We start from the raw sequence: 576,716 nt of genomic DNA on the forward strand, positions 1-576,716 counted from the left end.
CAGAAGAGTTACCATTCGATGAATGTGCAGATGGTGTGTTTGGCAGACCAGTACATCTCCCATGTTAATGCCAAATTCCCTGGCTCAGTGCATGACGCTTACATCCTGCGGAATAGCAGCATCCCTTATGTGATGGGGCAACTACAGAGGCACCGTGTGTGGCTACTACGTGAGCACCTGGAACCAAATCAGTGGGAATAACTGCCTGGGTCTGGGGATATCCCTAAGAGTTTGTGTGTGTCTAACAGTTGTCCCTCGCCATTTGCAGGTGACTCTGGTTACCCCAACCTGTCATGGGTACTGACCCCAGTGAGGAATCCCAGGACAAGGGCAGAGGAACGCTACAATGAGGCCCATGGGCGAACTAGGAGTATTATAGAGCGGACCTTCGGCCTCCTGAAGGCCAGGTTCCGGTGCCTCCATATGACAGGTGGTTCCCTATTCTACTCACCAAAGAAGGTGTGCCAGATCATCGTGGCCTGCTGTATGCTTCACAACTTGGCTTTGCAACGACAGGTGCCTTTTCTGCAGGAGGATGGTCCAGATGGAGGTGTTGTGGCAGCTGTGGAGCCTGTGGACAGTGAAGACGAGGAAGCAGAAGAAGAGGACATCAACAAAAGGAACTCTGTGATCCTGCAATACTTCCAGTGAGACACAGGTAAGAAGACAAACCTGCCTACTACATGTACTTGAACACTACTACCTCTCTACTGTCTGTCCTTTTCACCCAGTGTATGGTCACTGAGTTTTCACTTTCTCTTACGATTTCACAGATGTGGGTCCCACTGTGTGACATCTGCTTTGTTTCCTCATGGACTAGAGCTGTGTGACATAGGTATGTTGACATTACATTTGAAACAGCATTTTGTCACTGTAATTGCTAATACACTAATTCGAAATCACAGACAGACTCCAGATTGTTTTGTGCTTTAAGGGTGTTTATTTAAGGGCTCAATATTGGAGGGGGTTGTAATATGGTGAGGGGTGTTGGTGCAGGAATGTCCATGGCAGAGTCCAAGCTATTTGACTCACAGGTGCATTGTCCAAAGGGGCATAGGAAGAGGAGCTGGGGCAGTTGAAGGATGGACAGGGTGACAAAGTGGGACAAAAGGATGACAATCAGGGTGGTCTCATTTCTTGGCTGGGGTCTTGGCATCGTTCTCTGTCTTTGTCCTGGATCTCAGGGACCGTTTGCAGGGTGGTTCTCCATCTGCAGGGGGTGGGGTGCTGGTGTCGTGGTCCTGTGGCGGTGCCTCCTGTCCACTAGCACCGGCGGAGGTGGTGGGCGGTTCATCGTCCAGGCTAGTGTCACGGGCCCCTTGTTGTGCCACAGTGTCCCTACTGGTATTGAGGACTTCCTTCAGCACCCCTACGATGGTGCCCAGGATGGAATTGATGGATCTGAGTTCCTTCCTGAATCCCAAATACTGTTCCTCCTGCAGCCGCTGGGTCTCCTGAAACTTGAGTACAAGGAAAAGGAAAATGAGCTACAACCAATATTCAATACTATCCGAAGTAATATATAAAACAGAAAAACAATAAAATAAACTCAAAAATTATATTTATTACATATGTATGTACATGCAAAACAAGCAACGATATCTAAATTGTACAAATATACAAATATTGCACAGGGAAGTAAACAAATACCAATCCAAATAATCTATAAATACATACACATATAAAAACATTTATTGACAAAAACAAAGTGCCACACAAGGCAAGACAGTGAAAATAATAAAACCATAACAATTGACAAATATATACCTATACATTTCATAAATGCATTTAAATACAATTGAATATGTACAAATTCTCTTTTTGGAGCCGTAATAATGCTCACAGTGATATTATCCTATTATTCCAATCATAGTTATGTCTCAATCTTATTTAATAACTCAGAAGAACAGAAAATGTTGGCACCATGAATTCATAAAACATCCATCCAAACAGAAGTAGGCACCAAGCCTACGCGCGTTTCGGCGGTGACCTTCTAATTTATGAGGCCGCCTTCATCAAGGCAGTTCCTTTTCAGTGCTTAACAATATAGAATGCCGCAGATTTTATCAATTCTATTGTCCTTCCCTTTGATATACATCCAGGCGCAGATGTAAATGAGTTCCCAAGACACGATGAGAGAAGAACTCAACTTTCTAGTTCCAACGTTGATTCACAAAAGACTCCTTAGTCTGTTGTTGGCATCCCCTTCTTCCGCTCTGGCACACCCATTCACAATAAGTATACATCTTGTTTGGGATAGATGAAAGAGGTATTCAGAGACGTTTAGGAACTTTAAAGAATGAAAAGCTACATCTGCCTTTTGCTTTTCACCTTAGAATCCAAAATATTGAGTATCCAGAAGTCTGGAATTCTGCAGCCACAGGAATTACATTTGGTAATGTCAATGAAAAAAACTTGTGACACTGACTGGAGCCTGCAGAAAGCAGTGCACACCACACCGGAGGTCGTAATCTTTATGTCAACGGGGCACGACTCAGTACATCTCTATCCTGGCTGCAGTGTTGATAAAAATAAAAAAAACAAGCGAGATCGCGCTGTGAAAATATGGAAAAAGTAGTCCACAAAGCTCCTGAAACTTGGCCAGTACCGTTGCCATCGTCTCCTGGGAATGATGGTAGGCTCCCATGATGTTGGAGAGGGCCTCATGGAGAGTGGGTTCCCTGGGCCTGTCCTCCCCCTGTCGCACAGCAGACCTCCCAGTTCCCCTGTTTCCCTGGGCCTCTGTCCCTTGAACGGTGTGCCCACTGCCCCCAGGTCCCTGTTGTTGTTGGGGTGGTGGGTTAGCCTGGTTTCCCCGTAGTGGTGGACACACTGCTGATTGACGTGTCCTGGGGACAGAGGTATGGGACCGCTGGGTGGGTGCTGTGCTGGTGTTTGCAGAGGGGAGAAACTCTGTAGTGGCCTGTGACTGTGTGAGGGGAACCGACTGTCCCGAGGTCCCAGATGGGCCGGGCTGGTCGTCTAGATCCAGTTGGACAGAGCAGCTGTCATCACTGTAGGCCTCTTCTGTTGGTGGTGTGGACATGTCTGGACCCTCCTGTCTGGTGACGTTGGGTAGGGGTCCTTCAGGGGTGTAAAAGCATGATTATTGCATCTGTGTGTGCCATGGTGTGCAATGGGTGGGTGACCGTGTACCCCAGTGCTTGCATTCCTGTGTGGGACCTTGTGTGATGATGGTTTGGGGGGGTGTGGGTATGTGCAGTGGCCATGCATTGGTGATGGGTGTCCATGCTTTGTTGTTGCATGCAGGGCTTGGTGGTGGGATGGGTGGTTTGTGATATTGGGACATGTGTGAGGAGTAGGAGTGATGGGGGTGAGGGCGAGGGTGGGGGTATGTGATAGCATGCAGGTAGGGTGGGGGATGAAGTAGTGAAAGATTTGACTTACCAGAGTCCACTCCTCCAGCTACTCCTGCGAGGCCCTCAGGATGCAGAATAGCCAAGACTTGCTCCCCTCCCATGTTGTTAGTTGTGGGGGAGGAGGTGGGGGTCCACCGCCAGTCCTCTGAACCGCAAGGTGGTGTCTGGATACCACGGAACACACCTTCTCCCGTAGGTCGTTCCACCTCTTCCTGATGTCATCCCTATTGTGTTGTCCCACTGCGTTGACCCTGTCCACTATTCTTCGCCATAGCTCCATCTTCCTAGCTATGGAGGTGTGCTGCACCTGTGATCCGAATAGCTGTGGCTCTACCCGGATGATTTCCTCCACCATGACCCTGAGCTCCTCCTCAGAGAACCTGGGGTGTATTTGCAGTGCCATGGGGTGGTGTGGGTGATGTGTGGGGTGGTGTGTGTTGTGATGTGTGGGGTGATATTTAGTGGTGTGTTGTGTGAGGTGCATGGATGTTGAGTGAGTGATGGTGTTGAATGCCTGTGGATGCTTGTTTGTAGATTGTGGTGTCTCTCTCTAGCCTTCTTTCGGAATTGTTTGTCGTAGGGGGTTTGTGGGCAATGTGGGTGTGTGTTTTATATTGTATTGGGTGTGTGGGAGTGGTGTGTGTATGTGTATCAGGTGTGTGTATTTCGAATTGTCCAATGTGGATGTGTTTTGTAAATGTGTGTGTATTTTGAGTGCGGTGGTGTGTACCGCCAGTGGAATACCGTGGCTGAAAGACCGCCGCGTGGATTCATGGCTCATGATAGTGTGGGCGTATTTCTGTTGCTGTGATGGTGGAGGTTTTGTTATCGCCAGTTTTTCACTGACCTTTGGTGTGGCGGACTTGTGTGGGTGTCTCAATTTTGGTGGATTCCGAGCAGTGGGTCATAATGACCGTGGCGGAATTCCGCTGCCGCAGTGGTGTGTTGGCGGTCTTCTGCACGGCGGTAAGCGGCTTTTACCGCCAATGTTGTAATGACCCCCATAGTCTCTAGCACAGTGAGCTAAGAACTGCCATCAAAGAGCTGCATGCAAACTGCATAGTACAGGTTAGAAAGTTATGTTTTTTTCCACAGCCTTTGATTATCCTAATTTTGCTAAAAAGGGTTTGTTTGAGTAGAAATAAATTGTTATTAGTAAAGTCAACCCTAACCACAGTGTTACTTTCTGAATCCTGAGTCTATGCTTTCCCAGGTCAATCACTCTTACAAAAAACGCAGACCAATATGGAAGACAGGAATCCTACATCTTGTAGTGCCCTTTGTTTTATGTAACATTTTCTATACACTGATTTACACACGTATGACTCATTGTCTCTGATTATGTGTGTGATGTGAAGTGCTCCAACATCCTACACTGGTATGAGGGGCACTATACAACAAGTTAAATTCATGTAAAAGATGGGCTATGGAGGGATAAGCCCCACTGAAGAGCTCCAATAAAGATTGCCATATCCTGGCGCACTGTAAGGTCAACATTTACTATGCTTTAAAAACGAATACAATTGAGAATAGAATGAAATATCTTTTGTAGAAAGCACTGTTTTTTAAAAGTTTTATTTATTGGTATTTCAAATAATACATATCAATATTCACGTAGCTATAACGTTACACAGATATACCACTCACTTTACCGTACCATCCTTAAGTGGCTGGATTATGCATTATAATACCACTAACTCAAAGTAACCTTTATTACAATCCTATATTCAATCGTGGCAATCCGTAGTGAAGTGTCTAAGGTGCCTTGAATTCTCAATGGCATGTTTGTGAGGCAGAGAGTCAGTTTCCACTGATTGCATCTCTGTGAGCCTGTATAAAAGCCCTCCCTTAGAGCTTAAACCAAAAAAGAAAACAAAAGAGAAATAACTGAATAACCAAGTAACCAATCAACTTTCCCAGGCATTGTAGACACAACTGTATGATGTGTAGTTGCAATTGTCAGATCACAGTGCAGTGTGCATCCCTATGGGCCCCTCCACCCATCATTGTCCAGGCAGGACTCTATCAAGGGGTGGGTGGAGGGGGAGAGAACGAGGGAGCCCGCACAGGGGGGGTAGGGAGTCATCAGGGAGGGCGAGGCAGCATGTGCACATGTCCGCAAGAGGGAACCGAGGGTTAGTGCTCACCCTGCCCCTAGCCCATGTTGGGCAAAGACCCATTAGAGTTATCATCTGTGGACACACCTAGAGTTTCACAGGTGTCTGCCACCTCTGCCCACATGGGGGCCATCAGTCTGCGCCTTGGTCCTCTAATTTCGGCTCTCTCTGTAGCACCCTTTCCCCTGGCCCTCGTCCAGTGTGTGACGCCCGCTACCCATGTATCCAGCCTGGGCCCATATTTATTTTTCCAGGCCATCGCCACTCTACTGCGTTGTCGTAGTTTTGACTCTTGCTGCAGGCGAGACTGCTGGTTAAAGGATGACAGTACTTTTGCTTGTAGTCGACTATGCCTATCTTACAACAAGTCCAAACTGTTGTCCCAACCTTACCGACTCACTAGCAGCACCTCACCAGAAACACAATAGTAAAAGGTGATTTGTGGCAGCCTTTACGCATGGACTCAAGAATAAGACATCTCAGGGAGTGTTGTGGTTAAACGGAAATTACCCCTTTCTCACAGATATATCATGTCTCATACAAACACAGGTAATGACAAAGATGCAGTAACGTTTCAATAGTTTTTATTTAACATAACTGCAATTTGCGGTAAGTTGCATGGGCTGCAATGATTAGGATAATGAATAATGCAAGAAACAGAATTGTGAAGATGAGAGTCATTATTACAAAGACCCCCACTATCTTGCAATGCGTAAGAAAGACATACAAGATGTAATATGCCCTAATACCCTAATGTGAGAAGCCTAACTTCCTACCTAAAGGAGAGCTGGGTTTGTTAAACCTAATCTGCCAATGCCATGTCCATGAGAGGAGCCCCCAACCCTTGTTTCTTTGGAATGAGGTCTCTATCTCAGACTCCGCAGGGACACGAAGACAGGGTCAGCGTCAAGACGACGTGCAGCATCAATATCAGCGATGGTGGCGATTCCCTCTGGTCAGAATCCCTCTGATTGTCTGTCTAAAGTGCGATGTATTTATACAGATCTACAAGGACCCCTGAAGTAGGTGGGTTCCAAAACAATAGATAACAGATATGCTTGGGACGGCAATTAATATAAACAATTCCTCTAAAGTATACTGTAGAGAGGGAAAATCCCTAAGTGTGAACATCTACTGTTTGTTTGTCTTTGTTGCTTGATTTTGACGCCTTAGCGCAGTGACACTGATAATGCAAAGCATAACAAGTGGCCTAACTATAAACAAGGCAGCCATCTTATAAGACTTAAGTAATTAAATGGGCTAAGACAGAACAACCTAAGTAGGTTAAAAGTCACTAGGTGACGGGGGCATGAGTCTGCAAGCCAGAGGCTAAGCTAACTCCTGTTATCCCATTAAAATGAACTAGGATTGACTACAGCGTGCTAACACCAATGCCAGGTCAGGAACCTGTTCCCCACCTAAGGCCTATCAAAAAGACCCAGCAAGCATACAGCCGGCTCATTATCCAGTTGCCTGTCAAATACATTGTTGAGCCATGCAAGGACTCCCCCCAGCTAGTGTCTTAGGTTAGATATTCCCAAGTCATATGACAAAGGTCAGTGTCTATCAACTGGCATCGAGGGAATGCCTCCATCATCACTCCATATATCTGATTACTTCTATGTGGAGTGATGTAGGTCCTATGGACGTAGTTGTACTGTATATACTTCAGGTGTGTATTTCGTGAAACCTTGTGTGCGTATGCTAGAGTCCTAGCCCTTTCGGCATCTGACATACTTAATCCTATATTTGTTTCCCACTTGAGTCGCAGTCTTCCCAGTGACCGTTCAATCATTCCATTCAATGCCCTGTAAATGGGATTCCCCCTCCAACAACCAGCATAGTCTGGAGGACTGCAGCCGTGGGGGGCTCCTCACTACTGCCACCCCACAAATCCTTCAGTGCTCGTGTAATGGCCTTGTATGTTAAGAATTGGCCAGAAGGTAAACCTGTTTGCTCCTTTAAACCACTAAAAGGTACCAGCATCCCTCCTTGGTAACAGTTGCCCATGGTCTTCATCCCCACCTCTGCCCAGGATTTTAGTTGTCCAGGGGTAAAGGTGGAACAGGGTTCGCAACACTGTAATTTAATAAGAGGCAGGGCCGGGGCACAGGGGTTAGTCGTGCCTGTTCTCCTAAGGGATCTACGCCAAGCAGCCAAGGCTGTGGACACCAATATGTTTGGTCTGAGGGGTATCTGCCTCCCAAGAAGTGGGCGGACCAGGAATACCTCCCTCCTCAGGCAGTCTCTCCGTCCAGGGTGATCGCTGATAAGTCCAACCCATTTAGCCATCGTGCTAGCCACTGAAGTTGAGCCCCCAGGTGGTACAGCTCATAGTCGGGGGCTCTGAGTTCCCCCTCCGTGGGAGGCAGGAGGAGGGTCCCCAGTGCCACCCAATGATACCCCTCACCCCATACCAACTCTCGGAGTGCGTCCAGGGTTCGTTCGAAACCATGACACCGGAATGAGCAACAGCAGATTAGTAAAATAGTAAAGGAGTCTGGAGAGCATCACCATCTTGGAAAGTGTGACCATGGTCATGGTGGGGAGCCTTAAATGCCAGAAAGCCACAGCAGCCTTCAATGCACGGTATACTCCACCCAAATTGCCCTCTCTAAGGTCTCTCAAATCATGGTAGATCTGAATTCCCAGATATCGAAACGTTCAGGGTGCCCAGAGTACATCCACGCGGCAAGAAAGTGGACGTGACATACAAGTTACTTACCTTCGGTGAAAAAATATCTGGTAGAGACATATTCTAGTTGCAGATTCCTTACCTTTGAATTTCCCCAGGCGTCAGACTGGATCCGGAGATTTTTCTTCGAGCAGTACCTCTGTGCGCCATCAGGTGGCGTCGGTCGACTCCGTGGGCGTCGTTGGCAGCGTGCTCGGCGTGATGATATTGCAGTCATATATAGGCGCCTCCCCGGCACGCTGACGTCAGTTACTTTTCACAACTTTCCACACCAGTAGCGCGGAGCCATGAAGAACACAGAGTGGTGCGCCAAAACTAGGGCCCTTAAGGGGAAGTTCCTGTCCCTAGAAATCAGTTCGCAGTGCGGGAAGGATGGGCGGGTCAGTAAGGAATCTGCAACTAGAATGTCTCAACCAGATACTTCGTTACCAAAGATAAGTAACTTGTACATCTGATAGAGACTTCTAATTGCAGATTCTTTACCTTTGAATAGATACCCGAGCAATACCATCCCCAGTGGTGGGCTGTGAACCAAGATCACACCAAAAAGTCCTTCAGGACCGAACTGCAAAAGTAGTGTCTTCGGAATGTCTAGGCAGTAGTGTTTGGTAAAAGTGTGCAGAGATGCCCATGTTGCTGTCTGACAAATATCCAGGACTGGAACGCCCCATTCTAGCGCTGTGGTAGCAGCAGTAGCTCTGGTGGAGTGAGTTTGCAAACCTTCAGGGTGTTGCTTTTTAGCCAGAGCGTATCACATTTTGATGCATAAGAGTACCCATTGCAAAATGGTCCTCTTCTGCACCGCCTTCCCCTTCTTTGCACCCACATATCCCACGAAGAGTTGATTGTCTACCCGGAAGTCTTTGGTACGATCAAGATAGAACACCAATGCTCTTTTTGGGTCTAGACGGTGGAGTCTCTCCTCTTCATGAAGGGGGTGTGGGGGTGCATAAAAGGTAGGTAAGGTGATGGACTGTCCGACACGGAACGATGTCACTACCATAGGTAGAAAAGAAGCCCTTGTGCGAATCACCACTTTGTCAGGGTGTATGGCAAGAAAAGGTGGCTTAGATGACAGAGCCTGGAGTTCCCTAACTCTGAGGGCAGAAGTAATAGCAACTAAAAATACTTTATAGTTAAGAACCTTAGAGGACGGTTGTGAAGCGGTTCAAACAGGGTACACATAAGGTATGTTAAGATCAGCTTGAGATCCCATTGGGGCATGATGAATGAGATAGGAAGAAAGAGATGTGTGGGTCCTTTTAGAAACCTCCCAACTATGGGAGATTTAAATAAGGAAGGCTGATCTGGTAACCTCAAGAAACCAGAGGTAGAGCGATATCCCTTAAGAGTGCCCAAGGTGGAACCCTGCAGGGCAAGGGAAAGAATAAAGAGAAGAACTTGAGAAAGAATAGCAGATAAAGGATCGACAGAATTGTCGATGCACCATGCCACAAATTTCTTCCAACATCAGGCGTATACAGTTTTGGTTGAGGGACGCCTGGCTGCCACGATAGTGTCACAGACTTCAGGTGGCAAGTCAAAAGACGTCAACTGTCACCGCTCAATCTCCATGCATGAAGCCTCAGAGTTGACAGGTTCGGGTGGAGGACCCTCCCTTGCTGCTGCGGCAGAACATCCTCCAGAAGGGGCAGGCTGATCAGAGGAACTATGGGCATGATCAAAAGCTCGGGATACCAGACTCTTTGTGCCCAGTCCGGGGCCACCAGTATTACTTGGGCCCGGTTTTGCCTGATCTTCTTCAGAACTCTGGCCAGAAGTGGTATAGGCGGAAAGGCGTACATGAGGCCTGAATTCCACTCGCAACTAAAAGCGCCTTAGAATTCCCAATGTGCAAAACAGCGGACATTGAGCGTTCTTTACGGAGGCGAACAAGTCTTACCAAGGTTCTCCCCACTGCAGGAAGCGACCTTGCGCCACCTCCGGATGGAGACGCCATTCGTGGTCGACCATGCATCGTCGGCTGAATTAGTCTGCTCTGGCATTCAAGGAGCCTGCCAGGTGCTGAACCACCAGGGAAATGCGAAGGACCTCTTAAAGGGTCCACGACCCCACTCCGACTTGTTTGTTGCAATACCACATGGCGGTGGTATTGTCTGTGAACATCTGCACTCCTTTTACCTTGAGGGAGGGAAAAAATGCTTTCAATGCTAGTCGAATCGCTCAGAGTTCCAGATGATTGATATGGACCCCGGTTTCCGCCAGAGAACCGATGCCTCTGATCTCTGCCTCTCCCATGTGGCCACCCCATCCCAGGAGTGACGCATCTGTCACGACCGTAAGATATGGTTGGGGAAAGGAGAGGGATCTGCCCTTGACCCAATCCTGATTTGTTAACCACCACTGCAGGTCTTTTACTGTCCCTACCGAGATCTGGACCTTGGCGGAGAGATTCCCCTGATGCTGCGCCCACTGGAACTTCAGGTCCTACTGCAGAGCCCGCATATGCCATCTGACATTTTGAACTAGCAGGATGCAGGAGGCCAGGAGGCCCAGCAGCCTCAGAGTCATTCTCACCGAAATCCAGGACAGTGGCTGAAACATCGGTATCATAGCCCGAATATCCTTGACTCGCTTTTCAGGAGGATATGCCCGAAACTGCACTGAATCCAGAACAGCTCAGAGGAAAGGGAGCGTCTGAGAAGGAGTCAGGTGTGACCTGGGCACATTGATAATGAACCCAGCGAATGCAAAAGGTTTGCCGTAGTCTGGAGGTGGGAGACGACTGTCTGGGGCGAGTTCGCCTTCAACAGCCAATCGTCGAGGTAGGGGAAGACTGGGACCCCTAACCTGCAGAGATGACCTGCCACCACTACCATCACTTTCGTGAACACTCGCAGGGCACTGGTAAAGCCAAAGGGGAGCCCGATAAACTGAAAGTGGTTGTGACCTACCGCGAATTGTAGGTAACGTCTGTGGGCAGGCAAGACGGGGATGTGGAAGTATGCCTCTTGCAAGTCCAACGCTACCATGCAGTCTCCTTGATTTAGGGCAGATAGGACCTGAGCCAATGTCAACATTTTGAACTTCTCCTTCTTGAGGAACAGTTTGAGGGACTGGAGATCTAATAGAGGACGAAGACCCTTGTTTTTTTTCGGCACCAGAAAGTAGTGGGAATAGCAACCACAACCTACTTCTAGCAACGGAACCCTCTCTATAGCTCCTTTGGCCAAAAGGGCTTGGACTTTCTCGCAGAGAAGCGCCATTTGATCCTCCGATATCTGATTGTCTGAAGATGGTATGGCCGGAGATGTCTCAAATGGGAGGGAGTAGCCCCTTCGGACAATTTGGAGGACCCACCTGTCCAAGGTAATGGATTGCCATTGGGGTAGATGATGGAGTATCCTGCCACCCACTGGCTCCTGATGTACCTGCGGACTAGGAAGGCTTGGAGGCTGCAGAGGGGGTGGGGGTGGACTGGGTGACCCGGAGGGCGTGGGATCTCGCATCCGCACAGGAGCTTTACAGCACGGGTCAGTGGCCAGATGGGAAAGAACGAGGTTGGGTGCCCCTTCCCTAGCCACGAAAGGTGGACTGCTGGGGTCTAGGTGCAGGCACGAGGCCAAGGGACCGGGCTGTGGCTCAGGCGCCGAGTCCGCCTTGTCTCCGAAGAGACGTGTGCCATCAAAGTGCATGTCCATCAAGGGTTGCTGGACATCCCCTGAAAAGCCAGATGTTCTCAGCCACGCGTGGCGTCTCCATGCCACCATCGATGCAATCGATCTGCCTAGAGAGTAGTAGTAGTAAAGTCCACAACGAATCATGAACTTAGCTGAGTCCCTCCCATCTATTACGGCTTGGGACAGGACAGTCCGGGCCTCCTCCGGAACTGCAGGCAGCACTTGCGCGACCATATCCCAGAGAGTATTGGAATAGCGGCCCAAAAGGCATCTGGTGTTCACAGACCTCAGCGCTAGACTGTTGGAAGAAAACAACTTCTTCCCCAAATTATCCAGTCCTTTTGATTCCCTATCCGGGGGTGCGGCAAGGAATACGCCAGATGAAGAAGCCTGGATGGCAAGGCTCTCAGGCATGGGGTGTTGGGTGAGGAATTTCGGGTCTGACGGTGCAGGCCAATGGCGGCAGGCAATCGTCCTAGTCACAGGAGCCCCTGCGCTGTGTCTGGACCAAGTACCCAAAAGGACATCTCTCAGTGCTTCATTATAGGGTAGAAGGGGCTCGGAAGAGGAAGACCTCAGCTGAAGTACGTTGGTTAGAATGTTAGGCCTAACCGGCACAGAAGGTAGCTTGAGGTCCAGGACCTCAGCTGCCTTTCTCACCACCATAGAATAAGAAGCACCCTCCTGCGTAGCCACGCCAGGTGGAGAGAGCATAGCAGTGTCAGGGGAGGTGTCTAGACCTCACCCAAATCCTGCACCAAGTCCATTTGGGGGTCAAGCTGGTATTCTAAAGGATCCAGCATCCTCTCCATACTCTCCAAGTATCCATACCCACAAGAATAAGGGTCTGGATCAACCCTGGGCCCAGGTGAGCCCATAGAGAACACAATCAGCATCATTCCGGCTCTGGGTCGTCGGGTATGAGGATGGGATTGATGTTGATTGTGGGCCCAACCGACGTCGGGAGCGTCGGTGTCTGACCCAACGCCGGGGAAGGTCTCTGTGGCACGACTGGCGTCAAGACGGATCCGCAATTCATCCGGAGGGGCCCTCCAGAGCCGTGGCCCAAGCCGACGGCTTTGAAACCGAGGGAGCCCCAACCGACTCACCTGTGCCCAAAGGTGCCGTAGGTGGGTCGCATTGCCGAAAAATTCGCCGTATGGCCCGTAAAATTACTTACGTTGGGCAGGGGTGGCTCCGGGTTCCGGGAAGTCAGATAGGCGCGGAGCTGACCCAGAGGAAGGCTCCATGGACGGAGGCCTAGAGCATCGATGCTCTTCCCTCTTCGTATCCTCCGATTGACGGGTGAAGTCGAAGAACGCTTGTCTTTCTTCAACTTCTTTTTGTGACCCAAATGTCCTGATGACTTGGAGGACAAGGAGTCATGGTGACTTCGTGGCCGGTCTCGAGACCTTAAATGACCGCGGAGTCGAGTGTCAGGCCGCCATGAGCTTTAGGGACCGCTCCCTCAAAGCTTTCAGGTTCATGGCCCGACACTCTGAGCACGACTTTGGGTCGGGATCGTGTTCCAGGCACCAGAGACATACGAGGTGCGGATCCATCACCGACATAGTTCGGTGGCAGAAGTTGCGGGGCTTGAATCCGGTCTTGCAGGACATCCCTCGACGCATCCACAAACTAGTCAAACATTTTGACACAAGTGTCGACATAGTCAAAAGATGACTGAAGTAGCTCTCTCCGGATCTGCGCATAGGCTGGTGTGGAAAGAAAAGAACTGACATCAGTGCGCCGGTGTGGCACCTATATACGACTGGGACGTCAGCACAGGGAGCACAATGCCAAAGACCCCCACTCGAAGAAAAATCTCCGGATCCAGTCTGACGCCTGGGGAGATTCAAAGGTAAGGAATCTGCACCTAAAGTCTATTAGATACCCCTTCAATCATCAGGAACGCACGCATCTTCCATCTGTTGAGCCGTAGGCCCAAGTGTCCACCGAAGTCCTGCAGCATCTGGAGTATCTGGGCAGCACAGCATTCCCATTTCATAGATAGATAAGGAGGTCGTCTGCATAAAGGGAGATGTGTGGGACCCCTTCACTAAGTACGCCATACTCCTGGCAAGTGGCCTTGAAATTCTCTGCTAGTCGTTCTATAGCTATGGCGAATAGTAAGGGTGAACGTGGGCAACCCTGTCTGGTCCCCCTGTAGGAATCATAGCTCCTAGAGATCGTGCGTCCGGTCTTGGCTCTTGCTATGGGATGGGTAAAACCGATCTCAGGATACTTGAATCCTGTCCAGTGAGGACCTGGCTTGGCAGTTCGGGCTGGACTGTTCCCATAGGGAGCAAGGTTAAGACTGATCTGCATGTGGCTGGGTCCGAACTGGGATGACGTAGCAAGCAAAATAACGATGGATTAAACCCAGATCTGTGACCGGGAGTGAGTGCTTGAAAAGTTTCAACACTCCGTCCATTTTATTTTGTAATGTTGCCTTGTAGAGTAAATTAACCCATCTCCCCATATAGGCCCCAGGCCCATTCGTAGCATCACAGCCTCAAGGTATTCCCACCGTAGTGTCAAAGGCCTTTTCTAGGTCCACCAGGTACAGGTCGCCATACAGTAGTGTGTAGAGCCACCGTAGATTGTGTGATGTATTAAGTGCAAGAATGAACCCATTCTGGTCGTCATGAAGGAGGGTCCACATATGTGGGAGCAATCTATTAGCAAGTTCTTTACTGAGCACCTTACAGTCGGTGTTAAGCATTGAGAGTGGGCGAAAGTAGCCGACTGTCGCCACTTCGTGTTTCCTCTTAGGGAGGGGTATCATCAAGGCTTCCCTGGTGGAAGGCAGCAATTCTCCCTTCTCATAGGCTTCCATGTACATCTCCACGGGTCTTGGTGACACGGCTACCACAAATCTTTGATATAAGTCTGGTGGGAGGCCATCCGCCCCTGGGGTTTTCCCCTCACGCCAGGGCTTTGATAGCCACCTGCACCTCCTAAGCATCCACCGGCCCACAAAGATGCTCACCATCTGGTGTAGTAAGTGTTCTCAGGTGCAGGTCCTTCAGATAATTGTGGAGTGAGCCCACATCTGCTGGTGGCGGTGAGCTATAAAGGGCCATGCAGTAAAATCTAAACTCATAATTAATGTGTGTCAGAGAGTACAGTGGAATCCTGTCCCTAGATGTCAGGTGTGTGCTTGGCGTCCCCCTGCCATCCAGCCCAATCAACCTTCCCTCTTCTTCTTGTATCTTGCTCGTGTATGCTTTATAATCATGGCACCGAAGGTGCTCTAGTACAACACTGTAGGCTTCTTGCATTTCTAAGAGCTGTCAGGGAGCCTTTGGTTCAACCCCCAGCTCCAATTCCTCCCTAAGCAGGGTTGTCTCTATGCTGAGAAGGTCAGTTTCCAGCTCCCTCCGAATCCCCACCGTTTCTCCCAGGCAATGGCCCCTGACTACCACTTTCAATGCCTCCCACTCCACCCTCCTGCTACAGGATGTCCCTGAATTCAGTGTAAGTTATTCCGTCAGCTTGACTGCTAGGGCATTCCGGAAGACCTTGTTGGCCATAGCTTTAGGATACAGTCGCCACATCAGGATCGGTGGGGATTTCTCCAATGTCTGCATCGTTAGTATTAGAGGGCTGTGGTCGGACAGTGTGTGGCCCAAGTTCTCCGAATGCACAAAAGCACTGCTGAGGCAAGCAGAGCAGATCATATAATCAATCCTAGTGTGCACTTGGTAGATGGGGGGGTATTGAGTCTGCACCACACCAATTGCACATATGGGCATCATCAATAACAATACAATTCCAACCTCAACTCCCCATCCCCAGGGCAGTTCAGCAACAGCCGACTGCCCAAACCTGTGAAGTCAATCTGTGGCAATCTATCATCTTCACCCTGCTGGAACAGTCCAAGGGGTGAGGTTGCTGCGGGACATCAGGAGACCATCGATTTTCTATGGTGTACAGACCAGCTCAGGCCCGTGTTTGAGTTGCTGTTCCCGATCTAAGATTTCTTTGCAGCGTTGAGAGGTGGCATCCACTGAAGAATGTCCTGTGCTGTTTGGGGTATCACAAGTGGGAGGTGTTCTAGCACACTGGTGACTGACTCAAGGTCGGATGTGTCCTCCGTCACACGAGCATCAGTGAGGTCATTTTTGTCATTATCAGATGTGAGTGACTCAGTCAAAGATGCCGCAGCCTGGATTGCCGCTTGCTTGCAGTTGTGTTGGCCTCATCCCCCTCTCGTTGCGAGGCTGGTCCTTGGAGCGGTGACTCTTTCTTGGGCATCTCAGCGTGGTGGGCTCATTCGTTCCTATGCCATCATTCCCGCTTTAGTACATTTCAAGCCAGGCCCATGCCTTTTCAGGGCTCAGACAGAAATGGATGCAGCCTTCCCACATTATCTTTAGTTTTGAGGGAAATAACAAGGCATAACAGAGTCCTTCTGTTCTTAAGGACCTCATCACCTCCATGTAGGATTCCTGTTTAGTCTGCACTGCTGCAGTGTAGTCAGACAACAGGTTGACTCTGCTATTCTCCACCTCAAAGGGGCCAGCCTCATGCACTCTCTGTAATAATAGGTCCAGGTCCTTGTAGTGCAGGAGCTTGGCTACTTCTGGTCGGGGGGGGGGTAGAAATGGGGTCTTCCTGGCGCAGAGGGTCTGGCCGGGACTGTGCGTTCTTTCCAATGTGAAGAATGTCATTAATTGTTGCTTGCCCATAAGTGATTTCATCCAGGGCTCCAGGTAGGCCACCATGACTGCGCCCTCGACCCCCTCCGGGAAACCTATAATATGCTCTAGCTGCTGTAATCTATCTGTGAGGTGGCAGAGTTGGGTCTGATGCGCATGGTGCGATGTTCCCAGATCGTTCAGCTCTTCCTCAGTGCCTTTCATCCTATCAGACAATTTACAGTGGTCAGTTCTCAGGAGACGTAGCTCGGCAGACACCTTCCTGATCTCTTGCCAGAGGGTGTTCTTAAAGAGTCCTCAACCGCCTCCACTATCTTTTGCAAGGTGTTGTGCATTTGGGGAGGTGGAGCTGGCAGTTGCGGCGTAGGTGCTCCGGCATGTTACCTGTTCTCTGGGCTAACCACCCACGATCCCTGAGGTTTAGGGTATTGTTTCCCCCATTAGAATCTCTCTCCTGGGCCTAATTGTTCGCAGTCAGTATGCTCGAGAACAAACCGGGTGGGGACCTCTTGCCACCAATGTTAGTCTCCCCCCCACCGCTGGGGACTCCTGATATCCCAACAGGCTACTCAGTCCCACCAAGACTCAGAGCCGCTGAGGCTCCGGGTCTCTGCCCATGTGTTCTCATGCTCGTCTCCAGCCGTCCGGTCTTCCTCACCTCCTCGCTCTCTCTCAGCCCGTAGTCAGTTGGGTAGCCCACTCTTGTCAGGCGGTCTTCCACGCTCTCGGTCCCAATGGTGCCATTCGTGCCAGCACTTGCCGAGCCAGCATTGCCTCACCTCTAACCTCCTGGTATCACCCAGGAGCGCTTCAGTGGGCTAGGGCTCCCCCAGTCTTCAACCCTCTTTTCAAAAGGGTGTCCACTGCCAGCATCTTCACCCTTGGTGTCGCCGTGGCTTCTCTGCCTGTATCTGGTAAGCGCGCTTGCCAGTGTCTTTTTTCACCTCCCGGATGGTGGCGCTGCACTCACCACTGCTGGAACCCCTTTCTTCAAGGCTGCTCCTCCTAGGCCTCACTAGACGTGCACTGCAGGGCCCACGCTACTCAACTCTCCTCACCGTTCGGCCACTCCTTGCCCCTCCACCAATGTCCCTCATAGGCCAGGCACTTTCCCATTCGTTTGGGGAGCCAGGCGTGAAGGCACTGACACCACAGTCACGACTCTCACATACTTCAGTCACTCGCAGCCTTTCAGAGCCTCCGTGTGACCGCCATCTTGGGCTGCACTGCTGCAGCTGCCTGCAGTTTACTCCTTCTCTGGTCGGCTCAAACCCCCTCCACCCGACAACACCCCCACCGTGTTGAGGCATCGGGAACGGCACTGGAAACTTCAGGATCTGTTAAGGGCCTGTCCAGAACTGCTCGTTTACGCTGCCAACATCTTAGGTAGCTAGCTACGCCCCCTTGTAGAAATCACTGTTTTTGCCATTTTTTCCAAAATGCACCCTATTAGGCTGGTCTGAGAATTTGCTGGGGATGCTTTGGGATCCCAGTTTGGCCCTGCCAGCACCAATCAAAATGTGAACAGCCTGAATGGAGCTCCAGAGAGCACCCACCAGAGCAGCCATGAAGAAGTTCCAGCACTTTCTTGAGCAGCTGACTCCAACCACACCGCCCAACATGACTGCAGATGTCGAGAGGAATTTTAGGCTCACACTTAAACTAGGACAAGGATGAGCATGCACTAGAGGGACCAGACAACCACTAGAAGTGCTGGCCCCTTTTACAGACTTATGACTCAAATGATAATCAAAGTACTGCATTAATAGACTGTGTGTCAACATAAGACTACAGGAATATACAGGTCCTAAACCTAATCACAATGGCACCACACCCTAAATGACAGCTGCTTGGACTATATGGGGGTAGGAACCAGGGTCAGTAGCAGGAAAGGCATCAGCCTACTCTGGAACCAGGACACCTAATTGCATCATGTGCATATTCCTATGTGTAGTGTTCAGTTGTAGTGTGCATTAAAGTTTTCTCCTTGAAACTCAAGCAATGGATTGGACGATCATTTATTGTACTGATGTTTGTTTGCTGAATGATGCCACCTCGTACTTGTGACTGCTCGCCATTGCTATCACTAAGAGTCAAGTACTGAAAGGGTTGTACATAGACCTGTTTGCAGCGCCATATTAAGACAGACCTTGGGACATAAAAAGCAAATAACATAAATCCTCATGATTGAGGACCAATAGCCACTGCTTGCACCAAGGTCTCCATGGGGTCTGACAGGCTCTAACTATGGTGCAACAGGAAAGAAATGTAAGACGATATCCAGAGGGAAATTAACAGATGAACGCTCATAGTGTAGGATGCAAGCAGATTACTGGCCTGACCCATAAATCAGGCAATTGAGCATGTACCCAGTTAGCTAACAGTCTTGGAATCTAAAAAAAAAAGATATCTGGAGTACCCCATGGTTCCTGACAAATATCAGTACCTGAAGATTTATCTGTGTGTTGCAGTAGAACTTAAGTTCCAAAGTCCTCTCTGTTGTTGTCCCCTCTGTTGTTGTTCAGTATGTCCACCTTGTCTCTTCCTAGATAGACACAGGTGGCGATGTTGTTGATGTTGCAACAGTGGTGGGGAAGTAATATTCTCCAGTACAGATCAGGTCCAAAAACCCACCACCAAAACTAAGGCAAAGAGTCCACCCACCAGCCCACTGGCAACAGCACAAGAGATTGAAGGGGGACAAGGTGAAGAAAAGCTGGTTCCAGGAACCCACGCTCAGAGGTCTCCATAAACAAATCGGGAGTCAAAGGTAACAGGGAGTACTTTTCAGCACCAAACCAGTACAGGGTTCAGAGTTCAATGAGGGTGGCGGTGACAAATTCTTTTCAGCACCACAGGTACAATTGGTCTATGGTTGACCATGGGAATGTGGGGTCAAATGATCTTGGCACAACTCCTCTCAGATTCCCTGCATGCAGTACGACCCAGCTACAGGTTTGAATCCTGCGCCATCTTATCAGTGACCATATGCAAATCATCACTCTGATCATTCCCAGGCCATGCAAAGGTCTTACAACATTCAAGGTCAGTGGGGGGGCAACTGCAGGCATTTACTACTGTGGTGGAGCACTTCGGTAGCTCCAACAATGTAGATGAGGTTAAGTCAGTATGTGCAAAATTAAATCTACTTCTTCCTGGCAGCTCTTCTGTCAGGTGACTAGGGCCCGTATTTATACTCCGTTTGCGCCGAATTAGCGTAGTTTTTTTCGACGCAAATTCGGCGCAAAACTAACGCCATATTTATACTTTGGCGTTAGACGCGTCTAGCGCCAAAGTATGGGCAAATAGCGTCATTTTTTTGCGTGAACGCCTTCCTTGCGTTAATGAGATGCAAGGAAGGCGTTCCCGTCTAAAAAAATGACGGCGACGCAAATGCGTCGTATTTATACTCCCGGGCAAAAATCACGCCCGGGAGGTGGTGGGTCAAAAAACCCCGCATTTGCGCCACTATTTAACGCCTGGGTCAGGGTAGGCGTTAAGGGGCCTGTGTGCTCAAAATGAGCCCACAGGTGCCCTCCCCTGCCCCCAGGGACCCCCCCTGCCACCCCTGCCCACCCCAGGAGGACACCCAAGGATGGAGGGACCCACCCCAGGGACATTCAGGTAAGTTCAGGTAAGTATAATTTTTTATATTTTTTAAATTTTTTGGGGTGGCATAGGGGGGCCTTATTTGTGCCCCCCTACATGCCACTATGCCCAATGACCATGCCCAGGGGACATAAGTCCCCTGGGCATGGCCATTGGGCAAGGGGGCATGACTCCTGTCTTTACTAAGACAGGAGTCATTTAAATGGCGTCTGGGCGTCGAAAATAATGGCGCAAATCGGGTTGAGGCGATTTTTTTGCCTCAACCTGACTTGCCCCATTTTAAGACGCCCTAACGCCATTTTCCCCCTACGCCGGCGCTGCCTGGTGTACGTGGTTTTTTTCCACGCACACCAGACAGCGCCGGTCTGCTAGCGCCGGCTAACGCCATTCCATAAATACGGCGCCCGCATGGCGCTTCAGAATGGCGTTAGACGCCGCTAAATTTTTTGACGCTAAACTGCGTTAGCGCAGTTTAGCGTCAAAAAGTATAAATATGGGCCTAGGTTTCTGCTCTAGGTGGACTTCCTTCTTGGATGTTTGTTGGATGGGTGTTGTCTGCAACCTTCTCTCAGCAAGTCAGGTAGACTCTTTTCCAAGGACGACTCACAGATCTTCTCCAGCAAGTAGTTGCATTCTTCTTCAGGTGATGTCCCATCACCTGTGTGAGGATGGCTGTTCAGAATCCGTCTTCCTGCTACCAGGAGCGACCTATTACAAGTCTTAATCTTAGCATTTTTTTTTGGACTTCCTGTTAAGTTCAATGCATGCCTTCGATTTCACGCACCTGGTCACAGTGCATGACAAACTGTGAAGAAAGACATTTTATCTAGACTGAGGTAAACTAGTGGGCCACACACAAGTCAAATACCATTGTATCTACACAGTAAATTGAGTCAGTAAATTAAAATTATACTCGTAAAATTCAATCCAGTAGTTTTGTGACTTTGCTTTGTTTATTGTTCCTTATTTATGTTGTGCAAAAAGTTGTATCCTACACGTTTTACATTGATCACATAGATTTCAAGTAGCGTATGCATTTTGAGCGTAACTCCACAGAAGATCTCCTGATTCAAGTACTGTGGGTACTTTTCATGAATGCCCCAGTCATTCGGAGGATTGAAGTAACGTGGATTTAATGGTTAATACGCCATTCTCTCTGAACGGACATCAATAGAGTGCGATATTACATAGCTCAAGCCGCCACATTGTAGTTATGGTTCAGCAACACTTTCCAATGAAAAGCCATTTTTTGATTTGCCCAATATTATATCCATTTAAATTTCAAGGGAGGGTCTTGCCTAGGGAAAACTGAGGAAGGGGTTAGGTAGGAGAGAAAACACAAATATTCTGTAGCTTTCCATCACTGGAGGGAGGCAAGTACTAGCAATTGTAGCAATATTTCATAGTACAATTATATGTGGTACATCTGGGACCTGTCTCCTCCTTTACATAAAGAGGTGGCAGCCACAGTTATCATAAGCATTCAATTTCCATCAAATAACTCTTAATACCATACATTATTAGTGTGACATACCATTCCTTATAGAAAAAAGGCATTGCTGATCTCCAGGAGGCATCTGGATATGTCCCGGAACCCTGAAATAACCAGCTCTGCAGACTCTGTCAGAGCACAAATAGGTGTCCATAGTGTTCAGAGGTTCATGCAATTGCAGGAGGAAAAGTGATATCAGAAATTCGTAGCATGTTGTGCAATGTTCTCTCATGAATCTCCCAGAGTGAAAATCTAGTAGCACTCTCTGCCACTGTAGACTCCCACCTCCCCCCACTATGGCCCACAAACGCTTGTCTGGAAACGTAGTATGAAAAGCTTTCTATAAGTGCATGTAATTGACAAGTCCCTACCAACATTCCAAAACACCATACTTTTGCCAAGCTATCACATACTGAAAAAGCCATATCCTTGAAACCTGGACTCCAGAACTGCTTCAACCTCATATCCCCATAAGCCATCCACTGATACTAGAAGAGGGGGAGTGATAGAGGCAGACTCTGGTTGTTTACCTTGAGGCACATGGACCACTGTATATAGTCTTCATTTAAGTGATAGGTCAAGCGCAAGAAACAAGCTCCCACCAAATGATTAACTGTGAAGAGATCCACAAATGGAGGGTAGGTAAAGGTAGGGTGTGATCTAGAAATACAGAGATGTGAAGTAGAGGCCTGTCATATAGGCCTGACAAACAACTGTTTATAATCTACTTTGGCCTCAACCAAAGGTGAAACAGCAGACTGGAACGTAACTTCTGTAATAAAGATGTGACAAAGGTAACTACAGTTGGAGACATCGTAGATGGGCATTAACCTAGACGATAACCATATGTATAATAATTTTTTTTTTTTTATTACTAAAAGGGGAGAAACCCAAGGCACTATGAAGTGAGCTATTATACTGTACTTCAGTTACTGTTCTAGCAATTAGTCCATCGGTTTGTGGATGATGACTCGTGGACTTGTGACTAACAGTCCCCCAAAGCTTGTAATAAAGTATTCCAGAATTTATCTATAAATTGGAACACCCTATTCATCTACCAAGTATTCTCAGTAGGTTGCTTAAAAAATGTAAGGCTAAGGGTTGTGGCAAGGAAGTCAAGATGGCAGATGCCTAACTGTTTCTCCCGTCTTCCCCATTATCCGGCATCATTCTTTGTAGGAAAGTACCATCTTGCCTGGCATGCTACCCCCATATTTCACTGTATGTATGTTGTTTTAGCCCTTGTGTCACTGGGATCCTGCCAGGCAGGACCCCAGTGCTCATAATATGTGCCCTGTATGTGTTCCCTGTGTGGTGCCTAACTGTATCACTGAGGCTTTGCTAACCAGAACCTCAGAGTTTATGCTATCTCTGTTTTCTAAATTTGTCACTGCAGGCTAGTGACTAAATTTACCAATTCTCATTTGCACACTGGTACACCCATATAATTCCCTTGTATATGGTACTGAGCTACCCAGGGTATTGGGGTTCCAGGAGATCCCTATGGCTGCAGCATTTCTTTTGCCACCCATAGGGAGCTCAGACAATTCTTACACAGGCCTGCCACTGCAGCCTGGGTGAAATAACGTCCACGTTATTTCACAGCCATTTTACACTGCACATAAGTAACTTATAAGTCACCTATATGTCTAACCTTCACCTGGTGACGGTTGGGTGCCATGTTACTTAGTGTGTGGGCACCCTGGCACTAGCCAAGGTGCCCCCACATCGTTCAGGGCAAATTCCCCGGACTTTGTGAGTGCGGGGACACCATTACACGCGTGCACTATACATAGGTCACTACCTATGTATAGCGTCACAATGGTAACTCCGAACATGGCCATGTAACATGTCTAAGATCATGGAATTGTCACCCCAATACCATCCAGGTATTGGGGGTGACAATTCCATGATCCCCCGGGTCTCTAGCACAGAACCCGGGTACTGCCAACTACCTTTCCGGGGTTTCCACTGCAGCTGCTGCCAACCCCTCAGACAGGATTCTGCCATCCTGGGGTCCAGGCAGCCCTGGCCCACCTAGGCAGAACAAAGGATTTCCTCTGAAAGAGGGTGTTACACCCTCTCCCTTTGGAAATAGGGGTGAAGGGCTGGGAAGGAGTAGCCTCTGGAAATGCTTTGATGGGCACAGATGGTGCCCATCTCTGCATAAGCCAGTCTACATGGGTTCAGGGATCCCCCAGCCCTGCTCTGGCACGAAACTGGACAAAGGAAAGGGGAGTGACCACTCCCCTGACCAGTACCTCCCAGGGGAGGTGCCCAGAGCTCCTCCAGTGTATCCCAGACCTCTGCCATCTTGGAAACAGAGGTGTCTGTGGCACACTGGACTGCTCTGAGTGGCCAGTGCCAGCAGGTGACGTCAGAGACCCCCTCTGATAGGCTCTTACCTTTCTTGGTAGCCAAACCTCCTTTCTTGGTAGCCAAACCTCCTTTTCTGGCTATTTAGGGTCTCTGCTTTGGGGAATTCTTCAGATAACGAATGCAAGAGCTCATCAGAGTTCCTCTGCATCTCCCTCTTCGACTTCTACCAAGGATCGACCGCTGACTGCTCCAGCACGCCTGCAAAACTGCAACAAAGTAGCAAGACGACTACCAGCAACATTGTAGCACCTCATCCTACCGGCTTTCTCGACGGTTTCCTCGTGGTGCATGGTCTGGGGGTTACCTGCCTTCATCCTGCACCAGAAGCCAAGAAGAAATCTCCCGTGGGTCGACGGAATCTTCCACCTGCTAATGCAGGCACCAAACGACTGCATCACTGGTCCTCTGGGTCCCCTCTCATCCTGACAAGCGTGGTCCCTGGAACACAGGAACTCTATCCAAGTGACTCCCACAGTCCAGTGATCCTTCAGTCCAAGTATGGTGGAGGTAAGTCCTTGCCTCCCCACGCTAGACTGCAAACCTGGGTACTGCGCGATTTGCAGCTGCTCCGGCTTCTGTGCACTGTTCCAGGATTTCCATTGTGCACAGTCTAGCCTGGGTCCCCAGCAGTCCGTCCTGCAGTGCTGCAGTGCTCAACCCACTGAGTTGGCCTCCAACATCGTGGGACCCCCTTTTGTAACTCTGCATGGACTCCGGTTCACAAATCTTCCAAGTGCCTGTTCAGGTACTTCTGCGGGTACTGCCTGCTTCAGTGAGGGCTCTCTGAGTTGCTAAGCACCCCCTCTGTCTCCTCCTCCAAGGGGCGACATCCTGGTCCTCAGCAGCACCCATTTCTGCGTGGGAACACTTCTGCAACCTTCATCGCAACGTGGGACGTCTTCCATCCACAGGAGAAGTTCCTAGTCCTCTTCGTTCTTGCAGAATTCCAAGCTTCTTCCATCCGGAGGCAGCTTCCTTGCACCTTCATCTGGGGTTTCCTGGGCTCCTGCCCCCCCCGGACACTGTTGCGACTATTGGACTTGGTCCCCTTGCTTTGCAGGTCTTCAGGTCCAGGAATCCATTTTCAGTGTACTGCTGGTGTTTGTTGTTCTTGCAGAATCCCCCTATCACAACTATTGTGCTCTTTTGGGGTAGTAGGTGTACTTTACTCCTACTTTTCAGGGTCTTGGGGTGGGGTAACTTGGACACCCTGGCTGTTTTCTTACAGTCCCAGTGACCCTCTACAAGCTCCCATAGGCCTGGGGTCCATTTGTGATTCGCATTCCACTTTCGGAGTATATGGTTTGTGTTGCCCCTAGACCTATGTTTGCCTATTGCAACCTATTGTAATTCTACACTGTTTGCATTTTTCTGACTCTTACTTATCTGTTTTGGGTTTGTGTACATATAACTTGTGTATATTACTTACCTTCTTACTGAGGGTACTCACTGAGATACTTGTGGCATATTGTCATAAAAATAAAGTACCTTTATTTTTAGTAACTCTGTGTATTTTGTTTTCTTATGATATTGTGCATATGATATAAGTGGTATAGTAGGAGCTTTGCATGTCTCCTAGTTCAGCCTAAGCTGCTTTGGCATAGTTACCTTCTATCAGACTAAGCTGCTAGAAACACCTCTATTCTACTAAGAAGGGATAACTGGACCTGTCACAAGATGTAAGTACCTTTGGTACCCACTACAGGCCAGGCCAGCTTCCTACATTCTTCAATTACAGAACAGAGCTGACTCAAGAAATGACAAACTGGTAACATCTGTTTGTGGTGGGGGAGGAAATCAGCTAATGAGCCACATCTGAACTTGTTGTTTGCAGACCTTCAGGGCCATAGGGCATGCTGTTGCTCGTTGCCCTAGTCACCCAAACAAAGAGCACTGCTCGAACGGATGGCAGTGATCTGCCCGTATATGGGAGAGGAAGATGCAAGAAGTGGAGGACAAGCCATCGGCCCGCAGTTGGCCTGGAGATTGTGTTAGTGGCCAAGGCGCAGGCACCAGCTGGACAGATGCTGTACCCAGAGTGATCAGTGATGTGCCCCTGGCCCCTGTGAGCAGAACGCTTGTTTAGAGGGCAAGAGTGGCGTACAGAGGTGCAGAGCCAAATGGAAGAGGTCCGCCCCTGGAAGCAGCGGGCATGCTCGGTAAGAGCATGAGGCAGTACCCAAACTGAGTGAAGCTGAAAGTTGGTGCCACCCGTCTCCAGAGCCTTCAGCCTGACTGGGGGAGGCCACAAACCAGAGGAGGCAGAGGGGCAATATGTGAAACACTTCCTCACCACACTGTTGTCAAGAGGGATCACAGTCCAGGACCATTTCACCTAACCCCCAAACCAAGGCTCATTAGAGCATGCCTCCTCAGTTACCATAATAGGATGCAATTCTTCAAACGGCCTTTGTTATTGGCACAGTACTAACAGAGTCAGAGTTCATGGCGTTTCCTTACTACACCAAAGCTGTGCATCAACAACATCACTGCTTCATGGAGGTAAAGGGGAAGATGAATGTCATGAACTTGATCTACTCCTTGATGTTCTCGACTAAACTAAGTTCTCCTTTGCAGCAAATCCTTCTTTGAGGTACCTGATGTTGCGTGGGACATGGTGAAGGAGAGAAAAGACCTTCGGATAAAGGTGAGCAATCTCACTCCCTGACAGACACAGATATGATTAAAACCATCCAGGGTGCAGTAGAGATCTGCCTCAGAGAAGGGCAAGCCATAAGAAAAAGAGACGGATGCAGAGACCATGGGCCTATCTCAAGCATCTGCTGAAGCAGAGCAAGGAGGAACTGAAATCGAGGACACAGCAGAGAAGTCCTAAACAATACTCAATGTGAACTACTGGGGTCCCTTTTGTGGCACCCACCCATTTATTGATCACTCGTAAATGATGCGAGAAGGTCAATTGTAATAATCTAGTCAGATGATTAGTGGGGAGGGCCAGCTTGCTCCCACCTGGTAGGAAACATGTTCTGTTGCTCCGGAGTGGGAGCACCTTAGACTTCCTTACCTGCACTCTCGCGGGAAGGAAAAGCAGTGTCCCTGGGGATGGGATCCCCAGGACAGCACAACGGGGCTAGCCCTGAGGGACTGTGTCCTATTTTTTTTATGGATCCTGAGGGCCTCAGGGAAGCTTGGGGAGAGGGGTTGCATGAGCTCCTCCTCAAGAAATACATTGCATAACACCACCCCAACCAGTGCCCTGGCTCACCTTGGAGTTTTTTCTTTGATCCTCCACAAATCTGCAGTAAGATTTAAAAACAAATGTTTTTGGCCCCAGGGAGCAACCTCTTGGACCACCCCACCAGACCTAAGGGGGCAGGGTATCATACCATGCCCCTTATGTATTATTTTTTTTTATACTTTTGTTTTAGGACAGGGGACTGAGTCCCAGAGTCTTAAAATGGCTGCCTTCACATCTTTGTTGATGTGGTGTCAGACAATCAGATATTATCTCTAGATCTGTTGGCTCCGCAGTACGAAATATGTATTTGTTTAACCTTACATTTTAAAAAAAACTACACAACAGAATTACACCAAATCACAAAAAACATGCGCTCTGGACAAAAACCTTGCTTTCTGCCAAATTCGGTGTAATTCCATTCAGCCATTTTGGTAACTTTAGAACTGTTTCTCCAGTTTGATACAGTGGCTCCACCTCTCAATTTGCAAGTTATGTAGAAAAGTTGGACATATGTTGTTCCAGATCTAAGTCCTTCATGACAAGGGAGGGGTATGCTCCAGAGAGTGCTCAAAAGACTGCTGTGCAACCACAGCTTGTAACTACCTGACATCCAGTCTCCCAGAAGTGAGGGGAGCTGATAAGCTGAAGTTCCTAGGAGAAAGAGCAATTGAATGATTGTCATAGGTCAAGTCATGGCTACAACTATGTGGTCCTTGTAGACCAGGCTGCAACTGCTACGGTCATCATAGGCTTGTATGAGATCTGACAATTCTGTTATAGTGTTAGGCTAGGACAGGACTGAAATATTGTGATCATCGTAAGCTCTGTGAATCAGGACTGCAGCCGCTCTGACCACCATTTGTCCTATTTGGTCTGGGACTATCCTTGACCCAAGTGGGGTCACACCACTGCATCCATCAGAGACTGCCAGGCCTTCAATGGTTGATCTAGGACTCAAACATGCGGACCCAGGACCACAAGGGAGTAAGATTTAACAAGAGCCTGATATAGATTTTGATGGATGGGTATTTACTCAGTTGGGGCATAGAGTAAAGTACTCCTTCATCCTCAGGCAGTACCCACCCACCTAATTTAGAGATGGCTGCTGGTCGAGTGGGCATATCTTGCATTTACAGGAACCACCATTACAGCGGATCCTATAAAAGTATTGAAAGTTTGATGGACTGCTCAGTTAACAAGATAGAGCCATGCAATACATTTTTATTTTTTTTGTATTTCCAAAAGGGAATTCCTAAGTGGGGTTTTCTTTTAATAAAAAATGATCCCCCTTGCCATAGGTGCTTCATTCATACTATAAACTGATTTTCCAAAAAAGAACATGCCTAGCAGATCAGGCCACCTAGGAAAGGATTAGTAGAGAAGGAGTGGAGGGAGTGTAATGCAATGGATTTAAATAACACCAAGTGGCACTAGCATGTAGAACGCATTTAGTACAGCTATGTGATTAAAAGTAAAAAAAAACAATCATCTGCGAAGATAGACACTGTGCTGTGCATAAATGTTAATGTGTCTATTGGTTGACACTTGAATGTTTAGCTTCAGCACCTCACTGAGGAACCTGTGAGTGCTCATCCACGCTACCGTAAGTGAAGCATTGAAAGGGTGCCCCCTAGGCCCAGTCTGCAGAGCCACAGGACAGACTCCAGGATGCAGGCGGCAAACAACGCCAAACTCCCACTTTTGAGGCATAGTAGTCTCTAATCTGCCTGATGGCCACCTGAACAGGGTCTGACAGTTCAAATACTGAGACAAACAGTCCTAATCATTATGCTTTAAAGTACAACAGGCCCACCCATGTGTGTAGATTTAGTCTCACCTGTAACCCCAGACACTTGGTATTTCATATCTTTCTTTATTCCAAATGGGAGCAGTACGTTTGGTTGCTTCCCAGTAGGGAGACGCAGAGGAATTTTAAATCTCAGGTACCAAATCCTTTAGTCAGAACCCGTCGGAGGTCCTAGGTGTAGACAGGGGCTATTGTGCGTCATCTGTAGGGGGTTTAGATCATTTATCGTTGATGTCCTGTTTCTCGTCTTATTGTGCTACTAAATATATGGAAGCCAGGTTTAATGGACATCTTCAGTTCACAGAAGAATGGACTGAAATAAGGGGGCAGGTTATGGTTTGACACACCAGAGTGCACCTTTGATACACTGCATCTCCTCAAAATAATGTTCCCAACACAGGGTGCTGAGTTAACTAAGAAAACCTAACTAGGCAAATGGCCCAAGAAGAGGGAACTAAATACTTTTCTCACATGTTTCTTTGTGCTTCAAGGATCCTACTTCAGTCGAAGTTACTAGCCGTCAGGACACTGCTCTTTTCTTAGTGGAAGCTAGAAGAGTCGTTTGCAGTCATAGGTCTGAAAATGAACTTTTGTATAAACCATTGAGAAGAAGCTTACCTAATTCCATACTTAGGAAAACAGGAAGACTTCCCGTTTCTCCATGTCTCTGCTGGAATAAAACTTGGTACCAAAGCAAGAGAAGCTAGCCATCTGACTTGACTCAGAGGTCCAGGGGAATCTGCTGTTGTGGCCGCACTTAGGGTTCACTCCTCCACCAATAGGTCCAACAGAAAGACCACCTATAGGAACTATTTATCAGATTTTACCTTGTACATCGTATATCAAAAGAGACTAACTTAGGCCCAAATGGTTGACTTTGTTGACAATCAGTAGGAAAGCTTGGAATTACTTTATTGCTGTACATGTCTGTTTATTGTTAAAGAAGTCTTGGTTGGAACCTTTAGATTCTGTAACCAATCACTTTATTTCTCCCCGAGTTGTTGCCACACTGCCTCACACTGTTAAAAGATTAAGGGTCTGATTTAGATCTCGGCAGAGGTGTCACTCCGTAGCAATGGTGATGGATATCTGCTGAAATCTAAATACCATTGTTTTCTATGGCATTTAGATTTCAGCAAACAGGATATCCTTCATCATTGCAACGGAGTAACTCCGTCGCCAAGATCTAAATCAGGCCCTTAGCATTTCTAGAATAATGTGAGCCCAGGGACAACATTTTGAATCTTCTGGGTTTCTTCTGTTAGTCCTTTTGTTCAGATTGATTCTTGCCCGCAACATGCATCAAATGTTTAAGCCCCCTCTACAGACAGCCTGCCAGAAGGCAGTGCCTTTACAAAGACATTTGCCTGAATGTAGCTGAAGTAAAATAATGCCATGTTGGAGGATAAAAATGCCACTAAGTCTATAAAGATGGAGGACAAAAAATGCCTTGAAATCTATAAAGTTAAAATTGTTCTGATTCACAGAAAAAGGAAAGAGTGGTGCCTCTTAAAATAATTAAAAAAACACCCACTCTTAATTTTCCTGCTCCTCAAATCACCATTTTCGCACACTGCTTCTGGCTGTCTACAACATTTTTAGTGTCTTGTGTAGCTTAACAGCTTAGTCTATTCTAGGAAGCTAGTTGAATGCTGGATGACATCCATGCTGGGCTCTGGCCATCATTTCAGACCTAGCTGTACTACATCCAGGTGCTGTATGCAGGACAAATCCCCAGATCTTACTTGTTCAGTAAGTGGCATATGTCAAAGATGATCATCACTTACTCCAACTCCAATTAGGCTGCACAGTCCAGGTATATAATTTTTCATATAACAAAGCTCCATCCAGATCTCATCGAGGGAATAGGGCAGAACAGTGGAAATTCTTATCCTGGATCAAGTCCCATAAGTTCAACCGTGAACCAGGCAGCCAACCAGTAATCTGATACATGTAGTGAACAATGAGCCAAAGCCATATGAGGTAAACCATGTTCCACTAATGGGAGTGGAAGTAGGTCTTGGTGATATGTGAATCTTGTGATGGTCATACATCAGTTATAGAAGGATCAATCATGAAAAAAAGTGATGGAAGTACGAGCTACACTTGAACAGCTTTTACATGAGTTCAAAAAAACAGTAAAAATGCAGCAATTACGGTGTTTTACAGTTTCCAATGAAAAGCAAAACAGCTCTTCAGTGCACATTTATTTATCAGTTTTAACTGAAAATTAAAACCCCTATTTATAAACCCAGTAGAACTTTGTGATCTTTTAATCTGTTTTTACTGAGAGAACCTCACTCCTGCAAGGCTGGGCTGCAGCATGTGCTTTCTCCTCTCTTGTTTGATCTTTATGAAATTCACTGCCTTTAAACATTTGGAAAATATATTCGTTATTTGTTTTGAGAGAAACAAAAGACTCGGTTTGGTCAACTGTTATAACACAGTCTTCTGTAGTTCAGCCAAGTCTTAGTACCAAAAGTCCCAACGGTTGCAATGCACTTTATACATTCTAACGAAAATAACACAGGAAGCAAATGAATCATTTAAGATGGGTGGCAGTAAAGAATATGCAAGGGCCAACAGTCCTTAACAGAACTAAAGAGCTGTGACATATTCTAAATCAAAAACAACTTGCCATTCCAATGCAATATACAAATAAGTCATGGCATCTAGCAACTCTTAGTTCTTCAGTAACTTAAAGTCTACTGAAATACTGAAAAGCATAAACCCCAAAAAGTAATTGAAGTATTGGTTTGTAAAAAATGAATATTACACAGCTAATAAATGGCAATTACAGAGTATTTAGTGTACACAAAAACGAGACACACCCACATGTCACAAAAATGTATGTTTATTCTGTTTGAAAAAGTAAGTGGTCTGGCTCACTACAAAGTATTGCAAAGTTATCCACACATAAAATCATCATTAGGCGTGTCACATAAGCTTCTTTTTTAGCTCTGCTTTGCCAGGCTTTGGCAATAATGAAATGCAAGCTGTTCTAGAGTCAGTAGCTTTAATAATCTAGTTGATTTAGCTAAGGGTGTACATAGTACTAAAATAGTACCATTTGCAGTATAGTCTTTAATACTTCATTCCTGCATACATTATAGTGGAACTAGATTATTTTATAGACCAAAATATGGGGAGTATGCATTTGCTATTCAGTTAAAGTGCCTCTGCAGTCTAAAGACTCAATTTAGAAACACTTTTCCTATAATTTCACATGGGTTGCTGGTAGCATATCTTTGCCATGTTGGAAAAGAAATTGACAGGTTCTCTACAACTGGTAGTGGGGACGGGGGAAAAAGACCTGGCCCAATGGAGTAAATTACAAAAATACTGTAACCTAAAAAATATGAAAATAATGGCAAGTCTCTTTCTATAACGTAGGTAATACTATCTGAAGAGCACAATCATTTTATTAAGTTCAAAACCACTTTACATAGCTAAAACACTGCTTTCGTTCAAATATTTTTTGCAAATGACTGCAAGATGGTAAAGATACAAAAAACTATTAAGCAAATTTGTTTTTACAACACTGTATAAATTAAGTAGAACTGTAAGTAACTAATTCTGTAGCACTGCATAAAAATGTACTTGTATTGGATTTTCTTACACAAGATTATGCTTCATATTACTAGTGAGACACAAGAATCTTCCTTAATTTTCATAAGGTTCAAGTATGTTGCATAAAAACGAATGCTTTGAACACATTCACTAATACAGATTATAAAAAATAATATTTTTTACAAAATCAAACAATTCCGAACTTACTGACTTATCAGTTAGGTTACAATTTACAAAATGTCACTGTACTGCACTGCCATATTTCAAGTAGTAAAATAATCAAGTATATTGCATTTAAAATTCTTAAGATTTTGTCAAACAACTGTAAAAAAACAAAATAAAAGACTATGTATAGAAGATGTGTTTCAGTTATATCGAAGAAACATACTTAGATACTGTAGAACAAGCATAAAAAAATTGACATTTAATGCACACCTACACGTGAACACCAGGCTATGCTCTTAAAATTTAAAATTGCAAACCTTATATAGAACTCTGATGGCTTCCAAAACAGAATGTTTGGGGTTTTTCAGTTTCAATTACTTAAAATACAGTGAATGTTTAGACTTGTTTCTCCTGATTATTATTAATTGGTAGACATGTCATTCCTCAAATCAGTTAGAGAATATGTTAACTTTCACAATTAATGTTTATGTAGAAAAATTAAACATTTAATTAAGATGTTAAACTAGCCAAGATGTGAGATTTATTTTAATAGCTTAAACTATGGTTCAAATTTACACCATTCTGTTATTAAATTACAGATAACACCGACGGCTCCTCTGGGAGGAGTCTTCACACAAATGTTAAAAATGACTAGGCCAACAATGTTTGGAGTGAATGATTCATATTTTGACTACCACAGCTTATGTATAGCAAAATAAAATTAACAGAGATTGTATAGTACAGAAATATTATAGTTCTTGGCAGCAAGAACGACAGAGTTTCTTTAAATAAAGGTCTTTCATTATTAATGTCCACACTGGAAAACTATTTGGACACTAACATTATGGCCAACAAAATTACCATACTAATGGGATTACTAAGAATTTGCACTGGGTAACACTATTTGTGCAACACTTGCATATTTGAATGCTTCCCTGAAAAGTGTTTCATATTTGGCTGATGATTTTATTGAATAAACTGAGCTAGCACTCAAGAAAATCAAAATCAACATGTATTTTACACAATATGAAACAAAACTAACCATTTGTGAACATTGGTTTATTTAGCACAGATTGCAAATACAGTTTTGTCCGCCCCAGTGCAAACTACAATGTGCATACTGTCAATACCCACTTTGGCACATAGCATAAGAGTTACAAAATATAATATGTTTTAACCTCGTATGTGCAAATGAGCATCACTCTGTAAACTGGAGTTGAAATTATTTTTGTGAGGAAAAAAAATAAATCAATGGAATTAATACTTTAACTCCTTTGTCATAGTGCCCATGTAAAAAGGACTTCAAACTAAGTTGTCCATTGATGACTCGTGCTTTTTGTAGTGTTGTCATCTCTAAAGTAGTGATTTCAGTCAAGCCGTAATGTCGATGAATACCTTTTTTCTTTTCTTTTTCTTGTAAAATTAAACTGGAGTGCATATAAGGCACCAAGTTCACAGAACTTGTAAAATTAGGCAGGAGAAAGTGGACAATTGGCACAGCTTTTCCTTTCTTCCTCTCTGTAACTTTGGAGTTGAATCGAACACCGATACATTCCATATTTGTTCAGTAATATGTGTCTGGCTTTGGACTGCACATCCTCCCATTTAGTCGAACTACCAGAAGCTACAAATTCAAGAGAGGTCATTAAGTTGTCAAATAAAATATATATAATACATAACAGTACATTTATTAGGACTAACACACAGTGATTCTGATTTAATAATTACTCAGCACAATGTTAATCACCAGCTCAAAGAAGAGCTTTCAAGGTGACTTGAGGTTTATACTTTCTGAATGCCTGACATACAGAACTTAGAGCTAGATGACTGGTAGGCGAACAAGTTGAATCAACAGGGTGAGAGACACTGTATAGTTTCATACAAGTCTTAAAGCCACAAAGCACCTATCACATTTTTCTCTACATTAAGCAGCTTCTTCAAGTCTTCAATAAAAGATTCAGATGATTTAAATTCTGAGATTCATAGCACTTCATCAATGTAATTATTTACCCATGATATTGCACAGTCAGTAATTAAACACCGTAACGCAGCAACTCACAAGGTGTGCATACAGTCAAGGATAACAGTTAAAGTAAATTCTGAATAGTTCTATGTTGCCAATCATTTATTGCATACAACTTCTGCATGAAATGGCAGAAAAATGTAAGCTACATTGGAATTAATAATGCTTCATAGAATAATGATAAACCACAAATGTGCAGACATGCTCAATGAGCTTTCCCCACACCTTTAAATGTTTCACTGCTTATCACCTGCTTTCAAAATCAACATTCAAACTCAATAAGAGAAATGTCGATAGGTGAAGGGTAGACTGGTGCACATGAGTGATAGTGTAGCAATAGGCAGTGTATGCATGCAATAGTTGAGGGGAAGTCCCAAAAATTAGGAATATAAATGGACCCTAACCTTATTCCTTTGCCCTTGTCCCTCTGCTATTCCACAGTTGCACGAGCTTCCAACAGCATCAACATGAGATACTGGAAAAGTAAAATTTGCTTTTCAGGTTTTTAGCAAAATGATCTTTGAGAATTTTCAGTCTGGAAAGCATCATGAATGGAGGAGTTCTCCAATAAATATTGCTTGCAGTAAGACAAACAGCATACACCACTAGGTCAACCTAAGACCAAAGGCTAAGATGCAGAACTAGCCACTACAATTGTCATGTTCTACCATTTATCTAAGGGTAGCCCAATGGGTAGTTATATTTTGACAACCCAAATATATCCCTGTCTTGCCAACTGCATGAACAAGACATGTAGCAATCTTGCAGAGACACCAACATACCTCGACAAACCTTGTGTATTTTTGGTGAGCCCAAATAACTGGAATGCAAATTCAGCATCCTCTACATCTAAACATGTCACGCACCCATCTTTGGTGGAATGATTGAGTTTAAATGAGCTGCAGGGTTCTGCGAATAAAGGAAACGGAGTGTCTGACTAGGGATTTTCCACCCTTCTAGGTTCAGATATGATGACCATGCAAGAAAATGAAGAAAGAAGAGCTTCTGCAACAACCATAGGCTCGTGGGGAGGAAGGTGGGCGCGTGTGAATCTACAGTACCACATGCCACGAACTGTATTTGCAGGGCAACATTTTCAGTTTCTGGGATGTGTAGCTGTAGATACACATGTTGTGCATAGACTGTTAAGCAATCCTCTTCTAAGTGTGGTGGCCAGCCAGAGGACACCGCAGAGGACTAAAAAAGAGTACGGAATACAGTTTGGTCAACGCTAGCTTGATGGTGTGCTATGACATCCACACTGGATTGCCTGTTGAAAGTGTGTGGAGTTGATCAAGTAGCTGCTGTGCAGAGGTCAGAGGTAAGATATTGGGATGTTACACAAGAAAGCCACAGAGACTCCTTCTTACAAGTGGAGTGGGGTCTGGGAGGTATAGGCAAAGACGGTTTGGATTTAGGGTAACTTGTCTGGATACATTTCACGAGCCAACATGTGAGATCCGCTTTGGAAAGAGCACCCCCTTTATGTGGCATGGCGAACAATGCAAAGAGTTGTTGTGTCTTGTGGAAAGGGCTCTTTTTACATCTAGTGTGTGAAGAGCTATCTCCACTACTGGCTCAGGATGTAGGAGAACACTAAGAGTTCTAGAGTCTGGTTAAGGTAGAAAAAAGGTGTCTACCTTGGGGAGAAATGTGGGGTTTGTCCTAAGGTCTACCTTATATACATGAATTTGGAAGAATGGTTTTCGAAGTGTCAGGAACTGAAATTCACTGACATGCTATAGGGAGCTGATGGACATTCGAAAGGCTACCTTCCAGGAAAGATACTGTGAGGAATCAATGGTGGATGAGTGAAGTGGTTCGAAAAGTGGATCCTTAAGTCTGGTGAGAACTGTACTGAGATTCCACATGGAGAAAGGTGGCATCCTTGGTGAAATTACACTTTTTAGTCCCTCCATGAATGCCTTAATGACTGGAATGCCAGAGTGAAGTGTGTTTCCCATTATGAAGGTAGGTGGCAACAGTGAACGAGTGAAGTCTTATGGAGGTATAAGCAATGCCTGCTTTGTGCAGGTGAAGCAGATAACAGGCAATATCTGGACTCTTCCTGTGACCAGGTTCATGTGTCTGGGAGTACAGTAGTGCACAAACCGCTTCCATTTAGCTTCATAGCATTCTCTTGTTGTAAGCCTGCGTGCTTCTTTGAATATTACCATGCATGTTGAGATAGGCTGAGGTAGCCAAATTCTAAAACCTCAGGAGCCAAATTGCAAGAATCAGCTGCTTGGTGTTTGGGTGCCGGTTGGTTGTGCAGCTTCTTGTAAGGTACCAGGAACATGTTGTGACGAGTCGTGATCCAGGGCTTTCTGGCCCAAGTGGGTGCCACTAGGATCAGCATGAGGGAAGTTTTCTGAAGCCTACAAACCACAAACTGAAGAAGTAGGAGAGGAGTAGGCGAATATCCCTGACAAATGTATCCATAGAGCACTGTCCAGGTGTGGATACCTGGAGGCTAAGCTTGAGGATTTCACGTTTTCAGTGGTGGCAAAGTGGTGTATGTCGGGGAACCGCCACAGACAAAAGTACGGAAGGGTGACTTGCTACTCATGAATTTGTTGGTGCGTCCTGCTGAGCAGGTCTGCAAGGTCGTTGGCCACTCCTGGCAGGTATTTTGCTAGTAGATGGACTTTGTGATGGATCGGCCACTGCCAAATCCCTTGAGCTTATGCAGACAACTGTAGGGAATGAGTTCCACCCTGCTTCTGTAGACAGCACATGGCAGTCACGTCTGTGCAAATAAAAACTACCTTGTGATGCCCATAAATGAGGAATTACTTAAGCACTAGCTGAACAACCAGTAGTTCCCGCTAGCTGATGTTGAGACCCTGCTGATGGGGTGCCCATGCACACCTTACAGTGAAGTCGTTGGGAGTGTGCTCCCCACTCGGTAAGGGAACCATTAGTGGTAATGTCACCTGTGGTACTGGGTCAAGAAAATTACTGCCTTGTAACAGATTGGTGGTAGTCCACTAATGTAGAGAGCAAATGAGCGCCGCCCCAGATCAACACTAGATTCTCCCAATGGCCCCCGTCCATCACCACTGTGCCTTTAAGCACTCTTGCAACTGACTATGTGTAACCTGTCAGGGGAAGCTATGGAGATGGAGGAAGCCATCACGAGAAGAATATGCATGATAGTCTTATTGTTAGTAGGTGAAGTGGCTGAAAAAGAGGGAGTAATGTTTGGAAAGCTTGAATGCATGCCGGACTGGAATTGGCTTTTCAAGTGAATGAGTTGAGAAGTGCTTCTAAAACGGGATGGATTTGACGGTGCTGGAGGTAGGATTTACCAATGTAGTGCAACCCACATTGTGCAGCAAGTTGATGATGCATGGAGTGTACACGAGACACAGCTTTTTGGGTTGAACTCTTGATTAGCTAGTCATCCAATTAAGGCAAGATGTGAATGCTGTTCCTTTGAAGGTGAGAGGGGACCACAGCTAGACACTCTGTAAACACCTCGGGCAGTGGTTACCCCGAAAGGCAGCACTTTTGACTAGTAATGCTGATAACTTACCACAAACCAGAGGTACCAGCGATGCAAAGGGTTGATGGGGATGTGGAAGTAGGCATACTTGAGGTTGAAGTCTGAAATGAAGTCGCCCTGCTGAGGTACAGGGATGAAATACTTGAGTGTTACCATGTGGAAGTGCTTTGACTGGATGTATTAGTTGAGAGGCCCAAGGCCAAGTATTGGTCTGAGGGACCTGTCCTTTTTGGGGGTGAGAAAGTACAGAGGGTACACTCCCTTGCTGTGGAGGTAAAGTGCCACTGGTTCTATGGCCCCTTTGTGAAAAATAGTGTCTCTACTTCAGCCTGTAAGAGGTGTGGATGTTCTTGGGAGAGGGTGCACCTGCGGAGAGGGATGTTTGGCGGGAGTGAGGTGAATTCTAGGCAGTAACCCTGATTGATGGCAGATAGACCTACTGATTGGAGGTGATCCAGCACCAACAGGCAAAAAACCTCTCCAGCTATCCCTCGACAGGTGTAGTGTGATCCTTTGAGGGGGTGTAATGGTCACTGTTTAGTGGTGGAGACGGACTTAGCTGTGGCACCTCTACCTCTGGAGTGATTGCCTTGTAACCTCTCCTAGTGAAACTCTGTGAGGGGGTGAGGTCAGTTGGTGGTGCTGCTTCTAGTGGGAGGTAGATGCCTCCGGGGAGGGTGCTCTGGAGCTTTCCTCTATAGCTGGACCTAGAAAAGGACCCCCTTGGAGAAGAAGTCTGAAGGGCCCCCATTGCTTATCTGCATCCTTTTTTAAAAAATATTTTCCAGCATCTCGTCAACCAGCAGCTTGAAGAGATGCTCCCCACCTAAAGGCAGGTTGAGGAGATGCTATTGTAGCTCTGGTTTGAAACCAGTGGCACACAGCCAGAAGTACTGTTGAATTAAGACACTAGAGTTAAAGTCCCTTGCCTGCTCCAGGGCACAGCAGATTGTGGTGTTCGATATGAGCGTCCCTTCCAAGATTAGGTCAAGCCCCCACTTTCTGTACTCATATTGGAAATGCTGGAGTTCTTCCATCTCATCCCAGTGAGCACGAGCGTAGCACGAGGGTAGGCAATTCTCCAGTGTTTGGTCGACTGGGGTGATGCATGTGGCTGCTGCATCAATTTTCCTACTCTCTTTATCCAGCACAGAGCCATCGCCTGTGCCCAATACATGAGTGCGTTTTCATGCAGTATATAACACTAAGGCACTCAGGTGTTAGTTAGCCCAGACGGTATGGTGGGTCAGAGGGTGAAGCCTTCTATTTTTTTTTTTTTTTTTTAAATCAACCCTGGGGGTTACCACTCTAGCCTTCACCGGGCCTTCAACAGTATCTGTTGCATTTCTTAGTGTGCCTTTAAGCATCAGGAGATACTGAACTGACCTTTAGGTAAATTAGAGTCTCCAATAGGAAGTCATCCTACTCTAGATCTTTGTGCAGCTCTAACTTGTGGAATGATGCAGCTCTGCTTATAACCTTGTGGTCTGAGGAGGTATCATCAGGTGGCAATGACTTTGCAGGGTAGAGGAGTGTGTCTGCGGGAGGGTTGATGGTACAATCGTCCCATAGGTAGTCTCCTGTATCGGGGACACAGGGCGCCTCATATGGATCAAGGGGCTACAATGGGCTACCTCTCCCATAATAGGAGTTTGGGGCTCCCTCTGGTGAGTGTGGCTGAGGAATCAATGGTGGAAGAGAAAGAGGTGGAGGAGGAGGACGAGAAGGAGCAGGGCGCCGAGGTAAGTGCCCCTCCCCTGATGTTTCCTGAACTTAGGTGGAGCAGGGGGTTCCTGTGCAAGACCCCTCTCGAAAGTGAGCTTATGTTTACAGGGCAGAAGTACAAGTTACTTACCTTCAGTAACAAAATATCTGGTAGAGACATATTCTAGTTGCAGATTCCTTACCTTAGAATTTCCTCCAGGCGTCAGACTGGATTCGGAGATTTTTCTTCGAGCAATACCCTTGCGCGTCGGTAGGTGGCGTCGGTCTACTCCGCAGAAAGTTCTCGTGACCTACCACGAATTGTAGGTAACGTCTGTGGGCAGGCAGGATGGGGATGTGGAAATACACTTCCTGCAAGTCCAACGCTACCATCCAGTCTCCTGGGTCCAAGGCAGACAGAACCTGAGCCAGGGTGAGCATTTGAACTTCTCCTTCTTGAGGAAGTAGTTCAGGTCCTGAACATCTATGATAGGACGCAAGCCTTTGTCCTTCTTTGGTATCAGAAAGTAGCGGGAATAACAACGATGACCTACTTCTGGTACAGGGAGCTTTTCTATAGCTCCCTTGGCCAAGAGAGCCGCGACTTCCTGGCGGAGAAGCACCAAATGATCCTCCGGGAAGGTGATGGAAGGATGGTTGCATGTGTGGTGGTGCAGATTCAAAAGGGAGGGAGTAGCCCTTCTGAATTATTAGCAAAACCCACCCGTCCGTGGTTATATGTTCCCAGAGGAGCAGGTGATGGAGGATTCTGCCACCAACTGGGCGGGAGTGAGGGGACTGACTAGGAAGGTTTGGAGGCTGCAGCAGGGGCAGAGGTGGACTGGACAGACCTCTGGTTCCCTGTCCCACGGCCACGCATAGGCTCCAAACCTTCCTAGTCCGAGTCCGAAGGTCCCTCAGCGAAGCCCCTTGGGCCCAAAGGCACATTATTGGGGTCGGCACGCCCAAAGATGAGGCGCATGGTCTCGTAAAACTCTTTAAGTTGGGCGGGGGTCGCTCCGGCTCCAGGAAACTCAGGGAAGCACGGAGTCAACCCAAACGTAGCCTCAGAGGACAGAGGCCTAGTGCGTGGACGCTCGTCCTGCTTCGCGTCGGCCTAGCGAGGGGGTGAAGTCTGAGAGCGATGGGACTTCTTTGACTTCTTCTTCTTCTTATCTTGACCCGAGGACTTCGAAGAAGACGAGTGGTGATTGCTCCGCAACCGATCTCGAGACCTTCCTCTCGAGCGAGACCGGGACCTACGCGGAGTCAAGTGCCGGGCTGCCATCAGCTTTAGGGACCGCTCCCTCAAAGCCTTCGGATGCATTGCCCGACACTCTGAGCACAACTTCGAGTCGTGGTCGCACTCGAGGCACCACAGGCAAACACGATGAGGATCCGTCACCGACATCATCCGATGGCAGTCAGAGACATCCTCGATGCACCAACTGTCGCACCAAAAAAGTTCGACAAAACGGTCGAATTCGGCCAAAAAATAGCCTAGGATAGCTCTCTCCGGATCAGCGCGTGGTGCGGAAAGAAAAGAACTGACGTCACTGCGTGAGGGTGGCATCTATGTACTACTCCTGATGTCATCACGCTGACCACAACGCCTAGGGAGTCGACCAACGCCACCTACCAACACGCAAGGGTATTGCTCGAAGAAAAATCTCCGGATCCAGTCTGACGCCTGAGGGAAATTCTAAGGTAAGGAATCTGCAACTAGAAGTCTCTATCAAATTGTCCTGTTCTTTTGGGGACAACACTGTAAAGATTTTCCCTGTCTGAGGATGAATGATGAGACGCAGTTGCTTGGCGCTGAGCTCCTCCTGGAGCAGAAACAGGATGGATTGCTCCTGGTCCTCCAACTCCACTGACAATGGTGCATTGGGTACCAAATGTTTCAATGTTGATGCAGACTTTTGAACATTGTGCACTAAATGGCTCTTCAGCTGAGTTGAAGCAGGATTCAATGGGGCTGAGGGCCAATGCTGGAGCGACTGTTTTGAAGTCAGTGGTTGGCTCGGTCTGTGCTCCGAGGCCATTGGTCAGAAAGACCATGGCTTTCTGACAGTGGCAGACAGGAAGTCTGGACATTGCTTGGCCTGTCGTATTGGCGTGCAGGTAGGGGAGTGGAGGTACTTGTTTTCTGCTGAGCTAGAAACATTTTTCCCACCTCTGAGTAAGAGTGTGAACTTGGTTCTAGGCTAAAGGAGAGAGCCTGTTGGCCCAAGGTCTCTGGCTCCCCCTCGATGTCCTGGTCCCCATGAGGATGAGGGGTGTAGTCTTTCTGACGATGCTCCATAGTGCATCGAGTTAGGCGCCTATCTTGATAGTAACGGAGAGTCTTTCTGGATCTCAAGGATCAACAGGTGCTGCGTGACCAGGAAGATGTCCTGAGGTTCCAACCATGTACAGAGGAGTAGAGCAGAGTCCAGGATCCCACTGTAGTACCACATTGCAATGGTGTTGTATGTGAACATCTGAACCAGCCAATTCTTGAAGGATGGAAGGAAGGCTTTTAATGCCCAACGTAAACTTAAACAGGTTGATGAGCTGGAGGCCCAGCATCCTCAGAACCAGTCTCAGCGAATTCCAAGATAGAAGCTGGAACATTTTCATGACCTGAACATCCTGGACTCATTGCTCTGGAGGATAAGTGCAAAACTGCATTGTGTCCGGGCTAGCTCCAATGAACGGAAGCATCTGAGAGGAATTCAGGTGTAAATTTGGGTCGTTGATAGAGAACCCCAGAGAATTCAAGAGGTCCACTGTAGTCTGGAGGTATCTGACAGCTGTCTGGGGCAAGCCGTCTTCCACAGCCAGTCAAGGTACCCCTAACCTCTGCAGATGGGCTGTGACCACCCTCAAAAACACCCGAGGGGTGCTGGCAAGCCAAAAGAAAGTACAGCAAACTGGAAATGCTCCTGACCTACCCCGAACTGCAGATGTCTGTGGGCGGGTAGGACAGGGTTTTGGAAGCATGCATTCTGTAAGTTCAGCGCTACCACCCAGTCTCCAGGACCCAGGGCAGACAGAATCCGAGCCAGAGTGAATATTCTTAATTTGTCCTTTTGAGGAAGTAGTTGATCGGGGGTAGGTCTAGGATAGGACAGATGCTTCAATCGTCCTCCGGCACCAGAAAGTAGTGGGAAGAGCAACTGACATACTTCTGATGTTGGCACCTTCTCCACTGCTCCTTAGGCCAAAAATGCCTGTAATTACTATCACAATAGCAATAAAGGTGGTCTTTTGACAGCTGATCTGGGGACAGTGGCAAAGGGCAGCTCACTGGAATAAGATCAAGCTGGGACATACATCTGTCCAGTGTGCTATTAACCCTTGCCTTCTGGTAAATCTAGACGCACCATAGTGCAGTTGCTGCAGGACAATAAGATACTTGCAGACTGAGTAAGTAGTGATGGAATTAAAATATATCCTAAAACTTGAGTATGAAGGGTGCATTTCTCTTTGTTAGAGTACAGGCAAAGAGGGCAATGACACAAAGTTGAATCAAAACGTCTCTAAAACGCAGGTCATGTTGAGACATGGAATAAGAGTAGATCAAAATTTTGTCAGAGTATTCCACAACAAATATTCACATGATTTCTTTAAATAGGATTCACAAAAGCTTGAAATGCTGCAAGGGCATTTCATAACCCATAGAATATAACAGTGTACTCAAAATGACAATATGTAAACCTAAAAGTGGTCTTCCAATCCTCTCCATTAATTATTTTCATCAGATTGTATAGTGCATGGTGAAAGGTTATGAATCTCGAATTGCCAGAAGGTCAAGAGTAATAGAAAGCAGATAAGCATTTTTAACTGTTTTATCATTCAAGTCACGATATTCAATGCAGGGTCTAGGCTTTCCTGTCTCCTTACTAAGAAAAAACAAAGGAACCCAAGCATGGAAGTGGATGTTCATATGCATCCCTTTTGTAATTATTCTTAAATTCTTAATTATAGTCCTGTATAAGCATCTGTAAAGAAAAGCTTTGAAAATGGAACCAGATGTCAATTTGACCCATCACAAACCAAACAGAAATAGGCTGCTCTTTAATACTGGAGTATACTGTTGATAAGGCATCCATGCCAACGTAGCCAGAAACAATAGTCAAGCAGTAATCATGTAATGGGCGGCAGAAGGAAAATGGTTACAAGCAGACTCCCGATCAGCATGTTTTGGAGTCGAAAGTAGTCTCCCAAAATCAGTGCATCTGTAAACTGGGTAGTTCTGAAGGAAGTGGCCCTTGTCTCTGCAATACGGGCCCTACTCTTGTATGGAAGTGACTTTGTTCACTTAGAGACAAAGACAGACATCCCATGTGTCTGCACGGGCTCATGGGATGGTAATGGGAGGAGAGAAAGAAACAGACAGTTTAAGTAATTTCTTATTTTCTGTTTGTGTTTCACAACCTCATCTATAACAACGTCAATCAAGTATGTGATGTCATTGTACTGCCTTCTCAATGAGATTCGAGAGGGTAGGAGGTTCTGAAGCAACCTGAGTAACTGCCGTGCATAATGGGATACTGGTGGTCTCTAAAGTTCTTAAGGCCACAGTCTCTTTTTAGCCATATAATGACAGCCTATGGGCTATAATCTGTTCTCCTCTCCCTCATCCCTATCATGCAAAAGGGGTTTGTGAGGGAGTTTTGTTCGGTTGACACATTACTTTCAAATTATAATGCGCTGACCCTTTTCTTTGATTTATGGGGACAGTTCAGCAGGGTAGCCTATGTACATAGGCTGCATTATCTGTCTACTTATTAAGTGACTTTATAGGTCTTCCTGAAGAAAGGCAAAAAACGTCCACTTAAGAAGATATTTTGAAGAAGTGCTCCGGGGTCCCCACATCTGGGTGGGACTATTTAGTGCTTAGGACTATTCATGGAAATCCCGTACGAGAGAACTAATTTCCAGCAATAACATATTCACCTGATGGCTGGCTCGTAATTCATAGAAACACAACATAATTACATCTAGTCTGTGGGTAAATTAATTGGGTCTTCAGTACATTTACCAAACCCAAACATAAATCTCCAAATACTGAAATAAAGTTTCACTTTATGGATGAGAACCTTAAGAACCACACCGACCATACGGTGGCATGCTTCCTCATAGGGTCCCTCCTCACAACCCTCAGCCATTAGTTCGGGGTGTGGGCTACAACTCGGGGAGAAGCTCTTCAATTATTTACCGTATGTGAGCTATCACATGTGAAAAAGGGATTGCAGAGTGTCATGTAAAAATTTGAAATACCTCTTGGTGGAGTAAAAAATTCTTCTTTATTGATTCTCCCCAAGGAGACCTCTGCTCCTGCTCCCACATCCATCCGGAATCTTTGCTGAACCTAGAGTCCCTGGTGACATCCACCACCATCGGAGAATGAGCACGGTGGATGGAAATCTTCGTACTCTGGCCGTGTGGCTCTAGTGGCCCGCACTCCAGTGGGAGACCTGAGGGAGGCGCTGACAGAGGCCTACATTGTGAGCCCAGTCTGGTTGAGGTGCTGAGGGCCCTGAGAGCACTGAGTTGAGTCGGCCTCCCACAGTGAGTGGCGCTAATGGCTATTGGCCATGTACCTCTTTTTGTGAGGCAGCACCCGGGAGGTCCCGGTTTCTGCTATCTAGGCATCCCAAGACCCCCCACATAGGAGATGTGTTAGGAGAGAATGGTTTCCACATCCCCCCACCACCTGACAGCTGAAAACTTTGGTGTGGAGGGGGGCCTGTCCAGGAGAAGATGTGTGCGGGAAATGCATCAGTCTCCCTTCTTGGGGCTGCAGGTGGTAGCCAACCAGGCATTGTGGCCCAGAGCTCACAGTGCTGCCTAGAGACAAGCGGGGTAAAAAGGCTTGTCGGCCCTTAGCACCTTATTGGGTGGCTGCGCCAGGGTGGCCCCTGATGTCCCGGGGCTCTGCAGGTGTGATCTGCGTGGACATCTGCTGGGGTCAGAGACGCTCCTGAAGAGGAAGTGGGTGTTGGCCCTTTGGCTCAGATTGGGAGACCATAACAGGGAAGAGTTTTGGGCACTAGGCCCCCCAGGGACACAGACAGCATGGTAGGAGACTGTGCTGGAGGGACACACCTAGCTTCTCAGATTGGCTTAACATGAACCCAAACGCTCCATGCAGGTGTGGAAGGTGTTGGTATGTGGCCCCAGTCAGGAGATCACAACCTAGGGAGCTGCCAGAGGAGTGATACTCGACAGCACTGGTTGGTGGCCAACATTAGGCTGGGGTACCTTAGGGGGGAGGTTTTTTTTTTTTTTTTCTTTTTTACAACGGATTGTCCCTCCACTGGTACTCTGTGTGAGGGAAGTGCTTGCTGGGCACTGGCCTGAGGGCCTGCGGAGGCGTCACTGCCCTCTCTTCCTTCTGGGGAGTCGGCTAGACGCATTATGGAGAATGACAAGCAACACTGGGCCCACACTTACCTTCCCAGGGCCACATCGACAAGTATACAAGACCCAGTGGGGCAGTTGATGGGACCCCCCCATTGACGGCGATGCCAGCTTTTACTGATAACTCTGCTCCTATCCTCCAAGCAATCCAAGACTTAAGATCATCCCCGTAAGGAAAAATGGGAGAACCAAAATTGGAGTTCTCTATGCTGCAGCCGGACTTACACAAAACGACTGCAAGAGTAACTGATACTAAGAGGCACATTTCGACCATGGAGGATAGTCACCATACGTTACAAACCTCTCTTTCTGGTATCCAGAAAACTGAGCACCAACTAGAAGCCCGGGTGGATGATGCAGAAGGCAGATCACGATGCAACACCATTCGGGTAGTTGGGGTATAGACGGTTTGAAGGGGATGTCCCCCACCCAATTTGTGACCGCATGGCTGAAGACTTGGGTGCTGGGGGAGGAATTATCTTGTTTTGCAGTAGAGAGGGCACACAGATCTCTTGCGTGGAAGCTGCAGCCCAGGGTCCCCCACCCCGCTCCATAACTGCCTGCATCTTCAATTTGGCTGATTGTGACAAGATCCTTAGAGCATCTGACATGTGACTACACACACAAGGTTCAGCAAGGGAGGTGCACTTTCTTGGCAGTAGAACAGAAGCTCCGTGCACTCCAGATTCAATACATGCTGCTCTTTCCTGAATGTCTGAGGTGATCTACCAAAAGAAAACCCTCTTTGACAAGTTGGAAGCTGCTGGGACATGGTTGGAGGAGAGGCCCAATCCCCGGGGAACTGGGTCGTCCTCGCCTGCGGACCTGATGCTGTGGGGGTTTATACGGGGATGAGGCAGCAGCTGCGATCTCCGCGTGAGGTCCTTGGATCCACAACTACCACATTTTTTTTGTATAGAGCCAAACCTGGAAATAGTACTCTGTTCTAATGTGAATGGATGTGTAGCTGACCACGTGGACCCTCTTTTTCTTGTTCGGTCTTTTCTTCAGTTTTAGAGTGGCTTTTTTGGTACGACTTGGGAATGGGACAGAGAAACAATGTTAGGTTCCTCTTGGTGACTGTTCCTAGTTTAATTCCGTAACAGGTACTTCATGTTCACGAGGTATGGGGAGGGGCATAGGACGGGGTGGGTATTGATATGTTTCTTCTACACCTACAACAGACATTGCTTCACATGAGTAGGGTTGACAATGAGACCAGTTCACCTCACCCGCTCAACTTTGACATGGCCTTGATATACCCAATGAACAACCGGGCTGACACTGATGCTGAGAACCCTATTTGCCTCCTGAGATGGAATGTTAAGGGGTTCCTAAACCCTGTGAAGAGAGGCGTTTTGTGGAAGTGGGCCAAAAGATATTCAGCTGATATGCTTCTACTGCAACAGACCCAATTGGTAGGTACTAGGTGCCCTTTCCTAGCACATATGGGGTACAAGCAGGTGTTTCATGTGGGCTTTGTCTGAGGGAGGCAATTTTGATTCATCAACACTGACCTAACAGTACATCAGATATGGTATGACAACCAGGGTCTGTACATAGCAATATCCAGCCTAGTCCACAGACACCCCATTGCAATGGCTAGCATCTACACCCCTCCACCACTTACAGCAGAGTTTCTGCATACACTGGGGGCTCTGGTGGCACAACTTCTGATGGGATGCTGGGTTCTTGGGGGAGATTTTAATGGACTGACAGACCACTGACCGGACCGGACCTCCAGAGCAGGGGTAGCAGACCGGCTACTGCCCCCCTTCCCTGCACGATTTAATGAGGCCAAGGACCCACGGGAGCAGGGTTACACATTTTACTCGGGATGCACAGGGTCTTCTTCCATTTGGACTATTTTCTTATTCCGGCCTCAGAATCCTATAGGATGCGGGACACACACCAACATGCGTGTGGTCTCTCAGGTCACTCTCAGTTAGAATTATGGCTGAGAATTGGTCCTCGGCGTTCACAACCGGGCTGGCGCCTGAATGCCAAAAGGCTACAGGCTGTCAAAGCTGGTCTGATATCCACACCACTATACAGGGATACAAGGACAATGACACTAGCACAGTGAAGTCCCCGGAGACCTTCTGGGAGGCTCTGAAAGCCATCATTGGGGCAAAATCGCTGGTTAAGCCTCAGGAAGGCTCAGGCAGGAAGGTACTGCGGATGTTGCTTCTAAATGAAACCACAACAGCTTGGCTTGCCTCACAGAGCCACATCTATCAGTCTGGGGTGGTAAGACATTGGCTCTGCTCTAACACAGTACACTACATGCATATGGCATACATAACAGATGAAAGGTGAACCCGCATGCTGGAGAGACAGCAATAACCCAGTATTTTGCCACTTATTACACATAGCTGTATAGGGTTAGGGGTACTTTATGAATGTTCTGTCCATGTGCCCGCTGTCAGCCCCGGAGCGTGACTCATTGGATGAAGATATTACTTTCAAGGCAAACTGGGATTGGCCTGGTCTCAGCTTTATCCGGGTAAGACCCCAGGCTCAAATGGCCTCCCAGGGGAGTTCTTTAAAACCTATAGTGGGCTGCTCATTGCCTCTCTGGCATATGTTCCAGCAAGTCCAGGAGACTGTCACTCTTCCCCTCGACCTCAGGCTAGCTGAAATAGCGACACCTAAACCCGGACACCCACCAGACAACTGTTCATCCTACCGCCCCATTTCCCTTTTGAACATGGATGTAATGTGGGCAAAGACTCTTGCTAATAGGTTGTGCTCCGTGATTACCACCTTAGTCTGTGCAGACCAATCTGGCTTCATGTCAAAGACACACAACATAATATTCAACGGGTACATAATGGACTAACATTAGCGGATAGACTACCTGGGGCTCTCGCGTTCCTGATGGTCCATTTCCACAGGGCCTTTGACCCCATGAGATGGGATTACTTGTTTTGCCTGTTGTACAAACTCAACTTCGGGCCCAAATTCATCTCCTAGGAATGACTGCTATACCCCAACCTCCAGGCGAGGGTAAGAATAGGCATCTCAATGTCTCACTCATTCCTGCTGCATAGAATATGAGGCAGGGATGTTCTACATCTCCCTTGCTGTTCCCGTCCTGCTTCCCCTCTTGTTTTTTAAGAAGCTCAATTCTTTGTTAAGGACCTTTCAATGGTGGGGTGGCACCCCATGGATTGCTCTCTCCAAATGTTATATATTGACATACAACGGCAGCATTGTGACCCCTGGCATACTCTCATACTGATCTTTGGCAAAAGCAGCAACACATGGAATGACTCCCGGTGGCCATCAGATCTTGGACCTGCACCCACTCCCTCAGACCACACCAGAAACCTCGGAATCATCATGGACAACAAGTTCACCAAAGAATCACAGATCAACGCTGTCTCTTTCTCCTGCTTCCTTACTTTGTGCATGCCACGTAAGATATTCAAGTGGCTACCCTTACACACGAGACGCACTGTGACACAGGCCCTCATCACCAGCGGACTGGACTACAGCAACACCTTCTACATAGGAATCTCTGCACACCTCATACAGAGACTTCAGACCATACAGAACGCCGCCCACGACACACCCACATCATACCTACCTCAACCAGCTACTCTGGTTCCCCTTACAAAAGAGATACCAATTCAAGCTGCTGACCCAGGTACACAAGGCTGTACACAACCAAGGAACCGCATACATTAACGACTGGCTGAACTTCCACCACCTGTAAGGAAGACTGCGTTCTGCTCCCCTTTCACTTGCCCATACTACCTGCATCTACGGAAGCAGAAGTGAAGGATGCTTCTTCTGTCATTGCAGCAAAAACCTGAAACAGCCTCCCCACGCAACTCCACACCATCACCTCACTTCCAGAATTCTGGATGGCCCTCAAGACTTGGCTGTTTAAATAAGCCTCTGGGACCTGCAAGCGCCTGGATACCCTATCGGGTGATTACCTGTGCTTTATAAATTCTGATAGATATTACAGGGCATCCCATCTCAGTGCTATAAACGAGTGGTGGTTAACTGACCCAAAAGACCCTGCCTTCGCCACCGAACGCTGGGCAATGCAAGAATTCCGCTTTCCTCATCTCCTTTATTGGAGGTGAGGGGTCCCTCCGTAGCACCTCCAGGCAGCCACAAATGTGACTGGTTATGACCTTAGAGGGCTTCAAATCATTGAATGCCATAGGCATATCCAAATTAGGGGATGTACTGTAGGGGTCCACTACAAATCCTTTCTAGAGCTGCAGGAAGAGTATCATCTACATTGTTCACAATGTTTTAGATACCTACAAAGGGGACACGCTCTAACTCAATATATTAGGGGACACATGGAAATACCGGATCACACCACTCTAGAGGACAAACTACTTTTAGAGGAACTAAATCACTACAAAGTCCCACAAGTATAAAGATCACTAGTGATCAGTACACCTGATTCATTCTATAAGCTGAGAGAGTCCTTCGAACACTTTTCAGATGACAACTTGAGAGGCTTTCATTTCCCCTGCGAGGCAGTGATAGCATTGCAGTTCCTCCTTGTACAGTGGAAATTTCTATTTGGAGTTTACTACAGTCAGGAGCGACTATGGAAAATGGGGACGTGGACTCACCAACCTGCCTGTGGTGCTTGTCAGGAAAGGGAGACTTTCTACAAATGACTTGGTCATGCACCCACCTGCCACCATTTTGGGAGGGACTGCTGGGCTGCCTTGAGTGAATGCTGGGCTGGACCTTAAGTTGGTCATCCTCCGCATTACTGAGGAGACAGCCACAGATAGGCATCATATTGCCCTGCTGCGGTTGGGTAATAGCAAAAAAAAAAATATTGCTAGGGCTTGGTAATACAGTGACCACCCCATCCTTTCAACAGTGGAAGCAGGGGCTAGACCGTTGCAGGTGTATTGAAATTCCTATATATAAGGCTAGAGGGGCTAACCCGTTAAACAATATAAAATATGGGATACAAGTGGAAAATACTGAGACACTGTTCTGAAAATGACCTGAGAACTCTGATTTGGAGGAAGAACTCAGGACTTATAGAGGAAGTGGCTGATGTGGGGGTCATGGGGGTCTGGGAGGCAACTAAAGGGGGTATGGAGTCTTCTACTGACCAGAAACGGGGAGAGGTGATGTCTGCTTTTGTTTTGTTCTTATGTTTACCCTCATTACAGTGTAATGTATCAATGGGGATTCGATTAGTTATTTTTCTGGTGCTGCACGTGATCCTCTATGATAAGTCTGGTGTATCAATTGTTCAAACCTCAATGAAATATTGCACAAAAAACAATCATCTCTCCAAGGCGTATATGAAAAACCAAATGACTACAACATAAATGTGATACCTGGGTCAACATGCTTCTGCCAATATAATACCTACTTCTATGTATGTGGCATTCAACAGGACCAAACTCACATTATATCACTGTGGACAAAGTCTGTGATAAGAATTAAAAATCTTACAACCAGTTGGCTACAAAGATTGTGAAAATATTTGCCACTGACATCCTCAGACAGCATAAGCGCAGGGCCATATCGGTCACCTGTACTGCCCGAGGTGAGGAGCCTGTACCTCTTGCAAGTCCTGCTCCATCTGAAGCAGAGTACATTGGTCCAGAAATATAAGGCGACTGATTCAATCTGCCAACCTATATTATATCAATTCTAGACACCTGGAGACTGATGACTGAGCACCCAACAATCTCAGAAACTCACAGCACAGTATAGTTTAACAGATGTCTGATATTGGCGAAAGGGATTGTTAGGGAGTTTTCAGGACAAATGCCATGCATAATATGTCCTGCGCCGATGTGGATTAGTAGAGTTCTTTACATGCATGAATGAAAACCAGTAAAGGATGTGGGTGGGTCTGAGGTCAGCTCCAAACACAACCACCACTGAATCTCCCTGCCCTTCCTTCTGTGCAAGATAAAAGGGTGAAACTGAATCCCCTTATCAAAATACACAGCACAGGTTTGAGCTCTGACAAAAGTTAAGGAGGCAGGTTTATCACTTGTAGTCTCAGACTGGAAGGAAAACGAGGCCAAGGTTTCACCTTAAATCTCAAAGAAAATGAGACAGTCTAGTACAAGGGTCTCCAACCTTTTCTATGGAGAGAGTTACTTCTGGCAAATGAAAATCACTGTGAGCTACCAAAGGCTATGTAACTCACGTACTGAAACAACACCCCCCCCCACTATGTGCAGCTTAACTGACAGTAAGCCTACTGTTCCTAGATACAATGGTTTGAGCAAATGTCTATTGGTGACAGAGACTGTTGTATGTACTTGTGGCATAGGGTAAAACTATTGCTATATGTGGCACTGTTACATGTGTAACACCAACATGCAACAATAAATGTGAAAAATTTCAAGTGCATAAAAATGTTCTGCAAAAATGTTCAGAGTATGGAACATTTTTCTCCACCTTCAATTCCTCCCACTTAGAAAAATAGCTGTATTTTTCACAAATAAATATAGCACTATGTCAAGAAAATTAAACTGAAGATTTAACTTTGTTAATATGTATTCCATCAATCTTATTTACATTTTCTCCAATTTCCACGTGACACATTCACAAACACCCGGCATCTTGCTCCCAGTGGCCTGTAGACATGGTGCCATATTTATAAAAGAAAATTACATTTATTTTAATGGGAGGAATTTTAAGTGAAGAAATATGCTTCATACGACATTACGATGGAATTGGCTTAATTGGAAGTGGAGAAAGACATTAAGACAATGTTTCATAGAAAAGGTTTTCTTCTCTTTAAACTTCTCCCATTTAAATTATGAATATGGCACAGTGTCTACTGGCCACTGGCAGCAAAAGCCTGCTGCTTGCAAATGCAACACTATGAAATAGGAGAAAATTAAAGGACAAGTTACTTTATTTTCAGTAATGCCTTATCTGGTAGAGTTATATCTAGTTGAGGATTCCTTACCTTACCTTAACTTGGAACTTCCCCAGTTGTCAGTCTGGATCTGGAGTTGTTTCTCGAGTAGTAGCCCTTTGCGCTGTTAGGTGACATCAATCGGCTCAGTGTCTACTGTCCGTCGCATCAGGTATGACGTTGCGGGTTCTATATGTGTACCACCCAGGCGAGCGGATGTCAGTTACTTTTCAAACTTTCCACGCCAGAAGGGCAGGGCCATGAACAACACTGACCACTGGTGCATCAAAACTAAGCCTAGGGGCGAGCCTGCCTTCAACAGCCAATCGTCGAGATTGGGGAAGACTGAAACCCCTGATCTGCGCAGACGATCTGTGACCACCGCCATCACCTTGGTGTACACCCGAGGGGCGCTGGTAAGGACAAGGAGGAGTACTGTGAACTGAAAGTGCTGTTGGCATACCTTGAAGTGCAAGTAACTTCTGTGGGCAGGCAGGAAGGAAATGTGGAAGTAAGCAAACTTCAAGTTCAAAGCTACCATCCAGTCTCCTGGGCAAAGGTCAGATAGAACCTGAGGCAGAGTGAGCATTTTGAACTTTTCCTTTTTGAAGAAGAGATTGAGGGACTGAATGTCTAGGATATGGTGGTGGCCCTTGTCTTTTTGGACACCAGAAAATAGCGGGAATAACCACCACAACCTATTTCTAGCACTGGGTCCCACTTCAAGGCTCCCTTGGCCAAGAGCTGTAACCTCCTTGCGAAGAAGTGCCAAGTGATCCTCTGTCATCCGAGCGGAAGATGGTAGCATGGATGGAGGAGTTGTTTTGAACAGGAGTGAGTAGCCCTTTTGGACTAACTGCAAAACCCAACTGTCTGATGAGATGAATTGCCAGCGGAGGTGATGCAGACTGCCTCTGACTGATCCAATCATCAGACTAGGAAGGTTTGGAGGCAGCTGGGTCCCTGATACACGAGCGCAGTGGATCCCAAATCCCCAGCCACGCAGAGACTGGGCAGCATGCACAGCACAGTGGCTAGAGGGGGAACGGACATAGTAGGCCATCCCTTCCATAGCCACGAAAGGGGAGAAAAGCAGACTGAGGGGGCGAGAGGCAGCTCCGAGGCCCAAGGATCTGGCTGTAGCTTGAGAACTCTTGAAGCGCCCGAGCACTAAGTCCGTTTTTTTCTCCGAAAAGATGGGTGCCATGAAAAGGCATGTCCATAAGGTTAGATTTGAGATCCCCCGAAACGCCAGACGTCCTCAACCAGGCATGGCACCTCAGGGCCACCACTGATGCAACCGCTCTGTCCAGTGAGTTGGTCGTGTCCAGTCTGCATCGGACCATGAACTGTGCTGTGTCTCTCGCATAAGCAAAAGCTTGAGACAGTACTGTCCGGGTCTCTTACGAGACTAGTGGTAGCACTTGTGCAACCGTATCCCACAGCGTGTGGGAGTAACAGCCCAAACGGCATGCAGTGTTTACAGACCGCAAAGCCAGACTGGAGGAAGAAAACATCTTCTTCCCAAGTTGGTCCAGCCTCCTGGATTTCCTATCCGGGGGTGCGGAGGAGAACGTGCCCTGGGATGTAGAGGGTAACCAGGCTCTCAGGGGTGGAGTGTTGCGTCAGGAACGCTGGGTCAATTGGAGCAGGTTGAAAGCGGTGAGCAATAGTCCTGTGACAGGAGCCCCTGTGCTGGGTTTAGACCAGGTACCCAGCAGGACATCAGTAAGTGCTTCATTAAAGCGCAATATGGATTCAGAGTATGAAGCCCAGGCTGAAGTACCTCTGTCAGGAGGTTAGTCCTGCTGCCACCGAAGGTTGCTCGAGGCCCAGAACCTCGGCCGCTTCTTCATACCCCCATGGAAAAGGAAGCTCGCTCCTCCCTAGCCATGGTAGGGGAGAAAACATGCCAGTGTCTGGGGAAGTATCCAGACCATTGGCTTCAACCAGTACACCAGTCTATCGGATCTTGGAGCTGGTATTCTAGAGGGTCCAGCAACCCCTCCCATTCCTCACCATACCCCAAACCCATAAAAATAAGGGTCAGGATCTGACATAGGGGGCAAGGCCCCTGTTGAAGTCGGAATCAACACTGTGCAACACCGATCTTGCTCTGTATTGGATGAGGATGGGGGGGGGGGAATCGACGACACCTGGCAGCACAGGCAGCATCGGGAGCGTCAATATCAGAACAAGCATCGGGGAAGGTCGAGGTGCTACAACCGACACGGTTTGGATCCAGGAACAGATCCATGGGTGCCCCCTGGAGCCGAGGCTGAAGATGCTGGCGAGGAACCAGAGGGAGCCCCTTCTGACCCCGTGGGGCCCAAGGGTGCTCCAGCCGGGTCAGACTGCCCAAAAATGAGGTGCATGGCCTCATAAAACTGAGTTGGGCAGGGGTCGCTCCGGCTCCCAGAAACTTAGGGGAGGCAAGGAGCTGACCCAGATGCAGGTTCTGGGGACAGAGGCCTACAGCGACAACACTCCCTTTCCCTCGTATCCTCAGCAGATGGACTGAGTGAAGTTGAAGAATGTTTGTTCTTCAACTTCTTGTGCCCTGACTTACCCGATCGTCCCAAGGACTTGTAGTGGAACGACGATGAGGGTGGCTCTGTGACAACCCTAGGACCTTCCTCTAGACTGAACTCAGGACCTATGCGGAGCAGCACGCCAAGCCACAAGGAGCTTTAGGGACCGCTCCCTCATAGCTTTTGAATTCCTAGCTGCACGTGGAGCATGACTTTGTGTCATGGTCCCACTCCAGACACCAGGGGCACAGGAGGTGCTGATCTGTCAGACACTACCCAATGACAGGATTTGCAGGACTTGAACTCAGTCTTATGTGAAGACATCTTCAATGTACCAGATGTAGACACTCACAAATCTTCAACAAAAAGTCGAAAAAAACAGTCAAAAAGAGACTATGGGGTAGCTTTGCTTCATATCAGCGCTGGCGCGGAAAGAAACTGACTGTCAGTGCACTGGGGTGGTGCCTATATAGGACCTGCAACATCATATCCTGCACGGATGACGCAGACTATGGATGCGGAGCCGATCGATGCCACCTAACAAGCATGCAGGGGTACTGCTAGAGAAAAATCTCCGGATCCAGACTGACGCCTGGGGAAGTTCTAAGGTAAGGTAAGGAATCTGCAACTAGATGTCTCTATCAGACATGAAGAGTTAATCATTAAGGTAACTTTTCATTTGAATTTCCTCACATTTAAAAGTGTTCAGAAACATAATTTTGTTCTCATGCTCCAACAAAGACTTTTATTTAGGAGTACTTAAGTTCTTCACCTCTGTGCCCCAGCCTGGCCCATAATTCTGACTGAGCACTGCTTAATATCAGGCTCTGCTATCTGCAGCCCGATGATGTGAAGTAAACATAAACTTCCATTAACATTAAAAGAAAAATGTGACCCTATGCTTTTTCAAAAATAAACTCAAGGCTTTGAGCTACTCTGAGTGTGTATGGGGGGAGTTACTGATAGCTCGTGTTTGACTAGTTGGAGACACCTGGTCTAGTAGAATGTTAAAGTTGATCCCACTAAAAGCTGACAAAAGAGTCAACAATACCAGACCAGATGTCAACTCCTCACCCACATAACAGTGAAGCTCTTTCAGCACATTTCCACAAAAAGAGATTGAGTGCTATGTCTTGGGCGGAATGCAGCTTTCACCTCACCTAGTAATCTACATGGGTGTTAACTCATCCTGCTAGCTGTTTTGGTGTTATTTTTGATATAGTGCAGTTATGTGACTGGACAGACTTTTTTTTAAGCCTCCTGCATTCAACCCTGTTATTTTTACTTTAATCATTCTTTTTCCAAGGCTTGGGATCTGTTCCTTCACATAGGGAGGCATTGGTAATTTGATCAAGCATATCATCTCTCATGGTTCTTGCTGCACCCACAGCCAGGACACCATCAGACAGCAGGCCAAGCAGTGTTTTTTCTACCTATCCACCCAGAATCTTGAACAACATCCCTATATCCATTAGGACTGCTCCAATTCTACTCCAATTTTGGAAATAATTGAAGACTCACCTCTTTAAAGAACATTACATCACAATGCATTAACTGTCAATGACCCAGCAACCTATCTTGCACTTGTTGACTTTATGCTCGTCTTTGACACTGTACAGTGCTACAATGCCTCTTTGTTAGGTTTGCACTATTGAAATATCATATACATACATAATGAAGGCACTAACAATATCAACCAAAAAAGGGACATACAGGACCCAGACCTGAAGTTCATTCATCAGTGAGGAAATATTAACGCTAGAGAGGAATCCGGAGTGCTCTTCTCACAGGGAACCTCTGCTGATCAGTTTATTTAATACCATTTGAGGCACAGAACTGGAGATGGATTAAACTGTCCACCACAGTATAGGTATGCTTTAAAAATGCTTTTCTTGTGGTTGATTTAGTTTCATTTTCAGGAAAGATTGGACTCTTCTGTAATGTCGGGAAAAATGGTTTTCTTGCAACAGTCACTGTATCTTGATTAGTTATATTCAACAATTTAATTACATTATAAATAAATTGTCCCTTGAGTTTTTACATCACTGAAAACTCTTACTGTCTGTTGCTGCAAGTGCTTGAGGGCTGATGTATTTTGGTCTGTGGAATGACAGTTCAGAAGAATGACTAATCATCCGGCAATTTATCATGCCATCCTAGAGCAAGGCTATGGCAATATTAACAATAAATAGTAATAAGAAATAAGTGGCTTCTTTTATGACAACAGATTACAAAACTGTCTCTATATGAAAGGGTATTGTGCAGACAATTCATAAGGAAGATGAAGCTCTGTGCAAGGTGTCCTTTACCCCAAATATATGTACAACTTTGGAAGAGAGCTGAAGTTACAGTGTGTCCTCTGCTGCGGTGCGCTCATATTCTCAGCCGAGTAGAAACTTTGTCAGCTCCCAACACTGTTTTGTACAGACTGGCACATTAAAAACATTTTTTGTGCTCATTTCCTCTGGTCTGTATCTGTGTAGACCACTAAAAATATTTGTTTAAGTAACTCCTGTTTTCATGTATCTATCCATATTCCATATTTGTTTTTGTGCTCAATTCTTCTGGTCTGTATCTATGTGTAGCAACTCTTGTTTCCATGTATCTGTTCCTGTGATATCCCAAAGCCCTCTTACAACCTAATCTAAGGAACTTCCATTTTTGATGGATTATGAGAGAAGGGGGTGGAATCGGAGAAACATAACGCTGGAACCTATACTCAGATTAAATTAGTAACAAACTTGGGGAGGTGGGGCGGTCGTGGGCTGCAACACAAATGAGGTCTCATCAGTTAGCTCTGATCCTCTTTACTGTGTCCTGCCGGTGAGGAGAGGTGCTCCCCTCAGTCCGGACTGACTGGCACCAACAGCACAACACCTGGCGTACCAACAGGTACATTTCTGTGAGAACTTCAAGTGCACCAAACAAAATATAGACTGGACAATGGGTAGCCTCCACTGGATTTAGAAAACCTCCAATCTTCCCACGGAAATTAAACATTTGAATATTTTATAACTATTTAAGAATTAAATAAGGTGGCCTGCAGCAGATGGAGTGAGATGCAATTCTCTAAGCTCCAGGGGGGCCCCTACTCCTGGCATTATCCTGCTGACATCCTGCACTAGCGGGGGTTGCCGACCACAAACCCTAGCTCATATTAGCTGTGGACACCTCTCTGTGACTGGCACTCTGCTGAGAATGAATGACGGGCGACACAATCCATCTGAGGTGAAGGCTGCCCGACATGGCTCAAAGATGGCGGCTACCCGCAGCACAAAAATGCAGATTGCACCGTGAACTGTACCAACTGCTAGAACAAGGTGGACCCTAATGAGACTGTGCTGGCTGAGTGCCCCAGAGCCGTGACACAGCTACCAGAGAAGAGACTGTCGCCGCTGGGATCTGGACACCATAGACAGCCCTAGTCTGTATGGCCCTGCCTGCTCTTTCTGCTTGATGCTTTAAGTGCAAGGCAGAAAAACATGCCGCTGCACTGAAGGCTTACCCTGAGGAGGACTGGCAACCTTGTGGGGCCCCCTGGAATCCTCCCCTGCGTTCCCAGCCCCAACAGCTCTTCTGGTAGTGTTGGACTGTCAGGCCATGCTCTGTTTGGACCGGTTCTTACAACTGAGTACACCACGCAAGGAAACGATCTAACTGGAGAGGTGCCGGTGGTACTTTCAACCCACCACCATTATGGGCCATGACTGAGGGCTGATCCAGGTCTCTTTTGGGCCTGAACACATAATAGGAGGACCCCTGTGCATGACAGCAGCATTAGGTCCCCGAGATTGTGATTGGCATGCCTGTGAGTAACCTGGCACATCTGACTGTGGGCAACTGCAAAGGAACTGCAAGAAGTGGCTGTTTTTCCTGCCCCCCCCAGACTGTTGGCACCTGTTATCCAAGGGAGCCCTATAGCTCACTACCCACAGACACCCTACTCTGAGCCCACACTACCCTTGCCCAGATACCCCCACACTGCTAAAGGTGATCACTGGGTGAAGGTGGACTCCTATAGTCCCCAATGTTCATTGAAGTGCTCATGATGATATGCTGGCAGGCATGCCACGCATGCTTGCACATAGCAGCCTTCCTTGCGCTCTCATTGATTACCACCTGCAACCCCGAGGTAACTCCTGCTGTGACAGCAATGGACCCTTGAGGCCCAGAGGTGTGCTCACCCTACAACAGATGCAACAATGATGTGGCAAGTACTGAGCTTATCAGCCCCCCCCACCCTCTAGCTACTTTGCACACTTCCCTTTTCATGCCTCGCTCTACCTAGGGGAAAGATACTCAGAACCAGGGCCAGGGCATCCCTAGATGGTGCTTGCACTCTTGTTGACCTTGTGCTGGTCCCACGAGACGAATTGGATTCCATTCTCCTTGCCATTAAATATACAAGGACACCCCTGAATATAAGATTGATACAGCAGTGGTAGACCTGGGCTTGCTCCAAGTAGATCACCACAAATTGGGGGAATGTATTACCACAATTGAACTCACATTGCAAGAACTGTCATCTGTGACTAAAGCCCTCTCTACACAGATGCACGATGCCCAGGAGTAAAACCAGGCCCATGAATCTCGAGCCAAAGATGCTGAGGGACGTTGTCATAGGAACAATATACAGGTGGTGGGCATGCCAGAGAAGATGAAAGGTGAGGACATGGTAACGTTTGTTAAAACATGGATATGGGAGAAGGTAGTACCCTGTCTTTGCACTCGAACAAACTCAAGAGTGCCAGCCCACACGCCATCTCCTGGCACTCTGCCCCAGTCAATAGTGGCTTGTCTCCTCCACTTTAGAGATAGGGACCATATCCTATGTTGCGCCAAGAACACTGGGGAACTCATGATAGACAACAGCCAGGTACTGTCATTTCCCGACTTCACTACTGCTGTTCAAAAGAAGAGATCCTCATTTATGGAAGCTAGACGGAAAATTTAAGACCTTAATATTCAGTATGCCATGTTCTACCCTGCCAAGCTGCGAATCATCACTGACCAGGGCACAAAGTTTTTTCTGGAACCGGAAGAGGTGCAGAATTGGCTCAATTTGACCCCAGAGACACGGGGTCAACCCCACAGGCCCAGAAAAAGACCTCAGAATAGGCAGGAAAAAGCTGGTGTTTCTTCCTTCGTATAAATACATGCGGACTGTAGAAATGCAGTGGAAATGGCACTAAACTCACAATACCTAGCCCAGATCATCTCACACTTGAGGAGTGGACTTCATCTGGTGAACCTGATGTGGACTCTGATTCTGACGACACTCTGTACTTGCAGCAAAGCTGGCCCTGCCGGAAATAACACCACAGAGAAACATCTCAGTTCATACCTTCTCAGTTCATAATCTGGACCCATGGACTATCTTTCAATTTGAAAATCAATTATACCATCAGATACGAGGCACATCTATGCGGAGTACCTTTGTTCGTAGTCTGGCCTGCTTATACATATATCACTTTGAACTATGTTTCATACTCAATAATACCAACCCTTTTTTTGGCAGTATCAGGTTATGGCGTCATTACATTTATGATATCTTAATCATATGGCAAGGCCAGACTCAGGATATGGATCCCTTCCTACTATGGATCAATGGTCTTGATCCTTTTTTGTAATTCACTTTCACCGTCTTATCCACTAACATTGCTTTTCTGGATTTGATGATTACTATCAAACAGGGCAAACTAGAAACCTGAACTTATCAAAAATCGACAGACCATAATAGCTTATTATTATATGACAGTCACCATCCTAGAGCTTTACGTGATAATTTACCTTATGGACAATTTTTGCGACTGCCGCAATTGCAGTACCACATCAGCTTTTGATGAACAACCTAATGATTTGTCGACGAAGTTACAGGAAACACATTACCCCTATGAGATCACCAACAATGCCCGTAAACGGGCTCACAATAACAATAAAGAGGCATTATTGTCAATTGTACCCAAAGAGACTGATAATCGTCTCAAGTGCGTCTCCACATATACTCCACTCTCTAACACTTTGAAAAAGCTGATAAACAATCGATGGTTGATCCTCTGTAGTGGTGGTGTTTCAATACCTAAACCCTTGTTTGCTTTTAAAAGATCTGCTAATATCTAAGACCTGGTAGTCCATACCCGACCTTTGACAGTCCCACACGACTTACAACAAACAACATTGTGGCAACTTCCACCAGTAGTTGGCCACCACCCATGTGGCAATTGTAATGTGTGTGGACTCATTAAAAGGGTTAATGCTTTAGATTTGGACCCCACTGGTACCTGGCATCTTTTGAAACATACAAATTGCAATACTCGTAATTGCATTTACATGATCACCTGCCCCTGTGACTTACGGTATTGGAATGACGACGAGACCTGTTAAGGTTAGGATTAATGAACACCGCAGTAACATTAGAAGTAGACGTCTAACCACCAAATTGAGTGTCCACTATCTGGATATAAACCTCCTGATGATATGTATGGTGGGTTGTCCTTGACACTCCAAAAAGTTCTTCTAAATCTCTATTAAAAGTAGAACAACGCTGGGTCTTTAAATTGGGTACCCATATCCACGGACTGAATGATGACATACCATGGATGAGTTTTTTCACTACCCGGTAATCTCATTACTGATGAGACATTGTGTCCCTGTTTTTTAATTTTTTTCCCCTCATCGGACAAATTAACTATCTTCAGGGTTCACCTTCTCTATATTGTACTTGACTTTGACTGCTCACTGGCTTTTTGTTTTTTTGATTTAACCATTTTATTACCTTAGGGGTTTTCATGCTTCCTATTTTATTTTTCCATAACCACTAGACATGATGGCCCCCTTGCAGTCGATTTATTTTGTATTTCCTCTATTCGTATGGAGCATGATCTAACATCATACACTGAACTAGTGAGTCTAGGGATGTGCCCGTGTTATAGATTTATAGAGTTCTTAGTCCTTATACTGTTTTTGACATGTTGTCAGTAGCGCCTATCACACTAGAGGCTCTCCGTTGATTGGGCGCCTCCAATGGTGACCTTTCCATTTAACCGCAGAGCCGCGTTCGTGCTCTAGTCTTCGGGAACGCGGCCCCGGGGTAGGTCTCCGAATACAGTCCAGTGTATGGAACTGTGAGTACTACTACTTCGAAGGGGCGAGTCCTCCTCTGTGACTCAGTTGTTTCTTTCCCGTTTTTTTTATATTCAATTCACAAAACATGACTGTCTTGTAGCACAACAGAAACTTACGAGTCCCTCATTTTTGTTGGCATTTCCACCATTACCCGTTTATATTAAGAAGTGTTACAGCCTTAATGATAATTGAGTTCGGTCATGAGCAGAGTTCCTTGGTTTCATATTTTTTAACATTGTTTTTTTTATGTTTAAGTGGGAATCTAAAATGTGCCACCACTTTGTTACTCTGGATATATATATGCATCAACTTTATTTGTTTGCTTTTGACAATTGCAAGGCCAGCACATAATTTTAGATTGCTGTGTTTCTTGAAGATCACTTACTCATAACACCTGCAGAGTGGTTTCAATCTGTGTACAGACATCTGCACACATTCTCATTTTAAGGTCTCGCCCCACAATATTATGATGTTTTTTTTTTACCCTTCTTACTTGTTTAGATACAACGCCAGCCTAGTGGCACGCCTTGTCCCATGGAGCCACGTCCCTAATTTAGGATGGTAAGCAGTGTTTGCAACTTTTTATCTTTCCACCAACCACCTAGCATGGCAGGAAAGTTACACTGATTGCTACGTCATGTTACATATCCACAATTGATATTTCGATATGGTTATTTTTGCCACTGAATCTGTAAAATAATGTGATCTTTATGTTTTGTTTTTTTATCCACAGGCTCTTTTCTATCACATCCATAAGATGTGTAACGTTTTGAGTAAGTTAACTCATTTATTTATCTTGATCTGGTTTTTCTATACTTGGGATTGTTTGTACGTAGTTTATTTTTCAGTTCAGGAGAAGTTTTTGTTTGTTTGGTCCTGAAGAAGCTCCATATGATCCAGCAGGACTGTTGTGAGGCGCAAAACATGTTGACCTTCTTCCATGGTTGAAGCAAGTTTCTTCTACTATCACCTCAGTAGAGCATGGCAACATTATTTCCTTTTCACTCTACAATGCTTTTAACCTTGTCTGGGACCCTGCCACATTCAATAAAGTAGGGTTTTGAGGTTCCCAAGTCAATTTTAAGTCTTTTTCTCTTCTCTTCTGCTTTTTTTCTTTTGTCTTGCCAGTAGGTTTAAATTTATTCCTACGTGCTTTTCATCTTGCCACACACTATCAGTCAAGATCTCCAGCAAAGAGGCCCCTTGGGAGGGGGGAGGAGAAGAGAGGGGGGGGAGCGCGTCAGATATTGCAGCACCAGTCTGACGAGGAGCGAGCCCTATGATGAACCATGACCTCTAATAAGATGTGTGTGTGTTCTATCTTCTTTATATAGAAGTGCCTGGGGGTTTCTCTATATCCCCCCCCTTTGTTTGGAACAGTGTATCTTTGTTAAATATCTGATGCCTTATCCGCCTTGATATTTTTCCACGCTTTGTCTCTCCTTCTGACTCTCTTCATACGTCCTCTGACGTTGTGCTCTAATTATCTGGCTGGCTGATATATACCCATACACTGTAGGGGGGAGGTGAGACACCCTCCCATATCTTATACAGCTTCAGTCATCTATGACATAATGGAAGTATTATCATCACATTCACCTAGATCATATGTGGGGTGCCCCGCCAGGGATCTCAACCCCTGTCTGAGGTGCTATATCTCACTTCTACCATCCCACAAGTTAGTACATAGGTGAAACTTTGACCTGCACAATCACTTAGATAAGTGGTAGTTTCATAATTTGGATGGAGGGGATGTTACCTTACTGTCCTGGGAAAGGGATGTTGGGAAGTTTTAATTGTTTTTGAAGGTTGTTTTGTTATCTGCGGCTGCTCCCTCCCAGTCCCCACCTGCCAGGTTCTGACCCAGGGACAGCTCCTTGGGTTAACTGGACTTTCACTACTTCTTAATGGGGGATGTGAAGGGTGCGCACTCTGTAAGAGGTGACAAGGTTTAGGCGTTTACATTGTATACTCGGCGTGAGTAGTAATAATTTAGGTTAAACATGGGGTCCCGTCCCAATTTACCAATACTTTGGTGGATGTGGACGGGAGGTACTCAGTACCGACCGGCCTCATGGACAGCCGTGATATCTCCCTGTTCAATGTATATACCCCCAACTCAGACCAGGCTCTATTTCTGGATGAGCTGTCCAGAGTATTAACCTCACTATTACCACACTGGCTTTAGTTGGGGGAGACCAACACTGTTGCCAACCTTGACTTAGACCGCTTGCACCCCTCCACTTAGACTCCTCTGCAGTCTGGCTGGCCCAGCCATTTGCTGCCTGGCAGGACCACTGGGGCCATTGAGTGAGACTACTCCTACTCCTCTTACTCCACTATACACTCTCTGCAGGTAAGGCTCAACTCAACTTATTGCCGCTCTAAGATTTATCAAATACCTTATAATCACAGCATCTGATCACAATCCCCTGCTGATGACGTTCAAATGGGGGAGGGCATGCTCTTGTATTCCAGCAAGCTTGGAAGACCCGTGCTTCGGGACTTGATTTGAGCATGAATCCAGAGCTATTCTAGAGAGAACACTGGTACAGCCTCTTCCACTTTAGTGAAATGGGTGGCCTTCAAGGTTGTTCTCTGGGGGTGTTGTCTTTCTGAATCGGCAGGTATATGGAAATCACTACTTCAGACATGATCGTACACAAATAGCACTCTTCGGTGCCTTGAGTGTTGGCTTCAGAGCATCCTGAACTGCAGCGCAACCTGTTGGAGGCCTGTGAGAAGGTGGCAGAACAGGAAGAGTTTCTCTCCTGCTTCGATCACAAGGCCTGTATGGTACAAGAGCATACTAAGGGGGACAGATCAGGCCAACCCCTCCTGCCGTGGATCATCAATCCTGAAGCTGCTTACCCCTGATTGCACTCACCTCTACAAAAAGAGACATTAAGGACTCCTTTGCATATTTCAAGTCCCGGCTATTTGGGGCACAATGGCCTCCGCCAGCAGACAAAATAGAGGAGTGGCTCACCACTCTACTGCAGGATAGGTTAACCCGGGAAGATGTTGAGTCACAGAGGGGGGATATCATTAAGGAGAAGGAGATTCGAGCTGAGATCTGCTGCATGGCCCGTGGGAAGGTCCCAGAAACAGATGGCCTGCTACTGGAGTATTATGCCACCTACCCTGACCTTTGTGACCCCCTGCTTACTGCACTTATATAAAGCAGCACTTACTGTCGGAGTGCTCCCACCAACATTACGTGACGCCCTCATTGTTCCCCTAATTAAAACCTGGAAGCCTGCCACAGACATATCCGCCTACCGGCCCTCATCCATGCTTAAAGTGGATTACAACATTTTAAGCAGGATGTTAGCACAATGACTGCTCCCCTATATGACCAAAATGATCCACCCTGACCAATCTGGTTTCATACCTGCCCGCTGCGCAGCCCTTAATATTTGACGACTCTTGGCACTTCTTAGGGAGGGCGCGAGACCCCAGGCCGGGCAAGATGCACGTTTGTTAATATAGAGAAAGCCTTTGACAGCTTACACTGGAGCTTTCTCCATGCGGTTATGCTTCACTTAGAACTTGGCCCGCGATTTGTGGCGTGGACTTTTCTTTTATACTCCAAAACTGTAGCCAGGATACGCACTGGAGGCACTATTTCAGATTGAAGCCTTTGGTTTCCCCCCTTGTTGTTGAGCCACTAGTATGCAGGGCGCGTAGCTGCTTACCCTCTGAGGGGGTGGGGGTGGTTGGGGTGCAAGCCTGGGGAGTGACCTATTATATTTCCCTCTATGCAGAAGACCTGGTGATCTTCTTTCATGATCTGCATTCGGAAACAATAAAAACGGCTATCTCCTTTCGTTCTTTGGAGAGGCCTTCGGCCTTAAAGTAAACTGGTTTAAAACAAATATAATCCCAATGAGCAAGTATATGGAGAGACCCTCAGAGTTACAGGGCATGCGGTGGGAACCAATGGTAGTGCACTATATGGGAGTGCAGATATACAGATCTGACCCCTACCTATTGGAAGGAAACATTGCGGAGACGGTCACAGCTCTGTGTCACAGTGTGAAATTCTGGAAGACCCTTTCCCTTTCTGTTGAAGGCTGCATAGCGGTGGCTAACATGGTGGCACTTCCCTGTCTCCTGTACTTCTTTGCTGTCCCTCCCCTTGGTGATCCCAAGTGTGACGTTCCGCTAACTGGACTCCATCTTTGTTGATCTCATTTAGAACGAGGGTCATCGCCGTAGAGGCCTTTATTAAAATCCAATGCACAACAGCAGATGGCGGGATGAATGCACCCAACTTTTACCTATACTAGGGCAGCCCAATTAGTGATGCACGGGCTGGTTTCCGGGACGAGAGGCTCTGGGGCTGTTGTGCCTGCGTGAACCTCTTGGCTCACAGGAACTTTGGACCCTCCTACTTAACCTGAGGGGGGTCGCCCAGATGAGTTGTTATGACTTAACTTTTCTAAGCACATGCTGGATGCATGCTCTTGCTAAGACGCACACACAGTCACCATATTCCCAACTTTACAATAGTGGGCGTTGCTTACCCGAATGCAAGGGGGGAGGGGCATCAACTACTGCAATGGGAGGCAGTAGGAGTGGGTACAAAATGCATGTTGTATAGCGATGATGCGCTATGACCTCCTGAAAACCTATGTGCAGATTATGGTATTTCCACGGGGCAATTTCTACTATACGGTACCCTGTCAGCCACCATATGAATGATCTGGGACGGCTGCGACATGGAACCCAAGTCGCTTCCCAGTTGTCGCTTTTTCCATGACACGTCCATTACTAGTTGCCTGGTTTCGGCCTGTATGTAGCACGGAGAGACTATGCCTGTGACCCACTAACGGTATTACGGGATAAGTGGGAGGAAGACACAAGAACACCTATTTTGCAAGGTGAATGGACATTAATGTGGACAATGGGCCCAAACATTTTCCACAATGCTAGTTTTAAATTAATACATTTTTAAGTTCTCCACTGAGCATGCCTCACCCCCTGGAAACTTAGGGCCTGATTACAACTTTGGCGGAGGGGGTTAATCCGTCCCAAATGTGACGGATATCCCGTCCACTGTATTACGAGTTCCATGGGATATAATGGACTCCTAATACAGCGGGCGGGATATCCGTCACATTTGGGACGGATTAACCCCCTCCACCAAATTTGTAATCAGGCCCTTAGTGTCCATATCCCCCCCCCCCGACCTCTCCCTACTGTCCATGCTGCACGTTTCCTATGGGGAGCTTCTTCATATGTTGTGGGGCTGAACTCACTTTGCCCATTAGTATTCCACAATGATACGATTATTGGTCAAAACCACTGACCATGCCTTGACCCCTTCCCCCTGAATCTGTCTCTTGGGTATTTACCCCCACCAAGTGTAGATCTCCAACTGCTTTCTCGACCTGGCCTTGATGTTGGCCAAGCACAGAATTACTATGATGTGGTAAAGCACAGAGTGTCCTCAGATTGATGGTTGGCAAACTGATGCAATGAAATGGGCAATATAGGAAGGTATTGCTCTACTCCATGATGGCCCACCAGGGACAGCGTCCCCTGAAACATGAGGGCCTGGGACACGATTCTCGGAGACTTTAGAGGCGATACTAATGAAGATTCCGATGACTCCTCAGACAGAGTATCCCTCACTAGTTGATTACAATAGATCTAATTAAGCCTGATGCTAAGATACCCACAACTGTCAATGCTATCACCTCACCATTGCACATAAAAGTCCTGCTCCTATTACAATATACCATTCATAAGCTACCTAGGTCTAGATCTGGGAATTACCAAATGGGACGGTCGGAGAGAGGGGAAGAGGAGGGTTGGTTAGGGAGGGATGGGAATCTACCGAAGATGGGCAATGTACTGTTTCTTTGTTTGATGCCTTTCTTTGTATTTGCCTACTCTTATTGGCTCCTTTTGGCACAAACACCATACAGAGTTGTAATGAGATGAATACTGATTGCATATGTACATGCATGATTTAAATTGATATGAAAAATATGTATTTACCTTTCAAGAGGGTTGCCTTTCACGACTGGCATTTAAGACCTAATTCAATAGAAGGATGCACGCTTTGAGAAGCAATATTCTGTGCTCTATGCATTGACATTGGATGTACTGTTTTATTATACTTCAATACATTTTTTTAAATAAAATTGTGAATTAAATAAAATAAAATATTTAATCATTTTTGCACAAATCATTAGAATGGCTTAGGACAAGGTCCCCAGATTTTAATAATGACCCAATTGTGGGGAGGGAGGTCCCCAGATTTCAATAATAACTCAGTGAGGGCCCCAGATTCCAGTAAGGGGTGAGGTTTACATAAGTCAAAAGGTTAAGACCACTGGACTAATCAATGAAGGCCCATTGGGGCGATGCTGAGAGCAGAGTAGTTGAGGCCTACCAATTAACTTTAATTGGCCCCTGAAGAACAGTACCACTGCTATAATGGAAAGGTGGCAGACATTTAGTTTGACAGTGTTATTGGGAAATGTTTTCTTGAAGGAAATGTGAGCAATTTAAGTAGTGCCTTATTATGATATTGCAGACTCAGCAAATGTGCTGCACTATTATTTAATGCAGAAAAAAGTTGGGGTAGAGAAGGTGTTTAAAGACTACTGGAAAACAATGGAGGGGCAAGTGAGCGCATTCCGCAGAGGCTAAGGCTCACACATTTAAGACAATGGTCATGGCGGCCAAGTAGAGTTGATCTACACAAAAGCTGACACAAGAGGACCTGCAGAGCGGACTATGAGAATTATATGACAAGCTTTCGAATATGGTAACCACCCAAAAGGCAGAAGAGGCCTCCACTCTCACCGATATGAGCAAGGAGCTACAAGAGACAGGGGGACCAAGTAGCTACCAATGAGGATAACACTGTGGCAATGAGTCGGGAATTGAGGAAATCCAAAGGATTCAATCTAATATGGAGGATGAGATTAAGGCTCTATGGGTGAAATACATGGCTGTAGAAGACCCGTCACGAACGGGCAATGTACAAATTTGCAATGTCTGTAAAAACACGGTTACCTATTGCCAGAACTTGTTTAGTCATGTGCTGAAGGAACATCTGAGAGTTGATATTTCAATCATCCAAGTCCATCGGTTGCTCACCACAGAGATATAATCGCCACGCTGTGATCATCACAGCTCGAGGATACAATAATGAGACAAGCAAGAAAGTTCACTGACAACCTTTCAAGATCAAACAATAGATCTATTCAAAGATATTTAATAAAACACCCTGAATAAAAGATCACAGTGGAGCTGGATAGTAGACAGTTCCGTTTTAGATGGACATTCTTTTTCAACTGCTTTTCCAGATGGACTCCAAGATTCACACGATCCACTTGTTGGTGGAAGCTAAAAAGATCACAGGACCTGCAAAGGACAGTCCCCCCATGCCCTAACCAGACAGGAGGAACAGCGTCTGGGGAAACCCACTAAGAGAAGGGAAAAGATAAGAATATCAAAAAGATCACCGACAAGTGATGGTTTCGTGGTAATATGTAGCAGTTTGGAACTAAAGTTAAAGAAGATAAAGGGCCTGATTCTGACCCTGGCGGCCGGTGACCGCCAGGGTCACCGGCCACGGGAGCACCGCCGACAGACCGGCGGTGCTCCGAAGGGCATTCTGACCGCGGCGGTTCAGCCGCGGTCAGAAAGGGTAAACCGGCGGTCACCCGCCGGTTTACCGCTGCCCTTCTGAATCCTCCATGGCGGCGGATGGGGATTCAGACACCCCCTACCGCCATCCTGTTCATGGCGGGAAACCCGCCATGAACAGGATGGCGGTAGGGGGTGCCGCGGGGCCCCTGGGGGCCCCTGCAGTGCCCATGCCAATGGCATGGGCACTGCAGGGGCCCCTGTAAGAGGGCCCCGCAAAGTATTTCAGTGTCTGCTATGCAGACACTGAAATACGCGACGGGTGCCACTGCACCCGTCTTACCTTCCCACTACGCCGGCTCAATTCTGAGCCGGCGTCCTCGTGGGAAGGTTGATTTGCCCTGGGCTGGCGGGCGGCCTTTTGGCGGCCGCCCGCCAGCCCAGGCCAAATCTCAGAATCACCGCAGCGGTCTTTCGACCGCGGTGCGGTGTTCTGACGGGGTTACTTTGGCGGGCGGCCTCCGCCGCCCGCCAAAGTAAGAATGACCCCCAAAGTGACTAAGGTAGACTCTAAGACCTCATGCCTGCAGTGTGGACACTTCAGTTTTAGGACTCAAATAGGAGATCTGCAGCAATATTGCCAGAGCACAGTGATGCTACAAGAGTAATGCCTCAGTATTGGTATCTTTCATAGATTCACATTCTTGAATCAGATTAGCAAGCAGTAAGTGTAATATTTGTGTAAGGTGTAATAGCCGATGGTGGGCTTCAGGGCACAATATATCACTCATGTCTAATATAGTTGTATAACAATAATAACGTTTAACAACCAATGGAAAACCATTTCAATGCTTAGAGAAAGATAAATAATAGAGGCTCACCTTATTGAAAGAGATGGTATAGTTTAACCAACTGCTACATCAGTGCATCGAACCAATTCTAGGCAGTAGTGCTGCGTGAATGAGTGCACGCTTTTCCATGTTGCTGCCTGACATATTCTGTCCAACGTCACACCAGCAGAGAGAGCTGCAGATGTAGAGATTGTCCTAGCTGAGTGTGCTCTGTCCTTGTTCGACAAAGGTTGACCAGCTTTACAGTGACAGTACTGTATTGCATTTGAAATCCATCTGGCAACTGCTGCTTTAGTTAGAGTCCCCATACGCATTTGACTTTAGGATACCAATAACTGGGTAGTTTTCCTTTTTAGGTTGTAAATAGAATTTCAGGCACATATTAAGATGTATGGTATGCAAGGATCTTTCTGCTGGAGAACTCGGGTTCCCGAAAGAAAGTTCTTCGAACTATAGGTTCATTAATATCGAAGTCACTAGGTACCTTAGAAATGAAATTCTGGTTCGTTCTAAGTATGACGGCATCATCTGTGAAATTCAAGAAAGGCTCTTGTATTGTGAAGGCCTGGATTTCACTCACTCTTTTGGCGCTTGTAAGAGCTAAAAGCAAGGAGACTTCCCAGGTGAGGAATTTGAGATGTGCTTTATGAATGGGCTCAAACAGTGGTTTCATTAACTGCGCTAAGTCTGTTTAGATGCCGCTCAGGTGGTGGAGTCCTCACTGGGGGAAAAACTCCAAGGAGGCAGTTAAGAAATTGTTTAATGATTCTGCTGGAACATAATGAAGTAGAGCCATGAGAACGGATATATTTGGAGATTGCAGCCAGATGCACCTTTATTGGGGAACGAGTCAGACCTGACTAAGCTAGAGAAAGCAGATAAGGCAAAAGTTGTTCTGGTGATATCTGAAGAGGTTGTAACCTAGACTTCTGGCAACAGATGCAAAACCTTTTCCATTTTAATTTGTAGGTTTTGATGGTTAAATCTGCTCGCTCCTTAGATAGAATCTCTTGACAATACTGCAAGATGTTCAGGTGCTTGGATTCATTGCATTTAGGAGCCATGTAAACAAGTGGAGAGATGTTGGGTCCGGATGATGTACTTGGCTGTTGTTCATAGACATCAGGTAAGGCACTAACTTGAGGTGGATATGGTTGACCTCTGATAACAGCAGAAGTTCTGTAAACAAATGCTGCCTGGGCCACCTGGGAGCTATCAGTGTGATCAGACACCTCTCTGATTTGATCTTTCTGAGAACCTTCGGGGTTACAGGAATCGGGGGAAAAGCATAGTCAAAGATCTCAGCCCACTTTATGCATTCCCCCACGATCCTGGATAGGGATGCCAGCTTGCAAAGTACTGGCATTTCTTGTTCTGAGGTGTTGCAAACAAGTCAGTGTTGGTCCAGAGTGGTCTATCTGCCATTCGTGACCGGTTGATGTCATTCTGCTGAGACTGTAAGCCAAAGGGTTGCTGAACCCGGGAACATGCTCCGCTCTGAGAGTCATGCCATGCTTTGTTTTCCAATTCCAAATCCTCTCTGCTTCCAATGATAGGTGTAGCGATCTAGTACCCCACTGCTTGCTTATGAAAAGCATGCTTGTTGTGTTGTCTGTGAGCAAGAGGACAGACATGTTTTTTATTCTTGGAAGAAAGGCTCGAAGACTGAGGTATATTGCTTCAAGTTCCAGGTGGCTGATGTGAAGGGCTTTCTGACCTGCTGTCCATTTTCCTTGGTCTTGAAGTTTTTGCAAAAGTTCCTCCCCCTCCTTTCCGGGATGCATCTGTGGTGATAACGTAATCCGGAAGCTGGGGAAGTAATGGGAGACCTCTGGCTAGGCTGTCCGCCGCTGTCCACCAAGCTAATGCTGATATCATTCGAGGTGTAACCTTGATTAAATCGAACAATCGTTTTTCTTGTAGCCACTGCTCGACGAGCTCTTCCTGCAATGGTCTCATTTTCTGCTGAGCGAAAGGTAGAAGATCTATAGAAGGTGACATCATCCCCAATAGCGATTTGTAAATGCATACTGAAATGCACTTTCTTGCTTGTATTTTTAGTGCCAGATGTTGTAGTCTCTGTTGTCTGTCTTGTGACAGGTATGCTATGACATGTTCGGTATATAGAATTGCTCCAAGAAATAGGATTTGCGTTGCTGGAACAGTGGAGGATTTTTGGTGTCTGACCATCAGATCCAGGTGTTTGGAGAGTTCTAGTCAGGCTGAAGTAGTCTCCGTTGTCAGTGCTGCTGATGGTTCCTTGTTCAACCAGTCATCAAGATACGGGAATGTCTGGTGTCCTGAGCTTTTCAATGTGGCAGCTACCAGGTCTAGGCATTTTGTGAATATAAGTAGTGTCGATGTGAGGCCAAACGGAAGAACTTTGAATTGGTAGTGAGTGTTGGCTAAAGTGAATCTGATGAATTTGCAGTGTTTGGGGTGGATAGGGATATAAAAATACGCATCTTGCAGATCCAGGGTAGTCATATAATCGTTAAGGTTCAGGAGTTTGAGAACATCTGAAAAAGTGATCATACAGAAGATTATTGCTTTAGGAATTTGTTCAGTTTCCAAAATACTAATTTGGGCCTCCATTAACTGGATTTCTTCTTGATTAGGAAAAAATGGGACTATAAACCTTTCCCCTTCTGTGATGCAAGAACTCTTTCTATTGCTTTTTACTATAGCATGATGCATGCTTCTTGACGTGGTAAGTGAAGATGAGGTGGGTGCACAGTTGATGGCGGAGTTGTTGGTGGTTGCTGGATGAATTCTATAGTATGCCCATGGGTAATCAGGTCTAGAACCCACTTGTCGGATGTTATGCTTCGCCAATGGTGATGATGGTTGGAGATATTTGCACCCAAGTAGAATTTTGGAGAGGTGGGGAGCTGACACTCGATACCGGTCACTTTGATCCGTTGCAGTCCTTCCTGTGAGAGACCTGCTTTCTTTGAAACCCTTGCTTGTGATGAGCAGTTGGAGGTGGTTGTCTATATGTCGGTTGCTGGGAATAAGGTCTGTACTGCTGGTGAGGCTGTTGGAACCTTTGAGAACTACCTCTGTAGAAAGAGATGCCTCTTCCTCTAGCTCCCCTGATGGGAGTTTTCCTGAATTACAAGGTTCCCAATGACCAGGCCGTTTCCGTGTCTGGTTTTATTGTTTGTGGTCTAAAGGAGTTACTTTTCAGCCAAACTTGCCTTCGTAAGACCGTGGCCCCTGCTAGCTGTCGGAATCCAGTTGACGCTGTATCCAGAGCACAACCTATGATTTTGAGAGATATTCGCTCTCTTTCTTGCAATAATTTTCTTGCTTCTGGTCTTTTTCATCCGGAATGAGATCCCTAATATCCGACCATATTTGCCGATCGTAATGATCAAGAATAGCTAGAGCGTTAGCTGCTCTTACAGTAACTGCAGACATTGTGGTGAACCTTTCCCTATGTTGTCGAGTCATCTGCCTTCCTTATCCAGGGGTGTTGTTATGGGTGTTGCTGGATTCTTGGAGCAGCATTGTGCTGCTTGAGTGATTACTGAATCTGCTTTCGGGTCACACAGTAAACAGGCTGGTGCATCATCAGGAGCTTTATCTTGTCTAGTCTAGGAAGCACCGGGGCACTGTAGCTGGATTTTGCATGATTTTCACACCTTCTTGCCATATGGAATCAATTATGGGTATCGATCTTACTGATTTTCTTTGAGGCTCCCTAAAATTCAATAGAAAGCAGCCTGTTTGTTTCACTGGCATAGGGAGATGTAATCTGTCTGCAACTCTTTCCATTATCAAATGAAATCTGTCAATATCCTCTGGTGGAGTCTACTGGGTGGTAAGGTGGTGGCGATGGCATGGGTAAATAGGCATTCATCTCACTCATTGTGTGACCTAGTGTCCTGAATTTCACCTTCTTCCTGACCATCACTAGATGAAGACAGATCTTCTCTACCAGGGGCAACGATTTTAGGCACTGGCGCGATTCTTGGTGTACTAGGTAGGGGAAGATGTTCTGGAGTTGCGGTTGAAGAGTTGGTGTAGATACTTGATTTGGCACTGTCTGGCAGGGTACACATAAGGGTATCTGGTTTGATATTCCTTTAACATGTTTTATAAATCTTGCAGCAATGTTAAAGGAACTTGTACTACTTCTTGCGATTCTTGAAGTTGTTTGTGTGACCTATATCGCTGAGGCGTGGAAGATCTACAAGTTTAAGTAGGCTCCTGATAATAGGCACCATAATATTGGTCATCGGCTTCGTCCTCCTCTCCTAAATCTTGACATTTTACATTGAGTTGTGACGGATTATATGGTGTTCCGAACGGGTTGTCGTCTTCGTCAGAATCCTCTATGTTTAGAAGGTGACTAGGAGGATAAGGAGATACCTTGTTAGGAGAGGTATGCTCTGGTCTAATTGTCCTTTTTGTTTTTTTGATCACAGTCAACAGTGCCGTCGACGACTTTTAAAATTGTCAGTGGAGGCAATGTTGTAGCTGGGATCACGTAGAAGAGGACATCATTGGTGCTGTTGACGATGGGGTAGTCAACGGGGAAAGAGTCGACGGAGGAGTCATCATCGGTAATGCTTGAGACATTACTGGGGCCGTAGTGAAGGAGATCCTCGTCGACGGGATAGGCGCCAGTGCAAATGTCGATGGTGTTGTCATCGTCATTATCGTCGACGATGCTGTAGTAGATGTCATTGTGCTTGATCTCCTTGTCGTCAACGGAGTTCCCGTCAACATGAATTTCAACTGTGGCTTCGTAGTCGATGGTTCTGAGGCTGGTTTCGAAGAGGCAAGAGTTTTTCTAGATGGAGTAGAAAGATGGGATCTACTCTGACTAGTCTCATGTCATTGTTTTTTGTGCTTTTTAGATCTGCCCTTCGTAGTCTTGTGATGAGACTTTTGAGGATTTTTGATGAAAAAGTGAGGCAAATTTTACAGTCCTTCACTTTATGATGGGGATTAAGTCAGGATATACAATCCTCATTAGGATCATCAACATGAAGACTCTTTTTTCCGCAAGTAGAGCACAATCAAAAACAATTCTTTTTTAGGGGTATCAGTCTTCTTTGAAGTGAAGAAATAGGTCAAATACCTCAAGTATGACATGGGTAGTGCAAGAGCCCCCTGTGGGCCCCCAGCATACCCTTATCACCAGCCTTTCCATGGCAGGGTGACTGCCATGATAAGGCTGGTGGTAAGGTGAGCTGTAATCAGCCAGGCGGCGCCAAGTTCAGCGCCGTCCTGGCATAGTACAACTCAGACTGCCGTCACCACGTCGGGAACAATGTTCCTGGCGGAAACGGCGGTCGCAAGGGTTGTAATGTGGAGGTCAAACTGCCACAGTTGGGGTGGTCTGATGGTCACTGAGACACTGGCGGTCTCGTAGTGAGGTCCTAAGTGATTTGCCCAGAACAAATGCTGGGACTCGCACCTGGTTCCCTAGATACATAGTCGACTGCCCGGGATATTAAGCCACATCTATATTTTTTTCCAATTTGTGTGTGGAACTCATACACAAGTAGGATGATTGTATACAGTCACATCTATTTAGCACATTCTCTAATGAAATTACTTTGTGAAGTCAAATGAAATAGGGAAAAAAACAGCAGCAAAAGATACTGGAAGGTTCACCCAGTCTTGCTTAGGAATACTTGCAAGAGTTTGTTTTATATCTTTACTTAGGGACATAGTTGAGAATCTTTGCACCAGTGGTGCTGGAACAATTATCTGAGTAGGGGTGCTGACAACACTGTTATATCACTAATAATATAGGAATTGTGAAAGGATCCTAGCTTTACACGAAATGTATCCAATGTATTCAGCAGGATAGTGGTAAGGGTGCAATATGTAGCCGATAGTGCACTTTGAAAGACATTATTACAAACATAATACTAAAGCTTTGTGCAGTAGTACACCGTCATTAACAGGCGCAGCCCACAGTTTGAGAAACAATGGTTTCTTCAGAGAATCACTAGTCAATGAACTTTGCTTAGCAGAGGAGGAGCACAAGGGACAGGCCCACTGAATTCTCTAAGGAAGGTGACCACGCTGAAAGGGCAATTGCCTTCCTAGCCACAGAAAAATGCAAACAAGACATGCTATGCCTAAAGCAAAGATGTTACAAAAAATATAATAAAATGGATTTGCTCTTGGTTCAGAGGCCAAGGCTCTGGTCATTACTTAAAAGTATCCCCATGAGTCGAGGATAAGATGGTAATCCAATTGGTGGCGAAGATGGTAAGACAGAGGCATTCAAAACCTATTACTCTGCACTTTACCTGATCTTCCATATAAAGGCTGTGGAATTGGAAAATTTCATAAGGGCCACTATTCTCACTGTATTAACAAAGGCTAATCATGATGATCTTGAAGCCTGGTCATCTTCCTTAGAGATTTCAATGAGCCTGTCCCGAGAGCATTGATCACATCGGATGAGGTTGTAACGGCAATTGCAGATCTCCACTTTAATAAGCCCCTGCACATAATAGTCTGATTAATGGGTTTTATAAACACAGGCTTCGGGAAATCTGCTCATCATGGCAAGTCGGATTTTATCTGATGGCCAGTGTGAGGTGTTAGGAAGCAGTCATAGTAGGTATCTAGTTCAGATCTGCAGTGGACAAAGTTAAGTCATTCGTTTATGCCGGGCAGCACGCAGCTCCTGAAGCAGGTGATTGAAAGATAGCTTATCGAAACTCAAAATTAAATATTTAGGTTTATCTTTCACATTGAAAGCATGCTTCCTATATCAGGTGAGCTATTAAAGGCTGTACAATGCAATAATCACTTATCTTCAAAGATAGCAATATCTCTACATCTCTGGGGCAGGAAGAGGGGCAGACGTGGAGCATGAAATTCTACCTAGCTTATTATATATTTTCCAGGCTCATCCTACCAAGATCCTTGAAAAATATGTGAACACTCTTCAGTAGACCATGGACAGCCTTATATGGGCAGGTAAATAAGTGCAACTGTCAAGGAGGGTCTTGAGGGCGAATAGGAAATCAAAGAGACTTGGAATGCACAATGTAAAACGCTATTCTCATGCTTCTGATCATAGGAGATTTTATTCTGTTACCTAGCCTTCTATATTGTTGAATGCAAGCAAGGGTTCCAATAGGCATGATGAATGTTGAAAGATCTCATTGAAAATGTTGTACTCCATCGCTGCTGAACGCAAGGCCAATTCCAATAAATCAGCTGCTTTTCATAGCAGAGCCATAAACAAGGAAACATTCTCTGTATCAAGGTCAAATTAGACATTTGCATAATTTCAGATTAAAGGCAGCATCAGTAATATAGTGAGAAAGGAGGTCATCAACCTCTGAATCATCATCATCCTTTGTACAACCATAGTCTATCAGGAATTATGTGAGCTGCAGAGTCTGAGCTAAAAATCTCCTCCTTCCACACAAATCTGAGGTGAAGGGAGGTGCTCTTTAAAGCGAACATCGTTAAAGTTCTCCTTCACTTTTTCCCTCTCCACCCAGACAACTTGCTCCAATACTGACTACTTCAAGAGCATCGCCAAATGCGGTTCTGTGGATGACACCTGTACTTAAGGATGCTCTAACAGGAGAAGTGGCTTTTACTTTTTTTTTTGGCACCAGAGCCTATGAAGGTGTGGTGTCCGAGAAGAACCTACTTCCTTTTTAGGGGGTGTCCTAAAAGTTGAAGGAGCCATTGTGAACAGGGTCAGTATAGCATACTGCAAGGTCTCGACATGCAAGGAGTGAGCCGATGGACCATACACTCTGGTCTCTTCTTTTTCAATACTGGGACCTTACCCAAGGAAATGTTTGGTGTGAGGGAATGCCAGCGAGACACCAAACTGTTGTGTTAGCAGGACAGTTTCCTTGAGTTTTCTTCTTTCCCATGGTGTTTTTTGTAGACTTGTAATGACGGTCTGTTGCAGGCAGCATTGCATCATATACCTTTCAATCAACTTTAGACTCTTTCATTGGCTGCTTTTGTCGTCTGTTCTGAATGTGCGGTTTTCGATTTGTTGTTCTCCTTGTATTTTTGCCCCACCCTTGGAGCATAGTTCTCTCGCCAAAGCATCTTTGCACTGGATGTGTTGCTTCCTTCCAACAGTTAGTCTGATTAGACCATTTTTGTCTCATGTCATTATTATTACATTACTCTTTAAATTTTCTGGTTAGCAGCATGAGCAATTCTGGGGCTGAAGTACACAACGTGATAATCAGCAAAGAGTCACTCAGCCTCACAAGATTCAGCTGCCGGTTGGTCATTTTCATGCATTTGTTTCTTCAAGACAGGCCCTGGAGAGAGAGTACTTGGCACAGAGTATGAAGGGTGGCAGAAAGTGTGCTTAGTATTCTCACAACCCTCAGTTCAAGCCCCAGCTTTTTTACTAAATTTGTCTGCCATCTGAAGAAGACAATGATCTGTCTTCCTACTGTTTAGCTCCTAGAGAAGCTGCAAATACTTGGATCGGCTCTGCAAGGAAGCAAAATACCTGCATCAAATTCGGATCAACATCGCTGGGGAACAAATACCACAGCTCCACGTTTCAAGGGGTCACATGGCAGTGAAAGCCCTGCAATTTACCATCATACCTAAGTGTTGCAGTTCGGGTGGGGGGTGTTAGCCCTCCCACCGGCTTACTTTCAGTTAAAAATACGTAATCTTCCACTGCTGTGATGTGTATCATCCCCGATCATGCACTCCCATAGACTCTGCAGAGTAAGTGCCGCAGAGAAGCAAATCGGTTGCTTGTTTTATCTGCATTATGTGTTTCAGATTCAACTGTAAAAACTCACTAAGTTTTACAACCGCAATATGTAGGTCTTGCCTACCAAACGGAAAGCCTGCTGTGCACCACAGTGCACGGAGTAGGATGAAAAATGCAGAGGGATTTCTAAATGGGGCTTGGCATGTGTGATTATGGGTGTGGCTTAATATGTGTAAATTCTGTGCTTCAAATGGTGTGTCGCTTGACCATTATTTGGGTGCCCCTCTGTGAGTTTTCAGTTACTGCATATGGATGTATCAGACAACAGCAAACATATTTAAAACTAGTGAGACCTATTGACTTTGCAAATGTCTGTTAGGCTTTGGCTATAAAGTATTAAACATGATTTTGCTGTGAATAATTAGAGCTGGTCATTACAAATGCTACACGTGTATGTAACAAACATTCTGTGTGTTGGAAAAAAGGAGAGGATTGGATGAATGTTTAATCTGAATATTATTACGGCCTGCTGACAAGCACTGTAAAAAAAACTTGCACTGCCTTCAGCCTCAGGTCCAGAGCTTTTTAATCTTGCCTCATCATGAACACTGTCCCACAACCTGAACCCATTGGACACCTACAGATAACACAGTTCACATGGAAGCACTGGAAAAGCCAACAGTTCGGCTTTTTATAACTGAAACCTATTGGCTTTGCCAATAATTAATACATTCCAATAACGTTTACAATTTCCCTACGAATAGGCATATAACTAAAAATACAACAAAATGCACAATTAAATATGCAGCAATGTAAAGAGGTCACAAAAATGTTACATTCAAAGTCTTTACTTACTGAAAAAACGCAGTGTATATGCAGTAACAAATACATACTGTAACATATAATTGGCACTATTACTACTAAAATTCTTAAAACAAGTCTACTATATTCTCAAGTTATTCCTTTCTTTATTGCTAAGCAAGGCCAACTGACATTGCCAAAGTCTTTTTTTTAAAAACTTTTTTTTAATAAGATGTTTTACGAGATTGAAAATGCTTCAGACTCGAGTCAATGAAAAACAGACGTGAAGCCAGAAGTTGGCTCAGGAAATACTCCAGTGACCACAGGTGAAACAACCTGAGAGCACTCAACAGCTAATGCAAGCTAAAACCTTTTAAAGACCAGTATAAAGTCTGAAGGAATATTTTTTAAGTTGATGAATCTTTGGAAAGATGTATCCATCAAAACATGGTCCTGTACCTACCAAACTGATCACAAATTTCAAACCCGGCAAATGTACAGTTAAAAGGTATCAGATTGTCTAGGTCTGCTGAAGTACCTCTCTTGTAAGCAGTAGCCAAAAGGAAGCTATCCAACAGATCTGGCTGCCATGTTCAGGGGGCCGAATGATACGTGCTGCTTGCCTCTTGACTGTCTGAATCACCTTCCAATGGAATAATTCCACTGAAGTTTCAATTTCCTAATGTGCCTAATTCTCAATGACTGATAACTAAATAGGACCAGATGGAAAAAATAGTTTGAGCACTTGGCAATGCTCCTAAATCAGAAAAACTTTAATTTGGTTAAACAAACACAGCTATCAAAACACAGATTGCGAACTGGAATGGGATTAGCAAAAATGTAAATGAGATTACCAAATAATGAGTTTCGCCTCATATGTACAATACATTCGCAATTTGTGAATAGTTGCAAGAACTACAATTAGAGATTACCATCAAGTGGGAGCAGATGCAAACTTCAAAATGGCAGTCCTCTACGCTATGGTGAGAATGATGCAGATCATTTTAGCTGACTAGAGAGGGCAGGAGGAGAAGGTAGTGGATTTTTAGACAATTCCACTGTATTCGCACAAATCAGGGGCAGATTTTACCCATTCTTGTTCACGTCCTGTGTTGACTGCAGCTGGTGGGATCCAGAAGCTACCAGGCCATACCAGCTTCAGCAAGTTTAACATCCCCGAGTGTAGGGTTTTCAGTAATTTTCCTGGTGCCATGTTGTTAGGAATACATGCCCATATAATGTTTCTCACAACCCCAGTTGAGTTACAAGACACAAACGTACATTTCTACACAAGTCCCACAAGTTACTGACTGCCCAGATGATATGGAAAATGTAAACTGGGTAAGTGACATCTGTTCATGGCATGTAGTGCTGCAGATTTACATGCTATGCATAGGTCCCGCCATATAGTGTAGGACTCGGAGTGTTGCAAGTTGTTTTTCTGCGAAGAAGTCTTTTTTCGAGCCACAGGATCAATGACTCCTCCTTTCGGTGATCATGCACATGGGCATCGACTCCTTGGTTAGATTGTTTTCCCACAGAAGGGTGCAGGAAGGAGTGATCGAGTGAAAGAATGTAAATGTACAACTAAATGTAGTAAGTAAATAAGATGTCCATGTAAATATTAAAAAATTATCTAACAATGGAGTCAATGCCCATGCGCAATGGAACCGTGAGGAGGAGTCCCACGATCCTGTGACGCTGAAAAGACCTCTTCGAAGAAAAACAACTTGTAACGCTCCAAGCCCAACACAAGATGTCGGAGTGGATATGCATAGCATGTGTATCTGCGAACGCAAACAATACTGACGTTTTTTTCCGAGATTCTAACTAACTTTCCGACCCGAAACACGGAGCGAAAAGGAACACGTCCGAACCCGATGGCGGAAAAAAAACAATCTAAGATGGAGTCGACGCCCATGCGCAATGGAATCGAAATGGGAGGAGTCCCTTGGTCTCGTGACTCGAAAAGACTTCTTCGAAGAAAAACAACTTGTAACACTCCGAGCCCAACACCAGATGGCGGACTGTGCACAGCATGTGTATCTGCAGCTACACATGCCATCGAACATATATATATATATATATATATATATATATATATATATACACACACACATATATATGGAAAATGTCACTTACCCAGTGTACATCTGTTTGTGGCATGTTCCGCTGCAGATTCACATGCTATGCACAGGTCCTGCCATCTAGTGTTGGGCTCGGAGTGTTACAAGTTGTTTTTCTTCGAAGAAGTCTTTTCGAGTCACGGGATCGAGTGACTCCTCCTCTTCGGCTCCACTGCGCATGGGCATCGACTCCATCTTAAATAGTTTTCCCGCAGAGGGTAAGGTAGGAGTGATAGAGTGTAAAGAAAGTGATGTCCATGCAAATGGAATAGAGATATGTATACGTATGTACAAATTCAAGTGTAACTTAAACGGCTACAGGCTCCCGGGAGGGCGCATGTGAATCTGCAGCGGAACATGCCACGAACAGATGTACACTGGGTAAGTGACATTTTCCGTTCGATGACATGTGTAGCTGAAGATACACATGCTATGCATAGACTACAAAGCAGTTCTTCTCCCATAAGCAGTGGTCAGCCTGTAGGAGTTGAAGTTGTTTGAAATAGTGTTCTTAGTACAGCCTGTCCTACTGTGGCTTGGTGTGTTGCTAACACATCTACACAATAATGCTTGGTAAATGTATGGGGTGTTGACCAAGTGGCTGCTTTACAGATTTCTGTCATTGGTATATTCCCTAGAAATGCCATTGTTGCTCCTTTCTTCCTGGTGGAGTGTGCTTTTGGTGTTACTAATAGCTGTCTTTTAGTTTTTAGGTAACAGGTCTGGATGCACTTTACTATCCATCTGTCTAGTCCTTGTTTTGAGATAGGATTACCAGTATGGGGTTTTTGGAATGCGACAAATGACGGTTTAGTTTTTCTAAATGATTTTGTTCTGTCAATGTAATACATTAAAGCTCTTTTAATGTCTAATGTATAGAGCGCTCTTTCTGCTACTGAGTCTGGTTGTGGGAAGAAGACTGGAAGTTCCACTGTTTGATTTATATGAAACAGTGAGATGACTTTAGGTAGGAATTTTGGGTTTGTGCGTGTACTTGTATAAAGGGCTGTTCAATAGTGAATGCTTGTATTACACTAACTCTTCGTAACGAAGTGATTGCAACGAGGAATGCTACTTTACATGTTTGATATTGAATGTGACACAAGTGCATGGGTTCAAACGGTGGACCCATGAGCCGTGTGAGTACAATATTGAGATTCCATGATGCACTGGTGGTGTTCTTGAGGGTATGATATGTTTAGCCCTTCTATGAAGGCTTTGATGTCAGGGACTCTAAATAGAGACTTGGTTTGTATATTTTGTAAATAGGCTGAAATAGCTGTGGGATGTATTTTAACCCCTTCGCTGCCAGGCCTTTTCCCCGTCCTGTGCCAGGCCTTTTTTTGCCTATTTGGGGCAGTTTGCGCTTAGGCCCTCATAACTTTTCGTCCACATAAGCTAACCAAGCCAAATTTGCGTCCTTTTTTTTCCAACATCCTAGGGATTCTAGAGGTACCCAGACTTTGTGGGTTCCCCTGAAGGAGGCCAAGAAATTGGCCAAAATACAGGGAAAATTTCGTTTTTTTAAAAAAAAATGGAAAAAGTGGCTGCAGAAGAAGGCTTGTGGTTTTTCCCCTGAAAATGGCATCAACAAAGGGTTTGCGGTGCTAAACTCAGCGGCTTCCCAGCTTTCAGGAACAGGCAGACTTGAATCAGAAAACCCAATTTTTCAACACAATTTTGGCATTTTACTGGGACATACCCCATTTTTGCAATTTTATGTGCTTTCAGCCTCCTTCCAGTCAGTGACGGAAATGGGCATGAAACCAATGCTGGATCCCAGAAACCTAAACATTTCTGAAAAGTAGACAAAATTCTGAATTCAGCAAGGGGTCATTTGTGTGGATCCTACAAGGGTTTCCTACAGAAAATAACAACTGAAAAAGAAAAATATTAAAATTGAGGTGAAAAAAACATAAATGTTTCTCTACGTTTTACTCTGTAACTTTTCCCTGCAATGTCAGATTATCGAAAGCAATATACCGTTACGTCTGCTGGACACCTCTGGTTGCGGGGATATATAGGGCTTGTAGGTTCATCAAGAACCCAAGGAACCCAGAGCCAATAAATGAGCTGCACCCTGCAGTACGTTTTCATTCTATACCGGGTATACAGCAATTCATTTGCTGAAATATAAAGAGTAAAAAATTGCTATCAAGAAAACCTTTGTATTTCCAAAAAGGGCACAAGATAAGGTGTTGAGGAGCAGTGGTTATTTGCACATCTCTGAATTCCGGGGTGACCATACTAGCATGTGAATTACAGGGCATTTCTCAAATAGATGTCTTTTTTACACACTCTCCTATATTTGGAAGGAAAAAATGTAGAGAAAGACAAGGGGCAATAACACTTGTTTTGCTCATCTATGTTCCCCCAAGTCTCCCGATAAAAATGATACCTCACTTGTGTGGGTAGGCCTAGCGCCCGCAACAGGAAACGCCCCAAAGCGCAACGTGGACACATCCAATTTTTTGAAAGAAAACAGAGGTGTTTTTTGCGAAGTGCCTACCTGTAGATTTTGGCCTCTAGCTCAGCCGGCACCTAGGGAAACCTACCAAACCGGTGCATTTCTGAAAACTAGAGACCTAGGGGAATCCAAGGAGGGGTGACTTGCGGGGCTCGGACCAGGTTCTGTTACCCAGAATCCTTTGCAAACCTCAAAATTTGGCTAAAAAAACACATGTTCCTCACATTTCTGTGGCAGAAAGTTCTGGAATCTGAAAGGAGCCACATATTTCCTTCCAACCAGTGTTCCCCCAAGTCTCCCGATAAAAATGATACCTCACTTGTGTGGGTAGGCCTAGCGCCCGCGACAGGAAACGTCCCAAAGCGCAACGTGGACACTTCCAAATTTTTGGAAAAAAACAGAGGTGTTTTTTGCGAAGTGCCTACCTGTAGATTTTGGCCTCTAGCTCAGCCGGCACCTAGGGAAACCTACCAAACCTGTGCATTTCTGAAAACTAGAGACCTAGGGGAATCCAAGGAGGGGTGACTTGCGGGGCTCGGACCAGGTTCTGTTACCCAGAATCCTTTGCAAACCTCAAAATGTGGCTAAAAAAACACATGTTCCTCACATTTCTGTGGCAGAAAGTTCTGGAATCTGAGAGGAGCCACATATTTCCTTCCACCCAGCGTTCCCCCAAGTCTCCCGATAAAAATGATACCTCACTTGTGTGGGTAGGCCTAGCGCCCGCGACAGGAAACATCCCAAAGCGCAACGTGGACACATCCAAATTTTTGGAAGAAAACAGAGGGTTTTTTTGCGAAGTGCCTACCTGTAGATTTTGGCCTCTTGCTCAGCCGGCACCTAGGGAAACCTACCAAACCTGTGCATTTCTGAAAACTAGAGACCTAGGGGAATCCAAGGAGGGGTGACTTGCGGGGCTCGGACCAGGTTCTGTAACCCAGAATCCTTTGCAAACCTCAAAATTTGGCTAAAAAAACACATGTTCCTCACATTTCTGTGGCAGAAAGTTCTGGAATCTGAGAGGAGCCACAAATTTCCTTCCACCCAGCGTTCCCCCAAGTCTCCCGATAAAAATGATACCTCACTTGTGTGGGTAGGCCTAGCGCCCGCGACAGGAAACGCCCCAAAGCGCAACGTGGACACATCCAAATTTTTGGAAGAAAACAGAGGTTTTTTTTGCGAAGTGCCTACCTGTAGATTTTGGCCTCTAGCTCAGCCGGCACCTAGGGAAACCTACCAAACCTGTGCATTTCTGAAAACTAGAGACCTAGGGGAATCCAAGGAGGGTGACTTGTGGGGCTCGGACCAGGTTCTGTTACCCAGAATCCTTTGCAAACCTCAAAATTTGGCTAAAAAAACACATGTTCGTCACATTTCTGTGGCAGAAAGTTCTGGAATCTGAGAGGAGCCACAAATTTCCTTCCACCCAGCGTTCCCCCAAGTCTCCCGATAAAAATGATACCTCACTTGTGTGGGTAGGCCTAGCGCCCGCGACAGGAGACGCCCCAAAGCCCAACGTGGACACATCCAAATTTTTGAAAGAAAACAGTGCCTACCTGTGGATTTTGGCCTGTAGCTCAGCCGGCACCTAGGGAAACCTACCAACCCTGTGCATTTTTGACAACTAGAAACCTAGGGGAATCCAAGATGGGGTGACTTGTGGGGCTCGGACCAGGTTCTGTTACCCAGAATCCTTTGCAAACCTCAAAATTTGGCTAAAAAAAACACATGTTCCTCACATTTCTGTGGCAGAAAGTTCTGGAATCTGAGAGGAGCCACAAATTTCCTTCCACCCAGTGTTCCCCTAAGTCTCTCGATAAAAATGGTACCTCACTTCTGTGGATAGGCCTAGCGCCCAAGAAAAGGAAATGGCCCAAAACACAACGTGGACACAACATATTTTTTCACAGAAAACAGAGGTGTTTTTTGCAAAGTGCCTACCTGTGGAGTTTGGCCTCTAGCTCAGCCGGCCCCGGGAGGGGGGGGCAGAAATGCCCCAAAATAAATTTGACCCCCCCAAGCCCCCCCTGCCCGGGAACGACCCTTGCCTACGGGGTCGCTCCCCCTGCGTGACATTGGTGCCAAAAAACAAATCCCAGGTGCCTAGTGGTTTCTGCCCCCTTGGGGGCAGATTGACCTAAAATCGGCCAATCTGCCCCCAAGGGGGCCAGAAATGGCCTAAATACAATTTGTCCCCCAGGGGAGCGACCCTTGCCTGATGGGTCGCTCCCCATCTCTAAAATAACAAACAAACTAAAAAAAAAAACACACAAAAAAAATTGCCCTGGTGCCTAGAGGGTTCTGCCCCCCCCGGGGGCAGTTCGGCCTAATAATAGGCCGATCTGCCCCCAGGGGGGGCAGAAATGGCCTAAAATAAATTTGCCCCCTCAGCGCCCCCCCCCCCCCCGGGAGCGACCGTTGCCTACGGGGTCGCTCCCCCTGCGTGACATTGGCGCCAAAAAACTAATCCCAGGTGCCTAGTGGTTTCTGCCCCCTTAGGGGCAGATTGACCTAAAATCGGCCAATCTGCCCCAAAGGGGGGCAGAAATGGCCTAAATACAATTTGCCCCCCAGGGGAGCGACCCTTGCCTGATGGGTCGCTCCCCATCTCTAAAAAAAAATAAAAAACAAAAAACAAAAAAAAACACAAAAAAAAAATCCCCTGCCGCCTAGAGGTTTCTGCCTCTAGTAATAGGCCGATCTGCCCCCAGGGGGGGCAGAAATGGCCTAAAATAAATCCCCCCCCCCCCCCAGGGAGCGACCCTTGCGTAAGGGGTCGCTCCCCTTGCGTGAAATTCACGCAAAGAAAAAACTCCCTGGTGTCTAGTGGTTTCTACCCCCCTTGGGGGCAGATTGGCCTCATCAAAATAGGCCAATCTGCCCCCAAGGGGGGTAGAAATGGCCTAAATATAATTTTCCCCCAAGGGGAGCGACCCTTGCCTCCCCACCTAAAAAAAAATAACAAACGTTAAAAAAAAAATAATAAAAAAAATTATCCCTGGTGCCTAGAGGTTTCTGCCCAGGGGGGGCAGAAAAGGCCTTCCCGAAAATATGCCCCCCCTGGGAGCGACCCTTGCCCAAGGGGTCGCTCCCTTTTGTCAGTAACAGTAAAAAAAAATCCCTGGTGTCTAGTGGGGTTTCAAAAGCCGGATTGCAAGCAATCAGGCTTTTAAAACCCTCAGAGAGACTTCAAAGAGAAGGAAATACATTTCCTTCCCTTTGAAGCCCCTCCGGGCCTCCCCCACGTGATTGAAAGAGAAATGCTTAGCATTTCTCTTTCAATGGGGGAGGCCCCTGTGACTAATCAGCACGCGCTGACGTCACAGGGGGGGGGGGGGGGGGGGTGGACGCCACAGGGGGGGGGGGGGGGTCGGTGGTGGAAGGGGAAGGTCTTCCCCTTCCATCCCCGGTTGGGGGTGGGGGAGGGGGTTCACGGTGGGGGCGCGCTAGCGCTCCCCCAAGTTCCCCTGTGCCATGGACGAGATGATCTCGTCCAAGGCACAGAACCGGTTAATGGATGAAAAAGCTAAATTTGCTTTCTGTAGATGAAGTAAGTAGCCTACAATGTCTTGTATGGATGCGGAAAGAGGTGTTATGTGTTTGGATTGGCAGTAAAAGACAAACCTTTTCCATTTGTTTGCACAGCACTGCTTGGTAGTAGGTTTTCTTGCTCGTTTAATTACTTCCATACATTCTGGTGGAAGATGTAGATATCCAAACTCTAAGACTTCAGGAGCCAGATTGCTAGATTGAGTATTGCTGGATTTGGGTGCCTGATCAGTTGTTTTTTGTGTCAACAGATTCGGACTGTTTGGTAGCTTGATATGTGGTACTAGTGATAGGTCTAACAATGTCGTGTACCATGGTTGACGTGCCCACGTTGGCGCTATAATTATGAGTTTGAGTTTGTTTTGATGCAGTTTGTTGACCAGAAATGGAATGAGCGGGAGAGGGGGAAAAGCGTAAGCAAATATCCCTGACTAGTTGATCCATAGATCATTGCCCTTGGATGGAGGGTATGGGAACCTGGATGCGAAGTTTTGGCATTTTGCATTCTGGCTGGTGGTGAATAGATCTATGTCCGGTGTTCCCCATTGGCGAAAGTACTTGTGAAGAACATGGGGGTGAATTTCCCACTCGTGTGTTTGCTGATGATCCCGGCTGAGAACATCTGCTAATTGATTATGAATCCCTGGAATGTACTGTGCTACAGAGTGAATGTTGTTGTGAATTGCCCATATTTTTGTGCTAGAAGACAAAGTTGTGATGAGGGAGTTCCTCCCTGTTTGTTTAGGTAGTACATTGTAGTCATATTGTCTGTTTTGATGAGAATGTGTTTGTGAACGAGAAGAGGTTGAAAGGCTTTGAGTGCTAGGAATACAGCTAGCAATTCTAAGTGGTTTATATGAAGTTGTTTGTGTTTGTTGTCCCATTGTCCCTGAATGTTGTGATTGTTGAGGTGTGCTCCCCATCCAGTCATTGATGCATCTGTTGCAAGTGTGGCTTGAGGCACAGGGTCTTGAAATGGCCGCCCTTTGTTTAAATTTGTGGAATTCCAACACTGATGCGAGATGTGTGTTTGGCGGTCTATCAACACTAGATCCTTAAGTTGACCATGTGCCTGTGACCATTGTTTTGCAAGGCACTGTTGTAAGGGCTGCATGTTTAGTCTTGCATTGGGGACAATGGTGATGCATGATGCCATCATGCCCAATAGTTTCATGACAAATCTGACTGTGTACTGTTGGTTTGGCTGGATTCGTGGTAATATATTCTGGAATTATTGTACCCTTAGTGGACTTGGGCTTGCAAGTGCTGTTTGTGTATTTAATGTGGCTCCTAAATACTGTTGAACCTGCGCTGGTGGTTAGTGAGATTTATGGTAGTTTATTGAGAACCCTAGTGTGTGTAGGGTCTGTATTAAATAACATGTATGGTGTTGACACTGTGTTTGACTGTTGGATTTTATTAGCCAAACGTCGAGATATGGAAAGACATGGATATGTTGTCTTCTTATGTAGGCTGCGCTACAGCAAGGCATTTTGTAAATACTCTGGGAGCTGTTGTTATCCCAAAAGGTAACACCTTGAACTGGTAATGTTTTCCTTGTATTACAAACCTGAGATATTTTCTGTGCGCTGGATGGATGGGTATGTGAAAATACGCATCTTTGAGAGCCAGTGTTGCCATAAAATCTTGTTGTTGTAACAGTGGGACTACATCCTGTAGTGTTACCATGTGAAAGTGTTCTAATAGGATGTAAAGATTGAGAGTTCTGAGATCTAGTATTGGTCTCAAAGTTCCGTCTTTTTGGGAATGAGGAAATACAGGGAGTAAACCCCTGTTCCTTTCTGATGATGTGGTACAAGCTCTATGGCTTGCTTGAGTAATAATGATTGTACCTCTGCTTGCAACATTGAAATGTGTTGGGAGGAGAGTTTGTGTGGTTTTGGAGGTATATTTGGAGGAATTTGTGCGGATTCTATGCAGTAATCATGTTGGATAATGGATAAGACCTAACTGTCTGTTGTGATGGGTAACCAGTGTGTGTGGAACTTTTGCAGTCTTTCTCCCACAGGGGAAGTGTGGTGAGGGAAGATGTGGAGCAAGTCACTGCTTGGTGTGTGTGGTTTGCTTTGAGGGCTGATATTTTCCCCTAGTTCTGGGAAATTGTCCCCTGTAGGTTCCTCAAAACCCCCCTCTTTGGTACTGTGGCTGGTAAGACGGTTTGGATTGTGAGGTAGATGCCTCAGATGTTTGGGTTCTAAAACCTCCCCTATATTGAGGCTTTCGAAATGAGCCTCTGTATTGTGTTGAGTAAAGCGCTCCCATAGCTTTAGCAGTGTCGGCGTCCTTTTTCATTTTTTCAATGTCTGTATCAACCTGTGTGCCAAACATCTGTTGTTCATTAAATGGCATGTTAAGAACAGCTTGCTGGATTTCAGGTTTAAAGCCTGACGACCAAAGCCATGCATGTCGTCTAATGGTGACTGCTGTATTAATAGTTCTTGCGGCTGTGTCTGCGGAGTTTAACGTTGACCTGATTTGATTATTCGTAATGGCCTGCCCTTCCTCGACTATTTGCTGGGCTCTTTTCTGTTGATCCTTGGGGAGATGTTGGATGATGTCTTTCATCTCGTCCCAGAGGGCCCTATCGTATCTAGCCATTAGCACTTGGGAATTACTGTTTGCCATTGATTAGCCGCTTGTGATGCTACTCTTTTACCAGCAGCATAACATTTTTTGCTTTCTTTATCTGGTGGCGGTGCGTCACCAGACGACTGGGAGTTACCCCATTTCCTTGCTGCGCGGACCACTATGGAATCTGGGGGTAGCTGTTGGGTAATAAAGGCTGGGTCAGAAGGAGGTGGTTTATATTTCTTTTCTACCCTAGGAGTGATTGCTCTTGCCTTAACTGGTTCCTGAAAGATTTGATGTGCATGTTTTAGCATGCCAGGAAGCATGGGTAGACTCTGGTACGTGGTATGAGTTGAGGACAACGTATTAAATAGAAAATCATCCTCAAGAGGTTCTGTGTGCATGGCTACGTTATGATATGACGCTGCCCTAGCTAGAACCTGAGTGTATGAGGTGCTATCCTCTGGGGGTGATAGCTTGGACGGATAGCACTCTGGACTATTGTCAGAAATGGAATCAACATAAAGGTCACATGGGTCGACATCACCTTGGTGTGACTCTGCAGAGTGTACTGGGACTGTGCAGTGGGGGTAATAGGTGGAGAGACAGTTGAGGAGAATGAAGAGGAGACTGGTGAGGTGAGAACTGAGGAGGTGGAGATTTTTGTCTGGGTTTTGGCACTTTAGCCGGCGGCTGGTCAATGTTCAAATGTCCTTGAGAGGCCAGTTTCCTCTTTGTTTTTAGACGAGGTGCAGTGAGGATCTTGCCAGTGTCTTTATGAATTCGAATTCTGGCCTGTTTTTCATCAAATTCCTCCATTTGCGTAAGTTCCTCCGCAAATCTATGGCTTTCTTTCAATCATTTGGAAAGTCCATGCTCCTCTGTATATATGGGTCTTTTTGGCTCCGAAGCCGGTTTCCTCGGGATCAAAAGGCCTGGAGTAGACGTTGGCCTCGGCTCCGAGAGAGATTTTCGAGGCTTCGACTCGATGGATCGGTGCTTGACTATTTCGGAGCCAGTGCTTCGGCTCGAGTCCGAAGGCTTCGGTGGCGTGGCCTTTCTCTGTGCCAAAGTTGTTGCTTGGTCACCGGCAGTCTTTTTACGGGTGGAGCCATGGCCTTCCGGCAGTGGCGTCCCCGAGGCCTTGTGTTTGGGGCTTGGACGGGGTAGAGGCAGGCGTACTCACATGCTGGCCTGCTGTGATTGGTCTGTCGTTGTCAGACTCGTGCTCGGGGTCAGACCCCCGAACGGAGACTGCGGGGTGCATCATCTTCTCTTCTGCTTCGAGGCGTTCAATGCTTCTTGACGCCATTTCAAACCTTCGCGCTCTTCGGTCTTGTAGAGTCTTCTTCGGGCAGAAGGATCTGCAGGCCTCGCAAGTATCCTCTTGGTGGTCTGGAGATAGACACAGGTTACCGACTAGATGTTGGTCCGTATATGGGAAATTGGCGTGGCACCGAGGGCAGAATCGAAACGGAGTACGGTCCATGAGCCTTCGACGAGGCTTTGGTCGAGCCGACCAGGCCAGAGTTGGGCGCGGGTGCCCCGAAGGGCAAGTATAGAGAGCTGTATCCGCCGGTACCGAAGTGGCGATGACAGATGGTACGCGATCGAAAACATTTTATTAGCCAATCGTCTAGATATGGAAAGACATGTATATGTTGTCTTCTTAGGTAAGCTGCGACTACCGCTGGGCACTTCGTGAATCCCCTTGGAGCTGTTGTTATTCCAAAGGGCAACACTTTGAACTGATAGTGCTTTCCTTGAATGACAAACCTGAGATATTTTCTGTGTGTAGGATGGATGGGTATATGAAAATACGCATCTTTGAGGTCTAATGCTGTCATGAAATCGTGTTTTTGGAGTAGTGGGATAACATCCTGTAGAGTTACCATGTGAAAATGTTCTGTCAGGATCTAAAGGTTGAGGTTCCTGAGTTATAACATTGGACTGAGGGTGCAATCTTTTTTGGGAATTAGGATATATAGTGAGTAAACTCCTGTCCCTATTTGAGATTGTGGTACCAATTCTATCGCTTGTTTGAGTAGTAGAGATTGGACTTCTTCATGTAACAGACTGATGTGTTCTGTGGATAGTTTGTGTGACCTTGGTGGTATATTTGGAGGAGTGTGTAACAATTCTAGGCAATAGCCATTGCGGATAATTGATAGTACCCAATTGTCTGTGGTAATGTTTTGCCAATTCGTGTTGAACTGTTGTAGTCTTCCCTCCACAGGATAGGTGTGGAGTGGAAGGGAATGAGAAAAGTCACTGTTTAGGGTGCTGTGGAGGTTGCTTAGAGGTTTGAAATTTCCCTCTATTTCTGGGGTAATGTCTTCTATATGTGCCCCTAAAACCACCTCGTTGGTATTGTGGTTGGTAGGTTGGTTTTGCCTGTGATGTGGATGCCTCGGTTGTCTGTGATCTGAACCCACCTCGAAACTGAGGTTTCCGAAAGAATCCCCTGTATGGTGTTGAATATACTTTTGCCGTGTCTGAATCCTTTCTTAATTTTTCTATGGCTGTGCCAACTTCTGGCCCAAAAGAACGAGTTACTTACCTTCGGTAACGACTTTTCTGGTGGATACATTAGCTACCTGTGGATTCCTCACCTAATGAATACTCCCATGGCGCCAGCATTCGACGGAAATCTTCTTACTAGTCTCTGCACGTCGACGAGGACGTCACTCTAGCCCACGCGACGCCGTCTGACGTCATACAGGCAATAAGAGGTCCTCGACGACGTGCCGACATCAGTACCAATCATTTTTTACGTGCATGAGAACAACCAGGCAATGCAATGAAAAGAGCAAGACAACATCCCATTACATTGTAAAAATACACAACATTGCATGAATAACTATAAATCTTTTATATATATATATAACTCTCTCTTTCTAAAATATATATACACATCAAGTATATACACAAAGATATATACATATATATAAATATAATATATACAACATCTATTGCACCCTCAAAGACCAAGAGGGGCGTACTCAAGGATTACTTGGTAAGACCAGAAAGGCAACGGGGAGGCGGGTGGGACCGTGAGGAATCCACAGGTAGCTAATGTATCCACCAGAAAAGTCGTTACCGAAGGTAAGTAACTCGTTCTTCTGATGGATACAACTACCTGTGGATTCCTCACCTAATGAATAGAGTCCCAAAGCAGTACCACGCCCGGCGGTGGGTGCCTAAATGGTCAAACCAAGAAATCCTGCAGCACTGACCGTGCAAAATGGCCGTCCCTTCTAACCTCAGAATCCAAACAGTAATGTTTTGCAAAAGTGTGAAGGGACGACCAAGTTGCGGCCTTGCAGATGTCGACCACAGGAACACCTCTGGCCAAGGCCGAAGTGGCCGACTTAGCTCTGGTGGAATGAGCTCTAATGCCCTCAGGAGGATCCTTCTTTGCCAAAGAGTAACAGATTTTAATGCAAAGAACAACCCACCTGGATAGTGTTCTCTTGTGGACTGCCTTTCCTCTCCTCTTGCCCACGTATCCAATAAACAGCTGATCCTCCAGCCTGAAATCCTTTGTTCTATCAATAAAGAAGCTCAACGCCCTCTTTGGGTCCAGACGGTGCAGTCTTTCCTCCTCTTTGGAAGGATGAGGCGGAGGATAGAACGTGGACAAAGTAATTGCCTGAGCCAAATGGAAAGGTGAAACAACCTTCGGGAGGAAAGCAGCCTTGGTCCTCAACACCACCTTATCCCCATAAAAAGTTGTATAAGGGGGCTTTACTGATAATGCCTGCAACTCACTCACTCTCCTTGCTGATGTTATAGCTATCAGGAAGACTGTTTTTAAAACCAAATACCTTAAGGGGCAAGAATGCATAGGTTCAAAAGGGGACCCCATAAGGAAAGTCAGGACCAAGGACAAATCCCATTGCGGCATAACGAATGGTTTTGGAGGATATTTATTTAGAAGACCTTTCAAGAATCTGATAACGATAGGGGATTTAAATAAAGATGGTTGGTCTGGAAGACATATGAAGGCTGACAAGGCCGATAAATAACCCTTAATGGTAGCCACTGCACAACCTTTCTGCGCTAGAGACAGAGCAAAAGACAAAACGTCCGATAGATGAGCATGCAAAGGATCAATCTGCCTCTCTCCACACCACGCAACAAATTTAGACCATCTATTAGCGTAGATAGATTTAGTGGAGTGTCGCCTGGCCGCTAATATAACATCCACTACCTCAGGCGGGAGAGAGAAGGAACTCAGGTTGCCCCGTTCAATCTCCAGGCATGTAGGTGCAGACTCTGGAGGTTGGGGTGTAGAACCTGCCCCTGCGACTGCGAGAGGAGGTCTGCCCTGAAAGGGAGACGGAGCGGAGGGCACATTGAGAGTTGGAGAAGGTCGGAGTACCATACCCTCCTTGGCCAATCCGGAGCTATTAGGATGACTAGAGCCCGGTCCTGGCGAATCTTCCTCAATACTCGAGGAATCAAGGGTATGGGAGGAAACGCGTAAACCAACTGGCCGCACCAGGTTATTTGAAACGCGTCCCCCAACGCTCCCTGCATCGGATACTGGAGGCTGCAGAATAACGGACAATGCGCGTTCTCTCGAGTGGCAAACAGATCTACCCGAGGAAACCCCCACCTCTGGAAGATTAAACGGACTTGATCTGGATGGAGACGCCACTCGTGGTCTGCCGAGAAATGGCGACTGAGACTGTCCGCACGCACGTTCAAGACTCCGGCCAGATGGTTTGCTATCAAGCAAATCTGATGGTCCTTTGCCCAGGACCATAGTCGAAGAGCTTCTCTGCAGAGAAGGTACGACCCCACTCCTCCCTGCTTGTTTATGTACCACATCGTGGTAGTATTGTCCGTCAGGACCTGTACCGACTGACCACGAAGGGAAGGGAGGAAGGCCTTGAGAGCCAGACGTACAGCCCGTAACTCTAACAGATTGATGTGAAACATCTGTTCCTCTGGAGACCAAAGGCCTTTGATCTCCAGATCCCCCAGATGAGCTCCCCACCCTAGAGTGGAAGCATCCGTTATGACTGTGGCCACTGGTGGCGACTGCTGGAACGGCTTTCCTTGTGAAAGATTGTTGCTTGCAATCCACCACATCAAATCCACAGCAGCATCTCTGGAGATCTTGACAGTACTCTCTAGATCCCCTTTGTGTTGAGACCACTGCCTTCGGAGGCACCACTGAAGAGCCCTCATGTGCCAGCGAGCATGCGTGACCAACAGAATGCAGGAGGCAAACAGACCGAGCAGACGAAGGACCTTGAGGACTGGAACTACCGCTCCATTTCGAAACATTGGAACCAGATCCTGAATATCTTGAATCCGCTGAGGCGGAGGAAAGGCTCGGTTCAATGTTGTATCCAGTACTGCCCCTATGAACAGGAGGCGCTGAGAGGGCTCTAGGTGAGATTTGGGCTCGTTCACCGAAAAACCCAGGTCGAACAACAACTGGGTTGTTGACTGCAGATGATGCGACACAAGCTCCGGGGACTTGGCTTTGATCAACCAGTCGTCCAAGTAAGGGAATACTGCTATCCCCTTCCTTCTGAGTTCTGCTGCAACCACCGACATCACCTTCGTGAAGACTTGAGGTGCTGAAGTAAGACCAAACGGAAGGACCGCAAACTGATAGTGCTGCGATCCCACCACAAACCGGAGATACTTCCTGTGTGACTTGAGTATCGGGATATGAAAGTAAGCATCCTGCAAGTCGACAGACACAATCCAGTCTTCCTTGTTCAACGCCAAAAGCACCTGTGCTAGGGTCAGCATCTTGAACTTTTCCTGTTTGAGGAACCAATTCAAGATCCTGAGGTCCAGGATTGGTCTCAAACGACCATCCTTCTTGGGAATCAGGAAATACCTTGAGTAACATCCTCGACCCCTTTCCTGTTCTGGGACCAACTCCACCGCGCCCTTTGAAAGGAGGGCTTGTACCTCCTGTTCTAGCAACAGGAGGTGTTCTTCTGAACAATAAGAAGGGCGGGGCGGGATGAGGGGCGGGAACTCCCGAAAGGGAAGGGTGTAGCCTTTTCCCACAATACTGAGAACCCAAGTGTCCGTTGTAACAGTCTTCCATTTGGTGAGAAAATGCTGTAATCTTCCCCCTACAGGAGAGGAGTGAGTGGGAAATGGTGGAAGCCTAAGGCTGCTTCCCCTGCTGCACCCCGCCAGAGGATGAGGAAGAGGCAGAGTGCTGCTGAGAGGCTCCTCTGGTGCGGACCCTACCTCTCCCCCTAAAAGATCTATAGGAATGGGAAGAGGCAGGTTGCTGATATCTCCCCCGAAAGGAAGAGGAGGAAGAGCCACGCCCAAATCCACGAAACCTCCTGAAAAATCTGGAAGAGGCCGTGGAAGAAGGAGCTTGGAGCCCTAACGACTTAGCCGTGGCCCTGCTCTCCTTAAAACGTTCCAAGGCCGAATCAGCCTTGGCTCCAAACAGTTTGTCCCCATCAAACGGGAGATCCAACAATGTGGACTGTACATCCGCAGAAAAGCCCGAGTTACGGAGCCAGGCCTGTCTCCTTGCCACCACAGTTGTGCCCATTGCTCTGGCTACCGAGTCGGTGGTATCCAGTCCCGTCTGGATAATCTGAGTCGCAGCAGCCTGGGCATTTGAAACAAGATCCAAAAGACCCTGGGGAAGCTCTGTAAATGATGAGGAAATGTCATCCATCAGAGCATGAATATACCTCCCCAGGATACAGGTTGCGTTGGTGGCCTTCAACGCCAGACTGCAGGACGAAAAAATCTTCTTGGACTGTGCCTCTAGTTTCTTTGAATCTCTGTCCCCAGGCACCGTCGGGAAAGAACCAGGCGCAGACTTAGATGAACAGGAGGCCTGCACCACCAAGCTCTCCGGCGTAGGGTGCCTAGACAGAAAACCAGGGTCAGTCGGAGCCGCCCGATACCTCCTGGCCACGGCTCTGTGAACTGCTGGGGAAGATGCCGGCCTCTTCCACACCTCTAACACCGGATCCAGCAGAGCGTCATTAAATGGCAAAAGAGGCTCCGCCGCAGCTGAAGCCGGATGTAGCACCTCTGTTAGAAGGTTTTGTTTAGCCTCCACCACCGGCAAAGGCAGGTCCAAAAAAACTAGCTGCCTTCCGTACCACTGCATGAAAGGAAGCAGCCTCCTCAGTGTATTCTCCCGGGGACGAAAGATCCCACTCAGGGGAAGTGTCCAGCCCACTGGCCGACTCCAGACCACGCAGCCCATCACCCGAGTCCTCTAGCTCTCCTTCCTCCAGGGCTCGTTGGTACTCCTGCTCCTCTAATACACGGAGAGCACGTCTCCTCGAATGAAGCCGTTGTTCAATACGCGGAGTCGACAATGCCTCCGCCGAAGATCGGCGCCGATCTTCCGAAGCCACCGACGCTGCGTCCGGCGCCACAGGTAACTTCGGCGCCGACGAAAGAGCAGTTGAAGCAGATGGACCCACCGGAGTCACAGGCCGAAATCCCGACGTCGACGGGATGGAAATCCCCGGGGCCAATCCCTCTGAAGCCACCGGAGCGGCCACCGGCGCCGACACTGGCGCCGAGCCCACGTTCCCAAAAGGGAGAAAGGGCATAAAGGGTGCCGGCCGTAGAGGCGCAGGATCACCCAATGAAAAGGCCAAAGGCCCAGCCGGAGCACCCCCTGGAGCCATCTGTTGGAAGATGGCATACATCGCATTCAAGAATGCGGAACTATCGGCTCCAGGGGTGGGAAAAGCCGGATACTGGGGTGCCTGTCTCGGAGGCGACCCCGACGCCGGCCTCGACGTCTGCACTGGAGAAAACACCTGAGGCTCCAATACCTCAATCACCGACGCCTGTCCAGGTGAAGTTGGAGACGCCGGAGAGGGCAACGGCGTCGAAGGATGCGGCGTAACCGTGGGACTGATCTCCCATGTCCTTCGGCGCCGATCCGAAGACCTGGAACGAGTCTCCTTCGAATGACGCCGAGATTCTCTACGGCGTCGGGAGTCTCGATGACGCCGATGTCTTGGAGAAGAAGACTTCTTGTGATGCTTCTCCTTCGATTTCGCCATAAACAGCTTCGCCTCACGTTCCTTGAGGGCCTTTGGATTCATGTGCTGGCATGAATCACAAGTCGAGGCGTCGTGGTCGGAGCTCAAACACCAAAGGCAATCGGAATGAGGATCTGTCACCGACATCTTGCCTCCACACTCACGACAAGGCTTGAATCCAGACTTTCTCTGCGACATTATTACCACAGCGAAAGACTACGCAGCAAAAATACACTGTAACCACAAAAGTAACAGTTGCTCCCTCGAAGATAACCGTTTCGAATGCACGGAAAAAAGGGAACTGACGTCGGCACGTCGTCGAGGACCTCTTATTGCCTGTATGACGTCAGACGGCGTCGCGTGGGCTAGAGTGACGTCCTCGTCGACGTGCAGAGACTAGTAAGAAGATTTCCGTCGAATGCTGGCGCCATGGGAGTATTCATTAGGTGAGGAATCCACAGGTAGTTGTATCCATCAGAAAGATGCTTTTTATTGAATGGCATATTTAACACAGCCTGCTGTATTTCTGGTTTAAAACCAGAAGATCTGAGCCATGCATGCCTGCGTATTGTGACTGCAGTATTGACACTTCTAGCAGCGGTGTCTGCTGCATCTAGGGCAGATTGAATTTGATTGTTAGTAATGGCTTGCCCTTCTTGCACTACTTGTTGTGCTCTCTTTTGGTGTTCTTGGGGAGATGTTGGATTATGTCTTGCATCTCGTCCCAATGGGCTCTGTCATAGTGAGCTAACAGTGCTTGTGAGGTGGCTATCCTCCACTGATTTGCTGCCTGGGATGCAACTAGTTTCCCTGCAGCATCAAATTTCCTGCTCTCCTTATCAGGTGGGGGCGCATCTCCTGATGATTGACTGTTTGCTCTTTTTCTGGCAGCGCTTACGACCACTGAATCTGGAGGTACCTGATGAGTGATGTAAGGTGGAGGTTTATATTTTTTCTCAATCTTGGGTGTAATTATACGTGCTTTAACAGATATTTAGGTTCACTAAATATCTGATTTGCGCGTTTTAACATGCATGGGAAGGCATTGATATTTAAGAGTGTGTTGAGGATAGGGTGTTAAACAAGAAATCCTCTTCTAGGGGTTCTGTATGCATGGTGACCCCATGGTATGCTGCAGCCCTAGCTGTAACTTTATTGTAGACAGTGCTATCCTCAGGTGGGGAAGGTTTAGAGGGATAGCTGTCTGGGTCATTACTAGGAATGGGATCTGGATCATCAAGGTCCCATGGATCCACATTGTCCTGTTGTGAGTCAAAAGAGTGAGTGGGTGACTGCAATGGTGTAGGACTAGCAGGAGGAGAGGTATGTAGGTGTAGAGAGTGAGGAGGAGAATGAGGAGGAGAATGAGGAGGAGAAGATTGAGGAGGTGGTGGCTTCTTCTGCTTTGGAATTTTTGCTGGAGGCTGCATAGTGTTCAATACCTCCTGAAAAGCCAGCTTTCTTTTTGGATTTAGAGGAGGTGTTGTCTGAATTCTGCCTGTTTCCTTATGGGTGTGGATCCTGGACTACCTTTCATCCATAACCTCAAGTATTGGTTGTACTTGATACTCCTCTTCAGAGGTTTTGTGGCTTTCTTTAAGTCTTTTTGAAAGTCCATATTCCTCTGTGCATGCTGGCCTTTTCGGCTTCGAAGTAGGCTTTTTCGGGATCGAAAAAGATGATGCTGTAGATGCTCTCGGCTCCGAAAGTAATTTTCAAATTTTCGACTCCGAAAAATAATGTTTGCTGGAGTCGGACATGGAGCTCTTTGTTGCCTCCGATGTTTTGGGAGGAGTGGCCTTTTTTGGTGCCAAACTGGTAAGTTGGTCACTGGTAGTATTTTTTCGGGCCGAGCCATAGCCTTCCGGCAGTGGTGTACCCAAGGCCTTTTGTTTTTGCTTTTGTGAGGGTACAGGGACAGGCATACTCACATGTTGTCCTGCTGTGACCAGTATGTCTTCTTCTGATTTATGTTCGGATTCAGAATCTCAAACCAAGACTGCTGTTTGCATCATTTCTTCCTCCTCCACGTCAAGATGTTCGCGGCTTCTCAATGCCATTTCGAGTCTTTCTGCCTTCCTGTCTCGAAGAGTCTTTTTCGATCGGAAGGATCGACGGGCCTCACAATTTTCTTCCCGATGATCCGGGGAAAGGCAAAGATTGCAAACCAGATGCTGGTCTGTATACGGGTATTTCGCATGGCACCGAGGACAGAACCGGAATGGAGTCCGATCCATGAGGTTTCCACGCGGTCGGCCCGAATAGGCCAGAGTTGGGCGCACGTGCCCCGAAGGGCGAGTGAAGTTGTTTTCTCCAGAGGTACCGCCGTGTCGATGGAAGATATAAACCAGATCAATACAATACCGGCGAAAAGAGAGTTTTTTCAAAGTTTTCCGAATTGAAATCTCAGAGCGAAAGGAAACCCATCCGAACCAGATGGCGGAAAGAAAACAATCTAACAATGGAGTCGATGCCCATGCGCAATGGAACCGAAGAGGAGGAGTCACTCGATCTCGTGACTCGAAAACACTTCTTCGAAGAAAAACAACTTGTAACACTCTGAGCCCAACACTAGATGGCAGAATAATGCACAGCATGTGTATCTGCAGCTTCATATGCCATTGAACACACATATTATATATTACACATACATATGTACAAATAAATACTGCAACAACTACAGGCTTCCGGGGAGGAGGGGAGGAGCATGTGAATCTGCAGCACTACATGCCACGAACAGATGTATACTGGGTAAGTGGCATTTTCCGTTCGATAGCATGTGTACCTCCAGATACACATGCTATGCATAGATTAAAAAGCAGTCCTTCTCCCAAAACAGCGGTGGATAGCCTGTAGGAGTTGAAGTAGTTTGAAATAAAGTTTTAAGTACAGCTTGACCAACATTGGCCTGTTGCTTTGAAAATATATCCACACTGTACTGTTTTGTAAATATATGTGGAGTGGACCATGTGACAGCTTTACATACGTCTGCCATTGGTATGTTACCTAGAAAATCCATGGAAGCACCTTTTTTCCTAGTGGAATGTGCTTTTGGTGTTATTAAAAGTTGTCTTTTTGTTTTAATGTGACATGTTTGGTTGCATTTTACAATCCATCTAGCTAATCCTTGTTTAGAGATATATTTCCTTTATGTGGTTGCTGAAAAGCAATGAAAAGCTGTTTAGTTTTTCTAAACTCCTTTGTTCTATCAACATAGTAGAGCTCTTTTAAAGTCAAGAGTATGAAGAGCTCTTTCAGCAGTTGAGTCTGGCTGTGGGAAGAAGACAAGCAATTCCACTGTTTAGTTAATGTGAAAAGGAGAAACTACTTTTGGCAAAAATGTTGGATTTGTCCTAAGTACTACATTATGTTTGTGCACTTGGAAAAATTGTTCCTCCAGAGTGAATGCTTGTATTTCACTAACTCTTCTTAATGAAGTAATTGCTACTAAGAAAACAACTTTCCAAGTTAGAAATTGAATATCACATAAATGCATTGGCTCCAATGGTGGTTCCCTACATCTTGTGAGTACAATATTCAGATTCCAAACAGGAACTGGTGGGGTTCTTGGTGGAATAATACGCTTAAGTCCTTCCATAAAGGCTTTAATAACAGAGAACTATGTTGTATAGCTTGTAAGTATGCTGATATAACAGTAAGATACATTTTAATTGAGGAAAAAGCTAAATTTGCTTTTTGTAAATTAAGCAGGTAGCATACAATATCTTGTATTGATGCTTTAAGTGGATCTATATTTTTGGGCTGACAGTAGTAAACAAAACGTTTCAACTTGTTAACATAGCATTGCCTAGTGGTAGGTTTGCGTGCCCGTTTTAGAACTTCCATACATTCTAATGAAAGTTGTAAAAATCCAAATTGTATGACTTCAGGAGCCAAATCGCTAAACTGAGAACACTGGGATTGGGCTGTCTGATTTGACCTTTGTTCTGTGTTAACAAATCTGGTCTGTTTGGAAGTTTGTGATGAAGTACTACTGACAGATCTAGGAGTGTTGTGTACCAATGTTGCCGTGCCCACATGGGGGTTATGAGTACCATGGAAAGAGAGGTGTGACACAGTCTGTTGACCAGAAATGGAATGAACAGGAGAGGGGGAAAAGCATAGGCAAATATCCCTGACCAGTTGATCCATAGAGCTTTGCCCTTGGACAGAGGGTGTGGGTGTCTGGATGAGACGTTTTGGCATTTTGCGTTTTCGCTTGTTGCGAATAGGTCTATTTCTGGTGTTCCCCACATTTGGGAGTACTGTTGAAGTACCTGACAGTGAATCTCCCATTTATGTATCTATTGCTGTGTCCTGCTTAGTACGTCTGCTAGCTAAATGTGTATCCCTGGGATGTATTCCGCTAGCAAGTAAATGTGATTGTGAATTACCCATTTCCAAATTGTTTGGGATAGCAGGGATAGTTGTGATGAATGTGTTCCTCCTTGTTTCCTCAGATAATACAGTGTGTTCATATTGTCTGTTTTTATCAAAACTGCTTTGTGCTTGAGAAGGGGTTGAAAGGCTTTAAGGGCAAGAAACACAGCTAACAATTCTAAACGGTTTATGTGATAAGTTAACTGTATTGAATTCCATTCCCCTTGTGTGGTAAGGTTGTTGAGGTGCGCTCCCCAACCTATTACTGATGCGTCTGTTATTGTGGTCTGAGACACAGGGTCCTGAAATGACCGCCCTTTCATTAAATTGTTGTGATTCCACCAATGAAGAGATTTGTACGTTTGGTGGTCTAACAACTCTAGATCCTGCAATTGACCCTGTGCTTGAGACCATTGATGTGAGAGGCACTGTTGTAGTGTTCTCACGTTTAATCTTGCATGCAGTACTATTGCTATGCATGATGCCATCATTCTCAATAGTTTCATGATAAACTTTACAGTGTAACATTGACTGGGCTGTATCTGTGATATAAGAGTTTGAAAAGCTTGTATCCTTTGTGTATTTGGATAGGCTAAGGCTTTTTGGGTATTGAGAATAGCACCTAGGTAAGGTTCAATCTGTGCTGGTTGAAGATGAGATTTTTGGTAATTGATTGTGAACACCAATGTGTGTAGGGTTTCTATTGTGTATTGAGTGTGTTCCTGGCATTATTATATAATATTGCTTGATTTTATTAGCCAGTCGTCTAGATAAGGAAAGACATGTATGTGTTGTCTTCTTAAGTAAGCTGCTACTACCGACAGACATTTTGTGAAAACCCTTGGAGCTGTTGTTATGCCGAAGGGAAGAACTTTGAATTGGTAGTGGTTTCCTGCTATTACAAACCTTAGGTATTTTCTATGAGCTGGATGTATGGGGATATGAAAATAGGCATCTTTGAGATCTAATACAGTCATGCAATCTTGTTTTTTGCAGTAGTGGAATGACGTCCTGCAGAGATACCATGTGATAATGTTCCGACGGGATATAGAGATTTAGTGATCTGAGAGTGCCATCCTTTTTGCGTATGAGGAATGATAGTGAATATACTCCCTTTCCCTGTTGAGATTTTGGAACCAATTATATTGCTTCTTTTAGTAATAGCGATTCTACCTCTTGTAGAAACAGAACAATGTGTTCTGGGGACAGCCTGTGATAGCGAGGGGGGATGTTTGGAGGAGCAGAAATGAGTTCTATGCAGTAACCATTGCTGATAATTGAAAGTACCCACTGGTCTGTGGTGATATTTTGCCTTGGGAGTGGAATTGCTGCAGTCTGCCCCCCACAGGAGATGTGTGGGGTTGTGGTATACTGAGGAAGTCACTGTTTAAGGGAGTGGTGACACTCTTTGAGGCTTGAAATTTGCCTATGGCTCTCAAGTGTTGACCTCTGTAAGAGCCTCTAAATGCTCCTCTTTGGTATTGCTGCTGACCTTGTTTAGCCTGCAAGCCTCTGTAGACAAACCTCCTCTAAATTGCTGTTTACGAAAGGAACCTCTATAAGGTGTAGTGTCTAGAGCTCCCATAGCTTTTGCAGAGTCCTTCCTGAGCTTCTCAATAGTTGTGTCAACCTCAGGTCCAAATAGATGTTTTTTATCAAAGGGCATATTGAGCACAGCCTGTTGGATCACTGGTTTGAACCCAGAAGATCTTAACCATGCATGCCTATGGATGGTTATGCTACTGTTTATGCGTCTAGCTGCTGTATCGGCTACGTCAAGAGCATATCTTATTTGGTTATTGCTAATTACCTGACCTTCAACAATTTGTTGAGCTGTTTTTTGATGTTCTTTTGGCAGGTATTGTAAAAATTCCTGCATTTTGTCCCAGTGTGCTCTGTCATATCTCACTAGCAGGGCTTGTGAATTGGCAATGCGCCATTGGTTAGCTGCTTGTGTAGCTACCCTCTTACTAGCAGCATAAAACTTTCTGCTTTCTTTGTCAGAGGGAGGGGTATCCCCTGAAGATTGGCTATTGGCCCTTTTCCTAGCAGAGCTGACTACAACAAAGTCTGGTGGTACCTGTTGTGTGATATAAACCAGGTCTGTTGGTGCTGGCTTGTATTTTTTATCTATACTGGGAGTCAAAATTCTCACCTTAACAGGTTCTTTAAATATGTCGTCTGCATGTCTAAGCAAACCAGGCAACATCAGTAAGCACTGGTATTGTGAGTGGGTGGAGGACAATGAGTTGAAAAGAAAATCCTCCTCCAAAGGCTCAGTGTGCATTTAAACCCCATGGTATGCAGTTGCTCTTGAAATGACAGGTGTATAAGCGTGCTATTTTCTGGTGGCGAAGGTTTGGATGGATAGAGGTCTGGGCCATTCAGTGGTATGGGATCTGGATCATACTAGTCCCCGGGGTCAACTGTATCTCCATGCGAATATGTATGGGAATGTGTTGGTGAAGGCAATGGTGGTGGGGTAGTGGGTGGTGGATAGAAAGAAAGTTGTGGCAAATGTGGAGGAGAAATATGTAAAGGTAATGGTTTCTCCTTCCTGTTAAATATCTTTGCTGGTGGTGGAGTAATGTCAAGAGTTTCTTGAAATGCCAGCTTTCTCTTGGTTTGTGGAGGAGGTGAAGCAATGATCTCCCCAGTCTCCTTTTGGATATGTATCCTTTGCTTTGTGTCCATGATTTCAAGGATTGGCTGAATATCTCAGTCTTCAGAAAGATATTCTGATGTTCTAGCTGTTTTAGAGGATTGATTATCAATTGTCTTTGAGCTGTGTTTTAATCGGCTCGAAAATCCTTGTTCCTCTGTATAAAAAGATTTTTTGGCTCCGAAGTGGATAACTTTTTTGGTCCCGAAGACACAGCATGAGGTTTCGGCTTCGACGCCGGACGTCGAATTTTCAACTCCTAAGAGTGTGGACATCGGCTCAACTCGGATGGGGAGCTTTTAATAGATTGGTGTGGCCTTTTTTGTCACCGAACCTGAAGGTCAGTCGCCGACGATTTTCTTTTGGGTGGAACCCTGGCTCTCTGGCAGTGGTGCACCCAAGGCCTTAATAGGTCTCTTGGAAGTGAGCGTAGGGACAGGTGTACTCACATGCTGAGCCGCAGTGATCAGTTGGCATTCTTCATCTAAGTCTGCTCTGGAGTCAGTGTCCTGGATCGAAACAGCCGTCTGGGCCTGCTCTTCTTCTAAGGTGTCGGTGGACTCTGTATGCTTCAACGCCATTTCGAGTCTCCTAGCTCTCCGGTCACGCAGTGCCTTTTTCGACCGGAACGACCGACAAGCTTCAAAGTCTTCTTCTCGATGTTCGGGAGAGAGACAGAGATTACATACCATGTGCTGATCTATGTAGGGGAATTTTGCGTGGCAGGCCTGAAAAGGTCCAAGTAGGGCGCGAGCACCCAAATGGGTGTTTTCTGGTTTCTGACGGTCCTATCGGCTCGATTGTAGATGGAAACGCGATCGAAACAATACCGATGGTAGGATTAAGTTATTATAAAGTTTCCAATTCAAAAGTCTCAGAGCTAGAGGAAACACGTGCGAACCCGACAGCATAAAGAGAACAATCTAACAAAGGAGTCAATGCCCTTGCGCACTATCACCGAAAGGAGGAGTCATTCGATCTCGTGACTCGAGAAAAAGACTTCTTCGAAGAAAAACAACTTGTAACACTCCAAGCCTAAGACTAGATGGTGGGACCTATGCATCGCATGTGTATGTGCAGCTACACATGCCATCGAACACATGTATTAACCTGTGCTCCATCATGGAGAAAGTGTCTATTCAGAAGACTTAGCATTTGTTCACTATAAAGGTAGTCTGTAATGTGGAGTGTCTAATAACAGTGATTGTGACACTCTATCCTAAAGTACAAAGGTCTCATAAATGTTCCAACATTGTGGCATGAACAACTTCTTAGCAAGATAACTTGGAGATTTGTGCCTATTAGGCACTTTGGCAAATCAAGGACCTTTCCAAATAAAGCTGAATGCATTTACCATATTCTCTCCATTTATAACAGCTTCATGAGTATTGTAGGTGACTGTAATTATGCTATTCGTTAATGGCTCCCAACACAATACCACCATCCAGAGACACTGAGGCAGTGGAGAAAAACACTGCAGTCAACCAAACACGATCTGTGGTGGAACATACTTTTTACCCAAGGGCTGATCGCCTACAGTTACATGGGTAGGTGTCTTTCACCCAAGGGCTGATCGCCTACAGTTACAGGGGTAGGTGGCTTTAACTTTATAGCTAGTCCAATGAAAGGCCTGCGCAGAAATTGGGGCTGTCAATATGTATATCTTCATAAAACCATAGACACTGGACAGTTTTTGTGAAAGATCCCCATGGGATTCTATGTGGTAGAATATAAAGCTGCTAATATATTCAACAAATCGAACGTGATCTCCCATGCTCAAGAACTGCAGAATAACTTCAACAACAGAAATAGAAATATAAGACTATAAAATAAGGAAAATATGCTTGTCAAGTTAAGAAATGCAAATAAAACTGGCATTTCTGTTTAATAAACTATCGAGAGCATTAAATAAATCATGTAACATTGTTTATCAGCATTCCCAGGTCTTAATTTTTGTTGGCGACATCCACAGATTATACTTCCATAGAATGCACCTTAAAATATCCCCCCAAATCAAAAGATAAAATAATGCAAACATTTAAATACAGAAAACAATACATAACTTACTTAATTGCATGTGTACAATGGCTGAGGCTTTTCCTGTTGTAAGCGACCAAATATTAACTTCGTCTACAGAGTACACATCTTCTATTTTCATTAACTCTATTTTGATGTGGTCCACATTTAAGTGCCTAGGAACACCTACAAAGTTGGAAGAAAAATAAAACTATACATTAATTTTACTTCATTCGAATGGCCACGCTTAGGTGGGTAGTCAAACATGAAGTTGAACTCTGGCACAGTTTCTATTTTTCATGACTGAACTTCACTGCTGTATCAACTTCCTACAGGGCTTTTTTCAAATTAAATAGTTAGAAAATCTCTTTACATTTAAAAAGATCTTCCACTGTCCTTTAGGCTGGTCTTTGTATTAAAAGGTAGGATTTTCCAGCTATGAGAGAAAGTGTTACTATTGGCTTGTACAGAAGTAAACAGCATTCACACTCTTTCAGATTATTTAAGGGTTCTATTATTTATTACAGGTCTTGTTCAAGACTGCAGTGGAGTGATGTAAATACAAGGAAGGTAAATGATCACTACAATATACACAGATTTATGTCATATTTAAGAGAACTCAGTATGCAGCAGAATGTACGATTTACAGGGAGGAAAGCTTACTGTACAAAAGTTAAGGAGAAGAACAGACAGACATAGGTGCATAGTGCAGATGCAAGGAGGCAAAAGGGCAGGAAAAACAAGTTGGGCCAAGACAACTAAAACCCACAAACAAGAAAGTATAATGACCAAAAACAAATTTATGTGTTGTCATTCATCCAAATGGTGTCTATCTCCTCACATATTTATGGACCAATCTATGACTTGTGCCTTCCACACTACTCTTCTGTTTGCAAATGGAACTTTCTTTTTCACCACTACCAGTATCAGAACCGAAGCCTCCAGCTTTTTACCATCGTGTAATACTTCTATGCACCTTCTAGCAACTCTCTCCACATTCAATTACTTCCTGAATGAGGAAAAACACAAAAGAACCTCATGTTACAGCCTCGATGCATCCAGGAACCAATGCACTATCTACGGTGTGTGATGCATCATTCAGACAACGTTCCGCAAACCAGGACTTAAGGTTCTCTATTCAGCGGGCGTAACTGGGTCCCTGTAGCCAGTACGCGCTCCATCGTGGTTGGCATGAACTTGTGACTTAGCCCTGGGCTAGTGCAATTAGATATCCATACTCAGTTCTTTAGGTCTTTTTGGACTATTTTCTCTAAAAACCTTAAAAATCAATATATTCGGGTCTACTAATTTGATTTTAGTTTTTTTGGTCTTATTCTATTTATTACATTAGGGTCTATTTCTCTAACCTGATGTTGGGATCTGTTTGTGTGGTGTTTTCACTGCCTTACTGTTTAAAGTGTTACACCAATACTTTACACATAGCATTTAAGTTTAGTCTGACTGCCCTGTGCCAAGCTACCAGATGGTAGAGCACAGGTTAATTTAGGCTTTACATGTGCCTTACTCTGACTAAGATTGGGGTTGCTGTTTGACTAGGGCTCATACCCAGTCCACCAGTAACCCAAGTTCTAACAAATATTTAGCTACTTTACATTATCCTAGGTCCCCTCACTATATGCCATCTATGAGAATACTTCCTAAAAAGCCCATGGTACCCCTCTCTTCAAAGTAGAGCTAACTCCTGTATTAGCAAGGAAGATTATTTTGGCTTTTAGGTAGAAGCTTTGGATGCATTTGACAACCCACCTAGCTATGTCGGCTTTATGAGATTTAGCAAAAGCAAAAGATTTGTTGAGTTTTAAAAAAAAGGCTTGGTCCTTTCAATGTAGTACATTAGAGCTCTTAGCATCTAATGTTTGAGAGGCGCTTTCGGCTACAGAGTCCAGTTGAAGAAAAAAAGACTGGTGAGCTTGATTGTTCGGCTGAGATAGAAAGGGAAAGGACAAACCTGTCTGCATGAACTTGGGTTCTTGTAAAGTGAGATCCTGGAGATCACTGATGTATCTTAGTGATGTAACGGCTGGTACGAGGGTCAACTTTCAAGGTAGGAAATGCTAAGGGAAAGACTGCAGTGGCTCAAAAGGAGGACCTATGAGCCTTGTAAGAACTAGGGGCCAGATGTAGCAAACGTTTTGCGACTCGCAAACGGCAAAATTTGCCGTTTGCGAGTCGCAAAACGCGTATCCCAATGCAGAAATGCATTTTGCGAGTCGTTACCGACTCGCAAAATGCATTTCAGACTTGCAAATAGGAAGGGGTGTTCCCTTCCTATTTGCGAGTCGCATTGGGATGCAATACCATTTGCGACCGCATATGCGGTCGCAAATGGCTTCGCAGTTACCATCCACTTCAAGTGGATGGTAACCCAATCGCAAATTGGAAGGGGTCCCCATGGGACCCCTTCCAGTTTGTGACTGGAGCCCAAAATATTTTTTCAGGGCAGGGAGTGGTCCAAGGGACCACTCCCTGCCCTGAAAAAAAACCGAAACTAAAGGTTTCGTTTTTTTTTTTAAGTGCAGCTCGTTTTCCCTTAGGGAAAACGGGCTACACTTAAAAAAAAAAAAACTGCTTTATTTAAAAGCAGGTCGCTAACATGGAGGTCTGCTGACGTCAGCAGGCCTCCATGTTAGCGAGTGCCTATACTCGCAATGGGGCCGCAATTTGCGACCCACCTCATGAATATTCATGAGGTGGGTCATTGCGACCCCATTGCGAGTTGCAGTCGGTGTCTGAGACACCGTACTGCATAGCAATTTGCGACTTGCAAATTGCGAGTCGCAGGGACTCGCAATTTGCAAGTCGCAAATTGCTTTTTTCCTACATCTGGCCCTAGGTTATGATACCAGGGAGCACCAGGTGGAACTCTAGGTGGAATACACCTCTTAAGGTCTCCTGTAAGAAATGGGATTATTAATTGGAACAGGTGACTACTCACTTGGTTGAATAACTACAACCCTTTCCCGGGTGAACTTTGTTGTGAGGAGCTCTAGAACCAGAGTTGGTCACCCCTGTTTTAACTTCATTTTACAGCTCATATTTTACTCATTTTAGTAAGGCTGCTTTTTAGCACTGATTTTTACATATTTTATCAGCTTGCTTTTATTCTAGGAAAACGAGGACCAAAGCTGCATGTTTAGTTAGCCCTTTGCACAACATGTAATCATTACTTTCTGTCCAAGGCTACAGAACTCTGTACAAGATATGCTAGTTTGTGTTGCCCGTTCAGGAGACAGCTTCTAAATCCTGACAAATGGAGTGTAGAAGAAGTATAGAGAAAGAGATGATCATGCAAATGTAATTACATATGTACAAATATATACAAATGTATTGTAAATGGTATGGCCACAGGCGTGCAGGGAGGAGGGAGGGTGCATGTGAATCTACAGCACTACATGCCAAGAACAGATGCTTACTGCGTAAGTAACATGTTCCGCTCAATGGCATATGTGGCTGTAGATACACATGCTCTGGATAGATTGTAAAGCAGTCCCTCCATAAACACGGTGGCTAGCCTGTGGGAGTTGCAGGTGACTGAAAAAGTGTTCGTAGCACAGCTTGACCTACATTGGATTGCCATCGTGCTAGTACATCCGCACCGTAATGTTTTGTGAATGTATGTGGTGTAGACCATGTAGCTGCCTTCCAAATGTGCTATAGGGATGTTACCAAGGAAAGTCATAGTGGCCCCTTTCTTCCTAGTAGAATCTGCTCTATGAGTAACCGGTAACTGTCTCTTTGCTTTAGCATAGCAAGTCTGTATACACTTAACTATCCATCTAGCTATGCCATTTTTGGATATTAGACTGCCCTTGTGAGCTAGTGAAAAGGCTACAAAGAGCAGGTTAGTTTTCCTAAGCTCTTTGGTTCTGTCAATGTCAAACATGAGTGCTCTTTTAACATCTAGAGTATGGAGAGCTCTTTCTGCAACAGACATGGGCTGTGGAAAGAAGACCGGAAGCTCAATGGATTGGTTTATTTGGATTTGTGAAACCACTTTAGGAAGGAACTTCATGTTTGTGCGAAGGACCACCTTGTCTCTATGATTTTGGATGAAAAATTATTTCAAGGTTAGGGCCTGGAGCTCACTGACACGCCTGAGTGATGTGATGTGAACTAAGAAAGCTACTTCCCAAGTAAGCTTTTGAAGAGGACATGAATGAAGTGGCTCAAAAGGAGGAACCATTAGCCTGGTAAGAACAATATTGAGGTTCCAAGATAGTGTTGGGTGCACCCTGGGCGTAATGACCCTTTTAAGGCCTTCCATGAAAGCTTCAATCACTCGGATTCTGAAGAAAGAACTATGTTGTCTGTTCTGTAGATATGCAGCAAGTTGTAGGTGATTGGAAGTGTAAGCTAAATTAGCTTTTTTGTAAATGGAGAAAATAAATAAATGTATTGAACAGTAGCTTTGATGGAGTCAATGCAATCGGGTTTGCAGTAGCAAACAAAACGTTTCCATTTTGCAGCATAACATGCTCTAGCTGTGGGTCTACAAGCTTCCCTGAGAATGTCCATGCATTCCTCAGGCAATCCTAAATAACCAAACTATGATTTCAGGAGCCAAATCGCAAGGTTGACTGACCTGGGTTCTGAATGTCTGATATGCCCTTGATTTTGGGTGAGAAGGTCGGGCCTGTTGGGAAGCTTCTCATGGGAAACTACTGATAGGTCCAGGAGTGCGGTGAACCGTGGCTCACAAGCCCAAGTGAAAGTTACAAGGATTATGGTGAGATATGTCTGCCTGATCCTCAGAGCCAGAAATGTAATGATAGGGAGAGGTGGACAAGTGTAAGCAAATATCCCTGACCAGTTCATCCATAGAGCGTTGCCCTTAGATAGCGGATGTGGATACCTGGTGTTGAAACTTGGGCTTTTTTTATTTTTCTGTGGTTGCGAAAAGGTCTATTTGAGGAGTTCCCCACTTTACAAAGTATGTTTGAAGGACTTGTGGGTGGAGTTCACATTCGTGGACTTGCTGCTGCAGCCTGCTGGGCAGGTCTGAAAAGTCGTTGTCCACCCCTAGGACATACTCTGCCACTGGGGTGAATGTGGTGGAGAGCCCACTTCCATATTGTCTGAGATAGTTGTGACAATTGGGACAACTGCATCTCCCGGTTCTGTAGATAATACATGGCTGTCCTGCTGTCTGTGCGGACTAAGACAACTGTGAGACGTAATGAAAAAATGCTTACAAGGGCTAGAAGCTCGAGGTAGTTGATATGTAGTGAGAGGTGACTGAGATCCCAGAGGCCCTGTACTGTGAGGTCTTGAAGGTCAGCGTCCCAACCCGTGAGTGATGCATATGTGGTCAGAATTACCTGAGGCACAGGGTCCAGAAAAGGACGTCCCATTCAAAATGTTGGTGGTGTTCCACCGTTCCAGACAGATGTGAATATGGCAGTGTAAAAAAACTCGCTATTCCAGGTGACCCTGTGACTGAGGCCACTGAGGAAACCGACATCGCTGTAGGGGATGCATGTGGAGTCTGGCTTGGGGAACAATGGCAATGCAGGAGGCCATCATCCCTAACAGACGCATACTAGTCCAGACTGTGTATGCGTGATTCTCCTGAAATTGGGGGAGTAGAGGCTGAAAACTCTTAACACGGGCAGATTGGGGTATGTCAGTCCCAACTTTGCACTGAGAATAGCTCCTAGCTAGGGCTATATATGAAGGGGTTGGAGGTGGGATTTGGAAAAACTGATTGTGAAGCCCAGAGTGTGAAGGAGATCCACTGAGTCTGGTATTTGCACTGTGGTAATGTGCAGACTTTGATGAGCCAGTGGTCTAGGTAAGGGAGCACGTGGATTTTCTGTCTTCTGAGGTGTGCAGCAACTAGGGTTAAACACTTTATGAAGACTTTGGGTGTGGTAGTGACCCAGAAAGGTAGGACTTTGAACTGGTAATTTCTGCCTGCAATAACGAATCCTAGATATTTTTAGTGTGCTCGTTAACTGGAGGTGGCTCACAAAACTCCGGATGACACCCCATACATCTACAGGGAGAAACATGTACAGGAGGAACCTGAACTGCAGGAGTAGGCCTTCTCTATCCAGGACTCAGAGATGCAGTCAGACATCGAAAGCCACAAGGTAACATCTGCATAAACTGTGAGTACTGTAGCCCCTCCTATCCACCCCAAGACTGTGAAGAACGAGTTACTTACCTTCGGTAACGACTTTTCTGGTGGATACATTAGCTACCTGTGGATTCCTCACCTGATGAATACTCCCATGGCGCCAGCATTTGACGGAAATCTTCTTACTAGTCTCTGCACGTCGACGAGGACGTCACTCTAGCCCACGCGACGCCGTCTGACGTCATACAGGCAATAAGAAGTCCTCGCCGACGTGCCGATGACAGTACCAACATTTTTTACGTGCATGAGAATAATAATAATAACCCAATGCAATGAAAGAGCAAAGCAACATCTCTTAATATTGTAAATCACACAACATTGCAATAAAATAGCTGTAGATTTAATATAACCTTTTTTTTTTTTTTTTTTTTTTAAACAAATAAATATATTTATACATACGAATCATGTATATACCCAATATATATATAGATTTATATATAAATATACACATATATACAAATATCATACATGCAAAATGTATTGCAACTTTGAAGACCAAAAGGAGCACACTCAAGGATTGCTTGGAGAGACCAAAAAGGCAACGGGGAGGCGGGTGGGACCGTGAGGAATCCACAGGTAGCTAATGTATCCACCAGAAAAGTCGTTACCGAAGGTAAGTAACTCGTTCTTCTGATGGATACAACTACCTGTGGATTCCTCACCTGATGAATAGAGTCCCAAAGCAGTACCACGCCCGGCGGTGGGTGCCTAAATGGTCAAACCAAGAAATCCTGCAGCACTGACCGTGCAAAATGACCGTCCCTTCTGACCTCAGAGTCCAAACAGTAATGTTTCACAAAAGTGTGAAGGGACGACCAAGTTGCGGCCTTGCAGATGTCAACCACAGGAACACCCCTGGCCAAGGCCGAAGAGGCCGACTTAGCTCTGGTGGAGTGAGCTCTAATGCCCTCAGGCGGATCCTTCTTTGCCAAAGAGTAACAGATTTTAATGCAAAGAACAACCCACCTGGAGAGTGTTCTCTTGTGGACTGCCTTTCCTCTCCTCTTGCCCACGTATCCGACAAACAGCTGATCCTCCAGCCTGATACCCTTCATTCTGTCGATATAGAAGCTCAACGCCCTTTTTGGGTCCAGGCGATGTAGTCTTTCTTCCTCCTTTGAAGGATGAGGCGGAGGATAAAACTTGGACAAAGTGATTGTCTGAGCCAAATGGAAGGGTGAAACAACCTTCGGAAGGAAAGCAGCCTTGGTCCTCAACACCACCTTATCCCCATAAAACGTTATATAAGGGGGTTTAACCGATAAGGCCTGCAACTCACTCACTCTCCTTGCAGATGTTATAGCTACCAGGAATACTGTTTTAATAACCAAATACCTTAAGGGGCAAGAATGCATAGGCTCAAAAGGGGACCCCATAAGGAAAGTCAGGACCAAGGACAAATCCCATTGAGGCATAACGAATGGTTTTGGAGGATATTGATTCAGAAGACCTTTCAAGAATCTGAGAACAATAGGGGATTTAAATAACGATGGTTGGTCTGGAAGACAAATGAAGGCTGACAAGGCCGACAAATAACCCTTAATGGTAGCTACTGCACAACCTTTCTGCGCTAGAGACAGTGCAAAAGACAAAACATGTGACAGATGAGCATGTAAGGGATCAATCTGTCTCTCTCCACACCACATAACAAATTTAGACCACCTATTAGCGTAGATAGATTTAGTGGAGTGTCGCCTGGCCGCTAAGATAACATCCACTACATCAGGCGGGAGAGAGAAGGAACTCAGGTTGCCCCGTTCAATCTCCAAGCATGTAGGTGCAGACTCTGGAGGTTGGGGTGTAAAACCTGCCCCTGCGACTGCGAGAGGAGGTCTGCCCTGAGAGGGAGACGGAGCGGAGGGCACAGTGAGAGTTGGAGAAGGTCAGAGTACCATACCCTCCTTGGCCAATCCGGAGCTATTAAGATGACTTGGGCCCGGTCTTGGCGAATTTTCCTCAACACTCGAGGAATCAAGGGTATGGGGGGAAACGCGTAAAGCAACTGGTCGCACCAGGTTATCTGAAACGCGTCCCCCAACGCTCCCTGCATCGGATACTGGAGGCTGCAGAATAACGGGCAATGCGCGTTCTCCCGAGTGGCAAACAGATCTATCCGAGGAAACCCCCACATCTGGAAGATTAAACAGACTTGATCTGGATGGAGACGCCACTCGTGGTCTGCCGAGAATTGGCGACTGAGACTGTCCGCACGTACATTCAAGACCCCGGCCAGATGATTTGCCACCAAGCAAATCTGATGGTCCTTTGCCCAGGACCATAGCCGAAGAGCTTCTCTGCAGAGGAGGTACGACCCTACTCCTCCCTGTTTGTTTATGTACCACATCGTGGTAGTATTGTCCGTCAGGACCTGTACCGACTGACCACGAAGGGATGGGAGGAAGGCCTTGAGAGCCAAACGTACAGCCCGTAACTCCAACAGATTGATATGAAACACCTGTTCCTCTGGAGACCAAAGCCCTTTCATCTCCAGATCCCCCAGATGAGCTCCCCATCCTAGGGTGGAGGCATCCGTTATTACCGTGGCCACTGGTGGCGACTGCGCGAACGGCTTCCCCTGTGAAAGATTGTTGCCCGCAATCCACCACTTCAATTCCACAGCAGCATCTCTGGAGATCTTGACAGTACCTTCTAAATCTCCCTTGTGTTGAGACCACTGCCTTCGGAGGCACCACTGAAGAGCCCTCATGTGCCAGCGAGCATGCGTGACCAACAGAATGCAGGAGGCGAACAGACCGAGCAGACGAAGGACCTTGAGGACTGGAACTACCGCTCCATTTCGAAACATTGGAACCAATTCCTGAATATCTTGAATCCGCTGAGGCGGAGGAAAGGCTCGACTCAATGTTGTATCCAGTACTGCCCCTATGAACAGGAGGCGCTGAGAGGGCTCCAGGTGAGATTTGGGCACGTTCACCGAAAAGCCCAGGTCGAACAACAACTGGGTTGTTGACTGCAGATGATGCGACACAAGCTCCGGGGACTTGGCTTTGATCAACCAGTCGTCCAAGTAAGGGAATACTGCTATCCCCTTCCTTCTGAGCTCCGCCGCAACCACTGACATCACCTTTGTGAAGACTCGAGGTGCTGAAGTAAGACCAAACGGGAGGACCGCAAACTGATAGTGCTGCGACCCTACCACAAACCGGAGATACTTCCTGTGCGACTTGAGTATCGGGATATGAAAGTAAGCATCCTGCAAGTCGACAGACACCATCCAATCTTCCTTGTTCAACGCCAAAAGCACCTGTGCTAGGGTCAGCATCTTGAACTTTTCCTGTTTGAGGAACCAATTCAAGATCCTCAGATCCAGGATTGGTCTCAACTGACCATCCTTTTTGGGAATCAGGAAGTATCTTGAGTAACAACCTCGACCCTTTTCCTGCTCTGGGACCAACTCTACCGCGCCCTTTGAAAGGAGGACTTGAACCTCCTGTTCTAGCAACAGGAGGTGTTCTTCTGAACAATAAGATGGGCGGGGCGGGATGAGGGGCGGGAACTCCCGAAAGGGAAGGGCGTAGCCTTTTCCCACAATGCCGAGAACCCAAGTGTCCGTTGTGATAGACTTCCACTTGTGGAGAAAACGCTGTAATCTTCCCCCTACAGGAGAGGAGTGAGTGGGAAACGGTGGAAGCCTAAGGCTGCTTCCCCTGCTGCACCCCTCCAGAGGACGAGGAAGAGGCAGAGTGCTGTTGAGAGGCTCCTCTGGTACGGACCCCACCCCTCCCCCTCCCTCTAAATGACCTATAGGGGAGGGAAGAGGCGGGTTGCTGGAACCTCCCCCGAAAGGAAGAGGAATAAGAGCCACGCCCAAATCCCCGAAACCTCCTGAAAATTCTAGAAGAGGCAGAGGAAGAAGGAGCTTGCAGTCCTAACGATTTGGCTGTGGCTCTGCTCTCCTTAAATCGTTCCAAGGCTGAATCTGCCTTGGCTCCAAACAGTCTGTCCCCATCAAACGGGAGGTCCAGCAGGGTCGACTGCACATCCGCAGAGAACCCTGAGTTTCGGAGCCAGGCCTGTCTTCTTGCCACCACAGCCGTGCCCATCGCCCTGGCCACCGAGTCGGTCGTGTCCAGCCCAGACTGGATAATCTGGGTCGCGGCAGCCTGGGCGTCCGAGACCACATCCAAAAGACCCTGGGGAAGCTCCGTGAATGAAGACGAAATATCATCCATCAGCGCATGGATGTACCTCCCCAGAATGCACGTGGCGTTGGTGGCCTTCAACGCCAAACTGCATGACGAAAATATTTTCTTGGACTGCGCATCCAGTTTCTTGGAGTCTCTGTCTCCAGGCACCGTCGGGAAGGAACCAGGCGCTGACTTTGAGGAACAGGAGGCTTGCACCACCAAGCTCTCCGGCGTAGGGTGTCTAGAGAGAAAGCCAGGGTCAGATGGTGCAGCTCGATACCTCCTGGCCACAGCCCTATGAACGGCCGAGGAAGACACCGGCTTCTTCCACACCTCCAACACCGGATCCAGCAAAGCCTCATTAAATGGCAAGAGAGGCTCAGCTGCAGCAGAGGCCGGATGCAATACCTCTGTCAGCAAATTCTGCTTTGCCTCTGCCACCGGCAAAGGCAGGTCCAAAAAGCTCGCTGCCTTCCTCACCACAGCATGAAAGGAAGCAGCCTCCTCCGTATATTCCCCTGGAGATGAAAGGTCCCACTCAGGGGAAGTGTCCAGCCCACTGGCTGTATCCAGACCATGCAGTCCGTCTCCAGAGTCCTCAATCTCTCCCTCCTCTAGAACTCGCTGGTACTCTTGCTCTTCTAAAAGACGGAGAGCACGCCTCCTCGAATGAAGTCTCTCCTCGATACGCGGAGTCGACATGGCCTCCGCCGACGTCGAAGAACGGCGCCGATCTCCAGAAGCATCTGACGCCGCGTCCGGCGCCACAGGCAGCTTCGGCGCCGAGGCAGGAGCCGGAGGACGAGGTCTTGGAGCCGATGGACCAACCGGAGTCACAAGGCAAAATCCTGACTTCGACAGAGGGGCAACCTCCGGGGCCGAAACATCCGAAGCCACCGGAGCGGCCACCGACGCCGGCACCGGCGCCGAGCCCACATTCCCAAAAGGGAGAAAGGGCATAAAGGGTGCCGGCCGAAGAGGCGCAGGATCACCCAACGAAAAGGCCAAGGGCCCCGAAGGACCAGCCGGAGCAGCTCCTGGAGCCATCTGCTGAAAGATGGTATACATCGCATTAAGAAACGCGGTACTATCGGCTCCAGGAGTGGGAAAAGCCGGATACTGGGGTGCCTGGATCGAGGGCGACCCCGACGCCGGCCTCGACGTCTGCGACGCCGGAGAAAACACAAGAGGCTGCACCACCTCAATCACTGACGCCTGACCAGGTGAAGTCGGTGACGCCGGAGAGGGCAACGGCGTCGATGGATGCGGCGTGACCGTGGGGCTGACCTCCCAAGTCCTCCGACGCCGAGCCGAAGGAGACCTCGAATGAGAATCCTTGCTGGAGTGACGTCGTGAGTCTCTACGGCGCCGGGAGTCTCGATGACGCCGGTGAGACCTTGGCGAAGAAGACTTCTTATGATGTTTCTCCTTCTTCTTTGACTTTGCCATGAATAACTTGGCCTCGCGCTCTTTGAGGGCCTTCGGATTCATGTGTTGACATGAATCGCAAGTCGAGACGTCGTGGTCGGAGCTCAAACACCATAGACAGTCGGAGTGAGGATCTGTAACTGACATCTTGCCCCCACACTCTCGACAGGGCTTGAAACCCGACTTCCTCTGAGACATTGTTACCGCAGAGAAGACTACGCAGCAGACAATACACTGTAACCACGAAGGTAACAGTAACTCCCTCGAAGATAACCGTTTCGAATGCACGGAAAAAAGGGAACTGTCATCGGCACGTCGGCGAGGACTTCTTATTGCCTGTATGACGTCAGACGGCGTCGCGTGGGCTAGAGTGACGTCCTCGTCGACGTGCAGAGACTAGTAAGAAGATTTCCGTCAAATGCTGGCGCCATGGGAGTATTCATCAGGTGAGGAATCCACAGGTAGTTGTATCCATCAGAAAACTCCATTTAGAGGTCGCCGGACCTCCCTGCTACCATGCTATGGCCGGATCCAAAAATCTGTTTCAGCTGCTCCACCCTATGGCTCGGCTTCGAAAACAGTCAAGACAAAGACATCGTCTTCAGCTTCGAACTCAGACATCTTGATTTGAGAAATCTCTTCCATCTCAGTCCGAAGCGTTTTCTTCGACCAAAAAGACCTGCAGGCGTCACAGTTAGGTTCTTGGTGATAGGGGGAGAGGCACAGGCTACACACCAGATGTAGGTCGGTGTGGGAAAATTTACTGTGGCACTGAGGACAGAAACGAAACAGCTTTCGTTCCATCAGCTCAGCATAATGATCGGTGCCACATGGTGAGGTAGCCTTGAGACGTGCGAAGACACCCCGTAAGGCGCACAGTCCGTGCCCGAACCAACGATTGGAGACTGACGCTTAGATAGGAATGTGAGACTGAGATACAATATTGTCAAAAAAGAGAAGACGGAAAGAAAGATTTCGAACTGGATGGAGTCGAAAGACGTAGCGAAGACACACACGTCCAAAACCGACGGAGGAGAGAAAACAATCTAACAAAGGAGTCGATTCCCATGGTGTAGGAGGCTGGCCTGGTGTGTGGTGGGTACCTACGGTACTTACGCCTTATACCAGGTCCCTATTTGTGTAGTGTAGGCAGTGTCTAGACGCCAGGCTCTCTAGAGGTAGGTGTGGATAAGCAATCAAGGTTTATCTAGGAGACATGCAAAGCCACTGTAGTCACACAGCACTTATACACATGAAAGAATACACTCAGTGTTACAAAAATAAAGGTACTTTATTGTGGTAACAGGGCACCAAAGATACTATAGAGGCAAAACTCCCTTAGGAGGTAAGTAATACACAACATATATACACTAGTTGTCAGAAATAGGCATAAGAATAGTTAGAAAACCGTGTAAAACACCAGATAATAGTGGCCCTAGGAGGGGACCAAAACCATATACTAAAGAAACGGAATTCAAGAGTGTAACCCCCACCTAGGTGAGTGGACTGTGTAAAGGGACGCTGGAGGTACCAGGAAAGCACAAAGGTAAGTACCACAACACCCCTCAGCGACCAGGACAGCAGGAGTAAATCACTAGAATTTCCCCAAAACACCCACTTAGAAGCAAAGAAGAGAACTGCAAAACCCAGAGGTGACTGCAAAAAAACAACAGTGGATTCCTGAAGAGGAAGACCTGTGGAAAGAGGGGACCAAGTCCAGAAGACACAGCAGAGTCCAGTGGGGGCAGAAGCCCCTACCCACCAAGCTGAGGATGCAGAAGTTGGTTGACCATGATGGAGAAGAGTCAGCACTGCAGCCCTGAAGGTGGAGTCGAGTTCCTGGAGGATGCAGGTGATGTCCCACGCCGGAAGGAAGATTGCAGTCGGATTTGCGTGTTTGGATTCCACCAACAAGCCTTGGCACAGGCAAAACTCATGGTCGTAAGAAAGTGGTGCTGAGGGGGACCAGCAAGGCCCAGAAGGACTCAATCCAGGAGTGTGAGTTAGAGGGAGCCCTCAGGTCACAGAGAGCCCACAGAAGCACAGGCAGCACTCACAGGAGTCCCAAGAGACAGGGACACAGAAGCTGCAAATGGAGTCTATGCAGCACTAGGAAAGTAGTCCCACACTGCAGAAGAGTCACTCAGGGAGCTGTACGTCACAGGATGGAGTGCTGGGGGCTGGAGCTACACGAAGCCTGAAGACCCCTTAGGAGAACTGCCAACAAGCCTTGGCAGCTGCAAAAGACGCAGTGCACGGGGGTACTGTCCTGAGTGGGAAGGCAAGGGCTTACCTCCACTCAAGTTGGACAGCTGGTAGAGAGGACAGATGGGACCACTTCCAACCACCACCCATGATGCAGCATCCATGCAGCTCAGCAGGAGAGGGGATCCACGCAGCCAGTTGTTGTTGCTGTTGGTGCCTGCAGATAAGGGGAGTGACTCCCTCACTCCAAGGGAGATTCCTTCTTCTTTCCTGTGCAGATTGAAGACGGGCTGTCCTCGGAGAATGCACAACCAGGGAAATGTTGCAGAAGCTGGAAGAACTGTGGAAACAACGTTGCAGGCAAAGTCTTTGTTGCATATTGTCGGGTCGTGGAGAGTTCAGATGCAGTTTCTTTGGTTAGAAGTCAAAGTAAGGGATGCAGAGGAATCCTGCTGGAATCTTGCAAGCCGAATCTGAGGAACCACCCAAAACAGAGACCCTAAATAGCCCTGAAAGGGCTGGGTGACCACCTATCAGGAGGGGGCTCTAACGTCACCTGCCTGACCTGGCCACTCAGATGTTCCCAGAGTTCCCTGCCAACATTGGACTCAAGTTGGCAAAACCCAGGGACCCTCTGGAGGAGCTCTGGTCATCAACCCTGGGGCGGTTATGGACAGGGGAGTGGTCACTCCCCTTTCCATTGTCCGGTTTTGTGCCAAAGCAGGGAATGGAGGTCCCTGAACCGGTGTAGACTTGTTTATGCACAGAGGGCACCAAATGTACCCATCAAAGCATAACAGTGGCTTTGGGAGGCTACCCTTCCCAAGTCCAGTAACTCCTATTCCCAAAGGGAGAGGATGTAACACCCCTCTCCTAAAGGAAATCCTTTGTTCTGCCTTCCTGCATTTGAGCTGCTCAAGCAACAGAAAGGCAGAAACCTGTCTGAGGTGGCAGCCACTGGTGCTGCCTGGTTAACCTCAGAAGGCTGTAGGAGCAATGCTGTGGGTCCTCTAAGAAGCCCCTAGGGTGCATGGAATTATACAACCAATACTTGGAAAAGTATTGGGATATGATTCCAAAATGTTTGATTCCAAATATGCCTAGGTTCGGAGTTACCATTATGTAGCTGGACATAGGTGACCTATGTCCAGTACACGTGTAAAATGGCGTCCTCACACTCACAAAGTCCAGTAAAATGGGTCTGGAGTTTGTACGGGTAACTCTGCTAGTGCAGGGGTGCCCTCAAATACAGGTACATGCACCCTGCCCTCTGGGCTGAGAGGGCCTACTATAGGGGTGACTTGTAGTGACCTGGTGCAGTAACCTAGAGTGAAAATGGGTGCATGCACCCGGTTCACGCTAACTGCAATGGCAGGCCTGCAGAACCCTTTGCATAGGCTCCCTATGGGTGGCAGAATAACTGCTGCAGCCATAGGGATCCCCTGGAACCCAATGCCCTGGGTACCCAAGTACCATAAACCAGAAGCTTACATGGGAGCACCAGTATGTCAATTGTGGGATGAATAGAGTTTTGGGAAAGAGAGCATAATCACTGGGGTCCTGGTTAGCAGGATCCCAGTGAACACAGTCAAACACACTGACATCAGACAGAAAAAGGGAGTAACCATGCCAAGAAAGAGGGTACTTTCCTACACATGGGCACTATCACAGAGAGGAGGAACCAATTGATCCTGTGACTCGAAATTATTCTTTAAAAAAAAAAATAAAAAAAAATAAAAAAAAGTTGCACCACCCAACACTAGATGGCAGAAGTATGCAGAGCATGTGTATCTGCAGCCACACATGCCTTATCAAGCACTCATTTTGCATCTTCTGTTTCTTGTCTTGGCATGCATGAGTAATAATACGAAAGGGGTAAGATCTGTTCCCACTGCTTCCCTGGGGAGTCAGAGTGTCAAGTTCAGGTTGCCATAATCATCTTCCACCCAAGTAGGTTTTGGGGCTCGGGTGAGGCCAGGAGTTAGGCCGACAGTTACTAATGGTGTGGATGGACTCAGTCTCCCACACTCTGTTGATCTGTCATCCTAAACATGCAGTCCTATTACTATAGTAGGAACCGCATAACCCTTAAAAGCACAAATTATCCTGACCTCAAAGCCTTGTTAGCTATGGCACCAAGAAAACAGGCTTAATTTGGGCAAAGTGTAAAGTATTTATGCAGCAGGAAAATAGTAATATAGCCGAAATGTAACACACTAAAAACCGAATTAGAAATTAAAAGAAGAACAATTTAAGAAACAAAAAAGACAGAAACGAAATAAGGGGAACCAGAGTATAGAATATTTTAAGTAGGAATTGGGCCAAGAACCATAAAGTGCCAATGATAATCAATAGTTGGGGTTGACCAGGGCATCTGTGCAATTGGACACTGACCACGATGGAGCGCAGGTTGGATACACCAAGCAGATTCGTCCTGGTCAAGGATTTTACTGTCAAAGTTTAGTGCCTTAAGACCCAATCCACAACTGGAGTACAGCTCCCCAGGACCTCAGATGAGGCACTTAAGAGACCCACAGGATGGCACGCAGGGGCCAACAGTATGGTTCAGTCCAGGTCCAATTGCCAATGGTGAGCTGGGCAGTTGCAGGAAAAGGTCTCTTGTAGCTTATTGTATCCCCGTAGATTGAACAAGAGGTCAGTCGTATGACCCCCCCCCCCCCCAAAAGTACACTTCTTTGCCAAGGGTACAAGAGCGAGCAGGCCCAGTTCTTCAGGGCTCTACCCAGGTATCAGGTTCATTCCTCTTCTGACCTTAAGATCCAGGAGTGTTGTGAAGCGCATGGAGATGCTACACACATGGCTGGCATGCGCTAGTGGGCAGAAATGACTAGTGGGAATGTTATAACCAAAGGAGTAAATGTTCCCAGGTCAAACCTATCTACTTTCTATCCACACTAAATATGGGCTCTGAGGACTGTGTGGGGAATATACTCTGATAATTCTAGTGTCATTCCCACATCTAATACTGAATTTCAGTTTGATGCAGCCACGGTTCCCCTGCAGTGAGGTCCGCTTAGACCCACGTTGATTTCCTATTTTAGTTTTGTTTTATATTTTACATTTTATCTCCACTGCTTTTAGCAGGGCTTTCTGGTAGTGACAGTTTACACTTCACTAACATGATATTATTCTAGGAATAGATTGTACGAGTTGCTTGTTTTAGTTCGCCTGTATTCTACATAAAATCAGTACATTTTGTTCAAGTCTAGGAACACAGTACACAATATCCTAGTGCTTGTGTTGCCCATTCAGGAGACAGCTTCTAACATCCAGACATATGGTGCATAAGAGCTTCTAATACAGTGTGGCTTGTATTATAAAAATGGTGCACTGACCAGGAAGGGGCAGAGGGGCACTCCAGCCTCGACCATCCTGGGCGAAGGCTGTGTTCGACATGCAGCTCTGCTGGTGCTAATCTCCCAGCTTCCCGAAAGGATTGCCATCCACACTACAGGCCGAGTCATAAAGCTGTTCAACAGATATGGGGCTTAGGCCAATCCCTTAGACTGGGTAAATGCAGAAGGTCTACCGGCAATGCTATCAGTACAGTTTTAGGGTTATACAGAAAAATCTTGAAATCATTTATCATGGTTGATTTATTCATCCTCTTTACCATGTTTGTAATGCTGATTATTTTGCTGTGTTTTATCTTCCTAATTATCATAGCTCATTCCCTCTACGCAGAACTACGACTGTATCAATAAAGGTATTGAAAACTTATCTTGTATTGCGCATGTTTGTGCCTGGGCAAGCATGAGTAATACAACGAAAGGGTGAGATCTGTTTCAATGACTTCCTTGGGAGTCAGAGTGTCAAGTTCAGGTTGCCACAATCACCTCCCCCCAGTAGGGTTAGGGGTGTAGGTGAGGTGAGAAAACACTTTCTTCCCCAAGTGGTCCAGCCGCTTGGATTTCCTATCCAGGGGAGCTGAATGAACGCGCCATGGGAAGTGGAGGCCTGGATCACCAAGCCCTCTGAGGTAGGGTGTTGCCAGAGGAAGCTAGGGTCACCAGGTGCCAGGTGATGGCGACAGCCAATTGTCCTGTTTACAGGTGCCCCAGTGCTGGTTTGGACTACGTCCCCAGCAGGACATCGGTGAGGGCCTCATTAAATGGCAACATCGGTTCCGATGATGTAGCCTCCCAGTTGAAGCACCTTAGTCAAGATGTTAGTCATGATCTGTACTGGGGAAGTTTAAGGTCCAGGACCTCAGCTGCTCTGTGTACAACCACTACATATGATGCACCCTCCTCCATAGCCACTGTAGGTGAGAGCATGCCAGTATCTGGAGAGGTGTCCAGTCGACTGGCCTCTCCTAGCTCCTCATACCAGTTGAGGTTCTAGTTTGGACGCTAGAGGGTCCCGAGACCCCTCCCTTTCTTCACCAGTGCCTGGCTGTACGTAAAAATGCTTAGACAATGATATGGCTCCTGTGGGTGCCAGAATCAGCGGCATGCGAAGCCATTTCAGCTCATCGGTATTAAGGATGGATCTCATGCCACTGGTGGATACCGGGAGTCTCGACGTCACAAGCGGCGCCGGAGGAGGTTGTCTGTGTGAACCCAGTGCCGTTCCGGATCTGAAACTGGATCCAATCGGAGCTGAGGCTGAAGCCACCTGTGTGGAACCTGATGTGGCCTCTGTGACCCCACAGGGCCTGAAGGCGATCCACTGGGGCCAGCCCACTCTAATATGAGACGCATGGCATCGTAAAACTCTAAGTTGAGCAGGGGTCGGTCCGGCTTCCGGAAAAGGAGGAAGGCGCATAGTCGGCCCTGGTAACAGTTCTGCAGAACCATGCCTGCAACGTCGATGTTCCTGACTTGCCTTGTCGGTTGACAGGCAAGGTGCAGTCGAAGCCCGCTTGGACGACTTCTTTTTGTACCTCTTCCCAGAGTGCTTGGAGGACCTCATGTGGGACGAAGAAGGCTTGGGGCTCCTGGAGCGGTCCCGCAACTGCCTCCTCGACTAAGACAGTGACTTTTGAGGAGTTGTGCCTGCCGACTGACTGCCAGGCCACCATTAGCTTCAGGGACCGCTCTCTCAAAAGCTTTCGGTCTGGCAGTCTGAACACCACTTCGAGTTGTAGTCTCTTTCAAGGCACCACAGATATACCTTGTGGGGGTCCATCACTGACATGGCATGGTGCCAGGCACCACACGACTTGAACCCTGTCTTCCTCAAAGTCAGCCTGCACACCCGAAAAAAGTATCAACAAAAAGGTTGAAAAAGTCCTATCAAAAAAGACAGAGGGTAGCTCTGTTCCAGATCTGCGCTTTAACCGGTTCGGAAGGAGAAGAACAGACCTATGCGTGCCTTTATAGGCGACCTTGATGTCACAGAAGACTCCAACAACGCCACGCGGATCTGAAAAACGCCACCATAGAGCGCACAAGTGTATTGCTCTGCAAAAATTCCAGATTCAAAGCTGGTGCGAGTAAAGTTTAAAGGTAAGGAATCTGCAGCTAGAAGTCTCTATCAGATAGAACAGTTTATTTTGACAGGCTGAATTGCACTGTTTACACTGCAGCAGTCAGACTACAAAAGTAGTAGGCCTGAAGCCATGGTTGCACTGCCTCAGCACTTTTCAGTTTTAAAGGAGTGGCGAACAGCACTATCTGTCAAAACCTCAATGCTGGAAGTACAGTAGTAGGACTTTGGGATTCAGTTCACACTGGTGGACTAGTTGATGCATCCGGCTGAGCAGGTCAGCAAAATAACTGTCCACTCCGGGCAAGTACTCCACTAGGAACTATATAGAACAGTGACTCACCCCATGCCAAATTGTATGTGCGGGTGCTGAAAGATGTGGTGAATGATACTGAGGATCATCACAGAAAGGGCTGAACTAGTAAGGGATGGAGATGTGACTTAGTGGTGTTTTTTTTGTAAATCCTAAGCTGTGAAGCAGGGAGATGGTAGCTTGAGTGTGCACTAGGCACTGTTGCTTGTCTGCATTCTTAATTAACCAATCACCTAGACAGGTGAAGACATGAGTACCTCCTATTCTGAGGTGAGTGGGCATAGCCACTACACATTTTGTGAACACTCTTGGGTTTGTGGTAACCCGAAAGGCTACACTTTGAATTGGTAGTGCTATCCACTTACCACAAAACAAAGACAGTGAAAGGTGAATTGGTGGATCATCGTCCTTTATGTCCAGTGCCATTCAGTCGTCCTTTATGTCCAGTGCCATCACAAAATCGCCCTGCTCCAGTAGAGAAATAACATTCTGTAGGGTGGTCATATGAAAATGCTCTGAGTGAATGTTTGCCCTGGGCTTGAAGGGAAGCGGCTTTGTGCTCTTGAGCAGATACACTTGAAGCATCTCTTCTAGAATGCAGAGGAGTACCAAGCTTAAAATGTGTACACATAGCAAGAGTTTTGGTGCAGTCGAAAGAGGCTTCAGGCAATGTCTGTGCTGGACGATACCTAGAACATAAGAATCTGAGGTGATTTCTTCCCAGAGTGGAAGTAACCTCTGCAACCTCCTGAAACAGCTGTTGTGTGATCGGAGAGGAGGTGGGGCAACTCAATGTTTGGAGGTGAGGCTGCCTTGGTGAGAGCACCTCTACCCATGCCCTTGTTGGGGTTGTTGCCCCAGTAGGAGCTTCATGTATGGCACATATCTCCTTGGTAAGACTGCTGTTGTTTTCGGTCTAACTGTAGTTGTTCAGGGGAGGTGGCTTGGATTCCCACTTTGTACTACTGTGTGCAAATGCCCTGGCTGATGATGTTTCCCATGGAATTAGAAACGTCAGTATCTTTTAAAGTTTTTACTGGCATCTCATCTACTTGTGGTGTGAAGAGATGGTCTCTTTGAAAGAGTAGATTGAGGCATTGCTGAACCTTTGGCTTGAAGTCTGAGGTGCATAGTCAGGAGTGTCATCTTAATATAGTGGAGGGGTTTACCCCTCTACCGGCCACATAGGCTGGGTCGAGAAGGCACGTGGTAGTTAGCACTTGAGGTGGTTTTACCCTCCACTACAATTTCCTCACTCCCGCTTTCTTAATTCATCAAGGAAGTGCTGTAGGTGGCGATCCATTTACTCCCACTGAGAGCTATTGTGGTGGGAAGAGAACCATCAACATGGCAACAGGTCAGTGAATGACTGCCTCCACCGCTACTCTCTAGAATCAATTATTTTGCTCTTTTCATCAGGCAGAGGAGTGTCGCCTGTAGCTTCAGCATCACCCCATTTACAGGCAGTATGTACTACCAGCAAGTCGGTAAGAACATGTCCCCTGATGTAGGCAGGGTCTGAGGGAGAAAGTTTTAACTTTTTCTCCAATCTAGGTGCAACCACCCAGGCTTTAAAAGGGTCTCTGAAAGTGTCAGGAGCCAACTTATGCATGCATTTTAACATGTGCAGGGACAGCATAAACTACATAGCACCTTCATTTTCCTCTTATTCTGGCTCGGATGTGCTAGAGTCAATAACTTCTTGGATAGCCTGAAGCTGAGTGGCACCTGAAGACTCAATGTCTTTCACTTGTATGGCAACAAGCAGATCCGATCTGCGAGGATGCCATGTGTGTTGCACATCGACTGCCTCTGCACCTGCTGTGACTCCAGCGTCTGTATTTATGGGGGGGAAACAGCCTTAACAACGTGGCTCAAACCACGCTATGCCTTTAAAGTGAGGCCCGAACCACAAATATGTCTTTACAACACATTCCTTAACCACGCAAGTCATTACAACTAATTGCCTTAGGGAAAGTGTTATCGGACTGATGTTGGACTTTATGTCCAACACTTTCCCTACTGTGGCACAGACTGGAGTTGGAATAGTAAATTATACTATTCCCCAAGGCAAGTTGTTGTAATGACTTGCGTGGTAAAGAAATGCGTTATAGGGACACATTCGTGGTTTGGGCCATGTTCTTAAGGCAGGCACGTAAATGCCTGCGTTGTTCCGACACACCACCATCTATGGGATCAAGGAGTTTTGTTGCACCAAAAGGCCAAGCAGAAGGTGCACTTGTGCCCTTATAGTTCAGGGAAAGAGAGGTTACAGACCCCCATGAAAGTCAATGCAGGGTTACATGCCGTGCCATTGAAGGAATTTCCTGTAGGCCGTCTGTTAGAAATGGGGTATTTGGTTGGCAGTCAGGTTACCCCCTGTCCAAGCAAGGACCCTCACTCTAGTCAGGGTAAAAGAGAATCACCCTCAGCTAACCCCTGCTTACCCTCCTGATAGTTTGACATGAGCAGTAGGCTTAACTTCTGAGTGCTAGGTGTAAAGTATTTGTACCAACACACAGAGTAACTTAATGAAAACACGACAAAATGACAACACAGGTTTAGAAAAATAGAGAATATTTATCTAAACAAAACAAGATCAAAACAAAAAAAATCTACAATACAAAAGTCAAGATATCAATTAAAAAGCAAAAGGAGTCTTCATGTAGTTTTAAAACACACACTAACACTGTTAGCGTGAAAATGTACCTTGGGTGCGTCAAAAATAACCCCGCACTGGCGAGTGTGAATCAAAAAGGGCTTGCGATGCGTCGATTTCACTCACGAGCGAGACCTTGCGTCGTTTCTCCTTTTGTCAGATTAGCACTCTCAGGTCCGGGCAGGCCTTGCGTTGTTTTTACACGCCCAGCGGTACCTGTGTCGGAAATCCAGCTGCACGATGATCCAAAAACCACGCAGCGCGGGTTGCGATCTCACCAGCCTCCCTCAACGATGCTGCACACCGTATCTCCAGCTGTGTGTGTCGATTCTTCGGTTGCGTTGCAGGCGAGCGTCAATTTCAGCCGCGAAGACGGCGGCGTGTAAATTTTTCAGCCGCAGATACGGGTCGCGTCGGTCTTTTCCCCTCACGGCGTTCTGTGCATGGATTTCTTCCTCTTAGGCTGCCAGCTTCTCCTTTCAGGGTCCCAGGAACTGGATGGGCACCACTTGACAGAGTAGGAGTCTCTCCAGAGACTCCAGGTGCTGGCAGAGCGAAGTCACTGCTGTCCCTGAGACTTCAAACAACAGGAGGCAAGCTCTAAATCAAGCCCTTGGAGATCTTCTCAAGATGGGAGGTACACAAAGTCCAGTCTTTGTCCTCTTACTCTGGCAGAAGCAGCAACTGCAGGATAGCTCCAGAAACCACAGTCACAGGCAGGTCAACTCTTCTTCCTCAGCTCTGCAGCTCTTCTCCAGGCAGAGGTTCATCTTCGTTTCCAGAAGTGTTCTAAAGTCTGTGGTTTTGGGTGCCCTTCTTATAACCATTTTCTCCTTTGAAGTAGGCCTACTCCAAAGCAAAGTCTCTCTTGATTGTGAAATCCTGCCATGCCCAGGCCAGGCCCCAGACACTCACCAGCGGGTTGGAGACTGCATTGTGTGAAGGAAGGCACAGCCCTTTTCAGGTGTGAGTGACCACTCCTCTCCTCCCTCCCACCACAGATGGCTCATAAGGAAATGCAGACTACACCCCAGCTCCCTTTGTGTCACTGTCTAGTGTGAGGTGCAACCAGCCCAACTGTCAACCTGACCCAGACATGGAATCCACAAACAGGTCACAGAAATGGTATAAGCAAGAAAATGCCCACTTTCTAAAAGTGGCATTTTCAAACACACAATCTTAAAATCAACTTTACTAAAAGATGTATTTTTAAATTGTGAGCTCAGAGACCCCAAACTCCATATGTCCATCCACTCCCAAAGGGAATCTACACTTTAATCAGATTTAAAGGTAGCCCCTATGTTAACCTGTGAGAGGGACAGGCCTTGCAACAGTGAAAAACAGATTTAGCAATATTTCACTGTCAGGACATATAAAACACATTACTATATGTCTTACCTTAACCATACATTGCACCCTGCCCTTGGGGCTACCTAGGGCCTACCTTAGGGGTGTCTGACATGTAAGAAAAGGGAACGTTTATGCCTGGCAAGTGGGTACACTTGCCAAATCGAATTTACAGTTAAACCTGCACACACAGACACTGCAGTGGCAGGTCTGAGACATGATTACAGAGCTACTTATGTGGGTGGCACATCCAGTGCGGCAGGCCCACTAGTAGCATTTGATTTACAGGCCCTGGGCACCTCTAGTGCACTGTACTAGGGACTTATTAACAAATCAATTATGCCAATCAAGGATAAGCCAATTACATACACATTTTGTAAGGGCGCACTTGCACTATAGCACTGGTTAGCAGTGGTAAAGTGCCTAGAGTAACAAAAACAGCAAAATCAGAGTCCAGCACACATACAGAGGCAAAAAGTTAGGGGAGACCACGCCAAGGATGAAAAGTCTAACACTGTCCTTTTCACGACCTTGTACACCTCTTCATTCTCCAGAGTTGACAAGGAAGACAGCGTGAAGCTCCAAAGGGTCATTGTAGGTAGCTGGGTTCTGGTTGCAGTACCCTCACTTTTTGCCTGGTGTTTAGACACACCTTCAACTTAAGTGCACTGGGTTCCTGCTAACCAGGTCCCCAGTGCCAGTGTTCCTTCCCTAAAAGAAGTCACCTGGTCACTTGATCCCGAAGTGACCAGGCCCTTCACCCCCTTTAAGTCCCTAGCAAATGGTACCCCTGGGATCTAGGGCATGTGTACTGAAGAGGGCCCCTCAGAACTGTAGCACAACTTGTGCCACTCTGAGGGACCCAGTACCAACCTCATGCAGACTGCCATTGCAGGCTGCGTGACAAGGTGCTCCCAAAATTGAAAACACGAGATGACGCACACTTGTGTGCCATGTCCCCTAAAACACTGCTTGTAATATCAGTAAGTCACCCCTATAGCAGACCTTTCACCCTAAGGCAGGGTGCATTATATTACAAGTGGGGCCATACGTGCATTAGTAAATATGCCCCTACTATGTCTTTGTCAATTCTTAAACATAGTAATTTTAAATACATGTGCTGGACACTGGTCACTACGAGTTCTCCAGCTACATGATGGCTTCTCTGAACCTAGGGATGTTTGGTATCAAACATCTTGTATTAATGAACCCTCACTAATTCCAGTGGATTTATTAATCCATGCACCCAGAGGGCACTTTAGAGGTGCTCCCTGAAAAACCTACCAACTTCTAGTGAGCTCACTGACTGGTTCTGGCCAGCAGGCCACCAACACACAGGAACCTGACCTTCCAGGGGGAAAGCCTCCGCTCTCAAGAGGTCAGAAACAAAAGCATGTCTGCGATGGGTTGTTACCCACCCCTAACAACAGGATGACCTGCATTCAATGGCAACAGCTTCAAAGAATCTCACCTCCTTTGATATGCAGAATTGGCCTTCCTTAGAGGAAGATGCCAACCCCCCTGTCTCAGGGCGTGTCTGGTACCTGGACAGGTGGGAAAATTAACTATGCAGGAGGAGTGTCACACTTCCATACTGGGAACACCCCTAGGGTGGCCAGCTTGAAGTGGACATCACTTTAGAAATTCCACCATCTTTCATGTGGTGGAATTTAAGAACTCTGGTTAGGGTGATGCCCACTCCCCCAGGAAGTGGGCATATATGGGGATGTAGTGACCCCAAGGGTAAATAGCCCATCTGCTACTACCCTTCACTCCTTTTGACTCCAATAAATTGAATATTTAGGGAACCCCCTGATACGAGATCCTCAAATCTTCTCTGGACACAAAAGGAGAAGCAAACAAGACACCTGCTGAACCAGAGAACCAAGGAGCACGACTAACTAGGCACCAACCCCGCCGGCCTGTCTGCTGCACCAAACCCTGGAGGAGCAACTGACCTGTCCTGCTGCTCCATCCTCTAAGAAACTGGGAGAGCTGCCAGTGGTTCGTAAATCGGCAAGAAGACCTCCCTTGGAGTGGAACAGATGCTCCCCTGCACCCGCAGGCACCCAAGAAAGAGCTGAGAGGACCAGGACCGTCAAAACCCTGACATCACTACTGCACCCGAGCCGCCGAGCCACTGTTGAAGTGGGCCAACGGTGTCAGCGTGGTCCGCAGGCCCTTAAACAGAGAAGCCCACCCTGCCCTCACCCACTGTGGACTTCACCATGGTGTCTGCCGATTGTTTCTGTAGAAGCCCTCTTAAACCGGGGGTGCCCATGGGGGCAAAACCTGATGCCCTACGACACCTCCATCCCGGACTGAGAAGAGGATAACCAAGGGTGTCCCCACATCCTCATGAGACCGGAACTCACTTGTTAGCTTGGTCAGAGTCTATGCCCAATCCACGCCTGCTGAGTGTTTCTGCAACACTGCCCCCCCACCTCCTTCCCTGTAACTGCGAGGAACTCCAGTGCTGGACCAGACACCAGAAGACACTCCTGCCCTGACCCTACAGCCTGAGGAGGAGTGGATCAATGGTGTCACCATGTGCCCAAGGATCTCAAGGGTCAAGCCCCCCTGTGGGTTCCCCTGGACTGTCCTTACAGTTCATTCCTGCGTAAACTTTGTAACCAGGCTTATCCCCATAGACCTGAATTGAACACTCAATGCTGTAACACACTTCTGAACCCGGATGCAACAGAGCTCCTCGAAGTGAACTTTTGGTGTGGCCTAGGACCTTGCCCCCGTACTCCCCTCAAGTTCAGAAGAACAGTCCTGCTGTAAGCTGTTGCCAAGTGCCCATATGCAATGTGTGCTTCCCCCGTAGAATAACACTGGACAACCAAGGATGAAAAGCACATTTGCATGCCAATTGCTCAATGCCTCCCAAAGTGAACTGTTTGTCACTGCTTAACCTTAAGAAAACTTTGCTTTGCTTTGGACCTTGCCCCCATACTTACCTGAACTCCAGAAGAACAGTCCTGTGGGCCATTGCTAAGTGCCCACATGCATTACATGTTTTTCCACATAGGATAACATTGGGCACTTGATGCTGAAAAGCACCTCTGATCCTGGACGCCCCAGTGCCTCCTGAAGCGACTTGTTGGTGCTGCTTTGGACCTCGCCCTGTACTTACCTTAACGCCAGAAGATTGGTCCTGTAAGTCGTTGCTAAGTACTAGTATGCAGTAAATGTTTTTCCCAAATAGGATAACATTACCGCTGCAAAAATTGTACTGTCAACTTTTGAAATCTATAAAAATGAATAACTCAAAAAGTACTCACCTGATTCTGGTGATCATAAAAGTATGTGTTATTTTAATAAGTTGGTGTCAGATTTCTTGTGTGTGTGTGTGTCATTTACTGCAGGAGTGTGCGCTTTATATGCTTAGCACTACCGTCTACTATGCCTAACTGCTCAACCACACTAACCAAAGAGAGCATCTGGGATGTAATTTGTGCCTCTGTGATACCTTTGGGGATTGTTTGGACTCTTTGCACCGTGTACCTCATTTTGGTCCACTACATAAAGAGCCAGCTTCCGACAAGCATGCGTGCCCCAAGAGTCGAGGACCTGGTCTTTTCTGACAGTCTCCGAAGCATGTCAAAGTAGAGAGAAAAAAAACAATTGTAAGCATCTACAAAGTCTCTATCGACAATGGGAATGGAAGATTTGATACTGTAGGTTCGAAACTGTGCACATGGAACATGCTGCGTCTCAGAGCTCCGAACCAGTTAAAACGCAGATCCGAACCCAATAATGAAGAAAAAGAATCAAACAATGGAGTTGGTGCTCATGCGCATTGCTAATTAAGGGAGTTGTCTTGGGGTATATAGTCATTCGAAAAATACTTCTTCAAACAAAAACTTGCAATGTCAGAGCTCAACACTAGATTGCAGGAGTACGCAGAGCCTGTGTTATATAGAGACATATCTGCTACAAACATTATTTTACTTGAATGTTTTCTTTCTTTCATAAGTTTGCCTCCCACTTTAATGCTATGCAACAATAAAATTGTTACTGTTGGACTTAAGATCAATGCAACCTCCAGGGATGTCCTTACACTATCTATGATTTCCACTGCTTCAAGAAGAACTGGATATCTTGAAACATGTAAATGTTTCTGTATTTTTTTCTAACCTCACTCTAATGACTGATCCTATTAATTGGTTAGCAAAACTGTCAATTTCATAAGCTGCAGCCTGTAGTCTAAATGTTTTCATATGTGAATCTATAGATTCTCTAGATTGTTGTGTTCTTTAAACAAAGTTAAACCACGTTGTTTTTTTTGTTTTTTTAAAATACTTTTTATTGCTTCTTCAGATTAGTCAAATACCTGTCCTTCAATAGAAACTACCACAGATGGGTACATATGAAAAACTCCTGAATACACCGTAAATGCCCTAAAAGACTAATTCTATGGAACAAGTGCTTCTTCAAGACAATGCAAAAATGGCAGAAAGCATTCACTCCCTAACAGCCGAACAGGGCACTGATAGTATTGTAAAATTTATAAAGTTCACAATCTTGAAGATCTGTTGTAAACTTTACTGAATAAGTATTTGACTGACAGTAAGCAAACTAATTAGAACACACAATGACATGATTTACTTGGAGGAATAAAAATGCAGAACTGCCCAACTAGGTGCAGAAAATTTCAATTAAAAAGTGCTAATATGCAGAATAGACAGAAATGCTGTAGGAAGATGGCTCTCTAGAATGCACTAAAATGAAGTACACTGCCCAGCGAGTCCAGTGGATCCCCAAAGGTTTGCAGAAATAGATAGGTCTAGTTCCCTTTTTGTGGTAGTGTGGACAAGCAGCTAAGCTCATCAAGGAGCTGTGTTAAGCATTTGTTGTACTCACAGAAGCACTAAATTAGACACACACTCCAAGAATAAATCAGAGACCAATTAAAAAAAATAACAGTTGCTTTTATATATGCCTTGAACCAAACAACTTTGTTATAAGGTAAGCAATTTTAAAATTAAAAATACTGAGAGGCATGGCCAACCAACATGGCCGACCAGGTGTGATCTCCGGAGGGTCCGTTCGAGCCGATCGCAGAGACAGCGTCCAAGGTGTCAAGAAGCGAGCCAGACACCTGATGTGCACTTAGGAAGGTAAAAGGAACACAAGGTGCCGCAACAACAGACGCAAACTTAGAAGAATCTACCAAAATCAAGCCCTCCAGTGCTGGATCAACATGGCGGCGGGGGCGAAACGCTGAGCCAGGCCCCTCCGTGTTTGGAACAGCACGAAGCACAGATCAAGGTACGACACCAGAGGGAAGTTGCTGAGACCCTCGGGATGCCGAGATCCCCCGATACGGGAGCAGGGCGCCTAGAGATAGTCCCGGCAAAGCTATCGACTGGGGTGGACAGAAGAAGAACCAAAATCTGAAGTGATCACGGTATGGAGATGAAGAGAGGCGGCCAGTACTATGCCAGGGTAGCACTGGGGAGAAGTGAGGTGAGAAATACGACCCACCTGAACAGCAACGTGACCCAAGGCTTAGCAGTAACCCGGGAGAGAGGATAGAGACCTGCAGCCCCGATTGCCTGACCCTAAAACAGCGCCCACCCAAAGATGCTCAGGGTGAAGCAAAAAATGAATGGAGCGGCTGGCTGAAACACAACATAACCCCCATGCCAGATAGGTGCCAAAGACCAAATGACAGTGCAGAGAGGCAAAGAGCACGACTAGAATGGGCACCCTACCAACACTGAGGACTGACAAGCGACTATACAGCATGGCGCCCCTGGCCAACTAAACGTGACACAAAGAAGCAAATCGGGGCAACAGCCAAAGGTGGCAGTAGGGGGGTTGCTGATCGGGGAGCAGCATTTATGTCACAAAGGAAGCCGCAATCCAACAGGGTCTCTAACTACTTTGGGCCTGCCGTGCACAGGTTGGATGGATAGAAGCAAGCAGAAAACAGGGCGCTGACAAAGGAAGACCTCCTGACATCGCTCCACGACTTCAAATCGGAACTAGTCAAAGAACTGACAGCAGATTTCAAATCCATGCTGGAATCATTCAAACTGTACATTAACCATCTGACCTCTCTTCAATCAGACGTGGATTCAGTGGGGAGCCGCGCCCTGGACCTTGAGACGAAGGTCTAAGAGATGGAACAACAAATAGCTCCTATAGAAAGCAATCTCACCCAACTGAAGACACAACTACATCTAACTCTCCTTAAATGCGAAGATTTAGAAAACCACTCAAGCAGAGACAACATCCGATTGAAGGGGCTGGAAGAAGGAAGCGAAGGCCAAGATCTCAAAGCATTTGTGGTAGGCCTCTTCTCTACCATCCTAGGCGACAAACACCCAAAGGTCCAACTGGAGCGAGTGCACAGGGTAGGGATCTGCACCGCGAATGTAGTGATGAGACCCAGAGTGATCTTGGCAAAGGGGAGCTCTTTTAAGGTGAAGGAGCTGATTCTCCAGCAGGCGAGAAAGCGAGACACCATCTCCTTTCAAGGTGCAGAATAGGTATTGTATCAGGATGTGGCACCACAGATGTTAGCTCACAGACAGCAATTTTCAACCAATCACAGAAGCTTTGAGGGCCAGAAATATCATGTACAGATGGACATACCCCTTCGGTATTGCCTTTGATCTCGGTAACAAACCACACCACCCTTTGGACATTGAGGATGCTTCAGCCCTCCTGGACCTGCAGGAGAAGAGTACTACAGAGACTGAAGGTCACTTGGAGGGACCACAAAGGAGGGGGGAGACAGCCACCTCCACAGAAAGGGGAAAAGGAACCACAGGAACAAAGACCTACACCCAGTGTGACAAGCGGGAACTGACGATATGAGACATTTGGAATCCGCAGACCTACTCAGACATGAAGTTGGAGACCAAAGGAACGTTTTTGACAGAGGCCTGGGGGACTCCCCAGACTTCAGCCACTGTTAGGCTTCACAAGCCACAAGAAGATAACAAGTAAAAAGATGACACTTATAAGGTTTCAATAGACAGTCTCTGCGAGGGACAAGGGTGGCTGAGCATTCACTCCCCACCACCACAACCTTACGATGGGTAGACATGAAGCAACAACATGTCTACTCATTAACAGTTACAAAGTTGTTTTTATGTTTTTTTATTGTTCAGAGCTGGCATGAGCGGGTATAGATGGGATTATGGCATACGGGGTGAGGAAGGGAAGAAGTGGGCCATCAGGTTACTCACTACGAGGGTCAATGCAAAACATAGCATAAACTCTTAGAAAAAAGGGATACTTGAATTCCTACCATGGAACATAAAGGGTTTGAACTTCCCCAACAAAAGGTCACAACTCTGGAAATATTTCAGGGGATCATCATTTCGATATAACAGCCCTACAGGAAACCCATCTCAAAAGGGGGGGAAGAATACCGGTTGCTTCACAAACACTATACACATGTGTACACAGACTCAGCACCCACTTAACAGTGTGGGGTGGCACTAATGTTCTATAATTACACTCACTTTCAGTTGCAGAGTACGAAACAGGACAAAGAGGGCAGATATTTAGTAACCAAAGGTAGTATCAGAGGGAAAGTATGTACAGTAGCCACTGTTTATGCAACCAAAAGTGGACAAACTCAATTCCCTCTAACCTTCCTGTCTATGTTGGAGGGCTACGCAGAAGGAGATATCCTCCTGCTGGGGGATTTCAACCTGATATGGGACAGCTTCCAGGACACAACACACCCCCATAGAACCCAAACAAGCATCTTTGCAAAATCCGTCAAGGTGGCCCTAAATAGGCTAGGTCTTTTCAATGAGTGGTGAACACTTCACCCCACTGTAGAAGACTACACATTTTTCTTTCACATACATCGATCATATTCGAGAATCAATCATATATTCCTTAGCCAACCCCAACGACAATCCCTCAGATCAGAAACGATAAGCCCAATCATCATCTCGGACCATGCCCCGCTGGGGAATTGGAGTTGTTTGGCCCACAACACGTTCCGGATTCAATAGATGGATAGATGGTATTTCCCTAACATCTTAACCCGAGACCAAATATTTCGAGACGAAATACGGAAAGCCATCAGGGACTACATTCAGCACAATATTCTCACCATCACCACTTGGGATGCCTTCAAAGCAGGCATACAGGGTAAATGCATCTTGTTAGCTATGTCCCTACACCAACTAATGGCTAACTTTCCCCCACTTGGCTTTCACAGAAGAAGGTGACCTAATTAAAAGGTAAATTGCAATCCATATACACAGAGCAGAAATCTCACTGCTTAACCTTAAGAAAACTTCCTATGACTAGGGGAACAAAATAGGCCCGGTTCTAGCACGACAATTACGCAACAAACAGGCAAGAGACCATATAGCCTGAATACGGGACGAGACCAGTGAGTATTATGCAGAGGAGGAAAAAGCCCAAGTCTTTTGGGACTTTTACACCCGACTATACACGTTGGATCACCCGAAGGCCCCGCATAAAACAATTACCTACAACACGTGACCCTTCCACTGATATCCCAAGAAACCAATGACATCCTAATAGCTCACTTTGCACGGGAGGAGGTACAAACAGCCATTGACTCCTTCCCTCTAAACAAATCACCCGGCCCAGATGGGTTTAACTTCCAAATTTAAAAAACATTTGGAGCAGAACTGACACCACATCTCATGGAAGTGTGCAACCAGGTCGGGACGGGACACGTCATGTCCCCCACTATTGGCAAAGCTCTAATCACAATTATTCCCAAGACTGGAAAGGATCTTCAGGCATGTGCATCTTACCGGCCAACTGCCCTCCTAAATCGCGACGTGAAACTGTTCTCTAAAATTCTACCTAAACGAGTAGAGGATGTGATGCCCGACCTGATACACCCCTACCAGTCTGGATATATTAAAGGTTGTCAAACGCACAATAACCTACGCCGCGTAGTCCACCTGATAGAAGAGGCAACCAAGAAAAAGACACCTGCTATGCTATTGGTGCTGGATGCTGAAAAGGGGTTTGACCGAGTAGAGTGGTCTTTCTTGGTGGCTACCTTAGGGTGATTCAGATTTCGTGACCAATTCATAGCTATGATAATGAGCAACTATACTTGCCCCGCTCGCTACTTATGTTGAATGGGGTGGCCTAAGCAATTTTTAACCTGACAAGCGGAACGAGGCAGGGTTCCACCTCACCCCTGTTGTTGTTCGCTCTTAGTGTGGAGCCCCTGGCAGCGAGAATCCAGAGATTCAGGGTATTCAGTTCGGCCATGAGCAACACAAGATCTCACTGTTTGCAGATGACATCCTTCTCTTTGTTACTGATCCCTGAACGACCCTGCATGCAATCCAAAATGAACTTGCGGTATATGAACGAGTAGTGGGTTTCAAGGTCAACAAGGGGAAATCCTATATGCTTAATTTAACGATAACACCTACCATGATGGGAGAGCTAGCCGCTGAAACACCCTTCCTATGGGCTAAGAAAGAATAGGCATCAAAATTACCCCAAAAGTCACCGATTTATACAAAGCAACCCCTCCCCCACCCCAATTCTCATAAGCCTACGAAAGGACTTTAAAAAATGGTCCCCCCTCTTCCTCTCTTGGTTGGGGCATATTAACGTCATCAAGATGACAGTGCTTCCCCGGGTATTATATCTATTCCAGGGCCTACCCATCGATGTCCCCAAAGGCTTCTTTATGGAAGGCCGTACAATGATTACGGGGTTCATATTGAAGGGAGGTTGGGCCAGACTATCGAATAAATTGCTCACACGACCGAAAGCAACAGGAGACTTGGCTCTCCCAGACCTTCAACTCTACTATAAAGGAACCCAGGTTCGCAACTTCACCCAGTGGTCCCTGCGGGCATCAGACAAACTATGGCTCCATGTGGACCGGGCTGTGGTGGGAGGGACCATATGGGATATACTCTGGAAACCTAGTAACGACCGCCCGAGGAATGCCTATAGAATCACGGCCACCAAACTCAAAGTTTGGGACAGTGACGAAGACCTACGTAGTGACGACCTTCCCCTCCCCATACACTCCCATTCACTATAACACGGCCTTCCCCCCAGCCATGATGCCAGGAACATTTGACAAGTGGCGGGAGTGAGGGTGTTAACATTCTAACATTTGAGAACTGCTCCAGAAACTTTCAGTTGCTTCCATCAGAACACTTCCATTACATGCAATTAAAGCACTGGGTAACTCATATGCGTTTGGTGGCCACTAGGGAACTGCTTCGATCAAACAATGTGTACGACTGGTGGGGGTGGCGAGGGGAGGTATCTCCAATCTGTGTAAAGTGCTGATGTCTGCACACCACATACACACTCCCCGTCCTCCACCTCAATATTACGTTTTGGGATCAGGTCCTGGAATCAACACTGGAAGAGAAGCAATGGAATGTTCTCTTTTGAGACAGCTCTAAATACAACACCATAAATTACTCCAGAACTGGTACCTTTACCCTACAAAACTCAACAAAAAACATTCCCCTCACATCTGATAGATGCTGGAGAGGCTGTGACCTCTTGGGGGGACTTTCGGCATAAATGGTTGGACTGCCCAAATATCCGACCATACTGGGAAGAAATCTTGTCACAAATCAAAGAAATGTTGGTCTACCCTATTCCCCACACCCCAATACACATCATACTAGGCATGAGGGACCCAGTCCTGAAACACCAAACAATGGGAGACCGCTCCATTATGTGGTGGGCTCTCTGTGTTGCCAAGATGACTTTGGCTTCATATTAGAAGAATGCAAAATGAACAAGTGATGGACGGAATGCTGAACAATGTCAAACATTCACCCCCTGTACAGAGATCTGGGCCTAAATCCATTGTTTTTTTTTCTGCCCATGCTATTCCAGTTTGGACCCAGCCATATGCAAATCAGTCTTGACTGTGTTCCCCATGGGAACAGTCCAGCCCGAACTGCCAAGCCAGGTCTTCCCTGGACTGGAAACAAGCATCCTGGGACCGGTTTCGCAGTTTCAGAGAGGACCTTGCTTGGCAGTTTGGGCTGGACTGTTCCCATGAGGAACAGGGTCAAGGCTGATTTGCATATGGCTGGGTCCAAACTGGGGTGGCATGGTAAGCAAAAGAGCGATGGATTAAACCCAGATCTGTGACTGGGGGTGAGTGTTTGCATTGTTCAGCACTCCGTCCATCATCCTTTTGTGTTGTCAAAGTTGCCCTAAGTGGGAAGGGTATGCCCAGACGGGGTCCCTTGCTCACTGTGCCACTGGATTCAAGCTAGCCTAGCTGATGAAGGGTGACACCCTGAAACCGGTCCCAGGATGCCTGTTTCCAGTCCAGGGAGGACCTGGCTTGGCAGTTCGGGCTGGACTGTTCCCATGAGGAACAGGGTCAAGACTGATTTGCATATGGCTGGTTCCAAACTGGGGTGGCATGGTGAGCAAAAGAATGATGGATTAAACCCAGATCTGTGACTGGGGGTGAGTGAGTGCATTGTTCAGCACTCCATCCATCATCCTTTTGTGTTGCTAAAGTTGCCCTAAGTGGGAAGGGTATGCCCAGACGTGGGTCCCTTGCTCACTGTGCCACTGGATTCAAGCTAGTCTGGCTGATGAAGGGTGAAACCCTGAAACCGATCCCAGGATGCTTGTTTCCGGTCCAGGGAGGACCTGGCTTGGCAGTTCAGGCTGGACTGTTCCCATGAGGAACAGGGTCAAGGCTGATTTGCATATGGCTGGGTCCAAACTGGGGTGGCATGGTGAGCAAAAGAACGATGGATTAAACCCAGATCTGTGACTGGGGGTGAGTGTTTGCATTGTTCAGCACTCCGTCCATCATCCTTTTGTGTTGTCAAAGTTGCCCTAAGTGGGAAGGGTATGCCCAGACGTGGGTCCCTTGCTCACTGTGCCACTGGATTCAAGCTAGTCTGGCTGATGAAGGGTGAAACCCTGAAACCGGTCCCAGGATGCTTGTTTCCAATCCAGGGAGGACCTGGCTTGGCAGTTCGGGCTGGACTGTTCCCATGAGGAACAGCGTCAAGACTGATTTGCATATGGCTGGGTCCAAACAGGGGTGGCATGGTGAGCAAAAGACGATGGATTAAACCCAGATCTGCGACTGGGGGTGAGTGTTTGCATTGTTCAGCACACTGTCCATCATCCTTTTGTGTTCATATTAGAAGAAGCCGGATACCCCACCCATAGCACTGTGGCATGCTAGATTGTGGCAGTTCCTCTCCATGAGTAGTTGGCGGAAAAACTGACAGACTCAAAAAGGGGATTTGAGTATATCTGGGATCCCCTGGTGCAGTTCCTATCAAGGGGTCTTTCACGGGTATCCTGCCGCCCGAGTCTTGGAGCACTGCACCTATTGCATGTATAATGCGGCTCCACCTCTGGGAGGAGGAGTGCCTTCTGACTGTAGGCCCCTCCGAAGTGAAGCTATAAGTCCCTTTTATCTCTACATCCATTGTCCCACTTGCAACGCTAGCCTAGTTTGGTTATATTTTGTTGATGTTTTGTTCACATGAATCAATAATATGGCACTCAAGTCATTATGATACAATATGGGCTGGAGGGGAGACGTTCACCTACTAACTTTGCCTTTTCTTCCCTATAGGTAATTTACTTTTGATGACGATACAAATTGTTGCTTACGACTCGAAATGATAAACCATGAAGCTCTCAAATGATCATTTTATTTGTACCACTAAGAAAGTTTAGCAAAAAAAATAAAAATAAAAATACTTTGCTGTTTCAAAAATTGACAGTGTGATTTTCAGGGTCTTCAATGTTAGCCTATGGAATGAAAACAAGAATGCAGTTTCTCAGCTAAGTACACAACTTACAATCCCAGTATTCAGGCTAGCACTGGGCATGGTTCAGGTTGGTACTAAGTGTGCACCGACAGCGGCACGGGGCGGCTGGGTGCCCAAGGGCAAAGTCGGTGTTTTGGGCGAGGGGGGGGGGGGGGGGCGGTAAGGTATCTGGGGACTGAAGACGCGCTGGTCCCATTTAATTACATGTGAAGTCAGAGGCTGGTGTCTGGGGTTGTGGTAAGTGAAGGTCAAGGGGGATGGAGTGAAGGGCCACAACACAGCATCAAACTTACTCCTGCAGCAACACAGGGGCGGCCAGGTGCAGTGTGCCAATACAGTGTCAGGCACCCAACGCTATCCAATGGAGTCACGGGGTATCCACTGCAGCACTGCTTACAGTTGAGTAGATCGGGGTCAGAGGTGGATCTCCTGGGGTTGAAGCAAGGACAAAGTGGGTCACAAGGCATCACCAAACTTACACCCTCAGCGGCATGGGGGAGGCAGGGTGCAGTGTGCCAGCACAGCGTTGGGCTCCCAATGTTAGTCAATGTAGGAGATCACTTTAAGAACCGGGCTGCAGGCTCTGGCCACGGCGCTGGAAGAGGTCAACCCACAGCTGCCCAGGTAGGTTAAGATGCCAGTGATCGCAAGGGACACCCAAGGTCTAGCTTCCCAAGGCCCAGGGGGTCTGGGTGCAGGAGTGTCTTTTGATGTCGGAAACAGATTACCGGGTAGGTCGTACTCAGGGGGAGCCCTCAGATTTAGGCTGCTGATGTTGGTGAACCTTCACTGGACGGTGGCCCACTTGGATCGGTCCGTGGGCATCAGGTGCAGAGGTGGTTCCAGGCAGCGGTTTCATGATTTTGCAGTTCCTCAGGCAGACTTCTTTCTTCTTTGGAGATGTTTATTTTGGACAGGTTTTGCTGTCCACAGGAGTACTTGTTCTTTATTGAAGGCAGGCAGTCCTCCCAAGGCTTTGGAGGTTTGCTGGGCTGCAGGACAGTCGTCTTCTGGACGCAGGTTCATTGAAGGCTGCAGACAAGCCGGTAGTGCTGGGGCCAAGTCAGTTGGTGTCGTCAGTCTTCTCTGCTGGGCGACTTCTGTTATGTTCAGCTCTTCTTAGGTCAACAGAAAATGTCAACATCAGGACAGTGAGCGCTCTACGGGCGACAAAAATGCAAAAACCCAGCCTTCATGCAAGAGCATAATTCATGCATTGTGTTTATATGCAGTATGCTAACCTTTTGCATTGCAGACTTTAACCTTGAAAAACACTATTAATGATGTTTGCAATAACTGTTCATTTGTAAGGTATTGCTGCAGACTGACTGAGTGTGTTAGGGTGTGGTCCCTTTCTAGGACCTTCTAGAAGCTTTCTCTGCAGCATGACTGGGTGTGGTTTGTGGGCTGGGCTTGACTCTATATAAGGGAGTCAGCCCAGCTCCACATGCTCACTATTCAGAGGTCCTGGTGCAGAGCAGCAGCAATTTCCTGAGCTCCTGTTCCAGAGGCCTACCTTGCCGTTCCAGGGCTGCCCCGCATTATCTTGGTGATCCTTGAGCAGGGTGGTAAGACGGAGGTCGGGCTGGGCCCCCGACCCCATTCTAAAAAGTCTCTTGAATTTTTGGGACTACTCGTGAAACTTCCAGAGTACCCAAATCATTGCTCTGATGTAAATCTTGGTGTTCAGATCGGAAAAGGCTTGTGCGATAATTTCATGGCATTTGCATATTCTTGTTGGAATCGGCGGTGAGCGTGATTCATTTACTGCATGTAAATCTTGGTGTTCAGATCGGCAAAGGCTTGTGCGATCATTTCATGGCATTTGCATATTTTTGTTGGAATCGGCGGTGAGCGCGATTCATTTACCGCATGTAAATCTTGGTGTTCAGATCGGCAAAGACTTGCGCAATCATTTCATGGCATTTGCATATTCTTGTTGGAATCGGCGGTGAGTACGATTCATTTACTGCATGTAAATCTTGGTGTTCAGATCGGCAAAGGCTTGCACGATCATTTCATAGCATTTGCATATTCTTGTTAGAATCAACAGTGTACGCGATTCATTTCCCGCATGTAAAACTTGGTGTTCAGATCGGCAACAGTGTGCGCGATCATTTCATGGCAAGTAAAAACTTTAATGTGTAATGTTTGTTGAAGTACACACATTTATCCTGAGCCTATGGATTTCCTGTGAAGATGATAAATTCAAAATGTGACGGTCTTTGTGCATATCAAGTCCCTAGTACAATTCCAATTGTTTTCCAGGGAATGTTTCAGATTGTTTTGTCCTCATGTTTAAAATGCAGCGTTTGTTCTAAAACAAGTATTCTAGAAGGTTCTTGTATTTCTAGACATTATGTGACATTTTATGAAAAGCTCATATGAAACATTGCATTAATCATTCTTGATTTGTTCCAGGTACCCAGAGTTCTTGAGGTCTAGTTAAACTCACTTCTTAGATTATCCATGGTTACAGTAAGACAATGATTAGAACCATAGTTTAGTGAAAGTCAATGTGATTATGTTCTGATATTGTGTTGGTTAACCTTTTGCTTCCTACAGGTCTCCTTCCCAGCTGTTCCCTACCTAATCCCCTTTTCCCCACTTGGACTCTCTTAGGCTCTGTGATATTTCTATCAGAGTTTTGGAGCTGTCTTGTGCTGGACATGTTGGGAACGCGTGCAGACCCCGAGGATCTGGTCTCCCTGACAGAAAACTTATTCTAGGGTTCAGGGGGGCCACCTAAATACTGAATTTAGGGGCATTACAGGGAGTGCCAGGTGGTAGCCAATGGACTACTCACCTTTAGGGTGACTACACCCTTCGTATGACCACTTCCTGTGGGAAGTGGCATAGCCCTAACCCTATTGGCCTAATTCCTTCCATGAAAGATGGAGGAATTTAAAAAGTAATGTCCACTTCACCTTGTCCAACCTAAGTGTGGGACTGGAATGAAGTGGGAACTCCTAATTTTCCTGCCAGTCCTGCTGCCAAAAGTGGGGCCACAAATGGGGGTCGGCCTCCCCCACCATTTGGAGAGACCTGGGACGCATTTCAAAAGTGGTAAGGCCTTTGAAGCTCCCTACCCTGGAATGTCCATCCTGCTTGGGGCAAGAGCAGGCCTTTGTTCTGAACCCTCAAGGGCATTGGCGCTCACCTTAAGGGGACAGAATTCTGTTTAAAGTGGCTGCAGTAGTTCTGACCACTCAGTGCAGAGCCTAGGAGTTGGTAGGTTTCAAGGGGGTACCTCTTAGGTGCCCCCTGAGTGCATGTATTAATAAATAAGTCCAATTCAGTGAGGGTTTATTAATATGAGATGTTTGATACCAACCATCTCTAATGTCAGTGAAGCTATCATGTACCTTGGGAACTCGTAATGATCAGCACATGTACTTAAAATGGCTGAACTGTTCACTTGCTATGCCTGAGAATCTACAAAGACATAGCAGGGGCATATCTGCTCCTTCAGGTAGGCCCTCACGTGTAATATAAAGCACCCTGCCTTTACGGCTGGAAGGCCTGCCAGATGGGTGATTTACATATATTGCATGCAGTGTGCAGGGGACAGGGCACATAGGCTATGTACCATGTCATGTTTTCATTTTTGGCCTGCACCAAGGCATGCAGCCTGCGAGGGCGGTACTGTGGGTACTTAGTTGAGAGGGTCCCTGAAGGTGGCACAATCTGAGCAATAGCCCTCAGGGGCCTTCCTTTTGTACCCCGTGCCCTACGTACCAGGTTTACAATTCACTATGGCCTTACAGTGACAACTAAAGGTTTGCCAATTAGGAAAAATGGCTGTGCAGTTTTAGGGAAAGAGATCTGGCACTGGGGACCGGTTTAGCAGAGACCCAGTGCACTTTCAGTCGGAATTACACCAAATATGACATGCAGTAGGTGTGAACTTTTTAACTGTTTTCAGCAGTGCAAACAACCTTTGTGACACAGACTCACAACGCGGACTAAGACGTGTGGTCTTACACACTGTGCTGGTAACCCTCATTGTCTTAAGCATGTCAGGCTTTCCCGGAATCCGACTTCAGCACCATTAGATGAAACAAGTTGCAGCAGCACTGTACCAATGCTCCTCCACTTGAATGAACTGGGTGGCAGAAGAAGCACAAACATCTAAGCTTAACAACAGTAGGATGAAGAGCAACTAAGTCAAACCTTGCTGTATGTCACACCAGGATCATCATCATTTAAAAGGAAGAGAGATCCATGTGATCAAAGCTAGTTTTGTTCACTTTTATATTGTCCCACAATATAAAGATTCCACCTCCACCTACCTCCTCAACCACCGCCAACAGACTGGACCAGATGAGACTCCGATAATGTAAAGATTGTTCTAATCGGAGCAACTCTGAACTTCAACGTGCTTATATAGAGCTCTGTGCAGACACATACAAGACATTCACGAGACACACAAAGCTGACATTAGGACACACCACTAAATCTTATATACTTGCCATGATCTCAGATGGAGAGGGTGCCCAAAGAATGTCAAAAGTTTCCAATCCAAGATGTAGCTGAACTGTTCTTGTGAGGTCAGTTCTTGTTAGCATCCTGTATATGTAGACATGTCCCAAGTGCTGGATGAGTCTTAATACATTTGTTGAGTTCACCGTTCGTTGCTTCCATTTTTCCTCTGAATTTTGCTACTAGTTTTCTATGATACTTCATCCTACTGTTAGGAGTGGTTTAGTGTTTTGGTGTTGATCTTCAATTCAATAATTAAGGACTACAAGATTGCCAAAATGGTGTTTTCCTAAACTGTGACTCTTTTACGGAGACACTGGACACCTTTCATGTATATTATTCCGTGCAGGGTGAAAGTGTAACCACTGGGAGAAATCAATGGATCTGGCAATCAGGAAGATGACTAAGCAGACATCTGCAGCACCCAAACCTTATCAGCACCTCAGAGTTGCTGAAATAACTATCTGGCAAAAACCAGTAGTGCAGTCATAACACCTCATGCGCTCTCCCGTTCTCGGAGGATGATCTTTACCTCTAGCCCTCAGGTAGAAGATCTAAGTAGGGGACAATGTCGACCCACATCTGCATGGTTTAGCTTCCTACAACAGCTAGAGCCACTTTAGAAAAACTGAGTCATCCATCAAAGCTGTCCATCTTACTCATATCCCTGCCAGGAGGGGCCATGCAAAGGGATGACGGTTTGCAGGAGTGACGTTGTGCAGCTTACATTATTCAAGAACAGGCACACTGACGACCAGTCAGACAAGCCAGAAGTATTGTCCAGTACTCTGTATTTTATTGCCTATAGAAGGCACCATGACTCATTTGAAGGCAGACGCTTGCATGAGCTGCATCAACTCAATTCCTTCCTGCCATGTAAAATCCACAATAGCGTTTTCCTTGTCTGATGTTCTGAATCCTTCCTGAAGCCACAGAGGAGGAAACAGACTGCCTCTGTACCCAAGGTCGGTAGTTGAATTCTTTTGAGACTCACAGGACAAATGAAATCAAGTAATATCATCACATGAGAAGTCTACATGAGGCAGAGTCTCTTCTGCAGCCGTAGGTGTGATGCAGTTATCCCACTCCCCTGAAAGTCCTTGAGGATGTTTCAAAGTCCTCCATGCTCTTGCTTGTCTTCATCAATATAGTAAGTGGGCACCTGAGTGCTGGGTATGACACCTGGATAATCCCAGTCAGAGAATGTAGACCTCCAATTGATGGTTGAGACAAATGTTGATGTGTTGGAACCATTCTAGTTTGCCTAAGAAGAGCTTGTGATTGCTATGTCAGAGGCCTCAAACGTGCAACAGAAAACGGGAACCAAATATAATATTTTGACATCATCTGATTTAGTTCATCATATTCACTGGGATCTTCAGCATGGATACATTAAAATGGGCATGACTACATAATCAGCGTGACTCCTCTTTTCCTCGAATCCATAATAACTGTTAGCTTGTTCTGCATGATCTCTACCATGAACTTAGTGCTAGTCTTCTTCCGGATACTTCATGTGAAGTTCAGTTGCACTGGCAGCAGGCCCGAATGTACCCGCATCCTGAGATTCCCTTTTGATGTCAAACCATCTTTTGGGCAATCAAGGAGATACTTAACTGGAACACTTCGTTTTGGAAGGTGTAGAATGTCCAATGGTTGACTTTTAAAACAGCTTTATAAACTATCCAGGTGGGGTAGTTTACAGCAGCGTTGCCAACCATGTTGTTGTAAAAGGTCCTTATCAACAGACATCGCAATAAGAGAGGAAGATGAAGGTAGATGAAGTTGGCAAATTGTGAATCAATGACAAAAGTTGCTGACAGCAGGCGAGATGACAATGGCTTTGCTAAAGACTGATCAGCAGTGATGTCAGGCTGAGTTATCAATGAGGAGGTGCTGAAGTTCGCCTTATCAAACTGTTTACTTCTCTCCGGGTGCCTTGCAGTATTTGTTTCACTCACCTGATAATGGGTGCCCCATCACTCTCTTCTGCAGCCACTGGAGAAAGAGACCCTCCTGATCATTAATTGTTTATATGGAAAACACATGGCAGATTTTGAAGTCTTTAGCTTTATGTCTCAGATACAGACAGTAAATACAGTGTAAATGAATCACAACATATAACCTTGTTTTGCCAGTGGAGACAAGACCTGAATAAGCCTTTCTTGGATTCAGTCATAACGCATGAACATCTGACTAACCACCAAACCAATATATTAGATTACGTCATCATTATGGGATATAAAACAGTAGCTCAAAAGAAAGTTAGATTTTCAATTTTCAGAGGACATCAGTCTGGGCCTTAGGCAGGAAGTCAAAGTAACTCAAACATCCCTGCCCTAATCAGCATTCTGTACTGCCAGACACTACATATGATAAATCGCTTGACAGCCTATTAGCACTAGATTTATATTCTTTCGCTATGGACTTTTCTGCGATTCTCTTCTCCTCTTGCCAGAACTCAGGTGCTTCTTGAATTTCTATTCCAGTTAGCACTGACTAGCCTGCCAAGGACTGACGAGGTAATTGCTCATGCCTGCAGGGTCTCAGTCAAAATAGGTTTCGCATTTTGTCCATAATATCCAATCTGCTGTTTCCAACATGTTGGCATAGAAAAGCCTATTCTGAAGGCCTCTGGTTAACTGCTGAAACCACAAAGGAAAACATCAAGCACATAAAGGAAATCTCACTCGATAGTAGGAGCTGTATTTTTTGCATATCACCTTGACAGAGGCCTGCATCACAAACACTTAGGCCCTCATTCTGATTTCGGCAGCAAATACCACCGACCGCCATGTAAACGGCGCCGGCGGAAACCATTCCACCGTATTCTGAGTCAAAACTAACAACTCACCAAAAAACCACTAACTACCATAAACCACAAAGCCGAACGTAGGCAGAAAGCCTGAGCCCAGCAAACCGACACTGCCACAACTAGAAACGACTGCCCACCAAATTCTGAGTCACAAATCAGCACTGCGGTCATACAATGGACGTCCAGCATTGACGGTACGGACTGCCACAGACAATGATAGCACCCACCAACAACAGCACACATAGGAAAATACAAAACCCTCACACCTGAGACACATACACACATGCCACACACACCACTATATAAAGCATGCACATCCCACCGTCCTTTGCAACACAAAATTGACACCAGCCAACTACCAGACACACACTACGCCCACAGACCAGAAATCTATCACACACTAGTGCACACCACACACACACATCACACAAGTCTCACATAGACACAAACACGCTACACACAACTACCAAACACCCACAATCTGCACCCACACCTACACACACACACACACACACAAAGCACAACCTCCACTAACTCCCATTCGCCACACCACTCACATGGCTCCACCTAAGTATCCCCGCTTCACTGACAGGGAGCTGCGGACCATGGTGGAGAAATACTCAGGGTCGAGCCACAGCTGTTTGGAGCACAGGTACAGCAGACATCCATTGCATGGAAAGTGGATTTATGGCAGAGGATTGTCAATAAGGTCAACGAAGTGGGAACCTATCGACGCACAAGGGACGACATAAGGAAGAGGTGAAACGACCTGCCGGGGAAGGTACGTTCCATGGCATCACGACATCAACTGGCATTGCAGAAGACTGGCTGTGGTCCCACCTCCTCTACCCGAATACAACAACTAGGATGAGAAGGTCTTGGCCATACTACACCCGGATGGCCTCACTGGAGTATGCACAATGACCATCCCTGCCATGTAATGTAAGCAACACTACACTGCCCACAATGCACCCACAATCCCTCAACAAACACTGCATGACACAACCCCAAGGAACCCTGCATGCAGATAGTTGGAGATGGAAGCTGACCAAACAGGTGGCACGTGCTGGAAGAGATATGGCAATGACAGGATGGGGGGCAGAAGAACGGTGATAAACATGCTAATGGCAATTAATAATACATAAACACATATACCATGTCTATGATACAAAGGGAGAGTACAGTCAATGCCATATCTCCACTAGCACTACCACAACACTATCAGCCACTAGCCACAATGCCCATATATTGAAGGAGTCACTAAACAATATTTTCAGTACCACACAGGTACCACTGCACATGGCAACCGGCTGGGTGTGCCAAGAAGTGTGCCAAGAAGTACCAGTCCACCAGCAGAAGAAGCCCCACCCAGGACACCACTGACACCCCCAGCACTCAGCCCCCACCATCAGCTGTGGCCCGACAACCCCAAACCAGTGTCTCCAGGCAACTGACTGTCTGCCCACCTGTACAGAGTCAACACCCACCTACAGACTGGACGATGAAGGTCCCAGTGCTAGAGGGACTGGGTGACCTGTGCTGGGGACACAGGCGCAGGGGGCAAGGGCCAGTGGGAGGGTATCAATTGCCCAGGGGGTGGTCTAAAGAGGGACTCAGCTGCCCATAAAGCCATCGCAGAGGTCCTGGGGCATACCACCACTCCCAGGACAGGATGGGCCAGATCCTGGCCACGTTGCAGGAGAACCAGAGGTGGCAGGTGGCACACCACCAGGAGGCCATGGAGCAATAGAAACAACTGAATGCCAGCATGGCCTCCATTGCAGGGGTGCTGCTGGGGATGCCTAACATCATGCCTGAGTCCTCCACCCACCAAAAGGCCCCTTCCACTAGCCAGGATACAGCCCAGCCCTCAACATCAGCAGCAGCCAGTGGAATGGAGGCCCTGCCAGAGGACTCACAAACCACCAGCACCCTTTCCCCTGTAGCCCAGGAACCCCCTCGCAAACATGGTCAGAGACCCAGACATACCAGTGACAATGTAGCCAAGACCAAGCCCAGCACCAGGAAATGACTCTGCCATGAACTGTCTCCTTTGTGTGCCACTGAGTCACCTTGTTGACTATCCACTGCCATATCTCCATTTCCCCATGGACCTGCCGCTGTGCTACCAGTAGGTGTGGACATTAAAATGAGTATAACGTTCACCATCTGCCCACTCCAATGCACTGTCCATCCCTTATGTTGCACTGTTACTTCACACCAGCAGATGTTCTAAAACTATTCATGCAAATGTATACTAGCTGTCATTTACAAATATGTACATATGCAGGGGAATGTTGCAGTAATCCAATGACCAGATAGGACCATGGTAAGTTCTCATCACAGCTATGGCCAGGAGAGTCCACAAACATCACCTTTTCCACCATTTTGTGTCCATAGCAAAGGGGCAGGCACCACTGCAACATCTGTTAGAAATAGACAAGTAACACACATCAATTACATTATCCTCATACAACATTACACACATTTATAGTACGAACTAAACACACAGCCCATTGCAACATTTGATGTTGGCAGATCTGTTGTGACACTATTGTTCCATAATCACTTCTCAAACCAGTTACACTACACTTCGTGCAACATATCCAGGTACAAAGGACAGTAGGGAATGAAGAATATAAACAACCACAATACTGCTTAGCCACTGTAGTTACTGATGATAACTGTCACCCTTTGCTCGACAACATGTACTGATTCCATGCCAACAATATACATGATACCTCAACACTAAAGCCTTGTCAGTTATACAAGTTACATACTGTATGAACATCTATAGTAGCTGTGTAATACAACAGTAAGCCATCTGACTGTCATTCAGGAGATGGGCAACACTGGGTCCACCACCAATACTGACACACATACACCTGCCCTCACAACACAGTGTAGGCACAATGTCCACCAGCAACATGAATCCTGCCCAGTGTAGTCAGATCCACAGTGCAACGTTTACCTGAAACTCATTGGACGTAGAGCTGAATGAGCTGATTCCTAGAGTTCACATCTTTCCCCTCTCCTTCTCCATCACTGTCCTCAATCCTCTCAGGTCCCATACAGCAGCCCACTATGATCTGACCAACCTTATTTGGAGAGTAGTACAGGGATCCTCCGGACATATGCAGGTATCTGAATCTGGCCTTGAGGAGGCCAAAGGTCCTCTCAATAACTCTCCTTGTATGACCACGGGCATCACTGTACCATGTTCAGCCCCTAACCTGGGATTTCTCAAATGTGTCAGCAGACACTGCATGTTAGGGTAGCCAGAGTCATCTGGGAAGAAGGCAAAAGGAGAGCACATGATACACAGTTGTACAATGCCAAACCAGAATATGTCAGGTACCACAGCTCATCACTCCCATGCACACTCACCTACTAGCCAGACTCTAACTTCCTGTAGTTGTGCCATGAGTTGTGTGACACTGCTGTTCCTCAAAATGTAGGCGTCATGGACTGATCCAGGGAATCTTGCTGCCACCTGTGAAAAGTATTGATCTGCAAGAAACACCACCTGCACATTTATGGAATGGAAGTTCTTACGATTCCGACACGCTTGCTTTGTGACCATGGGGGGGGTTTAAGGGGAATATGTGTGCCGTCAATCACACCTATCATATGGGGGATGTTGGCCATTGCATAAAAATAGGACTTCACTGTAGGAATATCTGCCCTTTGTGGGAATTGTATGTAGGCCTGGAGGTGTTGCAACAAGGCAGTCAGGACATTTGCTAAGGTTCAGCTGAAAATTGTTAGTGACACACTGGATGCCAAGCCCACAGCCGCCTGAAAGGACCCAGTTGCCAAAAAATTAAAGACACTCAGTACCTGTACTGTGGGAGGGATAGCATAGGGGTTTTTATTGCCAGGTAGTAGATCACACTCCAATAGGGAACACAGCTCACGGATTGTGTCATGGGACACCCAATAGCTGATGATTATGTGGTGCTCTTCCATGGTAGCCAGGTCGTCAGGGGTCTGTACACTGGTGTTGCCTTCCCTCTCCACATGGGTCGATGCCTATGGAGGTAAAGAGAAAGAGTTTCAGAGTACAACTGATAGTATACACCCATCACATACATCAATACACAACTCTGAACACATATGTCTGTACAATGATGAGGGCAGCCAGTGACCACACATCTGACATGTGTAGCCATTGTTGTGCCAGGGACACAGACACCTGTAGGCATTGGTGCTAACAACATTATGGCAATGGCATGTATCATTCGAAATGTTGGCAGTCATGGGGAATACTATCGGGGAAACACCACAGTCCCCATACTGTTAATCCAAATGGGTAACCCCTTAAGATGGTGGCCGTCTATCCTACATGTGAAGGACAGTTTGAATTGACATCATTCTGCTGGCGTTACACATCATGGCGGTTGGTGGCCCGAACCGCTGTGCAACTCGTCATTGGTTAACAGTGGTGTCTATGGGCCACAAGGGCCACAAGGGCCAATCATAATCTCCGCCGGCGAAGACGGTGCACACCGCCGTGGTCTTCACTGCCATCTTAGCCCTTGCCACTTGACGCCTGCACCTCGAGACTGCCATTACTCCACTGCATGTGCTGCAGTCTCCGGCCTCTGGTACATAAAATGGCATCTGCTACGGGGAACCGGCCTCTGCATTCACCTCTGAGGAGTTGGAGAAGCTTGTGGACGGGGTCCAACCCCTGTATGTCAAGATGTATGGGCTACCAGAGGAGCAGGTGAGTGGCATTATAGTGAACTAGGGGGGAGTGCCAATGCAGCGAAAGCATGGGAGTGTGACTGTTGGTGGACCCAAGGGATAGGTGGAGTGTGAGAGGCCGTATGGGTGTAGGGGCATACATGTGAATCATTGTAAGAGCTTCAGCTACAAGTCGGATGCTATGCCTGGTGTTGACGCAGAAGTTAAAGCTAAATTAATTTGCTTCTATGTGTCTCCCATGAACGTAAGTGCCCACCAGAAGAATGGCATGTGGCGAGCCATCGCCAAGGAAGTGCGGACCCTTGGGGTCTACAGCTGGTGGAGCACCCATGCAGAAAGCGGAGGAAGGACCTGAGACGCTGGGACCGGAAGACCACAGAGGCCCAGCTGGGGACGGCCATCCAACGAGGAAGGGGTGCCTGTCGGACCCTGAACCCCCCTTATGGTTCGCATTCTGGCGGTGGCCAGTCCGGAGTTGGATGGGCGCTTGAAGGCAGCACAGAAGCCACCACTGTTCTGGTTGCTCTTTGTGCAGTGTAGCTGGGTGCAATAGGGTGGTGGCAGTTAGTCTCAGGGTCGTAGACAGTGGGACAGCTGCATGCCCACACATAAGTCATTGGGCTTGAGCAGTTATGTGGGCATGGCTGGGAAGGTGGCGATGTCATGGGTCCTATGGTTAAGGTAGTGGAACTGATGTGCCACCTCTTCCAACTGTCTCGTTGTGGTGGGACTGGCCCACTCCCAGACTGACAGTGTGTGGCTGGATAGGGATGCAGTGACTGGATGGTGATGTGGTTGCCCAGTATAGCGTCAGTATGTCAGTGTAGTGTGGGAGCTGGACTTACCATAGGTGCTTACCTTAATGGAATAGTTCTTAATAAGGATTGGTTTTGAGATGTGAATGACTGCATTTCTTCCTACATTATTTCTGCACAGTTTTTGACTGCTGGCATCCCTTTCTTTTTTCCATCCCCCGCTGTCTTCTTGTCTCCTTGTGTACATTAGCATCATCAGGCCGAGAAGGGGCACCAGCCAGTGGGGATGCTGCAGCCCACGGGACCCAGGAGGCACAGACCACCAACGCTGAGGGGGCTAGTGGGTTGGAGGGTGAGGGGAGCACCACAGGGGAGGCGACTACCATTGCTGGCAGTGAGTGACAGCTCCTCCGATGGCAGCTCCCTGGTGGTGGCGGACCCTCTGGGACCAGCCATTCTTTGTCATCTTCTGCCACCCGGTACCAGCACTGCCCTCCCAGTAGCACCCCACCGAGTTGCCCATGCCCGCTCACCCAGGAGGGTGGGCGTCTCCTTCACCACAGGCACCCCTGCCCCAGTCAGCCCTGCTGCCCTCACTGAGGAGGCTATTGACCTCCTGAAAACCATCTCTGTAGGGCAGACAACCATTGTGAATGCCATCCAGGGGCTGGCATCCCAGATGCAGCAATGTAATGCCTACCTGGAAGGCATTCACTGCGCCATGTCTGGCCTACAGAGATCTTTTCAGACTCTAGACTCGTCTTTGACGGCAGCCAGTGTCCCTGGTCTTTCAGTCCCACCTCCCATCACCTCTGCCCCTTCCAGCACCATTCTCCCCTCACCCATCACAAGCCCACATAGACAAGCATGCAGACAGAACAACACACAAGACACATGAGGAGAAAAACAGGCACCACACTTCCCAACACAAGCATGCACACACTCCACATACAACTGCAGACACAACAACATCCCCTTGCCCCACTGTGTCCCCACCCCTCCTCCGTGTCACCTCACCACGCACACCCACATGCACTGCATCCTCATTCACTGCTCTGGCCCCCATTGGCACAGTCAGCACCACAGCAGTTACCCATACATGCACCCCAGACACCATACCCGCACTCACCACAGCAACCCTCACAGACACTTGCAGCACACTCACCACGCCAACAGACACCACCACAACATCCATCTGCACTAGCGGCCTGCCTTCTCCCACCCTTTCTACCCCACTCCCAAAACACAAAAATGCTCATACTCATCCACTCAACATACATCCACCAAACACATGCAGACTCTGTATGCACTTACACCCACTCACACGACCCCTACACCACCTACAACCACTCCCTCAACCTCCACTCCCAAACCTGTTTCCAAAGCCCCTTCAACTGCACATAAAAAGCTTTCCCTTTCCCGTGTTGACCTCTTCAAACCCACTGTCCCACCCATTCTTGTCCAGAAACGTTCCCGTGCCCTCCCTACATCCAGTCCTTCCCATTCAGGCTCCTCCCCAGTCCTCTCTTCCCGATCCCCTGACCCTTCCCCAGTGGTGAAGAAAGGATGAAGTAGGTCTGATCCCAGTACTACCCCCCGGTCCAAGCCCACTCCCACGCCTTCCAAGGGCAAGTCCAAACACCCACCCCTTCCGACTCAGAAGCCCAAGTCTCACCCTTCAAAACCTAAGTCCCCGCCCCCACCACACCCTCCCCGTGGCCCCTGAGGTGCCTATCTGCCCCATTGATACCCCAGCCATGTGGAGGTCATGGTGGGAGTCAAGTACGTGCCTTGTTGGCACATTCAGACTATTTATTTTGGACTGGCCCATGCCCTTTTTGTACATAGTTGTTTCAAAATGTATTTATTTTTAATTACATATATGGCCAACAGGCATGTTGGTGCTATCACATTTTGTTTTCATGTGTTTTAATGTGTGAGGGTTGTGTACACAAGTATCCTTTCATGACTTACTCTGCATGTGTCAGGTAGGTGACTTTGTGTACGGAAGGTATACCTTGTTTGGCGTGTGTGTGTGTGTGTGTATGGGTTGTAAGTGAGCGTGGTAGTGGGCGATGCATGTGGCATGTGGATGAGTAATTGTCCCCTTCCCTCCCTTGTGTGCTAGGTGGGTGTACTCACCGTTGCCATCTTCGTTGGCGGTCACGGTCCTGGAGATGTATTGCAAGGAATAGCACTGGGAAGATCTTGAGTTCACGGTCCATGTCGTCTTCAGCCTCGTCTGTGTCCCTACAGTGAGTGTTTCCTTTTATTAGGCTCCTTTCTTCCAGGCTTTGTGCGGCAAGGGTTCCGCCCCAGAAATCGTGGTGGTGTGGAAGATTAGAATACATACGGTGGGCGGGAGGGGCCTTTCCGTCAGCCTGTAGATGCTCTCCAACATCGTCGGCGGTCAGTACATACTAGCAGTACAGGCAGTTAAATGGCTGCTATGCTGTCAGTACACCGCCGCACTCAGAATATGGTGGTACGCACCACCACCTGGGCAGTGCAACACCGCCAGACTTAGAATGACCCGCTTAATTCACCTGATTCAAAAGACCAAGAACAGATTGTATAGATCAGATCTAGTAGGAAGTAACCTGTGTCATAACAGCTTCAAACAAAAAAAACTAATAAAAGGTCTAAATGGTTGATGGGGATTCTGAATCCATGGCTGTTTTGAAAGTGAGGAGAGGATGGAATTATTGAGAGGGAAAATCTAAATAGATTCTGTAATCACACATTTTTCCAGCCTCCTTAATCCAAGTGATGCAATGTGACATATCTACACATCATCAAAAGCAACCTCATAATGATCTCCACCATCCAATGCAGCTTCCCATCATTGGAATATGGATTCACAAAACACCTCCCATTGAGTTGTCAGTGTATTTTTGCTTTTAAATATTTGGTGATAGTTTGCATTAGACAGCCATTGCTACAAGCTCCAGCATAGGTACTGACAAAATGTTCTATAGATTGTAACTACAAGAGGTGCTCAGCACTGAGGAAGGCAATACCCTAGATTTTATTACATACTTCCTTGCCAGCAGGGCTATCTGGCCTACTGGGACCGTTACATGGTAGAAAAACAGGTAGCAAACAAAACAGGACCATACCTGAACAGTATGGAGATCAAACCTGAGATACGCAAAATGAGATTGGGACCTTTTTTCAAAGAGACCCCCCCACGGGACAAGCTTCAATTCTGGAAGGTTTAGGCTATGATAAGTGCTTAAGAATATTACACACTTATAAAAAGCCTCTGAAATAAAAAAAAAGGCTTCAAACAACACAGAACCACACTGTGGTTCTCTATCCCTCCTTTAATCTGCAACACCTTAAGCCGCAGTGTTCAACTCTGTAGCAAAATTTTGAGTTATCTAACAAGCAAAGGCCTATGTTTTTAATAGTTACATGATTCTCTCAGATATGTAATTACATCCCAATTGTGTTGAATAAATACACTGAATATTAACAGTATTCATAAGTACAGTATTTGTAAAGGTTCCAACCGGAATGAAGAGAGTAATTGTGTTCTCTTGAAGATACAATTATTCCCCCAAAAAACAATATACTTCCAAAATGTAGTCTCTCGTGGGGATATGCCATCACATTCAGAAGGTTCATGAAAGATCCAGGCAGAATCAGAGGACAAGTGAAAAGAACCACTGAAAACGTGTTTAACTAGTGCTGCTAACTAATCTGCAATTAGCTCCTAAATAAGATGTATGTCAATCAACAAATAGTTAGGAGTTCGAATTAAGAACATTTTTTACCAGGACCAAGCAAGTCTTCTACTTTTCACCAGCATGGTGCCAGCACCACCCCTGCCTTAGGCATCACCAAAGGTTCAGAGTTTCTTTGTTGTTTTCTGCCATGTAAGGTTACATCACAACATACGTGTAACCAGGCAACTGCTGGGTGTGTGCTGTAAAGGTTAAAGGGCAGGGGCAGAACATATCATAATCACGACCAACTTGTGTTTTTCTTTAGTTTTTTATTAAAAGTGTTCCTTTTATCCCCCAAAAAAGATGGCTTCTGATTTCAAAATCCAAAAATGCCAGGAAGAGACAAATTGTTCCAAGACAGGCTTAAAGCAAGCAGAATGTACAGAGCCTACTGGACTAAAGCTGCAAGTTTACAGAAAGATGTATACAGATAATAACACTTATAGACAATATTATGATTCAGTCAAGTAAATTCCAGCAATAGCTACAAATCTCTGAAAGGTAATAGATGATCCCTTAGCTCCTGTTTGATATCACATTTGTTGTAGGTTCTTGATATGCATGACATGATCTACCCACTAATAGCTGCTTTTACCTCTTTGCTGTTTTTATTAAAAACATACAACTTTTCCAACCAGGAACTTAAGAACCATAAAAATAGTCTGATTGAAATGTATTGTAAACTTTAGAAACATGCAGTCTAGGCTGGAAAACAAAATAGAAATTAACAGTTCCCAAATGAGATCAAACTGCATCAAAATCTTGAGACTAAAATAGAAGACTGTTCTCAGCAACATTTAGCATTTGTTGAAAATCAAGCAAGGATCCTTGAGGGGAGCCAAGGATAACCAAACTGCCTTTCGGTTTTGAAAGCAACTATCAAGAACATTTTCCAGGTACTAAAAAAAAACAAAAACATGACAAATGGCCAAGGATTAAAGCAGTGTGTGTCGTCAGGAAGCAAGAATCATGTTAGTTCCCACTGGTGAGCAGGATCTCAGACTAAAAAATGTAATTGTAAATAGAAAAAGCTATGGATTACCAAAATGCTGCATTTTGATTGCCTCTTAGACCTTCAATATCTACCCAGAATATTCATAGCTAGACGTGGAAGCAAACCTCCTACAGCATCAAAGTACATATCACCCCTAGGAGCTACCTGTTAATGTCAGAGTCCTTTATTAGAACTAGAATGTCATCTAGCTTAGAGAACAAGTCTGCACTGGGAGACGTGCTCTTGGCTTAGTAACTTTAGAATCATTCAATTTCTTGGACAAAAGGATAAATACTATGTGAAAATGCTTCTCAGCTACTACAAATCGCTGAAGTAATCAAGTCGCCAAAAACATTCCTTCCCATTTGTCCGTTTAAAACCGTAGTCTCATTGTTCTACATAATTTACAGCGTTACTTAATATAAAATATATTAAAAATACATTTGAGTGTAGCCCTTTAGAAGATACTTAGATTATTGTTTTATAGACTATGAATATGTATTTTAGAGGTGTTATTTCCAAAGTATTGCGTTCTACCCAAATGGAAATGGCAAAAAGAAAAATTACATGTGCAAACCATACCTCTTTTGAAAGGTCTCCCTACCCAGAAGACCATGATGCATGTTTTTATTTTAAATATGATATCAGTCTGGTAGTAGCTCCCTGCACCTCTAAAAATACTGTTCCAATGCATTTAAAAATAGTTTTTTTTTTTTTTTTTTTACTATTTAAGATTTATTAATCAACAGAGGTTGAATAACCCAAGGAAACAGGCGTGGGAATGGGATGCTGAACTTTGGGAGGGATTTTCATCAAGTTATAATTATTTAATCATACACTATGCCACAAATGAACTACAAATCAATTTTTCATCTCTGTCTAGCTTGTTTCATTTCTGCATTAACACCCCAGCGGTCATATTTCAGTCTGCTCCATTGTAAAGTCTTCAAATGTAACAGCTCATTTTCCAGCAAAATGGTACTCAGGAATACCTCAGGTTTGTCTTGAAAGTAGAATATCATTCATAAGAAACTAGCAATGAGACCAGAGAAGAACCTTGTAGAACCAACTGACTGATTGCTGCTCTTGTTGAAGGTATGTTTCACTCAAAATGCTAAACTTTTTTTCTGACATGAATGAGGAAGATAGTTTAATATTTATACAGAGTATGTCCTCATTTCAGCTTTCTAGAGCACCAAACATAATTTCTGTGGCAAAAGATAACCTCATTTTGTTTATTTACTGCAACCACCTCCATAGGCAATAATGTCAGTTTTACAGGTCCTAGCCCAGCAATATGGCATCCAGGTGTGTCACATTTATCATGAATATAGTTCTAGTTGTTCACTGGTTGCTCTTTAATGAAGCTACTGCAGAACTTTGGAAAACCCACTGATGGACTGTTGTCGGAGGTATGTTTTATGCAGCATGGCAGACTTTTTTCATCACACGGCTGAGGAAGATTCTTGACGAATTATTGAAAATATGCCTTAATTCAAGCTACTGGAGCACTTACCATAATTTTAATTGGGAAATCAAGAGCGAAAACAGTTTTCTCTCCAGCACGATTCAATAAATTATAGCAATAGACTTGAGTTTACCACTGGAGAAATCCCCTTTTGACTCACCATATCTTCTCAAATTATGCAATTACTTTATAAGAATTGTATTGTGGCTAAAATCTGTCATCTCCCTTTCCATATTTCTTTTGGTGGCCTTTGAAACCATGTATTATTCATAATGTATTTCAAAGGGATAGAACAGGTTAACAAAAAGGAAGAAAAAAAACACTGGTATGCTCCTTGTAACCTTCTACCTAATAATCCCATGAAAAACAAACTAATGAAACAATGTTGCTAATTTCCACTCACATTTTAAGGGCCTGATCAACAACGGCATTATTATCCAAGGTAAAGTGCAATGTAGCTCCTCCTCAAGAAGCAGACATAATTTGTGGTCCGCCAGTTGACGTCTGCGGAGCTCATCAGTCCTGGCATTTAGGGAGCCCATCAAATGAACGGTTGTCAAGAGACCCAGAAATGTTGTGCCACTCCAGGGGAACAGCGCTTCGAGGCATCTTGCTGGGCACCACACACCACCTTACAGTGCCACATAGTGGTGCATTATCCATTGGGACCTGAACCTGCTTTCCCTCGACAGACCTGAGGAAGTCCTTCAGAGCCACTCAAATGGCACCAAGATCCATAACAATGATGTGGTGCCTCTGCTCCACCAGAGACTAAAGGTCCCTGATCTATACCAGTGCCAGATGATGCCTCAGGCCAGAGATGATGCATTCATCAATACTTGCAGGGGTGGGGTGTGAGGTTTGAAGGAGAATAGCATGCCACTGATCAGGTCGGTTTCTAAAATTGACGGTTCAAGGCAGTCTGTCCCAAAACACAGATTCTGTGTATGAGGCAACCCGTGTTGCACCTACTGCAGATCCCTCATTTGTCAATGGACATGAGGGAACAGCAAATGCATAAAACAAAGAAGGCTTAGAACCCCTGACACGGGAACCAGTGTATGAGTCTGAAACATCAGAATTTTCACAAGAATGTCCTGGGCTTGTTGCTGGAGAGACAAGTTCTTGAGACCCACTATATCCAGAATGGCCCCATAAAGGGAATCAGTTGTGCAGGTTGCAAGTGGTCTTTTGGCTTGTTAATGGGGAGCCCCAGGGATGACAACAGGGTGACTTTTCTCTCCAGGCGGTCCGTCACTCACTGCAACAAGTCTCCCTTCAACAAACATTCAATGAAGTATGGGAATACATGTATCACCAACATGCAAAGACGTGCTGCAATAACAGCTATCACTTTCATGAACACACTGAGGGGAGGGGGACGGAGCCTGAGGTGAAATCGAATAAGATCATTGTAAACTGAAAGTGTTCCATGAACCAATAAAGTGTGCATACTTAAAGTCCAAGGACATCACCTAAAGCTGGGAAAATCTTGGTTAAAGGCAAGATCTTGAATTGTCCTTCCAAAGCAGAGTGTTGTGAAATTAAAAGTCTGGTATTGGCTTGAGTCGGCTATCTTTCTGGGGCCCAAAAATTACTGGGTGTAACAAAGGAGAATTCAAACATGTTGAAACCACCAACCAATAAGGAATCACCATTACATCAGAAATGCCTGGTTCCCAGGGGATGGTTTAATATCATGGCCGCAAAGTGACTTACCAGGAGAGCCAAGCACAGCTTATACGAGGGCACCTTAAATGTTTTGGTCGAAAGTTCAATTAATGGGCATCTAAGGCACTGATGTAGCAGGCCCAAGCTGCAAGACGTCCCTCTTTACTTTAGTTTCCACCATAGTTTGCGTTAGGGCCAAAACGTATGCTGCTCTGTGGACTTAGTGGGGCATCAACCTCGGTCTCTGGGAATGTATACAGGCGACTGACACTCTGTAAAGCCAAAAAATAGGTCAGCATCAGTGTAATGAGGGAAGAATAAGTTATCCACAGCCTCCTTGCCATTTTCATCATGCAGGATATTTTGAAGGCCTTGGATGTTGTCTAAATACGATCCAAACAAGGTTTCCAATAGTACTGGCATCCGCGGAGAGGCACTGCTCAACCTTCTGAAAATGAGAGCTGTGCCTTGCTTATTTCATAGGGAAACTTCCACTTCGGAGTAGGTGCAGCTGGATTCAAGGCTGATGACAGAGTGGACAGGCAGGATAGGCAAGACTTCAAAATGCAAGTGGAAGCAGGGTGTGGCACCGGCAGGGCAGAAGTCTAATCGAGTCAGTCTGTGCCAGGACAGGACCCGCCAGCTGGAGTGCAACTAGGGGTCCGTGCTGTTCCCTGGGGCCAGAATGCACTTCAGAGGAAGTCGGCATCATCCAGAAAAGATGCAGAGCATGATCTTTCTGATGAACTCTACTTAATTTGGGGTCAATGAAAGTCCATGGAACTCAGGGCATGCCAGGGCGAGCCTTAGAAAGGTAGGGTCTGGGGGTCACTTCTATTGCACATGGTCTGGAAAAAGTAATAAAAACACAGAAGATTGTGGGCAGAGCTCCATATCTGTTTCAAAGGGTGCAGGATGGGGTGGGCGGTAGGGGGGCATGAAATTATATCAGTGTGTAGGGGTGGGCACATCTATACAGTTCCATGCTGTCTCTTCCAAAGCCAACACTTAATGGCATGTGGGAGCAATGGCTAAAAAGTTCCATATCCACCTGGCACTAGAAGAAATTAAAAAGGAGAGGAACCTGTGATCAGAAGTATCCATCAGAAGAATGTACCGAAAGCATTGATCTCCAATGGCAAATCAAATATAGTGCTGCTGCTTTCTTGATGGCAAATCGAAAGTAAGCATTTTGGAGGTCTACATATTAAAACCAACCCTTTTGGCCCACGACTTCTGAAAAGGAAGCCAGAATTACTGCACAGAATGTGTCCATCAAAATAAACTGAATTAGATTGTTCATATTCAGGATAGGTCTGATGTTTTTCTGGGGCACATTGAATTGCTTTGAGTAGTTTTGATAACTACTCAGTGCAGCGCAGCACACTAGCCTCCGAAAACCTTGAAGATACGCTGGAAAGGATTTCTCAAATTTCACAATGGGAAGAAGGGAGAGTAGAGATAGGTTAAGGAAGGCAATAACTTATGAGTTGTTAAAAATCCACTGGTTGTTGTGATGAAACAATAGTTCTTTTGAATAAAGAAAACATTTCTTTGTTCCCTGACTGAGCAAAAGACCGAAAGAAAGTTCTTTGACAGGAAATATATATATGTTTTCCCCACCTGGGCCAGGGCAGCAGACCAAGAATGGACAGTTACTTTGATTCTGGCTATGTCGGTGTTTAATTTAAAGCAGAAGCCCGCTCCTCTTTCAGCATCTATTTTGCCTTGAAAACATTTACAGAACCTGTATTTTCACCGCTGCTCGTAAGGCTCACACATACAGGACATTGGTAGGAAGATCAATATGGAACTAAACATGCTTACTCAAATAGCAGAAGCCAAAAATATATGTAAACAGTTTTCACAGCAGGTAATAACCCTAACCCAGCACCACCACCCCCCCTTCAACCACCGCAAGAGACATAAGGATTAAAGCATGACCATAGCCTTAATTAACAACTTGTACAAACTACATGCAAAAAGAGATAGGGTGATAAACTATTCTGTAGTTAGAAACAATAAGCGGTAAAGATTGGGGCAAGACTGACAAAAAAGCTGCTTTCATCACAAAATAATGTATAAAAACCTACAAAATTATATATGAATGTCAGACTCCTAGCGAATTCCTCAAGACATCTGATATACAGAGTCTGACAATTTGCAAATAATTTCTCTACATACAAAGGATAACTATCAAAATAAATTCCTGTCTAGCAGTAAATAAAACAAAGCAAAAAATAACACCATATATGTCCTAGAGCTTACCTTCAAGAATTATAAGTACTGTGTCCCATATAATTCGAACAGTGGTAAACACCACAAGTAGTGAGAATATATATGTACAAACTGGATCAGCAATTTTATATTCCGGCTGCAAAGAAAATATAAGGATTATGCTCTATTTGTTCTAATAAAAATAATTTACATTTGATTTAACATGGAATGCAACGTTGCAGTGCTTTTCTGCGGCATCACATAGAGCTTACTTCATTGATGGACATGAAGCATCCACATTGCTCACAATACTGACCTGTGTATATTTGGTCTTTAGCTCCCCTGCTCTCTGGGCTCATTGAATACCCAGAGCTATAGGTATACCACTAATAATTATCTTATGCAGCAAAAGTTAAACATTTTGAAAGTCGGGCATAAATGCACCACAAACTTCATCTGTCTATTCTTCCACCAACTCAAACACCCTATTTGCTGTCCATCTGGAGAGAAGTATGGAGAGAGAGAGAGGAGAGTGAATGAAGGGCTCATCTTTAACTACTAAAGGGTATGCAGACATCAAAAACCTTGTTGTCAATGGTACATGCGACTTTGGGGTGCCACCCAGCAGATGCTTTGCAGAAGTAGAAACTACTCTCTCTAACACCGGAAGCACTGAGCAAGTCAATGAACCTGCCACATCGTAGGACGCCTACCATGGGGGTAAAACTGATGAATTTTCTGCAGAAGCACCACCATATGTGAGTGACTGAGTGATTCCCTCACTGGTTGGAGGCTGTCAGCCTAACCATTTGGCTAGTAATCAGCACCTCACCAAAATCCAGGAAGTAAATGTGATTCGTGGCAGCTTAGAAAACATAACACCCTGACTCCTCAGGGAAGTTGCAGTTGGCAGATCCTGCCCCTTTGTCTCATTTGCAAGTCTCACACACGCAAAAGCAAAGCAATGCAGGACAGTTTTCAATGTATTTATTGAAAAGACTCCATTCTATGATAAAAGACATGAGCTGCAATTATTAGGAGGATGAAACAGATTGCAGTTATAAGCGTGACCATTAGTAAAAAAACAACAGTCCCAACATCCTAGAATAAACATTTCTCTAGGAATTCCTACCTACACTCCTAGAACCTGCATGAGACTGTAGCAGGGATAGCCCTTTCTACCATACTAGTCCATGTAAGGAGCCCCCACCCTAGAACAGGTGTCTGCGGGCCATCTTCTCGGTTAGCTGTAGAAACAGGGACGGGATCAGCAAAGCTGTGATGAAGTGGCACACAGAATAGGATCGCTCTTCTGGCTGGAATGACCTCTCTAACCTCCTTTTGCCAGTGTGATTATTTTTTACAACACAACATGTTGTGTTCGGAGAACAGGTCTAAAGTGATAATGTGTCTAGGGGTCGAAGGCTAGCTCCACACTTGTGGCGGCAATACTAAATAAACTATCATATACATACAGCCTTGAGCAGAGGCACTGGGTGAAATGTCATGCAAAGGAATTAACAACAATACTTTCTCAGAAAAGCAGTTTACTAAAAAAATAAAACATCCCCGCTAAAAGCAAATCATGCTAAAATTAAATAAAAAGACTAAATAAAATAACTGGGTAAAATGGCATAGGCAGCAGGCCTAAGCTAAAAGTAATGTGCCCAAGCAAGGCACTAACATGAACCCACAACACCACAAAATCCATATATATGGGGGAAGAATTCAGAAGGACGGCTAAAAATCTAACCTCTGAACTCTGGACACATAAAAGCAAACATGAATCTGCGTTACTGGAGAGCAAGCTCAATATTGGCACCATAAGGACAAAGGAGAGTGGCAATATCTGAAACAAAATTACACAAAAATCTCTTCAGGCCTGGGCATGGGATTATCTTGGTTTTCCTGCAGATTCAGTTTTTAAACCTTACATTCTGTGGGTTTCGTATTCGGTCTATAACAGTTTATGCTCAGACTACAGATACCAGACTGGAGGCTTTTTGTTCTTTTCTTGCTGTTCGTGATAGTATGTTTATTTATTTAGAAAAAAACTACTACTGCTGTACAATTTAAATGGGAAATTAACTAGGCTCTTATTACTAACTCTAATTAGTGCCATGCTGAATTATTCAGATTTCTTTCCCTAATGTCACAAAAACATATCAGAATGAGCAGGGAGTGAATAGTAATGATTCAACTAAATTAATATATCAGTTATGAACAGCGAGTGAACAGTAATGATTCAAGTAAATTAATATACGAGTTAACATGCTGTATTTCTGGGCACAATTCGAGGAACAATTCGACAAGGGTGGGGAGGTCTTTTTTTAAGATAACCTAAATTACCATTCTCATTATTGATATGGGCATCACAAAAGTACAAATTTCAATGTCTTTCTTCTCTTAAAAATTGTATTTTGCCTAACTTCCCACTATTCGTAAGTGTTGAGTATTAATCACTTGCAACACCAGGTGCTAATGCCTATCTACCAATCAGCCAAGAATGGGGTTTGTTAGCAATAAACACAAAATGTAGTTCAAGGTGGCCATCTTTGTATGCGCTTTGTGATTAACACCACCCATTCCCAAATGGTCAACATGCGTGCACACAACAATCAGCCAAGAAAATCAATTTTATCTACTGTGTGAACTGGTTAAATGGAGATGTGGTTTGGAGCGTGAGAGGGAAAATGTTAAGAAGAAGCAAGTCAATATGTGAAAGATAGATACAAGCATTACTTCAAATGTGATTGTGCGTTTACAGTAAACCATTTCAAGTATGTGACCATCTTTCTGAAACTCAAAACTACCCAAATTACCGGTATTCATCGGATGGCTTCTTGTTAATTAGATTTACTTTATCAATTGGTGTAGCCCCAGTGGCAGCTTGCATGTCTTAAATATGGTGAGGCAACATGGTGCCAAACTCACCTTATCTGTGCCTCCCCCTGCGTCCACTGAGCAGGAATGGAAGGACTTCCTTCATGCTCAGTGGAACAGGATTCCAAACAAACCTGGAGCTTCTGTCATGCTGTTTTCACCATGGGAGCAGCTCCAGGATTGGTGGAAGCAGGCTAAACCAGCTCTCACTGTGAGGTTAGGATTCAGTGCCAGCAATCCCCCTGCAGTTTGACAGCCCTGGGATTGCTAGGTCTACATTGCGCATGTCGGGCTGGCCATAGTTAGACAGCCGCCCAACCCGACATGCCCACTGTAAGGGGCAGCAGTCATGCAGCCCGACCTTCTGCCCTCACACTTGTGCTGTAAACAGTGCAAGCGCCAAATAAAATGGCATTATGTCATTTTATTTGTTTGCCTGCTGCGCTTGCAGCAGGCGGGACGATCCTCCTCTACTTCTTAGGAGGAACTGTCCCTGTGTAGCCCTTCTCACTGGTGCAGATGTGTAAGAGTACCATGTTATATCTAAACTGGACATGTGACCAAGCAGTTATTATAGAATTATAACTATACACTCATTCAATACACCTCTGTTGTACTTCCTGTGCTGGCAGATTAAAAGCACAGGGTCTTTCTTTCTATCATGCTTGCAAGTGCTGCACAGTGAATTAACTCTATACGTAAATTGGAAAAACTTGCAGTCCAAATGCTAAAAACACTCTGGCACTTGAGAATGCATGGAAATTTGTCCACTTACTCATTTCCTTTGTTGTTTATAACATCATTTTTATACTTGCTCTTAAGAGATAACTTTAGATAAGTAGGACATAATGCAAAGGAGTGTCTTGTGGTATCTCTGAGTGAATTCTGTCCCCCACTAACTCTTTTTTTGTGGCAGCTTCAGCTGTCAGTCAGAAATAACCTGTCACCAATACTTAACATGTACTTAGTGTGGGAATTATAGACCCAGCACGTTGCTCCTGAATTGGTGTCTTGCTCATGACTGGAAGGCTTTGCTGTCTTTCTCAGGTCTCTGCTCTTGACTGAATGGCATTCCTCCACATTACTGAATATGTCTCACCCAGGAGCATTTTGGCTTCAGGGTTTTGACATGAAGATTTGTGTCCTTTCGTTGCTTACATTGTGCATTAACACGTGCAAGGAAGTATTTTTTTCCACTTCAGTCACCTGCTCCACCATTTTTTTCACCCCTCTCGTTTAACACCCACCACCTGACCCAACACCCACTTGCCTACCGCCCCCCTTGCAATGGTCATCCAGCCACAAGTATTGGTTGGCAACCATTTCAGAATGTTTTTTAAACCTTTCTAATGTGCCTTTGTTTGTGCACATAGGTTTTAAGTGTTAACAAATCCCATTCTAAGATGGCTGTTATAGTTGCATGTGCATGCAAGCAGCCATCTTGGAATTCGTTTTATTAGCATTAAACCCAAAACGCATTTCAAGATGGCCATCTTGGAATGCATTTTGTTAACACCCAAGTCAAATGGCATGCACACACATTAGTAATTTTGTAATATGCTTTCTTAAAACCAAACTTTACAAATAGGCTGTTTGTTTTTAAGATTGCTCCCTTTGTTGTGTTATCCTCACAAGTGTGGGCATCAGCTAATGGCCTACATCTTCACTGCTTCCCAACTGCATTTGTCAGCAACTGGCCAACACTGGGAGGGCTACAAAGGCAGACCGAAGGATTCCTTTTTTTTTTTTTTAACTAATAGGCAACACAGAATCACTTCCACGTCTCTCACCACCCCTCCCACCAATCTGTGAAGCCCCAGCATGCCACAGAGTTTCCACTGCACTGCAGCAGGAGGAAGGAGAAGGTGAGTCCTTTATCATGCTCGGATGGGGGATAAAAATGTAGAAACTGCCTCCCCAAGTTGTAGGGAGCCCTTGTTTGAATGGGGAAAAGTCTCTTTCCAAAGGCCTTCATGAAAATGTTTCCTGGTTGCGCCACGATCCACAATCAGGAAACCACGATGCCACCAGGGTTGCTTGGGAGGGACTTGACCCTTGTGTTAATGGGCCGAGCAAGCCAGGGGACAAATACAAAAATATATATAGGTGTTTTTAGCTTGGGGAGCACAATCTCATTAAACATTTTTTTTTAATTAAACTAAAACTGACCTATTGGGGGACGCCCTCATTGCATACGGCTAACCCCCTGTGGGCCCCAAAAATGTTTTGGGAAGTTTGTAGCTCCCTAGCAGAACTGCACATTAAAAAAAGAAGAAAAAAAAGAAAAAGTAGGTGTGTGGCCCTTTGGGGACCACACTTTTTCTTAAATGCCCCCCCCCCCAAGAAAAAAAACACAGTTCTAAACATATATACACACTCACTGCATATGCTACAAACGTCTACCATCTGCATATGATGCAGCAGATGGAAGATTTATGTGGAATATGCAGTACATACCTGAAAGCACAAAGGGATTAATGTAGCGATGTGTTGCCATGCAGTGGAAGGGCCTGAACGAAGGCTGTCTGGTCACCTTTCAGTTGCTCATTTCTGCATTTGATTGTTAATTCCAGTGACCCTGGTGATAGCAATGTGAGATTTCACAAGGAGCATGTCTGCCCATGAAGCTGCAGGGCCTGCTGTGTGAATGAGTGCTTTGTGAGATCAAAGGCAGATTTGTAGTTTGGGGAAATTACTTTTATACTGGCAATGGCCCGCATATCCCACAACAATAAAGATTTGCATAAGTCATGACAAATGTATGCTATGATATTGGGAATATGAAAATGTGAAGTAATGCAGTTTCTTTTTTTAGTGTCTTTGTAGAACCAGAATCACCAATAAAGAAGTATGTTTTTGTTTTACTGTTCCACACATCTCACAGATATACACCCATCAAATGATTTAGGACAATACTTCTGCCTATTACGTAGGACAGTGTTTTAGAAGTAAGGAATTTGCCAGTCAGCAGAGATGGTGTCTCAGTTGGGGACTGCTGCGCTGGCCCTAACTCTGGTTATAGAGGACAGCTCTGAGTCACGATCAGTGACAGACAGCAGATACTGATAACGCATCCAAGGGAGAGAAAAATGGAGCAGAATCTGGAAGTATTTTTTCAGCATGCGGAGCTCCATCCAACAAATCAAATTCCAGAGATCTGAAAGATGACGCTGGCGGTCGTGTTGTCCCTTCGCATGCACAATCTGTGCAGTGGAGCCACCATAGCAGGTTAAACCAACCCAGAAAGGAGGCACATGTGGCGGCAAGCACAGACTGAGTGCTCTCTTGACAGCCCCCAAATTTAGTTCGGCCCAAATTCCATCATTCATAGGCAGCGTTGGATGTAAAGTCGATATGGCAATTTTTTTGCCAACTGATTTCATCCATCTGTTTTTGGGTGTGGAACAATTTCTGAAGGAGCATGGAGGGACTCTAGGGCCTAGGGCATGCCAGTGGACTCCCACTTCACCTGAGGTGCTAAAGAGATTTTTGAGTCGTACGCTGTAATGATATGTGAGTTTTGACCACTGACTCCAGGTTGCACTTAGTCCAGCAGTACACTGTCACATTAGTGACCACCAACTTCATTTTGCCTATGAAACAAGTTACTTACCTGTAACTGTAGTTCTCCAGTATTGGAAACTTTCATAGATTCACATGCTTCAATCATTCCACATCGTCGAGATGGGAGTCCCCTGTGTAATACAAAAGCCACACTCAATTGCATATAAAGCTCAGAGGCACTAGGCCTCTGAATTTAGTAACATCTTATAGTCGTTTTATAAAATAAGGACCAAACTTAAAAGACAACCAATCAGCTCCCACCACCCTCTAGAACCCTCCTGCGAGGAGCTGATGTCCCTCAGATTTTCCAAGCACAAGTGCAATAATGGATCTAGGACTGAGGAAAAATGAAGGTGAGCTCCTCGGGGGAGGAAGGGTGGGTCACATGTGAATCTATGAAAGTTTCCAATACAGGAGAACTACAGTTACAGGTAAGTAACTTGTTTCTTACTCCAGTATTGGAACTTTCATAGATTCACATGCTTGAATCAGAATAGTAAGCAGTGGATAACACATTTTCGTCCTATAGATAACAGCATAGTACTCTGAAATGCGAACTGGCATGATAATATGTACATACACTTCTTTCTATGACCTACAGCATTATTATGAAGAAAATGTGATAACAGAAAACAGGCGGATGGAGGGAAATAATGAATTAGCTCACCTTCATTGAAACAGGTTTCGAAGGACCGCTTGACCAACGGCTGCATCCCGAAGTGACTCCGTGTCCAAGAAGTAATGCTGCGTGAAGGTGTGAGTTGTCCTCCATGTCGCAGCACGACAGATGTCTTTAATTGATACACTAGCAAACAGCGCACAGGACCAGATATAGCTCTGGTAGAATGCGCCCTTACACTTGTGTGCAATGGTCTTCCTGCTTTCTGATGGCAGAATATGATTGCGTCTTTAATCCATCGGGATATAGTCTGTTTCGTTACAGAGTGACCTTTTCTAGCGGCACAGAACGCTACAAATAACTGAGTGGACTGTATGAATGACTTTGTTCTGTTGAGATAGAATTTTATGCACCTTTTGAGGTCGAGTGAATGGAGTTCTTTCCACAGTAGTTTGCGGGTTCAGGAAAAAGTTTTGAGCACCACTGGCTCGTTGATATGGAATTCCGAAGGCACTTTAGGAATTAATTTGGGATTGGTGCGCAGGATGACTATATTGTTTGGACTGCAAAAAAGGTTCTTGTATAGCGAAAGCTTGAATTTCACTAACTCTGCGAGCCGAAGTAAGGGCAAAAAGGACAGCCAGCTTCCAAGTGAGGTACTTGATATCCGTCCTGTGGATAGGCTCAAAAGGCTCCTTCATAAGCTGGCCATGGATGACGTTAAGTTGCAATGGAGGAGGAGGAGGCTTTACTGGAGGAAAATATCTGAAGAGACCTTTCAGGAATTGCTTTACTAATCTGAGAGAACATAAGGACAGTTTGCCTGGTACTCTTCTGTATCTGGTAAATGGACTCTAATTGAGGAATGGGCCAGACCGGAACGTGCCAGCTGTAAGAAATATAGCAACAAAGCCTCCGGTGCTGAGGAAAGAGGGTGCATATTTTGGGTTTCACACCATACACAAAATAGTTTCCATTTTAGGAGGTTAGATTTGTTGGTGCTAGCTGCACGTGCGTTAGCACTTCTCTGCACTCAGTCGGTAGATCTAGGTGGCCGAATTCATTGTATTCAGGAGCCATGCGTATAAACTGAGAGACTTGGGATCCGGGTGCCTCGCTTACCCCCGGTTGATGGTAAGCAGCTCTGGAATTGGTCTGAGTCTGATAGGTGGACAGGCAGACAGGAGAAGAAACTCAGTGTACCACGGTTGACGCGGCCACACCAGAGCTATTAGGATCAGCTGACAGGGTTCCGACTTCATCTTCCTGATCACCCTTGAGAGGAGAGGAATCGGAGGAAAAGCGTACGCATAGATCCCGGACCATGCGATCGAAAATGCATCCCCCCATGATCCCTGTTGGTGATGCCAGCTTGCATGATGTCGGCATTTGGCGTTCTGGGAGGATGCAAATAGGTCCAGATTTGAATTTCCCCACTGGTCGAAGATTCAATATAGTGTTCTCTGGTCTGATTCCACTCGTGGGAGGATGTCGCCAACCTGCTCAACGAATACGTGATGATATTCAGTAGGCCTGGGACATACTCCGCAGGTATGTGGATTGAGTGGTGAATGCACCATTTCCAGATGGTTTGCTCTTTTTTGAGATTATGTGAGAACATGTTCCTCCCTGCTTGTTTAAGTACTGCATTGTGGTGGTATTGTCTGTCCTGACCAGCACTGCTGGCCCTCGTATCCTTGGAAGGAAGGTCTGAAAGGCATAATAGACCACTCTCAGCTCGAGAAGATTTATGTGGAACAGACGGGGAGAGGGTGGCCACTTGCCGCTCACCCGAAGGTCCTGCAAGCATGCGCCCCATCCTGTGAGTGATGCATCCGTAGTTACAATCATTAGAGGAACTCGTGCCAAGAAGCTGAGTCCTTTTGAAATGTTCTCAGGATTTGTCCACCAATCCAGAGAATGAACCATGCGCAGTGTTACGAGGAGGGTATCCTCAAAGGATCCTCATGCTTGCATCCATTGCCTGTCCAGCTCCTCCTGAATTGGGTGCATTTGCAGATGGCAGAATGGAATGAGGCTTATACATGACGATATCAAGCCCAGTAAGGACGTGTACCGCCGAACTGAAAGACACTTTTTTCTTTGGAAGCGCCTTGCCAGTTGTATTACCCTTGTTTGTCTGTCCAGCGCTGAATAGGCTTTGGCCCGTTGAGTGTCTAAGATAGCCCCTAGGAAGGCTAATCGAGTGGATGGCTATAGGAACGATTTTTCGTTGTTGAGCATAAGGCCTAATTCCTTTAAAAGGCGCAGTCGCCTTGACTGAGTTTTCTGCTGACTGGACATCTGGAGCTTTTACTAACCAGTCGGCGAGGTGGGGAAAAACCTGGTGTTTGTTTCTCCTTAGGTAGGCCGCCACTGGCGCTAGACATTTGGTGAAGATTCGTGGTGCTGAACATAGGCCAAAGGGAAAGACCTTGAACTGGAAGTGTTTGCTGTTGACCGCAGGTCCTCAGGTCCTTTCTGTGAAGCGGCTGAATGGAAATTTGAAAGTACGCGTCCTGAAGGTCTAGAGAGGCCATGTAATCAGCTCTGTTCAGAAGCCGGAGGACATCTTATGGGGTGACCATCTGAAATGTTTGTTTCTTGAGGTACTTGTTTAGCTCCCGTAAGTCCAGAATTGGCCTCCATAGGCTAGACTTTTTTCAGATGAGAAAGAAGCAGGAGTAGAAACTCTTTCCCCCTCTGGGAATGAGGAACAGACTCTGTAGCCCCTTTCTTCAGCATGGCTATTACCCCCAAGCGGAGTAGACAAGGGTGTTTTTGTCGAATCTGAGATGGAGGCATTGAAGGGGGAATCTGGGTGAATTCCAACAGGTGTCCGAAGCGGACGATATCCAGCACGCACTTGTCTTTGGTTATTTGTTGCCAACGTTCGATATGATGTGTTAGAATTCCGTGATAAATTGTAGGAGGAGAGTGTATTGGACGTGGCGTTAGACAGTCATTGTCTACGTGCAAATTCTTTAGGTTGTCGCCCCGACTTGCTCTTGTGGTAGGGCCTGGTATAGGCTGTGGGAAGCAGTTGCCTCGGCTGGTATTGTGTCCTAGAAGGCTGGAACGTGTAGGAATAGGATGGGTACCTATATTGCTGGTATCCCCCACGAAAGGAAGGTTGATCTCTGACCCTAGCACCTCAAAAGGGCACTTTCCTGTATTGAAGAGTGCCTAAGGATTTCGCCGTCTCCGTATCAGACTTGATGGCTTGAAGGGCGTCGTCGACGTGCTTGCCAAATAGTGCTTCAACGTCATATGGAAGATCCAGAATTTTGTCTGTACTTCGGGACGAAAGCTGGTGGCTTTGAGCCAACCCTGACACCTCAACAAAGCTGAACCCGAGAGTAATATGAAGCCCATTGCTGCTATTTCCAGTGCACAAAGGATGATCTCTGCTGAAGATCACTGGTCGTCTACAAGTACTTTCCTAGCTTTTGTTTTGGAAGCGTCTGAAAGCTCCTCCAATGATTGGGATATGCCTGACCAGAGCTGTCGATCATATCTGCCAAGTAGAGCAAAGGAATTGCCGCCCTTATTACAATACCAGACATGGAGGAGAAATGCTTGCCGATGTTATCTAAGCGTCTCCCTCTTTATCTGGCGGTGATGTCAATGGCGTAGAGGAGTTCCTGGAGCGACGTTGGGTGGTTTGCGATATCACGGAAACCGGCTTCGGGTGTCCTGAGAGGCAAGCCGAACCATCCTCCGTGGGTTTATATTTCTTATCCAGTCTCAGCAGAACTGCAGGGACCGTTGCCAGATTCTGCATAACTTTCAGGCCCTGACTCCAAACATGGTCTATTATGGGTATAGCTCTGACTATCATCCTGTGGGGCTCTTTAAAATCATAGAGGAAGCAATCCTGCTGAGTTGCTGGCATTGGAAGATCGAACCGCGTGGCGGCATGCTCAAGCAGGTATTGAAGCCACCTATATATCTTCAGGTGGGGACTCTACCATGGGTGCTGTAGGAGAAGCAGGTGCCGGTGTGATGTAATCATACCACTCATCATTGTCAGGCTGTATGTCACCTTCCTCTGCATCCTCATCAGAGGATACCTGATGCCTTGGAGTGGAAAGAACAGAATACTGTGATCTTCCCTGAGGTGTATGATTCGGCTGCTGCAAGTGAGGAGTTGTTGGCTGAGGCGGAAGTATCGGCTGTTGTACCGATGAAGGCTTAGCTGGAAAACGTTCCTGATAGTCCGCCAACATTGCTTGAAGGTCAGAAACATACCCAGGGGGAAGACCTACTAGCCCCGGCTGCTCATAATAGCCTTGCATATAGTATGAAGCATAATCATCTGAGTATTCTTGGGACTTAACCCTGAACTGGAAAGGGCTGCTGGCTGCCCTAAAAATACCCTCTTCATCTGAATCTTTGTCATTTAAGACATGTGAGGGTAGAAGGCTGGAAATCTTGCAAGGGGACGCGACTGAGGGCGTTAGGTGAAACATCAACGGTAGAGACATCGTCGACTGTTAGAGTGTCGCCGGCGATGGTTGTTGGTCTGTCGACGAAGCAGTCATCAGTGGAAGCAGCGTCGACGAGGCAGTCGACAGTGGAAACAGCATTGACAAGGCGGGCGGCGGCAGGGTCGTCGATGAGAGCATCAATGGTATCAACGCCGACAGTGAAGATATAGGACATGCCGTCGATGAGGATGGGCATACAGTCGCTGAAGAGCCAGATTTCGCCATAGACACAGACAGTGTGGCGGCGGTGGAAGTAGTCGTCAGGACTTGAGCCATTGACAGCGCCGTCAACAACGATGATCCTGTCGACGGCGCAGAAGTTGGTTTTTTGAAGGTATGCTTTACCTTGAATGGTGGTGTCGACAGCTCAGAAACAGGCTTCTTTTTTTACTTTAAGTTTGAAGCTTTAGTCTTCATCCATGAAAGGCTACCAATTTTTGAGGATACCTCAGCAGATTTTTTAAAAGCTTTTCTAGGTCTTTCCTCTGAAGAAATTTCAGATTGTCATTTGACAGGTGTTTTCTTCACAGAAATAGAAGAAGAGGCACTGTCTTCATCAGAAACAGGATTGTCTCTGGATTACAATTTTTGCAGCCAGATGAGAAGACAACCCTCTCTGTCCTTAAGAGTCTTAGTAGAAAAGGTTCTACATACCTTACAGTCTCTAGGTTTATGGTTAGGATAGAGACAATATATACAGTCCTAATGCTGATCATCAACATGCAGCCTTTTCTTCATGCAGGTAGCACAGGCTCTAAAAAGCCCTTTTTTAGGTGTGACATGGTAGCCAGGTTGAACCACCTTGAATGATTTCTGAAGAGAAAAATATCCAAATCTACTCAAAGGATTTCTGAGAGAAAAAAGAGACTCCTTAGCCCAACGAACGGTGGAAAATCTGAGGGAAATCAGGTCCTGACAGGAGGATTCTAGAGGGTGGTGAGAGCTGATTGGTTGTCTCTTAAGTTTGGTCCTTTTTTTTTATAAAATGACTAAGATGTTACTAAATTAAGAGGCCTAGTGCCTCTGAGCTTTATATGCATTTGAGCATGGCTTCTGTATTACACGGGGACTCCTATCTCGAAGACGGGGAATGATTCAAGCATGTGAATGTATGAAAGTTCCAATACTGGAGTAATGACTTTACTTGAGCATTAGCCACTGCCATGTTAAAAGCTGCAAGTAGTTTTCCACATTGTACAATGTGCATGTTTTATTTTTTGTGTTCTTTTTTGTCAAGGGCTTAGGCTGATAAAAATGTGCTAAGACGGCAGGGAACGGTCTTGTTTTGAATTGGCACCTTGGGATTGTGGCCTAGTCCTGACATGTTATTCTCAAAGCTGGCCTAAAGCAATCAGCATTTTTTGAATAAATAAGCTTCTGCAGTGAGAGGGAGGTTCTAAAATTTTCCTCTGTTTGTTCAAAGTATATGAGGCAGAGACCAGATGGACGGGGGACAACCAGTGTTTGCAGAACTCCGGCATTTCCAAGACGCTGAAGTGTGTCATCCTTCCCGTGAGGATAATTGATCTCTCTCTCTCTCCCCTCGATCGATTTTGTGGTCTGGCAATCTGATGCTGAATAGGAGGGAGATTAAGCAGTTTTGCCCTTGCCTCATAGTGATGCATATTTTTTAATTCATTATTTGCTTTGCATTATAAACTAGATACATACATTTGCTGTGTATATTGCAGTGGAGAATCATTTGTACATGTTTTCATTTCATTGCTGTGACCATTTTTAAACGTGTGCTTTCAGCATGCTAATCTCCTTTTAGGAACCTTGCATAGTAAAATAATAAATGTCTTCTTTGGACTAAGAAGTGCATTCCAGAGATTTTTGTCAGTGCATGAGTGTTTCAGCTTGGTCATTAGTGAAGCAAAACATAAGCTCAAAATGGGGTAGTGCACAAACAAAGCTGCACAGTCCTACTGGTCTACCCGCACAGTTTCAGTAACTCATCTTTGCACTGCACAGGAGCAGAGACTGGTTTCTGCTGTTGCAGCATAAGCTTCATTTCAATGACAATTTTGCTGCATTACAACAGTACCATCCATGCCGTGACAGGGTGTTCAAAGTTTGGCCTATTGTGGAAATTTTGTCTGGAAAGAATAAAGCGATTAATGAGTACTTGATGCTGAACAGAGGGCGGGCATTGCGAGCAAAGGAGCAAGCTATGGCATCAAGTTGTACTTGCCGTGTGAGCTCTACTGGCTATGTATATAGTTTGGGAGTGTATACAGGAAAGGACTTCACTCTAAACTATGTAGGTTGCCCTCCCATGTTAGGAGCCACAAGAAAGACTGTATGGCTTGTCCAGCCACTCCTTCAGAAAGGTTATATATGTATGTGGACAACTTCTATACAGAAGTAGAACTGTTCAGTGAGCTGAATAAAGCTGACACTGTGGTATACAGTACAGTTTGTTGTTGCCACAGGAGCTTGTTTGTAAGAAACTCTAAAAAAAGCACCAAAGTATTGTGTTGTGTTCCAATGAACTGCTTGCAATCAAGTTCTGATAGTCATGATGTGTATGTGCCTACTTCAATTCATGTTAAGAGCACTTCCCCGGCCACAGTTTGGGGTCAGATGGCCGATGTTCGCAAGCCAACCTCTATACCCGATTACAAAAAGTACATTGGCTCAGTGGATAGGAATGACCAGGATCATCAGACATACAATGAGTAGTAAAACTCGCACTTGATTTAAGAAGCCATTTACCCACCTGATCCAGATGGCAACATACAATGCGTGTGTTGTTCATCGTCAGACCAACATAGGAAGACTCACATCTTTCCTTGACTTCCAGCTGAGCGTCACTGAAAGTCTTACAGCTACTGAAGCAGCAGCCTTCACTGGTGGTGGCATGACACAATGCAAAGGTGTGCTTTTTCTAAGTAATCTATTTACTTCTACGGGACCCTGTAAGGAACAGAGCAGCCTGTTTTGCATTCTTGACTTGTATAGGTGTACTCTTGTATGTGTAGGTGCGACTACTTCGTACACACAGTACAAAGGTGTACTTCTCCAGAATAATTTGATTACCCCACTGGAACTGCCAGGCTAACCGAGTTGCCGGATATACATTGTAGACTCGGTCTTCAAGTATTCTTGCACATATTACTTACAGGATGCCTTATTAGAGATCCCAACGTTCCACAGTTTCTAGGAAACTCTGGTCAGACGACTTTTGTTCTGATGAGACCAGAACACTAATTACAGGTCAAAACTGTGACATCTCCACCCTAAGTTGCTTTCAAAACACATTATGATTCGTCAAGAAATACCATTTGTGAACAGACAGGATCTCCACTTATGTTTGTTTGATTTGATATAAAACCCTAAGCAACTTTGGGATCTGCTAAATGCCTTGTTCTCTATTTATATTACCTAGTGTTGGTCGCCATTTTTTTTTTACTTGCCTATATCTTTGACGCTGGTTGATGAATCTTCAGGAAATTTGCTTAAAAAATTCAACACTCACTTCAGCTGTGGTCTGGAAACTTTTGGGGTGATCCGTCAAGCAGGGGCAGAGAAAATGGGGGTTGGTCCCAAAACATATTTTTACCCATATTAAATACCATTGGGGTTTTTAAACAGGAATACAGCCAAAACTGCTGCAAAGAATTACACCAAAGTTGGCAGAAAGGTGGCTCTTGGTAGAGATAGCGGCCTTTTTGTTATTTGGTGTAAATCTGTTCAGTAGTTTTTGAGATTTCACAGAAAATTCAAATATATATATATATTGGGACGCAAAGGTTTAGTGAATGCTCTCAATCTCGTGCTGAGATTCTATTGGCTGCGGACACTTCAATAAGTGTTGGCAGCCATCTTGGGATTCTGCTTCAGCCAAGTCCCGGAAAAAGATTTAAAAAAATAAGAAAAGGGTCCAGGGTAGGGACCCCCACCAGGGCAAAAAAGCAGTTTTAAAATAAAATAAAATAAAATTAAAATAAAAAACACATTTGCAGAGAGTTGCGACAGATCCACACTTGTTTTGGAAAAAGCCTCTAGAGGGCCAGGTCCCAGGGGCATTATTTAAAAGAAAGGAGCGTGTGCATGCCCCCCCCCCAGGTTCTTTGAGCCCCAGGGACCACCACCTCCTTGGGGCAAAATAATTAATTTTCAACAGGGGTTGCCCGTACAGACTCCCCCGCAGCCCAGGGGACCACCAGCTCCCAAATATGAAATGTATGCTGGGGGGCTGCACATCTCCTCCATCCCCTGCAGCCCCAGTAACCACCACATCCCCCAGGGCTGCAACAATGTGATGAAGGCGGTCCATTGTGGACCCCCAGCCCCGGGGACCACCATCTCCCCGGGCAATTGATTGCAATTAAGGGGGCTGCAAGGGCCCTCTGCAGGGCCGGGAACCACCAACTCACCGGAGTTAAATTGAAGATTGTAGTGGGGCCTCGCGCCACTCCTCCTAGATCACCACCCCCCAGGTTCGGCTCTTGCTATGTCCCAGGGTGCCCATCCCCAGGACATAGTTTGTTGCTCCAACTTTGCTGGAGCTTTCATAGATCCCGTCAAGTCAGAGCAAACACACTGCTTCCAGTGGGCGAGAGTTGTCAAAGTGCTCACACCTGCTGGAAGCAGAGGTTTAATTTATTTCCCTGTCCGCAGAGATGGAGGCAGGGAAAGAGATGAAATGAATGCTTTTGCAGATAGGGAACTGCATGTTAAGCAGCTGTGTGCAAAAGCAATGCTGGCTGCTGCAGGAGGCGAGGAGCCAGCTGCGACCCCAGGGACATTCAGGCTCCCCCGCGGTCCCCAATAGTGGTGACTGGGTGCCCTGGGGGAGCACTCAGGTAACGTGGCCGGAGCCCAGGGGATGGGGTCACTGGGGCAGAGATCGGTCCCACAAAAATCTGAAATCCTTGGTGGAGGTGAATGCATCGCCGATCTACTGGGGCGCAATCTACATTCTTGTGTAAGGTCTAAATGACCAAACTCTAAGACTTCAGGAGCCAGATTGCTAGATTGAGCGATGCTGGATTCGGGTGTCTGATCTGCTGTTTGTGTTGAGTTAACATATCTGGTGTGTTTGGTAGTTTGATATGAGGTACTACTGACAGGACTAGTAATGTTGTATACCATGGTTGGCGAGCCCTGGTTGGTGCTATTAGTATTAGTCTGAGTTTGTTTTGACTCAATTTGTTTACTAGATAAGGAAGGAGTGCGAGAGGGGGAAAAGCGTAGGCAAATATCCCTGACCAACTCATCCATTGCGCATTGCCCTTGGACTGAGGGTGTGGATACCTGGACGCAAAGTTTTGGCATTTTGCGTTTTCCTTTGTTGCGAATAGGTCTATTTCTGGTGTTCCACAGCGTAGAAAGTAAGTTTGTAGTATCTGGGGATGAATTTCCCATTTGTGTGTCTGTTGGTGAGCTGGACTGAGATTGTCGGCCAACTGGTTCTGAATCCCTGGGATGTATTGTGCTACTAGGCGAATGTGATTGTGAATCGCCCAATGCCAAATCCTCTGTGCTAAGAGACACAGTTGTGACGAGTGTGCCCCTCCTTGTTTGTTTAAGTAATACATTGTTGTCATGTTGTCTGTTTTGACAAGAATGTGTTTGTGGACTATTAGCGGTTGAAATGCTATCAATGCTAGAAACACTGCTAACAGCTCTAAATGATTTATATGCAGTTGCCTTTGTTGAACGTCCCATTGTCCCTGTATACTGTGCTGGTTGAGGTGTGCTCCCCACCCTATCATGGAAGCATCTGTTGTGATCACGTATTGAGGCACTGGGTCTTGGAATGGCCGCCCCTGGTTTAAATTTATAGGATTCCATAATTGAAGCAAGAAGTGTGTTTGGCGGTCTATCAACACTAGATCTTGAAGTTGACCCTGTGCTTGTGTCCATTGTGTTGCTAGACACTGTTGTAAGGCTCGCATGTGTAGTCTCGCGTTTGGGACAATGGCTATTCATGAAGACATCATGCCTAGGAGTTTCATTACAAACCTTACTTGATAGTGTTGGTTTGGGTACATGTTTAGTATTAAATTTTGGAAGGATTGTACCCTTTGTGGACTTGGAGTGGCAATCCCCTTTTGTGTGTTGATTGTTGCTCCTAAGTATTGTTGTATTTGACACGGTTGTAGATGTGATTTTTGGTAGTTTATAGAGAACCCTAGTTTGTGAAGGGTTTCTATGACGTATTTTGTGTGTAGAAGACATTGTTGCTGAGTGCTAGTTTTTATTAACCAATCGTCTAAGTAAGGGAATATGTGCATGTGCTGTCTCCTGATGTCAGCGGCTACTACTGCAAGGCATTTTGTGAATACCTTTGGGGCTGTTATGCCGAATGGTAAGACCTTGAATTGGTAATGCACGCCTTGGATTACAAACCTTAAGTATTTCCTGTGTGAAGGATGTATGGGTATGTGAAAATAAGCATCCTTGAGATCTAATGTTGACATGTAGTCCTGTTGTTTGAGCAAGGGAATCACGTCTTGAAGTGTCACCATGTGAAAATGATCTGATTTGATGTAAAGGTTCAGTGTTCTGAGGTCTAATATGGGTCTCAGTGTTTTGTCTTTTTTTGGAATTAGGAAATACAGGGAGTAAACACCTGTTCCTTTTTGATGGTTGGGTACTAGTTCAATTGCTTCTTTTTGTAACAATGCTTGGACTTCTAGTTGTAACAGGTCTAAGTGTTGTTTGGTCATATTGTGTGCTCTTGGAGGCACATCTGGTGGCAAATGTAGGAATTCTATGCAATAACCATGTTGGATAATGGCTAGGACCCACGCGTCCGTAGTTATGTGTTCCCAGTTGTGGTAATAATCTGTAAGTCTCCCCCCCACTGGTGTTGTGTGGTGGGGGTTTGTGACATTGAAGTCACTGTTTGGTTTGTGGGGTTTTTGGACTCTGCAATTTCCCTCTTGTTTTAGGGAACTGTCCACCTCTATATTGTCCTCGAAAACCTCCCCTCTGATACTGGCCCTGATATGTGGGTCTCTGTGGTTTGGGCCCGAAACCCCCCTCTAAAGTGTGGCTTCCTAAAAGTGCCTCTGCTCTGTGGGGAGTAGAGCGCGCCCATGGCTTTGGCCGTGTCCGTGTCTTTTTTCAGTTTTTCTATCGCTGTATCCACCTCCGGCCCAAACAATTGTTGTTCGTTGAAAGGCATGTTCAGCACAGCCTGCTGGATTTCTGGCTTAAATCCGGAGGTTCATTACCATGCGTGTCTTCGAATGGTTACTGCCGTGTTCACTGTCCTCGTCGTCGTGTCTGCTGAGTCCATAGCCGACCTTATTTGGTTGTTAGCTTGGCCCTCCTCAACAACCTGTTGGGCACGTTTGTGGAACTCTTTGGGAAGGTGCTGAATGAGATGTTGCATTTCATCCCAATGTGCCCTGTCGTATCGTGCCAACAGAGCTTGCAAATTGGCAATTCGCCATTGATTGGCTGCCTGATCTGCCACCCTTTTGCCTGCTGCATCGAATTTCCGACTTTTTGTCGGGCGGTGGTGCGTCTCCAGAAGTTTATGAGTTCGCCCTTTTCCGGGCTGCTCCTACTACCACCGAATCAGGAGTTAACTGTTGTGTGATATACACAGGGTCGCTAGGGGGAGGTTTATATTTCTTCTCCACCCTAGGCGTGATGGCTCTGCCTTTGACCGGTTCCTGAAACACTTGTTTGGCGTGTTTTAGCATGCCTGGCAGCATTGGCAAGCTTTGGTATTGGCTGTGCGTAGATGAGAGGGTGTTGAAAAAAAAATCGTCCTCTATGGTCTCTGCATGCAATGCTACATTATGAAATGTAGATGCCCTTGAAACCACCTGCATGTATGCGGTGCTGTCCTCAGGTGGTGACGGCCTTGCCGGGTAGCAATCAGGACTATTGTCAGAGACAAACAAGTTACTTACCATCGGTAACGCTTTTTCTGGTGGATACACTAACTACCTGTGGATTCCTCACCTTATGAATTCGATCCTTGCGCCAGCATCCGACGGAAAGTCTTCTTCCTAGCTGTCTATGTCGACGAGGACGTCATAATGGCACGGCTCCACGTGACTCTGTCTGACGTCAACGTGCCAATAAGAGGTCCTCGTCGGCGTACTGACGTCAGTTTCACCTCATCTTTTTTTGTGCTCTTAAAGCAAACAGGAGTAAACCGACCATGAAAAATGATAATTAATATAGAAAGATATACGCACACAAAAACCTTGTCCATTTAAACCATCCATTCTTACTGAGAGCTTAAATACACAAATATACACAGAGAAATATCACTATATACATATATATACACGCATACATATACATATAAATATATAAATATAAGAAGAAATATTAAACCAAAGACTGCAAGATAACTGTGTAATCAGGCAGGCAACGGGGAGGCGGGAGGGACCGTGAGGAATCCACAGGTAGTTAGTGTATCCACCAGAAAAAGCGTTACCGAAGGTAAGTAACTTGTTCTTCTGATGGATACAACTACCTGTGGATTCCTCACCTTATGAATAGAGTCCCAAGCAGTACCGCACTCGGTGGTGGGTGCCCGCCTGATTACACTAAGAAATCTTGCAATACCGAGCGAGCAAAATGACCGTCCCTCCTCATCTCAGAGTCTAAACAGTAATGTTTCACAAAAGTATGGAGGGGTGCCCAAGTTGCCGCTTTACATATATCTATTAATGGAACTCCCCTCGCCAGAGCAGAGGATGCAGATTTAGCTCTAGTAGAGTGGGCCCTGATACCTCCAGGAGGGACCTTTTTTGCCAAAGAGTAACAGATCTTGATACACAAGATGACCCACCTGGAGAGTGTCCTTTTCTGAACCGCTCTGCCCTTTTGTTGACCAGCATATCCAACAAACAGTTGCTCATCTAAACGAAAGTCCTTAGTCCTTTCGAGGTAAAAACTCAGGGCCCTCTTAGGGTCCAACCTATGGAGTCTCTCTTCTTCTTTAGACGGGTGGGGAGGAGGGTAAAACACAGTAAGAGTGATATTTTGCCCTATATGAAAAGGGGTGACAACTTTCGGTAGAAAAGCAGCCCTGGTTTTTAGAACCACTATATCAGGGAAAAACATGGTGAAAGGAGCCTTTACGGAAAGTACCTGAAGCTCTCCAATCCTCCTGGCAGAAGTAATTGCAATTAAGAAAACAGTCTTGAAGGCTAAATATCTCAATGGACATGAATGCAAGGGCTCAAAAGGCGAACCCATTAAGAATGTTAAAACAAGATTTAAGTCCCACTGAAGCATGTGAAAAGGAGTAGGAGGAAAGCTATTCACCAAACCCTTAAGGAACTTATGTACAATCGGAGACTTGAACAAAGATGGCTGGTCCTGAAGGCAAAGAAACGCTGACAGAGCTGCCAAATAACCCTTAACTGTAGCTATAGCACAGCCTTTCTTCGCCAAACTAAGAACAAACAAAAGTACATCTGAAAGATGGGCCTTTAAAGGATCTTTTTGGTTCTCTCCACACCACAGCACAAATTTTGCCCACCTTCTGGCATAAATAGATTTAGTGGAGTGTCGCCTGGACGATAGTATAACATCCGCTACATCCGGTGGGAGAGAAAAGGAACTCAGGTTGCCCTGTTCAATCTCCAGGCATGAAGGTGCAGGCTCTGGAGGTGGGGGTGTAAAACCTGCCCCTGCGATTGAGAGAGGAGATCTGCCCTGAGCGGGAGACGGAGCGAAGGGCACTGAGAGAGTTGAAGTAGGTCTGTATACCATACCCTTCTCGGCCAGTCCGGTGCCACCAATATGACTTGGGCCCGGTCTTGACGAACCTTCCTCAAAACCCGAGGAAATGCGTAAAGCAACTGGCCGCTCCAGGACATCTGAAACGCGTCCCCCAACGCCCCTTGCATCGGATACTGGAGGCTGCCGAATAATGGGCAATGCGCGTTCTCCCGAGTGGCAAATAAATCCACCTGAGGAGTACCCCACATCTCGAAGCTGTAGAGAACTAGATCCGGATGGAGACGCCACTCGTGATCTAATGAGAAGTGACGACTGAGAACGTCCACACGTACATTCAACACTCCAGCCAAATGATTTGCCATCAAGCAAATCTGATGGTCCTGAGCCCAAGACCAGAGTCGGAGGGCTTCTTGGCAAAGAAGATACGACCCCACTCCTCCCTGCATGTTTATATACCACATCGTGGTAGTGTTGTTCGTCAGGATCTGAACTGACCGACCGCGAAGGGAAGGGAGGAAGGCCTTGAGCGCCAAACGTACCGCCCGCAACTCCAACAGATTGATATGCAACATCTGTTCCGCTGGAGACCAATGACCCTTGATCTCCAGGTCCCCCAGATGAGCTCCTCACCCTAGATTGGAAGCATCCGAAATCACTGAGGCCACTGGAGGAGGCAGTGAAAACGGTTTTCCTTGGGAAAGGTTGCCGTCCTCTGCCCACCAAAGAAGATCCGCTACAGCGTCCCTACAGATCTTTATTGAATCCCTGAGATCCCCCTTGTGCTGGAACCACTGTCTGCGGAGGCACCACTGAAGAGCCCTCATATGCCAGCGAGCATGAGTGACCAACAGAATGCAAGAAGCAAACAGACCTAGCAGGCGTAAGACCTTGAGGACTGGAACTGCCGCTCCACTTTGAAACAAAGGAATCAGCGCCTGAATGTCCCGTACCCGCTGAGGCGGGGGGTAGGCCCGAAACTTTGTCGGGTCCAGTACTGCCCCTATGAACAGGAGGCGTTGAGAGGGCTCCAGGTGAGATTTGGGTACGTTCACCGAAAAACCCAGATCGAACAACAACTGTGTTGTCATTCGCAGATGAGACAACACAATCTCTGGAGACTTGGCTTTGATCAACCAATCGTCCAGGTAGGAAAAAAACGCTACCTCCCTCTTTCTGAGATGTGCTGCAACTACTGCCATCACCTTTGTGAAGACCCGGGGTGCTGAAGTAAGTCCAAACGGAAGGACCCCAAACTGGTAATGTTGCGATCCGACCACAAAACGGAGATACTTCCTGTGCGACTTGATTATGGGAACATGAAAGTACGCGTCCTGCAACTCGATAGACACCATCCAGTCTCCTTCGTTCAACGCCAATAGCACCTGTGTTAGGGTCAGCATTTTGAATTTTTCCTGCTTGAGGAACAAATTCAAAATCCTCAAGTCCAGGATCGGCCGCAACCGACCGTCCACTTTGGGAATCAGGAAATATCTTGAATAACACCCCTGACCCCTTTCCTGCAACAGCACCAACTCTATAGCGCCCTTTGCCAACATGGTGACAACCTCCTGTTGCAACAGAAGATGGTCTTCTGAACAAAAGGAGGGACGGGGGGGAAAGGGAGGAGGAAACTCCTGAAAGGGGAGAGCATAGCCCTTTTCCACAATTCCTAGCACCCACAAGTCTGTTGTAATTGACCTCCATTTCTGTAGAAAAAGACTCAATCTTCCCCCTACAGGAGAAGTATGACTGATAAAGTGGGGAAAACTAGGGCTGCTTCTGCTGTTGTCCACCAGAGGAGGATGAAGAAGAAGAGAGCTGCTGGGCTGGACCTCTAGCCCTACCCCTACCCCACCCTCTGAAGGCACGATAGGGCAGATTGGCAGGTTGCTGGGCATAAGATTGAGACCTCCGAAAGGCAGAGCCTCTAACAAATCCTCGAAACCTATGAAAAGGTCTGTACTATGTAGTAGAAGGGGCCTGCAAACCCAGGGACTTAGCTGTAGCCCGACAGTCCTTAAACCGTTCAAGGGCAGAGTCTGTCCCCAAACAGCTTTTCCCCATCAAACGGAAGGTCCATTAAAGTGGATTGTACATCTGATGAGAAACCCGAAGACCTTAACCAGGCATGCCTTCTCATAGCCACCGATGTTCCCATGGCCCTGGCAATGGAATCCGTGGTATCCAGGCCAGATTGTATAATCTGCTGCTCAGCAGCTTGTGCATCCAAGAAAAGGGACCCCAAAAGATTTTTGCATTTCCTGTGGCAGATCTTTTGCCATCTCCTTTGCAGAGTCCATTAGGGCATGGATATATCTGCCTAGCACACAGGTGGAATTGGTAGCTTTTAGGGCCATGCTGCAAGAGGGGAAAATTTTCTTCGAGGACTGCTCCATCGTCTTGGATTCTCTGTCCGTCGGAACACCTGGGAATGTACCGGGGGCAGACTTTGCAGAACATGATGCCTGAACCACCAAGCTCTACGGAGTCAGGTGACGAGACAGAAAAACTGGATCTCCTGGGGCACTTCTATGCCTCCTTGCCACTGCCCTGTTCACAGCAGGAGAAGTCACTGGCTTTTTCCATAGGTCTAAAATAGGCTCCGTCAAAGCCTCATTAAAAGGCAGCAAAGGGTCAGCACTGGAGGAAGATGGATGAAGAACCTCTGTGAGCAGGTTAGTCTTTACTTCTGCCGTGGACAAAGGCAAATCCAGGTAATCAGCTGCCTTCCTCACCACAGCATGGAAGGAGGTGGCCTCCTCAGTAAACTCCCCCGGAGAAGCAATGTCCCACTCCGGGGAAGTATCCAAACCACTTGCAGTGGCAAGCCCCTGGAAGTCATTAGAAGGCTCTATCTCACCTTCCTCAAGCCTTCTGTATTCCTCTTCCTCCAGAAGCCTCAACGCCTTCCTTCAAGACCTAAGATGAGTTTCCAGAGCCGGCATCAACAAGGACTCCATCGACGCAGACAATCTCAGACCCCGAACTGGTTCAGAAAGACTCCCAGATTCAACCGGCATCGGAGCCGGCGCGAAGTCGGCAGATGACCTCATCGAAGCCGAATGAACGGAAGGAGATGGAGCCGGTCTGGATGAGGCCATCAATGACGCCTGATGGCGCGGAGAAGGAGTCGGATGAGAAGCCGACGGATCCACGGTCCCAGGCGAAGGACTCCTGCCAGGGGAAACCCCGGCACCAGACCACCAGACTCTGTAGGGCAGAAGGGCATGAATGGAGCAGCCCTGTACGACGCTGGCGAGCCCAAATTGAATGCCAATGGCCCCGTGGGACCCGCCGGTGCACCAGCAGGGGCCATGGATTGAAAAACAGCATACATCGCATTCAAAAATGCGGCCAGATCCATCCCCGGAGTCGGGAAAGCCGGGTACTGCTGTGCAGATGTCTGGTGAACATCAGGATCCCTCGGCGCCGGTGAAAAGTGAGGACTACCTTGAGTGACCTCATAGACTGAAGGCGTGACAGTAGGACTCATCTTCCACGTCTTCTGGCGCCGTGATGAACGAGACCTCGAATGACTCCTCGATCTGCTCCGCTCCGAACGGCGCCGAGAGTCATGACGGCGACGCTTCTTATGTTTTTTGGGAGAAGCATGGGAGGAAACTTTCATGTGTTCCTTCTTCTTTGCCTTGGCTAAGAAGAGTTTCGCCTCGCGTTCTTTTAGAGCTTTCGGATTCATGCTCTGGCACGAAGAACAACCTTCCACATCATGTTCGGAGCTTAAACACCAAATACACTCCGAATGGGGGTCGGTCACTGACATCCGACCCCCGCATTCCCTACACGGCTTAAAACCGGACTTCTTCGGAGGCGACATTGTAATTTCGAGAAATCGTTACAGTTACCAACGGGCCAGGAAGAAAAACCGTTGGCGTCGAAGCACGGAAAAAGGAAAAACTGACGTCAGTACGCCAACGAGGACCTCTTATTGGCACGTTGACGTCAGACGGAGTCACGTGGAGCCGTTCCATTATGACGTCCTCGTCAATGTAGACAGCTAGGAAGAAGACTTTCCGTCGGATGCTGGCGCAAGGATCGAATTCATAAGGTGAGGAATCCACAGGTAGTTGTATCCATCAGAACGGTGCATCATACAAATCCCATGCATCCGGGTCATCTTGGCTCATCCCTGTGTGTGTTGGTGACTGAATCATTGGGGGTGTTGCTACCGGGGACAAATGTGGCGATTGTGTTGGCGATTGCTGTGGCGAGAAACGTGGTGGTGTCTTTTCTTTAGCCACTTTCGCCTTTGGCTGCATTTCCGTCTCCTGGAATGCGAGCTTGCGCTTCATCTTTATTGGAGGAAGAGTTCTGATTCTCCCCGTGTCCTTTTGTATATGCAGCCTCCTCTGGGTATGATCTGGCTCTCCCATGCCCAGTTCTTGTTCAAACCGGTGACCTTGTAATTGTTTTGAAAGGTCTTGTCCCTCTGTATAGGAGCCTTGTTTCGGCTCCGAGGCCACATGTTTCGGCACCAAAATCTTTTCGATAGTCTTTTTTGGCTCTGAGGAAACCTTTTTGACTTTCGGGGGGGGCCGAACTCTCGGTGCCGAGTCTGTTCGAAGCCGGTAGCTGGGAGGCCTTTTTCGGTGCCGATGTTTGGCCACCGTGTTTTCAGGTTAAGCCATGGCCTGTTGGCGGTAGCATCCCCTTGGCCTTCATTATCTTTGTGTGAGTTTTTACCGGGGCTGGTTTACTCACGGTTTATTGCGTCTTCGGGCTGGTCGGTCTCGGACTCGTCCGAGTCCGAATCTCGAATGGAGAACCTCTCCTCTTCTTCGACGTCGGTGTGTCCGTCCGGTGTCAACGCCATCTGGAGTTTTCTTGCTCTTCGATCCCTCAGTGTTTTCGTGGATCGAAAAGCCCGACAGGCCTCGCAAGTATCCTCTTTGTGTTCGGGGGACAAACACAGATTACAGACCAAATGTTGCTCTGTATAAGGATACTTAGGGTGGCAGTTGGGGCAGAAGCAGAAGGGGTCCAGTCCATGAGGTTTAAAGATGGACGCGGTTGGGCCGACCAGGCCCCGCCGAGGAGTGGAAGCCTCGAAGGGCCGCCAGAGCTCTTCTTTCTTCGGTGTCGATGTGCTATCACTAACCCGATACCGAGCGCAAACAATACCGTCTAATTATCCGATGGATAACTATCTTTTCCGAACCGAAATACGGAGCGAAGAGGAACACGTCCGAACCCGACGGCGGAAAGAAAACAATCTAAGATGGAGTCTTGGTCTCGTGACTCGAAAAGACTTCTTCGAAGAAAAACAAACAACTTGTAACACTCTGAGCCCAACACTAGATGGCAGTATAATGCACAGCATGTGTATCTGCAGCTACACATGCCATTGAACATATATATATAAGCAATCTAATGAGTCATTAAACAATGGAAAAGACTTTATAAAAAAAAAAATTCCCAGGGTATTCTGTCATTCAGTCCTCATTCAACTGTGTTGAAAAAATGAATCCAAAATACTTCTCTTTTCTTCCTATACTTCTCAAAGTTCACATCTGCTGTGGAAATCTTTTCTAAGATAATCCATTGAAGGTCATCCTCATGATGGAGTTTATCTAGGCAATGTTCAACTAAGGGAGCTTGAAGACGTTTGTTTCATATTGCTGACTTGTGCTCACTAAATCTAGTTCTAAATTGGCGGCCTGTTTCTCCTATGTATTCAAAGTGACAAGGACATATTATACAATAAATGACATTGGCATTTTGACAATTAGTCATAATTTTAAGATGTATGGTTTTCATAGCATTGTGATTTGCCCCTCACTCATAGTAAGTTGGAGAAAAAAAAAGAGTTCAAAACCAGTACTTTTACCAATTACAACACAGGACTAAATATACCCTCTTCAGTTCTTCTGCCAAGTTAACCAGTGATGCCAGATACACTGCTTTGTGCATGACGCATGATACTATAAACGGACCTTTTGCGGAAGCCAATAGAGCTCTCTCAATCAGTGTGATGGGTTTACACCTGCACTAACCAAGCATACACAGGACTGAAGTATGCAGTATTACTGTTCTGGGCCCAAATTAGGATTTAGGAAGTCTAGCAATCAGTGTAGTTGTTAGTGACATTATGACTTGCCAACTGTGTAATGCTCGTCTGCATACCACCTGTCTCAATAAATTAACCCTGGAATGGACCCTCCAAGATTAAGCTCACTGGTCTGGTCGAGGGGTGATGACATCTCATTTAACGGCTTTCCACCTTATTAATGAGTTTGATTCATCCCAAGAGAATTTTCATTTCACTTTGCTTTTTTGATTGGTTCAGTTAGTCTTCTACTACTTATGCTTTTTCCTGTGCAATTGGAGGTTTAACAACACATGGGAGTGCATGTCCTACACTCTGTTTAACTCTCTCCCTTGCTTTCCATTTCTTCCCAGTCTTCCACCATCCAATCAGTTGTCCATTGTTCCGCCTCTCAATGCTGCCTTTGTATTGTTCTCTGGTACACAGTATAGTCTCATTACCCAATCCCACCAGTCATTTTTGGTTCCTCTACCTCTGCATTGCAGTCCAATGCCAAGCACTGCTCTTGCTCACTCCCCATCTCCCCGCCTGTCTCTTCCTAGCCTCTGCCTACCCCCATTGGATTTGCCAGTGCTTCTAGAACTACACTGGCAAAGCCAACAGTTGTGGTTGGCCAGCCATCTTAGAATGCCATTTTCTATCCTCCCAGGAAGGCTGTTATATTGAGAGTAGATGCAACATGGCAGCCATTTTAGCAGTATGGCAAGTAACGTTTCAAGATGAATAATACACTACTGGCTTTAGCAGTAAATGCACAAAAACTTTACAAGCATCTATATGGCCATCTTGGAATTATATTGGCTTCACACAGCTCGTTCCTCATGCCATCGCTTCTCAAATGGCAGAGAAACCTATGCCAGAACTTGACTGGGTCAGTACTTTGTATTTCCTAGATTTTCTCAAAGTTATTTAACAGCAATATCCTACAGCCACTAAGGACCATAGTGAAGGAGCAATGGAGAAAACAAATACACTCTAGGTAAGTTACGTGATAGCATTTTTAAAGACTTTAAGGGCCTGATGTAGAGTTTGGGTTACTTTATCACAGACTTGGCGGATATCCTGTCTGCCGTATTACAATCCCATTATATCTTATGGGAATATCAATATGAGGGATGGAATATCTCTCACATTTGTGTCGGAGTAAGTCGTCCGCCAAACTCTAAATCAGGCCCTTAGTTATGTTCCAGTCCACAGTTGATGACAGAATGTGCAGAGTCAAAGAAGGCTTCCACTTCAGTGATCTTTGCTTGACTACGGAGTAGCAGGTAGAATCCTGGCAAGTCCCCCCTCGGTCTTGCATCCTTCTAAAAGTTGCTAAAAAATGATCCGAGTTTGGTAACAAACTTCTGCTATCTGTCAATAGCACCAACAGACTTCCTTGGTGATCAACATAACAATGACTGTCATGTTATTGTGCACTGTCTCAAATGAATTTAGTGCTGAGACAATCACGGGTGGCTTTCTTAACCCTCTCCTTTCATTGCTTCTTATTCAATGGCATTCCTTCCCATTCTTGTCTTTTGCCCCTCGCCAGGAGCACTGCTTCTTTATCATCCATATGATTGGATGACTTCTATGCTCCTGCTGCTCATATTCATGGATCATTTTCTTTGTTTTTCTTTTAGCACTTCGTTAGAGTGAATGTACTTTCCTTCTCTCTCCTTCATGTACTGCTTCAGCCCTCAAATATCACCCCAGCCACTTTGTGCTTACCTCGTTGCACCCTCCAGTCTCTAGTTTACCATTTGCTTCCCCTCTAGTTTTTTTTTTTGCTTTTTTATTTTTTTAAAAGCTCACCCAGCCACCCACAGGAATTAACTTCTCCTCCCACAAGTGTCTTAGTTGGTCCCTGAGCCCTCGCAGTCTTTGCATTGCTTTTAATGGGCCAGGGAGCATTTGTTTTCAGGTCACTCCTTTTACTTATGGGCTTTGGCATTTTGTTTTACTTTAATGCTCCACGATTGGCCCTTACCATTTTAGAACAATGAATTAAAAGTTGAAGAAATAAAAACAACAGCTGCCTTATCGTGCCAAATATGAAATTGTGTAACTGCAAAGTGACAACTTTTTGTTTTTGCTAATGCTGTCGCACATCAGCAAATAAGCTTTTCTTAGTTTATGCCAACAGAGAAGATCATCAGGGGAAAGAAACACTGGCCAGGCCAAAAGTGTCTTTAGTGCAACCCAAAGGCATCATCAATGTAAGTTACACTCTTCCTGAAGGCACTGGATCATATAAATGACAAACTGACAGACATGAAGGATATTTTCTCATACTATAGGTTATTTTCTTTTTAAACAGAACTTGTGACAGATGATACTTGTAAAAAGTATTCATGTCATGCACTTAAGGAATCCAGAAGAGAACTCTGGCATTTGTTACAGCGTGTTTGCTTTCAGATCTCAAAGTACCTGCTAAATGAAAAACAATAACGTGAGATTCTAAAAAAAACGTTTGTACTTTTTGGGAAGAGGAAAATATGTGAAATAGATTTGACACTGTGTTTTTGGAGCATGGAGCTGATAGATCATACTCTACCACAAATGAGATTCTGCCACTTTTCTTTCCACTCTTGTGTTTTATAGAAGTACTTTCCAGGATAAGTACACAGATTTGCCACGTTGTTGCTGCACGATATAGAAAGACGAGCCAGGCATTTGGATTAGCCTATCAAACTTCTGAAGCTCTTTACAACTGTCTCCATTTCTGCAGAAGCATCTAGAAGCTACTAGCACCTAAATGTTCAACTCCAGCTGAAAGAAGCACCCCATCAGGTGCTACATACATATGTGCACTTTGTAAATAATTAATAGATACTCCTGAAACAGAAGACTATTAATCCAAATCCAGCAACCATTCACAATTATTCTGCACTGCCATACTGTAGATGCTCTACAAATCACAATATCAGAACATTTTAGAGTTACGTTTCAATATTTAAACTACAGGTTACTTTATTTGTATACAACCTCATGTACGTTTCAATATTTATTTAAACTACAGGTTACGTTATTTGTATACAACCTCATTTTAACCATCACAATCTAATAAAATGAACGCCTTACCTTGAATCTAATGATGTAAGCTGCTATGAGGACACCCACGCTTTGAACAAGGTCCCCTAACGCATGTACAAAAGCAGCTCTCACTGCGAGGCTAGTATGTCCATGACCTTGAACCACATTTGAATGAGAAGAACTGCCTGGAGAGTGGGAATGAGCATGACCAGTTTGATTCAACAGGAATCCCATTCTGTAAAGAAAAACAAACATACCTAATAAATGGTGTCCAAGAAACAGTAAATATAAAAGTCAGCTTTATGTTAACTTCAGTAGAACACCTGAAGCACTCATTACCAACTACTGACAATAACTGAAAACTACAACGTAGCCCTACATTTAATTGAAGTGGTTCAGCATAACAGGGGGATTCTCTACAATTACATCTCCAAAGCAGATGAGCCCTACAACAATTTCCTGCGACCAGCCCAGTGGAACCCTAAATGGTCATTGAGAGTAGGGCGTTATAACCCAAGACAACACCGATTATGAAGTAAGATCACACTTGGCCAAGGAGCTGTTCAGCTAGTGTACAGCATGAGAAATAGTTAACAGAGGCCCTAAAGGTCACGCTTGTTGCTTTGGGTGACTGAGCTTCTATTCTTTGAACAGCTTCACAGAGCTGATAATATATTTTCAAGAAATATGCACAGCTACCCTAGTGGCCTCTGCATCTCCACAAGTAATAAAGCAGAGATAGGCTCTCAAAGAAGTTCTTTCTAAATTAGATTTACACGATCCGTTCACATTCAGCATTGAAACCTCTTAAGCTGGAGTCTTGGAAAGAATGTAAAGAAGATACTTTCCTTACACATCAAGATACTCTTGAAAAAAAGATATGGAAAGTGTTGTATCTGCTTGCCATGATTGAAAAACACCATGGTTCAAATGAGCTAAGAGCTTAAAGGCCATCCAATTCACCATAAAGCTAATCACAACCAGAAATACAGCTTACAATAACAGTAAACAAATCTATGAACAAGCCATCCATCCAAATGGTCTGTCCAATAAGCCTCAAAGTGGAGCGGAGGATCATTTGGAATAAGTAAAAGATGGTGTTTGAAGAAGCCACAAAAAAAAAAAAAAGAATCACTTCGAATATTACTGTGCACATCAAAAAAGCACGAAGCAGGTCGTGTGAAGATCTACTTGTAATTTCGATTCTGCATGATGCCCGATAAAAACCATAACTCCATTAATGAGCCACCCAAAAAGTCAACTTCTTTTGTGAAGCCTAGAGCAGTGGTTCCCAAGCTTTTGACTTCTGTGTACCCCCACTTTATAATTATTGAAACCCAGGGACATCCACTGAATCATAATTTGAATCCAAGAAACCACCCTTCCCCACTCCCGTTATTGCCCGTTTTCTTATCCGGCTCTTTTGACTCTGCCACTGCGTCCCCTGTGTCCCCACCCTCATTGGTCTCTCCCCTCCCGCCTCCCAGCTGCTTCTCCCTCCCACCTCCCCTTCTTAATGGCGGCTGCTGCGCGGGTGCGCCAGAGACAAGCCCGTCTGCGCCTGGACGGCGCCTTGCGCCCGTCCCCCTGGTCCACGTTTCTCCGATCCCCCCGAAGCACCACTACTCCTCCACAGAACTCCATGCCCTCAACCCAGGCCAGCACCCCGCCTGCGCCCAGGCCAACCCCAAACACACACATGGACCATTCACATGCCACTCATGCCATTTTTCCTGCACTCACACTAACACCAGCAACACCAACAAGCACCGCAATAACACCAAACCACGTAACCATCTTAACTGCATCCTCCTTAACACCCGCTCCGTCCACAAGCACGCCATTGAGCTTTGGGACCTGCTCACAACATACTCTCCTGGCATCGCCTTCCTCACTGAAACATGGATGAACCCCTCATCAGAACCTGACATCACCACAGCCATCCCAGAAGGTTACAAAATCACCTGCAGAGACCGCATAAACAAGCCAGGAGGAGGTATCGCCATAATACACAAAAACACCATCAAACTTTCCACCAACACCAACGAAACCTTAGACAACGCAGAACACCTACACTTTCAAGTACACATCAATGCCAACACCACCCTTAGAGGAACCCTCATCTACAGACCACCAGGACCCCGCCCCATTCTATGACTCCGTCGCAGATACCATCAGCTCCCACGCCCTCACCTCCACAGACTACATATCTCTTTGGTGACCTCAACTTTCACCTGGAAAGCACCCACGACTGCAACTCCACAGCCCTGCTGGACAACCTCACGAACCTCGACCTCAAGCAACTGGTCACCTCACCCACTCACTCAGCGGGACACACGCTAGACGCCATCTTCACCTCCAGCAGCCACACCACCTTCACTCACACCAACGAACTCCACTGGACTGACCACCACTGCGTCCACTTCTTCATGAAACGCCCCACACACCACCAACAACACACTACACCGTACCGCAAGTGGAACAAGATCTCCAAAGAACACCTGATCGCCAACCTCACACAAGCTCCACCTCCCATCACTAACGACCCCAACACCGCCGCCCACAACCTAACACAATGGCTAGCAACCAGCGCAGAGTCCCTCGCCCCTTTGAAAACAAACAACAACACCTGCACCATCAAGACCGCCCCCTAGTTCACCAAAGAACGCCAGGCTTCCAAACGAGAATGCTGAATTGAGAAAGCCTGGCGCCAAGAACCCACAAATCAGCAACTTCTCCGCCCTCAAAACAGCCATGCGCAAACACCACCAACTCATCCAGATCACCAAACGGTCCTTCGACGAAGAACGCATAGACAACAACACACACAACAGCAAGGAACTCTTTTCCATCATCAAAGAACTCACCATACCCAAATCCAGCACCATCGACCCCACATACTCCCAAAACCTCTGCAACTCCCTCTCCAACTACTTTCACCGCAAAATCGCAGACATATAAAACAGCTTCACAGCATCAGCACCCACCATCACCACCACCGACACAAACAATACCACAACACCCTCCTGCACCAACCAACTACACAGGTGGACCCCCACCAATGACGAAGAAATTGGCTAAAGCATGAACTCCATCCACTCAGGCTCCCCAACAGACCTTTGACCTCACCACATTTTCAATAAGGCCAGCCAAATCATCGCTCCCCGGCTCCGCGCCGTCATCAACAGCTCTTTCGACACCGCAACCTTCCCAGACGTTTGGAAGCAAGCCAAAGTCAACGCTCTTCTCAAAAAACCCAAAGCAGACCCGGAAGACCTCACAAACTACCGTCCCATTTCTCTTCTCCCCTTCCCTTCAAAGGTCGCTGAGAAGATAGTTAACGCTCAACTGTATCGCTTCGTAGAAGAAAACAACATACTCAACGTCTCCCAGTCTGGACTCCGCAAGAACCACAGCACTGAGACCGCCCTCATCACCTGCACAGACGACATCAGGACCAGAGTAGACAAGGGCGAGACCGTCGCCCTCATCCTCCTAGACCTCTCTGCAGCTTTCAACACTGTATGCCACCAAACCCTCCGCGCACGCCTTTTTGACGCCAGAATTCGCCACAAGGCCCTGGACTGGCTCACCTCCTTCCTCGCCGAAAGAACCCAAAGAGTTCGCCTCCCTCCTTTCCGGTCTACAGCCACCAAGATCATCAGTGGGGTCCCCCAAGGATCCTCCCTCAGCCCCAGCCTCTTCAACATCTACATGGCTCCTCTCGCCAGCATCCTCCGCCTCCACGGCATCACCATCATCTCATACGCAGACGACACCCAGCTCATCATCTCCCTCACCAGGAACACAGCCACCACCAAGATTAACCTACACGCTAGACTCCTCGACATCGTCAAATGGATGACAGCAAACCACCTCAAATTAAACTCAAACAAAACAGAGATCATCATCTTCGGCCCCAACAAGACAGCATGGAACGACTCTTGGTGGCCCACCACCCTCGGACCACCCCCAACACCCACCACCCATGCACGCAACCTTGGCATCGTTCTAGACTCATCTCTCTCCATGACCCAGCAAATCAAACACCATATCATCCTCCTACTTCAACACCCTTTGCATGCTACGCAAGACTTTCACATGGATTCCTTTAGAAACAAGAACAGTCACACACACCCTCATCAGCAGCAGACTGGACTACAGCAACGCCCTCTACGCAGGGACCACAGCCAGGCTTCAAAGAAAACACGAGCGAATTCAGAATGCAGCCGCATGTCTCATCTGCAACCTCCCTCGCCACAAACACATATCCACCCACCTCAGATCCCTACACTGGCTGCCCAGCAACAAAAGGATAATTTTCCAAGTCCTTGTCCATGCTCACAAAGCCCTCCACGACACTGGACCGGCCTACTCCAACGAACAAGTAAACTTCCACATACCAACTCGACAGCTCCGCTACACTGACCTCGCTACAGTCCCCCGCATCCAATGCACCACCTTGGCGGCAGATCCTTCTCCCACCTCGCTACCAAGACCTGGAACTCCCTCCCAACCAACCTACGCAAGACCCAGGAACTCCTAACCTTCAGAAAGCACCTTAAAACACGGCTTTTTGAGCAGTAACCGACAACCCCCAACCCCCACAGCACCTTGAGACCCTAACGGGTGTGTAGTGCGCTTAAGAAATTATTTGATTTGTTTTGATCTAGATCTACCAGGATTACTAAAATCTATGTTGGACTCGGATTTTGACCACAGTGATGTTCATTCCTGCACAGATGTCCAAACTGCTAGTTTTGAAAATCTCTTATTCTCTTCTCAGTCTGTACTTTTATGAAAATCAATACATACTTGGTCACTGATGACCCTTGGCAATGCAAACTGCAGTGCAATCTGGAACTACTGACGTGTTAGGCGTTCCCAAGCTTTTACTCATTGGCTATATATTAGCCTCTCTGGCATAGGGAGAAGTCAATTTGACATTCCTCCACAGGAAACACAAGAAAGCAATATATCTTAAAGTCAAAGTAGCTTTGTAGCCTCAAACATTCATTCTCATTGTCAGTGTCATTAGCTCCCTTTTTAAACATCAAAGAAATACCTTTCTGGGGCTTTGTAATATATTTTTGATTGAAAAAGCCTTTGGGGTCTGAAGGGTTGATTTTGTTTCGCCATTTCTGACATTTGACCACACTGGCCATTTTAACCATCTTAATATTGCTTCTTGAAACGTCCTTGATTCTCTCTCCACTCTTTTCTGGTACTGACACAGATGGCAAACATTGAGGCTTAAAAATTTCCCAGCCTATGCGATCTGTCAATGTTTCTCGAAAAAAAAACAAAGCTCAGCTCAATTCGTCACTAAAGGCACAACAGAAGAGGTAAAGGATTGTTGCGACTCATTAAATTAGAGAAAAATTATAGGGTGTTTTGGAGGAAGATATTCTACTTATTTGCCTAAAAACTGCTACCCTTGCTTCTCTCAAGGTGGCTTCAATAGAAGCTAACCCCTCCTACAGTACTACCAGCACCTTTACTATCAGGCAAGCTAATGGAAATGTTTCTTATCCTCGCTCCCTTGCAACCAAAAGTTAGCAAAGTCTCACTAGCTCAATCATAAGAACTTTCATCCTTTCCAACTGCTCCCCGAATGCCTCATGCCTTGTACATATGTACAACCATTAATACAGTGGTATATTTCACCTCAAAATATAGGCACTAACAGAAAAGAAACCACACAAGCTCTAGAAGACCACCACAACTCGGGGGTACGCATTTTAAAAGCCTCATTATGGCCAGGGTGGTATTATATCATTGGTGAGCTAGCATCAGGAAGCGGAGTTTGACACAGAAGCAGAAGATAGTTTAATTTTCAGGACTCTGTCCTGGAACTCACAGGACATAATGGGGACAGAAAGCCAGCTCAAGCCACAGAGAAGTAAAACAGAGGTGCACCATAACCGATTCCACTGTAACATCATCCTGTTAGTCACCACTCTCACTCTGAGCAGACAAATCTCAGCACAATAACAGACACCTGAATAAATGAAGGGGTTAACAGAACATGGTTCACAAAAAGTCTCATGTTACAGCAAACACTTTCACATTTAACATCCGGAGAGAAACATCCTCAGAACAGAAGGTATTGCACATGTAAAGGACAATGGAGGCAAAAAAGATCAATTGGACATCACCAGGTGTTAAGAAGAGGCTACAACTACACTGCACTTACTGTACTGAACTTGAAGTGCACTGTAAACAGTACTGAGGAAAAGAATACTGCAGTAGATATCCTTTTACTGATCATCTTAATAAAGCTTTCTTTCTACAGGAAAGGGATGACATATTGCAAGGGCTTCTTGAAAGATATTCTCTTCACATCTATGCTGAATGGATGCTGGTCACATAAGGACTTAAAATTCTATTCAAGCCATGGGCCTTCAAAATCAGGAAAGCACGTCCAGTCTAAATATGAGTGAACAAAGAACAACTTTAGAATCAATATCACTTTAAATGAATTGAAGTTGTCTGAAAAAGCGATTTGCTGTTCAGTGGGCAATAAAATTAAGGGACACCTGATTTGATTCACTATTGCTAAATTTAAAGGAAAACAAAAAAGTATTAGACAACAATGTTTTATCTATTGTAATCAATCACTGATATTTCAGTGTTTGATGGTTGGTCATAAGTGCAACACATCAGATTTTCTTTCAGTGAGATTCCACTGGTATGTAGCCCAGGATAACTGACAAAAAAACTCAAGTCAATAAATAGAGAAGAACACTGAAAGTGTAATAAGCTTCCACCATTCACCATGGTAGGGACTTCAACTACTTGGGAAAGGGGATTTTGTCTTTCAAAACCCTGAGATGTGTCATCAATATTCACCCGGGGATTCCAGGAGAGTGGGGTAGTGAGAGGGGAACCATTCAGAAAGTCACAGAAGGCACAAAACCTAAAAGCTTTTTCAGTGGCCAGTTTTGGCCGTATTTGTGGCACAAAATAAATCTCTCCTATAACGGATATACCTTTCCTAGGTTTTAAACTCTTCCGAACTCTACATAACACCCAATTTTGCTATTTTTAAATGTCAGACTCTAATGGTGAGAACGTTATGTTGTGAAACTGTTAAGAATCAGTTTTGAAAGCTCCATCAATCGGGTATTAGAAAATGCAGATTTCATGAAGTCAGAAATGTACCACAACTAAAGCTATGCTTTTTGGATACAAAAAGAACCATTAAAGTGGCTTCAACTTGAACTACAGAAAAATTCAACACAAATAAACATTGCATAGGAACCTTGTTGCATTATTAATGTAAAGCATAGACATCCTACCCCCAAAATAGCTGCAGTAATATTATTTTATTACTTCCTACATCCCACAGTTCACTTTTCACTTTGCAACTATTAAACAAGGAGTAAACCACATTCCACTCACAAATTTAGCGTCCCGTTTATTTCAACATTCCTTAGCTACCACTGCCACTTGTCCCTGGCACTACCATCCTATACCCATTATCCTGTCTCATTTCTAACACCCTCTAACCCAACTCTCCCAGCGTACTTTTCCTTCTGGTTCCACTGCTAACATCTCCATTACTAGACATTTACCAAAACGACCCTTTCCACACGAAAGCGATGCATTCACTGACCTTTGTCATCCTGATGCCATGCCATTAAACACAGGATGCTGAAAAGCACAGAAGCGAACGACTGAGATTTACACATTTCAACTACTGTGTTTGCTTTTTATACTGAAAGCAAAATTAATCTACTGAGTTTAACGGTTTACTATTTATTTTTGATGTTTCTATGTTGTAGTTGAGAATATTAATTCAGCATACATATCTGGTTATTGGGATACTCATACATCACAGGATTTGAACCACGGTTGTCAAGCTACTGTCAGATACGGTCTGGTGGAATAATCGTAATGCGGATGAAAGCAGAAGTATTGCTGTATTCTAAGACCTTGGTGCTGACAGCTCTGAAGCTTTCTCTCAGCCCACTGTATGCGAGATTTTCAACAGATTTGAGCATTGCCTTTTAAGACTTTTGCTTAGACAGGAACAAGAGAAGTACGAGGCAGAGTTGAAGAAAAAAGTGAAACCCATGGTACATTCGTTTCTTCCTGAAATGGGTGTCAATTTCTCTGGTTCCATGGCAGTAAATCTAACTACCTTAGCCTTTATACTTTTGATGTCTGTTGGCTACGGCCTAAAAAAAAAAATAATAATAATAATAATCTATAAAAAAATTAAATGCTGGAGTTTTCTTTCTGCGAGTCTATGGCTATAACCCTATAAATTAAAATGAGGAATGTGAAAAGCTCCAATCAACTAAATAAGACCAATCTAATTTTGGCAGATACCAAATAATCCCAAAATAGGGGGGTAATGGTTTACTGTTTATATTGAGGGATGTGCAGGATATGGAAATCAAGCTTGCCTCAATCTGTCATAAACGGAAAGAAGCGCAGTGAGGTTACCAACTCTCAAATCGAAGGTGCTGGTAGCAGATATATTCTTGCTTAGGATGCCCATTCATTTGTTCTAATTTCTGGGGAAGCTTCAAAAGGAGCTGGAATAAAATTCTCCACTTCAAAGACAAATCTGCAAGGGTGAATTGTGGGTGAGGATTCAGGACGGTTTAACTCCTTAATAACCTGAACTAAAAGATCACAGGTGTCTAAATTATACAGCAGACATTTCATCACAGACCTCAATTTATTGACCTACAGGAGACACAAGTTTTAAAATATTTATATATGATCCAGTATTCAGAAAGCCAGATACTAGGCTCTGCAGTCACCCACCAGCATACTTTGAGAAAGTTATCAAGACACTGATTGAAAGAAGCATAGAAGCAAGCCCCACAGCAGAAATGCAACAAGATGATTCTAAAATGCTCTTTATGCCGAAGGGTCACAATTAAATTCACAATGAACCCTGTGATATGGCAACAGGCTAAATGTTGTAGCCAATGACCTCAGTATGAAACACTTCAGAGACAAGAGCCTTTACGTCAAGAGGGTGACAGTGTGCTATCCTGAGCGGATTAGGTGAGGATTAAACATCTTCTGCCCAGTCCTACATAATGTTGTTTCCCCATTTCCTATACCATATAAAGCAATATTTATGTAATGTGCACGGTGCGTTGCTGCTCAAATAAGCACAAAATGCACTGTATTTCAAAGGTCCTCGCAAATACATAATAAGAACTTACATTAGGTTTACTGCAACACCCACAGCTGCGGTTATAAGCATTATATCTCCATTAATTTCATAGTCCATGTGAATAGTTCGTTGAACAGCTTCATACAGCAGGAATGCAGTCAGAATGTAGATCAATAAAACGCTAATAATAGCTGATAAAACCTCTGTTAGACAAGAAAGAAAAACAGACAACACAGTTGTGAGATATATGGCTCACGTTCGTTTTTGAAAAATGACCAAACTCTAATACTCTTAGGCATGCAAATGGACCAGTAACTAATTTGAAACGTATGATTTTCACCAAATGATTTTTAAAATATTCTTCCAGATTCAAGTCAACGCCATGGAGCAGAAAAAAAAGTGAATACACAACTCTTCGACCTGTTAAAAAGAAAAATGAGTGTTTTGGCATTATGGAAAAAATATTCACTCATTATTACAACCGTGCTAATTAAACCTTCACTTCAGGCCTATAAAGGTCTCCCTTGTTATCATTTGTATTGGTTGATTAGGCTCCTGCCTGACTGCAGAATCTGGAATGTTATTATTGAAGTTCTGAAAGGAGTCCAAGACCGGCAGGAGACGTGAGTGAAAGGAATTTCTTACCCTCTGGAATAAACCTGGAATTTAAATCTTGTTTGGAGCGTTTACGCTAGTCTCTGTCACTTGGCACCTCTACTATGGAGTGCCTCTCTAGATCCAGCATCCTACCTGAACTTGGACGTTGTGATTGCTGTATGGCGGCCATCTCATCATTGGAGTTCCAGGGCTTTTGTCACTGGGAGCTCCGCTTGTGGCGCTGCTACATCCGCAAAAGTGTGAACATACTGCACTCCTTCATTCGAGATCCTCCATCACTGGGAGCACCGCTCGTGATCGTGACATTATCTGGTAAACTACTTTAATATTGCAATTTTGTGTCCACAGTGCAGAACGTTTCACCTCCCCCATTTTTCCTGACCCCACGAGAGGAACCGCTGCTTCTGCGGCCTAAATGGGAAAAGGTCTTTAATCAATTATTTAAAGGTCTGTGGATTAAATGTGTCACCTGAGAAAAAGGTTGTCATGTTACTTTTCACTGTCTCTGTGCAGAGGGGAAATACCTTTTTGAGAACCTGCCAGAATTGGAGACGCAAGAAGATGGTGATGGGAATCATGCTGGGAATAAGTCTGAGAGAGCTATTACGAAGTTAAACAATCACTATTTACCTAGTCTCCATTATTCTGGAGATACTTCACTTTGGCAGAAGGAAACAAGGGTCAGACAAATCTGTGGAGGATTTTGATACTGCGTTAAGAAAGTTACCTGTTGAGAAAAGGATAAGAGATCAATTTATGTTGCATTGTAATTCTGACAGAATTAGAGAAGGGTTGTGGTCAGAAACTGACCCCACATTAAGTGAAGCTGTAGGAAGATGGCTCTGTATATACTATATCAAAATGAGTCTTAGTGTGCACAGAGTGAAGGGGTTCCCCAGAGGCTTAACAGAGGCTAAAGTAGATAATGCTAATGCTCTCTTTTGTAGTAGTGTGGTTGAGCTCTTAAGCTTATCAAAGGGTAGTGCAAAGTATTTGTTGCACACACACAGACAGTAGAAGAAGCACACACTCGATGATTTAACTCCAGACCAATGGTTTTATATAGCAAAAATATATTTTCTTAAGATATTTCTAGAACCACAAGATTCACGTTGCAGGTAAGTACTTCAATAGATTTGTATTTCACACCTATATCAATAGTACTTTGTTAGAAATTGATAAGTTATACAGTTTTTGAATTATTGGCAATTATCTGTTTTAAAAGTTTTCAAGTTAACCCCAAACGCCCACCACCAGCAACACAGGCTGGCCGGGTGCAGAGGTCAAAGTTGAGGCAAGTTCCTGCAGGGGGAGGTGTGAAGCACTAGCCAGAATACGTTTTTCACTGGAAATTTTCATACTAAAAAGGTATGTTTTAGATGCCGCAGTCCTAACCATTTTGCAAATTCAAAAGTATGTCCTGCCTTCAAAGTTATCTGCAAAGAAAAGCTTGCAAAGAGGACACTTTGCCAAATGCTGGCGGTTCAAAGATGTTAAAGGGAAAGTGTATGAGACAGACTTGGATTCTGATCAGGTGGTGGTGAAAATTGTTAGTTGTGTAATGGGAGCAGTGTGCAATTATCCTTCTGATGATGAGCCACTAGGATTCACATCACCATGATGATGGATTAAGGTGCCAAAAAAAGTTTCAAGACAAAGTCAAACTGGAAGATCCTCATGTTATACCTTATATTTATGAGGGCCAATCCAATGATCTTAAAGGATATTTTAATGCCAAAATAGACTTCCAGGAAAACGTCATACTGTCAAAGGTGATACAACACTGTGCTGGCCCCATCACAAAATGCTGAGAATTCATTTGGATCCCAATGTCCCACCATAAGTTCAAGTTAGAAAAATGAAAACTGAAGAAACTAATAATAGTGACTTCAATTTTCATAAGGAATTTCCAGAAGTCTTGGTTGATAAGGTTGGAAGCATAAAGGGCTATTTTCACCGTATACAACTTAAAAAGGACACTGTACAAATAACATGTAGGGTAAGGAATATAACAATACACTTACAGGAAGTTATCAAACAGGAACTAAACCATCTGTGTTTGGAGGGCGGGCATAATTGAGGCTGTAGATGTCTCAGGATGGGTTTCTCCTACTGTGGTGATGACCAAGAGTTCAGGAGAGATCGGACTCTGTATCGATCTGAGGCAATAGAATAAACAGGTGGTGGAAGATAAATTTCCCCTTCCAAACATTATAGAAATGGGTGACCATACTTGATGGAGGTTTTTCTCCACCTTGTACCTTACATCTGCGTATCACCAGACCCGTTTGAGTAAAAATTCCAAGACTTACACTGCATTTATAACTCCTTTCGGTGTCTTTACATTTAACAGGATATCCTTTAGGGTTATGCTCTGCAGCATCAGTCTTCCAAAGGTTTATGAATTATTTCTTAGGGAAGATACCAGGAGTCAAATTGTTTCAGGATAATGATCATATTTTAAGTGACAGTCTGGCTTCACATGCAGACAAAATTAGAGAGGTTTTGCAGATTTTCAGGGACAAAGGCATCACACTGAAAATTAGTAAGTGTAGGTTTTGTTTACCAGAGAGAACTTACTTTGGTCATCTCATTTCGGCTAAAGGAGTAAAACCTAAGGAGGAACTAGTCAAAACTATGTCAGAACTGTCTTCACCCAAAAAAAGATGCACATACTTTCTTACGGATGGCAGATTTTTTACAGTAGATTTGTAGACAATTTTGCCAAACTCATGTGTGCCTTTAGTGGGTTGTTAGAAAAGGAAGAACAGTTTAAATGGACTAAAGAATGTCAGTGAGAATTTATTGATGTGAAATATTCTTTGAACAGAGCTCTGCATTTAGAGAGTTTTATACCTTGGCAGTCTTGTTATGTGCTTACTGATGACAGCAGTAAGGGCTTAGGTGCTGTACTCAAACAATCACAGGGATCTGACATACTCACTATTGCTTTCGCATCAAGAACATTAAAGGGGGCAGAAGTCAATTATATGACAATTGAAAAAAAAAAAAAAAAGGCTGTGACAGTGTTTTTAAGAATAAACAAAATTCAAACAGCTTTTGTGGTCAACAGAGGTTGTATTTAAAAGGGATCACAAACCACTGGAGAAAGTGTCTGGCAAAAAGGGTCTTGTTTACATTTACTCCTGCATTACTAAATGGCATTACAAGATGTCAAATTCAAACTAGAATATACACCAGTGGACGAAAACAAGACAGCAGACTGCTTACCTAGGTTGGTAGCAGATACTCCTCAGGAAGATCTGGATGATCAAGGTTGGTGGAAAGATGTTGACTGTAAGGTATGCAAGATAACCAATGGTTGTATTTCAGAGACTGAGTGGGTGGAAGAGGTCCAAAAAGATGAGTTATTAAGAAAAGTGCTGAAGATTTTACTGGATAGCATGTCATGGCTGAAAGAAGAATGGGATGATTTGAGAAAGTCAATAATGAATTATCTATAAACAAGAACCTTGTACTAAGGGGTAACAGATTAGTACTTTCCAAAGCGTTGAGGAGTCAACTTGTTGGAATTGGCACATGAAGACCATCAAGGTATTTACAAAACTAAAGAATGCTTGAGAAACATGTATTGGTGGCCAGAGATGGACTGACAAGCAGAGAGATTGGTGAGAGACTGCTGTGAGTGTAGGGTTTGTGATAAGAGTTAAAAAGTCAGGACTGCTCCATTGGTTTGCAGGAAACTTAACAAAGAGGTGTGGAAAGAAATCTCTCTAGACATGCTGGGCCCCATAGACAACAAAGGTGGAGGAAATAGATTATGTACTGACTTTAATGGATTTGGTGTCTAGATGGCCTGTGGTGAAAGTAGTACATGACATTTCTACTCGTTCAGTCTGTAAATTTCTTGATGAGATGTTTTATGAAGAAGGGTATCCAAGTTACATCCTCACTGATAATGGTGTCCAGTTTTCATCATCAGAAATGGGATCATTCCTAAAGGACATGAACACCACATAAAAAATGCTTTTTGTACCACCCGTTGACGAAGGGCATGATTCAGATAGTTAACTGCACAGTGAAAGAGTCAATTCAAAGTCAAGGTCTCAGGGTAAGGATTGGGTCAAAGCACTTTTGAACGGAGTGATGGAGTACAGGCATACTTCCCATTCTACCTTTGGGCTCAGTCCTTTTAAGATGCTTTGTAAACTGAAGCCTAATACTGGAATGTGCATGTGTCCTCCATGGGTTAGACCATATGGTGATTTGAATGTCCCCTTTGAACAAAAAGTTGAAGTAAGTAGATTAAGAAAACTGACTGAGTGCATGTGCGCAAAGATGTAAAAATAGAAGTTGGGGTGTGGTAAAAGGGAAATTATGCCCCAAATCTCGGAACTGATTACATTTTGGAAATCCCCGGTGAGTTATCAAAGTCTTCCAAGGTGCTGCTATAATGGAGGATAGTAGAACATGGAATTTTAATAGGGTTGTCAGTGACTAAGTAATTCTCAATTTATTTATTTTGTTGGGGGGGGGGGTGATAGTGCTACACTGTATTTCTGATGTACTGTATTATCTTGTCTGTCTCCCTTTCAGTTCTCCCTTGTTATCATTTGTATTGGTTTCTTAGGCTCCTCCCTGGCTATAGAACCTGGAGTGTTATTGTTGAAGGTCTGCAAGGAGTCGAAGGCAGGTGGGAAAGCTAAGTGGATGGAGTTTCTTATCCTCTGGAATAAACCTGGCATTTGAATCTTCTTGTCTCCTCGACTTCATTGGATTTCCTCAATTTCTCAGATGACTTTACTGGAACAATTGAAACATTTAGCATGTAAAAACTAAGCTTACAATGCCAAAGACTCTGGCTCCACCAACACCTGACCCTTTCCTTCTCTTCTAGCCATCTCTGGTCAACTCAGAATTCTTTTATTTTCCCATGTACAGCAACAACAGATCGAAATGGGATGAAAAACTAGTTTACTAACTTTATTTACGCAAATTACTTTCAAAATTACTCCATCAGAACAATCAACACACATACAACTGCTTACAGCCCAGGAGTACCAGAGAAAAGCAAACTGTTTAGAAAATATGTAGATAAAACTCATCCTTTGAGAGTGGGGGTAGGTATGTCATTTAAGGTCTGTTAAAAATTATTGGTGAAAAGTTTAACTGTTTACTAATATGACATTTCTCCTCAACAAATGCAATCTAGAGGACAGTAGGAAATGTAGAAGTTAAATCAGACTAATATCCAATAACCAAACATATCCTGACTCCAGTATATCAGCTAAAATGTAAAACATCACCCACTTTCCTTGAGTACCATGAGGAACCTAGAGTGAAATCCAATCGCTTGCGTAAATTAAAGCATATGTTCTGTGACATTTACCTCAATACACTCCTCAACTTCAATAATCATAATCTGTGGATTAGTGGTATAGAAGGACGGTATAGGCAGAAGACAGTTAAGTTAAAACCTGCAATAAAATCTGGAATTACAGTAGATGCAGAAGTAGCACACCCACCTTACTGAAGCACAAATTAGAATTAAGGATGTGCTTCAAATGGGCGCGTTGGCCAGGCAAGATGGCTGAATAGACATTTCTTAGTAAGCTCCATGACCAATTCATAAATCCTGTTAAAATGATCAAATTTTTCTGGCCATCCTTTCTCCCCTCATATTCCTCTGTTTCCCCGACAGGGAGGGGGAAGTGCTGAGTGCCCTAGAAACAGATCAACGGCCACTGTGAGCCGAGCCAGAGATCCTGAGACCAAGTAGGCGCAGACCGAGATGGCGCCTGGAGAGGAAGATGGCTGCGACTGAGGCCTAGACGCGTGCTGTGGCACGGGTGCTGTGATAAGCTGTGTTGCTAAGTGGAGGCATCCTTTGGCCCAATTGAGATCCCCAAGGGGCCTGACAAATGGTGGAGTCGACAGCGACGGATGTCGCCTCCAGCCCACTGAAGACCACCTGAGCCGCCGATGGCAGGGAGTTCAAGAGGGGGCAGCCTTGCCATAGGGCCTGGCCTCTGTGGCTGGGGGCCTGAAGCGCAGGGTGTGGCAAGGGGCTGCGACTGTACAGGACCACACACAGAGAAGTCAGTAAGTGGGGAGCAGAGCAACTTTACAGTGGGGACCCAGCTCGGGCTTGGTGCTTGGGTTCCAGACGGGTGCCTCCACGTGGGATCTCTTGTAGGCCTTGACATTAGGCTTTAAGCCGCCGGAAAGTAGTAATTATCTTAAGCAGAACCACACTGTCCCTGGCGGTAACAGACTAGCTGTCTAACCCTGTGCCAGCGACTCTACCCTGGACCCACGGGGCTAAGCGGCGCTGCATATGCCTGGAATTAGGTCATCTGTGCCTCCGGTGGCCCCTAGAGATTTGTGAGCCCTGACTCATTCAGGTAACTCTTGCCAACATAAAATCCTGGACTGCATGTGAGAATGGCCCTATTCCCAACAAGTATATGGCCCTGGGGGAACTGCCTGCCTGGGTGAATGGGAGCCGCATGAGCCTGTTTAAATATATGGATTCCTCTCACGTCTGCTTCTGTGGGGGCCCCCAGTGTGTGGTGCACAGGGAGAGCTCTTGCTGGCGATCACTGTCTGCAGGCCTGTGGCCGGAGGACTGAGGTGAGACATCTGGTGCCACTTACTCCAAGGTGTCCACCTAACCGGCGAAACAACATCTGCCACTGTTAGGAACGGACATGACTAGGGGTAGGGGGATCCATCCACTAGAACTGATATAATCTCTCTCTGCAGTCTTACTGACACAAAGAGAGTATCGTACTCCCTTCTTCCTCCCATCCGACTAGGATATCCTGCTATTCTGGACTGGAGGGCTGCGCCCATGCCCATTTGTGGTGCTGACTTCAGTGCATGGACTCCCAGAATCACGCTGGGCTCCCTGATGGTGCCACCAGGCCAATTTAACACTCAACGCCCTAGCCGCCATGGTGAAAAGCAAAGGCTCTAAGTTGTCGCAAGCAAATAAAATAGTCAATTATACCCACTCGTTGCTTCATCCTGAGCCGAAGAGTGAAGGAGATCATAGCGTCAGAGTGCCTGTCGCAGGAAAGTAGGCCCCACCCCTTCCCTGGCAGACCTAAGGGCAGCAATCTAAGGATCCAAAGCTGAAGTGGTCAATAAAATCGAGGCAGTAGCAGTGGATTTTCCCTTGCTATGTGCTGATTTATGTAAAGTGTTGGACCGAATGGCTAAAGTGCAACAGAATGTAGAAGAACTCCAACGAGGTCAGCAACCTACGTACTACGGTCTCAGATCTACAAAGACATAACGTTTAAGATGAACATAACGAAGACTCCGAAGGACGATCCAGAAGGAACAAATTCTGCTTGGTGGGGTTCACAGAGAAGGCGGAAGGACCTTCTGCTGAATTGCTCCTGGAAGAATGGATCACAAAGATCCTTAAATTGAAAAGTCTCTCAAAGATTTTCAAGATCCAAAGAGTCCACAGGCCACTGGCACCATCACCTAAACCAGGTGCTCCTCCACGGGCTCTCATTGCCCGCCTGTTCAACTTTCATAACTGCGAGGCCATCATACAGAGTAGCTGAGCTCAGGAACCTCCATCATACCAGTGAAAACCCATCTCCATATTCCCTGACTACAGTCAATGAGTGCAAGAACAAAGAAAAACCTTTATAGCTGTCAAAAAACCAAATGCAGGACTTTAATTTGAAATACAGCCTCCTATTTCCAGTGAAACTTTGGGTTCAATATGGAGGGTCAGCTCTGTTTTTTTTTCCTCAACCCAGCTGAGGGTAATGACTGGTTGGACACACTCCCTCAGAACTTCCGTCTGGCTATGACTCGACAGACCCCCTCATCAACGGAGGCAATCTACCTGTCCCAGTCTGCAGGGAGGGTGGAAGAGAAGTGCAGACGACACTCGACAACTGGGGAAGATCATAGTGTGCCCAGACAGAACAGTTCAATCTGCAGATGTAATCCCAGACACAAGGGAGTCCTCCCAGCATCGCTGTAACGCATCAGGCATGACTAGTGACAGTAATGCAATGGACTGACCACATAAGTTTCCCCGACGAACAGGGAGTACCCTGTCAACTTGAAACTAAGCCCCTTCAGTAAAACACGCTGGATCCCTAGGACTAGAACATCTCATACTGTATCCAGCCATAGGAAACATTTTTCTGGGGATAGAAACTTGCACAGAACACAATCGAAGGGGAGCGTCTGGATGGTTTATATTAATGCAAATAGGTCTATCCTGCTATCCGATTCTGCTAAAGGGATGCTTTAGGTGAGAGCTGTGTGAGATTGTAAAGGAGCTTGAGTGTGATTGACCTCGCACCCCTTTCTTGTATCCATATCTCTAGCATAGGAATCCATACTTTCATATTGTAATATTTATGATTTGACCTTGTTGTGTTTCTATTTTTGGGAAATGGGGAAGCCGTTGCCATCCCTCCCAACTGAAGGTACACTGGGTGGGTTGATGTAGCACTATTTCCCATAAAGAAAGGGGAGTTGTGTGTTTAATTGGGGTTACACAATTTGCTGATTTGGGAATTTATGTTTTTGCTCTTATGTATCATGGGCACAATCAATGCCACAGAAACACCTTTCCGAAGGCATGATAGACACATGGCAGTTGCATGTCTGAAGGAAAAAGGGGGAGTATTACAATTTATAAATGACGGACTACACTGCTAAAGTAATAATGTGGAACGTTCACAGTACTGTCTAACTAGAAAGGCAAAGAAGGGTGCATGCCTACTCTAAATTTTATAAGGTAACCATTGCATTTCTACAAGAAACCCACATCTGGGATAATAGCATTCCTTTAATCTGTAAGTGCTGGAGAGTACAGCGTTATGCCATGTCCTACTCTGGCTATGCCCAAGGGGTATTAATTTGGGTGGTCCCAGGAGTACCCTTCATGTATCAACATCACATCCTGGATTCAGAGGGCTGCTACGTAATCCAACACGGCATCTTGAGTGGATGAGAGGTCTGTTTTATTAATGTATATGTACCTAACAATGACTGCCCAAGCCAAGGGGCTGACTTAGACCCAATGACAGCGGGGTGCGGGATTTAAGGATTGGTTGCATCCCAGGAGAAGGGGCCGGAGAAGACAGAGAGGGGATGGAAACATGCCTTGGGGACTAATGCGAGCGACAAGGGGGGAAGCAGTTCCATGTTTCATCAGACTTGGAGGGAAGTCGGAACATGGTCACCCGGAAGAGAGACAGAAGGGAGGACTCTGTTACGGGCATGGGGATGGCTGGCTCTGGTGCCGACATTGGGATGGAATATGGATCTCCTCATCCGTTGGTGGCGGTCATCAATCACCTAGAAACTGAAGAAACGGCCAACAGAGCTGAGGGTGGTGACAAGACTGTGGAGGCAGCATTGTGATAAGGGGTCGAAGGAGTGTGGACTGGTTCCTTCTTCCCCCCTGATCCCCCTCCAGTCCTCTCCCCGCATTGAGGAGGACCAGGAGTGTTCTCCATACATAAAGTGACCTTTTCTGTTTTGAGGGTTGATCCAAGGAGCCTTGTTCTCCTCTGCAGCTACCCTTCATTTTGTTTTGAAGTACTGAATTGAAGGGATAAGGAGGGAAGGGGGGGCTACAGACCTCTCGACTCCTGCAGATTCAATGTATGGGGTTCTGTTCTCACAGGAGCCCATGGGAGGTGGGGAGGGGGGTGGGGTGGATGTCTGTTTTGATGGGGTTTGTTCTTTGCTGTTTTTGCTCAGTGTGCATAAGCCACAGACATGTGCCTATTAGGTCTCTCGTAGTGAACTACTGGACTCTGGGTGTGCCAATCATGTGTTCAGGTGTCCCAGGCTGGAGGTCCCCTCCACACTTACTACACCTTTTCTTTGATCAAAATGACCTCTACAGGCGATTTGGGCCTTCCCGGGTGGACCCACAGGCCCCCTCTGTCCTGTCCTGGAATGTGAATGAACTTGGAGATAAGGTTAAGCGTGGTTTGGTGTCTCAATATATAAAGAGGCTACACCCGGATGTTGTTCTTTTGCAGGAGACGCATCTTAAGGGCACAAAGTGTAAACTCTTGGGTAGAGGGCCTATGTTACGCTGGCACACGAGGGCTTTACTTCCTGTTCTAGGGGAGTGTCGATTTTGATCCGTAAGTCCCCTCCCTTCCGCCTCACAAGACAGTGGACATACTCAGCAGTTAGAAACGTGGGGGTACAGAGGTTTTGGGGCAGACAGGAAGTATGGTTTTTGAGCGCTTTTACCATACCCAGACTCCAGGCTCCTTTGCTGGTGAAACTAGCGGAGATTTTACTGGAGGGGGATTCCCTGCTCCATGAGTGCCCCCCAACTCCGTTGTATCACTTCACGGTAGCCCTGGGATTGTCAAACCTGTGGCGGCATGCCCATCCCACTGACAGGAAATACTCTTACTTTTCCGGGGCCCATAAGGTCTTTTCTAGACTGGATTATATTTTCACCGCAGCGGGAGAGGTGGAGACTATCCACCTAGCGGATTATCTGGCCAGGGGATAGTCTGCTTACTCTCCTCTGTTGGTGTGGATTGAGAGTAGAGGAGGGGGAACCCAGAGATGGAGGTTGGAGGTCTGGGACCTAAAGGTTCGAGAGGTGGCCCCTGGGCTCCAAGTAGAAACTGAGTTATATTTTCAAGAAAACTTGGGGTTGGTTGAATCTCATGAAGTGCTACTGGAGGCGTATAAAACAGTGATCCAGGATAGTGCCCAGAACTTAGTGGCACGAAAGAGAAGGAAGGTGTCGGAAACCTTGGAAAAGTATGCGCAACAGCTTCTGGAGCTTGAGGATGCTTTCGAACAAAAACCCACCCCTTCCGCCCTCCGCCAACTGGAGCTAGTCACACCTGGGTATAGGGAAGCGGCGGAAAGGGCGATTAGAACCCAGCTGCGCACCGCCCAACACAGGCTATATGAAACAGGAGATAAAGCAGGGAAACTCTTGGCTTGGCTGGGAAGGAAAGAAATGGAAGTGAGGTGGGTAGATGAGATTGTGACCCCAGAGGGAGTTAGGGTGTCCTCAAATTTTTTTTATTGCTGAGGGCTTTGCCGGTTACTATTGTGATTTATACTAAGCACGCTCACTACAGGATACACACAGGATTAGGGGATACTTACAGGTAACAGTCGTCCCAGTATTGGATGCGGAAGCTCAGGCAGTTTTAGAAGGAGTTATTACCTTGGAAGATATTAAAACAGCCATAACGAAGCTGCGCTCCGGGAAAGTACCGGGCCCTAACAGGTTCCCAGCGAGCTCTTTAAAAGTTTTGAGGATCTCTTAGCTCCCCATCTCCTTAATATGTTCCTGGAGGTGAGCAGCCAAAGAGCCCTTCCTCTGGACTTGAGGCAGGCCGAGATAGTCATAGTTCACAAAGAAGGAAGGCCTAAAGTGTCCTGTGAATCATATAGACCGATTTCCCTCCTTTATGTAGAGGTTAAAGTTTTAGCCACAGTCTTAGTGACATGCCTCCCCAGCGTTATCACTCCGCTAGTCCATAGGGATCAATCCAGCTTCATGCCAGGACGTTCCACAAGATATAATTTGAGGGGCACACATAATTGGATACATACCATCTTGCCACGCCCGGCTCCACACATTTTTGGCCTTGGATGGTGAAAAAGCATTCAATGCAGTGCATTGGCCCTTTCTGGAAAGTACCTTGGAGAGATCTGGATTTGGACCAGATATCAGGAGTGGGTGAGGCTGCTCTACTGTAACCCTGTGGCGGCGGTTAGGGTGAATGAGACCCTTTCATCGGCGTTTCCTCATTGCAAGGAGCACAAGGCAGGGATGTTCCATCCCCCTTGTTGTTTGCCCTCACAACAGAATCAATGGCGTGCATGATCCGTGTCCATCCAGAGTTGCCTGGGTTCAGGATGAGAAAGGAAGAGATTGAAGAGGAACGTATTTCCTTATATGCTGATTGTAGGAAAGTACCATCTTGCCTGGCATGTTACCCCCATATTTCACTGTATGTATGTTGTTTTAGTCCTTGTGTCACTGGGACCCTGCCAGGCAGGGCCCCAGTGCTCATAGTATGTGCCCTGTATGTGTTCCCTGTGTGGTGCCTAACTGTATCACTGAGGCTCTGCTTACCAGAACCTCAGTGTTAATGCTCTCTAAATTTGTCACTGCAGGCTAGTGACTAAATTTACCAATTCTCATTGGCACACTGGTACACCCATATAATTCCCTTGTATATGGTACTTAGGTACCCAGGGTATTGGGGTTCCAGGAGAGCCCTATGGGCTGCAGCATTTCTTTTGCCACCCATAGGGCGCTCAGACAATTCTTACACAGGCCTGCCACTGCAGCCTGCATGAAATAACGTCCACGTTATTTCACAGCCATTTTACACTGCACATAAGTAACTTATAAGTCACCTATATGTCTAACCTTCACCTGGTGAAGGTTGGGTGCCAAGTTACTTAGTGTGTGGGCACCCTGGCACTAGCCAAGGTGCCCCCACATCGTTCAGGGCAAATTCCCCGGACTTTGTGAGTGCGGGGACACCATTACACACGTGCACTATACATAGGTCACTACCTACGTATAGTGTCACAATGGTAACTCCGAACATGGCCATGTAACATGTCTAAGATCATGGAATTGGCAATTCTATGATCCCCTGGGTCTCTAGCACAGAACCCGGGTACTGCCAAACTGCCTTTCCGGGGTTTCCACTGCAGCTGCTGCCTACCCCTCAGACAGGTTTCTGCCCTCCTGGGGTCCAGGCAGCCCTGGCCCAGGAAGGCAGAACAAAGGATTTCTCTGAGAGAGGGTGTTGCACCCTCTCCCTTTGGAAATAGGTGTGAAGGGCTGGGGAGGAGTAGCCTCACCCAGCCTCTGAAAATGCTTTGATGGGCACAGATGTTGTCCATCTCTGCATAAGCCAGTCTACACCGGTTCAGGGATCCCCCAGCCTTGCTCTGGCGCGAAACTGGACAAAGGAAAGGGGAGTGACCACTCCCCTGACCAGTACCTCTCAGGGGAGGTGCCCAGAGCTCCTCCAGTGTGTCCCAGACCTCTGCCATCTTGGAAACAGAGGTGTTGGGGGCACACTGGACTGCTCTGAGTGGCCAGTGCCAGCAGATGACGTCAGAGACCCCCTCTGATAGGCTCTTACCTTTCTTAGTAGCCAATCCTCCTTTCTTGGTAGCCAAACCTCCTTTTCTGGCTATTTAGGGTCTCTGCTTTGGGGAATTCTTCAGATAATGAATGCAAGAGCTCACCAGAGTTCCTCTGCATCGCCCTCTTTGACTTCTACTAAGGATCGACCGCTGACTGCTCCAGGACGCCTGCAAAACCGCAACAAAGTAGCAAGACGACTACCAGCAACATTGTAGCGCCTCATCCTGCCGGCTTTCTCAACTGTTTCCTGGTAGTGCATGCTCTGGGGGTCGCCTGCCTTCACCCTGCACCAGAAGCCAAGAAGAAATCTCCTGTGGGTCGACGGAATCTTACCTCTGCTAACGCAGACACCAAAAGACTGCATCACCGGTCCTCTGGGTCCCCTCTCATCCTCATGAGCGTGGTCCCTGGAACACAGAAACTCTATCCAAGTGACTCCCACAGTCCAGTGATCCTTCAGTCCAAGTTTGGTGGAGGTAAGTCCTTGCCTCCCCACGCTAGACTGCAAACCTGTGTACTGCGTGATTTGCAGCTGCTCTGGCTTCTGTGCACTCTTCCAGGATTTCCTTTGTGCACAGCCTAGCCTGGGTCCCCAGCACTCTGTCCTGCAGTGCTCAACCCGATGAGTTTGCCTCCGACATCGTGGGACCCTCTTTTGTAACTCTGCGTGGACTCCGGTTCACAAATCTTTCAAGTGCCTGTTCAGGTACTTCTGCGGGTGCTGCCTGCTTCTGTGAGGGCTCTCTGAGTTGCTGAGCGCCCCCTCTGTCTCCTCCTCCAAGGGGCGACATCCTGGTCCTTCCTGGTCCTCAGCAGCACCCAAAAACCTCTACTGCGACCCTTGCAGCTAGCAAGACTTGTTTGTGGTATTTCTGCGTGGGAACACTTCTGCAACCTTCATCGCGACGTGGGACAACTTCCATCCAAAGGAGAAGTTCCTAGTCCTCTTCGTTCTTGCAGAATTCCAAGCTTCTTCCATCCGGAGGCAGCTTCCTTGCACCTCCATCCGGGGTTTCCTGGGCTCCTGCCCCCACCCCCCGGACACTGTCGCAACTATTGGATTTGGTCCCTTTGCTTTGCAGGTCCTCAGGTCCAGGAATCCATTTTCAGTGCACTGCTGGTGTTTGTTGTTCTTGCAGAATCCCCCTATCACGACTATTGTGCTCTTTTGGGGTAGTAGGTGTACTTTACTCCAACTTTTCAGAGTCTTGGGGTGGGGTATCGGACACCCTGACTGTTTTCTTACAATCCCAGCGACCCTCTACAAGTTCCCATAGGTCTGGGGTCCATTTGTGATCTGCATTCCACTTTTGGAGTATATGGTTTGTGTTGCCCCTAGACCTATGTCTGCCTATTGCAACCTATTGTAATTCTACACTGTTTGCATTACTTTTCTGACTCTTACTTACCTATTTGTGGTTTGTGTACATATAACTTGTTTATATTACTTACCTTCTTACTGAGGGTACTCACTGAGATACTTGTGGCATATTGTCATAAAAATAAAGTACCTTTATTTTTTAGTAACTCTGTGTATTGTGTTTTCTTATGATATTGAGCATATGATATAAGTGGTATAGTAGGAGCTTTGCATGTCTCCTAGTTCAGCCTAAGCTGCTTTGCCATAGCTACCTTCTATCAGCCTAAGCTGCTAGAAACACCTCTATTCTACTAATAAGGGATAACTGGACCTGGCACAAGGTGTAAGTACCTTTGGTACCCACTACAAGCCAGGCCAGCCTCCTACACTGATGACATACTTTTATATGTGGCGAGAGCCCTAGAATCTCTTTTGAGACTTTGAGGTATTTGCAGAGTATGGGAGCTATTCTGGTTACCAGATTAACTGGGATAAATCTGTAATGTATGCCCCGCAGGAGGATACGGTTCTCCAATCCCTCCCAAGTCATTTCTAATAGTCGAGTGAGGGATTCAAATATCTTGGTATATTCATGCCTCAATGGAATCTCCAAAATTGGAGATGTGTTACAATGAGGAGATCTCATGCCTTTCGAGTCACTTCAAGCCGAACATGAGCTTAACAAGACGCAGTTCTTCAAATATGCGCAATTAAGACATGCATGGAGGGCGGAGGGCCTCCTGAGGGAGGGAATATCGGAATATGCTCCACTGGAAGGCAGACTGTGGATGGAGAACTTCGATATTAAAGCTGTGTCCATGGTGTATAGGACCCTTAACAACAATGAGCCTGATGCGCTTTGCAGATTACTCAGTTGTTGGGAGGCCGATATAGGGGAACTGAAAGACATAGATTGTGAGGAAACAATGATGTTCCCACAAGGAGTAGTTGGGAAATTGCAGGGGGTGGGGGGGGCTGTCGGAGCAGATCCTGCTTGACCCCAAATTTATTATTTTGGGAATCCCCAATGACGCTGACTTGCCCCAGGCTAGGCTCATATTCTGTAGCCTCGGGCTGGTGGTGGCTAAAAGGGATATTACACGTGTTTGAGGATCAGAGCTGTGCCCAATGGTGGACAAGTGGAGAAGAGGGATGGATGAATTCATGATGGCAGAAAAGGTAACATATGAAAAAAGAGGCTGCCCTTGAAAGTTTGGAAGGGTTTGGGGGCCTGGATGGCATTCCACTTGTTAAATGTGTAGACATTTGTGGACTATGGATCCACTGGATTGTGCTGCGGACCACAAGCTGCTGACTATTGCGGGACAGAGGGACTGGGATGCCTGTGATGTGTGGAAGAGACAAATTACTGCTATGCTTGAATATATGCTTATGTGTCTGTGGGCGGTTTGGGGCAGGGGGGTTGGGGAGATTTTTTTTGTTTCTCATTAATACTGGTGCTGCTGTGAGATATTGTTGTACACACTTTCTTTGGCTACGGTATGCAACTGCTGAAAATCAAATAAAAAGATTTTTAAAAAACAGAACGCTTGCCCAGATTTCTACACCACTGTAGCACAAGCCGCCTCCCTATATCAAGCAGTCTGAAGAGAGACTGCAATTGTGTCCTAGATGGTGACCTAGACCATATCATATCTCCACCAGACAGAACACCAGGAGCACTGGGGGTCATTATATCAAATGTGCCAGAGTGACTTCTGGCGTGTAAAACACCCCAACACTAAACAATTTTCTTGTAACACCCTTGCCACAGGCACCCACAGCAGACTGGATTATTGCTTGGTTTTTGATACCTTAGCGCCTATAGTCTCAGAATTTCTAGATATCGATCAGATCATTCACCTGTTCTGATGGTGCTCAGAAAACAAACTTGTAGACCAAAGATACCACTCTGGCGATTCCGCCCGGAAGCACTTACGGACCCTCCCTTGGCAACCACAGTCATGGACACACTAACACACAACTTTCAGGAGAATTGGGGTACCTTGAACAGTAGAGCAACAGCTTGGGAGGCGATGAAACCATCCTCCATGGCGTCTGCCTCAAGACTACTCACGGAGTCCAACAGCAGCTTGAAGGAGACAGGGTGAAACATGAACAGGCCCTAGGCGATACTAAGAAATCGCTACCCTCACAACCAGAAGGCTTGAAGGACTGGCGAGAAACCTGCGAGGCCCTATTAGATGACTGGTGCAGGCTCGAAAAACACACCTTTACGGCAAATTGCCAAAGACTTCACGCAGGGGGAGATAAGACAGGAGCAATGCTGGCCAGCCTGGTTAGACAGAGGAATTCCCAAACTCCAATCCTGACTCTACATGATCGCGCCAGGCACCCTGTTTGCACACAAAGAGCCATTAACAAGGTCTTCCATTCTCATTTAAGTACCATTTACGCCAACAGAGGGCAGACTCCACGCACAATAACTGATTATCAATTGTAAACTCCACTCCTCAGCCCCACTCTATATGACAGCAAAAACCTAGACAAACCCATTACACAAAAAGAACTTCTCGCTGTTGTCCGGACACTGAAGACTGCCAGAACGCCAGGGAACAATGGTCTTCCTGCATATTTCTATCATAAATATACAGATATCCTAGCAAATAAGCTATTCGCGGTCTTTGAGGAAGCCCTCCCCAAGGGCAACCTCCCTCCCACGCTTCGGGAAGCCCCAACAATAGTCCATAAACTGGGTAAGGACCCTACCGTAATCTCAACATACAGGCCCATTTCCCTCTTAAATATAGATGTTAAAATACTTAGTAGTATCTTGGCAAAACGACTTTGTCCGCACCTCTCCTTCCTCGTGCATACAGCCCAATTGGGATTGATCCCTAGGGGAAGTATATTACATAACCAGAGATGTAGTTCCCATATATATCACGCTTCACAACATCAAGATGACAAGCTTGACTTGGCCCTCCTGGATATTGAGCAAGCGTTTGACTCTTTAAACTTGACATACTTATAGCATGTCCTGAGAATATTGGGATGGGACCTAAATTTAGTCAGTGGCCCCAACTGTTATATACAGATCCTTGCGCCTGTGTGCAGTCATGGACTTGTTTTGTCTGAGTAGAGGTACCAGGCAGAGCTGCCCACTCTCACTGCTCCTATTCGCGTTAGCGATGGAACTTCTGGCAGTGTGTCAAACAAGAAGTACCTGGGGGTTCACAATAGGGAAGACCACTCATATTGTCTCCCTTTATGCAGATGATACCAGATTGCATCTTCGGCACTCAACCTCTTCAGTACCAATACTTATGCAGGTGATGGAGGGGTTTGGAGGGATTTCTGGGCTGTGGGCTAATCCCTCTAAGACCCGATTATACACTATGGGCTCCTTGTTGGGAACCTCCCTCGAAGATCTTCCCTCAGCAGGGATGCCCTGGGAATAGCGAGGTGTCCGATATTTGAGTAACTGCCTAGCACCTACTGAGGAGGAATTTCTGGATTTGAATATCGGAGAGGTAATTCTGGAACTCTAAGCCTCAGTACGTTTAGAGACATACCTCTCTTGCTTATGGTAAGGCTAGCTATTGCAAAAATGATATTACTCCTTAGATGCTTGTATGCCCTTCAAGGCACATTTTTCTTGATCCCTCATCGATATTTTAAGATAACTGATGGCCTACTGATAGACTTACTATGGACTGATAAGCACAGAAGGTTGAGCCTCTCCACGCTGAAGAGACCTTGGTCTCATTGTGGTATCGAGGTCCCTAACTTGGAACTCTACACATGGCAGCACATACCTTGGCTAGCTGAGGAGAACTCCTGGGAAAAAATGCTACTGGAAGGCTCCCACGTGGGGACACTTTCAGCATTGTGGATGACAGGCTCTCGAGTCCCCCCTGATACGCCATGTGACGAGGGTCTGGGAAGATGCAGTGAAAATGGTACTTCAAAGGCTCCAAATGCTCCATACCCACTACTCTGAATACTACAACTCTTCATGTCAATCCAAGGTTGGAAAGATGGGGCATCTCTGCTCAGGAGGATGCATCATATCATATGCAGAAGCGGTACAATCTTTTGCCCTGGGTCCGGGTCAATTCTTACCAATCAAAAACTCTTGGCTATGGCGTAAAAGATATGGCCTATATTTCCTGATGCCCCGCTTAGCTCGGTCACTCTCACCACACTACTGGAGAGGGCCGGGGGTCACTGATAAGTGTCACATTTATATAGAGTGCTTCATAATTACCTACTGAAGCGTTCTCTCACAACTCAAACTAAATGGGAAGGGTTACAACTAGATCCACTGACAAGAAAAGACTGGGAACGCATACATGAAGAGATCCATTATTCCAGCTCTAATGCTAGATTTAAACTTACACAATATAACTTAATTCCTCAAACCTACCTTTCCCCCACCACATTACATATAATATACCCCACACATTCTAATATGTGTCCCCGGTGCCAAAGCCTGATGGCAGACTTCATACACATGACCTGTAGCTGTATGACCCTCTCTTCATACTGACGACAAAATACTCAATAATCTTAAAAAAGACTAGTGGTACTGGGCCTCATCTCTTCCTCCTGTGGTAAGAAACTTAGTAGGAAAGTTTGTTATCCTGGGCCTTACACTGGTAGATTACACAATAGCTATAAAATGGCAGTGATACAAACACCCCGCCCGTCCCCCTCCCCCTCTGGGAATAATGAGTGGCTAATGGATGTCACTGAATGGGCCACGTCAGAAAAAAAAAAAAAAAAAAAATCAGAATGAAACATGTCTGCACTGATGATAAATTAGAAGATGATCTTCAAGCTTGAACAGCTATGCTGGCAGATCCTAGGGAACCACCCCCCAGATGAGACTGTTGTACAATTAACTAATAACAAACATGCCGAGGATGGTGTCCTTGAAAATGTGCTGTACAGATGGGGGTTGAAAGTGGACGAAAGTTTATCCAAGCCTCCTGTGCCCATTGCTGTATAATTACTGTAGAACTCTGGGATCAACAGTACAGTAAACTTAAAGAACCTTTCTGTGATCCAGACAATTTTTTATATGGGTGGGGGACGATTAGTAAATGAATGAATGAATATTTTTAAGAGAAAATGAAGGGCCATTACCACATGCTCTCTGTGTGAGCCTCAGTCTTAGCATCATAGAGCTTGAAACACTTATTGTCTGACACTATCACTACACTTTGTTAACCCCAATATCACAGTAGGATTAAGAGAATTATGTCCAAACTCACCAACACAATTAAAACACCTACATTGTTATACTGATTTATACAGTGCATGCCTGGCCAAATAAGGGCTTACCAGCTCTATCTGCTACTACTATGACCACTTCCAACACAAACCCAGCTTAGGCTGCAAACAGCAAAGTCCTCAACTGAAAAGAGATGATTAGATATTTTCCGCTAACAGGTAGGCAGAATATTCCATAACACCAGAGCTATTGCTCAAAAAGAAAACCCACCCTCCCTGCCAGTCTACAAGCAGGAGATCACCACCAAATTTTAGTTAGCTGATCTTAATGCCCTGATCAGTTTGTAGGGTTGAAGCAAATTCTTCAGGCTAGTCATGCTCTGCTTAATCCAAATCTGGTGGGATATACACACAGGGCTTTGAACTGGATATGCTTTTCTATAGAGATAAGTCTTTCAGCCTCATTCTGGACAATCTGCAGTCTACTTTTTACCTGCCTGGTGCTATCTAAATACAGGAGGTTGCAGTAGTCAAGGTGCAAGATTATTAAAGACTGAATAATCATCTTCTGCACCACGGGACAAAAGAGGAAAATATTTTTTTTTCAGGCTTCTAACGGTGCCAAGCAGAAGACAAAGCTTTGACTTGCGGCTCTCATAGGTGATTTCCATGTATAGTCATAAGCGCTGAATAAATTAGCAAGCCCATCCCCCTGAGAGCGGTGGAGTAGACAGAACAATATTGATATTTTTTCATAAAAAGAGATTTCTCAGAGAAGCCTGTCCTACTTGAGCATCGGTCTTAGCATCAGAATCAGGATAGTAGTGCTTAGTAAAGGTGTGGCCAGACCCCAATGTAGCAGCTTTGCAAATATCTGCTAAAGGAATGTTTCTCATCAATGCAGTCGTGGCTGTCTTGTCCCTGGTAGAATGTGCTTTCGGTCTACATTCAAGGGACTTATTAGCTGGCTGGTAACAGAGCAAAATGCACGAAAGAATCCACCTGGACGGAGATTGCTTGGAGGTGTGGCCAGGCCTGTTCGAACTGGACCATAGTTAATGGACAGCTGTTGTGACTTGCGAAAAGATTTAGTTTTGTCTAGGTAAAAAATGTAAAACCCTCTTCATATCTAGAGAGTGTAGTGTTCTCTCTGCAGGAGTAGATGGGTTTTGAAAGAAAGTTGGTACAGAGATAGTCTGGTTTATATGAAAGTCAGAGATAACTTTGGGTAGAAATTTTGGATGTATTCTCATTACAACCTTGGAGGAATGGAAAACAGTGTATGGTTCCTGAGCGCAAAGGGCCTGGATCTCATTAACCCTGCGAGCTGAAGTAATTGCAACACGGATGGCAGTTTTCCAAGTGAGGTGTTGGAAAGATGTCCTGTGTAAGGGCTCAAAAGGATGCTGCATTAAACGTGAAAGAACTATATTAAGGCCCCATGACAGAGGTGGACGCCTAGTAGGAGGAGACATCTTTAACCCCTCTAGGAAGTCTTTAATGACTGGAATTTTCAAGAAAGAGGTTTGTGAAGGGCTTTTCCTGTATGCAGTAAGAGCTGCCAGGTGTACTTTGATGGATGAGAATTGCAAGTCAGATTTTGCTGGCTACAATTGATATGGAAGAATAACATCTTCTCTGCATGTTGTTGGATATATGTTCTTGTCCAAACACAAAAAACACAGAATCTTTTCCATTTTAAGGCATATGCTGATCTGGTAGAAGGTCGCTTTGCCTCTTTTAGAACATCTATGCAGTCTTGAGGAAGGTTAAGGTGACCATACTGCACTAGCTCAGGAGCCATGCTGCCAAATTCAACTACAAGAGGTTGGGATGTCTCATCTGACCTCCGAATCTCATAAGAAGGTCTGGCCTGCATAGCAGCCTGAGATGTGGACAGAGATACCGGTGAAGAAGGTCTGGGAACCACCACTGTCGTGGCCATTCTGGAGCGTTGAATATCACCCAGGTTTTGGAGTTGGACAGTTTGATCAGGACTGCCGGGATCAGAATAAGTGGCGGAAAAGCGTAAAGAAATTTTCCTGACCAGTCTATCCATAGGAGATTCCCCAATGTCCCTGAATGGTAATATCTGGAGGCGAAGTTTAGGAATTTCTTTTTTTTCTACTGTTGCAAATAGATCTACAGAAGGGGTGCCCCACATGGAGAAGATGTAGTGTACAACATTGTCGTTTTCACCCATTCGTGGTTTTCATCTATCGCTCTGCTGAGAGCATCTGCCTAAACATTCACTACGCCAGGGGGGTGAGTTGCTGTTATTGTTAAGTTCCTGGCCAGAAGCAAGTTCCAGAATGTTTGTGCCTCCAGAGATAGAGTTCTGGATCTGGTGCCCCCCTGCTTGTTTAAGTAGTACATGTTTGCCGTATTGTCTGTTTGAAGAAGCAGAGTATTTGTGGTGAATGCTGGAAAGAAGGGTTTGAGTGCCAGATGGACTGCACGTAGCTCTAGATTTATGTGATACGATCTCTCCTTCCGAAACCAAGAGCCTTTAATCTGTAGATGATCCATATGGGCACCTAATCTGAGTAACGATGCGTCCGTGACTATCGTCTGTGTGGGAACCTTTTGGTGGAAAGGCATCCCTTTCAGAAGATTGTTCGGGGAACACCACCACTTGAGGGATCACAATGCATGTGGAGAGAAAGTAATTCTGTCCTCCCATTTGTCCGTCAGCTGATTCCATTGATTTTCCAGAGGTAGATGCAAGACGGCATTGATCCTAGGAGAGACAAGACCATTGAATGAGGCACTCTCTCTCTCTCTCTCTAGAGAGAGAGAGATAGAGCTTGACATTTTCGAAGGATCGAGGAATGTTGCTCCTCCAAAGGAAACACCTTTGCTTGAATGGTGTAGATGGTGGCGCCTAAGTAGGGCAATCTTTGGACAGATGATGGCGTTGACTTGGCAAGGTTGACCTGAAGGCCTAATTGTTGAAGTTGGTAAGACCAATTGAAATGCAGTTGGGCATCTTGAGATGTGGATGCCTTTATGAGCCAATCGTCTAGATATGGATAGACAAATGTTTTCTTAGATGGGCTGCCACCACCGCCATGCACTTGGAGAACGTTCTGGGTACTGACTTGAGGCCGAAACGGAGCAATGCAAATTGGTAATGGTCTTGTCCCACAAGAAATCTTAGGACCTTCTGATGCTTCCTGGAAATGGGAATGTGGAAGTAAGCACTGTGAAGGTCTATGGAACAGAGCCAATCTCCCTGATGAAGTGGAGGGTATATCTGAACTTCTGCTTTCAAATCCATTTGTTGGCTATTCTTAGATCGAGAATGGGTCTGAATTTGTGCTTGTCTTTCTTTGGCACTAGGAAATACCTTGAGTAAATCCCTTTTCCACGTTGATCTGCGGTAACTGGTTCTATTGCCTTCTTTTGCAATAGGTTTTGATCTCTGCCCTGAGAGCATAGAGATGGGATCTGGAGGGCTTCGGTGGAATAGAAGGCAGAGGATTGGCGAACCTGAGACAATAGCCATTTTGCACAATATTCAAAACCCAGGCGTCTGATTTTATGCGTTGCTACTCTTCCAGATAATGTGAAATACTTCCCCCTACCAGAGTGGGTAACGGAAGAGGGGAAAGTAAGGGTTCAGGGTTTAGACGCAGATGTTTGACGTCCTCCTTGAGACGTTTGTGGAGTGGATCGACCTTGCATCTGTTTGCGTTGAGTTTAATACGGTCTCTGGTGTTGTTGCTGCAGAGATCTAGGTGGCACCCATTGCTGAGTTTGAACTCTCTGTGAGAAAAACCTGCGGTGGTAGGGACGGAATGACTTCTGCTGTTCTCTAGGTTTTTCAATGCCTAGAGCCTTAAGTGTCTAGTTCGGATTTCATTCTAGACATCTCATCATCAGCATGAGACCCAGAGTAGAACCTGTAAATGAAAGGTTCTGTATTCTTTGCTGTGCTTCTAGTTTGAGAGAAGTAAGACATACCATGAATTCCTTCTCAAGGATATTCAATGACAATATCCATGCGCACCTAAAACAGAAGAATCCACTGCTGCGCTTATAATGTGGTTAGAAACCATAGCACCTTTGTGAATGATTTCAAGGAAATCTTTCTTATCTTTCTTATCTTTGGGAAGATGATCAGCGAATTGGAGGACAGAGTCCCAAAGAGCGTGATCATATCTGCACAAAAGGGCCATGGCACTAGTTGTCTTCATGGAAATGGCCGATGTTGAACAAACTTTGCGGCCTGCCGCATCTAGCTTTCTGCTCGCTTTGTCTGGTGGGGAGGAAGATAAAGGAGAAGTCGAATGTAATTTCTTGGCAGTGACAATAACCACCGAATCTAGTGTTGGGTCTGCCCTTAGAAATAAATGATCCTGTTCTGGAGAACGATATTTCTCGAGTCCAGAAGGCGAGGTTTTGGCTATGGCTGGTGTCAAGAATAAGTCCATCGCCAGTTCTAGAAGACCTGGGACCAGCGGAAGCAAAGGTCTTGGTTTAAGGTTTCAAAGATAACTGATGTTGTCGGCGTAGGTACTGCCATAGGGATGTTAAGTTTAGTAGCATCTTGGACAAGGACTTACTGAAAGGTGTTTATGTCATCAATCATAGAGATTTGTGGTGTCTCTGGTAGACGATGAGGAATGCCGAAGATGGGAGCGAGATGTTGATCTATTGTTAGGTCATGACGGTGGTGGTGTCTAGATCTAGAGGAGCATCTAGAAGATTGATGATGCAAATGTCTTGAGGATCCTACATGAGTTGTAGGAACCGGTACAGAAGGCAGTATCTGAGGAGGTGCCACAAGAGGAGCTGGTGGACACGGAGAAAGCAGTGAAGGCATTGTCGTATGTGGATGAATAGCCGGTTGAGGAGAAGTTGGTAATATCATGAGAGAGGCAGAGGATTCAGATGTGGATAAAATCCTCCTCCTCTTCCTTGGTGACCACCTTGACATCGACAAACTCCTGGACGTCAATGTACAATGTTGACGTGTTCCTCCTGACGTCGATCCCTCAGGACGTCGGGTGTCCCTTGACGTCAATCGTCTCTATGATGTCGGGTGTCCCTAGATGTCTATCCTCCATGCCGTGTCAACGACGACCTCGACAGAGGCACTTCGACGTCGGATGTCTATTTCATCTCGACGGCGTGTAAACTTTTAACGTCGAAGAGTGAGGAGACATTGAGCGGTGTTGTTTCCTCGCCAACGAGCTTGTTCTCGACGGCGAACATTGTCAGCACTGTTGCTTGCCTCGACCGGGACCTGCGTTGTTTCTGACCAGAGCTGCGCTTCTGAGATGTGCCTGTAATGGTCAACGAAGTGAGAACCCTGGTGGAAGACTGACCTTCCCCTCGCTCTAAGGTCCTACCGGAAGGCTGCTTTCTTCGTCTGCTGTCCTCTTTGGCCTGGAGGTGAATTTTCTCTCTGTCACGCAGGGTGTGCCTGGATAAGTTTTTACATATATCAAAGGCATCAGGTACATGTGAAGCTGGAAGGCAGATAATACAGACCTCGTGTGGTTCTGTTTTGCCCTTCTTTCTGCCACTGCGAAGCCCCTTGTCAAAACGTGAAGGCATTTTTGAACGAAAAATGCCTTAAGTTTCTGTCAGAATTTTACAAAAAATGACAGAAAGTACTCAAGCAAGATTAAAAAAAAAAGTCAAGTAAAATGTAATCAAAATGATTTGATCAGAATTGTTTGTGAAAAAACTATAAATAGTTGGAGCGCAATGCTTCAGGGTCCTGTCAGCAGGAGCTGAAAAAAAGAACTGCCTCTTGCTAAGCATGATGGGATATGGGAGGTCCATCTGCTCTTAAAGGCACAGCTTTATTTTGAGTCTGTATAATGGCAGTCTATGGGCTACACTGCCCTGCATTATTTCATCCTTATGTAACATTGCAAAAAGGTTTGTGAAAGATTTTTTTCTGCGAAATCTTTAAAATATTCATGCATTTGAATACGTATCTACCTTACAGTACCCTTTTTCAACAAAGGATGAAGAATTTTGGCCTCCGTAGCCTCTCCTTTAGGCTGCATAATGACATTCGTAAGTAACTTTGCAGGCCTTCCTGAAGAAAGGCGAAAATAATCACTTAAGAAAACATTTTCAGAAAAGTGCTCTGGGGTCCCCGCATGCGGGCAGAAGTATTCAGCGCTTATGACTAAACATGGAAATCCCCTACGAGAGAATCATCTTACCAGATGCCCAGATTTTTTTTACAGCAGATTTTGCCTTGGGTGGAAACCCTAGCACGTTGATCCATAAGTGATCACTCCATTTATGTAGCTATGTCCCTAACAGCAGACTCTCTGTTTTATTTGCATTTAACTGCAAGCAGTTAGTTGCATCCATTCACCAGCTGCTGTCAAAAGTTTTTAAAATTGACTGATCCAGCTTCAGACCCTGAAGATGATATAATAAGCTGAGTATCGTCTACATAGGAGACTAATGACAACATAAAAGATTTCATTATGTCGAATAGTGGTCTAAAAAAATATAAAAAAAGAGTAGGACTTAGTGCTGAGACGTGGGGAACCCCAAGCTCCAAAGTACTCTTGTTAAAGGCGAAAGATGGAGATATAACCTGGAAATACTGATCTTTTAGAGAAGATGCCAAAGAGGACCATGTATTGCGCCTGATCTCAAACAGTCAGTTCAAGAGCACCTCATGTGACACCATGTCAAATGCAGCGCTTAGATCTAACAGAATAAGCGCTGCAGATCCGCAATCATCATTGATTTGCCGAAGGACCTTTGCCACTTGTACAAAGGCAGATTAAGTGCTATGAGCAGATCGGAACTACTTTTTTTTTTTTTTTTAAACAGAAGCGGGATCTATGAGGCAGGCACAACTGCAGTGGACAGAGAAAGGTTGGCTAAGCTTACAAAGACAGGAATAAGAATCTCTTCAGCTTTATGCATGAGATCTGGTTTAATAGGATCATCAGAGGAGCCCAACTTTTCTTTACGCACAAGAGCTTTAAATGACATATCACCCAGCTGTTCAAACGCCACCACTTTCCCACACTGCGACAAGTTACCAAACTTTAAGGTCGGGCATACAAAAATAAAACTGGGGTTCTCACATAGGGAATGTGTACAAATATCATTATCTTTAAAAAAATATCCGCAAGCTTATTACCCATTTTGTCTTATGGTTCACTTAAACTAGAGTTGGCCGTGAGCAGGCTATGGATTACAGCAAAAAAAATCTCCTTAGAGGGATTGCCACTTCTCTCAATCTTAACCGAATATAAATCAACACAGACCTTCCGAACAATTTTAAGATACCCTTTGATGGTCCCTGTAGGAAACTGGCCCCTGGTTGCAGTACCCCCACCCCACTTTTTGCCTGACATTTGATGCTAACTTGACTGAGTGTGTGCTGTTATCCTGCTAACCAGGGCCCAGCACCTGTGTTCTTTCCCTAAAACTGTACCATTGTTTCTACAATTGGCACACCTCTGGTTCACAGTTAAGTCCCTTGTAAAAGGTACCAATGGCCCTGTGGCCAGACAGGGTCCCTAAGGACTGCAGCATGAATTGTGCCACTCTATGGGACCCCTCCCCAAGCACATGCACACTGCCATTGCAGAATGTGTGTGTTGGTGGGAAGAAAAATACAAAGTCGACATGGCATGCCTCTCTGGGTGCTATGCCCACAAACCACTGTCTGTGGCACTGGTAAGTATCCCCTCTAGCAGGCCTTACAGCTCTAAGGCAGGGTGCACTGTACCACAGGTGAGAGCATAGCTGCATGAGCAATATGCCCCTATAGTGTCTAATTCCATTCTCAGCTATTTTAGGTGTCGCCATATTGAGAACATGGGCTGGGAGTCTGTCATTACGAACTCCACAGATCCATGATGGTTTCACTGAAGACTGGGAAGTCTGGTATTAAACTTCTCAGCTCATTAAACCCACACTGAAACCAGAGTTGGATTTATTGAAAAAATGCACACACAGGACATCTTAGAGATGCTCCCTGTATTTCACCCAACCCTCTAGTGTGGGGCTGATTGGTCTGTGCCAGCCTGCCAGTAACAGACAAGTTTGTGACCCCATGGGGAGAGACCCTTTATGCTCTCTAGGGTCAGGAACAAAGTCTGCTCTGGGTGGAGGTGCTTCACACCTCCCCCCTGCAGGAACTGCAGCACTTGGTGGTGAGCCTTTGTTACACTGCTCCAGGCCACTCCAGCTAGTAGAGATGTCCACCCTCCCAGACCAGGCTCCAATTTTGGCGCAGGTCCGGAAATTAGTAAACACCACGTCCAGCTGGGACCAACCCTAAGGTGCCCAGATCAGAGGCAAACCCCTCCTGGCAGAATCCTCCATCTTGTTTTGGAGGGTGTTAGCCAGTAGGGTTAGGATTGTGCATCCCTCCCTGAAGGGAGTGGACACAAGAAGGGGGTAGTCACCCTCAGGGATAGTAGTCACTGACTACTGCCCTCGGACCCCTGCAATGCCCCTAAAACTAGTATTTAGGGGCACCTCTGAACCTTGTTAGTTGGCGAACTAACAAGAAGAAGAAAGACTGAATAGCTGCACCAGCAGAGAAGACTCCAGATGACAACTGACTTAGCCCCAGCCCTACTGGCCTGTCCCCAGTTTCAAGAATCCTGCTACAAGAAGACAACTCGTCCTGTAAGACCAGCGACCTCTGCCTACCTAACGACCAAGATCTCCTGAGGACAGAAGCCCTGTCTACAAAGAAACCTCCAAAAGAACCCCAGAACGGTCACGGATCAGTGATTCCTGCCCTCTCTGCATCAAATGGCCATGGTCTGTGTCCAGGTGGCCCATCGGTCCAGAGAAGGTCCCCAGGCGATCCCAAGCTTGAGTCCACCTTGGGTTGACCCCTTCTGACCAACAAAACAACGCCTGCAGCCTAAATCCAGAGGACCCCGCCTGACTGCAACCAGCTCCTGTCAAGATTTCCCAATGCCTACAGGTACCCCTGCACCCGCAGCCCCCTGGCCTTGGGGAACCCAACTGACGGTCTAGCAGCATCCAGTGGGCTCTCTATTTACCTGACCAGTAGTTGGTTTTCTTCAGTTGACTCCCTGGATGACACCTGAAACATACTTGTGACCCCCGGGGTTCCCTAATTGGGTGTTCAACGTTGTGCTTGCACCATGCACCCTGCCAGACACTCACCAGGGGGTTGGAGACTGCATTGTGTGAGAACAGGCACAGCCCTTTCAGGTGTAAGTGACCACTCCTCCCCTCCCTCCTAGCACAGATGGCTCATCAGGATATGCAGGCTACACCCCAGCTCCCTTCGTGTCACTGTCTAGTGTGAGGTGCAACCAGCCAAATTGTCAAACTGACCAAGACACGGAATCCGCAAACAGGCAGAGTCACAGAAATGGTATAGGCAAGAAAATGTCCGCTTTCTAAAAGTGACATTTTCAAACAATCAACTTTACTAAAAGATGTATTTTTAAATTGTGAGCTCAGAGACCCCAAACTCCACATGTCAATCCGCTCCCAAAGGGAATCTACTCTTTAATCGGATTTAAAGGTAGCCCCCATGTTAACCTATGAGAAGGACAGGCCTTGCAACAGTGAAAAACAAATGTAGCAATATTTCACTGTCAGGACATATAAACCATATTACTATATGTCCTACCTTAACCATACACTGCACCCTGCCCTTGGGGATAACTAGGGCCTACCTTAGTGGTGTCTGACATGTAAGAAAAGGGAAGGTTTAGGCCTGGCAAGTGGGTACACTTGACAAGTCGAATTTACAGTTAAAACTGCACACACAGACACTGCAGTGGCAGGTCTGAGCCATGATTACAGAGCTACTTATGTGGGTGGCACAACCAGTGCTGCAGGCCCACTAGTAGCATTTGATTTACAGGCACTGGCACCTCTAGTGCACCTTACTAGGGACTTACTAGCAAATCAAATATGCCAATCATGGATAAACCAATCAACCCTACAATTTACACAAAGAGCATATGCACTTTAGCACTGGTTATCAGTGGTAAAGTGCTCAGAGTTCAAAAGCCAACAGCAACAGGTCAGAAAAAATAGGAGGCAGGAGGCAAAAAGAAGGGGGATGACCCTGCTATAAGCAAAAAAAGTCCAACACTTATTTTTCTGCTTACTCACATGTACAGGGATCAAAACATTCAAGGCAGATTCTAGCCAGCAGTTCAGTTTTGTTAGAGCTGTTTCAATGTTGCAGACTAGTCTGGATGGACCCACTCCTGACAATGGCCCAACATGCTAATAGAACAGAGGGAACTTCCTTCGCATTCCTGAGGATGCTCAGGAAGATACTAGCAATTCTGCCCTTTACAGCTAAGAGATTAGTTAGCCAGGCCATGATAGGCACCTGGCTTGATTTCGGGAATGCCTTATTTACAGGATCTCCCCAATATGTGATAAACAGACTACAGGGGGTCAAGAATGCTGCAGCACAAGCACTTTTGAACATTCCTAAACATCAGTCTGTACGTAAGGGAATATCTTTGCTACATTGGCTTCCTGTCGCCAAAATAATTCCATTTGAAACCATATGTTATATGTACAGAGCCCTACATAATCTCGGTCCTGAGATGACCAGACCATTAGCCACCTTCTATATTCCAGGCAGACAACTGAGATCCTCCTCTGCTATTCTGGCTAAGGTTCCGAGAGCAAGAAAGGCAAAATGGGGAGAAAGAACCTTGTCCTTTCAAGGAGCAAAATTATGGAATAGTCTGCCGATTAATATTCGAGCATGCTCACAGGAAGTGACATTCCGTAAAATTTTGAAAACATGGCTATTTAGAGTTTGAAGTATCTGATGTTATGTTTCTTGCGATCAAGTTGTCAGCATAAAGCGATACGAGGCCTTCGGGCAGATAATGCGCTATATAAAATCTTATAACATAACATAACATAACTAGCTGTGGAATATTTTCCTTAACTAATTAAAAAATTGATAACAACTAGTTTATGCCATTGCCTTCCCTTTATGTGTTTTAACTTCTTCCACCTCCAAAACACCTAGAGCTGTCAAGTCAAGCCGTTTGGGATCACATAGTGCTATGACCATACAATCGGAAACTGAGTAGCCACCTTAAGGTTAGATAAATTCTAAAGGATAAGATCCAGCAGACACCCTGCCTCATGTGTGGGCCCCACCACCGATGAGGATAGTTGAAGACTCCAGATCACTTGTTAAACTTGATACTTAGCCATATCTGTCTTGCTCGAAATATGTTAAGATTGCCAATGATACTGAAATCTGCCAATTTCAAAACAAATGGAGAGATATACTTCACCATAGTTTCCCTAAAGTCTCTCTCAGGTCCAAGGGATAAAAAAAAAAAAAAAGGTGAAATTCTTATTCATCTGACAGGGCATTTACAATAAAATAATCCAGCTGACAGTTAAAAAGTTCCTTATAAATTATAGCTAACCTCCCTCCCCCCCCCCCCAACCACCACCACTGGTGTTTTTGTCACACCTTATGATGTTATAACCATGTAGGAGCACTCCTCAGCATGAGCAGACTAATTCTGCCATGTTTCAGTGAGAAAGAACACGTTTGGTAAGTAATCAGTCGTAATATCCAGCATTTCTGCATATTGGTGAACCAGTGAGTGAGAGTTAATGCTGAACATAATAAAATTAATTTGTTTAAATGGTCTAACTCAGTCTGTCCAGCAGACTGAGAAACCGCAATGCTTACATACCAAAAAAAAACAAAAAAAACCTCTGTCCCAAAGTCAGATGATATTTGCACATAAGCACTTACTAGGCATTGCAGTGCATAGGATCTGCAAACCGAGTACAGTAACAAAGATTCTGGCACCTGACACCGTTCAAGAGCATACAGGCTTGCCTTTGATGAGCTGGCTGAGTGTCCGCACATCAGCTGCTTTTTTTAATAGGGTGTCCTTGTTACCAACATGAATCAGCACACACTAATACAACGCTGTACCACTGAGTGGCCCAACCAAAACTGGCAAGTAAGAGTGTCTTCCTCCATAAAAACAAGTGTGAATTAAGACCGCATCTCAGAGCCGTCAAAAGCAACTGTCCCCTCCTTCCCCCCAAAAAACTAATTCAACTCAGCAAAGCAACTAAAAAAAAGATTTAAAAGATTTTTTTTAAAACATATGTAGAAACACCTTAAGCACTCTATTTAGATTTGAGAAAATCACTAATAGCACCTACAACAACACAATTACAGCAGGACATCTGCATCACATCATCATGGTTGCCATAGTACAATTAGTTTAAACTACTGGAACAACAGTAAAACTACAATATGACACTAAAGCAATTTGAGCATGCCAAGTACCATCAGACTGCACAGGCATCTCAGCAGACAAAGCTGACACAAGAGCTTTCTATTTCTCTGCAGTCAAGGGCTTTCTTTACCCAGCAGCCTGCTCTACTCCCTCCTGCCACATGATATTTGTAGCTAATTATGATATATTACTATGGAACTGATGCATGTGGGCAAGCTCTTGTGATCCTTAGTGGTTCATAAGCAGTTTGGCATTCTCCTCTGTTAACGGTGACTGGCGCATTTTCAGTCAGACAGAATATCAAGTACAGGGCAGACTAATGTTCTTGGATGGCCCAGACAGCAGCTCGTGATGGTCAGAGAACAATCAGCACAAGAAGGTCTATCACCACGTGGGATAAACTTCCAAGACTTGGAGCCAATGACCCAAGTTGGCATTGGCACCTCAGACTGCTGGGAGTACGCGCACCCAGTGAAATTTCTTTTTTTTTTTTTCTTTTTTTTTTTCCAAAAAAGAGTAATCAAGCCCCAGGACTCCCAACAAAACCAACTTGAGAGATGGACATGCAAGGTTAAACTTTGCTCTTATTGAAGGTGGCTCTGTCCTTCAGTAGAACTTGGAGCACTTGTACTTTTAGTGGCTACCAAGCAAGGATAGAAGAGCTAGGCCTATTTCAATGATTGGAGTCATATGCAGGGGCACTGGTGGAGGGCAGAACAAGATCAGAGACCGTTCCTTTACAGATCGTTCTAAAGCTCAATAAATAATGTACTTATTATACATGCGAACACTGTGAACAAACTGCTTGAGCGATGCAACTTGTGTGTTGCTTTAAACATGTCTGAGTCGAATAGCAGTACATTTTGATCGTTCCAAAACTTCTGGGAGACTAAAGGTCACTAAAAAGACATAACTGTTCTTTTCAGCTCGTGATAAACTGTCACTGAAATTGTCACACGTTACAACATTAATATATTACACAAGCATACCACAAACAGGGAAATATCACACACAAGCAATATGAAAACTTGGCAGCTAAGGAGGTGTACAGTCTGTGCAAAATTACCTATGAGAGAAGCACCCAAACCAAAGGGTAACAATGAGTGTCAGCAAGGGGAAATGAAACAATGGCATCAGAGTTAAACAAGCTAAATTCTGGAGAAAAAAAAACCTGTGTACGAACATGCCACTGTTGGCATGGATACCCCCTAACTTTTTGCATTTTGTTGATGCTAGTTATGACTAAAAGTGTGCTGGGACCCTGCTAACCAGGCCCCAGCACCAGTGTTCTTTCCCTAAAACTGTACCTCTGCCTCCACAACTGGCACAGCCCTGGCACACAGTTAAGTCCCTTGTAAATGGTACCCCTGGTACCATAGGCCCTGTGGCCAGGGAAGGTCTTTAAAGGCTGCAGCATGTATTACGCCACCCTAGGGACCCCTCACTCAGCACATGCACACTGCCTCACAGCTTGTGTGTGCTGGTGAGGAGAAAATGACTAAGTCGACATGGCACTCACCTCAGGGTGCCATGCCCACAACCCACTGCCTGTGGCATAGGTAAGTCACCCCTCTAGCAGGCCTTACAGCCCTAAGGCAGAGTGCACTATAACACAGGTGAGGGCATAGCTGCATGAGCACTACGCCCCTACAGTGTCTAAGCCAATTCTTAGACATTGTAGGTGCCGGGTAGCCATAAAGAGTATATGGTCTGGGAGTTTGTCAAACATGAGCTCCAGTTCCACAATGGATACACTGAATACTGGGAAGTTTGGTATCAAACTTCTCAGCACAATAAATCCACACTTATGCCAGTCAGAATTGACAACTCTCAGCACCCTAAACCCTGCAGACAACAAACCTAATAACCGGGGGTGCACTCAAACCTACACCACTATAGCTCTCTTGCACAATAAGATTGACATCACTCTTCCCATTTTCCCCCAAACCGGCCGCTCTACCCTGCACTCCTATCCTAATCCCATCCCCCTTCCTAATAAATTCCATAACCACTGTCCCTCCACACAAACCCCACCTCCACACTTCTCCCAAAAAACCAACGAGGAGACCCTCAGAGCGGCTCACACTCCCAACCCCCCCCCCCCACTCACTTCCCACAAATAATCTAAGGTCCTTAAACCTAAGAGACCCCCAAGATCCCCCCCACAAGTCGTGTTGTTAATCACAAAGACCCCAACAACAGATCTAACCGCTCTACTGCAGTTTACTCAAATCTACCTCCCACTACTATTGAAAACCATCCAACCCAACCTCATCAGACCCCGCACAATGTGAAGCACAACACCCACACTCTTCCCCCCCCCCAAATTACACACCGATATTCAAAATAAATGAGCGACTTCCCAACCTGGAAACCCAACTAGAAACAGTGATACAGGGCATCAACATGATCGCGAGAAGCCTAAATACACTTCTGAACCCCTCATTGAATCACTCCAACACACCACGCCTTGGCAGAGCCAGACCCCAACCATTTAGCTGGCCCTCCATGCCCAGCAACGTCAATGCCCAAAGACCGAAAAGAACGAGTGCTCCACTAACACACAGCGAAAAAGTGGAGCTCGCCCAATCGTACAACCTGATCCCATCCATACTGAACCCCTCATCCAAAATCCAGGTTATCACGGGTATAGGTCGAAACCACGCACCTCCGACTTCAACCAGGCCTCCAGCACACCTCATCAATGTCCCCCTGACCCCAATGACTCAGGACCCTAAGAATAGATGTCAAACCAATTGCATGCTCATTAACTGCAGAACCGCAGTCAAACATGCTACGGAGCTAGCAGATGCATCCTGAACCCTACAACAATGACATTGCCTTCATCCAGAAATTTGGCTGAATGAATACTCACAACTGATCATGGACACTCTAGTACCGCTGGGGTTCTCAATAACCAACAAAGATAGGAAAGACCAGCACAGCGGAGGTTTTGCCATCATTCACAAGAACAACATAGACACTTTCAACTACAACTCATTTGAACATCTCAACGCTTCCATAAGAAGGAAAGACAACCCCAATATGACTTGCCACCTACTCTACCACCGTCCTGGCAACACCCTCTTTTTTGGGGAACATCTGGCTGATCTAATAACACACTGCTCACTCTCATGCACCAATTTCATCATCCTAGGAGACCTCAACCTCCAATGGAACGACGAAAGCAATACTCTAATCCAATCCCTAAATGATCTCCTACACAGCAAAGACCTCTCCCAGCTCTGCAAGGGTCGAACCCACAATAAAGGCGCTACACTGGATGCTATAATAGCTCAGAAAGAAACACTCATGATCGTTGACATCCTCCCTGTCAACTGGTCAGATCATCACATTATTCCATTCCATCTCAATAAAACACCCCAACACCCAAACCACATGCAAAAGTCTCTCCAATGGAAAAGAAACATAAGTCAAATACCAGCAGCAACCCTAGAAGAAAGAATCAACTCCCTTCTACCGCCCCCATCTGATAACCTCCCAACAACCGAGCTCACCAACCAGTACAACTCAACAGTATCCTCCATACTAGACCAATTAGCCCCTATGAAACTGAAAAGAGTGAGAAACACACCCTCAAGAGCCTGGTTTAATAAAGATCTTAACACCGAAAGAAGACAACTGAGAGCAGCTGAAAGACTTTTGAGATCAGACCCATCTACAGCACATATCTCGAAGAACTCAGAAGAGAACGCAGAAACTACAAAAAACATAACGAATGAAAAAAATAAAAATTCTTCCGCAATGCACTAGATAGAGCCAAAAAAACGACCAAAGGAGGTTTTCAAAATCATCAAACAACAAACTTCCAAACCACCCGCTAACAACCAAAGAATGTTGTGACAACTTTGCTAACTTCTTCAATGACAAAATTACTAAAATTTAGCTCTCTCTAGAAACTAACATTCTGCCAGCTACGGAGATTATATCTCCCAGAAAAGAAAACAATAAACACCGCTCACTCTCCAGAAACTCCCCAGCTACCATCCTTCCAAAAATAAATGATGGGTATCATCCTACCCAAAAACATACAATAAATCCCCAAAGCTGGAAGACCTTCAACCCACTCTTGGAGGCAGATATCTCTAAACTACCGGCCACATCCAAACCATCCTCTCACCTGGCAGACACTCTCCCAGCCTCCCTGGCAAAAAAACTCAACCAAACTCTTACCCCCATCTGGACCAACCTCATCAACAGCTCCCTGCAAACCAGCGTGATACCAGACTGCCTCAAGCTGGGTCAAGTCACGCCAATGCTAAAGCAACAGGTAGCAGACCCAAATGACCTCAACAACTTCAGGCAAGTCTCCAATCTACCCTTCCTTGCCAAATCTCTAGAGAGATGTGTTCCCTCTCAGCTAATCCAACACAGACAACAACAATCTTCTTAACCCTCTTCAGTCTGGATTTAGGAAAGGATGCAGCACAGAAACAGCTATTCTAAACATAGTAGATGACCTTTGCAATTCCCTTGACTCAGACCGATGCTGCCTGCTGATTCTCCTAGACGATCGGCGACCTTCGACAAGGTTGACCACAAGCTGCTACTGGACTCCCTCCAAAAAAAGAATTGGTGTGGAAGTAGCGGTCCTACGCTGGTTCTCATCCTTTCTACGGAACCACTCTCAACAAGTAAAAATTATTAACAGGACCTCTGTCACAACTACAATCGCCAGAGGGGTTCCCCAAGGATCTTTCCTCTGACCCACACTCTTAATCATCTACATGGACCCCCTTACCGCCATTTTCAACCGAGCTAACATCCCCTTCCACCTATCCGCTGACAACACTAACTCTACATGGAAATATCCTCAATAGAGGATGTATACCGACTAAATGCCATCCTTAAAGAAGTTCAACTTTGGCTATCCTACAACCACCTAAAACTCAACCAAGATAAGACTGAAATATACTTCTCATATAAAAAACGAACAAGCTCCCCCAGAAGCAAGAATGGCTAAAATCCATAGACGCTCTCAAATGCAATCTTACCCCAACAAACTGTGTCAAGTTGCTAGGAATCACTGTGGACACCAACTTGACTATGCAGGACCACATAAAGAATAACACGAAAAATGCCTTCCACAGCCTGAAACTATTAGACAAAATCAAACCGTTCATACCACCAGATGTCCTAAAAAATGCCACGCAAGCACTGGGCTTTCCAGACTAGATTACCGGATCTCCATCCTCACCGGCATGGCTAAAACCCAGCTTGCTCCCATGAGATCCACTCTCCATGCAGTGGCCAGAATGGTGACAGGAATAAAAAAAAAATATGACCACATCTCCCCTGTCCTGAAAAGACTAAAATGGCTCCTAATCGAAGCCCGCTGCAACTTTGGAACTGCTTGTCTAACGCACAAAGCCCTACACACTGGGAAACCACCAGAATACCTCGCCGATAAACTCACTAAAGCAGGACAGACTAGAACACTAAGAAGCTCAAACACCTTTTTCCTCATCCCGCCCAAAACTCATTAAGAAAAAACCTGGGCATGCTCCTTTACAAGCAATGCCCCCAAAATCTGGAACTCTATCCCAGTTCACATAAGATGAAACCCCTCCCTCCAGATCTTCAAGAAGCAACTAAAGGAATTCCTCATCAACCAACCAACATCTCAGCAAAGAGCCACTGCTCACTCTAATTCACATCCTCCCCCCACCACTGTCTTCACCCCATCTTACATGCCTATGTGAAACCATACCTGTATAAAATGAATATGTTTTTGATTACTTGTACTGTTGTAAAGCGATCTGATACCCTCGGTTTTTGCCAGTGCTATATAAAACTCTCTAAATAAATAAATTTAGAACGATTCACCAAAAGTATGAGCTCTGACACAAATCCATGTTCCCTCTGGGTTTGGAGAAACCAGACATGTTGAGGATTTTCAGTGGGTTGCAGCAGGAAGCGGCCCACTAGACATCAGGAAATGTTTCTGATTGGGAAGAGCTTTGAAGGGAGAGGTGACTGCAGTATTTATACATGGAGTTGCCTGTCACCCAGGGATTCCTACTCAAACAAGATTTCTGAAAATTAGAGTCCACAGGGATTCACATGATGAGGAATGTGTGAATTACAGCATGTTTTATCAGCTAGAACACCCTGCAAATGTCACAATATAGGGGAGGGGAGAAATCACAGTTTGTTTACTTTACTATGACTGAAAATGCAAGAACTTAGGGCAAATGCCAAAAATTCCTACCAGTCAATACTTCCACACTTATACCAATAAAAACAGCATCATGGATGCATGAGTGTGCCTACTGCATGGGACAAGCGTAGCCCAAAAACTGCACCACACTGACACTACATAGGACCACTTGCACTGCCTTTATCAGCAGAAGTGTGGAATGGATGGGTGGTGGGGTTTTTGCTGTTCCCTCACAAGTCCCAGGATATTCAGCCATTTTTAAAATCAAAGTTTGATATTTGCAGGACATTCTATTTGTGAAAAAACAGTGGCTTCCACCACCATCATTACACCAGGTTTCTAGATGTCAGAAATACCTAGATTGGTAGGTTTCCGTGGCTGCTGAGTAACCCTAAGCCCAAACACCCCAGCTAACTACATCCCTAAACATTCCAAGCTTCTTTCTAGCTCTTTCCACAGAGGCATGTTGGGTTTTTCCTGTCCTGGGCAACAAGTCCACTCACACTCATGGGGTACAGTTTTAATCAGGAGGCGCAAAGGAAGACAGGATGGTACAACAATTGCTATTATCTAATAAGTTTCTCTACTCCTTTTTGTCTTTCAATGTTTTTGTAAAATATATTTTATAGATTTTACAAACAGACATGAGTGTGTGTTAAGACATGCCAGAACACCACTTCACAATCCTTTCCCCCCCTGCCTCCACACAGCCAGCCATGAGCAACTCATCGGAACTACGCAAATTGCCTCAGCACAAGGTCTATGACTTGATCCACCTCAGCTATGACAGCATCAAGTTAGAGTCTCATCGCCAGATACAACATCCAAATTATCAGTGAGGCCATGGTAGGACCTGCATTTTCCCTAGTTTTTCTCAAAATTCCTTGGTGCAGCCCCTGCTCTCAAACACTGCCCTCTACGCCTCCATGCAACGATTCATACCATCCCTCCACATGTCTCTTGTGTGAACACTGCTCCCCCACTAAGGCTGAACAGATCCCCCTTGGCAACAACAAAGTCCACCATCCAAAACTGCAATTGTCTCCTGGCTATGTCCACATCATTAGGTATGCCTAGCACAATTAATTGAAGAGTGAATAACAGTACCCACCACTTCTTCCAATTCTTCTATGACAGAATCCTAATATTGTGCCATCCTGTAACAGCCCCAGAGTGTGTGGAGGAAGGTCCTCTCTTCTGTATCACAACGAAGGTACAATGGGCTCTTCAGCTTTCCCATTTTATGTAGGCTGGTCCTGTGGTAAAATTAAGCTGGTACTTTTGCACCCTTCTGCCTTGTGTGGACTTAGTTTCCTTTGGGAAGTTGTTTTATAACTTGGTAAACACAGCTCAACTGTAGGCTCTGTGTATCGTCAATTTCTTAACTGCTTAAGAACCCATGCAAGTGCTTGGCAAGATAGAGAATGAGTGGCCATCTACATGTTTGGGGTAGTCTACGGAGTTTAGTTTTCTTTCTGCTCTTCAAGTAGGGATTGTGGGTGCTGTCCTTGGGAACAGAAGTCAATGTAAACCCTTTGGCTAGTCAATCCTTTTCCACATTTGATAAGTGCACTATTCAGTGTGCCTCACAGTCAACACAATACAGGTTAGTTAACAAAAGCACTTTAACCAATAGGACGACCATTCCAGCAGTGCCAGGATGCCAATCCTTATTGTTAAGACGAATACCTTGTCATGAAATTTCCAAGAAAAGTTCTCACTCCTATTTACATCTCTCAAATTTTGATGTCTGTTACTTCGATTACAACATTGATAATGCAGCTTTTACATCATGGGTGTTACAAAAAAAAAAAAAAAAGGAATCTGTGTTAAAATCCCTTTTGAAGAAATCCTTGTCTTCATCCTCCCATACGCTATTAAGACTGCCAAAAATATTGTATGGCCTTAAGCATTCCAAAAATTCTAGCAGTACATTAGTTATTAGTTAGCCAGATGGAGGATTAGGCCAGGCCTACAGACTGAGAAAATTGCCCAGCTGTCACATTCCGAAACCTCAAATACATTTCATACTTTTAATCATTTCTCCCTGATATAGAAAATTGTGGAGGTGGGTATGTGTATACCAGATGGACTATGGTGGACACATTTTCTTTCTTATAAAACACAATCATTAAAGCTCTGTAATTTCAGGCTAAGGTATTTCCTATTTCTTTACTATTCTTTTTAATATCTACCTTCGGCCCAAGTATTCATATCTTTGGTTTCAACAAAGGAAAATACTTTTCGTACCACACTCGATTGAGATTTAGAAACCTGCTGAGAAGATTCGAAAGAAAGCAGGTCAATTACTATTTCTCTGCAGTGTACCACTGCATTAACAATAATTTCCTCAAGCTACACTCCAATAAGACAGAGTTTTCATGCTTTGGCAAAATTCTTTTTGGTGTTCCAACTTACCACAATCCTCCATCAGCAATGCCCCCTCAACCTCTAAAAAAGTAAAGAGCCTGTGATTTTTGGTTGACAAACACCTTAGCTTTATTCCACAGATCAATACTGAAGAGTCATCTTAATGACCGCAGATTACAATCCTCAAAAAGGTCCTTCCTTTCAGCGTGGTAAGCAAACAGCCCTTGTTCTTAATGTTCTAATCACGCCCATTCATTACACCAAAGCCTCCTAGCTGGGACTTCCTTCACATTACAGCAACTGCAACACCTATATGCAGATGTTCACATGTATTAGAAAATGCAACAGGGTCTCACAGGCCCGTTGTAACCTCCACTAGACAGTAGTATGAGGCCAGATCTAATTTAAGTTTGTTTGGCACATAAATCCTTATAATGTTCAGGCTAACCCTCACCTGTGAACTATCTATGTAGGCATATTATATACACAACGATTTGCAGTAGAAAAAAAACAGCCTTTCATGTCTTATCCAATCGCTCACTCCCATTAGAAGACAGAACACCTTGACTTTACATAGTGTTCATTGGGGGGGGATTTCAGTTTAGCTGGGTTCCATTTGCTAGTATGCAGCCATGCAGACAGTATTCATGTAACACAAGTAGGGGGGCTGCCTCTTTTGACAAGCTCTGTGCAGCCCTCAGGACCTTTCCAGTACCCTGCCACCCACAAGACCATGCTAGTTGGCACCTAGGCTCTGCCTCACAACAGGACTCCTATACAACCAGAAGGGTGTGCTCTGGACAATTCAAAGCTGCTCCAGAATGTGGGTTGTGTCTCAATGTATCTATCAAAACAGATCTTGGTAGATTAAAGTAGTTACATAAAAAAGTTTCTTGTGGCACTGTAGCATCTCATCTTAAAAGCATTCAGTTGTGTACTGTATCCCCAGTAAACCTTAACAGCGATTTTCAGACCACAAATATATGATTGTGTTGCTTCAGGTTAAGGCTTTTCATGGGAACTTTGTCTTTAATTTGTCTGCTATTTCTTGATCGGTCTGTTGGGGTGTCATTTTATAATGCACTAGTTTTCTTGAAAGGATCAAATACAAGACTAGTCCCACAGAGTACTTTATATGAAATACTGGTATCATATGCCTGGTGGCTCAATTATGTGCATGTAGTGTTTCTCCAACTAGAATAGGGGGACCAAATAACAGGAAACTTTGAAAAGTTTAGCAAAGCAAACATAGGGTTCTATTTGCACGCTCCTCTACAGCAAGGGGCCCTTGTTTCCCGATTACTCCTAGGCTGATGAGACACCACAGTGTAGCCGGGCCGGCAATGACTCCTGCTGGCTGGTGCATGGTGCCTGGGGGGCCAGGGTAGGGGTGTAATCGGGCAAGACCTGCAGGGCCCTGCGCTGTAGCTTGGTGCCAACAATTTGCCTAGCTGGGCGTGTCCCCCAGGCAGGCCACCCATGCAGCTTTGAGTGGCCACATTTTTACCTGCCCAAAGCCCATCTACTGAACACCTGTGCCTCCTCTCCCTGAACTGTTAGCTGGAGGCGCAGCTGCAGGCACTGAAGCGATAATGCAAAGTGGGGGCTTGACTCTAAGGGTCTCTGGGACACAGCCAGCCGATGTGCCCTCACCTCGGACCTGGAGTGCTCCCTGGAGATCGGGGTGTTAAACGTTTGCCTGGGGTGCACCCTTTGAGACCCCCCTGTTGCACCGGGAGGCTTGTGGCTATTTGTGAGGGGTCGAGAGGCCTGGGGACTGCAGCTATGACTGCTATACTGGGATACTTGTATTTCCGGATCCTTGGTGCAAGGATTGACATTCCTACCAACTTCATGGCTACGGGGGCCCACCTTCACCAGACATCCATGTTTGACTACCTCACTTTGCTGACAGATGGGTGGGCCCCCGTGAACTTCATCCACACCATGGGCCCAGATCAAGTTAGCTAAAGCCTTTTTGGAGCTCCCTTGAGGCACCTCAACATCTCCGAGAATGTCAGACTCCTGAGGGAGAAGGCAGGTTCTACTGTGGGCCTGTGGCCAGAGTTCTAGTGCTGCACAGGGTTTCTGTACATTCAAGTATGGCAAAAGATAAGCCCTCATAGCTGGTAGGGGCTAACAAGATGGATAACTATGCTAATCCCATGTCCCTGGGGGAAGAGGGAATTGGTGGTTTACAGTCACACCAGCCAGCCGCGATCAGCCACGGAGCAGGGTGCCCCAACTATGGCAGACATCATGGTGGCAATTACAAGCTCGAAGGAAGTCATGCTGGAGGAAACTGATACACTGGATACTGAGATGGGCCTACTCCATGCAGATTTCTGGAACTTGTTGGAAAGGGCGGCTGAAGCCAAGGTACAAGTTGCGGTACAACAACAATAAGTGGGGACACCACTAATAAAGTCCCCAGTGGATCACAGAACGCACCAACAAAGCTGTCCCCATCAAACTAAACAAGCACAATGGAGCTGCCAGAAGCTGGTTCACCACAGAATTGAAAACCACTAAGCACAACTGTCAGCAACTACAAAAAAGTGGCACACCAGCAAAGAGTCAGGAAATCACTCCATTTTCAAGACAGCACTCAACCATTACCACCACCTCCTGAGATTAAAGAAGAATGCCCTAACAGGCCGTTTAGAATCTTACTCAAACCGCAGCAAGGAACTCTTCGCCATCGTGAAGGAGTTCTCCAATCCTGATGCTAATGGAAATTTTATCACTCCCTCACAAGAACTGTGTGACACCCTTGCGGATTCGCTCCACTACAAGGTCTCAGCAATCTAGGAAAACTTTGTGACAGATGGTTGGGGTTCAGACATCACCAGTATGCCCACACACGTACTCAAACCCAGAACACTTGCTTACCCACTGGGACCCCCTCATGAGTGCAGGTTACATCATGAATTCGGAGCACTCTGTAGCACCCACAGATCCCTGCCCCCTTCCCCGTCTTCAACATCAGGAGCTAGATGAATGGCGGAGAAATCAAGAAAGTCTTGAACACCTCCATCACATCAACCTCCTTCCCCAAGGACTGGAAGCACGCTGAAGGCCTCTCCTGAAGAAACCATCTGCTGACTCAGCAGAACCAAATAATTACCGCCCCTTCTCCCTGCTCCTCTTTCCAGTGAAGGTCCTCCAAAGGTATTTAACCAGTAACTCACCAAACACCTGGAACACTGCAACCTCCTGGACCTCGCGCAATCTGGATTCAAAGTCAACCACAGCACCGAGAGAGCCCTGATCACAGCCACCAAAGACATCAGAGCCCTCCTGGACCGCAGTGAATTGGCTGCCCCCATCCTTCTGGACTGGTCAGCTGCTTTTGACACCATTTCCCACAACATCTTGATAAACAGACTCCCTCAAATCAGAATATAGAGAGACGCACTCAAATGCATTGCTTCATACCTCACAGGAAGGACCCAGAGAATCCGCCTCCCACTGTTCACCCCTGAACCCAAGAAGATCCTCTGCGGCATCCCCACAAGGATCATCCCTCAGACACATCCTCTTCAACACGTACATGACCCCTGCCAACATGGTCAGATCGGACAGACTCAACATCATCTCAGAGGACACACCAAGCTCATCCTCTCACTGACAGAGACACCTTCCGCAGATGCATGATAAATATCGCCAAGTGGATGAAAAACTACTATCTCGAGGTCAACACCAAAAAGACTGAAGTCCTCGTCTTTGGGAACAACACCTAGCCATGAAACGAAACATGGTGGCCTGTGGAACTCAGTCCTCCCTGTCAGATCACACCCACAACCTCAGCATCATCTTGGACAGCAAGATATCCATGGAGGAACAGGTAAACGCAGTCTCATCTGCCTGCTTCCATGCTCTGCAATATCTTCAGGAGGCTCCCAGTCAACACCAGAAGGACTGTTATGTAGGCCCTCATCCCCAGCAGGCTGTATTACGTGAAAACACTCTGAGCAGGAATCATTGCACACCCTCACCTACAGAGAAGATGAAACTCAGTGGCCTGACTCGTCCTAGACCTCCCCAGCAAAACCCACATAACACCTCACCTCAATAAGCTACAATGCTCCCAACCTAAAGGCATGCCAGTTAAAGATGCTGACACATGCACACAAAGCCCTCCATAACGAAGGACCAGCATACATTAACAAAGGCATGACCTTCCACCAACCAAGCAGACACCTTCAATCTGCCTCCGTGTTCCTCGCAGACACCCTCCCAGATCTGTTGAAGCAACAGCAGAGGACATCCCTTCTCACACCTGGCGGCCAAAGCTTTGAGCGATGCTCCCCTGCATCTCAGAACCACCTCATCACTCCAACAATTAAGGAAAGGACTTAAGATATGACTGTTCGAATAAAAGGTCCACAACAAATCAGCTAGTAACTCCAGAGCCTTGAGACCCTCGGAGGTGACTGGCTGCACTCTACAAATCCCTTGACTGATTGCAGAAAACAGTGGCAGTGCTCTGGACTCACTTCACCTGCATGGAGGAAAGGACTGAAGATGTGGAAGGGCACTCCATGAGAAACAACCTTACATTTGTGGGCTTCCGGGACCGGGAATAGAGATAGTCCACTGAGCCATTCTCAAACCGCAGAAACTTTCAAAATTCTTCACAAGAGAACGGGCCCACCATACGTTGGCCCCAGAGACTAAGCCGGGAGTGCCTCCTGTGCCATTATTGCCAGACTCTTCAATTACACAGACCGCAACGCAATACTGCAACATATATGGGTCCATGGAGTTCTGTGGCATGAGAGGCGAAACATTATGATCTTCCTGGACTATACCAGCAAGGTGCAAGACCTTTGAATGAAAATCATGCTCACAAAATGAAGTTTACAGGACCTTAATCCTGGTATGACTTGCTGTTCGCTGTAATGCTCAGGATGCAACATAATGGAAAGGTGTAGGAAACTGTTTCTCTATATGGTGCACTAGACAAAAATATTCAGTGCAGAAAGTCCAGTGGATTCCCAATTGGTTTGCAGAGGTAAAAACAGAGAAGACTAATGCTATATTCTGTGGTAGGGTGGGCGAGCAGTTACGCTTATCAGAAAGTAGTGGTAAGCATTTGTTGTACTCACAGGGGCAATAAATGAGACACATACTCAAAAAATAAATCAGAGACCAATTTAGAAAAATAACCCTTCTTTTTATTGGGGGGGTGGGGGGTGGCACGACAGTGCAATTTGCAAGTTCTTCAATGTTAGCCTACGGGAGGAAAACACAGTCAGCAAACAAGCACTTATTGATGACTCATGGAACCAATCTCGTAGACTTAAGGCAAATACTGAGCAAGGGTCAGGACCACACCAACAGGTCACTTTGGGCTGCACTGAGAATGCCAGGTGTAGAGATGCAGTACACATTGGGTGCTCAATGTATTTAAATGGGGATTGGTCTCCGTGAATTTAGGCTGCAGACTGGGGGCCAGTCGGGGACTACCAACAGGTAAGTTACAAATGTGGGATGCTTGGGGACGTAGGTGCACCTTTGGTCCTCTTCTCCAAGGCCCAGGGGCAACGGAGGCAGGGGTGTCCTTTGGTGTCGAGTTTCCTTGTCCTGAGGCACTTGCGGATGGGGGTCCTGTGGTCTGAGGCTGCAGGTGTTGTTGTGGAGTCCAGGAGGGGTGAAACCACACTAGGCTCAAGCTCAGGGGACCCAGGGGACATAGTTGACACCACGGGTCCACTTCAACTTGGGCTGGCAAAGACTAGTGCAGTGGCTGCTTTAAGTGTCGGGTTCTCTCACTGTAGTTGCTGCAGGAGTTGGGGGGCTGCATGCAGAGGCTGCAGACTACTTCCAGGAAAACAGGAGGGGTGAAACCATGATGAACTCGGACTCTGGACAGCTAGGGGACCTTGCTGGCACTGGAGGTCCACTTCTGTCAGTGACAGCGGGTGCAGTGAGGACTTCAGGTGTCAAGTCTTTGTGGCTCCAGAGGCTGCAGAGTCTTTTCTTTGGAGTTGGTTGGAGAGCAGATCCGCTGCTCACAGGAGATTTGGGTCTTTTTCGAAGACAGGCAGTCCTCCCAGGTTTCTGGAGGTTCAGCTGCAGGACAAGGCATCTTTTGGTGCAGAGTCCATTCAGGAGTGCAGACAGGCCGGTGGCATTGTACCAGGTCAATTGCTCCTTTTTCTGCTGGTTTGTCTCTTCTTTGTTCTTTTCTTCTTAGGTTGCCAGGTTCGGAGTTGTAGGGTTCAGGGGTACCACCTAAATACTCAATTATGGGGTGTTACAAGGAGTGTGAGGTGGGCTGACCACCTTTAGGGTGACTACACCATTTTTATGACCACTTCTGCTGGGAGGTAGGCATAACCTGAACCCTAGTGGCCTAATTCCTTCCAAACAAAGCTGGAGGAATTTAAAAAGTGGTGTCCACTTCAGCTCGTCCACGTTAGGGGTGGGACTAGCATGAAGTGGACACACCTCCTAATCTGCCCACCTGTTCAGCTACCAAAAGGGAGGTCAGAATTGGGGGGGGGGGCAGTTGGTCATCTCTGCCATCTGCAGAGCCCTGGGTCGCATTACAAAGGCAGCTAGGCCTTTGAAGCTTGCCGCCCTGGAATATCCATCCTGCCTTGGTGAGTTGCTAACATCCCCGCCCAATGCCCACTTTTGTCTCTGGCCCTCGAGAGCATCTTTGGGGCCCACAAACATGTCTAAGATGGCTGAACTCATCAGGACCAGTCAGTCAACACACTAGTAGCTGGTAGTTTGGTAGTTTCCAGGGGGCACCTCTAAGGTGCCCTCTGAGTGCAAGTTTTGCTAAATCCAACATTGGCATCAGTGTGGGTTCACCAATATGAGAGGTTTGATACCAAACATCCCTATCTTCAGTGAAGCCATCATTTAGCTGGAGAATTCGTAGTGACCACTGTCTAGTACATGTATTTAAAGTGGCTTCCCTGGTCACTTACTATGTCTGAGAATCAACTAAGACATAGCAGGGGCATTTCTGCTCATGTATATATGCCCTCACATGTAATATAATGCACCCTGTCTTAGGGCTGTAAGGCCTGCTAGAGGAGTGACTTACCTATACTATATGCAGTGTTAGGGGACATGGCACAAAGGCTGTGTGTCATGTCGTGTTTTCAATTTTGGGAACACCTGATCATGCAACCTGCAATGACAGTCTATATAAAGTTGCTGCTGGGTCCCTCAGAGTGGCACAAGATATGCTGCAGCTCTGAGGGGCCCTCTTCAGTTTCCATGCCCTAGGTACCAGGGTAGCATTTTCTAGGAACTTACAGGGGGCTGAAAGGTCTGGTCAATTGGGGGAGAATCAAGTGACCAGGTGTCTTGTTTTAGAGAAGGGACACTGGCACGGGCGACCTGGTTAGCAGGGACCCAGTGCACTTCAGTCAAAGCTGCATCTAAAAACCAAGCAAAAGTGGGTGGGGTGGGGGGGCAGTACTGCAACCAGAACCCAGCTCCCTACAAAAGGTTTCCTTTCTTTGACATCCCAGAGGAAGAAAATGACTGGCTTGATACACTTGGGGGAGGGAAACAGTAGGCGCCCTCGAGCTACAAACTGGATACTAGTGCCTACTAGCTGAAGCATCACATTATCACATCCAAACTCTGCCTCAGAGTCACGTCCTGAAGCCAGGCAAGCAGGAAGGATTGTGGTCTGTCCGGATGGAACTTTAGAGGTCTCCAACTGCATACTAGATATCCATGAGTCCTTTCAATATCACCAGGGAGGCCAATACTGTCTTAATGACAGCACAGACTTGGGGCTATGAGAGCTTTGGAGTGACAATGCTGCCCTGGTGCCAGGAATGGTGCCCCTGACTGAGCAACTACCCCTGATACCAGGGATTCTGCTGGGATCTGCATTACATGCTGGACCGACATGGCTGAGGACTCCTTGAGTCTTCAGTTTGGAGGCTGCCTGCAGCCGTCCAGATAGTAATGTATCCTCTTGGTTTCTGTTACTGTACATGATGTTACACTGCAGGGGAGAGACATTTTTCTACAAACTTTGTTCTTTTATGGGGCTTCATTTACCTTTGTGATGTTATGAACTGGCAGTGAAGGTGGCCTGCAGATACCATAACAACCGGAGGGAAGTGACCAGTGACTATGGTCCCGCTGGGGCAGCTTAGGCGTCTATGGTCTTGTAGCACAGGCGCAATGCTGGGATCTCAGTGAGATGCAGTTAGAGATGTTGAGGCCCTGGCCTCTGCAGATTGGGTGGGACAGTGAGCTCTGAGTGTTGGCCCGGACGTTATGGGCTCAAGTTGTTTGAACGCACTGCCTTTGGGTGGGAGGGGGTAAGTTCTTGGTTTTCTGTTTGGTTACACGGAGGTAGGAAGATCTGCACTATTCTGCATGGATATGCTACTGGATGTCTGATTAGAGTGTATGAAGAGTATGTGGAAGCAGACTGGGATTGGAGAGAGGGGAGGGAGGACTATACCACTCACTACACATGACGGATCAGACATTAACATTTCTAACTTAAAATGTGAGGGGCCTCGGGCAGCCTGCTAAGAGGAGGAGGGTGTACACATACTTGAAAATATATGGGATCTCAGTGGCAGTCCTCCAGGAAACACACACTTGGGCAAATTGTATAGGACAGCTATATGCAACCTCCTATTCTAGTTATGCTAGAAGAGCGTTTATCTGGGTGGCACATGGGACCCCTTTTTTCAGCCACAGGAGTGGCAGTCGACCCGGAGTACAGATACGTTATAGTATCCGTTATGCTGGATGCCAGGATGCCCACTCCACCTCTATACCCCTAAACACCACCTCCAAGTGTAGATACAAAGCCAGTAATGACTAGGAGACGACACAGGGAAGACTTGGTCTCCGTGATGTCTGGAAAGAGTGGAATCCACCGAACCGTACCTACTCCTGTTATACCCCAGTGACTGAGACATATAGGTGTCTTGATTACTGCTTGATGTCTGGCAACTTGGCCCAAGAGGTTGTTGCTGTCTTCTATACAGCACGTGATATATATGGTCATTTCCCTCTATGTTCTCAACAAAACCAGCAGGAGGGCCCCGCAGGTCCCTCTTTGGCGGCTGAGGGTGGAGGCCTTAGCAGATATCCTTTTTTGCTCAAACTGCTTTTGAGGTATTATATCATTAATTTGAGGGGAACTGGGAGAGCTCCTGTACTCAAGCCATGGAGTGTGAAGCTTTGAAGTTGGTTCTGCAAGGGGAATGCATGAAGACAATGTACAGCATAAAAATGCAGCTCATACGCAGAGGACACCTGTGGTAGTGGTGCGAGATTCACAGGGTGGGGAGCAGTAAGATCCCAACAGAGCATTACAATTTTTGTTAGGAGGTCTTCACTGAGCATTACAGAGTCTATGCAATACCAGATATTGACGCACAAGTGGCGAGGACGAGTATTTGGCAGGTCTTCAGATGGCATGTCTGTCTGAGGGGACCAGGCACAACTAGACGCGCACGCACTGAGGAAGAAATCCTGGCAGTGATTCATGCAATTAAAACTTAAAGATCTGGTTTGGGAGAACGAGGGGGGCAGAACCCTGCCTGCTGGGTTCTATCAGAGGAGTGCAGACGCTTTTGCAGATCATTTGCTGGTGGTGTATCAGGACACGTTTATGAGGGGACAGCTGACTGATTCTATGAAAGAGGTGCTTGTACTCATGATAACTAAACCTGATAAGGATGCTAAGAGATCTCCTCTTACCACCCCCTCTCCATGCTAAATGTTGACATTAAAATACTTAGCAAGCTCCTGGCGAACAGGTTGCCAGGCCACCTGCCATCCCTGGTCCAGGAAGACCAGTGCAGTTTTATCCCTGGCAGAAACACTCTAAGGAGGCTGTCCATGGTCATGAATACGCCAGAACTGAGAGACGATTCATACATTCTGGCACTGCTTGACATTGAGCAGGCATTCGATTCCCTGTCCTGGAAATTCTTGGGGAAGGTGCTGAGAAAGGTGGGAGATATTTATCAAATGGGTGCAACTACTTTATAAGGACCCCATGGCGAGCATCTGTATTGGCAGGATGGTGATGCACATTTTCCCCTTATTCTGGGGACTAGCAGGGCTGCTCGTTGTCACCACTTATTCGCAATAGAGCCACTAGCGTCTAGAATGCACTCAGTGTTGCATGGCTCGGAAGGGACGACTAGGGAGACAATACATGTGATCTTTCTGTAGGCAGATGACGCATTGTAATATTTGAGACAGCCAGTTTATTCAGTCCCTATGCTGCTTGCAAACCCTGCGGAATTTGGAGAGGTCTCGGGATTACATGTAAATCAAAACATCCAAGAAAAACACTCATTGTTGACTTGCACTGGGAGGCTGGTAGGAAGAGGGTCAGTCTGGCAACTCTCAAGAGTCCCTGGTGGCGGGGTGGTTTGGAACTACCCAAATTGGAGCTATACTATCTTGCTGCGCAGCTCCAACATGCAGTACATTGGTTGGATGAAGGGGGAAACTGGGAGAAGCGCTTACTCCGCAGCACTTGTGGTGAGAAGCCCCCTAGCAGAACTTCTGATGTTGGGGCCATGGCTCCTAACTCGGCCCCCTACATGGTGAGACAAGTGGGTAGGGGGTGGTCCCTCAGGTGTTGCGATTTGTCCCTTACGCACCCAACATGCCTATATGGTCTCTGCGGCCTTTCATTCAAATAGCGCACACAATGCTGATGGATCTATGGCAGGCGGCCAGTTGTAACACAAAAGGACCTGGACCCGAATTACAGATTCATCACATTGCAGGACGCAGGCGAAACCTTTAATCTGGGCCAAGGGCAATTCCTATAGGTGGCTTAAATGGCAGATATAGCTCGCAAGATAAGGCCCTCGTTCTTTGAAGTCCCTAAAGAGTCTCTAACATTACTTTACTGGATATGGCAGGGGACCGTAAATTGAGCTCCTTTACCTATAGGGCACTTTACCTATAGAGCAATGGGTGGTCTGGGGTGTAATGGATATATAATTGTTTGATTTTATCTTTCTGTACTGTAAACCAATAGTCCAATAAAAATTATACCAAAAAAAAAAAAAAACAATACTTACACACACAACTTTAAAAACCATAGAGAGGGTGCCATTATACCAAAATGGTCATCACCTATTTTAACCCAGCGCTTCGAAATTCAAAGTTACATTTTCCTTTAAAGAGCTAACAAATTGCTTGGTATTTCCAAAGTGTGTTGTAAAGTGTACCATGCTTGTTGTTCGTCAGGGACCCGATTGATAATCTAACCCCCTCATTGAAGAGGTGATACTTTTTTTTCTTTCTTTTTTTTTGCGGCTTGTCCATCAATTCGAACAAGTCTGAATTGTCCCCCCTCACGGATGCCACTAGGCCCTGTCACGTTGCATATCCCTTGATCTGGAGGGATTGACGAGATATCTTGGCATATATCTGCATAAGTGCGGCACTGAGGTCGTTCGTCTGAACTATGGCCCAGCAGTTGACAGGCTTGTTACACAGGTGGAGCGTTGGATCACATTACCTTTGTCCCTTGCTGGCAGGGTTGTCATGATAAAGATGGTGGTTCTTCCTCGCTTCCTATACTTGTTTCTGAATATTCCCACTGCTCTGCCTTTTTAATATGCTGAGAGGTATCCTCATACAGCTGGTCTGGGCAGGTAGGCATCTCCAAATACGCTTGTCGACATTGACACTACCGTTTGAGCAAGGGGCTTCGGGGTGCCGGACTACTATCTTTATTACTTGATTGCTAAGTCTCATTTTGCCTACTACTGACACCATCCTGAGAGTAGAATTCAATCTCTCAAACCAGTACGGACACAGTCCCCCTCCAGTCCGCTTACCGCGCTGCTTCCCAAGGGTCTGCCCAGAACCCCTTTGGAAATGCAGACACTCCCAACAACGTGCTGGGCATGGATGAAACTGCTTTGTTATCTAGCTTGGATACTCTCTACTCACCACACATTCCCTTATCCAACAAACCATGGCTCCTGCTTGCATGTGAACAGCTGACACTACATACCCTTGCTTCCTTCCACTTGCGCACTGTTGGCGATTTGTTTAGACTGTGACCAAGGGACATCATACCTCCGCACTTGATAGGTTCATTCTGCATGGTGCATTACGCAGAGTGTTGCCTGCTTACCTAACTGAACCAAGAGAATTTCCACTCCTATCCATTTCCATTACGGTGCCTGACGACGCTCAGTTCATATCTCTTCTATACTGTACGTCTTTGCAACTTAGAACTATTGGGCCTGAAGAGTCGCCTGAGAGAGGGATCTCAGTCACGCCCTATCGGACAAATTATGGTATTACTGATGCACCCAGGTCAGACTAATATCAAACAGCTACCAACACAAACTTTTGCATTTTAAATTTAAACACTATGCATACACCACTCTGCCCGCTCTCTACCATCTGGACACTACACGATCCCACCAATGTCTCAAATGTAAGGCCGACCATGCCAACTTCTTTCATTTTGTCTGAGAACCCGGTTATCTCTGCATACTGGAGCAAGTTCTACTCTACTCCGTCCTGCTGTTCCACTCCAAGCTCTACTGGGTTATGTGATGGCACTGTCAAAACCCATACGGGGCTATGTGGCGCTGCTGCTTGCTAAACAGCGGATCGTCCTTTACTGGGGCAGCACGGCTCGCCCGACTGAGACTGCCTCGATTGGAGACCTTATCCATTGTGAAACTAACAAAGCTTTATGCTTTCCTTCAGCCACCAACCTCTCGCCCAAAGGACATTTTTCACCATTATGTTCAAGCTTTGTCGCCTCCACCCTCTGACACTGGCGATGGGCGGTTCCCTCACTGCACCAACACTTCTCCTTGGGCCATTAATGGTCAGTGAAGGCATTTTGTCATATTCCTTATACTGTACCATACCTTAGAATCACTGAACCAGTGTTCATCTGCTGCACTGTATTTGATTCCTTGGTTGTGCTTCTGTCTATATCAACTGACTATCACTGACATGTTGCTAATTGTGCTTTAGTTATTACAAAACCTTAAAGTAAAAAAATAAAAATAAAAAGAGCAAACCTGAGAATAATGTACGCTCAAAATACAGTTTAACACATAAAAGAATGTTGCAATAAACATAACTTTACAAAATATAGGCTGTGTAAATTGTCAAAATGAGCTTTAGCATACCTAAGCGATGAAATCCAAAGGTGAATCTTTTGTTCGGAGATTTTGTGGATAACCACAAAGCAAGCAAAGTCAAAATAATTCCACTGAGGTCTGTCAGCATATGAAGTGCATCAGTGATAATTGCTAAACTATTAGCAGCGTAGCCACCTAAAATGAAAGTTTTAAAAGATGTGATTTTGATGTCAAAAAAGTAGGCCATGCATTTCAACAATTCCGAATACAAAGAAAACAAAGGCCACAACTACACTTGTACGATTACATTTTTAGACCAGGGCTTAACCATACAAGTCTAGCACTGTTGTAAAAGTGAGAAAATGTTATTGCTCAGTTGGATGAGTACTATTTTTTACCAGCAGCAAGTTAATTTTGTATACAAGATATTTAATTCCATTGTTTTAAAACATGGAAAAAGAGATAGCACTGCCTTGCCGTGTTGGAAGTGTATATCTTAAACAGGCAGCAAAGTCAAGGACATAGGCAGTATTTGTTAGGAAGGTTTTCATCAAAAGGTATCCCAAAGATCAAAGGTCTGACCTTGACTCAACGTCTCTCCGGAGGTTTTTCTTTTGAGGCTGTATTGACTTTTGAGGCTGAACAATGGCTGTATTGAGGTTGGGTCGTATAACCTTTTTGTTGAAAACCAGACTAGGGTAAACTGTTATGCAACAGAATAATCTTAAAGACAAAAAACAAAAAGAGGCAAAACCCAGGAGGGTCTGGATAGTACCCATAAAAAAGTTATCATGGTATTTTCTCAAATTAAACATCCATGATAAAAACCGTAACTAAGTCAACTTCAGCAATGTAAACAGGTTTCCCACAATGTTATTGTTTAAAGTGAAACCTTGCAAGGTAGTGTTATTCCCCGTTTAAGCAAAAAAAAAAACATGGAGAAAAAAAAAAAATCCTACTCACTCTCACTGAACAAATGTAATAATACTTACTAAATTATCAGTTGGTCTGCTTGCCTTACCTGAGACATTTTCTGAATGAAACCACGAAATCACAGAGGTCCCAATACTAAATTAAACTCAGCTTCGATGTTATTTCTCCTCTCACTCGTCAATATAATAGGGTTTAATTTTATTGTTTTTCATACCGTCAACAAACTGCAATTACTATGAACTTCAGGCTGTCTACCCTTTAACAGGACGATTGTGGAAGAAAACTGTTGGTTATGAATTGTAATACTGTTTCTTGAAATCATACAAATTTATCACAAAAAGCAATACTGTTAAAGGAAGGAGATTTGCCAAGTATAAGTATCCGTTTCTGAAACTAAAGTTTATAGAAACATCATGCACACGACTTCTCGTATTGCGGAGTGTTTTTTGTTCTTTTTTACCGCACTCAAAGACCCCCAATGAGCCCCAGTGCAGATCAGCTCTACCTGACCAGGCCCGTCACCCTCATTACCACTGCACACAGTGTTTCCAGGGTACTAAAAGGGAGAAGGAACCAACATTCACAATTTACAGGCGTGTTTGTGTGATCTCCGGTGAGCAACAGATTATCGTGATAAGGGATAAAGTACTGATGCTTCAAAAACAGACAATGACTAGGGAACCGTGTTCCTCTCCATTACAAAGCAAGATTAGTCCCAATCACTGTGCTAAGAAGTTACTTGAATATTGCCAGTTCACACTTATCGTCACCACCAGCGGAGCGGGAAACCAACAACCCAGTTTTCATTATTCAAAAGAGTTGTGATGTCACATTTACATTTTGCTTTATGAAATCGTGATCTCTGTAACCCTCTTACCCCCTGAATATTGCTCTACCTGTCACTATTACACCAAGCAACCTAGGGCTCATTAACAAGAAGACGGCTGTCCTTACACTGCATAAGGCCAGTTCCTTTTAATATAAATTCCAGTGGCAATAGGAGTACAAGCACTCCCAGACGCCTACGATGGAATGACCCTCGCGCTCAAAAGTGCACTCTAGCGCAACGGTAAAACGGCGCTATGACAGGAGCAGTTTCTCTCCACTGGACAAAGCTCATCGCACCGGTAACCCCACGTTTGATTAGTCTGGAATTTAACAATGGAAAGGAGCACAGTAGCGAAAAAGTAGCGCAGTGAAAATGTGACTTTGCTACACAATTATGTACACTTTAGATAACAGCGCGTCAGTGGTTTTCATTTAATTATTAAAGAAATATGCAAGGCAGCTTAATATAATTTTCCATACATGCCAACAAACCAGCTTAAGGCGTGAAACTCCCAACTGGCGAAGTCAAAAGTGGCTTGATTTTACCTGTCACCCGCCCCTTCCTCCCTACCAGCCCATCAATGGGGGTGCACGGCAGCCTGTCCCGCAGACTGTCAGTGCCGGCGGAAGCGCACCTTACCCACTAGCTCCCCCAGCATGAACACCAAGTACAGCGCAGCCGCCAGCACCAGTCTATTGCGGACCCGCAGCTGCTTGGACAGTTCCCGGTGTTCGGTGCAACGCTCGCAGAGGGAGGGCTGAGCGCTGGCGTTAGGTAGGTCCGGGTCCAGAAGGGAGTCATCATCAGAAGAGAGAGTGCCTCGCTGCCCGGTCGCTGCTGCCACGACCACTCGGAGCTCGCTAAACCGAGGCAGGTCCTCCTCGTCGCCGCCGCCAGGATCTTCGCTGAAGTCGTACGCGTTGTTGCTGTCGCTGAGGTAGAGCGGCGAGTCCCTCTGTCTCAGCAGACACTTGAAGGAGTCCCACCAGTCACGGGTAGAGCGCCGAGCCATCTTCCGCCGAAACCAGCGGCACGCGGGGCTTTAGGGTTAGTGGGCGGTGCATCAGCCGAACCGTGGACCCAGTCACGCGGCGCCTCAGGTGAGACATGAAAGAGGCTCGCTCCCCTCGATTTACAGTGACAGCACAACAACATCGCAGAGTACGGCGCAGATCTCAGCTCTCGCGGTATTTCGGGCACTGCGAGAATTCTTCCGTGGAACGTTATGAATGACAAGCGACTTTTGGAACGAACTCTTGGTCCTAAAGTCCAAGAACAAGGAAGGCGCAGCCAAAGCTACATTGTTTATAATTCACATATAACTTTCCCGTGAAATATGTGTGGCCATGCATTCAAAGGGAAATTAGAATGATACAATAAATACATGCAGGTTGATGGATTTCTTCCGTGCATTTCACAGTAAAGCCCTAGTTACATAGAGAAATTGTTTAACCCCTTAGCTGCCAGGCCTTTTCCCCTCCTGTGCCGAGCCTTTTTTTGGCTATTTAGGGCAGTTCGCGCTTAGGCCCTCATAACTTTTTGTTCACATAAGCTACCCACGCCAAATTTGCGTCCTTTCCCCCCAACACCCTAGGGATTCTAGAGGTACCCAGACTTTGTGGGTTCCCCTAAAGAAGACCAAGAAATTGGCCAAAATACAGTGAAAAATGTGTTCTTTTAAAAAAAATGGGAAAAAAGGGCAAGGGTTTGCGGTGGCAAGATCACCATCTTCCCAGCTTTCAGGAACAGGCAGACTTGAATTGGAAAACCCAATTTTGACATTTTACTGGGACGTACCCCATTTGTACTATTTTTTGTGCTTTCAGCCTCCTTCCAGTTAGTGACTAAAATGGGTGAGAAACCAATGCTGGATCCCAGAAAGCTAAACATTTATGAAAAGTAGACAAAATTCTGAATTCAGCAAGGGGTCATTTGTGTAGGTCCTACAAGTTTTTCCTACAGAAAATAACAGCTGAAATAAAAAAATATTGAAATTGAGGTGAAAAAAAACAGCCATTTTTCTCCACGTTTTACTCTGTAACTTTTTCTTGCGATGTCAGATTTTTTAAAGCAATATACCGTTATGTCAGCTGGACTCTTCTGGTTGCAGGGATATATAGGGCTTGTAGGTTCATCAAGAACTCTAGGTACCAAGAGCCAATAAATGAGCTGCACCTTGCAATGGGTTTTTATTCTATACCGGGAATACAGCAATTCATTTGCTGAAATATAAAAAGTGAAAAATAGGTATCAAGAAAACCTTTGTATTTCCAAAATGGCCACAAGATAAGGTGTTGAGAAGCAGTGGTTATTTGCACATCTCTGAATTCCGGGGTGCCCATACTAGCATGTGATTTACAGGGCATTTCTCAAATAGACGTCTTTTTTACACACTGCCTTACATTTGGAAGGAAAAAATGTAGAGAAAGACAAGGGGCAATAACACCTGTTTTGCTATTCTGTGTTCCCCCAAGTCTCCCGATAAAAATGATACCTCACTTGTGTGGGCAGGCCTAGCGCCCACGAAAGGAAACTGCTCAAAACACAACGTGGACACATCACATTTTTTCACAGAAAATAGAGGTGTTTTTTTGCAAAGTGCCTACCTGTGGATTTTGGCCTCTAGCTCAGTCGGCACCTGGGGAAACCTAGCAAACCAGCGCATTTTTGAAAACTAGACACCTAGGGGAATCCAAGATGGGGTGACTTGTGGGGCTCTGACCAGGTTCTGTTACCCAGAATCCTTTGCAAACCTCAAAATGTGACCAAAAAAACACTTTTTCCTCTCATTTCAGTGACATAGAGTTCTGGAGTCTGAGAGGAGCCACAAATTTCCTTCCACCCAGCGTTCCCCTAAGTCTCCCGATAAAAATGGTATCTCACTTGTGTGGGTAGGCCTAGCGCCCCTGAAAGGAAATGCCCCAAAACACTATCTGGAAACATCAAAATTACCATATACAAAACTACCTGTTTTTGCAGGGGGGCATCTGCGTTTTTGGTCCTGGGCTCAGCAGCCTTCTAGGGAAACCTACCAAACCCAGACATTTCTGAAAACTAGACACCCGAGGGAGTCCAGTGAGGTGTGACTTGCGTGGATCCCCCAATGTTTTCTTACCCAGAATCCTCAGCAAACCTCAAATTTAGCTAAAAAATCAAATTTTTCCCACATTTCTGTGTGGGATCACCGCAATGGGACACATTTCATACCACCAATGTTCCCCTCAGTCTCCCGGTAAAAATGATACCTCATTTGTGTAGGTGGTCCAAAAGGGCAGTTTGCAAAAAAAACATTTTTAGGCTGACAAGTGCAGCAGAATTTTTATCGGTATAGATGAGACAATGCTGGGTGGTAGGAATTTTGTGGATTCCTGCAGATTCTGGAAGGTTCCATCACAAAAACGTGGGAAAAATGTGTGATTTCCAGCAAAGTTGGAGGTTTGCAGGGGATTGTGGGTACAAAAATGGTGCGGGTGCATGTGAAACACACCACCCTGGAATCACCCAGATGTTTAGTTTTCAGATGTGTCTAGGTCTTGTGGATTTTTCTACATGGCAGCATCCCAAAGTCCATAAAGTGCAGCCCTCACCATTCCAAGTGGGCCGATTTTGAGAGTAAGCCAAGTTCTCATGGCCCAGATGTAAAACTAAACCCCAAAATAATCAAATGTCTTCTTGCTTGCTGTGGGATAAGATGTTTTAGAGTGCGGGGGAGAGCTAAAAGACTGTTACCCCCTTCAGTTGAGGTGGGGGAGTAACCAAGCCCATACTGGTTGGTAGCCACCACCCCAATATTTTTAGTTTTTTAAAAATTCCCTGGCATCTAGTAGACTTTCTGCCCCCATGGGGGCAGATTGGCCTATCAAAAATTGGCCGATCTGCCCCCAAGGGGGGTAGAAATGGTCTAAAAATAATTTGCCCCCCAGGGGAGCGACCCTTGACTAATGGGTCACTCCTCATCTCTAAAAAAAAAAAAACATACAAAAAAAAAACTACATTTATTTTTTTGCCCTGGCGTCTAGAGGTTTCTGCCCCCCCCCCCGGGGGGCAGATCGGCCTTATAACAATAGGCCGATCTGCTCCCAGGGGGGGCAGAAATGGCCTAAAATAAATTCCCCCCCCGTGGAGCGACCCTTGTTGCCTACGAGGTCGCTCCCCTTGCATGACATTGGCGCAAAAAAAAATGATCCCCGGTGCCTAGTGTTTTCTGCCCCCCCTTGGGAGCTGATTGACCTAAAATCGTCCGATCTGCCCCCAAAGGGGGCAGAAATTGCCTAAATACAATTTGCCCCTCCAGGGGAGCGACCCTTGCCTAAGAGGTCGCTCACCATCTGTAAAACAACAACAACAACAAAAAATGCCCAGTGCCTAGTGGTTTCTGCCCCCCCTTGGGGCAAAAATGGCCTAAAATAAATTTGCCCCCCAGGGGAATAACCCTTGCCTAAGGTGTCACTCCCCTTGCGTGAAATTCACGAAGAAAAAAAAAACCTCCCTGGTGTCTAGTGGTTTCTGTCCCCCTTGGGGGCAGATCGGCCTAATTAAAATAGGCTGATCTGCCCCCAAGGGGGGGCAGAAATGGCCTAAATATAATTTGCCCCCTAGGGGAGCGACCCTTGCCTAAGGGGTTCCTCTCCACCAAAAAAAATCCCTGGTGCTTGGAGGTTTCTGGCCCCAAGGGGGGCAGAAAAGGCCTTAGAAAATAATGCCCCCCCCCGGAGCGACCCTTTCCCAAGGGCTCGCTCCCTCATGCCAATTTTCTAAAAAAAAGTACATCCCTGGTGTCTAGTGGGCGTTTTAGCAGCCGCGCTGACGTCACGGGTTAGGGGGTGGAAGGCGAAGGGCTTCCCCTTCCATCTCTGCCTTGGGGGGTGGGGGCGAACCCCACAGAGGGAGCCCTAGCCTCCCTCTGGGCTCTGTGCCCAGGACGTAATGGTTACATCCTGGGCACACGAGCACTGTGCCTCAGGACGTAACCGTTACGTCCTGGGCACAGAAGGGGTTATAAAAAATGTCCGAATGGGACATATCTCTGTTCCATTGCCAAAAGCGTCTGTACTCTATCAATAAATGGGAAGGCCGATTATTCCCATTATTACACATTTATTTACACACAAGCAGTTCTTACTAAAAGGCAATATATTAACCTAACAATGGAATAGTGCAGAGTAGTGAAGATGTCAGTGGTTAATTTGAAAAACAATAAGTGCCAGGGCCCTCGTCAGGGGGAAACCACATCTTGCGCCATCCCTGTTGCAGTACCACACAAGTACTAACCATCATACAAGTGTGACAATTCATTCTATTCAAGACCCCCAAAACTATGAGAACGGTGTGGGTGGCATCTATTAGCGATTATTAATTTAATATGCATTATAAACAACTGTTGTTGTGCTTACTAATCATGTTTGGCAGACAGCACCACCATGTGGCAGACTCACAAGCACTGGTGGTAAGAATTAAGTGCTGGTGCCGAGCAGCGGAAATCACAGGCTCAAATTAAGCACTGGAAGAAGTAGCGTAGTGAAAATGTGGCTTTATTGCACAATTATATACACCTTATGTAAGAGTGCGTATCAGTGATTTTCAATTAATTAAGGAAATATGCAAGGCTGCTTAGTATAATTTTTTATATATTCCATACATGCCACAATACCTGATTCAGGCGGGAACTCCCGATTGTTGAAGCCAAAAAGGACTTCATTTTACCTGTCTCCCGCCTGAAAGTGCCTCTGATTCAATGAATGTCAATGCGGAAAACGTATTCTCCTAATTATTTTCAAAATCTCTCACTCCCCCTTGTAAAATGTTGGCATGTATGATATTCAAATATCTATGGAGATCATACGTGGCAAAATATTTTTGAAGAGGTAAGTGTAAAAAAAAATGCCCGGGAGAATGTATTTCCCCCATCAACGTCTGTTGGAGAAGAGGAATTTTCAGGCGGGAGACAGAAAAAATGAAACCATTTTTGGTCTCAAAAACCAGGAGCGTCCCGCCTGAATCAGTTCTATTAGCATGTACGGAAGATGGCCAGTCTGATCAGTAAATGCCGTTTCACTTCAACAGTCAAAATCCGACAAGGCAATCATTCAAATAAAATAAACAACTGCAGTAGCCACAATTCTTAACGTCAGTGCCGGCTTTAGCGCTAGTGGTGCCCAGTGCAACAATCATTTTTGTCTCCCTCCCCCCCACCCCAATGACCTACGCCTTCTCCTCTGATTCTCTCACTACCACCAGGTAGAAGTGTCCCTCATCTCTTCATTGAGCCTCTTTTGCATATATTTCAATTTTTTTAAGTCACTGGTAAAGGCTGGCTTTAGTAATGAGAATGTATATCTACCCAAACGAACCCTTTATAGCAACATTAGGAATTGATAATGAAGAAAAAATGCAGTTTGGATGCAGCTCTTTGATGACAGTTTGTAACAGTCACTATTATACATTAGGGTTGTATCTTATGAACTGCAGTAACAAAAGGATCTCTGTGACAAAAGTAGTAATCCAACTCAGCTATCCACATAAAATACAGACTTGTGATCTGCACCGTATGCGTTCTTTGCAGCAGGCATATTAACCCTCTGCACTACTTTATGGCGTACCAAAACTGCCACTAGACAAAACGCACAAGACAATAATCACAAGAATTATCTTGACATTTTTAGTGCTGCCTGAAAGCTGGACAGGAGGAACTCTGCAGGAGGTGTTTTTAAATTGAAATTATTGCTTAAGACAGAGTCCCCCTGAGGTCAGCGCCCCTCTACCCAGGTCAGTGCTCATTGCAGCCACACGTACTGCCTAAAGCCAGCCTTGCATAACGTCAAAGAAACTGGTTGCTTGGTCAGTAGGACTGGGGGGAGTGTGAGTACCAGGTTTTCCAACAACCATGCTGCCATATCATGTTAAATATTTCAACACAAGCAGTGCAGAAGGGGAGTTTAAGAGATGGTGGAAAGGAAGTGGGATGCAGAGTGTAAGAGGCAGGGCCGGCTATAGGACTGGTGGCGCCTTGTGCGACAGTTAATTTTGGCACCCCACCCCATGATCTCCTCCTCGGTTTTGTTCACTACCACCCGACAAATGTGCCCCTCATCTCTCCATCTTTCCCCTTTCACATACATTCATGAGTTTGAAAGCACTTGTAAAGGCTGGCTTTACTAATCCACTCAGCTATCCACATAAAATACAGGGGCATATTTAAGAGCCTCTAGCGCCATTCTAATGCCACATTAGTGTCATTTTGTTTACGTTCATGTGGCGTTAGAAGGCCAAAAACGCCATGCCATATGCACAAAGTGGTAAAATGCACGCATTGCGCCACTTTGTAACCCTCTGCGCTACATTATGCCTGCACCAGTCATAATGTATGCAAAGGTGGCAAACAAATTGGGCAAAGAAATGCAACGGATTTTTTTGCATCATTTTGTTCCGGCACTTTTAACGCCTGCTCAGAGCAGGCATTAAAAGAAGGCTTCCATTGGTTACAGTGGGTCTCTGGGTGCTTTGCAGGATTAGCCTCAACATTTCTGATGCTAATCCTGCAAAGCGCGGGACTATCATAAAAAATTCTGACGCTAGTCCCCTAACTACTGCCATGGCGCGGTATTTGAAATATGAAGCACACATAGTGGTGTTAGTGGGGCACTATGGGGCGCAAGAAAAGTGCACAGCACGTTGTGCAGCGCCACTTTTTTTCAAATATGCCCCATAGGGCATATTTAAGAGCCCCTAGTGCCATTCTAATGCCATATTAGAGTAATTTTTAAAATGTTAATGTTACATTAGAAGGCCAAAAACGCTGCGCTATATTTACAAAATGGCGCAATGCATGGATTGCACCACTTTGTAACCCTTTGCGCTACATTGTGCTTGCGCCAGGCATAATGTATGCAAGGGGGTCATCCCCCGTTAGGGGGCCAAAATCCGTCAGATTTCTTTGCGTAATTTTTTGCCAGCACTTTTAACGCCTGCTCAGAGCAGAAGGCTTCTATTGGTTGCAATGGGCCTCTGGGTGCTTTGCAGGATTAGCATAAAAATTATTGACGCTGATCCTGCAAAGCGCCGGACTAGCGTAAAAAATGATGACGCTAGTCCCCTAACTACCGACATGGTGCGGCGTATTTTAAATATGATGCACAGATGGTGGCGTTGGGGGGCACTAAGGGGTGCAAGAAAAGTAGCACCACTTTTCTTAAATATGCCCCATAGTTCTGTTTTTTGCAGCAGGGATATTAACCCTCAATGCTACTTTATGTTGAGTCAAAGCTGCCGCAAAACTCCCATCTCTCTAGCTGGAACATTAATCACAAGAGGTATCTAATCATTTTAATTGTTTCCTGAAGACTGGTTGCACAAGGGAATTTTCAGCAGGTGCTTTTAAATCGCAAGTATCAGAAGCTATTGCAAAACACAGTGCTCCTCCCCCCCCCCAAGGTCAGCACCCGGCCCTGGTAAGGGGTACTGAAATAAACAGTACTTTGTAAAATAACCACCATGTTTTTAAGAGCTTCAAAAAAGAAACGAGAGAGAGAGAGACAGAGTGTCTGTGTGTGTGTGTAAAAAGCCCAGGTGAAATCCGTCAGACCTCTCACCATACCCGACAGAAAAACACCTGTACTCAACTAGTTACTAGAGAATAGATTTATTAGAGAGGTGTAACACCCCTTCCTGAATCCACGCCCATGGGTTACATACAGTTAATCATCATTATCCTTAGTCCTACTTGTCCTCGTCAATCATTGCTTCTACATCCCATTCATTACTTGTTTATGTTGTAGTTGTAAAGAAGACAATTCCAACAGTTTTCAGGATGGTTTATTGGTGTGCAAGTAGGTTAACACTACAGGCACTTCACCTGGACAGCAACTGCCAGAGTTAAAAAAATTGCCACTGAAAATCTAAAGGTTCCACAAGACACATCCGAAACATTGCATGACAGCCTATGTAATGAAAATTAAAAGATCTGGTAAAATACAGAACACACCCTCTTCTGTTGCAAACAATAGTTATACCACCAAAACCAGCTAGGTACAATGTGCAAGTGGGGCGCCAACCTTATCAAATGCAACCAAGGTATTGCTGGAGGCCATGCACTTCCAGAGAAGGCACATGTACCGGGTGAGCCCTTAACCAGGGTGTTTTTTTCTGCAGTTTTACAGACGCAGGGGGAAAGGACTCCTGTATAGAGTGGATTCCTGCTCCAGGTTCGCAGGTGGGGCACGATCATGCAGCAGGAATCCACACCACAGGGCCATCAGGGATTTTCCTTCAGTATTGTTGGGAGAGCGACTCTTTAGGCAAGGGTCCCTCCCCGATGGCATATTATATCTGTGTCTTGGCCACCCCAGGGGGCTGATTTGGCCATTTTCTAAGCCAAGCATCCCCCTGGCAGGGTGTGGGGGTTGAAACTCACTAGAAGCCAGGGAATAATTGTTATTATTTGTGGGGATTACGGGAAGCGATCACTTGGGCAAGGGTCACCCCACTTGAGGGGCATTTTTTTGTGAATTCCGCCCTCTCCCGCTCACCGCCCCCCACAAGAGGGCAGATGGGCTGTTTTTAGGCCAATCTGCCAGCTGGAGGGGACGGAAGCCCACTAGACACCAGGGATTTTATTTTTGTATATCAGGGAGTGGCCCCTTGGGCAAGGGTCGCTCCCTGTTATTGGGGAAATGTTGTGGCCGTTTTCTACCCCCTCAGGGGGCAGCTTGGCCATATTGGTAAGCCACTAGTCACCAGGGATTTCATTTATTTATATGTCGGGGAGTGGCCACTTTGGCAAGGGTCGCTCCCTTTTTTGGTGCATGTATTTTTGCCATTTCTGCCCCCCTTTGGGGCAGATCAACCATATTTTTAGGTTGAAAACCACTAGACACCAGGGAAAGTATCTGTGTGTGTGCGAACTGGAGTTTGGCTGATGGTTTGCATGTAGTTGGTGTGTGTGGGCTACCGCTTGGTTGGTGATGTGTGTGGACTGGTGCCTGCCTGGCAGCGAGTGTAGACTGGCGTTTGGATGGCGGTGTGTGTGGACTGGCACTTGGCTGGCGGTGTGTGTGGAGTGGCGCTTGATTGGCAGTGTGGGTGGACTGCTGCTTGGCTGGCATTGTGCAAGGACTAGCACTTGGCAGGTAGTGTGCGTGGCCTGGCGGTGTGCGTGGGATGACGCTTGGCTGGTGGCATGAATGGGCTTGTGGTGTGTGTGGACTGGCACTTGGCTTGCAGTGTGCGTGGACTGGCACTTGGCTGGTGTTAGAAATGGGGTCTCAAGTTGGCAGTCAGTTTGTACTCTGTACAAATGGGGACCCTCACTCTAGTCAGAGTAAGGGAGATACACAGCTCAGATAACCCCTTCTCACCCTCTTGATAGCTTAGCACAAGCGGTCAGGCTTATCTTGTAGGCAATGTGTAAAATATTTGTACACACATACAGTTGAAACACCACAAAAGTACTCAGCATCAGTTTAGAAAAATAGCTAGTATTTATCTGAGTAAACCAAGACCAAAACGACAAAAAGCCAACATCCACAAATAAGTTATCACTTTTTAAAGGTTTTAAAAAAGAAAAATCAATGCTTGTATCCTTATAACACACAGTACCTTGGATGCATCAAAACAAAGATGATGCAGGCCGCAAAGGAGGTGATGCATCAGAAAAGCAAGCGATCCGTCAATTATTTCCCCAATGGGTGGACAATGCGTGGATTCTTTTCTCATTGGGTTTGCGATACGTCAATTATTTTCTGACCGGAAGTTCGATGCGTGGATTCTTTTCCCATCAGGCTGGCGATGTGTTGATTCCTTACTGCGGTGCAGCATCAATGAAGAAAATGACACCCAGGGATGATGCATGGAAAATCCAGACGCACAGCAACAACAGATCTGCACTGAAGGAGGCTATGTGTCCATTTGGCAGTCTTGAGACAGGTGCTGCATTGATTTTTCAGTCATGGTGCAAGCGCTGTGTCTATTTTTCTGCCACAACGGCCTTGGTGTAAGGAGTTTACTTCAGGTCACCAGCTTCCACTTTCAAGGGCCCAAGGACTGGAATTGGCACCACTTGGCAAGTCAGGACTCTCAGGAGAAGAGTCCAGGCACGGGCAGATTAAGTCTTTGATGTCCCTGAGACTTCACAACAGGAGACACACTCAGTTCAAGCCCTTGGAGACAGAACCTTAGGAAGCAGGATGTAGAAAGCAAAGTCCAGTCCTTTCACTCCCAGGACAGAAGTAGCAGGCCAGCACAGCAAAGCAACAGACAGAGTGGACGTTCCTCTTACAGCATCCAGCTCTTCTTCCTGGGAGAATGTCCTCAGTCCAGAAGTGTTCTGAAATTGTGGGGTCAGCACTCCAATACTTATACTCATTTCTGCCTTTGAAGTAGGCAAACTTCAAAGGAAAGTCTGTCCTGGCCCCAGAAACACTCTAGGGGGTTGGAGACTGCTTGGTGGCAAGACAGACACAGCCCTATTCATGTGTGTCAGCTCCTCCCTCCATTCTAGCCCAGAAAGATAAATCAGGAGATGCGGAACGCACCTCAGCTCCCTTTGTGTGATGGTCTAGAGTGAACTCACAAACAGCGCAACTGTCATCCTGACCCAGACCTGTATTCCACAGCCGACAGAGGCAAAGAATGGTTAAGCAAGAAAATGCTCACTGTCTAAAAGTGGCAAAACAAATTTTACCAAAAGATGTATTTTTACATTGTGAGTTCAGAGACCCCAAACTCCACATCTCTATCTGCTCCCAATGGGAAACTACAGTTAAAAGGTATTTCAAGGCAATCTCCATGTTAATCTTATGGGAGAGACAGGTTTTGCAATGGTGAACACCGACGTTAGCAGTATTTCATTATCAGGACATGTAAAACACACCAATACATATCCTACCTTTTAAATACACTGTACCCTACTCATTGGGCTGCATTGAGCCTACCTTAGAAGTGACTTACATATAGTAAAATGGAAGGTTTGGGCCTGGCAAGTGGGTGCACTTGCCAGTTTCGAAGTGGCAGTTTCAAACTGTCCACACAGACACTGCAGTGGCAGGTCTGAAACATGTACATAGGGCTACTCATGTGGGTGTCACAATCAGTGCTGCAGGCCCAGTAGTAGCATTTGATTTACAGGCCTTAGGCACTCTGGTGCACTTTACTAGGGACTTACTAGTAAATCAAATATGCCAATCATGAATAAACCAATCACCTATACAATGTAGCCAGAGAGCACTTGCACTTTAGCACTCGTCAGCAGTGGTAAAGTGCCCAGCGTCCTAAAGCCAACAAAAACAGGTCAGAAAAGGGCCATTTCCAACAGATGGCGATATGCGTGAAGTGGAGCTTGAGTGGCGGTAAGCGTGGACTGTTGTTTGGCTGACAATGTGTGTGGCTGGCATTTGAATGGTGATGGGCGGACATCATAGTGTTTTATAATGTTAACTGTTTTATTTCTTGTCATCATCTGTGATTGTAATGTTTTACTTCTTTTTATTCTAGTGCAAAGCTTTTGTTTTCCTTTGCTATGACTCCTACTTGCGGTTTCAGCACTAGTTGATCTGCAGTTTGTGTAGTTGCATGGTTTGGTAAGAAAACATTTTTTGTACTCTACTAAAAATGAGTATCATTGCCCTGCATGCGGAGGACACTGATGTGCTGATGGTGCAGCAAGAGTCATCTGGATTGCAGTCTAGGGCTGAAAGGCTTCCCATCAAAAGTGCTGACCTCTGGGTTGCCCCAAACATGGTGCAGCTAGCATTGCCTTCCTTTACTGGTGTTGCAGGGTGTAGAGTGAATACTGAAAACTTTCTGCCTATAAATTTCTTTCAGTTGTTTATGGACAATTACTTTTTGATGAGATCTTTGACCAGACTTATTTGTATGCTGAACAGTATTTGAGGGACAAAAGTACCAGACTTTCGTTCCACTCTAGAGCTAATCGGTGGACTCCTACAAATCAGGATGAGTGGAAGAAGTTTTGGGGTTTAACTTTTTTGATGGGCTTGCCAAGGAAGCCATCACTGTCTTCATATTGGTCTACTAGTCCCTTGAGGGCAAAGTCTATATTTCATGCAACCATAAGTCGTGGTCGGTATTTGCTCCTGCTTCGGAGGCTGCATTTTGTTGGTGATGCCCCAGCATTGCCACAACATCATCCTGATTGTGACCATCTTTTTAAGATTGCGCCCGTCCTTGATCACTTTGTAGATTGATTTTCAGAGATCTATATTCCCGGGAAAGACACAGCTGTGGACGAGTCTTTGGTCCTGTTCAAGGACTGTTTGGTTTTTAGGCAGTACATTCCTAGCAAGAGAGCACGTTATGGAATTAGGATGTATATGCTGTCTGAGAATAGGACTGGATATGTCTGTAATTTCAGGGTGTACACTGGTAGGGATTCCAATATTGACGTCTCTGAGTGTCTGTCCATTTCCACAGTTAGGGAGAAAATTGTGTGGGAACTTGGTAGAGGACCTTTTAACAAAGGTCACCATGTATACGTATATAATGTCTACACTGGTGTGCAGTTGTTCAGGGAAGTGGTCAAAGTGAACATTTGCTTATGGCATAATCTGATCTAACCGTAAAGGTTACCCAAAAGAGCTTGTTTGTAAAATATGTGAGAGGGGACAGTGCAGTGCTTTGCATAGTGATGAACATCTAGCTATGATATTTTCAGACAGGAGAGATGTCTATATGCTCACTACAATCAATGATGAAAGTACTTCACCTGTGACTGTTTGGGGTCAAGTTGCTGAAGTGCCCACATCTGTGTGCAGTTTAGACTACAGTAAGCACATGGGTTGTGTAGAGAGAGTAGATCAAAGGTTGAAACCATACACTGTTGTTCATAAGGCTTACATTTGGTATAATAAGTTGGCTATCAATTTATTCCATTTAGCAACCTTTAATGCTTTTGTTGGATTTAAGTGTTGTTCTCCAGAGTCAAAGATGACATATGTTCAGTTTCAGCAGTCTGTAATAGACAACCTTGTTGTAGTGGAACACGCAAGTGTTCCTAGAGTTGGAGTGGTGGAGGATGTGCCTAGATTGAAAGATTGCCACTTTCCTGATCACATTCCTCCCACGTACAAAAAAGGCTTTCCCAGTAGGAGATGTAGAGTCTGCGTGCAAAGAGGTGTGTGGAAGGAGAGTTATATGTACTGCCCTGACTGCCCTTCTAAACCTGCACTGTATGTGTCCACATGTTTTAAATTGTGGCACACACAACTGAGTTTTTGGGAGCAACCATGAGCATAAAAGTAAACTGACTGGTTTGTATCGTTTTATATTTTTTGTTCAGATTTCACAATTGAAATTAGTTTGATGTATTTAGTTAGAGCTATTGTGTTTGTAGCTCTAGTGCTGTAATTACTTCAAATTGGTTTGTGTTTTCTGTTTTGAAAAAAAAAAATGTGATGCAGTGTGTGGACTGGCGCTTGGCTGGCAGTGTGCGTGAACTGGCACTTGGCTGGTGGTGTGCATGGACTGGCGCTTGGCTGGCGGCGAGCGTGGACTGGCACATAGCTGGTGGTGTGCATGGATTGGTGCTTTGCTGTGCGTGAACTGGCACTTGGCTGGCAGTGTGCATGGACTGGCGTTTGGTTGTCGGTTTGTGTGAACTGGCACTTGGCTGGCAGTGTGCGTGACTGGTGCTTGACTGGCAGTGTGTGTGAGCTGGCATTTGGCTGGTGGTGTCTGAGCAGTGGCTTACTGCAGGTCACCGCACACACTGCTAGCCAAACGTGAGTCCATACACTGTCAGCTGGCAGCCGGTGTGATTGTTATGTCAGGTATGTGGGCATATGAAAGTCATGGGCCCTTGAATGGTGCTGTTTGTTGATGTGAATGTTGTAATATTCTGGGCCCGTGGCTGGCAGGGTGAAAGGTTTTGTGTATGTCACATATTAAAGGTGTGTGAATAGCCTGTAAAGAGGTTGGTGCTTTGTCGCAGCTTTGCAGCTCACAACCTCTGAGTCATTGGTACAGTTTTTTAACATTCAATTATTAACAGTCTCTTGTTAATAAAATGTTACGTTCTGAACCTCCATTCACCCTCGTGCCAAATCAAACCATGTGTGTGTACTTGAGGAATAGATTGTTGTGAAGCAAATTTTTTATCTTGTCTGTCTTTTCTCTGCCAGGGTGTACATTGTCTCTACAGTGTCTATTGATGTGAGAGTTGTAATGTGTGGGCCGGCAGCTGACGGTATGAATGATCTTGTATGTCAAGTATGAAAGGTGAGTGAATGGCTGTGAAGAGGTTGGTGCTTTGTTGTGCCTTTACAGCTCACAAGCTGTGAGTAACTGGTTCAGTTTTTTGACCTTTCAATTATTAACAGTGCATTTCATTTTTGTGAAATCTCTAGTCAATAAAATAGGCATTTTGAACCTTTCACTCACCCTCATGCCAAATCCAACCAGTATGTTTGTGTACTTGAGAAATAAATGATTTGCAGGAATATTTGTCTTTTCTGTATTTTGTTGCCAAGGTTTACATTGTTTCTAGAGAAAATCTACCAACTCTAGAAATGTTCGTAAACTAGACACCCAGGAGGGTGGTGTGCCTTTTGTGGATCCCAACAAGTTTTCTTACCCACAATGCCATGCAAACTTCTAAATGTGACAAAAATCACACATTTTACTTGCATTTCCGTGACATATTCTTCCAGAAGCAGAAATAAAGCACAAATGTCCTACCACCCAGCATTCCCCTTGGTCTTCCAATAAAAATGCTACCTCACTTGTGTGGGTGGCCAACTGCCCGTGACAGGTAAAGGCCGAAAACTCACTGTGGACACATCAAAATTATCTATCACAAGACGACCTGTTTTTGCAAAGGGGCACCTGCGTTTTTGGTCCTGGCCTTGATGGCCATCTGGGGAAACCTATCAAACCCAGTAATATTTGCAAACTAGACACCCTGGGGAGTCCAAGGAGATGTGGCTTGCGTGGATCCCCTAACGTCTTCTTACCATTTCTTTGTGGGCTCACCACAACAACACAAATTTCCTACCACTCAGCGTATCCCTTGGTCTCTCAATAAAAATGATACCTCGCTTGTGTGGGTGCCCAAAACAGAGTCTGCCTAAACGTATAAAAAAAGAAACTGCCCTTTTGGCCCCGCTTTGGTTCCCCCTGAATCTTTACACGTTTTTGGCCCTTCCCTGTCACAGGCACTTAGCCCACCCACACAAGTGAGATGTCATTTATGTTTTTATCCTGGATTCCCGTAGGTGTCAGTTTTTCAAAAATGTACAGATTTGCTAGGTTTTCCTAGGTGCTGGCAGAGCGAGGACCCAAAAACCACAACTGGGCACATTAAAAAAAAAGGGTTGGTTTTCAGTGGAAAAATTTGATATGTCAATGTTGCGTTTTGGGCTGTTTCCTGTAGCGGGCACTAGACATACCCACACAAGTGAAGTACCATTTTTATGGGGAGTCTTGGGGGAATACTGGGTGAAAGGAACTTTGTGGCTCTTCTCAGATTCCAGAACTTCCCATCACAGAAATTTGAGGAAAATGTGTTTTTAAGACACATTCTGAAGTTTGCAAGGGATTCTGGGTGACAGAACCTGGTGAGAGCCACACAAGTCACCCCATACTGGATTCCCCTAGGTGTCTAGTTTTCACAAATGTATATGTCTGCTAGGTTTCCCTAGGTGCCGGCTGAGCTAGGGCACAAAATCCACAGCTAGGCACACTGCAAAAAAAGGGTTAGTTTTCAGTGGAAAAATGTGATGTGTCTATGTTGTGTTTTGGACTGTTTCCTGTCGCGGGCACAATGCTTCCCGCACAAATGAGGTACCATTTTTATAGGGAGACTTGAGGAAGCACAGAATAGTAGAACAAGGGTTATTACCAACTGTCTTTCTCTGCATTTGCACCTTCCAAATGTAAGATAGTGTATAAGAAAGAAGTCATTTTGAGAAATGCTCTCTAATTCACATGGTAGTATGGGTACCCACAGATTCAGAGATGTGCAAATAACTACTGCTTCTAAACTCCATTTTGGAAATACATAGGTTTACTTGATACTTATTTTCACTCTTTATAATTTACCAAATTAATTGCTGTATACCCGATACACAATGAAAAATCATTGCAAGGTGCAGCTCAGTTATTGGCTCTAGGAACCTACAAACCCTATATATCCCCGCAACCAAAAGGGTCCAGCGGACGTAACAGTATACTGCCATAGTTAGAAAAAGTTACAGATGAAAATGTAGACATAAATGGCTATTTTTTCAATTCAAATTTAATATTTTTTATTTCAACTGTTACTTTCTATAGGAAAACCTTGGAGGATCTACACAAATGATGCCTTGCTGAATTCATAATTTTTCCTACTTTTCAGAAATGTATAGCTTTTAGGGTTCCACCATTGGTTTAATACCCATTTCTACTACTAACTGGAAGAAGGTCGAAAGCACAAATAATAGGAAAAATTGAATACATCCCAGTAAAATGCCAAAACTGTTTTGAAAACTGTGGTTTTCTGATTCAAGTCTGCCTGTTCCTGAAAGCTGGGAAGATGGTGATTTTAGCACCGCAAACCCTTCATTGGTGCCATTTGCAGGGAAAAAACAGACTCTTTATTCTTAAGCACTTTTACCCCATTTTTTCCAAAAAAAAACAAAATGTAGCTGTCTTTTGGCTAATTTCCCGGTCGCTTCAGGGAAATCCACAAACCCTGGGTACCTATACAATATCCAGGATGTTGGAAAAAAAAGGACACAAATGTGGCGTGAATACCGTATTTGGACAACTTGTGATGGGGGCCTCAGTGCAAACTACCTGAAATAGCCAATAAAAGGCTTAGTACTGGAGGGAAAGGCATAGCAGCGAAGGGTTTAAAGTGGTTTTACTTAACATCAAAATCTATTAAATACTTGGGAGGATGATGACTCATTTTTGGATATTGACTTGTTGTGTAGCCATTTTAGTTATAGCTCCATACACGTTATTTTAACACACTATCATGCTGTGCACTTTAACCAAGATATATTTTATTCAGCTTCATCTTATTATTGTTACAATAAACATTTTTATGGTCTTGTTTTATTTCCGTCTATCTAACTGTTTTTGCCTAGGCCAGCACTCTGTTCTCAAACAAGACATTCTTGTTCGAGTCCACTGATGTGAAGGGAGCAAAAAAGGGGCCAGAATATACCCTTGGTGCACCCCTCTTCCTACCTTGAATTTGTCTGTGTTGGCTGACTGGCTGGAGTATCTAATTGCAGCCAAAGTTTGGGCGTGGAGATCCTACAGAAAATAAACAATGTCAGTCCACCTCCATCCCTAAAAGAATAACTCACAGTCTGTCTCTATTAACCCTGTCGAAGGCTGATGTGCGGTCCATGATGTCAGGTGAAGGGAATTAGATCGGGCTGCAGTGTACTTGCTGCCGACTAAATACAGGTTTAAGCACTGATCGGAGGTGGACATCCGTTTTCTAAAGCCATATTGCAGTTCTGAAACAATACTATTTTCTTCTGCCAAGCCTAATAACCTAGCCAGCGGTACCCGCCCCAGGAGCTTTACGATAGTGTCAATAAGGGAAATAGATCTGTAGCACTGAGAATTATCCTTGTATCCCTTTTTAAAAATGGGGACTATAACTGAGCTGGACCAAGATGGAGGGGGACCCTCCATGACTGCCGTATTTAAAATGTGGTTCCGGGATGGACCCCAAACTGCAATTTTTCTGAGGTACAGGGCCTTATTCCTAGTGATACCTAAAATTCCCTGGGTGATCTCATCTGAAGTTAATATCAATTTAACATCCCCTGGGTAAGTAACTCAGGTACCACTGACTCCATCTGAGGGGCATGATTATAAATCCCTGCTAAATAGGAGACTCACGAGTTACCAGCAATTACGTAACACAGCACCATTAGGTTGGGCAAAGCATGGCTAGTTGTTAATATGCCAAAAGTTTGAACTGTTCTTCCAAGTCGTTGATAATATAAAGTCATTCCACACCTGTGCCCTCAAAGCATCTTTACGTCTTTTTAGCTCATTCTTATGATTCATTCAGGCAGAAAGAACAAGCTCTCTATTTCTCAGGGAGACTTTTAATGCACTCTTCAGGGCTCAGAGGGCCTATGAGCATCCTGAGTCAAACCACCTTGGGACAGAGGGAGAAAGGTTGGTGCCTGGGTGGCATAAGCGCGGCACTGTCTTGTTAGCTGTCTTCCTGTATCCTGTTACAATCGCTGAGTCACCAGCGGTCAAATCTAGACAAATAGCAAAGTCCTGGGTGCAGCTGTGAAAAGTGGGAAGAACTGCTAAAGCTGTAGAGTTAACCAACAAATCCATAGCAAAAGGTAGGTTGTTGTTATACAGGATGTTATTCAACTCAGTGCCTTCTTTTGTATGCTCCATATGTAGACCATCTCAAATCTGACCGGGAGGATTCATACTTTTAACAGCCAAAGGGGACTCGCATGTGTATTAAAATCCCCAGCAATGATTACATTGGGTGGACCGGTCCCTCTCTCAGATAAGGAATCCGTATAATACCCCAGCCATTTAATATTTGTAGTTTTCTGAGAACCAGAGCACAAATTATAAAAATTCAATAAATAAAAAACCGGGGAAGTATAGGAGAACCAGAAGAAGATTCTGTGATACTGCCAACAAGACATACAGCACTATGCACCCTTTGGCCCTCCCAGAGCACGACTATACTGCTGGAGCAAACAAAGCTTTGTAACCCTCCAGAAAGAAACATTTTGAAGCCTCTCAGGTTTCTTGCACACATCTCACATTAAACTTGCTGATGTAGGAGTGCAATTCAGGTCACTGAATTTGGAGGCAATACCAGCTATGTTCCAGCTCATTAGGACCAAATCCTCGGACTTATATGTGTCTGGGTGTATTGCAAAACCACAAAATAAAATGATGGATGGAGTGTTGAAACTTTTCCAACACTTACCCCTGCCATGCCACCCCAGTTTGGACCCAGTCAGATGCAAATCAGTCTTGACCCTGCTTCCCATGGGAACAGTTCAGCCCGAACTGCCCCCCCCATGGGAACAGTGTAGTCTGAATTGCCAAGCCACATTCTCCCTGGACCAGAAACAAGCATCGTGGGACTAGTTTCAGGGTATCACCCCTCATCAGCCAGGCTAGCTTGAATCAAGTGGCACAGTGCCAATCTTTTTCATATATTACCAATTCCATGTTGCTTTATTTCATGTTGTGAAGTTCTCTTCCGATCAATACAATCACAGTTCCTCACAATTTCAGTCACTGTTTCAGCCAACACGTGTTTCGTCAAGAGAGAATAGTCGCTGAGACTTTGTCAGGGCTGACTATTATGCATATCCTCGGTATTACCGATCGTATTTCATTAGAGACCGTATATATAATCATGAATTTCTTACTACTGGAACTCAGATATCTCAATGATGATTCAGGAATGTACACGCTCATATGGAGACAACGAGATAATAACGTGCACATTGAGATATCTGACATAATAGTCAGCCCTGAAAGAGTCTCAGCGACTATTCTCTATTGTCTAGTTTCCTGATCTCAGTGCGCTCCTACCTGTGCTGGGCTTCTATCTTGTTCTCCATCCTAGTTTCCAGCACTCTTGTGTATATGGTAAAGTCCTCATCCTGAATTCCCTTGTCCCTGCAGATGGCAAGCACTCCCTTTCAGCTAGCCTAATCCTGTTCTCAGCAGGTCCCTGGCAGGAGCACTCCCTTCCTTGACCATAGAGGTCTTGGAAAGAGAGCAGGTGGGGTGGAATGGTTTCACATTTATACACCAAAATCAGACATGTCAAGTGACATTTCGAGGCTGCTATCCAGACACTGCCTTTATAAAGAGTGGTGTTTCCCACAGCATGGTAGTCTTCATCCTGGAGCATCCACAAGAGGCACAAAGAGGTGTGAGGTTTTTGCTCCTGGCGGTTGTCAGCCAACCTGAAGGAGTAATTGGGGAAAGACAAGAAAGACAAAACAGCAGAATTCACCTAAAGGTTTCGTCTACCTGCACAGCTGAGTCCACAGTCCCATCCCTCACTCCTTTCATCCACCAAATGACAGTGTTGGGGGAAAATAATCATCCGCCCCTTGCTAGCAAAAAAAGGTCTAATCCAATTTCTAAAGGATCCCTGCCCTCACTTCCCTCAACTCAGTGTCTATGCTTCCTCTCTCCATCTTCAGGAATGTCAGGATTACACTTCGTCTGCCTCCATCTTGTGCAAGGGCCAGGCCTGGGCTATCCAAATGGACCCCATAGGTCTCAATGACTCTCACTTACTGACAAACACCATGCATATACTGTGCAGGCTACATACATCAACTTGAAAGGAACTAGGAAAGCTCATAAAAAATGAACTTTACATGAGAGGGACAATATTCCTCTGCTCAGTGACATAAATAAAAAGGTCTGGTCACAACTATGGATTCAGAAAACATGGTACATCGCCACCACCACTCTATGTGCTAAAGCTATGACAGGAACATTAGCCCTCTGCCGGTCAATGAAGGCACTCATCGTATGCCCCTGGTATCCAGTCATAGGTTCATAACTGCAGACACGCCAAATTAGACTGCCACTAGGGTCACAATCAAATGTCAGGATACCAGTGTTGACACTATCTGTTATCCTATAAGATATGAATAAAGTGCCCATGCAGGATCGGGAGAAGTTAACTTCATGCATGTATGAGGCAATATGTCCCTAGCGGCACTTAAACACAAAATCAATAAAGTAGCATTTAAAGGAAATAAATCCACAGGAGTCACTAGAAAATGAAAATCATAAAGGTTTGTTTAAATAATTCTGATGAATGACAGAAGGCAAAAATGATAGTCTATTACATTTCAGAAGGAATTAGCATATCGAATGCAGCAGTAAATGACATATAGTAAAGGCCAAGATGTTCTTCAAAGTCCAAAGCATAAGAATGACTAACAAGAGTTCTGCCTCTAAAGTTGGGGAGCCAGAAGACTGTCTCACCTCCAGAAATGCATCATTTTATAGCTTATTTTACATTGGAAGTCAATGGAAATCTCACAATCTGCACAGGGTGAGCAAATGTAGCAATGAGCTGAAAAATTACGATACAGAATAATACAACATCACACAATGCCACACCAATCTAGCTCTAGCACCTAAGTTAAATATTAGTGTGCCCTATTCTAACTTAATGCAAAAAATAACAGATGATAGACGGAATGCATAGCAAATGAAACAGTCACCCTCCAGTCACAGATCTGGGTTTAATCCATCAGTTTTTCTGCTTGCCATGCCATTCCAGTTTGGACCCAGCCAAATGAAAATCAGTCTTGACCCTAATGGGAACAGTCCAGCCCAAACTGCCAAGCCAGGTCCTCCCTGAACCAGAAACAAGCATCCTGGGGCCAGTTTCAGGGTTTCACCCTTCATCAGCGTGGCTAGCTTGAATCTGGAGCCATAGCAAGCATGGGACCCACATCTGGGCATACCCTTACCACTAGGGGCAACAAATGCAAAAACAACAAATGATGGATGGAATGAATGCAAATCAAACATTCACCCCCAGTCACAGGCCATCAGTTTTTTTTGCTTGCCATGCCATTCCAGTTTGGACCCAGCCATATGCAAATCAGTCTTGACCCTGTTCCCCATGGGAAACAGTCCAGCCCGAACTGCCAGGCCAGGTCCTTCCTGAACCAGAAACAAGCATCCTGGGACCGGTTTCAGGGTATCACCCTTCATCAGCCAGGCTAGCTTGAATCTGGTGGCATAGCAAGCACTGGACCCACGTCTGGGCAAACCCTTCCCACTTGGGGCGACAAATGCAAAACCAAAACATCTGGCTTTGTACTCCACCATGAAATCTAGATTACAAGATAGACCATCTCAGCAATTTGTGATTCTCCCCCTTCATTACCATTAACCACTAGAGAGGTTTGTGATTTCTTAATACCATTAACTTAGCATCAAACAGATACAGCTGGAATCTTTTAAAAGCCCACACTATGACAAAGCATTCCTTCGCAATGGCCACCCAATTCTGTTTTCTGGAAAGTGACCTATGACTAATAAAGGTCACTAGATGCTCTCTATCCATGTTATCGAGTTGAACCAACATTGTTCAAATTGCCTTATCAGAGACATCTGTCTGTACAATGAATGGTAGACTATAGCCGGAGATGACAATTCTTTAGGGCAGTGGTTCCCAACCTGTGGGCCGGGGACCCCTGGGGGTCCGCAAAGCCTCCTCAGGGGGTCCGCGACTGCTTAGAAAATGTAATAATATTAGGTTCCAACTATCAGTGATGACTTAGTGGGGGTCCCCGGATTCCAATAATGAGTCAGTGGGGGTCCCCGGGCTCCAGTATTGATAAGATGGGGGTCCACAGAAGTCAAAAGGTTGGGAACCACTGCTTTAGGGGTTTTGTAGCATTTGCATATACATGAGGAGATAGCAGATATACACATAGGATCTTGACTTTTCCTAAACTGGTGTAAGCAAGGGATCTCTAACAGTCTTGTTTTCTATTGTACCATATTGTATGCACTCTTCATTTGAACATTGCATCGTCTGCACTAAAAATATTTGCTTTTTATATATTTGATACTACAAAGTATACATTGTCCCTAGACAACATGTTTCTTTATATGTCATTAAGTAGCTGTCCTGTACTCTTTTTTTGATCAATTTATTTGACTTTCCTGCATTGCTTTGAAAGTAAGAATGAAGCTGAACATGAATGAGTCCAACAGGACTATTGGAATATAGTAGTATCACTCTGGTTCTCATGGGCATACAGGGTTGCCTTGTTACTGTTTATATATGTAGCCTGGGGCCTTCAGTACAAGTGCATTGCAGAGTGCTCTTTTCAGGTCCTCAAAAGCATTTTTGACACTCCTCAGTCCATATCACCATCTCCGGCTACTTCTTCAATGTCAAGCTGTAAATGGGGAACTCCAGGACAATAGTAAGCCACAAGGTTCCTTTTATATCAACGATTCCTAAAAAAAGGCTCTTGCTTGTGTCTGGGTGGTGGGCATGTCCCATTTCAACACAGACAGAATATTGCCATCAAACAGACAGATCCTTTCCATACCCGCCTCATTCCCACATTAGATTCAGTGGACTGCCACATCTGAAACTTGGTTGCCTTGATGGCATCTTTCCCCCCCCTGTTTAAAGAGCAACACCTATTCTAGGGGCCTCAGGCTGTCTTGCCATGAATAGTTAAATCATTCAGTACCATCCAGGTAAATCACACAAAACTCTTTGTGCCCTGATAGAATGTGGTTCACCAGGCATTGGAAAGTGGCAGGAGAATTCATCAACCCAAAGGGCATTTACTGTCAACTGAAATAATCCTACTAGTGTGGAAGATACAGTCTTCGTCTTGGCAGTAGGTACTATAAGAAGTTACAAGAGGCTACAGATCAAATCAAAGGTGCTTGAGTATTTTGCAGCACCTTGCTGGCCCACAAGGTCAACAGCTCTAGGCACCAGATTTGCATCATTCTTAGTGACTTTATTGAAGGCCCTATAGTCCACACAGAAGCAGAGGTCTGTGGAACCTTGATTGGGACTAACAGCAAAGAGCTGGCCCCAGGGTTACAGGATCACTCAAACACCCTCAAATCTAGCATCTTGGCCACTTCTGCCTTAGTGCATTACTAGACTTGCTCAGATAACTGCTAAGTCTTACTTTTCACTGGAAGAATATCTCCTGTGTCTATGTCATTAATAGTGATAGGTGCCAATCTTTGAGTTTTCAGGAAAAGATGGGAAATTGTCCCAGTGAATTGTCTCCCTACAATCTTTTTAATACTCCACTGTCAACTTAGGAGCAAGTTTACACCATCCACAGATCCTTCATTACACTATGCAGCAGGCCAGCAAGAGACTCACTGTCTTCCTCAATCTCCTCTGCAGTAGCCATTATGCTCACAGTGTAATCTCTTCAGATGTAACGTTTAAGCGTGTTCACATGGAAGACCATCCTCGGATTCCTTGTGGCATCTCTGTCCAACAGCAGGGCCCTACCCCACTTACCCTCCAAAGCTTTGGAAAAATGGGCTTCAGCACCAACATCTCTAGAACCTCCTGGTACTCAATCAGTGTTTATGTCTAATCATACCACTCCTAATCAGCGTTTAGGTTACCTGAAGAAACTGCACCATCAACTTCTTAGGGTCAGTCCCATAATTCAATACATACTTCAGAGCTGACTTTGATTTTTCGTCCTACTCTTATCTTATAAAGGTGAGTGGTCCAAGCACTGGGTGTAATCTCTTCGGATGTAACGTTTAAGCATGTTCACAAGGAAGACCATCCTGAGATCCCTTGTTGCATCTGTATTCACCAGACAGTTCACCTCCGAAACCTTCTGCTCTAGCTTGTATATCCTACCCCACTTATCCTCCAAACCTATGGGACAAATGGGCTTGAGCACCAACTCCTGTCAGTGTTTCTTTCTAATCATACCACTCTTGAGCAGGTCTTTGCTTACCTAAAGGTAATACACCATCAAATTCCTGAGGCCAATTCCATAGTTTACCACAACATTCAGAGATTACTTAGACTTTTCTTCCTACTCTTATCGCATCAAGGTGAGTTGCCAAGCACTGGGTGCCCAATCAGACTTTCATACGGTCTGAAATCTACCCCTTACTGTGAAATGTTCCTGTAAGTGAATAAGAAACGCGACAGGTAAAGTTCTGATTTCCTTCTAAGGAACTCAGATAGAGTTCCCACCATTCTAAGGGTTTTATTGAATCTTTCTATTAACCCATTGGTATGTGGGTAGTATCCTATAAAGAAGTGGTAGTTCCCACCAGCTTTCTCCCACATCTCTTTTATGCATGAGGAGAAAAAGTTGGTTACCTGGTCAAAAATCACAATAATTGGAAATCCAACCCTGGAAAAGATCCCTAGGAGAGGCCAGGGACCACCTTTGCAGTGGTGCTCCTCAGAGGTAGCACCTCTGGATACTTGGAGCATGATCCACCACAACAAAAGTGTACTTATTGCCTGATGCTGAGTGGGGTGGGGAGGTGTCAAATAGACCAACAATGTCAATTCCACCCCGTCAAATAGAATACCTAATTCTTTAAAATGCATTAATGGTGTGTCGTAGTTTGGAATCTTGCTCTGGGCAAGACTGCTGGTTAAAAGATGACAGTACTTTTGTTTGTAGGCGACTACGCCTTTCCTACAACAAGTCGCAACTGTTGTCCCAACCTTACCGGCTCACTAGCAGCACCTCACCAGAAACACAATAGTAAAAGGTGATTTGTGGCAGCCTTTACGCATGGACTCAAGAATAAGACATCACAGAGAGTGTTGTGGTTAAACAGAGATTACCCCTTTCTCACGGATATATCATATCTCATACAAACACAGGTAATGACAAAGATGCAGTGGAGTTTCAATAGTTTTTATTTAACATAACTGCAATTTGCTATAAGTTGCATGGGCTGCAATGATTAGGATAATGAATAATGCAAGAAACAGAATTGTGAAGACGAGAGTCATGATTAAAAGACCCCCACTATCTTGCAATGCATAGAAAAGACATCCGAGATGTAATATGCCCTAATACCCTAATGTGAGAGGCCTAACCTCCTACCTAAAGGAGAGCTGGGTTTACTAAACCTAATCTGCCAATGTTATGTTCATGAGAGGAGTCCCCAACCCTCATTACTTTGGAATGAGGTTTCTATCTCAGACTCCGCAGGGACACGAAGACTGGGTCAGTGTCAAGACGACGTGCAGCATCGATATCAGCGATGGTGGCGAAACCCTCTGGTCGGCATCCCTATGATTATCTGTCTAAAGTGCGATGTATTTATACAGATCTACAAGGACCCCTGATGTAGGTGTGTTCCCAAACAATAGATAACAGACATACTTGGGACGGCAATTAATATAAACAATCCCTTGAAAGTATAGAGAGGGAAAATCCCTAAGTGTGAACACCTACTGTTTGTTTGTCTTTGTTGCTTGATCTTTACGCCTTAGCGCGGTGACACTGATAATGTAACTCATAACAAGTGGCCTAACTATAAACAAGGCAGCCATCTTACAAGAATTAAATAATTAAATGGACTAAGACAGAGCAAGCTAAGTAGGTTAAAAGTCACTAGGTGACGGGGGCACGAGTCTGCAAGCCAGAGGCTAAGCTAACTCCTGTTATCCCATTAAAAACGAACTAGGATTCACTACAGGTGCCTTGGTCATGCCTTCAGAGTTCCCAGTCATCCAATAAGTGTGAGATGTTCTGCTGAACGTTCAGTGCCCCTGCAAATACCCATATAGTAGAACAGAGGGTCAAACCTGTCCTGGGTCTTTCTAATGCCCAAATGTCCTACCAAGGGCACATTGTGAGCCAGTGACATGACAACACAAAGTAGCTGAAATACCTATGAACTAACTGAACAATTAGCCTCTTACAAGCACCTGCCTCAGGATTTAAAGGCTCTCTCTAAAGTAGTCCATCCTCCCAGCAAAGCATAATATCGTCTGACGACTTCCTTGCTTACTAATTCCTTCCAAAGTCCCGCAAGCACTGAGCACCCAAGATGTGCCTGGCAGAATTCCTCCCCAACACTTGGTCCTCTTTGTTTGTCTCTTCTTCCTCTCACTTTGGAAAAGGCATGATGAATGCCACCTCCCCGGAGCAATGTGTTTACTAGTGCATTCTCAGATTCCACTTGCTACCTTTTCCTGATCTGGGCACATCTGGAATGATCCCATACTCACCCTGACAGGAAATCAGCCTTTACAATGATGGCTTAAACATGCTGCAACCTGTACCACACACGGTAAGAATATATAAGGTAAACATATATATACGTATATCTGTCTGTCTGTGTGTATATATATATATATATATATATATATATATATATATATATATACATATATGTATATTTACTGAAAAAATCAAAGGCTATAGAGACGTTATAGTTAGGTTGATGTTTTACCCATAGAAAACCATACAAATTCAGCCGTTATAGTTATACTTATAGTTATACTTATAATAAGAAACTATAACTTGCGGCCTAAAGTTACTTTCCGGCACAAGTTATAATTTCTTTAGATAAGTATAACTATAATTATAACTAAAACTGCTGAATTTCTATGGTTTTGTATAGGTAAAACGTCATCCTAACTATATCGTCCCTGTAACCTTTGTTTTTTTTCATTGAATTCCTACTTTTTTTAACACACACATTAATGTTTGTGTCAGGTTGTGGCAAACCATTCAGGGCTTTGCTTTTCCCCAGGATCCCAGGAGGATACACAGAGGATCCTTGAATCTTACTGAGAAGGTGCAAGTGGCTGGGACCTGGCTGGAATGGAGAGCATGGTGGCTGGGGGCAGACTGCAGAGAAAGAGAAATACTAGTAGGCCACCTGCAAGGAAAGAGGAGCCGCGGACCAGGGACGCGACAAACCGAGGGCCAGTGGCAGTGACTGAAGAGGAGCGAAACACCCCCGGGCTGTGTAGAAAGCCCAAGAAAGCAGGCCATACAGCTGGGCTGAAATGCCTGACCTGAGGTACATCTTCATGGAGCACTTGCTGTTTCCCCCCAGTGAGGACTGTCTGGTTCCACCTAATCGGGATAGAGATGCTAAAGAGCCATATTTCTGGGCCCGCTGATTAGTGGTAAACAGCGTGGCAGAAGGAAGCGTGGAGGCCTGAGCGTACCACAAGACAGTTATCCTGCCCAGGAGCGCATACCCCCAAAGGTGGGTGAGGGTTCCTAAGTACTACAAAACCAAAGCAGAAGAGATGCGCTGTGACCCTTCCTTCCACCCCCCGGGGAGAGGTGCCCCTCACTCATCAAGACATAAAAATAATGGAATTGCTGTAACACCCACAGAGCGCCTATGATAACCTAGCCATTGACATGAGAGCTGGGATGGGGTATAACAGACAGCCATATCTGGGAGCCTGCCACTTCCTAGGCAAATGGGCTGAAGTAGCCTGGAGCCCTACCATGGGAAAGGACAAGCAGTACAAACAAGTTCAGGGCAACACAATGATGCAATATGCCAGGCTGCGACAAACTGTCCAGAGAACTACCAGACAAAGTCAGGAGGCGAATTAACATTCCCTGGATACCCAAGACGAGCACTCTCGGACAACTATATTAAAGGACTTTCAAAGCTAGAGGGTAGCATTGGAGGAACAGATCGCTGGTGTGACTGTGGAGCTGAACCTAATCCTAATCCAAAATGGCAGATAAAGTGGGAGTCGCGGAAACAAACATTGTGACACTGCAGGCAGAAGTCAGTCTCCAAAAAGCAGGTGACACAGGTGACCAAGGTCACGGCAATGCTTGAGGAATAAGCTGACAATGCTGAAGCGAGGTCACAGAGAAACAACTTGCACCTTCTAGGGTTGCCGAAACGTGCAGAGGGACAATCAAAGAAACAGTTCCTGGAAAGCTGGATATGTGAGGTACTGACACCAGATGGGCTGTCGTCCTTTCTCATAATTGAACGTGCAAAAGGGGGTCTGCTGCCAATGCCCACTCAGGGAGCCCCTCGTAGGGCACTCATAGCCCAGGTGCTGAACTATAACAATAGAGATGTGATACTGAGGGTGGCCAATGAAGCCCCGTTGCTGCAGTTCGTGGGCTGCAACATTGCCATATGCCCTGATTGCATTCACAAAATACAGGAATGCCAGAAGGCATTACTGGAAGTAAATATTCGCCTTAGAATGATGGGCCTCCAATATATGCTCCTAAACCCAGTGAAACTGAAAGTCATACATGCTGGAAAGTCCCACTTCTTTGAGCAACCGGAGTAGGTGTGGACAAGGTTGGACATGGTGGGAGTCTCTGGGAGGGGATCGCTGACTGAACAGGAGCCATTCTGTACCACCGGGAGGAGAGGAGCCAGCCCCAGGACTTGACCTGGAGGGAAGAAGACCCTGCAAGCAGTTTCTGGCTGGGGCCGGGTGGTGATCTGTGAGGATGGAATTATGGCGACAGAGAATCCTAACAAACACTGTGACGATGAGGGTCATGAGGAGGGCTTACATAGTGAGGGAGATGCACCAGACGAGGCACTGAACACGGCAGACGAAGTACGATATACTGCTATATGAGTAAGGCCGCACACTGAGACATTTGCCTGCTCCTGCGGATACCCCAATAGAGGAGAATGGTGCTCCTGGCAGGACCTCTTTTTAGGGGGTAAAAAGACACAACTATCTGTGTGCCTTAAGCGAAGATGCGAGGGAGGAGAGATAGAATGCAAATGGTGAATGAGATGGGATTGAGACCCTGAAGGAAATCTGGATGTGAGTGTGACAAAGATACAGTCATAGCCAATGCAACATGGTCTAAAGCAGGACGTTGCTTGAAAATGACTAGACATGAAATGACAGGAGTATGGAATGGACGGGGAGACGTGAATGTGAGCAACTACTTAGATCCCCTTTATATTGTATTAGCAGTACAGAAAGGGCTGGGGACCAGAGCTTTTTAGTTGGAGTGAGAATGGGTGTGAGGGCAGGGGTCGAACACAGTGGGACAACGATGTTGTACGATCCTGCTTATCAAAACTATTGGACATGTGCGTGGTATTTTGTTATCATTACTGGTCTTGGGTGGGGCAAGGTGGGAACACTGAGAGTTGATAATGGTTTGTTACAAAGGGGTTGTTGCCATCATAATATGAAGACGCATACACAGGAAAGACAACAGATTACGCAACACAATGACCGTTACAGCTAGGTATAAACTCCTCTCTGGTGATGTCAGAGGGCTCGGCACATATAACAAAAGGTATAGGGTATTGTCGCTTCTTAAATGTCATGGGGTTGGCATAGCTTGTCTGCAAGAGACACATTTATTGGAAACTGAAGCCAAGAAGCTAGAAAGAAAATGGAAGAGACGGCTATTCTACTATATCTACTTGCCAGTCTCCAGGGGGGTCCTGGAGTGGAAGCAGACGTGGAAGGATGCTATATACTCATGCAGGGTAGACTAGACGGGGAGGATATTGAATTGGCACACTCATATGGTCCAAACACTGACAACGAGCCCTTTTACATTAGAATGCGAAACGCGATGTCACTAGTGGCTGTGACTGACACTTTGTGGGTGGGGGACATCAATTGTATAGAGAATGGTGCTCTGGACCGACACCCTCCCAAAACAGGGCACAAAACCTAGGATGACAGCTAGACTAGTGGAGGTCATGGCACAATTGGGGTTCAGTGATATATGGAGAGAAATGCACCCAGTGCAACGGAAATACACATACGATTCAACCACTCATGGTACTTTGAGCAAGCTAGACCGTATATTAGTGATGCAACACATGGTCACCAGAGTACAGGAGATAACACACCTTACACAATATCAATTTGACCACGTTCCCGTAGCATGCCTATTCGAATGGAGGGGGAGCCGTAGGTCGCCCTACGCATAGCGATTCCCATCCGAAATACTACAGGACTAGGTGGGCAGGAAGACAGTAACAGATACCCTAATAGAATATTTTGAAATCAACTGGAAAACAACACAGAGCTGGGAGACAGAATGGGAGTGATGAAAGTGGTGGGAAGGGAAAGATGTGTGGGTCTCTCATGTGGGGTGAGATGCACCCTACAGACAGAATGCCTGCATCAGGAAGAGGCCCTGGCAGAAATTCACACTGTCATGGGATGATGAAGATAGACAGGGAGTGGAAATGGACATGTTACGACAGGTGACAGCAGTTAGTGATCAACTTGAGCAGTACACACTGAAATCGTGTAGACAGCGACTACACTTCGGTACAAATCTTGGCCTGGATCTTACAATATGAGATGCTGTGCCCTCCTATTCCCCATCGTAAAAAGACCGGAGGGTGAGACGCATTCACCCAGAATGATGTTCTGGAAGTATTTAGAGATCATATGGAGTTGGTATGCACTGGCCCCACTGACCCGGCAGGAAGCGTATTGAGAATTATCTTACCAGGCTGCGGATCCCATGTGTGGCAGGGGTTGCATAGCAGAAATTAGGAGTTCATAAAGGAATTGACGTCTCTACTGTCTGGAAAAATGCCAGGGAATGATGGCTTTACCACTTAATTCTATCAAGCCTTTGAAACAGAAATAGTGCACCGACCTCTTGCAGTATACATGGAGGCACTGGACAAGAAAATACTCCCAAAGTCAATGCGTGAGGATAGCATTGTAATGGCTCTGAAACCCAGCACTGTGGTGTCTGATGCGTCATCATACCGACTGTTCATGATGATTAACATTGGCATGAAAGTCCTTTGTAAAGTACTTGCAACAAGACTGGGATCCGTGATCTCCAGGCTGGTTCTTCCGGACAAGTGCAGATTTATCCCATGTCGGAATACTACTATGAATGATTCTCAGGCGACCTATGCATGTCCTGCATGAAGTGGAGGATAGACAGGAGGAACTCAACCTTGGTCTCCATTTATAATCATGTTGCAAGGCCTTTGATACAGTGAATTGGCAGTACCTGATGGCAATCCTTGAGCAATGGGGTTTGGCTAGCGGTTCAGAGCCTGGGTGCAGTTAGTCTATACAGAACCAATGGCCAGGGTTAGACTGAGATGGCTAAGTTCTGCACCTTTGATGGTAAATAAGGCCACCCGGCAGGGATGCCCACAGTCAACCCTGCCCTTTCCATTAGTGTTGGAACCCTAGGTCATACAAATTAGACAGGACATGGCAATGTGGGGAATTTGAGAGGGGGAGCGAAACCATTTAATCTCACTGTATGCAGATGACACGCTCTACTATCCTACAGGCTGCGTATGAACCCAAAAAGTCCCTGATATTTCCTTTAGGCAGGCTTGCAACACAGGAACCCACAGTGTTGCCGGTCTTGCCATTCCAATGGTAAACAGATCAATTCTGTTATCTGTGGATAATGGTGGCGCACATGAACAAAAAAAGGAAACAATATAATTTAGAGCAGATAATGGAGGGCCTCACTAAGTTGATGTAGTTTGGACCACATTATTGATGTCCCTCATGGGACGGGCAGCAGTGGCAAAAATGGTGTTCCTGTTGTGCTGCTTATATAACTTGCTACACTCTATGAACACGCGTGGTCCGTGTTCAGATGGCTGCACTCCTTACTGACGATGCTAGTATGGGCAGCCGGTAGAAGCAGAGTAGCCTGTGCGATCCTACATTTGCCCACGGAGGAGGGGGGGCTTGGCATTGCCAAATATGGAAATGTATTATCTCACATCATAACTGGAGCATGCTGCTCACTGGTTGTCTGATGAGAACAACTGGGAGAAAGATTTGCTTGCAGACGGGTCATGCGCCACCGCATTGACGCAGCTACTGCATAGTGGTGGGAGAGCTAATAAGCCCATGCCATATGTCGTAAAGCATACAGCTTCCTCGTGGGAGCGAGCGGTGAAGGCAGTGCTGGGACGGGCCCCTTTTAATTTCTGGGACTTCCCAGCATTCCGTACATTAGCTGACAGAGTAGATGTGGGTGCTTGGTGGGTGAGGGATGCAAGACACTAGGGGCCAGATGTACGTAGCTTTTTTTTGTTGCAAAGGGCCCAATTCTGTGAATCGGCCGTTTGCGTCAATAAAAAAGCATTTTGGTATGTACAAACCCTATTTTGCGATTCGGTAATCTATTTACTGAATCACAAAATAGGTTTTCGACTCCCAGTTAGGAAGGGGCGTTCCCTTCCTAATTGCGAGTCGCAGTGTGATGTATGATTGTTTTGTGACTGTGAATGCGGTCACAAAACATTCGGAAACGGGAAGGGGTCCCCATGGATCACTGCCTGTTCTGAAAAAATGCATCCCGGTTTCCTTTTAAAAGTAGTCACAGACATGGTGGTCTGCTGTCCCCAGCAGGGCACCATCCCTGTGAGTGCAGCCATTCCCAATGGGGTCGCAAATTGTGACCTACCTCACGAATATTAATGAGGTAGGTCATTTGTGACCCCACTGGGAATCAACAAACAGTGTGAAGTACACTGTTGTACATATGCTTTTGCGACTCGCAATTTGCGACTCGCAAATGAGTCGCAAATTGCGAGTCGCAAAACTCGGGGTCGTACATCTGGTCCTAAGTGACCTTTATCCCAAAGAGATGTTCATCTCATTTGAAGCAGCCCAAGAGGTTTTTAATGTTAGATAGGGACACTTTCTTGTGTATGCCACTATAGAAGATATGATAAGGGACAAATGGCCTACATATCTGGAAGGTCGACTTCCTCTGCTTTGTTTAGAACAGTGCTGGAGTACGGGGGAAGCAGACACCTGGTCTGGTCTGGTCTGGCAATGATTGCTGATAAACCCAAGATCATATATCCGGCCAAGGCAGCCTGGGAGGAAGATCTGGGTACACCAGGTAAGGATGTGCACTGGGAAAAATTCTGTGCACTGGTCAAATTGGGAACGAGTAACGCTTGTTTCAAATTGGTGCACTTCAATTACATTCACCGTATCTATGTCACTTCGGTACTCTTTCAAAGAATAGATCCTGCCGGATCAGACAGATGGCACTGTTGTCTGGGTCTGATTGCAACCTTCCTACACTTAGCCTGGTACTGTTCACCAGTTCAGACATTCTGGATCGTAGAGGTACAGAAATTGCAGTACGTAGAGGGGTTGACTAGAGCTCAATCCAGCACCTTGTTTATTGGGAGTGGTAAAAAAACAAAAGGGCAGAAAAATGGAATGGAAATTCAAGAAGGTTAAAACAGGAATAGAGAAAAGGAGCAGAGGAGGAAAGAAATGCAATGGAAGAGGAGCGAGACTGCGACTACCAGGGGCACCAGCTTCTGAAAGTCGCTAGGTACAACACAGGGTGACCAGATGTCCAAGATTCCCTTGGTCAGTCCGGGTTTTTCATGGACTGACCTGACAGTGTTAATAAAAACTGAAAAATGTCTTGCTTTTAGAGAAAGGGAAGGTAAGCGTGCGGTAGGAAAGTGCCCTCTTTCTTGGCATGGCTACCCCCATTTCTTTGCCTGTTGTCAATGAGTTTGACTTTTTCCACCGGGTTCCTGCTAACCAGGACCCCAGTGATTATGCTCTCTCCCTTCTAACTTAGTAACTGTACCTTTTTCTTCCCACAATTGGCATACTGGTCCCCCCATGTAAGTCCCTAGTACATGGTACCTAGGTACCTAGGGCATTGGGATTCCAGGTGATCCCTATGGGCTGCAGCAGTTATTCTGCCACCCATAGGGAGCCCACGCAAAGGGTTCTGCAGACCTGCCATTACAGTCTGCGTTAAACGGGTGCATGCACCCGTTTTCACTACAGGTCACTGCACCAGGTCACTATAAGTCACCCCTATGGTAGGCCCTCTCAGCCCAGAGGGCAGGGTGCGGGTACCTGTGTGCGAGGGCACCCCTGCACTAGCAGAGGGGCCCCCACAAACTCCAGATCCATTTTGCTGGACTTTGTGAGTGCGGGAATGCCATTTTATGTGTGTACTGGGCATAGGTCACTACCTATGTCCAGCTACATAATGGTAACTCCGAACCTGGGCATGTTTGGTATCAAACATGCCAGAATCATACCCCAATACTGTTGCAAGTATTGGAAGTATGATTCCATACACTCTGGGGCTCCTTAGAGGACCACCAGCATTGCTACCTCCAGTCTTAAAGGGGTTTCCAGGCATCCCCAGCTGCTGCCACCCCTCAGACAGGTTTCTACCCTCCTGCTGCTTGATCTGACCAAGCCCAGGAAGGCAGAACAAAGGATTTCCTTTGGGAGAGGGAGGTAACACCCTCTTCCTTTGGAAATAACTGTGAGTAGCTTGAGAGAGGTAGCCTCCCCAATCCACTGGTATAATTTGAAGGGCACATTTGGTGCCCTCCGTGCATAACCCAGTCCACACCGGTTCAGGGACCCTCAGTCCTTGATCTGGCACGAAACTGGATAATGGAGAGGGGAGTGACCACTCCCTGGTCCATCATCACACCAGGGTTGGTGCTCATAGCTCCTCCAGAGGATCCCTGGGTTCTGCCATCTTGTTTTCATGGTTGGCAGGGATCTCTGGGAGCATCTGATTGGCCAGTCCAGGCAGGTGATGCCAGAGCCCCCTCCTGATACGTGCTTACCTTACTAGGTGACTAATCCCCCTTTCAGGGCTACTTAGGGTCTCTCTCTTGGGTGGGTCCTCAGATTCGGATGGCAAGACTCCAGCAGGATTCCTCTGCAACCTCCACTTTGACCCTCCAGGAACCAAAAACACTAATCAACGAAGAAGACTCTTCTGCAACTTTGTTTCCACGGCTCCTGCCATCTTTGCAACATTTCCCCGACCGTGCATCCTCAGAAGACAGCAACTCTTTATTTATTTATTTATTTATTTACACGATTAATTAAAATCTTTGCAAAATAGTCAACTAATTACATAATTATTACAGCTAGACATTTTAAAGCTGCCCTATGTTACAGGCCTAACAATATATGGGGGGATAGCAATATTTGATAAAACTAAACACAATTAAGATTCAATATCCACTATAAAGTTCTTGAATTTATGCTAAAACAATAATAAAAGTGACTAAACAGTTATTGAAAAGCGCAAACTTTTCAATGTGCCTGGTTCTGCATTTTTCAAGGGCATAAACTAAATCTTTATGATGTACTAACAGTCACAAGCCTCGAGTTTAGGCATTTGGTCTGCACAGACAGAAATTTAACAAGTCTACAATTTATCTGCGGGTCACTTGAACCAAACATTTTCATTACTGCTGGCCGACAAGAGCGTATCCCATTTGTACTAAAAGCTGGTCTCAGCAGTTGGCAACATGCTTCTCTCAGGGCTGGGCAGATACAAATCAGATGGACCATGTCCTCCCTGGCACCATTGCATAGCCTGCATGACGTCTCTCTCCCATTCTTCCACAGTGGTTGATCTGCTCTTGATGGAGGGATCCTGGCCGTATGGCGAGCCGGTGGCGTTTGACATATACTGAAAATGTTGAGATCAGATATTGCGATGGTGCCAGGGTAGTGTAAGTATGCATGAGAAGCTAGGCATGTGAGCATCGTGCAAATTTGCGTATATCATCTAGCAAAGATTGCAGACCTATTTCCTTTTTTAACACATGGCACAGAAGGGAATGTGACATATTAGAGTCCCATAGGTGTGTAATTTGTGTCTCTTGCAGCGAGTACTGCAAGTACCTGTTGTATACTGAATACTGAATACTTGAATCATTGCTTACTGAATTCCATGAAGCCACGACTTAAGGGCTAGTGTTGTTTCCTCTTATTTTGTACCAGGTCATCATCATATGTATTTTCCTGTCCAGCTGTTGTTGTTTAAGGCCACATTGAAGCCTAATTTGCGCAGGGGAAGCAGTATGGGGAAGATTGAAAACTTGTTTGTAGATTTGTATTTGTTGCTGGTCCAGGAGCGAAGCGTCATTCCCATATAGTGCTGCGCTTCCATTTATAGTGGCTGGAAGGAATTTGGCTGACATGACAGACAGTAAAGGTTTGTGCAAAGGCCCTTTTAACCTTTTGGCTAGGGCACAAAAAGCGAATGTCAGCACTTTGCTGCTTTTGCGGCGCAATGTTGGCCTTGTTGTCCTTAGTAAAACCCAAATATTTATTGCAGCGAGTCTCTTCAAGGCTAATGCCGCCCAACTTAATTTTGAGTTACAGAGGTATCCTAGAGACATGCTTTTTGTCCTTGTAGTATTGATTTCGAATTAGTTTGACTTTGCAAAATCGCCCAGGGTGCTAACTAGCCGTGGTTCAATAAAACAATGTCATCAGCATATGAGAGGTGTGATATGAGCAGGCTCCCCATCCTTGGAGAGTGTGAGTTGGTCACGTCTAGCTTTGGGGAGAGGTCAGCCATAAAAAGGTTAAAAAGGTGCGGGCCAGAACGCATCCTTGTTTTTAGCCTATATTTGTTTGAATCCTCCTTGAAACTTTCGGACCATCTGCTACCTTGATCTGCACTCAGGTTTTATCATTTAGCATTTCAATGCTGCCGAGAATCCATTCCTGCAGGTCCCAGCTTTGCAATTTGCACCAAAGAATTGCTCTGTCCACCCGATCAAAGGCGATTTTAATGTCCACAAAGCATAGATGTAGCTTTTTCTTTAGGCTTTTTACTTTATCGGCAATGTCACTTAGTGCTAGAATATTGATCATTGTGCCGTAACCCTTCCGAAAGCCAGTTTGGTCCAGTGGGACGAGGTTGTTTGAATTGGACCAGTGGAGCAGATCATCCATGATCAGCGACGCAAAGTATTTGGCCTTACTGTCAATTAAAGCAATCAGTCTGTAGTTAACCAGATTTGTTCCGTCACCCCCTTTAAATATCGGATTGATAATAGATCGTCTCAAACTGTCAGGGATGGTTATGTTGCGCTCTACTTCAGTGTAAAGGCTGCCAGCGAAGTTGACCAGTACTCCTGTTCGGCCTTAAAAATTGCCTGTGGAAGGCCATTGGAGCTGGGGGCACCATCCCTACGCCCCCACCTAATTACTTGGGAGACTGCCTTAGCCCTGTATCCAATGTCGAACTGACAGAGGTCCTTAGGGCTTGCAGGCTCCTTCAGGTGTGAATTTGCCTCAGGTGAGTCTTGTTTGAAAAAGATGTTGGCCAGGTAATCCTCCCATTTATTATTTATTTATACTCTTGACTGCTGGTCAATGCCATTGACCGTTGCCCAAAAGGCCCTGGAATTTGCCATTTTTGAGCCATAGAGCAATTTAAGCCAGAAGTTGTCCTCAATCTTAATGCGCTCACACCATACCTGACTTTTATAGTTTTTTCGAAGGGCCTTTATTTGGACACATGTAGATTCTGTGAAAGGACCTTTTTTATAACTCTGAGTTCGTGCCTCAGTTCCTTTCCTTTCTTAATTTTAAAGTTGTCTCTAGTAGACTTGAGGACACCATCCTATTTTGTGTTGGTGATTGGCGCATACCAGAGCTGAGCGAAGATAACGAAATAAGCAAGGTGGCCCACACTTCCACTGCAGGCGAGCCTTGGAGTGTTGCAGATTGATACAGAGTTTTCATTTTTTCACACAGCTGCGGTAATGAAGACTCTCACCAAATCAGACGTTTTAAGTTGGTAGATGCAATACTTCCTAGTTCAGCGACGACAGGTATGAAATGTGGGGCATTCAAGCCCAGTTTTCTATGTTGATATGAGTGATCGCTGTGGAGAGTAATTTTTTATTTTACATTTCCTCACGCATGATAGCAGGGGAAGAGACACAGCTGTATAGTCTGTTATGGGTGCAGCAAATGTGCTATAGTGGGTGTAGCCTGCACAAGAAGAAGAAGAAGGAATCTCCCTTGGAGTGCACAAGAAGAAGAAGGAATCACACTTGGAGTGAAGGAGTCACTCCCCTGCATCTGCAGGCACCTGCTGCAATGACGAACAGCAGCATGGATCTCCTCTCATCCTGAGCTGCGTGGATCCTGCATCACAGGTTGTGGTCCTGAGTAGTCCTTTTGGTCCTCTCTGCCAGCTGTCCAACTTTGGTGGAGGCAAGCCCTTGCCTTCCCATGCAGGACAGTACCCCCGTGCACCACGTCTCTTGCAGCTGCCAAGGATTGTTTGCATCTCCTCTAAGTGATCTTCAGGCGAAGTGTAGCTCCAGCCCTCAGCACTCCTGCCTGCGACGCTCAACCATCTGCATGGTTCTCCTGCAGCATGGAATCCCTTTTTGCAGTGCTGTGTGGGCTCCTTCTGTGTCCAGGTCCTATGGGTGCCGCCTCTGCTCCTGTGGACTCTTTGTGATGCTGAGGGTCCCTTGTGACTCCCCACCTTGTTGGTCCCCGGCAGCACCACTTTTTCACTAAACGCAAGTTTGCCTTTGCCAAGGCTTGTTGGTGGAATTCCAGCACCGACACCCGTCTGCAGTCTTCACTACAATGTGGGACATCTTCTGCATCCATCAGGAACTCTTCTCCGGCTCCAGGGCTGCCGTGCTGACCTGTTCTTCCTCACCGTCGACCAACACCTGCAAGTACAGCTGGGTGGGTAGTAGCTCCTACTCCTCCTGGACTCCACTGTGACTTTTGGACTTGGTTCCCTCTCTCCACAGGTCCTGTTCTTGAGGAATCCACTGCTGGTCCCTTGCAGTCTTGTTTGGATGTCTTCTTTTCCTCCTCTTGGGTAGTTTGGGGAAATTCCAGTGATTTACTCCTGCTTTTCTGGTCGCTGGGGGGGTACTGTGTTACTTACCTCTGTGGTTTTCTAGTACTCCCAGCTCCCCTCTACACATTCCACTTACCTAGGTGGGAGTCCTGTGGTCGCATTCAATTTTTTTAGTATATGGTTTGGGCTGCCCCTAGGGTCACTATTGGTTATTGCTATTTGCACTGTTCTCTAATCTTTTCTATGTCTATTTCTGATTACTAGTGTATATAATTAGTGTATTACTTACCTCCTATTGGAGGGTTGCCCTTCTAGTATTTCGTAGTATTGTGTTCCACAAATAAAGTACCTTTATTTTTGTTCAACTGAGTGTTTTCTGTCATGTGTGTAAGTGTTGTGTGACTACAGTGGTATTGCATGAGCTTTGCATATCTCCTAGACAAGTCTTGGCTGCTCATCCACAGCTACTTCTAGAGAGCCTGGGTTCTACACACTGCCTACACTTCACTAAGAGGGGATACCTGTACCTGGTATAAGGTGCAAGTATCTTAGGTACCCACCACACCCCAGGCCAGCTTCCTACACATGCATATCACATTTCAAACAGAGTCCAGGGTGGTTTTCCTTCTGGCCCTCTCCTGTTAAATCCCCATTTGGACATAAAGTGAATCGTTTTATGTTTTTTAAAGACTCCTCTGCTGTACTGTAGTTTTTACAGAAGCAGCATGGCAGGATGTAAACAGGGGCTAAATAGCAACGATAAGACCCTCAGTTGGCGCCCAAGCTCGTGAGCTTTGCCATTAGCTTTATCACAAGTGGGAGAGGAGAGGGGGGATTTACTGAAAACCCTGCCCTGTTTTCGTTTAAATTGTGAAAAGCTGGCACGCCTTTAATGCTAAGTCACGTTTCAAAAAGAGGTCCTGTATAATTTATTCTCCATCTCATATGGTAGGAAAGGCAAATATATTTTTATGGATCATTGTGCATCTCTCCACGTTCAGCCCTACCAAGTACCATGCATCAGGGGTGAGACTAATGCATTTTAGTGTGGTAGTCCGCATCACTGACCTAAAATGCATTAGTCACGCATTTACAACTCCTCCGATGAATGTGTGAGGACGTGCTACAGAATGATTAAGAACAAAAGTCAAGTTAGTTAGCCACACTCGGCTCTCATTACTGTTGTATGGCAAGTCTTACTGTTATACACTGTCTGGAGCTGGAAGAAAAAAAATACAAGTCATCGTCATGCAGATATGAGCTCACAAATTTAATCTCAAAGGAAGGTGCCGCCGGATCCATGTGGTCTTGGTCAAGCAAACATATGACTTCTTATATTTTCCAAGCAACTGATGGCTCAGGGGGCCGGTCAAGCCTGGATTCAACCTTTTTTCCTCAGAAAAAAGCCTATGGTGGTTAATGTGGGGCTCTGTGTACAGGGCGCAGCATGGTAGGGTCTCCCTGCCCATGCCATGATACTGCCACCTCCAATCACATGGCTATGCATTCTGGAGGTCCCACCTTCTGTCTTCTGGATGGCACGGGTGGGCTGAGCTGTGAGCACCCGACACTCAAAAGGCAGGTCATTCAGTTCCTTGCACCCAGTACAGACTAAACGAGTGTAGCTTGGCTGTGCCACTAAATCTCTGGGAAAAAGAACGTGAAGGCGTGGTCATTTCCTGATGGTCACAAGATGGTGGCCACATTTTGTGTAACAATTAATAAGATTCATTTAATTCTCTTACTGCAAAACATGTGAGTGGAGTGCATCTTTGTTTATGGTATATAATCAACATTTTATGATTCTCTTTTCAAGACTAAAGCTGCAATAGCATTATTTTGCATATTCATCTTATATGATCTTATATATAGGGGGTCATTCCAACTTTGGCGGGCGGCGGAGGCCGCCCGCCAAAGTTCCCCGTCGAAAGACCGCGGGGGTCATTTCGACTTTCCCGCTGGGCCGGCGGGCGACCGCCAAAAGGGCGCCCGCCGGCCCAGCGGGAAAGACCCTGCAACAAGGAAGCCGGCTCCGAATGGAGCCGGGGGAGTTGCAGGGGTGCGACGGGTGCAGTGGCACCCGTCGCGATTTTCACTGTCTGCAAAGCAGACAGTGAAAATCTACATGGGGCCCTGTTAGGGGGCCCCTGCACTGCCCATGGGCAGTGCAGGGGCCCCCAGGGGCCCCACGACACCCGTTCCTGGCAGCCTGGTTCTGGCAGTGTAAACCGCCAGAACCAGGCTGGCGGGAAGGGGATCGGAATCCCCATGGTGGCGCTGCAAGCAGCGCCGCCATGGAGGATTCCCTGGGCCAGGGGAAAACCGGCGGGAAATCGCCGGTTCCCCTTTTCTGACCGCGGCTTTACCGCCGCGGTCAGAATGGCCCTGAAAGCACCGCCAGCCTGTTGGCGGTGCTTCCGTGGTCCCCGGCCCTGGCGGTCATGGACCGCCAGGGTCGGAATGACCCCCATAGTGTTTAGATTTTATATAGCTAGCTTGAAAATATATTAGTGTTATATTTACTTGGCTGGAGTGAAGGCCTATACATACAATTTTATTTCTTCCTTTAACATTCTGTCGTAGTTGGACTCTTGCTCTTGGCAAGACTGCTGGTTTAAGGATGACAGTACTTATGTTTGTAGGCAACTACGCCAATCCCACAACAAAACGCAACTGTCGTCCCAATCCTTTCGGCTCACAAGCAGCACCTCACCAAAAATCCAAAACAGTCAAAGGTGATTTGTGGCAGCCTTTATGCATGGACTCAAGAGTGTGACTTCTCAGGGAGCGTTGTGGTTAAACGGAGATTACTCCTTTCTCACATTAACAACATGTCTCAATCACACACAAGCAATGAAGAATAAGCAGTAAAGTTTCAATAGGTTTTATTTTAGTAAAACTGCAATGCAATCTGCGATAAGTTGCATGGGCTGCAATGTTTAGGATAATGAACAGTGCAAGAAATAAAATGGTAAAGACAAGAGTCATTAATACAAAGACCCCCACCATCTTGCAATATCATGAAATAACATGAAGTGTATGATACGTCCTAATACCCTAGCATGTAGGCCTAACCTCTAACCTAGAAGAGAGCTAGGGATGTTAAACCTCAATCTGCCAATGCCATGTCCATGATAAGAGCCCCAAACCCTCATTACCTTGGAATGAGGTCTCTAGCTCAGACTCCGTAGGGACACGAAGACTGGATCAGTGTCAAGACGACGTGCAGCATCAATAGCAGTGATGGTATCTGGTCGGAATCCCTCTAACTATCTGATAAAGTGAGGAGTATTTACACAGACCTACTTGGACCCCTGACATAGGTTTGTCCCCAAACAACAGATAACAAGGCGTGCTTGGGACGGTAATTAATATAAACAATTCCCTCGGAAGTATGAAGATGTAAAGTACCTAAAGTGGACACCTACAGTTTGTTTGTATTTGTCACCTGATCTTGACACCTTAGCGCAGTGACACTGATAATGCAAACTAAAACATGGGCCTAAGTCATAACAAGGCAGCCATCTTAAAATAATTAATTAAATAAATGCACTAAAACAGAGCAAGCTAAGTAGGGTAAAAGTCACTGGGTGACGGGGCACGAGTCTGCATGCCATAGGCTAAGCTAACTCCTATATCCCATTAAAAAAAACTAGGATTCACTACAATTCTTTGTGGAATTGTTTTTTTAAATGTTCCTTTTGAGATGCAGGAGTTAGGAGCAGGGATGGAGTCAACAAGAAGCTCATTGTGCGTGAAAGATAAGAAAGCATGGGATGAACTATGCAAGGACAAAGAGAGGAGTGCTCTGGAAGATTGGCAGTCGTAACTCTTTTGAATTTGCTGAGACCGAAGAATATCAAGATGGGATGCGTCTCGGGGTTGGAAATTGTAACTTCCAATTAATTTTAATTAGGGTTTCATTCGAGAAGCTTTCACTGTGATGTCATTGTTCCGTGAAATTGTGACTTAAGGAAGGTTTAGTTAGTGAAGAGTAAGACCCTTTCCTACCTTTAGAGCTGAGCGGACCCTTCTGCGGTATAGACCTCATATTCTACATGGCTTCCTGCCATCACACCGCTCTTAACAGAATATTCTACTGAATTTCTGTTTGCAGTTCTTTCTAAAATATTTTTAGTATTAGGATGGTTAGAGTTTAGTACAAATGATTTGGCAGGAGAGTTTGGTTCCTGTAACCAAGAATCATATGCTTTTCCTGAGTTTTTGTATTGTTGCAATAGAAGTTTTAGTTTTGTATATGCTATCTAGGTTTAACATTTTGCAACACTTTAATTCTCCTTTAGTGATACTATATGTTTATACTATGGTATTGAGACTCATTTATTTATGTAACGTTGACTTTTAGGCCCTCATTATGAACACGCCGGTAAACACCGTCGACCGCCGTGGCGACGTCGAACAGAAGAAATCTCATCCAATTGTCCCACAGAGTTACTGGAAGTAGAGTTGTATCAGTTGGGTCCTGGAATTTACATCTTCACCCTCCCCACCATCACCATCACTCTCATCCTCTCTCTGAGGAAGCTGGTCTGGATATACAGCACCCTCCTCCTCCAAGAGGGGGACAGAATTTCTCACAGCCATGTTGTGCAGCATGCAGCAGGCTACCACTATTCTTCACACCTTTTGAGGTCCATAGGCCAGGGAACCGCCAGAGATATGTGGGCAACGAAATCTAGCCTTCAGGAGATCTATTGTGCGCTCTATCACCCTCGCAGTACGTCCATGGGCCTCATTGTAATTCTTCTCTGCATCTGTTCCAGGATTCCTTACTGGTGTCAGGAGCCAACGCAAGTTGGGATAGCCAGAATCACCTAGAAAATTGTGCAAAACAGGACTGTCATTGACAACCCTCAGAAGGAGACAGCCTGGCTGCCTGCTATGTGGCAATAAGTGTCAGAAACACCTACCTATGATCCATCCTCTGTTCACTTGTAGTTGTTCCATCTTGTGTGGCACACTACTGTTCCTCAGCACAAATGAATCATGGACTGATCCAGGGAACATGGCATTCACATGTGAGTTGTACTGGTCTGCAGTACACACCAATTGAATGTTCATGGAAAGAAAGTTCTTCCTGTTTCTGTACACCTGTTCACTGACTCCTGGGGGGATGATAGCTATATGGGTGCCATCGAGGGGGCCTATCATATGGGGTATGTTGGCAAAGGCATAGAAGTCCTACTTGATGGTAGGGAGGTCAACACTTTGGGGAAACCTCACATAGGAATGCACGTGTTGTACAAATGCATTCAGGAATCTGGACAGTATAATGCTAAATATTGGCTGTGAAAAACCTGCACCCATGCCCACTGTCACTTGAAATAAGCCTGTGGCCAGGAAATGGAGTGCAGAGAGCACCTGCACTTCAGTAGGAATGGCATGCTGATTATGATTAGCCGCTCTCAGTGCTGGATTCAGTAATGCACAAAGTTCATCAATAGTAGCAAGAGTGAGTCTGTAATTGATAATGATGTGATGCTCCACCACGTCCGCAAATCAACAAATGGTCTGTACACCGATGGAGCCCTCCCTTGCCACAAGGGTCTGTACCTAGGAGGAGTTTAAAACACGTGTGAGGAACACACATACATCTACACACTTTGTTTCTCATTCAGCACTGCTGGCATGATTGTCGATGACACAAATGCTTAGTGTGTGTGACATTACAGCAACATGACCACATTGTAATATCAGGACTGGTCCAGTTAGGTAATGTATATTGTTTCATGCCTATGGGTGTTTAGGGGACAATAGGGACTGCATTGTGCTGATGAGGGTTTTATAACTGCGTAGTTAAGGCCAAAATGTCTGCCCCCTGTAATCCAGAAGTGTTGTGGTGGAAGTGACCTCATACCGCTAGTGGTTGACGTAATACCGTAAGGTGGTGTTTACCGCCGTGCGCAAATTTATTGGTTAACATGGTTGTCAATAGGCATTGGTAGCGTATCATGATCGCCACCGGCGGTGATGGTGCACACCGCCACAGTGTGTACGCGAACTCTTCACCCCAACTTCACTTGACTCCCTTATCTCGTGCATACAGATACTCCACTGAGTGTACTGCTGTGTCCTGCCTCTGGTCATGGAAATGGCACGTGTTGCAGGGGAAAGGGCCCCGGCCTTCACCAACGAGGAATTGGAGAAGCTTGTGGACTGGGTCCTGCCCCTGTACGCCAAGCTCTATGGTCGGCCAGAGGTACAGGAGTAGGAGGACTGGGGTGCATGGATGTGTGTAATGATGGTTGTTGGCTGCATACATGTGTGCACTTGTGACACTGTGTGGTCCAGGGTTCCTGACACGCTACGTGTGTGTGTGTCCTGTTAGGCTGTTTTAAATGTCCGTCCCACAGTGGACGTATAGCCAGCTGTATATGATTGGCCATTATCTGACCATTATCTGACCTCAGTGTTACTTTTCTGTGTGTCCCTTATAGGTAAGCGCCCACCAGAAGAGAAGACTTTGGCATGCCATCGCCAAGGAGGTGTGGACCCTGGGGGTCTACAACCGGCAGAGCACCCACTGCAGGAAGAGGTGGGAGGACCTGCGGCACTTGGCGAGGAAGATCTGTGAGGCCCAGCTGGGGAAGTCCTCCCAACGAGGAAGGGGTACCAGTCGGGCACTGACCCCCCCCCTTATGCAACGCATCCTGGCAGTGGCGTACTCGGACCTGGATGGGCGCTTGAAGGCTGCACAACAGTCACAAGAGGGTGAGTACATATACCATTTTTTGGCTCCTTGATGGATGTGTGTGTGTGTGTGCATTCGTATTTATGCTGCCTAGTGTCAGGGACTCTGACTGATGTCCATCTACATAATGGCCCCTGTGGGGAGTAGGGGTGTTTGGGTCAGGTCTGCAGTACGTTAGGTCCTTAAGTTAGCTGGGGAATGGCTGTAGAGCAGGGTTGTGGCCACTTGTCAGGGGCATAGCCATGTGTATAGCGGTAAATGCCTGGTGTAATATTTTCTGGGTGGGTGTATGTGTGAACCACTAATGTACCTCCATTCAGCTATTTACAAGTGTCTCTCCTGTTTTGTCTTCCCATCCCTGTTCTCTTGTGTTGTGTGTGTACATCAGCATTATCTGGCTTGAGAGTTGAGGCACCGGCGAGTGGGGAGGCAGCGGCCCACGGATCCTCAGAGGCAGAGTCGTCCAACGCCAAGGGGACAAGTAGGTGCGAGGGCGAGGGGAGTACTACGTGGGAGGCAACTACCACTGGAGGTAGTGACTCTGATACCTCCTCTGATTGGAGCTCCCTGGCGGTGGCGGACCCTAGTGGGCCGACCCCTACTGTGTCATTTTCCGCCACCCCTATACTATCACCGCCCTCCCATATGGTCCCCACAGGGTTGCCCGTGCCCGCTCACCCAGAAGGGTGGGTGTCTCCTTTGCCCCAGGCACCTTTTCCCCTGCCCCAGTCAGCCCTGCTGCCCTCAAGGAGGAGGCTATTGACCTCCTGAGAACCATCTCTATAGGGCAGACAACCATCGTCAATGCCATCCAGGGGCTAGCATCAGAGGTGCAGCAGACCAATGCTTATCTGAATGGCATTCACGGTGCCATGTCTGGCCTACAGTAATCTTTTCAGGCTCTGGCCTCCACTTTGGCGGCAGCCAGTGTCCCTGGTCATTCCGTTCCACCCTCCAACCACTTCTACCCCATCCAGCACCCCACTCCCTTTACCTGTTCAAAGCACACATTCTGACATGCAGGCACACACCTCAACACACAAGAAGCACACTTCAAAATACAAGCACCACACCTCCCACCACAAACATACACACAGCCAACATGCACATGCACACACACCAACATCCACTTCCTCCAGTGTGTCCACCTCTTCCGCCTCCCTGTCTGTTCCCTGTACCTGCATGCCCACAGGCACTGCGCCCTCATTCAATGTTGATGACCCTATTCCTGCAGTCACCACAATAGCACACATCCATTCATGCACCCCAGACACCACACCTACACTCACCACAACGACTTTAGTTGACACATGCAGCACACTCACCAGACTTGCAGACACCCAGACAACATCCATTTACACTGGCAGCCAGTCTTGTCCCACTGTGTCCACCCCCCCTCCTCCCAAGGCACTCAAACGCACCAAAACATCCACCCATCACACATCCACAACACCTCAGCATACTGTCCAGTCACCTGAACCCACGTCATGCACACCTACACCTGTCACGTCCACTACCACTACCTCTACTTCCACTCCCACGCCTTCCTCCAGGTCCAGCCCAATTGCACCTAAGAAACTTTTCCTATACCTTGTTGACCTATTTGAACCCACTGGCCCACCCAGTCTCGTCCCTAAATGTGCTCACCTCCTTGCCCTGTCCACTCCTCCCACGTCACAGCCAGCCCCTGTCCGCCCTTCCCATTCCTGTGCTACCTCCCCTGTGAGGAAGAGATCCTGTGCTGGCCCAGAAACATCTGCCGCACCCCAGGCCAAGTCCGCTCCACCAGCTGCTGTGACAAAACCTAAGCCCCCTCCACCTTCCAAACGGAAATCTAAGCCATCCCCTTCCAGTCATAAATACCCACCACCCCCCTGCCTCTGTTTCCTGAGGTGCCTGGATGCCCCAATGTTGCCCCTATGAGGTGGAGTATTGTTGCACTTGTGGGAGTCAAGTTGGGGCCATTGTAGCCCATTGGACTTCTTTTACTATGGACTGGCCATTGGCCTTCTATGCACTTCTGTCCGTCAGTGAGCAGAATAAAAGTTAATGTGTGGACTGTGTTGTTTGAGGCACACTCTGGATCCATGGTCTCTCGTTTCATTGTTTGGGGGTCTTGGGCACATGTATGTACTTTGGGCAGGTTGAATTTGCCTTGTGTCGGGTAAGTACCTCTTGCTGTGGGGTGGCTTGTGCTGCTGTGAAGGGTTGTGGGAGCGTTGCAGGGTGGGTATGTAACTGTGCCCTTTCTTCCCTTGTTTAGTAGGTTGCGTAGGCTCCCGGTGAGTGTTTCATTATATTTGGTTAGTTTCTGCCTGGCTTTGCCATACAATGCCAATAGCCTTGGCTGATCTGGCTGGTACTGCAACCACACCCTGAGCTGTGCACTAGTTACATAGCTGCTTCTGGCAGCTGATCCAGTCCAATCCTGTATAAAGCTGACTTTCAAGGAGAAGTTTGCCTCATTAGTAAACCGGATGCCTAAAACAACCTACTATGTTCAGCACAAATTACAGCTGGTGGTAGAGAGTGGTTGCTGAAGTTTTTTTCCATGGAGCCAAGCCCATGAATCAGCCATGAACATTGTTCCTAAATAGTGTTATGCCGCAGATCCCTGTAGCTAATTTGGAAGCTGCCAAATGTATTATTTTTAATGAAGGGGTTGACGTGTGCTGTAACTGCGATGCCGCAACAGCAATATACCTGCATTCCAAACTGGCAGCCAGGGCACAGCGGAAGAGCTGCTTCCAGTAACCACAGTGAGCGCAGCAGAGGGCAGGTTGACCCGACAGTCTGAAGCATCTGTGATCTGCCTGATACAGGGTCTAATACCACGTTGTTGGTGCTAACACTTCTCAATGAACTTTCATGATGGCCGTTACAGTCTGCAATGGCCTTATCTCTGCGGCACCTTGTGAAAGCTGCTCTCTCTGCAGCCATGGCCCCTAGCCGATCTCACCATGTGTGTGCTCACAGCGTGGAGGGCTCAGTAGGAAGGGAGCCACGTGTGTGCAGTCTGGTTTCTGGCGACCACAGGCCAGGTTGGGTCAGCTGTAAATTTTCAGTCGCTCTGCTAACAAGGACTTCCTTCTGGCACGTGAGTGACTGAGAGCAGCATGCATAAATGTACTCCAGTATAACAGAAGCCTTCATCACACGTCATGTTCATTCTGCCGAGTTCATCAGTGGTTTTTGGCAGTCAATGACAATTGGCGCTTCCCTGTCTGACTGCAGTAGCTGGTGCCCTTGTGCTCATGAAAGCATGCATCATATTCAAATCAGTATTCTCATTTGGGGCCAGATGTTCAAAACAGTGAATTTTGCTGTTTGCAACGTGCAAAAAGCACATCGAGATGCCCAATCCCCATTTTACGATTCGGTAACCTGGTTACTGATTCGCAAAACGGGACTGCGAGTCGCAATTAGGAAGGGGTGTTCCCCTTCCTAATTGAGAGTCGCAGCGCGATGCTGTATTGTTTTGTGACCGCGAACGCGGTCGCAAAACAATCGCAGTTAGCAACCATTTCAAATGGGTGCTAGCCATTCGCAAAAACGAAGGGGTCCCCATGGGACCCCTTCCCCTTTGTGAATGGCATTGAAAACATTTTTTCAGGGGGGTGGAGCCAAGCGCTGTGGAAGATGGCGGCTCTTCCTTAGAGCCGAGCAGAATGGAGACGGGGAATCGAGCCAAAAGTTACTTCTCTGACATCAAAACCTTCAGAAAAGGGGAAAATACTTCATTGGAAACCTAACGGATACTTCTAAAACTATAACTTGCGATCCACTTGCCCTGCAACTCCTTTAGAAATGATATAGAGGAGAGTGAGACGAATGCCGTGGAATTTGACGACGCTCCCTTAAAAAACTGGATGGAACGGAGACGGGGAATCGAGCCAAAAGTTACTTCCATGACAGTAAAGTCTTCAAAAAAACAGAAAATACTTAATCGAAAACCTAATGGATGTTACTGGTCTTAAAGTCCATAACCCATTTGCTCTGCATCTCCTTTAGAAGCTATATAAATGGACTAACGTAGTCGAATTTGGCGACTCTCCTTTGAAAGCAGAATGAAATGAAGAATTAAGGCCAAAAGTTACTCCAACAACAGCAAAATCCTAAAAAAAAACTAGAAATTACTTAATCGGAAACCTAACGGGTGTTACTGGACCTGGAATCCGCAATCCTTTCGAACCGTATTAGAAGCGAGTAGAGCAAAACGCTGTGGAATCTGACGACGCTCCCTTAAAACTGGATAGAACAGAGAGGGGGAATCGAGACAAAAGTTACTTCCATGACAGCAAAGTCCTCGAAAAGCTAGACAATACTTAATCGGAAACTTAATGGATGTTATTTGTCTTGGAACCCGCAATACACTCGCTCTGCATCTCCTTTAGAAGCGTTGTAAATGAACCGACGCCACGGAGTTTGCCAAAAGCCAGGGAATTTGAAGACGCTCCCTTAAAATTTAATGGAACGGAGAGGGGGAATCGAACCACATGCTACTTCCATGACAGTAAAGCCTTCAAAAAGCTAGAAAATACTTAATCGGAAATCTAATGGATGTTTCTGGATCTATAATCCGCACTCGCTCTGCATCTCCTTTAGAAACAGTGTAAGTGAATCAACGTCGCGGAATTCGACGACTCTCCCTAAAAAGCTGAATGAAACGGAGTTGAAGAATCGAGCCAAAAGTTACTTCTCCGACAACATAGCCTTCATAAAACTAGAAAAAACTTAATCGGAAACCTAACGGATGCTGGTGGACTTATAATCCATGTTCCAATTGCTCTACAATTCCTGGAGAAATGACATAAAGTAACAACGGAGCTAAAAACCGTGTGGTTTTATGATTCTCTCTCTTAGACAAATAGAACGAAACTGGCTAACTGAATCAAAAGCTAACTTTTCGACAAAAAAAAAAAAAAAAACATCTACCGGGCAATAATGGATAAATAATCAACGATTCATTTGCTTTGTAACTATTTAAAAATAATGTAGATGAGAACAGAGCCAAATGCAGTGGAATTTGACTACTTTCCCCTAAAATCGAATGGAACAAAGATAGGAAACCAAACAAAAAATCTCCTATGTCAGATCCTAAAGTTATAAGACAACTGTCATACAGTTCAGCCTTGCAATCTATACCAGTTATCACTGAAACCAAACACATAATGGCTGACCCTACTGAACCACCTCCAACTGCTATGGATACTATCTTAAAAGAACTATTAACCATAAAATTTTCCATTACTTCTTTGGAAAATACAGTGTCTACTAATACTACGGAGGTTCAAGGCTTGAGAAACAAAGTGGTCAAGTTCCAATCTCGTATGCAATCAATGGACAATCTATTGACAGATATTGAAATCCAGATAGATAAGACACCTGATAATAGTCAAGAAATTTAGTATCTTCAGCAAAAAATGACCGATTTAGAGGACTGGAGTAGAAGGAATAATCTTAGAATTATAGGTCTTCCAGAGCAAATAGAGAAAGACAATATCCTAGACTTTTTGACTAATTTTCTCCCAACTCTGACGAATGTTACTTTTACAGTACCGTTAGAATTTCAGAGAGCTCATCGTATTTGCACACGTGGAATAATCCAATCCACAAGACCTAGACATATTTTAGCTTGCTGTTTACACCATCAACAAGCCCGTCAGATTATCATGGTTGCCAAAAAACATGGTCCATATGAATATGAAACATCTCAGATAATAATCACAGCAGATTATTCAGCACCTACAAATCTCAAAAGGAAACAATTCTTAAATCTACGCAACAGATTAAAGAAAAGAGATATAAAATATGGTCTTTTGGATCCTGCTATTATGATTGTGACTTTTCAAGGGAAAACCAAAGAATATTTAGAACCACACAACTTGGAATCCTTTTTGAATGACTTAGATGACAAAGATTCCGAGATGGAGCATAAGGCTTCTTCACCCTCAACAACTAAAGAATTCTCATCTCCTACCACTCCAGAGGACATAGATCAAGGAGAATGGGAGACTGTTCAACGACAATGGACACAAGGTGGTAAATGTAAAGCATGGAAAAAATATCAACCGAGAGATAAATCTAGATCTCCTTTAAAAACTTGAATAGAGTGGAAAATATGATTATTCTATCTATTCTATATTCAATTTATTTCTCATTACAAGATCATATTTATTTATGATGTAGGATATTTCATATTGTATATTTGAAATGGCTTTATTTTCTCCCTTCTCTATTCTCCTCTTCATGACTCTTTGGCTTATATCCCCAGATAAAGGTTTAGGTGTTAAGTGTACAAAATTGTCTTATCACGTGTGTTGGACAATTTATTTGATATTTGACAATTTTAACAAATAATACTTTCCTTTCACTAAATTAATATAAAAGTTATACTGATTTTAAAACTCATCTACAATATAATTACTTATTGACACATTTGAAACTTTATAACTTATATTATATTTCTTCTCTCTATATGTCTCTTCTTTATTATTCATTTTCTTATTCATCTATTTATATTCCTTCTCTTTCTCCCTCTTTATTATTAGAAATTGGATTGATATTATTTTGTTAATTCTCACATGCCCATTAACAAGTTAAAACCTTTAAATGTTATTTCTTTGAATGTTAATGGTTTGACACATTTTATCAAGAGAAAGAAGATAGTTAATTTTCTTGGACAACAAAAAACAGATATAGCTTTATTACAAGAAACACATCTTAATGAATCAGAAAGTGAAAAATTTAAAAGAGACTGGGTTGGTCAAGTTATACATGCTAGCATAACGCAAAATAATTCTAATAACGATGACACACTTATTCGGAAACGTGGAATAGCTATTCTTTTTCACAAAAATGTACCATATAAAATTATTCAAACATGGTTAGATGATGAAGGCAGGTATGCATTTGTTAAAATTTGTATTAGAAATTTTTTTCTGATTATAGGCACGATATATGCACCCAATGATTCCAAAACGATATTCATTTCAAAGATTAGTAGATTATTATCTTCCTTTGGGGCCACAAAAGTATTGATTGGGGGAGATTGGAATGTTACTATGGACCCATTTATTGATAAGTCTGGCAAACCAGACACTCATCATTCAAATGATAGATATATCTTAAAAGATCTTATTGATGATTTTGCATTACAAGAACCATGGAGTCTTTTATACCCAAATGATAGAGATTATACCTTTACATCCTGTGCACACTCAATTCGTTCTAGAATAGATTATTTTTTAACCTCACCCGCAATGATACACTCAATAACAGCTGCAGGAATTGTTCCTTGTAGCCTCTCAGATCATGACTTAATAAATTTACATATTAATACTGGATTAATGCAATCCCCCAAAGCTAATTGGAGCTTTAATACTTCTATGTATAAGACACCTCAAGCTAAATTGAATCTTTGCCAACATGTTGACCAATTCCTAGTAGAGAATAGAGATTCAGTTACAGATGCTAGTATATTGTGGGGAGCAGGCAAAGCAGTCCTTAGAGGAATGATTATGAGAGATTCATATCTCCGAAAAAAAAAAAAAATTGAATAATGAGAGGAATTTACTAGAAAAAGAGGTTATATCACTCTCAAAAGATTATAACAAATCTGAATCATCCGAGATTCTAAAAAATCTGTTATCAGTTAAATTCAGATTTAATAATCTATATACCTCTCAAGATGAAAAATGTTTATTCCTAATTTGACAACGTCACTATGAAAGAGGGGAGAAAGCGGGACGTCTTTTAGCCTATCAATTACACCAACAGGAATCATCCAGAGGGATACCTATTAATAAAAATTATTCAAAGGACTTATTTACCTTACCAACAGACATTATTACACAATTCCAAACTTATTATGAAACACTTTATACATCATTGAACTGCGAAGATACAAAGGAGGAAGATGATTTTTTCACTAATCTAAAGATTCCAAGACTAACTCGAGAACAAAAATTAAGACTATAAGGACCCATATCAACAGAAGAGATAGCAAAAGCTATTGATTGTTTAGCTACAAACAAAGCCCCTGGAGAAGACGGCTTTCCCATCGAATTTTATAAAATCACAAAAGCCCAAATTATTCCATTATTACAATCCTTCTTTAATGAAGCTTTAAAAAAGGGTCACTTCCCCCCAGAATTTCTACGATCACGTATTACAGTAATTCTCAAACCGGATAAAGACCCACTGGAATGTTCCAGTTATAGACCTATTTCTTTAATAAACTCTGATATAAAAATGTTGGCTAAAATACTTGCGATAAGATTAAATTCAGTCATCACAGCACTTATTCATCCCTCCCAAGTAGGTTTTGTTCCATCTCGATCCTCCTCAAATCATCTTCGAACAATTCTACATTTATTATGGCAACAACGCAATAAAATTGAAGAAAATATTGTATTTTCCTTAGATGCTGAAAAGGCTTTTGACAGAGTAAAATGGGGATATTTATTTCGAACTATAAATAGATTGGTTATTGGTTCTGACTTTATTACATTAACTAAGGGAATGTATCATCTTCCTACAGCCGCGATCACATGTAATGGTTTTACATCTCCTTATTTTAAAATTTCACGAGGTACCCGACAAGGATGTCCACTATCCCCTTTGTTATTTCTTATTGCATTAGAACCCTTAGCCATAGCAATTAGACAAAATACTAACATACAAGGTATTGCTACTTCAACAGGCGAGTTTAAAGCTTTTTACTATGCAGACGCTATTTTACTTACATTATCTAACCCGAACTGCTCAGTCAAAAACCTGATTAATTTATTAAATCAATTCTCGACATTTTCTGGTTATAAGATTAATTGGTCTAAATGTGAAGCTTTGCTAATGAACAATAATACTACTCCATCCGTCTTAAACGATTTCTCTTTTAAATGGAAATCATCACGTTTGAAATATCTTTGGATTCTACTTGATACAGGGTTAAAGAATATTATGATGGAAAATTTGAACCCCATAGTAGATAAGCTTAAAAGAGATTTCATTAGATGGTCTCAATTGAATCTATCACTATGGGGAAGAATACAGATTATTACAATGAATACAATTCCAAAATTTAATTACGTCTTCGGTATGTTATCACTTCCTATTACTTCTAAATTTTCAAAAATACAACATCATTGATAACTCGCTTTATTTGGGGAGGAAAAAACCCTCGTATAAGTGGTTCAAAATTGCATTAATCTTCTTTAAAAGGAGGCCTTAGACTTCCACACTTAGAAAACTATTGGATAGCACAACAACTATCACACACAACTTATATGATATCCATGAACGAAAATACGCCCATATGGGTGAAAGTGGAACAATTCTTACTGAAAACCACTACCCCCATGGCTATCTATTACACTAAGGGCCAGATATAGCAAAATACCAAATTGCGACTTGCAATTTGCGAGTCCCTGCGACTCGCAAATTGCAACTCGCAATTTGGTATGCAGAAAGGTGTCTCAGACACCTTCTGCGAGTCGCTATGGGGTCGCAAAGACCCACCTCATTAATATTAATGAGGTGGGTCGCAATTTGCGCCCCCATAGCGACTCAGGGCACTCACGGGGATGGAGGCCTTCTGGGAACAGCAGACCTCCATGTCCGTGACTGCTTTTCAATAAAGCAGTTTTTTTTCCCCAAGTGTAGCCCGTTTTCCTTAAAGGAAAACGAGCTGCACTTAGAAAAAAAAACTGAAACCTTTTGTTTCGGATTTTTTCAGGGCAGGTAGTGGTCCCTTGGACCACTGCCTGCTCTGAAAAAATAATTTTGGGTCCAGTCACAAAGGGGAAGGGGTCCCATAGGGACCCCTTCCCGTTTGCGAGTGGGTTACCATCCACTTCAAGTGGATGGTAACTGCGACTCCATTTGCGACAGCATACGCGGTCGCAAATGGAATTGCATACCACTGCGACTCGCAAATAGGAAGGGAACACCCCTTCCTATTTGCGACTTGGAATTGCATTTTGCGAGTCAGTTCCGACTCGCAAAATGCATTTCTACATAGCAAACACACATTTGCGACTCGCAAGCGGCGATTTTCGCCGTTTGTGAGTCGCAAAGTGTTTGCTACATCTGGCCCCTGGTGTCCAAAATTCTCACAACTCTCCAATCCAATCATGTACTCCTCCCAAGTGGCTTGGCAAAAAGCACATAAAATTATGAACTGTAATAGTCATATACATTTAAATGCTCCAATATGGAATAACTCAGCAATTATGTACAAAGGTAAAGAACTTAATTGGTTTGTCTGGAAAAGTCATAAAATTAATAATCTAACAGACATATACACACGGAATAATTCTTTGAAACCATTCTCACAACTACAAGATACGTATAAACTACCGCAATCACAATTTAATAATTATGTAGTATTAATGTCAATTCTTAATCCTATAACAAACCTGAATACACATTCTATGATACACTCATCCATTGCCCGTTATATCTACATGTGGAAAAACTTCAAAGGTATGGTATCTGGCTTATATTCAATATTAATTGATAAATATTTTTCAGATGATACATCTAAAATTATAAAACTATGGTGGTCTACAAGACTTAATATTACTTACTCAGACAAAGAATGGTCTAAAGTACTGGAAAATTACAATCAGGGCCTTCGTGATACAAGGCTGAAATTTAACTATTTTAAAATTCTACATCGATGGCACTGGTCACCTTCTAAATTATGCGCTGCCAAACTCAGTAATAACTCTGATTGCTGGAGATGCTAACAATCCAACTGCGATATCGTACATATCTTATGGGAATGTACTGAAATACAACAATTTTGGTTACAAATATTACAATATCTGAGGAAAAATGTCCCTAATACTACATCTCAGTCATCTCGCTTAATCTTACTACATGACACTCATGGCCTAGGAAAGCTCTCCTCACAGATGTTTACATGGTTGTCTACAGCGAACTGTGTAGCAAAAATTACCATACTACGTTTTTGGAAATCAAATGCTCCAAACTTGGTTAAAAGACATGTTTGAGAGTGCACAATTTGAAAGAATGATATATAAACTAAATGATAACCTACAACAGTTCGAACACATATGGGATACTTTTTTAAATAATTGAATTCCTCTGCATCCTTTTCACTTTATACAAAGATCAATGGGAAAAATAGTTTTTCTTTAATATACTTTCTTCAAGCCCGATACTTGTTTACAATCGTTTAACCAATTATCGATCCCTGTTTATCTTATTGTTTTGATGTGTTATAGGATTGTATAATGCAATGACGATTTGCCTAAATATTTTGAAATAATAAATTTCTTGTCCATTGATACTTTTATTAGTTTCATATAGAACATATCTAATATAGAATTGTTATGGAAGGTACTTACCTGTTTTTCTCTCTTTGTTTTAGTTTTTTTTATAAAAAGTACACTGGATTTTCTTTTTTTTCTCTCTTTTCTTTTATTTCCTCATTTATTCTTTTCAATATACTTATTGTATAATTTTATATTGTTAAAGAACAGATTGTATTTATTTTTTGTATCTATAAAAATGTAATAAAGAATTGAAACACAAAAAAAAAGAAAACATTTTTTCAGAGCAGGCAGTGGTCCATTTTTTAGTTTTGTAATGCATCTCGTTTTCCTTTAAGGAAAACGGTCTGCATGCCAACAACAAAAAACTGCTTTATTTAAAAGCAGTCACAGACATGGTGGTCTACTGTCTCCAGCAGGCCACCATCCCTGTGAGTGCTGCAAGTCTCAAGGGGGTCGCAAATTGCGACCCACCTCGTTAATATTAATGAGGTGGGCCTTTGCGACCCCCTTGCAAGTCGCAGATGGTGTCAGGGACACCATCCTACATTCTGAATTGCGACTCGCAAATTGCGAGTCTCTCTGACTCGCAATTTGCGAGTCGTAAATTCAGAAACTACTTACATCTGGCCCTAGAAGTACAAATAAAAAAATGCATTTGTAAAACAGCTGGGTGTGGATCTGCACAGGTAAACAAGCATTTGCCATGCAACTGGTGTCTGGTTTGCTCAAGTTAGAGCTATTACCGTTGTGAACTAGAGGAAGCGTGGCAATGCATTTGTGCAGCGATGGCTGCCGCAAATCTCAAGGGGAGAGCGGGCGAAATTTACCCCAATGTTTTTTTTGTAAAACTCAGCGCCATTGCACTGTGTAAATCCCAGCAAGATTGCGCTGTGTAGGAAAGAAAAAGAAAAAAGTAGTCCAGAAACCATACAGAAAGCATGAGCCACATATGTTTTCAGTAGCTGGCCGGTGCTCTTGATAGTGTGTCCAGTCTTTATAAATTACTTATACTCGGACACGCCGGAGGTCGGTGAGCCTTTTGACCGAGTTGGGTTCTCCTCATCCAAGAATAGTCGGATCACTCAAATCAATAATCAATAATCATTATAATCAATACCCAATACTCAATCTATAATCAAACAACAAATTTATTTAACAGGAAATCAGTAATTTGACACACCATGACCTTTCAGTCATGGAATAACAACACCTGTTTATTAAAGGTTAATGAGTTTATTTCCCTATATTAACAAAGCTAACACAATATAAGTAAGTCTCAAAATCAAATGATATATACGTATACGAACATTACTAGCTGTCCATAACGACGGAAGAAACGCAATCTATGCAAAATCTGGATTATAATGCACTTGGTTATAGCAATGCAAATCACTAATACAAGCAACTGAATTTGACTAATTGCATACATTGGTCAGCATAACAAGATTTCAATTTAGCATGGTGCATCAGATGAATACCTCGACTAGCCTCTAATTAGCATTGGCATGTGGGGCTTCATGCAAAACGAATTTAGTCAACACAAATTTAGAAAACTTCTAGCTTGGGCTCTGTCAAAATAAGCAGTTGGTACCTAAGAAGGAAAACACAATGCATAATACAATTATCCTTTCATAATTACCAAATACAATCAGCATTCAAGGAAAAGTCTTCGTCCTTCAGGTACCGGTTCGATCAGCATGGGGCAGATTTCAAAGGGGCAAAGTTAAGGCAAATTTCCTTGCGGCAGCAAGGAAAATGGGACAAAAGTTATTGCATGGACAAAACGGGGCAAAATTAAAGTTAAAGTCTCTAGGGTGAGAATTCTTAAAGTCTCTTTCTCTGCGACAGAGAAAAGGCATCAAAGTGTCATTTAAAATGGCGCCTTGAATCTGGCTTCAAAATGGCATCAAAGAAAATGGCTGACTTCTCTTTGTTCGGTGGGTTTAAGTAAGAAACGTTCCAAATTCTTCAGGGTCTTCCATTGGAGGGTTCATAGGGTGGCTTCCTTTTGACCAATGAATAGTGTCTTTCTCTTAGTACTCATTTATGCATAAGGTGTCCTTGGAGCCCTGGAACACAAGTAGCAACAAAGTTTGCCAATTATTTCTGTATCAGTATCTTTATTGTCTGCACCCTCAGAAACTGACCTTGCTTCAAAGGGGATGAAACTAGCCTAGCACGAAACCTTGAGATAAGTGTATTAGTCATTTCTACTGGAAAAATACAACCTTAAAGTTAAAATACATTTTTGTTAATACAAGTGAAAACCACGCAGTTAAATTTGAGACCAGGCAACTAGGCCAAAGCCTCTGCTAAATTTAAGCTAAGCATATAACAGCTACAACAAGAAAATCATAGAACACATTTGCAATTATGACGGATTACTACATTTGTCAATTCTTCATGATTAATTAAGCTCGTTTATAATAATGGCGAACTACCTCGTGGGCACATTTTCCCACATACATTATTTTTCTTTACTAAAATCACACTACCTTATACGATTTTGTTACATGATACATGAATATTTGTTAGTTTTTCTTTTTCTGCTTCATCAGTCCCTCCTCTGATGACTAATTATGTCATCACATCAAATCTTCCACCACAAATTTTATTTCATTAAAATTCTGTTTTAGTAATTTGGCACTTCAGTCAATTCCCTCTTCCTTTTTGTTCCCTTTGATTTTTCCCTGTATATTTCTACTATTTTATTTTGTTCTTTCTCTTCTCTTCTCCTTTTGCTTCTTGATTTCAATATTTTAATAGCTTTCCATATTCCCCAAATGCCTAATAAGCAAATTAATATTATTAATATTCCTTTTACTATTTTCAGTAATAGTCCATTCCAAATGTTGCTGAGCCAATTTCCCACAGAAGCAAATCCCTTTCCAACCTTTTCCCATACTCCTGGTTCCTTCAATTCTTTCAAATCTGCACTCTTGTTAGTTAAATTTGTAAGCATTTTCCTAATTTGCCCACTGTTGTCTGGAATATAAGAACAACAGTGACGTGCACTAAGCATTTTGCAAACGCCGCCATTCTTTCCTAAAAGAATGTCTAAAGCAAGCCGGTTTTGAAGAGTCATAGCTCTTTCTGCAGCAAGTTCAGCATCAATCAGGATCATGGCTCCTGAGAATTTTGTCAGCATGTTATCCACAATAGTAGACAACTTTCTTATCTTAATTGAATTCAATATAACTCCTACAGAAGGAATCATTGCTCCAAATATATCTCCTACCACACCAGAAGCTGTCTCCCTTTTCTGAACTCGATGTAATTCAGACAGCTTTGGAAATTTCTTTAAGTCATCCAGTTGATAAATCTTTGGAAATACTATTCCCAAATAACATATCCCATACCATCCTTTAGGAAGATGATAATAGGCGTTAAGTCCACAAATATAATATACCCCTGGAATAGCTGGGTCTTGTCCATTTAGCATGAACGTCCATTTACTCTGGAATAAAAACACATGTTTACATTCACTCGTTCCTACAAAGATATTGTCATAATATGATTTAGGTCTATATACACAAAGTTTCCCTATATGTAATGCATCTAAAGCTAGTTTCCCTTGTGTTTTTATTGCGGCAAAAGCATAGTTATCTACAGATGTTTTTTGTGTAATTCTTTTTCTAATTTCTCCTTTACCATTTTCCTTCTATCTTCAGTGTGATCTAAAAAGCTTTATTCTACGGGTGAAAGCAAACATGTAAGGTTGTCTCTATGAGCGTAGACTGTAACAAAAGGCAATATTGGTTCAAAGAAACCTCTAAATAATTTTATATAATAATCTCTTGCTGTTTTACTCAAATATTCAATTATGGGGACAAATGAAAATACGACATCCTGATTGGAATAGAAGTATTGAATATACTCCTGGTTATAGAATCTGGTTAGTAACAAACTACATGAAATTCCATACGTAAGAGGCATGCTATGATATGTCACTCCTTCTATTACTGAGGTAGGTATTTGTGTGCACACATAACAATCTTTCGCATCCATTGTCTCAACATACTTATTCAGCAAGCGATAGAAGGCGTTAGATGAAAGCTCTTTCTTGTCGTGTAAATATTTCTCGTCCTGTTCGAGTTTCTGCAAAGGAGTTAATTCAGTAGTAATTGTAGAAGTAGAAGCATCATTCACGTCTCTCTCACTCTCTCCATGCATTCCAAAAACTATTGCTATAATTATTAGTACACATGCAGTTATTAGACCTATACACATGTATTTACAACACTTCATTTTATGTCCCTTTGTAGTACTGCCTGGCATGATCTATATAGAATCAGAAAGTTGAAGACACTTTATCAAATCAGATTTGCAGATATATATATAAAGCTGAACGAGTTCAATGTTGACACGGTTTTCTTTAGCAGCTTAGTCTCAAAATTTGTTTCAAAGTCAATCAAGTTCTCAATGTCTTACCCGGTTAAAAAAGTCAATCAGGTTGTCACTGTCTTATTCTGTAATGTTCATGAATTTCACTTTTCAGGTACCAAAGTGTCGTTCTGCTTCTTCGTTTTCAAGACTGAGAGATAGAAATTCATCTGACCAATCGTTAGTGGCTGTGTATGCCCACTCTGGACCAGAATATCTTCTGCTCTGTATTCTTTTCCTTTTCAATTTTGCATCTCCTTTCGATTCTCTTTTGCTTATGTCTTGTTCTTTGGCTGTGTTTTTTTCTTCATTCGGTGTTGTTATTACGATAGACACTTCTTTTCTTTTCTCCTTCAGCTTTGGCCCTTCATTCTCTTTTAATGATTCTTTAGTCTTTGACTTCACTGGCGATATGCTCTGTCTCCGTTTCGCGCTATTTTCACCTGATGGACCTGCAACCGGTTCTGGAAGAATTGTAACAATTTCACTCTGCTCTGTCTTGTCTTCTTCACCTAGGAGGTCAATCAGGGTTTCTCCTTCTTTTCCTGTATTGTATGCTTCTCGGAAAGCCCTCCTCTTATTAGGCTCTCCTGCTTCTTCACCTGAGATAGGGTCTTTGTCACCTCCATGAGCTTAGTCACTTCCTGAGGCTTCTTCTCTGTTGTCCTCTGCGTCTTCCTCAGAAAATATTTCTTCTGTCTCGATTTCTGCTTGTTCGCTTTCAGGTTCTCTTTGTTCTGTCTCAGTGCCTGGTACTTTTCTGTCAGTTGCTGGTAATTTCAGTGCTTCAATTTCCTCTTCTGTGGGACACGTTACCCTTTTCGTGTGACTGGCGTGAATCCAGTTGGGAACTCCTGCACACTTCACAGCGGTGGTAGTTGTCAGAATCACTTGGAAAGGTCCTTTGCAACGGGGTTCCAGACACGACTTCCTCACGTGCTTCTTTATCACAACCCAGTCACCTGCTTTCAGGGCGTGTCCTGGACCTTGGATCGGTGGCAAGGTGGTTGCCTCCACCTGGTGAGAAAAAGAGCGTACCACATCAGCCAGACCTTTGCAGTATTCCAACACCATATCATTGGTAATATTTACAAGTGCATTTGCAGGAACTGCTGGAAGTCTCATGGCTCTGCCCATGAGGATTTCATGCGGTGATAGTCCAGTTTTTCTATCAGGCGTGTTTCTCATTGACATTAACACCAAGGGCAATGCGTCAAGCAATTTCAAGTTTGTGGATGCGCATATTTTCGGCATCCTTGATTTCAATGTGCCATTCATTTTCTCCACTAGTCCTGATGCTTCAGGGCGGTAACAATGCAATTTTTGTTCAATGTTCAGTGCTGCACACAATAATTTGATTACTTCGTTATTGAAGTGACTTCCCCTATCTGATTCTAAAGAGATCGGGAATCCGAAATGTGGTATTAGTTCTCTCAAGAGTAGTTTTGCAACTATGAGACTGTCATTTCTGCGTGTAGGGTATGCTTCAATCCAGTGACTAAAAATACACACAATCACCAACACATATTTCAAGCCTCCATGCATAGGCATCTCAATGAAATCCATTTGCATCCTGCTGAATGGCCCACCTGCTCTTCCAATGTGGCTCAAATTTACTACTGTTCCCTTCCCTGCGTTCATTTGTTGGCAAATGACGCAACGATGGCAAACTGCTTCAGCAACTTGACGGAATTTGGGATTAAACCAATCAATTTTGAATAGTCTGATCATGGCATCCCTTCCAAGATGGGCTTGTCAATGATACAACCTGGCTAATTGCGTCAAAAGACTGTCTGGCAGAACCAATCTCCCTTCACTTGAAACCCATAAATCATGTGGTTTCTTCACGCATTGTAATTTGCTCCATGAGAGTTTCTCATCCTTACTGACATTATTTTGTAGGAATTTCAATTCTTCGATTGTATCTACAACCTTTAGAGCAAAGGCTTCACTTGGTTAAAGTTCTGGCTCATTTATTAAGTTGCATTCGTCTCTGAGCAATATACAGTTCAATGCGCGAAACCTTGCGACTTGATCTGCAGATCCGTTTCCCAAAGAAACTAAGTCTTGTGATTTCGAGTGTGCACTGCATTTTATCACTGCTACTTCTCCTGGCAACTGGATGGCATGTATTAATTCCCTTATTCTTTCACCATTTTTCACTGGTGATCCTGAAGATGTCATGAAGCCTCTCTGTGACCACAATTGTCCAAAATCATGCACTATTCCAAACCTGTACTGACTGTCAGTGTAAATGGTGACTTTCATTAACACGGAAAGCTGGCAAGCTCTAGTAAGGGCTACTAGTTCTGCCACTTGTGCAGAGTAAACTCCCTGAAGCCAAGATGCTTCCAGAACACCGGTTATTGTACATACAGCATATCCTGCTTTCAATATTCCCAGTGCATCTCTTAAACATGAACCATCAACAAAAATAATTTTATCATTTTCTTCCAATCAGGTGTCTTTGATATCAGGTCTTGGTTTTGTACAAAATTCAGTCACCTGAAGACAGTCGTGCTCGATGTCTTCGGCGTTCTCAATTTTAACATTTTCAATGGGAAACAAGGTTGCTGGATTCAACGTAGTGCACTTTTTCAGCTGCACATTGGGTGATCCCAAAATTATTGTCTCGTACCTTGTAAGCCTAGCACCGGTCATGTGCTGTGTTCGGGAACGTGTCAAAAGTATTTCGACTGAGTGATGGACCATAACTGTTAAAGGATGTCCCATCACTATTCCTTCACTCTGATTTAGGCTTATACCAACTGCTGCCACAGCACGCAAGCATCCTGGTAAGGCTGCTGCGACTGGATCCAAAGTAGCTGAAAAATATGCTACTGGTCTGTTTACGCCACCATGGGCTTGGGTCAAGACAGACAAGGAACATGCATCACGTTCATGACAAAACAATGTGAACGGTTTCGTGTAATCAGGCATACCTAAAGCTGGAGCTCTGCACATGCATTCCTTTAATTCAATAGAAGCATCCATTACATCTCTTTTAAACACTATTTCATCCAGCGCATCTTTCTGGGTCAGTTTAAGTAAAGGTTTGGCTAGAGTTGAGAAATTGGGAATCCATTGGCGACAGTAGCTTACCATTCCCAAAAACTTTCTCACCTCTTTTCTCGTCTTAGGTGGACTCATTTGAAGTACACTTGTTATCCTTTCTTTTATGATTCTTTTCGACCCTTTCTCTATTTGGTGACCCAAATATTTCGCTTTCTTCTGGCAAAATTTTAATTTTGAAGGAGACACTTTGTGTCCATTCCTTCCCAAATGGTTCAATAGGGCAATAGTGTCAACCGTGCAGTCATTTTCTGTCTTGGATGCGATCAGCAAATCGTCAATATACTGTACCAAGGTTGATTCAAATGGTAATTCCAATGATTCCAAATCTTTCTTTAGAATCTGATTGAAAATTGGTGGTGACTCCTAAAACACTTGAGGAATTCGACACCAACTGTAGACTCTGTCCAAGAATTTGAAGCAAAAGAGAAATTGGCTGTCCTCATGAAGAGGCACAGAAAAGAATGCTTGTGACAAATCGATGACTGAGAACCACTCTGCATCACAGGGAATTTGAAACATTATCACAGCTGGATTTGCTACTACGGGACAACATTTGACTATTATGTCATTTATTTTTCTCAAATCTTGAACAATTCGGACCTTTCCACTCGGTTTTATTAGTCCCATGATTGGTGAATTACATGGACTACTTAGTACTTCTTTCAGTACTCCCTGTTTCACAAACTCATCAATGAGTTGGGCGACTTTCATGAGAGTGTCTTGTGACATATGGTATTGTGGAGTCTGAGGAAAATTTACATTGGGTTTTACAGTCACTTTCACTGGTTCCGCTCCTTTGACCAATCCTACTTCTTTCCCTGTCATATCCCACACTTCCTTTTCAACTGTTTCCTGTAATTCAGCAGGAATATCTGCTTCAGTGAGCATTGGATAAAAAGTAATCAGGGGATACTCTTCATCGACAGTTTCCACTTCGTCCCCTCCTAAACTGTCCTCTTCTTCCTCACTGTTTGTCTGAATTTTAATTCCATCATTTGAGCACATAATCGAGCATCCCAATTTGCACAATAAATCTCTCCCTAATAGGGATATCGGACTCGAGTCACACACCACAAATTTATGTGACCCTTGAAAGTTACCAATTCTGACTTGCACTGGATCTGTGATTGGGTTTGTCAGATACCTATTTGCTACTCCCACTACTTGAACTGTTCTCCCTGAAAGTGGCAAATTTGGTACTTCGATACTTCTAACTGTAGAGCGTGTAGCTCCTGTGTCAATCAGAAATGAAACGCTGTGACCCATAACTCTTCCTTCCACATACAGTCCCTTTTGATCAACTTCCAAAGATGCTGCAAGCATACAATTTCCCTCCTCATCTGAACTTTCACTCTCCCATACATCGTTTATTCCATTCTCACTATGTAACGGGAATTGGTGTACTGTGTCATTTTGATTAATTCCTTGACCCGTGACCTGTTGAGGAAGCATTACTTGTTGCTGATTCATTGGTGCTAAGGGTATTTGCATTTGCTGATTAGGTACCATAGGAAACTGCTGTTGCATTGGCTGCAACTGTGCCATTTGTACACGGGGCATTTGCTCCTGCTGTTGTTGTATAGGTTGTAGACCCTGTATCTGATTTACATTATTTTGGAAATTTGGATTTGGGCCTCTCGATTTCGGTCCTCTCATATTCTGAAATGTATTGACATCATTGTTTTGCTGACCTACACCTTCCTGCACCAACATTGGGCACTCCCATTTCCAATGCCCGATGATTCCGCACGTGTGACATGGCATCACCTTCTTCATTGCATGTATACCATTTGGAATCACAACAGTATTTAAACCAGGACCATTATTTACAAAACCTCCTCGGCCTCTGCCTCTCATCTGTGGCTGAAACAGCATTTCCCTGCTGTTGCGGCAATTGTTGTTGGAAACCTTGCAAACCTTGCAAACCTGTCTGAGCTGCTCTAATCTGCATCACCGTCACTTTTTCTTTCAACCTTTTCTGTTTGGTCTCAATCTCATCACTGCAGTATTTTGCATAGCTCAACACCTCATTGATTGATTTTGACTGCCAACAAATCAAATGCATTTTAATCATCTGGCTGATTTCGGGTCTCAATCCCTCCACAAATCTGAACACAAAATGGAGCATGTCCTTTGCCTCAATCGTTTCCGTGCCACTGTAATTTTTAAATGCTTTTAACAATCTCTCATAGTATGCATGAATCGACTCTTTAACTTCTTGTGCTGTTCTGTCAATTCTCTGCCAATCCATGTTTTTTTATGCAACTTTTGTTTTTAAATGCTCAATCACCTTGTGGTATAAACTCATTACCGTAGGCGATGGTGCACCTGTGTCCCTATCTCTTTCTGGTTCACTTGTTGCCCAACCTACAGCCCTTTTATAATCTTCCCACAAGTCTGCCAGAACTACAATTTCGAATAAAGTATTCAGGTCTTCCCAAAGACATTTTGCGAGTTTCACAAATCTATCTGTTTGTTGATACCATTCGATCGGTTTCTCTCTTAATTTAGGGAAGTCATCCGTAAAGGATTGAATATCACACCTGTGCCATGGTACATGGACAAGCTTTCCCCCTGCTGTTTCTCTAATTGGTAGCATTGTTATAAGATCATTATTATGTTGTGCTTTCTCTTTCCGATCTGGGGTACTTTCTTTCTTCTTATCCTTTTTCTTAACCCACCTGCTCTCCCACTTGTCTAGACATCTCCAAACCTACGCGCTTTGCAGTATCTCTTTAAGGTGTGTTTTCATTCCTGCAGACCTCATGTGTTCAAAATCTTTTGTCTCAAAGTCTAACCTGTAACTTTTGCTCAAGTGTTTGGTTTTACCTATGTCTACTTTGTATCTATCTGCAATTTCTTGTAACCTCCTATGTATGCTGCTTACTTCTCTCGTGATTCTAGGCACATGTATCTCAGCTCTTCCTCTGTGTATGATTCTAACCTGTTCAGGCCCATCGTTCCCTCTACTAGTTCATCTGCTTCCATGCCCAATCTTATTTTATTCAAATATTCTTCTCCCTTCCCGCTGGGTGTACTCTGTGGGGAGTTCAGGCTGTTCAACCATTGTGTCAACTGTTGCGCGTTCAGTCCCATCAATGCAGCACTTACGTATACTGCTACTGACGGTTTCTGTAACATTTCTGTTTTTGAAGTCAGCTGTACTATTAGTGGTGGACCTGACCTTACCACAGTTGACGGAGCACAAGCTGGAATTGGACTAAATTCCAACAAAGACCCAGATCTATTTGGTGGTGTTCCTACCGGAGTAGTTTCTTGAGTATTTTCTATGCATCTCCTTCCTGTCTCATTTTGTGTCGTTACCCCTTGGTCACATACATTCGGCTTTGCCTGTTTATACAATGGCACTGGCGGACCTACAGTGATAGGCAAAGATATTGCATCCGGATTCTGTCTGTTCCCCGAATTCTGTGGCATATTAATTCCCATATTATGGTTCATCGGTTCATTGTTGGCATGTCTAACTGGTTTTCTGCTATTTGAATATATTTCGGCACTTCTTGCATCTGCTTTTGAGGCACCAAAATGTGTGTTGATTCGGCATGAATCAATGTCGGTCTTTGGTAATTCTGTCCTCCCTGCGCCATTAAATTAGAAGTCATTCCAAAATTATGCTCATCATAATAGCGCCTCTGAACCTGTGGCTGATAATCATTGACAGGTTTCAATTTAGGCACGTCATGTATATTCTCTGAACTTGTGGTATTTCTGGCGTAAAAGGCATATCGGGACTACTTTGCCTCTGTAATTGTGACGGATCGGACCAGACCGATCCGCACAGCAATATGTCTTGTGCTGTCTCTGCCCCGGACAACACGGAAGTAACCCGGGGAGAACCTCCTTCCATTGGCTCCCTGCCAAAGCAGCGCTGAAATGAGGCCGTAAAAGGGGTGGTTTCACCCATTCAAAGAGAGAGAGGCGGGTTCCGGTGGAGAAGATTGAGAGAGCCGACGGGAGAATCGGAGGACGAGCAGAGGAGGACGAGGAAGATCTGGAAGACGCCAGGACTCTCCATCCAACGCCCGGACCGAAGCCGGAATCAAGATCCTTGCGGACCCGATACCGAGACGAGGACCGCTGGCCCCGGGGAGCCCACGAGTGAGTCTGCCACGCTTCAGGAGCGTGGCCAAGCCAGGTACGGGAGTTCGGGACAGGGAGGAGGGAGGGGAACGGGAAAAGGGGAAAATCACAGGCACAGCACTAAGAGCATGGGGAGAAGGGGGGGGTGTGTAAGGAATCGGAAAGATAAAGATGAGAACGATGTAAGACAGTAATCCAGAGGAGCTTAACCTAAAGAGCAAGAAGAGAGAAGGAAAAGAACAGGAACAGACCAAAGAGGAAGAAAGGAAAAAAAAAACATTAGCGAGACATATACGCCAAGCGTATAATAGGCAAAAGACAAGGGAAAAAGAACAAATATATAAATAATACGAGTGAGGAAAGGAAAGAAAATAAAAGGAAAAAAGAAAAACCCGCCAGCACTAGGAAAGAGGGATAAGAAAGGGAAAAACTGAGGGACCAAAGAAAACCCAACCGGCTGAAAGCAAAAAAAGAGAGTGGAGGAAGATAAGGATAGCAGGAAATACCACGCAGTAAGATAGTGGAGTGGAGAGGAGAAGTAGAGAGGGAAAAAAAGGAGGGGTGAAAAAACCAAACACTTACCACATCTATTCTTCTTCTGTCCCCACACGCTTCCCGCGAGGCCTCTGGAAGAAAGAAAGAAGAAGACGAGATTAGCGACTAGAAGAAAGAAGACACTCACCCATACCTATCTACAAGACATCCGCCCACAAAACCATTGATACTGTATAAAGAGCAATAAAGGCAATATATCTAACACCCACAACAGGCAGGCAGTCTGGTGTTTTCGATCAGCCAACCTCGTACAAAGTGGTGTCAGAAGTGGGATATTCGACCACCTCACAAGCAGAATGGAGGAAAACCCACCATGGTGGACGTCATAGCCCAGCTGGCGGAAGGACAACGCCATCTTCAGTTAATGTGGGAGCAGCAGTTGAAGGACGCTAAAGAGGAGCGTGAGGCTTTACAAACCACCCTTAAAAGTCAGGCCACAATCATGGCGAACAACCAACTCGTACATGAGACTGCACTGAGTAAGCTAACGGAAACCATTGCTCACACAAAGGTACACCCCAATGTACCGAGCAGTGTGCTACAAAAGTATCAGGACCAAGACGATCCGGACTCCTTTTTCCTTAATTTCGAGAGGGTAGCTAGCTCTGCCAGTTGGCCAGAAGAAAAATGGGGTCAGTACATTGCCCCACTCTTAACAGGACAGTTACAAGCAACGTACCAAGCCATAAATCCTAACGGTACTCTTCCTTATAAAGATATCAAAAAGACCATACTAGAAATGGTTGGACTGGACAGTGAGAGTTATCGGTCACGGTTCCGGCACATGAAGTGGCTCTTACCGGAAAACCCGCATACTCTTTATTATAGGGTCCAACACGCTGCTGGGCGATGTTTACTACCCACGGAAAAGACTTGCGAGGAGATGTTTGACATCATAGTATTGGAACAATTTTTAATGTGCCTTCATCCACCCGGAATTGGGTTCGTCAACACCCCGGGCTCAGCAATGAAACGGCCATCGAATTAGCTTGCGCTTTCCATAGGAGCCCAGAATTTAAGGCCAACCCCAGCAGAAACCCGGTTCCCTCCCCTGTGCGCCCTAGTATAGGGAAAGGAGTCACCCCACGACCTCAAGGGTCACATGATCTTGAACGGGTATGTGTACCCCATCCGCTCCAAACCTCACTTCCTTCAACCGGACCTCAGTGTTATTATTGTTCGGAATGGGGTCACATTGCACGATATTGCCCACAAAAACAAAAGGATCTGGAAGAACCCATGGAAATAGGGGTTACAAAAGGAAGGGTATTCTGGGTAGGAGAAACAAAACCTACATATACCCTCCCTATCCTCCTCAATGGAAAAGAGAGGATAGCCTTGGTAGACTCAGGTTGCAGTCAGAGCGTTATACGGTAAGACCTGGTGGAGCCCTGGCAAGAGATACCCCAAACCCATGTATTAAATCGCCTGTGTCCATGGGGACCAAGCCTATTATCCAGTGGCTCTTATTAAGTTTCAGTGGAGGGGCGAAGAGGAACCCCTCAAGGTGGGGGTGTTACCACACCTTGAAGAAGACATTATCATTGGGACGGATTATACGGCCTTTCCTCGGTTGTTGACTAAAGCAGGAGAGGAACATATGATGAAAAAATGGTGTGAAGAAGTACCGTACGACATTGAGATAGCCGAAAACCAGCCACCCAAACAGCATTTAAGTAAAAGCCAGACATGAATCCAGAGACAGCAATATTGGGGAAAGGACTATGAAAGCAACAAGACTACAACAGGAGCCATGGGAAAGGTATACACCGTAGCAGGAGACTTTAGACAGAGCCAAAGGGATGATCCCTCCTTAAACAATGCCTGGGAGAGGGCACTGAGTAACGAGGAGCCTGGGGTGGGACCGACATTCCACATCCATAACCACCTATTATATACACTTCCCCAGTCTAGTAATGACAGACAGAGACAATTATTAGTCCCTGGTAACTACCGACAACAGGTGTTGCAGTTAGCCCATGGGGACCAAGGGGAAGGGCATCTTGGAAGGGAAAAAACCGAGGAGGCAATACTCCGGAGATTCTACTGGCCCGGGGTCTACGGAGATATACGTAGATATTGCCTGAATTGACAGAAATGCCAACTATATAATCCAGTCACTCAACCTCCTGCCCCGTTACAACCCCGCCCAATTATAGAAACCCCATTTACCCAGGTGGGCATGGACCTTATCGGTCCCCTCATCCCATCCAGTAGGGGGAGACAGTACATCTTAGTACTGGTGGATTATGCCACTCGGTATCCCGAGGCTATTCCCCTCCCCAGCATGAACACCAAAGTAGTAGCCCAAGCAATGATTGAGTTATTTTCGCGGGTCGGCTTCCCCAAAGAGATCTTAACTGATCAGGGCACCCCATTTATGTCCCGACTTATGGGGGAAGTCAGTAAAACCTTGGGAATAAAACAGATCCGAACCTCAGTGTATCACCCCCAAACTGACGGTCTCATTGAATGCTACAAACGGACCATTAAATCATTACTTAGGAAGAGCATAGCCGAAGACGGAAGGGATTGGGAAAAAAAACTACCCCTTGTGCTCTACGCAATAAGTACACATACGCAAACATCCCTAGGTCATAGTCCCTTCGAACTGTTATTTGGTCGACCACCCCGCACTCTACTCGAAATGTTAGTCGAACAGTGGGAAGAGACAGATGAGGAAGCGAAAGACCTCCTGACTTACACCAAAGAGTTGAGAGAGAATTTACAATCGGTCTGGGAAAAGGCCCACACTAGTCTCCGGGAAAACAGAAGAAAGGATACAACACTAGAAGTGTGCTGCGTACTCTTAACGTAGGGGATAAAGCACTGGTCCTTCTTCCCAGTAGTGAGAATAAATTGTTAGCCCGGTGGCAAGGACCATACAAAGTATTAGAGCAGATCAACCCCACAACATATAAATTGGCTCTTCCACATAGACACAATAGAGAACAGATCTAACACATAAATCTATTAAAAAAATGGCATGAATCTGAAAACATAAAAAGGGTCCAACATAGAGAAGACATACCATATCCTTCCTTATACCTCTCCCAAAACCCGGAGGAAATCCGACCCCAAATAAATGCATCCCTCTCCGAGTCATATAAAAGTTCCCTCTCTCAGACGATACAGACCTATACAGATGTTTTTTCCCAACAGCCCGGCCATACCCCATTAGCAGAACATAGCATCCGTACCAAAAACTAAGCAATAGCAAGACAAAGACCCTATAGAGTCCCTGAGGCCAAGAAAACCCTGTTTGAGCAAGGAGTCCAAAGTATGTTACAGACAGGGATTATAGAGCCATCTAGCAGCCCTGGTGTTCTCCTGTGGTATTTGCACCCAAACCGGATGGGACCACTCGGTTTTGTGTAGATTACCGGAGGGTCAATGAACTCACGTTTTTCGACGCATATCCCATGCCCTGTATAGATGAGTTGTTGGAAAAATTGGGCCAGGCCAGGTACATGTCCACTCTGGACCTAACGAAGGGGTATTGGCAGATCCCTTTGAAAACAGGAGACAGAGAAAAAACAGCATTTGCAGCTCCCTCCGGATTGTATCAGTGTACTGTCTTTACCTTTTGGGTTACACCGGGTACCCGCCACATTTCAGAGATTAATGGACAAGGTCTTGCGTCCCCACCAAGCATATGCGGCGGCATATTTAGATGACATTGTCATATTTAGCAAAACATGGTCCGACCACCTCAAACACCTAACGGCGGTCCTACAGGCATTAAGAGAAGCCCGGTTAACTGCTAACCCAGAGAAATGTAGACTGGGATTTACCACCATTAGATATTTAGGCTACGTCCTAGGTCAAGGGCAGGTCCGTCCACAAATAGAGAAGGTGGAAGCCATTCAACAGATCCCGGTACCAACATCAAAAAAAGAAATACGTGCCTTCCTCAGACTGGTAGGGTATTATAGAAGGTTTATACCCCAATTCTCGAGCCACTAACCAATATGTTGAAAAATGATACTCCCAAGACCTTTTCCTCCTTACCAGAGGCCGTCCTGCACAGTTTCATCAGTCTCAGGAATGCCCTGACTACTGACCCGGTGTTGTGTTGTCCCGATTTCAGTAGCCCCTTCTTTTTACAGACCGATGCATCAGAAGTAGGACTGGGGGCTGTGTTATCCCAACCACAACCGGACGGTTCTATCCACCCCATTTTGTACATCAGTAGAAAATTACTTCCAAGGGAACGACACTATCCCACCATTGAAAAGGAATGTCTGGCCATTAAGTGGGCCATTGAGTCCTTACGTTATTATCTCAGTGGACGTACCTTCACCCTCTTGACGGATCATGCACCCCTCACCTGGCTCGCCCGCATTAAGGATACCAACTCTCGGGTGCTAAGATGGTTTCTCTCTTTACAACCCTTCTCCTTCCAGGTGATCCATTCTCCGGGCCGTCTCATGGTGAATGCTGATTTTCTCTCCCGACATCCTGCTCCTGAGCGTCACCAACAGACGCTCTCTAGTGGGAGTGTCTGTGTGTCTGTGACGGATCGGACCAGACCGATCCGCACACCAATATGTCTTGTGCTGTCTCTGCCCCGGACAACATGGAAGTAACCCGGGGAGAACCTCCTTCCATTGGCTCCCTGCCGAAGCCGCGCGGACATGAGGCTGTAAAAGGGGTGGTTTCACCCATTCAAAGAGAGAGAGGCGGGTTCCGGTGGAGAAGATTGAGAGAGCCGATGGGAGAATCGGAGGACGAGCAGGGGAGGACGAGGGACTAGGAAGATCTGGAAGACGCCAGGACTCTCCATCCAACGGCCAGACCGAAGCCGGAATCAAGATCCTTGCGGACCCGATACCGAGACGAGGACCGCTGGCCCCGGGGAGCCCACGAGTGAGCCCGCCACGCTTCAGGAGAAGCGTGGCCAAGCCAGGTACGGGAGTTCGGGACAGGGAGGAGGGAGGGGGGACGGGAAAAGGGGAAAATCACGGGCACCGCACTAAGAGCACGGGGAGAAGGGGGGGTGTAAGGAATCGGAAAGATAAAGATGAGAACGATGTAAGACAGTAATCCAGAGGAGCTTAACCTAAAGAGCAAGAAGAGAGAAAGAAAAGAACAGGAACAGACCAAAGAGGAAGAAAGGAAAAAAAAAACATTAGCGAGACGTATATGCCAAGCGTATAATAGACAAGGCAAAAAAGAACAAATATATAAATAATACGAGTGAGGAAAAGAAAGAAAAGAAAAGGAAAAAAGAAAAACCCACCAGCATTAGGAAAGAGGGATAAGAAAGGGAAAAACTGAGGGACCAAAGAAAACCCAACCGGCTGAAAGAAAAATAGAGCGGAGGAAGATAAGGATAGCAGAAAAAAACACGCAGTAAGATAGTGGAGAGGAGAAGTAGAGAGGGGAAAAAAAGGAGGGGTGAAAAAACCAAACACTTACCACATCTATTCTTCTTCTGTCCCCACACGCTTCCCGCGAGGCCTCTGGAAGAAAGAAAGAAGAAGACGAGATTAGCGACTAGAAGAAAGAAGACACTCACCCATACCTATCTACAAGACATCCGCCCACAAAACCATTGATACTGTATAAAGAGCCATTAAGGCAATATATCTAACACCCATAACAGGCAGTCTGGTGTTTTCGATCGGCCAACCTCGTACAGTAATGTTCTCAAATTCGGTGCTACAGTACCCTGTATTGGTTCTGGAGGGGCAGTACTAGTGGTTGGGCCATTTTCGCTTTCCACATACGGTGGCGGGCGGTCATTTAGCAATTGCAGAATTAACTCCTCATTGTCTGATTCGTCTGACCTTTTCGAATTTCTATTGTTTTCTCTATCTCCGGACTGACTCCTGTTTGTTTTATAGGTAGCTTTCCTTCCTTCCGTCTCTGGTTCGTCAGTGATTGCTGGAAACAATTTAATTCCCTGCAATATGTCTGACCTCCAAACCTTTTGAGTACTATCCCAGCTAGCATCCGCTAGTGTCTTTTCTACTTTTCTCACTCTCGTCTCAAATTTCTTTTGTAGCTGCCCCCTAGCCATTTGCTCCCAAATTGCTAATGCTTCAAACTGTGCTGGTCTTGGAGGTACTTTCATGTCGTATAGCGCAAACCTTAGATTCTCCAAAACTCTTAGATTAAATGACCTGTGGAAGCTACACTTCCATGCTTTTCTGTTAATTTGCACCATTGCTTTAACCAAAGACATGGTGCAAATCCCTTTTCTTCAATCACGATGTAAGCTGGTGTACCCTCAGGTGGTGTTTCTTTTCCTACATTTGCTTTAATATATACATCTCCCCTCAAGGCACTCTTAAGTGCTTTGAAAAATGTCATCTTTCCGTCTTTTATTTTTCTAAAAATATGTAATCAATTAGTGATTTTAATTCCCGGAATACTCTTCGCTTGCATTTCCCCACCAATTGCGCTTCACGGGCTGCGTCCAATCCGTGTGCGACCCTTCTCACCAACCCACCTATCCCAGCGCTGCTCCTAGTGACGTCACACTCACACACTGCGGCTGACAAAGTCTTGCGGCTTGTCCTCCTTCATTCGACTTCACCCAAAACTAATTTCTGCAATATCACGAGCACTAACCAAAAGAAGAAAACAAATCTGTCGGTTTACTACAGGAAGGGTAATACAATTGCTTCAGAAACCTTATGGATTTTTCACTAGCCTCGGCAGTTATTCCATCTTTCTCGGTTTCCCACTTTCGCAAGCAAAATTTGACCCGCAAACTTTACTCTCAACTGATCAATGAACTACTCAAGCGCGCCTTAGAATTCGTCAAATCTCAAAGTCGAAAATCTTCTTTTATTCCTCAACATTCGTACTGACTTGTTGACCACGCCCGATCAACCTACTAAACTGAACAAATTACAACATCAACCAAGTGTCTCATACACTTTTCAACATACTCCGGAGTCTCTTGACCTCGCAGGGCCCGTCTCAACATCAACGTGGACAATTTTTCTGCACAAAGCGCTACACACATGTGAAGTTCGATGACTTCCCTACTCTCACACTTTGGAGTATCACTCCTCTAGTATTTTGATTGGAGTTCGTAACCCCTTAAAATCCTCGCAACCTTCACAATTCATCTGCGGCATAAGCTGTGCAAGCGCAAAACCCTAACTTCACTCATACTGTCACTAGAAACGCCGAAAACATTCTCACACCTCCGTTTCCTCCATTCGCAAGCTCCGAGATTCCGGGAAAGTCATTGGAGATTTAGGGCATCATCATCTCTCCAACTTGTTTTATCAAAGAAAATTCTAACTTGAATCCGCCTATTGTTCGGATGGGGTCCCAAAGGGCGAAACTATCAATCTCTGCTACCATCTACTGATAGCGCGTCCAGTCTTTATAAATTACTTATACTCGGACAAGCCGGAGGTCAGTGAGCCTTTTGACCGAGTTGGGTTCTCCTCATCCAAGAATAGTCGGATCACTCAAATCAATAATCATTATAATCAATACCCAATACTCAATCTATAATCAAACAACAAATTTATTTAACAGGAAATCAGTAATTTGACACACCATGACCTTTCAGTCATGAATAACCACACCTGTTTATTAAAGGTTAATGAGTTTATTTCCCTATATTAACAAAGCTAACACAATATAAGTAAGTCTCAAAATCAAATGATATAGGTATACGAACATTACTAGCTGTCCATAACGACGGAAGAAACGCAATCTACGCAAAGTCTGGATTATAATGCACTTGGTTATAGCAATGCAAATCACTAATACAAGCAACTGAATTTGACTAATTGCATACATCAGTCAGCATAACAAGATTTCAATTTAGCATGGTGCATCAGATGAATACCTTGACTAGCCTCTAATTAGCATTGGCATGTGGGGCTTCATGCAAAACGAATTTAGTCAACACAAATTTAGAAAACTTCTAGCTAGGGCTCTGTCAAAATAAGCAGTTGGTACCTAAGAAGGAAAACACAATGCATAATACAATTATCCTTTCATAATTACCAAATACAATCAGCATTCAAGGAAAAGTCTTCGTCCTTCAGGTACCGGTTCGATCAGCATGGGGCAGATTTCAAAGGGGCAAAGTGAAGGCAAATTTTCTTGCGGCAGCAAGGAAAATGGGGCAAAAGTTATTGCATGGACAAAACGGGGCAAAATTAAAGTTAAAGTCTCTAGGGTGAGAATTCTTAAAGTATCTTTCTCTGCGACAGAGAAAAGGCATCTAAGTGTCATTTAAAATGGCGTCTTGAATCTGGCTTCAAAATGGCATCAAAGAAAATGGCTGACTTCTCTTTGTCCGGTGGGTTTAAGTAAGAAACGTTCCAAATTCTTCAGGGTCTTCCATTGGAGGGTTCATAGGGTGGCTTCCTTTTGACAAATGAATAGTGTCTTTCTCTTAGTACTCATTTATGCATAAGGTGTCCTTGGAGCCTTGGAACACAAGTAGCAACAAAGTTTGCCAATTATTTCTGTATCAGTGTCTTTATTGTCTGCACCCGCAGAAACTGACCTTGCTTCAAAGGGGATGAAACTAGCCTAGCACGAAACCTTGAGATAAGTGTATTAGTCATTTCTACTGGAAAAATACAACCTTAAAGTTAAAATACGTTTTTGTTAATACAAGTGAAAACCACGCAGTTAAATTTGAGACCAGGCAACTAGGCCAAAGCCTCTGCTAAATTTAAGCTAAGCACATAACAGTTTCAACAAGAAAATCATAGAACACATTTGCAATTGTGACGGATTACTACATTTGTCAATTCTTCATGATTAATTAAGCTCGTTTATAATAATGGTGAACTACCTCGTGGGCACATTTTCCCCCAGACATTATTTTTCTTTACTAAAATCACACTACGTTATACGATTTTGTTACATGGTACATGAATATTTGTTAGTTTTTCTTTTTCTGCTTCATCACTCTCGAGGAGTTCTAAACACCAGAAGAGGCATGGCATATCCAAGCCTTTCATTAATGAAATCAAGTGACTTTTAGAAGGCATGCCCATGAACCAACAAAAGTGGTGCGCGTGGCATTGGCGTGGTTAAAAGTCCACAGAGAGATTACAGCAGGGGCGAAAGCGCTTGCGCGCTTGACCCTAAAAACAATATATTATCACAGAAGGCATGTAAATATGAAATAACTTATCTCTGGCAGCAAGCAGCAAAGAAAGAGGAGGGACTGCGGTTGCAAAGACATTTATACTGAGAGCAGGCCTAGGATTGGGCATGATATGGACTACAAGTGATGTTGGGAAAAGTAGTTTTCTGTGACTTTAATGTTTATTGGCTGCTGTTATTTTTTTCAGTAAAGAAAGAGAAAGCATAATAGGAAGCCTCCAGTCCTGACATAGAATCCCACCTACTGAATTAAGGTTCTGGTTGCAGTAAAATATATAACTATCAAAGCGTGGAAGTTCGTTGCTTCCTTTTCACTATTTTCAGCCATCAAATGAGTGAAGACTTTAAATGACAAGGAACATTTATTCAAAATTGTATCCGCGATCTTACGAATTCAGGTACCGCTTTACAAAAACACGGGCTGCTAAAATACAAAAACAATAGCGGAAGCTTTCGGAGCAAGAAATGAGCAGCCAATTGGACACTTACGCTCAATCACCAATGGGGAGCTTCGACACATCACAGAATCGGGAAGTAAGTTTCACTTCTGTAAAGGAGAGACTTTCGCTATTCATGGAGCCAGAATTACAAAATGATGCTTTCAAATTAAACGAAGCTGCTCCAAATCACGTGAATAATTCTGAAGGTAAGCCTGTTAGTTCCCAGCACAAAACGTAAATTCGGTTTCACTTGTGGCTTCGCTTACGTTAGTTACCCGGATCAAACACTACATCTCCCTTATATTTTTATGACAGCCCCGACACCCGATAGCTGCTGAAATAAATATATGTTCCGGTTTTCGACGCTTTATTTAATTACAGTGGTGTGTGTGGTTACGCTTCTACCGGTCCTTTCACCGCACTGTGTTTTTAAGTTCAGTACTTTGAAGACCTGTCTGCTGTGCTGCCTTGCCTCTATCACACAGCACAGCAGGTTTTCATGTGGGGGGCAATCTCCTACCTCAGAGACCATCAAAATGGCCTTTTGATTCATCGTGGCATGGGAAAGGAGTATTAATCGGACTGGTTTTATTCAACACAGGTTTGCACAATTACATATCAAGTTAGAAAAGAGGCTAGAGTTCTAGTACGGAATGTATATAATTGCCATTAGTGTTTATGAACATCTCTTTACTGTCGTCTGTTTCCTCTTTTTGATAATCAAATTGAAGCTTATCAGGTCCCGTTTTTTTCATTTGATTTCTTTTATGTCCCAGTACTACACGTGCAGTCTATGTTTACTAGTATAAATGCGGGCCTATGATCTCCAGCATACAAAGGAAACCATACTGAGTAAATTGTTTTTGTGTGACATGAGTCAGCTTAAGATTTCGGCTGTCTTATTTTTTGGCTATCTGAAATGTATAAAGTGCACACCCTCTGAAATACTGCTCTTTTTGTGTATACGATGTACTGTTTGTTAGTCCGTCAACAAACATGGTTGGTGTTTTGATACTAGGGGCCAGATGAACTAAAGGGTTTTGCGGGTGTAAGCCTGTTTATGTGGAAATTCGCAGATTTGTTACTACAAAATGCCTATTTGTTAGATACCAAAACCTATTTTACGAGATGGAAAATGGGGTTCTTGATCCATACCGAGTCGCAATTTGTAAATAGCCTGAAAGCGGCGTTCCTTTCAAATTGTAATTTCGTAACCTATGTTTCAGTACTTTTCTACCTCCATTCTGATCACAGACAATTAACGATTTACAACTCCTCCAAGTAGGTGATAACTGATTTGCAAAGACCTTTCTGAATCGGGTTGGCAGCCTCGGGGGAAGTAGGCAATGGGCCACCTCCTACTGCTCCTGAAATCAAATTAATTTAAGTAGTGATGGTTCCTTTAATGAACTCCAGCCACGCTAAAAAAAAAAAAAAGCTTTACTTTTCGTAATACAGACAGGGATGGTGCTTTTGTGCCTCTTGAAGGTCATCTGTGTATGCAGGCAATTACGTGGGGTGGGAGTGTCGGGATGGGCAGGTCATTCCGTGAAACCCCCCAGAACGATGATTGTGTGAACTGACCTAATAGTACATGTACATCTCTGATTCGCAAAGTCAGATTTCAAGAGACTCGTAGTGTTCAATTTGTTGGCTTCAGCCCGCCCATAGGCATTCCCGTTTTTTTTTTCTTCCCCTTTTATGATTTTCAACATTAAGGCATCAGGCAAACGATAAATCAGTTCACAATTTAATACACACGACTAGTGCATTCTTAACTGACATTGTGATCAATGTGGACATAAGACAGTGACATACGTAGGTTATGCCAATAATTCCCGCTAGGGGTGCTGAAGCTTGTCCGTTGTCCCCCACCCCCTATACCAGGCCCTCTGTAATAATGATTCCCTGTGTCACCCAGTTATGGGGTGTTTTTTCTGTCACATCTGGAGCCCTCAGTAGCGCCATGTTATGAGAGAGTGATGACAGGATCTGGGACTGTTTCTGGTGTAAGTGATTGTTCTCCCTCAGCCTCCCCGGTCTCCTTGCCAATCAAGTAGGTTTGGTATGGGCCTGAGACTGTGGAGGGGCCAGCTCATTGTACGCGTCAGTCTGGGTGTTACAATAGGTCATGTCCTCGAGCCAGTCTTTCAGAGTTGACAATGGCCATGTTCCCACCTCATTGCCACCCTGCTCTTGGCTAGTAAGAGTCACATGGCCACTAGGCTAATGTTGTACCCGGGGAGGGCCAGAAAATGCGTGGCAGTCAATTCGAGGCCTGCTATATTCTCTAATTCTTGGAATATTGTCATCCAGTATCTGTGTATGCCAGCACAGGTACATGCCATATAGAGGAAACCAGCGTCCCTCTCCCCACATCTCTGGCTGACAGCCATGGCGCGCAGTCCATATTTCAGGAGCCTATCCGGTGTGTAATAAATTTGGTTGAGGTATTTGAAGTGGATTAGTGGGTGTCTCCTGGGAGATGGAACAAACCATGAAGCAGCAGTATTGCAGTTGAGCGTCTGTTATTGCAATGCCTAGGTGCCTTTGCCAGTCCAGTCTAGCTTTAATCATGCTGAGCCTACGCTCCTCTTGACTAAAAGCTTATATTTTTGTTACCAGGTGCCTGTGCACTGTCTCCTCGGTCAGTCAGGTGAGAGCCTGCATTTCAGGTGGCTCAAGGAGATCATCGCCCTTGAGCTCCCGTAACATGTGTCAGACCCTAATATAGTGGGATTTCATGAGTGGGGTTAGTGTTGTTGGGTGTCCAGTGTAAGAGCCCTAGGGGCACATACTGCCTTATCTAAAAAAGTCTCCCAACCTTCTATGCCCAATTTATTTTATTTTTTAAATTTCTTTATTTATGCTTTTCAACTCAAGTTAATACAAAAAGGAATTGCACCATCACGCAATATAATTTCTACATAGCTCACACAATCGAATACTGCCTTCCATAGCCCTCCACTTATTTTGGCAATAAATTCAAAACATAACAGTCCCATCCAGCTTGGACCCTCTCCCATCTCTCCCCCCCACCTTGGCAAATAATATGTCACAGCTAACTATGGGCCCCCAGGAACCACAAAACTGTAACAGCAAGCGTTTAGGGGTTATTAGTCTCCCCATCTTCAAGCCCCTCTCCCTCCGGTTCACCCGTTTCTTTGCCAATCAGGTATTTTTTATAAACTTACCAATATTATGCCGGTCTGCTGGTTGGGGGAACCAGTTCGTTATATGCGTCTGTGTGTTGCAGTACATCATATCCTTATGCCACTCCTCGATCGTCTGCACCGGACCTTGATTCCAGCACATTGCTATGCAACGCTTAGCCAGCTGCAGCCCCGTAGCTATCAAACACCCAACCAACTTTTGTACCCCCCTGTCCCAGCCAAGCGGCGCCTCGGACGGCTCACGTTCCAACTGGTGCCCTCCTATGCCTTCTAATTGTGCAAGTACTTGTCCCCAGAAATGCTCAATGCCTGGACAGGACCATGACATATGGAAAAAACCTGCCTGGTCTTCCCCACATCTAGTGGCCTCCGTACGCAACCCATAACTATAGAGTTTGAGGGCTGTATAATATACCCTATTTATGTATTTAAAGTGTATCAAGCAGTGTCTGCCATTCAAAGAGACTACGCTGGTCATCAAACAGCAGTATTGCCACTGTTCATTGTTTAATTGCAACCCCAAATCTTTCTGCCATTCAGTTCTGCCCTTTATCAGCTCATGAACACGCACCTTCTGTACCTGCTCATAGAGTTTAGACACCAAACGACTGGTTTGCGCATCTGTAATAATCATAGAGAGGGGCTGAATGTCTGGTGGTTCCCCCAGCACCTCACCCAGAAGGGTACCCATTGCATGCCTGGCTCTATAAAACTGTTATTGCAGAAGCAGAGTTGGCTCACCTGCCCGCTCCACCACCATGTCCCATTTACACAAGCCACCCTCTCTGAAAAAATCTCCCAGTGTTGTAATATTTAGCTTATGCATGGCCTCCACCACACTTTTATCATGCCAGAACGCATACCACGCACACCACTTCAGAGGCATGTGTGGGGAATATAGCAGGGTGAGCCCCTGTCGGCCCATCAAGCTATTTAAGGCCTGTGTGGTAATGTTCAAGGAAGTGAATTCCCTATATCTTTGAGACGAGGAGTGAAATATCCTACTCTGCAAAGGATCTAGGGCCGCCAGCTCACATTCTATTTTTAAAAATGACAACTCCTGAGAGCCATGTATCCATAGCATGGGCGACTCTGTAATACATCTCCAGATCAGGCGCATTAAGCCCACCCATCTCGTAAGGTACGGTCAGGGTCTGCCATTTGACTCTGGGCTGCTTTCCTGCCCAGGCAAGCTGAACAAGCAGAGCCCTCAAGGTCGCAAACAATGCCCTTGGTAACAACTTAGGGATATGCTGAAAGTGGACCAAAAATCTCTGAAGCACCACCATTTTCATGAGGGCTATTCAACCCACCAACGAGAGCGGCAACCTGACCCATCTCTTCACATCTGTCTCTAGTGCTTTAATTGCGACCTCATAGTTTTCCGCCATTACTATCTTAGGGTCTGTAGGGATGCCTAGGTACTGAACCGATCCCCTTTCCCACTTAAGGGGGAAATCCACATCCACTGGATTCATGGCTGGCGTCAGGGGGAACACAATGGACTTGTTCCAGTTAATCCGTAGGCCAGAATGGGCACTGTATTTTATAATCTCTCCTAATATCAGTGCCACATTACGGTGTGGGTCTCGGATATATAGCAAGGCGTCATCTGCATAGGCAGAGAGCACCAAATGATAGTTCTGGAAACGGAGACCCAGATGACTATGATTTTCCCACATTGCACATGCCAGCAGCTCTGCAACAATCGCATATAGCAGGGGCGACATGCCTGCCTAGTATCCCTAGTAATATGAAATGCGTCTGAAACCAAGCTGTTAACTCTGAGCTTGGCCAAAGGCTTCTCGTAGAATGTTGTCACTAGTTGTAGAAAGACATCCCCCCACTGCTTACCGGCGCAGAACCCCTGTCATAAAATACCACTCCACTGAATCAAAGGTTTTCTCCGCATCCAAGAAAAGAGCCACAGCTTTTGTCTCCGGATTCAGGTTCTGTATAGCCCCCCCAAACACTGTACGGAGGTTAGCAGTAAGACTACGACCCGGAATAAACCCTGATTGCTCAGGCCTAATCAATTTTGGTGAGAGTATGGCCAATCGTCTGCCAGGATCTTAGCATAGATTTTGGTGTTGACATTTATTAATGATAACAGACGGTAGGATGAGCACTGTGTTGGAGGCTTGCCAGGTTTCAGCAACGCAATCAACATCGCCTCTCGCATCGAGGGCAGCATAACACCAGCCACAGCCATCTCTGCGTAGACTGCCCTCAGATGTGGGAACAAAATTTCCTAAAAAGCCTTGTAAAACTTTACTGTCAGCCCGTCAGTCCCCGGAGCCTTCCCCTCTGCCATACCCCCCAGGGCTCTGCCCATGTCTTCGAGGGTCAGAGGTTCCATAAGGGACTCTGTCTGCTGCTGTCAGCCCTGGCAATTTTATATGTAGCAGGTAATCTAGCAGTGTTTCCGGATTCAGGGCAGTCTTGGAGGTATAGAGAGCCTCATAATACTCGCAGAACCTATTTGCTATGTGCTCTGGATCTATGATCTCGCTGCCATACTCAGCCTGCATTACCATAATCGTATCTTTCTCCCTGTTGGGACGTGCCACGTACGCCAACACCGCCCCTGGTCTCTCACCCTCCCCATAGATGCGGGCTGTTGCATATTTCCCCAAATGTTGGACCACATTGAGTGCCGTGTCCTGAAATTCCACCAACTTGGTGCGTATGCGACCCAAGATCTGACTGCCAGACGCCCCCGCTCTAACTGGGCAAACTCTTTTTCCAAAGAGTCCAGACGTCCCCAAATTGATTGCAGAACCCCAACATGCTTTGCTAAGGTTATCCCACTTATGTACACTTTAAATGTCTCCCACACATTGCATATACTGTCTACGGAGCCGATATTGATCTGAAAAAATCTTTTATGGCAGCAGCCAACTCGTCGCGAAATGCCGGGTCCAGTAGCGAATATGGGGAGATCTCCATGTAAACAGGGGGATTGGTCTGGGCCTCAAGGCCATCTCCAACGGGACCGGGGAATGATCTGAGTATGTTCTGTGCCAGGGGACCCCCACCTGCAAGTTACCTTCTGTACTTTTAGAGACCAGCCAAAGGCCGATTTGTGTATGTAAATCAGGTGCTGCAGAGTAGTGGGTGTACCCCCCCCTCAGTATTGTGTCTGCATCGCCATATGTCGATCAGTCCCAACTCCGCCGCCACCCCGGTCACCGCTCTGGCCGCCAAAGCTGGTTTCCTATATGTGCCCTTGACCTGTCTAGTAAAGGGTCCAAGATGCAATTAAAGTCCCCCCCAAATCTGCAGGAATTGGGCAAGGATTTTGTGATCTGTAACAAGGAGTGGCTTGCCATCCACCATCACTCGCAACCTGGCTGGGTATAACATACGGTATTCCAAACGTAGATCCTGCAGCTGCAGTTTCTCTGCAATAAATTGCCGCCTAGCCTCTTGCACTTGTTGTGTGAAATCTGGATACAGCAAAATCATCATCCCCTCATGCTGAAGGGTTTTGAGTTCTCTACCTCATCACAGGACAGCAACACAGTCCATTTAGTTTAGTAATTTGGCTATAATGGGGCACGACAGGGCACCCGGTTGTGGCCAGGCCACCAGCGAGTGATGCGCTCTTTCAACCACAAACAGATGGGAAAACATGTTGCACTCCAGCAGTTGGATGAGCAGGCGTTCTATGTAACCCTCAATGTTATCTATAACAGTAGATTCAGCTACGCCCACTATGCGTAGGTTCTTCCTGCGGGATCTGGCCTCCAAGTTATCTACTTTTGCTTGTAGAGACACCAGCTCATTGCCCATCTTAGCCTGACCAGAGGACATAGTTGACTGGCTGTCCTCCACCTCTGAAATGCGCTCTCCGACTGGTCTAGCCGTTCCGCATACCTATCCAGCCGCTCCGTCATTCTGTCCATTGTGAAGATGAGGGAGTCTATTTTACTGTCTATCTGGGTCAGGCTTTGCTGCAATGCTGCTAATATTTGTCTCAGTTCCGGTTTCCCCCCCCACGGCATATCTACTCCTCCAGACGCACCCACAACTGCGTGGTCCCCCGCGGAGCTCTGTGATTTACGCTGGTCAAACTGAAGTTTAACTTGGTTTTTGTCTGTCTTGCCCATGTTTCAAGCCTTAGTTGACTCACTGGTTATACTCTCCCAATAAGCACCACTTTAGGGTGCCTCCTCCGTGCCAATATGTACCGGGATGCATGCCAAGGCCTCTGTATCACTGCACTAGGAAAGGGCACCCGCCGTCACCAGATATCTGTATTCGTAACCTCTACCGCTGCAACTCCCCACCCGGGGTAGACCCCGCACCGCGCAGCTCACTGTCCTGCTAACGCTGCCTGTAGCTCTCCACCTGTCCCCACCGATACCTGCGGGGACACCCCAAGACGCTCCACCACTCGACCAAGCTCCAGCGCTGATCATGCCATGCTCTCACCACCTCTAGGCCCTCCTCAGCCAGCACCGGACCTCGAAGGCTAACCACCTCCCCTTAGCGAGGAGTATGCAAAGTCACATGTGCCCGTGCCTCCGTCCAGGAGCCGCCTCGTGTCGCTGCCAACCCCAGGCCACGGGGGCCGCACCCAGCTCTCACCAGCCCAGCCACTTCACTGTGCCTCCGAGCCCAGCCTTTTCTCTCCCCAGCCGTAGTGTTGCACATTTCAAGATAGCCCTTTTCAGGCCTCAGCACCGTGCACCAGCGTCACGCCCGTTCTGTTCTTCCTCGGTGCTGCGCACTTCGCAGCCCACTGCGGCCCCACCGCAGAGTGCACAGGCCTCTGTCAAGCTCCCCTCAAGGCCGGCTCACTTCCCGGACCTCTCCGGCCGTCATCACCCTGTCGTCTTCCCATCTACTCTCGCCAGCCGAGGTGAAGTAGCTCCAATCTCTCTCTATTCCCCCAGTCAGGGGCACTAGCAGCCCAGGCCGCCTCCTACGCCACGTCGGCGTCTGGGCCGTTTCAGACTCAACCAGTCCTGGTATCTCAGGAGCACCTCCACAGCGCAGGCTGACTAAAGTTACCGGTTCCGGGACACAGCAACCAGCAGTAGCTTGGGTTATTAGGGGTCGTAATTCAGTACGACCACAGGATTGAAGCACAGATTTGAAGGTGGCCTTCGGAGCTCCGCTAAGGCGCAGCCATCTTGCAGCCGGGCAAGCTCTACCCCCATCTATGCGCAATTTACAAAAGCATCTTAGACACCCTTGTCTTTAATGAGTGGATACCAGGCGCACCAGTCTACCTGCAGTGTGGAGAGTATTATAAGGGGAGCGCCTTTTGGCTCATGAGACTGTTTCACACGTGCGTCATGATGTTCAGGGACTGAAAGGTTCAATGTTGCTGTTTGGGGGGGCATGTAGATTCGGCGTGTAAGTGCATGAGGGCTCGAAATGTGCCGTTCTGTGTATAAACGTAGTGTGTCTTGGGGATCATTGATCCATAGGTTTTCCATTTGCTCACGCCATCGTTTATCTGAAATCCTTTGTCCCCATTTGTCCATTGGATGAATGTGTCCTGCCTCTTCTTTGCTCAGCACTGCCCCCAGAGCATGGATCAAATATTTGTAAACATCCACTGCGCCCATTTTTGGGAACTACTTTTTTCTTTGTCTTGGAGCATTCCATACGAGTGCTCATGTTTTCAGTTCATTCGCTCTGTCCTCTATCTTCTTTTTCAATACAACACTGGTGGTACTTTTAATTTCATTCAGTAAATCACCATGCACCGTGAAAATTACATTTAAAAAGCTTACAGCCCCTTATGAGTCGTCCTAACATGGTCCCGGGATCTCACAGAAGTCAGTAACTTTAATCATTTTTTAAAATTAATTGAAGGTGGCCTTTCTTAAAGGATAGCTTGTGGGAGGAGGGTGGCTCAGCCAGTGTGTGTTTGTTGGGGAGAGGGTTGGAGATTGACTTGTTCTGTTCTTCTGGAAAATCACTTTGTACTGACTGGGGGCTGGCGTGCGCATGGCTCTCATCTTCCATTAATCACCGACGCAGAACACAGTGCACACAGACCCTGCCGCCTTTTGCAGCCTGCTATTACTATACAGCACTGGTGGTATTTTACTTTTAATTAGTCTCTTCCCCCTTCATGCATATAAATTCATGCCGTAGCATTCATTCAATAAAAACACATTGCGCCGCTAAATTTGTATTTATTTAAATTACTCTCTTTCTACTTCATCGCATGTATGAATTCATGTCACAGTATTCATTACATCAAAACACAATGCGCTGTGAAAAATTCATGTATAGCACCTATAACCCCTGATGAGGCGTCCTAACGTGGCCCTGGGATCTCGCATGCACAGAAATCAGTAACCTTGATCATTTTTAATTAAAGGTGTTTTTTCTTTAAGGATAGCTTGTTTTCCTCTTTGAAGATGAAGCAGGAACATGAGCTTTGATTACAGAAACCGACACTGTCCATATTCAGTTTCTCAGCACTCCGGGCCCCTCCTCTCACTGTCATTTTTCACCACCCCTGCCCTGCCACCACCCCCCTGTCTGTTTTTGCCTAGTACCTGAGAGTCGGTGATTAGAGAATGTGCTTGGGCAGAGCCAAGCGGGGGTGGAGCCAAGCAGAGCCGAGCGCTGTGGAAGATGGCGGCTCCTTTCTAGAGCCAGAACAGACGGAGATGTGGAAACAGGCCAAAATACATTTTCCTGATCTTCATGTATCAGACAAAAGAAGAATACTTTATCAGAAAATGGCAGGAAAACGTAAGATCCAAGATTTATGGACAAATCGCTTTGTAACCGAACTAAATGCTGAAACCAAAATGGCGGCGTGTACTCTGTCCCAAACTCCGACTGGTAAAGTAAATTTTCTTACGCGTTCTGGAACTTAAAAACGCGAGTGCTTCTCACCTTATTGTATCGTGCAACATCAGAACTGTCATGTGCCTCTTCTGGATGCTGTCCGGTCTGACTGATTCTACTGTAGTGTAGTGCGATGTGGAATACGGCAAGATAACATGCACACGGCCTAGAGGTAACAACTAAACGTGAACGCTTCTTACCTCACTGTATCGTGCAAATTTCAGAATTGTCATGCGCTACTTTTGGATGACGTTCGGTCTGACTAATTCTCTCGTAATGTAGCGCGAGGTGGAAGACGACAGGCTATCATGCACATGGCCTAGCGGAATCAGTAAATGCAAACACTTCTTACCTCACTGTGTCGTGCAGCATCGGAATTGTCATGTGCTATTTTTTAATGCTGTCTGGTCCGACTGATTCTACCTTAGTGTAGCGGAATGTGGAAGACGGTAGGATAACATATACATGGCCCAGCTGAAATAGTTTAATTTTGGCAAAAAATAAACGTAAACTACGTGATGGATGTCACGCTCGCTCAGGGGGACGGAAATTGAAGTAATCTATTGCTTTCTTCTTCTTTTAATGCTAACCTCCATATATAACATGCCACCATGAAGGAAATTATGTTGGAAATGAAATTGAATATGTGCTGAAATGTAGCTATTGCAACGGTGAATAAAATCATGCTTATTAATATAACTGAAGTATTGTATGACTGAGCACCCACTAAAAACAGAACTCTGGAAGAAGTTTAAATCGTTCCCTATGTCAGAATCTAAAGCAGTAAGGCAGTTGTCATATAGTGCAGCTCTGTTATCTAACTCTGACTCCACTGATCCTAAATGTAAAATGGCTGATTCTACTGAACTACACTCTGAAGCTATGGATACAATTTTGAAAGAACTATTAGATATAAAATCCTCCATTGCGTCTCTGGATAATACAGTCTCTACAAATACCACGGAAGTTCAAGGATTAAGAAATTAGGTTATCACATTTCAATCCTGCATACAGACAATGGATAGTCGGATTTCAAATAAGACTCCTGACACAAGTCAGGATATTTGGTATCTGCAGCATAAATGACTGATTTATTGGACTGAAGTAGAAGGAATAATCTTAGAATTCTAGATCCTCCAGAACAAATAGAGAAAGATAATATATTAGACCAATTTAATTCCAACTTTGACGAACATCACTTTTACCGTACCTTTAGAATTTCAGAGATCTCATCGTGTTTGGTCACGCGTAATGGACCGCTCTACAAGACCTCAACATATTCTAGCCTGCTGTTTATGACATCAACAAGCCTGTCAAATCATTATGGCAGCAAAAAAGCACGGTCCATATGATTACGAGTAATTATCAATGCAGATTTTTCAGCACCCACCAATATCAAAAGGATTTTTTTTTTAAATCTACGCGTTAGACTAAAGAAAAGAGACATAAAATATGGTCTTTTAGAACCGTCACTATGATTGTAATTTTTCAAGGGAAAACCAAGGAATGTTTGAATCCTCATGACTTGGAATCTTTTTTGAATGACTTAGATGACAAGGACTCAAAGATGGAACATAAGACTTCTTCTCCTTCACCCACAAAAGAATCTTTCCCATCTAACATTCCAGATGATGCTCAAGGAGAATGGGAGACTGTTCAACGTCATTGGTCTCATGGTGGTAAACATAAAGCCTGGAAAAAATATCAACCAAGAGGTAAATCTAGATCAACCTTGATTATGTTTGAAATATAAATCATGTGCGATAATATTTAGCTTTTTTCCTTAACTTACACTTCTTCTTTGTTATCCATGTCTCTCCCTACATGATTATATCTGTTCATGTTATTGGATGTTCTATTTTACATTTGAAATGGCACTATCACCCTCTTCTCTGCTCACCGCTCCACGACATATTTGTTTACCCCACCAGTCTAAAGTTTTAGTTGTTAAGTGTATATAATTGTCTTATCACTAGTGTTGGACAATTTATTTTGTATCGATAGTTCATACAAATAATCATTTTTTGTTCTAATCTATTTGAAAATTTAATTTGATTTTATATTTCATTCTTAACATTTATATGTACTGACACGTTTAGAATTGTATAATTTAATTTTCTCTTATCTTCTATTCTTTCATAACTTTATAATTCTGGTTGATATTATTATTTTATTCTAAATATCTCAGTTTATAAGTTGAAACCTCTGAATGTTGTTTCCTTAAATGTTAATGGTTTTACACATTTTATTAAGAGAAAGAAAATAGTTAATTTTCTTGGACAACAAAAAACAGATATTGCCTTGTTACAAGAAACTCCTCTTACTGAATCAGAAAGCAAAAAATTGAAGAGAGATTGGATTGGTCAAGTTATACATGCTAGCATAACCCAAAGTAATTCTAATATTGATGATACTCCTATTCGTAAATGTAGGGTAGCCATTCTTTTTCCTAAAAACTTACCATATAAAATTATTCAAACATGGTTAGATGGTAGTGGTAGATATGCATGTGTTAAAACCTGTGTTAGGAATTCCTTTATGATTGTAGGTACGATCTAGGCACCTAATGATTCCAAAACGATCTTTATTTCCAAGATTAGTAGATGACTGCCTTCTTTCGGATCTACATGATTAATAATCGGGGGAGATTGGAATGTTACCATAGATCCATTCATTGATAGATCGGGCAAACCTGACATTCATCATACAAGTGACAGACATTTCTTAAAAGATCTTATGGAAGATTTTGCATTGCAGGAACCATGGCGTCTGCTACATCCAGATGACAGAGATTATACGTTCACATCTTGTTTGCATTTAATTCGCTCTAGAATAGATTATTTTCTAACTTCAACTGCAATGTTACAATCAATAACACATGCAGGAATTATTCCATGTAGACTCTCAGATCAGGATTTAATAGACATACATATTAGTATTTGATTAACACAGACTCCTAAACCTAATTGGAGATTTAATATCTCTTCATATAAAACACCTCAGGCCAAATTAAACTTATGTCAGCATGTTGAACAATTTCTTAAAGAAAACAAGAATTCAGTTAAAGATGCTGGTATACTTTGGCGTGCTGGTAAAGCGGTAATTAGAGGAAAGATTATGAGAGACTCATATATTTTAAAAAAGAAATTAAATAGTGAAAGGATATTATTGGAAAAGGAGGTCATATTGCTCACGAATAATCATAGCAAAAACAAATCTCCTGAGATATTAAAAAAATTACTTTGTTAAATTCAAACGTAATAATTTGTATACTTCTCATGCCGAAAGATGTCTATTTTCAATTCGTCAACGTAATTATGAAAGGGGGAGAAAGCTGGAAGACTTCTAGCATATCAATTAAGCCAACAAGAATCTTCCAGAACGATACTTGTAATTAAAAACGCCTCTAAATATCTATTCACATTACCTACTGATATACTGACACAATTTCAGACGTATTTTGAAACACTTTATACATCATTGAACTGTGAAGATACGGAAGAGGAAGATGACTTTTTCACTAATTTAAATATCCCAAAACTATCTCAAGACCAGAAAGAAAGACTAGAAGGGCAAATAACAACAGAAGAAATCTAGCTACAAATAAAAGTTCCCAGGGAGGATGGCTTTCCTTTTGAATTTTAAAAGATTATAAAAGCTCAAATAATTCCATTGTTACAAGCTTTCTTTAACGAAGCTTTAAAAATAGGACAATTTTCTCCAGAATTTTTGCGAGGATGTATCACTATAATTCTTAAACCTGGCAAAGATCCATTAGAATGCGCTAGCTACAGACCCATGTCACTAATAAATTCTGATATTAAAATTCTGGCAAAAATACTTGTGACTCGTTTAAATTCAGTTATGACATCACTTATTCATTCATCTCAAGTCGGTTTTGTTCCATCCCTTTCCTCTTCAAATCACCTTCTAACAATTCTACACTTATTATGGCAAAATGTAATAAAACCGAGGAAAATGTTATACTGTCTCTGGATGCAGAAAAAGCTTTTGATAGAGTGGAATGGGGATACCTGATTCGGGCTATGAATAGAATGGGTATTGGTACAGATTTTATTACTTTAACCAAAGGAATGTATCAATCTCCAACTGCTGCGATTACCTGTAACAGTTTCACATCTTCTTATTTTAAAAGTTTTCATGGTACCAGGCAAGGATGTCTACTTTCTCCATTGTTCTTTCTTATTGCTTTTGAAGCTTTTAGCTATTGCAATTAGACAAAATATCAATATAAAAGGTATTGCTACCCCATCGGGAAAGGTAAAAGCTTTTTTACAATGCAGATTATATTTTATTGACAATATTAAACCCGGATTCCTCAGATAGAACTCTGATCTCTCTTTTAAATCAATTTTCAATATTCTCCAGGCATAAAATTAATTGGTCCAAATGTGAAGCTCTACCAATGAATACTAGTACTACACCAGCCTCCCTAGGTAACGTTCCTTTGAAATTGAATTCTTCACATCTTAACTATCTTGGGATTCTACTCAATACTGGGTTGAAGAATGTAAAGATGGATAATTTGAATCCTATTGTAAATAAACTTAAATGGGATTTCATAAGATGATCTCAATTAAATCTCGCATTATGGGGTAGAGTACAGATTATTAAAATGAATACAATCCCAAAATTAAATTATGTGTTCAGCATGTTATCACTTCCAATCACTTCTAATTTTTTCAAAAGCACTTCATTTTTGATAACCCTTTTTATATGGAGAGAAAAAAACCTTGTATAAGTATTTCAAAATTATATTCAGCCTCATTAAAAGGAGGCTTATGACTCCCACACTTGGAAAATTATTAGATAGCCCAACAGCTGTCGCATTCAACATTTATGCTATCCACAAATTGTAACACACCCTTGTGGGTGAAATTGGAATATATCTTATTGAAAACTACTACTCCCATGGCTATTGACTATACCAAAAGTCCAAAATATTCACAATTCTCAAATCCAATCATCTATTCTTTCCAATTAACATGGCAAAAGGACCATAAAATCATAAAATGCAACACCTGTATTCACTTAAACGCCCCAATTTGGAATAATTCTGCAATTATTCATAAGGGTAAAGAGCTTAATTGGTTTGTATGGAGAAACCATAAAATTAATACCCTATCGGATTTATATACACAGAATAACTCCTTGAAATCATTCTCGCAATTGCCAGAGACCTATAACCTTCCAAATTTGCAGTTTAATAATTTTATTCTGATATCGTCCATTTTGAATTCCAAAATAGACTCATGTATGGGTCCTATAATACAATCATCTATTGCTCATTATATTTGCATGTGGAAGAATTTCAAAGGTAATGTATCCGTTTTATATTCCATACTAATTGATAGATCCTTCTCAAATGATACATCTGAAAATGTAAAAACATGGTGGTCCACACGGCTTAATATCACCTTTTCAGATAAAGACTGGGCTAGAATTTTGGAAAACTATAATCAGGGTCTTTGTGATGGAGATTAAATTTGAATTATGTCAAAATACTTCATTGCTGGCATTGGTCACCTTCTAAACTTTACTCTGCTAAACTTAGTCCAAACTCCGACTGTTGGAGATGTCAACAACCCAATTGCGATATTGTACATGTCTTATGGGAATGTCCTGAGATTCAACAATTTTGGACACAAATAGCAAAATATTTAGGAACATTATTACCTAATATCACTTCTCAATCTCCCCGATTGTTTTTATTACATGATACTTCTGGAATAGGAAGAATTGCTCCATAGATGTTTAGGTAGTTATCTACGGCAATTAGTCAGGCTAAAGTTAATATATTATGTTATTAGAAATCTAATGTTTTACCAACGATCCAATCCTGGTTGAAGGATATGCTTGAAGTTGCACAATTTGAAAGAGTGATATATAAACTAAATGATAACTTAAAACAATTTGATATTATCTGGGGCTCTTTCCTAGAATAGTTGTATTCTTCTTTTCTTTTTAAAAAAAAATATATATGACTCTCTTAATTCTTTTAATTTTCTCAATATTGTTATGTTTTATAATGATTCATGGAAAACCTCCATTCTCAGACTAAAATGAACAAATTGATATATAAGTTTCTTATATTTTAATTGGATGTCTATTTTTCTTTTTATATGTTTTGGAAAAATTATATTCGAACAGGAATTCTTCTTAATATATCTTAATTGTTGTGTATTTTTCTTTTTCTTATTATTTTATATGGAATGATTATAGAAAAAATAAAACAAAAACAAGAGAATGTGCTGTTGTTCCAGTTTATATTTTAACTTCTGTACTGGGAACCTTCTGACAAAGGGCTACTTCAAAGAACAGACAAGTGATGCGCTTGTTTACTAAGCTATTCCATGTAGAAATATTATCCCTGATTAAAAAAAATGTGTTTCTTTCCTATTTGGATACGCAGCAAGAACATGAGCGTTGATTCCAGAAGCAGATCATATGTAAAAACATATTTCAGTGAGGTGGTTTTAGTATCGTTCCCTAATGCCATGTTTACTCTTGTTTTCTGCTAGCATACACAAGAACCCCCAGTGTCAAAGGCTTTTTTTCCTGAAGGAACTTTTTCATAATGAAGAAAATGTAGCATTGACAACTCAGACTTATTTTCTGGGTGTCACCCTACTTGATCTTATCTTCTATGCCAAACTATCAAAACCCTTTCTCTGTTGACTTACATTGAATTACCTCTCTGAAAACTGTCTTCACCTTCAATAAAATCTTTAACATGCATGGATTTCAGTGGCCTTGTCTAAGACAACTCTATATCCACACTTCAAAGGCTGAGAGGTATTTATGTGGGGTTTGTTTTGATTAGGCTCTATGTAAAATGTCAGTGAAAAACTTTAACCAACTGCATATGGCTAATTAGGAACAAGAAAACGTACCATAAGATATAACGAGATACTCTTTGGAGCTTACAAGAATTCAAAAGAGGCAAATATAAACAAACAAATATATTTTTTTACTCCAATCAGAATCAAAATGAATGCAAAACCTAATTAAAAAACAGTTTTTTCTTCTTTAATTATAAATGTATATTTCGGAAACGCTCATAATCAACCCAAAACAGCAAACGTAGGATACATACAGTCTGGTCATAGATAAAATTGCTAAAAAAAAAAATCACTCATTATACAAACACTCAGGCTTTCACAGCATACCTGACAACATTCTCAATCATACAAATCTCCCACAATTAAAAAACACACACACCAGGGGGAAACAACAGCAAGATCACTAAAGTGATATGCGTCTAAGTCATGGGTACTCACAAATGTTTTCCCAGGGGCCACACTGTCTCGGTCTTTGATGTGACCGAGGGCCGCATTGCTGGCAGCATGGTGGCGGTCAGGTGGCTGGGTGTAGGGTGTGGAGGGGTAGTGGTAAAGTGTGTGTGGGGAAGTGAAGCATATACATCTAGGGTCTGAATTGCCCAATGTGAAACCAGAAACTTGGGTATAAATCCTGGCTTCTCCACTAAAACAAATTGTGTGATCCTAGTCAAATGTTTTATTTCACTTTATCTCCTTTTTTTCCTTTTTCTTCATCATCACATATAAAAACCTTGAAATATGTCTTCAGGATGTATACTGTAAAAAACTTTCTGTGTCTGATTTAATAAACTATAAAGTTGTTAATGTTTTATAGAAACCCAGCCCTCCCAAAGAGTTCACATAACAACTGACTTGCCTTTTAGTTCACAGTTCACATTGTTGTCAGGGTGTGGGGGATTGAAGGGGATGAAAGTTTCTAAATTCATGGTTGAATACTATCACTTTAAAAATACTTCTCAATGCAGTGATGTGTGTACTAAGGTGAAAGGGTTCTGCAGGTTAATGAAATGCACTGTTTGAATTTCACACATATCATACTTTTATATTTTGCTGCAAGATGTCTTTAATAATGAAGAAGTTTCTAAAGTTAAGAATTCCGGAACAACCTAGTTACTCATTTTCTTTAACTTCAGTTAGACTCCAAATAAATACTTTCCCATTTATTTAAGAAATTTTAGTGCCAGTGCTGAGTCGAATAAACAGCAGCATAGTGCTGCTGTTGACCTGGGGTCCGCATGTAAATGTCAGGAGGGGCGCATGCTGCCCCCCGGGCTGTACTTTGAGTATCACTGGTCTAAATAGAAGCTATCTAATTCAGCACCTAGTTCATGATATCAAATGAACAAATCAAAATTTATGGCGGTACAGCACTAACACATTGTTAAATTGGTAATCCACTATCAAAATAAATTGTACATAACAATTATACAATAAGTGATCCTTTCGTCCCCATGTTGCGCCGATGCTCATTTCGGTGGAGCCGCACGGTAGGGGCCACCTTCTTCAGGGCGCAGAAATGAGACATGAAGAAATGTTTGATGAATGCTGTGGCGCAGCAACATCTAAAACACACAAAACCAACATAAACAAAACAACTCAAAAGAGTTCAATTAACAAGCCTCAATATGCTCCAACAAGAGAAAACCAACGAAAAAATGGATATCCACTCCCAAATCCTCTCAGGGAGGGAAAATAAAACGTTTGTTCTGGGCGGGAAAAGTAAAGATAAAAAGTGAAAAAAACCATCACACCATGCACTGAACAACAGTACAGCTGCCAATAAAAATCCAGGGTGACAAATGAATTAAAAAAAAATAAAAAATAAAAACAACACTCGAACAAAAAGGGCACTTCCCCATAATTCTAAACCTGCCAAGCTGCCTTATACAGGCAAACCTAAAACAACTAGCAAATCGAAAAAAACGATTTTGTAAAATAAAAAAATATATAAATAAGACCTACATGCACAGAACCACTCCCTTTATATAAGGGATAATGCCAGTGCACATGCATGGGGAAGGAAAAGCCGTGTGTCCCAGAACCAATGCAGCCACCAGAGACATGGACCCATAATACAGTAAGAGCCTGAGAAGGGGAAATCTTATACTTCTCTTATCGCATTCTCCCACGGAATGGTCTCATGAAGGCCATTTTCATATGTTCCCAGGGTGTAAATCCAATATACCGCTCTCATTTTTCTCCTCTTATCTCCATCCTGTCATCTGGTTGAGCATACGTTTTCCAAAATAATCCAAGATATTTTTCTGTATGGTTTTTCTGTGTCCAGTGTAGGACTAGAGGAGCTCCCTCCTTCTGATTGATTATAGAAGATGTATGTGCGCCACAGTGGTCTCTAAACTCCCTCCTGGTCTCCCCAATATATCCCAGGTCACATGGACACATAATGAGATAAATATTATTACCTGTTCTGCAAGTGGTCGTATAGGTTAATTTGACTGTCCTCTCAATTAACCTCAGCTCTTGGGACAGAATGGCATCTTGTCAGGCATGACAAGTACTGCACGTATGGTTGCCTTTAATAGGACTCACTACTGTTAGCATTCTGTGACCGTCATCCATTTGTCTGGTGATATGAGATTTAACCAAAATATTCCTCCAATTTCTGTTTCTCCAGAATGCAAACAGGGCTTCTCTAATAGCCTTTTGTCTGGATTAACATTCAAGATATGCCATTGTGAGTTGATGATCTGTCTGACTCTGTTTTTCAAAGTAGGATGTTGTGTGACGCAAACCAGTCTATTTTCTTGTTCTTGGTTTCTACTCACAAACGCGCCGTCCCTGTCATAGTATCTGCCTGTATTGAAAAAATCACTGACCAGCCTTTCAGGATAACCTCGATTGAGTAGTTTGCGTTTCAGAACTTCTGCATGATCAAGGAATTTCTTCATATGCGTAGAGTTACGTTGCAACCTTGGGAGTTTGCTAAATGGGATGCCATATTTCTGGCACCTGGGGTGGTAGCTATCAAAATGGAGAAGAGTGTTCCGGCGGTAGGTTTGGTGTATAGCGAAACCATAAGATGCAATTCATGGTGTATTATCACAATATCCAAAATTCCACTTGAGTATGACTTGAATGGCTGGTAAATTTCTAATTTTTACCACAAAAGTTTAGCCAGGAAAGAAACTCTTCCCACATCTCTTCCTCCCCGCTCCAGACAAAGAAAATGTCATCAACATATTGACGCTCAAGGCGCACCATCAGCCAGGCCCTCATCTCCAGCTTACTGGACTACAGCAACGGCTTCTACGCAGGGATCGCAGCACACCTCCAACGACAACTGCAGACCATACAGACCGCTGCAGCCAGACTCGTGATATATCCCTCTAGATTAACCCACATCACCCCTTCCTTAGGGAGCTCCACTGACTCCTTGTACAAAAAAGATGCCAGTTGGCGCTCCTGACCCACGCACACAAGGCTCTACACAACTGCAGACATGCCTTCTTGAACCATTGCCATCTTCAGTCAGCCCACCAGACACCTCCGCTTCTCTTCCCTTTCTCAAACCCTCAACCCCCCCCAGCATTCCAAGTATCAGATGCAGAGGTCGCTCCTTCTCCCATCTAGCAGCAAAGACATGGAATGTGATACCCTTTCATCTCCGGACCTCTCCATCTCTCCCAGAGTTCTGAAAGTCCCTTAGGACTTGACTGTTTGGCTAATCAACAGGACCCTGCCAGGGTCCGGAGGATATCCTCACCGGTGACAAGAAGCGCTCTACAAATTTACTGATTGATATGTGAAAACTCTTTTTAGATAATTCTTCAGTTGAGTATCTGTGGATCAGGAAAGAAACTTAGTTAAAAACATTCATAACTTGTATTCCATGTTGTGAGGCACTCAGTGAACACTGCACACAATTATATGTATGGTGAACAAAAAAGCATACAGTCATTGCTAAAAATCTTTAAACCCCAGCTATATTGTCCACAGAGTTTAACTAGAGCCATAAGTCACTTGTGTTAAGTTGTTCATGCATACACTGCAACACCTGGATGAGGTCATGCTTAGTGAGTTCATTGTGCCCCGTAGAGTATTAGAGGTGAATAGACCATTAAAATGTTGTTTGGATATGCACGTGTTGCCCTCTTTTCCCTACAACTTACTTCATCAAATGTTTGTGCCTGGGGACACTATTTGGCACCTCCAATTTCTGCATCTTGCCTGAGATGGTAATATGAGGCTGTTTGAGCGTTTTGTTTTTTGCTCTTCCCCAAAGATGTGGTCTTGAGTCATGTGATGCATGCTCAAATTTGTGGCGATGTAATTTGGCTTACACCACGTGATGATGCAAGCTGTTTACTACCCGCCACTCATCCTTTTGGATGCAACAGGTCTGAATCGTCCTCGTCTGATAAAGAAAGAAAATCACTTCTACTGGATGCTAAGGGGCTCTTTCCTCCCATTTGGTACATCCCAGGATTCTCCTACATCAGAAATTAATTCAAGGCTCTGATTAAGATAATTCTGATATTGTCTCTCATTTCGTTAGATCTCTCAGGAGCTATGAACTGAACAAGTACCCTTATAACCAGGAAAAGTATACCAAACGCCTTTGAACCAAACCAGCGTAACACCTTGATGGAAAGTAAATTTCGAGACCAGAAATATCTCTGATGGCCACCTTTTGGATGTTTTGTGACATGATAAACAACTTCACCAAGCATATATTAGCAACGTCCAATCTCTCTTCGAAGTCACTCTTCAAAGTTAAAAGAATTTCCCATCCCTCAACAAGTGCGGTTTAAGTCTTCTCTCACAATAGGGCAGACTCCTGCACACTGCATCCAATAACCACACACACACACACACGAGGGGCGTTCTACTACATTTATGAATGACCCCTCTTAGGGCCTCCCCATAACCAGTGGTGGTAGTCTCAATTCCGCTAGCACCCCTATTCAGCATCTCCATCCACACTAGTGGACCCAGGACTTCCCGAGGGTGATAGACTGTCCCCCCACCCCCCGGGTTTGAAATGCCTCTAGGACTACTCCCCTCAGTGGCGCTATTGGCCTCCTCCGCTCTCACTACAGAGTGACTGGCCCTCAACTCGGGCCCATTCCCTAACCGTTGATTTCCACTGGGTCATTGCCCATTTCGGCCACTGACTTCCAGGTCAAAGAAATCTGCCACTTGGCCCATATCAACCCCAAGAAAGTGGTTACTCACTTTCCTGGGCTTCAGACTTGGGAAGGGCCCCAGTAGGAAGACCTCGAAAGAACACAGCACCTCCCACTCTAGCGTTTCACTCAACCTATGCACCACAGAGGACCACTATGCTCTCCAAGTAGGACAAGCCCAGGTCATATGCCAAAAATCAGCCTGTGCTAGTGCGCAGCGGTGGGCAGCATTTAGCTCTCCACCCTCCCCCATAGATTCTAGTCAACTTCCCTGGGGTGAGGGAAGTCTGGTAAAGATAACTGAATTGAATAATCTTGAAGCAGGAGTTCAGCAAAACCTTCTGAGGATAAGTCAAAAATGTTCCCCATTTCTGGTCCGAGATCTCCCTACCCAGTATGTCATCCCATCTTTGTTGAAGGGAAAGCAGTGTCTTCTGTGCCATCTTGTTGAGGGCCCCATACAACCACTTAACCAGATGCCTACTCGTACCCAGGGACAGTAATAGATGTAAGACACTATGGGCTTCATTATGAAGTTGACAGACCGTAAACCTGGTTTGCCAGCTTCTCAACAGGGAGGCCGCCGCCTACGCAGCGACCTCCCCGCCAATGGTATTATGGACTTCCCGCTAGGTTAGTAGGCGGAAACGTGCGTTTCCGCCCGCTGGCCTAGCAGGAAGCAACCTGCAGCATTGTCTCTACTTCGTAATCAAACCGGCGGCAATGCTGTAGGCTGCCGGGTGCACCAGCACCCTTGCAATGTACACTCTGTATAGCAGACAGTGAGCATTCCGATGGTGCTGGCCAGGGGGGCCCCTGCACTGCCCATGCAGAGTGCATGGGCAGTGCAGGGGCTCCCTGCACCCGTGTTCCGCCAAGTTTCATATCTTTGTTACCGCTATGAAACCGCTGGCTGAGAACGTGATCGTAATCCCAAACAGCACTGCCCTGGCAGATTAGGATTGTCGCTGGGATCCAGGATCCTGGTAGAGCTGGCTTTCCCCTTGCGGCACCGACCACCAGGGTTGTAATATGGCGCAGAGGCATACAGCATGACCCCTGACGTTCGCCTAACACTGTTACACCAACTCCAGAGCGCTGTTGTCACAAGGACACCATCACTTCCTTTCCACAGCCCTCACCATAAACTATGGGTCACCAGCACTCCCCAAGTGCATAATGCCTCCCACCAAATCCAGCTCCACCAAGTTCTCGTCACCCAACCACAACGTGATCCACTGAAGCTGGGCTGCCAAATAGTATAGTTGACAGTCTGGTACTCCCAGACCTCCCTACACGACGGGCTGCCGAAGTAAGTCCAGGGATACTTTATCGCCCACCATCCCATTTGAGCTCCCTTAACAGTGAGTCCAGCTGTCTAAACCAATTAACATGAACCCAGAGTGGAAGGTTGGTAAAATAATAGAGCATTTCGTTAACATTATCATTTTAGCTAATGATATCCGTGCTATAATTGGGAGTCGTACGGAGTGCCAATAAGCCAAACAACTCAACAAGGAGCACAACACCCCTCCCGGATTACTGTCGCAGAGGTCTTATGGTAAATTTGAATCCCCAAGTAAAGGAACATCAAGGGAGCCCAGCGGACTACAGGGGCCAGGGTCTGGGGTCAATCAAACAGGGTATGAATGAAAAGACACAGGTCTTCCTCAGATTCACTTTAAGACTGGGTATTTCCCAAAGCTTGTGTAGGAACAGCAGCATGTATGACATGTTTGTGTCCATGTCAGACACAAAGAGCAGCAGGTAATTCATGTATAGGGAAATAAGATGTTCAGTCCCGCCCTCCCATATACCCCACCCCCTGCGTCGCATCCTACGCAGCTCCAACAGCGTTTCTATAGAAAGTGTAAACAGAAGCAGTGACGGTGGGTGCCCCTGCCTAGTACCCCGGCACACAGCATAAGAGTCAGACACAGTCTGACCTGTGCAGAGGGTTTAGTATGCAACGTTCTGGCCAGTGCAACCCATTCAGCTCCTATTCACATGTGATCCATGACTGCATCAAGATAAGCCCAACTGATGGTGTCAGATGCCTTTTCCATGTCTCCTGCTGTCAGGCCTGCCCTATCTTCTTCTTCTTGTGGAGGTGCAAGGAGCACTGCGTGCAATTGGTGCAGATTGAGACATGTGTTACTGTGTGGTATGAGCCCACACTGATTGGTATGGACCAGCGTTTGCATGTGCGGGAGTTTATGTGAGGCAAAGATCTTGCTAAGAATCTTAAAATCCAGGTTTAATGTGGATAGCGGCCTATGCGCTGTAACAGTTGCCCCCTGAGCTGTCATCTTGGGAAGGGGGACAACCATTACATCTCTTGTGGTAGCAGGGAGCTTCATCTTTTCCAAGCCTTTCATTATACATATCCACTAGACGTGGTGCCAGCAAACCCTCGGACTATGCGTAGAATTCCACCAGAACTCATCTGGTCCCGGCGTCTTGCCATGTGCCATTTCCCTAATGGCACACTTGATTTCCCACCAGCTCCTCTGTAGCTATCGGGATCAGTTACCGCAACACCAGCGGGGCCAAAAACGTGGCCAAGTATTCCCTACTATCACAGTGGTGCTTCCAAATTGTCCAGTATAGTACTCTCGAAAGGCTTCATTCATGTCTGCCTCTGAGTGCACCTGGCGGTCATCCAATAGGGACAAGCAGGTAATCGGGGCTCCTCACGTTTGGGGATGATCCAGCCATGTCTACCTGCTTTAACCTCACTATCATGCAGCTGCGCAATCAAGTCTCTGTAGCTGTGTCACCAAAGCCTCTCTAGAATACCATTGTAGTGCTCCCTGACCTCTGCCCATTGAGCAGCGGATGGAGGGTCGGCACCTGCATGGGCGTCAAGGTCATGTGTGGTCTTCTTTAACATCAGCAATTCCAGATAAAGCTCCCTCCGTACTCCACATTCGCACCCAACAGTATTCCCTAACGACCCGTCTTAAAGGCCTCCCGCTCCACAAGGCAGTCAGAGGCCGCGTCAGCATTCTGCTCGAAATAACCAGAGATGGCTCTCCGGAGGCACTCTCGGTAGACCTCATCCTCCATGGCTCTTGGGCAGAAGTACCACACAGGCACCACTGACTGAGGTGCACCCCTCTCCAATGCCATCAGGAATGGGCTGTGGTCTGAGATGGTGCAGCCTAAGTATTAAATGTAGTGGACATATTGGCATAGGGTTGGAGGGGGAGCCAAGCCCAGGAATGTATCCAGGCAAATGTGAAGACTGTACAGACCAGAATAAAAGGAGTAGTCCCTCTTCCCCACTGTCGTGCGCCATCCAAAAATCCACAACGTCCCAATAGTTCACCCACTCCAACACTCTTTTGTGATCTATGCCCCAAAGGCCTCGGGAAGCAGGGGTGTGAAACGATCAATCCTAATATCCACCAATAAATATAGCCTCTCCCCATGTATCAGGCTGCAGTAATAGGTGAGCCAGGAAAACAAGTTGATCCCGGTTAGGAGCGTAAACACCAGCCTATCATTAAAGGTTTGTCGTCCAGCCTCCCCTCCACCAGTACATATCAACCCTCTTTATCCACCCGGACCTGGATCGCCCCAAAAGGGACCCCAGCCCTAACACAGATCAAGGCTCTCCAAGCATAGGCAGAAAAGCTCTCGACATACACCTGTCCTCTCCAGCATAGCTGTAGGCGCTGCACTTCTACAGCTGTGTGGTGTTTCTCTTGTAAAAGGGGAACATGCACTGCCTGACACTTCAGGAACATATGTATCTTATGTCCCTGTGCCCCTAATGTTTCAAGTCAGCAGCTTAAACTTGGTGTGCCTCGCAACCATGCATATGTAGATTACATTGCATCACTTCCCTCCAACCAACCCTTACCCACCACAGCCATGGCACCATTGGCACAGTGACAGCTCCATCTCTAGGACCCACATAATAAAGAAGCAAAACCCCAACTCCCTGCTCCCAGGGAACATAGCAACATCCAGATGCCCAAACATAGGCATGACAAAATAGACCAACATACTTGGTGGTTCCACCGTCCACGAGGAAGTGGAAATGGGTGTGTGTGGGGGGTGGGCTCGTTTCCTAAACAATCCAGAATGGGAAGAGGGACAGAAGAATAGGGAACAGGATGCCCCCCACCAAGCCAGTAGTCGCAATCTTTAAAGCGTAAGGTTGCTCGGTCGCCACAGGGTCCCAGCCAGCATGCATCTCCCCAGTTAAAGAGGCAGCCCAAGGCACTATTAAGACTTTCCGCAGAGGCCCCGTCACATCATCAAAGTTTCGATGTTGCAGTGGAAGGACACACACACACCCACCCACAACCCCTGCCCTCTCCCCCCCCCAACCTTACAACAACCGGGTCAAGTTCTTAAATCAAGTCCTCTGCAGATTGCGGGATGGCGAGTGGCATGTTCCGTTTGCTGGCAGAGGTATTGTCCCAGGTACAGTCTTCAGACTGGCCTTATGAGTGTCTTCCATCATCCAAGTCTATGGGTTATCGCAGGTAAGGACAGTTACCGCCAGTAGTGCCACTGCTTTGTCCTTAGCCACTTGAGCCTTTGTTGGTCTTTGGATGCTTCCTGCTCTAGCTGATTTTCTGTGTTTCTTCTCTGGCTGTCGTCAGGGGCGATTCCCTCCCCTCTGGCATGCCTCGTCATGGGGCTTCGGTTCGGTATCTGTCTAGCCACTCCCATGTGTCTGTAGGGTTTTGGAAGGTGTGCGTTTGCCCATCCAGGATGATCCGCAGCTTAGCAGGACATAAGAGAGAGTACCTAAGACCCTCCTTCTTAAGTGCTCGTTTAATCTCCAGAAAAGAGGCTGTTTTTGCCAGCAAAGTGTTGCGATCCCTGAAGTGCAACAGTCTAGTCACCACATGTCTTAGTGGTGGCCGCAGGGCCAGGGGCCTAGCCGGAACCTGGTGAGCTTGCTCAAAGGCAAAGAAGGGGGGAAACCCACACAGGAGCCACGGAGGTTGACATCCAGGTTTCCAGGTAGGGAGTCATATCACCAACTTCCATTCCCTCAGGTAGTCCCACGATCCGAACATTGTTGTGGCTGTTATGTCCCTCTGCATCTTCTGTTCTGCTTTCCAGGGTTATCACCTGTTCAATGATGTTTGCCATTTGTTGCTGCAAAGTTTATTGCGCTGGCTTCAACTTACCCTCTGTCAATCTGACCCTGTCTGTTAGGTTGTGTGCCCAAAGCAGTCCCAACTCAGTTGATACAGTGCTGATTTTTGTCTGCTGGGTGTCCCTGGATTCTGCAGTTGCTGCTAATATCTTGTCCAGGGAATGTTGCAGTGCAGGAGACATCTCGCCCACGCTGACATCATTCGCTGGCCCCTCTGCAGGGGGTGCCCCCTGCCACTCTGCTGCCGAGCCAGGTTCTCTGACCCTGTACCTGCCCACCCTCAAGTCCATCAACCACTGCCTTCCCAGGCAGGCAGTCACCACAGACCAGACCTCACCAAGACAGGAAGTCTAAATGGCAGGTGTGTGCGGCCCCAAACTCCAGTGGACATGCTGCAGTGGGCAGTCAAATATATACATGTCATCCTCCTGGACAGTGTTGGGCAGGAACCACATCAAATGTCCAATATCTCCTGTCTTGTGCTTGGGGGAGAGTCAAGACTGGTTCAGGCCTAGGGCGCTCTCACCCCTCACCTGTGCTTAGGCCTCACTCAAAGTACCTCTTCTGGGTCCCAGGTCTCCTATGTGGTGAGACACCGCAAGTGGCGTTAGGTAGGCTATTCAACTGCCACCCAGGGCCGCAGTGTATCAGCCGTACCCCTGACCTGCTCATGCTGTGGGTAGTCTGCCAGCTGCCCCGGAGGTTGGTGTCCGCGTTATAGTCCGGTCCCTTTCAGGCTGCAAATCTCAGTCACTGACTCTGGACCCCGAGTGGTGGTCTGCACCCCAATTCCAGCAGTAAGGGAGGACCCACCCCCATGTAGCAAGGCTGGTCTCCTAAATGCACCCAGTTACCTGACAGCAGCCAGGCTGCTGGCCCGGTCACTCTGTGGCTAGTCTGCCAGCAGCCCCCGGAGTGGAGCCTGCCTTCACAAACCGGCCCTCTCAGGCCGCAAATTTCTCGGTCATCGTCGCTAGGCCCAGAGCGCAGGTCCGCATACCATCTTCAACAGTAAGGTAGACCTCAATGCAGCAAGGCCATATTCCTCGGTGTCCACTGCCGTTCGAAATCAGCCGGGCCACTCCTGATGTGTTTCTGCCTGGCCAGGCTCTCCCCGCAGGCTCAATGTGTGCAGCTGTAGTCCACGGAGCAGCCACTAGGCGTGGGTCTGCTTCTCTCAGGCAGCGGGCCCCTCACCAGGGAGCTGTGATGGGGCGGCAGTGCCACAGGTCTGCGGTTCTCTCCTGCACTGGGCCAAGCCATTTTTGTCAGGCCTTCAGCTCACCAGGCCCGGATTAGGGTCAGCCACACAGCATGTACAGCCTCCTCCGCTACCAGCCTCTGCCGTCCTGGAACTGCAGGCCAGGTTGGCTATTGCTGTGGCCAAATAGTAAGGATGAAGCCAGATAAAAGTAAAGGATGAAGCGGATCTGGTAGATGCCAATCCTTTTCCCTTATGTCTTCTCCCACCATTGTCACCTATGAGAACGTGAACCATAGTGATCATAATCCCTCCTGTCATTAGAGGGAACAAGTTACGAGTATGGAGCTTAATCAAAAACAATATGGATAGTAACACACCAGGGTGTGAAGCGCAATACTTAAATTGCAGGTTAATGTCTCCAGGGGAGGCGTCATGAGAAGCGGTGACCAGGCGGTAAGGGACAATTTTGTAAATAATGGTGTAACATTTTTGACAATGAAGTTCAGAACTAAAATAATAAAGAACATTTAGATAACAGAGTCCTTTTTTCAGTTGTTTTTGTCAGAATGCTGCTTTGAAAAAAGCTAAGCTGTCATCAGGAGGAGGATGAAGCAATAATGAAGAAAGGGTAGCGAAGTGAAGAATAATATATTTAAATATTAGTATATATAAATACATGTACAAAATTGTCATTATCTGTCATGTTTCTCTCAAAGTATGTAACGTATAAATTATAACACATTTCCTCCTTAAAGAAAACAAATTACCCCATATGATAGTTTTTGTGCCATTTGTGAACATATTGTTGTCTCTTAAATCCTCTTTCATTTTTCAATTCCTTATGGCTTATTCTTTCAAACATACATTTATTCTGCCAAATGCTTGATAAAGTAGGACATTTGATTCGTTTGTCCGCACTCCTGGTCTGGCCATTATCCATCGTTACAACGTTACATCTAACTGGATAATGTGTATGTCAAAATGTATCTCTCTTCATATTCTTGATGGTATAACTTATTCTTCTAGTTTATGATTTTTCTGTTAACCCACACCAGGTTAAAACCATTCAGTCAATTGGGATACAGTTTATTCCAAGGTTTCCTACCAATAAAAGATATGGATTGAGGGACCCCTGTAACTGAATTAGGTGTGTTGTGATATAACCACAACATTTCCTGTATAGATTTCTCTACAGATTATCTATTAATACATGCCTATTGTATACAGTTGATTACCATGTGGTTAGCTCTTTCTCCTAACACATTTTGTTCTGGGACAATACAGGGTTGTTTTGAGATGAACAATGGATAATTTAGGTAGGAATTACCTTAGTTTGTTAGAGTTGACTTGAGCACCATTTTCCATGACTAGACTTGTAGGGATACCTTCTACAAAGAAAGTGTCTTTGATAAAGTTTATTAGTTCACTGGTATTGATCACAGGAATCGTTTTTTTTTTTTTTTTTTTACAATCCAGTGGGGGTTTTAGTCAATTAATACTAAAATGAATCCTCTGTGGACTCCAGGATGAGTTATAGGACCTATTTAAACAAGTGTTTTCTTGCAGCACGGTTTATGAGGAACCACCACAGGAGATCAAGGTGCTTTCGATGCATGTTATTCTTATTGCTAATAGCACTACTTGTGTAATCCTTCAACTTTTTGTTTGATTAAGGAATCTATTCTTGGGAACCAGGATGATGTTCTTGCTCCACGTTCAGTGATACTCCTAACCAAAGGTCTCTCCTGGGCAAGGTCCGCGATGTTTGCCCCATTACACCGTAGGAGGTATTAATTTGTCATTTCTAAAAGCAGTGTTAGTGTAACAAGATGTATCTATCAGTGGTACTGTGAAGGACGTGATTAGGAATTATTTCAGGGAGAATGAAGGGAAAATGAGTAGTGTGTGTATTGAGTAGAATGACTTGATAAAACCATGAAGATGATTTGTGCCCCATATTAATTAGATGTGCAGTTGTTTTTAAAAAGGTCCCTAGTAGCTGAATATAATCATGATATACTCTTGGAGAGATTGCGCTGGCCAAATAGCATGCAGAGGGTATAAAGCAGATAAACCATTCATGTGCCATCTGTGCACTGTTTGTACTCCTTTACTCTGCATCCGATTCAACAGTGCACAGGTTGTGTCCATAGAAAGCAGAACAACATATTTGTTTTTTTTTTCTTTCTTCAAAATGCAAGTACATCTTACCTCTTAATCAGGCCTCAGCGTTTTATTTATTTATATTAAATGCTTTTCCTAAGCAAAACTAAATTTGTGTGTCAGCCTCACTATTTCTACAAAACTGGGAGAAGTATTTTCCTTCTTGTCCCTCCAGTTCTTAGTATGCATGAAATAATTCAAAGGTTCTGCACACCGTTCCCCCTTCCGGCAATGCCTAGTGGCTGGAAAACCTTCCTGGACAGGTTTGGTAGGAGTGCCTGTGAAGTGATGGCAGAGAAGAAACCACATAAAGCGACTAATTGATTAAGGAACACCATGTGCACTCCAGTTGAACTTTGTGTACTTGGTAGCCAGTTCTGAAGAACTTGTTTTGATTTTATGGGATTAGAAAACTGCTGTGCAGAAATGACAATGGAAAGAACTCTCCCTCAGAAACATTTTATAACTCCATCAATGGACACTTATGAAGCCTCTAACAATAATGTGAAAAGGGTTCTAACCTCTCTGGCTTCCCTGTTTATCTTTGCTTTTGCCACCACTCACCTCCTTATAGCATTCTTCTTTTTTTGGCATTTTTATTTTCAGTTTCTTCCAGTGTCATATACAGAGAGGGCTCAACTGTTGCCCAGTTGTTATAAGAATATCAGTAACAGGGTGCATATAATCTTAACATCCATTTCATTTGTGGCTGTTGCACTTGTAGTGAAAGACCTTAGTGGAGCCTTTTGTCACTTTTCACTGACCTCTCAATACTGATGGATGAAATTCATCTGCAATCACATTTTCAAACACTCCACCAATGACCTATTCAAGTTCAGGGGTGTCATGCACTCCTTTCCAGTGCACTGTTATTTGTGTGCTCTAAACACTTCAGATTCATCCTCTTCTGTATTTTGGTTGCTTACTTCTGCCACCATCTCATCGTCCCTACTTCAGTCTTCTCAGGATTCACAATTTCCTGCAACATCTCAGCCTATGTCACCAAATCGTCTTCTATATTATTATCAGTCCTGACCTCCTGCATTCGCCTTTCTTTTGCTAGGGCCCACTGTGATATATATTTGAACCAGGCTTGTACTGTAGACCCTCTGGAGAAGATCCAACATATAGCAATTCTTGCTTTTTCTTAGTAGTAATCCCAAAGCCTCAAACCTATTATTTACTAAGACACTCCTCACCCTTATCTAGCTTTAGGACCTTTATGCTTACCCTACTTCTCTTGCCCGTACATATTAGGAAAGCCATAAGCCTGTCAATCTCACCTAAAGGTGCTCCTTTTTACTGGGCTCATGGAATTCTGTAGAGTATATAGGCACCATGGAGAAACACCATCTTTACTATGACGATCTCTCCAGTAACTCGTGTTGGGAGTTTATTCCAAAATCGTATAGAGGCTTCTAGGCTTGCAAGCACCCTAACAATGTTTTTCTGCCGAAAGGCCATTTGGATCTCTACATAACAGAATTTATCAAGCTTCCTAAGTTATGGAGCTTCTCCAGGGTTGGCACCCCAGCCCAGCTAGCAGGAAAAACACTGATTTCCCGTTGCCCCTCGGCTTCCCGGTTGATATGTAGGCCTGATGTCTTTCCAAATTTTTGTACCTCTGCAGACAGTCTTGAGATTGCCATCCGTGGTCACTGTAAGTATATCATGGCATCATCTGCGTAAAACGATGCAATATGCACAGTACCTCTCACCCAAATGCAGTACGTTTCTGAGGTGTACAGCCTGGGTCTTCATTGCTATGGTGAACAGGAGGGGAGAGGGAGGCAGTTGTGTCCAGTTAACCTTCCCGCATTCCACTAGCTCAAGATGGAACCCCCAGAACAAACCTGAGCTGTGGGATTTGAATATAACAGAGAGACCCAACTCAGGATGTCGGGGTCTAAAATACTTTCTACACAGGACGGCCGGCCGGTATTCTCAGTCTGTGTTGTCAAACACCTTTCAGTAGTTAGTGCCACCAGCACTCCTTCCATCTCTGAATTTTGCAAAACATGTGTTAGGACCCAAAGGTTCATGAAGGTATTTTTCGTGTGGATGAACCCACATTGTCCTCATACACTGAAGAGCCAACTAACTTCTGTAGTTAATTAGCCAAGGTTGTGGATAACAACTTTCTATGTATATTAATCATGGATATTGGCCGATAGGATTCTGGTAATGGATGATCCCTGCCAGGTTTCAGAGTCCTGACAATAATTGCATCCAGGCAAGGATTTTTTATGACTTGTCTCCTCCATTATAAAGTTTCTGCCTGAAGTCACTCAGCAAGATTTTGAGTGCATCCTAGAGCTCACCTACTCTTCGTCAGGCCTCCAGCATGTCGGCAAAAATATACAGGTCTCTCCCCTCCTATCCCTGCATGAGTGGCAAATGTTTCTCATGGCGTTCCATATCTCTCTGTAATCAATGTTTTGTACCTATATCTTTCTAAAGAATTCTCTTCACAGGACCACTGAAAGTGCTTCCCATTTGTTTGCTCTTGTGTCAGTCATCCCCTAGTTATCCTTTGGGTAGCCCTCAGTTGTGTCCTGGATATCCACCCTTAATACAGTGTCCCAGAGAGCCTCCAAATTAAGTTGCCAGTTGAGGATACTTGGAATGCAGTGGTACTTAGAACATTCTTGAATACAGTAGAGTTTAATGGAGCCCTGTTGGGCTTTATCTTTTAGAAAACCACTATTGGATCTGCATAGCGATTTTCAACTAGTTTAGTTGGAGGCTTACTCACTGATATCCGATGTCGAAATCCCCTCTACCAGGGCCAAAAAGTTAACTTTCTTGACTGGACCAATCCTCTTTCAAAGTCAAAAGACATTTATGAGCCTTAACTAATCCAACTGTTTCCAGACACATGTAGTGTCAATACCGGAAGTTAGGCAATCAAAAAGGCGCATTTTCAGCCTATGTTTAAAATGAGTGAGAAAATTTACTGTCCTACTGTCAGTGGGAAGTTTAGCCCGCCATTGAGCTTAAGTGACCTCTCGTCTCCTAAAGTGGTGTTCTTCAAATTAGGAAGGACCAGCCACTCCATGTCCGTCGATCTCAAACATCATCAAGGGGTGTGGTCAACCATCTTAGGTTTCCAGTGGGGCAAGTCCGTGTTATGGAGCATTTTGGATCGATTAAGGACAGTGACCCAAATTTCATCCTATCAATTAATAGAAGCCAGCCTAACTTGTAAATAGACATGCTGATGTATTCCCATTGATAAATAATTCATTATTCTGGCAGCAAAATTAGTTGTTTTTTTCCCCAGGTGACCACAAATCGTTTTAGGAATTCGACTAAAAGGAGGTCCATCGTAATAGATCTCATACCAAACACAGCGCATGTAATAGTGGCCTGTCCCTTTTGAACAGAACATGCTCTAGGTCTCTTCTTATTTGAAACTTAAATATTAAAATTACGGGTCTTGGATAAGTGGTTTGCCTGTCAATCCAGACTTCTCACTGTCTATTGTTTTTACCTTGTCAGAGAGGCATGTAGCTGCAGCTCAATGTCTGAATTGGAGCCAACAAGCAAAAGCTTTGTTTCAGCAGAGTTTAGGGCAAACCAACGATATTGCATCCATATCTGGATGGTAGATACCAAATTAGAAAGGTTATATGCATCACTTTGAGCCTTGCAAGACAAAGAGAGCACTATCTGGGTTTTATCAGCATAAAAGTGAAACCCTTTCCCTTACCAACCATCAGATCATGTGATACCTTTGTCTAGACATTAAATAATAGTACAAGGAATAGGAGAGACCCTGTGTACTCCGCACACAGGTTCCACCACCGAAGACAAAGCAAAACATCCAAAACCACTTCGAAGATATTTTTGGTAAGAGAAAAAAGAGCTGAAGAACTGGTACATCCACCATTCTGCAAATAATTAATATGCTGAACATTAAATGCAGCCAAGAGAGCAGTCAACACTAAAACACAGCCTTTATCTGCAATTTCCAATAGCTTCTCTCAAATGTGCAACAAAATCATCTCCGTTCTCTAGGCCTGAACGAAGCCAAGGAAGAGCAGAGGGACAGACACATTAAATACAGGGAGTGCAGAATTATTAGGCAAATGAGTATTTTGACCACATCATCCTCTTTATGCATGTTGTCTTACTCCAAGCTGTATAGGCTCGAAAGCCTACTACCAATTAAGCATATTAGGTGATGTGCATCTCTGTAATGAGAAGGGGTGTGGTCTAATGACATCAACACCCTATATCAGGTGTGCATAATTATTAGGCAACTTCCTTTCCTTTGGCAAAATGGGTCAAAAGAAGGACTTGACAGGCTCAGAAAAGTCAAAAATAGTGAGATATCTTGCAGAGGGATGCAGCACTCTTAAAATTGCAAAGCTTCTGAAGCGTGATCATCGAACAATCAAGCGTTTCATTCAAAATAGTCAACAGGGTCGCAAGAAGCGTGTGGAAAAACCAAGGCGCAAAATAACTGCCCATGAACTGAGAAAAGTCAAGCGTGCAGCTGCCACGATGCCACTTGCCACCAGTTTGGCCATATTTCAGAGCTGCAACATCACTGGAGTGCCCAAAAGCACAAGGTGTGCAATACTCAGAGACATGGCCAAGGTAAGAAAGGCTGAAAGACGACCACCACTGAACAAGACACACAAGCTGAAACGTCAAGACTGGGCCAAGAAATATCTCAAGACTGATTTTTCTAAGGTTTTATGGACTGATGAAATGAGAGTGAGTCTTGATGGGCCAGATGGATGGGCCCGTGGCTGGACTGGTAAAGGGCAGAGAGCTCCAGTCCGACTCAGACGCCAGCAAGGTGGAGGTGGAGTACTGGTTTGGGCTGGTATCATCAAAGATGAGCTTGTGGGGCCTTTTCGGGTTGAGGATGGAGTCAAGCTCAACTCCCAGTCCTACTGCCAGTTCCTGGAAGACACCTTCTTCAAGCAGTGGTACAGGAAGAAGTCTGCATCCTTCAAGAAAAACATGATTTTCATGCAGGACAATGCTCCATCACACGCGTCCAAGTACTCCACAGGGTGGCTGGCAAGAAAGGGTATAAAAGGAAATCTAATGACATGGCCTCCTTGTTCACCTGATCTGAACCCCATTGAGAACCTGTGGTCCATCATCAAATGTGAGATTTACAAGGAGGGAAAACAGTACACCTCTCTGAACAGTGTCTGGGAGGCTGTGGTTGCTGCTGCACGCAATGTTGATGGTGAACAGATCAAAACACTGACAGAATCCATGGATGGCAGGCTTTTGAGTGTCCTTGCAAAGAAAGGTGGCTATATTGGTCACTGATTTGTTTTTGTTTTGTTTTTGAATGTCAGAAATGTATATTTGTGAATGTTGAGATGTTATATTGGTTTCACTGGTAATAATAAATAATTGAAATGGGTATATATTTTTTTTTGTTAAGTTGCCTAATAATTATGCACAGTAATAGTCACCTGCACACACAGATATCCCCCTAACATAGCTAAAACTAAAAACAAACTAAAAACTACTTCCAAAAATATTCAGCTTTGATATTAATGAGTTTTTTGGGTTCATTGAGAACATGGTTGTTGTTCAATAATAAAATTAATCCTCAAAAATACAACTTGCCTAATAATTCTGCACTCCCTGTATACTGCAAACCAGTAATCAGTATGCCGTAAACTGTGGTCTTAAATGTAGCCAAAATACCATTCAAGACTAAAAGCTCACAGCCTTCCCCTGGTCTAATAATTCCAATAATCTCCGATGTATGCGCTCTTGGTCAAAGCGAACTCTAAAACGTATATCACCGAAAGTAGTTGGCCACCAGGTGACTAGATATCAGATATCTATTTTTCACGATTTTTAGGGGTGACGTTTGCCAAGACCTTTTGGTTTCACTAAAGTTATATGTAGAAATATATTTACTTATAGTGAGTTTCATCCATTAATCTTCATCTGTTGGTGTATTATTGTGTCATTTTTAGGTTGAGAGCCCAAGCGCTTTGACCTGTTGTAAGCATTGTGGGCTTTTAACCACGCCCACCTCACACCCATCACTTTCATTCATTCGTGGGCTTGCCTTTCAGAAATGACTTGATGTCATTGGTAAATGCTTTAGATTTGTCCCACCTTGGGTGAGTTTTGTTACGCCTTGCAGACTCGCACTGTTGCAAAGATAATTGCACTATTACCGATATACATCAGCATAGGCAAACTATTTTGTCTCTTTCCTTCATGCGCCATGGCGCTTACAGCGAGAACAGCGTGAACTCCATCGATGTTAATGGAGTGCTGGTCTTCACACTGTGAGCAAATTAGTCATGTTTTGACTAATGTTGAAATGGGTGGGAGGAAACTGTTTCTGTTACATAAATCTCGTTATTAAACTGGTTTTATGTTGTGGATGACATCTATTTTTTTCCACGCAGTTTAACTTGTCCATTTATGGTGTATTACGTTGTTCGTAGCTGTTTAGCTCGGTCATTTTGAGTTTAATTAGCCGTTCGGTTGGATGAAGGACTGACGTTAAACCTGTTCAACTTTACCTTTCCTTCTTGTCCAGATGCGGCCCTGTGTTACCTAAACATTCTGATGCACGCAGATAATGGCTAACAACTTTTTTGTTGTTTGGGGGAATTGGTCTTGGCAGCGGTAAGAGAATGTTAATCCAATTATACTGGCTTCTGGATACTCCAGACCACTTGGTTCTATTTTACATTGTAGAGCGCTATGAAACCTTGTTCAGGTGGAGTTTGCAGTATAAGACAATAAAGAAATAAATAATTTCAGGGAAATGATGATGGAATATTTAAAACAGAAACACACAGTCGCTGGATGAGAACGAGCCTTGCAAGTTATTTCTTCAGACATATGTTGACGTTGTTTAAAGGTTTAGTGACAGCTCCATAATTTCACAGATACGCAATTATTGTTCTTGTGTGACTATCATTTGGGTGGTTTGCCAGCAAACGGATGCAGAAACAGCATCTAGAGAAAGTTATTAGTTTTTGTGCCTCCCGATTTAAATCACATGGCTCTTCATTTAGGCGCTGTCCAAAAGCGAGTCACTGGCGATGAATCACCGTGACAGGAAGTGCTCTGACTCTCTTTAGATCTGTTTACACTTGTGTGTGCTTTCGGGTTCTTAACAAGAATAGTCCGAGCAGCGTGTGCTGGGGTTTCTGGGGCATACTATGGCATCAGTGTTCTGCGCTGATTAATTTCTCTCCAGAGAGGATGTTGGCGTTATGGACATCTCCATTTGAACACAAAACAGTGCTCTGCTTTCACTCATCGTTGCTGTTTTTGTTGGTTGCAGAATATTACACGTTCTGTTTTTTTTCGGTGAATTACTTGAAAGGGTACTACGTATCGTAAATCATGTAAAAAACATTTATGCTATGAGTAATATTTTGTTAAGTCTTTTCTAAGTAAACATGCATATTTTAGGCAGCTGAGTCTCTTTTTTTTTTAAATTTTTTTTATTGAATTTTCAGTTTAGATCCATTTCCAACATTTATCATTTACAGTTTCAGGATATGGTAGATCTGTTACGCATTTATCACACAAATAAACAATAAAACTTAACTTAGGTCTTGTCATTATGCTTGAAGGGTATTCAGATGCAGTTTCTGGATGATCAAATTAACCATGTTTTAGTGGGCTTGTGTGCCCCAGCTTAGTAATGTTATTTCCCTGGGCTATGCAGTTATTTGCTTTGGTGGGGGAGGCCCAGTTTAGTGACAGTTTATGGTGTATGGGTCCCCTTGACTTTGTGTTCCTGTGCGGGGCACTCGATCCGCTCTAAATAATCACTATGGGTTGCTACAGGTGGAAGAGGTGGGCGTGGGAGCGCACTCTAATTCTATAATTTATCCCGTCCAGTTTACTCTGGGTATGAAGATTAGTTAGATAAAAGAGTGTTTGTCTCGGGGTCGCCATATGTTCCAATTCATGTCGGTTTCTCATCGCTCTTGGCTTCTAGTCTGCTTATTAAAGTTTTCCAGACCTTGCTTCTTGTGTGCTGTTGACCCTCCCTTGCTGATTTCCGCAGTACCACTGACTCTGCGCTAGCCCATCTCAGTGTCATGCTGTGCCAGGTTTTCAGATCTGGAGCTGTGGCCGCTTTCAAGTTCATCGCAATCAATCTTTTGTACATCACGTATGCTAGGTCTGTGAACTTGTGTAGGTGCTTATGTTTCTTATCTCTTTGTCTCAGACCCAGCAGGCAGGATTTAGGGTCCACTGTCAGCGCCAACCCCGTCAACTCAGATACCCTCTCCACCACACCGCTCCACTCCCTGTGCACCTGGGCGCATTCCCAAAGCATGTGGTAGAAGTGTGCCAGTGGGGCCTTACACCTAGGGCAGGTTGGGTCCGAGCTGGGGAGCATGCGTTTAATCCTGGCTGGTGAGAGGTACGTTTGATGTGTGTAGTTGAATTGCGTGTAGCGGAATCTGGGGTTTCTCAATACCCCCTGTGTGTGATGTAAAGCGTTCAGCCACTCCTCTTGTGAAATTGGGTTTGGGAGAACAGCGTTCCACCTTACCCGTACATTCTCCAGGTTGGGTGCGGCGTGTTTATTCAGGGTTTTATATAGATTCGACACAACCTTTGTCTGGCTATCATATTGCAGCATATGGTGCAGTGCGGGGGAGACCGTTGGTTCTTGGTTTCCTGCCAACCATGTCTTCTTGATGGAATGGCATATGGCATAATATGTCATAAATTGCCCAGGGTTTACTAAAGTGAGGGCCCGTACCGATTCAAAAGACATTAATTTTCCTTCCTCAAAGCAGTCTCCTACCGTCGCTATGCCCGCCTCTGTCCAGGCCGCTAATGAGTTTTTTTCCGTCCTCTCTTTCCCAACCAGGGACCAGACCTAACTGAAGGAGCGGCGAGTAGGGAGCGCACTGCGGCCATTTTGGACATATCTCTTCCAGCATGCGTGCGCTACTAGCATAAGCGGTTTATCGGTCGCCCCCTTCGGAGACTTGGTTGCCAGCCAAGTGACCAAGGGTGTACCTCGCAAACTCATCAGTACCCATGCCGACTCCGCCAGGGTGGGTCTATGCATCCAACTCAGTATCCACTGTAGCTGTGCAGCCTCGTAGTAGAGTTCAGAATTAGGGGCACCCAGGACGCCCGCTTCCACTGGGCGCTGCAGTGTAGTGAGTGCGACGCGTGCTCTACCCCCTCCCCATATGAGCTGCAGCAAGGTTCCGTTCGAATCTCGGAAGAAACTCCTGGGGATCAAGAGCGGCAAAGTAGTATAGAAGCCTGGGTAATATCAGCATGTTTGCTATCGCCACTCTGCCCATCGGTGACAGTGGTAGTTTACTCCAGAAACGTAACGACCCCTTTATGGAAGCCAATGCTCTCCCCAAGTTTCCATCTCTGAGATCCTCTGGTCTGTGATATATTTGCACCCCCAGGTATTTGAATGAGTCAAAGCACCATTTCAAGTGCCCAGTCGGGGATGGTTCTCTGCTTGACAGGGGCCGTGTGGTCAAGGGGAACACGCACGATTTTTCCCAATTCACCACCAGACCTGACATCTCTCCGAATTCGGTCAGGAGTGAAATTACTAATGGAATCGTCTTGCTTCCCTTCCGCATGTATATTAAGGCGTCGTCTGCATATAAAGATATTATATGGTGCGCCCCGTTCCTGAGTATACCCCAGCTGTCCTCCATAATCCGCAGGCGGGTCGCCAATGGTTACATTGCTATTGCGAATAGCAAGGGGGACAGGGGGCATCCCTGTCTGGTGCCTCTAGCAATCGGGTTGCTATCAGATACAACTCCCCCCGTTTTCACACAAGCTTGTGGGTTAGAGTACAATGTCTGTACCCATTGTATATAATTAGGGCTGATTCCCATTTTCCACATAGTAGTGAATAAGAAGTCCCACCCTAGTGTGTCAAATGCCTTCTCGATGTCTAGTGAAAGCACCATTTCCTCATACACCTCCGGTGGAGTGCCCCCCAGCACTCCCAACAGTCTACGGATATTTAAAAAGGTGTTGCGTTTGGGGATGAAGACATTTTGGTCGTCATGTATCAAAGTGTGAATGACGGGTGCTAACCTATTAGCCAATATTTTACCCAGGATTTTGCAGTCAGTATTTAAGAGTGAAAGTGGCCTGTAGGATTTAACATCCGTGGGGTCCCGCCCCTGCTTGGGTAGGACCACTATCATAGCTTCTCTCTATGTGGGAGGCAATGCCTTGTGGTTCCAAGTCTCCTCAAATACTTTCAGCAGATGAGGCTTTAAATGCTTTGAGTACTTCGCATAGTATTCTAGTGGAAGGCCGTCTATTCCCGGCGCTTTGTTCCTGGGCATCTGTGCTAGTGCTACGTCCAATTCATCTGTGCTCAGAGGGGCCTCTAGTTTCTCACCATCTTCCTGAGATAGTTGTGCCAATTGAGATCCTGCAAGAAAGGATGCAAGCTGTGCGGGTGTACAGGCCGCTCGTTTGGCATAGAGGTTCGTATAGTATTCCCTGAACGCCCCATTTATCTCTGCTTGCGTGGTGACTGTCTCGCCGTCGTCTAGTTTTATAGCCCCTATTGGAGACTGCTGCCGGTCCTCCTTTAGGAGCCACGCCAGCTGCCTGCATGATCTGTCTCCCTCCGACTGCAGACGCATTAAATAATATTTGTGGTCGTGTCGACGAAGGCGAGAGTCTACTTCATTATATTTTATGCGCGCCTCCTTTAAAGCGGTGTAGGGTACCTCCCTCCTTGCCACCGCTGTTTCAAGTGCTCTCAGTTCCTTTTCTAAGTTGCTGATCTCAGCGTGTAGGGTACGCCTCACCCCCCAAGTGGACGACATGCAGTACCCCCTGACTACCACCTTATGCGCCTCCCACTCTGCTGCCCTTGAGCCTGCGGAGTCTGTGTTAATTTCCCAGTACTGCCTCAATGCCGTGCCCAGTCCCTCTGCGTATGCCTGGTCTTGGAGTGCTTCTGGCTGTAGTCGCCATGGAGGGATCACTGAGCATCCTCTCCCCCATTTTAATATCATTCTGAGCGGTGAGTGGTCCGATAATGTCTTAACCAGGTATTCTGTCCCGTTAGTCAATGTGCATATATCTGCAGTACCCCAGATTATATCTATTCTAGTGTGTACTTTGTGGGGTATTGAGTAGAATGAGTATTCTCTCAGTTGGGGGTGTTGCATGCGCCATAAGTCGTATAGTCTCATATCTTCCGCCCATATCTGCAAAGGGCACTTAGCACTTCTATTTGTTATTCCTTTCTTGGGGGGGTTTGATCTGTCCAGCCCTGCATTTGGTAAGCTGTTAAAGTTCGCCCCCCAGATGGCCGGGGCTGCGGGGTTTACTAGTAGTGCCGGGGAGAGTGTACCCAGAAACCCCGCCAGTGCGTTGTTGGGGGCGTAAATCCCTATAATCGATAAGTGTCTCCCATCTAGTTGTCCCTCTACTATTGCGTATCTGCCCCCTTGGTCTAACTTAGACGAAGTTTGGACAAATGGGGCGCTGCCTGCTATCCATATCAGTACTCCCCTAGCAAATGTTGAATAGGCTGTGCCTGTTATCTGCCCACCCCATTTCCCGTGGATCTCCTATAGCTCAGGCTCCAGTAAGTGTGTTTCTTGTAGGATAGCTATGTAAACTCTCTGGCGTCTGAGACGCGCGTACACTCGCGCTCTTTTGCCTGGCGTGCCCATGCCCCTCACATTCCACGTGACTATTTCATATTGGTGTGTATGTACATTTGTGTGTTGGGACATGTATTGTTGTGTGTTGTACCTCTACAATACTCATTCCGGTTTGCGACTTCCTTCTGAGCTCCCCCGGATTTCGCCAGGTGCGTGCTTAAGCCTGACATCCGCGGTAGTATACCTTGTCCACTGAGTTGACCTATAACATACAACTTAACTCCCCCTTTGACTCCCCCCCATTCTAACTATTTCCCTTAAACAACTGCTATCGCGCAGTGAAACACACCACACTCTACTATTTGGTGAAGCCTGTATCCGTACGAATGCCTGTGGGGGAGCCATTGTAAGTGCCAGATGTGTCCCTTGTACGGACCTCACATCCTTTCTCAGACCGAGTCTGCATGTATGTATATGTGTGAGTGCTCCCAATATGTTAGCCCCCCCCCATTCCGTATACACACAAATATTAATCAACGTTCACAACAGGTAGGGATTAATCGTTCAAAAGATACTCTTTATAGCCACCATAGCTGGCAGTTCGGTTCCTGCTGCGGTCACTCCTGTTCTCTGGCCGCTTGTCACCTCAACAGGGCAGTGGAGGCAGTCTTGTTATTACCGTTCACAGTTCGTCTGCAGTTCTAGGGGTGACCTCCGGGCCCCTGAGCGCTTCTGTAATCGTGTATTCCTAGCTGGCCGAATCAGAGTCCGAGCCCGCCAAGGGGCCCGTCCGGAATGTCTGAAAAGAGTTCTGCATGAGCAACAGGGTTTCTTTCAACACTTTTGCTCTTTCCTCCGCTGCCTGTCTCTGCGTGGGTTGACCTCTGGTGCGTCTCCTGGTGCGCTTCCTCGATGTGGAGGTCAGCCATTCCTCCTCTTCATTCGCTCCTTCGTTAGTTTGCGCTATGCCTTTAACGTTTATCCAGGTCCAGGCGTCTTCGGGGGAGGTGATCATGTGGGTGTGTACTTCTGAAATTACTCTCAGTTTGGCAGGGAAAAGGAGAGCGTATTTGATATTGTGCTCCCAAAGTCGTTGTTTAATCTTTACTTAGGAGTTCTGTTGTTTCTGTACCTCCTGTGTGAAGTCTGGGTAAGCATGGACCACTGAGCCCTCATGTTGCAAAATTGCTGCAGTATCAGGTCGCTGTCCATATAATTTAAGAATCTCGCTATTAATGGTCTGGGTGGTTGACCCGGCAGTGGCGGTCCCCCCCGGGACTCTATACGCCCTTTCGACAGAAAAGAACTTCGAGGGGGACCCACTCAGCACTTCTTTAATTAGCCATTGCTCTATGAATAGTTCCGAGCTCTGTTCTGGTGATTTCTCAGGAAACCCTACAAAGCAAACATTATTACGCCGGGATCTGCTTTCTGCTTCTTCGGCACGCCTCCAAAGGATCTTCACCTTTGCGTCCAGACGCTGAATTTGTTTCTGGTTTTCCGAAACCATAGGACTCGTCTTGCTCAGGGTATCTTCCGTCGTTTTCACTCTCTCTGTCAAGCTCCGATGGTCCACTCTGAGTAGGTTCAGATCTTGCGATACTGTGTCTATTCTGAGTTCTAGCGAGGATTTAGTGTCCATGATTGCCTGTAGTACTTTTTCGATTTGTATAGAGTGGGATTGGATTGCGCTCTCCAGTGACTGCAAGGTTGGGATTTGCTGTTGGTCGCTGGACGCCGGGCCAGGCGCATTTCGTTCTTGGTTTATGGCGGACTTGGACTTCCCTGCCATTGTTATATCTTTTGAGTAACTCCCACAGCGAGGGGGCAGCTTTATTGTGTGTTTCTTGAACGGCCAGGCGCCCCAAGAGCACTGGTTCTTCTTTAGGCGTATATTGCCCTACTGAGGCCCCTACTGCCTGCCTGTGGTCCCTGTCTGTCAGGCCTATCTATGGGACATTGCGCTGGATCAATTGGATCGGTTGGGGGGGGGGGGGTGCTGCTGCTAATGGTTGGGTGCTCTGGTCCCGGGGTGTGTATAGGTGCCCCCACAGGGTGCCCACCCTGTATAGAGCCTTTGGGGTTCCAGGCGGCCCAGGTGCCCGCAGTGGTCCACCACAGACACCGCTCCTGCGCGTGTCTGTGGGCCCCTGCTAACGTAGCCCAGGGAAGTCTGCAGGGGAGGTCGGCTTTATCAAAGGTGGTGGCACATGCGGGGGGAAGCCTCCTGGTCAGTCCACCCCCTCGCCTATTTTCAGCTGTCAATATTGTTGCCCCCTTTTCACTGTCCCCTCGTTGCTGGGGGGGGGGGAAGGCATTTATTTTCTTAGTTGGGCGGTGGGGGGGGCTATCCCCGTTGCGCTTGGGCGCTGAACCCTTGGGTCGGGTGAGCGCCTGTGAGTTCCATGCGGCTTCGCAGCTGTCTCCTTTCTCAGCCTCTTGTGCCTGCCGCCTTGTATGTTCAACGCGGCCGGGCCGGCCCCGGCGCTCAGCTGCAGCTCCACCGCGCTGCCGCTCCCCCCCGTGCTCCGCGGGGGCGACCCGCCCCGCAAAGGAGAGCCGGACCGGGCTGGCCCACCGGCACGCTAAACTCTGGTCTGCCGGAAGGGGAGGGGCGCAACGACGAGGGGGGGGGAGCCGCACCGATGCACGGGCCCCACTCCTCAGGGCCTCCCCCATGCTGAAGCCCCCAAGCCTCTTACCTCTGCCCCCACAGCACCGGGACACTCCAATCCTCTTCCTTGGGGGCTCGAGCCTCTGAGGCGCCGCCACGCCACGGCCTCACTCGCACCTCGGTGCTCGCGCGCTCCCCGCTCCTGCGCTGCTCCGCTCGATCCGCCGGTTCTGTGACCGGGACCGGTTGTGCGCTTCAGGGCTTCAATCTCCCCGTCAAGAGCGCCCTGCAGGATCGTTTCTTTGGGCCCGAGTCGGAGCTCACTGCTTAGGCGTCCGACTCAGCCGCCATCTTGGCTCCTCTCCGGCAGCTGAGTCTCATGATTGACATTTGTGCAGCACTTGGAACCTCTGTGTTTTGTCACACGCATTTTGTTTGTATTGTGCAGTTTTTACATTTTCAATTCATTCTTAACCTATTCTGCATCTTCAGAAACATGCAGCCATAGGCAGGGCACACGCTTGAATCCCAGCAAGTCCACCTCCAACTTCTATCCTTCTATCGTTCCTTGGTCGGTAAATTGAATACCATTAAATCTGACACTAGTGATTTGTATCGGCGTCTAGAAACAGCACGTCACTCAGTGCTCTATGCTATATAAAATAAGTACTATCAATGTTGTTTGCTGACTGTTATTCTAATGACGTATAGGGTGTAATTAGGGAGGGGAATTCAGATTTGAGTGTTATCGGGGATTTTTGGTTAGAGTGTGAAAGTTGGTATCTCCCTGTCTCAGTTTTGGTAAATTGTAAAAATAAAAACTACATTTCCATGTTTTTCAGTTCCCCTTGTGTCAATAGTGTGTGGGCTCATCATGGCTCTTCGCGAACAAGTTCTGCTTGTAAATAACTTGTAGGTTCTCCAAACAAGAGCATGCTCCAGAAGCTATTTAAAAGAATAGTCTAATATCCGTTTTAAGATCTAGAATTTGTGTGACAATTTGCAAATCATGAGGAAATGCTTGGACACTCCCATGCTGAACTCTGCCAGGGTAATAAATCATTGTTTTTTTGTGGAATGAGCAGGGATGTAATATTGCTGTAGTTGTAGGTCCAATTGAAATCTAAAGATATTTGTTATTCCCTCTGCATTCTAAACTCACTGATTGACGATTAGCATATGTACTTCGGCATTCTAAAGTCATTTTCAAGCTGTCACATAAGGAATTAATTTAATGGTTGTCTTCATTGCAGTAGCCCTAAAAATGTGTAATGTTCTTTAGAGGCTAAATATATGGTTACATTGCATTACTTTCTGCCATTTTCTTTTCATGTGGTTATGTCCTCTAGGGGATAACTATATAGTTACATATCCATGTTTCTTACAAACACTATTTTCATTGTGGTGTCCTTCAGGGGCTGTTCTGAGCATTACAGTCTAATGTCAAAAGTGTATTTCTGATGTTTTTATTGGGTTCATATGATAATTGTATATGTTTTATTAATCTCTCCTTATTGCAATTATGACAATGATTCAGACCAACTTAACATCCTTATTACACTATGAATGTTTGAACACTCTTGATGTGTTTCAGTGACCCTTCTAGTTAATTTAGGTCATTACTCCTCTGTGGCTGTCTTGTGTGTTTTTTGGGGGAATTGTGTTAACCAGCCAGAAACTCTGATGATGGGGTGGTGAAAGTGGTATTCTGTTGAAATTTGCGTGGCAGATTTAAATTAGGATGCCAAATGACAACATTTTAATTTTAGGCTGTGGATAGAGGCAGAAGGTAAATGAACGTGTATTTTAGTTATATGCAAGGGCACTGGAATTATGTGGCAGGAAAAGATCAAATTATGAGGCAGGGTTGACCAATTTAAGTGGCAAGAAAAGTCCAGGTATGAATTTACAACACCAATAGCTCTAACTCAAACAAATATGAGACCCATTGCATTGCAAATGCTTGTTTGATATTTCTTCTGCTCATTACAGCACAAGGCAGTGGGAAAGTCCACTTCAGCCACTGGCTAACTTTACTGCTATGAGTGACTCCATTCTGCATTTTGTAAGGTTACACAAAGTAGTACTCTTCAGTGTGAGGACAACTATTTATTTAGTCCAAAATCTATTTGATTTTAGCCATTGCTTAGGTTTTGTTTTTAAATTGGAGAGGGCCCAGCAGATTCTCCAGCAATAAAGTTTTGCAAAAACTATGACAAAACAGAACAAGCACTGACAAAACCAAAATATTAGAAGCCAAAGTCAAAACTATTGGCTTTGCTAATGCTTGTTTAGTATTGTAGTCAGAAAAGCAGTCACAGCAGTGGGCTGATAGGTTGCCAGATCCATGGAAATCAATGAGGGCTTCTCACTTAAAGGGGAGACTCAAACAAGTGTTTAAGACGCTGACACCTTAACATTATTTTAGTGATTTGTAATTCATAATATTAATAATTGTGAAAGAGCTGGAATCCGTACTTAAAACTAAGGAAAAAATACATGGGTATCCAGTAAATGGAGCGAAATTCAGGTTGTTGATATGTTGATAATATGCAAGATGTCAATAATTCCCACATTTTCCACCTATGAAACCTTTGGGAGAAGTAGTGGTCTTTTTTTGTGGGGGAGAGAGGAGCGTCTTAGCCACTTCTTCCCCCCCTTCCAAGTTAGGCTCAGAAACTGATATCCGAGGTACGTGCTCAGTTCTACTTTTGTCTTCCATTGTGTAGCACCAGAATGATGATATCCTTCTTTCTCCATCTTCGGCCTTTGTATGCATAGATCAATCTACTATGGGATGACATTCCAAACAGTATTAATTTGTCACTAAGCAGATGTCAATTTAGAAGTATGTATGGCATCCCTGGTGACTCTCCTTTGCATCAAGAATGTTGGACAATATAGGGAGGGTGGTAAAATACTGAGGTGGCTGGAAAAGCTATACCATAAGCTGGCTTGGGTTTTTGGCTACTGCTTGCAACTGGAGCCGTATTGCTTGGCCTGGCAAAGGTGATCTGCCAAACATTCTGAGTTAGTGCCAAGTAAAGATCAATTAAGCAGCCTCACATTTTCCCACTGATGAATTTAGTTGCCTTTCTATTCATCACAGTTATACCTCCCTTCGAAATTGTTAGTTTTAGCATTGCTGTTTTTAACAATATTTTTATTGTTTTCGGTAAGTACTAGTAGAAAAGGAGCACCATACATGATTTCAGGCATTTAACTCGGTACAATAACAAGAAACAATATAAACAATAACCTTTATGAACTAGCACCACCCTTCCTTCCACAATCCAGACACTAGCCAGCCCTTCGCACATAGCATTAAGAAAGTATGGACTGCATCATATATCACCTCCAATCAATGATGATCATCACAACACCTCTAAACATTGACTTCCGTCCACATCTGGCAGCTCCAGTGAGTACTAGTGCATCCATCCTCCCAGACCCAGCAAACTTTCTGGGGACACCCCCTATTGGCATACGTGACTTTTTTTCCCTACCATATACATATCCATGGCCCTTTTCCGTTCCTGGATCGTTGAGCAGTCTCTCCCAACTCCCCCACCCAAGTGCCTGGCTATACCCCTTTCGGCCCCAACTAGTCCTAGGCCGCAGAACAACATCTTAGCCCTCGGCAATTCAACATCATTAGGAATTCCCAGAAGAATAAATTTAGGTTCTAGCGGGAAGGAATCCGTAATTACTTTGCTAAGTTCCTCAACAATCACCCCCCAGCTGTCCTGTATAGATGGGCATCTCCAAATAGTGTGGAAAAAGGAACCCTCACTGTTGTGACTTCTCAAACAATGTGGATCTTGTGCCTTCTCCATTTCATAGAGCGGCTGCCTATCATAGTACAACCTATGAAAGACTTTGAATTGTACTAAGGAAGTCTTGATTTCATTGCAACTTCCCTTGGGTGTATTAGGGCCACCTCCCAATCAATATCTTCCAGGTCTCCCACATCCTGTACCCATTTCGCCCATAGTCAAAATAAGCTATTTGGCGTATTATTATTGAGACCTTTGTAAGCAATGGAAATCGCACTCTTTTCCAATTCTTCAGTAGTCAGCTGCTGTTCCAGTGGGGCAAATTCTGGTATGGCCTCCCTGGTGAGTCCTTCAGTCTGCCAAGCGTGCCATACTTGTGCATACTTCAAGAATTGATTGGTGTACATTCCATATTCACGTTGTAGTGAGGAGAATGGCATTGTCTCTCTCCTCTAGCAGGTCCCCAATCTTATAGATTCCGAGAAGATCTCATGACTCAAAACCCCGTTGTTGTCTTACCTTAGAGAGCCACATCCCCTCCCATAGGGGGTGTTTTCCTCGTGGGTCTGCAGTGCCAGCTCGCACGTTTCAGTGCTCTCTCCCAGGCCGCCACACCCATTTGGCTGCGTCCCCTTCCTCCCTGTACAGATAATGTAGACATGACTGCTTCTCCCATTGCGGCCTCTCAAGCTAAAAGGTGGAATGATCCCACGGGCCAGTCATTAACATTAATCAGATGCACTGCCAAATAGTATGTCTCCAAGTCCGGGAGAGCGAGTCCCCCATTACAGGGGTTGCTCTGTAATATTTTCAGGGCAATTCTGGGATGCTTTCCATCCCATAGGAAGGTCCGCAGGTTAGCCTCCAATTTGGTAAAAGCCTCCAAGGAGATTCAGTAAAATGTGTTTTGCAGCCCATTTAATAGCTTTGGAAGTGAGATGATCTTGAACGTTGCTTCGCGTCCCATTAGCTTAAGGGGAAGCTCCCGCCACCTCTGTAGCTCCTCCCAGCACATTTTTGCCACCCGCCTTTTGCTCAAAATAGCTTCATGAAAATACCTAAGTATGTGAAACCGTCCTCCGCTCTGATCAGGTGGCGAGGAAGCAGGGACGTGTCAACCCCAACCTGTGGTGGTAGAGTATTGACTTGCCCCAATTTATATGGTAGCCAGAGTAACTGCCATAGTCTTCAAACAGGTGGAATATTAAGGGAAGGGCTGTGGACGGCCTTGAAATGCATCTTCAGTGCAAAATGAGATTTTCTTTTTCTCGCTGTCCACTCCTGCCAGGTGAAAACCCCTAAATCCTGGGTGGTCCCGGACAATACAGGACAGTGACTCTATGGCAAAGGGTTGTTTTAATGTTGTTTTGCACCTGTGTTCAGTCAACGTCTTTTCACTTTCAAGTTGCACAAACCTGTAAGATTTAAATGTATCGATAAATACACAGAACATTTTATTCTTTGTTGGGGGATAGTTTGCTTGCACGAGTGATGCTGTTCATTTTACATGGTGTGGTTTTATCTTATTATTGTGTATTGCTAACATTTTGTAAATGTATTTAATCTAACCATAAAGCTGCTGAACTTGAACCGCCTTCGCCAGGGGTTGGTTAGAAGAACTGTTCGGTAGCAATGAAGTCTTCAGAACTGGCTTGATGAAAGGTGAATCCCAAAGGCTGTTTTTTTTTTTTAGCAACAGAGTGGCTGTTCTAAACTAACAATATATGAAAGCAGTACATGAAGGCTCTGACTAAGAATACACTTCAGACTAATCAGAAATGAATACACTGGGGTAACTATGAAGATGAGGATTGCCTGCGTACATATGTTTTTAACAACTTCATGTTGTACAAGATGAATCAATATTTAAAGCTTGCTTTTGTTTTGTGGCCCAGTTTCCAGTGAAGCATCCCCAGATGAAGGAGTGTTGGAAGATTTGACTGCAATTGATAAGAAAGCTGTAGAACAGTTAACCGAAGGACTGATATCTCATTATTTACCTGACCTTCAGCGATCAAAATTGGCCTTGCAAGAACTCACGTAAGTAAACTTAAAATAATGATATATCTGAAGAATCAGAATGAGAATAGTTTTCTATGTATGAGGGGTGTACATGAGTTCCTAGTTATCCTGTAAATTAGTGGGAACTATGAACCACAGTTTAGATCTCTGTGCCTTCTCAATTAAGCACCCATGATTAAAAGTATGTGTGAAAAAGCTCAGTGGATGTAGGGTATTAGTTAAAATCTTGGAGTCTGTGGTGGTAATATAATCAAATATATGCACTATTTCTAAAAAATATATATATATTTAAATAACCATACATGGTTTCTCAAGTTGGAAAATGTCTATATACAGATCCAAATGACGCGTAGTTGCAGCCATGCCACTGATATTTTTATTTTTGAAATTTTTCAATGCTGCTTTGAAATAAGTAATTTATTGCATGGTGTAACAATGGAATGCTGACACACTGGCTGGGAGGTTTGCCACTTGTCACTTTTATCTGTCTCTTTCTGCTTGCACGTAGTATATGATGTGTGGCATCCTGCGTTTACTTACTGCACATTGTTCCGTGTTCACTGCGCACATAAGAGCTTAATGTGTGGCCCATAAAAGCCGTACCCCCCGTGATTGCGGCCTCATCTCTATTGCATTGGAGTCCTGCCTCTCTCCCAGGTCATAGTTCTTTTTAACAAATTATAAATATGTTAACCTATTTGGTGTATAGTTTATTGTATCCGTCTTTGTGAGTCAATTAACTGGAAACCCTCGCCTCGCAGTGACAAATGCTTTGTATATTGCCACCCGAAGCTTGAATTTTGAAAACTGTTGTTTGAAGGTGGTTCGTTGTGTAGATACTTTGAAGGCTACTTGCTCTAAGTGTCTTTGCTTTGCTTAATGTAAAACGTGTACCTTCTCGTTAGTGGAACGAAACCCAAACCCATGTTACTTTACTTTACAAACGTGCCCTGTAGTACATAAAGCTAAATGCAGTTTTGTCCCCGAGCAGCTCCCTTCCTGGTCTAACGCATTTTGTTTTTTTCGGGGATCACAAGTGCCTTTTTTAAGTGATTCTGCAGACTCAGTCTTCGACCTGTATCAGTGACTAATCTCTTCTGTTGATTGTATTGGCCACTTTCGTTCCCAGGTTCCTCTTGGGTATTGTGTTTTTTTTGGTGTGTGTTTTGCCCCTCCCATGCTGTCTCAACAATTGGACTGGAAGCCTTTCAGCCCCCTCCTTTCCGACCCAATACTCCCGCCAGTCAGGTGCCTGGGGCTGCTGGCCAGTAATCCAGTTCAATGGAATACTGTCCTCACTCTCAACAGCAAGCAGACTGCATTGTTTATCTTTTATTTTTTAATCTTGAGCTGCAGCTCATTCTCTCAGCCAAAATGTTGCATTTGTAGAATGACAGTAATTTACACAGGCAATCAAAGTAGCTATTAGTTTAAAGTCAACACCTCCCTATTCATGATTGAACAGCAGGGTACCGCACAAGGCTCACAGAAAAAGAAAATGCACTCCCGTCACAATGGATATTGCTCACCCTGTACAAGGGGAAGAAGTGGAGGCCGGGGAAAGCAGGGAAGAGGTGAATGGAAATAGGAAAAAGCCAGCAAAAGATGATACAAGGTTAGGGGGAGAGAATAGGTCAAGAATACACCATGGAGGGGAAAGATAGATATAGGAGTCTCGCCTTTTGGGAACGTCTCCCCACTAAATTAGTGAATTCATTAGATTCGGTTAAATATCTGTTCTAGGGATTAACTGGAATAAATTTGTTCGGATTCCCCTGATTGAGATTACAACCATTTGTTTGCTTTATTGTCCCTCTTTTTTGTTTTTGTAGCTCTTTAATTGGCCCGTTTGTCCAAATGTCATTTCCGTCATTTCACTGGAGCAACGACCAAGCTCCACTCTACGCCACTCTACTCTATCCCACTCTACTGAAAACCAATGCACTCTTCGCCACTGTAGTCTAAGCCACTATACAACACTCTACGCCACTGCTCTCTACACCACTCTACTCTACACCATTTCACTCTGTCACTGCTTTCTACGCTACTCTACTCTGTACTCTACACTGTACTCTATTGCACTGCTCTTAAAGCCACTCTACTGTACTTTGCACCACTCTATGCTACTCTACTCCACACCACTGCTCTCTACAACTCTACTCTTCAGCACTGCACTCTCCGTCACTGAATTCTGCTCCTCTCTACTCTGCAACACTTCTTTCTATGCCACTGCACTCTAGTCTACACCACTATACTGTACGCTACTCGACTGCACTCTATGCCACTACACTCTGACATTCTACTCTACTCCACTTTACGCCATTGCACTCTGTGCCAGTCTGTTCTGCAGTATACTCTGTACACTCTACTCTGTGGCACTACTCTCTGCACCACTATACTCCACTCTGCACCACCGAACACTGTGCCACTGCATTCCACATTATTGCACTGTCACTGCACTCTACGCCACTTTATTCTACTCTGCACCACTGTACTCTGTGGTGCTGCTGTCAGTGCCACCGTACTCTGCTCACTGCACTCATGGCAACTGAACTCTACACCACTTTACTCTATGCCACTGCACTCTTTGCCACTCTACTCTTCAGCGCTTCACTCTACATCACTCCATGCCACTGCTGTCTACGCCATTCTATCTACACCACTGCACTCTACGTCACTCTGCTCTGCACCACTCTATGCCACTGCACTCTAAGCCTCTCTGCTCTGCACCACTGCACTCAGTCTCTGTAATCTACTTCACTACAGTCTATGTCACTCTAGTCTACTCTCCACCACTCTAATGTACACCATTACATTTTACAACACTCCACGTCACTACTCTACAGCGCTCCAATATACGACACACCACACCACTCTCCTCTGTGTCACAAACTTTTAACCATACTGAGTAGCAGCCATGCTGATGTACAACATGGCTAAAACACATTGGCAAAGTCAATAGCTCTTGCATTGGCGAGATCTATTGGCTTTGCCAATGGTTGTTTAAACAGGTCAGGACAACTCTTCTGACGTTAATGCAGGCTAGGAATCAACATTGCATTAGACAGGAAAATCTATGGCAGTCATACGAGAGAGAAGGTTTCACGTCCCCAGTTATGGAACTCTTTTTGAGTCGCACAATTATTGGTATCATGCTGGTAAAAAAAAGTTCCCTCATACCGCATAGAGGCCTCCGTGGCTGCCTGCTTGAAATAGACTACAGCATTAATAGGCCTGACCGCATGACCGCAGGTTGGAGCCAGTACAGTGGCTGACATAGATTATGCTGTGCATAGGTTAGTGTCCTAGGCTGGTTAAGCGAAGTCGTACTCGCCTTTCACCTCCTACCAGATATTCCTGTGTTAGCAGCCACAATGGTACTAAAAGCGAAACAAGCATTTGCAACGCAATAGGTCTCGCATTTGCTTGAGTTAGGCGTTTGGCGTTGTAAATGCATAACTGGACTTTGCTTACCACATAAATTGGTCGACCCTGAAGCTCCATTCTTGTACCCTTGGACCGTGTACGCGTTTTATAAAAACTGAAAAAAAGTAATTTTAAGCTTTCATTCGCAATCTGTTGGTTTCAAAATATTTACGTACACGTGGTCTATCAGAAACACACACATTATGTTGCTTTCTGCGATTTCGCCGAGCTAATTCAATTTTAAGAGCATTGCAATGTAACCGGTGCTCCTGCAAAGCGCTTTAATACCTCAGATGGAGTTTGGCTTGAAATTTCCATGGCCGCGCGATGCGAAGGGGAGAGACAAAAGAGAAAAGTAGGTCACCCACACTAAAGTATAATCCATGTAACGGGGTCAGTCTGCAAGGCTGTAACAAACCAGCCTCAAGCTGGGACAAACATAAAGCATTTACCAACAACATCAAGGGATTTTTGAAAGGCAGACCAGGAACGAATTAAAGTGATGGGCGTGAGATTGGCGTGATTAAAGCCCAAAGAGTAGATAACCACATGTGGAGAAAAGCAGCGCTTGTACGCTGCTATGTTCGACCTAAAAAACGAGGAGTGTATAAAGTCCTTGTTCCTGGATTTCCAAAAGAGCCTTCTCTTCTCAAAACATAAGGGTTCATTGTTACTGCACCCTCCTTACGGGTTCTCATGGCGAAGAATTACAATATGTTATAGGATTAAATACAACCAGTGGACGCTAGAGCTAAAATGCGATGGAAGAAAGCCTTAGGAGAAGATATCACGGAGGTAGTATAGTCAACGTTTGCCAGCAAACCAAACTTGTATCTCTCAGTATCAGACACAGGTTTATCACTATATATTTTATACATCAAATATATTGCACTACGGCTAGTCTCAAGACTGTCGGCTTTGATGGCACTGAGAGCCTGAGTATTGGGACATAGGGAGAACCCAGGCTGCTACGGGACTCAGAGCTGAGGTGAGGCCAGCGCCACATTTCATTCCTTTGCCCTAATGATAGATTACAGTGGGGACACCGGCCAGTGCACAGTGAACCTTCATCTTGGATTGGGAGAGTTGCGGGACAGACCTGCCCACTGTGCGGAAATAGTTATTTTATCTCCTGGTCTAATATAGTGTTCATTTACGTGGAGACATCGCCATCTCATGGTAGACATGTGGAGCTGCGCCTGATTTGCTGATCATAAAGGTCGTGTCTCGAGGCTCGCTTGGGGGTCTCATTTGTTTCAGTTCCACCATGATTTGAGAGGAGAGGGACCCTAGAAAACAGATTTAGTCTGCAGTACATACCATACTCCATGCCCTTTCGGAGAAAACTGCTCTGAATGACGGCACTATTCAACATATGTCTTGTCCCTTTTTACAGACTAGTAGTAGTACACTCTCCCTGTTCCACTCATGACCCGAGGGGCCCCTACTGGCACAAGCTCAGTGTCTGTGAACAAGTCCTCTTGCAGCCGTTTTGTCAGCATCTCATCAATAAAAGCCCCTCCACCAGTATACAGGACCTGGGAGTTTTTTCCTTTAGAAGAGTACCTTGTAAAGTACAATGTCTGGCCATGCTAATCAGTAGGGACTTTCCTGCCTTAGTAACAGACAATGTGGGGAGCTTACCTGTTACCTTGGCCAGGGCTAATAACACAGTCAACCAGTAACCCAATTTCTCACAGGGTTCAGCTAAAGTGAGATCAGAAATCAATTGCACTTGGACCTCAATCCCTTTACAAAGGGACTAAGTTTGCGAATGACACAGATAACCCATTGCTGACGTAGATTTTGTATGTATTGTTCTATACAAAGGCCTGGGCGAGGGGAGATTTCTACACTCAGCTGCTTTGGTGTAGAACACTGCAGGGCTAACAATAGGGAACAGGCCTATTTTAAGGCATGACTGGTACGACAAAGGGATTCAGATCTTGGATCAGCCTTTATCACTTGGTGCTTTTAAATCTTTATCAGATCTCTCAAAAGAGTTTCGTTTGCACAAACGTCAGTTTTGGAAATATCTGCAGCTAAGACAGTGATTTTCAACCAAGTTGGGGACTGCTGTCTTGTGATCTGATGCCCTCTCCCCCACACGCCTGCTAACGCATCCCTTTATGACTAATTTACTCACTCTGGGACTGTTTTAGGCCAATGAATCTTTTGACCCTGATTGAAGACACCTTAGGACGAGATAACTAATCAGCATGTCAATCATTATGTCAATAACGTCACCAATATTTGCCATAATAAGACAATGCAAATTAGTCAAAGACATTAATAAAACTCCGAAACCACCATGACCTTGCAGTCATGAATAACCACACCAGTTTAGTACTATTATATGAAGTTTATTCCCTATTGATTACAATTCTACTAGTAAGTTTATTAGTCTCCAAACCAAGAAACACATTAGCATAGTCACAATATGGCAACTCTGATAAGATTTCATCAAGGCAAGAATCACGAATATTACAATAAATCACGACGTCAACATAGGTTGTCCTTAGCAGAGTATCATTATCACGTTATTCAACAAAGCATAGATTCAGTCATTTGTCTATTTGCGTCGGTTTAGTGAACCCCTCATCTATCCTCGAATTAGCATTGGCATGTTGGGCTTCAAGCAAAACTATTTAGCAAAACCAATTTAGAAAACATCTAACTAGGGTCTCTGTCAAAATAAGCAGTTGGTACCTAGAAAGGAAAACCAAACAGACAATTACAATTTCATTATCATATAGCTAACCTCTGTATTGGGTCAGCATACAGGTTCGGTCCTCGGCCATCTGGACATCAGTGGATTCGCCATCAGCCAGGAATTCAGCAGTCGGGTAAAGGGCACTTCCCTCATAAGGAGGTAAAGTGTAAATGGGCAATATAAGGGCAAGGATGGTTTGAAGAACCAAACAGCAAAGTCTCTATGTAGAATAACAAAGTGCCTGGGTCATAGAACAATTCGCAGCAGCATCTCCCCCTCCTCTGTCTCCTAGTCTCCTATTCTCATTTACTTACTTGTGTCAAGTGTTTTTATTCCTTTTCTGTTGTACAATCCCCTAAGTTTTAATTGGTTGGGGTCAGCAACCCACTATCTCCCTCCAATAGGGTATCAATGACTTCATTAAATTTGTCACCCCATAACAGTTCTCACATAGTTTATTGGTCCTTATGATTGACGTCTTCAGCGGGTAGAATGTCCGGTATGATTTCATACTCTTGTGGTCCTCTTTGCATCTTCAGTCAGTGGTTCTATTGCCTGTACCGGTGCAGGCGACCTTGTACCTGCGAGTAGTCTACACTGTTGCATTCAGCAAGAATGTTTCACTAAGCAAGTCGAATTTCATGAGTACGGATCTACTACAGTTACATTCATTTTCTAGCTTTGGAAAAATATGAGTTCATGTCCTTCAGCAAATCAGCACACTGCACGTTAGAAAAACACATTTAATATGAAACCAGGCAGCTAGGCCTCGACTCATGCTAACTAAGGCCTAATGATTTATTAGCAGAACTTTAACATATAACCTTTTATTATTAGTGCAAAATCATACTCTAACATAACATTTCATCATTATTAATCAGTTTCATTAGTCATTGTATATATTGGCGGCCACTCCCCGTGGGCACATTTCAAGGGTACGTTTAGCAAAGCAATATATATTAATACATTTTCTTTGCGGCATTATTACGCATTAGTTCATAAACATTACATGTTAATTTCTAAGTGGATAAGCTGCGCTCTCTCAGTCCCTCCTCTGATGACCCTTGTCATCACACAAAACCTTTCCCTTCACAACCTTTCATTTTCTTTAGTTTATGCATCTCAATTTCTTCCTCCCTATGTGATCTTTCCCAAATTTCTTCGAACATTTTCTCTTTCTCTTTTTTCTTTTTCTTCTTTTCTTTTATTACGTTTGCCAAATCTCTTTTAATTCTTTTATTAATTTTGCATGATAACCATAGTCCAAATAAACAAGTCAGGACAATCCATATACCCCCTAATATTTTTGCAAGAACCCCATTCCAAATACTACTAAACCAATTCCCTACTTTAGTAATTCCTTTGCCAACCTTTTCCCAAACTCCAGGTTCCTTCCGCTCCTTCAAATCTGCACTATCTCTTGTTAGGTTAGTAAGCATACCTCTAATCTTTTTACTATTATCAGGAATGAAAGCACAACAATGGTGCTCATTAAGCATTTTACAGACTCCGACACTCTTCGCTAAAAGAATGTCTAAAGCAAGCCGGTTTTGAAGAGTCATAGCTCTTTCCGCAGCAAGTTCAGTATCCATCAGGAGTATAGCCCCTGTGAAGTTTGTCAGCATGTTACCCACAATAGTAGACAACTTTCGAATCTTTATAGAGTTTGAGATAACCCCTACTGAAGGAATTATGGCTCCAAATATGTCACCAATGACAGCAGCCGCTGTCTCTCTCTTTTGTCTAGTATGCTGTAATTCAGACATTTTAGGAATTTGCTTTAAGTCATCAATCTGGTAGATCTTGGGAAAAACTATTACCAAATAACATGTCCCATACCACCCCTTTGGAAGACGGTAATAAGCATTAAGTCCACATATATAATAGATCCCAGGGATCGCTGGATCCTGTCCATTTAACATGACTGTCCATTTACTCTGAAACAAATGCCTGCACTCACTCGTTCCCACAAATAAAGTGTCTTGCTCAGATTTTGGCCTATATATACAAAGCCTTCCTACGTGTAATGCATCTATAGCTAACTTGCCCTGTGTCTTTATTGCAGTGCAAGCATAATCATTTGCAAGCATGCGTTTTTCTAATCCCTTTTCTAGCCTTTCCTTTAATGCTTTCCGTCTATCATCAGTGTGATCTAAGAAGCTCTTTTCTACAGGTGTTAGTAGGCAGGTTAGATTATTGCGGTGCGCATAAGCTGTCCCAAATGTCAGTGTCGGCTCAAAGAAACCCCTAACTAATTTTATGCTGTGTTCTTTGGCTAATTTATTTAGAAACTCAATCACAGGCACGAAGGAAAACACTACATCTAAGTTAGAATAGAAGTATTGAACATGTTCCTGATCATAGAATCTTGTTAACAGCAAACTACAGCTTATCCCATAGGTAAGTGGCAGACTATGATAAGTAACCCCTTCTTGTACTGACAAAGGAATCTTTGTGCACACATAGCAATTCTTCGCATCCGTTGTGTCAACATACTCATTCAGCAAGCGATAGAAGACATTAGTAGATAGTTCCCCTTTTGAATTAGTTCCCTCATGCAAGTATTTTGCATCCTGCACAAACTTCTCCCATGGTGTTAGTGTAGCAGTCTCAGGATTTGAAGCATTGTTAGTCACTTTCTTATCCACCAATGGCATTCCCACAATCACAGCTATTATCACTACCCCACATATAACTCCCACACCAACAACCAAACATGCATATGTCCTACCCCTATGACTATTATCTCTAGTGTAACTCATGCTCTGTAAAGAATCAGACAGCAGAATAATACAAATCAAACAATCAACTTGAGGATGATATAAAAGCTCTCTCTTTTTTTTTTTTTTCCTCTGTGCAACGTCTCTCTCTTTCTCTGCAAGTATTTACAGCGTTTCACTCACTCCAGGACCCCTTTGTCAAATCAGGTTAGCAGCTTGTCATAATCGGTTTTTCAGAGTCAATTCAGGTTAACAGTGCCACATCCGGTAATTTATCAGTCTCTTTTCTCAGCTTTTCAGCTTTCAATTTCAATTTCAGTTTAACACAGTCTCTTTCTAAAGTTTAATTCAGGTGCCGTAGTATTGACCTGGAACCTCTTGATCAAAACAGAACGCCAAGAATTCTTGTTGCCATTCAGCTGATGTTGCATATGCCCATTCAGGACCTGCGTATCTTCTGTTTGCAACTCTCTTTCTTTTCAGTTTGCGATCACCTTGCAACTCTCCTTCACTAAGATCTTCTTTCCTGGTTGTGTCAACTTCTTTCTCTATTGTTTCATTAGGGATCACTTTCTCTCCTGCAGCTTGTGGCTCCAGCCAATTATCTCCTTTAAGTGTTTTCTTTCTGCGTGGCCTTTCAGGACGTTGAACAGCGCCCTCCTCTTGTGCTATGGTGTTTTCTCTTGATGGCTCTGCAAGTGGCTCAGGAGGAGTTAGAACACCTCGACTTCCTTCTGCCTCACTCCCTTCAGGATCAGTTATGTGCTCAATTTAAAACCCGTATCTGTCTGCTTCTGGGAGAGCCTCTCTTTGTGTCAGTTCCCCTGATGCCCAAGCTGAGATAGGCTCACTGTCACTCCTCTGGATCTCGTTTACAGTTTGAGTGATTAAGCCGTCCTCAGTGGGCTCTCCTTCAGTCTCAGTTCCCCTTTGAATACTCTCCGGCCCTGAGACTTCCTTCTCTGCAGCTGTTGTTTTGGACACTTCAAGTTCCTTATCAGTTGGACACATCACCTTCTTTGTGTGACTGGCATGTATCCAATTTGGAAGGCCTGCACATTTCACAGCAGTAGTAGTTGTCAGTATCACTTGATACGGCCCCTTCCAACGTGGCTCCAAACACGACTTCCTCACGTATTTCTTGACAACCACCCAGTCACCGGCTTTCAGGGTGTGACCTGGATTACTTATCGGTGGCAATGTGGTAGCCTCCACCTGGTGAGAAAAAGAGCGGGCCACGTCAGCCAGACCCTTGCAGTAGTCCAACACCATATCATCCGTGATATTCACTAGAGCACTTGCAGGCACTGCGGGCAATCTCATAGCTCACCCCATGAGAATTTCATGAGGAGACAGTCCTGTGTTCTTGTCAGGTGTGTTTCTCATTGACATCAACACTAAGGGCAATGCATCTGGCCACTTCAAATTGGTAGCTGCGCACATTTTTGCCATTCTTGACTTCAAGGTACCATTCATCTGCTCCACTAGTCCTGATGCTTCAGGGCGATAGCTACAATGCAACTTCTGCTCAATGTTTAATGCCGCACACAGAGCTTAATCACCTCATTGTCGAAGTGTCTGCCCCTAACTGATTCTAAAGAGATCGGAAACCCGAAACTTGGTATTAACTCCCTAAGCAGCAGTTTTGCTACTGTGAGACTGTCATTCCTACGTGTAGGGTAAGCTTCAATCCAGTGGCTAAAAATGCACACAATGACCAACACATACCTCACACCTCCACACACAGGCATTTCAATAAAATCCATCTGCATTCTGCTAAATGGACCTCCTGCTCTTCCAACGTGGCTCAAATTCACCACAGTCTCTTTTCCTGCGTTCATCTGCTGACAGATGATGCACCTGTGACAGATAACCTCTGCAGCTTGTCTGAATTTTGGATTGAACCAATCGATTTTGAACAACCTGATCATTGCGTCTCTCCCAACTTGTGCTTGACCATGGTAAAACCTCGCAAACTGTGACAAAAGACTGTTTGGCAAAACCATTTTCCCCTCTTCTGAAACCCATAAGTCATCAGATCTCTGTACGCATTGCATTCTCTGCCAGGAACGTTTCTCCTCTTTGCTAGCACGTCCCTGCAGTGATTTTAGCTCATCTAATGTGTCAACCACCCTTAATGCAAAGTTTAAGCATGTTTCATTTTCAGTTTCAGGTAACAGTTCCCACTGATATCGAAACGATATACAGTTCAATGCACAAAACCTTGCGACTTGATCTGCGCATAGCCGTTTCCCATCGACACAAAATCTTGTGACTTAACATGAGCATTGCATTTCACCACAGCAATTTCAAAAGGTAACTGAATCGCGTGCAACAAATCCTTAATCTTTTCGCAATTTTTCACTGGAGAACCAGAAGAGGTCATGAAACCCCTCTGTGACCATAACTGGCCAAAATCATGTACAGTTCCAAATCCGTATCTGCTGTCAGTATATATAGTGACTTTCAGGTTTTCAGCTGCGTGGCATGCCCTAGTAAGAGAAATTAATTCAGCCACTTGAGCAGAGTATACTCTTTCGAGCCAGGAAGCTTCTAAGATACCAGTGATTGTACACACGGCATACCCAGCTCTCAGTACTCCTACTGCGTCTCTCAAGCATGATCCATCAATAAAGATAATGTAATCATTTTCTTCAAGTTGGGTATCTTTAATATCAGGCCTTGGTTTGGTGCACAGATCTGTTACCTCAAGACAATCATGTTCTACCTCTTCGGCATCATCAATGTCTGTATTATCAATAGGAAGTAAAGTTGCTGGGTTCAATACAGTACATCTCTTGCGGGATACATTAGGTTACCCCAATATAATTGTTCGTATTTTGTTAACCTCGCATTTGTCATGTGCTGCATCTTGGTTCGGGTTAACAAGATTTCAACTGAATAGGGGACCATTACTGTTAAAGGATGTCCCATCACTATTCCTTCACACTGGGTGAGGCTTTGACCAACTGCTGCAACTGCACGCAAACAACCCGGTAAGGCTGCTGCAACTGGGTCCAAAGTAGCTGAAAAATATGCTACTGGGTGGTTTGCACCTCCATGGACCTGTGTCAGGACAGACAAAGAACAAGCATCACGTTCATGATAAAACAGTATAAAAGGCTTTGTGTAATCAGGCATATCTAAAGCTGGTGCCCCGCACATACTTTCCCTCAATTCCATGAATGCCTTCATCTCTTTCTCGGACATGGTTATGGCACCCGGGCCATCCTGAACTTCTTTGACAGTCAGTCTCACCAAGGGTTTAGAGATAATCGAGAAGTTGGGGATCCACTGACGACTGTAGCCCACCATTCCCAAAAACATCCTAACGTCTTTTTGTTGTCAGTGGATTCATCTGCAGTATGGCTGTCACTCTTTCTTTGGATATTTTTCTCGACCCTTTCTCAATCAGGTGACCTAAGTACTTCACCTCTTTCTGACAGTATTGCAGCTTCTTTGGGGACACTCTGGGGGTCATTCTGACGCGAATGACGGAAGCACCGCCAACAGGCTGGCGGTGCTTCCAAGCCCATTCTGACCGTGGCGGTAAAGCCACGGTCAGAAAACCGGGGCCGGCGGTTTCCCGCCGTTTTTGCCCCGGCTGGGCGAATCCGCCATGGCAGCGCTGCAATCAGCGCTGCCATGGGGATTCTGACCCCCTTACCGCCAGCCTGTTTCTGGCGGTTTTCACCGCCAGGAAGAGGCTGGCGGTAACGGGTGTCCTGGGGCCCCTGCACTGCCCATGCCACTGGCCTAGCAGACAGTGAAAAGCGCGACGGGTGCAACTGCACCCGTCGCACGCCCGCAACACCGCCGGCTCCATTCGGAGCCGGCTTCTGTGTTGCAGGCCTCCTTCCCGCTGGGCCGGCGGGCGCTAACATGGTTGGTAGGGAAGGTTGGAATGCCGGAAGCACTATTTTGGCCGCGTGGCCCGCCAGACTTGGAATGACCCCCTCTATGTCCATTCTTTCCCTAATGGTTCAGTAAGGCAATTGTGTCATACCTGCAGTCATCTTTTGTTTTGGACGCAATCAACAAATCATCAATATACTGCACTAGGGTCAACCTGAAAGGCAGTTCTAATGATTCCAAATCCTTCTTCAGTATCTGATTGAAGATGACTCAGAAAACCCTTGAGGAATTCTGCACCAATTGTAAACCTTATCCAGGAATTTGAAACTGAAGAGAAATTGGCTATCCTCATGAAGAGGCACTGAAAAGAATGCTTGAGGCAAGTCCACAACGGTGAACCACTCTGCATCACATGGAACCGGAAACCTGATCACAGCTGGGTTTGGCACTATGGGGCAACACTTTACCACAATCTAATTTATTTTCCTCAGGTCTTGAACAATTTGAACTTTCCCACAAGGCTTTTTCAGACCCTTTATTGGTGAATTACACAGGCTACTCAGCACTTCTTTCAGAACTCCTTGCTTCACAAAGTCTACAATTATCTGCGCTACTTGAATGAGGACACCTTGTGCCATGTGGTATTGCGGTACCTGGGGAAACACTGAATTTGGCTTCACCTCTACTTTAACCGGTTCTACTCCTTTTATTAATCCCACTTCCTTTCCTGTCAGGTCCCACACTTTCTCTGTCACTGTTCCCTGCACCTCAGGTGGTAAGTCAGTCACTGTAAGCATCAGGAATAGGGTTATCAAAGGGTATTCCTCATTTGCGGTCTCCGTCTCTAACTCTGGAAACTGACCATCATCCTCTTCATCATCACTGATTGTCTGCACCTCAATCCCTTCATTGGAAAAGGTAATCGAACATCTTGTTTCGCACAGTAAGGGCCAGATGTAGCAAACACTTTGCGACTCGCAAACGGCGAAAATCGCCGTTTGCGAGTCGCAAATGCGTGTTTGCTATGTAGAAATGCATTTTGCGAGTCGGAACCGACTCGCAAAATGCATTTCCGAGTCGCAAATAGGAAGGGGTGTTCCCTTCCTATTTGCGAGTCGCAGTGGTATGCAATTCCATTTGCGACCGCGTAGGCGGTCGCAAATGGACTCCCAGTTACCATCCACTTGCAAACGGGAAGGGGTCCCCATGGGACCCCTTCCCCTTTGTGACTGGACCCAAAAATATTTTTTCAGAGCAGGCAGTGGTCCAAGGGACCACTACCTGCCCTGAAAATATCAGAAACAAAAGGTTTCGTTTTTTTTTTTTCTAAGTGCAGCTCGTTTTCCTTTAAGGAAAACGGGCTACACTTTGAAAAAAAAACTGCTTTATTTAAAAGCAGTCACAGACATGGAGGTCTGCTGTTCCCAGCAGGCCTCCATCCCCGTGAGTGCCCTGAGTCGGTATGAGGTGGGTCTTTGCGACCCCATAGTGACTCGCAGAAGGTGTCTGAGACACCTTTCTGCATCCCAAATTGCGACTTGCAATTTGCGAGTCGCAGGGACTCGCAAATTGCAAGTCGCAATTTGGGAGTTTCCTACATCTGGCCCTTAGTCTCTTCCAGTAAGGATACAGGACTTGAGTCACAAACTACAAATTTTTGTAATCCCTTGAAGTTACCAATCTCAACTTGGACCGGATCTGTAATCGGATTTGTCAGGAACTGATTTGCTACTGCTACCACCCTTATGGTACGCCTCGAAAGTGGTAATTTCAGAACCTCTGCACTACTAACTGTAGAGCGTGTAGCTCCTGTATCTACTAGGAACGAAACCTTATGACCCATCACCTTTCCCTCTACATAGGGTCCCCTCTAGTCTACTTCTAGGGACGCTGCAAGCCTGCACTCCTCACTGTCTGAACAATCATCCGACCATTCATCGTTTATTCCATCCTCACCACGCAATGGGAACTGTTGTACTGTGTTATTTTGACTCATCGTTTGACCTGTGACCTGTTGAGGAAGCATCACCTGTTGCTGTCCCATTGGAGCTAATGGTATCTGCATTTGCTGTCTAGGTACCATGGGAATCTGCTGTTGTGCCTGCTGCATTTGTGCTGGTTGAACACGTGGCATTTGCACCTGTTGCACAGGTTGGAGACCCTGCATCTGCACCATGTTATTCTGAAAGTTTGGATTATGGCCCTTTATTTTGGGACCCCTCACATTTTGAAATGTAGCGACATCATTGCTTTGTTGAACAACACCATCCTGCACCACCATTGGGCATTCCCGCTTCCAATGCCCCACGCGTGACATGGTGACATTTTTTTCATCCCCTGCACATCATTTTGAACCACAACAGTATTTATATCTGGCCCACGGTTCACAAAGCCTCCTCGTCCTCGGACTCTTGGTTGTGCCTGAAACATTCCATTCCCCTGCGGTTGCTGCTGTTTCACCTGCTGTATTCCATTTCCCTGAATCCCTGCTTGCGCTGCCTTGATCTGCATCACCATCACCTTCTCTTTCAACTTTCTCTGTTTCAACTCAATCTCGTCACTACAGTATTTCACACACTGCAACACCTCATCAATTGGCTTTGCTTGCCAACAGATCAAATGATTCTTAATCATCTGACTAATTTCTGGTCTCAGCCCTTCAACAAACCTGAACACAAGATGATACATGTCTTTTGGCTCAATGACCTCAGTGCCACTGTAATGTTTGATGCTTTCAACAATCTCTCATAGTAAGCATGAATCGACTCTTTGGCCTCCTGTGATGTTCGATCAAATTTTCTGCCAATCTGCTTCAAAAACTCAATCACTTTATGATAATACCTCATCACTTCTGGAGACGGTGCTCCAATAACCTTATCCCTTACCGGCTCCTCTGTCGGCCAGTCTACGCCCCTCTTGCACTCAAGCCATAAATCAGGTGGAACTATAATCTCAAACAGGGTATTCAAGTCCTCCCAGAGACATTTCGCAAGCTTCACAAATCTGTCCGTCTGCTGATACCACTCTATCGACTTCTCCCTCAACCTGGGGTAGTCATTTGTGAATGACAGAATGTCACCTCTAGACCACGGTACATGGACTAGAACCCCTCCGGCTGTTTCTCTCATTGGTAACATTTTTATTGTCCCCGTGTCCGGTGCGGCTTTAGCTTGCTTTGGTTTTGGACCATCACCCTTTTCTTTATCTCTCTTCTTTGCCCATCTACCTTCCCATTTCTCTAAGGCTTCCCAAATTTGAGCACTTTGCAGTATTTCTTTGCGGTGTGCCTTCGTTCCGGTAGACCTCATGTGCTCGACTTCTTTAGGCTCGAAGTCTAATCTGTAACTTCTTTTCAAATGTTTAGTACTCTCAATGTCAATGTTGTATTTATCCGCCAGGTTTGCCAACCTCTGATGCACCTTGCTCACTTCTTTAGTTATTTTGGGGCACAGGTACCTCAATTCTGCTTCCGTGTATGACTCTAGTCTGTTCACCCCCATTGTTCCTTCCTCTAGTTCCATGGCTTCTACACCCAGTCTCACAAAATTCAGGGATTCTTCCCTTTCTGACCTCTCTGCGGTTACTGCAGTAGTCTGCGGAGTGTTGAGTTTGTCTAACCACTCGTTCAATTGTTGCGCTGTTAAGCCTTGCAACAAAATATTTCCAGACTGCACCATTGGTGTCTGTGTCGTATTTGTACTCATTACCTGTGGGGTTAGTGCTCCCAACCCTGCTTGCCTCATTGTCTCCAAAGGAACCCCAATCAGACTAAAGTCTAACAAGGATGTAGACCTTTCGACTGTCTGTTCTCCCTGCAGGTGTCCTATGGACCCTCCTCTTATTGCCTCTTGGGTCATTACTCCCTGATCACATACGCCAGGCTTACCTTGCGCATACAGCGGTACTGGTGGACCAACAGTAATTGGCAATGATATTGCAGCTGGTGTCTGACCAAGTCCCAAACCCTGTGGAGCATTAACTCCCATAGCTTGATTCATCATAGGTGCTGTAGGTACTGACTGCGGTCCTGCAACTGAAGTATAACTCGGAACCACCTGTTGCTGCGGCTGGGGCAGCAATTGTGGAGTTGGCTCAATCTGCACTAACTTTGATCTCGTGTATACCGGATCAGGCGGCACCATTAGACTCGTAGTTGTTTTCAATACTGGAACATCAGGATAAATCCTTTGAAACTGCGGTGGCTGCAACTGTATCTGTGTGTCTGGCGCAGTGGGTACACTGACACCATTCTGTATCCAATCTGTATCACTTGTCTGCGCTGTACTTGTGATGCCCTTATTTTGTGCCGGGTCTTCAGAACCCACGCTAGTGCTCTGTACGTTATCATTTATGGCATATGGTGGCAGGCGATCATGTAACAACTGATTAAGAAACTCTTCATCGTCTGAATCATCTGCGTCTGCCCAAGACCTCTGAGTCTCCTTTGGCTTACCAGAGCCTTTGTCTGTTTTACAAGTGGCTTTCTTTCCCTGTGTCTCATCTTCTTGTGTTATTGCTGGAAACATTTTAAGTCCGTCACCTACTCCCCTTGTCCACAACATGCCCTCATTATCCCATCTAGCCTCAGCTAAAGTCTTTTCTGCTCTTTTCATTCTCCTTTCAAATTTCTACTGTCTCTGTCGTATGGCCATCAAATCCAAGATTGATAATGCCTCATACTGAGCTGGCCTCGGAGGTGGTTTTTCTACACTTCACATCCTTCGCAAATTTTCCAAAATTCTTACTTTAAACTTCTGATGTTCCGGAAACGCTAAACATCCCTCCTTCTATATCAATTTGCACCACTGTTTTAAGCAAAGACATGGCGCGACTCCCTTCTCCTCCATTACGATATAAGCTGGAGTACCCTTAGGCGGTGTAGGCTCCCCCACACTTGCTGTAATATATGTATCTCCCCTCAAAGCACTCTTCAGGGCCTTGAAAAACTTCATTTTTGCGTCTTTTATTCTGCTTTAGAATCTAATCAGGAAGTGACTTTAATTCCCAGAACACTCTTCACCCACCTTTCTCAACCAATTGCCTCTCACGGACGGCTGCCAATCCGTGCGCGACCCTTCTCCGCAACTGACCTATCCCAGCGCGGCTCAAATGATGTCACACTCACACACTGCAGCTGACATAGTCTTGCGGCTTGTCCTCCTCACACAAAACTAATGCAATATATTGCGAGCACCTTTAACAACAAAACCCCAAATTTGCCGGTTTACTACAGGAAGGGTAACACAATCGCTTCAGAACTTTACAGAGATTTCACTTGAAGCCTCGGCCGCTACTCTCTCCTTCTCAGCTCCCGCACTCGCAAGCAGAATTCGACCCGCAAATCCTACTCTCGACTTGTCAATGGTTTGTTCTAGTGCACTTTAGAACTTGCCAAATCTCCATCGAAGGTTTCACTCACACAATTTGACTCAAACTCGACTTGTCAACCACGCCCGATTGACCTATTAAACCGCACAAATTACAACATAAACCCAAGTGTCTCCTACACTTGTCAATATACTCCGGAGTCTTAGACCACGACGGGTCCGTACATCACCAACAACCACATGGATAATTTTTTAGCACAAAGCGCCACACTCACATGAAGTTCGCCGACTTCCCTACTCTCATACTGTGGAGTACGCCCACTCCTACTAAAACAACTTTACCTGACCTAAATCCACACAAGCTTCACAAATCACCTGCCATATGTATAAGCTGAGCAAGCGCAAATTCTACATCACATATGCTAAAACGCCGAGAACATACCCAACTCAGTTAGACGAGTTCCGAGATTCCGGGAAAGTCATGGGGAATTTAGAAACGCATTATACCTCCAATTTGCATTATTTTGAAAAACCCTTTTAAACAATGGTCCCTCGTCCTAGGGCCCCAAAGGGCCTAAACCGTCGCTCTGCTACCAGAACTGCTAACGCGTCCCTTTATGACTAATTTACTCACTCTGGGACTCGTTTTAGGCCAATGAATCTTTTGACCCTGATTGAAGACACCTTAGGACGAGATAACTAATCAGCATGTCAATCAATATGTCAATAACGTCAGCAATATTTACCCTAATAAGACAATGCAAATTAGTCAAAGACATTAATAAAACTCCGAAACCACCATGACCTTCCAGTCATGAATAACCACACCAGTTTAGTACTATTATATGAAGTTTATTCCCTATTGATTACAATTCTACTAGTAAGTTTATTAGTCTCAAAACCAAGAAACACATTAGCATAGTCACAATATGGCAACTCTGATAAGTTTTCATCAAGGCAAGAATCACGAATATTACAATAAAGCACAACGTCAACATAGGTTATCCTTAGCAGAGTATCATTATCACGTTATTCAGCAAAGCATAGATTCAGTCATTTGTCTATTTGCGTCGGTTTAGTGAGCCCCTCATCTATCCTCGAATTAGCATTGGCATGTTGGGCTTCATGCAAAACAATTTAGCAACACCAATTTAGAAAACATCTAACTAGGGTCTCTGTCAAAAGAAGCAGTTGGTACCTAGAAAGGAAAAGCAAACAGACAATTACAATTTAATTGTCATATAATTACCCTCCGCATTGGGTCAGCATACAGGTTCGGTCTTCTTCCTCAGGACATCAGTTGATTCGCCATCAGCCAGGAATTCAGCAGTCGGGTAAAGGGCACTTCCCTCATAAGGAGGTAAAGTGTAAATGGGCAATATAAGGGCAAGGATGGTTTGAAGAACCAAACAGCAAAGTCTCTATGCAGAATAACAAAGTGAATGGGTCATAGTAAAATTCGCAACAGCATCTCCCCCTCCTCTATCTCCTAGTCTCCTATTCTCATTTACTTCCTTGTGTCAAGGGTTTTTATCCCTTTTCTGTTGTACAATCCCCTAAGTTTTAATTGGTTGGGGTCAGCACCCCACTATCTCCCTCCAATAGGGTATCAATGACTTCATTAAATTTGTCACCCCATAACAGTTCTCACGTAGTTTATTGGTCCTTATGATTGACGTCTTCAGCGGGTAGAATGTCCGGTATGATTTCATACTCTCGTGGTCCTCTTTGCATCTTCAGTCAGTGGTTCCATTGTCTGTACCGGTTCAGGTGACCTTGTACCTGCGAGTAGTCTACACTGTTGCATTCAGCAAGAATGTTTCACTAAGCAAGTCGAATTTCATGAGAACGGATCTACTACAGTTACATTCATCTTCTAGCTTTGGAAAAATAAGAATTCATGTCCTTCAGCAAGTCAGCACACTGCACGTTAGAAAAACACATTTAATATGAAACCAGGCAGCTAGGCCTCGACTTGTGCCAACTAAGGCCTAATGATTTATTAGCAGAACTTTAACATATAACCCTTTATTATTAGAGAAAAATCTTACTCTAACATAACATTTCATCATTATTATTCAGTTTCATTAGTCATTGTATATTGGCGTTTACTCCCCGTGGGCACATTTCAAGGGTACGTTTAGCAAAAAAAATATATATGAATACATTTACTATGCGGCATTATTACGCATTAGTTCATAAACATTACATGTTAATTTCTAAGTGGATAAGCTGTGCTCTCTCACGCCTATTCAGTGAAATTGGGACACTGCAAAAAATTGATCTCAGGTCTGTATGAGCTTGCGATAAAGGAATTCTACTCCAAACCTAGAGAATGTGTACCTAGGTGAAATTGTCAAACAATACAGGGAAAACGTATACTGAGGAAGAAAGGTCAGATCTCACGAGGTCAAAGTTCATGGGGAAGCATTCCGTAAATGTAGCTTCTTTAAGCATTTGCAGGACTGACACTGGATCCTATACAAACTACATGATGAAAATGTTTGCTCCTTCATGTTGCAGGCATTGTGGTTCGAAATAGGAGGATATATTTCACATTCTCTGGCACTGCCTGCTGGTGATAAATATGACTTACCGTTGTTGGGAACACCAATTGTGCCATTAACTCTTCACCAGCATTAGGGGTACCACATGATACTTAGAATATTGCAGGGTTGATTAAACATAAAAACAGATGCCTCGATTCAGCTCTGGCAGTAGTGAAACTGTGTTGTCTTAGAAAACAGAAGTGGACAACAGCACCCACAAATAAGAACTGGATGGACTCAATGGCTTTGAAGGCAGTGCATAAGAGACTGATCTTCAAGCCTAATAATCGGCTTCAAGTACCTAATAATATCTGGGACCCATTTATGTTGTAATATTCCCTCGCTATGCTCTACCGGCCCTTAGTAATGAACAGGAATAAGCAACAAGGACTGGACTCTAATATCTGTATTGTTGTGTTTTGTTCTTTTTTTTGTCAACACTAGCTTGTGGGAGAGTTGTGCCTCCCCCTCCTCTTCTGCTCTCCTTTTGCAACAGTTGTAGTTATCTGTTTATTTTTTAATGTAAACAAAATAAATCTAAGATCAGATAGTCTTGTTTTGTAAAAAAATAAATAAAAAATAAATAAATAATCCTACTCAAGATACCTTAATGTTTATATCACAGATACTAAGTCGTCAGCTTTACATTCTAATTCTAAGTCACACTGCTAAGAAATAATTTGATATATTGTATGGTTGAATGTCAATCATAGTTAACTGGAAACTGCTGTTTATATGTAGAGCCAAACAACACGATACAAACAGCTTTAAAGCTCAGTAGATACTTGACAAATGATAGATAAAATGCAGTCCTTTCAGAAATACAAAATTACAGATGGATAACAAGTAAATTCAAAATAAACCAATTTTGTCTATCCTCACAACACACACTTGACCTGCTTTGAGTCAAGAACGACTTAAGACCACCTACTACTGAACAAACTGCATTAGTCACAGAATGAAAGCCTTTCAATTAACTTATAAACGTAATAGAAGACTGTTTCAAGGGTTTCGTGTGATCACCATTCCATAGTTGTGGCCTATTGTTGTTGTGGATCTATCTTCCACGATTTGATAACCTAGACACCCTCAAGTGCTGTGAGATTTTCACATATGAGCTGGCTCTGAAAAAAACTAACTTGTATACGGAACTACATTACATCAGATAACTGAGCAAGAGATTCATTTTTAACCAGCTTCCTCTTGCTTTACTTTAGAAAATGATTTTGAGTATAGTACTGCTGTTTTCTCATGTCAAATGTGGAATATGGGCCTCATTGCTCAATTTTGAGGTGCTCAGAATTTACTAAGTAGTTGTTGAAAGTATTGAAGTAGACTTATGCGCAGTTACAGTAAGGCAGCTGGGGAAGGACTGCTGCCAGCACCAGTACTTTATGACGTTTCTGCTTTAATAAAGCACCATTCTTACAGAAAGAATAGAGATAATAATGTCTCCTTGATCACCGTACATACATCTGAGCCTGATGTCAAATATCGCACCCACATTCCTAAAGGACTCTATGCGCGTTGGCGTTCTGTCCCATATCTGCCTGTCTGAGTTTCTCGCCTGAGGCACTGGAACAAGATATCACAGAGGAAGAAGTGGAGAAGACTCTCAAAACAAAGGCAACTGGGATTGCACCTGGTGAAGAGGGATTCCCACTGGAATTCTACAGAATTACACAATCAGTCACTGTGTCCCTCCCTATGGAAAAGTTTCATTAAGCTAAGGCCACAGGGGCACTGCAGGTGGAATTTAACTGGATCCATGTCACCCTCATTCCCCAGCCAGATAGGGATCCACTTATCTGTGCCAACTATAGATCAATGTCTCTTCTAAACTGTGACTTGAGGATTCTGGGAAAGGTCCTGACCAAGACATTGGGAACAGCGATTCACCTCCTACTACATGACACACAGGTGAGGTTTGTGCAAACAAGTTCAGATGCGGACAACAAAATGTTTCTCTCCTTAAACGCTGAGAAGGCGTTTGATTGTGTTGAATGATCCCATTTCTTCTGCATCTTGCAGCACTTAACCATTGGTCCATATTTCTTATACATGGTCCATCGTATTGGTTCTTTGCAATGACTGTCTTTCCATTCCGATCCCCCAACTGACGAGGCATTGCCTGCTTTTTCTTCTGGCTTTATAACCAATGTCCAGTGCCATTTGTTTCTCAAACACAGTATCTGGGGTGAGCACCCCAGCTTGGGGAATCCAAAACTGTTGTAAACAAACAACGTGGTTTAGTCATTATTCAACCCGATGACCTCCTATGACGCGCAGTGGTGCTTATTGATGACTTTTGTGGCTTTTTGGCCATGTTTTTAGAGTGCTCGCCAGAATAGGCTGAGCACAATGTGTATTTGCATTAATAATGCTTTGCGAGTTGCTGACGCAGCAAGGCTTCACAGTACTCGCATCATCGCATGAAAAAGACATGCATGCAAAAGCCTTGTGAATTACTGCACCGTTTGAGACTTTCAAGAGGAAATTACACAGCTATAAAGGAGTGGTAAAAGTTGGAAATTGCTCAACCAAATAGCCAAACAATGGTGAACGTTGAGAGACAACGCTTGCTTGATGAAATCTTCACACTCTGTGGCTGATGTCCCAACAGCACTATTCTGTAACAGTGCTGCTCTGTCCGTCACGCTGTCGTTCCTACTGCACTCTTTTGCCAGCGCTGTACCCAGTCTTCAAATTGTAATGTTTGTGTTCACGATGGAGAGAGAAAAACGCATTGCTTGTTAAATTTTTCAAAATGCAGCGGTAAAATAAAGTGTATATTATTTAAATGTTTTTCATTTCAGTCGAGGCGTATAAACAGTTCATGGCACAAAGAAGAAGAGTTTCAGGGGCTAGTTGTGATATATAGTTGCCAGCAAAGCTGCATTGTTTAACGTTGAAAAAATCAGAAAATATAGCAGTTTCTGCCTGATAAGTCTGCTTTTCTACATGAATCTGGCAGCGTCTTACCCTTTTACTTTACAAAATAAACACAAACATGTACTTCCTCTATGGAGGAAATCAAAATAGTGCTTTTCCTGCCGAAACACTGGAATTTCTTTTGGAATTAATATGCTTCTCTCAGAAAATTAGCTTTGGCAAAGTCAACAGGTCTCACTTTTTTTAAAATATATTTCTTTATTGGGTTTCACATAGTAAACAAAGTGATCCAACATACTTATCAGTACACAGTAGTGCATTTCCAATTAGCAGTTTGTCTAGGATTTCAGTGAACTCCAGTAGCCCTTTAGTGCTCCATTTTATTTCTGCATCGCAGTGGTCCTGTGTGTTGAGATGTGTATAGTTGTGCATTGTATTAAACAGTATCCACCACAGGCCTCGTTCATTGAGTTCAGTGAGAATAACATGTGGCAGTGCACCAGTATTACCAATATTATGATATGTAGCAAATGGTGTGTGGACATAGCAAGTGGGTGTAAACAGGTCTAAACATAAAGTAATCCCTCTCCCCATCCCCAACAACCCGCCTAGCATTGTGAAATGGCAAATAAGTTGTTTTGGGGGTTAGCTGGGAGTAGTTCAAGAATGCATTGCTTAACTGTGCCTGACACTGTCCACCCCGTTACCTCCTGACTGCTACTCAATATGGCTATCCAGTATGGTATGATGTGTGGGCAACTCCACACCACATGCAAAAAGTCAGCCTCCATGTCACACACCTGTGGCAATCCGGTGGCCTAGTTGGATGAATTGCATGAAGCCATTTGGGGAAAAGGTACGTCATGTGGCCCATATTGTACTGGATGAGTTTAAAGCAGGCATTGATGGAAACCCCATGTGTTGCTGTGTGTATGTTAGTCCAGTCTTTGGCAGTGAATGTTTCTCCACTGACCTGCTGCCACACCTCCTGAACGCAAAGCGGGGCCAGTCTCCTATCTGTTCGTAGTGGCTGGTATAATTGTGTAATATGTCCCCGATATCTCACCAAAGATAAGTGTCAGGGGTTGGGGCATCAGAAAGGTCGGCCAAAGCTGCCGCGCCGTACCTACCAGCTTTGCATTTTGAAGAAATTGTCCCCTACCTATTGTAAATGTCTGTATCACATCAGCGAAGGTGATAAAGCACCTTTCTGGGTGCAGGTCAGTGAGCATAAGGCAGCCTCCCCCCAGCCAACGATCTACAGCCATCACCCGAGATATCTGTTCAAACGGGCATATCATCCACATATCGAGGTCGGGGCATATGGATCCTACCCAACACCCATCATACTGCTCTCTCCAATAATCAGCCCATCAGTCAAATAATATAGGGGGAGCGTGCCTGGGATCGTTGCTCCTCACGTCAGCAACACACCAAGTTGTAAGCCCTCCTGTGTACCATCTAATAAGGCCCTCTCCCAGCTAGGCTCTGCATCTAGTCAGTAAATTGTGTGCTATAACTGTGATGTCAAATAGAGCTCCAGATCAGTGACTTCCGTTCCCCTCTTTTCCCTTTCATGCTGAACCACCTTGAGGCTTACTCTTTTCCGACCAGTAGCCCATAATAACTCTATTAGTAGGCTATCTAGCTCATGGAACACCCTACGTGGCAATTCGTACATGGTCCCTTGTAGGACATACAGGCATCTAGGCACCATTACTATTTCTATCAGGGATATTTTACCCATCAGGGATAATGTGTTCCAAAATGTTATTGAGAATCGCATGCCGTGCAGCACTCTGCCCATATTGAGGTAATATGCCAGTTGTTCATCATAAGTAATATACATTCCATGATACTTAACCCTATCTGTTTGCTAGGGTAGCCACACTTTGGGTAACCGGATCTACTCCATCTCCCCCTGCCTCCCCAAGGGAAACAAGACTGATTTTGTCTTGTTCACTCACAAGCCAGACAACTCCCAAAACTTGGCCATCACCTGCAATAATATGGGACAGGAAATGTCCAATTAATGCAAATACACCACTGCGTCATCCGCATATAGCAGTGGTTCCCAACCTTTTGACTTCTGTGGACCACCACTTATTCATTACTGGAACCCATGGACCCCCACTGAATCATTATTTGAATCCAGGGACCCCCCACACTGAGTCATTACTGAAAGCTGGGGACCAAAACTGTTAATATTATTTAATTTTCTAAGCAGTTGCGAACTCCCTGAGGAGTCTTCGAAGACCCCCAGGGGTCCCCGGACCACAGGTTGGGAACCACCGGCATATAGGGACACTACATCTGTCTGATGAAGTCGACACACCAAGGGCTCCATAGCAAGAGCAAATAAGAGCGGGGACAGGGGGCATCCTTGCTAGGTGCCCTGCTGTAATAGGATTTCTGCTGAATCATAACTGTCAGTCCCTACACTTGCTCGCGGATAATGGTTTAGGGGTTTTATCCATTGGATGTATCTTCGTCCTAACCCCACTCTGTTCAGGACCTACCATAAATAGTCTCAACGGACAGAGTCAAATGTTGCTCTATGTCTAATAGGGCTAGAGCATATTGGTCGTCTGCCAGCATGTGTCAATCTCCGAAGATTACGTGATGTATTTCGATGCGGTATGAATCCCAACTATTCGTCATGCACCAGGTGGAGAAGATATGGGAGTAACCTCAACGCCAGCAACAGGTCCCACTCAAGTACCTATTGACTTTGCCAGTGAAAGGCGATTGAACAGCGGGTTGGTGGCGGAGATTAAGCATCACAAGGAGCGCAAGGAAGCACATTGACAGATGAGAAATTAGGAATACAGAGAGTGGGAGGGCGAAGGGGGAGCTGATCTGGCATTATGGCCAAGCCTACCGACCTTGGTGCTGGGAAACCAGGATCGAGCGCCTGTGTCCGCTCCAGCATCACTTGTCTTCCCATTCAACATTGTGCAAAACGTAAAACACTACCTAATGTACAGCGCTCCAATGCCTCTGCAGTCAAATTCACGCTAAATATAAAACAGAGCAATACAGGGCTGGTTGGGGCATAGTAGCACAGGGGTGAGACTGAAACATGGAGAGCAGAGGTTGCACAGAATCACAGAAGTACACTGTGCTTAGAAGCACAACATGGAGCGCAGAGGGTGGAGTAGAAGAAGCATATATTGGAGGCAGTTGGATAAAACAATCATTGTCATGAAGTGCTTCACGAAAAATAAAGAGTTAAAAAGCAAGATCTGGTGGAAGACGAGAAGGAGACATTCAGGAAGGTGGTAAACAGGCTATGCTCCAGGTAAGGGACTAACATAAGCTAGGCAGCCTAAAACAAAGCCGGTGAACAGAAAGCAAGCAAATGTTAATGGCAAATTGCAAACCAAATGCATTATTAGGTCATTTATCAGCATGTCCCCAATATGTGTTCGACCTAAAAATGGAAATATGTTACTTCATGTTAGAAACGGGGTCTTAAGTTGGCAGAGGTATGCATCCTGTTTAAGTAGGGACCGCAGTCCTAGTCTCGGGGTAAGTCACAGCACAACCTAAATTATCCTGTGCTCTCCCTTTGGTAGCTTGGCACGGCGTAGGCAGTCTTAACTTAAAAGGAAATGTGTAAAGTATTGGTGTAATCACTCTTACATTAAAACAGTGAAAACACTGCAAAAAGACTCCACACCAGGTAAGAACAATGGAGAATATTTATCTGAGAAAAACAAGACCAAAACAACAAAAATCCATCTAGTGGAAGTCGACATATGATTTTTTTAAAGATTAATTGTGAAATCAGTGCTTAGAAATCATTAGCGGTGTTGTAGTTTGACTCTTGCTCTAGGCAAGACTGCTGGTTTAAGGATGACGGTACTTATGTTTGTAGGCGACTATGCCAATCCTACAACAAATCGCAACTGTCGCCCCAACCCTCCCGGCTCACAAGCAGCACCTCACCAAAAACCCAAACAGTAAAAAGTGATTTTATGGCAGCCTTTACGCATGGAGTCAGTGCAAAATCTCAGGGAGTGTCGTGGTTAAACGTAAATTACCCCTTTCTTACGTAAACACCATGTCTCAATCAAACACAGGCAATGAAGAAGATGAAGAAAAGTTTCAATTGTTTTTATTGAACAAAACTGCAATCTACGATAAATTGCATGGGCTGCAGTGATTAGGGTAATGAACAATGCAAGAAACAGAATGGTAAAGACAAGAGTCATTAATACAAAGACCCCCACCATCTTGCAATAACATGAAATGACATAAAGTATAAGATATGTCCTAATACCCTAATGTCATCTACCTAATCTCTAACCTAAAAGAGAGGTAGGCATGTTAAACCTAATCTGCCAATGCCATGTCCATAAGAAGAGCACCCAACCTTCGTTACTTTCGAATGAGGTCTCTAGCTCATACTCCCTAGGGAAATGAAGACGGGTCAGCGTCAAGGGGACTTGCAGCATCAATAGCAGCGATGGCATCTGGTCGGAATCCTTCTGACTATCTGTCTGAAATGAGGTGTATTATACAGATCTGCCAGGACTCCTGACGTAGGTCTGTTCCCAAACAATAGATAACAAGGCATGCTTGGGACGGTAATTTATGTAAACAATTCCCTTGAAAGCGTGAAGAGGGAAGGTACCTAATGTGAACACCTACAGTTTGTTTATCTTTGTCGCTTGATATTGACGCGTTAGCGCGGTGGCACTGATAACAAAAAACTAAAACATATGTCTTAACTAAAACAAGGCAGCCATCTTAAAAGATATAATTAAATAAATGCGCTAAAACGGAGTAAGCTAAGTGGGGTAAAAGTCACTAGGTGACGGGGGCACGAGTCTGCTAGCCAAAGACTAAGTTAACTCCTGTTTCCCATTAACACCAACCAGGCTTCACTACAGCGGTTTAAAGGTTACTTGAGGTCTGGAAGGACTGGTGCAAATCCTAAATCTAGGCCAACCTCCATGGTCGACTACAGAACACACACAGGGACTGCTAAAACAGTACCTTTGTTAGAGTGAACCGTCGACTCTGAGGGTACGATGCATCAAAATTTTCCATGCAGTCGGGTCACTGTGTTGTTAACGGGCTCCATCCAGGTGTGTGCGATGGGTCGTTGGGCCGCACAGAGTGTTGCCGGCGTGCCATGCAGGCTTGACTGTGAGTCATCTGTCTCTATCAGAGAGCGATGCATCAGTTTTTCTCCCACACTTGAAGTGATGCATTGCTTTTTGCAGAAAGTAACTGCAGAACCCACCTGTGAGGCCCAGAGCTTGGCGGGGGCACATTGGGTAAGGGTGTGACTCACAGAAGGCAGAGACCAGCAGCACCGGGAGAGCTGCAGGCAGTGTTTGATGTCCCTGAGACTGCAGGGGAACAGGGGACAAACCAGCAAGCCCTTTGAGGTCGCTTTGGAGGGAAGGCAAAGTCCTTCCAGCAGAGTCATGGGGCAGAAGGCAGCAGGACAACAAGCAGTAAAGCAGTCATTCTAGAGAAGAAGTCTAGTTATGTCCTTTGAGCAGCACAGCAGTCCTTCTGACAGAGGTTCAGTTCCATATCTGGAAGTGTCTGATTTGAGGGGGGGGTCAAGTGACCCAGTACTTATCCCCAAAAGTGCCTTTGTAGTAGGGGAGACTTCAAAGAGTGACTTTGAAGTGCACCAGTTCCCTTTCAGCCCAGTTATGTCTGCCAGGCTATCCGTGGGGCATTATCAGTCCTTTATGTCCGGTCGGGCCACTACCCCTGGAAGTGTAAATGTGTGCCTCTCCACCCTTTCTGCCCAGGACGAACCATCAGTATGCACATTCAATTGAGTGTCACATGTTTGTGGCTGGCTGGATGGAATGCACAAAGGTAGCTGTCACTCAGCACTGACCAGACATGTATTGGAGACAGGTTGCAAGGCACACAGGTAGCTATAGCTGAGAAATGCCTGCTTTCTAAAAGTAGCACTTCTAAAATGTTAAATCCGACTTTACCAGTAAAGATTAATCATTACCATTCCAAAGATAAGAAACATTGTGTGCCTGCTCACTCCTGATCAGGAATTATAGCTTAAAAGTATATTAAGGTATTTACAATCCTGGCCTATGAGAGGAGAATGCTTCACATTAGTGAAAAACGACTTAGAGAGTTTTTCACTACCAGGGCATGTAAACTTACAAGTACATGTCTTGCCTCTTAAATACACTGTGATCCTGCACTACGGGTTACCTAGGGCCAACCTTAGGGGTGACCTGTGTGTAGAAAAAGGAGAGTTTAAGGCTTCGCAAAGGATTTTAAATGAGAAGTTGAAGTGCCAGTAAAACTGCACACACAGGCCTTGCAACAGCAGGCCTGAGATGTGGTTGAGGGGTTTCTTATGTGGGTGGCACAATCAGTGATGCAGGCCCATTAGTATCATTTACTTTAGAGGCCTTAGGCACATGTTGTGCACTTTACTAGGAACTTATAGGTACATTAAGTGCTCAAATCTGAACTTTCTTCAGAGGTGTGTGTAGGAAAGTAGCATCTTTCTGACATAGTTACCCCCACTTTTTGCCTGGTGTCAGTGTGTTTAGACTGTAGTATGCTGGGATCCTACTAATTAGTACTCCAGTGTCTGTGCTCTCCTCTAAATTTGGTTTTTGGTAAACTTTTGCACCCCTCAATTGGAATAGTAATGCACCCATGTAAGTCCCTCGTATATTGGCTCCCATGGACTGCAGCACATAATATGCCACACATGGGAGCCCATGCAAACTTTGTCTGCAGGCCTGCCGTTGCAGTCTGCCTGAAATAGTGCTGGCACCTTTCACTTCCGATATAAGGCTTGCCTAGATTGCAGTCACTGCCCTTGGACACTGCAAGTCATCCCTCTGGTAGACCCTTTAGCCCAAGGGCAGGGGGCATGTTCCTAAGTGTGAGGGTACCCCTGCATGAGCAGAGGTACCCCTACAAACCCCAGCTCCAATTCCTGGGCTTTGTAAGAGTGGGGAAGCCATCATAAGGTATGTAGTGTACACTGGTTAACATGAGTGGTCCAGCTACATAACGGCTTCTAGGCATGTTTGGTATCCAACATGTTGGAATCGTGCAACTACACCGATTCCAGTGCTATTTGCATGATTCCATGTAATCTGGGGTTCCCTTAGAGGATCCCCCAGTTCTATCTGTACAGCCTTACGGGGTCTGGCTACCAGCCCACGCTGCAGCCGAGCCCAGACACTGTCCTGCCCACATGCCTATGAGCCTAACTCGAGCAGGAGAAAGCAGAATAAAGGATGTTCTGCACGAGAGTATTTTTGAATAGGTGTCTCTGGGCAGGGGTGGGATGGCCTCTGAGCATCACCGGACAGCTTTGAAGGCCACGTTTGGTTCCCTCTTTGCATGATCTGGTTTGAACCACTTCAGCAACCCCCGGTTTCTTCTCTGGTGCAAAACCACACAAAGGACAGGGGAGTGAACACCCCCTTGTCCAGCTCCTACCTTAGGGAGGTGCACAGAGCTCTGCCAGGTGACCAATTGATTTGGTTATCTTGGAAAGAAGGAAGGCAGAGGCCCCTGGGAGCATCTGACTGGGTATGCAGGTAGATTTACGTTCCTGACCCTCTCTGATAGGTGGGGCGCTACAGAGAGTGACCAACTCCCTTTTAGGGTTACTTAAGGCCTCCCTTGAGGGTGGGTCTTCAGATTACTTGAGCAAAACTCTACAAGGAATAATCTGCAAGACATCCTCTGCTTCAGGCCCCCTGAACTGCTGCTGGTCTGCTTTTGGAACTAAAACAAGACTGTATCCTGTTGGGAGGGCTCCCACTGCAACATTGTTTCTTCAGCTCCTGCAAGATTTCTGCAACATACATGGCTGTGCATCCTCCAGGGTCACAAGGATTCTGTGTGCATCCAAGAAGCAAGAAGGAATCTCTCTTGGGGTGAAGGAGGCATCCGCAGGCACCTCAAGATGCTAACGATCGGCTGGTGGTTCTGTAGTCCTCTCTGGGTCCCCCTTGCCTTTTGACCAACTTGGGAGACAGTGGACCCTTGCTGCAGCTGCTGGAATGGAAGCCCTGTGCACCACCACTGTTGCTCTTGCCAAGGCTTGTTGGCTGTTTGAGATCTTCAGGCTCCAAGAAGCCCCAGCCTCCAGTACTCTGCAGCTCGAAGATCAGCTTCCACCCTGCAGCCCCTGTGACGGGGGACTCCTGTTTTGTGCTGCTGGGGCCTCGCTGCGACTCCCTGTGCCTGCTGCCAGTGGGTCACTCGTGGGGGTTCCTCTGACTTTGGCTGGCTTTCCTCCCTTCTGAAGGCCTACCCTGACTCTCTTCCAAGAGTCAAGTCACTGGGACCTTGCTGGTCCTCAAAAACCCACAATCTTTCTTGCAAGGACTATTTTTATTTGCCAAGTGGAAGGCTTGCCTGCCTGCCACTGGCCCTCCAGCAATCCGGCAACCGACGTCATACAGCTCATAGGAGACATCCCCTGGACTCCACAGCTGGACTTCTTCCTTCATCATCCTGAAGGAACTTCACCTCCAAGAGGGTGGTCATTGCCTACCTGCACCACCTGGACATCTCTGAGTGCTCTGGACACTGTCCCCTTCTTTTTCAGGTTCTTCATGTCCGAAATCCAACTTTAGGTTCCACTGGCCTGGCTCACGGGTCGCAACAGCAGCTGGACAACCGAAGCTTCCATTGACTCCAACGAGGGTTTCCAACACCATTTCACCCCTATGTACCTGGGCTCCCTGGTGTAAGTACTCTGCTCTTCTGGGTATCCATGGGTCGGGCACTCTCCAACCTTCTTTGTGCCAACTGGTTTCCTCTGGGTCCTCTGGGAAGGGTCCTCAATCCATACAAATCCAACTGTGATGGTCCTGTGTTAGCCTTTGGGACACCCTGCTTGGTATCAACTCTACCTTGGGCGCCTGTGGGATTTCTGATACTTAGCTCTGTTAAATTTTTACTACCCCTGTCTCTGGCATTCTAACACACTTACCTTGGTTGGGCAACTCCACTCTCATATTACTTTCTTACTATATGGTTCCCCTCCCCCACCCAATAGCGCTCCATGTATTTCTGTGCTTTGCCTGCTTGTTATTATGTGTATTTTATGTGTGTAGAGATCTTCATCTACCAATGTTAAAGTAATCTTAGTGTTGTAATAAAGAATACTTTATTTTTGCAACACCTGATTATGGTTCTTTCTTGTGAACAGTTACTGATGCACTATTGTGGTAGTGCAAGTGCTTTACACTCCTCCTGAATAAGCTTTAGCTGCGTACCACAGCTACCCCTAGAGTGCTTTTGCTCTCTGGACATCTAAACAATATCACTAAGGGCTGCCCGGACTCACTATATGGTGCAACAGCATAGGTGTACACTATAAACTGAGCCAGCCTCCCACAGTATGTACTCCGATATATTTGACTGTTCATAACTTGCAATACTAGTTTAGTAGTTCGCCGTTCCATTTACATTTAAAACAGGAAAAAACTCCCTCTAGCATGCCTATGGAGCCCTTCCAACACAGAGAAGTTTTATGCCTACTGCATTTATTAAGTCCTAAAAGTGTCTTACATGAATAGGTAATTACCTACATATCTTTACAGGAACCGGCATGGTCCCATTCAGCTCGCCAGCAGCACGGCCGTACATCGCCCTCGTATTGATGGCCCCTTGTCATGAGGACTAGAACGCTAACCTGAAAAAATGGCGTTCGGCTTAGCCTTCATGTTTATCGTAGATTCAAAAGCCTATCCTGGTCTGAAACAATCACCCACAGTAAAAACACATTACAGCAATGACCCCAAGCTAAAGAGCGGATCTCCTTCAGTAATCAAAAATATCAAAAATATTCCCCTGCACTCAGTGCTCTGAGTTGACAAATTACCAAAAAGTGTCAAATAAGATTTTTTTAAAACATCAAATTAAAACGAACAGAAAATCAATCACCTACTACAGGGTGATGAACTTAGCAGTGGTGACAGTGCAAAACAATCAAACTTAGTGCAGAATAATGTGCCTGATACAGTTTTCTCATAGTGCAAGATGAGTAGCAGCAGTACCAAACGGGCGTGCACCTCCTTTCTATTTATGGCCTCTTGTCATGAGGACTAGACTGCTAACCTGAAAAAATGGCGGTCGGCTAATTAGCCTTCATGTTTAGCATGGATTCACACTCTATTCAATATAACTTGAACATTATCGGGACTTTGCTCTGGAGTCCATAACTAGCATGGAAAAAAGCACAACTGCAATCCACAGAATGCAAATTACTGCTGACTAAAATGCCCACCCTGTCTGAGACAACCTGTTGTCGCGTATGCTCTCATAATCCTAATGAGACTACTGGATTTTTGGGCGGCAAGATCGTTCACAGTGTGGGGGACTAAGTCTGACCCACGGCGAAGAACCCTTGTCACCTCAAATCCGGGTTGAGCTCCGGCTAACTAGCAGTGCCTTATCTCTCCCAAAAGGAAGAGACAATTGGGCAGCCGAGCGCATGACATCTTAGTGCTTCCCAGGGAAGTCGTGGTCACTCAGGTCACAACCAGTTCTCTCATAAACAGTGCGGTCTCATATATAAATGACAAAGGCAGTTTGAGTTTTAAAGATTGGTTTAATAAAACGACTGCATTTTAGATAACAAGGCGTGAGCCGCAATAACCAGAACCATACAACACAGTAGGATTGAAATAGTAACGAGGAAAGTGAAACATAAGAATAATGCTATCATAGTGCATCTAGATTACGTTCTCTCTCTAAGTTATATTTTGAGCACAGCATGTTAAGCTCTAAGCCTGCCTTTCAGGTTCCCCCGGGAGGACATCAACCCTCATACCTGAGCAAAAGCCTGTGATCTGGATCAGCATCTGCAACAGGGCAGTCAGCATCTAGTTGTGGGTTCCTGGTCGGAATCTCCCTCTTACGTGTACCAGGACTAGAAAGTGTTTTTATAACTAACACGCCGGTGTTCTAAGAAACGACCCTACGTAAGAATGTGTACTTTCTACGAACCCTAAAGACTAAACTTCTACCACGTCTATTGGCAATGTACCAGACTGTATCCTTAACTGAAGCACAGAGCGAGCAAGAATGTATTGTTTGACAACTTCAGTGCTGAAGTAAGCTAAACAGTGTGATAGAAGAAAATAAAACAAGACAGTGAAACTGGTTATTGTAAAATAACAGTACGAGGCTAAATAAAATGCATCTAGGGCAAAGTGCACAGAGGCCTAGTACTTTAAGCAAACGCGCAGAAAGCTACATTAAAAATGTCTACACTACACTGTAATCATAGCGATTTAATGCCAGGGTCATCCCTCAAAGATGTTCAGTGACAATCACTTGTCAGTACTATGCTTGAAAGTCTTATCATCACTGAGGAATAGTCATTTACACTCCATAAGTATCATGTGTACAAGATAAGTTTGGAGTGGAGAAGGGCCACTCATCTGTCAATCTTAGATTTAACAGGATGATATAATTGGAGTAGTCAGTCACAGTTATGTTACAGACATCCTCATACATGCGACTGACTTTGTTCCCGCACTACTGCATTACATGATAAAATGAAATATGCAAAACTGTATAAAATAAATGTACCCAAAATGTATATAATGTATATTTTGTTTCTGTGCCAGGAAAAAGTTAAGTGGAAACCTTTTTGTCTAGTAACATTTGTAAGCTTTCCTGTGGATCATTTGCCAATTTATTCTCAAACCCTGATATTGCAGTCAACATAGTCAGACCCTGCTAATAGATGGCATACATCAAATCAGTGGGTCTTGCCATGTAGATTATCCTTCTCTTCCATCACTACCATCTCCATGTTCCTATGAAGATGGAAACTGGATTGAAAATATTACATGAATTGACACCCCTATCTCTCCCAGAACATCAAAATCTATTTTAAATCTGTTTGCTCGCATTTTGGGGCTGGAGTAGATGTTTTGAATTTTCTTGCTCATTACTACTGCCAAAAAAATCACTAAATTGCATTAGTTTCTAGAATTACTATTATTACATTATAAACCTTTAAAAGCTCTGCGCTACCTTAATCTGTCTTGTGTACATTTTATAACTTTTGTAGTTTTTTTTTTTTTTATAAATATTCTATTATATGCCTTAAATAAAGATTTTCTCCATTGGCACTGAAATCACTCTCACTTGTACTTAAATTGCCGAAGCATTGATTTTGATCCTTTTTTTTAAAGAAAGGAAGCTTTTGGTGACTTTGGGTTAATAAGACCTCCTTCAAAGTTCTCTTATAACATATGCCTATTCAATGACAGTTTAAGTATCTACTAATAAGGTACGTTTTCTTTTCAGGTTCAGGGTTGTTTAGAGGTAGCGGGAGATAAGGGGTTTTTAGGGTTCAGGCATGGGAGAGGTAAATGGAGGTACAGGGGTTATAGGGGCAACAGTGGGTAGAGCTAAAAAGGAACTGGGATTTTTAGGGGTCAGGGGTGGGTATAGCTTGTAGTGGATCTTATTTAGTTTTAATGGGAATCAGGAGTTTAGCTTTGCCTTTGGCTTGCAGACCTGGGCCCAGTCACCTAGTGACTTTTAACCTAATTAGCTTGCTCTGTTTTAGCACATTTATTTAATTATTTCTTCAAAGATGGCTGGCATGTTTATAGTTAGGAAGATGTTTTAGTTTCACGTTATCAATGCCACTCTACAAAGGCGTCACTATCAGTGTCAAAGAAAAGTAAGATACATAGGTATTCACATCATGTACTTTCCCACTTTTGTGTGACAGTAACATAATGTACTTTTTCTGGAAATTTTTATATAATTGCCACCCCAAGCATGCCTTCTTATCTATTGTTTGGGAACATACCTGCGCCAGGGGTCCTACATGATTTGCATAAATACATCTCATACAGACAAGATAATCAGAGGGATTCCTACTAGATGCCATTGACTTTATCTATGCTACACGTCGCCTTGATGCAGACCCAGCCTTCGTGTCACCACAGAGTCTGATCTAGAAACTTCATTCGTAGATAACGAGGGTTGGGGGGCTCTTCTCATGGACATGGTACTGGCAGATTAGGTTTAATACATCTAGCTCTGTTTAGGTTAGAGATTAGGTTCATCATGCTAGGGTATTAGGATTTATTTCACACCTACTTTACATCCTATGTTAATGCAAGATGGTGGGGGTCTTTGTATTCATGACTCTAGTTTTTACAATTCTGTTTCTTGCATTGTTCATTATCCTTATCATTTCAGCCCATGCAATTTACAGTAGATTGCAGTCTTGTTAATAAAACCTATTGAATCTTTACTGCATCTCCTTCATTGCCTGTGTGTATGACTGAGACATGTTGCTCATGTGAGAAAAGGGTAATCTCCGTTTAACCATGACTCCCCTGAGATTTCGCATTCTTGAGTCCATGCGTAAAGGCTGCCACAAATCACCTTTTACTGTTTGGGTTTTTGGTGAGGTACTGCTTGTGAGCTGGGAGGGTTGGGACGACCGTTGCGACTTGTAGGAGTGGGCTAGTCACCCACAAACAAAAGTGCTGTCAACCCTAAACCAGCAGTCTTGCCTAGAGCAAGAGTCCAGCTGTGACGTGGCGCCACCAACGATGGTGTTTAGGCGCTAATTTACAGATGCCCTGAGTATCACTTTCTCACACATAACAGGTACCCTAAGTACCATTATACAGAGACGACCCTGCCCCTTGATAGACACCATACTGTTGTTTACACTGATGGTTCAGCACAACAAGCTGTAGGTACTAAACATCAATACTCAGACCCTTGCGCAGCCGTGAGTGGAGTGATGAAGGATGGTGTATTCCATCCTCAAAATACCTAAACACAGACCCTGGGGGGCTGCACAGCTCAGCTGGCTAAACTTAAAGCCCTTATCTTAGTGCTAGAACATACGGATCCAGGACAACTCACTTTGATTGTCTGTGATTCGTACTATTGTGTCCAGTCCTACAATGATTATCTTAATCATTGGTGATTGAATGGGTTCAGAGACTCAAAGGGGAACTCCATAAAACACAGAGCTCTGTAGGGGAGGGTGGCAGATCTGAAGGAGAAGATACTGAGTCCTCATGTAGTCCATACGTTGGGCCACCAACGTGTAGGAGTACACGTTCTTGGCAACACTTTGGCTGATGAAGCGGCCAAATTCGCAGTAACTACGGCCTATGTGGCTGCAGTGATCTGTTCTCAGAAAAGATTGGATAATTACATTTTGTCTGCCATGAAAGCTTCGGCTGAAGGCACGCCTCTCCCAAAAGCATACCCTACAAAATACTCTTACCACATCAGTGCACAGAATGTTGCTTATGAAGCACTTTGAGGGGTTGGAGATTGAATGATTCCCAATAAGGACCAGAGATTTTCAATTTGACTTTCTTGAACATGCTGGTATTGCGTCCACAATAACACTGCTACAGAAACGCTTCTGGTGGCCTGGTCTATACAAACAGACCAAGCAATATGTCCTTTGTTGCGACATTTGCCTGCAGATAAAGGGTTCAAACATCAAACACCTTCCGCAGATATCCCTCTTAGTGCCCAACAGGCCACTACAATGTGTGTACCTGGACCACTGTGGTCCTCTACAACCTGATGGTGCATACAAATACATCTTAGTCGCTGTAGATTCTTGTTCTAGATTCCTGTGGGTATGGCTTCAGCGGTCGGCTGACGCTCAAACTGTTATAAAAGACTTGCTGATCTTTATCGGTACATATGAGGTTGCAACATTTCTTTCAGACCAGGACCCTGCCTTTGCCTCTAAGGCATTCAGGGACACCAAGAGGACAATGGGTGTTGAACTCCATTACTCCTTGCCCTACCATCCCCAGGGAAATTCAGATGTGGAGAGAAGGAATCGAGATCTAAAGCAGTCCTTAACAGCTAGAGTATTAGGTTCTGGCCGCAGCTGGCTTCATCACCTATATGAGTTCCAGAGAGCACTGAATAATCTGCCAAGAAGGTCATTGGGGGACACACACTCCCTATGAGTTTCTCTCTGGGATACCTGTGGATGTCCCAGATCCAAATGGCCCTGGTTTGGTGGCAGCAGATACATCTTTTAACATAAATGAACATCTCACTGCCTTAGAGGAGCTTCAGCAATTTTGTGATGATAACCCATCCGCCAGTTCTGCCACCTTAGGAATAAGGGATTTGCCAACGACTTCTCCTGGCTGGATTCCTAAAGTCAGGGACCTGGTTCGTGATAAGACAGCAGTGAAGAAGGAATTCGTCCCATCTTACAGAGCACCGGTCCAAGTCCTGGGAATACAAGGTACCAGTCATCCTACCACCGCTGCCTGGTTCCAAAGCAAATTGACCACATCAAACTCCATCATGTAACCGATCCGCCACAGTAGACCTAGAGGTCCCGTGGGTAGTTCCCGGTACCCTCTCACTACCCAACAGGACATACCTCTTCAAAGAAGAAACAAAAACCCTTCTGATTACACAAGCACGTTCAGCGATGCTACAAATGCCTCCTTGAGCATGGGGAGGGTGGAAATGAGCTCTTGCTGATTCCTGTTACCACTTCAACGACAACACCTGTCCAAGATGTGGCTGTCTTTTACTCCAACACCACACAACTGACCACACCATCTACTAAGAGCCTCCATGCGAGGAGAATCGATCCACCATTAATGCACTGGCTCCTGTGTTTGCAGAGACTGCTTCTGGTTACTTCATCGACATTGGTGACTTTTCTTCAACTTCATCCGCACCTGCTATTGAAACTGTTTCAGACACGTAAGCTGTCCATGAAACTTAAAAATAACTATTTAATTTATCCTTGGAACTATCTGTGGCTATTTCTGACATTGCTTGCATTTTTATTATGGATTGGTTTTGTGACTGTTTTCTTCTTGTTTATAAATGATCATTATCTTCCTGACCGTTCTTCTGTTGAGCCAGAGGATGAAGTTCTCACACCCATATCTTTCCTCGCATAAGGTCCGAAGAGACTTGTCCCTTTTGAACATTTCAGCAGTACCGATTCCTGAGGGGATTGTTTGGGATAAAGTTCTATTTTATATATGTACGGGCCTACTGAGGTCATTCAAATTCCTTATGTCTTTAAGATTTCAATGACTGATGTAATCCCACCTGGTGTTTTTTCTGATGACTGGGATATTCAAACAGTTGATTCCAGGTTAGACTAAATGAAGGATTACACTGTATTTGAAAGTGATGATGTGTACACTAACACAAAGAATTATGAGGAAATGTTCTGGTATAACAACTCGGTACATTACTACCTGCACAGTACAACTAAACACAGATCAGTATTCAATTACACACAATGGGAACACTGTTCAACTCCACCTGTGGGGAGCCCAAAACATTATTCAGATAAGTTCACATATTTTTCTGGGCATGATGTTAAAAATGCTGAATCATACTGTTTCAAGTTACCACCTTCTAAAATTAGGAGAATTTTGCTAACAAACACAAAGTTGATTTATTCAGATTCCTTTGTTTCCCGACTTGCACTTGAAGGCTATAAATACTGGAAGAACACTAGTGATGTAAAGAGTTTGTGGGGAACACAAGATTGGCAAATTCAAGGTAGGGAAACTTTATTTAGAGCATGCCTTATTCATGTGCAAATGATCTTTTTAAATGATACAATTCAACAAACATCTTGTCTAGGGTTGGTAAAAGTAAAAGAAATGAATGCACCCACTATCCCCACACCGGCAAAATCCATCAATTGTCAGTCCTTCCTCAACGTCATTGAGGAGGAATTACATGCAAAGGTTCAGGCTGGTACCTATAATTCATTCTCCAGTCCCGGCAGGTGATTATTGTGGCCAATAGACACAAATGGGTGTCTGGCACGTTTTGTGAATTCCTCACGGGGTTTCAAGATTAGCCGGCTGGACCCTCGTTTGTCTCGTATCAACACTCAGGTATAGTTGCTACATACAGTGAGGGTAAACTATGCCAAGAGAGGTTACAAACTTACATCTTAGCAGCAGTTAAGGAACATCTTAATAATCTTTTTGAAGATGCCTATGCAATTTCAGTCTCTAAGGTCGTAACGTGTTGCGGACATGTTTCTCCCCTTCCCCACAACAGAGATAAGAGTAGCAGAAATGTGGCCTCACATTGATACCACTAATGTGAACTGTGACAAGCTTAGTCATAGCTAAGAAACAAGTTTTGTTGACATCGGCTAGAGAGACGTATGCTCTCCAGATACCAAAACCATCAGCCGAGTTACAATCCCTATTAAATACCAACTTCCCCAAGCACTTTGGAGAGCTGGTATCTAGAATATTCCATTCTTTGAGCACTACAGGGATTTTCCATTTCTTTAAGGCTGTCGGGTCTAGATTTCAATCCATCTTCCATACTGTCTTCGGAGCCATTCCTTCAGCCATCCATTCACTCTTTTCCAGTGTGTTTGGCGGGTTTCCTGTGATTTTGGCATTGATCGGCGGGGTACTACTGATGTTGTTCCTGATACGCAGCAGTTGTGCCTTCCCAGCTAAGCAGATTGATGGAGCTACTACCACCAGCCCAGCTGTGCCAGGATCGCATGGTACAGTTCTTTGGCGCTACGTTGCTGGAAGTATTGGAGCATGATTGGTCATTGTCATTCTGACCAGTCCTATGGTGTGTGCAACCAGTCTTTCATTGCACCTGGTGCCTCTTCGAACATCTACCTTTGGTGTGCCTTGCTGTTCTGCCAGTGCCTCCTGTGGACAAAGAACTGCTGATGTTCCCGATGAGGATTCATTCACGGTTGTGCTCCATGAGAATGAGGCTGATTTGCGAGGCCACTTAAGAACCGTCCTTGGTAGACTGTCTGGCTCCTTTGGGCACTTTGGATGGTGCTGCCAATGCGAGAGATCCTGCGTCAGAGGCTGCTGCACACTACTGCTCCGTGGATCCATCTGCCAATCATGCTACCCATCTAAATTCTGACGATGTGGCCTCTTTCCTGAATGCCCTTCCTTTATATGGCTTCAGAGACATTCTTCAAGATCATGACTACTGTTAAATAAATTTGACCATTGGCTTATTCTAAAGTTTCAAAAGTTTGAAAACATTGCCTTTGACGTTGGCCTGCTGTGCTTGTCATGGTCGACCTTTTGTCTCTTCGTATGTTTTAGCTATTTTAAAAATATGTATTTGTAATTTGACAACACATTATCAAAAAAGTAAAATGCATTCACTCTCACGTAAGACCTTTTTGTATCTATTTTATTATGAATGTTTTGAAATTGTAAGTGGGCATTTAAGGATTAATAGGTAAAATAAAAGGGCTAACAATACACATAATTAGAAAAATAGATTTGGAGAACAGTATAAGGAAATGTACATAAAACAAAAACAGTTTCTGGGGTATCCCCCTTAAACAAATAAACAGTACCATTATATAAACAATATAGAAAAACAAAATCTTACGTAGAAATGATGGGGGGATTGTGGGGCTCTTCTCCTCCCACATTTTATATTAAAAAATGGAAACAATAAAAACATGTATGTTTGCATTACCTACTGACAATATATAGTATGTAGTTCTAGTTAGGACCATGTTTATCCATAGACAAAGTACTTTTAGTTTTGCTAATAACTTTGATGCTGCAAATCTTAATGATTTTTTCAAAAACTAGTGTACCAGTTATTTCGGCTGCTGTCTGGAACCAAGTGGAGGCCGAGAAAAAAGGAAGGGCCTCAATGTGTTTTTTCTATATGCAATGTCTACGGGGAATTTTGCAGTTTTTAGACATGACTACAGCCCGAATCACTGAACGTAACTTGGTCTAGGAAAAGCCCTCTTTATAATTTGGTGTAAATCTGTTCAGCAGTTTCAGAGTTATTAAAAGAAAAACAACTTAGATATCTAGGGACACAGATCCGCGTATATATCTTTAGATCTGGCAAAAAGCAAGGCCTTGATTGGTTGGCTGCAACCTGAAAGGAAAGTTGCGGCCACCATTTTGTTGTAATTATATATTCCTTCACGTTAAAAAAAAATAATATTAAAGTTCACAGAAAAATCCCAAAGAATACAGAGACGTTATAGTTAGTTTGACGTTTTAACCATAGAAATTCAGCTGTTATTGGGGAAGAGGCACCACCCTAACGCCCCTTAAGAGGAACCGCACTCCCTCCTTTTTCTTGACCCCTGCTTGATGGATCAGTGCAAATATTTCCACGAAGGAACCAAAGTCAGAGAAATTTTCATGCAGCTTCCTCCTCAAGTGGTACCAATGTTATTAAGCAAAAAAAAAATGCCTTAAACTCTGACCTAACTATAACTACACAATGGCGACCACAGTTGTAAGAATATTGCACACATATATAGCACATAAAAATTACTTTGAGTGGTATGTTGTTTGTTTACTACCAAATATAATGTGTATGTGTAGATATATATATAGCTCTTCAGGAGGACAATCTGAGCTATGCAGGATTATTCAGCATAGTCTATTGAAGTTGACAGAAAGTTCATTCATCTACATGTTGTTTAAATAAAGGATAAATATTTTTTCATAACTTGTTCTACTTTAATGCTTTCTACCTTCTAACGTTTGTGCTTTATTTTTAATAGGCAGAACCAGGTAGTACTACTAGACACGTTGGAACAGGAAATTTCAAAATTCAGGGAGTGCAGTACCATTCTTGACATCAATGCTTTGGTGAGTTGTGTTCTTTTTACGTGCTCATTATAGCAACTATTTATTGTGTGCAGGTTGCAACGTTGATCTTTCCATTAGAAGTGATGCTGACTTTTGAGAAGCAGACTAGACGTATTTCCTCGGAGTGTTATTGGTAGTAGATTAATACAAACTGCCTTAAAATCGTATTCTAATGACATGATCAGTAATGCATGTTACACTCACTCAATCCCGTGCACACACCACTTGCTCTTTCAGTTAAATTTAAGAAGTTCCAGTTGGGGGGTTCTTAAGGGTGGAGGTTGGCTGTCACATACACAGGCTGCTAACTTCCACAGTGAGTACTGATGTCCTTTTACTCACACTACATTGTGTTAAGAGTAAAAACAGAGTCTAGCATACGTCTTAGAAAAAAAGAGAAATATCTCTAAGGTTAATCCAAAAGATTTGTTGCTGCATATGTAAACCATGCATTTGCTAATGCTTAATTGAAATTTTAACTATATAATGTTGATGCCCATTTTTCATGTTCTTTTTAGCTCTCCGAAGCAAAACACTATCATAACAAGTTAGTTAACGTTAGAAAAGAAATGATGACCCTTCACGAAAAAACATCAAAATTAAAGGTACGTTTTTTTATTGATTTTGCCTTTTGACATGAAAGTAACAACTAAAATGCAATTCACTATTTCATTAGTGTTTTTTTTCTGATAATATTTGTTTGACGTTTACAGTTGGAATCATACAAACTTTTTTTATGTCTGTTTTTTGTTTTTCTACAATCAGAAACCGGAACAAACCATTAAAAATATAGCCACATCGATACATAGCAAGTAGATAGCATACGTTGAATACGTAAGAAAAACACTGTCATATGAGGGAAAATTGTCCCACTGTTTATGCAGCAGCAGTGTACTATGTTGCCAGCCAGTGCAGTTAATTCTGTAGGAGACACATATGCCTTCTAGCAGATCAGGGCAGCTGGGAGAAAAATAGAGATAAGCAACACTAATGATTTAACAGTGCTGGTCTACCCGGCCCAAATGGCCAATTCTAATGACTGGCTGCCCTGTAACCTGGGTCTAATTGAGTATTCTATTCTTAGGACTGCATGTAGGTTTCATGGGTTCCCATATGTCCCTGTCCCGGGCAGCTGGTGGCATTAGTTCAACGTAGAATTCAAGTAGTTAAGTAAAATATATGTTATTCAAATTTTTAAGCTGAAGTGCCCCTACTCCCCCAGTAGCATGCCACCAATCTTAACATTTCTGTGTAGGGGAGTCACGCTCCATCCAGTCCAATAGTGCAATCTCAGAATCTGGTGGTATCATGCACTTTAGTGGGAAATCCGCAACAAACCTATCTGCAAGGGGGAAAATCTGTAATTTGGTACAATATATATTGACTCCCTCCAGAAAGAGTCCCAAAGTACAGGAATTCTCATGGTATCGGGTTGAGGCACACTCTTAGTTCTCTCAGATACAAGCTCATATCCGCTGCATAGAGAAAGATCAAATGTCAGCTCCAAGTTCCTAATCTAGTGCTTTAGCCGGAATAAGCGTGTCCTAAGTAATTTCAGCACTCCATCTTTTTTAACTATACATTTGCTCCTGACCGCTCCTGCACTGTCCACTGACCCCTGATTTATATGGAAATGTTCTATTATCTTAGATGTTAGTTCACTACAGAATATTCTGACTGTCAACACCCTTGCACCAACGCACCACTGCCCTACAGAAGGTAACATCCTGAAAATTGCAAGTTTCAGCAGTACTGGTGCATGGTTGGAGAATATCCTGCCAAGTGTTAACCTCATGCATCCAGGGCCCAACATCTTATATCGTCAGCCAGTAGACCAGCTTTATACCACATGTGGTGTACAGTGGAAAATAAGGTGCCTTCTGTTAGAGAGGGATGTCTATGCACCATATGTCCAACAGTTTACGCTCCAGCCAAACAGCCTGTTAGGAGCTGATGGCTGCCGATCTATGTCTAGTGGAGCTAGCTGACCTATCAGGTTGCTCCTGCAAGTTACAATTAAAGTTGTCACCCCAAAGCAGAGTTTGTGGCGTAGTGGCCAGTATCTGATCCCTTAAATTATTGAAGATGCCGGGGATGTCATAGTTATTAATTATTATTATAGTTATATATGTGCCTCTTAAAGGTTCCCTCAAAGTTGCATGCCCTGGTGAGAGATCTTCTAGTGGGCTGAATAAAGCATGGCATATTGGATACCATCTTTCTGCAGCTACTTCTTGACTGGCATGCATTTCTGTTTTGCTTCTTGTACTTCCTTGGTAAAATCCTGGAACTGGGAGATTGAGTGGCTGTCAAAGTTCAGATGTTGTTTCTCATGGGTGTGACGTAGGGCAATGTTTCTAAAAAATTGAGGAGTTGAGCAAATATGAAGTGAGCAAAAGGGGCCATGGGGCGGTCCAAGGGCCAGCAACCGGTGTGCCCACACTACCACTATAGGACATGAGAAGGACTTCTACCTGAACACCACCAGCAGCATTCTTCTGTGTAGACCTCCAACCTGTCTGTGTTAGCAGACTAGGCGATGCCCAGGATGTGAATGTCATTACGCCTTGATCACATCTCTTGGTCTTCATTTTTGGCAGTATTGATATTTAGTGCTTTTTACAAATTGAGCATTTTGTCAGACTTGGTGGTAAGAATGTCTTTGGCATTTGATATTCTGTTCCGCTGTAATTAGCCTCTGATGTTTCTCTAACTAGCAAGAGATAGATTTAATTCTAAGGTTTAGGGTTTCCATCCTACCAGTTGAGGCTCGGTTCACGTTCATTGCCTAAAGCAGAGACTTCATATCAGTCGCATGTACAAGCCTTTGTTCCAGTTTCAATTGAGTTGCCTGCTCAATCATGGCCACGGTGCAAACCGCCACAATCAGGGTGGTCAATTCGCACAATTAATGAATCATGAGGTACTATCACAGATATGCTCCATGCAGTTCGTATTAGGCATATGTCGCAGATAAAATTTGCTTATTCACTGGTCTCCCCTGTCACGTTGTCTCTATTGCCTTGGCTAGCTCTTTTGCCATGAGATGCTGCTGTCCAGATCCCAACTTTCCCGCAAGAGACAATGACCAGGGGTGCATGGGTATACCCCACCCTCCTGCACCTTCAGGGTCGTCCCAGGCAGGAGTAATAGTAAAGCAGATGTTATAGAGGTGTCAGGGCATGAGTCCTAGCAGCCCCAGGTCCCCATTATTTTCACAAGAGGCCCATCAAGGATAGTCAGCCTCAAGAAAATATTGTGTTCACTCAGCCATTAGCTAGCATGAGGCACCCAGACCCTACACCTCAGCAGACCCAAGGTGCAGCGTACGTTAAAGAGTAATCTGCAGCTGTTCCCAGGTGATGTATCTACGCACGGGCAGGGCGAGGCCTCCTAGCGGTTATATTGTTGGATACACCCCTGCATAACCGCGGCCTGCCTTTGTTACCGCCCTTCAGCTGTGCCAGACTGCAAACAGGGGGCACAATCAACTACTAGACGCCCGGGGAAGGCCACAGCAGACTCCGGAGCCCCAGGCTCCCCCATAGAACAGCTTATTTTGTGGCTGCAATGTTGGGTCCCATGTGGCTGCGCCAGACCTGAGCCAACCTCAGTATCCACAGCCTCCACCATTTGCTAGTTCAGCATTTAGTAGAATCCAGGGATCTGTGGGGGGTGTGGGGGGCAGTCAGCACCCCACAGCAGAGAATAGAGGTGTTTACAATATTAAAATATTCTGCTTGAGTCCTTAATTATCAATGAGGCACTTGGATATGGGAAACACAAAAAAACATTCATGTGTGCATTCTGTGAGAAAGGTCTGCAAATAAGCGTCACTTGCTGTACAAAAATATATATATTTTTTAAGATGACAAGTTGCTATGAATAGATATATGCCAGTTTCAGCAGAATCTGAGTGGTACTCTAGTTTCCAAATGTGAACTAACAGCTCTGATTCATACAAACTGCATAGTAATTCATTACTGTAGAGTACTGTGCCGTATGCTAATTTCCTTACTACTTTTCTATTCATTACTCCAGAGCAGTTCCTAATATGCATTTATAATTCATACAGGCCCATGAGTTCCATTTTAAAGGGCCTGCAAAAACCCAAATAATACTCTGTCCACCTGGTCCTCTGTTGAAAACATAATAATTTGATCGTAGCTGTATGCTACCTTGCACAAAACACTTAATTCTGATAATATGTGTTCAGTTTTAGATTTACAAAACATCCGTAATTACAGTTGAATAGAGCAATGTCTGCTGAGTTTTATACATCACATGGGTCCGTTCCTAGAACAGTTCCTCTTCGTATAGTAAATATTAAGCTGATATCACCATAATAGAGAAGAAACTTTGAAATTCATGACTTTGCATCTCTGTCATGGTAATCTTAATGCAATTCCATTATAATACAGTTTCTTTAATACCTTAGTTGATTCCAGCTAAAGAAAGATCCATGGTTATTTGCTTTTTAAGGTCTAATCTTCTCAAATGTTAATTATAATTTACAAAGCGTCAAAGCTGCTACAATCCAGGTTAACGTTTCTGTGCATACAATAGTCAATGCTGAAAGGCATTTGCTGATTTATAAATTTTGGCATTCCTTTTAGTGCAGCTTTCTTTTTTAGAAGATAAACTCTTGCCTCATTTAGTATCCTCTTGTGGAACCATTTCTTACTGGTCCATGGCACAGTAGCCTAAAACTGAAACGAGGAGAGAGGATAACTGCCATCTAGGTAATTTCACACTTTTGTCAGTGGTCCTTAACTGAAGTAGGACAGTTAAGGAGATGATATGTCTCAAACTGTTTTTTAAAAAGCTGCAATTGCTAATTACTTCAACATTTGGTTTTTCTTTTTGCCTTTGGGCTTTCTCTATTCTTCATGCCCTGCTTATGGGGTAAAAAATAAATTGTCAGGACATTTTTTATTTCTGTGGAGGGAATCTATTGGCCTGGGCCTACCCTTTTCCTTCCAAACAAACATGATTATATGGATCAGCTGCCAACGACTCACTCTTGACAATAACATGTCAATCAAATAAATGTGTCATAAATTAAAGTGTACCAAATCCCAAGCTATTATTCATTTGGACTATGCAGTATGTGATCTAGCCTACACAGGCCTCCCGTATAAGGGTATGAATAAAATCAGCTGATTGCAATGGCCATCAATGTGGAAAAGAACTTCCAGTAGCTGCCAGTTTAACAGTGCATTCAAAGATGAATAAGTAAACCACAAAACACAATAAAAATCCTAAACCAATTTAGAACAATAGATTATATTTTTATCTTTAAAATGACACCAAGGCGATTAAAATAGGATAAGGGGAACCGGAGATATGACGTTTTAAAGGATTAATGATTTTTAGCGCATAGAACCTAAAAACGACGATCTGGTTGCACTTGACCGGTGCAAAGTCAAAATTTGAGGCCGACTGCGATAGAGCCCTGCTCGGCTACAGCAAGCGGGAGGTCTCTGTCAAAAGTTTACCTTCGGACTTAGGCCCTCATTACGAGAGCCTCGCGGTCGAGGTCAGACTGGTGCCAAAGCGGTGGTCCGACCGCGACACCATGACTGTGGCAAACGAGCCATGGTCGAACCGCCGGCACCGGAATGTGCCCGCTGGCCAATGGCCTGACGGTGCCGGCCGTCTTAATCCGCCAGAGCAGCGCTGGAAGCAGCCCTGCCCTCAGGATCGTGACCCATCTCCGCCGGCGTTTACATGGCGGTTGCACCACCATGTAAATGCTGGTGGAGATGGAGTGCCGGGGGCCCCTCTGGCCGCCGTGTCACACAAATCACTGCACCTGACGCACAACAGCATTGCCGCCTGCCGTATTACAAGCCTGCGTCAATGTTATCGGCTGCTGGAGGGCTGCCACGTATGCGGTAACTGGGCTGCACGAGTTTGGCGGGCTGCCTGACAAACTCCTAATTAGGGCCTTTGTCTTTTTCTTGAAGATTTTTCTCACCGGAACAAAGTCATCAATCCAATCTGACCTCCCTGGAGCCCTCTTCGGATACACATTGCAGGAGACCTTGGTGAATAATTCTACCTTTGGACATAGACTACTTTTTCAGGACGGAAATCTTCGTCTAGGTAGAAGTTGAATCTGAATCAGACGTCACTGGAGCCCTCCTCAGATACGCTGCGCAGGAAGTTCCGGTCATCTTTTTACGTTCAGACTTTGTCACTTTTTTGGAGCTTTTTCTCTCGAATGTCAGGCGACCCTCCACAGCAAGCGGAAATTTCAAGTTGACATCGTCAAATTGCCTTTCCTGGAGCTCTCAGTGAAATCCTGGAAGTCTGGGACTCCGGAGCTTTTCAGCGGGACAAACCTGCAAGTCAGGCTGGGTCTCTGTTGAGGTAAGTCAGCTTGACTCACGACATCGGTCGGTCCTTTTCTGGAGCTTTTTTCCAAAAGTTCTCCAAACATTTCGATCTCCTTCCAGAAGGTTTTTGAAGGTTCTTCACAAGTCCATAGCTCACCCCAAGGTTCCGGAAGCTCTGAGTTGCTCATTGAGGGTTAGGACTCCAGCTCCCATAATGCACCTGGCTCAAACTCCAAAATGACCACTGGACAGTGGTCAGCTGGTCAGTTCCTTCAGGATTTGATGCAGGGGACTCTGGTTAGCTAGTTTTCACCTGTAGCAAGCAGGGAGTCCCTTCTTGTACCAGTTGAAGGCAGGCAAAGCCCTTTTTGTGGTGAAGTGCAAGTGTGCAGCTGGTGCAGTCCTTCAGAGTGCAATGTCCAGATGCATGTCTGGGGTCCAGCAGGGCAGTCCTTCTTCTTCTGTCATTGTTCCTTGTAGGGATCTGAGGTGTGGGTGCATCTCTGCCATATTTACTCTTGCTGCTGGAGTGAAAAGCAGGAGGGGGACTATCCAATCACAGTCAGGCCACAACCCTCTTGGATGACTACTTCCTGGGAAGTGTGACAAAAATCAATCACAGGGAGCAACATTCTTTAAAAGTCCAAAATAGCAGAATCTGAATTTTGGAGGCTAGGTCTGGCTGAGTCCACCCCCTGGCTAAAATTCCTTAACACAACCCTTTCCTGCCCTCTCCTAATCTAATCAAGGGGGTACCGGGTTGTCTGGATTTGCAGGAAACGTGGGAGGTCCTAAACTGCTTTAAATGTCCATCCCTCCTTTGAAAACCAGTTTGGCTGCTCTTCCCCCATCCTGTTTCACCATCTGCTGAGGCAGATCTCTTCCCCCCAGGCACTTCCTTTGTCTTCAGCCCAGGCCACTTCACACCTCATCAAGGCAGCCTGGCCTTGGCTGCCAGAGGCCGGCCAATCAGAGAAGGGCACTACAGAGCTGAATTTGGCAACTTTCAGGTAGAGTTCTAAAACACTTTCCCTCAACTAGTTATATTAAATTCAACAATGGCAAGTTGTTGGATTTATTATAACAATAAGGTTGATACCAAACTTAAGATATATACTCCTTTTGAGACTTTATTAATCAAAATAAAGTCTCCCCATTTTAGCTTATGGAGCCCATTCACTGAGGAAAAAACGAATCTGGCTATTTTCCCTCACCAGGGCTTATAAAACATCCTTGATATGGTTCCTTCTTACAGCTGCACTGCACCCATCCTGGTGGCACCTAGGGCACACCGTAGGAGTGACTCATATGTAGAAATAAGGTAGTTTAAGACTTTGGAAGTACTTTTAATTTCAAAGTTGAATTTGCATGTAACTTTAATTTGAAAGCAGCCAGCACGGCAGGCCTACCTTTAAGACAACACTGGACACCTCAGCAGTACACATATGGGTGCACTACCTATGCTGGGGTACCTAAACCTACATACCCTACCATATACTAGGGACTTATAGGTAGGTTGACACAGTCAATTAAAATTAGCCTAATTTGCATAATCATTTTACTCAGAGCACAGGCCCTGGGACTGGTTTGCAGTGCCCAGGGCACCCTCAGAGTCGGGAAAACACCAGCAAAAAGTGAAAAATGGGGACAAAAAGTTAGGGGGCTTCTGCATTCAGCCCAGGTTTCTCACACTGTCCATTCAGATCCACAAGCACAAGCAAGTATAGCCAATAATCAAACAAATGTTGATGCTTAATCATGCTATTCTCTTAGAGGATATATTTTATCCTGCTGATGTTTCCACTGGCTCTGTTCATTGTTTTTGTGTAGCAAACCCTGGCACAGAAACAGAAAATGGGCGAATAGGAGAATAGGAGTTTTAGTGCTCTTTCTCTGTCAAGGTGAAAGTGGTTTTCAAGAAAGGTACCCTGTGGCTCAAGCAAAGGATTCAAAGTCAGTCCCTCATCCTCCTCTTAGAGGCCCATGCACGCCCAGCAGACAATCGAGGGCCATGAAAGTATTAGAGCTGGGAGCAATTTTAATTATGCCAGAGTAATATTGGTAATTCTGTGTAGGAAGCTGGCCCAGTATATAGCTATATCAAAGCGAGATATAGTGTGCACAGAGTCCAGAGGTTCCCCAGAGGCTTAAGAGGCTAAAGTAGATAATACTAACGCTCTCTTTTGTGGTAGTGTGGCCGAGCAGTTGGGCTTATCAGAGGGTAGTGCAAAGCATTTGTTGTACACACACAGACAATAGAAGAAGCACTCACTCAATGACTTAACGCAAGACCAATGGTTTTTATATAGCAAAAATATATTTTCTTAGTTTATTTTTAGAACCACAAGATTCAAGTTGCAAGTAAGTACTTAAGTAGTTTTGTATTTCACACATGTATCAATAGCACTTTGTTTGAAATATAGTTTTTGAAATATTGGCAAATTATCTGTTTTGAAAGTTGACAGTGCAATTTTCAGAAACAGTTCCTGGGAGAAGAAAAGTTAGATCGTTTTACAGGTAACTACAGCACTTACAGTTCCAGTCTCCGGGGGTTAGGAAGTCCACAGGTTAGGGTTCAAGTTAACCCCAAACACCCACCACCAGCAACACAGGGCCGGGTGCAGAGGTCAAAGTGTAGACAAACTTAACGTGCAGGCAGGTAAGTACCCACGTCTTCGGAGGGCAGACCTAGGAGGTTTAGAGGAGCACAATGAGGGCCACAAGTAGGCACCTAAACATACACCCTCAGCGGCGCTTGGATGGCCGGTTTCATGGTGCAAACAAGATGTCGGCTCTCCAATGCTTCTCTGTGAGTGGACCCCGGGGGTCACTCATAGGCTGCAGGCGAGGTCCAGGGGTCGTCTTGGGCAAACTACAGGCTGGACAGAAAGGAGGACCGCCTGCTGAAAGTTGCTGACCCAGGGGTCGATTTCTCCAAGGCCTGGGGGCTACTGGCACAGTGTGTCTTTAGGCATCGGATATCTTCGTCTGGATCTTTTGCGGTCAGGGGGATCCTCCGGATTCCCTCTGCAGGCGTAGTGGAGTGATCAACCCAGGCACTTGCTCAGAATCGCCTGAGGATCCTCTCTAGCTAGTTGGGCCACTTGGACACAGGCCGAGGGCGTTGGGTGCAGATTGGTCAGGACTCACGCATTCGGGGTGGGGTTGGAGTCCTTAGTTGTTGTTTCTTCTTTTGGACAGGGCTGCTGTCTACGGCATTTCTTGGTCCTTTTGGGTGTGGGCCAGTCCTCTGGAGCTTGGTAGAGGTTGCTCGTCCCGCTGGATGCTTTGCTGTTCTTGTGCAGGTTCTTTGAAGCAGGAGACAGGCTGGTAGGGCTGGGGCCAAGTCAGTTGTCGCCTTCCTTCTTCCCTGCTGGGGGTTCAGCTTAGCAGTCCTTCTTCTATCTTGTCTGGTCGCAAGGAATCTGGTGACCTGGGTTCAAGGAGGCCATTAAATCCTGGATTTAGGGGCGTTAAAGGGGTCATAGGGCAGTAGCCAGTGGCTACTGTCCCTGAGGGTGGCTACACCCTCCTTGTGCCTACTCCCTTTGGGGAGGAGGGCACAACCCTAATCCTATTGGTACCTGTCCTCCAAACCAAAATGGAGGATTCTGCAGGGAAGGAACCTCCGCTCTGGACATGTTAGAGTTGGTCCTGGCTAGAGTGGTCACTCCTTCCTGTTTTCCTAAATTTTCCCGCCATACTTGCCGCCAAAAGTGGGGCTTTGTCTTGGGGGGGGGGGCGGGCGGGCAACTCCACTAGCTAGAGTGCTCTGGGGCACTAACCCGAGGCTTGAGCCTTTGAGGCTCACCACCAGGTGTTACAGCTCCTATAGGGGTGAGGTGTGAAGCACCTCCACCCAGGACAGGCTTTGTTTCTGACCACAGAGGGCACAAAGGCTCTCACCCCATGTGGTCCGAAACTTGTCTGAAAGTGTCAGGCTGGCACAGACCAGCCAGTCCTGTATTAGCAGTTTGGCTAACATACAGGGGGCATCTCTAAGATGCCCTCTGTGTGCTTTTTTCAATAAATCCCACACTGGCATCAGTGGGGGTTTACTGTGCTGAGACGTTTGATACCAAACATCCAAGTATTAGTCAAGCCATTATGGAGCTGTGGAGTTTGTAATGACAAACTCCTAGACCATATACTCAATATGGCCACATTGCACTTACAATGTCTAAGAATGGACTTGGGCACTGTAGGGGCATATTGCTCATGGAGCTGTGCCCTCACCTGTGGTATAGTGCACCCTGCCTTGGGGCTGTAAGGCCTGCTAGAGGCCACAGGCAGTGGTTTGTGGGCATGTCACCATGAGAGGGGTGCTATGTCAGCTTTGCCTTTTTCTACCCACCAGCCCAAAAGCTGCATAGGCAGTGTACATGTGCTTGGTGAGGGGTCTCCTGGGGTGGCATAATACATGCTCCAGCCCTTGGTGACCTTCCCTGGCAACAGGGCCCTTGGTACCCTGGGTACATTTTACAAGGGACTTAACTGTGTGCCAGGGGTATGCCAATTGTGGAAACAAAGGTACAGATTTTGGGAAAGAACGCTGGGTCCTGGTTAGCAGGATCCCAGCACACTTTCAATCAAAGTTGGCATCAATACGTAGGCAAAAAATGAGTGGGGGGGTAGCCATGCCAACAGTGGCGCTTCCCTACATTCTGTGTTACCCGTTCACACAGAATTACCAATAAAAGAGCAGTTTCTCCCTTTTGTCTAATAAAGTATAACTGGGAGTGGGGGAGGTGTCCTACTATGAGAGCACATTTAGAGAGCACGGGAACTTGCTTGTGCTGCTGTTTGTGTTCTGTTGCATTTAGAACTGTTTCTTAACACCAAATGCGCCTTCACATTGTAGGAAATTGATTTCCTGTTTGAGAGGGCATGAAGCCCTTTTCAAGCAGCAACTACAGTTCTTCTCAGGGTGAAGTCATAAGCAAACCCTAACTGTGCTCAACCCTCTGGTAGCTTGGCACAGAGCAGTCAGGCCTAATTCAGAGGCAATGTGTAAAGTATTTGTCAACACTTCAAACAGTAACACAATGAAAACACACCACAAAAGGAACCCACAACCGAGCTAGAAAAATATAACTTAATTTAATAAATAAAACAAGACCAAAACCAATCAGTAGCGCCGCAGATATTCAATTAGAAAGATTTTAGTTAAAATGGAGTCTGAAATGCCAGCTGTTGATGTCTGATCATGCCAGGCTGGGACAAAGTCACAAGTTCAGGCTGAACGCAATGAAGCACGATCCCGGCTACAGGGACCCAGTTAGGCCCTCTGAACAGCGTACCTTAAATACTCATTTGTGGAACGCTGTGATGATCTGCGTCGAAGATGCGTCATGCAGCCGAAGCAATGCGTCAGTTCCGCGATCTGGCAAGGTTGCAGTGCGAGGTCCTGCGGTGGCATCGAGGATCCCATCGGCGAGGGCTTGCAATGCAAAGTCCGGCGTTGAGGATGCATTGCACTGTCAGGGAAATACTTTGATTCTGAGGAGCTGCGATGCAGAGTCAGCTGCTGTCGAAGAGAGATTTGAAGGCCTGCACCGACAATGCAACACACAGTGGCGGTTCTGATACAGCAACAGACTGCAAAGCAATCCAGATCTTTGCGGATGTTCCTACCCATGCAGTACCAGCACTGCATCAGTTCTGCTCGGGGTTGCGCACCAGAAGAGATGCGCCCCTTCTTCTGTATCCACAGAAGCTGGCAGAGCACATCCAAGGGTTCAGAACGGGGAGAGCACCCCTTGGTGGGGTAGATTCACAGATGACAGAGTCCAGGTGCAAGGTTGTTGTAAGTCTTTTGTGTTCCTGAGGCTTTAGTTCAGGAGGCCCGCCAACTAGCCTAATTTGAATATATGGCTGGGTCCAAACTGGGGTGGCGTGGTGAGTAAAACAATGATAGATTAAACCCAGATCTGTGACTGGGGGTCAATGTTTGCATTGTTCAAATTTCCGTCCTCATTTGCTCTTATCGCTTTTGTCACCGTAAGCGGGAAGGGTATGCTCAGACATGGGTCCCATGCTCACTGTGCCATTGCTAGCCTGGCTGTTGAGGGGTGATAACCCTAAACTGGTCCCAGGATGCTTGTTTCTGGTCCAGGGAGGACCTGACCTGGCAGTTCGGGCTGGACTATTCCCATGGGCAGCAGGTCTAGGCTGATTTGCATATGGCTGGGTCCAAACTGGGGTGGCTTGGGGAGCAAAACAAATTATGGATTAAACCCAGATCTGTGACTGGTGATGAATGTTTGCATTGCTCAGCATTCCGTCCATCATCTGTTAATTTTGCTTTTGTTGCTGTAAGTGGGAAGAGTATGCCCAGGTGTGGTTCCCGTGTTCACTGTGCCACTCGATTCAAGCTAGCCTGACTAATGAGGGATGATACCCCGAAACCGGTCCCAGGATGCTTGTTTCCGGTCCAGGGAGGACCTGGCCTGGCACTTCAGACTGGACTGATCCCATGGGAGCAGGGTCAAGACTGATTTGCATATGATTGGGTCCAAACTATAGTCGCGTGGTGAGCAAAAAAACAATGGCTTAAACCCAAACCTGTGACTGGGGGGTGAATGTTCGCATTGTTCAGCATTCCTCCCATCAGCTGTTCTTTTTGCTTTTGCAGGCCAACGATCAGCATTTATTTTACAGTCCCTGGGCAGATGTAGTGGCACTTTACTAGGGACTTATAAGTAATTAACTATATGCCAATTGAGATTAAGCCAATTTCCCCATATTTTACGGAATGAGCATACGCCCCTTAGCTCTTGTGCTCGGAGATCTAACACCAGCAAAAATGAGATTAGCAAAAGTGGAGGAGGAAGGCAAAAAATTTGGGGGAAACGACCCTAAGCAGACAAGTCTAACACATGTCCATTTTGGACACAAGGTGCATTTTTGTGATAAGAAAATAGTGCTAAATGCAGAATTATTTATCTTGCGTAATTCCACTTAATCTTGTCAGATTTTAGGTAATTCTGCATGATTGCACTTCATGGAATTACACTAGTTACGCCCACCCCCTAATAAATGACCCTTGCACAGGGAAAAGTGGTTAATGAGGAAATTGGAGCGAGGGAGAGAGAAGCTCCTACTGGTGGTTGTACGAATAAACAGAAGTAGTCTTCAGAAACCAAACTGGTGGCACTGGCAATTCTGGAAACAGGTGGCACTCCTAACATGTAAATAGGCACAAATATTGTCCAGTTCTTATGCAATATTAATAGATTTAGATCTCTCCCGCTTCTTCCTCAAGATGTATGTCACTTAACCAGTGCATACAGCTGATAACCTGTCGCTGGCCTAAACATACCAATATGAATCTTGTACAGCTTGCAGTCTCCTTAATTGGTCATAGCTATATGCCTCATAAGGTTCCAGGTGGAGCTTCTGTGTTCTGGACTCTACTTCTGACATTTTTATCTTACTAAAGTTGGGACCTTTTTAGAATTTAAAATTCCCCTTTTTGGATAACCAACTAAAGCAAAGACTTTTAAAAACTTTTTCTATAGTTGTAGGGACCTAACCAGGGCCCTAACAATTATTTAAAAAATGTGTGAAAATTGTTAGTCAATTACAAAAGCAAAAATAATTATCTAAAGAAAATTTAGAGAGGTATTTGTGTGTTCACAATTGAAAAATTGGTATCAGCAAATGCAAAGACTTTATCCCACCGCTGATTAACCAAATGTAGGAGGCTGGCCCGCTATGTCGTGAGCAAAACTAGGCAATCTGTGCAGGGGTTCCAGGCAACCAAATGCTGGTTTCCAGAGGTAAAAATTAGACCTCCTAATGCTCCAATTTTTAAGGTAGCTGGTCGAGCAGTTAAGCTATTCCAGGAGATGTGCTAAACATTTGTTGTACTCACAAATCCAGTCATGCACCACACACACTCAACGAATAACTCGAGACCAGACTTTATAAAAATACTTCAGACTTTTATATACATTTTAAGACCAAGTACTTTTTGAGATATGACTTTTCAAAGTTTTAATAAAGTTAGTCTTTCCGTGCGTAATTATGCACCATAGGAATCAATAGGCAGTAACTTTTAAAAATGCATTAAAAATCATACAGTTGAGTTACCAGTCTCCTCTGTTTTTGCAGGATGCTCAAAGCAGTTGGTGGGCATGCTGTTCCAGTCTGGAGAGCCTTGGGGGGGGCTCCCGGTTCCGGCAGGGGCAGAGCTGGAACATCTCTTGGCACAGGCACAGGGCCACCTGGAAATGGAGCTGGTTTGCAGATTTAAAGATGGTGCCTTTGGGTGTCAAGGTTGCAGGGGGTTAGGGACCAAGGGCACACAGCAGGTTCTGTGATGCAGGGCTCAGGGCGGCCGGATGGAGGGCAACTTAGATGCTGTGCACAATGGAGCCCCTTGGAGCTGGAGGTAAGTCTTCTTCTGGAGGCCTTGCAGGACGACGAGGGCGCTCTGATGGGAGGTCTGGGGTGTCACTGAAGTCCCTCAACGGGGGCTTCCTCCTCGTCCAGTTGCGGTTCTGGGTGAGCTGTTTTTGATAGTTTCCAACGTGCACTGACCAGTACCTAGGGTATTGCTACAACTCGGCCACGGGAGGGCGCTGTGCCACCAAAGTTGGCGCACTTGCAGGTCTTCACCAGGCTGCTGTTGGTGTGTCGTTGGGTCTGGATGCAACTTCCGGCTGTGGAGATAATATCCGGTCAGTGAAGTGACACGCAACGGTTTGCTGGTTTCTTGTAGGTTTGTTATTTCTTGAGGTGTGCCTCCACTCAGGAGGGAGATCTCGGGCTATTTGCGAAGCCTGGAGGTCCTCGGGTCTTTTGAGGTCGGTCCAGTGCTCCGTTCCTCCGCAGAGGCGATTGTCGGGACTCTGGTGCAGCAAGCAGGGGTCTTGGAGCCTCTTCTGGTGCAGCAGGTCCTCTGTTCTTGTCCTGTTGGGTTCTTTGGTGCTGTCTTCTTTTCTTCCTGATGAATCTAATTTCTTGGTCTAGGGGAGCCCACTAAATACTGAACTTAGTGGGCGTTTTAGGGGGAACCTGGTAGTGTCCAATGGGACACTTAACCTTGGGTGGCTACACCCAGTACCGTGACCACTTCCTGTGGGAAGGGTCACTTTCTTCAACCTCATTGGCTATTTTCCTGCCATCCAATATGGAGGAAAATGAAATGGGGGGTCCACTTCACCTGCAGTCCCCTAGGGGAGTTGCATGCTCAGTGAGACCCCTCCTCCTACCCTTTGTGTGATTTCCTGCCTTTGCCCCCACCAAAAGTGGGGATTGACAAAGAGGGAAGCCATCTGCTGCTAGCAGCAAGCCTGGGGGCTTGAGTTTTAAGGGCGGTAGCCCTTTGAAGCTCACTGCCAGGAGAGTGCACATTCCTGAGGGAGGGGGTGTTAGCTCCACCACCCAGGAAGGGCATTGTTTTACAAACCAGAGAGCCAGGGCTCTCCCCCAGGTTTGTATACTGGTAGCAGTTTGTATTTAGCATTCCGAGTTGCTTGATACCAAACAACCCAGGGTGCAGAGTGGCATTCATGTAGCTGGGAAACTCTTGTTTGACCAGTGTCCAGTACATGTACTTAAAATGGCTGCTCTTTTCACTCACTATGCCCCAGGTTTGGTAAGGACACAGTGGGGGCATATTGCTCATGCAACTATGCCTTCACATATAGTATGGTGCACCCTGCCTTAGGGCTGGAAGGCTTGTTAGAGGGGTGACTTACCCATAAGATATGCAGTGTAGGGTGGACAGAGCACACAGGGGGAGTGTGCCATGTCGAATTTGCCTGTTTTAGGGTTGCCCCAGTACACTCAGCCTGCCATGGCAGTGCTGAGTGCATCTGGGTGCAGGTCCCTAGAGGGCACAATCAGTACTGCTGCTTCAGGGAACTTCCTTGAATACCCCATGCCCTGGGTACATGGGTACCCATTTACTAGGAACTTACAGAGAGCGTTAAGAGTGTATCCATTTGTGCTAAGCATCACAACCGATTTAGGGAAAGAGCTCTGGCCCAGGGAACCTGGTTAGCAAGGGCCCTGGGTACTACAACTCCTAGGACACATCAACAGCAGGCACAAAATGGGGGCTAACCATGCAAAAAGAGGCCTCCTCCCACACTAGTGTAATCCTTATTACTTGATAGTCTATTAATACTAGCATGTGACTTGCATAAGAAAAAGCTATTTACTTGCAGCAGCTATTTACCTGTTGCAGTACATCTAGAGAATGAATGGCTACTCTAGATTCACCTATATGTTTTTCTCTTCTCTTAAGATAGGGCATAATTTAGAGATTGGGAAATGGCTACCTTTAGAGAGTGGCAAATAGGTACTCTGTCCCAAACATAGGGCATAATTTAGAGATTGGCTAATAGACACACTGTGACAAATGTGACTGATATCCTGTCCTTAATAAAAGTGCCATAGAATGCATTTGTAATAAGACAGACCTGTCATGTTTGTGTCAGAGTGACCTGTCCGCTACACTCTACATCAGGCCCATAGTTTTGTTCAGGAGTGTTTGTCAGTCTTAAGTGCCACATCTCATAAGTCAGTACAGTTTCAGGTTCATTGTGGAAAGCGAAATCAAACACAAAATAATCTATCCACTGACTTAAAATCTGGAGTTGGTCTGTTTCCTGGTAATGGGCTTCACTAAACATAAAACCTTCCTTAGCCACTCTCTCCCTCCACTTCTGTGGCACAAAGTTGTGAACATAGTTTTGGGAATTAATAATAAGACTTCTTGGGGATAAATAGTGTGAAAGGATTTGCTGCTGGATCCCTGTCATAACTGGTGGAACTTCCAGGGGCTCAGTCTTACTTTAGTCTCAGGCTACAAATCTTCCTTGTGAGCGTTGAGATCCCGTAAGTGAGCTCTGATCTTGCCCGAGACTAACTTAACATCCATCTTGACCTCTGCAAATCCGACCATAAGTACTTTGTTGCCATTTATACCCTGGACGTCAGCTACTGTCAGCCATCGCATTACAGTCGGATGCATATTCTTTGTACTTAGATGTAACTTTTCAGGTACCGTGCACAAGTACACCTTTGAAGGAAAGTTGGGATGAAAGGAGAGAGTCAGGGGAGGAGTTGGAGTGGAAAATCCCTATGCTATGGGCAAGCACGTCTTTGATTTCTCAGGGGCATTGTGCAGTCTTATGTTAGGAGGAGATTCGGCTTCTGAATGTACCACCCCCAAGATGTTCTCCCTTTCCACGTTCTCTGCTGCCTTCTTTGCTTGTACATCATACACCACTACAGTTCCGCTTCCATGATCGCCCGCTCCACCCCACCTTCCCGGATAGATCTTCTCAAAGTGAGACCCAAGATAAGGCTTTTGTCATTGTGGTCCGCACTCCTTCAGATTTTGATGAGGACCATAAACTCTTGATGTCGGGGAGTACATGCTTGAAAGTGTTAAGTATTAGAAGACTGAAATGTAGATAACTGGGTGATTAGCTTCCTGTATTTGCCTGGACTGGCAATGGTCTCCTGATGTATCAGTCACTCTCGAGGCTTGTTTCCTCTATAAACATGAGAAAGAATCTGAGAAGAAAAGACTCACTGAGCCAATTTTGATGCCATTTGGGAAGCTGAAGTGGAAAATCTTAAAGCTACTGGCACTAAAGCGGAGAGAAAATTTAAGACTCTAAAGCACCCCTCTGTCTTATGCTAGTTCTACTTATGCGATAGTGGGACCTGCCATTAGAACACCTGTGGGAACGTCCTAATTTTCATGTCCCTTTCTTCCTCTCCCGGCTAGAAGGGAATGAAATAGATGCATTTGTAAAGACTGTTAACCTCTCAGTTTCCCACCCCATCCCCTCTGAATATACAGGGGAGAAGTGACTGGAGGTGAAAATCTTTTGGTCTTTTTGCCCAAAGCCCTTCAAAATGAGGTTGCACAGCTACTGCAGGAACGCAAGACCATTGCATATTGTGATGGCTCAGAGATGCTAGTTTCAAGTCAGAAATACTAATGAAGTGTCTTTGCCTGTCCCTTGATGGCATAACCTGTTTGGGACAAAAGCATAAGGAAGAGTCACGATCTAACACTTAGTAGATTGTCACAAGAAGAAAAGCCTTCCTCGGAGAAAATTCACCTGGAGTATGAACAGCAAAACATTCAGTAACATCAGAGAACGAAAATACTGAAGTTTCCAAACCAGTTTAGTTACAATTAAGAAACCCGTTTTAGCACGAAACATCGAGCAACTCTAATGTAGCCATTAGGAGATTACCACCGTAAGAACGTGGCGGTTAGTGTATTTGAAGCAGGTTTTGGAGCTGAGAACATTTTACACGCACGGTGTGGGTTGTGCCTCACTAAAACAGACGCTAGGGGACAGCAGTGTATTGGTTTTTGAGAAAACGCCTTTCTTTGAAACGTAGTTTCACTAACTCGTAGTGCTCTGTTGCGGTTGCGAAGCTACAAATCTTCAGGGACTTGCTTCTTGGCACCGACAAACAGGATAATTGGGAGAACACCTTCCTCCTCCCGCCCCACCCTTTCTACTCTCAGCATGGAAAAAGCCCAAAATCCAGTTTGAGCTGGACCTACTGGTTTTCTCCAGAGCAATGTTGTTGATCCAGTCCCTTTGAACTATTTCTTCTTCCCAGTCCTGAAAAAGGACAGTCACAGCAGTAGACACTCCTAGGTGCATCCTCCCTTCTCTTTCTCATTGTAAGGTTAACAAGGAACCAGCTTCTCTGGCTGTTAGAGCAATCTAACTTTCAGAGCTCAATATACAGCAGGCCCGTAACCAGGAATATTTGTTTGGGGGCATGGCCCTGAGTAATGACAGCAACATAACAGTAGTTCAATGGATAGGAAAATAAGCTTTCTCGCTGACTTCTTTAAAAAAATTGCTTTTTGGTAAGATTGTAAAGGCGTCTGGAAGCAGGACAGGCAATGAGAGTAGGTGTATACATTTGGGACAATGTGGGAAGGGCTCACAGAAGGTGTTTGGTTTGGTTAGTGAACTCACAGACCTTGCCCCAGAAACAATAGATTGCCAGGCGCTCCCTTGCCAAAGTGGGTTTAGAAATGCATACCGAATCACAATTTGTAAGTGGCATATATTCAGCATCCTTTCTAAATTGCATTTCCGAAAGCGGTGCAACAAATGTAACCATAATTTGGGTCGCAAACCATTTTTAGATTACCAACTCTTCAAAGGTGGTGGTAATCCATTCACAGAGGAAAAGTAGTCGCCTTAGAACACTCACCGTGTTGTGAATGTAAAACAAATGTTTAGAGTGGGTAGTGGTAGGCGCTGTTTCTTTTAAGACAAAAGGGCTGCATTTCTAACAGAAAAGTGTTGAAAACAGAATCACAGACATGGTGGTCTGTTGACAGCAGGCCATCATTCCTCCAATGACCATCCATTGAAGTAAGTCACAATTTGCAGCCTACTTCATGGAGAGTAATGAGTTTGGTTGGATTGTGGCTCACTCCAAATCCTTATGGTTCAACCTGACCTGTTAATACATAGGTCAGCTCACCAAATAATTTAGCTGCTATAAAAATGTATGTTGGAAATTATGTACACCTGGCCCTAAGGTTCTGTTATGAATTACTAACAATAATTGCATAGTAAATGTTCTTTGCAAAGGGTTATGCAAGTAATTGATTTCTTTTTTGTTGTTGTTGGTTTTCTCCCTTAGATCTTAACACTATAGAAGAAGGAACATGAGCAGGGTATTTTACAGTGCTCACTGTTGGTCTTTGGAGGGCTTTCTCCTTTGTGGTAAAATTAGTATATTTCCAGCAGCTGGAAGCAAATAGGCCCCACACAATGGCCTAATGTCCACTGATTATTCAAGATTTGGACAGGACTGCCAACTGGCATACAAATGTGGGTCTTACTTCGTTCATTTGTGTCTTTTTAGCCAACACGTTTTGGCAGTCTGGAATTTGTAGCTTCACTTTTCCAAACAATGTATGAGCTGCATCTTGTAAAGTGTTGTTGGCTATGAGGTGGTCTGGCTGAAGTTGACAACTGTGACATTGGTGGATTAGAGTGAAATAGATAGGACATCTTATTCAAATTAGTCATCTAAAGTCCCTGTGATGAAATAATCTCATAGAGGCCTCAGATTTTACTTTTGACTTGTGCACTCCTGTTGTTATGTGAGTGAACCTACGTACCCACCTATCTACACGAAAGTTAGAAAAGTTAAATGCATCCATTTGTTGTGATTGTCCGTCTACAGTAATTTATGTTTAAAATGTTGCCTTCTTTGCTTTGTGTTGTTTTCCTCCCATGTGTCTAGCGTTGTGTTTTCAAATTATCGGGCTCTATTCAACCCTACAGCACCTTGCTTCCTTTCTGCCATAAGCTGTTTACCTCCACCTCAAGGGCTGGTGTCTTACTATCCCTATTCCTCTGTAAGTTCAGTAGTTCAGCCTGCTGCAGACAAGTTCCCCCTCTTCCACCTGGTAAATGATGCTCAGCTCACCTCTTTCACCTCTCCCATCAAGGTGTCAATCTCCGGCATTCAGCTGAAAGGAAAAATGATAAAAGTGTCTACCTGTGGTGTATTCCCTGATGTGCCTGATAGACGTGAGGGCTGGAGTCAGACTTTCGTTCCTTTCCATCTCTGTTCTTTTATACTCTGTGCCGCAAGCCACTCCCCCCACTCCTCCCTGGGTGAACTCCATTCATTGCTGTTTTGGTGGTTTATTCTATGTCGCACTTGGATTGACTCTTTTGTAGTTTAGCAAGCCCTCCAATAGGTTACTCCTTTGTTTCTCCTGAGTGAACACCATACATCACTCCTTTCATGTTTCAACAGCATCTCCAATTAGTTGCTCTTCTTTTTTTCTCTGATGCTATTACATAGACTTCATAGATTTTGAAACCTCCAATCCCTGTGCAAAGGCCCATGCATAATTCCTTTCTAACCGTTGAGTTGGGACACATCTAGTCATCTATAATAAACGAAACAGTATAGCTGCTCAACTATAAGTTACTACAGTCGAGTTTAGACATCAGAATGTCTGCTACCAGCAGCCAGGATGAAAAGCAATTTAACCAATGGAAATGGGAGTTGGCTATTCCTTTTGATATATATTTCTAAAAGGAAAAGGTGAACAGCAATAAGGAAAAATTCATGCCAATATGTTAATTTGTTTCCACTCTGTAGGTCACTGCAAGAATGTTAGAATCTCTACAAGTTTCTACACAATCGAATCCACAGCCTTTTTAACCTGACTTACATTAAACTGATTCTATTATAATTTTGAAAAAAATAGTATGTGCATTTGGTGTGATTAATTTCGCACTGCAGATTCTCCTTTTATGCTTCTTATCTGTAATGAACGTGAAAGAGCAAGACACCAAGGCCCAGATAACCAAACATTTTCTACTGAGTTAGTGTCACAAAGTGACACAAACCTGTACATTTTTTTTTTATTTACTTACCAGAGCAAAACTTCAGTTCCCTCAAAGAAACGCAAAGAAGTCTTTAGCTTTGCATTACTCTGCAACTGAGGGTGTTGCATGAGATGCCGGCATTAAAAAGGAGAAATGCTTATATTTCTCCTAACTGTTCCCACTTCGCATGTGTGCTGCACTGCAAAGGGGGCATTGCATGGATCGTATATGGGTGTACCCACGCAACTACCCATGTTTCTTGATGCAGAACTCTAACTACTAACAATATTAGACTGGGTTTTATGCCAAAAAATAATGCCATTTTGAACAGGTGTTAAAAAGGAGAAACACTTTTATTTCTCCTAACTTTTCCCACTTTACATGTGAGCACTGCACATCACACATCCAAAGTGTGAAAAGTTTTAAAGTTAGTCTGAGCAAAGTATTTTGTACTGAAAAGGTGCCCTTCCATTTCAAAACCTATGCAAGACTCATGCAGATACCCTTGCACAATACCCAAAGGTGTGTACATGGCACTTGGCTGCCTGATTGTGCAGTGGCACTAGGGAGAGAGGAGGAGAGCCCCATATATATGTAGATTTGGTGCTTTTATTCTCTTTCCTTATCACGCAATACAGTGCAGCAACTTTGGTTGCTGTGCTGCATTGTGTAACAATTCTGATAATCTGTACACAAAGTTTTAAGAGGTTTGTGGGAAGGAGTATGTTACACTTGTCCTTCCGCTTTGTTCCTCTGCATGGTCTGAGAACTCCTTGGTGACTTGCTATATACTTATTATGTATGGTAAGGGAAACATTCTCATTTATAACACTATGTGGTGGTTTAATAATGCCTCCAAAATATGTATGGTCTTCGGTTGGTAGTTGGTGGAGCGCCTTATACCATAACAGACCCTTCTGATGCACATCAACAGTGGATTCCATGTATAGTGCATGCAGGCGTGGCTGAGTCTTTCTCACAACCTTTGCAACACCTATGTGGAGCTACACTCCATTTGACATGTGTCCACTATATCATTATATTTTGATGTTATTTATCCCTTTTTTTAAAAAAAACAATTGCATTTTCATATCACACAGACTTATACCCGAAGGTATTGGAGCACTTTACATGAGCACCAGTTGCATTAAACAGTGTCACATTTATTTTTTATTTTTTTCTTGGCACAGAAAGATTAAGTGATTTGCCCAGAATCACACGATGTTGAGCTGATGCCGAGATTCACATCTGGTTCCCCGGTTCCAAAGTCAGCAGCACATCCTCTCCTATCATACTTCACACTCTTAACCTAACATGTCCAAAATATGCCAGACCACACAACTACCCTTTCAACTATGCACCAAGTAGTTAATAGAATACAATATCATTGTCACTGGTATGAAGGTGTATTCAAGTAATAAAACCAGACCACCCACAAATATGATTTAAGCCTTGCCAGGGACAGGCTCAGTGCTACGTACAACTCAGTACAATTCAATACAATTGTTTTCCAAAGTCCAAGCTAGATTTTATGAATGCCAACACTTTATATCTCAAACAATGACTGTTTTATGCTTATGCTTTCACTTGTCTTCTTTCTAGGCCCAATCATATTTAGTGTAGCCCTGCATTGTGTTTTTAATACCAGTCTGCAGTTCATGCATTCCTGAAAAGGATTCCCTGAGCCAGCCTACATTTTATGAACAACTGCATTTTAATTTCGAGTTACAATACCAATATGACCTACTTACTGTAGGCCAGATTGCATGTATTATACTTGTGCATTGTACAGTTCCTGCCACTTTCTGGAACACAAATCATCATGGTCTGGAATAGGAATGCTTAAATGGATGAGGAAAACTGATCTGTTAATCGACTTAAAAAGAATGCTAAGCTTTTTGCTTTAAAAGTATATATTCTTAACTGGAGCACACTTTAACTTACATACTGTGTTTCTCCGGAGATGAAAAATGCCTGGATGGGACTGAGTATTTCTTTAAAAATCTTCTTGTCATCTGCCCACTGCCAAGAACATTGGAGGGGATTGGGGGTGGAGGGGCTACGGCCGTGATATGCAGAGGAAGCAAGCACAGCCCTCTTCCATTAAGATAGGACATTTTCTCCTCAGCAGTCTTGTTCTTTTAGTTTTCTCTAGGGTCAAGCACAGTGGTGTCAGTTTTGGTTATGGAGCTCACTAGTGCAGTGACTTTCCCTAAAGATGTCATAGAGCAAATCCCACACAATGCCCTCCTGTCCCTCACAGCATTTGCTGTGATTTATGGCAAACACATTTCTGCAATGCATTATGTCCCAATTTTCCAAAATGGCCCACCGAGAGTCAGAACTTCAGTTTGATCTCTGGGCTCCTGAACTTCTCACCAATCCCCCTATTCCATTCTTTTGCGCCCCCTTTCGCTGACCAAAGTAAACCACACACCTCACAGTTGTACGTCTCATGAAGTCAGGTGCCATAATGTTTCTGAGCTCACTTTGTTAACGAAAGCCACAGGACTGCCCTCCATTGTGATGCCTGTGCCTACTCTGTAGGCAAGTTTTTTTGTTTTGTGTAGCTACAACGTTGAGTATTTTTAAGTTGAAAACAAGATTTCTTGTTTTTAAGCAAGTTAAGTGTTCATCAAAGCTATGTACAAATTAATTGCAATAAATAAAATAAACCGTATTTGTACATCTAAAAACTATTATATGAAGTTATAACATTCTCCCTCTAACAATATAGTTTAAAGGAACTATCGGACATTGTTTCTTTCTGCAAGGTTCTCAATAAATGGTAATCTGAGGGAGACATCCGTAAATTCTTTACCTTTGAATTTCCCAGATGTCAGAATGGATCTGGAAGATTTTTTGTGAGCTTTACCCCTGCGTGCCGGTAGGTGGGTTTGTTCGGTTCCACGCGTATGTGCCAGAAGTGAGGTCACCATCTCCGTGTGCAGATGTCAGTACTTTTCTTTCTGCACCAGCTAGTGCTGTTCTGTAAAAGATCCATCCCTCTGTCTGTTTTTGACAGAATTCGTTTTCGACATTTTTTCAAATTCTTTTTTCGGTTTGTAGAGGATGTCTTCGAGGAAGACCGGTTTAAGTCTTGTGGTGCCTGTCGCCATGCCATGTCAGTTACAGATCCCCATTTGGTCTGTTTATTGTGTCTCGCGTGCTACCACAAAACCAAATCATGTTTGGACTCCCTGGCCATGGCACCAACGTATTTAAGAGAGTGGTCCTTGAAGCTGCTAGCAGCCTGTGGCATCTGGCATGTGTCAATAGCAGGATGCAGGAGGTCATGATGCCCAGCAGCCTCAGAGTCATTCTAACCAAAATTCAGGATAGAGACTGAAACATCAGTATCATAGCCTGAATATCCTTAACTCGCTGCTCAGGAGGAGCCCAAAACTGCACTGTTTCCACAACAGCTCCGATAAAAGTGAATGTCTGAGAAGGATTCAGGGGTGACTCCTGCATGTTTATAGTGATCCCCAGAGAATGTTGTAGTCTGGAGATGGGAGGTGACAGCTTGGGGCGATCCCGCCTTCTAAAACCAGACATCGAGATAAGGGAAGACTGAAACCCCTAATCTCCGCAAGTTAGCTGCCGCCACTGCCATCCCCTTGGTGAACACCCGAGGGGTGCTGGTAAGACCAAAGGGGAGCACAGTAAATTGAAACTGCTTGTGGCCTACCTTGAACCACAGGTAACATTTGTGGGCAGGCAGGATGAGAATATTGAAATACGCATCTTGCAAGTCCAATGCTACTAGCCAGTCTTCTTTGTCTAGGGCAAAAATGACCTGAGCCAAAGTGAGCATCCTGAATTTCTCCTTCTTGAGGAAGAGATTGAGGTTCGGCGGTCCGGAGGTTTTTTTTGGGAATCGGAAAGTAGCTGGAACAGCAACCACTCCCTACTTCTGATATTGGAAGCCTCCCTGTGGCTCCTTTGGCCAATATAGCCAGGACTTCCTCGCTGAGAAGCAAATGATGATCCTCTGTCAACCGATCATATGATGGAGGTACAGGGGAAGGGGAGGATTTGAAGGACAGTGATTAGCCCCTCCGAATGACCTGTAAGACCCAACTGTTGAAGGTAATGGACTGCCATAGGTGGAGATGACAGCGGTTTCGCCCACAACTGGACACTCATGATCTTTTAGGGTATGATTAGGAAGGCTTAGAAGTTGAACTGCCAGGGGACTGGTGGTTGTGGCAAACCTCTGGGTACCTGACCCGTGGGGATCATTATTTGCACCGTACCTGCGCCAAGCTAGGAAAGCTTGCGCAGGAAGGTGGCTGGCACAGGGTTGATACGCCCCTTCCATATCCACAAAAGGGGTGAAAGGCAGACTGGGCATGTGTGGTCACTGAGAGGCCCAAGGACTTGGTGGTAGCCCTCAAGGCTTTAAAGCTCACCAGCGTGGACTCAGCCTTCCCTCTGAACAGACGAGCACCACTGAATGGCAGGTCCATAAGGTTTACCTGGACATCCCCCGAAAAGCCAGATCTCCTCCGCCAGGCATGACGTTGAAGCGCCACACGTCAGTAAAAGCACTCTGCCCAGCGAGTTGGTCGTATCTAAACCACACCTGATGGTGAACTTGGCTGCATCTCTCCCATCCTTGACCATTTGGGTGAAAATGGCATGGGCCTCCTCTGGGACCTGTGGAAGCACTTGCGCAACCATGCCCCAGAGCGTGTGGGAGCAGTGGCCCAATATGCATGCGGTGTTCACCAACCGCAATGCTAGGATGGTGGAAGAAAACATTTTCTTGCCTAAGGTATCCCAGCCTCTTGAATTCCCTGTCCGGGAAGTGGAAACCTGGACCACTAAGCTTTCCGGAGTAGGGTGCTGGGTGAGAAAAAAGGGGTCCCCTGGGGTGGGGAGATGGTGGTGGTCAATTGTCCTGTTCACAGGAACCTCTGTGCTGGACTTGGACTGGGTCCCCAACAGGACATCTGTAAATGCTTTGTTAAAGGGGAGCAGGGCTTCAGAAGAGGAAGCTCCGGGCTGAAGCACTTCTTTCAAGGTGTTAGTCTTGACTGTGTCAGAGAGTAGTTTGAGGTTGAGGACCTCTGCTGCCCTCTTCACCACCATTGCATAAGATGCTCCCTCCTCCATAGCCACGGAAGGGGGAGAAAGCAAGCCAGTATCTGGAGAGGTATCGAGTCCACTAGCATGTGCCATTTCCTCACACCATTCCATTGACTCCTGTCCTTCCAACTGATATTCTAAAAGGCCCAGGGACCCCTCCCATTCTTCCCCCATTCCTAATCCTTCAAATAGGGCTCAGGTGGCAACATAGGATCCACAAGTCCTGCTGGCGCTGGAACTGGTGTTGAGCAACGTCATTCTGACTTTAAGTTGTCTGGGATCAGAATGGGGCTGGTGGGCGCCCAGATCATTGGCTTCAAAACCAGAGTCTGGGAAGATCACAGTGGCTGACCAGGGCCGGTCCGGATCCAAGATCAGATCCACACGGAGGCCCAATCGGAGCAGAGGCCAAAGCCACTGACGCAGAACCTGATGGGGCACCCCTCTGACCTCATGGGCCTCGAAGGCTCCCTAGAAGAATCGTCCTGCTCAAATACACATTCAAAAACTCCTTTACCTGAGCGGGGTTGCTCCAAGCGTCATGTCGATCCAGGTGATGGTTCCGCAAAACTATGCCGGGAAAGCTGATGTTCCTTACTCAGGGAGTCTGCCAATTGACAAGGAATTGGACTTCTTATGTTTCTTGTGCCGCTTCCCATAGTGTCCCGAGGACTTCTAGTGGGAGAAAGATTACGTGGGGCTTCTGGAGCGGTCCTGCAACCTTCCCATCGATATGTGGGCCCTGCAGAGGGACCTGAAGTTCCAGTGGGCCCAACATCAGGAGAATCTCTCCAATATGGTCCAGATCTCGGCGGGAACTGCAAAAAACCTGCAGTAATGGCTAACGACCTGCGATTGGGTCTGAGGCAGACTCCTCTCCCTTCCCCAACCAGATCTCACAATAGTGACAGATGAGTCACTTCTGGGATGGAGCGTCCATCTCAGAGAGGTGAAGGTCAAGGGCTCTGGTCCCCAGCGGATTCCAGACTCTACATCAACTTGCTGGAGCTCCGAGTGATCTGGCTAGCATGAAATCATTTCTTCCCTCTCTCAAGGGAAAGATAGCTCAGGTGTTCACAGATAACGTCATTGCCATGTGGTACTGCAGCAAGCAGGGCTGAGTGGGGTCATAGCCCCATTGTGAAGAAGCCCTGAACCTCTGGACGTGGCTAAAACATCAGGGCATAGCCCTCATTCTTTAAATGCAGGTCGAACAAACTCAGACGTTGATGTCTAGCAAATCATGAATGGCATGTCTACCCAGCGGTGGCGCAAGGCATCTTTCAGCAGTGGGGAGAGCCTTAGTTAGATCTGTTCGCCTCTAAAGAGAACGCTCAATGTCAGCGGTTTTGTGCATTGGAGTTTCCAAAGCAGCTATTGCTCTGAGACATTTTTCATCTCGAGGGGAGTTCAGGTCTCCTGCACGCCTTTCTGCCCATACCACTCCTGCCCAGAGTGCTCAAGAAGATCAAGAATGACCGGGCTCAAATCATCCTTGTGGCTCTTGACTGGGCACAGAGAGTCTGGTATCCTGATGTTCTAAACATGAGGATCGATCCTCCAATCAAGCTGCTCCTTTGGGAGGATCGTCTGTTGAAGCAGCAGGGGAGGGTCCTCCACCAAAGCCTGTCAACTCTCCTCCTTCTTGCGTAAAGATTGGGTGGTGACAGTTGACTGCGTTCGAACAAATTCCCGAAGTCTGTAATGTTATTCTGGCAGCCAGACATCCCTCCACCAAGAAGGTGTAAACTTGTTGATGGCACAAATTTGTAAATAATTGTACAGAAAAGTCTATCAACCTTCTTTTTTCCTCTTGCTCTGAAATTATTCTCTTCATTCTTACCTTTGCCCAGCAGGGCTCTGCTCTGGGTATTCTTAAGGGGTTACCTTTCTGCTCTGTCTGCCTTCTTGCGTCTGCCTGACCAACCCTCTCGCTTTGAGTCCCCTATTGTAAGTAAATTCTAAAAGGATTTATACATATGTTTCCCCCTTCATTATGCTTCAGTGGGACCTCAAATTGGTACTCACCTACCTAATGTGTGCTTCTTTTGGGTCTTTTCATAACTGTCCCCTGCGGCTGCTCACCATGAAGACAGCCTTTCTAGTGGTAATAACGTCTGCCCGGAGGATGAGTGAGCTGCAGGCTTTATCGCCCAAGCTTCCATTTCTGTCTGTTTTTCAGGACATACAGGTGCTTTGCACCAGATACTCTTTCCTCCTGAAAGTGGTGACTCCACTCCATGTTGGGGCCCTGCCCACCTTTCATTATGCTCCTCCACATCCCTCTGAAGAAGAAGAGCGACTCCACTGTCTGGTCACAAAAAGATTGTTGTTGTTCTACCTTGACCGCACAAGAGTTCCTGGTGTTCAACCAACTCCGTGTTGGGTATTTTGGAGCAAAGATTGGGCAGCACAGAAGTGAACCATTTTGCGCTGGGTCGTTCTCTGTATAAAGATATGCTTCACTTTTGTTAAAAAGCAGCCTCCTGAGGGCTTGAGAGCCCATTCCACCAGGGGAAAAGCTGCAACCACCATGTTAGAATGTGGAGTCCTAGGCCTTGACATGTGCCAGGCAGGAGTGTGAGCATCCCTGCACGTCAGATCCGCAGTGACAGGCATTTCACCTGTTCGTTCAGCAGGACTTTCTAGTTTAGAAAACTTGTCAGCAGCCCACTGCCGGGGATGGTATCGCTTGGGTATCTTTTCAAAGGTATGGAATCTGCAGCTTGATGTCTATCAGATGAACAAGTTACTTACCTTTGTTAACAAATTATTTGGTAGAGGCAGTATTGAGCCACAGATTCCTTACCGACCCACCCATTCCTCCCTGCTCTGTGGACAGATTTCTAGGGTTAGGGATGATCCCTTTCAGGGCTCTAGTTTGGATAACCAATGTCAGTGCAATTAATGGTTCGTGCTCCTGGTGTGGAAAGTCGTGAAAAGTAACAGACCTCCACGCGCCCAGGTTGGGCATGTATAGGTGACTTCAGCATCACTTCTGGTACGTACGACACCACCAACGTCATGGCAAACTGAGTGAAGCCACCTACTGGCTTGGAGGGGTACTGTAAAAAAAATTGGATCGAGTCTGACGCCTGGGAAATTCAAAGGTAAGGAATCCATGGCTAGATATTGTCTCTACCTGATAATTCGTTACCAAAGGTAAGTAACTTGTTCTTCTTTGTAGATTACAGTTGCCATTCTACTTTACAGTATTAATCTTGATATCAATTTTTGACTCATGTTTAACTTAGTAGTTTTCTTCAAAATGCAGCATAAATTAAAAACAATTATTATTTTTTGTAAATCCTAGTTTCTTTGTTTGACAGCTAGCCTGTTAAATGTGAAGTATAGCAGAATCCCCCCCCCCAAATTATGTTTTGGCCAATACAGCTGTTAACCTCATTCTGAATAGTTATTATCTTCTGTCCTTTAACCTGTGGCTTATTTTTAAAACAATTGTTGTTTCTTAGCTTAACTGTATTTCCACTGTTGTGGCTTACTACTGCTTTGAAATGCCTGTTTCATTTTTGATTGTACAGTCATAAGATGACTAGACAAAATGTGAGAACAAAACATTACCACTTATAGCATAATTTATTATTTTCATCTTAACTCTTCTCGCCCAGTATTTAACACACAAGTCATGCATATTTGTGACAAGGCAAACATTGAGATTAGCAGCTTGGCTGATGAGCTCTTGGAGTATTGACACATATTCAGACCAATTGCATTTTAATCTAAAGCATGCCACAACATGGGACTATCTCGAACAATTGGAAGAGATTTTGGGTATGATGCATAAGCAAGAGACTCCACCCATTGCAGGCCTTGCCAGCTCAATTATTTTGTTTCCTCTTGGAACTAGGTAACTCAAGCCTGCAACAATCCTCAGTACATGGTTACCTTTCTTCTGCCACCCTTTTGAGAACTATTTGTTCACCACCCTTAAGGTGAAACAGGTCCTGAAAGAACTGACAAGTCTTTTCTCCATGGTGCAGACATTCTCCCACATGGAACATGAATGTTCTGCTTTACGTGGTCATTTTTTTAACCTTTGCTCCATGCATGGTTGGGAACTAAATACTAATCCAGCATAGATGACTTTGCTGGTTTCTTTAGAGAGTTAGAGAAATATTGCCCTCTTCTTCAGAAGAAACATTTAAAAATGTTTTGAAAACAAGGGGTGGCATAGAAACCACCCAAGGCACCCCCTCTGACTTTCACCTGAAACAGATGGTGTCACTAACTATTTCTAGAATCCTTCTATCCCAGGGAGGAAGGCAATGCATTCATTGAAAGAGAAGGAGGCCCATTATTATTTGGATTGAACTGAGGAGATTAATTTATCTACTCTGTTATTTGTTACTGTTGCTTGTGGTTCTTCAATTTCGGGGGTTTAAGGTCAAACCTAGTCTAAGAAAGGAATTGAAAGATGCATTGTGGGGTGCATAAACCTGTGATACAGCTCACTACAACAGAAGCATGGTGAGTCGTTTCTTTATCAGTACCCACTGCCATAGATGTATGAGACAATGACCTGCAGAACACCACACCCTTGCAGAATAAGCTGTGGACACTGATGCCAGATTAGAAGCATGAGTAAGACAAGCTCAGTAGAATGCCTTCCATTAATGGTGAGCTCTCACTGTCTTGGCTTCTCTGGTAATGCTATCAATTTTTAAAGCTTGTGCTTCAATGAAAGATCCAATGCTGAAACTACTTACCTGTTAGTTAAAGGTTTCCCATACTGTTATAAATCACAGTTTAACTAAACTAAACTCGCCATTGTCCCTGTTGAGGATGTGGTGAAAAACTGAGTGTGCACTCCCAAGGGTATAAGAATCCAACAGGCCCTTCTTTGCAGAACCTAGGGACATCCACACATTTCCTGAGCCGGAGCAGCACATTTAAAGAGGTAGATGGGCTGCTAAAGTAAGCATCATTTTACTACTGTGGTTATTAGACCCTTAGCTGCTGGTCCTTTTCTAATTATGGAAGATGTTTGAAAGCAATATACAGTTACGTCTGCTGGATCCTTCTTGTTGCTGGGATATATAGGGCTGGTAGGTTCATCAAGAACCCAAGATAACCAGAGCCAATAAATGAGCTGCACCTTGCAATAGGTTTTCATTGTACACCGGGTATACAGCAATTCATTTGGTAAAATATAGAGTGGAAGGAAGATATCAAGGAAACCTATGTTTTTCCGACATTGGCACAAGATATGGAGTTTAGAAGCAGTGGTTATTTGCACATCTCTGAATTAGGGGTTACCCATACTAGCGTTTGAATTTCAGGGCATTTCTCAAAATGACTTTTTTCTTACACAGTGTCTTACATTTGGAAGGCACAAATGTAGAAGAAGACAATTGGCAATAACACTTGTTCTTCTAGTCTGTGTTCCTCCAAGTCTCCCGGTAAAAATGGTACCTCACTTGTGTAGGCAAGCCTAGTGCCCGTGACAGGAAACCCCCCCCCCCCCCCCCCCCCAAAAGACTATGTGGACATATCACATTTTTCCAGTGAAAACAGACGCGTTTTTTGCAAAGTGCCTAGGTGTGGAATTTGGGCTCTAGCTCAGCCGGCACATGGGGAAATCTAGCAAACCTATATATTCTGTAAAACTAGACACCTAGGGAAATCCTGAATAGGGTGGCTTATGAGGCTCTCACCAGGTTCTGTCACCCAGAATCCTTTTCAAACCTCAAAATATGGCCAAAAAACACTTTTTCACATATTTTGGTGATGGAAAGTTGTGGAATCTAAGGGGAGCCACAAACTTCTTTCCACCTAGCATTCTCCCAGATCCCCCTAACTTGTGTGGGTAGGCCAAGTACCCGCGACAGGGAAGGTCCCAAAACGTAGTGTGGCGATAATGATAATAAAGGTGAGTGTACTAATTAGTCCTGGGATCGGGAACCATTTAGGGAAACCTATCAAACCCAGACATTTCTGAAAAGTAGACATTGAGGGGAGTTCAGGGAGGTATTGCTTGTGAAGATTCCCCAAAGATCTTTCCCCCAGATTGCCATGCAGTGTAAACCGTTGCATTTCTGTGACGTAAACCTCAGGAATATGCAGGGATCCACAAACTGCTTACCACCCAGTGTTCCCCAACTTGTTCTGATAGAAACGCTACCCTACTGGTGTGCCTGGGCTTAGTGCCAGGAATGGAACACACAACGGTCCATGGTAGTCCTTACATGAGCACTAAGGTTGACCTTGGGACTGCAGCGTGGGTTTCTGCAGTAACCTAATCTTGAGCGCATGGCCCAAAACAATTTTCCGCCTGCAAAGTGGGAGTCCATTGGCATCTCCTAAAACAGGGCCATAGAAACAGGGCCCTAGAGTCCCTCCATTGTCCCTTAGAAATTATTCTGCAGGCAAATTTGTCTGCTGCACAATTTGCACAAGGAAGTTAACATTCAAAAAGAGATGGACGTACTCAACTGGCAAAAAGTTGGCCGTATCGACTCTACATCCATTGTCATCAGTAATTGGTGGAATTTGAGGCTGAACAAAATTTGAGGGGCTGCCAAGAGAGCACTCGGTCTGTGCTTGCCGCAGCACACACCTGCTTTCTGGTTTGGGCTAAGCTGCTGTGGTCCCGCTGCACAGTCCATGCTTGCAAAGGGACAGCACGACTGTCCTCATAGTCTGCCTCAGAATCACTGGAAGAGATGTCATTTGATGGGACGCTGCAGACTGAAAAATCACTCCCAGATTCTGCTCCATTGTCCTCTCCCTCAGATGCTGTCTCAGTATGTGCTGTCTCAGTCTCCACCATAACCAGAGTTACGGCTTCAGCAGCAGTCATCCAATAAGACGGCATCTCTGCTACTGGTTAAACTGTCCCTCTAAAACACTAGCCTATGTAGGTGGCAGATATGGTGACAAAACTGCAAGTGTGTGTGTGTGTGTGTGTGTGTGTGTGATGTGTGCAACAGTAAAGTCAGTCGCCTTATCTTCGCTTCTTCCCTCAATCTGCAGGTTCTCTAAAGACACTTAAAAAAACAAAAAAGACACACTACCCATCATCACAGCTTTCAGCTCTGTGGCTCCCAGTGGGACAAGTATTTTTGCTGCTCCCGCTCCCATGACCTCCTCCTTGGATTTCCTCACTACCACCCAGCAAAATACCCCCCCCCCCCCTCACATATCTATATCATTTGTTTTAAAGCTCAGGTAACGGCTGGCTTTACTAATCCACTCAGCAATTCGCATAAAATACAGATCTGTTCTTTGCAGCAGGCATATAAAGCTTCTCTGCTACTTTATGGCGGCAAAACTGCCACTAGACAAAAGTCTAATCTCTTTCTCCAGCAGGAACAGAAATACAAGAGTTATTCTTATTGCTACCTAAAAGAAATATATACTATACACATATGTATGGAGATAGGGAGAGAGTGTCTCTCTCTCTCTCTCTCCATCCTTATATGCAAAAAGATAAAGAGATCCAGTCACAGCACCCAGGGAAACCACACATGCAATGACAAAAGTGATATATATACTGTAGAGGGAGCGATTTCTCTCCCTCTTTAGAGTCTCTCTCTCTCTCTCTCTAATATATATATTTGTATAGCTGTGTGGTTTCCGTGAGGGGCGATCGTGGCCCCCAGGGAAACCACACATCTATTTAAAAAATAAAAGTGCCCCCCCTGCTCATAGGCGACCCCTGTCAATTTTAGTTTGTTTTATTTTTTAGCCCTCCTCCCCACCCCCAGGGGTAAACACATTTAATTTAAAAAAAAATATTGGCCCATGTGGCCCATTTTCAAAAGGGCGACCCCCCCCACCCCCCAGTCAATATCCTTTTAAAAAAAGCTATATTTTTAAATATTTTTAACCATTGGGGGGGCAGGGGTTTGGGGTAATTGCCCAAACTCCCCACCCCCGGAGACTTCCTGGTGTCTAGTGGTGTTTCCTGGCTGTGGTTTGAAGCGGAAATGCGATCCAATGCCAGGAAACACCTGGTTTGAAAGGGGCGAATCTTCCCTTTCCAATGAGGCCTTCCTGAAACCGGCTTTGCTTCCTGCTTCGGTAGGGAAAACAAACTGTCACATATGGGGAGACATAAGAGCTTCCATTTCTCCCCCGGGGGCTTTAAATTAAAAAAATAAAATAAAAAATCCCTGGCGTAAGCCAGTGGCAGGGCCCTGCACCAGGGAGGATGTGTGTGTGTGTGGGCAACAATAGGGAGTATCTCAGAGGCATGTAATTCTATAAAACGTATTAGCACTGGAAAGCTTTAGTTACAGGCTAGTAACTTTTCTTCTTATGATTACTTGCATGTATTTAATGTTTTTCAAAATATTATACATTGTGCAAAACCAACTCTTTGTTAGACAAAAATACTGCGATGGTATCCCAAACTGAATTGTTTTCAATTGCAGTAGAAAACAGTACCTGTGTGAATATTGTTCTGATATGGCATTCTCTGTTTAGAAAAGAGCTCTGAAGTTACAGCAGAAAAGGCAGAAGGACGACCTCGAGCGAGAGCAGCAGCGAGAAAGGGAACTTGAGAGAGAGAAGCAGCTAATTGCAAAACCTGCCAAACGGACATGAAAACGAACACATATCCTAAAGATGCACAAAACAATATGTTTTACTTAAATACATCTATAATAATGTAAGCCTGCCTTTAGATTCATTACTATGCAATCTCTATGGGAGTATGAATAAACCGCAAAACAATAAAGAAGAGATCTACTTTAGGTCGTGTTTATTGTAAATGTAGCTTTTTTTGTTATTGTAACTGTATTTCACTTTGCATTTACTTCTTTGCTTCGTATCTGAATGCTGCTTTTGCGCTTCCTATTTGTAGGTTATCAGAAAGAACGTTGTACATTACTGGTTTATCAAATATTGTAATATATCATTAAAAAGTTCTATAATAAAAATATTTTGTTACTGTTGTTTAACTTTGTGTCAAAAGTATTTTACAGTTACTCATCAACAATAATGTTAAAGGTCAATTGCTTCGATTAGATGTTTCTAATGTTGCAGTGACTGTTGTCTGCAAATGGCTTCATGCCCCTGTTGTTTCTCAGTACTAAGGAATGCAAATGTTCTCAGCGTTCAAGAGCAACCTCTGAGCCAACTGCTGAATGCTAGCTCCAGCCTTGTGTGATATTCTGTTTTTCAAAAAAGGTCACTTACCTGCAGCTGCTTCAAATGCTCATTGTTCTATTCCATCACCAGAGAAACAAGAAACCAAAGGGATATGTTTATTCAGAGAAACCCAAAGGCCAGTCCAGTTACTAACATGGGAGTCGTCCACAGTCTGTCCACATAACAACCAGAATATCTAATTTATCAGAATAAAAGAGAGATCACACCTTATGACTTAATCCCTGTTCTCATATCTGACTCTGCCAGAACGTCTGATAGTATTTTTTCCACAGGGTCCTTTCACTTATACTTTTAAATACAATGCTGTGCTTAACAGAGCATTTTCAAAAGAAGCATTGAAAGAATCATCTTTTTTTTTTATCCACGCTATAGAGCATTGCTCCATGGACATTTGGGAATTGCTAAACTATGAAACTGAGCTATGGTAGTTCAAAAGAGCTGTCCGTAGCATGATTTTGTCTTTGGTAATTTTCTTGCATGTGCGCCTATGGTCCAGGAAACACAACAAGCAATATCAACCTGGCATTCTAGAGCTAAACAGAAGCACATTTCGGTTCAGATACTTAGGGCCAGATGTAGCAAGATACGATTTTGCGACTCGGAAATTGCGAGTCGGTGCGACTCGCAATTTCCGAGTCGCAAAATCATATGCAGAATGGTGTCTCAGACACCTTCTGCGAATCGCAAGGGGGTCGCAAAGACCCACCTCATTAATATTAATGAGGTGGGTCGCAATTTGCGACCCCCTTGCGATTCCCTACACTCACAGGGAAGGTGGCCTGCTAAAGACAGCAGACCTCCATGTCTGTGACTGCTTTTTTAATAAAGCAGCTTTTTTTTTCTGTTTTGCAGCCCGTTTTCCTTAAAGGAAAACGAGTTGCAATACAAAAGAAAAAATTAAACCATTTGGTTTCTTTTTTTCAGAGTAACACTGCCTACTCTGAAAAAAAATTTTTGCCGACATTCACAATTTTTGCGAATGAGTTAGCACCCACTTGACATGGGTGCTAACTGCGAATTGCTTTGCGACCGCGTTCGCAGTCACAAAGCAATTCTGCATTGTGGAGCGAATCGCAGATAGGAAGGGAACACCCCTTCCTATTTGCGAGTCGCATTCCCATTTTGCGAGTCGGTACCGACTCACAAAATGGAAATGTTCATCGCGATGCGTGTTTTGCATGGCGCAAACTGCGAATTTCACAGTTTGCGCCATGCAAAACGCTTTCTACATCTGGCCCCTAGTGTGGTATGGAGACTAGACTGAATGGTTTTATATGCCAGACTCAAGCTGATCGTGTAAACGCCAGCTGCCTGCTCTTGTGAGATGTGTGCCTGTGTATCTGCGCTGTAAAAGGTTTAGGAGTTGCTTCTATCTGTTCTAAACGCCACTATTGCTTACAGGTTGCCAAAACACAGCTGTTTGTACCTTCTGAGCCCTAAATGCATTAAAAGCATCATAATATACCTAGACATGAAGTATGGTGGTTAACGTCCGTTATTTCCAGCATCTGGGCACACACCCTCCTATATTTCTGCCTTCATGTTCTTCTATGCTATTGTATACTGCATACATCAATATATACTCCTGTTCACCTCAGTTGCCTTATTTGAGTTCTATCTCTGTGGCACCACCATGGGTGGAATGTTCTAATAGCCTGATACCCTTCTACCGTAGGCTATTCCGATTGATAAAGACCCCGAACTCAAGTTATAGGCCCTTGTCTGAGACTCAGGCCTATAACTTGAGTTCAGGGCCTTTAGCAACCAGAAAAGTCCTCTTCAGCGGACTACAAGGCTATATTAAGGCCTGTGAAAGGAGTATTGGTGTTCAGTTATGTGCACTTTATGTTGGAATTGTATGCCCTTTTTCGCTCCACACCTTATCCATCTGCATATCTTAAATTTCATCTCTTACTTCTTCAGCACCGTCTTTTCACTGACTCCTGAATGCACTTCCTTGCATCTCCTCTTCACTGGCCCCAAACATACAGAGCACTTGTAAGCACTTTTTCTTTTGCTTTCACCTTGTCAATATTTTGACAACTGTGTGCCTTCTTCACATACATTCACACAGAATTTCAATTGTATCTGGAATATGTGACCATTCATATCTCAGTGTGCTCTGCAGAGAGGTGAACCCGCTGACATCCACTGTGAGACACTTGCACTACCTTCAGCTCTCAATCGCGGCCCATCATAAACATCTGGCGTTACTCAATTCAAAGTATTCACTATACAAGAGCAGTAAGATGCTCAAAAAACACAGCAACACAACATGACGGCAATAGCTAACACACTTTTGTATTGCAAGGTTAAATGAAACACGTGAAATAGAAACAGGAACTAAATGGCTGAAATGCATCCTTACATTTTTTTACATTCCTTGTTTGGAAATTAATCAGTGTTTTTGGCGTTAATGTTAAGTGCATGAATATAGGGCCAGACAAAGACCTGTTTTAATGTCTGTTTTAATGCCAGTCAGATCCCCAGAATTACGCAACCACAAACATCCAGCATGCTACAGGGTCCAACTGTCTTTAAAATAAAAAAATATCCAGAATGGGGTAAAATATTCTAGAACTATTGCACTGATCAGTCTAAATAGATCAGGACCTTAATAAGCACCATCATGTATGTACACCATATTCTAGTCATGCATACTCATAGCATTTTTTTTTTTTTTTTTACATGTTTCTGGTATTTCATGAATCAGGACACTATATCCACATACTTCTTCCTTTGCACTTGACCCCCTCGTAAACTAAGGATATTTGGACCAACTTTGCCAGGGAGCAAAAGCCCTGCACGACTTTTGGATCAACTTTGCTGGAGAACGAATACAGCAGCTCCACTTTTAAAAGGGGCCAGCGACCCACAGCTTACCTGGAGTGTCGGTGTAGGGAGGTCAGTGTGACCAACATCTTAGCACAATATACCTAATACAAGTTTAGCATTAACGCTTACCATTACTGAGGACAAGGCGGCAAATCTCAATTACTGCACTTGCATCCAATCCTATGTATAATGGATGGGGAAGGGTAGGATGTTTGCCAGTGAATGCTATCAGGCTTCATGCAAGGATGCAGCCTACAACACCCCATTCTGTCTCTAAATAAATCAGTGTGTTTAACTACACATCCTACTCGGAATGCGTAAAGCCATAATGGGCATATCATCACCTACGCTTCTGCCGGGACAAGTTTACTGCCGGAAGAGGCGGAAGTCATTTAACTTGAAATTACTTGCGTTCATATTTTGGTTTGGAGACTATGAACACGCCTCTTTTCCATGTTGTTTTAATCTAATTAATTCTATAGACATTATAGCCATGGATGCACAGGATTTGTATAAGCTTCATAATCCAATATATCAACCTCTTCACTTTCTACACCACTCTCCACCTGGAGCCATTTTGGATTTTGTTTTTTTACTCCGAAATACCACGTGTTGGCTATATGGATAATTTGTTCTTTTCTCTTATTTCTTTGCATCATTATAAACAAGTTTTAAACAGGAAGACAGTGTGAACCTTGGACTTGGTCATATTTAACATAACTGAGTGCTCTTTTGCTACAGTTGTTTGTCTTGTGAGATGCTAGCGTAATATCAGATAAACAACATCCTTAAGTAGTAGAATGTTTTGGCCATCATGGTACCACCATTTGCCTACTCACTCTGGTTGGCAGGATTAACCTACACCCATACTGTGTTCGGTGAATGTGCAGCAGTCTTTTCCACAGCTACCACAGTTTTTGTTCACATGTAATACGAGTATGATTGCATATAAACATGGCTGCATTTAATACTAAGTGTAATAGGACTAATCAGTAATGCTAAAATTGTCTTCGGTGTATGTGCTTAAGAAATGAAAGGGAGTTGTTCTTGTCAAGATCTGTCTTTGAAGGAAGAAGAAAGAAGTATCATTTGCTTCCGTATGTTTGTGCAAATGGGCATTGTGTGCACATTTTCTTAGTAAAACCAGTTGAGCGCGAGAGACCTCTCCTTCCTCCACAGGACATCTTTAGGACAAAAAAAGTATATAAGGTACTGGTGCAGTAGTGGGTTTAGGCACTTGAACCCGTCGCTGAAGGGAGATGCTGAAGGACTGAATTTAATAATTGCTGGCACAATCACTGCAAAGGTTTGCTGGCAAACTGTGCATGACGTTATTTGCATATTATCAAATAAATTGTTTATAGTAGTCATGGCGGGTAAGATATGAGTTGTAGACAAATACTGTGTAATAAGTAATATAATTGTACAGTACCATTCATTGTGTGTGCAAAGTGATTGGGATATGGGATTCTCTAACAGGTTTGTCTAGCTCTTCCTGATCTAACAGATCCTAACTCTGAGAGAGGGTGTGAAATGCTTGCCACCTACTTTTCTCCAAAAAGAGCACAATTAATTTTGCGTCTAAGGGATTCAACGAGGTGTGACTCCAAAAATATTGGGATGAACATGACAGTCTCGCCCCGGCCTGGTTAAGATACTGAGCTACTCCATATGGGAGATAAGCTGGATATGTTGATGTTGTGCCAGTGTATTTATTGTCATGAGTCCTTCTTATAAATCACTAAAAGTAAATCATTTACAAAACCACACTATCTTACTTCTGTATGTTTATTGAGTCAGTCATGTCGGGGATTCAGTGTTCATCTCAGAATCCGGAATCTATTGCAGTTGTGAGGCGTGCTCATGAGTGCATATTTGTTGTTCTTATCAGTCTTTCCTCTATCTCCTAAACATTGCTGGGTAGTAGTGACATGGAATTTCACATTGCTGCATTTGTAACATTCTAATTGAAATCCTCTGTTGTGAACTGGTACCTTGTTTGGGGTTAGCCCATAGTGGAGTGTGTCAACAACACTGCACAACAGCAAAAATGGCTGCATGCTAGTCTCAAATATCAATGTTGATGTCTATAGTATACTTCAGTGAAGTTTTGATCCACTGATTTCTGAATAAACGTGCTAGTGTAATTTAGTGCCAGAAGTCACAGGTAAGCAATTAGGGGCCATATGTACGAACACATTTTCCCATTGACATAGAATGGGGAAACCCCTTTGCTACATCTGGCCCTAAGTTCCTATTCATTATTGAGACCCCTGGGCTGCATTGTACCAAGGAGGTTTATTGAATAGATTTGCTTAAGCAAGACTCTGCTGACGGAATGGCTTCCAAAATCCTGGAATCTCAACCGGGCAATATGTCTTTTCTCCTTTAAGTGTGCTGCTACTCCTGATTTAGAGTTGCGTGCTGTGATGGTACCCGAGTGCTCAGTTAAGCATTGATTTTTTCCCCCCACTATTTTGCATCGATAACACGTGCTGGGACGGCATTTTCCTATGTAGGTGGAAAATGTACTGTCACATGTGGCATTGACCTTGAACTTTATTTTCTTGCTGCTGCTTGGGTGGTGTGCCTCTCCTCATTTGATAATGCTAATGCCTTGTCCACAGTTTAAATATGCAGTTTAAATATGCTTGTATCTTTCTCTTTCTGATAGAGATCCACAGATTACTTTCCTTTTAAGTAATGCCCAGATGTCAGACTGGATCCTGAAGATTTTTAAGCAGTACCTCGGCACACCGATCGATGGTGCCATATGGCTCCACACCAACACTGTTCCACTCTGGATATAGTGTGGCGAGTCTATAGAGGTGAAATCTCTGTACATTGACTTCCGTTTCTTTCTTGTTGCGCCACCAGATGTGGATCAGGAGATACTCGTCTGTGAGACGTAACCTTGTTTTTTTTCCTAAAATTTCTCAAGTGTTTAAGGGGTGTCACTCCCTAAAAGGACAGATTTTATGGCCTGTACAGACTGTCACAAACAACTGTCTGTGATGTATTCCCCCAGGTGTTCATGTGGTGCTTGGGGTCGAGCCAAGACTCCAAGGTGTGCAGGAACCTATTAGGGACTCGGTGGCACACGTCTTCCCTGGGATGCCTGATAACCCTTAACTTGTCTCAGGCGATTCAAGATGGTTGTGATGCGGCCGAGTTCACAATTTGTTGTGGCTTGGACACCGCCAATTGCATTGGACAGGCAATTGACCATTGTCGCCATTCGTGACTGCACTCAACCTGGTTCTCCAGCAATGTCCAATCCTCCCTGATAGACATGCCCTTTGATGGGACTTGGCTGACTCTGCTCTCGAGCAGTTTAAGGAGAGTATGGTTGCGGCATGCTCCCTGGGCATTTCCACCTCTCATTGCCAACCACAGCAGGTCCACTGTTTGCGGCTTTGGCCAAGGCAAACCATACCACAGCGGACCCAGTAGTTTTGCAGTCGTGGCCAAGGTGTCTACTGTCTCCCGCTGCCAAGGTCAGTCCACTGCCCTCCCTGCAGCCCCTCTTACCAAGGCAGAAGAGGCAGAATCCACTGACTTCACCTGGGCTGGCAGACAGTCACATCGGAAAGGTTGGTTTTCCAGATCGTCCAGTAAGGATAAACCCTTCCCTTCCTCTCTTCCTTGCCACACCTTCCACCATCTCCCACAGCAACTGACAGAGGACCATCCTTCCATTTTTTTACAGCAAGTGCAAGAACATTTGGCCAAAGAAACCATCAATAGGATGCCTGGAATAGAAGTAGGATGTGGTTGTTATTCCTGCTACTTTTTTGGTGCTAAAGAAGGTGAGCTCAATAGTTGAGTCTAAAGTCTCAGTGAGCTCACCATCAAGGGCCCTCACCAACTAGGTTTAGATTTCAGAGGAGACTGCATAAGATCTGTAGTGGTGGTTGCTGGACCATGATTGGGTCAGCAGCAGACCCTCCTCCGTTACCCCACCGAGAGCTTGCAGTGATAACTGATGCATCTCTTCTGGTTGAGGTGGTCACCTGGGCGAGGTAGACATTCTTAGGCCTCTAGTCCTGGCTCCCTGTCAACCATTTGGAGTTGAAGGCCATCCACTTGGATTTGAAAGCTTTCCTTCTGTCCATCAAAGGGAGGCAGGTGCTCATGGACAGCATCACCACCACGTGGTGCTGCAGCAAACATGGACATTGAGCCAGGAGGCCTTGTGCCTCTGGAAATGGCAGCACCGCTAAGGAACTTTCCTTGTGGTAAACTACCTGGCAGGGTTCTTGAATGCCAGGGCAGACAACCTCAGCTGTTGACGATTAGCGGATCACAAATGGCAATTACACCTGAAGGTGGCGCTGGGCCTTTTCCATGAATGGGGAGAGCCTTGACTTGTTGATTACCACCGCTGAGAGCACGCAACATCAGCACTTCTGCTTGTTGGAGTTTTCAAGCCGTTTCTCATTTGGAGACACATTCCATCTCGAGTGGAACTTGGGACTTCTGTATGCCTTTCCACCAATAAAACTTCTTCCCCTAGTTCTGAAGATCAGGACTGACTGCGCCAGTCATCCTAGTGGCTGCGGATAGGGCACACAGAGAATATAGTATCCAGAACTCCTGAGTTTGAGCATATGTCCTCTGACCAGGCTGCCCCTGTCCCTCTGATCAGGCTTCCCCTGCTACGATACAACAGGGCATGTTTTTGCACCTGCACCTATGAAAACTCCACCTTCATTTGTGGGGATTGAGTGGTGATAGCTGAACATATTCAACCTTCCTCTGGAGGTGGTTGATGTCATTTTGACAGCCAGGCATCCCATAGCAAAAATGGTGTGCCTGTCATTGGGACCAATTTGTGACTCGGTGCGGCAACCACCAGACCGATTCCCCCCCTCCCAGCCAAGTTATCTGACATTCTGTCATTTCTTCTTTTTCTTGCTCAGCAGAATTTGGCTTTGGGCAAGGTTAAGGGCTATCTTTTGGTCCTTCTCACGGTTTCCAGATCAGCCAAGGTTTAATGCACCTGTTGTGATATGATTTTTGAAAGGGCTGCAACACGCCTATGGCCTGTACAATATTCAAAAGGTTAGAAATATGCTCAGTCTCTGCCGGAAAGAGGGTTACCGAAGGTAAGCGACTTATTTGGTACCTGCATACAATAATCAATTCTGGGGTTTATTAGTTCCTAGATATATTTGCTCCTGTGGTATTACAACATGGATGGACCTCTGAAAGGGTGTTTTCATTTCAGTATCACCTTTAACGGCCTCACAGTGTTTCATGATGGTGTATTGTATCATTCTGTTCTGATGGTAGAACTGTGTAACTAATATCGGTCTGTGTGGTATTTCTTTCTGTTTTTCAGGAAAGATGTTTCTGGTTATCGAATTGGTTTGTTCAACTTTATCAATGAGGTCTTCGGTGTATCCTTTCTTCAGGAATTATTTCTGCATTTTCGGTTTTTCTTTGACAAAATACTCTGGTTTAGTACTAATCCTTATTACACTAATCAGGTTGGAAAGTGGAAAGTTCTATATTAAAGACCAAGAGGGAAAGGAATTTTACTGTAAAATTATGTTACAGTTGTGTTCTTAGTACATCATTTAGTTTACCAGGTTTTATCAGACAGCATAATCTTTGCATCCAATAAGTCAATGGTTTCTGTACTCATCTTGTGTGTGAATGTAACTGTTAGATGTTCGCTCTTTATTCACATCTCTTATGTTGTGGATTAGTTCATCTCAACTCTTGTTCCAGATAAGGAAAACATTATCTGTAACCTTGTGGTGTGGCCTTAGACCAGTCTCCCACTTTTCTTTGGAGAGTATGTTGCTGTGTTTGTATTTCACATAACGATATGGGCACATGGTAAGAGATGCTCCATAGCCCATGGGTGAGCCTGTCAGTTATGCGAAAAAATTATTTCCATCCCTGAAAAAATTGTTGTTAAGCAAAAAAATGCACCAAGTCTGATCAGCTCCCTGTAGCTCTTAGAAGTCAAGAGGGATACCTTCTGTTGTCATTCTAAAAGTGACATTTATCCCGCCCCCTGGAAGTGATGTCACTTCCGTTACTGGGACTTCTGGGCCCCTGGGGGTCCTCCCCCGGCAGTGATGTCATTTCTTGTGTGGGGGATGGGGGGAGTAGAGGGGTCATGTGACTGTGTTGGGTCATTTGTGTTGTGACATCATCCTGGTCATGTGCTAGTCACATGCTCATGGTTCTACCACATGGTTACAATACTGTCATAACAAGTATGGGCCCCATTGCCCTGGGTATAGGGCTTTGTCATAAGCAAAATTGTAACACACACTAGGGTGCACAATATGTGAGTCTTTAACAGAGCAAGCTCGGGCATGTTCTGACATACAGAGTCATGAAATCTTGGTGAGACACTGGAGGGCTCCCCAATGAAAGGCTCAGGAAATACACAGATGGAACTGTCCAGGGTCCCACTGTCTCCCTAGGCCCATCTGTCTTAACTTGGATGGTGCATATTTGACTTAAAAAAAATCTTTAGTTGGAAATGTCTTTGCAAATGAATAACTGAATCAAGACTGCTATGAAATGCAAACCAAATGCAGATGGCTGGTACTCCACAACTCCCCCAAAGTGCATCTTATAATTAGCAAGCTCTACTAAGCATAAAATGTCTTCTCAAGGCTGCACACACACATTCAGAAGCATCCAACTACTATGAAATGCAACCTTGAGGAGATGGCTGGGACTCCTCAAATCCCCAAAATGCTTTGATCTTTTAATTAGCAAGCTCTACTATGTATAAAATGCTGCCCCCCCCCCCCCAAAAAAAAGGCGGGAAGGAAAAAACACACACATATATATAAAGCTGGGACTCCTCAAATCCCCAAAGTGGACCCATGCATAGTTAGCAAGCTCTACTAACTATCCTTGTGAGGACTTATGTTTTAAAACTATACCAATAATAGAAAGATGTTGAGAAAAAATTAATAATACAGGACCCTGCTTCAAATTTGCAAATATTTTGTTATTTAACTGTGCACACAGAACCATCCTTATAAGGACTTGAACAGGTGTTACCATCCTTGTGGGGACTTACTTTATAATTAGAATTTGTGTTGGAATACAGTCATGGGCACATGGCTAAAGTTTATTTTATCAACAGTGCACACAAATAACATAATTTACTCATAATTGAATGCCTTTATGTATGTTAGGGGTACTCAGTATATAGATTATATTAACACTGCATCAGAAAATGCAATTTCTCAGGATTGCAGAAAGGAAATTAAAACTGTATGTAACTTTTTGCTTAGTGTTCAAAGTTTTAGGAGATAACTGACAAACACATGGTTACATTAAATGATGGAGTTAGACAGTGTGGTCAAGTAGAACTCCGCGCAATTACTTTAATTAATGTATAGCACAGTAGCTATTACGCCACATCTCTCTAAGGATGGCATGAAATGTTAATGCTTGGCTCGGAATGGTGTGTAATGCTACCCATAAAGGTCCTATTTAGTCATAATAGTATCATAGTCCTTTCACAGATGCTGTCAACAACCACGATCAAAGCCACCCAGCGAGGTAGCATATGAAGATGTTCATTTTGAAGTCCTCAGATTGATTGTGTCTTATTAAAACAATGTGCAGGTCGACACAGAGGTAGTGTGTGGTATGGGGATGTTGAAGACCTCATAAAAAGGGTGTGAATGGTAAGCATGTCCAAGCCCTCACATAGATAGTGTGTGAAGATACTGTTCAAGTCTCCAAATAAAAAGTGTGTGATGATAATAATATCCAAGTCCCCACAGAGACAGTTTGTGATTATAGTGATGTTCAAGGCCCCGTATAGATAGAGTGTGATTATAGTGAGGTTTGAGTCCCCATGAAAATAGTATGTGGTCACTGGGCTGATCAAGTCCCCACAGAGATAGTGCCTAGTTATTGGGATATTCAGGACCTCATAGAGATGGGGCATGAAGGTATGCATGTTTAATTCCCTCCATAGATCGTGTGTGTGCCGAGTCGAGCATCGGAGGTGCGGCACGGACGTACCCCGGGGGCATCATCGGGTCCGGACTTGTTGACCCGGAACTAGAAAATACGGCGGTATCCAATGAGGAGACGACGAACGCGGAAGCAGGAAGGGTTTTTAAACCCACAAAGACCTCACTAGAGCAAGCAGCGTATTCTCCCGGAGAAGACGGTGAAGGCGGGCGAAAACAGCAGAAGAGCAGAGCAGAGGAGACGACGCCGGAATGAAGACAACGAAGTCTTCAGAGTCTAAACAACCCTTGAGATGCACTGTGGGGACGTGCAGGAGGTGAGGTTGAGTGAGCAGACTGGCCACCCTCTGGGAAGAGCGTGGCCTAGTAGGGTACGATCCTAAGGCAGGACGGGGACCGGGAATGAGGGGAATGTGGGGGAGGGATAACGAATTAAGCACGATAGGAATGCATCCACAATATAGTTAGTTTCCTTATTATCGTTTAGTTTAGTATTGGTTGTGATTTGTTAGTATCCTTCACCCTATCTCACAGGCACCAAGAGACTGAAAGACCAAGCATACTAATTTGTACAATGGCAGAAACAGAAAGGATAATAAGTATAGAGGAGAGAAAGAAAATAAAAACAAGAGAGAAAACCAGGGATATAGGAGAGAACAGCATAAAACTCCTGAACCTAGGAAGAAAGAAAAGAAGCAGAGAGAGAGAGAGAGAGACGGGAAGGAAACAATAACACAGAAAGGGAAAGATAAAGCCAGCAAGAAAGAGAAGAGAAAACCCAAAGAAGGGAAGAAAGGGACAGACCATACAAAAGGGAGAGAAAGAGAAAGCATACCAGTAGTAATGCATACCTTCTAAACCACCATTTATGTATTCTTCTTTCCTTCCATGCGCCTCCTGAGTCACCAGCTGGGGAAAGAAGAATAAAGAGGGTAAAGACCGTACGAGAACAAAGAGAAGAAAAGAGAGGAAAAGAAGAGGAAAGGAATTGTAGAACAAAAAAAACCTGTTACCTACTTATGCCAAACTAATAAACGTCATACACCCAGTATCGCCTGTGAGCCTCCATTACTCTGACCCTGTCACAGTGTGTCAAGATACTGTTCAAGTTTCTATGCAGATAGTGTGTGAAGATAATGATACTCAAGTCCCCACATAGATAGTGTGTTATTAAAGCAATGTCCAAGTCCCCACAGAGATAGTGTGTGACTATGGTGATGTTCAAGTCTCCACAGAGATAATATGTGGTCACTGGGATATTCATATCCCCACAGCGATAGTGTTGAACATCCCAATAGCTAAAGAAATCATAGAGATAATGCATGAAGGCAAGCATGTTCAAGTCTTCACATAGAGAATGTGTGACTATACTGTTCAAGTCTCCAAGCAGATAGAATGTGAAGATAATGCTGTTCAGGGCACTACAGAGATAGTGTATGAATATAGTGAGCTCCCCAAAATATAGTGTGTGGTTATTAGGATATTCAAGACCTCATAGAGATAGGATGTGGTCACAGGGATGTTGAAGTCCCCGCAGAGATAATGTGTGATTATAGCAATGTTTAATTTCCCACAGAGATAGTGTGTGGTTCTTGGGATGTTCTAGACCTCACAGAGATGGTGTACGAAAGTAAGCATCCCTACAAAGATAGTGTGTGAATAAAACTGTTCAAGTCTCCAAGACGTATGTGAACATAATGATGGTCAAGTTCCCACTGATGTAGTGTGTGATTATAGACATGTTCAAGCCTCCTCATAGTGTTTGATTATATTGGTGTTCAAATCCCCACAGAGATAGTGTGTGATTATAGTAATGGTAAAGTCCATGCAGAGATAGTTTGTGGTTCCTGGAATGTTTCAAGTCTCCACAGAGATAGTATGTGGTTATTTGAACATTAAAGGAATCACAGAGATGGTCTGTGAAGGTAAGCATTTCATGTCCTCACACAAATAGTGTACAAAGCAATGGTCACGTATTCACTAGGGGTGGGCGGTGAACTCTGCTCCGCTTACGGAGCTTTGCAGAGTTTTTCCTACTCCACGTAGAGTGCAGAGTTCCGAAAAACTCCCCATAGTGGAGCAGGGTTTTTCCCTCGCTCGCATTTGTCAACGGTGAGTTGGCGAGCGCAAGCAAGGAAAATTTTACTCAAGACCACCTCCCGGCAAGATTGCTCAACGCGAGCAGTCGCCGCTGAAGTAGAAAATCAACTTGAGCGGCAGAAAAGAATTAGCGCCCTCTTGGGCTGCACAGGGAGCCGTTCGAGCTGATTTTTCAGCACGGGTAAACAGCAGGCACTAAAAATCAGAGCAAACGGCACAACATAACTCACTCCACCGCTTGTGGAACTCTGCATAGGGTGGCAGAGTTTTTTGGGGCACTTTGCGGACCTCCGATTTGCACAACTCCACAAACTCCGCCCAGGCTTAGTATTCACACAGAAAGTGTGTTAAGATAATGATATTCAAGTCCCAGCATGGTCAGGCCTACCCCTATTGTGTTTATAGTAGTCTTGAAGTCCTTACCACAGAATGTGTGGAGATTAACATTGTCAAGACCGTACAGAGTTAGTGTGGAAAGGTAAACATACTCAAGTCCCCACAGAGATAGTGTGTGATTATAGTGATGTTCAAGTCCTTAAAGAGATAGTATGTGGTTACACCGATGTTCAAGTTCCCACACAACAAAAGTCTGAAGATAATTTTCAAGTCTCCACACAGATACTGTGTAGGGCAGTGGTTCCCATCCTGTGGTCCGAGGACCCCTGGGGGCCCACAAAGCCTCCTCAAAAGGTCCACGACTGCTTAGAAAATTAAATAATATAAACCGATTAATAAAGTGTATATAAATAAAGTGGCCAAATGTACAACTGAACATTTTAAAATGTACTGTAAATGTCAGGGAATTTGCAATTATCATCCTCCGATTAATTTGTGGGAGCAGTGCAGATGCACCAAACATAATATAGTATGGACGATGTGTGGCTTCAATTAAATTTAGAAAAGCTCCAGCCTTCCTACTGAAATTAATTTTTTTATTTATATTTGTTTGCCTATTAATTAAAATGCGTTATAATTTGTGTATGTGTTTGATGAATGCTTGTTTCTGTATTTTTTGTGTATTGTTTTGCATTTCAAAACATTGACAATGTTCAAGCCGGGGTCCCGTCTTCGAGTAATGACTCAATGGGGAGGGGGGGTTAGATTCCAATAATAATTCAGTGGGGGTTCAAAGGGTGCCAGTAATGACAAAGTGGGAGTCCACAGAAGTCAAAAGGTTGGGAACCGCTGGTGTAGGATAATATTGCTCAAGTCCCCACAGGATAGTGTGTAATAATAGGCACATCTGAGCTGCCGTAAAGTTATTGACTAGTCAAGTGTTTGCTTTTTGGGATAAGCCTTGTGCCTGTTCGGTAAGGTATTCATTCTATGCTTCTATAAAGATTATTTGTGCCACATTCTTGCTTATTAGTGGGACTATAATAGATGGAAATGGTTTATGAAATGAATAGATATAGTGTTCAGTTGCAGGGATATGATTTCAAAGCGAGATTTAGGCAGAACAGGCATGCAACAAGTAGTCTATGTACTCAGCAGACATACAGGAGATAGAAGGGAAAGAGAGGTTCTTTCAAAACAATTGAAAGGTATAGGTCAAAGTCAATTTGTCATGCTGCTTTTCAGAATTATAGTTGATGGAGTATTTGTTTTTTGTTTTGTTTTTAGATATTGTGCGATCTGTGGGATGTAAACCTGTAAAAAGAAAGAAACATGAACGACCATCATAAAACTTTGAGCAGTGTTCCAATGCTGCCCTTTAACAGACACCGCCAAGCATTTACTTTTATGTTTCAGCTCAGAGATACCAAAGTGTGTACGGGGCACCCTATGGGTAAGATGTCCTCGTACTTCATGCATGTGTTCTCATCTATATACCCACACATGCCTTACCATTCAGAGCATGTCTCCCACGCACATCCTGGCAGGAAGATGCCTTTTCAGAAGTCACCACTGCCCGCCGGACTGGGGCTACCGTACACCACTGGGGTTATCTCCCAAAACAGAGTGAGAATGATGATGTATATGGTGGAAGTGGGCATGTGCCACTGGGTGCAACTGGGTACGGTGGGTGACATACCTTTTGATAACAGGTGAGTGCTTGGGTGGGGATCCACTCCTGCTTTTGTGTGAGAGAGTGGATAATAAGTGTTTGTAGTGGAGCGTCTGTGTGAGCATCTGTGATGCAGAGGATATGACATTACCAATGTGTACTTTTTGAGACTAAAAAATACTTTTGATTTTAGATTAACAAAGTCTTGGCAGCTTCCTCAACAGTAAAGTTTTGCAAAGCTAATGATGTAAGAAACTGGAGATGTCGGCTAAGGGAGCATGATGACCCACCTCAAGCAACAGCTGCAGACCATATCATAGTGAACTACTAAAGTCACTAAATTAACTTAAGCTCCATGCCCTGGTAGCTATGCACAGGGCAGACAGACATAACTTGGAGGCAATGTGTAATATATTTATCAAATACTAAAAAAGTAATAAACTCAAAACATAGCACAAGAAAAATCTCAATTTTAGACAAATAGTCTAATATGTTATAGATAAAATGACCTCAAAATGAAAAAGATCCAATTAGTGGAACCAGAGATATGAACTTTGAAAGTTTTTAGATTTAAAAAATTATGCCAAAAAGAGTTAAACGTCAACCACAGTCAACTAGTCGTGGACCTTCCTGTAGACTGGGACATAGATGTGAGTTGAGGCAGACCGTGATAGGGTTGCTACAGAAACAGATTTGACTCAAAGGTTTTACCTTCGGACTTTGGGCCTGATTGAGATCTTTGCTGATGAGTTACTCTGTCACAACAGTGATGGATATCCCATCTTCTGAAATATAAATTCCATAGGATATAATAGGATTTATATTTTGGCAGATGGGATATCCGTCACCATTGTGACGGAGTAAATCAACAGTGAAGATCTCAATTAGGACCCTAGTTTTTAAATTGAAGTGAACAATTCTCAGCTGGGCAAGGTGGCTGACTGTGACCAAAAAGTACTCCAAGAGGCCAGATAGCCATTCGGCAATGTCCCGGTGAAGCCATTATCCTTTGGTGGGAAAGCTCCAAGGAAGATAAATTAAACTTTTGTGCCCAAGCAAGGTCTCTCACCAGCGGAACACTTTTGACACCTTTGCTCTGTGACGATTTCTACATTCCGACTTAATCACTTTTTTGAAGCTCCGATTCGTCCAGCAGTGCAAGGCCGCAGGCTGTAGCAGAATAGGGTTGCATGAGTTCAGACACCTTCTCTGCGCGATCCTGCTGAATATCATTTGTTGCTATGGAAAAGCTCTTAATGGGGGAACTGTGAATTTTCAGCCCAGAGGCCACGTACCTTTGTCGGAGGCAGATTTGTCCCCATCCTCTAGAGGGCTTTGGAGCCATATAGTTTCTTAGGAAGCAAGGAGGAGTACACTTTGACACATCCAGGGATTCCAGGACCTCAAACCACGAGTATTGCCCAGAGTAAGTCCAATCAGAACTGGTCAAAAGGGCAGTTGCAGGAAAGGCCACTTATAGCATGTTGTGTCCCCACAGCTTGAACAGGAGATCAGCCTTATGACCCAAGTAGTCCACTTCTTTGTCCTGGGTACAAGAGGGAGTGCAGGTTCAGTCTATTAGGCTCTTCTCCGGTCTCAGACTGCAGGTTCAGTCCTCTACTGCTCTTACACAGGTCCACTAGTGTTCTTATGAGGATAGTGTGGGTGCCACATTCATGCCTGGTTCCAGCCTGCGGGTCAGAGTGACTTATTGTTTAAAAGGTAGATTTGGATCAGTCAAATCAGACATGATGTATACTCTAGGATTTCCACCGTAACTGTACAAAGGTGGCACAGAAGCAATCAACAGGAATAGGTGTTTTTCAATCAGCCACTGAATGTACTATAGGGTCCCCAAGGGTGGTGGTGGAGCAACTCACATACTTGACATTACATAGCCACATTTATGCTCTTTGAGGTCCATCCTGGAGTAGCAGAACTTCTACAACCATCAGAGCATTGTTAATATAATTGGATCAAAAGTTAGAAAAACAAGTATGTAGGATCCAGAGCCTGACACTACTGAATAAATACTGGATGCTGAGACCCTTCAGTACACATCTGGACCAGTGGAAGACTCAGAAAAAGGACCACTGTTCTTCTTTACTACAAGAAGGACTAAAACTCTGTTGCCTTGCTGTGCTGCCCTACTGCCCTCTTGACTGAGGGAGAAAGACAAGACCTGCATCTTGAATGCAGGACTACCAGAGTGACTCAAAGAGCTAGTTGGCTGCCCTACTAATCAGAGCCTCAGGACCATAACATGCTCCAGCAGCCTTGAATCCAGCACCAGCACCGGGACTTGGCAATCTGTGAGTCCTGCCCTCCCAAGTGATACCATCTCACTCCTGGATCTTTGGAAGTGGGCTTGTATGTGCTCTGACAGCCCATCTGTGATCCCAGCAGAACAAGTGCATCTCCTCTGCCACATGATGAATCCCCAATGCAGGACTTTGCATTACACCCCTGCAGCCCCTCAAAATGGCCGCTGTGTGGTGCACCCAGACACAAGGACTTCGCATTGCCACCACATCTCCGCAGAACCTCCACTTAGTAATGTGTCTCTGCATAAGGACCTCACATCAGCACCACAGCTCCTCAAAACTGCTGCTGTGTGACACTTCTTGATGCATGGACATTGCATCGACCATCGCAGCTTCCCAGATCCATCTTTTTTTAAATGGTGTAGGATTTTTCTTGTGTTGTGTTACCATTTATTACTATTTGAAGTGCTGCATAAAATACTTTAACCATGGCCTCTAAATTAAGCCTGACTGCTTTTGCCATGCTACCAGAGTGGAAACACCCGGAAGAACGAGTTCGGAACCACGAGGTTGTGAAAAACGAAAGCGAAACAACGATTTCGTTTTCCACGACTTCCTGGTTTTGGTACCTTAACCACGCATGTCTGAACAACATACATGCGTGGTTAAGGTACAGAAGGGAGTCGGAGTGGACGTGGTGAAGGAGGAGGTAAGTTGGGCTGGGACTGGGGCTGTTTTTGGGTGGGGGATCTTGGTGATTAGGGTTTCGGGGGGCAGAGTTTAGATTTCAGGGTTGGGTTGGGGGGGTTTAGGTTTTGGTTTTAGGGGCGGGGGTGGGACTCAGGGTATTTTTAGTTTTTGGGGTGGGGGGCTGAGGGTGATTAGGGTTTAGGGGTGGAGGGGGGTCAGGGTTGAGGTTTAAGGGGTGGGGTGGGGGGCTGGGGTGGAAGGATTCTGGGTCGTGCATGCTGATTGCTAATGCCTTTATCAGGAATGTGTTTACAACGGTAAAATCATTGTAAACGCATTCATGGTAAAGGCATTAGTGGTTAGAACGAGGTTGTTGGTCCAACCTCGTTGTTGACCCACGGGTGGTTTAGGCACCCCTGGTTCCGAGATATAACCCTACCAGAGGATTAAGCACAGGATAATTTGGGATCTGCTTTTGACTTCACTCTGACAAGTACTGTGGTTGCTGCTAGAGTAGAGTTTCACCCTTCTCAATTACCCGATTTCTAATAATAATAATAATAATAAAAAACAATATTCCTTACTCATCCCTTCATTAGTGCACAGTACTAAATTAATCACTCATGTAATAGACCAATCCTATTTCATTGCTGTTAGAAATTGGGGTTTCTAGCTGACCGAGATATGCAGCCTGTCCTAGTAGGGAGCACAATCCTAGTCAGGGAAAGTCAGATACACAACCTAAATTTACCGGTGCTCACACCCTGGTAGCTTGACACAAAGCAGTCGGGCTTAACTTAAGAGGCAATGTGTTAAGTATTTTTGCACACACACAGTAACACATTGAAAGCACCACAAAAGTACTCCACAACAGTTTAGAAAAATAGCCAATATTTATCTGAGTAAAACAAGACCAAACCGGCAAAAAACCAACAATCCAACATACAAAGGTCAAGTTAAGAATTTTTAAAGATTAAATCAAAATGCAGTGCTGAGAAGTTAATAGCTCCAGCTGGGGTTATCTGGTCGGGCTGGACCGGGGCAAATTCAAATGTTCAGTCCGACCGTGATGAAGCACGGGCCGGGTACAGGAGTCACGCAGACCGTTACAGAACCTTGGTTGTATCAATGCTCAGGGACGATGTGTTGGTCCAAAGGAGGGGATGCGTCACTATTTCAGGTGATGTGTGGTTTCCTGATCGGGCCACGTCATTGATGCGTTGATGGTTGGCCAAGTCGGGGCTGTGCTGAAAGTCAGGATTGCCTCGCCACACAGTCGGTGAACGGTGTCCGTTGCTTCGATGCAGGCAGCACTGACGCATTGTTTCTGCAGTGGGATGTGCTGGTTCCAGTTGACGCTCTGGGTTCAATGCGTTGGTTCGAAGTGATGCACTGGTGTTCATGTGTTGGTTTCTCGAGTTGCAGCACCACACTCACCTCCAAGGGCCCAGGACTGGACTGGGCACCACTTGGTAGAGCAGGACTCACTTCAGAGGAGCGCAGGTGCTGGTAGCAAGATTCAGGTGAGGTCTGATGTACCTGAGACTTCAGAAACAGGAGGCAAGCTCAGTCAGGCCCTTTGAGAAATTTTAGGTTGCAGGATATAGAGAGCTAAGTCCAGTCGTCTCAGTCCCAGGCAAGAGGCAGCAGGCTATCACAGCAAAGCAAACAGCAAGTGGCAATCCCTCAAACCCTCCTGGCAGCACAGCAGTCCATCTTTCTGGCACTATGTCCTCAGTCCAGAAGTGTTTTGAGTATATAGTGTCAGAGGTTCAGTACTTATACCCAAAAAGGCCTTATATGTAGGGGTAACTTCAAAGGAACTCGCTGAAGTGCACAAGGATCCCTTTCATCCCAACCTTGGCTCCAGGCTACCAGCAGGGGGTAAATCAGCCCTTTGTGTGAGGGCAGGACACTACTTTTTTTGATGTAAGTCTGAATTACCGCTCTCTCCCTGCCCAGGAAGATTATCCATATGAGGATACAGGTAGATGTATCCCCCTGTCACATCCAGCCCTCCCTGTGTTGTGGCTGTCTAGAGACAATGTACAAGTGTAGCTGTCACCTAAACCCAGACGTGTAATCAGACATGGGCTAAGGCACAAAGGGCCAGATGTAGCAAAGGGTTTTTCCCATTCTGTGTCAATGGGAAAATGTGTTTGTACATATGGCCCAAAGTTGTTAAAGTAAGAAAATGCCAGCTTTCTGAATAAAAGTGACATTTTCAGACCTGCAACTTAAAAACCAAATTTACCAAAAGTTGTGCTTTTAAATTGAGTCCAGAGACACCAAATTACATTTTTTTAAATATTTTTCCAATTGGAAATTACACTTAAAAGATGTTTTAAGATAACCTCAATGTTAGCCTGTGGAAGAGCTAGCCATTGCAATAGTGAAAAACAAATTTAAGAATTTTTCACTATCTGGTCATGTTAAACTTAAAAATACATGTCCAACTTTTTAAATACATTGCTGCCTGCCCTTGGGGCTAACGAGGGCCTCCCTTAAGGAAGACTTACATGTAATAAAAAGGAATATTTGGTCCTGGCAAGTCCAAATGGCAGTTAAAAACTGCACACTTACCCTCTGCAGTGGCAGGCCTGAGACATTTTAGAAAGGCCACTGTAGTGATTGGCAAGGTCAGTGCTGCAGGCGCACTAGTAGCATTTGATTTACAGGCCCTGGGCACAAATAGTTCACTTTACTAAGGACTTAACAGTAAATCAAATATGCCAATCACGGAGAGACCCAAAGTATCACATTTTAGACACAGATCATGTGCACTTTAGCACTGGTCAGCAGTAAAAAAGTGCACATAGTCCTAAAGCCAGCAAAAACAAAGCTCCCCACACAGTCCAAACAGGATGTCAGAAAGCAAAAAGTCAGGATAAACCATGCCAAAAGATGCCAGGTCTAACAATGGCCTTCCTACTCCAGGCCAAGACTAAAACTAGCAATGGCACACAAGTCTCTAGGCAGACGCTCAGCCCTCTGAACTATCTTATAGGCCTACCAATAGCACAGGACAAAACAATCATTTTTAACTTGCGATGATGTTTTTAAAAAACGCTCATTCTCAAATACACCTACACCTGTGCTAATCTTTCTCTTACTTTGGCCTCATGAGCAGAATACCATGTACACAGCACAACTATTTCATAAAGTAAACATCTGTACAACTCTTAAAAAACCCTTTATCAAACCGCTAGCAAGCTTCCTTACAACGTGTAAAATCCTCTTCCACCATAATGTGAACAGTCTCCTAATGTACTTGTGCTGACAGGCACACAAATTGTCCACTTCAAAAGGAGATAAAAGACACCCGCTTTCTAACCAAAAATACAGTTCAATTCAATTTGCATGGAATGTGAGGCATCGGGTCTGTTTTAGTCTTAAAATCTGCATTATCACACCCAAAAAAGACAATTTGACTTCCACCCCCCCCCCCCCACGCGTTAATTGAACTGTAGGTGACATCTTGTGAAAAATAGAAAAATAATACATTAGGGGCACTTGATATTGTCCTTGCTTCCATCTATCACCCCTACATTAGGTCAAAGTAGCATATAGTTAGTATTTATAACACTTAGAAACCGCAAAAATGTGGAATACAAAACTGTGTAAAACCAAGTTATAATTAGTACAGCAACAACATTCTCATCATAACAGTGGTTCTGCAAAACACAAATCAAAACTTTCATCATTCATAGGCAACAGGCACAAGAGTAGGGCATTAACAGGCGATTCTTATAGAGTAGACAGAGCACTCTGATGGGCAAACATTATACTGTGAGTGTATGTACTTGTCAGCTATTTTGTTTCAGAGGAAATGGAGATCAACTTGGCAAAGCTTAGTCATGAGCTTTAGGAATGAAATGAATACCTCCCCTAGCCCCAGGCCTCCAAACACATGTAGGTTGCACTTGAGAACACTATGTAAAACGGCACTGAATGAGGCAGAGGGCTGAGAAAAATGTTTGCCACAATGCAGGCACACAATTTAACAGGCAGTCATGGAGGATATATTTAAAAAAATAATAATAAACCCTCTTGTGGCAATTTGTGATTAGAATTTTAAACTGAAAATTGACAATTTCTTTGTAATGTACCAATAACCCATGATTATAGATTAGCTATTCCGGAGTAGCCATAATGAACTAACATTAATATTTTTGGATAAATTGTATTTCGGTATTTTTATAAGTAGCTTATAAGAAGATTTAGGTATTTTGCTTCTTGTGGAACTCAAGAAGTGAGGAAGAGGCTCTTATGTGTTGAGTGAGGTCATTCTGTGTCTTGGGTGAGATGTAGGAGAATGAGCAACCTCTAGGTTTGCTTTTACAGATGCAGGGAATGTGTGTGAGTGAGAATGAGGCAGAGGATAGGTGTCTGGAGGGTTGGGAAATGTTTATGCGGGCGCTTCATGTTTTCTGGTTCTGTATTGTGCAGGGCTTTGCATGTGTGCGTGAGAAGTTTGAATTGGCTGTGCTTCTGAATGGGGAGCCAGTGAAGCTTCCTGAGGTGCGGTATGATGCCGGTGTAGCAGGGGAGGTCCAGTATAAGTCTTGCAGCGATGTTTTAGATGATCTACAGTGTGTCAAGGAGTTGTTATGAGTGCTTGTGTGACGGTCCATCTGGTGTTCTGAGGCAACCTTATAAAGATTGTTGGCAGCATGCATAGGATGTGGAAGCATAAGGTGCACATGGCATTAACTTGAACTGTCATATTGAGCTTGTCATCAAAGATAATCCCTAGAATGCTTGTGTGGTCTTAGCTCCAATGGCCACCAGGTGGAGTCTCATGCGGAGGTCTTGTTGCGGAACACCAGTACTTCCATCTGTTAGAGTTGAGCTACTGGCAGTAAGTTCATAGTCTGCTACCATGATCATGCAGTTGGTAAAGTCGGTTCTGGTGGTGGTTGTTTTTTTCTGTCAGGGAGGGGATGAGTGGGGTGTCATCGGCGTAGGAGATGGTATAGATGTCTTGTGATCTATTAGTGAATGGTGCTATATATATGTTGAAAATAGTGGGGCTGAGGGACGATGCCTGTGGGACTCCACATGTCAATTTCTTGGCAGCTGATGTGAAGGGTGGCAACCTGACCCTTTGGTTTCTTCCCCTGAGGAAGAAATAGATTCATTTGAGAGCAGATCCTTGTATGCCAATCTTGTTGAGTCTTCTGATGATGGTGTTATGGGAGACAGTGTTGAAGGCCGCAGAGAGATCAAGCAGGATGAGGGCCACTGTTTCTCCTTAGTCCAGGGTGCTTCAAATGTCATATGTGGTTGCGATGAGTGCTGCTTCAGTCCTGTGGTTCTTTCTGAATTTTGATTGTGTGTTGTCTAGAAGATAGTGAAGTTTGAGTTGTGTTGTGAGTTGCTTGTTGATGGCCTTCTCAATCAGTTTGGCTGTATAGGGAAGCAGGGAGATAGTTCAGACGTTGCTCAGTTGATTCAGGTCTGCTATGTGCTTCTTGAGGAGGGCATTGCTTTCTTCAAGTTTCTATTCATCTGGGAAAGTGGTGGATGTGATGGAGGTGTTGATGATGTGGGTCAGGGTGGTGTTGATTGATAATGCTCCCAGGTTGTAGATGTGGCGGGGGCATGGGTCTGTTGTGGCCCCTGAGTGGATGCTCCACATGATTGCCGCTGTGTGATTTCTGGTGTGAGTCGTCCATTCAGTCAGGTGGCTGTCTTCATTGGTGGTGGGTAGGTTAGCAATGAGCTCTCAGGGGTTGGGTTGATGTGTGAAGCTGCTGTAGATTTTTGTGATTTAGCTGTGGAAGAAGTTAGATATGTTGTCACACAGTTGTTGGGAGGTAGCGATGTTGGTGACAGTAGCTGAAGACGAGGTGAAACCCTTAATGATCAAGAAGATCACCTTGCAGCTGTTGGAGCTTCCTTGGATGTGGTCCACTAGTGCTTTCTTGGTGGCTGTTATTTGCTGGTGATAGTGGCTGGGTGCAGCCGTGTAGGTAGTCCTGTCAGTGGCGTCCTGACTGTCTCTCTAGTTCCTCTCGAGCTGTATACAATGTTGTTTGGTGTCTTGGAGGTCTTCTGTGTACTAGCTGGCGTGCTGGCATGCTGGTTGGATTTGATGGGTATGAAGGAGTCCGCGCAGTTGTTGAAGTTGTTGATGTCCTTGTCGAGGTTGAGGCAGATAGGTCTCTTGCTATCAAAGATAATCAGAGACATAGAGACAGAGATAGAAAGACAGAAAAATTATTCCAGTTGATAAATATTAACCGTCCTTCTGGAGCCCTAAGTGAATCATGTACTGCCCGTCTTGAGAAGTCCCTCATTACAGCCTCAAATTACATTTAGCTTACCCTGTTTAATCATTTCATAACACAGGGAACATTCCCAGCTGTTTAAAAAACTGCAGTGGTTAACCACGCCTAAAGAATTAATCTCTCAATCCACACTATCGCAATATGTTTTGCCATATTTTGTTACTTTCATATATGGGCAAACTGCTGAAACTAGTGCTATCCAGCTCCAGAAGCTTGTAGATACAAACATGTTATTAGATTATCAACAAGGGCGGTTCTTACCCAGTCACAACAAGGAGCTGGTGAACCTATACCAGCACTTGACAACCCGCATCAGTATATCAATGGCAGCAAACCTGAAATGCTTATTTTTCTAAATCTGTCAGTTGCCATCAATGACATCAATCATAACAACCCAGTTATCCACCAAAAAATCACTTTATGCACTAAAAGGGGTTTGAAAAGTCTGTAGAAATGCCGATATAATACAAAAGGTTGAAATACCAAGTTGACCGTGATGGGATTTCAAACTATTGGACACCGTTTTTTTTTTTTCTTTTACTTTTTTAGAATTCTGCAGTGGCACACAACCGATCGAGCATTCTTATAAGTTCTGAATAGCAATCACTTTACCTAGGCAACTTAAAAGTTAATTTGCACCCACACTATAGCCATATACACAGGGCCACTGGAAGTATGTAAACCTGCAGTTGCATTGTTTCTTACATATTCATCTGCTGCATAATCAACAAAGTTTAACAACATTTTTTTTTTCTAGCTCAAACAGATCAAATGTGTTCATTTTCTTGAGCACTGGAACGCTCTTTGGAAACGTTAACAGGCCATCTTTCAGTTGCTTATTGCTACATGTGGGTATTAAAGTGGTACTAATACGCTGAAATCGTATCCCAAACAGTGATGATAGGTGTAAAAATGACAACAAATAATTAAGTATTACTATAAAAAAAATGGGCGCATTTGCCTTTTTTGCCACATATAATAGTCACTCCTGTCACATAATTTGGTCCTCTTCTGCTGCATAATTCCAGTGACCATCCGTACAAACTATTAAAACACAGTTAAAAGCAAATACATCGCCATGGATATACGCTTTTATAAAGTATCACCTCTCCAGTGTGACTGACTATTGAAAAAGCAATGTTTGAAGGTTTGACATTCCATTTCAGTGAAACTTTGGAAAGTGGGATGATGGGAAATTCCATCTGACTTGAAGGTGTTTACAAACACAATTTGAAACCATGTGCGCTTTTCTGCTGCCTGGAGAAACAAAGGCCTAAAACCAAAATAGAAGACTTAACTTGCTGTCATGGCCGTGCAACTGCGGGATGGGAGTGTTTATTTGTGGAGATAGCTTAATCAATGTAAGGTAAGAAACTCTCAGCTTGTGATGGAGTCTGAGGCCCCTGCCACGGTCACTGAGTGCAAACCCCGGATGTAGCTGCAGCATGAGCAAGAGGAATACTTTATTTAATTACTAAATAAACTCTTGCCCAGCAGTAATGTGTGGATAGCATTTTGTGTTTTTCTCTTGTAAATTCTACATGTTGCCATATTTTTCCAAGACAAGAAAACACTCTAAGGCTAAGCTGTAACCTGTAATCAGGCTGTGCCTCTGTTTGGAAGCTTTTGCCGCATTCTCCTTAGCCACCTTCTCTGTGAAAAGGCGCATTCTTCGCAGCTGGGCCATCCCCCAGTCTGAGTCTTGAACTGCTGTAGTTTACAGCACGCTGGCCTATTGTCCTGTTAATGGCTCTTTTGTTATGCGCTAAGGTGCATTTGTAAATCTGTCCAGGACAGTCTTGAAGTCCTGCCTCGAGATTCTTTGCAAGCCTCTCACAAACTCAGTGGATGGCTTATACTTGCAGGAGGCTGCAAATGCAATCAATACTTAAATTCAATAAAGCACGATCGAAAAATGATCTCTTATTGCGCAACTCTTTATTTTAACATCTTATGTTGTGAATTTTAAAATAACTTGCAGTGAGAAATGGGCATAGCAAAAAACGCTACAGTACTGTTCAGGGTGGCTATTTAGAAATTACATCGATGTTTTCTGGGGCCCAGTATTGCTAATTCTGAAAAGCAGATTCTTATGGCAAATAAAAAATAAATACCTGGTATTTGTAGATGAAACAAACACAATTTGTACATGCCTATTTGTTTTCCACTAAGTGCAAGATTGCACATGTATGAAACAAATTATTTTACTATTGGGGATAGAAATAACAAGGTGAATAAAATTGTGTTCGATTTATTCAATGGGAGAAAAAGAATAATTGCTAGTCCATCACATTTTAGATTGAACTTCTTAGACTACCACACAAATTTGACACGTTTTCATAAACAAATCAGGTGTGTTTCCATTTTGCTTAAATTTGTATTTTACATTTTTAAATGCTGGAATTTATTTTGAGCTTAGTAGTTGATGTCTTACCAGCAATGTAATCTTAAGGATTTTGGGGGTCCTGGGCAAAACACATTTCAGGGGCCCTTTTCAGAACAGCTTTTTAATGTTACAGCCAACTTTCTGCTAATTCAAACCCTTTTAACCCAAACAATATTTAGTAATACATTCAAGGTTGAGATGGAGTAATAGACGGATGGGAGCGAGGTCACTTTCCCAGGAGGTCCCTTGCAAGGTGGGGACCCTGGGCCATTACCCACTTTGCCCATGCCTTAAAACGTGTCTGGTTACCAGTGATTCTCGTTTTACTTTCACCAGCAGCTTGACCTCCTTATACCTCACTTTCATATACACAAACATACATGCATGTATTCATCCACGTGATCCATCCTCCTACTGCCCTCAATTTTCATACAAAGACTTCCATCAATTAACAAACACATCACTGCCATGTGATAAACAAATAGACATGAGTAACTCATTTTGTGAACTTGGTCAAGTTTATCCTGACTTTACTAAAACAATTACCCTGAGCTATTTCTGAGTCTCTGTCACCTATTTTCATGGCACAACCATCATAATGAATCTTGAGAACATTTTCACTCTGTATTGTCAATTTTTGAGCTAAGGGTCTCTGACAGCATGAAGGACTGAATTCCAAGAACATCAGCACCCACGGACGGGCCCTGGTCTCATTTTGTTTTTGTTTTAATAATTATGGACCGCCTTGGTGTTGTTACCTGATTAAAAGACGGGTGCATATGTATGTATGTTGTATTGATGTAGTGGAAACCTATCTGAAAGGTAACAGAGTTCCGAAATGAGTCCAAAGCAAACACACAACCAGCACATAAATGAAGAGGCAGTTGGTGTCTACCCGTGAATGTGCATTTTGATACGGTGCTCCTTCCTAAAGTGGAGGAAGGGTAGAAGATCCTGATAGAAATGGGTGCATAGAATAGAAAAGGCCTGTTTCCTTGCCACTTACCCTTGGTCCTCTTTCCCTCTCACCATCTGCAGTATAGACAGGTGCTCCCCTCTCTGCCTCACAGCTCCCACTGAATGCTGACTATTTAGCCAAGGGAACAACGTAGTAAGGTTAAGGAGGGATTCGAAGAATGACTTCCACGGGTCACTTAGTGTGTTCTAGGAACAGAACTCATATCATTTCCCCCTCTGGTCTCACAAGGACTAGTATTCAATTACAGTGATCACTTAAACTCTCCTAAACACCCTACTACTATCCCTCTAAAATTACAAGGTGATGTTTGGAATCTGCGTTTTTCTATGGTTTGTGCCCATGGCATATCAAGCTGTATCCCCAATTGATGGATGGTTTCTGAAAGCTGCTCCTATAACTTATCCTGCTTCTTGGTGAATCCCACAAACTCTCACATTTACTTTCGTTTCTGGAAAGATCTTCTTCCCGTGGGTTACACCTACTAGGCTTCTTGGTTGAACGCATGGACTTATACATTTCCAGCTAGTTTCCAGAACCAGCATCTTTATTGTAGGTTGAGCGTGTTGCATTCCTTGGTGAACTCCGCAGACCTTTAAATTCTGTGGTGATTCCTGGAAACCGGGTCTTTGTGTGGGTTGCCTATGCCACTTCTTGGTGAGCCTCATAGACTCCTAAATTTCCCTGTAGCTTCTGAAAAACTGCACCTTCATGTAGGATGAGCACACGCTGTTCTGGGTGGGCCTCATAAATACTTATTTTCCCTAGTTTGTTTGGAAAATTTATATTTCTGTGGTTGCTCCTATTTTGCTTGATGGTGGACCCCATAGGACTCATACATTCCCTGGTGTTTTGGTTTTCCAATCTGTGACCTCCCTGTGTGTATATAATACCTATAAAGCTTCTAAATAGATTGTACAGACTTAAGTTCCAGGATGGTTTCTAGGAGTAGTGTCTTCTTTTTGGTTGCGTCTATCCTACTTCTTCATGGACCCTTGGGACTATTATATTCCCTCATGGTTATTGAAAATTATATCTTTCTGTGAGTTGTACCTAAGCAGCTTACAGGTGGACCCCTGAGAATTAAATTCTGTGGTGGTTTTTGAAAGGAGGTTCACACAGAAAGGGAAAATATTAAACCAGGAAAAAACTAAATTCCCTCAACTTATCATGACTACTACTATAAGTTACAGCATGAAGGGAGGCCCCACTCAGTTAAGCACAGGTTAAGTTAGAGGTCTACCACAATATAAAAAAGAAACAAAGGGGAATCTACCCATTCAGTGGTGGTAGCAGTATCACAATAGCCTTCCTTTCACAACTACTGATTGCCTTGATTCAACTTGTAAAACAAAAATGTTGGAAGCTGCCAAAATATCCAATAGTAAACTGCTAATAACCCAAGAAAGTAAGTAATTCTTAATTGCAGTTTACACAAGGAACCAAGGGGACTCTTCAACCATCCACCTCAAAACATATCATTAAACAGACTTACCTTAAAAGGGGAGGGGTCTCACAAAGAGAACTGGTGATTCGTAATTTCCCAAAAGATGGTAATTCAGTCTCATTCATGGAGGGGGCATTAGAGCTCATAAATTGCCAACTTTATGTGTAATTGCTGCCCAGTGTAGCCCTAAAGGCAATCTGCCATCCATTTACACATTCCTCAACACTTTCTGCCATCCAATCTGCCTGCAATCCATCCATCCACTCTGCTATTTATAAATCCATCCACTCACTCAAGCCATCCATCCATACACTCTGTCATCCATCCATCCATCCATCCATTGATCGATCTATCAACTCGGTATACATTCACTGCTCCACCCACTCTCCTATCCGTTCTCTCATCCTTCCACCCACTCATCTATCCATCCCTTTACTGTGCCATCCGTTACCCTGTTCATCCACCTGTCCATCTGTTAACTCTGCCATTCTTTCATATGTCTAGCCACCTATCCATCTCTCATCTGCCATCCTTTCACCTCAACTTTTCATTTACACACTCATCCATCCCTTTACTCTGCTGTCCTTTCACCTGTCCATCTACCCGTCCATCCATCCCTTTACTGTGGCATTCACCCATCTGCCCATCCACCTCCCCATTTGCCCATCCATCCATACATACATACATATACCCACTAATCCATCCATCCCTTTACTCTGCCATTCTTTTACTTATACATCCACTCAACCATTCACACACTCGTCAATTCAACCTTTTACTTTAACATTCTTTCACTTGTCCATTCACTCATCCTTCCACCAACTTACCTATCTACTCACTTTTCATTCACCCCAATTCATCCACCCACTTATCCATCCATCCTTCCTTTTACCCTTCATTCCATTCAGTATTCCTGCTTCTTTTCTTTTCAATTTACTCATTGTTCACTTCATCTTGCTCCTGCTTACTCTTCTATTGACTGTATTCCTTTATAGCGTTAATTATGAGCTTTTTTCTGCGAGTTACAGACATAAAAGACCCCCATCCCTGTATATAGCTGCTAAAGCAGGGGGTTCGTGACCCCCCTGACAAGAGCCCACAGTGGCAACAATCATGAATAAAATATGTTTTCAATGAGACTCTAGACTTCCCTAATACTCCCCATGTCTTTCATCAAAGAAAACTGACCCCCCAGGGCACTTTAAAAAAAGTAACTTGTCATTCCCTGTAGGAAAGTACCCTTCTTGTGTGGCCATCTCCACACTTTTTTGCCCTAATGCTGTAGGTTATGAGACTGAAAGTGCACCAGAGCCTGGTGACCAAGCCCCAGTGCCAGCGCTCTCTTCCTAAAACTTGTGTATGTGAATAGGTAACACTAATTGGCAAGGACTTTAACTCCCCTTTTGAATCCGTAAGTAAATGGTACCAGTGGTACCCATGGCATGGGCGTTAAAGGGGTCACCAGGGCCTGAAGCACTGATTGTGCCACCCTGAGTGACCCAAACAAACATATATCAGCAGTCCTGCCATTGCAGTAAGCACGTGCTGTGCAAACTGCTGTAACTCGACTTTGCCCTCACCACGAGTGGCAAAGATAATGCACTATTTTTAATGTATGTCAGGCACCTCTAAGGTAGGCCTCCTGAGCCTAGTAGTCAAGGTGCATTATATTAACGAAGTGGACACTTAAGTCCCTAAAGTAGCCTCCTTCCATTAGGGGCAACTTTAAGTGATCAGGGGCCATAGAATAACATATGCCAGCACATTGGCATCTCAAGATTGCCAACTCCGCTATAGCCCCACTGAAATATGTCAGGTTTGGTATAAAACATCTTGTGTTATTAAACCTGATGTGCTCCCAAAGATAGATTTAATGTGACATGCTCCCAGAGATTGCCCACTTGGTTGTCCCTGACTTTCCTGACCCCTGGCAGAGAGCCTATAGCCGCTGCCACCAAGATAGGAATATGACCCCCTGATATGAGGTGTGACCACGCACAGGAGTCAGAAGCAAAGGCATGCCTGGGAAGGAGGTGGCACCTACCTTCCTGGCAGGATGGCTAGTGAAGTGGCTTATCAAGGTAGTGGGCTTCAAAGGCTGCACTGTCTCTGATATGCAAGCAGGCTACCTCCCAGGAGGGGATACAGCCCGCCACCTCCCCAGGAACATTAGCACCAGGGGAAGCAGGAAAATTAGATAGTCATGAAATTGTACACTCCCAGAAGACTATCCACACCCATTGGGTGGGCTACCTGATCTTTACAGTTGAGGATGAGTTTGGCCATTTTTTGAAGTGGCAGAATAGGTGCCACACTCCACTGGATGGGGTCAATTCAGGGGCGGATTAGCCAAGAGGTTTAGTAACCCATTAACCACTAACCTCCATACCCCTAACACTCCTAAATCTAGGATTTAAGGAGCACCCGTGGCATTAAAACCTCAGAACTGATGAATGTGCAAAAGGACAACAAGATGATGTAGGATCTTCACAAATCAAAGGTGCAATAATGTGAACCAGTGACAATGCTCCTAGAACTGTACTGCCGCAACTCGTCCTGGATCAGAGACTGGCTCCAAAAGAAGCGGGAACCAGTCTGAAACCCAAAGGCAGTTCCAGAACGTCCTTGGACTAGACACACTTGTCCCCTGCAGCCCACAGGTAAAAATCACACTCCTGGTCCAAAGAACCACTGGCCATTGGACCCACCAAGGGAACGCTCAAAAGTAAATAGTCCGGTGCAATGTGGGAGGCATAGTCTTGACCTCCATGAAGTTCCAGACAGCTGTCACTCTTCCCTAGACCCAGGGGCGTCAAGTACCTAAGAACTACATTTTCTGCAACCAAGGCATGTTGGTGGCTAGTCTGGCTATCACCTACTTTATTTGACGCCCTGCCTCGAGAGAACTCCGAGACATCTCCGACCCATCACCCCAGTGGCCCAAGTGTTGAGAATTACCATCCCTTTTCTCACCAGCAGCCTCCAAGCAGCAAATTCAGCACGTGCTGAATGCCCATTCAGCACCACAGCCAGATCACATCAGCACCTAGGCCGTATGACCCAAGTATAAATACACTAAGGGGGTGATTCTGACCCTGGCGGTTCTCTACCGCCAGGGCCAACGGGGGCGGGAGCACCGCCGACAGGCCGGCGGTGCTCCCTTGGTCATTCTGACCGCGGCGCTTTGGCCGCGGTCAGAACGGGAAAACCGGCGGTCTCCCGCCGGTTTTCCACTGCCCCTTCGAATCCTCCAAGGCGGCGCAGCTCGCTGCGCCGCCGAGGGGATTCTGACCCCCCCTACCGCCATCCTGTTCATGGCGGGAAAGCCGCCATGAACAGGATGGCGGTAGGGGGGGTCGCGGGGCCCCTGGGGGCCACTGCTGTGCCCATGCCAATGGCATGGGCACGGCAGGGGCCCCCGTAAGAGGGCCCCGCAAAGTATTTCAGTGTCTGCCTTGCAGACACTGAAATACGCGACGGGTGCCACTGCACCCGTCGCACCTTCCCACTCCGCCGGCTCGATTACGAGCCGGCATCCTCGTGGGAAGGGAGTTTTTCCCTGGGCTGGCGGGCGGTCTTTTGGAGACCGCCCGCCAGCCCAGGGAAAAACTCATAATACCCTCCGCGGTCTTCTGACCGCGGAGCGGTATAATGGAGGGCGGAATTCTGGCGGGCGGCCTCCGCCGCCCGCCAGAATCAGAATCACCCCCCAAGTCTCCTGATCTGGTCTTGGAGCCAGCCTCACCTTAATCATCTGTGGGTTCCCATAAACTCAAACTGCAAGTGGCTGTTTGCCACAAGTACATTTCCTCATTGATCCGCAACATTAAAGTTTTGCAAGAGTAAAATTCACTGATTTATTGTTGCTTTAAAAATGAATGCTCATTCACTTGTCTTCATTTTGGTGTCTGAATGTACATAAAAATCTGCTCTATTTTGATAAATTAGTTTCGGATTCCAGATTTGTGGCAATTACTTATCATTCATGTTGGTGCTCTGAAATGCTTAAAGCAAGATTGATCTGTGCCACACTAACAGGACTTAGCTAGCGATTCATAAGTGTGAATCCACTGGGACTCATTTGAGGCATTTGAGGCATTGTGAAGGCATTAGATAGTGAAACCTAACCAGCTTCACTGCATAATACCCCATTTTCTTACATCCCCACACATGATAAAACTATGAGTAATGCCTCCTATACCGATCATTCAGTAACTCAAGTACTAACATGAGTAAAAGTGGAGGCCTTATACCCATTCCCTAACTTTATGAAGTCTCCTTGCCAGTCCTGACCCTTGCTTTAGGTGTATAATAGGCTCACCCAGCCTGTGTATGAGGCACCAATTCCTCAAAAAAATACATTAAAGTATTTTCAGTATCTAAAAAGGTAGATGGTTACCTCTCCATACGTAACTTAAGACATTTTGTATATGGGCCAGTTGTCTCAAATTATGAATCTTGCTACTGTGATTCCTGGTCCAGCGCTACCAGATAAGCCTGGTTGTGTTGCCTTACTGAGTAATTTTGTGTCAACACTGAAGATCATCAGTGATCTATAAGGCCTATAAACTTCCAGGGGAAGATTTACCAATTTAGTGTATAATGCAGTACAGTAACCACATCAACAGCAACTGCCTCTTCCCTAGTTCTGGCACTCATTCAGCCTGCCTAGCACAGTGTCTGGCATAATGTGATGTGGTGCCTACCATGCATTTAATACTGAAAGGGTGCCCTTCCAATAAAACATACCATGCTTAGACTTACTGTAACCATTTTCGCATGTTGGGTCTGTGTTGTACAGTGTTTACAAGACTGGAGAATTATAACAATCTCTCCTTGTTAGCACCTTCCTTGAGGAGTCATGCTAGGGGAATGAGTTTGCCAGTGTTAACAGATAGGGCTCTGCACCAGACTTCAATGTGGTACCATGGGATCGCCCATGTACACCCATGGCACACACCCCTTGCCACAAAGTAGCTAAAAGCACTATTTGAGATATATTTAGGGATACTTTTGAATTTGGCAGATAACCCGTACCCAGCTACTCAAGACCACATTATGTCAACTGTCCAATAGCTTCTCCAAGACCACCTGATAAAACATCCAACACCTTGTTTGCCTTCTTTAAGGAGCCTTCAACTGTTCATGAGCCATAAATCTAACTTAATACTCTATTCATCCATGATGCAAGGACGATTCCCCTAAATCATCCTAATAATTTATTTTTCTGGGATGTTTGGTAGTGATACAATGTCCGAAAGCTCTGGAAAGCCCTGATTATGACCAATTGAGTGTACCTATAATTTCTCTCTTTCAATACATTTAGTTGAACTGCAGAGCTAAGTATAGTGAATCTGTAATTACCTATATATACTTGCCTTTTTGATATTCTGGTTGTCCAAGTTTCTGCTTCAATATTAAGGTAGGACAATAATAAATTATAATATTTTTATACCATACCCACTATTTTTCAAGTCAAAATATAGACTCAGCTCCCCTTGAACAGTCATTTTGAAGGCTGAATCCCCCAGGGCATTAACTCAAAGTCATCATGTTGGTACATTAGGCCGTGCTCTTACTCATTCATATATCAAGGTTAAAGGGGAATGGTCTGATGCAGTCCTTTCATAATACTAGATTTCAACACACTGGCCAGGTTTCTCTCTACTAATAAAAATCTAATCAATTATTTTAGATTATCTATGTAGTTCATGGTAAAAACAGCATGTACCATCTTTTGAGTAAGTGACCGTGGAGCATTTGGTGGTTCTGATTTATTGATGGTAGCATCTGAGGGAGGATTTGTGGGTGCAATTGTAGGTGTCATCCTGACTGTGGGCCTGATTTAGAGTTTGGCGGATGTGGTTACTCTGTTGCAAATGTGATGGATATCCCATGCGCTGTATTATGATCCCATTTTATCCTATGGAACTCATAATATGATGGATGGGATATTCGTCACGTTTGTGATGGAGTAACCCATCCGCAAAACTCTTAATCAGGCCCTGTGTCTCCATCTGTCTTCAAGTTTTTTTGCAGTGCATTTGCTGAGTCTGAGCTCTCCCGTATTCCAGCCTGCTTGCGGTCTGGCTCTAGTGGCTTTGTTGACTTTGAAAGGTGCAAGGGTAATTGCATGATGAGTGTTCCAGGCATTGAAGCTGGAGATAGATATGGGAAGGTTGTTTTTGTGTCAAGGCTGGTAGTGTAGGGGTCCGAAAAGCAGGATGTTCGAGATTTTTTGTGATGGTGTCTCTACGGTGGTATGGCCTGGCCATGCTGAAGCTGATGCAGGCATGGTCAGACCAGGTTGGTGTGGGCTTGTCTACTATGAGTTTGCGGAAGCTGGTGAAAATGTGGTCCAGTAGTTGTATGGGATCATGTGTGCGATATTCCACTCAGTGGGAAGGTTTGAGGCTGGACAGGTCCTCAAGGACATTGGCCTTGTTGAGATCAATCAGGTCCTCCAGTTGGTAGTTAACATCACTGAGGGGGATAACGGTGCTTGTGTTGAAGATCAGTGGGGTGAAAAAGTTTGTGATGGTGCCACTGAATTTGGTACATGGTCGGGAAGGCAGTAAATGATGATGATGCTGCTAAGGATGTAGTTTGTGGGGATGAGGAGTTTGAAGGTCAAGTGTTCCATATTGCTTGTGGTGCTTTCCAAGGTGATGGAGCATTGGATGGATTATTTGAAGATGATAGTCACCAGTCTGTTTGTCCTGTCCTGAGCTATTGTATCCTGTGGGATTGCCATGGCAATAATGGGGGCAGACAAGTAAGTCAAACAGGTTTCAGTCAGAAAGAGCAGGTCTGGTGAGCAGTTGTGAAGCAGATCCAAAATATTGGTGGCATGTTTCGTAACAGAGCAAATGTTGAGGAGTATATAGGAAACAGAGGAGTGTGGTGTAGTAGGGGGTCAGGTGTGTGTGGGGAGGTGTGTTGGATGTGTGAGATGCGTGAGGGAGTGAGGTGGGTGTACATGAAATGGCAGGTGGCTCAGCAGAACGAACCTTCAGTGTTGTGCAGTGAAGCTCAGCAGCAGCAGCACTGATAGATGTGACCGAGGATCAGGATTTGAAGAGTCACAATGGGGTAGCGATGAGGGAGGTGGGTGGGAGATGGGCCAGGGGTCCTGGAGTTAGACTTGGCTCTGACACACCTTTAGCAGGCCTACACTGCAGCATCTATTAAGCAAAGACCGTTTTGACAGGAAACCAGTCATTTCACTTTCTGTGCAGACAGAAAATGGGGAACCCAGTGATGACACTTTCTGTGCAGGTAGATGATGGGAAATCCACTGATGTTACTTCATGTGCAGATGGATGATGGGAAATGGGTTTCCTTACTTGGCTTCTTCTTTGAAAGACAGTTTTGGCGGGAAACCATTGGTGTCACCTCCTTGGTAGAACAATGCTGAGAAATTCAGGGATGTCCCTTCATGTGTAGATGGATGATGGGAAATCCAGTAATTTCACTTCCTTGCAGATCGATGATGGAAAATCCAGTGATGTCACTTTCTGTGCAGATGAATGATAGTGAATCATTGATATATACGATTGCGAATCAGAATTTTGTAGGGATGCCCTAAACACACAGATTACAAATTGTGATTTGTAATCAGTTACCAAATAGCTAAATAGGTTTAGTAAATTTGTGTTACTATTTAGCAATCACAAACCCTGTGATTTATCAAAAAGTAGGCTTTGCAACTTCAAACTGGATTTTGTTTCAAAACAGCATGACAACTATGTGACAAATAGCATGATTAAGTTGCCAATATTGTAAATATATTTTTTATTCGGTTTGCATATCAATCAGTAACATCTATATAAATAAGTGACACAAGAAAAACAGCATGACGATTGTCACACACAGCATAACTGTTTGCAATCCCTTTGTATGAAAACCTGTAACTCCTTATTCATGACTGAATCTCTAAGGTTTGGTCATTCACAGAGTAATTTTGCACCAGTCTGTAAATAGCTTCCGCCCCTCATCAGAGATAGCAAGAGCTATAGAAATACTCTAATCATGCTATATCCTCTTCTCTGTACCAGCATTTAGATTTAAACTGCAATGAAGCTAACACCACCTTTGTTTTATCAATTCTTATCAGAGTAAATTTATATTATTAGCTTCTATGTTTGTAACTAGGAAATGTACACATACGTTGTACCGGTAATTATTGTGCATGTCTTAGCTGCAGATTTTAGGCACTTTTATAGAAACATAATTTTGTGTTGTGTGTTTAATGTACACAGAATAGATTTTGTATGTGTGCTTAAAAGGTATTGGGGCTGGTGTAATACGGAATTATACAAACATCATTTGTGTATCACTATTCCACATTAGTACAAGTGCTTATAGAATTTGCAGACAGGCAAAATGGAAATGTATGATGCACACGAACAAACACACAGCACAAACAAATACTAGTACACAAATGAAACTGTTAAACATGACTTAAAGTTGTATGCTTTTGGGGTTTTCCATTATGCGACCTTTCAACTTATTAACTGGTATTTATCTCGTGTCTTTTAATTCCTGTTGTCCCTGGGAGACCTTAGGTTAAATGAGAAATGGAAACCGAGGATCGCTTGAGATGTATAGTCTAAAGAATGTATGTGTTAACTCCCTTTTTCCTCTCAATGTTTCTGTCAATTAATGAGAAGAGGTTGTGAGTGGACATAAAAATGATGATTACTCATTATTCAGACTTAGGTGGTAACTAACAACCCTCAGTGACTTCTACGCGTTACTACACTTTCGAGTAATTTGGACTGCAATGTAAGTTCTTCAATGTAATTTGTTCTTATTTTTTTACAGCTTTGTTAATTAAAAACATGTGTACAGCTACACAATCTTTGCAATATTTTTTCTGCAGTCACACATGTTTAAAACTTACATACCGGTATTTCTTACTCCAACGGTAACTATGTTGTGAGATGAGATTTTCACTACACTGTGATATCACACAGGTTGAGTAACATTATATTATAATACGTTTATTTGTTTATGTGCAAACTGGCCTTACAGCAGTGCTCTCAGTGCAGTTCCCGTTTCCTATCATATACAACTGCTGTACACGTCCCTGAAACTTACTTTCCTCTGCTTGAGTGAAGTCAAAGACTTTGGAGCTTCAGATGTACCCTGGGGGATGGGAGCTGTCGCTCAGCAACTATACATATGTTAATGTATTCAATTAACTGGTACTTTGTATTACTGCTGAAGGCCGGGTGTGCCTGCAGCCCAGGTTAGGTGAAGAACCATGGCGTTTAGTACTTTGTTTAATGTAGATGCTTCCGGTTTAGGTTACCCGTCCTCTTCCTGTCCCTTTGAAAAGAATACTATTTTATAGAAACCCACTATATTCCCTCTACGAAAGCCCAGCTCCATGTATAACCGAAATGGAAAGTGTAAAATATTAGCATTTTAGCGACACAAACCCGTAGGGCATATCTACAATCAGTAGACCGTTACAATATTTCTAAGTGCAGGTCTATTGACAGAATGTGCTTAGGAGTAACTTACAGACTGGTTAGAACACGTCATCAATGAATTCTATTATAGGTGCAAGACTTTAGTGTTCTATCTTCCTACAAGAACAAACGGAGGGATTTCAAAATGTGTGTATAAAGTTTTTCATATAAACAGCATCATTCCGACTTCAGATTTCATTTCAGCCTTAGAGCTGGAGTTATTGCCTTTATTGGACTTCCAACTATGAAAAAGTACCAGCTTCTGTTTTTTACACACACACATTTCTGCCCAGAAAAACATAGCCAAATGTCACGGGGAAAACAGCACATTTTGGATAAATTACGGAGATCAGCAGAGCAAACACCAAATACTGTCTTAATTTCCATTTATAAGAGTGTAGTCTGTAATAGAACAGTAATTCTGCACCTCAAATTACCATACACACCATTTTAGTAATTGTCCATGTGGTTTTCCTGCAAAAGTAATAATGAAGACCATGATATCAGGTATTTCTGTAGTTAGCTCTTCAACTGCATTATGGTTTGTAATGTTAAATCTTTTAGGAAGATAGTAATGAAACCATTCTTTCCTGATGACCCAGTCAGTTACAAACTCAGTCCCGTATTTATGGGCTTTTGATGCAGGGCAGCACAGCAAATCAGGTGCCTAGTGCCAACACAGGCACCCGCTGTAGCCAGGATTGTTTTTGTGCAAGAATGGGCACCTTCCTGCACAAAAATAATCCTGGGAGACGTTTTCCTCTTTCTATGTGTGCTGCAGAATGCAGCACACATAGAAAGAGGGAAAAACAAGGAGAAATAATAATATTTCTCCTAATTGTGCCTCCCCTGGGCAGGCATAAGGTTTTGGCGCATCCCCAGGTTTACAAGGTCTTGTAACATTATTGGACTTTTTTGCTTGATTGGACACCATTGAGCACATGGTGTTGCATAAGAATTAGCCTGGTATGCATAGGAGTGGAGGCTGAGATGAAATCTTTTGATTCCACACGAGGATAATCTTGTGAATTCTTGTTTTTTGCTGATGACGACATAAAAAGAAACTAGGTAGGAAGAGTGAGGGGTGTAGCAGTGAATATTAGGAAGTAAGAGGAGTTACATCTGAGGGGGAATCTGGAGAAAAAAAAGAGAACATGGAGTTGGTAACAGGGAGACAAAGAATGCTTAAGGGATGAGTATCAGGACATATGGTTTGTGGAGAGAGAGGATGTGAAGGGGCAGTGTAGGTGGGAAGGGGGCTATGGGGAGGAGAAATTTAGGAAGCATTGCTACTGAACATGAGGATAAGTGAGAGGCAGAAGGTTAAGAGAAGTGAGAAGGCAGAGGGAAGGTAGGTAGGAGAGAAAGACTGCATAGTATTTGCATTATGGGGAAGTAGTGACTAGTGGAGAGAGCGGAGGAAGCAGAGGTGGAGAGCTGACAGGAAGAGGGGTATGGAGTCAGGAGGGAAATATATTTCTGGGGTGTGAGCATGAAGATGAGAACTTTGAGACCATATGGATATCTTTCCTCTGGTGTTAATCATCTTTGGGCTATATTCAGCTGCATCAGTATAGACCTTTAACAATTCTGAGTGATCAATGAACTCCTGGGTACTTTGGGAGTCTAAGTGAGCAGCAGATTTCCAGATACAACACATAATTAAGATTCTATAGGGTCCACCTGGGAGCGATGAAGGTGTAACCCACTAAAAGACACAGCTTCCCAAAGCAACCTCATAAGATAAGAGTCACTGGGGTCCAACTAGGAGCATCATATGCGTAAACCTGTAAGACACATCCTTCCATAATAACCAGTTCATTTAAAATATTTGGGGCCCTCCTAGAAAGAGCAGAGACTTTGTGCCATGAATGCAGTATGTCATTTATTTCTTTGTGATCTTACTCTGTAACCAATGATGTGGTTTAAAGTACAGATGGCAAAGTAACTCTGCAACGTGCATAAGGTGTAGGGCCTTACAGTAACCCTCAAGGTCTCTAGCAGATGGGCATACTGCAAACCCAGCCTTACAAAAGTAAATAGGGCCAGGCTCAGAAGTAATGACGAAAGACACCAGGAGGATGACTGATCATGTAATTTACAGGTTCTGGGCAGAGCCAAAAGATAGAAAGATAATCAGGGTGCAGGGTATAATCCCCTCCCGACATACCAGGACTGTGTGAATAAAAAAGAAAGAAAACTGCAAAGGTTTATTGCACCAGAACATAGCACTTGGAATTTTCAGAGACCATGGGGCATATTTAGAAGCCCTTTGCGTCTCCTTGCTCCACATCAGCATCATTTTGTTTATGCTACTGTGGAGTTAAGGAGGCATTTTTGTCATACCATATTTACAAAGTAGTGCAAGGGGATACTTTGTGCCACCTTGCAACCGCTTTAGCCACATGATGCCTGCACTAGGCATAATGTATGCAAGGGGGGCGTTCTGGTGCTCGGAGGCCCGAAAAAGCAAGCTTGGAGCAGGCATTTAAATGACGCACCCATTTTGTCCAATGGGCCACACTGCACTTTCCTGCACTAGCATCAAAATTGTTTGACGCTAATGCAGCAAAGCGCCACAATAGCATCAAAAAGTTTGACACTACTGGCCTAACGACCGCCATGGTGCACTGTATTGTATATGGCACACCCATGGTGTTGTTAGGTGGGGTATGAGTGACGCAAGAAAACTGGGGCATCAGTGCTGATGTACAAGTTTCTTGTAAATATGCCTCTGTGAGTAATCTCCAGCAATGATTTGAAAATAAAGACCAACTAAAATGCATGCACTGAAGGTTGTGGAACTATACCTGGGATTGTCGAACTTCAAAAATAAATAAAATATTTTTCTATTGAGAGTACTCATTATGATGAGTATTCACCAAACTTAATTTGAATCGAATACAATCTAGAGTTAACTGAATTACATTTGTTCACCGTTGGCAAATTTATGTTTATGTGGTTTGAAATTTAGCATAAGCCAAGAAACCTAATGGTATTTGCTTAGTAATTTAAACTGTGAAAAGGGGTGAATGAAATGGCTTTATCTATTACCAGCTTAAGCAGCATTAATGGCTAAGTTATACGTGCATAATTGTAGCTGATGCATGTATGACCTATAAATGTATTGCTGTGAAAGACCATGTTTCTACGTATAATTTTGAAGAATAAGATATACGCTTTGTTGTCTGATTTAAAAGCTCAACTACCATTGCAAGCATGAGGCAACGGAAGGCACCCTTAAAACGAAGCATAATTGAAATATTTTATTTTGAAGTAGTTTTATTAATATTTCACTGTTTTCTCTGTTTGAAAATTCCAGTGGCTAAAAGAAAATCTGCCATGTGTCAAAGGAGGGAGAGAGGAGATGTGTGCTGATTAGGAGCAGTATAATTGCCACAAGGCCTTATTTCATATGTGACACCCTCAAACATTATGGGGGTCATTACAACATTGGCGGTATAAGGCGCTTACCGCCGTGCAGAAGACCGCCAATACACCGCCGCGGCAGACCGCCACAGCTATTATGACACACACACGAAATTCAGATACCCACACAACACCGCCACACCAAAGGTCAGCGATAAACATGCAGAAACAAATCCTCCACCTCCACGCCAACAGAAACACGCCCATGCTATTACGACCCACGAATCCACGCGGCGGTCTTTCAACCGCGATATTCCATTGGCGGTACACACCGCCGCGCTCAAAATACACACACAGCTCCAAAACACCGCCACATTGGACAATTACAAATACACACACCTGACACACATACACACACCACTCTCACACACCCAACACAATATAAAATACACACCCACATCACCCACAAACCCCTACAACCCAAAATTCTGAGAGAAGGCGAGAGATAGAGCACAGCTATTGACAACCCCATCACACCGAGACACACAACACCATCACCCACACAACATCCACGCACAAAACACCACATACCACTACACTCACCACACTCATCAACACATACACCACCCCAGACATCACACACACCACCCCATGTCACGCCAAAGACACCCCCGCTTCTCCGAGGAGGAGCTCAGGGTCATGGTGGATGAAATCCTACGGGTAGAGCCACAGCTATTTGGCTCACAGGTACAGCACACATCAATAGCCAGGAAGATGGAGCTATGGCGAAGAATAGTGGACAGGGTGAACGCCGTGGGACAGCACCCAAGAAATAGGGAGGACATCAGGAAGAGGTGGAACGACCTACGGGGGAAGGTGCGTTCCACGGTATCCAGGCACAACATCGCGGTACAGCGGACTGGCGGTGGACCCCCACCTCCTCCCCCACAACTAACAACATGGGAGGAGCAAGTCTTGACCATCATGCATCCTGAGGGCCTCGGAGGAGTCGGTGGAGGATGGGACACTGGTAAGTCAAATCTTAACTATTACATCCCCCACCCTACCTGCATGCTATCACACACCCCCACCCTCACACCCTCCCCTATCACCCCAAATCCTAACTAATGTACTAATAACACAAACCACACATCCCAACACCAAGCTCTGCATGACACAACTAAGCATGCTCACCCCTCACCAAAGCATGCTCACTGCACATACCCAGAACACCCCCCCAACCATCATCACACAAGCCCCCACACAGGAATGCCTACACTGGGGTTCATGCACACCCACCCATTGCACACCATGAAACACACACATGCAATAATCATGTTCTTATACCCCTGCAGGAACCCGAAGGAACGTCACCACACCAGAGGGTCCAGACAACACCACTCCACCCCCAGTAGAGGCCCACAGTGATGACAGCAGCTCTGCCCCACTGGATCTTGATGACCAGCCCGGACCATCGTGGGCCTCAGGACAGTCGGTTCCCCTTGCCCTGCCACAGCCCAACACCGTGCTTCCACCCTCTGGTAACCCCAGCACAGCACCCACCCAGAGGGCCCATACCTCCCTACCAAGGACAGGTCAATCAGCGGTGTGTCCACCACTACAGGGCACCCAGGGTAACCCACCACCCCAACAACAACAGGGACCTGGGGGCAGTGGTAGTGGGCACACGGTCCAGGGGACGGAGGCACAGGAACATAGGGGAACTGGGAGGGCTGCTGTGCGACAGAGGGAGGACAGGCCAAGGGAACCCACTCTCCACGAGGCCCTATCCTCCATCAAGGGAGCATACCACCACTCCCAGGAGACGATGGCAACGGTTCTGGACAAGTTGCAGGAGACCCTGCGTCTGCAGGAGGAGCAGTATTTGGGGTTCAGGGAGGAGCTCAGGAACATCGGCTCCGCCCTGGGCACCATCGTAGGGGTGCTGACGGACATTCAAAAGACCTTGAGGGACACCGTGGCACTCCAAGGGGCCCCTGAAACTAGCCACGACGATGAACTGCCCACCACCTCCGCCGGCGCTAGTGGACAGGACGCCCCGCCACAGGACCACCACACCAACACCCCCTGCAGATGGACAACCACCACGCAAGCGGTCTCTGAGATCCAGGAACAGGACAGAGCAAGATGACAAGACCTCCGCCAGGAAATGAGACCACCCTGATTGTCCTCCCACTGTCCCACTTTGTCACCCTGTCCATACTTGAACTGCCCCAGCTCCACTTCCAATGCCCAGATGGCCAGTGCACCTGTGAGACTAATAGAGTGGACTCTGCCATGGACATTCCTCCACCATCCCCCATCACCAGTTTACAACCCCCCTTCATTTTTTGAGCACTTAAATAAACACCCTTGAAACACAAAACAATCTGGAGTCAGTCTATGATTTGGAACTTTGTATTATCAATTACAGTGTCATAATGGGTTACCCATTGTAAGGCCAACATACCAATGTCACACATCACAAGCCCTTCAAGGATGCAAGCAGTTGACACGTAGGTTACCACACTTGTGAAACTGAAATGGAAGGGTACAATTCAATTAACAAATAGTGAGTGGAATGTAGGTACAGGATAGAGGTAGACGTGTGAAAGTTAATGTAATGTTAAACCAGAAAATGTTCTCACCTGTGTGTCACTGGAAATATTGCTGTATGACTGAATCCCTGTTGTCGTTTTCTTCTTTCTCAGCTTCATCCTCATCACTGTCCACAGGCTCCACAGCTGCCACAACACCGTCATCTGGATCATCCTCCTGCAGAAAAGGCACCTGGCGTCGCAATTCCAAATTATGGAGCATGGAGCAGGGGACGATGATGTCGCACACCTTCTTCGGTGAGTAGAATAGGGATCCACCTATCATATGGAGGCACCTGAACCTGGCCTTAAGAAGGCCGAAGGTACGTTCGATTACCCTCCTAGTCCGCCCATGGGCCTCATTGTACCGTTCCTCTGCCCTGGTCCTGGGATTCCTCACTGGGGTCAATATCCAGGAAAGGTTGGGGTAACCGGAGTCCCCCAATAGCCATACACGGTGCCTCTGGAGTTGACCCATCATATCAGGGATGCTGCTATTCCGCAGGATGTAGGCGTCATGCACAGAGCCTGGGAACATTGCATTAACCTGCGAGATGTACTGGTCTGCCAAACAGACCATCTGGACATTCATCGAATGATAACTCTTCCTGTTCCTGTACACCTGTTCACTCCTGTGGGGGGGGGGACCAGAGCTACATGGGTCCCATCAATGGCACCTATGACGTTGGGGATATGTCCAAGGGCATAGAAGTCACCTTTCACTGTAGGCAAATCCTCCACCTGAGGGAATATGATGTATCTCCTTACGTGTTTCAGCAGGGCATCCAACACTCTGGACAAGACGTTGGAAAACATAGGCTGGGACATCCCTGATGCCATGGCCACAGTTGTCTGAAAAGACCCACTTGCAAGGAAATGGAGCACTGACAGCACCTGCACGTCAGGGGGGATTCCAGTCGGATGGCGGATTGGTGACATCAGGTCTGGCTCCAACTGGGTACATAGTTCCTGGATTGTGGCACGGTCAAACCTGTAGGTGACGATGACATGTCTTTCTTCCATTGTCAACAGGTCCACCAGCGGTCGGTACACCGGAGGATTCCGCCATCTTCTCATATGTCCCAGCTGACGGTGCCTAAGAAGGACAACATCGAAGAACCAATCACTATTCCTCCAGGTATGTCCCCACAGTTACACACAAGACTACACCAGACAATAAACCCTTCCTGTATGTGTGTTGAGTATAGGCCTAGCTATGTGTGACGCAGTAGTAACTGAAGCCATGTGGGCCCCTGAAATGGCGGCTGCCTGACCTCTAAACTGGGACAATGGGATTGTGGGGTAACTGCGCTGGCGTTGCACACCGTCGCGGTAGGCGGTCGTAGACCGCGGCACACTGCTGCATTGGTTAACATTGGACCCTATGGGTCCCAGGAGCCAATGAACAGGTGCGCCGGCGGTGATGATGCGCCCCGCCGCGGACGTCACCGCCATTTTCTATCTGTTCAATCACTAGATACCTGACCTTCGACAGGAGAGGACCTACACTGCTAGTGCTGCTGTGACCTCGGTCTGGAAGCGACGATGGCTGCTGCGTCTGGGGAAAGGGCCCCTGCCTTCACTGCACAGGAGTTGGAGAAACTTGTGGATGGGGTCCTCCCCCAGTACATGCTACTCTACGTTCCTCCAGACCAACAGGTTAGTACAGAGGGAGCACGTTGTATGGGCTAGGCCTGGGTGGAGAGGGCTGGGTGGAAGAGGGAAGGGGCCAGAGTTCATAGTACATTAATGCATGGGAATGAATGGGCCACATGGTCAGAGTAGGGAGGGGGCCACTCACATTGACGGTGCAGTTGGTAATGACTGTTCCTCTTCCCTTGTGCATGTCATGTAGGTCAGCGCCCACCAGAAGAGGGACATTTGGCGTGCCATCGCCAAGGAGGTCCGGACCCTGGGGGCCCACCAGAGACGGGGCACCCACTGCCAGAAGAGATGGGAGGACATTCGCCGCTGCAGCAAGAAGACGGCAGAGGCTCAGCTGGGGATGGCCTCCCAACGTGGGAGGGGTGCCCGTCGCACCATGACCCCCCTGATGTTCCGGATCCTGGCGGTGGCCTACCCGGAGTTGGATGGGTGCTTGAGGACATCACAGCAGACACAAGGGGGTGAGTACTACCTCATTCTGCTGACTTTGCGTGCAGTGGACGGGTCTGGGTGGGGGTGGTGGGCTGTGGGTGTCCCTAGGCCAGGGCGAGTTAGGTAGGCAAGGCCCCTCTGTTATGTAGGCCATGTGGCACTCAACCCCACCTCAGCAGAGTGCCAAGTTGAGGTATAGTTGCCCCTGTGGCATCCATGTGCGCAGATTTCCACCATTGCCATGTAGGCCATATCCCAGAAATTGCATGTGCAGAGGTCAGGAGCACGGCGTAATGCATGGGGCTGCTGCGTCTGTCTTGTCCGCCAACAGTAGCGGTATGCCATGCACTAAAACTCTCTTTCTTCTGTCTCCCCCCCTTTTCCTGCTCTCCCTGTCCTTTTGTACATCAGCATCATCAGGCGGAGGTACAGTGGCACCGGAGCACGAGGGAGCTGCATCCCACATGGCCATGGAGGGCCACACCACAGACTCTGAATGCACCAGTGGGACGGAGGGCGAGGGGAGCTTCACGTCGGCCACCGGATCACCAACCAGCGACACTGACTCGTCCGCCGATGGGAGCTCCCCTGTGGTGGCAGCACCATCTGTGCGCCCCACTTCTATAGGTACAGCCGCCACCTCCCCTACCAGCACCACCCTCCCAGCAGCCCCTCAGCGTTCGCCCCGTGCCCGCTCACCAAGGAGGGTGGGCATCACCTTCGCCCCAGGCACCTCAGGCCCTGTCCCTGTCACCCCTGCTGCCCTCAGTGAGGAGGCCATTGACCTCCTCAGGTCACTCACTGTTGGGCAGTCTACCATTGTGAATCCCATCCAGGGTGTAGAACGAGAGTTGCAACACGGTAATGCATTCCTGGAGGGCATTCATTCTGGTCAAGCTGCCCTTCAGCGAACCCTGCAATCTCTGGCCTCAGCACTGATGGCAGCCATTGTCCCTGTGTCCAGCCTCCCCCCTCCAACTTCCTCCACCCAGACCCAATCCCCTGTACCCCAGCCCATCCCAAGCACACCTACAGACCAGCATGCACACAAGTCAACACACACAAGTAGCTCAAGCAAACATAGGCACCACACACACCACAGGCACTCATGCAAGCCTCACCCACATACAGACACAGCAACATCCACTGTCTCCACTGTGTCCCCCTCCTCCTCTTCTCCCTCCTCCCTCCCAGTCCCGTCTACACACACACCTGCATGCACCACATCTACAGGCACTAGGACTCGCACCAGGACACCCAGCACCACAAGCCGCTCACCTGCACTCACCACCTCCACTGCCATTTACACGTCCCCTGTGTCCTCTCCCAGTGTGTCTGTGACGCCCCCTCCCAAAGTACACAAACGCCGGCAATCATTCACCCAACATCCATCCACCTCACGACAGCCTACAGTACCTGCACCTGCACCCAAAACACCTAAAGTGACACCTCCTACAACCACCTCCTCTTCCTCCACTCCCAGACCCCCTCCAGCTACCCATCCCAATGTCCGTCAGAAACTGTCCCTATGTCAAATTGACCTTTTTGCCCCCACCCCCCCCTCCAATTCATCAGTCCCGTCGTAGCACCTCAGCCAAAAAGCCTCCAGTACCAGTGGTGTGTGTTCCAGGTTTTTGGAGTGCACCGTCCACCAGGGCAGGCAGTAGGACCCGGAGCCAAGGCACTGTTAGCCCACCCCCTGTAAAGGCTCTGAAATTGGAGAGTGGACGACGGGACCGTGTTAAGACTCCTGGTGGGACAACAAGTGACATGGGATCGAAGGCGATTGGTGAGTCAGCTGTAACTCCAAAAAAGGTGGGGAAGGTCCAGAGGAAGTCTGCCCAGCCTGTTGTGAGTGTCACGGCGGAGAAGTGCGCCATCATTTCCGGCGGTCCAGACACAACCGCCAGCACCGTCGTCACTGGTCCAGAGACCACCGCCAGAGTCACAGCCCAGGAGGGCCCAAGCATCGTTACTGGTCCAGAGACCACCGCCGGAGTCACAGCCCAGGAGGGCCCAAGTATCGTTACTGGTCCAGAGACCACCGCCGGAGTCACAGCCCAGGAGGGCACAAGTATCGTCACTGGTCCAGAAACCGCCGCCGGAGTCACAGCCCAGGAGGGCCCAAGTATCGTCACTGGTCAGGAGACCACCGCCGGAGTCACAGCCCAGGAGGGCCCAAGTATCATTACTGGTCCAGAAACCACCGCTGGAGTCACAGCCCAGGAGGGCCCAAGTATCCTCACTGGTCAGGAGACCACCGCCGGAGTCACAGCCCAGGAGGGCCCAAGTATCGTCACTGGTCCAGAAACCACCGCCGGAGTCACAGCCCAGGAGGGCACAAGTATCGTCACTGGTCAGGAGACCACTGCCGGAGTCACAGCCCAGGAGGACCCAAGTATCGTTACTGGTCCAGAAACCACCGCCGGAGTCACAGCCCAGGAGGGCACAAGTATCGTCACTGGTCAGGAGACCACCGCCGGAGTCACAGCCCAGGATGGCCCAAGTATCGTTACTGGTCCAGAGACCACCGCCGGAGTCACAGCCCAGGAGGGCATAAGTATCGTCACTGGTCCAGAAACCACCGCCGGAGTCACAGCCCAGGAGGGGCCAGGATGCCACAGCCCTGCTGGGCAATGATGGAACGTCATGCCACACACCAATGCCCATTGTAGGGATCGTCATGCCACAAACCAATGCCCATTGTAGGGATCGTCATGCCACACACCAATGCCCAGTGTAGAGATCGTCATGCCACACACCAATGTCCAGTGTGGAGATCGTCATGCCACACATCAATGCCCAGTGTGGAGATCGTCATGCCACACACCAATGTCCAGTGTGGAGATCGTCATGCCACACACCAATGTCCGTATCAGAACCGCCATGTCAAAGCACCGCTGAACAGGGCAAAGACCGCCATGTCAAAGCACCGCTGAACAGGGCAAAGACCGCCATGGCAAAGCACCGCTGAACAGGGCAAAGACCGCCATGGCAAAGCACCGCTGAACAGGGCAAACACCGCCATGGCAAAGCACCGCTGAACAGGGCAAAGACCGCCATGGCAAAGCACCGCTGAACAGGGCAAAGACCGCCATGGCAAAGCACCGCTGAACAGGGCCAAGACCGCCATGGTGAAGACCGCTGAACAGGGCAAGCACCGTGTAGGAGTGAATAGGCCGCCACATCAGGCATCCTTATCCCATGTGCAGGTGGGACAGTGACAGGACAGGAACTTTCACGGGGAGACTCATCCAGTCTAGGCACCAGTCCCACCCAGTACCAGTAGAGAACTGCATCTACTTGAGAGACTGTGGCTTTGCACTCCCCAGGATGGCACAGTGGGCAAACCACCCACTGTAGAGACTTGAGAGACTGTGGCTTTGCACTCCCCAGGATGGCACAGTGGGCAACCCACCCACTGTGGAGACTTGAGAGACTGTGGCTTTGCACTCCCCAGGATACATCAATGGGCATGGAGCCCCGTCGTGGATCTGGCTACGCATTCATCTGTACATTGGCACATTACAATGTTTGCCCGAAATTCGCATTGTCTTTGCATTCTTCCGGGGGGATTGTGGGTTGTTAATGTGATTTTTGTGACTGCATTGGTGTGTATGTTGTATAATGCGAGGGTGGGGTTGGGGGTGTTTGGTGGGTGTCCCCCTGACTTTTGCCTCCTCCCTCCCCTGTGTCGTAGGTGCAGTACTCACCGGTATCTTCTGCGCCTACGTAGCTGTTGGTCTTAAAGGAGCAGAAAGACAAGGGCAGGGAGTATTTGTAATTCCGGCTCCATGGTGTCCCCGTTCCTCGTGGGATGTGTTCAGGTGAGCGTTTTCCCATTGCAGAAACTGTTTCCGCCGTGTTTTTATCCACGGTGAATCCGCCCCGGAAAAGGTGGCGGATTGGTGGGTTGTAATAGTGTGGGCGGTACATTGTCTCCCGCCTGTCTGTTGGCGGTAACCGCCGCGCTGCTTGTCTGTACCGCCGTGGCGGGCGGTGTGTTAAAGTGGCTGTCTTTGTTGGAGGTTTCCGCCAGGGTCATAATTCCATTTTTTTGTCCGCCGGCCTGTTTGCGGTATTACCGCACCTTTAACACCGTCCGCCAGGGTTGTAATGACCCCCTATGTGTTCTTTAGTCAACAACACTTCACTTTTCAAACCTAGGCTTGTAGTTTTTGATTTTCCATTATCAGCATGGACCTTGATGATACATCTTGCAAGGAGTTGATTCCTGAAAAACAGACCTAGCTTAATGTGCCACACATAGAAATTATGAAGCAGTGTTAACAGTTATGGGCAGCTAATAGGTGCACTTCAGGAATCATCGCGTTGGCACTACATCATAAGTGACACCTCTCAGCTGGTCTGCACTACTTTTAATAGACTTCTTACAACACTTAATCAGTGGTATGCTATTCCATTGTTTAATACCAATAATTTTCAGGAGAACTTTTTAACAGTGTTAGGGACATCATATGCAAGGGTGTTCATGACTGTTTCTTATCAATCATCCAGACATGTCAATATCCTTATTATGAGTACTGCTACCACTGTATGTAGTTTATTATGAACCCTAGACCCGTCTAAATAAACAACGAGAAAGCTAATGTGACCCTTATGCTGTTGTATAAACAAGGTGCCTTGATGAGGGTATTTGTTATGCACAGAATGTCAAAGTATATGGCTTCAGACCTTCTAGTGGAAGCACTTAGATTATTCGAAAAGATCATCAACTATGTTAAATCCAGCCAAATATTTTCTAATATGGTTTAGTGTCTGACAAGGGAAAGTGTAGATGCCATACAAGGAGCATTGTGTCCAGATAGTTTGCAGTGGTTGATTAATGGACGGCGGGGAAGACAAAGGGCATTGCATAAAGATTAACAGCAGAGAGGCAGACACATTTTCACGTTTTGTCACCTACTCCCTGGCAAGCTTCCATACTCATGCGTTTGAGCAGAGTATTCAATGGTTGCCATAGTCTCATCTGAGACAATGGTCGGATGGGCAGTTTTAACTCTGTTTCGTTGATCTTCGGCTCTTGCTGTGCAGTGTGATTCCTCTGCACCCATAACGCTTCCGAATAACAACACCTTTCTCTTAACCTGCTTTGTTTCTGGACCTCATTTTCAAAGCTTATACAGAAACACAGAAGCTAGGTGTGTGGAATTCTGGCATATTCTACTTGGTGAAATGAAAACATAAAAAATTCAAACAAGCAAAACGAAGTTTCCTTCAGAAATAAGTGAGTGCCTTTAACACTTCAACCAGCCGGCAAGAGGATGATATTACTGTGAGTGAGATGGATGCAAAAGCAGGAAGTTCCCTTAACACAATTCACCAGAAACTGTTGGTTACTGTGACTCCACTGTACGCAATGCGACATTGACACACTTAATACTGTGTTTTGGGGATGAACCCTTATATTGTTTATGTCAAAACATTCCAAATAGGATCAGAAATTTAAATTTCATGTTACGGAAAGAATAATAGACATTTGCGAACAGAGAATTAGTGGGGAGAAACCAGCTCTGTTTCTATCATACAAAAGATCTTGTAACATATCCAACTGAAAATGTATAATGCATTTCATAATAAGATATTATCTTTCTTTTTGATTAGCATTCAGGGGCAGTTATAAACTGGAAATATGTAGTCAGAGAATCTACCCTTCATGGAGTAATCATGGAGTAATCAAACAACAATCTTTTTGTTTAAAAAAAGCATAAATTAATCTATACAGCTGAGCTGAGCTGCACTACTTATTAATAAGGCAGGTGTGCGCCTAAAGCTGAAAGGATGTTAGCCCTTTTTAAATGTCCTGCTCTTTTGCTGAATTATGATGTGCTGTTTTCTACAAATGTTTAGATACACAAGCGAAACCTAATACATATGATGTGTGAAATAATATATATATCCCCAAGATTCTAAAACCATAACTCAACCCACTAACAATTTTTCAGACACAAAAAACTCTTAATTCAATAAGTTCATGTAAACAAAATGTTATTTTAATAAATGAAGAAAAAGTGAATGTGCATAAAAAATATATGGATAAATACAGGATTATGCAGATTTTCTTTAAAATTTCTGCCTTTCTGCTGCTAGTGTGTGTTTAAATGCAAAGTGTGTTTAAGACTGCAGTACCGTCTCCTGTCTACAGGGGCAGTGCTGAGCAAAAATATAAACACACATGCTGAAACAAGGCAGTTTTTAAAAAAGTTGTAAAAATTGACACAGATGTTCCTGAAGTCATTTTTTATCATCAGGTCCCCACAGTGCAATCAAGTCCCCACAGCGTGAGTGTGTTGTCACACGCAAGTGCCCACAAGAATAGTTACACAAACCCACCCACACACACACACACAAATCAGAAGCTGCAGGGAAACTCTGAGTTTAAGTCTGTGGACTGAGGGGCACCAAGAAGGATGGAAAAATGCTTTGAACTGAAGTGCGGGGAGCAACAGGATGATACAGGACAACTTCTGCTGCAGGTAAAAAAAAACATAATGCCATATCTCTTTTAAATTATTTTTATTTTCCATTAAATGTGTTACATAGGGAAACCCTGTTTCTGTTTTCCTGGTCCGAAAAATGTTTGCTTTTATGGTTTGAAAAAAAACAGAGTGTTAACCTCATAGTTGCTTAGCTTTACATGCTGCAGGCCACATGGAAATAAAATCTGTTGCTTAAACCACGGTCTGCCAGTTTTTTTTTTAACAGAACACTCTAGCTCTTGAATATCTACTTGCAGTGCTTTAAATGGGCTGGTACTCACCGATACTGAGTACCAGCACTTTTTCATTTTCTCCCATTGCGTACCAGCACTTTTCCTCGAACAAGGAGAGTACTGATACTCATTTACTCATGAGGCCATAGAATTGACAGGTTGCCCTCCCGTTCAGCAATCTTTTTGTACCTCAGCAGCACCTTTAGCACAATCACGGTGTAAGCCTGGGTTTAGTTGCACAAGAGAACAGCTGCTCTTGTTACCAGTACACAGTGCTCTGCGTGTCATCGGGGCAGGGGTGTGACTGCAGGGAGTTTAGTGTATCCTTTGATCTTACACAGTGGGCGACAAGAAGTGGCTGTAACACCTAGTGGACGAGGGCGTGAGAGGCATTGTTCACGGAAATACAGTGCTGCAATGACTCTTCTGTAGCAGAAATCGCTATATGTAAACTGATGCCATTAGACGTTAACACATATTTGCCAGTACATGTGTCGCAAGACAAGATGTTGAGCACTCTGCAAAAGTCAAATATTTGATATTGTGGATCTACAAAACAAAAACAAGCATTTTCTTCAGTCAAAAAAATGCTTTTGCCTGTGGAAGTATTTTTAATATGCGGTGGACAGAACAAAAGAAAGTTTGCACTTGCTTTCACCATCGCTAAGTATCGCTCCACAACTGAATTGCCCATCTGCTAGTGTAAATAATATGGGAGTTCGTTACCAAACTGTCTGATCCCTATTGTATCGACCTTGAACAGAAGAGAAGCCCAGTGAAAAATGTGATATGCTCTTTGAACAGAGATGTTTGCAGCCCACGCTAAACTATCTGGCCTCACACGTCACAAGGAAGTATAAGGCTGTATTTGTAACAAAAGTCAATAAATGGATTACATTACTAGGTATGTGTGTGTAATTCACACTCATGGTTGCAATTTATTGCACACTGTGAGCGCATGCCAAAAGCAGGACATTTTTCATCTATTATGCACCCAGAGGTGGTCATTGGATCAAGTTATTTTGGTACAAGCACAGAAAACATACTCAGTTCGCAAAAAATCCCCATTTCCTGTCCAGGTCTTCATGTCAGTAGTCATATTTTGAATCAGAATGGCCCACTTGCCATTTGTAACGTTATGTAAATGTCTGTTCCTTTTCTTTTTAATATTTATTTCATCGACAGATGAAAATGAAAGAATACATCTGACATTTCCTGTAGTAACTATATGAGGCATATGATGTAAATTATTATAAAAAATTAATACACATGGGATCACCTGAAATACTGCAAAGTAATGCCAACAACAGATTATAAAGCATTTTGAATAATCTAATGGAGATGTTTATTCATTATTCATCATGTATGCTGTCACAAATCACGGTGTGTATTTTCATTACATAGAGTGTAACCAGATAACCCCATTAGATCCCTTTACTCTTTTTGATATCACATGTGCAGCATATTTACTCCATCCACCAGTGCATTTCAGCCACATAAAATGGAATGTTGAAAGGCTGAGCCACCAGCAGCAATTTCACTAGTGTCTCTGTGTCAACATTTCTCATCCAGTGGCAGTGAGAAAGAGAGAATTTGATGCTTACTGAAGGAAAGCCACTCTGGTTTCCAGGTTTGACAGAAATACCCACTAGTGCAGAGAATGAAAAGAGTGCCAGATGAATTGATAGCTTTTTTTGTAGCTGAGCATTCACTAATCTTGAGAAACAGGTAGCAGGGGCCGCTATCTTAAGTAATTTCAAGGCACCATAAGTAGCAATAAAGTGGATAACTATGGTGGGTAAAGCATTTGCTAGAAAGATCTGTGTGCATTCTGATCAAAGGAACAACGCACCATAAAATGTTATAGAGGGGCAATGTGCCTGCTGAAAAGCACAGCATGCAACATGTAGATCAAATATTAGTTTTTTATGCAGATAGCTCTGTTGGCTACTGTGTTTGTTGCATAGATCTCTTTGTTACTTGTAGGTCATAAGTTAACATCCTTGTAACATAGTTTAGTGAGTTGTGACCCTGCATCAAGGACCTGATTCCAAACAACAAGGCATATATTTAAAACCTTATTTGTTTTTACTCAATCTTTTCATATTTTAGGGCTGTTAAAAAAAGGTTACTTTGGGTAGTGATAAACACTTATTAGTAAGTGATATATAAATGGTTATTAGCATAAAAAAACAAATGGGCAAATACATCTGATATTCTAACAATGCATGAAGATTTCTTGCATACAAGGCTTGGAAAGATCAAAAACATAGCTCGCCCTTTTGTTCCGCCTTTAGCACCCCCCTTATGCCTGCCCTCAAACTCCATCCCCCATCCACCCATCCTTTTGATGAGTACCTGCACTTATTTTTTCCATTTAAAGCACTGTCTACTTGTAAATGTTTAATGTTCTGTGTAATAGTAGAAATTGCTCTGATGTAAAAATGTGTGCTGATTTTCTAATATGCTTTGAGCAATTCTGTAATGTTGGAGTCAAGCATTTAGCACAGGCCTTGTGCTTAAACGCCAGAAATGTTTAGCGCCGTTTTAAAGCCCCTGCCTTAATCAGCCCTTTGTGCTACAAAGTTAAAAAAGGATGCCAGTTCCAGCAGCTTTTCAAGATTTATTATATTGTGAAACGACACACATCCAGAATATTTTTTTAAATGACTCCATCAACTATGTCGTGCTGTTTGTTAGAGTTGTTTTTAATGCAATTCTGTCTGCTCTGCACACAGGATCTCCCACAACTAACATGGTGCCATGAGGAAATTTAGAGCAATATAGTTCTGAGACCGTTGGTAATCATATTGTCTCAACATTGTAGATTTTGTTTTAATCTATTCATATGTGCATGGTTTTACAGGTTATGAAATGGAAGTGCAGATAGCTATTGACATTCTAAAACAAATTTTAGAGTCTACAGATGCATCGGACAGTGTACAGCATAGCCCTTCTATTACAGGTGAATAGGGGGTGGGTTTGTATAAATGATGTCAAGATTACCCTGTGAGCCCGAGGAGGGGGGGGCAGTTTTGTACATTCAAAAACGCCAAAGATTCCATTGTGCCCCCAGAGAGTGTGCCAAAATGATGTATTATATTGGAAATGTGATAGTGATTCATTTTTATTCACAGTTCCCCTGGAAGCTCACAATTATGCCAAACCTCAGCAAAAGGTAGACCCTCGAACATAAGTGTTGGCTGGAGCCTCAACGAGTCCCACAAAGTTTGCAACATCATTCAAAAGAAGGAAGTCTTCGGGGCCTATAAATGGACAGGCTAGAAAGAAAGGGGTTCCAGAAAGGGGTAAAGTAGGTGTGCTTTACAAAATGTAGCACCAAAAGATTTATTTTTGTCTCAAGCATTGTGTTCCTCCAGCATGTAGTAAGGGCTAAAAAAAAAACAAAAAAACTAAACAACTCTTTACGACCTCATGATTGTAATTGCCTGTCTAACTATTGATTTACATTTTTTTTTTCAAATGTGTATTTGTCTTTGTTTCCATCATAGAGCCAACACAAAAGACTGGCACCGGAGTACCACGAAATGTTAAGCATACGTCGACGCCACTAAAGAACATCACAAATGTCTGTCAACACGACCCAAAGTGACCAACCGGTGAGAGACTCCCAATGTGTCATAACAAACCGTGCACAGACTCTGCAAACACAGGCCTTAGAGCCACTTGTTACTCTAACCCCTATGCTGCTTTACCAGCAAAACCCACAACCAGTACAGTGAACATGCATACAGGAAGGCTATTTTTAGCTAGGGATGTAGACCTCAAAGGGGGCACCCTTCCAGCCACAGACCTACAACAGCCACGGTAAAAACCAGGAGGCAAATCTCATGTAAACAAACCAAAAATGAGTCATCTTTACTTAAAGAAGAAGAAACCCATGGTGCCGGACCTAAAACAGTCCCCTTAGATCTATCCTTGAAAAACACAGTTACAGCACAGCCAGGTCCACATCATTTTCATGCAGGTAAATGTTCAACAGCTGTGAGGGTGAATGTCGATGTGGTCCCCAGAGGATCCGCAAAATAGACTATAAATATCTCACATAACCTTTGGGACGAAGGGCTGGAAAACAATCATCCCAACCCAATCCAGTATTCAGTATGTATAGGGCTTTTCAGGGGGCTAACCGGTGAGCCACAACTACATATAAAAATCTTACGAACCCTAGTTGATGAAGGGCTTGAAAACAATCACTCCCAAATAGACATACCTTATGTAGGTACAGGGTTTCTCAAGGGTCTGACAGGGGAGCTAGCAAGTTCTGAAACACTAGCCGGAGCCTCAGCCATTCACAGTGTTCCTTCTAATGTAGACCCAGAGAGGCAGCAGTCACCTGTTCCCAGCTCCAGAGTTTCCTACTCCTCTACCCACAGAATTATTATTCCAAACACTAAAATTTACCATATCCTATATCCCCGGTTACACCTACAGACACATACAATCCCACCAGCCCTGCGTCAAGTGTAAAACCTCCATTAGCCTCTTCAACATACCCCACCAGTAGTACAGAATGGAGCGGATGTCATAATCAGAGCTTTGAAACAGAGTATAGCGACGAGGCATCCTCAGGAGCAGTCGTCTCATGCTGGGTGTTCATATTGGGAACTGCTTTTTTTTTACCCCCCTCTCCAACTCCAGACCTTCAGATCCATATAAGTGGTGGTAGCCGAAGAGAGGTGCTCAGGGAGATTCAAGGTAATATATGCCCTACCCCTACTGTCTCAGATAATGACACAGAATATCGGTTTTTAGCCCAAAAAGCTGTACTAGGGTCATACGTGAAAGACATGCAGCAGGTTGTCAGAAAAGTAAAATCCAAACGGAACTCTAAGGCCATAAAACTGTGGAAGACAGAAACTGAGAACCGCCCCTTGAGGGTTGTACAAAGGGAGATAATCCAGAGGGTACAAAGGTGTAGAAGAGAGGAGTTACAGTCTTGCGAATCAGCCATTGAAGACTTTGAAGGTTTTTCATCTTGACAAGGTCTGCAATGCTTCCTAAAGAGTGGGGGTTCCAGCTTTATTAATAACACAGTCCAAAGTTCCAAATATAAAAAGAAGGTACAAGACATCTTTACTAAAGCACGATGATTTTGTACGACTCTGCACAGGCAAAAAGAAGTTAGAAACCCGCAGACAGGGCCTAAAAGTTCTAAAGATCATGACTGAGCATCTGAAAATGGCATGGGCCTAACCTCAAACACAAATTTAGGAGAGGGTTGCAGCCGCTTCAAGCATTTCAAGCTTTCACGTGTCACAGCTGAGAGACACGGATAAATCGAACACAAAGATGGTCTCGCGGTAAAGGTTGTAGGCAGGGAGTCAGCCAGGGAGACCGTTCAAACCGGCTTCCGGGGTCTGCCTAAAAACGGGTGGGCCGGTAAGAAACAAAAGTGAGCTAATAGCGCTAAGCAACATAGGCTTTTAATCAGTAAATTAAAGAAAGTCAGAATTTGTGCTGCAAGGAAGCTTAAAAATACACTGCCTCAGAATCTTCAGAGTCAGCCTCCCAAAGTGATTCGCCGGAGAGCTCAACATCCAATGCAAACCCCCAATCTGAATAATCGAAGATGGTGTTTTTAGAGAGCATCAGAAGGTACTGGCGAAATGTAGAGAGATTACGAAGAATTCTGGTTTGTTAACTTAGAAAGCATAAACTCATCTGATCACGAGTTTTTAGCTGTTCACCAGGCCGAACAAACGCTCACAAAGCAGCTGTTATATGACATGGGGCCGAATAATTTCTTTCAGCTCCGTTTCCACAGGCAGGGTATTGACAGCCCCTTGTTCACCAGACGAATGTGCTGCAATATGTTTGAAGCTGTGGAATTTTTAGAAAACCTCTCTAAACTTTTACAGAGTAAAGCAGAAATAGCAGCATTGGGACCTTCAGAATAGTCACCCTCTTTTGGGCTCCAGAGGGGGGTGTTTCCAGACCTTTAAAGAGTATCTTCTACAGTAAAGTCATTGGAAAAAAGCAGCAGTGGTTGCTCAACTTTAACACCTGCACGGCCAACATATGTCTGGTGGCCTGCATTGTGGGTTACTAATGTATCGCAGCACTACAGATGCTGCTTTCTTGTCTAGAGCAGCTGAAGGCCATGCTGTGCTTGAAATACCTCCCGCCAAACTGGTAGGCTTAGGAGAACGGGGTCTTTTTGAGAACTATTTTGTCATCACAGTAAAAGTTCTTTACTACAGCTGATCGTGGAAGTACCTCACATCTGGAGAGCCTGTGAAAAGTAAGAAGGTTTACATTCTACATCACAAACTCCATTTTTATGGTATCTTGAACCTGAGGGATTTTCTTGGAGCCAGGTACGTGTGCACCCATTGCAATCACATCTACAACACACAGACAGCTCATCAGTGTAAAATGCATTGTAAAACAACTGCATCGTAGTCACCGATCAGAAGGTGAGATGTTCTAGATGTAATCTATTCTATCCTTTGCAAAACTGCTTGAGCATACACACTGGCATTATTCAGTGCATTCCTAAAACAGACTGTGCGGGGTGCGGGCATGTAATGCTATCTGTATTTAGCCACCTATTCCATCTTGACCACTGACTCCATTTTGTGCTTAGCTTAGCTTTAAATGCTGTCACATCGGTGCTCGGGTATTTTTCCACGCACAGCATGTTCTCTACATTGAACGTATTTTCGCTTTTCTCACCAGAAAAGGGAACATAACATGGGGGATACAATGATGTGCATACAGGAGTGTATAAGGATGAGAATGTTTATAGGAGAGAAGGGTACTGCTCTGTCTTGGAATTTTTTATTCGATCTGGACAATCCTTTTGTGTGTTTTCAACACTGACTAAGTACAGCTTGAATTTCACAACTTACTCGAAGGGAAGGGGGAGGTTACCAGAACCTTCTTCTTGAGTTTAATTAAGATATATAAGGTGGGGAAACTTGGCGTTGAGGCAGATGGAACTCATTTCTGAGGGTGGACGCATTGCTCAGTATATCAGAGTCCCATTGGGGCAAATTTCTCCTGTGCCAACTGTCAAGGTTCCACAGCTTGACACTGGCAAGGACAAGGATGACGTTGGGTTCAGTCCCCATAGTGATGCATTTTTATTACTCAATCATCTAGCTTTGCTGTGTGCATGCTTATATATATATATATATATATATATATGTATATATATATATATATATATATATATACATATAGTCACTGCATACATATTCATTGTATTCATTGTTGATATATTGCACTTTTTCTGCTTATTGTTATTCAACTGCTGTGATTATTTTAGTAACTGCGTGTGTTTTGCTGCATTCAAGTTAAATGCTCACATTAATATTTTTGTATATTTAGTTTGAGACCTGGGAAATGCCTTAATAAATTAATTGCTCAGACTAAGAGTGCTGCATTTTTTGCATTCTTTAGCCTCATTCCCACTTTGTTTGAAGCTAAGCAGAACAGGGCGCTTAATAGCTACCGATCACAACTGCAAACGTATGAAATACCCCTGGTGTGAGGTGTCTTTTCCTCCAAGAACAGGACACATGTGTTACATGACTAAAGGCCTGCCGCAGACGACCAAAACAGAAGACTACATAGTGTTTGATATAGTGTGTACCCAAGACACTGGCATGCACCATTCTAACTATATTTTTCCGTACCATCTAACTTCTGATGAAAGTTGGGAGCTTGAAGGCTCTTCTTGTGTAAACAAATTCCTTTACACATTCATTCAGACAAAATGCAAAGAGTATACCCCGATGACCCATAACTCAAAAGCGTATGACTCGTTCTTTATTTTGCAAAATATGATTTCTGATAAGACACGTGTAGAACTCATCACCCAGGGATCCAAACTGTTATTGCTAACGGCTGTAGCTTTACAAATACCTTTCATACATACTTTGAATTTTCTGCCCATGAAATTGAGCAAGTTGCTAAAAGCCTTTGGTTTTCTAGGTTGTAAAGGTTATTTCCCCAACTTTTTAAACACCTAGGCTAATCAGAATTATAAGGGTCCCATACCACCTCCCGACAGCTACGGTGCTGAGTATATGATGCTGGAGGAGAAAGATAGTTTTCTGCAGTGGTATGATGAAAACCACAAAAAGAAATTTCATTTTCAAACCGTGTTGAAAGCTTACTGTCAGGCAGATGTAATGATCTTGCGAAAAGCTTGCAATCTCTTCAGAGACATTGTTGTAGAGATGACAAAACAAGAAAAGGCAATGAAATCCAATACCACCAAAATGACAAAATCCATAGAATACATCACACCTATTCAACACGTCACGCTGGCTTCCATGTGGGTGTGTATCTACAAGCGCATGTCTTTACAACCTTAAAGGATAGCTCTAGTGCCACCCAACCTCTATAACGGTAAACAGAAGTGTTCTTCTACCCCCTCTATTCAGTGGCTCATGTACGCCTCTGACAAGGAAAACATCTTCATCCAACATGCCTTACAGGGTGGTGAATAACGTGTGGGCCCTTTTTCCTAGCTGGGTAAGCTGTAGTTAATGGCATGTCAATTGCCTTTTAATACAATGGTTGCTTTTGCCACAGTTGTCCCCACTGCTACAAACCCCATGGGTTTAATAGGCTATTGGGTATCAAATTTGAACATTTGCAGAGGCGTACTCTTTTAAAGGCACAATATGTTGAAAACTGTGGTTTCATTCTGAGATCCCTCTGGCAGCATGAGTGGATAGATAACATCAGATGTGGAACTCTGCTCCTTCATTAAGAGCAATGAGTTACCTGAACGTTTGGAGCCTTGTGACGCCTTATTTGGGGACGTACAAATGCTATACAATTGTACAGGGCCTTGGGAGAGTGTGAGAAAATATATTACTACGATTTCACGAGTCTGTATCCATTTGTAAACAAGAGGAAGTTATACCCCGTAGTTCACCGTGGCATCATATATAGGGACTTTAAAGCCATAGATAAATACTTTGAGTTAATTAAAAGTCAAGTCTACCCACCCCAAAGGCTTTACTTCCCCGTAATATCATACAGAGGAGATGGTAAGCTAATGTTCCCCGTGACTTGCACTGAAAGTAAAGAGACTAGTGAGTGCAGACCAACGAGGACCAAAGGACGCTCACCAGGACCTGGTGTAGCATTGAGGTACAGGCGACCATAGAGAAAGGCTACCAACTTGGAAAAATATAAAAAAAATTGGCACTTTGAGAGGACTATAAGGCCGTTTCTGAGTATTATCAACTTATTTCTCGGAGACAAGCAGGAGGCATTGTGGTATCCAGAATGGTCTCAAAGCAAAAATACATCAACGATTATTATGTGCTCACTAGAGTATACGCTTGAGACCCAAGTTAATCCAAGTCAACCTCGCCAGATGCCAGTTAGCCAAGCTGTGCCTCAATTGCTTATGGGGAAAATTTGCACAGTGTACAAACTTGTCAAACACAACCATCATCACAGATCCTGACAAACTATTTAAACATCTTTTTGCGTGTTACGAGGTGTCCAGCTGTGTGTTTATCGATGACGAAACCGCAGCACTGTGTTGGAAATACATTAAAGAATGGCCCACAAGTTGTAACAATTTAAACACTTTCATAGTTTGTTTAGAACTTTAGAAGGTGATGAATAAACTTCAGGATCGGTGTCTGTATCACAATACTGACTCTGTTATTAGTGTGAGCAAATTAGGATATGAAGATCCCCAACTTGATTATTTTCTAGGCGATTTGACCAGCAAGCTAGAAAAGGATAAGCACATAGTCCAGTTCACATCATCCGGGCCCAAGACCTATTCTTGCAGAACGTCTTACAATGCAGTATGTATAAAAGTCAAAGACAGCACCTTAAATGTAAACAGGAGCATCAAAATTAATTTTGACAGTCTAAAGGATCTGGTGAACGAATACTCTACCTCGAGTGACCGTGAAAATGATAAAACAATTGTTGTAAAACAACCTAGCATAGTCTGGTCTAAAAAACGGTGGAAAATTGCAACCCAGCCATTGCATACAACCTTGTGCGTAGTGTTTAATAAAAGGGTCCTGACTGAAGACTACAAAACCCTACTGTATGGTTATTGAAAATGCATTAGAGCTCATAACACCGACTATGGACACCAGGTTTCAGCACCCATTCTCCTGCGTTTTAGCAGGCCTATTAAATTGCAGTAAAAGCTTTTTAATAAACAAACTATTACAAAATATTCCCAGTGTTTTATCCCAAACTCCTAACAGTATTGTTTGGCTTTATTCATGCTGGCAAGATCTTTATATGGAGCTATCCTTAAGGTTCCCACACATCAGATTTATAGAAGGCCTACCAAGTAATCTCAATGACGATGCATTGTTACCTACAAGCCAAACGTGGTGGTTGCAGACGACCTGATGAGCGAAGGTGGGGATCACCCTGAGATAAAGAAAGCTTTTAGTCAATATTCACACTGTTGCAATCTAAGCAAATGTGACTTCATGCAGAACTTGTTTTACAAGGGTAAGGGCAGTCGTTCTATAGCTCTCAATGCCTCATTACTGGTTTTATTTAAACCCCCGTGACAAACAACAGATATCCGTTCTACCTAAATAGATGTACCCTGGAATCACCCAGTTTTTTCTTGGAAGCCTTTGACAACGATACTGAGAAACTCCATGGGAACTTACTGGTAGACTTAAAACCCAATAATCTAGAAGACTACAGACTGCGTACTGGTATTTTTTCCACCCGATCTCCCCATCGCGTACACGCTTAAAATCAAGCCCAAAGCCTATAAAAAGAATTGTTAAGGAGACTCCTGTAACATTTACACTCTAGACCCTAAAATACACGGTATTGACCATGTCGGAGCGTCTATGCCATAATTTATCCCTCCTAAGTGCTAGTCACAGCTGACACTCAGCACAGAAAGGCCCTCCTATGTGTGGCATTGTACGATTTAGTGGCTGCCATTTCAGAAATTGCTGTAAACACCCTAAAAGGTAATGCCCCTATAGCAGAGCGCTGGTTCCGTGTTTTGAGGAAGAAGCTTCACCTCATCAAGAAGCTCAGTAATAAAAGGGCTTCTCTTATTTCTAAGAAGAAACTTTTAAAGCAGCCGGGAGATTTTATAGTTTCTTTGTCAGGCATAGCTATACTTCAGTACAAGCCTCCTAACTGGGAACTAATGGTTCATGCCCAAGAGATGTACTTGTTACCACAACAGCAGCTGGAACAGTTGGGGACGTCTACCGGAGCCACCTGGGATATATGTAAAAATGAAAAGTAGCGCCTGGATGCAGAGATTAAAGACATTTTGAACTGTACTCATTTAAAACCTTATGACAAAGCATGTCTTTACTCCAGCACTCTTCATAACTTTTTAAAATATTACAGGCAATTGAATGCTGAAAAAAACAGCTGACTCTATATACCCCTGACTCTGAGCAGCCTCCACAACCCCCTTCAATGACTCAAGAGCTACCATCCTCAGACATCATTGTTGCAGAAGCTTTGAAAAATATAAGTCAGAGATACAGGAAGGCCGCACAAATGTTGCTAAGTAAAATGTCAGCTTCTAAAGACCTGTCTTGGGCACCTTAAAACACTATTGTGAGAAAGTAGCCTCTTTCTAGCCTTGTTACCCCCACTTTTGGCCTGTTTGTGAGTGTATGTCAGGGTGTTTTCACTGGCTCACTGGGATCCTGCTAGCCAGGGCCCAGTGCTCATAGTGAAAACCCTATGTTTTCAGTATGTTTGTTATGTGTCACTGGGACCCTGCTAGTCAGGACCCCAGTGCTCATAAGTTTGTGGCCTATATGTATGTGTTCCCTGTGTAGTGCCTAACTGTCTCACTGAGGCTCTGCTAACCAGAACCTCAGTGGTTATGCTCTCTCATTTCTTTCAAACTGTCACTAACAGGCTAGTGACCAATTTTACCAATTTACATTGGCTTACTGGAACACCCTTATAATTCCCTAGTATATGGTACTAAGGTACCCAGGGTATTGGGGTTCCAGGAGATCCCTATGGGCTGCAGCATTTCTTTTGCCACCCATAGGGAGCTCTGACAATTCTTACACAGGCCTGCCACTGCAGCCTGAGTGAAATAACGTCCACGTTATTTCACAGCCATTTTACACTTCACTTAAGTAACTTATAAGTCACCTATATGTCTAACCTTTACCTGGTAAAGATTAGGTGCAAAGTTACTTAGTGTGAGGGCACCCTGGCACTAGCCAAGGTGCCCCCACATTGTTCAGAGCCAATTCCCTGAACTTTGTGAGTGCGGGGACACCATTACACGTGTGCACTACATATAGGTTACTACCTATGTGTAGCTTCACAATGGTAACTCCGAATATGGCCATGTAACATGTCTATGATCATGGAATTGCCCCCTCTATGCCATCCTGGCATAGTTGGCACAATCCCATGATCCCAGTGGTCTGTAGCACAGACCCTGGTACTGCCAAACTGCCCTTCCTGGGGTTTCACTGCAGCTGCTGCTGCTGCCAACCCCTCAGACAGGCATCTGCCCTCCTGGGGTCCAGCCAGGCCTGGCCCAGGATGGCAGAACAAAGAACTTCCTCTGAGAGAGGGTGTGACACCCTCTCCCTTTGGAAAATGGTGTGAAGGCAGGGGAGGAGTAGCCTCCCCAGCCTCTGGAAATGCTTTGTTGGGCACAGAGGTGCCCAATTCTGCATAAGCCAGTCTATACCGGTTCAGGGGACCCCTTAGCCCTGCTCTGGCGCGAAACTTGACAAAGGAAAGGGGAGTGACCACTCCCCTGACCTGCACCTCCCCTGGGAGGTGTCCAGAGCTCCTCCAGTGTGCTCCAGACCTCTGCCATCTTGGAAACAGAGGTGCTGCTGGCACACTGGACTGCTCTGAGTGGCCAGTGCCACCAGGTGACGTCAGAGACTCCTTGTGATAGGCTCCATCAGGTGTTGCTAGCCTATCCTCTCTCCTAGGTAGCCAAACCCTCTTTTCTGGCTATTTAGGGTCTCTGTCTCTGGGGAAACTTTAGATAACGAATGCAAGAGCTCATCCGAGTTCCTCTGCATCACTCTCTTCACCTTCTGCCAAGGAATCGACTGCTGACCGCGCTGGAAGCCTGCAAACCTGCAACATAGTAGCAAAGACGACTACTGCAACTCTGTAACGCTGATCCTGCCGCCTTCTCGACTGTTTTCCTGCTTGTGCATGCTGTGGGGGTAGTCTGCCTCCTCTCTGCACCAGAAGCTCCGAAGAAATCTCCCGTGGGTCGACGGAATCTTCCCCCTGCAACCGCAGGCACCAAAAAGCTGCATTACCGGTCCCTTGGGTCTCCTCTCAGCACGACGAGCGAGGTCCCTCGAATCCAGCGACTCTGTCCAAGTGACCCCCACAGTCCAGTGACTCTTCAGTCCAAGTTTGGTGGAGGTAAGTCCTTGCGTCACCTCGCTGGGCTGCATTGCTGGGTACCGCGACTTTTGCAGCTACTCCGGCCTCTGTGCACTTCCGGCGGAAATCCTTTGTGCACAGCCAAGCCTGTGTCCACGGCACTCTAACCTGCATTGCACGACTTTCTAAGTTGGTCTCCAGCGACGTGGGACTCCTTTGTGCGACTTCGGGTGAGCACCGTTTCACGCATCCTCGTAGTGCCTGTTTCTGGCACTTCTCCGGGTGCTACCTGCTTCAGAGAGGGCTTCTTGTCTTGCTCGATGTCCCCTCTATCTCCTGGTCCAATTTGCGACCTCCTGGTCCCTCCAGGGCCACAGCAGCGTCCAAAAACGCTAACCGCACGATTTGCAGCTATCAAGGCTTGTTGGCGTTCTTTCGGCGGGAAAGCACTTTTGCACGACTCTCCACGGCGAGAGGGATCCGTCCACCAAAGGGGAAGTCTCTAGCCCTTTTCGTTCCTGCAGAAACCTCAGCTTCTTCTGTCCAGTAGAAGCTTCTTTGCACCCGCAGCTGGCATTTCCTGGGCATTTGCCCATCTCCGACTTGCTTGTGACTTTTGGACTTGGTCCCCTTGTTCCACAGGTACCCTAGATTGGAAATCCACAGTTGTTGCATTGTTGGTTTGTGTCTTTCCTGCATTATTCCTCTAACACGACTTCTTTGTCCTTAGGGGAACTTTAGTGCACTTTGCACTCACTTTTCAGGGTCTTGGGGAGGGTTATTTTTCTAACTCTCACTATTTTCTAATAGTCCCAGCGACCCTCTACAAGGTCACATAGGTTTGGGGTCCATTCGTGGTTCGCATTCCACTTTTGGAGTATATGGTTTGTGTTGCCCCTATCCCTATGTTTCCCCATTGCATCCTATTGTAGCTATACATTGTTTGCACTGTTTTCTAAGACTATACTGCATATTTTTGCTATTGTGTATATATATCTTGTGTATATTTCCTATCCTCTCACTGAGGGTACACTCTAAGATACTTTGGCATATTGTCATAAAAATAAAGTACCTTTATTTTTAGTATAACTGTGTATTGTGTTTTCTTATGATATTGTGCATATGACACTAAGTGGTACTGTAGTAGCTTCACACGTCTCCTAGTTCAGCCTAAGCTGCTCTGCTAAGCTACCATTATCTATCAGCCTAAGCTGCTAGACACCCTATACACTAATAAGGGATAACTGGGCCTGGTGCAAGGTACTCACTACAAGCCAGTCCAGCCTCCTACAACTATCACTCCAGAATGCACCTAAACATTAGGAACAGTTTCTGTGAGCATCTGTGGAAATCAACATTCCTTCGCCGATTGTCAGTAATGCCCAACACAGGCAACTGCTTGAAAAAGACATTGTCCAAAATGAACATGTGGTTAAATGTCTGATGTTTCTTCTGACTTTTGAACCTATGTATATGTGTGGCTGTATTTGTGTGTATAGTTTTGCCATAGTTAACATTTTGACGTTGTCTTCTATTTCTTTAGTAAGTTTATCAGTGTGGTGCTTGTACTATGAAAAACCTGTTTTGTGAATAAATCTTTTAACTTTTCAAAGTTTTTCCGGCCTCTTTTAAAAACATTCTAAATGTGTGTCCTTGCATCAGAATAAAGATACAGAGTCTGCATTCAGGTTTTTGTTCTTTTATTTTAGACAGTCACCATTACACATAAGAGGTGTTACATGACCCTACACTTTTGACAAACTGCTTATTCTGTTTTAACAGCGTTTGATGAAGACCTAGAGTTTTCTTTCAAATATTTCATAACAATACTGTCATTGTTAACTAGGTTGTTTAAATGTAGATTGTAAACATTTCTAAATGTCATTTCAGTAATCAAATACATGCAATGTTCCCCGCATGTGACGGCAAGAGAATCCCGAACCTGTATTTTGTTATACTCCAACCTCGCAGCAGCTTTTTTTACATACTTGAAGATAGGTTTTGTATAGATGCTATGGTGTCCAACACTGTTTCCTTGTCTTTCTCTAAAATCAGGGCTGCCCTGTGAGTTCCTTCCATGTAGTGAAGATCTGTGTTAAAGACGAAGGTGCGGAGTCTTTAGGACCCTATTTCACCAGATACAGTGTTGCTTGGAAAAACACCTAAAAACGTTTGTTAGCGTACTTATGATGGCTTAAGAAATTACAAATCTGAAGTGTCTATTTTACAGTATTTTAAAGATAGTCAAACAAAATCTTCAGGGCGTGGTTGATCTCTATGACGTTGTTGAATACAAAGAATACAATCAAGTTCAGATTCCTAGCCAGGGGCTGACTAAAACGTATTTCTGTTTTTAGATTTCCATTTTTAATCAAGCTGTAGTGGTCGCCGTCCATGTCAGGAGTCAGATCGGAAGCAAACAGCATGTAGCCTGTCCCAAATCCTTCTCTTCACACGACGACTTCCAAGTCATGCAGGTGCTTCCCTGTTATGGAAACCAAGCCCAGATAGTCCCTGATAAAGTTAGCATCTTCAAAGCAGAGTGTGTACAGTTTTACAGTAATCACTGCCCCCTCATGGAACAGCACCGCGTAGTTGATGTCATAGTGTTTGAAATTGAAGGGGTTTGAGCTTTAGAGACAGCTAAAAGCCATGTTTTAGAAAAACCTATGATAATAGGTTTGGGTAGTTGCCCCAAAAATATATTTTGGTGTTGTGTTAATCTGGTACTGACTGGAATGCTGAATATCTTCAGACCTACGGTGTACTTGGCGTTTGATTGTTGTTAGGTTTTAGCGTGAGCCATTCTGACGTTTGGGGATACTTTCACTCTCTTTACAAACAAACTAGTGGACAGTATGACCAGTTTATACTGTTCTACATCACCTCTGATGAGGCAGTACAAGTCCTTGTTGCAGTAAAGTTTGATCTTAAGATCAATACCTTTGATGAGCAGTTTTTCTTGGAAGAAAAGTTCTGAATGAAGAAAAGTTCTGAATGTAAACACCTGAGGAAGTCAAACTGTCTACTACTCACCGCAAAGTTTGCTCTTTTTTTTACCAAACCTTGATTGTTACCCTCCAGCTCCTTGTCTTCAAAATGTGCCCAAGTATCCTTGTAGAAGAGCCCTGCTGAAAGCTGCATGTCCAGGGCGTTGTGGCTGTAATTTGGAATACTCTCAATATAGGCTCTGTAGGCATACCATGTTATCACTTTGCATGATGAGTCGATCGCCGAGGGTAATGTCCACCTGATTTAATATGGTCACAATGGGATAAGCTATTGCCGTCACTTTAGCATCAGCCGGTATGTTGGCACCATCTTCTTTTACAATTTTACAAACAAGATGCAGCAGAGTATTGTTGAGATCCAGATACATATTCTTGGACCCCGACATAAAAACCTCCATCGACGCCAATGGTGGCAAAGTGGCTATAGGCTTTACTTCCATGAAAAACATGTTTTCGACACTGATCTGAGTGGGCTTTAGAGAAAACAAGTCTAGCTCTGATTTGGCGCATCCTCCCGATGTGCAATGTTCAAAGGCCATGTTTCAGGTTATTGCGTTTTAAAAAGTATTTAGAGACTCTCTTCCGTCTTTGCGGATCTTCTTTTGTGAGCGCTTTTTAAAGAGTGACTCCTTTTTTTATGGGGAGCAGGCAGACCCCTACACCTCGAAGACCTTTGCATCCTTTTCATACTTATGCTTGGCCTGTACATGAGTCCCGCTCCTTCTTCGGGTTGTTTGCTCATACTTTCGGCGACAGCATAGGTCACAGATCCCACAACAACCTAGGCAATGTTCGAGGCTGCCTCTTTAACGTGTGGTTTTGCAATTTTGTAGTCTCTGCTCAGGAAAGGGATAGCTCTACTAAACAAATTATGAAAAAAAAACTCCAAGTACTGCCCCATACATAACCGGGGCCCCTTGAAAGAACGGTGGCCCTCCGTATCCAGCCTGGTGTCTGTAATAGTCTCTGTACAGAGTGGGGTCCCCGTATGTTTTCATGATCACCATGATGAGGTCTTAATATTTACTGTTGCGTCACGGTCTTAAATGAAACTTAACAATAACTTTCCCATATTTGAAGGACATCGACTCAGATTGATCGTCGAAAATGTTTTTGGGAAATTGCAAGGTAGTCGGGTTCGATATATTGAATATTAACCACTCTGTTATTTTTCCCCTTTACCTGGACCCATCTTAACAATGGTGCATAACTACCCCGACCCTCTGTGGTTTTACAATGTTGCTGTACAGGTAGAATAAATAGAACCCTCCGTTAATATCTGGGCACGTAGGGTCCGGCTCTACTTGACTTTTTATATGTTGTACTGTGCCTAAAACCCTTCTTAATTTACCCGTACAGCTAAACTCTGTATCGCGATTTTTAACTTTAAGCAACCCCTTCCTTCTAACATTATCTAATACTAGCTGAACATTCAAATAAGTTTCGATGGTGGCTATGGATTTGTTGATGGCTTTGACCACCACAGCGACGCTGGGGTAATAGCAGTGAGGAAAGCCAGCTTGGATGATCAATGAGTCCTGACCACGCTTTATAGTAAATTTGGTCTCTAACATTGTAAATATATTCCATGTTCTCTGGAATTGGATTTAGGTTAGGGCTACCTCCCAGTCCCCACAGGTTTAACCAGTTTCACAGTATAATTCGAAATTTGATTGTCAGTGAACATGTCCTTCGAGGCGTTGGATGGCAAGGTAATATAAAATTACATTGTCTCCATTTGAGCCTTCAGAGAGCCCCTACCCCGTACTTGCACACCCTGCAGCACCGTCCAGCACCAAATTGTTAAATTTCTCAGGCCATCCCCTCAATGACAAAGGTGTGTCTGTTAGCCCGCTACCTTTCAGTTTCAGAATCTTTTCAACCTTGTACACCCTGTCAGGATTGCCTGGTACCTTTTGTAACTCTTCCTTGTAAAAGGCACCCAAAACCATTTCACCATTGTAGTCCTTTAACCTGTAAATATATATACCTTTTGTAAACTCCACACTCTCCACTATAAATATTTTGCCACTAGAAATCTGCTGGTAGCTCTTTTTAAAGACCCTTTCAAGTTTGAAACATCAACATGAACAACTTCTTTTAAAAGAGAATTCTTTACCTTGACAGCGAGACAGCTCCTGTACACCATTTTCCACACCACTAAGGAATTATCGGTTGTTACCTTTATGGGAGATGTTTTGATGGTTCTGTGATAAACGGTGCTATAAGCATCTATAAAGGCCTGTAGAATATCCACATATCGTAGGTGTTGCAGGCCGTGAATTATCACCATATCTTAGATTTTAAAGCTCTGTTAAAGCGCTCCATAACAGCAGCTTTTACCTCCATGTGTGATATAACATGATGAACAGAGTGCTGTTTTAATAAAATAAATACACACTGACATGCATACACGTACTCACTTCAACATTCATACACGCATTCACTCACACGCATACGACCATGCATACACCACAACACTGAGTCGCATTCACACACACATTCATACACACACGCAGACACCACACACTCATGCACAACGCCCACACCCTCCCAACCCCCTCCACTGTTGGATACCTGACTTACCTTGTCCGGCGAGGAGGTCGTCCGGCAGGGAATGGGAAGGGGCACTGCTTCCGCCAGCAGCGCCCCGCCAGCAGGACACTGCCAGGCCATATTGATGGTCTTAATACAGCTGGTGGTGTCCTTCTGGCAGGGCGGCTCAGATGGTAGCAACGCCAGTGCGCCGCTGTCTGCCAGCATGGCTACTGTCAGATTTCCGTCCAAAGTGTGGTGGAAATCTGGCAGTGACCATTATATGGCGGGCGGAGGACCGTCAGCACTGGTGGTCTTCTGCCACCCGTGGCTTTCGCGGTCTCGGTTAGAGACCACCAAAATCATAATGAGGGCCTTACTGTTAAGTTGTGGTTGACATATTTTTTAAGTGGTATCACTTACTGAACTCTCTCTAACTGGTTGTGATCTGCAGCTTCTGCTACCTGTCTCTGAGCTGCTTTAATCCTCTATGAACGGGCTCATAGGGGGTTATTACAACTTTGGAGGAGGTGTTAATCCGTCCCAAAAGTGACGGTAAAGTGACAGATATACCACCAGCCGTATTACGAGTCCGTTATATCCTATGGAACTTGTAATACGGCTGGTGGTATATCCGTCACTTTACCGTCACTTTTGGGACGGATTAACACCTCCTCCAAAGTTGTAATAACCCCCTTGGTCTGATTATTATAGGTGAATAACTTCTTCTTCCACCCACACGTAAATGTTGCTTTTTTGATCGAGCACCTTTTGAAATTTGTTTTTTCCTTGATATGCACAGTGTACAATTTGATTTTTCATTGGTTTGCTCTGGCTCTTATTTTTTGGGCAGTCCACTGTTTTGATTTTTCTTGTAGTGTTGTTCTTGTTCCCTGTATTTCAATTTCAATTCTTTCAATATTTTGAACATGAGCAAAGTTAAGTCAAGTGAACATTTATTTAAAATGGCATACCAATTTCCTTAAATTGTTTGTTCTTTTTGGATATTATAGGTTTTAGTGGTATCCATAGCACCTCTAGGTATTCTCTGGAGTTTGTGTAATCCTATCAATGTGGAAGCATGACAATGATGATTTACCTCCTTGCCTGAGAGACACTTGAGCTATTTCAGGTTTTTCTCATGTGTACCTCTGCCTGTTATATGCCTAGTCTTATCTTTATTCAGTTCATACACTTCTTCACCTTGAGCCTCTGTATACCCTAGATTGTTTTTGGTGAGGTGCTGGGAGGTACATTTGATCAGTGGAAATGCAGAATAAGAAACAAGTACTACTCCCTACTACTGTGAGCATGCCACTTTGCTCAGTGATGGCCTGTTTTTTGTTGTGTTTTGCGGATGTTGTGTACCTCCTGTTCCTCAATACTGGTCACATTTGAACTGCAGCTTCTGAAATAGTGGACCATGATATAATTCTCAATTGTTTGGAGTCCTCCTTCTAAATTGAGAACATGTGCTGGTAATTTTTAAACTCCTAATTAAATCACACCCACAGGTGAAACTTTGTTCTCTGCTTTGATTACACCATTTACCTCTGGCATGCCATAAGGATGCTCCTTATGATTGGTTATTTTCTATAGCATCTCATGAGCCTGCTTAGTTGTATAAATTGTCACTCTGTCGAAGATTGTCTATCCATCCATATTAAGAAATGGATAAATCCGAACTGGCTGTGTCTTACCTTAACTAAAATGGAGGGCAAGACAATTATTATCACTCCATGAAGATCATTCCAAGACAACTCTTCAACACAGAGTTGTCTTTAATCTAGCAAATAAACAACTTGATCAAGAAAATGTTTAGCACCTTCATCATCTCAATTAGTTAGTGAATTGCTCTTGCCATTGTAGTGGTCATTTTAGACATCACCTATGAAAACGGAGTATCTAAGTGTCTCTGTGGCAAAATGATAAATGAACACCAAGGAGTCACTATGTACTCAGAATGAAAAGCTGGTATTGAGTGCAAAATTGTTATATTTTCAGAAAATGGAGGTCTATTATAAGGAGTCATGTACCTAAAATGTAAAAGTGGGTGTTGAAGACAAAGGGGGTTATTACAACTTTGGAGGAGGTGTTAATCCGTCCCAAAAGGGACGGATATACCACCAGCCGTATTACGAGTTCCATAGGATATAATGGACTCGTAATATGGCTGGTGGTATATCCGTCACTTTACTGTCACTTTTGGGACGGATTAACACCTCCTCCAAAGTTGTAATAACCCCCAAAATGTGTGTTTTTTCAGAAATAGGCAAGATTTTGCTTGAGGAAAAATTAGTGTTGTTTGCAATGAGCCAGTGTTTAATGCCAAATTTGTGCTAATTCAGAATATGATTCTGGATTTTTGAGACAACATTAGTGCTTTTACTTAATACACACTCGGGGAGTGATTCCAACCTTGGCGGGTGGCTACCGCCAAGCGGCCGCCATGCGGCCGCAATAACGCAGCCCCCATTCCAACATTCCCGCTGGGCCGGCGGGCGCTAACCATGTTAGCTCCCGCCGGCCCAGCGGGAATGAGGCCGCAACACAGGAGCCGGCTCCTAATGGAGCTGGCGGTGTTGCTGCCGTGCGACGGGGCCCTGTTAGGGGGCCCGCACTGCCCATGCCAGTGGCATGGGCAGTGCAGGGGCCCCCAGGGGCCCCAGGACACCCCTTACTGCCAGCCTCTTCCTGGCGGTGTAAACCGCCAGAAACAGGCTGGCGGTAAGGGGGTCATAATCCCCAGGGCAGCGCTGCTTGCAGCGCTGCCCTGGTGGATTATCACCGCAGGGGAAAATCAGCGGGAAACCGCCGGCCCCGGCGGTGGGACCGCGGCTTTACCGCCGCGGTCAGAATAGTGAATGAAGCACCGCCAGCCTGTTGGCGGTGCTTCCGTCATTCTTGCCCTGGCGGTCCAAGACCGCCAGGGTCAGAATGACCCCCATGGTCTACTTTAAGAAAATGTCCTCCTGTTGCTTGGGGAGTTATGAGTTTATTACCCAACAAAGAGAAAATAGTATTGTGATAAAATACTTGTTTTATTTGTTGTCGAAGAAATAAAAAAGACAACACAACTTCTTTTGGCAATATAGTACTGGTTGTAATCTGAATAAGGTTAGGAGGTCAGTTAGCTCAGTGGAACTGAAACTAAACTCAAACAGCAACATAACAGGCAGTCTTATATAGTCTCAAAACCACAATGTGTGATTCATCGCGTAAGTATATTAAATCAAGCACTTGCTCAAGCACATTGTTATCTCTGATAATATTTCAGCAAGCAGCAATAGTTTCTCAAAAAACAACTAACCACACGTTAAAGAATGTGACTCAAGTGCTCATGTTGTTAATACCTTGTCGTACTCTGAACCACTGGTATCAGTGCTTTCCTCCCTACGTGTCTACTGTTCTGCAATGTCTAACCTCTTGCTTTTCTTGTTCCTTTGTGTCTCCTTTCAACTGCATAATTTCTTAGAGATGTGTTGTTGCACTGCATCTCTGTGGTGCATGCTGTGACTTTCCATTTGTGCTGTGTTTACTAGTTATATTCTATCTACTAGAACTTCTGTTTGGATTCCCCCCAGAACCCCACACTATTCCTGCTGTTCATTCTGGGATTGTAAACAACTTGGGCCTGTGCTTTTCCTTGACCGCATACAGTTCTACACTTCTTTCTGCTGATGCTTGCATTAGCATGGGTAGGCCATCTCTCTTTTCTACATTCTTTATAATATATCTGAAAACGACAGCTGATATTTGGGGAAAATGAATTTATGTGCTCAGATGAGAAATATCCAGCTGTTATGTGAGAACAAAATTAGCATGTCTGCAAAAAATGACAGGGTGATATCTGGATATAAAATGATGGCACTTAAGATGTTATGTTATGGCATAATTTCCTTCGTACCATTGAGCACTTACTGCAGTGGTGGTACGTTTACTCAGGCTAGAGCACCTCATGATTTATGTTTATAGCTTTTTATAATACTACTGGCAATATATGAGACTCCTTATTTGAGGCTTGAGCTCAAGACCGGTATAATTTGGGGACTCTATCTGCTATCTCAACTTCTGTGGTCTCTTCCACCAGAGAACACGATCTGCTGCATAAGTCTGTAAGATTTGCCTAACTTTGAGCCTGTATGATTTGCCTAACTTTGAGCCTGTATGAATTGCATACCTTTGAGTCTGTACGATTTGCCTAACTTTGGGCCTGTACGATTTGCCTAAATTTGAACATGTTAGATTTGCCTAACTTTGAACCTGTATGTTTTGTCTAACTTTGAGCTTGTAAAACTTGCCTAATTTTGAGCCTGTAAGATCTGCCTCACTTTGAGCTTGTAGCATCTACCTAACTTGATGGATTGCTGTTTGAGACTGTGAAACCAATTTAACTGTTCATTTTCACAGCCTTAAAAGTCTAAATATAGTCTCACTCATATTCTATGAATCACAAACTTCATGAGCGAGAGCAACATGGGAAAATAAAAAGTACATTTCAATGTGAACTTGTGTGAACTTGTGTAATATAACTGGCACTCACGTAAAGTGCCCCAATACCTTTTGGTCAGTCTGAGTTTCCGTTATTTAAGAAATGCAAAGAAAAAGGAAGAAATAGTACCTCAATCACAGAGGCTAGAGACTATTTAAGTTAAATCAATTTATACTTGGTCCATGCTCCACACAAAGACAAGTGAAGCAAGAAGTGACAGCATTGCATATGCTGCCGAATTAAAAGGCAGCACTGAAGAGTGATAATGATGCCAACGAATGGTAAAGAATGGTGTGTTTTAAAGACCCTTTTTAGAGCATTTTTTAGGTTGAAGTTTACTAATGATATCTTGGGGTCATTCGGAAAGCTTCCCTGGGAATGCAGCCTCCTCATGGTTTTGTGGTTTGTAACTCACATTTGTTTTGCTTTCTATTTTCTGGGTCTTTTTTTTAGGCTGTCCAGCTTGAGTTTGTCCATTCTGCTGCCCAATTGTTACTTACCATATTCTTCATCCAGTTCTGGATGTCTGTAAACAGGACCCCCTTGGTGCCTTGGACTAGGTGGTCTCATCCAGGCACACGGTGCTCGTGTGCCCTGGACGAGACCAGCTCGTCCTGCACCCGGCCCACGAGGGGAGTGCTAGCGCTCCCCTCATGGGCATCTCACACACCCCACCAAGTCTAGGATGGATGGAGAATCCCTTCCACCCCAAACCCTCCCTCTGCAATCTGCGCACCGACGTCATCAGAAGCTGCCGAGGATGCGCTGGAAGCCATTTGCTTCCAGCGCGAGGGGAGAGAAGACTTCAACAGTTAAGTCTCTCTCTTTTGGGGCTTTTGGGGGGGGGAACAGACACGGGGAAAAGGAAAGAGTAATTCCTTTCCCCCTTTGCCTGTTTTTGGTGGATTCCTGGTCCACGATCGCGGGCGGGGCCCGCAATCGTGGACCAGGGATTCCCACTAGGCACCAAGGATTTTTTTTTCAAGTTTATTTGTGGGAGCGACCCCTTGGGCAAGGGTCGCTCTCCTGGGGGGCTATTATTTAGCCTATTTGGCCCCCACTGGGGGCAGATCAGCCATTTTTTCGGCCGATCTGCCCCCGGGGGGTCGAAAACCACTAGACACCAGGCATTGTATTTCGTTATGTTTTTGGGGAGCAACCCCTTGGGCTAGGGTCGCTCCCCTGGGGGGCCATAAACAAAACCTATTGTGGCCCCCCCTGGCGGCAGATCGCCAGTTTTTTTGGCCGATCTGCCCCCAGGGGGGTGCCGAAAACCACTAGACCACCAGGGATTATATTTTTCTTTATGATTTTGGGGGCTGATAACTAATCCTATTTCGGCCCCCACTGGGGGCAGATCTGCTGTTTTTTCGGCCGATCTGCCCCCGGGGGGGGGGGGGGGGGGCAAAACCACTAGACCACCAGGGATTTTATTTTCCTTATGTTTTTGGGCAGGGACCCATTAGGCAAGGGTGGCTGCCCCCGGGGCAATAATTTCTTATATGTTTCGGCTCCCCCTGGGGCTAGATCGGCCGAAAAAACAGCAGATCTGTCCCCAGTGGGGGCCAAAATAGGATTAGTTATCGCCCCCCAAGGAGGGCAGAAACCACCAATACGCCAGGGATTTTTTTTTTGTTCCCCATTTTGTGCTGAGGGTGCCCTCCTTTGCCCCCTTTAGCAAGGGTCACCCCCTAAAGGGGACACAGAGCTGTTGGCCATTTCTGCCACCCTTGGGGGCAGATCGGGCAATTTCTTTTACGCCCATCTGCCCCCAAGGGGGGCAGAATCCACTTAGGCACCAGGGATCCTGTGTGTGTGTTTTGTGTGGGGGGGGGTGGCACCTTTGGCAAGGGTCGCCCCCGCCCAAGGGGGCACGTTACTGATGGCCATTTCTGCCAACCTTGGAGGCAGATCGGCCTATTTTTTTAGGCCCATCTGCCCCCAAGGAGGGCAGAAGGCACCAAAATGTCAGAGATTTTTTTTTTTTGGTTCCCTTTGTTTTTTTGTGTGCTGGGGGGGGCCCTTTGACAAGGGTCGCCCCTCCCTGAAGGGGGCACAGAGCTGTTGGCCATTTCTGCCCCCCTTGGGGGCAGATTCGTCTATTTTTTTATGCCCATCTGCCCCCAAGGGGGGCAGAATCCACTAAGGCACCAGGGATCTTGTGTGTGCATGTTTTGTGTGGGTGGGGGGGCGGCCCCTTTGGCAAGCGTCGCTCCCCAAAGGGGGGCACATTACTGATGACCATTTCTGCTCCCCTTGGGGGCAGATCGGGCTATTTTGTTTAGGCCCATCTCCACCCAGGGGAGGCAGAAGCCACTTAGGCACCAGGGACAATGTCTAAGTTCTTGGTGGCGGGGTGTTTGTCAACTGGCGAAGTATTTGTATCTGTGATTATAACAGTTTATTTCTTCTTTTTGTTCTAGTTCAAAGCTTTTACTTCCTTTGCTGTGGATCCTGGCGGTTTTGGCAGTAGTTGTCCTGCGGTTTGCATAGATGCATGTTTTAGGTAAGTGAAAGCAATTTACTCTAAAGGAGTATTGTTGACATGCATGAATGACATGTTTGTAGGTGGTGTACTGAATGCAGGATTGTGTGTGAAATTGTCCTTAGATTTGTGCACAATGATATTTGTGTTGTCTTACGTCTAATTTGCTTTTCTTTTTTCTTTTAGTGGGATATCATTGGTGATTGCTTGGCACCACACCGACCCCCTCAGACCACGCACGCAACCTCGGTTTCATCTTGGACCCACTTCTCACCATGACCAAACAAGTTAACGCCGTATCATCCTCCTGCTTCCTCACCCTCCGCATGCTCCGAAAGATCTTCCGTTGGATCCCCGCCGACACCAGAAAGACCGTGACCCACGCCCTCGTCACGAGCCGCCTGGACTACGGCAACACACTACACGCAGGAACCACCGCTAAACTCCAGAAACGTCTGCAACGAATTCAAAACGCCTCCGCCCGCCTCATCCTCAACATACCCCGCAACAGCCACATCTCCGCCCACCTGAGACACCTGCACTGGCTTCCCGTCAACAAAAGGATCACCTTCCGACTCCTCACCCACGCACACAAAGCCCTCCACAACAAGGAACTCGAACTCCTCAACCGCCGCCTCAGCTTCTACACTCCCACCCGTCCTCTTTGCTCCGCTAACCTCGCTCTCGCCGCCGTCCCTCGCATCCGCCGCACCACGGCGGGTGGGAGGTCCTTCTCCTACCTGGCGGCCAAGACATGGAACTCCCTCCCCACCATCCTCAGGACCACCCAGGACCACTCCACTTTCCGGAGACTTCTCAAGACCTGGCTCTTTGAGCAGCAGTAACCCCTTCCCCCTAGCGCCTTGAGACCCGCACGGGTGAGTAGCGCGCTTTATAAATATTTATGATTTGATTTGATTGCTGTGTCTGTGCAGAGTAGTTGCTGGTGAGTAGCTTTTTCAGGCAAGTGAGTGGTATAGTTTTTTAGTACATAACTCTTTGTGATAAAGATACACTTCATTTATTACTTATTTTAGTGCTGGTTGTTGTTGGCAATCCATTTGTTGTTAGTGAGGATCATGGCTAGCTGCAGATTGTTGGCATGCTTTTTGAGTCGTCTTCAGACCATGATTACAAGACTGACTCTTCATCTGAGGAAGAGGTGAAAGTGAGAGATTCTGGCAGTGAGTTTTCTGTCTGAGAGGATTCTTCTGATGAGGATGCCACTCTCAGTGCAGATGAAGGGCCTATTTTAGAGGAGAACATTGATGTGCCAAGAGTGCAGCAGCCTGGGGCTGAAGGGTTTCCCTTTAGAAGACCTGACACCTGAATTGCCCCAAACATGGAGCAGCCACAGTTACCTGCATTTACTGGTCTCCTAGGGTGTAGAGTCAATACGGAAACCTTTTTGCCTGTCAATTTCTTTCACTTGTTTATGGACGATGTATTTTTGGAAGAGACTGTGGAGCAGACTAATGTGTATGGGGAGCAATATTTGAGGGACAACGCTGCCAGACTTAGGCCTCAGTCTAGAGCTACTCCATGGGTTCCCACATATCTGGAAGAGATGAAAAAGTTTTTAGGTTTGACTTTTTTGATGGGGTTGATAAGAAAGCTGTCACTCGCTTCTTATTTGTCTTCAAGTCCCTTGATGGCAACGGCTATATTTCCTGCAACTGTGGCTCGTAATCGATATTTGCTTCTTCTTCGTATGCTGCATTTTGTAGACAATGCTTTAGCCTTGCCACGAGATCACCCTGATTGCAACCATCTTTTTAAGATTAAGCCTGTCCTTGATCATTTTGTAGATCAGTTTTCAGAGGATTATGTTCCAGGCAAACAATAAGTGTGGACGAGTCTTTGGTCCTTTTCAAGGGGCATTTAGTTTTTAAGCAGAACATTCCTAGTAAGAGGGCACGGTATGGGATTAAATTGTATATGCTGTCAGAAAGCAGTACAGGATACGTGTATAATATCTGGGTCTACACTGGTAGGGATTCCAGTATTGACCCTCCTGGTTGTCCGGCCACTTTTGGAGTTAACGAAAAAATTGTGTGGGAACTTGGTAGACGACTGTTTAACAAAGGTCACCATTTGTACGTAGATAATTTCTACACTGAAGTGCAGTTGTTCAAGGAGTTGTTTAGAGTGGACACTGTTGCTTGTGGCACAATCCGTTCTTACCGGAATGGCTATCCAAGGGAGCTTGTCTATAAAAAACTTGAGAGGGGACAGTGCAGTGCCTCGCGGAATAATGAGCTGCTAACTCTGAAATTTTCAGGCAGGAGGGATGTGTACATTCTATCTACCATCCATGATGAGAGTACCTCCTCTGTGACTGTTTGGGGTCAGGTTGCCAAAGTGCGCAAACCTGCGTGCATTTTGGACTACAATAGGCACATGGGTGGTGTTGATAGAGTAGATCAGAGGTTGTAACCTTACACTGCTCTTCGTAAGTCTTACGTGTGGTATAAAAAGTTGGCCCTACATTTATTTCATTTGGCAACTTTTAATGCCTTTATTGTGTTCAAGGATTGTTCACCTGAGTCAAGGATGACATTTGTTAAATTTCAGGAGTCGGTGATGGAAAGCCTTATTGTGGTGGAACAGGCAAGTGTTCCTAGAGTAGCAGTGGTGGAGGATGTAGCTAGATTGAAAGATCGTCACTTTCCAGATCACATTCCTCCCACTCCCAAAAAAGACTTACCCACTAAGAACTGTAGAGTATGTGCCCGAAGAGGTATCCGGAGGGAGTGCCGGATGGACTGCCCCGATTGCCCTTCAAAGCCTTGGCTGCGTGTGCCCAGCTGTTTCAGTAATTACCACACAAAGAAAATTTTTGAGGAAATACCGTGAGCGTGAACTGCCTATTTTATATTTTCATATGGTCAGTTTCACGGTTGGCATTGCTGTCATGTATTTAGTTAGAGCTTTTTGTTGGTAGTTTTGTACTTATTTTATAATTAGTTAGTGGTTTCTTTGTTGTTTATAAACAAAAAAAAAAGTGATGGTTGTGTGTGTGGGGTGGAGCTTGGCTGGCGGTGTGTGTGGGGTGGCACTTGGCTGGCGGTGTGCTTGGGGTGGCGCTTGGCTGGCGGTGTGCGTAGGGTGGTGCTTGGCTTGCGGTGTGCGTGGGGTGGCGCTTGGCTGGCGGTGTGCTTGGGATGGCGCTTGGCTGGCGGTGTGCATAGGGTGGCGCTTGGCTGGCGTTGCCAGCCAAACGTCAGTCCACACACTCCCATCAGCTAGTGTGACTGCTGTATCAGGTATGTGGGCATATGTAAGTGATGGGCTCTTGAGTGGCTCTGTCTGTCGATGCGAGTGTTGTAATATGCTGGGCCCGTGGCAGCGTGAATGGTCTTGTGCATGTCATGTATGAAAGGTGTGTGAATGGACTGTAAAACCGTTGGTGCCTTGACGCAGCTTTACAGCTCACGAGCTGTGAGCCATTGGTTCAGTTTTTTGGCATTTCAGTTATTAACAGTGCATTTCACTTTGTGAAATCTCTTGTTAATAAAATTTGATCTACTGAACCATCACTCACCCTCGTGCCAAATCCAACCAGTATGTGTGGTACAAATGACGAAACCTACTCCGCTTATTCTGTTGCAGGCACCTAGCCCACCCACAAAAGTGAGGTGCCATTTTTATCGGGAGACTTGGTGGAAGGAAATTTGTGGCTCCTCTCAGATTCCAGAACTTTCTGTCACCGAAATGTGAGGAAAAAGTGTTTTTTAGCCACATTTTGAGGTTTGCAAAGGATTCTGGGTAACAGAACCTGGTGAGAGCCCCACAAGTCACCCCATCTTGGATTCCCCTAGGTCTCTAGTTTTAAAAAATGCACAGGTTTGGTATGTTTCCCTAGGTGCCGACTGAGCTAGAGGCCAAAATCCACAGGTAGGCACTTTGCAAAAAACACCTCTGTTTTCTGACAAAAAATGTTATGTGTCCACTTTGTGTTTTGGGGCATTTCCTGTCGTGGGCACTAGGCCTACCCACACGAGTGAGGTACCATTTTTATCAGGAGACTTGGGGGAATGCTGGGTGGAAGGAAATATGTGGCTCCTCTCAGATTCCAGAACGTTCTGTCACCGAAATGTGAGGAAAAAGTGTTTTTTAGCCACATTTTGAGGTTTGCAAAGGATTCTGGGTAACAGAACCTGGTGAGAGCCCCACAAGTCACCCCGTCCTGGGTACCCCTAGATCTCTAGTTTAAAAAAATGCATAGGTTTGGTAGGTTTCCCTAGGTGCCAGCTGAGCAAGAGGCCAAAATCCACAGGTAGGCACTTTGCAAAAAACACTTCTGTTTTCTGTGGAAAAATGTGATGTGTCCACGTTGTGTTTTGGGGCATTTCCTGTCACTGGCACTAGGCCTACTCACACAAGTGAGGTACCATTTTTATCGGGAGACTTGGGGGAACATAGAATAGCAGAACAAGTGTTATTGCCCCTTGTCTTTCTCTACATTTTTTCCTTCCAAATATAAGACAGTGTGTAAAAAAGACGTCTATTTGAGAAATGCCCTGTAATTCACCTGCTAGTATGGGCTCCCCAGAATTCAGAGATGTGCAAATAACTACTGCTCCTCAACACCTTATCTTGTGCCCATTTTGGAAATACAAAGGTTTTCTTGATACCTATTTGTGACTCTTTATATTTCAGCAAATGAATTGCTGTATACCCGGTATAGAATGAAAACCCACTGCAAGTTGCAGCTCATTTATTGGCTCTGGGTACCTAGGGTTCTTGATGAACCTACAAGCCCTATATATCACCGCAACCAGAAGAGTCCAGCTGACGTAACGGTATATTGCTTTCAAAAATCTGACACAGCAGGAAAAAGTTACAGAGTAAAACGTAGAGAAAAATTGCTGTTTTTTTCACCTCAATTTCAATATTTTTTCATTTCAGTTGTTATTTTCTGCAGAAAACAGTTATAGGATCTACACAAATTACCCATTGCTGAATTCAGAATTTTATCTACTTTTCAGAAATGTTTAGTTTTCTGGGATCCAGCATTGGTTTCACACCCATTTCTGTCACTGACTGGAAGGAGGCTGAAAGCACAAAAAATCATAAAAATGGGGTATGTGCCAGTAAAATACCAAAATTGTGTTGAAAAATTGGGTTTTCTGATGCAAGTCTGCCTGTTCCTGAAAGCTGGGAAGCTGGTGATTTTAGTACCGCAAACCCTTTGTTGATTCAATTTTCAGGGAAAAACCACAAGCCTTCTTCTGCAGCCCTTTTTTCCCATTTAAAAAAAAATAAAACATAGTTTTCACTGTATTTTGGCTAATTTCATGGTCTCCTTCAGGGGAACCCACAGAGTCTGGGTACCTCTAGAATCCCTAGGATGTTGGAAAAAAAGGACGCATGTTTGGCATGGGTAGCTTATGTGGACAAAAAGTTATGAAGGCCTAAGCGCGCCCCGCCCCAAATAGCCAAAAAAAGGCCTGGCACCTGAGGGGGAAAAGGCCTGGCAGCGAAGGGGTTAAATCTTGCTCTTTTGTTGTCACATTTACTGCGCTTTCAAAGACACGTCAGATATCTGTTTCCCGTCTAAAAGCTTGGTGTTTACTTTTCTTTCTCTGATATCAAAGTTAGACTATTTATGTGGCAATCATGCTGGCTCATGGGAAAGTGCTTGAGAAGGCTGTATGATGTTATCTTTTTTCTAGCAGGCAACAAACCTTAAATGTCTGTAAATGAACTGTGCAGGTATTTCAGAATATATCATAATTAGAAGAGCACAAACGAAGCACATTTTTTGGTAATTCTGAAATGTGATGGAAACAAATATTTTAATATGACCAAAACAAATCAATACACCAGGTGATGACATTTCCACACATTATTGTTGGTGAGCAGCATATTTTTATCAGTAACTCTGTATGCCTGTGCAAATGTATTGGTCATTTCGATTGAAGATGTCCACTCTACGCCATTCCACTCTTCGTTACACCACTCTACGCTACTCCACATTGTGTCACTGCACTCTACTCTGCACCGCTCCATTCTACACCGCTTCACTGGATGCTCTACTCAACACCACTCTACTCTATACCAATGCACTCTACCGCACACCACTCCACTATGCATCTCTGCACTCTTCAACACTCCACTCTACTCCAGTGCTCTCTATGCCTGTTAATCAATCAATGGCATTTGTAAAGTGCCTGGCTGCTTCGACTGAAGCATCCCGGCACTTGGCAGCAGAGACTGAGAATGACAGCCGGTTTTAACCTGACTACTTTTGGTCAAATAGCAAGGTGTTTAATTCCATTCTAAAGCAGTGTTCGGTCTTTGCCATTCGAAGTCTGAATGGCAAAGAATTCCAACGCTTCGCTATTAGTACCGAAAAAGACCTCCCACCATGACAGACTTTACGTGGTTAGATCTCAGGGATTTCACTTGATGGTACCTGCTAAGTCTGTTTCTCAGATAACGCGGGCCATTGCCTTCTAGTGCTCTGAAAGCTAAAGTGAGCCTTAAATGTAATCTTTTTTGCCATGGGGAGCTAATGGAGCTGCTTGAAAGGAGGTGAAATGTTTTGGCGAAACAAGACCCGCCGTATTAGCCCAGTAGCTGCATTTTTTATGATCTGGAGTCTATACATCAGGGCAGCCAGAAGACCCAGATATAAAGGCTGTTGGCATCATCTGGGCAAGATGTCACAAGAGCATGGACTACCTTTTTTGAGTCTCTCCCGGGAGTGGATGTAGTAGCTTCCTGATTGATTTAATCTTCATAAAGCAGGTTGAATAGATCTGTTTAATTTGGGCCGCAAAGGAAAGGTCAGATTTAAACACAATGCCTAGATTTTTTGCCGTTTGGGCTGGCATCAGTGGTGGGTTCAATTCAGCCGGCCACCAGAGGTTAGCTGGGGGTGGCCATCTTGTTGAAGAAGAGGACCTCCACTTTATCTGTATTCAATTTTAAATAATTGAAGTCCATCCAATTTGCTATCCCTTTTAAACATTCTTTAAATTTAAGGAAAGCTACTTCTGAATGTTCTCAGAATAAGAACAACATTTGTATGTCATTTGCATAGGAGACTACCTTCACTCCTCATGTTTCAATAAGGGTGGCTAAAGGGGCCAAGTAGAGGTTAAAAAAGCAATGGACTGAGTGCTGAACCCTGAGGCACCAACAGACCAGGGGTTTGGGAGAGGATGAAAAAGGATGGAGGAAGACCCACTGCAAGTGCTGTTCCAAAAAAATATTGGAACCAGGCCAGGACTGTGCTGTGAAAACTGAAAACACTTAAGGCCTCATTATGAATCTGGCGGTCCACGGACCGCCAGACTCATGGTGGCGGGTGGACGGCTGCGGTAGTGGCGGTCCACCCACCCTATTATGACTGTGGCAAAAACGCCACCACTGGCAGGCTTCCGCTACCCGGCAGCCTGGTGGTGGCAGCGTTTCAGATCCGACAGGGCAGCGCTGCAAGCAGCGCTGCCCTACGGATTATGAGTCCCATTCTGCCAGCCTTTTCCTGACGGTTTACACCACCAGGGAAAGGCTGGGGGAATGGGTGACTCAGGGCCCCTGCACTGCCTAAACACTTGGCATGGGCAGTGCAGGGGCCCCCATGCACAGCCCCCTCATGGATTTCACTGCCTGAATTACGGGCAGTGAAATGCGCAACGGGTGCTGCTGCACCCGCTGCACTGCCACATTGCATCAATGTAAAGGCCCTGTTTCCTGTTGGGCTGGCGGGCGGAAACACTGTTTCCGCTCGCCGGCCCAGCGGGAACATCATTATAGGGCTGGCGGGGCCTTCGACGTGCTGGCGGTCTTCCGTTGACCGTCAGCGCAGTTGACGGCGGGGTATCCTACCATCATCATAATGAGGGCCTTCATCTGTTCAGCAAGGTGGAGTGAGCCACTGTGTTGAACGCGGCTGACAGGTCAAGCAATATGACCAAAGCAGAGTTACTCTTGTCCAAAGTTTCTCTTACAGACTCCGACACTTCCAAAAGGGCCATTTCAGTGCTGAATCCAGTCAGACAGCTGGGCTGAGTGTCATGTAATAGGATAAAAGTTTGCGATTTGCCTGCTTCTCCAGGATTTTGGCTGAAGCTGGCAGCAATTAAATGGGCCTAAAGTTGCTGAGCACGCTCGGTCCACATTATTCTGTAGGAGGGGCAGAAGAAAGGTCTGTTTCCAGATAGCAGAAAAAATACCAGATTTCAGGGTCATTCAAAGTCATATTTAGAGAGGGATTAACAGATAGGGCAACCAGTCTGAAGATATGAGGGGACCAAGGGTCCTCCAGATAGCCTGATTTACACTTCAGAAATTCTTCCAGAGAGTCATTTTAAGATATTAAGCAGAACTCAGAGATTACAGGTATCAGACTAGCAGGTGGCGTCAAAGAGTGAATTGAGCTGACTTCCCCCTTAGAAAGAGGAGTAAGCTTTTGGATTTTTTTAATCAAAAAAGTCAGAGAGCCTGGTACAAAGATCTGGCAAAGGGTGGAACGTGCTTTCAGCTACAACGGGGGAGATGAGGGACTTAATGTTATAAACTTCTCTAGTAGGATTGGCGGCTGTCTTGATATGGGACAAGAAATGCTTTCTAATGGTGATGCGAGTGAGTTTACTGAAATTTCTGAGAGCCGCACCAAGCAAATAGGGGCTCCAGCTTGAAGACCGGTCATGTTGGACAAATTAAGTCCAACCAGTTTTGTGGGGGGAGAGGAACAGTGACGTGTTGAAGCAGGTTAATACCAGCCAAGGTTTGAATTGGCTCAGAAGCCTGAGTGCAGTTAGGGACCTCCGCACGGTGGTTAAAGTCTCCCAAAATGGTGAAATTGGTGTACTGTAGTGATAATTGGGCAATGGTGTCCCACAGCAGAGGAAGACAGCTACTAGGACAATCCAGGGGCCCATAGATTAACAGGCCAGAGAAGGAAAATGTGGGGCTTAGTTTGATACTGAAGCTAATGCCTTCAATATTGAATCTGGGGATATAGCTCCAGACCTTCTTCCATTGTTCCAGGGTAACTGGTTTACCTAAAAAAGGTCCCAGAGAAGCATGTATCTAGGAGCGGCTGAACCGGCAGAGAAGGCCAGGAGTGAATACAGGAAGGAAATGTAGCACTGGGGTGGGGCACAAATTTCTCTGTGGGTAGTAGGTCCCTGGTGGTAGCTCGGTGCACCTCAGGCTGCATTGCCCTATGTTTCAGTTGGTTGTAGTGGTAGAGCTCTGTGGCCGGGAGGTTAAAATCACGGCAACAGTTGTCGAACGTAAGGATTTTCCACCCATGGAAAAGGTCAGATATAGTTAGGCAACCTCCCTTTCACCACATCTCGAAGGGACCCGGAGTTAAGGCTGGGGGAAAGCCTTATTGTAATGTATGGCAGTGTAGGGTGAGGGAGAGTTCATCAGGGTTTGTAGCCGGGTTGCCTCATCCCAAACTTTCAGGGTCGTTCAAGTCAGTGTGCTTAAATAGGAATTGGGCAGGCGATCCGACTTAGGTTTCCACAAGATATCTCAAATTGTTCATTCTGTCACTGCCCTGTCCATATGCAGCCAATGTTTGTCAGACTCTGTCAGGAACCACTCCGCTATTACTCTCAGTTGTACCGCTTTGGGAGATTTGAAAGAGCTAAACTCCACATCCTTAAGAAGAGTCAGTAATTTATGTGGTAGTCAAGCTTTACGATTCTGCCAAATGAAAGCAGTAAAAATGGAGCAAGGAGTCGAAAGGAAGTTGCGATCTACATCAACGGGAAGACAATAGAAGAGGTACAAGATTCTCAGTAATACTGTCATTTTTATAGTGTTAACGCGACACAGCCAGGGCAAGTATAGCCGGACCAGTTTTTAAAGTCTTGTTTGAGTTATCGTAGGAATGGGGGATAATTTGCTTTACAGAGATTGGTCACCCGAGGATTGGTCTGTATGCCCATATAAGTGATTTCCTTTTTGTCTCAACAGAAGGTAGTGGAGGAGGCCAACACTTCCATGTTTCTTGTAGGGACTTTAAGGTTAAGAAAAAAAGATTTATGGAGATTTACCTTGAAGCCAGCTACGGGCTAAAATGCCTGGAGTTCTGCTTCCAAATCCGACAATGACTCTTGAGGGGAGGTAAGCATCAGAAGAACATCGTCAGCAAACAGTGATATCTTATGGATATCTGATCTGAAAGGCAAGCCCGGTACAAAGGGAGAGGCCTGTATTCTAGCGGCTAGGGGTTCCATGCTGAGGGCAAATAACAGGGGAAAAGTGGTTACCCCATTCTGAAGGGAAGTAGTCAGAGATAGTCCCAATCACTAGCACTCAGGAGTAGGGTAAGCATAATTGGCCTGGATCTTCGCTGTACATTTTTCTCAAAGCCAAAATGGCAGAGGGTATGGAAGAGAAAGTTCCAATCCACGCTGTCAAATGCTTCTCAGTGTCTAACACGAGCAGTACAGTCGGAATCTGTTTCTCAGTTGCCTTTTCAACCAACGGGATCACCTGTCTTATATTGTCATGGGTCTGTCATCCTTTGGTGAACCCAGAATGATCCAGGTGGATCAATTCAAGCATGATATCATCCAACCGATTAGCTAGTATTTTAGTGTAGTTTCACATCAAGGTTAAGTAGTGCAGTTGGTCAGTATGGTGCTCATTGGCTGGGCTCTTTCCTGGATTTAGGAATGACAGATATCAAGGCTTCACCCATCGAGGTGGTCACAGCGAGTTTCGGTTATATACAGTTAAACAGGATAGTCAGATGTGGCACAAGGTCAGAGCTAAAAGTCTTGTAGAACCCGTCAGGTTCCAGGGACTTGTGTAATTTAAGGAACTCTATTGACATTTAAACCGCTACTGCGCTAATAGGTTCTTCTAGAAGTTTGTTCTGTGTAGGTGTGATTTTAGGGAGAGACCCCTCTGTTAGATACTGAAGTTGTGTAGGGTATCAGAAGTGTAGAGGTTTTGTAAAAGGATCGGAATACTCCTGCCTTTCAATCTTCAGTGTGGACTATTTCCCCATCTGCTTGCTGAATAGGGCCTAAGTATTCCCTTTCCTTTCTGGCCCTGTGCTGAGCTAACAGAGGGGGCCCACTTGTTGCCCCTTTCATATGTGGTACGCTTGAGAGACTAGGATGAGTTCGGCCGTGTTGGTGTATATGGTGTTGAGTTTCCTCCGAAGAGCTGTCATCTTCCGCTGGAGGACCAAAGTAGGGTTATCTTTGTGTGCATGTTCAGACTGCAGGAGCTCTCATTCTAGTCCTAGTCTTTCTCACATTTTCTGATGAGTAAGAGTGGACATGAGTGAAATACATTTCCCCCTTTTTACTGCCTTAACGGCATCCCAGTTCTAGATAGATTAGTGTCTCAGGGGTCTTTCATTTGAAAGTATACTCTAATGGAATTTGTTTACTGATCTGCGAAAAGAGAATTTCTGGGCTTGCCAGTTTAGAGTGAGCTCTCCTGGGGCATGATCTGAGATGGTGATGGGATGGATGGTGGCGGCTGTGATGGTGTTGTTTGTGGATCCATTTTATATTTGCCTGGGTACAGGAGTTAGCTTAGCTTCGGCTTGCAGGCCTGTGCTCTTTTACCTAAATAACATGCTCTGTATTTATTATTCGTTTTATTCACTTTAGCACTGCTTGCATTTTAGAAGAAATGTTTTTATTTTATAATCAATCCGTGCCAATCCGTGAAAGCGTCATTACCAGTTATGTACATATTAGATTGTCATCATGTTCTTTTGTTTTACATTTGACAAAGAACAGCATTTGAACAAATCAGGCATTTGTTATGATATTACCACTACTAGAAGGGGTTCCACCCAGGACATTCCATCTACCTATCCATCTATACTGCATGTCACTTTGCAGCAGATTTCAGCCTTTCTGTCTTTATAAAGCCTGATTTGGAGACTGGAGGCCGACCTTGTCCTAAGGTAACGTGGGCTGGGGCACTTCTCAAGGACATGCCATGAGCAGAGTAGGTTTATCACACCTTGATCTCTTTGGGGTAGAAAATATGCTTTTGGGAGAAATTTGCATGTTCATATTTATTGGAATTTGTTGGGGTTGCTCACATTTACGTCGCTTATTTTCACAATCCTGAATTTGTTACTTGTCATTATCATAATCATTGCAGCTCATGCATTTTATCATAGATTGCAGTGTTTTCAATAAATGTTTTGAAAACTATCCTGCATCTTCTTTCTTGCCTGTGTGTGAAGGGTAAGACTTGTTCCATCCCGATTTCCCAGAGAGTTTTTCAGAGCCCCTGCGTAAGGCTGCCAGAAATCACCTTCACTATTTGGGTTTTGGTGAGGTGCTTCTAGAGAGCGTGAAGGATTAGGCTGACAGCAACCAGGTGGTGTAGGAGTGACTCAATCACCTACAAGCAGAGGTGCTGCTGTCCCTAATCCAGCAGTCTTGTAGATATACAAGAGTCCTTACAACACTGCCTTCTGAAAAATGTTCACAGGGGCATTGGAGGGGCGGGCTGTTTACTCACTGTCCCCCAAAAAGGAAAAAAACAAAATACACTGATGACCTGGGAAGGTATCGTTCCCATAATTGACATCGGCTGTGCAGAGACTGCACAATGTACTGAAAGCCTGGTCGTGTGCACATATTATGTTATTGGTTCCTCACAGGGTGAGAGTGTAAAGATCAGTGCTTTAAATGGACAGGTACTCATAGGTACTGAGTACTTCCATCTCTTTAATTTAAAGGGAGAGCACCTCCAGTTCTCAGTTGGGGTTACAGTACTTTTAATGGGAGAGTACTGGCATTTCTCAGTAGCATACATGTATTCTGTGTTGATGATGAAGTACATTTCTTTAAATCCATTCCAACCTCTGGTGAAAGGAATACATATTGTGTGACACCATGTGAGTTGGAAAGTCTGCCCTTATCAAGTGTCGTAAAACAAATAACAGTACTATATTGGGTCGACAGTTGCCAACTGGTGTAGGAGTGGCTCAGTTGCCTATAAGCAGAGGTGCTGCCACCCCTAATCCAGCACTCTCATTGAGATACTAGAGTCCTTACAACAGTCTGTTGACTAACAAATATATGGTCTAGCCTAGAATAGGTAAGGTGGGAAAGAGAGAAGAACGTGTAATCCCGCAACATTGGGTGGAGGGATTTCACGAGTCAGGAGTCAGGTAGGCCAAGCTTTTTCAGCCCCTGTTTCGTAGGTTTTGTAAATGTGCCTGTATGTATGCAATGGGGATGGGTACTGTCAAAGCTGGCGACCCCAATGACGTTAGAGTCCCCTAGTACCACTAAATCCCCTTTGACAAATCCCACCAGAAGGAGAGAGAAAAGAAAGAAGGAAGTCTGTTTGGCCCGAGTTCGGGCATAAATCATGGCTATTGTGCATTTACAGTCATTAATGAAGCCCTTGACTATAAGAAATCTACCCGGCTTGTCAGATTTGAGTCCAGTAATCTGGAATTTCATGAGTGAAAGAGCAAGGCCACCCCATTGGGTTTTGCATTTGCTATCAATTTGTAAATCAGTTTATAAGATTTGTGTTTTAGCCTATGGTCCTCACTGCATTTGAGGTGACTTTCCTGCAGTGCTACAATATCGAAGCGATGGTCAAGTAAGTATTTCCATATTTTATAGCATTGGCAGGGTAATTGATGCTTTTAATATTCAAGGTGTAGAACCATTGAGATTAGGTAAGCAGGTATTGTTTGTGGTGCATGGGGTGGGGAAAGTACCAATCACAATGTTATCGCATCCACCCCACTGTCACTAGTCTGAGCCATTGCACTGTCCCTGCTCAGCCCCACGCCCTCCCTTCCGACTCCACCTTCTTTAATCCCCAAACATGCACCAATAATAAAACAAAACATGGGAGCATAGGCTCCCTGAGATAGGAAAAACTATTTTCAAACCGCATAAGATTTGGGATCTTTGGTCCATGTATGTGGCCAACTTCTGCATGCTTCTTCTGGGTGGCCCAGGTAAACGGAACCGGGCCGGTGAAGCCGATGCTCTGTAGAAGGGGTGTCCCCATAGAACGCTCAGTGGGGGTCAATTCTGTGGCTCGTAGTCAAGGCAGGACTAGGTATAGGTAGTAGGGCAGATCAATGCATCGTGTCTGCTTCTGAGTTCAGAGATCCTCCCCATAGGCACCACCCCTGGGGACCTCCACAGGGCAGATGTAGCTCCCTCAAGGGTGTGTTATTTTCCAGTGTGCCTTCCTCTATGTTGTGTCTGCCGGGGACCGCTGATTTTGGTCTGCACCTGATCCGCATGGTTGGCAGTGTTCCAGGAGGCCATGCTTCAGGCCCAGCAGGGTTGCCACGCCTTCCTGGTCAGTGAAATCGTGCTGCTTATTCTGGTATTCAAAGGCTATGCCAAAGGGGTAAGACCAGAGGTATTTATCATGTTCTATGTGAGTTGGAGCCATCTTGCTAGAGTGGTCACAGCGGTGTCCTGAAAAAGGGAGCAAGAGGCATCTTGAAATGCTACCGGATCATGCTTTCAGGCTGACTGAGGAATCTGCTCTTTAGTCTTGAAGGAGTGCAGCTTGAAAAGCACGTCTCTGGAACATCTTCCCTCTCCAGGCACCAGTGGCCCCACTCTGTGGACTCTTTCCAGTTTCACCTTTGCTCGATCCACCCCCAGGAGATGTGAGAGAATTCCTACCACAAAGGCCTCCAGGCCTGATCCCTCCGACCCTTCCACCACAACCCAAATGTGAATGTTGTTGCAACTGAAGCAGTTCTCCAGGTCTTCATGCTTCAGGAGGGCCGTCTGCAGTTGTGTTTGCGTACATTCTATCTCAGTTGCCAGCTGGGACATTTTCTGATCCTGCTCTTGACATTTCACCTTGAGGTTGAGTGTACACACTCCCACTAATTCAACAGCTTGTAGTGAGGTAAGTCTGGCATTAATGTCAGCTCTGAGGGTCTCCAGTGAGGAGGTTAAGTCTGCCCTCAGCTCCTCCCGGAGTTCCTTCTTGAAGTCTCAAAGAGAGGATAATAGGTCATCTTTTGTTAAGGTTATGGTTTCACGCCTTTTTTGGTGGCATATAAGCAGCCTGTAGTGGAGGGCTGAGGGCCACTGGTCAGGGGGCTATCAAAGGTTAGTCGGAAAATTCACCCCCAACCTTGTCCCCCAGGCAGTGGAGAAGTGCTGGTCAATGCCTCCGAAGATGGCTGGAGAAGAGTGGTCTGTGAGGGCAGTTTAGCAGGAGGTAAATAGGTGGCGGGCAAGGAGGATGAAGCAGCCCTTCTTCCCAAGAGTTCACTTTCATTCACAGAGAGGGGACAAGGCCTGACAGGCAGGAGGAAAAGTGAGGTCCGCTGCATGGCACCAAGGAAGGCAAGGAGCGCCACAGTGCCTGAGTTGGAGGTCCTGGCATGAGTTGTGGTGGACTTGTAAATGGAGGAAATTGAATGGAGGGGGCGAAATATAGTCTGGTGTTCAACGGGAGCTCTATGCCTCCTTGTGTTCCGCTGCACTCGCTTCAAGCGCTGCCCTCTGTCTTTCCCACTCTTGAGGGCCTCCGCTGGGTGAGGCCACTGCATCAAGGCCCTCACATAGGAGCAGTTATATTCAGATAGTTCCCAGAGGGCCTGGTCTCAGGAACAGGGTCTACGACAAAGCAGTGTGAGATGTCGATGGGCACTGAGGCATGTAGTCCCAGGGTGTAAGGAAATGCCTCCTTGGCATGGTTGCCCCCTGACCTTTTGCGTTTGCTGATGCCAAGTTATGATTTGAAAGTGTGCTGAGGCCTGCTAACCAGGCCCCAGCACCAGTGTTCTTTCCCTAAGCTGTACCTTTGTCTCCACAATTGGCACACCCTGGCATCCAGGTAAGTCCCTTGTAACTGGTACCCCTGGTACCAAGGGCCCTGATGCCAGGGAAGGTCTCTAAGGGCTGCAGCATGTCTTATGCCACCCTGGGGACCCCTCACTCAGCACAGACACACTGCTTGACAGCTTGTGTGTGCTGGTGGGGAGAAAATGACTAAGTCGACATGGCACTCCCCTCAGGGTGCCATGCCAACCTCACACTGCCAATGGCATAGATAAGTCACCCCTCTACAAGGCCTTACAACCCTAAGGCAGGGTGCACTATACCACAGGTGAGGGCATAGGTGCATGAACACTATGCCCCTACAGTGTCTAAGCAAAACCTTAGACATTGTGAGTGCAGGGTAGCCATAAGAGTATATGGTCTGGGAGTCTGTCATACACGAACTCCACAGCACCATAATGGCTACACTGAAAACTGGGAAGTTTGGTATCAAACTTCTCAGCACAATAAATGCACACTGATGCCAGTGTACATTTTATTGTGAAATACACCCAGAGGGCATCTTAGAGATGCCCACTGAAAACATACCCGACTTCCAGTGTGGGCTGACTAGTTTTGCCAGCCTGCCACACACCAGACATGTTGCTGGCCACATGGGGAGAGTGCCTTTGTCACTCTGTGGCTAGTAACAAAGCCTGTACTGGGTGGAGGTGCTTCTCACCTCCCCCTGCAGGAACTGTAACACCTGGCGGTGAGCCTCAAAGGCTCACCCCCTTTGTTACAGAGCCACAGGGCATCCCAGCTAGTGGAGATGCCCGCCCCCTCCGGCCACGGCCCCACTTTTGGCGGCAAGGTCGGAGGAGATAATGAGAAAAACAAGGAGGAGTCACTGGCCAGTCAGGACAACCCCTAAGGTGTCCTGAGCTGAGGTGACTCTGACTTTTAGAAATCCTCCATCTTGCAGATGGAGGATTCCCCTAATAGGATTAGGGATGTGCCCCTCTACCCTCAGGGAGGAGGCACAAAGAGGGTGTAGCCACCCTCAGGGCTAGTAGCCATTGGCTACTAAACCCCCAGGCCTAAACACACCCCTAAATTGAGTATTTAGGGGCCCCCAGAACCAAGCAAGATAGATTCCTGCAACCTGAAGACGAAGAAGGACTGCTGACCTGAAGCCCTGCAGAGAAGACGGAGACACCAATTGCTTTGGCCCCAGCCCTACCAGCCTTCTCCCCACTTCAAGAAAAACTGCAACAGCGACGCGTGCCCCAGGGTCCAGTGACCTCTGAAGCCTCAGAGGACTACCCTGCATCTAAAAGGACCAAGAACTCCTGAGGACAGCGGCCCTGTTCCAAAAAAACTGCAACTATGCAACAAAGAAGCAACTTTTAAAGACCACACGTTTCCCGCCGGAAGCGTGAGACTTTCCACTCTGCACCCGACGCCCCCGGCTCGACCTGCGGAGAACCAACACTACAGGGAGGACTCCCCAGCGACTACGACCCTGTGAGTAGCCAGAGTTGACCCCCCTGAGTACCCCCCAGCGACACCTGCAGAGGGAATCCAGAGGCTCCCCCTGACCGCGACTGCCTGCTTCAAAGAACCTGACGCCTGGTAAAGACACTGCACCCGCAGCCCCCAGGACCTGAAGGATCCGACCTCCAGTGCAGAAGTGACCCCCAGGTGGCCCTCTCCCTTGCTCAGGTGGTGGCTACCCAGAGGAGCCCCCCCTTGCCTGTCTGCTTTGCTGAAGAGATCCCTGGGTCTCCCATTGAAACCAATTGCGAACCCGATGCCTGTTTACACTCTGCACCCGGCCGCCCCTGTGCCGCTGAGGGTGTACTTTCTGTGCTGACTTGTGTCCCCCCCAGTGTCCTACAAAACCCCCCTGGTCTGCCCTCCGAAGTCGCGGGTACTTACCTGCTGGCAGACTGGAACCGGGGCACCCCCTTCTCCATTGAAGCCTATGCGTTTTGGGCACCACTTTGACCTCTGCACCTGACCGGCCCTGAGCTGCTGGTGTGGTAACTCTGGGGTTGCCCTGAACCCCCACGGTGGGCTACCTTGGACCCAACTTTGAACCCTGTAGGTGTTTTAATTACCTGCAAAACTAACCAAAACTTACCTCCCCCAGGAACTGTTGAAAATTGCACTGTCTAGTTTTAAAATAGCTTATTGCCATTTTTGCCAAAACTGTACATGATATTGTGTTGATTCAAAGTTCCTAAGATACCTGAGTGAAAAAATATATTTTTCTATATAAAAACCTATTGGCCTGGAATTGTCTTTGAGTGTGTGTTCCTCATTTATTGCCTGTGTGTGTACAACAAATGCTTAATACTACCCTCTGATAAGCCTACTGCTCGACCACACTACCACAAAATAGAGCATTATAATTATCTCTTTTTGCCACTATCCTACATCTAAGGGGAACCCTTGGACTCTGTGCATGCTATTTCATACTTTGAAATAGTACATACAGAGCCAACTTCCTACACAGGGGAAACGCTGACAGCTGCTATGCAGAGCCCCCAAGTCAATCTTGGGACTCCCTCCCCAGGTCGATCTGAGCCCCAGAGACCCCCATCCCCCAGAGCCCAGCCTAAGCATTTAATTTTTGGCAGGGGGCACAGCCCCATCTTCCCCAGCAATCTCGGCACTGGGGATCCCATACCCTGGGGCTCAGCCTATACATTTCTTTTTTAGGGGGGGTGGATAGGGGCCGCGTGGCCCCCTTTCCCGGGGCCGATATTGGCCTCAGGGACCCCATCTCCGGGGGCCTGGCCATGTGACCTGGGTGCCCCCCAGAGCACCCAGTCACAATGTTGGGGATTGTAGGAGGAGCTTGAATGCCCCACAGTCCCACCTCCTTTGGGAGCCAGCATTGCTGTCACAGAGAGGGAGCAACTAAACATGTAGCTCCCTCTCTGTGAGAGCAATGTTTACTCAGTTTCCCAGCCTGCATCTCCATGGGCAGGGAAACAGAGGAAACTTCTGCTTCCAGCAAGGGAGAGCTGTTTGACACTGGAGTGGTTGCTCTGACGTGGTGGGAGCTGTCAAAGCTCCTAAGAAAGTCAGACCAAACAGCTATGTCCCGGGGAGGGCACCCTGGAACATAGCAGGAGCTGGCCCTGGGGGTTCGTGGTCCTCAGGGCCATTATTGGCTCCTCAGGGGGGGTGCTCGTCCCCGCCAACTTAACATAGCCCTGGGGAGGTGGTGGTTCCCAGTGGTGTGGGGGGGCCAGGCAGCCCCCCCACATTGTATTTACTTGAAGCCCCCAGGGAATGTCCGGGCATGTCTTTGAATTCTCATGCCCTAAGATCACTATAGCTTGCACTCTTGCCATGTACTGTTAATTACCCCACAAATTACGGCACTCATGACATCTTTGATAACATCATTGATAATATCAATGTAATATTTGCAGTAAAATGTTTGACGAAAAAACTGTGCATGGTGTGGGCCCGCGTTCTAGTTACCTTAGGGCATGAGCTATTATTACTTGACATAACTTTAAGGTGAATTTCTATGGTTTGTACGTTTAAAATGTGAGCCTAACTATAACGTCCCTGTAATCTTTGGTTTTTTAAGTGAATATACACAAAATTTGGCAGAAAGCTAGCTCTTGGTCCAGAAAACACAATTTTTGTGATTTTGTGGAAATCCGTTTAGTAGTTCTCTATTTATTAAATGAAAACTAAATTTGTATATATAGGGAAGAGAATCCTCTTCAGATCCTCTGAGAATCCAGGGGAAAGCCAAGGCCCTAATTGGCTGGCCGCAGCTTTAAAGAAATATTAACGTGTGTGTTAAAAAAAACTTACAAATTCACTAAAAAAAACAAAGTTCACAGGGACGTTATACCCATACAAAACCATAGAAATTCAGCAGTTATAGTTATAGTACTCTGAAGAAACTATAACTCATGCTGGAAATTAACTTTGGTCAACGAGTTACAGTTTCTTAACATAAGTATAAGTATAACTATAACTGTGTTTTTGTTCTGTGCTATTCTTTTTTGTTGTTGTTTTTTTTCAATTACATTTCTTCAATCACCCTGCTGGGTGCTTTCATCAGTCAGCCTGATCTGGTTGCTGGGAGCTGTCATCTTCAGTGTCAGAGATTCTGAAGCGGTAACAGCAATCACTGAGTTCTCAGTTTCAGTCTTTCCTTCACCATTTCAATTTGGAGACCGATGAATCAAAGGCTTAAAGTTAGAAGAGTCTCTGCTAAGAGACTTCCCAGGGCGCTTTGCAGTCACCATGTGCCTCTTGTTAGATACCATGTAGAAAGATTCAGCATCATATGAAACAGCAGATTCCCTTCTTTGCATCTGTTGGGTGATCACTAAATCTACTCTCTTAAAAATGATATTCTTTGCATGTCCCCTCGTGTCCACATAGGCTTTAATTTTCTGCTTAATAACCAAGTCCCTTACACAAATCATGTTCTCTCTTCTTTCTCTTTTCTTGGTCCATTGAGGTAAGTTGGTTTCACTGCTCTCACGAACATTAAAGTTGCAGGACTTTTGCCTGTGGACAAGTGAGATGTTGAACAATAAGCTTGTGGGGCAGAAACTGAGCTTCTAAAGATCTACACGCTGTACTGCTTCCTTAAGCGTACTCATAAAACACTCAATGAGTCAGTTGGCCTGCTGCCACAGAGGTGCACTCTTGATGCTTTATATTCAGATGCTCCAGGAATTCTTTGAATTCACAACTGTTAAAAGGTGGGCCATTATCAGACATCAAAATGACAGGAAAGCCCCATGACTCAAAGATGCCATCTAGTCTCTCAATGACTCATTCATCAATTGTGGATGAGAGATCTTCGGATTGGGATCTATTCTCTCCCATGCATGCGTAGGTAGTTCTGATATGTTCAGAGTATGTTGAGTAACATTTGTAGAAAGGCAGTTGCATGTTGGCAAACCTTGAGTTCTTTTTCAACCCTTTCATCTAAATATGGAAACCAAACTCAGTCTCAGAGAGCTCTTTTTATGGCAATGATACCACAATGTCCTTTGTGAGCCACTTCAATTCTTTCCTTTCACAGACTCTCTGGAATCAGGATTCTCTACCCTTGCAGTATAACTCCCTCCTGAGTTATGGACAGTTCATCATTGACATTTCTGTATTTTTGATATTCACCATCTTTGGTGAGTGTCTAGTTTGTTGGTTCCATGACTGATGTGTATTTACATCTTTTAACTTCAGCATGTCACTATCATGGCAGTGATAATCTGGGCTAACGAAATAGCAGCTGGTGTAGTTGATTGTACAATGAAAATAATGTAGACTTTAGCCGTCTTGGATGGAGCACCTTGACCTTGTACAGGCCATTTAGAAAAGTAGTCAGCAGCGCTTTGATCCTTCCCTGGATGATGCACAATGGTATACTTGTACTCTTGCAATCGTAGTCCCCATCGTTCAACGCAGTGTAAAAGACTTTTGGTACAGGAACACATGGAAATGTTCACAAGCCCATAACAGGGCTAAACGTTCTTTGTCAGGTTGTGAGTAAGCATGTTTTGTTTATGACAAACTTCTACTAGCATATGCCACAATATGCCTCCGAGCATTTTGGTGTCCATTGTGCAAGGATAGAGTCTAACCTGACTGGGATAGCATCAACAACAACCTCTGTATTCGGATTGAAGTTTGCCATTTTAGCAGCATTTTTAATGGTGTGTTTGATTTTCTTGAAACTTCACTCACATCCTTGTGACCAGTGAAATTAAACATTTTTCTTTGTCAACTCTTGTAATGGTGCACTAACAGTGGCAAAGTCTTGTATGTATCTTGAACTGTAACTGGCCATGCCAAGATATGAACTTACTATCGCAACATCTTGTGGGGGATCAGCATTTGACAGTGCTTGTACATTGACAGGATCGAGTGTCATACCCCCTTTAGAAAAGATATGGCCAAAAAGTTTAGCTTTGTCTTGTGGAACTCACACTTGTCTGCATTCAAGGTCAAGCCAGCATCAGTAAATATACAACATACTTGTGTGAGAGTTCCTTCTGCGTAGCTCTGAAAACAGATGTAATTGCTATAAATAAACACATTCACAACAAGCTATGCAGTACATTAAATGATGCCTTGGAAAAGTTCGGCAGCCCATGATTCACCAAAACTGAGGGCCTCATTCCAAACCTGGCGGTCTATGACCGCCAGGGTGGAGGATGCCGGAAGCACCGCCATTACAGCCGCGGTCTCCCAGCCGGGTTCGGCGGTTTCCCGCCGGATTTCCCCCGGCTGGGGGAATCCTCCATGGCGGCGCTGCTTGCAGCGCCGCCATGGGGATTCTGACCCCCTTCCCGCCAGCCTGTTTCTGGCGGTTTTCACCGCCAGAAACAGGATGGCGGGAACGGGTGTCGTGGGGCCCCTGGGGGCCCCTGCACTGCCCATGCCACTGGCATGGGCAGTGCAGGGGCCCCCTAACAGGGCCCCAGCAGGATTTTCACTGTCTGCTTTGCAGACAGTGAAAATCGCGACGGGTGCCACTGCACCCGTCGCACCCCTGCAACTCCGCCGGCTCCATTCGGAGCCGGCTTCCTTGTTACAGGGTCTTTCCCGCTGGGCCGGCGGGCACCCTTTTGGCGGTCGCCCGCCGGCCCAGCGGGAAAGTCAGAATGACCCCCGCGGTCTCTTGACCGCGGAGCGGTCTTCCGACGGGGTTACTTTGGCGGACGGCCTCCGTCGCCCGCCAAAGTCGGAATGACCCCCTGAGTCTTTTGTATCGAAACAGACCAACATTTAAAGAAAAGGTTGTAATGTACCTGCAATTTACTTTGAGTTACAAACGATGATAACCTTTATTTAAATCAAGGTGAGAGAAGAACTTTGCACCATTTATTTGCGTTATCATGTCCGCGATGTGTGGACCTGGATGTCATTCTTGTTCAGTTGTCTTATTTGCATGACGCATGTCACTGCATATGCATACAGCTCCTTAATTGTCCTTTTTGGGCATTACTACTATGGTAGAAACCCATGGCGTTGCACCAGTAGAACCCCCAATATCATGCTTGAGTAACGATTCAAGTTCTTTTTTAACAGCTTCTTGTAAATAAAAAGCCATTTGTCTATGTCTCTGAGCATCAGGACGGGCATCCTCAGATCCTCATTAATAGGCAGTGTTACTTTTATAGTCTTAAGCTTTCCTAAACCATGAAACAGCGAAGGGAATTGACTTACTATTTCATGATTAGCATTCATGTTGTAATTCACAGAAATCTGTTCCATATAAGCAACTGTACTAAACCTGTGTAGACAGGTACTTGACACTGTACCTTTAAGCACATGTATGGGTGCTTGTACTTTAGTTTGTGCTGGTGTGCCTGTGGAGGTCTTCTTCCTGCCTCGGGTTCAGAAACTGCAAGCACACTGGTGAGACACCATCACTATTCTCACCACTAGACTTCGACTGGATCTTGCGACTTAGTGAGTAGTGTGGAGACTGGATTCATTCAATTACACCAACATCATAAAATACATAAACAATTTAAAGACCATGACCAAATCAACCATTAACAGACCGCAAACTGAATTACATTTTCAAAGCTTTATTACAATCCAAAAATCTATGTAACATATGTGGTGCGCAAAACTCAGTTTTAAACATACATGAGAAACTTTGGCTGACCGAAACGTCTAAAAAGATTATCTACTAAACATCAATATTGTTAAACACTCCAAAAGGATAACATAAATTAGCAAAACTACAATATGCACAGTTATTTCACATTTCAAAGCAGATGATGGTGACGTCAGTAAATCATCATAATTCAATGAATAACATTCAGATTTCAGGGTTGGACCATCCTTATCACTAACACAAATATGGACTTGCATGTGTGGGAACGGGCTAACACATGCAGGCAAAAATAAAAGAAGTGACAAAAATAATTTGAAAAAATAATCTAACTGGGGTTGCTCTCTATAAAAATATACTGGTGTAATTAATTATCTAAGCTGAAAAGGAAACAAGAAACCACATTTAGTTTATACCACTACTCATGGGACAGCAGACAGGAAAATTTCATCGAGTAGATCGTTCACCTTCTCACGATATTAGTAGACAGCAGCATCAGGACAGTGCAGAACATGGTCTGCACATAGGACAAGTCAGCAGTTCAGAACTGATTTGGACACACTAATACTGAACAGCATAAGCAAATAGGGCATATAGGAAGGTTGACTTTATTCTACAGAAGATCGCCAAGGGTTAGGGGATTCAAAAGAAGCAGAGAAGCAGTACCACATCCTGGTCATGACTGACTCTAGCAGAATGACTTTAAAAATTCTCTCCCTAATTAGAAATATCCAGGCGTTTCCGATTGTTCCTCCAGATGGGCTCATCTTACGCATCCAATCATAGCTGCTGATACCATCAAGTTTGCAACTATTCTGGATTTTCTCAGAGAAAATACATGATGTATGAAGTCCGCCAAAATATTACATTTTCTAATTGATTGTTAGTTTGAGATCTATTCTCATGGTACACAGGATGAGCTGAACAATTCTCACATGAAAATTAATAAGATTTCCTTTCTTGTTCAACAGCTAGAACACATATTGTTACTTAACACTAAAACATGCTCTATGTCTTTAATACAATAGGATATTCACTAATACATCAGCAACCTATGAGATAATTCAAGTTAGGGAGAACAGAGTAAACAAGTAATTTTCCTCTACTGCTGCAAAAATTAATCTTGAGGCCTAGTCTAGCTAAGAAAGCCTAAATGCACACTAAAAACGTTAAAACCTATTGTGTACCTTACAATTTAAAACAAACATGCAAAGAAAACTATTTAATTGCAAGGATTATTTATGACATATTAGAAACAGTTTAAACATGCATTTATTTTTCTGCAAACATGTAACTCGCATTAATAAATTAATTTAAATAAGCATAAGTACAATTAATTCATGTTCCTTTAATACTCATAATATACTTCATTGCTACTGTTTTTCTTAAGGATAATACTTTCAAGGTTAATTCTTATCAATAATTCACTCAAATATAAGTGCACAAACTTTTTCATGTTAAAACGTGATGTCAAATACGAATGGAGGCCACATTGTCCACCATTATTAAAACGTGCACAA

General features: G+C 45.1%; 2 protein-coding genes and 1 long non-coding RNA gene across 4 annotated transcripts; 1 reads left to right on the forward strand and 2 right to left on the reverse strand.

The window, feature by feature from the left end:
• Positions 1 to 31,821: 31,821 nt before the first annotated feature.
• Positions 31,822 to 264,617, reverse strand: SLC30A4 (solute carrier family 30 member 4). Of its 2 annotated transcripts, none has more exons than XM_069222525.1 (7): positions 264,051 to 264,615; positions 261,698 to 261,844; positions 207,509 to 207,662; positions 198,366 to 198,552; positions 168,056 to 168,161; positions 108,723 to 108,857; positions 31,822 to 34,342 (listed from the first exon to the last, which is right to left on the reverse strand). In XM_069222525.1, exons 1-7 carry the CDS (start codon positions 264,421 to 264,423, stop codon positions 34,188 to 34,190), a joined length of 1,257 nt encoding a protein of 418 aa, XP_069078626.1. In that variant the 5' UTR covers positions 264,424 to 264,615; the 3' UTR covers positions 31,822 to 34,187. The 2 variants fall into 2 exon arrangements, with proteins under 2 accessions (XP_069078626.1, XP_069078627.1); XM_069222526.1 differs by lacking the exon at positions 31,822 to 34,342 and adding an exon at positions 34,918 to 35,216 and having other exon boundaries at positions 264,051 to 264,617.
• A 58,107-nt stretch (positions 264,618 to 322,724) lies between these two features.
• Positions 322,725 to 342,740, reverse strand: LOC138284097 (uncharacterized). The gene is made up of 3 exons (XR_011201345.1): positions 339,047 to 342,740; positions 333,653 to 333,696; positions 322,725 to 323,580 (listed from the first exon to the last, which is right to left on the reverse strand). It is a non-coding gene; the product is annotated as an uncharacterized lncRNA (long non-coding RNA).
• A 437-nt stretch (positions 342,741 to 343,177) lies between these two features.
• Positions 343,178 to 472,531, forward strand: BLOC1S6 (biogenesis of lysosomal organelles complex 1 subunit 6). The gene is made up of 5 exons (XM_069222528.1): positions 343,178 to 343,373; positions 393,556 to 393,700; positions 436,717 to 436,804; positions 437,323 to 437,409; positions 472,056 to 472,531. Exons 1-5 carry the CDS (start codon positions 343,193 to 343,195, stop codon positions 472,173 to 472,175), a joined length of 621 nt encoding a protein of 206 aa, XP_069078629.1. The 5' UTR covers positions 343,178 to 343,192; the 3' UTR covers positions 472,176 to 472,531.
• Positions 472,532 to 576,716: the final 104,185 nt, after the last annotated feature.

This window comes from Pleurodeles waltl, chromosome 3_1 (genome assembly GCF_031143425.1).
Source record: "Pleurodeles waltl isolate 20211129_DDA chromosome 3_1, aPleWal1.hap1.20221129, whole genome shotgun sequence".
Taxonomy (NCBI): Eukaryota; Metazoa; Chordata; class Amphibia; order Caudata; family Salamandridae; genus Pleurodeles; species Pleurodeles waltl.

Bases quoted from the DNA above. Each gene is read 5' to 3' on its own strand.
- SLC30A4 (XM_069222525.1), bottom strand. From the start codon at position 264,423: ATGGCTCGGCGCTCTACCCGTGACTGGTGGGACTCCTTCAAGTGTCTG. The intron at 198,553-207,508 runs GTAAGTTCTTAT...TTTTCTTTACAG, and splicing joins GGTGTTGCAGTAAACCTAAT to AATGGGATTCCTGTTGAATC. The intron at 108,858-168,055 runs GTAAGCTCTAGG...CCAACTTTGTAG, and splicing joins AGTACTTATAATTCTTGAAG to GTGTTCCTAGGCACTTAAAT.
- BLOC1S6 (XM_069222528.1), top strand. From the start codon at position 343,193: ATGAGCAGCCAATTGGACACTTACGCTCAATCACCAATGGGGAGCTTC. The intron at 436,805-437,322 runs GTGAGTTGTGTT...TGTTCTTTTTAG, and splicing joins TTCTTGACATCAATGCTTTG to CTCTCCGAAGCAAAACACTA. The intron at 437,410-472,055 runs GTACGTTTTTTT...TTCTCTGTTTAG, and splicing joins AAAAAACATCAAAATTAAAG to AAAAGAGCTCTGAAGTTACA.